The 451,839-nt window shown below is 40.4% G+C and overlaps 1 protein-coding gene across 1 annotated transcript; it reads left to right on the forward strand.

Moving 5' to 3' along the window:
• The first annotated feature begins 80,124 nt into the window (after positions 1 to 80,124).
• Positions 80,125 to 437,920, forward strand: pappaa (pregnancy-associated plasma protein A, pappalysin 1a). The gene is made up of 22 exons (XM_059994294.1): positions 80,125 to 80,734; positions 114,298 to 115,354; positions 136,403 to 136,548; positions 138,311 to 138,604; positions 139,898 to 140,090; positions 141,599 to 141,720; positions 152,353 to 152,845; positions 188,869 to 188,997; positions 196,627 to 196,718; positions 203,170 to 203,366; positions 234,815 to 234,928; positions 240,165 to 240,300; positions 243,388 to 243,601; positions 266,632 to 266,800; positions 311,433 to 311,616; positions 316,668 to 316,878; positions 322,653 to 322,824; positions 327,302 to 327,449; positions 333,819 to 333,928; positions 343,132 to 343,203; positions 367,899 to 367,997; positions 431,281 to 437,920. Exons 1-22 carry the CDS (start codon positions 80,326 to 80,328, stop codon positions 431,392 to 431,394), a joined length of 4,875 nt encoding a protein of 1,624 aa, XP_059850277.1. The 5' UTR covers positions 80,125 to 80,325; the 3' UTR covers positions 431,395 to 437,920.
• Positions 437,921 to 451,839: the final 13,919 nt, after the last annotated feature.

A 451,839-nucleotide genomic window follows, 5' to 3' on the forward strand; every position in this document is an offset into this window, starting at 1 on the left:
TCTCATGAATGAACAGAAATGAAACATAATCTCATTTGCAAACAATTTTACAATATTATTCTCATGATGGACGATTACTTTAATGCTCATGTTAAATATCACTCTGTTCTGTGCCTTGTCCTTTTATTATATTTTTGGGCATTGGGTCCAAAGAAGGGTAGCCTTCTCACATTTGGACAAATACTTGAATTACCAAGGTATAGTAGGTTGGTAAATAGGATAGTTATGTAGGTATTTGATGGCCAGCATGTATATGGTGGGCTGAAAGGTCTGTTTCTGTTCTGGGTGACTCTCTAGGTTTTCCATCCACTAGCTTTCCAATTATATTCATAGGTCACTCAAGCCTATGGATAAAATTACAGGCACATTTTGATCACTAGAGAAGGATGTCACAGAGTCAACTCCACAAACGATTTTGATGACTGGTTTCCAAACATCAACCAACCATATAAATTTATTTATTTACATGTCAAAAAATGAAACAAATAAAATTAGTAAAGCATTTGGCAAAGAGGGAGCTGTAATTATTCACTGAAACTCTTAAATCTCTTTTGGCAAAACAGTCAAGGCTTTATCTCTTCTTGAAACAAGTCTTTGTGACATAAAAATGCACGTGCAAGCAAATATAACAAGCAGAAAGAAGGCTTTCTATAAAATGTAATCCCTGCTTTCCAAAGCAAACCATATGTCATGTTTGTAAAAACTAGCAGCTGTTTTGAAAGAAGAAATACTTTTCCAGTTCCTGTTTTGTTGCGTAACACGTCATTATATTTTTTGCACGTCATAAAATCACCTCAGTGATGAGCCAAAGGAAGTGTTTATCAAGGCTAAGCATGCATTAGGCTTTTCCCTGGCTCAAGAGAGGTGAGTTGGGCTTGTGAACAGTGAACATTCAAAGCTACTTTGATTGGCGAAGTGCTGGCTCCACATTGTTGTCAAAGGGCAAGACAAAAGACAGGATATTGCAATCACATCTGTGGTAGAGTCATGGAGAACAAAGAGTTTACAGAGTCCTGCACAGGTAGATCCCTGCCACCGCTAGACCTCTCATTATTAAGTGTAAGGATGGCCTCAGAAGAAACATGACTGAGGTAAATAATAGATTTTCTGAAAGAGTCATGGAGTTCTGTCGAGATACAGCAAAGAAAGAGGTACCTTGGCCCATGAGTCTACACTGGCCATCAACCAGTCACTTGCATAGATCCTGTTTTAATCTTCCCATATTTTCACCAGCTTCTTCACCAATTCTACCTCTCACCTACACACAAGGAGCAGTTTACAGTGGTCAGTTAATGCACATCTTTTGGAAACAGTCAAAAGCCAGAGCGCAAGGAGGACAGCCACACAGTCTGAGGGAGAATGTTCAAACTCCATACTGTCAGAACCTGAGGTCAGGACTGACCGGCATGTCTTGCCCGGAAAGACAGCGTCTGTACTATTTATTGTTCAGAATGGATCAGGAAGCTACTGGCGTAACCGCACGAATTAGGGATAACATATAGGTCTACATTTTGTCAGCAATTTGCAGAGATATGTTGGCACTCACTCCTGTACCAGACATGCTGGTCCAATCCTGACCTCAGGTTCTAACTGTAAGGAGTTTGAACAGTCTCCCTCAGATCGTATGGCCCTCCTCTAGGTTCTCCAGTTTCCTTGAAAGATGTGCAGGTTAGTACATTAATCTCCTCAAGCAAATTTCCAGATTTATAGGTCCACTTGGAATTCACAAACTTGTAGACAGTAGCTCGTATAATTTTGCCCACTGCATTCTGATGCCAGACTCTTCATGGCTTACTTCATAATTCCCCTTAGAGTTTTAATCAGTTTTTAGTATTTTTAGTTAGTTTAATTCTGATGTGTCTTGGAATATTAAACAACACATTGACAAAAACCTATCCACAAAGTACCGACAGAATTGATGGGCAGAAGTTTTTTCAGATATATTATGGATGGGGTTTACTCTGGTCTCCTCCATGGAATGACTTTTTGGTATGTAAGTCCTTATTCATGAACCTTGCCTTTGAAATCTAGCAGAATCGGTGTCAGCAGATACCAGACATCTATTTTTGTGCAATGAGTTATGGCTGCAAAGTGAAAAAGGAAGAGGTTAATATGAAAGATGTTTATTTAAAATGAAGTAATGAATGGGAGAGAACACAATACTTGTTCCCCAGACAACTAAATACAGGATCAGTAGGAAAAAGCAACATGCACAAAATGCTGGAGGAACTCAGCAGGTCAGGCAGCATCTATCGAAGATTACAGAATAAAAAGGTGAGAAGGGGGATGAGGATAGCTAGAAACCAGGAGGGTAAGAAAGATAAAGGGCTGGAGAGGAAGGAATATGCTAACAGAGGAGAGTGGACTAAAGGAGAAAGGGAAGGAGGAGGAGACCCAGGGGAGGTGATAAACAGGTGAGAAGAGGTAAGAGGCCAAAATGGGGAATCGGAGAAGAGGAGGGGAGGGATTTTTTTTACTGTAAGGAGAAAGTGATATTCGTGCCATCAGGTTGGAGGCTACCCAGACAGAAAATAAGGTGTTGCTCCTCCACCTTGAGGGTGGCATCATCATAGCAGGTGAAGAAGCCATGGACCAACATGTCAGAACAGGAATGGGAATTAAACTGTTAGGCCATCAGGAATTTTCACTTTTGTTCGATGGAGCAGAAGTGGTCCCACAATTTCCGACTGTTTCTGTTGTAAAAAATTTAAAAAGTTGTGTCAGCAAATTTGCACACTTACACATTGGATCAATGTGAAAAAAATGGTGTTTGGGTTAATAACATCCTCAAATGGGTACATTAAGAAAATAAAGGAACTGATCTTTCATTGTGTGTACAGAAATAATCTTGTAACCATTAAGTAAAAGAGGAAGAATTGTTATTGGTTCTGATAAAAGGAAATGAAGCACAATAGATGAGATTGAAGTATTGGGGAACATGGGTGCATTAGCAATCATAACATAATGTGAAAGATAATGATTGAAAAAAGAGATTGAGACTGAAGTAATAATATGGAAAGAAAATATTTTCAGGTGGGAGGAGTGGAATGGGGAAAGATAAGCCAGAAAAATACACAGACAAGAAAAAGGTTACAAAACAAGTAAGTAAAATAAAAATTCTGTTAAATAAATCTAGAGGTATATGATTCTGGTTGAACATGAATAGTGGACAAATGCAAACCATTGCAGATGCTAAAAATCTGAAATAAGCCCAGAAAATGCTGGGACAACATATCAAATCTATGAATGGTCATCAAACCCTTATGCTAATGCTTTCACTCCCCACATACACTGTTGTTCTGTTAAGTATTTCTGTATTCTCTGTTTCCTTTATTTCATGCTTCTTGATACCAGTATCAACACCCTCCACTGCTTTGCTGATGTATGGCAGTCAGCTGATGGAATTATTTGCTTTTTCTGCTGAGGAATACTATGGGTGCAAATGCTCCATTTAGCCTGGAAAAGCTTGGGTAGACATCCTAATTCCCTGCACGGTGGGCAACATACTTTTCAATTCAAAATATTTATGATTTTACCATGAGAACAACATTTAGATTTTCTTCTGCTATTGGTGTGCATGAGGAATGCTAGTGAAAGGACCTTGGGAACAGCGGTGATGTCTGCCATAAGTGACGAAGGCGTGACTTTGATTTAATAAACTATAGTTCAGGGATCCATTAGCTGCAACACAGGAAGGTAACTGTTAATAAAGTGTTACTTTTTAAATGATTCATGAACAATTAACTTGGGAATACCGATTTAAGCAAAATACTTTTGAAGCAAATAACTGCAGCAAATGTCTTCAAAGGATTTAGGAGAGGAAACAATAGGAGGTCTTATCTGTGGTATGTTTTTTAGCTGCTGCCAAATGTCCTCTGTAAAGGAACAAAAGCAGAAAGTGAAAATTCTCAATGAACAATGGAGAGTGATCAGCTATGCTGCATGCTATTAAAATCTGCTCCCCAAACTCAAAGTGCATTGTAGTGAACCGTTGTACGATATGTAATACAGCACAGCAATGGAGATATTGCTTGACACTAACAGGGGCAAATGACCTTCAACATATCAAGGAAGGTAAGATTGATGATGGTGAGGATCACAAGGGAAGAGTATAGTTCTGAGATATCCCTAATAAATATCTACTTCCCTGTACAAAACGTCCTCTTTCCCAGTCTTATCCCCATCCCAAGATCAACATTGTTGGTTTAAAGAGCGGGAGCAATGCCACTTTCACTCTGCCTCCGCCCTGGGCCCGTAACACAATATTTCCACTGATCTACAGAAGAGACAACAAAGTGTTCTTGGTATATTTGAAGCCACTATTCACTCAACTCTCCAGCTTATTCAAGACAGAAATAATAGTGGCTAGGTAACATGCACTCAGTGGCCATTTTATTAGGTATGCATGTACACCGGTTCATTAATACAAAAATCCAATCAGCCAAACAGGGGGATAGGAAAGGAAGAAATTTATCTCTCAGAATGCAAGCAGCAGCTGATTGTGCAAGGGGCTGCAGCAGAGATTCAGAGAAAGGCCAGTTATGTTACTGGAGAGAGAGAGATTAATTAATACTGCTGGGGCTAAAGTAGTATGATACAAGTAATGATATTGGCGAAGTTAAAACTTTTTTACTTCTGGTTTGCTATCATGGGACAATGTTTCATATATTCATATGCTCTATTAACTCCTATTGCTGTTGTTTAATTTTCCCACTTGGTTAGTATTCATCACTTTGGAAAACAGTTTCCTTCCTGCTATTGATTTATCCCATCAGCTTCTTCACAGCACCAGGTGTTACAGTCACTTTCTCTGCAAACCTAAATGGCTAGAATGGGAAAAGCAAAATACTTTTAAGAAGTGCAGGCTGCCTTCATATAACAACACTGTCAGCTCCTCATCCTCCTGACAGTAAAATGTCCAGAGAGTGTGCTGACAACTTAATTGAAACATTTAAAAAATGCCCAATCATGAAAGTCATCTGGCCTCTCACAAAGACATCAGCATGTTGCTTGGGTTCTGTAACAAGTTTCTCAAATATTCAGCCACCCTTGATTTGATTTTGGGAGCTCTGTCCCAACCTACTGTAAAATCACAGTCGAAAGTCAAATCCAAATTGGACAGAACAAGGCAAAACTTTGGATCTAGTCCATGCTTTGTACACTGAAGGAACTCAGTGTGATCTGAACCTGTACACCGTTCATTCTGCTTAAAGAGATGATGCCAGACATTAAAATAATTGTTCTAACTCTGGCATAATTTGAAGAGTTACTGGAACACTGAGAGAATGTCTGCCATTAATAACTATTGTCAGTAGTTGTACCAACCAAAGTGTTTTAATACAAAGTCCTCACCATAAAAAAAACTCCAGGAAAGCAGACAATACAATTGTGCAAAAAATCAATTACATTCTGAAGCCATTAATTGGTTTTTATTTTGGGATATTTACCTTGACTTTTGGGCACAGTTTGATCTGTTTCAGCAACTGAGACAAACAGTACCATTCATTCCCCAATAAAAGGGAAGGTGAAGGTAAAATTTTGTTTAGGTGTTTCATTATTCTTAAATTATTAGTCACAATAATTCACATTCATATAATATTTTATGTCACACATCTTTAACGCATGCAGAAAGTCACACTCACACATCACATTAATAATGTACATATTGATTTGTCGAAAAAAACGATAAGCATTTGATATCAAGGACATTTTACAACCAGCCCTGTTGCCATTTAGGCTAATGATAACATAATCCTTCTAATGGAATGACAGATAATCTAATATAGATTTAGTCCCAGAACAAATAAACAGATATCAAGCTTTTAGGACCCTTGAAAATCTCTTTTGGCTCACCTGATGGCTTTAAGGCTAAAACAAAAACTTCCCCTGAGTATAGAAGATTAAGGAATGATCTAATCAAGCTATTTAAAGTTATTTAGGCATTTGACCCACGATGAGAAATCTCAGTCGTAAGGGGTACAATCATAATGTTGCAGCCAAGCCAATCAGTGATATCATAGTTGGGTGGTTGTCTCATGAGGAAAGGTTGGACAGGCCAGGTACTTATCCACCAGAGTTCAGAAAATGTGAGGAGGGTCTGACTGAAACTTACTAGATTCTGAGGGGTCTGACAGGATGGATGAGGAGTGGATATTTTCTTATTTGAAAATAAGGGGTTGTCCATTTAACATATAAATGAAGTGATTTTGTTTTTCTCTTTCTCAGAAGGTCGAGAGATTTTGGAACCCAAGAGTGGTAAAAGCAGAGTCTGTGAATAATTTTAAGGAAAATGTTTTTGTTTTGAAAATCAAATGTGTGAAAAGTCACCCTTTATAATCGGATTCACCATGATCTCTTTAAAGGTAGCGCAGGCCTCTGTATGCTGTGAAAATTGTCAGTACTCTTCCCTCTCTAGATACTTGAGGCTAGGTCACTTGAGCTTGCTAAAGTTTTGCTCCTTTAACGGCAGAAAGAGCTATACCTCCAAGGATGATCTACCCTTGATCTAACTGCATGATGGGACAGGGATTGCTGATAGGACGCAATTTACTCCTGTTCTCTATGCACGACATTACATGACGCTTAAGCATATAAATCAGTAGAATGAACTTTGATTCTTGCTCTGTGTACATTGGGTTGCAATTAACTGCAACAGTAGTGTCACTTATGTCAGTAGGTAATATAAGAGGTGAGGACAAAGTCAGTAGTGACCTACTACACACTGAAAGGTCTTAAATGTCTTTAACATCTTTAGTGAAAGAAGTCTCTGTGGATGTTTGTTTTTGAGAAATAATATACAAACAAGCCAAGAGAATACAATTCCCCAATTAACTGCTGAATAACTTACTCAGCATTTCAAAAGAAAAAGCCAGCCAAAAAAACAACGAGACGATAATAGTATTTAGATGTAGTCACATAGCAACAAGAAAGGAGACTAATCCCCCATGGCTCAGTCAGTTCAGGTAAGTGAATAACTGAATAATGTAGTCAAATCACCTCACAGATTTGATTTCCCAGTCAATGCCACGTTAGCTGATCAAAGTGTGAGAAATGGCTTCTGTACAGTGAGGTTGTCAAAGATTGGAGAGTAATAAGCAATGGCTTCAATTATTACTGGGTGAATAACCAGCTACTGAGGAACTCAATGGGCTAAACAGTATCTGTGAGGAGAAAGGACTTGTCAATGTTTTGGGCCAAGACCCTGCATTAGGATAGAGAGCGTAGAGGGAAAATAGCCTGTATAACGAGAAGGAAGGGCTGAAAGCAGGTACGTGACAGGTGGAATGAGGAGGATAGGGGTGCAGAAGGAGCTTGAAAAGGCAGGGAGGGATGGAGGTAGGTGGATGATAGGTGGAATCAGACAAGGTTAAAAAAATCAAAGAAGCTGATGGAGCCAGGTGAGGTGAGTAGCAGATGACCAACTTCATAAACCACCATACCCATCAGGAAAATCTTGAAGCCCTCTGTTTTTTTTTGAAAAATATTTACTGCTATTGATTTATACTCACATGATAAAGAGAGAATAAAGGATTGAGATTCTGCACTATAGGTGGGCATATGATGGGGGGAGGGGGGCTTGCCTTAATCTCCTCTGGAAGTGGAGGTGCTGCAGCATGCAATGTTTCATTGGGTTCTGTAGCTTTATTAACTTTATTAAATTATATTAGATTTATAATGATAAATTAGTGGATTTGTAACAATTGGATTCTAATAAAGTGTGGTGAACTACATATACCTGTCTGGACACACCCCCTCTGCTGACTGCTCCTGTGGTTCCTCCCACAGACCCCTGTATAAAGGCGATAGGAAGTACTGCTCCCCCCTCAGTCTCCAGGATGTTGTATGGTGGTCTCTTGCTGCTGACAGTGCTCTCTTCCGGCGAATAAAAGCCTATCTCTTGCCTCACGTCTCCGAGAGTTATTGATGGTGCATCATAAAGTTAGCGATTGAGCCATGAGAGGCAGTAAGATCTGTCTCCCAATGCTTCAGTGACTACAGGCCTGTCACCTAATTGAGAATCAAGCTGTGAAATTACTTCCCAGAGACAGTTAGTGATTGTGAACTCAGCCTGGCAGGCAGAATCTATGGAAAAGAGTACAGTCGACATTTTGAGCCGAAACCCTTCAGCAGAACGGTAATATTCCAAGCAAGTTGGAACAGGTCTTTATCAGTGAAAGTCCCTCCCACAATGGTAACACTGAAAAGGAAGCAACAGATCCTGGAAGGAGACTGACAATGTAACATTGGTTATCTGCTCTACTAGCTATAGCTATGGGATGCAGCAATGAAGGTTGAGTGGCATGAATAGGGTAGGGACCTTAAGAAAATATGATTAAAATTTCTCTGTGTGTGCAGGTGCATGTTTGTGTAAGTACGTGAGCTTCCTATTGGGAGAGGGCATTGGGTTATGGACTCATGTTGTGGAAGCAGAAAAGAGATGCAGACAGAGTCATGCAGTACAAAATGGGGTTGAAAAATCTGGTAAATGTTAGCTACACTTATAATGTACCTGTAATGTGAGGAAGAAAGCTGAAAACATTATGTTATTCAATATTTTACATTAAAAATAATCTAAAAATAACCATTCATGAACTTGGCCACCAGGAACTTTAAGTACATGCCACTTCATGACAGAGGCATCATTGCCAATTGTCCACAGAGGTCCCACGGTCTCTCCTCTTCTATTTCACCACCTCATTCTCTACTCCAATATGGATCCCACTGAGGTTGAAAGAAAGCCAGGAGAACTAACATGGAACCCTTCCTGTTGCCCCTTGAGCAGGAAAATAGAGCCTTTCAGTGTACAGAATCCAAGACACTGACTCTAGCAAGGCATAGCAGGAGGTTGGAACAGAGTACAACAAAAATCTACATCTACATTGCACTCTCAACAAAGTAATGGCAGAAATCAAACTGAATCCTTAAGGAAATTCAGGGCCAATATATTCCAGAAACTTAATACAGCAATAAAAAATAATAATGCTAATGGTCCAATGATGGTTTGTGAGAAGCAACCAAATCAATGTTTTAGCATATAGTATTGATTAAAGGAAACTTTTCAAATCACGCAAAGCAGAAAAATAATTTACTCATAAAATCTCACTCTGCATAATTCCTATTCATTCATCATAAACAAAAAGAAAAATCTGAAGAAGCAACACTTAAGGAAAAAATTGCCGTCCAGCATAATCATTGCCAGTAAAACTAATCATTTTCACAAGACGTGACAAAGAAGATGAACATTTGATGATCCCAGGGATAATTAATCCTTAATGTTACAAAGTGTTAGACTGTGGCAAAAAAAAATCAGTAAGAACAACCTCTCATATTAAATGTCAAGCACAAAGCCAAGAACATATATTGAAAGAACTCCATGTCCAATCTATAAGTCAGAAACATGACTAATCCAATGCAAAAGTAATCACAAAAATGTATCTTTTCATCTTCCATTTAGTAATAGCACATGGTTGGAATCAAATTCAATGGAGCTCTGATTGCAAAGACTTCAGGGGTGTCTGAACATGTCCATAGGACAGTATGTGAGGTTTTCTGGAGGATACATTTGGTTAGGTCTCCCGAATACAACAACTGCAGTTTTTTTAAGTACTGACCATTTAACCGTGTTAACCAATATCTCAGAAAAATTGATTCTGGAGATCCAATGTCTGAGGCATTGCTTAAGTACAAAACGAGTTGCAATTTAAAGAATAATGCCTTGAAGTAAACAAGCTGCTTTTGACAAACTGATAAATTCCTTCGCTGATGAAAAGGGATCTAGTACTCCAGCTGATTGTTAATATGCTGCTGATGCATACCTGGATTTTCTTCAAGACTTTAAACTTCAAATGGAATCTTAATTTGTACTGTCAAGAATGCCTCAGATTTTGTCTGTACAGGTTTACTTTTTATCCTCATTATTGGGTAATACTCTTAAATGCTGAGGTACAAAAGCCTCAGGACTTGCACCAACAGGTTCAGGAACATTTGCTACTACTCAACCATCAGGCTCTTGAACCAAAGGAGATAACTTCACTAACTTCACTTGCCATATCATTGAAATATTCCCACAACCAATGGGCTCTTCACCTCATCTTCTCAATATTTGTTGCTTGCTTGCTTGCTTATCTATCTACCTATCTATTATTTATTTATTTATTATTGTTTCTTCTTTTTGTACTTGAACAGTTTGTTGTCTTTTGCACTCCTGTTGAATGCCCTAGTTGGGTGCTCTTTCATTAATTCTGTTAAAGTTATTATTCTATAGATTTGTTGAGAATGCCCACAAGAAAATAAATCTTACAGTTGTATATGGTGGCAAATATGTACTTTGATAATAAATTTACTTTGAACTTCAAATGGTTAGTGTTTAAAAACTCATAATGTTGGCACTCAGAACTTAGGATGGAGCTATCCAAGATTCATACACTGAGATTGCTGGTCAATCTCTGGGAATGCAAGAGAATCACATTTACATTTGACACAGAAACTGGTTCTGTGAGTTTCCATCAAGGTTCATTCCTTCAAGGTTCAGCCATGCAAAACAATTTGAAGTAATGGAACCAATCTTGACTCCAGCTGGTAGTACATGATGGCCAATAGCAAATTAAATACCAATTGAAAAGAAAATTGGATACACTATGAAACTGCTGCCAAACTGTAATCTCTGACTAACACTAATTATCCAATGTCAAAATTGAAAACCATCACATTTCAAACAACTGTGAAATAATCAGGATCTTAGATCCATGGGGCTTAGTCCCAATTTCTCCATTACTTCCTTTTTAATAATATTAATAACTATTTACCTTATTTATAGTGCTCTGAAGTTGGTTGCAAATTTAATGTCCAAACCAATTTCTTACTTCCTGCTTTACTTTTCCTTGTCATTGCCTCCTTAGGATGTACATTTAGCAGCTAAGGAGACAATGGTGCCTAACAGCAACTCCTTTGCCTGCATCTTTGGAAACAGCTCTGTTTCCATCTTTGATATCTCTAATTTTCCTTTATAGTGTTCTTTTGAAGACCCTGACCTGGAGTTACATGCTGACTTCAGTATTTTGTGGGAATAGGACCCGCTCTCAGGGTCTCATACTGGCCGTTATTCGATATATACAAGTTCATGGCCTAGACAATTAGCTCACCTTCCGAGTGCTGGGATTCTGTGGCTCTGGAGGCAAGTGGACTTGTGGTCAGTGCCTCTGTGGGGAATCGGTGTGCTGTGGAAAATGAAAGATCAAAAGCAGTGAGCTGGCTGCTGGCTGTGTGCCCAGAGGCCCGAGTTCTTTGGGTACAGAGCTCGGATAAAGCCACGCAATGAACTTTTAACATCGTAAATCAGTGAGTTGTTTGTTATGTCTCCCCTCTTACTGTGAAATGGAGACACCTCTCTTTCCCTTGTTAGGGAGAGCGAGAGAGAGAGAGAGAGAGAGAGAGAGCGAGAGAGAGAGAGAGAGAGAGAGAGAGAGAGAGAGAGAGAGCCTGTGGGATGTCGATTACTGGGTGAACCAGTAGTTTTGGGGTACCGCAAGTCTGTGTCTTTATTTGTGTTTTGCTGCACCATTGAGTGCTCGGTGGGGGCACCAATGCTTTTTTTGCTGAGGGGGAGGAGGGATCGTTGCTTTGCTGCTGTTTACTTGTGGAAGAGGGGAGCTGGGGAGGTCTTTGGGGTTCCCACATTCAACTGTCATTCATTCTTTGGGGCACTCCCCTGTTTTCATGGACGTTTGCAAAGAAAAAGCATTTCAGGATGTACATTGTATACATTTCTCTGACTTTAAATGCACCTTTGAAACCTTTATTCAAGATTCAATTCTAGATTCAAAAACTTTATTGTCATTCTAATCGTACATCAGCTCTGCAGGGCAGAATGAGACAGCGTTTCCCAGGAACAGTGCAATCCTAACATAACAAATGCAACACTAAATAATAAACATAACAATAAATAGTAAAACACAACAACCATATGTCAGTTAAAAACAAGTTATAACTGTCCAAAGCAGAGTCAGGTAGAGCAGCTATTTAGCAGTCTGACTGCCTGTGAGAGGAAGCTGTTTAGTAGCCTTGTGGTTTTAGTTTTGATGCTCCTGTAATGTTTACCTGATGGCAGAAGAACAAACAGTTCATGGGGAGGGTGTGAGAGGTCTTTAATGATGTAATTATTTTTAATACTTCTTTTCTACATGTTCAAACTTCATATTCTTTCAAATCTCTTGCCAATTTACCTTCAAAATTCAAAGAAAATTTATTATTGAAGTACATATATGTTACTACAACTACCTTGAGATACATTTTCTTGCAGGCATTTACAGGAAAATAAAGAAATATAATAGAATTTATAAAAATCTGTACATAAGCAAAGATTGACCCACAAGCAGTGCGGAAAAGAAGAGCAATAGTGCAAATAAAAAATAAATAATACTAAGAAAACGAGTTGTAGAGTTGGTGAAAGTGATTCTGTGGGCTGTGGAATCAGTTCAGAGTTGTGGTATTTTGTGGTCAAAGTCTTTCCGCTCCCAATTCTTTTAGTCATTCATTGCTTCTGTCTAACCCTTACTCAAACCTTAGGCTAACTGCTCTTTCTGGGAGTGTTATAACCTTCTAAGCTGACTGTGGATAGATTATCGTTTCAGCAGAGTTTTTACTTTGCAATGTAACTCATGAAGATTTTTGAAACATATCTTTAGATGCTTGCCATTATCTTAAAACGTCCTGAAATTTCTGATTTTGCTAATTTTATTTATTAATGCCCTGTCACCATTAAAGTTGTCTTTCATCTGCCATTCTTTTTTAACCTGCTGAAATACCATGTACAAATCTCATTATGTGAGGAATGACGTACTTTTTTTTAGGGGTGTGCAACAAAGATTAACCAGATTTATTCCTACGGTAGGAAATTTGTTCCATGAAGAGAAATTACACAGACTGGGCCTATCAGAAGTTTAAAAGGTGACCTCATTGAAACATACAACATATTTTTCAGGGCTTGATAAGGGATAATGTTTCCACTTACTGGCTTGCCTAGATCAGTCTCTGAGCAAAAGTTCAGCTACTCAGGATTGAGATGATTAGAAAGTTTTTGTCCCAGATTGTAATGAATCCTAGCAATTTCTTCCCCAAAGGAGACACTGAGGCTGAGACACCAAGTATAGTTGTTTTAGAGAGTAATACTTCTTTTGCACATTACTATATTTTGGAGTTATTGCACGAAAGAGACTATATTTTCAAAAAAAGATCACAGCATATGAAGGGGTGATATGGTCCACTTCTGTTTCTATTTCTGATACCCATGATGCCTTGAATTTTGCTAAAATCACCTGAATCCTGCCTCCACGTCTACTTAAATCCTGTCTGCATATGTGAATACTAATTCACCATCACGAGTCCCAGTCCAGTTTAAGTAAATCTTGCCCTATTAGAACAGTTCAGAGGCCATGGTAAGGTAGATTTTTCAATGGGTGAACTTATCCATACAATTTTGATCTACAATTATGAGAGTTTAATGACTTGTTATTTCCTTTAGTTTGCTCCTAAGGCCTACCTAAAATATCACAACAGATTACCCAAGCACAAGTGTAGCCAATGTTCAAAGCATAATTTCAAAAATTAAAATTCACGTTACATTTTTGACATATTTAAGAAAGGTGATAGGTGATGGTATGAGTATTGATTTTTCCTTCTGATAAACAAAATTTCCCTCCCCCCTTCACCTATTCCCCACTCTGACCTTTTCCTTCTTGTTACCTGCCTATTACCGCCCCCTGGGTTCCCTCTTCTTCCCTTTCTCCTATTGTCCACACTCTTCTTCTATCAGATTCCTTATTCTCACCCACCTAACTTCACCCATCATCTTCCAGTGAGCCTCTTTCCCCTCTCCCCACCTTTTAATTCAGGCATGTCCTCTCATCCCGCTCATTCCTGAAGAAGGGTCTCGGCCCAAAATGTCAACTGATGCTGCATAACCTGCTGAGTTCCTCCAGCATTTTGTGTGTGTTGCTTTGAATTTTCCAGTATCTACAAAATTTCTCATGTTCTAAGAAAGGTCACAGTTTGTTTTGGTTGCTGCAACTGGAAGCAATCATTTTTGATCAGTGCCAATACACCACCTAGGTGAAATCCAATTGTACGTTGCAAAAAATGACATTTGGAAAACACATTGTAGTACTTGGTACTTACACGGGGGTATGGTGATTGTTTGGAACCTACTGAAAGGCTTGGAAAGAACAATTGTTGGAAATTTCAAAACATGTATAATTTACTGGTCACATGGCAAATTTAGTAAGTAATGGGCAACTTTCCAAATGATTATTTATTTATTTTATTTATTTAGAGGGGCCGTGCTGAACAAGTCCTACTGCGCCACCAAGCCGTGCCACGCAGCAACCTATCAACTTAACCCTCGCCTACTCACAGGACAATTTACAATAATCTATTAATCTACTAACCGGTACATCGTTGAACTATGGGAAGAAACTCGAGCACCTAGGGGTAACCCACGCACTCACAAGAAAGAACATAAAACTTCCTTACAGAGTTGACTCTGACACCCTGAGCTGTAATAATTTTGCACTAACCGTGGTGCTCATGATTATCAATGTTCAGAACGACTACGGAGCCTCATCTGACACAAAGTTTTGTGACCTTCTGTGAATCGAGTTCGATCTGGGGCAAATTGCAGAGAGTGAAAATGACATAACCAATTAGAAACTCCACTTCTTCATGGGTGTCTATGTGTGACCCAACTTTCCAAAAATGTTGATCAAAAATGCCTAAAGGCAATTAAAATACTTTGAAGACAAAACCTCATATGGGCTATTCTGTGACAGCAAGGTATTGCTCTGGCTGGAACAAACTGCAAATAGATTTTAACGCCCTACCCCTATTCCTAAATCAATCCCAGTATCCCATGTTTTTATACATGATTTGTCCGACATAATACATTTTCACCTTCACACTAGTCCATCATTTCTTACAGCCCTAACTACAGGCAGCTTTTTAAAACAAATAGTTTAAAAATTTTCCTTCAACTCAAATGCATTGTTACATTTTTTAAGTCTTTCTTTTGCAGATAACCACTTATTCTAGAAGTCTGAAATCTTAGAAGGGATTTTCCACAGATATATAAAAAATTCTTTTAATTAGATTTCTCTGCCACACCATGCCGGAGAAAAGACACTAACTTTACAGGGAATAGTTAAAAAAGAGAATAAAACATATCCTTTCATAACCAATTTTGTGTTCTACAGAGTGTGATAGAGCCCCAAATGCTCCATAACTTACGCTAAAGGGATTGATTCAATATTCATCTCAATATATTGCCATTCAAGTGTTTTTCTTGGAACTGGTACATGGAATCTATCTAATCTAATCTTTTATATCATCTGTGTATTTAGTATAGCCATTTTATAGTTGTTGGCGTTACACCTGATTGAATCAAAGCATTGATCCCACTCTGTGAGACTCCTTTTGAAAATACTAAGAAAAGCCATTGCGCAATCCAATAAAAACATTCTCATTTTGACCACTTTCTTCAAATGGATAAGCTCAGAGTTTAGAACCAGTTTGACATTTTACATTTATATGAGTACATCCTACTGTTCTTTCTGTACAGTGGCTGAGCCGATTCCGACTTGTTTTAACAGCATTACGTTCAGATCTAGTCTCATTATTTTTGGCTGCTCTCCACCCTGCTTCATTATAAATTTCTTTCAAATGAAGCCGCACAAAGAAATAGAGAAGGCACATCATTTAAAAAATCTGCTTTCTCAAATAACGATAATAAGATATTTGTTGACTTGATTAACTTTGAGGCTAAGGCATGTGTGAAACTCGGCACATGAATTCCTAATGTTCACCTTTTCTGCACATGTTAAGGTGCATTTTATATATTTGAGTAAAATCTGCTCTGATGTGTACATGCATGAGATACAAGAAAAAAATAACTTGTAACAGCTGCATTTTGACCTATGATTCATTTCTGAACTATTCATATGGCCCTCTCCCCAGTATCTATCTTTATAATATATTACACTAAAATCGAACCTATACTCTGATGCCTATCTACAAAGCATCAGGAAAATACAAATCCCAGTTAGTCTTCCAATAGCTCTCCGGAAAGGTGATGGCTTCCTTGCTGTATCAGTTCAGCAAAATGATTGTTTAGAGGCATTGGAAGCCCTCAATCAATTCCAGATGACCTTGCATCTCTCAACTGCAAGTTCTGTGGACAGCTCTGTCAACATCAGTCATCTGACACCTTCCTCTCTGGGGTGACATTGGAATTATCTAGACATGGTAGAAAAAAATAGGACCAGATCTGCAGAATGCTGTGTTGACGCAGCATGCAATGTTAACTCATTCAGTGCTTGACTGATTACCCCAAGATAGCTACTTCAAGCTACATGACTATATTAAAAAGGTTTGTTTTTCAGGAGGTATAAAGGGAAATAAGATAATTTCAGAAAGCACTCAGCTTAACAATTCATTCATAAATAATTTCTTTTTAGCTCAAGTTCCAATTCAAATTCAAATTCAAGTTTATTGTCATTCAACCGTAGACAGGTATACTTTCAAATGGCAAAACATTCCTCTGGACCAAGGTACACAACACTGAACATATAACTTAGACATAACACAGAAAGTAATATTACCACAAAGGTAAGTTAACTAGTAATAAAAGATATTCCAGAAGACTGACATTTAACATAAGGTGCATTTATAACTTAAGAAGAAGAATAGCCCTTAACTCGGCAGTGGAGTTATCGGGGCACCGTCACGACGGTGTTTCCGTGGCAAGCTATTCTTGTTTTTACGAGGCTGTGTTGCAAGCTCGACGCTCAACCCGACTTGGATTCGAACTCGGGAACCTTCGCTCTGAAGTCCAGCGCTGATATTATTGCGCCACCAAGCAGGACTTCTATAGCATAAGTCAAACAGTAAGCTGTACAGTGCTATGGATATCGTAAGTGCTATCGTAAGTGATGCGACCTGGGTAGTGGCTGGGAGTTCAGTCGTCTCATGACCTGGGGAAAAAAGCTGCTTCCCATCCTAACAGTTTTTGTCCTAATGTTATGGTACCTCCTTCCTTGTGGTAAGATGTCAAAGAGATTATTGGATGAATGGGAGGAATCCTTGACAATGCTAAGAGCCCTGCATATGCAGCACTCCTGATAAATATCTTGGATTGTCTGGAGAGAGACCCCAATGATACTCTCAGCAGTGCTTGTAATCCTTTGCACAGTCTTGGGTGGTCAGATGCCTTGCAAATCCCATACCAGATGGTGATGCAGTAAGTAGAAGACAGTAGAAACCTATATTAGGAGCAGAAGCCAAAACATTTACCACCACATTACCCCTAACTTCTTACACTTAAAATGGCATTATGTAAAAGGTTATGTTTGAAATTTTCTGCCTAATAAGTTGAACAATAATAAAAAGAAAACCTGTTGGAAAAAGTGAATATGGAAATAAATAAACGGAACAAACATTTCCAGTTGCTTGAATTAAACTTCATATCTATCATGAAGCTAATCTAAAGTTCCCTGACATTCAAGAACATCAATATGTAAAAAATAAGCAAGAGAGGAAGCTGGATTAAGTGTTTGGAATATTTGTCTGGCAGAAATATGGACAATCTAACTAAGGGAAGAGAAAGGAAAAAGTGAAAACGATTGAATGTGTAGGATTAACAAGCTTTCCATTGTTGGAGAAGGAGTATATTACTATTTTTATCTGCTTAAAGAATTTTCCAGAAAAATTACAACCAAATTGAATTTGAAGATATAACTATCGTATTGAAGAACACCTCAATGAGGACACTGGAATATATCTCAAAGGCTCAGCCATGCCCAGCTATGAAGAGATCTTCAGAAGAAGACCATGCCAGATACAGTCAGATTGCCGGCAGGTGGTAAGGATGGGCACCCTCACCTCTGACCTCAACACTGGAGGCCCCTAGAGATGTGTCCTGAGCCTCTCCTCTACCCCCTATACAAACACGACTGTATTGCCACGCACAGTTCCAATCTGCTGATCAAATTTGCAGATGACATGACATTGATCGGCCTTTTTTCCAACAATGATGAGACAGCCTATGGAAGAGAAGTCAATGCCCTGACACACTGGTGCCAAGAAAACAACCTCTCCTTCAACGTCAAAAAAACAAAGGAGTTGATCGTGGATTACAGGAGAAATGGAGACCAAAGAGTCCCTATTAGGAATGTAGTTGAGAGGGTAAGCAGTTTCAAGTTCCTCGGTGTACACATCACCGAGAATCTCACCTGGACTGTTCATACTGGCTGTGTGATTAAAAAAAAGCACAACAGCACCTCTTTCACCTCAGACAGCCGAAGTAGTTTGGCATGAGTCCCCCTATCCCAAGGACTTTCTACAGGGGGACTATTGAGAGCATCCTGACTGGCTGTGTCACTGCCTGGTATGGGAACTGTGCTACTCTCAATTGCAGGGCACTGCAGAGAGGAGTGCAGACAGCAGAGCAAGTCTTTGGATGTGAACTTTCCTGTATTCAGAATACTTACAGCAGCAGGTGTGTAAAATAGGCCTGGAGGATCATCAGAGTCTCTTACCAACCCAGCCACAAACTGTTTCAGCTGCTTCTGTCTGGTAAACGGTACCACAGCATTAAACCAGGACCAACAGGTTATGGGACAGCTTTGTTCACCAGGCCATCAGATTTATCAATACACATTGATCTGATTGCATATCTGACTGTACATAGATGTATATGAAATAATTATGTAATCAATCTTAGTGTTTGGGCAATATCCTCCCACATATCCCCTCTTTATTGCTTGTACATTGCAACGGAGATGCAACATAAAGATTTTTACTCCCTCATATTGTGAGATGGATGTAAGAAATATAATAAATTCTAATTCTAATGAAAATAATTTGACATTTATCTAAAATGCTGAAAAAGGTAAACCATATGAGAATTTTTGGTTGATATCAGAGAAAGCATCAAAACAAAATTAACCCAATATCTTTATGAGAAACAGGCTCCAAATTGATAAACTTCAGTTGTAGTGTGATCTGAGGATCAGAATTGATCAGATTTCTTATCACAGACATTTGGCGTAAAATTGCTTGCTTTGTGGCAGCAGTGCAAAGACATAAAAGTCAATAAATTACAAAAGTAAATAAAAAATGTAAAAAAAGAATAACAAGGCAATGTTTATGGGGTCATGGACTGTTCAGAAATCTAATAGCGTATGGTAAAAAGCCATTCTTAAATCATTGAGTGTACAGTAATGCAGTAGGTCTTGAGGTTCTTGAACCACCTTCCTGAAGGTGATAATGAGATGAGGGTACTTCATGAGGAAGATGTCCTTGATGATGGGGAGGGTTCTGCCCATGAGCCTCCTAGCTTCCTGCAGTCCTGTGCATTGGAAACTCCATCATAAGCTGTGGTACAACCAGTCAGAATGCTCTCCTAGGCACATCTATAGAAATTTGTAAGTGTTTGGTGACCAAATCTCGAAGTTAAAGTCCAAGTAAAATTGTTATCAATGTATGTATGGTGGTTGTCAGTTGTATCCAATGATGACAGGAAACATATGGAGTCCAGATCCAGTGGTACGAGCAGTCGACACATCTGGGGTCTTCCTTGGCTGCAGTGGATGACTATGAGTTTTCCTGTGCATCGTCATGCCTTTCACTGTCCACGTAGCATTGCAGAACCATTTGCTGGCTGTCGGATCTCACCCTTGATCTTGTTTGCCCAGTCCACCAGAGCTGACTTTACATTCTAAGACAGGCATGTCCCCATCTCACCAAAGTGTGTGGCCCTCATCTTAACTTAAGATCAATTTTCTTGCAGGCATTTACAAGAAAATAGATCCAATAAGGTTTACGAAAACTGTGCATAAATGAAGAACGACAAACAACTAGTGCGTAAAAGAAGTCAAACTGTATAAAGGTGAATAAATAAATAAACAAATCAATCAATCAATCTCTTTATACCCTGACGAAGTATTGATACTGCCATGGCTTGTTCATGCTTGCATTAATGTGTTGGACACAAGATTGATACTCTGAAATGTTGACGCTGCTCACCATTTCCACCACTGATATCTCAAACAGGACTGGTGTGTCTTCTTCCCTTCATCTTCCTGAACTACACAGTCAGTCCCTTCATCTTGGTGACATTGAGTACAAGCCCCTTACTGGTTTTTCACCTGGCACCTACCAGCCTTCTCCTGCCCACTTTCTTTATAGGGCCCCTGTCCCCTACCTCTTCAGTCCTGATGAAGGGTCTCAGCCTGAAACGTTGACTGTTCGTTTCCACAGATGCTGCCCGACCTGCTGAGTTCCTCCAGCGTGCTGTGCATGTTGCTATGACACCAGTATCTACAGAGTATTTTGTGTTTGAGTACAAAATCGTAAGCCAATCCATTTTGCTCTTGCAATCCTCCTCATCGCCACTTGAGATTCTACCAAAAACGGTCGTGCAATCAGCAAATTTATGATGGCATTTGAGCTGTGCTTAACCAGACAGTCATGAGTGTAGAGAGAGAAAAATGGCGTGGGGTAATCATTCATCTGTGAGATGTTCCTTCGTTGATAGCCAACAAGGAGGAGGTGTTAATACTTATTAACATTGATATTTTTCAATGATCGCTCAACCAGATGCTCAAAACAACAGTACAAAGTTGAGTATATAATGTAGCCTCTCGCTGCTCTTCACCCCTTATCAAGATTACTTCCCCACACCCCCCTCCACCCCAACCACCTTTTTAAACAGGATGGCGCCCTCTAGGCTGAGAGAAATGTAATGAATTAATAATGGGAGTCTGACATTACCTGCAGGAAATGAAAGTAAATTGAATCCTCCAATGGCATCAACTGGGCTAAAATAAGAAGTATTCACCAGTGCTTACCTAGCTGGTAATTTGTCTGATGATGTCCCAGCATATAACCCAGGCTAAAGCCAGCCAAAGCATTTCCAACCCTTCTTCTCGCTGCCCCTGCACTGCATTGAGAGAGAGCAGGCTAACAGCGAAATAAGTGGAGATTTAATTTAATCGTTAGGTTGAAACATTTTTCATCATTTTAAGTCTGTGTGTGTTTGTTGATCTGAATGTCGGTGTGAATGTTACAGCATTTAGTCACTTAACTAATTTTTGAAATAGCTTGAATTATTTTTAATTAATTTTTAGTTTAATTTATTACAAGGTATATTGAATCTCTGGGAACCAGAGGTATTTGATAACTTACAGCATAACATCAAGATAGTCTGTGGGCTGCCAAAGCTGTTCTGTGAGGGAAGCTGACTAAGCTCTCTGAAAAGTCCCCCAATATCATGTTGGTGTGTTGGGAACTGAACTCTCAGTTGAGGACTGAAGCTGAGAACCATTCTGGAAGAAGTAGCAAAGCCCAGCTGGCACCACCTCTGGGCAGAGGATAACCTTTCCCCTTAAGGCATACCTTTGAAAATGGGAGTGAAAAGAAATGTCAGGACAGAACATTTAGAAAACTGTTGGATAGGCTGAATGATGTTTGATCGCACAATCATTTATATATCCTTGTGAAAAAAAAGGGAAAATTTTATGGGTCAACAGAATGAAATTGGGCCCAGAAAGGAATTTCACCTGTGCTGGATCTGAGAAATTTGGTTCAGTTCCATATCAGTCCAAACAACTGTAAAGGTTCCAAGTGAATTGACTTTGGGCCGATGCAAACCCAGCTGCTTATGGACCTGAGCTACTTCATAAAATTGCCCCAATTTAAACTCAAGTTTCTAATCACACTCAAAAGCCACTGCAGGATATAAAGCTGATCATTTCAGATGGTGGGAGTAGTAAGTTGTTTTTTTGGGAGATGAAGGCGGAGGAGAATCTGCAAAGGGTTGAACTGCTGGGGGGGGGGGGCACAGTGGTAGAACTGATGTCTCACAGCTTCAGGGTGAATCCTCTCCTCAAGTGTAGTCTGTGTGGAGTTTGCACATTCTCCCTGCGCTGTGTGGATTTCTCCCTTAGGTGCTTCAGTTTTCTCCCACATCCACAGGCATGCAGGTTGGCAGGTGATTTGTCCACTACAAATGGTGTCAGTGCAGGATTAGTATGGGTGTTTGATAGTTTGATGGACTCAGTGGGTCAAAGGATCTGTTCATCTGCTCTTTTGATCTAAGATACTGTAGCTGCATGCTTGTGCTCACCCAGTCTGGATATGTAGATAGCTTTTGCTGGCCTAAAGTAAACCATGGGCCAGCAGATTGATCAGAGCAGGATACAGCAGGCAGGTGGAAGAAACCTACTAATAGTGCTCTCTGATATTTGACAGCTGGCAAGAAAACTTACAAGTTAATTTAAAAATATTTTAAAAAGTTAAAGATTTGTTCCAAATTCCAAAATGTTAAATTAGCCAAAAAGGGCTAAATGCACTTAGAGATAATTAAAAAAAAAATGTTGAACTAAACAAAAATAATTAAAGTAAAGCAACTTATCTTTGCTTCATTGCTGCAGTTCTGCAATTCCCCTTAGAATCATTAGGGTCTTAGATCTAATGCCAGATTTAAACCAATGCAGGATCCAAGAGTTTCCCCGTTAAATTCTTCAGCCAGAGAGTGGTAAATCTGTGGAATTCATTGCCACAGTTGGCAGTGGAGGCCAAGTCACTGGATATATTTAAGGCAGAAGTTTATAGATTCTTGATTAGTTAGGGTATGAAGGGATATGGGGAGAAGGCAGGAGATTGGGACTGAGGAAAAATGGATGAACCATGATGGAATGGTAGAGCAGATTGATGGGCATATGATTTAATGCTACCTACCCTAGTATCTTCTGGTCTGAATACTACAGATTCCTTACAAGACTAAATTTCATCCCCATGGTACAGCAAATGGACAACTGATATTCCTAATCCGTAAATTTCAGAATAGAAAAGTGTATGACATTCTCAGATTTCCCTCCATTTGTACAAGTAAATGACAAGAGTTTTGTTTGGCAAGTCTGGCTTTGACCAGTGAGATCCTGATCAATACATTTGAACAAGCTGGTCAAGAAAACAAGTTGATCAAGAAAATAGTGATTCTACTAATGCACAGTATCCTCTGCTAACTTCCCTCGTTTTAATAAGCTCAAAACAAAAATATCTGACACTATGAAACACACAGACAAAAGAGAACTCAGGTATCTTTATCTTAAGGGTAAATTTTAATTATGCTGAAGGAACATATTCAGCATTTTTTTTGTCTGAATCTATGACCATCAGTAATTTCCTCTTCAAAAAAAAAAATCTGCATTGGATGTGGTGTCTCTCAAATTATCTTTAGCTAACACAAACATAATTGCAAGGAGATTCAGGGATCAAGGTACACAAATCATTTAAATTCCCATGGAAAATCCCAAGGCCAAAAGAATGCTAACCTGCATAGCTGGAATGTGAAGGATCAGAAATTATGCAGAGGCTGTCTTTGGAGATCTGGTACTTTGTGTCCATTCTTTCCACCCCAGTTTGAAGATGTATATGTTTGGGGGAAAACGTATTGTGATATTACCAGTATAATCCCTTGACTTAATGCGTTAACTGCTGATAAAGAATATATAAATTAGGGTCATTTGGAAAATATGGAGGTGATCTAAATCAGAGTTCACAAGATCATAAGGGGGAACTGAAGGGATGGATGGTGCTAAATGGTTTCTGTTGGTATGTATTCAGGGATTCCTCGTTGAATCTAGATGAGTATGCTGCAGATGTTACCAACTTCATTAAAACCTGTGTGGATGACCATCTGCCTACGAGAAACCTGCTGTACATTCCCAAATGCAAAAGCCATGGATGAACCAGGAGGTACATTGTCTGCTGAGGGCTACATCTGTGCCATTTAAGTCTGGCAACCCAGGACCATGCAAGAAGACCAGGTATGACTTGTAGAGGGCTATTTCAAGCTTGAAGAGACAATTGAAAGTGAGGTGGAGGTGATGTTGGGTGCATGTCAACTTTGGCAGGGTTTGCAAGATGTTATTTCCTACAAATTGAAACCTAATAGTATGAATGGCAGTGATGTTTCACTACCAGATGAGCTCAACACCTTCTCTGCCCACTTTGAAAGGGAGAATATAACTACAGCTGTGAACATCCCTGCTGCACCTGGTGACCCTGTGACCTCTGTCTTGGAGGCTGATGTTAGACTCTCTTTAGAGAGGGTGAACCCTCACAACATGACAGGTCTCAATGGAGTACCTGGTAAGGCTCTGAAAACTTGTGCCAACCAACTGGTGGGAGTATTTAAGGACATTTTCAACCTCTCACTGTCAAGGTCAGAGAGTTCTTACCCGCTTCAAAGAAGCAACAATTATTCCAGTGTCGATGAAAAGTAGTGTAAGCTGCCTTAATGACAATCACCAAGTAGCACTCACATCTACGGTGATTAAAATGCTTTGAGATGTCGGTCATGGCCAGAATCAACTCTTGCCTCAGCAAGGACCTGGATCCACTGCAATTTACCTATTGTCACAATAGGTCTACCGTAGACATAATCTGAATTGCTCTTCGTATACCCATAGATCAACTGGACCATACAAAACCTATGACAAGATACTGTTCATTCATTATAGCACAGTTTTTAACACAATATTCTCATGGTCCTGATTGAAAAGCTACGGAACCTGCGCCTCTATACCTCTTTCTGCAGTTAGATCCTCGACTTCCTAACCAGAAGACCACAGGTGCAGATTGATATTAGCAACTCCTCCTTTCTGACAATTAACACTGGTGCAGCTCAGGGGTGTGTGTTTAGCCCACTGCTCTATTCCCTCCATATCCATGACTGTGTGGCTAGGTACAGCTCAAATGCCCATCTATAAATTTGCTGATGATACAACCATTGTTGATAGAAACTCAGATGGAGATAAGACTGAGTACAGGAGTGAAATTTACCAGCTAGTTGAGTGATGTCGCAGCAACAACCTTGCACTCCATGGCAGTAAGACGAAAGAGCTGATTGTGGACTTCACAAAGGGTAAGACAAGAGAATATGAACCAATCCTCATAGAGGGATCAGAAGTGGAGAGAGTGAGCAATTTCAAGTTCATGGATGTCGAGATCTCTGAGGACCTAACCTGGTCCCAACATATTGATGCAGCTATAGAGAAGGCAAGACAGCGACTATACTTTATTAGGGGTTTGAAGAGATTTGGTATGTCAATAAAGACACTCAAAAACTTCTATAGATATACTTTGGAGAGCATTCTGACAGGCTGTATCACTGTCTGGTATGAGGTTTGGGGGTGTTACTGTGCAGGACTGAAAGAAGCTACAGCAAGTTTTATAATGAGTCAGCTCCATCTTCGGTATCCAGGACATCTTCAAGGAGTGGTGCCTCAGAAAGGCGACATCCACTATTAAGGATCCTCTATCACACATGACATGCCCTCTTCTCATTGTTATTGTTACCATCAGGAAAGAGGTACCAAGGCTGAAGGTACACACTCAGCAATTCAGGAAGAGCCTTTCTGTCATCTGATTTCTAAATGGACATTGAACCAATGAACACTACCTCATTTTTTTTACTATATATTATTTCTGACCAAGTGTACAAGTACAATACAACTCTGATATTGTCTTCTCCAGATAGCCTTGGAATATAGAAAAACCACGGGAGTCATTGGAAGTGAAAATAATATTCTCAAACTTGGAGCCAGGATTGGAAATCGTCCTACAGGCAACGTTCCACCACTTTCTTTTACAGCCGTGTGCACCAACCATTGCACTGAGCAGGAAATTTTTACATGACCTGAAAGCTGCGCAATAGTTTAAACGTTTAAATATAAGAAAGTTCCAGCTGGGTGGCAACAAAGGCTATATGTGCGGGGGTATTTCAGTTACCGTGCAGTTCGAGGTAACAGTGCTTACAGGCACACGCTGCTAGAAGGTTAGATGTTAGCTGAACTGCTGACTTTACATCTGAGGTTGACAGATTTTTTGGTCATTGAAAGCAAAGGGCCTAGCCGTGTTGAGTGTGGCCTTGCCCCTTGCCTGGGATGTTGTCCCCCACAGGCCCTCTGTATCCTGCAGCTTGGTCTGGTCAGTGACTCAGGCAGTGTCACATGAAAGCCCCACCCTCCTCCCCACAAAATGCCCTTCCAACCTTGGACTGCTGCCATTGGTTGAGGCAGAACTTCACCAATTGTGAAGGCTGTACATGACTACTACAGTTTTTAAATGTCTCTGGCTACCATCTCTACTTGTGCTTCAGTGCCCAAGAGAGTCAGCTTATGTGTATATTTATTTATTTTACTCATTAAACAGAGGTGAGAGCAAAAAAGACACAAGACTAATGTGTTTATATGTGGCAAAGAATTAGGTTGTATTAATATCTGTGTTTTCTGATTCTACACTACCGTGAAAAGTCTTAGGCACAGATACAGTATGTATCGCTAATGTGCCTAAGAATTTGCACAGTACTGTGGTAATTTTATGTATTGCACTGTACTGCTGCCACACAAAGAAACAAATTTCATGACATATGTGACTGTAGATAAACTGATTCTGCTATGGGCCTCTATTGTGGACTGAGAGTGGGAAGGGAGCAAGAAGAAGGGAACCAAGTTTGGGAAACAGGGAAGGGAGAGGGGAAGGGGTGGAGAGCACCAGAGAGACACTCTGCAATGATCAATAAACCAATTGTTTGGAATCAAACGACCTTGCCTGGTGTCACAAGGGCTGGGTGAGTCTGCAACCACACTACCCTCACCCCCCTCATCCCTGGCACTCCTTCTCTGCCACCTGTCCCATGCCCCTCCTATGGCACCTCACCCGCACTATCCCCAACATGCTTTGCTCCCTACAGATTTACAAACTTGCTTTCTGATCTACATTAATAAATATAGTACTGTGCAAAAGTCTTAGGCACCCCAGCTAAGACTTCTGCACAGATCTATAATGTAATTAGCTTGAAATCACGCACTGATCACTGGTCACTGCCTGCCACCTGGGAAAAAAGATCCATTTAGTTGCCCTAAATTTAGATCCTATCAGTTTAACCATTTCCTTTGCCTCCTTCTACTTACCTAGCTTGCATTAAAGCTCCTGCTATTCAAAACAATAATTAACTGTAGCAGGAAATGATGGGCAGACAAGCTTGAAAATAAGGATAAGCACAAGATAGTAAACATCTTGCATGATTATTCCAGCCGAGCAAGCACAATTCAAGGAATAAGCCACCTGCCAATCCCAGAAAGTCAAGGCAAAGTTAATGACTTTGATATTAAAGAGAGGAGTTTATCCAGGCAAGTTAACAGGTAGATTGTATTTTCCCTAGTGCACAAATGCTGCCTGGAGAAATAATTTGTGAAGCCCTGAAATCATGAGGAGGGGCCACTGAACAGTACAGACATGTAAATAGAACAAAATACACTAGAGTGGAACTAAAAGCAGAAGGGTCCCACCAAAGGATTTCAGCCCGGAATGTCGACTGTACTTCTTTCCATAGATGCTGCCTGGTCTGCTGAGTTCCTCCAGCACTTTGTGTGTGTTAACCATGAAGCTTTTGGCATTGTAGCGGTGTGCTACATGCAACGCTAAAATTACGACACGGAGTCGGTAACTGCAGTCGAAGGAAAAAAACTTTATTCGAAATCCTCAGCCTCACTTTTAAGCCTCCCTCAACCTGCCCCCTGTGGCGCAGAGGCTCCAAAGCTCTGTGCTCGCAAACCCCCGTAGGCTATCTAATTGTGAGCCGGTTCGGATGTGCCAGGAAATGGGTCGCCACAGTATTACTTTTATCACATGTGAAATAATGGACTAAACTGAATGGGATTTGACCTGCCTTCCTGGTTTCCAGCCTGGGTTTTCCACCTGTTGACAGTGATCTGATCCAAATGTCATCCAACACCATCTTGTGATAATGTGACAAAGACAAGTGTCAAGCATTTCCAAGCTATTAGCAGCTATTACCCTACTATCATCAGGCTCCTAAACCTGTATGGACAACTTCACTCACCTCATCACTGATTCCACAACCTACAGATTCACTTTCAAGGACTCTACAACTCATGCTCTCAGTATTATTTATTTTCTTTTTCATTTACTATTTGCACAATTTCTCCTTTGCACATCGGATGTTAAAGTATAATCAATTAACGTTTCATATGTTTAATATGATCTGAGAAAATGGCGGCACGACTGCAGCATGCACAGCCACTCCAGGAATCTGTTATCTGTACAATGCCATGCACAATCCTGATTTGATGGGGACGGACGTGAGGAGCACGGAGGAACATCTGGTGAAACTTCTGACATGCCTGTTTCGCTGCCGCTGCTACTGTGCAATCAAAAAATCTCCAGAGAGGAGGGCCCCGAATCCTCGGCTTTGCCTGTTGCCGGGGCCGGGGTCGAAGCGCTCGGCAGAGATGGTGCTCGGTGTCGGAGGGCTGGTCGGAGGCTCAAAGTTTTTAGGACGGACTCAGAGTTGGCTGTGGTCGGATGCTTCCAGAGGCTGCATCGGGAAGCTTTGCGGCGCTGGATGTTCATGGCAGGAAAAGTTTTTCTTCCTTCTACCGTCTATGTGAGATGATGGGGTATCTAGGACTTTGTGAATTTTTTTTAGGTGTCTATGGTCTGCCCTTATCAAATTATGGCATTGCTTTGCACTGTTGTAACTATATGTTATAATTACGTGCTTTTGTCAGTTAGTCTTGGTCTGTCTTGTGTTTCTGTGATATCATACTGGAGGAACATTGTATCATTTCTTAATGCATGCATTACTAAATGACAATAAACGAGGACTGAGTGTCCTCACAATCTAATATCTGCAACTATTCAACAGAATTAGGAATCAGAAAGAGTTTATCTTTCTTTTCCAGTTCTGAAGAAGAGTTTCAGACCTGAAAGATTAACTAGTCGTCTTTCCACAGACACCGACTGACTTGAGTGTTTCCAACACTTTCCGCATTTGTATCAGATTTCCAGCACCTGTACTGTTTTTTTCATGGGACATGATGTGAAACTGCTCTGAGCATGTTCTTGCAGAAACGTGACTCCAGGACAAGATCCCATGCACCATGAATCTTCAGGTCATGCCTCTCAGGGATTTGGGCAAATATTATATGTTTGTGACTGTATGTGCTATCAAAATGAGATGTGCTGTGAGTGCTGAGTTGTGTGTGTGTGTGATGGAATAGACTGTGTTTTGCACTTTGGCCCCGGCAGAACACTGTTTCATTTAGCTGGCTATGTGTGTGGTTGAATGACAATTCAACTTGAACTTGTTCTGAATTATAATCAAAGTGCAAAGATTAAATTACATTTATTATCGAATTATGTATGTAACCCTGAAATTCATCTTCTCCACAGTCATGAAAGTAAGGAGAACTATGGAACCACCCCGTTCAAAGAAAAACATCAAATATAAAACCTCACTTCCCCCAATGGAAGTGCAAAAAAAAAGCAAAGATTGAAAAGATCTCTGTGGAATGCATCAACAAGGAACTGTGACAAACATTGTAGCATGGTATACTTAAGATTTCAAAGGAGAATTAATAATGCTCCACATTCAACTCTGTTATGTGAATGTAAAGCTGTGGGAGTTCAGGGAAAGTCTTGCATGTGGAATATATTGACTGAAGGATGAAAAAATAGTGACACTTTTTAACAGAGCTAACTATGGAAGATACAGTAGGGTGCACAATAGCGTAGCAGTTAGTGCAACACTTTACAATGCCAGTGATCACCGACCAGGGTTCAATTCCAAGGAGTATGTAAGTTCTCCCCGTGACCACGTGGTTCTCCTCCAGGAGCTCTGGTTTGGTCGAGCATTTCTCTGTTAAGTCTCACAAGCACAATACAAACACTGAGTGGATCATTATCAAGCGCCTTAATTAAGCAAGGGGGAAGTTCATCTCCACTCTCTCCAGGGATAGTAGGAGGCTTCCAACATACCATTCACAAAGTGTTCTTTTTATACTTAAGAACACGGCAAGGTTACTCTTTCCAGCGAGCTCAGTCCTTCTGACACATTCCTTGTAGTCTGCCATATGTGGTTGACACTTCTCTGGAAGTATCCTTTTCTTTTTGCACGATGTTCAGTACATTGCGTGCTCGTAGTCACATATTCCTCTAGTAAGCACATTTCTTGTAGTTTCCTCTTGTTACTTTAACCAAGTACATATATTCCAACATATTAGCTTAGCACTCCGGAATTGTCTATTCCATTTTGTCACATCAAATGATTACAAAAAGTACAAAGTTCAATACATATTTCCAGTTTCCTCCCATGCTCCAAAAGGGTACGGGTTAGGGTTAGGGTTAGTAAATTGTTGGCATGCTGCTTTGGCATTGGAAGCATGCTGACACCTGTGGACTACTACCAGCACATTGTCAGACTGTGTTGGCCATTGACACAAACAACAGATTTTACTCTTATGTTTCACTGTTTCAATATACATTAGACAAAGAAAGCTAAGCTTTAATCTTTAATAAGTCTTTTCATTAAAGATGTTAAAGATATAATGGTTCTTCAGCAACATTCTATAAGTAACTCCATATTTCCAATTTATATAAATGATCTAGACTTATCACGGGTCTAGTGTGATCGGAACAGACATGCTCATAATTGCAAATTGGGTTGGACAATACCTACAAGAAAGGAGAATGATGAGAGGGTCATGTTTACTCTAAGTATGTCATTATTGACCTATATACTCAATCTTGGTTGCTAACTTGGCTAAGAAAGAAATAAAGATTTTTTGATCTTTGAGTTTCAACATATCTAATGAATATAAAGCAGCAACCATTAATATGAAAAAATATATCCAAAATACAAGAAAACATCACAATATTTCCTACTTGAACAGAATAGAGTTGTGGTCAGACCACACAATGAGCACATTTTCCCATTTTGGTTACCATAGAACATGGGAGATATTCAATTACATTGCAGAGAAACACCACAAGCTTATCCCTAGTTTTAAGGATTTGAGCAATGAAGTTACCTAGCTTTTATAGACATCACAGGGGTCATCTCAGAAGGGAATTAATCATGCTTTTAAAGAAGGATCTGGAAAACTGAATGAAACTGAATTGCCAGGAGACATAGGTTCAAACTAATAAAATGCAAACTTAGAACAAAGAGTAGGAGCTTCAGATCAATCATATAGGAAAGGATAATCTAGAAACAGTTAAATTCTAACATATTTCAAGAGCAGCTGAATACTCCTGATGGCTGATCTTGGACAAGGTAAAGAAAAATACATTAGGTCTAAAACTTATTTCTTATCCATTAATTTTCTGTCATCTTCTGGAATTTGTAATTTTATATGTTTTGTTTCTTTTTCTTCTTTTACTGGATGTGTGTATTTACAACATTCATTAAATTGGATCCTGAAATATAAGACCACTTAACAAACTTTTCTTAACTTGTTCTCTCCTCTCTCTCTCACTTTCATAGACAAGGAGTCAGTTAATCCCATTGCTCTGAGTAAATTCTTAGATGTCCCAGTTCCCTGAAAGAAGTGAGATCACATAATCATGATGAAAGCCAACATAAAATTGACTTTTATGGAGTAATTGGAGTATTTCAGGATTGTGTCTCCTACCACATTCTTCAGAACCATCAGTAATGGGCAATAAATACCCACAACCCACAGAATAAATCGAAGAAAAATGTCTGCATTCCCATCTTCTGCCTTAAAAACGGTGAAAAGAATTTCTCGAGTGTGGTTCCTCTTGATTATACTTGCAAATTACATGTCCCCTGACAATTTTGGACGTGTAACTACTGAACTGGTTACTGAAAACTTAGCATACTATATCATAATATTCAAGAAGTGGAAAAATTCTTTTTGCATAAATATTCCTAGGAGGTGCAGTGTGCATAGAATTGAACATGTCAACCACAAGTATTTTATTATATTTTCTGAAAAATAACAACACATTTAATTTTAATTTAATGTTTAATTTAATATTTAATTAATTTGATTTAATTTTACATTTTTGCTGTGGAATTATCAGAAAATGTACAATATCAATTTGTTCATTCAGTGAAACAAGTCAGTAGTTAGTCAGGGATGTTTGCTCTGTACTTGTTTAGTCTACTCTTCCTGACAGCAGTGGGCATCACCTCTCCATTGTGTCTCCATTTGGGGCTAAAGTGAATCAGAAAGATAACATAATGTAGACACTGACATATAGATATATTGTTGGATGATTCCCAGGGCTGGTGGTAGAGGCAGATATTTTAGGGACATATAAGAGAATCTTGAATAGAATAAGAATCAGGTTTAAAATCACTAGCATATGTTGTGAAATGTTTTGTCTTGTGTTAGCGGTACATTCCAATACAAAATAATTTAAAAAACTATAAGTTTCAATAAGAAGTATACATTATAAAAAAGAAAATTAAATAATTAGTGTAAAAAGCGAGGAAAAAATACTGATGTTGTGCTCATGGGTTCATTGTCCATTTGGAAATCTGATGGCAGAAGGAAGAACCTGTTCCTGAAATGATGGGTGCCTATTTTCAGACTCCTGTACTTCCTCCTTGATTGTAACAACGAGAAGAGGGCATGCCCTGTGTGATGGAGGCTCTTAGTGACAGATGCCGCCTTTTCAAGATGTCCTGGATTCCAATCCTGTACAGTGGCCCCTCCATACTAGACAGTGTTGCAACCAGTTAAAATACTCTCCACGGTACATCTATGGAAACTTTGCAAGTGTCCTTGGTGACATACCAATTCTCCCCAAACTCCTAATGAAATATAGCTGCCACTGTACCTTCTTTGTAATTGCATCAATATGTTGGGCCCAGGACAGACCTCCAGAGATGTTTAAGGGCAAACTTGAAACTGCTCACCCTTTCCACTACAGGTCCCTCAATGAAGAAGGGTGCGTGTTCCATTGAACTCCCCTTCCTGAACTCCACAATCAATCCCTTGGTCTTACTAATGATGAGTGCAAGGTTTTTGTTGCAACACCACTTCACCAGTTGCTCTACCTCACTCCTGTATGCCCCCTTGTCAGCAACTGATGCACAACTTCATGGGCTGAAAGTCATGTGCAGTACTTTGCTTGACGTTCGTTAGTGCCAGCATTGCCCAACCTGAGCTGGCGTTTCCCCAGGCGATACCTATATCCTCAGGTTATCATCTGTGCCAATTATGAAATAAGCCATTCATTAAGCCATAGTATCCAGAAATGGGCCTGTATTGAGAAAAGGCTTGAGTCAGAAATGACACACCCACACACATTAACTAAAACCTTGAAACCAGTTTTCTCAGTTATTTAGATTTGAGCTGTTTTACAATAGGAATTTAAATTATGTTTAATACCTGCACTATATTTGTAGGATAGAAAAATTCATCAACTTGCTTCTTCTATTTATGCAAGAAATACTGGCAAACTTCATATTCAGTAAACTCAAAAGAACAGGATACAATTGCCACAAGCATGTATCAGATTGATTCACCAAAACTATCAGCATTCTTTAAGTTACTTTGCAGAAGTGTAACAAGGTGGAGTAACAAAGGGCTGGCTGAGCAATAACACTAACTCTGCCATTAGTCTTGCTGTATAATGGATATTCTCCAGGTTTGTTTGATATAAATGCAGGTCCTTGATTTCATTCCAACTTAGTGAACTAACTTAAAACAAAAGACTGATGTTTTCATTGTCAGACTGAATCAGAATTAAAAGAGAAGCTCTTGAGTTGGACAGAAATTGTCTGTGTGATTGTGCATCTCCGCAACGCTTTTAAATGAAGATAAAAGGCATTTTCAAAAATATAGGCAATTTAAAGTGAACACTAAACAGATTTCATGAGACAAAAGAGAACTGTTTTAGGGCGGAAATGCTCTTAAAATGAGTTAGTATATTATTACTCAGAAGGAAATGCAGAAAGCTTTCCCAATGTCTGAATGATGCCCCATATTATAATCGGAATCAGAACCAGAATCACAATCAGAATCAGGTTTAATATCATTGGCATATGCTGTGAAATTTGTTGCTATGGAGCAGCAGTACAATGTAATACATAATAATAAAAGCTGTGAATTACAGTAAGTAATTGAACAAACTGGCTGGCAAATTTTAATGTAGTGATTCTTGCTTGAATAACAAACTCATGTTAGTTCTGTAGGATTTGCATTTCAACTTGAATAATTACCTCTTTGTCCACAGATATTGTTTTTCCTGTCGAGTATATCTGGTATTTTCTATTTTTATTTCAGGTTCTAGATCGGCAGGTTTTGTTTAATTTTCATAGTGTTTATATTTCACCTGCTAAGAAGCCAAAATATCCTTAAACAAAGAACATAGCCTTGTCCGGCTCCCTACTTATTTCGAATTGTTTGCATGTGCCCATACACTTACAAAGATACGCCATCAAATCATTCAGAATGCTTGCAGAGTAGCAGGTGTTGTCAATAAAAAGGGCACCCACATAAGGCATTGATTAACTTGTAATGATACTGTCTTTGCCCATGTCAGGATGCTTTCAGTCCCTCCAAAGCAAGGTAAGTGAATGGGCACAGTTTGTTCCAGGACGGTGTTTTAGGCACAGGTTACTTCCTACTTTGCATAAGTTTTTGAACAAACTTTCAGTGTAGACATCTGACTGAAAAGTAATTATTTCACCTGGTTTTACAAGTAGAATAAATATACCCTTGTAGCATTCAGTTAAAATAAAACAATATTACACACACATCCAATGTTACCACTAAATGTACAGGAATCATGTTGACTTTAGGAAGGAAAAGTCGAGCAGTGGAAAGGGTGAGTAGCTTTAAGTTCCTAGGTGTCAACATCTTGGAGGAACTATGCCTTGCCCAACATATTGAAGCGATCACAAAGAAGGCACACCAGCGGCTACACTTCATTAAGAGTTTCAGAAGATTTGGAATGTCACCAAAGCACTCTAGCAAATTTCTGCAGATGTACTGTAGAGAACATTCTGACTGGCCGAATCACCACTCGGTGTGGGGGTCCCAAAGCACAGGATTGAGAAAAGCTGCAGCGGGCTGTGCGCTCAGAAAGCTCCATCATGAACATAAGCCTCCCCACTATCAAGGACATCTTCAAAAGATGGTGCCTCAAGAAGGCAGCTCTCATTAGTAAAGACCCTCACCATCCTGGACTTGCCCTCTTCTCATTACTACCATCATGGAGGAGGGACAGGAGCCTGAAGACACACGCTCAGCATTTTGGGAACAGCTTCTTTCCCTCCACCATTGTATTTCTGAACTGTTCATGAAAACTACTTCATTATTTCACTCTCTTTTTGCACTATTTATTTATTTGTTGTATTTTATTGTAACTAAACATAATATTTTATGGACTGCACTGGAGTGCTGCCAGAAAGCAACTAACTTCACAACATTTGTCAGTGATAATAAACCTGATTCTGATCTCTACACATTACTACCATGTGTATCTCATGACAGCTGCCATATTTAACATCTTGAACTGCCTCCCTGTTCTGCTCAGTCAACAGGTGGGAACCAGACATCATCTAACACAGAGATCCGAACAGAAAATCTGCCACTGAAAGCATTCTCTTTGTCCTGCACCTCTGTTGTCCTGTTGTTCACCCTTGGTTTGTGTATTTGCTTTAATATTATCAACCTCAGATGTTGACAGAAGAACACTTGAGTTACTATTGGTTATCCAGATGTGTTGAAGACAAAAACCCTTGAAGAAATATAATGGAAGGAGGGGTAGATGTAAAGAAGGTGAAATGTTTGGTGGAGGAGAGAATTATAAATAATAGTTAGCACAGTCTTAAAGACTCAAGATGAAACTTTTCTGTACTGTTATAAAACTGCTGAGATCAAACTAAATGGATTTTATAAAGATGTATTAATCTAACATTCATTTTGAGGTAACTTGCAGCATTCTGAATACAATATGCACAGATTCTTCAAAGATAAATATCTGACATATTACAGCAAAAATATACAAGGTCCCACTATTTTAACAAGTGAGTTTGTTTGGCCTGAGCTACTTAAAATGTTGGAAAGGATAATATTGACCAAATTGTGGTGTGCTCCCAATGAAGAGATCCTGATTCAAAAGCCATTTGCAACAGACACTGATAATTAGGCTTCTCCAGATGGTGAATATACAGTCTGAGCCAAGGATATCTGTTTGTAGACAGAAGGAGTGCAATGAAATAAATACCCTGCTGCATTATTTAAGAACGTCTCTTGGTCAGTCGTGACTCTGAAGGATATTTAGGGTGTGATTTTTTTTCAGGTTGAATCAAGGACAGTGTAAATGTTTAAAGAGAAGGCAAAGTGAATAGCAAATAAAAATGGGATGGTCTTCTGCGTTCATCTAAAAATGGTTAGTATTCTGAAGCAGTTTTACTTTAAATCAAATTGCATGTGATGATTACCCGACATAGGCATGGTGGGTGGGGGTGGGGATTACTGTACAGGATTGACATAAGCTGCAGAGCTGTAAACTAGTCAGCTCCATCTTGGGCACTTGCCTCCATAGTATCCAGGACATCTTCAAGGGGAGGTGCCTCAAAAAGGTGGAATCCATCATTTAGGACCCCCAGGACCCAGAACATGCAGTGTTCTCACTGCTACCATCAGGGAGAAGGCACAGAAGCCTGAAGTCACACACTCAAAAGAATCAGGAACTGCTTCTTTCCCTTCTGCATATATATATATTCACACACACTTACTGGTAATTCATTTTTTTTCTGTTATTATATATTGCACAGTACTGCTGCCATGAAGACAACAAATTTCACGACATATGCCGGTGATATTAAAACCGATTCTGATTAATTCCTGCATAACTTTTTTTCTATTTTTTCCAAAGCATTTTTAAACATAGATGTTGCTGGTAATTATTAAATATGGTTCAGATCCGGGCTTTCCAACCTGTGATTCCAAGAACCCTGGGTTAATGGTAGGGGTCTGTGCATAAAGAGATTGGGAACCCCTGGTTTAAATGGAAACGAAATATGGAAATGCAATGAGTGCCAGAAGATCAGAAGATTGCCCAGATAACATCCTTGCCCAAGACTAAACAGATGAATAATAGACAAATAGGCCAAAGTTGAAAAGAAAACTCGAGCGGGTGGATGCATTGGGGTGGATCCTTCAATGTGCATGGAGTTCAAAATTCAAATTGAAATCTTTCTTAAAAAAATATTGAAGAATATAAACTTTGAAAAAATGAATGCCTACCTGTGAATTATCCAAGACTGATCAGACGTCATTCGGAAATTTGTTAATTAAGTAATGGCAAATTGGTGGCTAAGAGGTTGGTTAGAGAACAGATACTAATTGATGGTCTAGACTTTACAGATTTAACCAACTATCATGTTCGCTGTCATTACAGTAAAATTGACAGCAATTGCAAGATTTCTAAGCTGATGTAATTTACGACTGGAATCCCAATGATGCTGTCAGAAAATGAATGCTCCTCATATACACCTTTTGCTTCTGCAATCAAGAAGAACCAGATATTTACAAAATAGTCCTTTCTGTAAAATATCTCAAGAACGTACTTCATTACACAAGATTTTACTAAGTTTTCAAATTGCCCACCCAATTTAGCAAACAGTTTGATTCCAAATAAATAACTTTGTGCATGTAGATTATAATTCCCTTGGATGAATTTTTAAGAAAATTGAATATCCCGAAATTAACAACAGAAGACAGTGTATTTCGAGACACACCTATTACGGAAACCGAAATAAAAGAGGCTATTTTTTCAATGAATTCAGGTAAAGCCCCTGGTCCGGATGGTTATACTGCGGAATTTTTAAATCCTTTTCTTCTATACTCTCTCCTTGGCTTTGTAAAACTTTTAAAGATGTGTTAACTGCAGGTAAATTACCACAATCTTTTTAAGATACCTCCATTTCTCTAATTCTTAAAAAAGATAAAGACCCCACTGAATGTGCATCCTATTGGCCTATATCCTTGCTGAATACGGATTCTAAGATTTTTACCAAAATTTTGGCCACTAGATTAGAAAATATATTACCTAAAATTATTTCTGAAGATCAGATCGGATTTATTAAAAACCATTATTCATCTTTTAACATCAGAAAAATAATTAATATAATTTATACTCCTTCATCTAAAATACCAGAATGTGTTATTTCCATAGATGCTGAAAAAGCATTCGATAGAGTTGAATGGCCATATTTATTTAATACATTGCAGAATTTTAATTTTAGTTTAAAATTTATATCATGGATTAAATTAATATATTATAAACCTTTGGCTTCGGTTCTTACCAATAATCAGAGATCTCCTTTTTTTCAGTTATCCCATGGTACGAGGCAAGGCTGCCCTTTAAGTCCTTTATTATTTGACATTGTTTTGGAACCTTTAGGCATTGCCATTCGTGAATCACCTGATATTTTTGGTATTACTCATGGGGAAGGGACTTATAAGTTATCATTATATGCTGATGATTTGTTACTATACATATCTGACCCTGAGAGATCTATTCCTGCTATTTTGTCCTTGCTTACTCAATTTAGTAGCTTTTCTGGTTACAAACTGAATTTTAATAAGAGTGAATTATTTCCATTAAATATGCAAGTTCTAATTTATAAACACTTACCATTTAAACTTGTTACAGGTCCTTTTATTTATTTGGGTATTAAAATTACCAAGAAACATAAGAATTTATTTAAAGTTAATTTTTTACCTTTAATTGACCAAATCAAGCAACTTGTTACCAGGTGGTCCCCATTATCTTTGTCATTGGTTGGTCAAATTAATGCTATTAAGATGATAGTATTATCCAAATTTTTATATTTATTCCAAGCATTACCAATTTTTATTCCTAAATCTTTTTTTGATATTATTGACTCCAAAATATCCTCATATGAGTGGCAGAATAAAAATCCTAGATTAAGTAAAAAATATTTACAGAAGCCTAAGAAGGAGGGTGGTTTGGCTTTGCCAAACTTGAAATTTTACTATTGGGCAGTTAATAGTCGATATTTAGTATTTTGGACTCAAGAGTCGATTATAGTATCTTGCCCACAATGGGTATATTTGGAATATAAATCTGTACAAGACTTCTCATTGTTTTCTATTTTAGGATCTTCACTTCCTTTTGCTTTATCTAAATTGAATAAACAAATAACCAATCCTATAGTTAAACATACATTACGAATATGGTTTCAATTTCATAAATTCTTTGCCTTGAATAAGTTTATCTTATCAAGCCCTATTATATCTAACCTTTTTTTTCAGCCCTCTTTTATGGACCATGCCTTTGTATTATGAAAAACAAAAGGTATAACATGTTTTCGCGATTTTTTTTAGACAATAGTTTTACGTCCTTTGAACAGCTATCTAATAAATATAGTTTGCCAAAAACTCATTTTTTTAGATACTTGCAAGTTAGAAATTTCCTCAATAACATGTTACAGTTTTTTCCAAAATTATGTCCAATGGACATTATGGAAATCTTTTTAGCTCTGAATCCTTGCCAGAAGGGTTTAGTAGCCATCATTTATAATATGATCATGAAAATACAGCCAGAAGTATCAGGAAAAATTAAGAAGGAATGGGAAAAAGAACTTCATTGTCTTATACCCACTGAGCAGTGGGAGAAAATTTTACAATTAGTCAATTCTTCTTCTATTTGAGCTAAACATGCCTTAATACAATTTAAGGTTGTACATAGGGCTCATATGTCTAAGGATAAACTTGCTCGATTTTATTCTTATGTTAATCCAACCTGTGACAGATGTCATTCTGAAGCTGCTTCATTGACCCACATGTTTTGGTCTTGCCCCTGCTTGCAAAATTATTGGAAAGATATGTTCGGTATTATTTCAAAAGTTCTGAATATTAAATTGCAAGCGCATCCTATTACTGCAATTTTTGGTTTACCAATGTTGGATAACAGTTGTTCCCCCTCAGCTCAGCGGATGATTGCATTTGTTATGTTAATGGCTAGAAGATCTATCCTATTGAATTGGAAAGAAATTAATCCTCCAACTATATTTCAGTGGTTTTCTCAAACTATTTCTTATTTGAGTTTAGAAAAAATTAGAAGTGTTGTTTTTGACCCTTCAATTAAATTTGAAGAAACTTGGAGACCATTTGTTCAACATTTTCATATGAGCTAAACTGACTTTTCCTAAACCTTACTTTTATTATCCTTAATTATTTGGATGGAGGTACGGAGTTATTGACGCTGCTGTGTATATTTGACATAATGCAATGGCCCATCTTGGTTAGGTTTTTTTTGGAGGTTTTGTTTTCTTATTTACTCCTTTTTTCGTAATCACTGTGAGTTTGGGAGGTTATCATATATGGATTATCATCTATTTGTATTTATACTTTAACCTATTAATTATGTATTCTCAAACTCTCTGTATCTATGTTTCTCTTACGTTTGTTTAAAATTAATAAAAATATATAAAAAGAAAAGAAAGATTATAATTCCCTCATACATACCACATTTATGTATTTATATTCATATTTTCCTTTGATCTTTCAAATACGGGCAGCCCAGCACATCTGTGGATGGGAACATCTCCCCATTGAGGACAGCTATAGCAGCAGGTGCAAAAAGAAGGCGCAGAAGATCATCGGGGACACCAGTCACCCCGACCATAAACTGTATCAGCTGCTTCTGTCTGGCAAATGCTACCACAGCATTAATGTCAGAATCAACAGGCCATGGGATAGGTTCTTTCTACAAGCCATTAGACTTCTAAATTCACATGTCTATACATTGCAAAGGAATCATAACACAAAGATTGTTACTCCTTCTCATTGTGGGACGGACGTTAGATCTAAATAAATTCTAAATCCTACATTGATATTTCTGCTTCTACCTTCATTTTCTGGGCATGTACCTAGTATTACAAAGTGCACAATAAGTTGTTTAAATACAAGATAAAAACTGTCCTTTTTCGTTTCCTGTTTGATGTCTGTGAAAATTCTTCAATATGAGTTACTGTTCTGCAAGAATAATGATATCGCAACTGCTGCATATCAGAGATCCCTTTTGAACCTTCATATGTTGGCACCAGAATGTGTGGCAACACTTACGGGCAGCACCCAGCATACCTTTGGGTGTGCTGGTTTGTTAACACAAATAACGGATTTCACTGTATGTTTCAATGTACACATGATAGATAAGCTTCAGACCTGAATTTTGAAAAGAACCGCTGTTGATTGAAGTCACCTGTACCCTAAAGAGAACTGAGTCTTCAAGGTCAGTGGCAAGTGCATTTAGATTGCAGCAAAGCTGAAAAAAGGATGTTGAATATTTTTTGGGCTAAAGGTTTAAAGAAAAAGTCTACCCTAGAGGGTATCTGTAAGTTCTATCACTTACCACAATATTAGTAGGTAAGTCAAGTCCGTGTTAGGCTACAGAAAATCACATCAAACAGTTAGCAGGTTTGGCTCCGCAAAATGGACTAAGGCAGTTGATCATTACAGGTTTACATTAAAAGAAACCAAGGGTATAGGGTCCATGTAGAAAGGTGCGCATTTAGCCAGGCATAAAGGTTGAATGGGTCAATTGTTTCTTTTTTTGTCCTTATGCTCTTTCCATCCAAGGTTTATTTTTGGAGACTTTTAATTTGTTATGGTGCTCTTGGGTGCAGAATCAGTTAGACATTGAGCGCAAGAGCTTTTCAGATTCAGATTTAGATTGAATTTCAAATTCTGATTCATTGTATTTATTATACGTATGCCAAAACATACAGTGAGAAGTGTCGTTAGTGTTAACAAGCAACACATCCAAAGGATGTTGGCACCACATTCTGGTGCCAACATGCTCGGCGGGACAACACAGAACACAACAAGCAACAAAATAACAATAGCAAAAGAAGCCCTGTTCCTCCCTCCCACCAACCCATGCATATGCACTGTCTTCCAACCCTAGGACAGGTCATCTCCAGGACCAGTGGACTTGCAGATTGACAGACATTGGGCTCTGACTTCCCCAGAGGACAAGCAGACTCCGACTCCAGCCTTCAGGTCTCAACTTCTGGGCAACAGGCTTCAATCTTCGTTATTGTCCTCAGGCCTCGCCAATGATGACAAATGAGGACCAGAAACTCTATGCCTCAACTTTTTACCCCTAAACCTGTGTCCTGCAGCTTTAGATAACTCTGCTATCTAAAGTTCCTGCTATTTTGGTTCTACCTATTCACACCTTGAATTTCTACTGAAATCACAGCAAAAAGGCTCGGTCATGAAAGGGAAGGAAGTGAACAAGACTGAAGATCTAAGTATGGCCCTAACAATTCTTTCAGTGAGAAGGTCAGTTTTATCCAAGGGAAATGTAATGTCCAGTCTAACTGAGTCACCTTCCAACCAAATTATGTATAGATTACATTACCATTTTGCAGTTTGAATAGCTAGAAAGCAGCCATTGGATTAGTAAATGCTTAAGAGTTGTGCATAAATTTGACATGTTGGCGAAAAAATGTAGGCATAAGGAAGAAATATTACTGAGTGAAGTTATTATCAAACCAGAATAAATACAGTACATGAAAACTAGTGCAGCACCAAATAGGGCACTAGGGGTTGGTGGGGGGGGGGGGGAGGGAAGGATCTAGGTTTTGGGATTCATGGCAGTTACTTTCATTTATATTCTTATTTTTATCCCTGAGGAACCACATATTTCACCATTTAATTTCAAATGCTTCAACAGCATTCATTGCTAACTCTGTATAAAATATGGCCCTCTGTACAGCTGCTCAAATTATCTTTCTCTTCTCTGGCTTTATGATCGGGTCAATTTCTTTTTATTTCCTGATTTAGCGCAGGCAGACAACAACTCCACATCCAGCTCGCCAATTCTCTTCGTGTTTGGGGAGAAGGAATCTTGGAATGTTTACAATTGGCCCCAGTATCTCTGGGCAATGGGATGGAAAAGTCAGCCAGGGCTCCCCCTCCGCTGTATTCCAGTGCTAGAAAATGTACTTTTGTGGATGTTGGATATGGATACCACTGAGCTCTGCCATGGCATTCCCCTCACCGTATCTCGACTCACACTTTGAAGAACATTCACTTGGATGAGACACTAGAAAATGGCTGGAAGCCGTTGGACCGCTCCCCCACCATGTATTGACTCATTCACGAATGGAGCGCAGAATATTATTGGGAACAGTGAAACTGCAGAGGGGAGGTATCTAATTCCCCAGTGTCCTCCAAGACAGTAAATTCCCTTCCAAAGAAATCATATTTCAATTCTTTCCTTCTCTAAACATAATAGCCTTGAAAGTACAATAGAAAAATAAACATTTGCACCTTTTTAACATGTAAACTGTATATAATGAGGGTTTTGTGCATGTTTTGCAGTGTTTGTGTTCTTTCCCTGGTGAAGTCCTGTTGATTGGAGTGGGACTTGGATCAGCTACTTCGTGTCAATGCTCTTCCCAGTATATTTCATTTCTCTGTTATATATTGTATACATGATGAAACCATCAACATAGCCCACGTGTCTTTCTGAATTCCTGGCAAAAAACAGGTCAAATAGGGTCAAAACCTTTGTTGCTTACTCAAAGATAAACATAAGAAAACAGCACATGTGAGGCAGGAACTCATGAATTAAAGGGCGTCTGCTGGGACATCAATTTTAGTTTTTGATAAGACTGTACTAGATCTTGCAATCTGTGGTCCAAATGATGGCAGCAATCCATTTGTGTACAGACACTATACATCCTTATGGTGCTCATTTAACTGACCATTTAATCATTTCTTACTACCACTCCCCTCCCTCTCCATTTCCCCTAAACCTCCCTGTTTCTTAACTCCTTCACTCCCAAGTCACTATAATCTGATTCATCTCTCTTTTCAGCCCTGTGAATTTGTCATAGAGAGTGTTCTGTTGACAGCACTAATCTGCTTGTAGCATGCAATATGTAAATAAGATGGCAGCTGGGAGCACTCCAATCATCTTCCCTCTGTAAGCACAAGAGTTGGCTTCAACTGCTTTCAGGTGAGGGAATACCCACAATAGTGCTTAATCAAAGTAAGAGTATATTACTTTAGCAATACTTTTAGTGACACCTGATTTACTAACCAAGAACTGGTGAACCCAATTGACATTTTCCGTAATTTTTTTTTTGAGAAGTTTTCCAGTATCCCTATATTTATATTGCACTTAATCCAACAAAGAACTGGCTACAGTAATTCCATAGGAGTAAATTTAAAAAACCACAGTCTTGCTGGCAGTCTACATAGGATGGATCCTCGTTCTTCTGGTTGTGACTTGGTAAATTGGTATATTGGTTTATTATTGTCACATGTACTGAGGTACAGCGAAAAACCTGTCTTGTGTACCATTCATACAGATCACTTCATTACAACGGTACACTGAGGTAGTACAAGTTCAAAGAATAAGAGAGTGCAGAATAAAATGTTACAGTTACAGAGAAAGTGCAGGTAGACAGTGAGTGCAATGTTATAATGAGGTAGATTGTAAGGCCAAGAGTGCATCTTTTTGTACTAGGGAAACATTAAATAGTCTTATAATAGTGGAATATAAGTTGTCATTAAGCCTGGTGGTATGTGCTTTCAGTCTTTTGTGACTTCATCCCAATGGAAAAGGGGAGAAGATTCCAGGATGAAGGCAGTCTTCTTAAAGCAGGTTGGAAAATCAGATTGAAACGGGGGAAGTTAAAATATCTGCAAATACCAATGCCAGTTGATCTGCACAGGATCTAAGGACGTGGTCAGGGACACCAATCAGGCCAGATGCTTTCCATGGATTCACTCTCTGGAAGACTGATCTTATGTCTGCAACTGTGGGTTTCGATTCATGTGCAAAAGAGCCTGTTGAGGTGGGTGGTACCATTCCAGTCTCCTTCAGTTTGAAACATGCATTGAATACATTGAGCTTGGCAGGGAGGTATGTGCTGTTCAATGTAACTTGTGGAACAAATATGTCAAGTTCATCATCCAAAGTCCTGTGTTCAATGGATAACTCAAGAACTGTCTATAGAATTTAGGAACTGCCTTCTGAATATATAATTCTATGATAAGACCAAGTGACAAGCTTAATAAATCTAACATCCACAAAGACAAATGGGAGAACGTTGCCCATCCTATTTTAGACTGAATGAGCAAGGCTAAGTGTGGCATATCCATAATGGAGTGCCACTAACAAGTCCTGGCTGAGGCCAGCAGATGAGGCAAGAGAGGCAACTTCATCTGTCAAGTGGACTTGGAACTTAAGCTAGAAAACTTACAGCTTCCTCATCAGGCACTTGTCACTACACAATTGCCAATCATTAATGACTGAGTGACTTTGATATTTCTCCTTCCAACTGTTGTGAAAACAGAGAGCCTTCTTCAGCTAATGAAGGAATGGCTACTCCTATGTCTTTTCAGTAAATGGTGTACAATTAGTTTGCATTGATATTGAATGCAATAACATTTCATGTTTCTGTGGTTTAAAATTCTTGTACCATCAGAATGTTTATTCCGAGTAGTAATCAATAGCAGGCTGCACTCCAGAATTACAAAGAGAAGTACCTCATATTCAGCAAGATGGTCAAACGTAAAGCAAATGAACTCTATAGTGGAAAACAAAATAAAAACAGATAATGCTGGAGATGCTCAGCAGGTAAGGCAGTAGCTGTGGAGAGAAAATCAAAGTTAATATTTCAAAAGATGGTGAACTACCCTTGAATGTTCAAAGGTCAAAGTTCAAAGTAATTTTTTATTATGAAAGTACATATCTGACACCATAACCACCAGATACAACCCTGAGATTCGTTTTTTTATGGGCACACTCATCAAATTTATAGAATAGCAACTACAACAGGATCAATGAAAGATCAAGTGGCATGCCGAAGACAACAAACAGTGCAAATGTCAAAATAAATAAATAACAAGAACATGAGATAAAGAGTCCTTGAATGTGAGAACATTGGCTATGGGACCATTTCAATGATGGGGCAAATAAAAGTATAGTTATCCCTTTTTGTTCAAGAGCCTGATGATTGAGGGGTAGTAACTGTTCTTGGACTTGGTTGTGAGTCCTGATTATTTTGTAGCTTCTACTTGATGGCAGCAACGAGAAAGGAGTGATGACCTGGGGGGGGGGGTTGGGAAATCCCTGAAGAAAGATGCTGCTTTCCTCCGACAGTGTTTCATGTCAATGAGACGGTTCAAGAAAGGATATAAGCAGTACTCCACAGTAGCAGGGCAAGATGCTTCTGTAATGTTTGTGTCCATGAATCAGTGACAAGTAATGACTGTTTCAGGCCAAGAGTAAGTTAAAGGTTTAAGGTTTAATCATCTCAGAATAAGAGTGGAACACATCCTTCTTAGATTCTGCACTATCATGCAATAATATTTTGGCTATCTGATACTGGATTCAAGATCACTTTCTTGCCTATTCCTCACAACCCTCAACTCCCCATGGGATTAAAAGGTCCAACGTTAGTTTTAGTGGTATTCAGAGATTCAGCCTCCAAGAAATCTCTGCATCTGAGAATACCAAAGACCAAGCCTGTGCTGCTCCCTGTTACTATTGATGGTGAGAACGTGGATGTGGTGAGGAACTACCAGTACCTGGGGTTGCATCCAGATGACAGACTTGAAGCACCAACACATAGACTGTGTACAAAGGATAGAATGGCCTCTACCTCCTGAGGAGACTGAGATTCTTTGAAGTATACAGGCCTCTCCTTCACATGTTCTACCAGTCTGTTGTCACCAGCACAATCTTTTATGTGGTGATGTGCTGGGCAATGGCATCAACAGGAGTGATGCCAACAGGCTCAATAAACTGATCAGAAAGTCTGGCTCTGTTATAGGAGTCAAAATGACCATACTGGAGGCTGTAGTAGAACAAAGGACCCTCTGGAAAACCCTGGCAATTCTGGACAATGTTCCTCACCCCCTGTGTGTCACCTTGGTTGAACAGAGGAACACTTTTAATAATAGACTAAGACATCTGTTCTGCTCCAAAGAGCACTATATGAGGTCATTCTTACCTTCAGCCATTAAGCTCAAAAATGAGATAACCTATAGCCAGAGAAGTGATGACCCCCACTTGTTAGACTGTTATTTACCTCTGTTTAGCTCTGCTTATGACACCCTGCTATTGAGAACTCCTTGTACAATACTACCATCACTTCTTATCTGTATGGTGTGAATATGCATCCATTACTGTATAATACGATGGTAATTCTTGCACTACCCTCTTATCAGTGTGAACTTGTAAATCTTGCAATCTTGTAATCTTTGACTTGTAAATCTTGTACATCTTATTTTTAAGGTAACTTATTTTTTATTCTTTCCTATGTCCACATGTTTGTATATCTGTGCACTTGTAACAGATCCCTGTAATCCCTTTGGAATTAGATTAATAAGGTATCTATCTATTTATCTTCTGAAAGAAGAAATTACTCTTCTTCTTCATCCTAAATGTGTGACTCTTCATTCTGAAGCAATGTACTTTCAGGCTACTCAGTTCACAAGCAGAAGCATGTTTTCAGTAGGTACTCTGTTAAAAATCCCTCAGAATCATATATACTGTTGTGCATTTGATATCTGAGTAATCTTGTAAATGTGTTCTTGATTAATCTTTCTTTGTTTAAATAATTCATTACAAGTTATAGTAAAAATAAGTGAATTTCATACTTCATGATGCTACCAAGTGATATGTGCACGCCTCGCTTAAAGTAAACACAACTAAGCCTCACATCTCTAGCTCTCTTGGTTTCCTTTGAATTAGTTTAATGTTTTTGATTTACAAACCATTACATCTATTTGGAGAATTTAATCTCTCATTCTTCTAAAAGACCACTTTGTATAGACCTAACCTGCTCAACCGCCCTTCATCTCAGCAAACTTCCTCTGAAATGCCACCAAAACAAGTATAGTCCTCCTTATTATTTAGAGATACACCGTGGTAACAGGCCCTTCCAGCCCAATTACATCCAATGACCAATTAACCTACTAACCCGTACATCTTTGAAATGGAGGAGGAGAGCTGAGACCCATGCGGCTATGAGGAGAATCTACAAGCTCCTGCCAGCAGCACTGGGAATTTAACCCGGATTTCTGACTCTGTAATAGCATTAGGCCAACTGCTACGCTACCATGCCGGCCGAGTCAGAACCAAAGTCTTTACACAGTGCTCCAAACACTAGAGGTAAAAGAGACAGAAAATAATGAAACTTAGAGTAACATACAAACCATTGGAGAAAATCAGCAGATTCAGCAGCATCTGGGAGAGGGGGGATCGATGTTATGGATCAAAACCCTGCATCAGTACACCAAGTGCTGTTATACAAATATCATGTTCCATTGTAGCTTGCATCATTCCCTTTGCTGTTACACAAACATTATCATTTCTGTTCAATGACCTTTACTGTGAAGGAAGATCATCTACATGAGACATTAACTATGTCTATCTCTCCGTGGCTTCTGTTTGATTCAATGAGTATTTTTACATTTCATGCTTTATTTTAAGATCTTCAACATAAGATCGGGGCAAAATTGTGCAAGTGTGTGGACGTCAGCCAGTGAGAACAGTGAGAGGAGTTTAAAAGCGAGAAGTTTAAAGGGAGACGGTTATTTCTTCAGCGATTTGATCGGGGAACGACTGTGCAAGTGCGTGGATGGCAGCCAGTGAGAACAGTGAGAGGAGTTTAAAAGCGAGACAAGTTTAAAGGGAGACGGTTATTTCTTCAGCGATTTGATCGGGGAACGACTGTGCAAGTGCGTGGATGGCAGCCAGTGAGAACAGCGAGAAGAGTTTAAAAGGAGACTCCTTATAGAGCGGGTGTCGGAGGAGAGAGTGACGGAGTACAGGTAGACAGAGTAGAAAGGCTTTGCTCAACGGAGCTTCGGTGATAACGGGTCGAGGTGAGGTAGGTTGCCTGTGTAAAATACCGACGGGAAAAATGTGTGTGAGGTTGGTATTCTGTGCTTGGTGTCAGATGTGGGAGGTCCGGAAGACTCCGTTGAGCAAAGCCTTTCTACTCTGTCTATCTCTACTCCGTCTACTCCAAGGTGGCCACATCTGCACCAGGTGCATTGAGCTGCTCCTTAGGGACTGTGTTAGGGAACTGGAGATGCAGCTTGATGACCTTCATCTGATCAGGGAAAGTGAGGAGGTGACAGAGAGGGGCTATAGGTAGGTAGTCACACCGGGACCTGGGGAGACAGATAAGTGGATAACAGGAGAGGAAAGGGCAGGAGTCAGATGCTAGAGAGTACCCCTGTGGCTGTACCCCTTGACAATAAGTACTCCTGCTTGAATACTATTGGGAGGGGGGGAAATAGCCTACCTGGGGGAAGCAACAGTGGCTGCACCTGTGGCAGGAAAGAAGCACGGATGGTAGTTTGCCTCACAATCTCCTGGAAGTGGGAAGGAGAACAGCCAGAGGTTGTGGTACATATTGGTACCAATGACATAGGCAGGAAAAGGGAGGAGGAGGTCCTGAAAATAGACTACAGGGAGTTAGGAAGGAAGCTAAGAAGCAGGACCACAAAAATAGTCATCTCGGGATTACTGCCTGTGCCAAGGACAGTGAGTATAGGAACAGAGTGAGGTGGAAGATAAATGTGTGGCTGAGGGATTGGAACGGGGGCAAGGGTTCAGATTTCTGATCATTAGGACCTCTTTTGGGGCAGGAATGACCCGTACAAAAAGGACAGGTTGCCCTTGAATCCCAGGGGGACCAATATCCTGGCGGGGAGGTTTGCTAAGGCTATTGGGTAGAGTTTAAACTAGGATTTCTGGGGCGTGGGAACCAAACTGAAGAGATGGAGGAAGTCATGGTTGGCTCACAAATAGAGAAAGCTTGGAGACAGTACGAGAGGGAGAGTAGGCAGGGGATAGAGAAGGGACGCACTCAGACTGATGGTTTGAGATGTGTCTATTTTAATGCAAGGAGTCTTATGAACAAAGCGGGTGAGCTTAAAGCGTGGATCAGTACTTGGATGTTGTGGCCATTACAGTGACATGCATGGCTCAGGGGCAGGAATGGTTACTTTGAGTGCAGATTTTAGATGTTTCAGCAAGGACAGGAGGGAGGCAAAACAGGTGGGGGTGTGGTACTGCTGATCAGAGATAGTGTCACGGCTGCAGAAAAGGAGGAAGTCATGGAGGGATTGTCTACGGAGTCTCTGTGGGTGGAGGTTAGGAAGAGAACGGGGTCAATAAATCTACTGGGAGTTTTTTATAGACCACCCAATAAACAGGGACGTCAAGGAGCAGATAGGGAGACAAATTCAGGAAAGGTGTAATAATAACAGGGTTGTTGTGGTGGGAGATATTAATTTCCCAATTATCGATTGGGATGTCCCTAGAACAAGGGGTTTAGATGGAGTAGAGTTTGTTAGGTGTGTTCAAGAAGGTTTCTTGACACAATATGTAGACAAGCTTACAAGAGGAGAGGCCGTACTTGATCTGGTATTGGGAAATGAACCTGGTCAGGTGTCAGATCTCTCAGTGGGAGAGCATTTTAGAGATCGTGATCATAATTCTATCTCCTTTACCATAGCATTGGAGAGGGATAGGAATAGAAAAGTTAGGAAAGCATATAATTGGAGTAAGGGGAAATATGAGGCTATCAGGTAAGAACTTGAAGGCATAAATTAGGAACAGATGTTATCAGGGAAATGTATGGAAGAAATGTGGCAAATGCTCAGGGGATATTTGCGTGGAGTTCTGCATAGGTACATTCCGATGAGACAGGGAAAGGATGGTAGGGCACAGGAACCATGGTGTACAAACGCTGTTTTAAATCTAGTCAAGAAGAAGAGCTTACAAAAGGTTCAAAAAACTAGGTAATGATAGAGATCTAGAAGATTATAAGGCTAGCAGGAAGGAGCTTAAGAAAGAAATTAGGAGAGCCAGAAGAGGCCATGAGAAGGCCCTGGCGGACAGGATTAAGAAAACCCCCAAGGCATTCTACAAGTATGTGAAGATCAAGAGGATAAGGCATGAGAGAATAAGACCAATCAAGCGTGACAGTGGAAAAGTGTGTATGGAACCAGAGGAGAGAGTAGAGGTACTTAATGAGTACGTTGCTTCAGTATTCACAATGGAAAAGGATCTTGGCGAGTGTAGGGATGACTTACAGCAGACTGAAAAGCTTGAGCATGTGGATATTAAGAAAGAGGATGTGCTGGAGCTTTTGGAAAGCATCAAGTTGGATAAGTTACCGGGACCGGACGAGATGTACCCCAGGCTATTATGGGAGGCAAGGGAGGAGATTGCTGAGCCTCTGGCGATGATCTTTGTATCATCAATGGGGACGGGAGAAGTTCCGGAGGATTGGAGGGTTGCGGATGTTGTTCCATTATTCAAGAAAGGGAGTAGAGATAGTCCAGGAAATTATAGACCAGTGAGTCGTACTTCAGTGGTTGGTAAGTTGATGGAGAAGATCCTGACAGGCAGGATTTATGAACATTTGGAGAGGCATTATATGATTAAGAATAGTCAGCATGGCTTTGTCAAGGGCAGATTGTGCCTTACGAGCCTGATTGAATTTTTTGAAGATGTGACTAAACACACTGATAAAGGTAGAGCAGTAGATGTAGTGTATATGGATTTCAGCAAGACATTTTACAAGGTACCCCATGCAAGGCTTATTGTAAAAGTAAGGAGACAGGGGATGCAAGGGGACATTGCTTTGTAGATCCAGAACTGCCTTGCCCACAGAAGGCAAAGAGTGGTTTAGACGAGTCATGTTCTGCATGGAGGTTGGCCACCAGTGGAGTGCCTCAGGGATCTGTTCTGGGACCCCTACTCTTTGTGATTTTCATAAATGACCTGGATAAAGAAGTGGATGGATGGGTTAGTAAATTTGTTGATGACACAAAGGTTGGAAATCTTGTGGATAGTGTGGAGGCCTGTCAGAGGTTACAGTGGGACATTGATAGGATGCAAAACTGGGCTGAGAAGTGGCAGATGGAGTTCAACCCAGATAAGTGTGAAGTGGTTCATTTTGGTAGGTCAAATATGATGACAGAATATAGTATTAATGGTAAGACTCTTGGCAGTGTGGAGGATCAGAGGGACCTTGGGGACCGAATCCATAGGACACTCAAAGCTGCTGCGCAGGTTGACTCTGTGGTTAAGAAATTATATGGTGCATTGGCCTTCATCAATTGCAGGACTGAGTTTAAGAGTCGAGAGGTAATGTTGCAGCTATATAGGACCCTGGTCAGACCCCACTTGGAGTACTGTGCTCAGTTCTGATCGCCTCACTACAGGAAGGATGTGGAAACCATAGGAAGGGTGCAGAGGAGATTTACAAGGATGTTGCCTGGATTGGGGAGCATGCCTTATGAGAATAGGTTGAGTGAACTTGGCCTTTTCTCCTTGGAGCGACGGAGGATGAGAGGTGACCTGATCGAGGTGTATATGGTGATGAGATGCATTGATCGTGTGGATAGCCAGAGGCTTTTTCCAAGGGCTGAAATGGCTAGCATGAGAGGACACAGTTTTAAGGTGCTTAGAAGTAGGTACAGAGGGGACATCGGGGTAAGTTTTTTATAACAAGGATGGAGAGTGTGTGGAATGGGCTGCTGGCAGTGATGGTGGAGGCGGATGCGATGGGGTCTTACAAGAGACTCCTGGACAGGTACATGGAGCTCAGAAAAATAGAGGGCTATGGATAACCCTAGGTAATTTCTAAGGTAAGGACATGTTCAGCACAGCTTTGGGAGCTGAAGGACCTGTATTGTGCTGTAGGTTTTCTATGTTTCTGTACGCAGGATTTTGACTTGCGTTGTTAATCACCACATTGTATTGGGACAATGTCAGAATGATCAGAATGGCATCATTGGTCGAGTTGCTCTGTATGTCACCAACAATTCAGAGGCATATGTAAAGGGGTTTCTTCTTTTTCTTTGTTACTGCGTATGTTGATCAAAATGGCTTCTTTGTTTGTTAAAAGTAGGAATGCTTCTTTGTTGCCAGAGAGTGCTGGAAGCTTGTTTGGGTTGAAATTTACTGATAACCAGAATTGTATTCCTTTGTAAACCAATTGGAATTAATGTTGTTCTTTCTTCTGAGTCTGTAAGCTATTGTTGGCGGGGTTTTGGGGAGATCGGCTCGAGGGGGTGAGAGAGAGAGAGGACGCGATGCTGTAAACGGGGCGAGGAACGGACCCCGGGGGGGGGTTCCGAGGCCAGGAGGTACCCCGAGGAGAGGAGACAAAGATAGATGTGCTTGGTTGACCACTTTGGGTGGTCCTGAGCTGCAAGTCGAGGAGTTCGGAGGGGATTTAATGGTGGCCAGAAGACTTCAGTAATTGAGCTCCAACGGTTGTGCAAGAAGTGGTTTGGACTTTGATAAGTTTGGTGCCTTTTCTTTATTTTTTTCCTTCATATATACTGTATCGTTATTAATCACTTAGTTATAGTAACCTTTATAAATTGTACTCATTTAATCGCATATGGTGTACTGTCTGTTTTTGGGCGAGGTGGGGACATCACACAGCATCCACACCAGCTGATTACCCAGCTTGGCGGGGCCGAAGGCTGCTCCCCCTAGACGAGATTGAGCTGAGCGAGCCTGAGGTGACCCAGGGGGTTACACATAATTCCAGAAATGTCACTCACTTGATCGCATTTCTTCCATTGGCCTAGGCGATGGCAGATATAAGTACTTTGTCACAAGATAAGCAAATCCAGTTCTTCTCTTGCTAATTAACCACACCTTTGTGCCAACATTTTTAAAGGATACCATTGAATGAATGAACAAGGTTCCATGCAAAAAAATACAAATTACTTAACCTCCTCTTATTTTTGATTGGTCTTGCTGCAAATTAATTGATTTAATGAATTTGTCCGAGAGGGGTGCCCCAAGATATTGTATTATCAAGCAGAGAAACTACTTCAGAGAAGTTACAATCTTCAACCAAATAATCTGTTTTTGGGTTGTGTGGATAAATGTTGAACTGAACACTGACCGTAATAAATATCATCAAAGTTAATATAGTAAGGCCTTTTGCTTCCACATGTGAGATGAGGCACAGGCTTAATTGATTCTTCCCTTTGAAAGACTACCTAATGTATTTCATCATCATGTTTATACTAATAGATGCAATATACTGTATATGAAGCCATCCCACACCCCCATCTTGGCCACTCTGACTACTTCTCCATAATGTTAATCCCAGCATACCAAGTGCTGCTGAAAGTGGAGAAACCAGTTAAGAGATTACCACTGTATAGCCAACTGAGACAAGGTCAATGTTTTGAATGGACTCATTTGCGGATGTTTAAGAAGACCATCTCAAATGGAGAAGACACAGATCTTGTGGAATATGCCTTATCTGTCACCGGCTGCATCATTAAGTGTGTATACAACATGGCTACCTCAAGAACACTCATCTCACAGACCAACCAGAAGCCCTGGCTGAATACAAACCTCTCAGAGCAGACAGGGAAAACCTCATCCTGGGCATCAAGAGGGCAAAGACTACCTATGCACAAAAAAAATTCAGGAGTACTTGTATGGAAATGATCTTCAGCATATGTGACAATTCATGAAGGGCATTACTGACAATGCAAGGAAATATAGCGTTAACTGCACCAGTGTTGTCTCCCTTCCTGATGCTCTACACAAATTTTATGGACGCTTTGAGGCATGTAAAACAAAGCTGGACTCCTTCCCTATCCCACTGTCAGGTGAGCAGCCATTGTTTAATAGCAGCAGATGCGAGAAGGGCTCTGTAGTGAGTTAACAGGGTGGTCCGGCCAGACAACATCCCAGGCTGAGTACTCAGAGAGTGTGCAAACCATCGTCCCTGTACCAAAGCAATTCACACCTTCAGAACTAAACCACTGCCGCATAACGGCACTCCAATCCTCATGAAAGGTGCCTTGAAAGGCTGTTGATGGCACATATCGAAAACTCCAATCTTGCCACACTGGACACTCAACAATATGCTTACTGGCAGAACCACATTACAACAGATGCCATAGCACTGACCATCTGTCATGCACCTGGCCCTCACACACCTAGAAAACAGTGGCACTTATGTCAGAATGCTGTTTCTGGATCTTAATTCGGCATTCAACCTATTGTCCCACAGACCTTGGTGAACAAACTCCTGCTCCTCAATCTAAACACACCACAGTGCAACTAAGCGCTGGACTTCCTAACCATTTTGTCAGCATGCACAACTGCTCCTCCCTCCCCATTGTCTTCAGCATGGGTGCCCCACAGGGCTGTGTACTAAGTTTGCTCACACAGCTCCTGAATAATGACATTGTCATGTTTGACAGCTCATTGCCAACAACGATGAGATGGACTACAGGGTGGGGTGGAAGAGCTCAAAGCCTTGTGCCTGGCAAATTACCTCTTCTTCAGTGTCAACAAGACAAAGGAGTGGTTATTGACTTCAGGAGAACTCATACCACTCGCATCCATCTTGTTACATTGGCAGCAGAGCAGTTTCAAACTCCTGGTAGTGCAAGAACACATTCTACACAATCAGAAAAGTTCACCAACACCTCAGATTTCTGAGGAGGCTGAAGAGAGCTGGACTATGGAGATCTATACTCACAGTCTACAGATTTGCAGTGGAGAGCATCCTAACAAGCTGCATCAGAGCATGGCACAGAAACTCCACTGTGTCAGACAGGAAAGCTCCACAACAGGTAGTCAAAACTGCCCAATGCATCACTGGCACCAGCCTATTCACCATCAAGGACATATATACAGAAAGGTGCTGGAAAAGGATCAGTAACATCATGAAGGACCCCACACATCGGGGAGAAGGCTACGTAGCATCCACACCAGGACCACCAGACTCAAAAACAGTTATGTTCCCCAAGCAGAAAGGCTGATCAATACTTCCACCCACTAGCCCACCCCTCCACAACTCCCAGCACCACTACTTTATCATTTCCTGGGCCTTGGCTCACTTCATGGGCATGCAATCAATCTATCTATATAAGCTATCTTATGTATTTATATTTATTGTTTTTTACTGTTGTGTTCTTTATCTTATCGTGTTTTTCTTTGAGCTGCATCAGATCTGGAGTAACAATCATTTCATTCTCCTTTACACTTGTGTACTGGAAATTACATTAAACAATCTTCAATATGAAGAAGAATCTAATGAATCTAAAACATCCCTGAATGCTTTCTTGCTGATGTAGCTGTAGGTGCATTTTAAATTCCTTTCAAAAACGCCAACAGATTTAACTTCTGTATACAAGACTGCGAAGAAAAGGTGCCAGGTTTTACTGAGACATCAAGAGGAAGTGTTAAGGTCCACCATCTGAAAGAAACACAATGCAAATACTGCATGTCAAGCAATCGTCCTTCAACACTTGTGTCCTGAAAGTCCTGCAAATGATAGTGAATGCAATTAAGACCATGACAGAACCTGGCAAATATTCAATGGTCTGGATCCAGACAGAGTGCTGTGGTAGCAGCACTTCTTTACATCCACCTGCATTGTGTTCTTACATTTTCAAAATGAACTTAATTTACCCAGTGATTGTAATCTTCAGAATGCTAAAACTCAACTTCATCCAACAATTAATTCTCAACAAATTTTTAATATATGAGGGTTGATTGATAAGTTCATGGCCTAGGGTAGAAGGAGATGAGTTATTAACATCAATCCCTCAAAGAGTTGAACTGCATGTGCATGTAACGAGAGCTGTATAACTCATCTCAATACCTTAAGCCACAAACTTATCAATCACCCTTCTCTGGACACTTTCTGGAGGTCCAAGATCCGTATGCTCCACGACTGCTGGACTAAGTGTGTAAATGTAGGAGGGGACTATGTTCAAAAATAAATGTGCTAGGTTTTCTAAAATTGACTCCTTCTACCTTAGGCCACAAACTTATCAATTACCCGTCGTATTTAGCCCAAGAATGTGTGTGGTAAATGAATTAACAGCACATGCAGTTAGACTTGACAATGCCTTTCTAATATCAATAATATCAGAAGGTTGCCAAACGAGTTCAATGGAAACAGTGAAACATCTCTTTATGAGGTCCAGGACCAAAAAGAATGGGGCAAGATTCTTCCTCAACTACTCTGATACAGGGTGTCCAAAGGTTGAGAAGACCGACAGCTTGATTTCAAATTGGAAATGGAAAGGAAAAGAAATGTATGTGATCTCCAAAAACAATTGAAATCTGCAGGAATGAGAATTCACACTTGAAATAGTTAAAAAATGTTTTATCAGACAAAATAACTGGTGCTTTTTGCACTTTTAGTAATTAACAAAAAGCCTTGACTCAACTTTCTGTGACTAAATTAATTTGTACCTATATTTGAATGGGAACACAGACAGGGAGAGCAGGCCAACGACTCATTTGAAATCAGAGCAGATTCCTACATTTCACAAAAGAATATATCTAATTTAATAACACAGTCATAGAATAACTACTCAAGGGAAAAGCTTCCTGAGACAGCTGAAAAGAAATATTAGTTAATTTGTTTGACTGCTCATCGCTTTTAAAAAAGTCAGTGTTCTATTTTGATACCTATTTTCATAGACAAAATCCATGTCTCCATTCTTTCTTCATACATGAAACCATAAGTAAAAGCTTTATGGGTTTACTCACGGTCATCTTCTTGGCTTGAATATTTTCCATGTGTCTCTGAACAAAATTGGACAAGGGACAAATATGCAAATATCCCTGATTACATATAGTTTGACTGTGACACATTCCAGTACGGTTATAGCTTCTCTGACAATATAGTTAATCATTCTATTCATCTTTCTCAATTATTCTCAAATATTGATTGGTATGTAAAGTGTTAAAAATGCCATCCTATTCTATCTCCACCTCTTTACAGTTTAGTTACTTTTTATCAATTTTAATAATAATATTTATAAATATAATTGCTATAAGTGCAAAGAAAGCACAACCGCACCTCTACTTCCTCAGGAATCTGCGGAGATTTGACATGTCATCAAAGACCTTGGCAAATTTCTACAGATGTGTGGTGGAAAGTGTGCTGACTGGCTGCATTACAGCCTCGAATAAGAACACCAATGTCTTTGAGTCGAATATTTTACAAAAGGTAGTGGGTTCGGCCCAGTACATCATGGGTAAAACCCTCCCAACCATTGAGCACATCTACATAAAACGTTGCCGTAGGAAAGCAGCATCCATCATCAAAGATCCTCACCACCTAGGCCATGATCCTTTTCGCTGCTGCCATCGCGCAGAAGGTATAGGAGCCTCAGGACTCGCACCACTGGGTTCAAGAATAGTTACTACCCCTCAACCATCAGGCTCTTGCAAACAGCAATAACTGCACTCATTTAAGGACTCTTTTATCTTGTTATTTCATGTTCGTTATTTATCACTATCTATTTATACCTGCATTTGCACAGCATGTTGTTCTTTGTTTACAGTTACTGTTCTATAGACTTGTGAAGTATGCCCGCAGAAAAAGAAGCTCGGGGTTCTATGTGGTGACATGTACATTCTCTGATAATAAATTTTACTTTGAAATTTGTACTAGTGGATTCATGACATCCATTTAATCATCAAAATGTTTTTGTTTTAATCAAGCTTTACCATATTTATACCATCTACCACTAAATTCCTTGAGCAGATTATATCTATTTACTTTAGCTATCCCTGTCTGCTTTGCTCCATGATATTGTCTTTGAAGTTGACCAGTTTGCACCCAGAGCATCTAAGTGATAAGGTGGTACACACAAAATGATGTTAGAGAAAATGAGAGCATAGGATTGGAAAGCGACACATTAGTATGGATATATAATTAGGTAAGGGTCAGAAAGCAGTTAAGGGGAATAAGCCGCTTGCTTACAGGTTTATAAATTCCACTGGTAGAATTCAAAAAGATCATTGCTGGACTCTCATATATTCAATAATTGATATTCATATTTAGTTGAAAAGACAGTGTGCAAAATATCCAAGTTTTCTAGTGATTGAAAACTGGGATTGAGAAAGTGTAATGAACAGGGCATAAGGACCCTATAGAAGAGTGTAAATGGATTTAGTGAGTGGACAAGATATGGCAGATGGAATATAGAATGGAAAGTGTAAGGTTATGTACTTTATAATAAAAATCAAATAGAAAATTTTGTTTAGAATAGAAAAATAGAATACATCTTAAAGAGTGAGTAATGGGCAAATGTTAGTCCCCATTAAATGTAGGGACAAAGTAAAGCCATTCTTTTCAATCAAAACAAACTGAAATTCCTGGACAATAACTCCATCCTTCTTCTTTGTCCACTGTCTCTGAACCAAGCCACTTAAATCACATTTGATTCCAAGTTAAACTTGAAAGCACTTATCAGCATTACATCAAAGGATGCTCATTCTGTCTATTGTGCCACTAAATCATATGCCAAACTCATCTTCTACCAGAATCTGAATCAGGTTTATTATCAGTGGCATATGTCATGAATTTTATTATTATGAGGCACAGTACATTGCAATACATAATAATAAAGTCTCCTAAACTCCTCATTTTAAATATTTAAGTCTGATTACTACTAGCCTGTCTCTCTGATATTGAGCTTCTAAAACTGAGATTATCCAAAACTCTGCCTAAGTAATTTACAGCAAGTCATACTTGTTGACTTCATGTTAAGCAACTCTATGAGTTTAAAATTCTGTTTTTGGTTTCCAAATCTGCCAGTGCCTTGCCCTTCCTTCTCTCTGCAATCTCTTTCAAACTTAAAAGGTTCTGAGCTTGATGCACATGTAAACACCTATTGTTCTGATCAACCTGAATAAAACCACCACATTGTAGATGAATCTGAATTGTAAACTTTCCTCCTCAAATAATTCATCTCTATAACTCTCTTCCCTTCTTTAGTTAAACTTCTGGTTGTCCGTGTTGAAATCTTTTCATGAAGTTCAGATCTGAATTTTGTCTGACTATATCCCTGTGAATTTGCTAATGCTTTGTTAAGAGTGTAATTTCACAAGTCTTTATTGTTGATCAGCTCACTGCTAACAAAAATCTTGCTAACCCTGCAGAGATGATGCTTTTCTGATTGTATTCAGCATTTGTATTGATATTTACTTTAAGTTTCCCCCTTTAACTACTTATACCTGCTTAAATGCTAACTAAGGAAGTGATTGCTCCATTTCCTTATACATTCAGAAGCCACCAGAAATGTTGAATATTTTCCAGCATTTTCAATACTTTATTTTAAGTTTTCATTTTATAGCTGTGAATATTCCAGTATGTTGATACTAGTTCAATCTAAAGTTGGGTAGCCTTGATTTAATAAATAAAAATATTCCTTCCAATGCATTAATAAATGCTGTGGCACTGCTGATTCATTCAATGACTCAGTTTGGAATTTATTATTTGCTGTATTTTCCACTCTGGATCATAAAGTAATACCTGTAATGCCAATGATATATTGAGAATCTTTTCTACATTGCACCATTCTGTTTTTCACAGTTTTGAATAGTTTATAGCTGAAATGTCCTCTGCTATCATACCCTAATATTTTGCACGCTACATTCCTTTTTTTTCTACAGGGATCACATTTTCCATTCTGCTTGTAAAGTTACCACATCAAAGCAAACAAAGCCTTGGAAATATTCTTTTATAAAGACACCAGCTACCTCAGCGTATCTTCATGTCACTTGTTCCAATATATATCATACTTGTAAAACGTGGTGTTTGTTTCAACCTGCCAAGAAACCAGATGTCAGCTTGTGAACTAAAGAAAGAACTATCTTCTTCAGCAAATGCCACCAAGCTTTACAATTAGCTTCATTAATAATACAAATGAACTGGTGAAGGCAACAATTTAAATTCAGAATCCAAATGTCAACTGCAATGTTTGACAATTTGTAGCCCGTAGGTAGATCAAGTAATTGTGATCACTCACCCTTTCAGATGCCTCCGGGGAGTTCCATGAAGTAAATGAGATGCCCAGCCATCAAACTACATTGTAGGTTTAAGCATTCACAGGAGCTGTCATGAGACTTCATCAAATCTTCCTCTCAATGATATGGTCTGTCCCGTTGGAACTGCTAATAGCCAGAAGGTGCCAGCCACACAAGAAATCAACTTGTGTAATCCACACAAGAAACGGGAGGGGGACCAGCAGCCTCAGCACCATAACAGAGCATTCAAATACCAATTTCACACCCCAATCCTCGATTTTTAGAACAAAGGATCTCTTTGCCTAAAAACTCATCCTTAAGTCAATAGAGCTAAGTGCACTCTCATGCAGTGTGTGTGCTGTGCTTTGCTTCTTAAATTCATTCCATTGGCATCCTATCATATAATGTGTTCAATAGTACAAATCAAGGCAAAGAGCTTTCACAGTTTGATCAGATGTGTACAGAATTGGCATCTTGGTCTTGCATGTACTTTAGTTTGTCCCATTTTGTTTACATTGCTCTTTCCTATGTTCCCAACTGAGTTGAATCATTTCACATTTCCCTGTGTTAAATCTCATCTACCATGATCTACCAATGTTACAAATTTGCATTTCTAAAATCTGAAACTACCCTTTTGTTTAATACATTCCAAAGCCTTACCCCAGTTGCACTGGAATTATAACACAAGCACAATGTGGTCCTGGTAATGAATATGAATCAAGGGTGGAGGCAGAGAGGCAGTCCCAACAGTTGCCACTGGATATTTCTCTCCAGTGTGGTGAAGTGTCTGGAAAACACCACCCTATCTATACTTGGTCTTCTGTTTCTCAGAATACTGCTCCTCTAATTCTAAAAGTTTGCAAATTTCCCAAAATGCCTACTAGATAATAATTTATCAAGAATACAGGGAAATCCACTTACACAATATGATCCAAGCACGAGCCTTCATCCAACCACTTTTTCTGTTATATCCTCAAAACAAGTCAATCATATTTATCAAGTATGATAAAATCTGTGCTGGTTTTCAGATATTCTCCAAATGCTAATTAATATTATCTAAGAATAGCATCACTAAAATTTCCCCTATCTGGCTGGACTGTATTTAATCCAGGTGCTTTGATCAAGGATGTAATATGTGCCAACTCCGGAAGGCTGAGTGCAGGGACTTTACTTTCCCCTTTACTTCCCTTAGTATCAAAAAAGTATTTGAACTAGACTATTGGTGTCACCACATTGAGCAGTAGCAGCCCTGAGTACATCAGTTTATCTATTTGTACCAACATGTCCCTCTTTACTAATAATTTGGTATCTTCCTTCTTTTTATTTAAGAACAATCCAAAATACTGATTCAGCACTATGGTTATCCTTTTGCCCCATCAATTATATTTCTGATTCGGTCACTGTTTCTCATCACCCTTCCTTTGATAACCTTACATGTCTGGTCGAGGCTTGCTTCTTCTTTGTGATATTAACTTACATTCAGTGTAGGTACTTCCTGTACATAATCAAGCGGTCATGAGAGTATATGTATGGTATGCTACCGCTGTAGTCCGTCCACTTTCATATTCAAAATCTTGTGCATTCAGTAATGCTCTTATGCTCACCACTGTTGTAACATGTGGTTATCTGGGTTACTGTCACCATCCTGTCAGCTTGAACTAGTCTGAACATTCTCCTCTGACCCCTCATTAATAAGGCATTTTTGGTCACAGAAGTGCCACTCATTTTTTTTTTGTTTTTCACACTATTCTCTATAAACTCTAGAAACTGTTGTGTGTGAAAATCCCAGGAGGTCATAAGTTTCTGAGATACTCAAACCACCCCATCTGACACCAACAATCATTCCATGGTCAAATTATTTAGATCAAATTTCCTCCCAGTTCTGTTTGGTCTGAACAAGAACTGAACCATTTGACAAAGTCTGCATGATTTTATGCATTGAGTTGCTGGCACATGAGTGGTTAACTAGATATTTGCATTAATGAGCTAGTGTATAGATGTACCTAATGAAGTGGACGGAGAGTTTATAATCTGTTTCTATTTCTTGTTTATCATTTCCCTCTTGTACCTTTTGTATATAGTTTAACTGTTGAATTCTAAATCTAACATCTTAACATATGTTCCTTTACTTGTGTAATTTTAAGTTGTTATTTCTATCCCCTGCCTTAGATAACTTTTCATTTTTCATTGTGGAATTTTGAAGCCAGGCTATTTCCACTTAGGCGGCCTGACATTGCTCAGTTATTTTACCTGCCAATCATTGATTCCGGGTCTTCTTTCAATTCTCTGAAACTTGCTTAGCCCCATTAGGATGTTCTTGCAATTGATTTTCCTTTGTCCTTTTCTACAACGACTTCAGAACTAATGATATTGAATTTCCCAAATAGTTTTGCACTCAGACACACTTTCTTTGTCACATCACTTTTTCTGAAACTGTAGTTTTGATTGCAGTGGAAACAGAGATAAATTGAAATCCTTATCACACTGACTCAGAAATCCTTCAGTACACCACACCAACATTTGCTCTGCATTTTTCTTTTCCCTCTCAATAATAGAAGTATTCAATTATCAAAAATATAAAGATCTTGCATAATTCTGCAGTACTTGCATAATTGTTTCTTCCTACTTTCTCTAATTTGCCCATTACCATAACTACTCTCTTTTTCTTTGTTCAAAACAAATGTATTCCGCTACTCCTTAAAATACATCATTCCTTCCCAATATTTCTTGAATAATTCATTGCCTGGACTATTAATTGGCCACTTGACCTTTGTTTCAACCAGGTCTTAATTCCTTGCACCCGCAGATCAGCGTATTTTTAGAACACCCTGGACATTGACTCACTTACAAACTGAACCCATCCACATCCACCATCCATTTCCCTTTGTCTCAGAGTCTTCGGTAATGAATTAGTTTTGTTTTAACTCTAATGCCTTTTTGTCCCTTGAATCCCATGTCCCTTCTTCTCTTGAAAACTTCATACTAATTCTCTTCCCTGACAGATCAGTTTAATACCTTGGTTGAATTCCAACTCTGAAAATGAAATTGATCCCTGACTCGTTGAGGTACAACCTGTCCATTCTGTATATCATTTCTGATACAGATACGCTCTTAAAAACTCATCTCTCCCTCCTCCAGCAGTACGCAGCCATCTGTGAACCTGATTTATCCTATTTTTCCTACATTCAATGCTAAGAACTTTACTGTCTGTTAAATAGTGTACATCAATCATTTTGACACAACTATAGGAGTTATGGTTGGTCTGATTTGCAGATGACACAAAAATTGGAGTTATTATTTAGTGAAAAGGATAGGCATATGATATAGGATATTAAACACTTGGTAAAATGTGCAGAGCAATGGCAGATGGAATTTAATTTATTCTATTAAGTGTGAGATAATACACTTTGGGAGACTAACAAGAGTAAAATATATACAATGCATTCTTGGGCCCTTGAAAGTGACCTTGGTGTACAATCCAAGGATCTCTGAAGGTGGCAGCACAGCTTGTTCAATTGGTAAAGAAATCATGTGGGATATCTGCCTCCATTCACTGGGACACTGAATGTAAGTGCAGGGAGATTATGATACAAGATGATAAAACATGGATTTGGCCACAGCTGGACTACTGTGTACAGTTCTGGTCACTAAACTATACTGTAGGAAGTAGGTGATTCCTCTGGAGAAGGTGCACATGATGTTGCCGAGGATGGAACAGTTATGAAGCTGGGCTTTTCCTTGAAGTGAACAAGACTGGTGGTGGGGGGGGGGGGGGTGCGTATGAAGGGCATAGATACGGTAGGGAATAGGAATTTTTCCCCCTAACCAAGGTGCCTAAAATTGGAACCCATAGGTTAGAGCAAGTGGAAGAGACTTGGAGGGGCTCAGACCAAAGACTTTTTAACCAGGATGATAGTTTGCACATGGAATGCTTTGCCTGCTGGGATAGCACAGGTTGATACACTCACAATATTTAATAACTATCTAGATGGGCACTTGAATTGACAAGACATAGAAAGCCATGGATCAAGTGCTGTTAAATGAGATTGGAATATATTGTATAGGTACTTGATGATTGGGCTGGATGCCTCTGTGAATCTCTGAGTAAGTGGGACAGTGAGTGGCTGATGGAATTTAACCCAAACAAATGCAAAGTCGTGCATCTTGGAAAATTAAACCAGGTCAGGTTAAACCAGAAAGTCTGGGCAATGGGGGGTATTATTGATCAAAGTCACCTTGGAATACAAGTACACAGTTCTCTGAATGGGAACAGAAGAAGAATTCTGTCAATTTCAAGTCAAGTTAAGTCACTTTATTGTCATTTCGACCATAACTGCAGGTACAGTACATAGTAAAAATGAGACAACGTTTTTCAGGACCATTGTGTTACATGACACAGTACAAAAACTAGACTGAACTACGTAAAAAAAAACACGGAGGAAGCTACACTAGACTACAGACCTACCCAGGACTGCGCAAAAAGCACAAAAACAGTGCAGGCATTACAATAAATAATAAACAGGACAATAGGGCAAGGTGTCAGTCCAGGCTTTGGGTATTGAGGAGTCTGATAGCTTGGGGGAAGAAACTGTTACATAGTCTGGTTGTGAGAGCCCGAATGCTTCAGAGCCTTTTCCCAGATGGCAGGAGGGAGAAGAGATTGTATGAGGGGTGCATGGGGTCCTTCATAATGCTGTTTCCTTTGTGGATGCAGAATGTAGTGTAAATGTCCGTGATGGCGGGAAGAGAGACCCCGATGATCTTCTTAGCTGACCTCACTATCCGCTGCTGGGTCTTGCAATCCGAGATAGTGCAATTTCCGAACCAGGCAGTGATGCAGCTGCTCAGGATGCTCTCAATACAACCCCTATAGAATGTGATGAGGATAGGGGGTGGGAGATGGACTTTCCACAGCCTTCGCAAAAAGTAGAGATGCTGCTGGGCTTTCTTTGCTATGGGGCTGGTGTTGAGGGACCAGGTGAGATTCTCCGTCAGGTGAACACCAAGAAATCTGGTGCTCTTAACGATCTCTACCGAGGAGCCGTCGATGTTCAGCGGGGAGTGTTCGCTCTGTGCCCTCCTGAAGTCAACAACCATCTCTTTTGTTTTGTTCATGTTGGCTCTGCACCAGTACGTTAGCCGCAGCACCTCCTCTCTGTAAGCTAACTCGTCATTCTTGCTGAGGAGATCCACCACGGTTGTGTCATCAGCGAACTTGATGATGTGGTTCGAGCTGTGTGTTGCAGCACAGTTGTGCAGCAGAGTGAACAGCAGTGGACTGAGCACGCAATCTTGGGAAGCCCCCATGCTCACTGTGATGGTGTTGGAGATGCTGCTCCCAATCCAGACTGACTGAGGTTTCCCAGTCAGGAAGTCTAGGATCCAGTTGCAGAGGGAGGTGTTCAGGCCCAGTAGGTTCAGGTTTCCAATCAGTTTCTGAGGGATGATTGTGTTGAATGCTGAACTGAAGTTTATGAACAGCATCCAAACATGTGTCTTTTTTAATCAGGTGGGTTGGGGCCAGGTGGAGGGTGGTGGCAATGGCATCATCTGTTGAGCAGTTGGGACGGTACGCGAACTGCAGGGGTTCCAGTGAAGGGGGCAGCAGGTTCTTGATATGCCTCATGACGAGCCTCTCGAAACACTTCATGATAATGGATGTCAGTGCAATGAGACGGTAGTCATTTAGGCAGGACACTGAAGACTTCTCCGGCATGGGGGCAATGGTGGCGGTCCTGAAGCACGTTGGAATGGTGGCGCTGCTCAGGGAGATGTTGAAGATGTCAGTGAGAACATCTGCTAGCTGGTCTGCACATCCTCTGAGCACTCTACCAGGGATATTGTCACAATTGTACAAATTATTAGGACTGCACTTAGAATACCATGTGCAGTTCTGGTTGCTTCAATCTTGGAAGGAACAAAGGAGAATGCAGAAGAGATTCATAGACGTGTTACCTGGACTGAAGGGCTTGAGTTATAGGGAGGGTTTGGATAGGCTACTACTGTTTTCCCTGGAACAAAGGAAGCTGGATTTTGAAGCCGGAGGTTTATAAAATTATGAGGACATTGATGAAGTAGGCATGTCATTATTTTCCTAGGGTATAGAGCCCAGAACTATAAAGTCTAATAGGTGAGAGAGAAATTCCTAAAAGGAACCTGAGGAGCAAATATTACACACAAAATGTAATGGATAAATGGAATGAACCATCAGAGGAAGAGGACAGGTACATGGACAGGAAAGGTGGATGAACTGAACTCAGGAAATTGGGAATTATATAGATAGGCACCTAGGTCGGTATGGAAAGTTTGGACCAAGGGGCTGTTTCTGTGCAGTATAACTCAATGACTCTAGGACATAGTGAATATTAATTTCATTGGACAACATTTTCTTTTCAAAACTGTTGCTTTCTCAGTAATTTTCTCTGTTTATGATAGGCTGCTTGAAGCTGAACATAAATATAATTTCAAACTATTTTAAACATGTAGAAATGTGGAGAAACAAGAAAATAATTTCTATTAAATATAATGCAATTATATAGCTGCATAACAGTGCTCCAGTTTTGCAATAGTTCAACTAAGCTAAAAATGTTTTGTTGATGATTTTCAATTGCACTCAGTGTCCAGGGCTTCTCATTTATGTGTCCACAATAATCAGACAGCATTGGTGTATTCCAGTTGCCCAGATACCATTTCTCCAGGATTACAATGTCCTGGTGAAGCCTTTCACCACGCTTGTCACTGACAGTGCCAAAACTTGCAGGGAGGAAGTCTAAATGAGAATGCAGAAAATGAATCTGTAGTGACATGTTGCACTTCATGGTTTTGTATGCTTGAAGCATGTTGTCAACCAGCTGCACGTAGCTTGGTGCTTTGTAGTTGCCGAGAGAATTTTCAAGCTTATCCTTGAATGCCTTCCATGTGATTTTCTCCAGTACCACTCTAAGTTCTTTGAATTGCCTGCTATTGATAACCTGTTCAATTTGTGGGCCAACACAAATGCCTTCCTTAATCTTGGCAATAGTCATATCTGTCTCAACTATCGAAGTTCTTCACAGAAATTTATTGCCTTTCTAAAACCTTTCCTACCATGCAGCATCTACCCTGCCGAAGCATGTCCACGCATGCTTGGACAAGATGGAAACTATTTCATCTTACTTTGTCACAACATTTTAATTGACTTGAACTATGAATTGAAATAACAAATATAGGTGATTTTTTTTTAAAAAAAGGTGTGTGGTAGGGAAATTTCATGGTGATTTTTATGATCAGCAGCCCAAAATCCATCAGATACACCCAAAAAGTATTCAGGAAACAAAGTCTTTGTTGTTGAGTGTTTTCCTAGCAACTGCTGAAACTTCTATATGTGGGACCTTTAATATTACATCAACTATAGCATAGATTGCAACAACAATCACAACATCATCCCCTGCCCTTACAAAATATTGTTTGAATATTTTGTAATGTCTCTCATCTGATTATTTGCATCATGTTAGCCAGAAACAGAAAATGTAGAAATTCACTACAGATCATCTGTGGAAAGAAAAAGTTAGTTTTACTGCCATGACAGGTCAACAGCAGATGCAATTACTCTGGCTCATCACTTTGCTCTGGACCATCTGAAACTTGTACATCAAGCTGCTTTTCATCCACTTCATCCCATCTAAACTCAATATCAAGCTTCAAGATCTGGGCCTCTCCATTTCCAACTGCAACTGGAGACTCAACTTCCTCATTGGTTGAGCTCAACCTCGGTGGATTGTAATAACATATCTTCCTCTCTGATCATCAACACAGATGCACCTCAAAGCTGTGTGCTTAGCCCCCTGCTCTATTCACCATACACAGCTCCAGTGCTGTTTTCATATCTGCTGATGACACTGCTGATGTCGGACGAATCACAGGTGAGATAAGGCAGCTGACTGGTGTGAGATAGGTCACCTGGCTGAGTGCTGCGGCAAGAACAACCTCTCTTCAAGATCAGCAAACCTAAAGAGATGATTATTGGCCTCAGGGTGAAAAAGGAGGGCAAACATGTAAAAGTCTACTTTGGGGGATCAATGATGGAGAGATTCAGCAACGTTAAACTTTTGGGCCTTAACGTATTAGATGACTCATCTTGGATGCAGTGTTTACTGTATGTAACGCGCTGTAAGGTTTTACTTCTAATGTAATGGCTTCTCTGTAATGTTCCACTGCTGAAGTAATGGTTTCTCTGCAGCAGCAATGTTTGGGTTATGGCTGGAGATAACAGGGCATGCTAGCCAATGAGCAGGATGTTATTCTTTCTTTTGTGTCTGGGAGCCGGGAATTTGTGGTCTTTTGCTGGGGAGAGATGAGGAGAGAAGATGCGAATGAAGAGAGTTGGTAGACCTCGTCCAAAGTGGACTTGGAGCGAGGGTCAGAAGGTCAGTGACAATAGGAGGTCGATGGTGGACAAACAGCCTTATCAGTGAGCTTCAACATTGCGCATTAGACTGTTTCATGAGAAGGGCCCTTTTTCTTATTTTTGTTTTCCTTTTTAACCATATAGTCAAATTAAGAATTACAAAGCTCAATCATTTAATCACTTATTATGTACTTTTGTTGTTTCATGGTGTTGAATTGTTACGGGGGCACATGGCACAGTATCCACCCAAACAAGATTTCTTAAGTTTGGCCAGACTGGGGGCTATCGTCCCCTATATTAAGCCGCTAGCCGAAGCGAGAGTTACATGTAGATGCAATCATAAGGAAAGCACACTATCAACTTTCTCAGAAGATTAAGGAGAGCTAGATTTTCACTAAACATTCTAACAAACTTCTAAAGATGTACTGTTGAAAGTAGCCTGACTGTTGCATCATGGTCTGATACAACAATTTGAATGCACAGGAACACAAGGAGCTGCAAGGAATAATGGACTCTGCCCAATACATCATGGGCACTTCCTTCCCAAACATTGGTAGCACATAAGGGAGGGTCTGCCTTAAGAAGCAACATCCATCATCAAAGATCCCCACTGTCCAGTCTGTGCCGCCATTTCCCAGCTACCATTGGGAAGAAAGGTCATTCATTTAGCAGATGTTCTTCTTTGCATGATGATTATTTTTTTCCAAGAATGTTCACACACAAGCACCATCTGCACACTTATGGTTAACTGATGAATCTGGAGATGAAGTGACATGGTTGAAAGCTTTCCCACCAATTGCATTTTATTTCTTTACAATACTGGCATTTAGGGCAGCAATTAAGGTCCTCCATCTCAGTCAGTTTTCAGGGTTTCCTTCATCATGTCAGTAGCTTCCTCTCATTTCTCACTATTGTCTGTCATGCAAGTCCCAGGTAGAGACTCAGGAATACCTTCACACTCAGATGTGGAAGGATTCTTCACTGCTGTTTCTGTAACAATATTGTTTTACCAGTCAGAGTGTTAGCCCTGAGCTGAACCATAGAATCAGGTGGACCACTCTTAGTCTGGCCTTTACCCTTTTGACCTGTTTGGCAATGGTGACCCTAGTAAGAGTCAAAGCATAAAGCCCTGACTCCATCCAATGTAGCTCCCTGGGTCATTAAGGCACATAAACCTCCTAACACAACGACAAGGTTGTGGTCCTGGAGGTTCTATGATCAGGTCCATCCTGTGAGAAGCTGATTAGAGGTGAGGTACAGCAATGCTACCAAATTTAGCACTTACTGAGGAACCTGGCTGACAGAGTATTCAATATCACTGTTCTACAGCTTTAAAATAGAACAATGGGATTAAATGTTGTTTTGATTACATGCTCTCTGCACCACTCAACACCATCAAAAATATTCGGGTATTTTTTTGAGTACAAATTAAACTTTTTTTAAGTACAAATTAAGTACACAAAATTTGTACTTAAACTGGGGGGAAAGGATAATTTTATTACCAGTACTAACTGGTCACTTGAACACATTGCCATCCTTACAAAGCTGCATAATTCTTTACATGGTATTTTGCTCACTTTTAAAATTATATTTCAGAAACTATATTTATAAAAATAATTGCAAGAAATATTTTAAAACAGTGTTGTTTAGTCAATACATTCATACTGTTATTGGGTCCATACATTTATAATGTTAGTATGTTCTATGTGTAAGCAGTTAACATACTGTTATTTCTAACTTACGGACAATACTAATCCAATGCTCACACTCAGTTTTCAGATTAGGATTTCACCACCTATTGTTTAGATGATAACCAAAGTTAATATTAAATTTTGCTTTATTTAAGCCCATTTCATTTACCAATAGACTCAATTATATATTCAACTGACTTACTTACTTTGATTCTAAGAGAACTGAGAGCAACATTATAAGTCAAAGCAGTATTGTGTGTTCATTATAGAAGAGAAAGTGATCCTACTTAAATTTAGCTAAATGGTTACAGTCTGAAAAAATTATTGGTTAATTACTTTGTTGACATCCATCCATTCATGATTGTGCAGGCGCTGTTTTCAAGAAAGCAAGGAATAAAAAATCTCTAAAATGGAATGCAGATTTTGTTATTCTCTTTTATTTAATAGAAGCCTGCTTTACTTTCCATGTTTGTATTGATTAGATTTCAGGTTTCCAATTAACTTTCACCTTAGCAAAATTAAGACCAAATCTCAGACCACAACTCTACTCATTTGACGATGCAGCAAAATATTTTCTCATGCGCTGATTTCATCCTGAACTATCAATAGGTTTCTTTTTTATTTTCAATGACTTAAGCTTTTTCTAATGAAGAATGAAGTTTATCTATTCCCTTCAAAAATGTTGACTGGTGCATTGAGTGTTACCATCATTTTTTCAACAGTTAAAACTTTAGGTGTATGAGTTAGTTTATTGTGTAAGAAAATCCTTCAAAGGATTCCCTGTGATTTATCTGCTACAAGCTCCTTTGCACCATTCTCTAGAAATACAAATTTGCTTGTTTCCCTAACAAAAACAAGTTGTTGAACAGAATGCTTTGGTCACAAAGATGTTTCTATTGATACTTCTGGGTTAGAAACATAGAAAACCTACAGCACAATACAGGCCCTTCGGCCCACAATGCTGTGTCGAAAATGTACTTACTTTAGAAATTACCTAGGGTTACCCATAGCCCTCTATTTTTCTAAGCTCTAGGTATCTATCCAGGAGTCTCTTAAAAGCCCCTATCATATCTGTCTCCACCACCATCATTGGCAGCCCATTCCACGCACTCACCACTCTCTGTGCAAAAGAATTACCCCTGCTATCTCCTCTATACCTGCTTCCAAGCACCTAAAACTGTGCCTTCTCATGTTAGCCGTTTTTGCCCTTGGAAAAATCCTCTGACTATCCACATGATCAATGTCTCTCATTGAAAAGAATAAGGTGCAAAATCTGTAAAAGATGCTGAGTCCCATGGTCAGATTGATTGCACAGTGAATGGATGGAGCATAGACATCATTCAAAATCAGTGGGTGGAATTTTCCTTTCCATTCATAATAAATAGATAGCATTTCCACTATTCATATTCAATGGTGGAATCTACATTTTTATTCAGAGTCAAAGGTAGAATATTCATTAAAGTAACTATCAGAAGTTTGTGATCCCTGAATCCCAAACTAAACCTCTTATTGTATTTATTTCCTATCATCAGTGCACCTTCTCCATATCCACTATTGATCCTTTACCAGGGTTGTGTTATCAGGTGCATAACAACTCTGGACTGCCAGAAACATTAGTTCTTAATAATGACTAGCTGACAATGCTAAATGGAGGGAGCCTTGCAGAGCAATATTCATAAATTCTCTCTCATAAAGCACTTCCAAATTGTGATTTTGTCAAATATTATCTAAAGAGATCTACTAAAGAAAATCTGATCTCAAGGAGAGTTAAGACAAATTTGAACACAAGAATGCATTTCCAGCAAGCCAATTAGCATACAAGGTTTGATCAAAAGTCACCATTAAATAAGTATGACTAATATTGCTGAGATGATACATCACATTGTGAACACAAATGTAGCATTTTCCTACGTTCAACAGAAATGATCTGAAAGGGGAAAGAAAACATGAGAAAAATCAAAGCATTGATTGAGCTCTCTTATCAGAATAAACATATATATTTGTCATAAATGCATCACTTCCAAATAAACCAAATATCCAGCCCATCAAGCACCTTCTCCCCCAGTGGTACCAAGGTCTGGTCCAGCACTGGCCTTATCTGTCCACTCAGGCCCTACAGACCTGCAGTAGAAATAAGTCATTCTCAAATCTGAGTACAGCCTATAAAGAAGAGGACAGGTATGTATTTGTCATTTTACTTGGGAATTGTAATTGGCAGAAATTAGAGCAGTCTGTATTTCAAACTTCTGTTATTGTACTAAAAATGTAGATAAGAAACATGTAACACTATAGCTTCCCTTTTGGATTAGGATTGAGATGAAATATCAGCCCATCCCAATGAGCCATTTATCCTGTTGGATATTTCAGATACTTATGCAGATATTTTGTGCTCAATACCAAGCCCTGGTTTGCAGGATACTTTAGCCAAACATCTGTGTTATTGCTTCCACACCTGCAATGCATGACTACAGCATCTAGAAATTACCAGAATCACATTATTTGTGCTTTGGAATCTATGATTCTCACAAGGTTTTCTGTCTAAATAACTATCACCAAATGCATACTGAGATATTATAGGCTAAAGATGCACATTACAATTAGTTAAATCCTTGTAAAATTTAAAAGATTTTTAAGTGAAGGAGGGCTTTGAGAGGGGAGAGCAATGAGAGAATTTTGTAAAGCATAACGCAATGGAGCTCTGAATGGACAGGTGGAATTTTCCAGACCAGCATGTTGTGAAGAGGCAAAGTGAAGATGACATGAGATATGAGCTTTAGCAGCATTTGGCAATAGGAGATGGTGATTTTCATTGTAAAAATAGGCATGTTTGATGAGGGACTGAATGTCAGACATGCACAGATTCAAAGTAAAGGACACCAAGGTTGCACGGTATTGAACTGAGCTTGAGCAGGCATCCACAATGAGGGATGGGAATAAGTCCAAACAGATGGTTTTGATTTTACCAATGTTGAATTACGCAAAGGTCTGCCTCGAGCATGACTTGAAATCGCATGAGAAATACAATAAATTAGGCAAATATTTGAGTACAAGACAACTAAATTTTAAAACAAGCAGTGCATTCAAGGTCTTATCAACTCTTCTGAAACTTGTTTCAGTGACACAACAATAAAAGTCCAATGAACTAGAATGTCCAATCTTTCAATATTCTTTGGGATGTTCTGTGTTCACAAAGGAAGCTACCTTAAGGAAGTCTTTTCCTTTCCATCTCTTACTTTGAATATCATTTATCAGCTATAGACTTTTCAATTTGGCTATATACAGAATAGTTTGGAGTTCTTCACCATTGATGTCATTTCAGAAGAAGCAGGAAACTCTTTGAAGGATAAAAGTTGCCTTCCAAAAGAAGATACTCCCTGATAACATTTTAATAACTTTTAAAAAAATTACGTTGATGCATTATTTTTAAGAAGGTAACGAATAAAAAAAATCTGATTCAGATCTGAATGCAGACAAGTGAAATTAATATGCACAATTGTTGGGTGTGAAATAAATGAACAATATCAATTTAGAGACTTGGTGCTTGGTCGTTGATTATTTCAATTCACAGGACCAAAGGTATTATTACTCCTTTAGAGATTATCAACATTTTTAAATCACTTCAGGGGCAAGCTTCTATATAAAAATATGACATTACTTTTACATTTGTGAACAGTAAAAATGTCTTCTTGATTGTTAACCACAGAAATAAACCCATTCTCGATCAACATTAACTTGGCACTGAAAAAGCTGAAAATCGGGAGAAGAGGGATAGTTCTTCAAAGTAGGCTGAATATGCCTAGGAAAAGGAAAAGGTGAAATATGCCACTTTTTGTGTACATTCAATGCTTATATTTGCAACAATCTTACTCTATGTGGCTCAGTCACTTTCAGATGCCTAATATTTTGCATGTGCATGTACCCTTGGAAATTGTGCAGACTTGATGTTTCCCAATACTAAAAAAGCTGCTTAAGTTTAATTTATTTTTCACCTTGGCTTGGTGTTACTATTGACTGCCTCATGCTTGTGTGTTATTCCTATACTTGACAAATTGCTCTAGTAAATCTTTTATAGATCAAATATTTTAGGCTTATTCTGAAGGATGATTTTGCTTAGTTAATTAAATTATACCAACCTCAAATTGTTATTTCTCATTCAGCCTGATTTCAACACACAATCATCCTAGCTATTGTTGAACAAGCATATTATGCCTAAATTTTCAACTCAAAAGTTGAACTTTAGATGATTCAATCATAGCAAAAAAGATGAAAATGGTATTTTTAAGAGTCATTTGATTGGTAATTCAATTAAAGTAAATCATTACCATTATAATGAATTAAAAATCTTGCAAAACCATAACAATCTGGAACTGGATTTCTCAACATGAATTCAATGCAATCGCCACACTCTTTCAATAGAACTGCAGTGCAGATACATTTTATGCAAACAGTTTAATAAATATATATTCACAATTCCCCAGAACGACAACTTCCAGATTAGGACCATTCCGAAAGTTTCAGTAAAATCAACCCTTTATTTGGTTTTGGCCCACTTACAAGTGTGCTACCTCATATCATACACCTGAAGATAGAATGGGGGTACAAAAAGTTGTAACTGCAAAGGTAAAATTCTTAGGACACAGCGGGGCTACATAATCCCGAGAGTAAAAAGAATTCTATGACTGCTTTGCTGGAGGCTCTGTTAAAGGATGAAAGAAAATATCCCAGTCTCTCTGCTTTTATTTTAATTGATTTGACAACAAACTTCAAAATGGAAACTTTATAAACTAATCTATTGGTTTACAAAACTGGATTAATAATCTTACTTGTCCGTTGCAGAGCCCCGTAATGCCGTTGAGAAGGGGATAACGGGACCTCTTTATTTATAGACGCTCGATCGACAACCAGGCAGCATTCAGGAGCGCGCAAGACAATTTCCCGGCGCGGAATTCAACGTCCGCCAGTGCGCGAGCCTTCCGACATCTTTAAAGCAAGTCATCCTGCATTTGGCCTGCATGTGAAGATTTTTAAACAGATGTTAAAATTATTAATATAGTTTGGAATTTGGGGTGATTTGCAAGTTTTACTCTAAGACCAATTCTCCAAGGAGGTCTGTCAAAGAGCAGGCATTGTAAAACTACTATTAGTATTCCTTTATTATTAGGGGGTTCCATGTAACCTTTCCTCTCGCACTTTTGAACCATTATACAACTGATTTTTAAGAGTTGTCAAGTTCATTACTTCCGGAATACGAAAATAGTATTTTGCTCGTCAACTAATGATTCGGAGTTCATTCAAATGAGTCTAAATCAATAGATCAATCGAGTTCATTTTCACTGAAAAATCAATGCAGACTTCACCGCTACCGAACATAGCGTGCTAATAGTTCAGTGATTAGGTCGTTTCGGTTGACATATATTAGACTAATCCATTTTGTTTTGCGACGATAACGCATTAAAGACCAATTTGTCCATTGGTCTGCTTAGCTCGTAAATCTTTCAACTCTTTTCCAAGTAACATTCAAGCCAGTATATTTTGGGGGTGAATATTGTATGGGCTAATCTTTCGGGAAAAAAAGCTATACCAATATTTAGAATGTATGTGAAAATTATGGGAAATTATTTGAACTTACAAGTAACAAGGAGTATTTATTCCAGAGCGTTGGACAGGACATTGAACATCCTAAGGAGGGAGAAAATGAACCTGCTTTTATAAGCTATCTTTTGGAACTCTAGTAATGAACCATTGGCCAAGTTTTAATTCAAACAAAATATATGAAGGGCACGCTTCTCTTCGCGCATACAGAATCGCTGTGATATACTCCAAAATCTGTTCACATTTTTGCACATATTCTTAGTTTCCCAACGTATTTCTTAATGTTATTGCGTTAAGATCATTTTTTGTGCCCAGTGCAAATTAATGGCAAAAACTGTGTCAATCGTCATTTGTAGAGACGGGATACTAAATGGAGGAATGGTTATTCCCCTCTTGCCCAGACTTCCCGCGTGAAAAGTGAATTGGTTAAACCATTTACATGGTGAGTCCAGACCATCCTCCAACAGGGTTTAAGAGATCTGTTTTGCCCACTGTTTCAGTGTGGTAAACATCTCATTGGCTTGGAGTTCTGCAATGAGATGCAAGCTTAAATAGCACTGAGTAAAAACTGACTCACTGCAACAGTGGGACACGAAAACTAAAACAGAAGAAAAATAACGGGGGGGGGGGGGAGGGATAGGGATTGGGGGTGGAGAAAACCATTGACAGAAGCGCAGGAGAGCTCAGAATCCAGCCAGTTTCAGATCAACTGTCTGAGCAGTTAGGCCATTCACCGCCGAAAACTCAATGAACTCCGTATACAATCCGGAATAAAGTCGTCATCCCTCTGCGCGGCTGTGTCCAGCAGCAGCAGCAAACGCCCAGGTATTGCAGCAAAGGAATTCACGAGGAAAAGTGAAGCATATCATTCAGTTATTTCGTTAGGTGATTAATTAGGTGGGATCTCGGGATCCAGACTTCCCTCACTGACAGCAGTATGGATGAAAAGTTCTCAAAGTTGTCCCGATGTTTCAGAAAACATGAACCAAGCACTGGATAATTCATTCTGCAGTTTCCAGTTTAGTCCAGATGTGTTGGACAATTTTACGAATGAAACACTACGCGATAACGATGTAACAAATCTGAAAGTATTATGGAAATTGCTCAGTTGTAGGGCTTGTCCGTTATCAAATATGCTTGTTTAATCGGGCTCTGGCATAGTAACTAGCACCAGTTGATTTTTCATGATATTTTGATAATACGTATTTGTACAAACTCCCAATGTAATTACCCAACTGTGCAACGAAGTGAGTGAGAGTCGGTGCCGTGGGGCCCGTGGTGAGAAAGTGCGCGGTTGACACTATTGCTGATGTGATGAGGTTCAACAACTGCAATCAACTCTTCTCCGTTACACTGAAGAGACACGCGTCCAAGCGTGCGTGACCCGCTGAGTTACAAATTCATTCATTAAAATGGGTTACAAAGTGAAAGTAAATAGAAAGTTTTTGTTTTCGCAATTACACCGCAAAAGAAATGGAACGCACGGGATTCGATCCTTTTTTGTTCTAACCTATCGCGAACACTTCTCACGTTAGAATAAAAAATCCGTATTATTATAAAGTACCACCATGAAGAACGCAAAGCGTGAAACAAGCAAGTCGAAAAGTTCTACTAAACTAAATGCCCGTTGAACATCTGCAGTAATCCAGCATTCAGACCCGCAGTCTGAATGACCTGCTGGTGGGAAATATGGGAAGAGAAAGGTCAAAGAGCGGGAACTGAAACAGATTCTCCTGGTTTACGTCAGTAGATAGAAATGATTGAAATCAGTGTCACTTGGAAATCGACAAAAAGTTACGCAAATTTTGATTAAAACCTGTCCTACGGTTATGCCACCGTGTTAAAATGCGCTGAGCGTTTAAAGGATTTAGTTCTCTCTGAGAATAAGTGTTGAATTATCTCGGGTTAGCAAATCACTATTTCGAAAATGGTTCCAGAGTGCGTATTGGCGCAAGTTTTTACCGCAACAACATTGAATAGAAATGACGGTATCATTAATGAGGAAGCACCTTGCTTGCTTGGCGAGTGCGCTAAAATCTATTAGCAACGAAATTAATTCCATGCAACGTTTTACATTAGCCATTATTCTCTTGCAGGGATATCAGAGCAGGAGGGGTGGGCGAGTTTCTGAATCATCCCTCAAACTGTCCGTTTATTAAATGTCCCCACAATTTCTTCCCCCTCTATCCACTACAAAAAAAAACACAGTACTTTTTGCTCCCTCAGCGTGTTCGCGGTAGTAGGAGGAATAGTAGGAGGAGGAGGAACCCTCATTGGCTATCTTTAATTTTCGTTTCATTCCTCTATGTACATTGGAAGCTGGCGGTGTGGGAGGAACTCGGGTCCGACCAATACAGTGCGGGAGGACCCGGAGAAGGTTCCAACATCACAGGGCCTCCAGTCCTTAATTCACAACCTAGTGGCGGGTCTCTTCCAAGCTCTGGAAGTCGTTACTAAGTCCCGCTTTTCGGGACGTTTCGGGAGAAATTCAGCGCTCCTGGACAATATATCCCTCAGTGCTACATTTCTAATCGATCTTTTTTGGGAAGGTGGGGTGTGCAGTTGACCCGAGGAAGAAACCGGTCTGAGAGGGGGTGACAATCCAGAGTCCTGCTTTTGTTATTTGGGTTTTAGATAAACTAACATTATTTATTCTTTATACACTGCCTCTCATCTCACCTTCACTCGCTCACTAGTAACCGGACACCTCCAGCTAAATCTCGCAGTCTTTCGATCGAAAAAGAAACTGCATCCTTTACCTTTTTTCTAATCCAGTTATACTAGTTTATGGGGAAAAATAACACTGATAGAAATTCTATTAATAATGCAACATGTTTCAGGTGGGAAACTACTGACAAGATCCCACTAGACTACGGCATTCGCTTTCAGTATTAAGGTCAAATCAAGCGAAGCATGCTTTCAGTGAAAAGCGTCTTTCACCTAAGCAACCCAAACATTTCCGATCAAGGTCTCCCTTTCCTTTCAGTCCCAAGACTTGCCCCCGATCGGATGAAAGCTCTCTCAGACGGAGCTCCGATCGGCGCGTTTGAAGTGAAATTTCAAGGGAATAACATCTGGAGGAGCTAGCGTGCACGAAAAGCGCTGAACACCGTCCCCAATCACACATTCAATTACACACACGACACACACTCACACACACGGAAGGCGGCTGCTTCCCCGGTCACCTGTGGCTAAAATTCGGCCAAAAAAACCCCCATACAAACATTATCCTGGGCTCCGAAGTGCTTCAGGGCACGGGACTAATAATAATAACAATAAATAATAGTAATGATAATCATGGAACAAAGCAGCAAACACCAGACGAGCGGAAAACGTCACCCGGGTTTTACTTGTTTCACTTGTCGCTGACTGCTCCGTCGTGTGAAATTCTATTCATTTTAATAAATACAATAATGTAACTTTAAATGAAAGATATGCTTCCCGCCTCCCTTTTCTAGAATGGGACTAAATCTTGCGAAAGGAACCAGTCACAGGTCGGAAATTAACCCAAAACTCGCCTCTGTGTCTCAGTCGGGGTACCCCAGGCACTCAGAGGTGGGGTAAAAGTAAGAAACTGATTGATTGCATTCTGTTACTAGAATCCTCTCAATGGGAACACGGGGAAGGTGGTGCTTTCACTGGTGCAGGCTGATAAATTAGCATATTCTTGTTTACCCATCTCTGTTCCGTGCGTATTTGAGAGGGGGGAGGCAAGAAAGGGGGTCGTGTCTTATTAAGAAAAAAGGTTCTGTGTAGCGGATCATTGTGGTTGAGGCGGCAGAAGAGGAAACTCGTAAGCGAGAGAGTCAGAGAGAGAGAGAGCGAGTGTGAGAGAGAGAGAGAGAGAGAGAGCGAGAGCGAGGGAGTGAGTGAGTGAGAGGGACAGACAGACGAGAGATTGTAATGAAGATGCAAGTTTGGAGTTTGTTGACCACTCTGTGTGTTTTAGCCCTGGGCATGGGGTCGGAGTGTGACGGGCAGAAGACAGGTGAACTCCATCGCACTAAACGTGCCCTCCTACTGGCTCTGGATCACCAAGCTGGCGCCGGGACGGACTCAGCGGGATCGTGTGGCACCAGGCTGCCCCGTGGCAAGCGGGCAGTGTCCCGGCCGCACTCGGACCATCCCCTTCGGCAGCTGCCGCCCTCGCATCCGCCGCCGCACGATCACAGCCCGGGCAGATTGCTCTATTTCGCGGGCACGGGAAACCAGCTGCGCCTCCGAACGACCACCGAGCTCCCTCGACAGCGGTTCACTTTGGAACTGAGAGTGAAAGCTGAAGGAGGACAGCGTTCTCCAGCTGTCATTGTAGGTAGGTGTCCGCGACCTATCTAGGGAATCCCTAAAGCACAATCTCAAAGTAACTTTCTACATGTAAATAGTTATAATAGATTTATCCTCTACAAAAGTTTTGTTTGGTCTATGTATAATCCTTTTATTTGTCTTACGTACGTACTGAGGATTTTCATTCAGCAAACAAGAAAAATACATCTTTCAATTTTAAAATACTAGCCAACTTAAATTGTACCGGCGCGCAATTATTAACCCTGAATGTGCCCATCACCTCGTCAAAAGCACTTAGAAATTGCTCTCTTAACCACAATATCGTGTCACTACAATAAACGTGAAAGGCACACCAACACACACGTATACAAGCCACACATTTCTTGCTCGCTGTGGCTATTTCTCCCATCCACCCCCTCCCACTGCCATCCTACCCTTCTTCACAGATGCACAACTCTATGCTACGGTGCCCCTTTAAGCTCTGGATTCTATGAATGATATAAAATTTTGAGTGAGGCGTGTCGTTGAGCCCGCGGTAACAGTGAAAGTATTCGGCTCTTTTGATCCCGATCTCAGCCAACAGAGAGCGTAATCCCCCGACTGAAAGAATCCCACAGGCGCATACACCGGGGAAAGTGATTTGCCTTGAATTAGTCGAAGGAAAACAAACCTTTCTACTCCAGTCACGGCAGCGGCTTGCTTTCGCTTCGATGTATACGGATTACTGTTTCTTCTTCAAAACTTGATACGGTTATTTAAGGACAATTTAGTGAAATGTGGGCACTGTTGTCTAACGCTGTTTTACAATTCACTGTCTTTGGCTCTTGGTTACGAAGGATTTGTAGTGTATAACTGACAGTCCATATTCCCATCAAAACTCCAATGTATATGATGCGAATAGAACGCGAATGAAGTTTGATATGTGATGTGCGGATGCTTTGTTTTGAGTTCAAAGAATAAAAGTATTTGCGGCATGTTTATGTCAACCTTTGGACTAACTTGCTAATCAGATGTATTGACGGAATCATTTGGGAGGTGGGTGATCTTGGCAATGTTATCTCATCGCTTGTGAATGCCTGCTTCCAATGTGACATTATTGTTTACGTCTGCGCGCGTTCGATACAATCTATGAAAATGACTAGTGCGGCTCTTTCTCCTTCCCTTCTTCCTTCACTCACGCTCTCTCTCTCTCTCTCACACACACATACACATAGACACACACACGCGCGCGCCCGCATTCCCGCGCATCCTCTCTCTCTTTCGTTTGCCCCTGTGGCGTGGCAGCGATCTGCTAAGACTACAAACAGCGGCGTTCCGCGGGTCAGACCCTTCTTTCACACGCAGAGCTTTGGCCCTCTCTCTCTCTCTCTCTCGCTCTCTCTCTCTCTCTCTCGCTCTCTCTCTCTCATTCCAAAGTGTGTGTTGTAGCAGTTGGCGCGAATAGGGTTCATGCCCCTGTAGAGTTAACAGTCAACCTTAAAGTCGGTCGTTTCATTTTTTTAAAAGGAGTGTGGTGATTTAGAAAAAAAATAAAAGGCATTATATTAATGATATTAATAATGTCATGCTCCAATTAATAGTCGTACCTTCTACGAAAGGAAGATTAACATGTTCTCTGTTCAGAGATCACGTTAGATTTATTCAGATTAGCATTGTGTGGCGAGATAGTGTAATACATGCGCTGTTAGAACCAAGGATCATTTTTCGCTGTACAGCTGAAAATACCTACTTGCAATTTGAAGTAACGGTTGCATTTTCAATCCCCCCCACCCCCCCAAACCGCGCCTTTTAGAATAAAATTAACAGTGGTAACATTTTGTTTACAGCGGGGATCCGGAACGATTGTCAAAAACAATCGAGACGCATGGTTATTTAGGATCTTGTATGTTTGGGAGAAAATTGTTAGCGTGTTCAGTTTTCGCGCTTGGCTTGTTTCCGAACGGGTTGTTCGAAAGCCTTTATACCCGTCCGCTGGAAAGCCCAGACTGATTGTATACGCCGAGCAGGATTTGTTGACAAACACAGACCCAGTCACGGGGAGGAGATTTGCTGCCGCGCCGAGGGGAAGCTTTTAATGCGAAACAGCACCGGTATCGCGTGCAGCTCCGTTCTGTTAGGTCTAATGGGGTCGCAGAACAATATTATGCAACGCTTTCTCAGAGCAGCGTCGGGAGGTGTTTAGTCTAATTTGATGGCCTCAGAGTTCAACATTTCAGTTGCGTCTAGGGAATTTTGACACCTCGGCTGTGAGGAAATGTTAGATTGAACGGCCGGGGACTGTTCTAGTCAGCAAACTGGGACTTTTCAGTGGGATTTCTGGAAGCCAATGTAATGTAACCGAACCGTCACCACTGCGAAAGCCGAATCGCGTTCATTAGCCCCCAGGAGACCGGGCAAGGGTCGAGTGTGTCCACTCTCGCTGTTACCGAACCTAATAGACGTTGCAGGCTCAGTCATGTGAATAGGGTGCGGGAGAAAGGTTGATAATAAATTCTGCACGGCGAAAAAGTAGCCTCTCTAACGCTTAAGCAAACCAAGGCTTTGATCTCCCCCGTCACCACCATAATCGGTTACTCTGTTAACCTCCGGGAGTGAACCCGCATTCCCCCAACCCTCCCGTACACACACACACACACGCACAGGAAAATCGGGCCACTGGACAAAGCAACTGTCTGTGAACCCGGGGATCATAAACAATAGCAAATACAAAAATCGTTGCAAGTTAGCGGGGTGCATGTAAGGCTACTCAGTCAAGATTTGAATGTAACCAGTGACCGAATTTCCCCTCCCCGTTCCTTCCACCTCCTGCGCACTGCTGACAGCTCAGCGCACCAACAGCGCAAACCGAATTCGTCCTTCAGAGCCCCCCCAGAGGGAGGAGCCGACTCCTCTCGCCAACACACACACACAGCTCCAGCAACACACTGACACGGTTTTTCCCTGAGAAGGAGCGAAGTCGGGTGGGAGCTCCGGCCGGCCCGGCATCTCGGAAAGGGAGGCAGTCACCCTGTCAATGCTCGGCACCCACAGTGACACACGGTCCACCCCTCCAAACAGTAAATTTTCCTCATCCTGCCAATTTGTCTGAACGAGACAGTGGTGAATGATGTTTGGAAGACGGCCGGTTTGTTTCATCTGTTTCGAAGCGGGAAGTTCAAATGCCTAGCCGGGAAACCGAAATATAAACACAAGATGCTGGAAATGGTTCCGGAGCTTGAAACGGAGTGAGCTTCTCCGCTCGAGGTGTTTTCTCTCTCTGCGCCTGCTGAATGATCTGCTGAGCAATTCCAGAATTTTCTGTTAACCATTTCAGGGAAGGTCAACCCGGTTCAACGCTGCCTAAATTTTGCACAGTAAAAAAAACCGCCTATCAGAATTAAACAATACATTAGCCGATCACTCGTCCACCCAACACACTGACTGACTAGTGAAACGTCCTTACACGGAGTCAGATGGAAGCATCAGATCGGATGGTTTATGGTTACCAGGAACCTTCTCAATGGGGAAATGCAGACGAGAAACCGATTCTAGTTTTAAAGGAGACACAAGTGATTGCAGGTGTTGGAATCTGGGGCGAAAACAAAAACTGCTGGAGTAACTCTGCAGGTCAGGCAGCATCTGTGGGGGCGAAGGGAAAGTCAACGTTTCGAGTCATGACCGTGACCGGAGATCTCTTGGACCGGTCCCCTGCCGCACTGACGCTGCCTGGCCCGCCGAGTTCCCCAAGAAGTTTCTGTTTCGCTTCAGTTTTCAAGGATTATATGGAGCAGATAACCTGAAACAGAACTATAGAGTCATAGAAAAATACAGCATAAAACAGGCGATTCGGCCCATCTAATCCGTATCGAAACCATTTCAACAGTTTGTGACGACAGCAGTGGTGCCAAGGAGCATTGATGCTTTCTGAAGTGATGTTTCACAGTCAATGAGTGTATGCTGATTTTCAGCTTTAAAACATCTGTTAATTTTTTTTTAAAAAACACATGCGCAACACAGATATGGGCAGACCCGTTCTGTTTGGGGCGGGGCGCCCCATTATTTTAAACGGATAATCCAGTTTGCTTATTTCATAAGAACATGTAAAGGAGTGGAGTAGACCACTCGGCCCTTCAAGTATGCTCCAGCAAACACTATTATCATGGTTGATCTGCCCCTGGATTCTTTTGTGCCAGTTTGCTATAGTCCCCAATCTTACAAAAATATCTGTTTCTTCTTTAAATATCCTAATTACCCAACCTCCACAAGCCTCCAGAATGGAGAATTCCATCTTTACCACGAAAAACTCAGTTTTAATGACTGTTTCCAAATCTCGTAACCATCTCCCCTTGTTCAAGATCCTCTCATGGGAACGTTTCAATATCTACCTATGTCTCCTAAACATTTTTTTCCTTTCAGTAAGATCACTGTTCCTTCTTCTAAACTGCAAACAATATGGATATAATTTATTTAGCCACGTGATAAGACATACCTCTCATCTCAGGAATCAATTAAGTCAATTTCTTTTAGACAGTGTCCAATGCTATTGTATCCTTTCCTAAATAAAGGCACTGAAACCATGCACAGTCCTTCAGGCAAGGCCTCACTTGTAAACTATACAATTATAATAATACTTCCTTATTTCTAAATGCCAACTGTCTTGCAATAGAGGCCAATGTGCCATTTGTCTCCCTAAACAATTGATGCCCCTCTTCTTTATCCATAAGACACAGGAGCAGAATTAAGCCATTTGGCCATTGAGTCTGCTCTGTCATTTGACCATGGCTGATTTATTAACCTTCTCAACCCTGTTCTCCTTTTTATTAAACCCGTCACCCCTACTGGGGCATAGGGCACTGACAGCAAATCACCAGTTCTCTGATGTGGGCCAGTCTTTCTGCCTTTCAAAGTGTAGCCCATTAAAGATTTTTCCTCCCCCAGTGATGAGGTCTTTAGAGCTTCTGTGGCATCCCTGTAGCTCTAGGTTTTTACAGGATGGGTTTGCTCGCTCCATGCCCAATCCTCCACCTTTGTCCATGGTGGAGGTGCCTATTCTCCTGCCTTCTTCCCATAACCTTTGACACCTTTACTAATCACGGCAATGAATTTCACAAATTCATCACCTCCTCATCTCTGTTCTGAAAGGACTTCCTTCTATTCTGAGGCTGCACCCTCTGGTTCTGGACTCTCCCACTACAGGAAACATGCTCTCAATGCCCATTCTATCTAGGCCTTTCAATATTCGATAGGTTTCAATGAGATCCTCCCTCATTCTTCTAAACTCCAGTGAGTACAGGCTCAAAGCCATCTAAAGTACCTCAAAAGTTAACCCTTTTCCTTCCTGGGTTTTCTATTTATTTATTTATTTAGTTAGTTAGTTAGTTAGTTAGATAAAACACAGAAGAGGCCCTTCAAACTGCAGTCCCCTGATTTAATCCCATCTTAATCATGGGACAATTTACAACGACCAGTTATAAACCCATGCAGCCACGGAAAGAACGTACAACCTCCTTACAGCCAGCAGTGGAAATTGAACCCACATCACTAGTACTGTAAAGCACTGTGCTAACCACTATGTTACTGTGTTCACTGTCTGCATTCAGCTTCCTCCTACTGAAGTGCATGGCCACACACAATCCCACATGAAACAGTATTTGCTAAATTTTCACCCAATCACTCAAACTTTCTATATCTTATTAACAGTGTTATTACCCTCAGTCTCTTTACCCAGTTTTGTTTCATCTGTAAACCTGGATAGCTCACACTTGCCCCCTCCCCCGGTCAACAATACAAACTATAAATAATTGAGAACCAAAAACTGATCCGTGGGGTACATCCTTCCAACCTGAAAAAAATCTATTTGTTCTCAGTCTCTATGTGATGTTTAGTTTACATAATCATACAACAATTTTAATAGAGCTGACATCACATCCTATCTTTATTTGCTGCATATATGGAAGTCAGGTGAGGCTTTCATAGTCTCACTGATCAACTGGAGTACTGGCATACTAGTTAAGATAATTGATTAGTCCCTAGGGAGGACTGGGCTAATGATCCAGAGATGTGCCTTTCAAGCCCTGTGTGACAGCTGGGAATTCAAATTCAATAAATCACTCCGTAAGGGAAGAAAAGTTGCTGGCCATCTCCTGTGTGGCCTGTGTGTGGCTTCAGACCCTGAGCACTTTGGCTAGCGATTAATGTCCTCTTAAATGGTCCAGCAAATTCAGCACTGATTGTCCTTGCCATATAATGCTGTGAAACAATATAAATGGAGACCAGCTAGGCTAGAAGGGCGGAAACATACAGGCATTCAAATGTTTTATTTTAACTGACATCAAGGAACTGTCCAAGTCAGCCTACTATTTGAAAACTGATCCTTCAGCCTCACCACTGTAAATTCTATCAGTGTTACATACAATTGTGCTGGAGAGACCCATGAATCTAATTCCATATGTCATAGGACTGAGCTATGAAATAAAGCTTTGTAAAACATCTTTATCATTCTTGAAGAAATAGAGGACCAAAAACAAACTGAAAAATAGAAGAAAAAAGAAAAAAAAACACACTAGTAGCTTGCATAAGGCTTGAGATACATTTGCAAGAATGGGAATACTGATTAAGTCAGTGCTAAAAGGGGTCCTTACTGCATTTTATATATGTTTTTATGCATACGTCTACACCTTGTTGATGCAGATGTGCTGGGAACCTGGCACAAACCCCTGCCCCTTTCTGTTGCTGTTCCATCAACTTGCTGTGAGTTCTTGCCTTCTGCTGGTGCTCCTCATTGCTACACAGTTTGGGATGTCAGAGAAGCTGCCACGCAGTGTCAATAGAGGATCCATGACCAATTTGTTTCTCAGTGAAATTAATTAGAAAATTACATCGAAAGTGGACAAAATATCAGAAAACAGCTATTAATAGCAGAATTGAGAATTGTGCCTGGGCTATTTAAAGGGGTTGTCAAGTACTTGGAGGCTTTTTGAGGATTATTAAACTGAATATTGCAGTTGCAAGTCTGAAACAAAGTTAGGTGAGAAGTGGGCTCTCTATTGCTGGGCATATTAGCAAGGGGTTGACTAGAAGAAGGAGATGTCAGTGGTCAAATTGACTTTCTGAGGAGGCTTTGCTATAAGTTCAGTGGAGATCAATGTGAGATTCCTCACAATTACATTCCTGGACATTAAATGGATTGGCACATAGGTAGGAAAGATTTTGAGGGATACGGACCAAATACAATCAAATAGAATTAGCATATATAGGAACCTTGGTTGACGTGGAGCAGCTGGGTCGAACGACCTGTTTCCAAGTTCTATGACTCTGTAATTCTACTTTCAATGAGAGCGCCACTCGAAATGCAGTCTGCAATGTTTTCCACTTCATCCACATCATCACTTGCAGCAAGCTAAGTAATGTGGCCATCATGAGGCTTATTGTACATCAGGAGGAGGGGGAGGAGGGAAAAAAATCAGCATGAAGTGGTGAAGAGCAGCTCTCTATAGGTGTCACACCGTTATTTGTTATGCTCTGTGGTAACCTCACTCCAGTAGCTCAGGCCGTAAACAGAGAATCAACAGTATGGCACTGAAACCATTTGGAAATGCAATGATCGACATGTTATATGACACGTTATACTGGTGTCTGGCTCTGTCCAGGGGAAGGAAAGCCTTACCATTGCCTCTGTGACACGAGCATCAGTTTCACTGTGCATTCAAAAATGATGGTGCCAGACATTTAACTCTGTGATAGCAAGTTGGAGGCTGTCTACATTGCTTTACGGAGTTGACGTATGAACCTCACAAATATACTAAGAAACCTGCTCCATTCAAGTGGGGATTACCAGAGGAGATCTCTGCAGCTCTGTAGACAACTAAGGTATCTCTGTCTCATCCGACCTGGAAGTCTGCTGCACTACAAACCCATAAAACACCCTGAGTCTGCATCATAGTCCAGCATATGGGCAACAGCTGCAATGTGCAAATCAAAGCAGAAGCTCATTGAAGCTTCTTGCCTATCATAGGCAAAGTCACTAACTGGAATAAATGTAAAGGCAAGAGCAACTGCTTTTTGGATACTTTAGGACTCCAAGCCACATTACATTATACTTGTTTTCAACATGCCATTATGCTGGACATGATAACATAATAACAACTTTAAGGTTACCTCCTTAAGGTTACCCAGAGGCCACACATTTTAATTCCACATCCCATTCCTACTCTGATATGTCTATCCATGGCCTCCTCTACTGTCAAAATGAATCCAAGCTCAGGTTGGAGGAACAACACCTTATATACCGGCTGGGTAGCCTCCAACCTGATAGTATGAACATTGACTTCTTTAACTTCCGTTAATGCCCCTCCTCCCCTTCTTACCCATCCCTGACATATTTAGTTGTTTGCCTGTTCTCCATCTCCCTCTGGTGTTCCCTCTCCCCCCTTCTTTCTCCTGAGGCCTCCTGTCCCATGATCCTTTCCCTTCTCCAGCTCTGTATCTCTTTCACCAATCACCTTTCCAGCTCTTGGCTTCATCCCACCCCCTTCGGTCTTCTCCTATCATTGTGCATTTCCCCCTCCCCCCACTACTTTTAAATCTCTTACTATCTCTCCTTTCAGTTAGTCCTGATGAAGGGTCTCGGCCCGAAATGTCGACTGTGCTTCTCCTTATAGATGCTGCCTGGCCTGCTGTGTTCCACCAGCATTTTGTGGGTATTGTTTGAATTTCCAGCATCTGCAGATTTCCTCGTGTTTGTTCCCTACAAACACTTCAGCTGGTCTGGTAAGAAGCATCTTACCAGCCTTAATGGTCATGAGGTTGAAGGCCAAATGATTTCCTTGCAATGCTTCAGAATAGTAATAGTAGTAGTAGTGTGATCACTCGAGTCGAATATGATGTCCTCCTAAGGGGTTGTCTATTAGTGTGTCTTCAAGTGGTATTATATGACAATCCAGGCACCACGGGACTGAACCTGAGATGTCAGCGTGGGACTCCCTTTATGGAGAAAGCCTGTGCGTGACTGTATTTAACCTGGGGAAGTGGACACACAGGCAGCCACCACATTTTACTTGACTGATCGGGGTCAGGATTCAGTGGCATGGAATGCAAGACAACTGGAAATCCTCTGCTGCAGCCTTCCTCCGTATTCACTACTGTTGTGATGTGTCATCCTCTTCCACCAGCTCCACCATAGAGGTCCTGTTTGGAGCGCTCTTTGTTTGGAACCTTCCCCTTGACCTTACAGCTATGGGCAACGCCACCAGGAGCTAAGAGCCAGATGGAAGAACTCCTTACGGCATCGCTCTTTGCATCTTAGCAACTCACAAGCCGCTCCATCAAGACAAGGTGACGATCCTCGGAGAGGACTGCAGAATACCAAAAGGAAATGTTAGAGTATAAACCAGAAACTTTTGTTTCCTTGATATTTTCCATGCTGCCATCTATTTGTTATTGATCTCCTTCTTGAATCAAGCAGTCTTCAACTTCTCAAAAGTTTTTAAACATTTAGTTAAAAACTTTGATTGTTTCATCTTCTTATTCATTCACTTTGCAGCTATCTTTTAAGTTCTTTGCCTACCCTGCTCATTCTGCTCCTGCATGTCACAGCAACAGAGTTGCTCAATGGTTGCTTCCCTAGACTGGAGGAGATTGCAGATGGCTGGCTTTCCTGGGCTTCAGTTGTCACTGGTTCTCGGAAGGGTGTCTGCTCATGGCCTATGCAGGCCAGCTGTGGATTGGGCTAACTGTCCATTGAGTCTTTGTGAGGGGACAAGTGGAGTGGATAGTGGGATTACCAGAGCTGTTATCCTGAGAGAGGTTACCTACAGCTGGAACAATGAAGGACCTACCATATTGAGCTTTATGATTGTGGGTTTAACCTATCAAGAATGGAGAAGTAGAATGCAGCTGTGGAAAGAACACTTCAAAAATCTCAACTATGATTCCATCCTTGACTTGAATGCTGCAATTCCTTTCTCCAAATGTAGTCTAGTTTTGCAATCTTTCCTGACTGACAAGCCATTAATATTTAACAACTAAAAATGAAGCCTCAGAAACAGACGATATCCCTGCAGAAGTTCTATAATGTCTCAATCACACATTTACAATCACATTATCTATGTCTGGGGAATGTGACCACCTTCAAGAAAAGAGATAATTCCAACCCAGTGTGAACATAGGGGTCCCCCTACTGTCTGCTGGAGGGAGAGTCATCAACATGGTTGTCCTCACTTATGTCCTCCGAGGCATAAAAGTTCCCCAAATTTCAGATTGAACCCTGTCCGCCTTGAGATAAAACTAGCATAATCTTTGCCACACATCAGCCTTAAGAATAATATAGAGAAAGAGGTTTAACCATGGTAGATACTTTTCTTTTACTTCCCCCAAACTCTATAAATCAGAAGGACCATCCATTGTGAATTCAGTTGCCTGTGGAATTTTTTCTCCAACTTACATCTGCTTCACAATGACACACTTGCCAGCATCTAACCAACACATGTGCAAGAGATTCAAGTCTTAGAGTGGAGTGGTAACAAGCAAGAATACATTAATGCTGCCACAAATTTACCAGTCCGTCTTTCCACAATGCTGTACTTCACCTCCAACAAGACATCACAGAAGGGGAACGAGTCTACAGGACTAACAGGAAATTGTTTGACTTATGCAGCTTCCAGTCCAGAACCAAGCTGACCCAAATTCCAGTTACAGAGCTACATTACGTAGAAGATGCTTAAATATATACTTATCTGGAGGCTGTGCTCTGAATCATTGATGAATAATTTCTGTCACCTGTACAGGAACAAACCTTATACTAAAAACCTGCAATACAAGGTTTTGTACCAACCTGCCCCACCACTAAACATCATCAGCTAACAATAAAGGATCATGACAAGACTTGGAAAAGCAATCTGTTTTCCTGATTTTGGAAAAAATTATATTAAAAAACAGCAGACATTAGTAACGATGTTCACCTTCAACTTCAGTCTTTAGATGTTTGAAGCAAGTTTCAAGATTAAGACCTCACGTGGCACACATATCAACACAATGGTGGTAGAGAAGGTCCATGGTGTGAATGGGCAACAGACACACCTTTGCTTTGAATGGTATTAAGCTTAAGTGTTGTTGAGCTGTGGTCATTTAGACATTGTGTTCTCAGGCCTTCTGGCTCGTGCCTTGAAAATAGTGAAAAGCCTTTGTGGAATGAAAGTTACAACAGGAGACAAAGCCCTCCAAACTTGTGTAGTAGGCATATATACTATGTGCTTTGACTTCAAGCATTTTTGTTTTGAATGTGTTTAAAACATTTCCTTCATCTCATATATTTCCAAAATCTTGCACTCCAACATAAGTCACATTATCAAATGCCATAGTTTGCTACTTGAGTATAGCATCTGAACTCAAGTTTGAAATAGAGCTAAATGAATTTTATCTTGAGAAAGACAGCACAGTTAGCAACTCCAAAAGCAAACGAAGTCCTCTTACAGTCTACTTATATTTCATTTATATAGGTCAAGAAAAGATAATGCTTAAGACATATCGCAAGCTAAAGTTCTCAGGAAACATTTTTATCATAGGGAAAAAAATCTTAATATACCATCCAGAAGTGTGTGCTTATTGTTGGAAAAACACTCACTGATGAATGTTAAGGTATTTTTAACTTCCATATTGTCAATCTGTTTGGATTCCTTGTCCAGTTTAATGTTTCTATAAAGATAAGGATTTTATATTTTAGTGTGTCACTGTTGCCATGGGAGCATTTATTACAAATATACTTTAATCATGCACCCACATGGTGGTTGAGTCATTTAGCGCAGATGTACTTAAGGGGGAGCTGGATAAGTTTATGAGGGAGGCAGGAAGAGTAGATTATGTAGAATAGGTGGCATGAATAAGCATGGGAGGAGGCTCATGTGGAGCTTGCAAACCAGGACAAGGCAGCTGGTTGAGTGACCTGTTTCCATGTTTTGAAATTTCAATGCAGAGGAATACATATTTTGCAAATGCAATCAATCATTTCCAATGCCACAAATTAGTTTTTATCTCTTACAAAAATTGAAGATAAAACTGAAGTCCACATTGCAAAATTCTGATTACAAGCAACTGATGATTATAACATTGTCCAGAGTGCAAGAAGAACAATGATACAGAAGCAGATCAATTATCACAGCTGTAGGAAGTGATAAAAATATTTTCCACCATTGTGGCACATGGATAGCTCCAAAGGTTTGCCTTCAATAGTTTGCACTGCTGTTTAACAGAAACTTGATTTAAAGATACAATATTGCAGTTCCTTTTAGTATTTTGTTCATAGAGTTTGAAATAGAAAATGAGTATGGTGGCTCAAAGAGTTCAAAGCAATATTTTTCCAAATTGAACTCAGATGGACAAGATGTAATTGCCTTTCAAGACTTTAGAAATTGTTATTGAAATAAAGTTGGAACATTTCACATTCATTATTGATTAATTTGTCAAAGGCAGAAAATATGTGATCATTCCATAAATGATAGAACCAAATTCTTAGATAGAATGGTGCATTGAATAAACATTGCTTTGTGATGTTAAAAGGAACATCTCATGGATTTGGCTTGTCACTGAAACACTATGAAGTAACTTTCCACTAATGCATATTGGACTTGAGAAACTGAAGTATTAAAAATAAACTTAAATATGGTCCTGTTCCGTCTTGAGGAATGTCTTGATCAGGTTGATATCCCAATAGATAATACTAAACAACAATGAGCTAACAAAAGTTGTAATGCTGTCCTTCTCTTGAAGCTAATATTAATAAAAACAATAAAGATACATCAACTTTCCATTCAACTATATTTTGATATCAACAAAATTATAGTTTCCAATTAATTTTTGATAAACGTGTGGTCAGTTAAAAATAAAATTCAAAATCATAGCTGGATTGACAAATCTTCATATTAATATAAAGAGGTGTGACATTGTAGGGGAGCTTAGCTCAAGTTGCCTGGAATCCCGCATTGTTGGTACTCCTAGGACAACAATGCTTTAGGAGAGTACTGCTGGATTGAATTTCAGCAATGTATGTCAACTATATTTCATTCTTCTCCTTCAGCCAGCCTTCTTCCTCAATTGTACCATCAACAGGCACAGACCATGATGTACTAGAATTCCACCCAAAGGTCAGGTTTCATTCCTCACCCACAACAAAACCCCAATGATTCAGCCTCAACCTTCTACAATCTACTGATCCCTTCCAGCAGCCCAAAGCCCCTAATGCTCCCAGAATCCTAATCCCACAGCCCTGTGCAATCCACCTGATCTTCCCTAATTTCAGATGATCTAAAACTCTTATCCTCCTGCCAAATACAAGATCCCTCCATCCTGACACTCACTGGCCTCGAAACATTCCCAAGCCCTTGCATCCTCTGTGGACATTAGTCTGCATTTGGGTTGGGAATCTGCTCAAACACCTGGAGCGTCAATCCCTCAACCATTCATTTCCACATTCTGATCCCCTAATGCCTCAATATACTAATGCTTCTCATCCTTATATAGCTTGATCCTCCCAACACACTATTAATACCCTATCCAGTCTTCATAATCTCCCTTTGAGACATCTGCAGGATTCCTGATACCATTATCAATTGGCCCTCCATTCTCCTGAACAGACTCCTTCCCCTGAGGTCCATCCATCCCATTCTCCTAACTCCTGCACCCTCTGAGGATGCCAACAGATCTCTCTACTCCTCTTCTGACTACATTTCTGTTTTCTCACGTTTTTATGATATTAAATCATGCACTAAAATGCACACAAAGCATACAGAATCATTCAATGAGCAGCAGTGTGCAAGGTTTTATGTAGATCACATGCATCTGGTAAACTGATTGCTTTACAAAACTGAATCTCAGTCCATAATAAAAGCAGAAAAAGCTGGAAAAATTCAGCAGGTCAGGCAGCATTCAAGGAGTCTATCATGATTGTGGTTCAGATTTAGTTTTGTTTAGGTTCATAGGGATGGTTTTTGGGGACTAGGAGCCAGGTTAGGGGTAGGGATATGGATAAGGGAAATGAGAGGCCAAGGGTATAAATGAAGAGTTAGGGGAAGGAGCTGGGTTTGGAGTTTTGGTTGGAATGTTCCGAGGTAAGAGGCCAGCGATCCCCAAGGATGGAATTCCGGAGTCTAAGATCTGTGTGCCCTGACAACCAGGGCCGATGATCACTGGGGTTGGTGATTCCTGGAGTCGGAAGTTTTAGGTCGGCAAGTCCTGAGGTTGGAGGCCTAAGGTCAGTCAGTAGATCCTGAGGTCAGAAGCTCAAGTTCGATGAGTCCTGGGGTCAAAGCTTAGAGGTCAGTGAGTCCAAAGGTTGAAGTCTGGGGTTGGCAAGTCAGGAGATTGAAGCCCGCAGGCCAAAGCACCTAGGCTGATAAGTTAAAATGTCAGAGGCCTGATGTCACAAGCCCAGGGGCCATGGTATGGAAGTTTGAGGCCTAGAGGAAGCCTGTCCTGGGATGAAGGCCTGAGGAGCTGGTGGGAGTGTGTGTGTGTGTGTGTGAGAGAGAGAGAGAGAGAAGGAGTCTGTTTTGTTGCAGTTGCTTATTGTATGTTGTTCTGCTGAGCATTGTCACTTGCAGGCAGCTCCCAGTTTGAGTTGGCTGATGCATTCACTGTATCTTTCAATGTATATGTGATTAATATATAAATCTATTCTAAACTAAGCTAACATTTCAATTTCAAGGCTCTTCCTCAGAATTTTTGACCATATCTCTTTCCACAGAAGAAAGGTTGAGTATTCTAGGGCTTTTCTCTTTGGAATGATGGAAACAAGATTGACTTGATAGAGGTGATTAAAGTTTAAAAAGGCATAGATGGAATGCCTTTTTCTCAGTTTGGCAGTGGGTAAAACCAGAGGACCTATGTCTAAGGTGAGTGGAGGAAATTTTAGGGGAGATGTCAGAGGTAAGTTTCTTACCCAGGAAGTGGTGGGTGTCTAGAAAGTCAGATACATCATTTAAAAGACTCTTAGATAGGCAGTTGAATGTAAGCAAAATGGAGGGTCATCGGCTATATAGGAGGGGAGGTTAGATTGATTGTGGAGTGTGTAAAAGTTCAGCACTAATTGTGGACCAAAGGGCACATACTGTGCTATACGTTGAGTACATTTACGTAGTGTACTGTTACAAGAAAGCTAAATCCATAATCAAAGATCCCCCACCATCCAAGCCATGCCCTCTTCTCTCTACTACCATCGTTAGGAGGTACAGAAGCATTAGGTCCCTCACCACCTGGTTCATGAACAGATTTTGACATTCAACCATCGGGCACCTGAACTGGCATTCACCATTCATAACTTCATTCACCAGCACTCTGAGCAGATCCTATGATCTACACATCCACTTTCAAGGTTTCTTTACAACTCACATTCTCAATCACAGAAGAGAGAAAGCCTGCACATACTGGAAATCCAAGCAACACACACAAATTGCTGGAGGAACTCAGCCAGCCAGGCAGCGTCTATGGAAAAGAGTAAACAGTGTTTTGTATGTTGTCATGTTCTCAATATTATTTATTATTTGCACAGATTGTCTTCTTTTGTACATTGCTGTGTGTCAATCTTCCTTTTGGTATAGGTTTTGTAAAATTCTGTAGAATTTTTTTTCCTGTAAATACGTGCAAGAAAATAAATCTCAAATTAGTACTTGGTAACATTTTTGACTTTGATGATAGATCTACTTTGAAACTTTCTTCTATATTCTAGATGCTGCGTCACCTGCTGAGTGCTTTCAGCACTTCCTGTTTTAATTTCCAATGTCCAGCATCTGCAGTGCTGCATCTTCCGTCTGCAACTTGAGTCCTTGCTTTCCTGTTTGGTGATTTGAGTCAGAATCCGGAGATTATACTTTACAACATCATTTATAGCACAGTCTAGCCCCTGCTTATGACATCTACCTACCTTTGGAGGTGTAACTTGGACTGTGCCCTTGTATATGTGGTGGGAAATGTGAAGATTGTCAGAGAATTTTTAGCAGGTTTTCTCCTCTGTCTGCTTGGAGCAAGATCTCTTGTTTCTCATAGAAACACTGAAACATAGAAGATAGGTGCAGGAGTAGGCCACTCGGCCCTTCAAGCCTGTACCGCCATTTGGTATGATCGTGACTGATCATCCAACTCAGAACCCTGTACCTGCTTTCTCTCCATAACCCCGATCCCTTTAGCCACAAGGGCCATATCTAACTCCCTCTTAAATATAGCCAATGAACTGGCCTCAACTGTTTCCTGTGGCAGAGAATTTCACAGATTCACCACTCTCTGTGTGAAGAAGTTTTTCCTCATCTCAGTCCTAAAAGGCTTCCTCTTTATCCTTAAACTGTGACCCCTCGTTCTGGACTTCCCCAACATCGGAAACAATCTTCTTGCATTTAGCCTGTCCAATCCCTTTAGAATTTTATACGTTTCAATAAGATACCCCCCTCAATCTTCTAAATTCCAGTGAGTATAAGCCTAGTCGATCCAGTCTTTCTTCATATGAAAGTCCTACCATCCCAGGAATCAATCTGGTGAACCTTCTCTGTACTCCCTCTATGGCAAGAATGTCTTTCCTCAGATTAGGGGACCAAAACTGCACACAATATTCTAGGTGCGGTCTCACCAAGGCCTTGTACAATTGCAGTAGAACCTCCCTGCTCCTGTACTCAAATCCTTTTGCTATGAATGCCAACATACCATTTGCCTTTTTCACTGCCTGCTGTACCTGCATGCCCACCTTCAATGATTGGTGTACAATGACACCCAGGTCTCGTTGCACCTCCCCTTTTCCTAATCGGCCACCATTCAGATAATAATCTGTTATCTGTTCTTGTAACCAAAGTGGATAACCTCACATTTATCCACATTAAATTGCATCTGCCATGAATTTGCCCACTCACCTAACCTATCCAAGTCACCCTCACCCTGCATCCTCTTAGCATCCTCCTCACAGCTAACACCACCGCCCAGCTTCGTGTCATCCGCAAACTTGGAGATCCTGCATTTAATTCCCTCGTCTAAATCATTAATATATATTGTAAACAACTGGGGTCCCAGCACTGAGCCTTGCGGTACCCCACTAGTCACTGCCTGCCATTCTGAAAAGGTCCCATTTACTCCCACTCTTTGCTTCCTGTCTGCCAACCAATTCTCTATCCACATTAATACCATACCTCCAATACCATGTGCCTTAAGTTTGCAATACTAATCTCCTGTGTGTGACCTTGTCAAAAGCCTTTTGAAAATCTAAATATACCACATCCACTGGCTCTCCCCTATCCACTCTACTAGTCACATCTTCAGAAAATTCTATAAGATTCGTCAGACGTGATTTTTCTTTCACAAATACATGCTGACTTTGTCCGATGATTTCAACTCCTTCCAAATGTGCTGTTATCACATCTTTGACAACCGACTCTAGCATTCTCCCCACCACCGATGTCAGACCAACCAGTCTATAATTCCCCGGTTTCTCTCTCCCTCCTTTCTTAAAAAGTGGGGTTACATTAGCCACCCTCTACTCCTCAGGAACTAATCCAGAATCTAAGGAGTTTTGAAAAATTATCATTAATGCATCCACTATTTCTTGGCCTACTTCCTTAAGCACTCTGGGATGCAGACCATCTGGCCCTGGGGATTTATCTGCCCTTAATCCCTTCAATTTACCTAACACCACTTCCCTACTAACATGTATTTCCCTCAGTTCCTCCATCTCACTAGACCTTCGGTCCCTTACTATTTTCGGAAGATTATTTATGTCCTCCTTAGTGAAGACAGAACCAAAGTAGTTATTCAATTGGTCTGCTATGTCTTTGTTCCCTACGATCAAATCACCTGTTTCTGACTGTAAAGGACCTACATTTGTCTAGACCAATCTTTTTCTTTTCATGTATCTATAAAAGCTTTAACAGTCAGTTTTTATGTTCCCTGCCAGCTTTCTCTCATAATCTTTTTTCCCTTTCCTAATTAAGCCCTTTGTCCTCCTCTGCTGGTCTCTGAATTTCTCCCAGTCCTCAGGTGTGCCGCTTTTTTTTGCTAATTTATATGTTTCTTCTTTGAACTTGATACTATCCCTAATTTCCCTTGTCAGCCACGGGTGCATTACCTTCCCTGGTTTATTCTTTTGCCAAACTGGGATGAACAATTGTTGTAGTTCATCCATGCAATCTTTAAATGCTTGCCTTTGCATATCCACCGTCAACCCTTTAAGTATCATTTGCCAGTCTATCTCAACGAATTCACGTCTCATACCTTCAAAGTTACCCTTCTTTAAGTTCAGAACCTTTGTTTCTGAATTAACTATGTCACTCTCCATCTTAATGAAGAATTCCACCATATTATGGTCACTCTTACCCAAGGGGCCTTGCATGACAAGTTTGCTAACTAACCCTTCTTCATTGCTCAATACCCAATCTAGAATGGCCAGCTCTCTAGTTGGTTCCTCGACATGTTGGTTCAGAAAACCATCCCGCATACATTCCAAGAAATCCTCTTCCTCAGCACCCTTACCAATTTGGTTCACCCAATCTATATGTAGATTGAAGTCACCCATTATAACTACTGTTCCTTTATTGCACGCATTTCAAATTTCCTTTTTAATGCCTCATTACTACTGTTAGGTGGCCAGTACACAACTCCCACCAGCGTTTTCTGCCCCTTAGTGTTATGCAGCTCTACCCATATCGATTCCACATCCTCCAGGCTAATGTCCTTCCTTTCTATTGCATTAATCTCCTCTCTAACCAGCAATGCTACCCCACCTCCCTTTCTTTCCTGTCTATCCCTCCTGAATATTGAATATCCCTGGATGTTGAGCTTCCATCCTTGGTCACCCTGGAGCCATGTCTCTGTGATCCCAACTATATCATATTCATTAATAACTATCTGCACATTCAATTCATCCACCTTGTTATGAATACTCCTCGCATTGACACACAAAGCATTCAGGCTTGTTCTTACAACACTCTTAGCCCTTATACAATTATGTTGAAAAGTGGCCCTTTTTGCTTTTTGCCCTGGATTTGCCTGCCTGCCTGCCACTTTTACTTTTCACCTTACTACTTTTTGCTTCTATCCTCATTTTACACCCCTCTGTCTCTCTGCACTTGTTCCCATCCCCCTGCCACATCAGTTTAAAGCCTCCTGAACAGCAGTAGTAAATGCTCCCCCTAGGACATTGGTTCTAGTCCAGCCCAGGTGAAGACTGTCCTGTTTATACCGGTCCCACCTCCCCCAGAACTGGTTCCAATGCCCCAGAAATTTGAATCCCTCCCCCTTGCACCATTTTTCAAGCCACGTATTCTTCTGAAATATCCTCCTATTTCTACTCTGACTAGCATGTGGCACTGGTAGTAATCCAGAGATTATTACCTTTGTGGTCCTACTTTGTAGTTTATCTCCTAACTCCCTAAATTCACCTTGTAGGACCTCATCCTGCTTTTTACCTTATATCGTTGGTACCTATGTGCACCACGACCACTGGCTGTTCACCCTCCCATTCCAGAATGTCCAGCAGCCGCTCAGAGACATCCTTGACCCTTGCACCAGGGAGGCAACATACCATCCTGGAGTCTCATTTGTGGCTGCAGAAACACCTATCTATTCCCCTTACAATTGAATCCCCTATTGCTATAGCTCTCCCACTCCTTTTCCTTCCCTCCTGTGCCGCAGAGCCACCCATGGTGCAATGAACTCGGCTGCTGCTGCCTTCCCCTGATGAGACATCTCCCCCAACAGTATCCAAAACAGTATATCTGTTTAGGAGGGAGATGACCTCAGGGGACTCCTGCACTACCTGCCTACTGCTACACTGTCTAGTGGCCACCCCTTCCCTTTCTGCCTGTGTAGCCTTTACCTGCGGTGCGGCCAACTTACTGAACGTGCTATTCACGACTTTCTCAGCATCGCGGATGCTCCAGTATGAATCCAATCGCAGCTCCAGACGCTCAATGCGGTCTGCCAGAAGCTGCAGTTGGACACACTTCCTGCACACATAGTCGTCAGGGACACTGGAAGTATCCCTGATTTCCCACATGCTGCAGGATGAACAAACCACGGGGCCGATCTCAGCTGCCATGACCTACCTAATACTTGACTCAACTTTTGAAACTTTCTCCTTTGAAAGGAACTTACCCGGCCTTACCTCACTTGGAGTGAAGCTCGTCCTCAGCCTCTTCTCGTCGAAGCCTCTTGAGTCAAAACCTCTGCTGAGCTATTCAAATCTTGATTGACTTGATTGCACAGTCCAACTGCCAAAACTGCCAGAGCCTCTTGAGTCAAAGCCTCAAATCTCCACTCACTCACTGGCCGCTTTCCACGCTTTCTCAGGTGCGGTGTTTCCCTTGGGTGCTCTCTTCATCCTTATAAAAACATTGTGACAGTGCACTGGCATGCACATACACTCTTCTTTTCCCCTCAGGCAATTTTCCCTCTATGTCAGCAAAACAAAAGAGCTGGTCATTGGCTTCAGGAAAAAGTGAGGGGGTGTTGACGCACTTGCTCCTGTTTGCATCAGCAGGGCTGAAGTCGAGAGGGTTTAGGGCTGCAAGTTTGTCGGAGTGAACATCACCAATGGGCTGAGCTAGTCCAACCACATTTGGACTTTCACGTGAGACTGATGAAATTCGGCATGTCTGCTTTGATGCTCATTGATTTTTATCACTGCCATAGCCAGTAGCCTATCTGGATGCCTCTCAGCTTAGAGTGGAAGCTGCTCTGCCCGTGACTGCAAGAAACTGCAGAGAATGGTGGAAACAGCCCAGTACATCACCGAAAGCTGTCTCCCCTCCATCAATTCTGTGTACACTTCTCACAGCCAGCATAATCAAGTCGCCCACCCACCCTAGACATTTTCTCTTGTTTCCCATCTTATCAGGCAGATGATATAAAACCCTGAAAGCATATACCACTCAAGAACAGTTAATAAACTATTGAATGGTTTGCGAGAATGATTAGATGGACTCTTGACCTCACAATGTATTTTGTGCCTTGTTGTTACCAGTGTTGTACTTTCTCTATAACTGTAACACTTTATTTTTTATTTATTTAGAGGTACAGCACGGAATAGGCCCTTCCAACCCTTCGAACCACGCTGCTCAGCAACCTCCCGACTTAACCATAGCCTAATTACAGGACAATTTACAACGACCAGTTAAACTCCCAACCAGAAGGTCTTCAGACTGTGGGAGGAAAACAGAGCAGGTGGAGGAAACCCTTGCGGTCAGGGGGACAATGTATAAAAGTCCTTACAGGCAGCGGCAGGAATTGAACCAGTACTGTAAAGTGTTGTGCTAACTACTACACTATTGTACCTACCTACTCTGCTTTCTGTCTTTCTGCTTTGTACTACCTCAAGGCACTGCAGTAATTAATTGATTTGTATGAATGGTTTATCACTGTACCTCAGTACACATGACAATAATAAACCACTTTACCAATTCCTACACTCCTGCCCCTTGAATGGGCACCAGGCTGATTGCAGAACCACACTTGTGGACAACCAAATAACAAAAAAGTTCTGTGCACTGCTGATGGTAAAAAAAAATCAGTGGGAGTTCTGTACCTTTAAAAATTGAATGGTATGACAGCATCTTTCATGCATATCAGTGAGTATGACCACAATGTTTAGTGTTGGCACTAAAACGTAAGTGAAAATTAGTACACTCATTTGTAAGCTTTTAAAGTAATTTGTTTGAGAGTTTGCCACTATGTCTGTTATGAATTCAACTATTTATACCATCCAGGTCAAGCAAACTACAATGATATCACAACTGAGAAAACATGTTATTTATAGCAATGACATATTAGGCACAGGAGGTGCCACCTATGTGTGTGTTACTATGTGCTTTTTTTGGACATGTTATATCAGACTGAGAGGCTTCATTGCACATTTGTGATTTGTTATTTACTATTGGCTACCAGCAGACTATATTTCCAGACTCTGCTATCAATGACCATTCTTTTTCTTGCATGGAAATGAGTGTAACATTCTTCTGGTGGGTTGCAAGGGTGGGGATTACGAGCCACTGTTCATGGTCCTGATTGCAGACTGATATTTGCGCACCAGATGAGGAGAGCTTTACAACCAGTCTCTGCTGCTTTCCCTCTGTCCCCAAACCTGCAAAGAGGCACCTATCTCACCTCAACCTCCTCCCCTATCCCCACCGCAACTGAACAGCCTACCATGAAGCCCAAGATGTAAGGTGAATTGGCACACGGCCCCTATCTTTCATACTTTAACCCAGATGCAACCACTCCCTTAGAGAGGACAAGAAAATTGGAACAGAGAGGAAGTAATCACATTAAGTGCCATACAATTCTTAAAAGCTGTCCTTAGAAGTTCTGCAAATCATCAAATACACAAAGAGGAATGTTGACTTTTTATTTTATTGGCTCTTGATGAACATACTTAAACAAGTTTTGGTGCTATATTCCCTCACTCAACCCTCTGTACTCCCACCAGTGTTTATCTCTTGGGAGGCTGGAAAGCTAGAGTATTTTACTTGCAAACAACTATAACTGATTCCACAAACTACAGCAACACGCACAAAATGCTGGTGGAAGACAGCAGGCCAGGCAGCATCGATAGGGAGAAGCGCTGTCGACGTTTCGGCCGAGACCCTGTCCTGATGAAGGGTCTCAGCCCGAAACGTCGACAGCGCTTCTCCCTATAGATGCTGCCTGACCTGCTGTGTTCTACCAGCATTGTGTGTGTGTTGCTGTTTGAATTTCCAGCATCTGCAGATTTCCTCATGTTTGCTCCACAAACTACAGACTCACTTTCAAGGACTCTACAGCTCATGTTGGCCCATAAGATATAGGAGCAGAATTAGGTCATTTGGCCCATCAAGTCTGTTCTTCCGTTTTCTCATGGCTGATTCATCTCCTTCTCAGCTCCAATCTCCTACTTTTTTCCTGTATCCCTTCATGCCCTGACTAATCAAGAGTCTATCAACCTCTGCTTTAAATATCCCACTGACTTGACTTCCACAGCCACCTGTGGCAACAAATTCCACAGAGTGACCACTACCTGGCTGAAGGAATTCCTTCTCATCTCCATTCTAAATGGGCGTCCCTCTACTCTGAGGATGTGATCCTCTGATCTTAGACTCTGCACCATAGGAGACATCCTCTCCACATTCACTCTATCGAGGACTTTCAACATACAATAGGTTTCGATGAGTTTTCAGTATTCAGTTCTGAATATTATTTATATATATATATAAATGTGGAATGGCAACGGCACTGTCTGAATCTGCAAGAACCTGCAGAGAGTGGTGGACACAGCTCAGTACATTAGAGAATCTGTCTCCCCCCCCCATAGACTCTATGTACACTTCTTGGTCCTTTGGCAAAGCAGGCAACATAATCAAATAGCCCACATACCCTGGACATTTTCTCTTCCTCCCTCTCCTATTGGGTAAAATATACAAAATTAAGAAAGCATATACTGCTCTAGGATAGCTACTATTTGTTATAAAACTATCGAACGGTTCCATAGTGTGATAGGATGGACTCTTGGCATCACATCTACCTCGTTATGACCTTTCGTCTCATTGTCTACCTGCGCTGCACCTCCTCTGTAACAGTAACACTTTATTCTGCCACTCTGCTATTGTTCTATTTTGAAGAACCTCAATGTACTGCACAATTTAACATATGATTGCAGATAAATGTTAATGTCAACCAAAAATTCTTCTGTCTGGAGTGAGAAGAATGAGAGTCACGATGAGTTGCGGTGTTCTGAATACTTTGCCATTATGAGGAGATGGCTTTTGTCAGCAGCGCGAAGCAAGACCAGGAAGATAAGAGTTACGGGAAGGGAATGTGCAAAAAATATACGCAGCATTCAAAATTAGTGAGGTTGCCCTGGCAGGGATTTTAGACCCAGTGGACCAAACCGGTCTCCTTCCACTTCAGAAGGAAATATGGAAATGGTGAAAAGATTAAAAGAGTAGAGGGCATCCTTGATAGTCCTTTTGTTCTCAGGCTATCAGGAAAGAACTCAGTTAAGAGTAAAATGAGCAATTGAAATTCCCCATCACCATGAATCCCAAAATTTGCCCTCCCTCTATTGGGCTTAGTGCAAAAGTAACCAAAAAATAAAAAGCTTGAACCAAATTTGTACATGAAGTTAATCTGTATTGCACATTCCATGTGTATCTGTTGCAATGGAGCGTAGGGAGTGGACACAAGTGCAGGACACAGGCACAGAGATGGACTTGGAGTTGACTTGGACTTGACCTGGACACGGACTTGACTTGGACTTGGAGCCTGGACTCGGAGTTGACTGGGACACGGAGCTGGACTTGGACACCAAGCGCCAAAACCAAACAACGACAGACAATTCATATCGCAGCCTGGAGCAGCAGGAAACGGCCTGCAATACACAGCCGGACACAAGACGACAAAAACAAACGACGACAGTCCAGTCGTATCTCGTCTCCGGTAACACATGAAGCGGCAAACGGCCGGCAAAACTCAGCTGGACTGCAGGCTCTCAACTCGACCCAGGAATTGTGAATGGCAGGCTCTCGACTCGACCCAGGAGTTGTGAATGGCAGGCTCACGACTTGACCCAGGAACTGCAGACGGCAGGCTCTCGACTTGACCCAGGAACTGCAGACGGCAGGCTCTTGACTCGACCCAGGAGTTGTGAATGGCAGGCTCTCGACTCAACCCAGGAGTTGTGAATGGCAGGCTCACGACTTGACCCAGGAGTTGTGAATGGTAGGCTCACGACTTGACCCAGGAGTTGTGAATGGCAGGCTCTCGACTCGACCCAGGAGTTGTGAATGGCAGGCTCTTGACTCGACCCAGGAGTTGTGAATGGCAGGCTCACGACTTGTGAATGGCAGGCTCTTGACTCGACCCAAGAGTTGTGAATGGCAGGCTCATGACTTGACCCAGGAGTTGTGAATGGCAGGCTCTCGACTCGACCCAGGAGTTGTGAATGGTAGGCTCACGACTTGACCCAGGAACTGCGGACGGCAGGCTCTCGACTCAACCCAGGAGTTGTGAATGGCAGGCTCATGACTGGACCCAGGAGTTGTGAATGGTAGGCTCACGACTTGACCCAGGAGTTGTGAATGGCAGGCTCACGACTTGACCCAGGAACTGCAGACGGCAGGCTCTTGACTCGACCCAGGAGTTGTGAATGGCAGGCTCTCGACTTGACCCAGGAACTGCGAACGGCAGGCTCTCGACTTGACCCAGGAGTTGTGAATGGCAGGCTCTCGACTCAACCCAGGAGTTGTGAATGGCAGGCTCATGATTTGACCCAGGAGTTGTGAATGGTAGGCTCACGACTTGACCCAGGAGTTGTGAATGGCAGGCTCTCGACTTGACCCAGGAACTGCGGACGGCGGACTCTTGACTCGATTCATTTTCGGCGGCTCAGAACGAGCATAACTGCACTGCTGAGGTGATGAACCAGCAGCAAGTAGATGTAAGCCAGAGTTTTTATGCTGCCGGTTCGAATGAGGATCAGATGTCCTAATCAAGGAGCCCGGTGGAACACGGGGAAAAGTAAATGAACTGAAATGAGTAGCTAACGGACCAGACCGTGACAGTATCTGTAATGCATGTCTTCCATACACCATTGAAACTGATCAAATATTGAAAGACCACAATAGAGTGGACATGGTAAAGATTCTGAGGCTATGTACTCTAGTCCTAGACTCTCCTGTTAGTGGAAGAGTTGAAGACCAAAGGGCACAGCCTCAGAAAAGAACAGAGGTAAGGAGGAATTTCTTTTTCTAGAGGGTGTAGAACCTGTGGAATTCATTGCCACAAATGGCTGTGGAGGCCAAGTCATTTAGTATATTTAAAGCAGAGGCACATGGCCTCTTGATTTGTAAGGACATTAAAGGTTACAGGGAGAAGGTATGACAGTGAGTTGAGAGGGAAAATAAATCAACCATGATTGAATGGCAGAGCAGACTCGATGACCCAAAGGGCCCAATTCTGTCTTTCCACATCATATGGGTTTCAAGTTGGTCTCACCCCGCCGCTGTGCAGCTCTGCCCAAATACCTCAACGTAGCTGGCTGCTGACTGTCAGCACAGCAGACTACAAAATGATCTTGAAGGATGAACTCAAGTAGCTCCCGACATAAAGCCTGCTCTGAGGAGTGCAGTAAATGCTGTCCAGCAAAGAGGAAGCATCAAGTGGTAGATACAAGATGATGAATAGTCTCTCCTAAGACAGACGTTCTGATAGCCAAGCCCCATTTAAACACAGTAACCTTAGGTGTGATAGAAGAAATGTGAGCTTCTAAGACAGAAACACTGGATACTCCCTGCTTGCTAGTACCATGGACCATCAGCTGAGGACTCCAACCATAGTTTCATGTACCAACATGGTCCTTTGGTATTTAGAGCTGAAGCACTTAGGGAGCTTGTGCAATGAGAGTTATATAGTCCAAGAAAATCTTTTAAGTATCCACTTGGATACTGGAGTTAGGCCCTGCTTTGTAGTTCAAATTCTCTATTCAAAGGGCTGTGGCAGTTCACTTGTTCAAGGTTGAGATGAATATTTGTGTGAATATCAGTAGAATCCAATGTATGAGGATTAGGAACAAAAAGATGAGATTCTGGATTTGACAGGGTTTTGTTGATTCACCAAAAAGTACCTCAACATGCCTCCTCATGTTCCAATATTGCACGTTCTTACATTCATATGTGTCACCAGTCATAGTGAGAGTTAGGTTGCTATTGTGAAAATGGGAAAGGATTTGTTATATTTAATAATACATAATCCCTGAATACCAATCCGGTCAGTCTGGATTTATTGTCTCTAACTGAATCGGGACTGCCAAAATTAGAACAAGGGATACTTGAAATGTTTTGGCCATAACTTCGATTTCGACTCCCATCCTTACTTCCCTTACAGTGACTGGGTGACTTTTTCACTTTGAGTATTGTTGAATTTTAAAGATGTCATTAAGTTGGAAAAAGTACAATTTATGAAAATGTTGCCAGAACCTGAGGGCCTGAGTTATGGGGACATGTTGGTAAGTTCTTCCTTGGTAGAGACTGATTTAGCAATATATAAAATTGTGAGGGGCATAGAAAGGGTGGAGGCACATAGTTTTTTGCATAGGGAAAGGGGAAAAAAAACTTGGTTTAGTTTAAGGTACGAGGGGAAAGTTTTAAGAGACCTGTGTGGCAATAGGTTTATGAAAAGGGTAGTCATACATGGTACAGGATGCCAAAAAAAGTAGTTAAGACAGGTACAATGATGTCATTTAAAAGGTATTTAAATAAGTAGATGGATAGGAAAGGCTTGGAGGGATATAGGCTAAATGGAGACAAAAGGAGCTAATTTAAGTGGGCAGCACAGTCTGTTTTCATTCTGTATTGCTCTGACTTCTTTAGATCCTCTCCAAAATTACTACTGATATCAACCTTTCTTTGTTATTGCCAGCCACTTTCCTTCAATTGAAACGAATGGAAATTATTCCCTCATTTGCTCACCTACTCAGACCTGTATAAGAAGATTTGATTTCTGTCCTGCCTTTGACTGTTATCTTTATATGCACAGAATCATAGAGTCATGCAGTACAGCCCTTTGCCCAACCCCACCATACCCACCAATATTCTCATCTATGGTTCAGCCTTTTTCCCATTTTTGGTCAATATCCTTCCATCTAAACCCTTCCTATTCATGTACAGTACCTATTAAAGTATCTTTTAAGTGTTGTTAAGGTACCTACCTGCTTCAAACATTTTTTTCTGGGAGTTCACTCCATGTACAGACCACTCAAAAGGTGAAAATTATGTCCCTCGGGTTCTTATTAAACGTTTCCCCTCTCATCTTAAAGCAATGACCTCTCGTTCTTGACTCCCCAACCCTGGGACAGAGTCTCTGTGAATTCACCATTTTACCATCAGGATTATCTCATACTATAATGAGAACGTAGCTCCAATTAAAAAAAGATCCAACCTGCTCAACCCCTCTCCCAACACCTGCCAATATCCTCGTAAACTTCTGCATCTTTTCAAGTTAATAGCATCTTTCCTGTAAGCAGGATGGCCAAAACTGAACACAATATTCCAAATCCAGTTTCATCAGCATCTTTTACAACTGCAACATAAGAATGCAGCTTCTATACTCAGTGGCCTGACTGATGAAGTGTGCCAAACACGTTCTTCACCAACATTGTTTTCAGGAAACTATTTACATACTTATACTTTCTTTACTATATATTCAGTATTCAGTTTAGTTTCCCACACTATACTCTAGAGTGCTTGAGTACTGAATGGCCAACCTTACATCCTTGTGGGAATGTTTCTTAACCATGCCGGCCTTATATCCTCAATTATCATTCTACCATTATTAACATTTTTTGATTTTAACCCATTTGATAATGGAGTCTCTTCAGCTCCAAAAAATGCTCTTCTTAAGTTAAACATTTCCTTCACCTTTCTCATAACCCAGCCTAATGCTATATGACGGGGTGGAGATATTGTGCGTCTCTACCACAGGAGGCTTAAGGCTCTCCTACCTTCTGCTAGCCTGCAGGTCACCCTTGGGCAAGGTCTAACATCTACTTAGCCTCCACCGATCAGGGTGACACAAAGCTTTGGGAGCAGGTGGTGGATGGTCATATGAGCAGCTGGTGCATATTACAAGTCCTGATTATGCGACCACTGACACCAGATGGACAATCTTTGAAGTGTATTGATAACAGCTCGGGTCATCCATCTTGAAAAGCCACTGCCCAGAAGAAGGCAATGGCAAACCACTTCTGTTGAAAAATTTGTTAAAAACAATCATGGTCATGAAAAGACCATGATCGCCCATATCATAAGAAATGGCACATAATGAACTAATGAACATTATGATTGTTTTTCTCTAAGTGCTCTCGAATTGCAATATACTGCATTTGCTTGCTGTCATTCTGTAAAATCAGGTATAATACTACAACCTGCTTCATGAGCCTTTTGAATACATTGCATGTCATGTAAGCTCTATATGATGATACCGAGAGCCTGGTGCACTTTCAAGAATTTCCCTACACTTATCTTTGTCCCAGTTAATTGTTTGTGTGCAAGAACATCAAGATTTCCCCCAAAACTATCATTCTTTGTGGGAGACATTGAAATATAAAATCAGCTTAGGAAATATGGGAGCTAGGCACAAGTCATAAAAGGGTGCCACAGTAGTGTAATGGTTAGCGCAACACTGTTACAGCTTGGGTGTCAGAGTTCTGAGTTCAATCCCAGCATCCTCTGTAAGAAGTCTCTGTACGTCCTTCCCATGGAATGCATTGGGTTTCTCTGGGTCCTCTGGTTTCTTCTCACAATTCAAAGACCTACCGGGCAGGTCTACTGGCAATTGTAAATTGTCCCGTGATCATGTTAGTGTTAAATTGAAGCTGTTGGCTGTTGCTGGGTGGTGCAGCTTGAAGGGGGTCTATTCCACATTGTATCTATAAATAAAAAAATAAATAAACCAAATAAAAACAGCTCCCACAAGATCCTGACCAAGATTTGGGTCATACCTTCCAAATATCTGGACCTGTCTCTCGGTTTTTTTTTGCACTACCTTACTTTCCCTTTTCTATTTTTTATTTATGATTTATAATTTAAATTTTTATTATATTTACTATCGATTTGTACTCCAGGGAGCGCGAAGCACAGAATCAAATATCGCTGTGATGATTGTACACTCTGGTATCAATTGTTTGGTGGCAAAAAAGTAATAAACTAAATAAACGTCAGATACTGCTGATCTCTTGGGATTTTCAAGCACAACAGTCTCTAGAGTTTACGAAGAATGGTGGGAAAAACAAAAAAATATGCAGTGAGCAGCATTTAATGTGAGAGCAACACGTATAAACAGCTGGAGGAACTCAGCAGGTCAGGCAGCATCCGTGGAAACGAGCAGTCAATGTTTCGGGCCGACCTGCTGATATCCTCCAGCTTTTTCTACGTGTTGCTTTGACCCCAGCGTCTGCAGTGTACTTTGTATTTAATGAGGAAAACGGCCAAACTGGCTCAAGCCCAGAAGACGGACACTGTAACTGAAGTAAGCACGTGTTAAAACAGTGGTGTGCAGAAGAGCATTTCTGAATGCACAACACATCGAACCTTGAGGTGGATGGGCTACAGCAACAGAAGACCACAGACATGCACTCAGTAGTAACTTTAACAGGTACAGAAGGTACTAAAGTGGCCACAAGTGTACATTTAGCAGCAGGGAAAATCTCACTTCTAGTACAAGGTCAGCATTCCCTTGATTCTGATGTCAGCAGCTGCCCTCCTTAGACAAGTTGATCTTCTTTTTGCATGAATTGTACTCACTCAGTTGTGATATTTCTCAACTGTGTCAATATAATTCATGAGGAAATTTACTTCATGAGATCATGTCACCTTTCTGAATGTGCAACCTTCAGCTAACATTACACTGGCAGCAATTTTTTTCAAAAGCGTTGCTTCCTCAAAAATTGCTTGTGGTTCTGAAAGACAGTGTGAAGCTGAACACACGCATAATTTCAGACTACTTATATCAACCTGGAATCTGTAGAAGCAAGAAATTATCTCATAATGAACATAATGCATTTAATTGCATAATGGTGCTGATGCTTTGCAATAGTTCAACCAAGCGAACAATGCTTTGTTGATGAATTTCATTTGTACTCAATATCTGAGGCTTCTTGCTTAAGCGTCCAACAATAATCGGCAAACATTGATAAATTCCAGATGCCGTGAAACTGCTTCTCCATGTCTGCAACGTCCTGGTGAAACTTTTCACCATGCTCATCACTGACAGGGCCAAGATTTGCAGAGAAGTCCAAACGGCAATGCAGAAAAGAATCTTTAGTGACATGCTGCACTTCTTGGTTCTGTATGCTTGAAGCATGTTGTCAACCAGTTGCATGTAGCTTGGTGCTCTATAGTTGCCAAGAAAATTTTCAACAACATCCTTGAACCCCTTCCATGCAATTTTCTCTGGTCCCACTAGAAGTTCTTTGAATTGCTCATCATTGATGACCTGTTTGATTTGTTGTCCAACAATAATCTCTTCCTTAATCTTAGCTTCAGTTATTCTGGGAAACATCTGTCTCAAATATTGAACTCAATCATGGAAATTTTTGTGCCTGGTGACATGAGATTCCATCCTTGCAGTCTTGTACCCAGTTATTCTGCTTTTGCCTTTAACAAACCCAAGTGTCTGACCAGGTCAGTTAACTCAGATTGAGTTATCAGATGAGGCTCACTCGATATAAAGGGTTCAAAATCTGTATCAATGTCAGTGTTCTTTTCCATTCCTGGCTTGTGCTGTCACATAATCGTTCTGCTCTCACCATTTCATCGGCACAACGAATGTCATTGATTTCCGAGTACCTCTGAGCCAAGCCCTATGATCAACAGCGCATATTGTGTAATAAATGTGATAAGCCTAGGATTTGTCTTGGTCGCCAATTTTACACCCGAAGTAGAGTATATAGATTTTCTAAATAAGGGTAGTCATGCTCTGCCTTTGAGATCTAAGCATATACTTGCCACAAATATAACTGAAAGTTTTGCGACTGTTGCAACATTGGTGAGACACTTTGCTATCACAAATACTTCTGAAAATACAATTGCATTTTTATAATGAGTATACCCAATATGCTATGCGTGTAAAGCATGTGCATCAATGTGATTGTAAACCGATATACGGGTAAACGTAATGCATAGAACTGCATGTGCACGATGCTTTTACAGCCTTCCTAAATCATCCGTTCTGTCATGCAATATCTACCCTGCCTCAGCATACCCAGGCACGCCTGGACAAGATGGAAAACTTTTCAGCTTACATTGTGGGCAACACTTTAATTGACCTAAATAATGAATTGAACTTACAATTTAGGTGATTTCAAAAAAAAATTGTGTTTGATGGAAATTTCACGGTGATTTTCATGATCAGTAGCCCAATATCCATAAGATATACACAACAGTATTCAGGAAAAAAACCATTGTTGTCCAGTGTTATTAAAGTTTGGGAACATTTGTAAAGAGCCATCCAATAGGTGTTAAGTATGAAATACTTATGGTAGTCTATGAGCAAAAAAGAACAATTTCTTTTTTTAGATTTTTCCTCAAATTCCACCCCAATTTTTCACATTTCTCATACATATCCGGATAATTTTATTAACAATATTGAGTGCGTCTGCCTCCACCACATATTGAGAGAGTGAATTTCAGATCCCTTTTTCTCTTTGGATTAAAACAGTTCCTCAACTTCCCAGTAATCCTTTGATCAATTAATTTAAAACCAAGTTGCCTAGCTGTTGACCCCTCTGCTAAGGGAAATGGGTCTCTCCAGTTCACTGTGCCTGGGCCTCTCATAATATCATAAACCTCAAGTACATTATTTGGGCTAAAAATAATAACGACAAACACCAGAGTCATTACAGAAAAACATCACAGCAGAAAATCTTTTTGTGTCATGTTGAATTTCACAGACCTATGAATAAGGAGCGGCAAATGCTTATGAGCTACATTGATAAGGAAGCAAAACAAGTCAGGAGTAAGAGACACCAAAGCCAATTACGTGTGTGGAGAATTTAAAACAATTCTCTTTTGTTGACTTTCTTCTAAAAAATTACCTCAGAAAAATTTGTTAATGAAGCAAATGAGTTGATAGAAGCTTGCGTTCTTTCACTCTGGTTTTATGCATGCATTTTATACACAGTATACAGTTTTGTCTTTACATGGATATTTATAAGTTGCCATTTATTTGGTCAAATTTTCTCAGTAAAGAAAATTAACAGCACAGTATGAAGTGTTATTTTTTAATCTGCACCGTATGAAATTTTGCTTCGCGGGGCATTTTAACACAATTATGCATAAATGGATCAAAGGCTTTAATAAGAGTGTGCGAGGACTATATTTGAAATGACCCAGACAAACATTACTGCATTTGCAGTCAATGTTCTGTGTTTTCTCTTCAACCAGTGTACTTGAGTTTTTTTGATTGTATGAAAAGTTTCCTTCAAATGTACAAACATATTACCTTCCTGAACTTGACATTTGCTTTCCAAAGGAAACAGGAAAAAGGGATTTTAGAGCCCCTAGGTAAATAACATTTTGCAAAATGTACCATTTTGATTTTCTCTTTCCCATCAGTAAGGTAAATTTTGAGAAAATATGGCAAAATGTTCATGTAACCTTTAGTATATTGACATTAGACCATGCTACTAATGACTGATTGTTAGCAGATGGCCTTGTGGATATTTAACAAAATGTGACTTCTTTTTAATTTTAAAAATATTTTTAAAATTAATTTTAATTTACAAAGCCCCTACTGAAATTCCCTCCTTTCTTAAAACTGCCCAAACACTCTGCATAGCAGTGACTCAAATATTGTCAACGTCTGTCACCTTAAAGACCAACAATGCATAACAGATTTGTTTACAATTGGATCCATTTCTGAAGACAAATTCACAAAAATCATTGAATGTCTCTCTTGCATGCTATGCCATAAAAGCCTGGAGCAACAGTTTGTATAAATGCTGAATTTCAGGTTCATTAAATAGTTGTGCACCACAATATTACGATTATAATTGTTTTATAATAAAATGTATTGAAAACCTTTCCTTCAAAACATCTCACAGACATTTATGTTTCTTGAATGTAGGGCTTTACGACAAATGTTCTGCGATATCCCGGGACAGAGGGTGGATTCTCGGCATCCAGTCCATGAGTGATTTGGGTAACAGAGACCCACGATTCTTCTTCACTCTAAAAACAGACAGAGCTCGCAAAACAACCACCATTGTAGCCCAGCAGAAATACCCCGCCAATCAATGGGTACACTTGGCAGTAAGCTACGATGGACGTAAAATGAAGATCTTCGTTAATGGAGCGCAGGTGGCTGTAAGCAACGGACAAGTTGGTGACATCTTCAGTCCCCTCAGCAGAAAGTGCAAAGCTCTTACACTCGGTGGAAATTTTCAAAATCAGAATTATCGTGGCTACATAGCTGATTTTACTTTGTGGAGTGAAGGCAGAACTCAGCGGAAAATAATCCAAGATATGAAGCACCACACTCAAATTAATAACGAGCTTGTCCTTCATGACAACTTTGAGGATGTGGAGAGGCATTGGCTACCTGTGAAGGACAGCAAATACCCAGAGACAGAACCACAGCGACACATTGACTGGATATCGAGTACTAATCTGGAGCCTCCACCCTGTGGCCAAACTGTCTGTGACAACATTGAAGTCATAACAAACTACAACAACCTCTTCACTTTACGCAAGCTAAAGGCAGTCCGCTACAGGGTCATCAATATATACGATGACAGTCATCAAAAACCTACTGTTACCAAAGAGCAAATAGAACTTCAGCATCAACACTTAAACGATGCCTTTGAACGGTACAACATCACCTGGGATCTTACAGTTTTGGATGTCAAGAATTCCTCTCTGAGGAACCGTCTCATTCTGGCCAACTGCGACACAAGTAAAATAGGGAATGGGGATTGCGACTTGGAATGCAATCACACAATGACAGGCAGTGATGGGGGAGACTGCAGATCAATGAAGCGCACACCTTTGCTAAAGATGAAAGGAGATGGAGTGTGTGATATGGACTGTAATGATGAAACGTTCAACTTTGATGATGGCGATTGCTGCAATCCAGAGACGACTGATGTAACAAAGACATGTTTTGACCCCAAATCACCCTACAGGTAGTATTAACAATCGTATTAAATCATTATTGAATCATTAGCATGAAATATTTATAACAGGTTTCAGTTCAAATAAAGACCCCTGGAAGTAAACATTTAAACATAATATAATTCAGAGGTTGGAGTGGTACAGCACTCAGTGCTGTCCTTCTGCTTTCCAAGTTCTGCCCATGATGACGTGGGTTTTCTTCACAGTGCACTAGCTACCTCCCATGTCCCAGAGATATGCTAGTAGGTAAGTGGCCAACAATGAAAAGGGTGAGTCAAATGTCAAATGAGAGGGAATAAGTTGAAGCAATTTCCAGCATCTGCAGATTATTTCTTGTTTGTGATGGGAATAAGTTGAACATTTTCAGGGAGCTAAAACCTGAATTGGGACTGGGATAGTTCTGCTCAGAACCAACACTAGCTTGATGGACCGAATGGTCTTTTACTTTTTATAAGTAAGGAACACTTCAATTCAAGCACCATCTACTTGTTTGGTAATTTTCTTTTGTCAAGTTACAGGTGGCTAATCACATGAATTCTTTGGTGGGAGTGAGACCAGTTCAATTAATATAGTGTATAATAAGGCTAATTAATCGACCAATCAGCAGGTCATTGAGGGGTGGGAGGAAAGCCATATGATCACAGGAAGAACGTGCAAACCCTATGTCAACAGCACCGGAGGTCAGAATTGTAACGGATCACTGTACTTGTAAAGAAGCAGCTCCTTACCAGTTAATGGTCTCTATCACCTTTAAACTCAACTTGTACAAAATTAAATTCCATAAATTCCAACACCAATCTGGCATCCTCTTGTTTGCCCCTTTCCTTTCCCAATTCCTAAAGCACGGATTCTTTCATCCAATTTTGACACTTAAATTACGATTCTAAAATATGAGGATCCAGTTCCATTTTCATTTTAGTTTCTTTCACGTATCTACTGATCCATGATGGGGTTAAAATTTGTGTTATAAACTTGGATGCCTCTGGAAGTCTAATGAAAGTCTGTCAATTTGGTTACCAATATAAGTTATCACCAAAGGTTTTTAATTTTTCAGAGTTAAGCATCTGAGTTTATTTAGATCTATGAAAGCATGCAGCAATATTCAATCCCACTGAATCAGAAAGCTTAATGTTCAATGGGAAACAAATTCATGTTGTTATAGACTTTGTATGGCAATCTTCTTGTGATACACAAGACTGAATGCATTTCAATGAATAATACCCCTATCTTTGTGCAAATCTACATGCTCTAGAGGTTTATAGTGGTAATTTTATTTGATTTTTTCCCAGCTATGTTTTCATAGAATTGTTATCAGTTTTCCTCAGTGATAGTAAGTGGTATCAAAAATCTATACAAGATTTGTGGCATTCACTGGAGCCCACTTAAAATAATTAGTGATAACATCACTACAGCAAAAAGCTAACTGATGACAAAATGGCATAGACTGGGAATTGTGCAGTCTGAACCTCCAGCTCCTGCAGATACTACTTTTGTAAAAGGGCAAAGATTTCAGCCATCTTCACTTTTGTTTGACATATTACTGGTTACATCAGCTATTTCAGTAACAATTAATTGGGGGGTTTTTTTGCAATTGATTTATTGTAGAGAATGAACAAGTTAGAAGAGGGAAAGAGAAAAAAATGTTTTTTCCCAAATCCTGCATATTAGAATAGTTGCACTAAATGAGACGGCTTCAATGAACTTCTAAGTTTCTCTCTCTTTCCCTTTGAGCTATCTTAGGGTGCTAGTAAAGAAAGAGCGCTGGTTTTATACTTAGCCATTGAGTCAAGATACCTGTGAGAGTCAGATAGTATCAGTGGAGAGGAAAGAGAATTAATAATTGAGGTTGATGGCCTTTCTTTGGAATTGGGAATTAGGAAGTGAACCTCTTTCCAGCTGTAGTGAAGGGAAGGTGAGAGGTGGAGAGGAAACGGATATCCGTGATACGGTGGAGACTAGGAGAGATTATACTGGTGCTGTTGAGAGGATTGTGGTGACATTTTAATTACAAATGATCAATCTGGAGAAGGAATGACCAGAAAGAGATGAGTGAGGAGGAGGAAAGAACAATTGTGAGATACAGATCATCATAGTTATTGGAAACCTAAAATAGAAGAACATGCTACGAATACAGCCAGCATGAGGTAAGGGAAGAAATGAGTTAATGATGGGTTGATGACTTTCCTGGGAACCGCTAGTTTAGATAACGAGAATGCTGGTAAATGGCAAATTTGACCACTACCAGTTAAAATTGCCTAGACGGACAAATTTTGTTGATTACAATTTTAAATCCTCCAGCCTCTACAGAAAGATTTGTCATTGCATTTCTGGATCAGATGTCCAGGAATACTCATCCATTAACATAACCTTTACAACATAACATGCTCTAACTTCTGTCTTGGTTGTTGCTAATTACCCTTTGTCTTTATTTTGCCGACTACATTCTTTAGTTGATCCTTGAAGCTACAGTCGAGGTGCAGTTCATCATCTTGAAAACCGGTCAGGGTAAAGGTTTTGCTGACTCAATGCACAACAGTCAATCACCAGCTCCATGATTAACATAATCTGTGTGCACTTCATCTAAATTAGTGGCACATAACTTTCCAATGTTGTAACAGATTGACAATCTAAATCAATTTTAAGGACCAGTTTTTCAAAAGTTCTACTCTGGAACATCTGAACAAAGCCTTGCTCCATTCATTTGAACTGCTCTCTGCAATCAATCTCGTGAAGTCCCATGTTGGAGTGTCAATCATCCTCCATTTCCCAGCAGTTACTTTGGAAAATGTGGGAACAAAATGTGCTTAACAAGGATGTTAAAGCCATTTTACATTTTGAATTAATTACGTTAGTTTGAATATGATTAATTGATAACTTAAAAATATTGTGGTTATCTTGTCCAAACCACATCTCCATGTTGCATTTCCTCAAGGAGGCTTTGAGTATGTCTTTGAAATTTTTACTATGTCCAGATGGTAATCTCTTTCTACACTGGACCACAGCCTGCTCTAGGACACTGGCATCAAGCACATGAATGATGTATCCTGCCTAACAGACATTAGTGCTTGGGTCATGGTCTTGGTCTAAGGAAGGATATGACATCTTCCTCGTACATTCAGAGGGTTTTTCCAAACAAGCAGAAAGCCTCTAGCATAATCCTATACTTTGTTCAATCTGTCTATCTGCAAGTGAGTTTTGCCATGACGGATCTAGAGTACTGGAAGATTCTGATCTCCTATCTTTAAGTTCTTTGCTTTATTTTTAACCATTTATTTTTATTTACATTGATGATTGCACACACTCCAAGCCCCTCTCAGCAGCTGAAGTTGCACAGCCCACCAGTTGTGAATCCATTGCCATAGGATCTCAATGCACAAAATTTGGTCACATTTTTGTTTGAGTGGTGACATTAAAGTTAATGAACACATTTCTCTCATTTCAATGAGCTCTTACTTTGCTGAACAATGATTTATCCAAAAATGTTTTATGCAATGTGACTCTCAGTTTTATTGTTTTGTAATGGAGATTATGGGGACCAAGTTCTTCCAGCCGTTTGTGTATTGGTTATTGTTTAACAAGCTTTCCTTCTATTTCTCCAGTCTCCTACCAAAGATTCTCTACCAGAGATATTTGCTACCAAAGGGATGATGCTTAAAGGGACTGTAAGGGAAATTTTTTTTAATCAAGGATAGATAGAATTAGAATTTACTGCCTGAAAGAGTGGTGGAGGCAGAGACTCTTACAAGACTAAGAACCATGATGAATTTTTGTACCACTAGGGCATAGATGACAGTGGGCCAAGTGCCGAGAAACAAATTACTATTAAAGAGTACCTAATGGTTGAGATGGAAAGGTGGGATGAATGGCCTGTTCCTGTGCTGTAAGACCCAATAATTCTAATTTCTACACCACCCAACCATTTTTGGTAGAAATTAACTGGCTTGAGAAGACTGCAGATGACATTAAAATACTCCACTGTCAAGAATTAATATAATGGTTGGAGAATTTGTACCAATATGATCATAGAGCTCAATTTCCCTAAACCTGGGCCGATAAATTGAAAGTGTGGGACAAGTGTTAACTGAGCTTTGTATTATTGATGAAGGGTTCTGTATTCCTGTTATTTATAAGCATGATCCCTAATCTCCTTCATGTAAAAGAAAATACTTACAGCTCCTCTCGCCTTGTAAAGAAAACCCCATCAGGAAGACAGTACCATTAAAAGGGCTTACATCCATTTTACATTGCTAATTACATTCAATCACCTCTACAAATCCAAAAATAGCAAAGAACTGAAGGTACTGGAAATCAGAGATAAAAGCAGATAATGCTCTTGAAAATCAGAAGATCAGAAAGCATCTGTGGAAGAGAAATTGTCAATATTTCAGGTCCTGGACCTTTCATCTAAACTACACCTAGACTTGAAATATTAATTGTTTCCTCTTTCGCAGCTTTTATCTGACCTGCTAAATATTTCCAGCCAACGAATCTGACATCAAGTTACCCCTGGTATCTTGCTGCTACTTCCTTTTCCGGGCCTTCTTCTTCCCCATATCACACCATCTGATCTCCTTCTCTTGGAAAGTACCTCAGGAGTAAAAACTGTGCCTTGCTAATTGTTACAACCACCATGAGGAGACGAGAAATTTCCTGAGTAGTAACAGCAGCTACTCTGAAATTGGATTATTGTGACAAGATATTCGTGCGACTTCTCAGAAATTAATCCACTCCTGACCTCAGAATTTATCAGGGGTTAGGTTTGGGGTCAAATAAGGTAGCAAACACATCACTTAGTTCTGATTACACCCATGGTGTGGGATCAAAATAATGAATTTGGCATAAATACCTTTTGAAATTAATTTCATTTAATCTTTTGTGTAGCAATCATGATAGAATTAGACTTGCTTCATTGGCTTTTTCCATTGCTAACATGAAGTAATCCTTTAATACTGGTTTTAAGGATTAGATATTTCATGTTGCTCAGTTCAGTGTGATTGTTTAATAACAGTGCACTTATCACAGCATTTTCATTGCAACCTTTGCTCTATTGTTGTAAGTCCCTGTGTTAGCTTTGATGTGTGCCCAAATTTTGTCCAACAAAATCTTCATTAGCCATTCTAATGCATTTAGTGAGTTGCAAGACCAACATATTACATTAAGATGCTGAGCTCATAATCATCACTATCTTCATGATTTTTTAAAACAAACATTGAAACGTTTTTGTGATTTGTAATAGATTTTACCCAGGACATTGAGTTTTTAAGCGCACATTGGTTTGATCTTGTTGCCCCTGACTCCTTTCCCTTTTCACTTCTGAATCTGGGGCCCCCCTTGTTTCACAAAGTTCTACTGGCTGCCAATTCATGAGGATATTTTCTTCTCACGGTAAGTGTTGAACAAGCACAAAGCAACTGACACCAACAGAAAATGAATGCCACAGTCTTAGGAAAGAATGGCAGAAAATAATCCTGGTGTTAAATGTTGGCATTATAGATGGGGAGTTCAACAATGACAAGGCTACATATTAACCATTAAGTCAGAGTTCATAACTGGATGGTCAGCTGCACTTATCCGTGCAAGTATTACTAAGCATACTACTTTGCCATAATAATAACTTTGAAAATGAAGTCCTGTTTGCTTTCCAAACTACAAAACAATGGTTATACAAGAGATGTCTTTTTCCTTCTGTTTGCTTTGTTTGGCCACTTTAGGCATCAAATTCCACTTCAGTATGAACTGCAATGGATTCCAGCAGAAGTAAACACAAACAGACACTTTAATGCATACCAAGGGCTCTGCTTGTCTTCAACAGGAAGGTGTGTGACATACTTTAATATTGAAAAAATCTCCACAGCTGCAGCAATACCCATTCAGAATTATCATCGCAAGATCATCATTTGCAGACTAGTTTAATATCTACCTATGAGTGATCTAGCACATCACACACTAAACCATTTTCTCCAACAGCAATTACACTTGTGTGCATAAACTAGAACATTTAGAATATCTGTAAGGGTTATTGAATAATTGTTAGAATGCAGCTACATGCACAGCGATTTTTACTAAGAAGATTGAAATTTCCCACAACTACAGTCAAATCTCAGGATTATATCATAATTAGGTGATCAGGATTTCAACTAAACAATTTAGCTAAGAAGATTTGTATCCAGACCTTGGAATTAATTGTTGGCAGTGCCAGATTAATGAATGTGTTAAGACTATGAAAACTGCTTGGGAATACTGTAGATGGATTTGATGAGAAGGTTTCCCTGTACGATGGGAAATAGAAAATGTGAAAGAATAGCTTCCATAAGCTTTAAAGAAAATTGTAGTTTCTTGCATACAGTACTGTACTGGATTTTTATATGGCTTCAGATGGTACGGCCTCCACAGAGCCCTGATCTCAACATTATCAACGCTGTCTGAGATTACCTGGAGAGACAGAAAAGTATTTCTCTCATAATTGTGTATACCTCCATCAAATCTACCAATTGTTTTCATTCCAAGGAATAAAGTCCCAACCTATTCAATCTTTCCTTGTAACTCAGGTCCTCCAAACCTCGCAACATCTTTATAAGTTTTCTCTGTACTCTTTCATCATTATTTACATCTTTCCTGTAGGTAAGGTGACCAAAACTGCACACAGTATTCCAAATTACCTCACCAATATTTTACACAACTTCAACATAATATCCCATCTCCTGTACTCAATGCATTAACTTATGAAGGTCAACATGCCAAAAGCTTTCTTTATGACCCTATCTACGTATGAAGCCACGTTCAACGAATTATGGACCAGCTTTCCCAGATCCCTTTGATCTACCGCACTCCTCAGTACCCTACTGTTCATTGTGTAAAACCTACCCTGGTTGGTCTGACCAAAGTGCAACACCTCACACTTGTCTGCATTAGATTCCATCTGCCATTTTTTAGCCCATTTTCCCAGCTGGTCCAGAACCTGCCGCAATCCATGATAGCCTTCCTCACCATTCAATGCACCCCCAATCTTGGTGTCATCCGATAACTTGCCGATCGAGATAACCACATTATCATCCAGATCATTGACATAGATGACAGCGGACCTAGCACCGAGCCCTCCAGTAGTCACAGGCCTTCAGTCAGAGAGACAACATCTACTACCACTCCTTCGCTTCAAACATATAAGAGCTTCAAAGTTTCAAATGTGAAAAGTATAAAAATAGTCTCACATATACCAGTTCTGCTAACTACATAAGACTAGGGTAGGAACTGTCTTAATGTCTATGCCTTAATTTGGGATTTGCATTAACTGACAGAATTTATAATCGAGAATATTTTAGGTAAATGGTGAAATAAGGATGGTTTTAAGCATAGGTAATACTATGTTAGCTCAAATGGAAATACATTTGGACAAAATATTTAGAAATTACAACATATAAACAAGCCATCTATCCTTCCATGGTAATTATTGTCCAGAAAAATAAAACAATATTCAGTGGATTCCAGTTAATTGGAACAGATTGGAATCAAGCAGCTGCCTAATCAGTTTTATGGAAATAGTTAAAAAGGTATAAAAAATCCAAACTACCATTTAACTGAGTAACAAATTATGTATTTAAGTGAAATACAGTACAAATTAAACCTTTATCAATACTGCTAATGTACTTTAAAATATGTATTAGTTCCAAATTGTTATCCACAGAGGAATTTATCCAGTGAACGCAATGAACGAAATCAGCACAGACAGTCTACTTTCATACAATGTTTACAATGATCCTCCATTTTCATTGTAACATGCAAGACGATTGTTGATACCTTCAAATTCTTCATAGTTTCTGCTGAAGTCAAAGTCCTTTTCCAAGCCTTTGTGGTTCATCAGGTTCATTGAGAGTACGAGAGTCACTTCAGAGTCCCGGATAGGACACCCAGTCTGTACCCAGATACGAAGCATTTTTTGCTGGTACCCATTTGTCAGCTGGGTAGACTGAAACATTGTGTGATTAAGTGCCTTGCTCAAGGATGCACACTGCCTTGGCTGGGCTCGAACTCATGACCTTCAGGTCGCTAGTCGAACACCCTAACCATTTGGTCACGTGCCATACAACTTGCTGAAGTAGTGAAATCATTTTATTTTCACACTGTTTCTGGCATCTCCAAGCCTGAATGCTTGAAAATGCTGTGAGCAAAGCAATTCGGAATTGCCTTACTGCTTATTTTTCAGCAACTATTAGTGAGAGAAATCACTGCTTTTTGAACACAAACACACACAACTGATGCTGTTCAAAACCTGTTTGGTCTAAGCATGGTGTAGTATCTAGCGGCCAAACAAGTGCATGTGACTGACACAAGTTAGAAACAGTTCAGCAACAGTCCCCTGTCCCAATTAAGTGGCATAGTATCCCAAATACACAAAGGGAACCCTGTTTACCTTCTCAATTAGTTTTTGTTCTTTAAGAAAGTTCCCAAATATGCAGTTACCACGATTAACCAATGACTCAGTTAACCAGAATCCATTGTAGTTACATTTGGTCCGTCAGTTTCTATGCTTATTCACCAACTCTGAGTGTGAATTGCTCTAATACAACTCTTCCTGTGAATAAATTTCCCATGCCCTCTTCTGGAGCTCATTTAAGACACGTGGCTCATCATTCTCTAGCCCCATTGGAAAAAGCTTTTTTATCAACCTGTTTCCATTCTTTCCTAGGCCCAGACACTCCAATTATATCATCTCATTATCTGACCTGTTGCCTCTTCTGGTCTTTCCTCATGTTTGTAATTATTTAACCTATACGCCATGAATTAGTGAATTTAGGGAGATCTGTGTTGTTTCAACGTCCATCTAAAGTACATGCTCTAGAGACTTACCATTAGACTTTCTTCTATATTTTTCACCATAAATAGAATGAGAAAACCAATAGTGTTTTAACAGATTTGTCAACCCAAGTTGCTTTTAGAATCAGTACTCCCATTTCGTCCTGCTCTTCAAAAACATTGAGTACACTGTATACTTCCCTTAGGGATATTGACACTGCTGCTTTCTTTTTATCCAAACCAAAATGCCCCGAAGCTACAGACATCAAATTCTCTCTGTCACATGCTAACTCATTCCCTTCAATCTTTGGAAGAATCATGTACTAATTTAATATATTCTGAAGATTTCACAACACTGCTATGCACTTGGAACAGAAATAACTGAATCCTGAAAGACATCATTAACCAGTTTCAGTTACCCTCAGAAAAGTTTCTCTCACCCTTAATTTCCATACTCACTTAGTCACTCTAATCTTCCTAAACAATCATCCATTTGACACTTCAAAAAGTGTTTTCTGAGTGCTCATGTATTCTACATCCACTGCATTGCCCTCTCCGCTCTGTTCTCAGATATTCCCTTAGAATTAAGAATGACCCTTCCATTTGAATGCGTGACACCAGAATCTGAAGCAACACAGTAGTTCAGCACACGGACCCATTGCTTCACAGTTTTGTCAACCTGGACTCAATTCTGCTGTGTCCCGATGCAAGTCCCAACTTGAATGGTTGATAATTCCTTTACCCCTACAGATTGCTGCTCAGCTTGCTGAGTACTACTGCATATTGATTGTTGTTCCACATCAGGACATAGAGCCCCAGGTGAGTAATACTTTAATCACGCAGGTTGGTTTCAGGGAGTGCCTTACAAATAAAACAGATGCATGCCTGAGGCTGTCAAAGGCTATAGGCAAATCATAGTATTTCACAATTACAACACAATGAAATACATCCACAAAGATTATGGAAAATACTATTGCCAAAAAAACTGGCTAAAAAGAACCATGCAAAGAAAACTGCTTCATCAAAGGCAATCTTTGACAATCAGCCCACAGCCTTTGGAATCAAGAATGTATCATATATCTTGGCATACAACTAATTTTCAGATTTGTGGCTTTTGGTATTTTTATAATAAAATTATAACCCACTCTACTTAATGATGAAAGGTTAGGAATATTTTATACATATAAAATTTTATGATGACTTGCCTGGCCGACATTGCCAGAAGCTAAATGATAAGTGATATTTTACACATTTATAAATTGCAGATCCCTGTGCAAGTATTGTAATATGCAGCTGTTCCTTACAGAGGATGATGATGAACATGTTGACATTCTCCACAATAGACTTGTTTAATTCTTGAAAGCTGGTCAGTTTTCTGTCACACCTATGACACTTGGCAGGCCAACTGTAATAACTTCCATAGTCAAAAGCTTTCCCATCCAGTGTCAAAATGTCTAGTCTTCCTGTCAGCGTCAGTTGATATAATTCACTCCCTTGGATCAATTATGAATTATTTGTGACAGCTGTATAAAAAATATCCTACCGTTTAATGACAACTGACTACATAGGCAGAAAAAAATTAAAAATTCCTCTCGAACTTGCTAGTTGATAAGGGACACCTTGGAAATTTGTGCAAAACTTATTTAGTCATTGGATAATAGAAATCTTCATCTTATTGAAAGCAGCAGACCTTTGTTAATTTGGTTTCCTAGCAAAATGACAGACTATATTGAGAGATAATTTTATTATTCATAATCAGCATACAGAAAACTTTTTGAAGAGTAGTAACCAATTAGGTACCAAATAAAAATATTAAATGCTTCAAAACCTCATGTGAATTCTTGAAGTCCAGGTTTATCATTAAACCAAGTACATTTTTAATGTATGATTTGCATTCATGTGCTATTAAGCAAACAGCATCCTAGTTCTGAACTTAATGAGCTGCATCCTGAAAAATGGCAGCTTAATTCTTTGTCTGTTATGGGATTGGTGACTGGTAGGCTTTGACCCCAAAGGATTTTTAACTTGATCAAATTATTGCTCAGCTTTTCTAAGAGTAGTGGTTGGTTGCATCTTTGAGACATTTTTACTTCACAATTGTCCAATCAGTTTGACTGGTATTTTGAGGCTGATAGTAATGGACAAGTGCACTGTGCTCCAAAGTATTTAATTTGTACAGCATTCCCAAAACTGATAATAGTACACCATGCAAAACATATTTTTATTTCATAGAACTTATTTTGATTGAGGTTATTCACATAAGGAATTTGATCTGTGTGGCGCCAGGGATCACCACTATGTGAAGGTTAAGAGAGATTTTGTAAATGTGTTTGGATTTGATAGATGCCTCCAAGACAGAAACTAGGTAACTAAGGAGTAAAAGAAAAGGATCTAGTGCTCTCCCGGCATACATGACGAATAAACTCTTAAGATTAAAACCAATGTTTGGATAACAAACTCAGGATCATCCCTGAAGAAGATGACAGAGTTTGTCATCGAAACATTGGTTATAATTGATACCTGTACCTGACTGCAAGCCAGAGAAGAGTTTAACTGTGGTTCAAGGTAATTTTCAAATGGGCAACAGCTGAGATGAGAAGGAGTGAGTTATGCAGTGAGTTCAAAGTTTAAAGTACATTTATTATTACATTATTTATACAGAATATAACCTTGAGATTCACCTTCTTGCAGGCAGCCACAAAAAGAAAGATACACAGTAGAACCCATGGAAAGAAGAACTCCACAGCGAGGTGTTGTAATTTATAATGTGTTTTCCGAACAAGTAGTGGTAGCAGATTCAGTAATAACTTTTGAAAGGAAATTGGATGGACACTTGAAAATAATCTACTGAAAGAGAAGAGCAGTTTCCTTTTCAAAGATTTTCTTGCATAAATCTTTCAACAGACATTACGCACTGAATGGTCTCCTTTATCCATCTTTAATTGACCCCGGAACTTAGCAAACGATTCATCCTCAAAAGGAGGAATTTAGCTGACCTGGCAGCTTCAGTGGAGTAATATGGACAGTCAATATTTTGGGTCAAAATCTTTCACCACTACTGAATTGTCAGGCCACTTCAGTGAGGGGCTATTAATAGTCAACGATGTTTATGAGTTGCCTTGACTCTAGACAACATACTTCCTTCCTTGAATGACAAAAGTCAACCAGGCTGGTTTTTAACGGAAAGCTGGTAGTTTCAGAATGTGATATTAAAATATTTTTTCAAGAATAAATTTAAATAAAAATTCCTCCAGCTGCTATGATAGAATTCAGAATCACAATTTAATATTGATCATCCAGACTTTGGAAAAATTGTCAAGGTATTCTAATCACAGTGCAAATGAATTTCACAATTAATCCAGAGTTCAGTTAAAAAAGAAAATTAATTGTAATGTTCCTAAAGGCAAACTTAGTACTCGGGAAAGTTACAGGATATCTCACTCAAAGACCCTTTTCTTATATATATCGTCCAAGATGTTGTGAACGGCAGTGGGCTGAATGTGTTTAATACAATATCAAAGTCAGAGTCAAATTCAAAATTGAGTTTATTGTCATATTCCTCTCTCAATGTATGCAGTCCATTCAGAAGTCTGCTCTTCCTCTCAAATTTTCTCAAACTTACTCCTTACGAACTAATTGGTCCAGTCATTATGGGAGCGAGACTCTAGTCATCTCAGGAAGCAGATTTGGCCTCTAATGACAAAGCAGATCGGGAGGCTTTGACATCCACTGGCTCAGAGTACTTACTGATCCTTATTGCTGTAAAAGGACCTTGTACACTTTTGAAAATGTCTTTGATAAATAAACACATTTTAAAAATGTTCAAATAGATTTAAATAACTGAAACAAATGATACCTTAACTTGAAAGTATATTTAGCTGTCAGAGAGTAATTAAAACATTAAGGTTAAGTATAAAAAAACACTGCACTTAATTTTTGAATCTGAGCAAACACATTCAAATGAAATATGTTGTGATACATGCTCTTTGTCTACGGTGTACAGCTGTGAAGCCGGATGTGAAGTGTATCCAGCCACTAGGCTCACTAAGTTCATGCTTTGCCCTGAACTCAATGCTGAGTCCAACTGTGGAATGGGAGATGAGATACCAATGCCCGATCACCAAAACCCTTGTAACTTCTTCATTGCAATGCTGGAATAGAGGTTGTAAACTAAACAAACCACATCATGCTATTGGTCAGCAGTCTCTGTTGAATCAGCACCACCTGACCCATTATTTTAATGCTGGTTTAAGCTGGGCTTAACATACCTGAAGTTAATGATAACCAGATAAAATGGGTTGTACTGCCCGCAGATGTTCATGACCAGTGCATGAACCGAAGATCACATTCCAGGAGCAGTTATGGCTGTGTAATCAGAAGCAGTAAATTGTACCGAGTTATGGTCCAGAACAGTAACCGTGATCTTCGAGATTAGTTACAGAGAATGCCAGAGAACCCATTAACAGAGCTGTCAAAAGATTGAGAATAAGGAAGATACTATTTTAATCTAAAGCCCACAGGGATAAGGAAAATATGCTTGCGGAAGTTATAGATGGGCTCTGGAAAAATGTGCCTGATGGGCCAAATGGCCTTTATTTTCAACCCATATTTTCTTACGTTTCTAGCATTGGATAAACTGAAAAAAAAATATTCATGGTGCTTTCCTAACTTTGTGAACAGAGACTGGAGCAAAACGAATTTCTGAAATGACCTTGCAGTCACTGATTACAAGGAAATCCTGATCCAAAAAATGCAAAAAACACGTGTACATTCTGCAGTAATTGTCCCATGACTTGCCTGTTTTATGCACCAATGTCCCAAGAAAGTAAACTGCTTTTCCTAGTGAGATTATCCAATCCAAATAATTAAAAATATATTCAATTTAAAAAAAAAATCAACGAATATCGTACTGTTCAGAGGAAAATAGAATAGTTCTGTGCATACCTTTTCATTTGACATTTTATTCTTCTGTTAGGGTATAAGTGACCCATATTTTAAACTTGTAATCCCTCGAATGCACTGCTGTATTGATCTACAGTATATTTCATGGGAAACTAGCTGACAGAAATATGTTGTCAGGTCTGAAACATCCAGAAAATTTTCCATTACTGTAGTCCAATTTTGTCTGGTAAAGGATAATTCTCATCCAGTTAAGAATTGTATATTTCAGTGATTTCTCATCAAAATGGTCCTTGGAGCTTCATACACAACATGCTGAGAAATCATTTTGGAAAAACTCAGTCTTTTATGTTGAATTGCAACAACACAGGACCAATAATTTCCTTTTCCCTTTGACGCCTGCTGATTCAATAGCAGAGTGTCTTCTTAGTGGAATATCTCAGTAGCACTGCATTATCTGGAGCTCCGGTCTGTTAACCGACCCTGACCCCCCAACCCCATGGCAGCTTGCAACTTTATTTTCTAACCCAGCTACAGCAGTGAAGAAGGAACAGGAGTAACACCATAAAGCTCTTCAACTTCACTTAGTTACAGGGGAAATATAATATAATGGTTAATATATTGGATTAGTATCTAGAGGCTTGCACTATTGATCATGCCATGAGTTCAAATCCTACCATGGCAGCTGGAGAATTTACATTCAAATAATTAGTCCTTGCCTACCACCCTACGAGCTCCCTAACCAGCACCTCATTCTCCATAGCTTCTGCCACCTCCAAAAGGGTCCCTACCACTAAGCACATCTTTCTTTCCCCACCCCTCCCCCAGCTTTCCATAGGGATCACTCTCCAGGTGATTCCTTTGTCTACTTGTCCTTCCTCACAGATGTCCTCTTGGCACTTATTCTGGCTAGTGCTACACCTCCTCCATCATCAACACTCATGGCACCAAAAAGTCCTTCCAGGTGAGGCAACACTTCACCTGTGAGTTTGTCAGGATCATCTGTTGTATCCGGCACTCCTGGCTCAGCCTCCTCTGCATCGGTGAATCCCAGTTTGAACTGGGGGTATTGGTTTGTTGATCACCTTTGCCCTGGTTGCCACAAAAGACAAGATCTCTTGGTGACTACCTATTTCAATTCAACTTCCCATTCCCATTCTGACATGTCTGTCCATAGCCTCCCCTACTGCTACGATGAGGGCAAACTCAGGTTGGTGGAGCAACACCCAATATATTTTGCCTGCATAAACTCCAACCTGATGATATTAACATCAATATCTCTAATTTTCTAATTTCTCCACCCTTCCTCCTTCTCTCTTTTCCCATTCACACTCCTTTCTCTTCTCCTCACCTGTCCATTACCTCCCTCTGGTTTCCCTCCTCCTTCCCATTGTTCCATGGTCCACTCTTCTTTCCTATTAGATTCCTTCTATTTCATCCCTTACCTCTTCCACCTATCATCTCACAGCATCTTACTTCATCTGCTCTCTCGCACCCATACACCTTTCCCTCATCTAATTTTACCTATTATCTGCCAGCTTGTACTCCTTCACCTCCCCAGCCTTGCTATTCTCACTTCAGCTCCTTTCCTTTCCAGTCCTGATTAAGAGTCCTGTCCCGAATTGTTTATTCTCCACTACAAATACTGACTGACCTGGAGTTCTTCCACCATTTTGTGTGTGTTGCTCTGGATTTCCAAAAATCTACAGAATCTCTTGTGTTTCTGCAATAAAATGTTTACTCTTAGTAAAACAAACAAGTGTGTTGTTGTAAAAATAGTATCAGATTCTATCTTGCCTACTAGGAAGGGAAATTGCCTGCTAGGAAGGGAAATCAATCACCCCTATATAGAATTTGCATGAATCTTACTCTTACGATCTCCCTTATTGGGTCTCATGCGTAATCAGGGATGGTAATTAATATTGATTTTGCCAGTTAACATCCAGATCCTATTAACATACTAAAAGAATACTTGCCTTCTGATCTGCATCCTGAGAACAGAAAATGCCAAGAACGTTCAGCAGATCAGACAGCAACTGTGCAGAAGGAAATGATAAGTTGTTGTTTCAGGTCAGTAGTAATAAAATATTTGGACAGGTACATGGATGAGAAAGCTTTTATAGGGATACAGGCCAAACATTGACAAATGGAATTAGCTTAGGTGGGCATCTTGGTCAACATAGACCAAGGGTTCCCAACCCGGGGTCCATGGACTCCTTGGTTAATGCTAAGGGTCTATAGCATAAAAGAAGTTGGGAACCCCTGGTTCATAGACCAATAGACCAATCTCTATGCTTAATGTTTTTGTGACCACTCATTAGAACACATGAAAGGACTCTGACCTGTAATGTTGAATCTTCTTGTCACGAAGGAAATTCTAGATGCTATGACCTGAATATTTCTTTCTGTACAGTATTTCTGGCATCTTCAGTTTCTATTTCAGGTTTGCAGCATTCGAAAATTTTTGCTTCAATTCTTTACACAGTAGCATTAAACTGGCTGTCTGCTGTGTTTACAAAGTTCTTAATGTCCTCACCTATCAAAGGTATGTCATTGTTGGTACAATAAACATTGTTCATATAATCTCAACAATTTTTCAGAAGGTTCTGAGATTATATGTGCAACCATTATTATACTAACAATAAAAGTTTCCAACTTTCAAACTTCCAAATCTGTAATTTTAAGGTTACATCCTCTTGTACAATGCTTGCTTACATATGAATCTCACTGTGGTTAAAAAATAGAAGGAACAATCTGAACTTGGCACATGTCACATCAATAATGGTGAATGGGTTGAGATTAATGGGTCATGTTATCCCTTTACAAAGCAGTTAATTCGTTCAACTGCACATGATTTAAAAAAAATGTACACTTGAATTCCTAATGACTTAATGGGCGAATTGACTGATATACTGGCTTCAAGTGCAGTTCTTGTTTATTTGGGCAGTATCTTCAGTTACAAAAGCACACTATTTATCTGACAGATTTGCTGGTCTTTATTGCAAGAGGATCCGAGTACAGAAGTAAGGACCCAATATTATAACATAGTACCCTGGTGGGACTGCATCTGGACTGTTGTGTACAGTCTGGTTCCCCCATCTAAGAAAGGTTATCCCTGTGATAGAAGGAGTGCAATAAAAGCTGAATATTTAAGGAGAGCTTCAGGTAGATGGAGCTCGTCAGCCTGGGAAGGCAGTCCATCTAAGAGAGAGAAAACTCTGATTTCAAACCTCTGCTACCTTGTGGCCATACCCACTCATGGGAAAGGCTTCAGGAGTAAACCCTGAGGACAAATCCAGAGCTGGGGTCCCCAAGGCAGTCCGACGTAGCCTTCAACCTCGTTCTGGCAACTCCTGCGACAACAGTGGTGCCAAGCTGTATTGGCCTTTGCCCTTCCCTTGGACAGCATCGGTGGTGTGGAGAAGGAGACTTGCTGCATGGGCAACAGCCGGTCTTCCATACAACCTTGCCCAGGCCTGCGCCCTGGAGATCCATGGTCTCGCGAGACTAATGGATGCCATATGTATAAGGAGGGTACAAAAATAAATCATCCTCAGTCCTGAAGCACTGGGAATTTCTCCAAGTTTCTCTACATCGTTACAATTCAGTCCTCCTTTTGGAAGTCCCATAAAGCTTAAGCCTCTGCAGAGGTTTCACCTTTGTACCCCTGCACCTGCACCTTCATGAACTGGTACCAGGACAATTAACAATCTGCCCCACCATGCTTGATAGTGCACCTGAGGAAGACATTGTATCACAGTCGAGGTGCTGGATAAATGGACACTGATTATTTGCTGTTTCTGCCTTGTGACATGTTTGAGGTTTGAGTTTATGATATCCCTTCTGATTCTCAGTCCTGGGCCTGGACAAGAGAAAGAAAGATTGGCATGTTCAGGTTCATGGTAGTAAGCAGTATCTACTGCTTTAAAGTAAGCCTCAATAGGCAATAGACTGGGTTTGTGATGCACTTCTGCTGACAGTCAAAAGTAGTTATGTGAATGAAATACAAAAAGATGTTCAGACTACAAGAAATAGGGCAGGGGTAGGCAACTCAGTCCCTTGAGCTTGTTCTGTTATTCAGTAGGATCATGACTGATCAAATGTTCCTTGGGTCCACTTTCCCGCCCTGTCCTCAGTACTGTTCATTTCCTTACAGATTAGAAATTTATGTATTTAACTCAGCCTTAAATATACTGTTACTCTGCCCTCAAACTTCTCTGGGACATGGAGTCCCAAACAGCCAAAACATTCTAGGAAAGGGCAGCACGTCAGCATAACAGTTGGCAGAACACTTTACAGTGCCAACTTAAAGACAGGGCCCGATTCCTGCCACTGCCTGACAGTAGTTTGTATGTTCATCCCGTGACCACATGGGTTTCCTCTAAGGGCTCCAGTCTCCTTCCACATTCCACAGACGTACGGTTTGGATTAGTGAGCTGTGACCTCGCTACATTGGCGCCAGGAGCATGGCAACGTTTGCGCGTTACCCAGCACAATCCTCACCGATTTGATTTGGCACAAATGCCTCATTTCACAGTATGTTTGGATACATGTATGACAAATTAAGCTAACCTTTAAAAACAAATCATTCTTCCTACTTTCAGTGCTAAATGAGCACTTAGTTATTTGAGATCATCCTTTCAGATTCCCCTTCTAACCCCATAAGAATTTAATGCTTCAGTGAGATCACCTCAGTTTTTTCTAAATCTCAATGAAAAGACCCAAACTGTTAAAGCTTTCTTTGTAGGACAACATTCAATGAACTATTATCTTTCCTTAAATAGGAGGAACAAACTTGTTCCAAATGCTCTAGATGCACCTTGTCCAGCTGTAGTAAAACTTCCATACCTTTATTCTCCAATTCCCTTGAAATAAGGGCCAATATTTTCCTTATTTTAAAGTCTTACTTTCCAAAACTTCCTTCTTAGCTGCTACATTTTAATACACAAGGACCACAATCAACCTCTTCTGTTTAGTAGCTTTCTACAGTTTTTCAATGTTTGTATAATACTGTTCTGTCGTCTAAAATGAATATCTTCACATTTTCCCAATGGGATCCCAGAACTCTGAACTCCACCTCAAGGCATGCAATATAAGCAATCGGCCATGAAGTCTAACTTCTTATACACTATAAGCTCCATCGAGAAACTGAGAAACTGAGTGTTTGAAAGAGTAAAGTTTCACAGAGACACAAATCCACACATATACATCTGCTGTAATGAAATCGAAACATTGCAGATCTTAGAAATCTGAAATAAAAAGAGGTGCTGGAAACATTTAGCAGGACAAGGAGCATGTTTAGAAGGAGAAACAGACATCCTGTTTCAAGCTGAAGAGCTTTTATCAAAATGTATTGTCTTTAACCTGAACAGCCTCATTTCTCCTTCCACAAATGCTTCCTGGCTAGACTGCAGAGTGATTCCAGTGCTTTCTGATGCAGAGTCCTGTTGAAGGGTCTCAGCCCGAAACTTCTGCTGTTCACTCTTTTCCATTGACGCTGCCCGGCCTGCAAGTTCCTCCAGCTTTTGTGTATGTTACTGATTTTCTGTAGGTGGAATGGTCATTCTCTCTTCCAATTTTGGCAGCCTTCTCTTCACAGCACATTGGTAGCCACATCAGGAAGAGCTTGCCAGTAATTATCCCCCAATTAGAGTGAAACTTCAACAAAGATTTAGGGCATAAGTTTAAGGTTCTGAAGGGATCTAAAGAAGAATCTTCCTTCCCCAGATAGTTACAATCTAGATGCACTTCCTGAAAAAGAGGTGAATATTTAAGAAGTATCTGTACTAACACTCAAATCACCAAGGTATTGTAGATTATGGACTGAGTGCTGGTACATAGGAATAATACTTAACTACTAGAATACCCATGATGGGCTTGTGTCTGATTGAATGGCCCTATAATGGCAGATCAAGGAGTTAGATTTTCAACTGGGATTAAGAGACCAAAGTGCTTCTGTGCCCAAGTGACAAAAGTTTCAAGTGTGCTTCCCTCAAGCTCTCTTTTTTTCCCCCTCCATTCGCAAGGATAGACTTGTCAAAGCACAGGGGTAATGTTCTCGGCTCACTGTTGACACCTGCAGTGCACAAGCGGTCTGGTAGTAATCACTGCAGTACATGTGTTATTCTTCAAGGGTGTCATTGACAGGTTTTTGGAAGGAGTAAATTTAAGTGGAACAAGAACAGAAAAATCACAATAAATTATCATCTGAATCCAATTTACCAAATGCAAGAAGCACCTGAAGATCTGGACTCCAGTCAACCTTTGGAGGTGTCAGGTGCAGCTCTGTTCAGCATAATAGATACTCATACAATAAAGCTCAGAGCACCAGCCAGTGATCTGAGTTACTTCCTATCATGGCCAGGGCTCCACTTACTGGTTTCTCCTAGGATCAATGAATGAATGGACTTGCCACGTGTACACAGTATAATTACAATAGAGTTTATAATCAGTGTATTTAACTCCATAATGTAAGTCTGAAGTGTACTATTTGGTATTTACAACAATTTTTGAGCAATCAATCCCTTCAGTTTCCTTTGTAAAAAGAAGCATTTGGCAATTGATTTTCCTCTGGCAACATTCTTGATAATTGATAAAAACTTCTTTCACAGTCTCAGGCCACAGCAAAGCAACTTTTTATAACCAATAGAATGGAATTTTTCAAAATGTTGTTACTTTGTAATATAATCGGTAATGTCAAATTTGTGCACAAAAAGCTTGTATGCACAGCTAATGGCTGGGAAGCTGCATGTGAGGCCAGACAAAGCTTTAATTTAATCCTATGAGATGGCATCTCTTACAACACAGCACTGAAACAAAAACGCAGGACCCTTAACTACTAAGAGAGCTAAGGTCAATAACATTTTATTTAAGATAGGTGCATATGGTTTGGTGTCTTGGAGGAAATGGTCTAATTGCTACCCTATCAAGCATTCATGTGTTTCAGCTTTGTGGAGGTACTGGGTAATAATATTCACATCATTTAAAGAGTGCTTAGACCAAAATGAACAGGACTAATCCCCCTTTGGCAGTTTGATTCACAGTAACCTTATATTAATATCAAAGTTGGGCTCTTTGCTGCACAAGAGGAAGTGGGATTCAAGATCCACTAAGAGACAGGCATGTGGTGCTGGGTACAGGGAGCAACATGAGGGTGTCGTAGTATTTGTACATAAATAACTCTGATTGCCACCAGACCCATGGGAACCTCAATTCCCATGTTGAACTGTTGAACATGATTTTCAATTCTGTGACACCAATGATCGTTCTTGAACTAATTTATTTGAAATAGATCTGGCATTATTTTTCAGATGGGTGAGCAGTATGGTGAGTTGTGAAACATTTTCATAGGACTTGTGCTTCAATTGCAGAGCATACTTAGATGTGAAAGATTTGAAGAACATTCTGAAACTGGACGGTACAACGCATCTCAACATTTTCTTTGCCAATTCATCTGATGAAGAGCTGGCTGGAGTCGCCACATGGCCATGGGATAAAGAAGCCCTTACTCATCTAGGTAGTTCATACATAATTTTTAAGTTCGATTTATAAAACTATGTATTCATCTTGATGTCTTATTTTGCTGATAATCAATTCATCCGTTTACAGGCAATACCTCTCTGCCTCCACAATATTTTTTTGGCTCTCTCTCCCTTCCCTCCTATCTCTTCTTTCCTCCCTCCTCTCTCTCCCTCCCCTTCTCTCTTTATCTCTCTCCCTCTCTGTTGTTCACTTCTTTGTTGGCCACTATCCTTTCTTTCACACTCAGAACATTTTCTATCTTACTGCTTCCTTGGAAAATATAGCAATGGAATTTTAATACACCATATATATGTGGAAGATTCATATTTCTAATGTGAAGAAGGCACCTTTCAAGGGAAATTTAAATGGGTAAACATAATCCAATGACTGTTTTTATTTCCAGGACATCATATTTTCCGATCCATCAGTTATCAGAGGAGTAGGTATTGGTTAATGTAAATATTGTTGCCAATTTCCACTGCAAACCACCAGATTTCAATCTGACGTTATTGCTTTAACATGACAGTACAGTATATTCACCGGTATGGTACGTGACAGTGCACTGGATTGCTGGGTAGGCTCTTGGAAAGGGTTTGCTACAACTTTAAATAGCTTGACTGTTTCATGAAAGCATTGGCAATGACCTAATGGAAAGCTGAGAGAAAGCTGAATGCTTCCGGTATGTACAAAGTTAGCAATACGGGCAGCAATTTGCAAAGAATTGTATAATGCCTTGTGGTAAAGCAATAGATATTCCATCCAAAGTCTCTAAGTATAGACAGTGTAGGGGAATAAATGGGAACCTAACCACTTTTCATCAGCTGATATCCTCCCAACTGCTCTGCCCAGTTATGCAGAACTTCCTTGCATTTCTTCACATGCTGAGATTAAATGCAGAGACCTCAAATGACCATTAGAAGGAATGGGAAAATCTGGAGGGAAGGGGTGGGAATACATACCAATCAAAAGGTGTAAACAGTTCAATGAAATGGATCCTAATGAATGAAATAATTTATCAGCTGCCCTGCAGTAAAAAAAAACCTACAATTAAATAAGGTGAAAGGAAACTGTAGATGACAAAGAAATTGGGGCCAGGTTTGTGTGAATGTTTCTTTTTGAGGCAAGTGCCTGCTCCCTATTCACAGGTACAGGTCTCACCATCCAGGCCACCCTCTCTTCTCACTGCTGCCATTGGGCAGGAGGTACAGAAGCCTTTGATCCCACCCCATCAGGTTAGGAACTCTATCACCATCAGGCACCTGAAACAGCGTGGATTACTTCACTTGCCTCAACACTGACTGATTCTATAACTTACTGACTCACTTTTAGGGACATGTTCTCAGTTTCTTTTTTTTTAAAATTACTCAATTTGTTGTCTTTGCAAATTGGCTGTTTGTTAGTCTTTGTTTATGTGTAGTTTTCATAAAATCCATCATATTTCTCTTTTTCCTTGTAAATGCCTGCAAGAAAATATATTGTATGTATGTACTTTGATAATAAATTTTACTTACTTACCTACATTTAGCGATGTGAGTTTGAGGTACAGGATCAATAATGGACTTGTTGTGTCAAAAAGATGATTTATTCAGATGAGTTTATTGCACTGAGTGGTAGTTGCTGCAGATCAGAAAGGGTACAACTTAATCCTGAGATGTTTATCCATATACTTGCCCCCAGCACAACTGGTACTTTACCAGTTAACCCTGACCCCCACATGAAAATTTCCAAGTATAAATTACTTCTGTTTGCACACCTAGGTGGCATAGTCCTGAATCCATCATTCTATGGAATCCCCGGTCATACCCACACCATGATCCACGAGATAGGCCATAGTCTTGGGCTCTACCATGTGTTCAAGGGAATATCTGAAATCGAATCCTGTACAGACCCATGCATGGAGACAGAACCTTCCATGGAAACTGGCGACTTGTGTGCTGACACTAAGCCGACACCGAAAAGTAAACAATGCAAAGACCCTGACCCGGGAAATGAAACATGTGGTTTTGGCCACTTCATTAATACTCCTTTCTTTAATTACATGAGTTACGCAGGTAAGAATGCATTTACGTTGACTGTCTGTATTCATGGTAGTATGAATTCCCATTTCTGTGGAACAGCTTCTTTGCGCTCTGCTTGCTGCATTTAGAGATACTGCTTGAAACTGGCGTAAAGGAGGAAATTTGTAATAAGACCAAAAATCACAGCAAGTATCAAAAAGTGGTGATGTAATGACAATGTAGTCGCTGTGTGGTCTCTCAAGCAGTTTTCTGAGAAACATACATACTATCTAATTTGTGCTTTGTTCATTTTTGTATCAGGGACCGCAGTTAAACTTTACATAAGTTCCTTATTTGTGTTGGCTAGAACTTAACTGATGGCAAACGCTGCACTCAACAAATACATAAATATTGTTAGAAGGACAATTACATTTTTAGCAATTTTGCACAGACCCGTGTTCGCCTGGGGTAAAACCCTGCAGGAAATTATTGTTTTTAAGAAAGAAAGAACTAAAGGTCAAAGCACAAGATTTTCCCTTTGCTCAATGGAACAATCCCTTTTAGATATCTAACTTACTTTTTGATGTCCTTGTATTATTTTAAGCAGTAGCCAAAAGTGCTTTAATCGGTCAGCCAATAAATAAGGCTTTAACCTTTAAGGAGGTCAGATCCCGCTTATTGCCAGTCAAAATTCTGAGGACACTGTTCACTATTTGATATTCCAACCACTTGACCATCCAGTGCACCACCATGCGGTAGAAGTACAACAATTTTAGAAAGAAAGAGTTCAAAGGAACTTTGCATCTGCCTCCTCAAATAAATGCTGGGCTACAAAACAGCATGCCTAATTAGAATTTTACATTTTTTAAAGTATTTTTTAAAAATTATTTTATCCTTATTAGGCATTTAACTCTATTTGCATGGCTTCCTGAGAATAGTAAGTTTAAAAACTGTTGAAAATTCTTTAACAGCTCTCACAGGCCTTTTGGCAATGGGGCCCGTGTGATCACTTGAAGCCCAATCACCGAGGATCCTAGCTACTCCACATCACTCAACCTCTGGATGGGAAGCTCAAGATAATTGAAGCTAAACATCTGTATTAAATTGGTCTTGTTGTGTTAGGGTGGGATGGGTGATCAGTGTGTTGAATCAAGTAGGGTTCAATCCATTTCTAATTGGATATTAATTACAATTGGTATGCAATCTGATTAGTTTTAAGTCAGTCCTTTTGTTTTAAAAAACTGACATTATTTGTTTGATGTGGGTAGGTGAGAGTAAGGGAAAAATGTTGGTATCCACATTGAATTTGATATGACTGTCACAGATACTCTTATTTCTCTCTTAAAGACGACGACTGCACCAATTCCTTCAGTCCCAATCAAGTTGCTAGGATGCACTGTTACTTGGATCTAGTATACCAGGGCTGGCAGCCATCTACAAAGCCTCCACCTGTTCCTGTTGCCCCAGAGATAATACATCAGACGGCAGAATCAGTGACAATCCACTGGCTTCATCCAATCAATGGGCAGTTCTATGACAGGTAACAATAACCACGTGCTTATCACAAGCATTTTTTTTTATTGCTTGCAGCTTTGCCAGCGGTTTAGTGCCATGTGAAAGCTCATCTGAAATAACCTAGAGTAAAGGAGTTGAAAATAACAAAATCACAGAAAGAGGGGCATAAATACTGTCCCAGAATTTTCTGCAGACAGAGTTTGAACACCAGAGAGTTACTAGTATGCAAATTTGGAAAATATCTGGGGTGAGGAAGAGATGGTCAATGATTCAATGATTGGGAACCAAAGGAAAATGCTCAAAAATATTACCAAAGTTGCATTCCACCCTTACCTGTTCTCTCATTTTAACTATGTTTCTGTACTTTCATTATAATTGCCCATAATTATCTCTTAAATTGTGCAATTATAATTGCAATTGAAATTGGTTTATTATTGTTTCATGTACTAAGGTACAGTGAAAAGTTTGTCTTGCATACTGTTTCTACATACCAAATCATTACACAGTATATTGTGGTAGTACAAGGTAAAACAAAAACACAATGCAGAAAGAAGTCCAACAGCTGTAGAGAATGTGTGCCATGCAGAGAGACAATAAAATGCAAGATCATAATGGTTTTGAGGTAGATGGTGAAGAGTAGCTTATTGTACTCGGGAACTACTCAATAGTCTTAAAACAGTGAGACTGATGAGATGTGCATTCAGGCTTTTCTATGTCCTGGTGATGATAGCAATTATTAAATCAGTGATTGGTACTGGTGTCCGATCTAACCTTGGTCCAGAAGGTGAACAATTGGAAATGTGATCTTCTCTCAGGTTGTAATTGTTGATGGGGATTTAAAAATTCAAGTATTTTCCAGTTTTCTTTTTGTTGCTTATTAATAGAAATTTCCTTTCTTCATGGTGTTTCTCTTTCTGCATCTGATTTGTCACTGAATTAATCCCTCTCCTTTGTTTACGTCTCACACTCTCACTGTCATCTAGGTCCCACCTAGCTGTCATTTCCAGTGGTTTTATGTAAAAAAAACCATGTTCAAATCAAATTAACCACAAGTCATTAATGAGGTATTTTACAAATTGTTCTACGTGGCTAATTCTGGACCAATTAGATCAACAGAGGGATATGTGCTAATGTACATCCCCGGCTCAACTACGTTTCGCCTAAAAATGCAAAAGTTTAACAACAAATTGATGTATTTGTTCTGCACTAAAAACCCAGATGGCATAGTACACTAACTTTCCCAAGGGTTGCATGTGCTCCGTTGATGGAAAATAGTAAATCTTCCAACATACAACTGACAATGACCTTCTACAAGGACAACATAAAACACTTACAGTCTGGGAATAGTTAGACATACAGAAGGCGTTGAAAATATTAATATGAAACACATTGGAAGGTTTTCAGTGTTCAAGGAAGGATAGAGGTACATTCTTTAGTGCAATTAAGATTTGAATCTGAAGAGGTCATGCCTAATGTTTGCGGAAGTACTGACATAGATTCTTTTGTATTTGACTTTGTGTTTTGAAACTTCAGCGAGCTGGGATCAGTCTGCGACGCTTGCACTGAACATGGAGAACTTGTCCAGTATGCCTTCAATGCTTCTTCCCCAAGACCATGTGACCCTTCTGGACACTGGAGCCCCAGAGAAGCAGAAGGTTAGTAACAACTACCGGTAAAAACATGAGAAAAATAAGGGTGTCCTCTGGCACATGGAAGATTTTTAAAAAAATTGTACTCTTGTCATAATTTGATTTAGGTGATTCCCTCCTGTCCTGTAAAAGCCTCATTCATCAACACCACCCATTCCTGACCTGACCTGTTATTCCTTCCTCCCCATTGCACAACAATATATTTTGCCATTGACTAACGATGGCAGCAGGCATACTTAGAGGCATGCAAGTCACCAAAGCTGAACTTCGCTCCCGCTGTTTGTTCTTTCATAGCATTTAGAGGGCTGTGCGGTTGGGAAATTCTAGGTAGTTTCTACATGGTCGGCACAACATTGTGGGCAGAAGGGCCTGTAATGTGCCTGTAATGTTCTATTTCACTTCTTGTTAAATTCAAACTGAAGGAAGCTTACTAACAGTGTCACAGAAAGCTTGATTTTGAATCAGGGTACTTCCAGTTGGTTCTGCTGCATGATATTAGAAATATTCATGGTTGTATGATGCTCAAAAGACCAAACAGCTTCTGCTCATGATCCACCCCCCCCCCCCCTTTCTGCAATATGGTTTATGGTTACTATTACATTCCTGCCACTGTCTGTAAGGAGTTTGAACTTGCTCCCCGTGACTGCATGGGTTTCCTCCCACAGTCCAAAGACTTACCGGTGAAAGGTTAATTGGTCATTGTAAAATGTCCCATAATTAGGCTAGGATTAATTCGGGGGTTACGTGGTGGCACAGCTCAAAGAGACAGAAGGGCCTATTCTGTGCTGTATCTCTATAAATTAATTTTTTAAATTGTGAGATATTTGACCCATTCTTTGAGAATGTACATTTAAGTTAATATTTAGCATAGTGCAGCTTTACTCACATCCAAGTTATGAGCCCTAATTCTCTTATTCTCCTCTTTAATCACAAATCTCTCCAAATGTTTGAAGTATTTGATTTATTGCCGAGAAATTTTCATTCCCGGTTGGAAGTTAATGGGTTAACCCTGTTAAGTGTTAGGTTGCATCGGTGCATTGTTCCCTGACTCTGAAATTTACTGCAGCAGAGAAGTCCATTTTAGCTGCAGAGAACAATGGATCATCTAGGGCTGTTGACTGGGGATGAAAGACATTTCTTGGGTTCAAATTGACTGACCGCACTCTTGCCCCTATTTAAGATGATATTTATCACGCATAATTAATCCGTGTTCCTTCACAACTTCTTGCTAACTTTTATTTATATCTCTTGGCACCATCAGCAAATTTAGATATTTAGTGCTTATCGCTCCTTCTAGTCATTAATAAACATGGTGAAAAGTTTTGGCTTCAGAACAGATCCATGGGGAAAAACACTGCTCAGATCCCAGCACATATTCACTTGACTACCACAAACAAACATAAATAAAAAAAAGAATAAATATTTCCAAATTAATTTTGAAAGCGGTATTACACATTTTAACTGACTGTTACTGCTCCCTCAAGTTTATCACACCAAGTTCAAGTTTATCGTCATCTGATTGTACACATATACAAATAAACGAAACAATGTTCCTCTAGACCATGGTACACTCACAAAGCATATATCACACACATGCACATAAAACAAAATATTACCACAATTACAAGTTAATAAAATATAATGCAAAGTACATGTAATGTGCAGCACAAGAAAATAGTAACCGGTTTACTGTCCTAGAGACAAGACCTCTGTGGTGGCAGGGTATCATTAGTCTCACAGCCTGAGGGAAGAAGCTGTTACCCAGCCTGCCAGTCCTTTCCCCAATTCTTCTGAACCGACTTCCAGAGGGCAACAACAACCTGGCATATGAGGCATTGTTTTCTCGATGGGATAGGACAGAGCAGAGGACAGAGGCTATGGCATCATCAGTGCACATGCTTGAGTGGTAGGAGAACTGGAAAGGGTCCAATGTAGCTGAAAAATAGAATCTTATACAATCCATTACCTCCCACTCACGATTGTTGAGATCAGTGCCACTAATTGTTTAGGCTAGTTATCACCATTCTCTTGGACACTGGAATGATGGTGGCTCCTTGAAGCCTGCAGGAAGTGGACTGTTGCAAAGTTATATTGGAGAAGTCCATTAAGATCTCTGTTGGCCGGGCCACATAATCCCCCAACTTCTGACCAGGTGTGTTGTTCAGTTTTGCATGGGTTTACCCTGGCTAGGATCCTCTTGACCTCAGCTGCATCCATCAGGGTGCCTATCCCTCAGTGGGAGAAAGAACTGACCATGATGTCATATTGCTCACTGCGTCAAATCATGCATAGAAGACATTCAGCCTATCAGGAAGTGAGGCTTCGTTGTCATTGATATGCAGGGTGGACGTGTAATCTGTTATGGTTTGTGTACTTTGCCACATGCGCAGAGTATCCCTGGTGTCACAAAGGGGTCTGTGAATTTTCTGTGAGTACTATTGTTTTGCCTTCCTGACAGCACATGAGATTGCAGCTCTTGTTGATCTCAGAGTCATCCTATCCCCTGATCTGTAAAGGTAGTCCAATTGTGTTCCTGCTTCAGGCTTGCATGATTTATTAAAACAAAATGAGCTTTCTGTAAGGAAAACGAAACATAACAGTGCTTCAGGTTGTGAGGAAAATCAGTCACTGCACAGGTGGTCTCAACAAAGTACTTTGCATCTGGGCAAGCTGTTTACTGTGTGTGACATTTTAGATGCAATGGATTAAACTGCAGTTCCAGAGATGTGCTGTCACTGATTAGATCAGCAAATTTACATACATGGGTTTCAGTTTTGTGAGAATCAAAGCTCCTCAGTTGCCAAATATAAGAACTTTTTGTTTACTTCAGAGAGATTCTTTTGTTCAGAATATAGTATTCCACAGGTAGCGGATGCCCGATACATAAATAATAATGCAAAAAGAGAAAATTACTGAGGTAGTGTACATGGGTTCATTGTCCATTCAGAAATCTGATGGTGGAAGGAAAGAAGATGTTCTTGAAAAGTTGAGTGTAGGTCCTCAGGCTCCTGGAACTTCTTGATGGTATCAATGAGAAGATGGCAGGTCCTGGGTGAAAAGGGCACTTAATGATGGATGCTGACTTTTTGAGGCATCGACCTTGATCCTGGGGAGGCTAGTACCCAAGATGGAGTTGACTGAGTTTATAACGTTCTGCAGCTCTTTCTGATCCTATCCAGTGACCCCACTATACCAGATGGTGATGCAATCAATTACAGTGCTCTACAAGGTACATCTGCAGAAAGTTGCAAGTCTTTAGTGACATACCAAGTCTCCTCAAATTACTAATGAAATATAGCCACTGTCATAGCTTCTTTATAATTGTATCAATATGTTGCATCTAGAATAGATATTCAGAGATATGACACTTAGCAACTTTAAATTTCGCACCCTTTCCATTGCTCATCTCTCAATAAAGACTGGTGTGTGTTCCTCAAATTCTCCTTCCTGAAGACCACAATCAATTCCTAGGTCTTAATGACATTGATTGTAAGATCGCTCAATAAGGACTGAAATTCCCCTTCCTGAATCCACAATTAATTCCTTGGTCTTATTGATACTGAGTATAAGGGTTATTGTTGCGACACCACTCAATCAGCAGATCCTCCTCGACACTGTCTGAAATTTGCCAACAATAGTTGTGTATCATTGACAAATTTATAGATGGTGCTTAAGCTAGGCCTAGCCCAGGGGTCAGCAACCTTTACCACTGAAAGAGCCACTTGGACCCGTTTCCCACAGAAAAGAAAACACTGGGAGCCGCAAAACCCGTTTGACATTTAAAATGAAATAACACTGCATACAACGTTTTTTTTGCCTTTATGCTATGTATAAACAAACTATAATGTGTTGCATTTATGAAATTGATGAACTCCTGCAGAGAAAACGAAATTACATTTCTGCATGCAACAAAAACATTTTGAACTCCGAAAAAAAGATGTTGGGTTGAAAGTTACTTTAAAGTAAAATACTCAATGTCTATTTGAGTCCTTCTTGTATTTATGAAAAACGCCGAACTTAAATTTTCCGCCAGCAGCAAACCAAAAATAACATCAGCCAGCTGTCAGCCTGAAAAATAAAAGGACTATTTCACTGAACAATGAAAAAATATGAATACACATAAAATAATAGGCAATTAAAATATTTATCATACTTGGTTAATGGGATTTCTGCTCCTGGACCTCAGCGCACAGCGTCTGCACATCAGGGCTGTATGACGTCACCTTCATCTTTACACAGGATCGCAAGCTGTCATCTGTGAGGCATGCGCGATGTTTGTTTTTAATAAAGTTCATGTTGGAGAACACCTGCTCACTTACATATGTGGATCCAAAGATCGACAGGACTCAAAGCGCATACTTTTTAATGTTTACATAAATGTTTCGAACACAAGTTTGTCCGGTTTTGGAAGGTTTTCAATATCACTCCATTTGTGTTTCTGAGCAAGAACGGGCAACATCTTCAAGGTCTGCTGTCAAGCGTCTAAACTTGGACACCCATATGTCTTTGTCGGCTATGTCGGCCAGTTCCATCTCAAGATCAGGTTGACTCACACCTGCCAATGCAGTCGTATTCAGTAGGGAAGGATCGATGCTTAAGGGAGTGACCGGGAAGGATAATGTGTTTTTTTCCTCTCTGAACTCACAGAAGCGTTTCCCAAACGATGTTTGCATTGCGATGATTGCAGAATGTAAATACTCCGAAATTATCATGTCGTGACCTTGTTTGAACTCTCTCAAATTGGGGAAGTGAGACAAAGTGCCTTTCTGTAAATCTCTGGCAAGCAACGTCAACTTGCGCTCGAATGCCAAAACATCCTCCAACATGTGCAGGGCTGTACGTCCTTACCCCTGAAGAGCTGTGTTCAGCGTGTTCAGGTGCGCTGTCATGTCTACCATGAAGTGTAGCTTTTCCAGCCACTCTGGCTGTTCCAGCTCAGGAAAGGTGAGCCCTTTGCTGCCCAGGAAAGTTTTCACTTCTTCCAGACACGCGACAAAGCGTTTCAGCACCTTCCGTCTGGACAGCCAGCGATAAAAACACGTTGTAGCGGTGTCAGTAAACTGCAGTCAAAGATAGCTTTATTCGAACTAAACAGCCTTGCTTTTAAGCCTCTCTCAACCCAGCCCCCATGGACGCAGATGCTGCAAAAGACGCGTACTCACAAACCCCCGTAGGCTATCTCCCTTAGCCGGAATGCTGGCTAATTGTGAGCCGTTTCGGATGTCGCCACACTTAGATTGTACAAGATCACCATAATCTTCAAATTTAGAATTACATTTCAAAAGCTAACAAACTAACATAAAATACATTTTAATTAAATACTGACCAATTATTTCCCAAAGCCACAGGGAGCCGCAGCACAGAGGTGAAAGAGCCACAAATGGCTCGGGAGCTGCAGGTTGCCGACCCCCGGCCTAGCCACACAGTCTTGGGTGCGAACAGAGTAGAGCAGTGGGCTAAGCATGCATCATTGAGGTGCACCACTGTTGATTGCCAGCGAGGGGGAGATGTTATTTACAATCCGCATTGACTCGACTCTCCCAGTGAGGAAGTCAGAGATCCAGTTGCAGAGGGAGACTGGTGGGGTGAATATGCTAGCTGCTGTGAGGCTGGAGGCATTACCATCCGGGAACTTGGTTTACAACAATATCATTGCATTTTGCAGAGAAATTTGAATGGTTGAGTTAAATACCCCGGACTAATGACACATTGCCCGTGGTTGGCATATGTTTTTATTTAAGTATACTGTCAGGAAGCTGCATTTCCAATATGTGAGATTTGGGTTACAAACAGTTCTCCAGAACAGCAGCCTGTTATATTCTGGAGAGGACCTATTTATATTTTAAATTTAATTGGCAAACTAAGGAATAGGAGAAGAATAAGGACATTTGGCTCATTTATTACACTATCAAGTCAATGCATTTTCTAGCAACGCATCTACACTACTCATGGCTTCTCTTTAAACAAAGCAACTATGAAGCGTTTGAGAGGCTGTTACACTGGGTGCAGCTCCTCAGTGTCCAGTGAGGGTAGGACCTTGGACCAGGAGCCTTCTCTATAGAGATTTATTGGTAGCTGCAATGAGCTTCTGCACATCCCTCCATCATAACCAACAGATTCGGCAGCACAGCAGATTTGGCAATTGCACTCATGAATATGTACATGTCAGCTAATTATTGTTTCATTGTGATAGTATATAACTCCATTCATTCTGTAGTAGTGTTTGTCGAGACTTGGACACAGCAATGCTTCACTGCCTGCTTGCATTCCACCTTGCCTGAGAAATTGGACTGTCGAGTCAACTGACTCTGAAGACTAGTAGTGTTTGTTTTATTTTCAGTAGTTCTTTTCAGCCGCAGTGTAGGCTTCATTTTCTATTTGAGAGTTTTAGTTAACGGCCCTGTTTGGGCTAGCGTTTATTGTTTTCTTTTCCCTTTAACACTGTTCGTGTTAAAGTCTGTGAACTATGACCTGCTTCAGTGTCTCTCACTCAGCACTTGGGTCCTATCCACATAGGTTGACAGCAAGTCTTGACCACACAAAGATGGACCCAGCAGAGAAAGGGCAGCTGAGCTTGGCCATGAGATTTATTGGTCAGAGTGATTCGTCAAGGCAACAATGTTCCATTGGAAATCCTGTGTATAAACTGTTGTCACTGTCTCCACTGTGACAGAAGGATCTTGCCAAGTAATGGACCCAATGAAGTTTGAACAGTGACATTTTGACAGTGGAGAGGGTGCCTTTATTCTCAGTGCATGTCCTGACTCTACACTCAGAGAGTCCTGACTTTACATACTGAACTTCTCTAGTTTACATTGAGTTTCTCCGATATCCATTCCAAGGTTTTCAAGTCACAAATACCCAGGTTCTCAATTCTGTATAACAAATGAGCACTTCAAGCAAACTCTATCAATTGATTCAAAATCGTCATTCAGGTCAATAGTATAAATGCTGGAAGAGCCCTACTCCAAAAGCTGATCCCTGACTGGAGTGTGCAAATACACCAGTAACCCTATCAAGAGTAGTTTTAACCTCTTGATGAAAGTCATGGTACAGACTGGGAAAATTGAACTTTCACGTAGCAAATTAAACAGATTTACAGAGAACCAGCTAGCTTAGCGGTGAAAGAAACCTGTTTATGCTGTCTTGATCTATAAAACTGAGTATATCCTAATTGCCTCTGGAAAAATTGTGAAAGATAAAACACTGTGAGCAAGATTTGAAAAGGTTCCTTCTCTAGGTTTCAAGTTTTCAAGTTTCCTGTTTTCAAGGTTTCCCAAGTTTTCTCTGTTCCCAAGGTTTTTCAATGTCCCCCCTCCCATCTCAAGGACTCCCAAGCCTCCTTCTCTGCCCTACCCAAGGTTTCTTGATCTGAGTCTGTTGGCGTTTCCAGGTTTCTCAGTCTCTCTGGATCCCCGAGTCTTCCTGCCTCTCAAGTTCCTTGGGTCTCTGGAATCATCCCTGGATCTCACGTTTTTAGGTCTCTCTGGGGAATCAGCTGCCAGCTATAGGGAGTAGGGTCCTGTAGTGACTCCTTCAGGCCTGTGCAGGGCATCAGAGATCATTGGACTCTGAAATTTTTAAAGCACCTGATTATTGCTTAACAGCAGTTATTGATGTATTAAGAGTTCCTTGCATCTTTCTCAAGCGACTTGCTCTTTGTTATGCGGTTTCCTAGTGCTTTCTGTTCAAGCTTGTAAAGTTTATTTTAATAGGCTCAGGGATTCTGTGTTAGTTTTATTGTTGAAGTACATGCCTGATTAGCTCCAATCAGAGGGTCCTCATTTTGAAAATGATCTGTTTCACTGTGTCACTTGATCAAGCTACCTCTGTAAAAGCTCTCGTTTATGTCTCTACATGGATGTCTTTGGCTCCGGTATTGGCAGTGCACACCATGGCACTTGCCTACCAGCATCACTGAAGGACAACTTGGACAAGTCCCTCACACAAGACTTCCAGCTGACACAAGTCGGTGGCACCTCAGGGGCAACGTTTAGAGAGGGGGGCCCTGTCACAACCACGGATTCGGGAACCGCAGTAGATACGGCAACTGCGCTTGTGAATATGCATGTACCAGCTAATTATTATTTAATTATGATAGGATTTAATTCCATTCATTCCGTTGTAGTGTTTGTTGAGACTTGGACACAGCAATGCTTTGCTGCCTGCTTGCATTCTGCCTTGCCTGAGAAACTGGACTGTCAAGTCAACTGACTCTGAAGACTAGCAGTTTTCGTTTTATTTTCAGTTGCTCTTTTCAGCTGCAGTGTAGGCTTCATTTTCCATCTGAGAGTCTTAGTTAACAGTCCTGTTTGGCCTAGCACTTATAAACACATTTTAGCATTAACAATTAACACTGTTTGCATAAAGTCTGTGAACTTCAGTGTCTCTCATTCCGCACTTGGGCCCTATCCACATTGGGTGTCATCCTCAGCACATTGCCCTGCATTTTGCAATGTACCAATGAACAGCATTCACTTCTGGGCATCTCCTTGCACTGGAAGAAACCTGGACAGATTAAATTCTATGATTTCCCTGGTCTTCAAGTTGCATAAATCATTCTGTGATTTGAACTGAGGTGGCTACAATTTGTTCTTTCACTTCAAAGTAAGAGAACGCAGGGATGGAAAAGACAAACAAGGTTATTATTCCAGATAGAATCATAGAGAAATACAGCATAGAAACAAGCCTTTTGCCCCATCTAGTCTGTGCTTGCACTACAGCCTTCCATATACCTCTCATTCAAATACTTGTCCATGCCTCTCTCAAACGTTGCAATCAAATTTGCATCTGCCACTTCTACTGGCTTCTCCTTTCACACTCACACCATCCTTTAAGTGAGGAAGCTCCCCCTCAGATTCCACTTAAATATTTCACCTTGTCAATGACCTCTAGCCTCACCCATCCTTTTTAGAACAAGCCTGCTTACATTTATCCGGTCTATACCCCACATAATTCTGTATACCCCTATCAAATCTCCCCTCTTCTCCTGCACACCAGGGAGAAAATGTCCGAGCCTATTCACCCTTTCCCCGCAACTCAAGTCCCGGCAATGTCTTTGTAGAACTTTTCTGATCAACATTGTCTGAACCTCAGTACACATGACAAATGATAACCCAATTCACCTTCCTTATAGAAGCCTGCATTGAGAAAAGAGAGTAACATTCAGAAAATGTAACGAAGCAGACAAGCTACCTAAAAAACCATCCTGCTCCCCTTGACACGGATATTCATGCAAGTAATTCCTTGATCACGTAAAAGAGGGGAAAAAAAACTCATGAAGAAACTATTTTACTTTGGACAGACTGCCAGCTGAGAAAACTGGAATTGAAAAGTAAAAGCATCACGTGGTAACCCTACTCCAGAATGTCGAGAGGTGAATTTATTACCACAACTAGCAATCCGAATGGAAGTGACTGCTCAATTGTGAACCAGTATCATACCTCTCATTTTGACAGTTTGGTGAGACTGTTGAGAGCTCTGGAGCTCACTCTGTTGCTCAGCCACGTATTTAAACACAATCTAAATTCTTCTCTAGCACTTTGATAATGTTCCTTATGTAACAGCATACATTGGAAACCAAAGAGAAAAATAAAGTGTGCTATTTGTGCGAAACTGGTCTAGCATTTATTCATCTTTAAATGAGAAATTGGCAGCAATTAAGACAACAATTTCTCTCTGGCATCTGTTTTATTTGGAATGAAATATGTTCTTTTCAGCTGGGGTGATCTCTTTGCATATTCTTCATACTTACCCCTTTACATGGCCCCGCATTACTCTTCAGTTACAATGTATTATAAGTCAACATATTAAAGAAGGGATAAATAAATCAAAGAGAAAGGCAATAATTGGGAAAATAACAGAAAAAAATCAGCATTTCCTAAAATGAATAGCTGATGCAGCAACCATAAGGTTCGTAACCATAATTTCTATAAAATACAGACAGCAAACATCAAAGTAACACAGAAAATGCTGGAGGGATTCAGCAGGGTCAGGCAGCATCTATGGACTTGAATAAACAGTTTATGTTCTGGGCTGAGACCTATCTTCAAGACCAGAAAGGAAGACAAAGAATAAAATGTGGGGGAAGGGGAGAAGGGTAGCTAGAAGATGATAGGTGAAGCCAAGTAGGAAGGGAATGATAGAGGGCTGGAGAGGAAGGAATTTGATAGAAGAAGACAATGGACCATAAGCCCATATCAAATATCAAACATTAATCTTTCTGATGATGCTGTGCATCAATACACTGACTAAAATAGAAGGGAATTTTGAATTTTACTGTGAACTTCAATAAATGTTTTGTAGCTGAAGCATTGCTAAAATTTCTCTCCAAGAACCTCTCACCAACATCCGAGACGACTTTGCCGCAGTCCATTGATGTGGCCACAAGCTGGGGGGGGGGGGGGGGCGACAAAAACAAAGAAGTGGGAAGAGAAAAATACCTGCCATATGAACCAACAAACTAAAATTTCTTGTTGAATAGAAAGTGAAAGCCATGCATTATGTTGTACAGTAAATTTTAACTCTGAATTGATAAGCCTTCAACCATTCTCTGTTCAAATAATGACTGCTTGAATTACATTTATTTCAATTTATCATTCAGATGATCCAATGTTTTTAAAATGTTTCCCTATCCAGGACCCCCCGACGTAGAGCAACCTTGCGAGAACAGTGTTAGAACATGGAGCCCCGATGCCGGTGTTGACGAGAAGACTGTTCCGCCGGTATGTCCAGAGCCTCAGGGCTGCTACTTGGAACTGGAATTTCGCTACGCATTGATTCCCGATTCCCTGACTGTCTGGGTTACCTTCACTGAAGGGGAGGTTCAAGGCGCCGTTCACAATATCATGTTACTGACAGTAAGCGGAAATGAAATCTCACTTGGGCCGCAGAACGTCTTCTGCGATGTCCCCATTACAGTCAGACTCACAGTAATGGAGGAAGTTTATGCCGTTCGAATCTTCACTCTCGATGAGCATCTGGAAATTGATGCTGCTATGCTGACCTCATCACCACAAAACACTTTATGCAAAGAATGTCGACCTATTCAATATAAAATCATACGGGATCCCCCTTTTCAAGAGGGACTAAGTTCCACAGTGAATGACTTGAGCAGAAAATTTGAAGATGTGTAAGTACACAAGTCAACTTCTTCCCAGATTGTCCAAACTGTTGATTGACTCATTTTCATTCTTCCATAGGCCCGTCTTCTCCTATTAGATTCCTTGTTCTTCAGCCCTTTACTTCTTCCACCTATCCCCTCCCACCATTTTACTTCATCCCTTCCCCCACCCACCCACCTTCCTCCTCACCTGACCTCACCAATCTCCTGCCAGTTTGTACTCCTTCTCCTTCCCCACCTTATCCTGGCTTCTGCCCCCTTCCCTTCCAGTGCTAATGAAGGGGCTCGGCCCAAAATGCCAACTGTTCACTCCCTTCTGTAAATACTCCCTGACTTGCTCAGTTCCTCCAGCATTTTGTGTGTGTGTTAATTGATTCCTTCGTTCATTTTCTCCTGGTATTGTTAGACTCAGAGTTCAGAGCCAGATTGACCCAAGCAATGTCTTTAAAATGAAAGAGGGCAGAGAAAATGATGCAGTAAAATGTTATTGGAAGGTAGAGTGTTTCCTACCTTCCTGAAAAGATAATTAACACAGTATTACATTCTATTATTTCCCAATTACAATCACTTTCACTCTTGTACTACAAGAAGTCAGCACCAGTAACAGATATTTTTTATATCACATGAATTGACAGAAGATAGGGTTGTAGATCATTCCAAAATTAATTCAAAGGTTTCAAAGGTACATTCAATGTCAGAGAAATGTATACAATATACATCCTGAAATGCTTTTTCTTCACAACCATCCACAAAAACAGAGGAGTGCCCCAAAGAATGAACGACAGTTAAATGTTAGAACCCCGAAGTCCTCCACAGCTCCCCTCCCTCCCACGTGTAAGCGGCAGCAAGCACACTATCCGCTCCACCCACCAGCAAAAAAAAAGCATCGGCGCCCGTCACCAAGCACTCAAGCGTGCAGCAAAAGCAACCATAAAGACACAGTCTTGCAATACTGCGAAGACATTGTTCACCCGGCATTCCAACTTATTTTAAACATAAATGCAATTAATCCATCAAAAAAAAATCTAAGAAATCTGAGTGGCCAACATCATCAAACTCAGAATCAGGTTTAATATCACTGGCATATGTCGTGACAATTGTTGAATGTGACAGCAGTACAATGCAATATAGAATAATAGAGAAATACGGCACTAAGTAGCATGTGTATGTATATATACATAAATATATGTGTGTATTTCTATATGTATGTATATATACATACATATATGTATTTCTCTCTCTCTCTATATATATATATATGTATATGTGTGTATATATAGTGAAATTAAATTAGTGCAAAAATAAAAATTTAAAAATAGTGAGGTAGGGTTCATGGATTCAATGTCCATTCAGAAATTGATGGCAGAGGGGAAGAAGCTGTTCCTAAATCACAGAGTTTGTGCTTTCTGGCTCCTTCACCTCTTCCTGATGGCAGCAATGAAAACTGTTAAGATTCCAAAGGGTCCTTTGGATAAATGATCTCCAAATAACTCAGAATTTTTTCAATAAATTGTCCACATCTCCTGATGCCAAATGAATACTTATTTAATGCACTGTGTCATTAAGGCAAGTATGGTGCAAAAGGTTTTGTGAGAGGAATGTATGAAGGTAGGATCAGATCAGAGACATCTTTGCTGAACTGTTAATGTATTCTTTTTATCCCAAAGTTAAAAGAAATAATCATGATTTTTTTTTTGGATGGATTTCTTCAAAACTGAAACCAGAGTCATAAACAACAGTAATACACCATGAATAGAAGCTTCATTCATCATGGGAAAACATCTTTTCTCTCTGTGGAGGAGAAATACAATGAGAAAATGTTGTTGGCTGCATGTGACAAATGTTTGTTTGATGGTTCCTCATGTTTGGCTGATGAATAGTTCAAAGTAAATTTATTATCGAAGTACATTTTCTTGTAGGCATTCACATGGTAGTATATGGTATTCGGAGGTAAATGATGCTGGGTTTGATCTTGTGCCTGAGTTGCACCAGCTAAAGTCAATGCTTGTAAAGGAAAAGAAATATTTTTGGTTATGACCATGAATTAACTTCTGCTAGACTTGCATGGCAGTGGGCATTATATGTAAGAGAGAAAGATGGATTGTGAAAATTGATGTCCACTCTGACTCCCTGGTCAAATCCAGACAAATAACCTTTGTGCTTGTTAGCAGCAGATGTAACAGCTTCACAAAACCATCAAAGGGACAAAGGAAAAATTTGTCAAAATTCACAAGCAACAAAGTCACTTTTTAATTGCTAAATGAACTCTTCTTGCTCTCAAGCTTCCCTTACATATATTAACCAGCATTAATAACAGAGAAGTTGAATTATTGCCACAATTAGCCAACTAAAATGAGTGTTCACCTATTTATCATTCAACAATATCGATGAAACAGATTAACAGCCTCCTCTTATGTCTGTTGTACTGTGTTCCTTCATGATCTATTGCCAGTGCTGAAACATACAAAGACGGTCAAATTTACTTCTCGTACTTCATCCCTTCTGTTGGATAAAAAGGTGAAAGGAAAGGAATTAAATGAACCCCACTAAAAATATAGCATAGTGGTTAGCCCAACACTTTGCAGTACCAGAGAACTGGGTCCAATTCCTGCGGCTGTTTGTAAGGAGTTAGTACGTTCTCCTCATGACTGTGTGGGTCACCTCTGGGTGCTCCTGCTTCCACCTACGGTTCAAAGACGTACTGGTTGGTAGGTTAATTTATCATTGTAAATTGCCCCGTGATTAGGCTAGGGTTAACTTGGGGGTTGCTGGGTAGCATGGCTCAAAGGGTCTATTCCACTGTATCTTAATATATAAAGAAATGAAACCTGTTGGACAGCTTCTAGGTTGTAATCCATGATAATACCCTGGTAGATTGCAAATACAAAACGAAACAAAGCTCAAAAAGAAAAAAAACCATATAGGATCAACAAAATATATTGCCAAGAATTTTGGAGCAATTCAACCAATGACAATAGCCAAGACGAAATATCACTACCATTTGGGCAGTACACCAGGGTTTGACTCTTAGCATTTACAATTTATGTTAGGTTAATGACAGCTATTGGGCTACATAGAGGCACCTTGTCCAACCTTCACAGAATGGTTCAGAACTCAGTGTTATCCTCCATTTTTGCAGTTTAAGTACATCCCAGAGACAATATTAGAGTTGACATTTTGGGTCAATCATCTTTCATCACTTGGGCCACTCTTTCTCTACTCCACAGATGATGACTGACTAGCTGAGTAGTTCTATTTTCTGGTGTAATTTTTGACTTTCAGTGTCTGCAGAATTTTGCTTTTGTAGGCTTGTATTATTTTGCCTCGCAAGATCTCAATTGTAAGATGCATTCAGTACTAGGTCATGAGTGTGCTTTGAGATTCAAGAGGCTGCAAATGAAGGATAAGGGGGTGGTTAGCAGCCAAACAAAGGGTCACTGAAAAAATTTAAATGGATCAGTGTGAATATACAGCTGAACAGCCCACAAGCAGAGCTTTCGGTAGAAAGTGAGAGGAGGAAAAGAGCAGAGGATACCAATGTCACAGAAACAATTTAGCAGCAAGTTTAGTTTCCTTTTCTCATTAGCTTACCTCTTGACAGAGTAAAATAGTGAACAGAACTGCCACCTTCATCGCTGCTCCGTTCATTTTATCCTTCATCAGTTTTGTTTTGTGCATGTTTCATGGAGAACACAAACAGACCTCCGAAGCTGTTGAGTGATCCTGTACTTGGCAGGATGGCAGTGACTAGTGCCGATGAATTGGATGATATTTCCCATTTATAAGAACACTATAAAGCGCCCGAGACATGTTAAACATGTAGACGAGTCCCCGAGGGCTGGATCTAGAACACACAGGATCAAATGCTGACAGGCAGGAAAAAGAAAAATCCAGTAAATTCTTTTCAATTTATTTTTGTAACTGGGAATCTTGCTTATTTAGCCAAGATTGTGATATACATGGTACTCTGCAGAACAGTGATAGTACTAATGAGGGGTACAGTCAGAATAAGGTAACTTCCACACTGATGCATTACACCAAAAAATGTTAGCAACTATTTGTGCAGACTCTGCTTGGCCCACGGCAATGAGAAGATATTTTCTTTCAAAATTGTTTCGAAAGGAGGAATTGTTTTGACTTGAGTTGTTACCGATCTTCATATGTATTGAAAAAAAAAACTCTGCTGAACCACCAGAGGAGTACTGACGCTTTTATTTTTAATCTGAGAGTAAAAATGCATCTGCTGCTGTTTGCAGCTCATCCCAGTGGAAATTATTGTGGATGACATCTATATCATGGTTGCTCTGTTTGGCAGATGGATGTTGGTGCTGAGTTGCTCAGCAAAGATGCACTCTGTGACAAAGTCACGGAAGTATTCCTTGGATTTAGCCTTAAACTGATCTCTAAGAGGTAACAACAAATTTGCATGGTGGAGTTGGTCTGAGGGAATACCGATTGGTGATTTGAGATTTCTTGGCTTTTTGAGCATGATCACTTTACCAAGAAAGATAATAATCAAGGAGTTTATTTCCCTCTTTTAAAAGGTATATGACAGCGATTTATGTAAGACACTATCTTGCAACATAAGTTACAGTAGAATAGGAAATCATGTTTGGTCCAATGCCTGTTTAGGTCAGTCTGTTGGCATTCTCCCAAGAAATTAATTTTGTGTGTAACTAACAGCAGTTTTCAGAACTAAAATACCTTTAATTATTTCAAGCCAAAGATACTAATTGCTTAATTTCTTGGCAATGGAATGATTAAAGAAAAAAAAGATAACTTTAACCCTAACTGTCTGGAAGAAATTGGGCAGGAGAGCAGTTTCCACTCCTTCAGCTGGCTTATACTTCGAAAAACTGCGGCAACTCAAGTTTTCCAAATCATATTCAGGCAGGCAAAGAGGATGTCCACTCAGGGCCAACAGGACCTTCCTTTAACAATGTCAGGCCCTAATGATTGTTGGAGTCTTTGATTAAATGAAGAGTGCTCTGATCACCTGAAAAAGATCAAAAGGAATCTTTGTCTTTACTTGTGGAGTCAGAAGAAAAAGTTCTCCACCTGGACCCAGCAGGAGAAATTAAGACTTCTCCTTCTATGGCACACTTGTTTCATTTGTTCAAGTAAGCTTTGGCCAGTGGCTTTATTATACTTCTTATGCTGTGGCATCTCTGATTTTATGAAGTATTAGCAGCTCAAAGATATGAAGCTTTTCCTGTGGCTCATTTGGTGGTATTCCATCTTCTTAGGCAAATGGTCCTGTATTGAAATCTCATGACTTAGTCCAGCAGAGAAATACAAAATGACACTGCAATGTGTTATTGAGAAGGTGCTGCACTGTTGGAGGTGATCTTTCAGATGAGATCTTAAACGGAGATACACTATGCTCTTTCAAGGGGTTAAAAAGATTTAATGGCAGTTGCTCAAAGGAGAGCAGTTGAGTTATCTCTGGAGTCCTGGCCAACATTTATATCTTATTCAACATTATTAAAAATGATCTCATTATCCTGTTGATGTTTGTAGGAACTTGTCGCTGCAATTCAAAAGTACTTCATTGACTGTAAAGCATTCTGTGATATCCTGCTGTGGATATGAGAGGTACTATGTCAATACAAGTCCCATAGGAGATAATATATTTATAACAAGAGAGCACTAAAACGAAAACAATAGTGAGTCTACTTCAAGGCTCTGACCAAGTCCATTTTCAGAGTCAGAACCAGAATCAGTCACTTTATTGCCAGCATGTGAAATATACCAGAACTGATTGTGGTTCAGTGCCAAGTGTAAAACACAGGACAATACTTGAAGAGACAACACAATAGCCATCAGCAACTTACAAGGCAATAGTGCAAACAGCCATGAACAGTCAAAAATTAGGGGAACACTCACATCCACACATGTCAATAATCAAATATAAATAAATGTAAATATATGAACAGACTAAATAATTATCAACAGAGCAAGGAGAGCAGGAAAACCCATTTAACGGATATTGTGCAGAGCTGGTTAGAGTGTTACACCTGAGTGAGTTTTTCTGAGAAGCTAGATAGCTACAGGAAAGAAGCTTCAGAGATGACGTGTAGTTCTGTTGGTGATGGACACTTAGCATCCCCCAACATACTACCACTTTCTGGATGATAGCCTGAAGGGTAAACCCATAAATTAACCTGTTAAACAACAGAACTTACAGAGGTAAACAGGGAATCTTTACGTGCCTACTCCTGGACAGGCCATATGTTCTAGTCACTTCAATACAATGCAATGACATATACATGGTTACAACGTCTCATTCTTAAAGAGGCACACAGTTAAAATAACAAAGTTGTTGAAACTTTGCAGGTGTTTTGACCTTAAACTCTCTGAAGACTTGAATTAGTGGACTACCCTTGCAATTCCAGACATGGGATGTTCCTCTGAAACAGGATACCCTCGATCAATATGGTCTTGTATAATCCAAAGTGTGATGAGTGTTACAGTACCACCGCCTACCACCACATCCAGTGTGGGCTTCAGCTTCATCTTGTCTCCAACTCGTTGTGGTGGTTGGTCTTCGCCACCTCTACAGGAGCAGAGTGCTTTTCTTTTTAATTGCTCCAGATCTTGTTGTGATTTATGTTCATCAATTCCATCTGCTAGACTACATTATATCCAAATTTGGGCCCGATATTTTCTTGTCATCACAATGAAGTCAGCTCATTGTTTGAGTTCACCGCCATCTGAGAACATCTTACAGGGGGCTTCAGTGTGGCCTTGTTGGCACAACTCAAATTTTAATTTCACTACATTGAGATTGATGCTTTGCTTCAGTAAGTCTTGAGATGTTGTTTGTGAGTGAAGTTAGACATCATCATGCCAACATCTTGGTGCGGACATATCTGGCAGATTTGCTTCCACAGAATTGAATTTGTTTGACCTAAGCACCTTGTGTTCAGCCTGTTCTCAGCCTCTGACCCTGTCTCTGTCCCTACACATTTATCTCATTCTCTCCATTGATTTTCAAGGTCCTCTTCATTATGAACTACTTGTAGAAAAGATTTTCCAATCCATATCATCCATACTTTCCCCTCTATCTAGGGGAGCTTTATTCAGCCTTTTAAATTCACATCCCCAATACTTGCAACATCTCAGCCAACATGGTAACTGTCTATGATCTCCCTCTTGTCTTGTGTTTCACTACACATACTTCCTTCTATTAGCTATCCAACGTTTTGGGCCAGGCTTACAATTTCTCTGCAGCGGTCCATAATTGTTTGCACGTTCTGGAGTTAGCTTTGTCCTGTGTAGTCACCTGAGCACACTCATGTTCTTGAGAAAATATGACAACCGATGAATGAGACCTTCAAATCTGCAAAACTGCAGTCATGGCAAACAGTTTTAAATAAGTATCAACGAATGTCTCCAACTTGGTTATGAGCAAACAGTTTGGTCTCTTCACACTATTTCATATATAGGCAGACTGCAACATGCTTGCAACATACCTGATGCATTATACTGTGTCTCATTTTACTGGCATGGTTATAATACAAATTTCTCCCCTTGTGAACAGTGAAGTCAGACACAGTATAATAGATCAGGTATGCTGCAAGCATGCATACCCACCCCAGTTTATCTGGCATTCCCAGCTTGATCAATTTTGTCAATTCTTCTCTGCATTGTTTCCATTCTTTAAACAGAATTCTTGTCTGGAAATCTGGCAACTCGAGCATCACTGTTATTCAGTGTGCATCCACGTGCTGTCTTCATTTTCAGACACAGTCCCGACTTCTTGCTTTCCTTAACCAACACTCCAGAGGTGGTGGAGGACAGCTGCTATGTTAAACTAACAAAGAGCCTTATGAAAAAAAATAACCTTTTGGGGAGAAGAGCGCATTTTATTTGATTGTATGCTTTCTCCTAAACAGCTAATAGGTTCCAGCCAGTTCAATGCAATGCATCTGTAGCTGGTAGAGAGAGTAGCCTAATGATTCTCTTCTTAAAGAGGTACATTCTCAATATTACAAGAGTCACATATATTATACCTTTCCCAGTTCGTTCAGTTATGGGCATTGTCCTACCCTATATACTTGTGAAGGAAAGATTCTTGGTAAACGTAGTTTCAATGAGAACATCTAAAACTATGAAGATCAACTCTTTGGGATGGGGGAAGAAAAATGATCCAACCAGTAATAATGGCATCTGAGAAAAATTGGCATTGTGTTTTAATGTGTTTGCCTTTTCCGATGATATTGACACCCAGAAGATGGGAGGTGTAATAAGCCAAGACTCTTCCTTCAAACTATATATCCAAAATTGCCACTATGACTTATTGTGTGCACCTGCAAGGGTACTATGATCGACAGAAGTTCAAATCCCTGACAGTTACAGGACAGGTTGCATACTTGGTCTCAGAAGTTACTGAAATATGACTACATTGAAAAACATAAATCTCAGATCACAGAGGGCTTTGACAGATTATGTCAAAATTCACTACAGTGATAAAATCCTTGCTGGGGAGAGGATTTTAAAGTTTCTTTCCTCCACCAACATTTGCATTTCTATTTATGTCTCCATGGCACAAGGAGAAACAATTCCCTGTCTTTTGAGTTTCCCTTTAACCAGTTTTTGTCAATTTTATCTTATTTATCTATAAACTGTAGTCTGAAATGTTTTGGTTTGCTAAATTAAAATTAAGTTTCTCACTGCAGGGAATCTTCCTTTCTAAGCAATTTTGTTTAATGAAGCAAATCTAATTTGCAGATCTTTTCGTGGACATGCCTCTGTGTATTTTCTATGGCACGTATGAGTATATGAAGTTATGCTGCTGTTCAAGTTAGAATGCCTTCCTCAACATCACAGTGAGGGCCTTTTATGGAGAATATTCAACTCAGATAAAACAGGCTGATGGATGCAAAAGATGCAAAGGGTCAGTTGATGGGAAGGCCCTGGAAAAAAAAAATAAGCAAAAGGAATTGTATTTAAACATGCATGAGTTCTTTCCTTGGCACTCTAACTTCATAGAGTTATTGAGTCACACAGAGGTACTGAACAGAAATAAACCCTTCAGCCTGCCAAATCTGGGCTGACAATTCCGCATCCAGTTTTTACATAAAACCACACTAACTTATGTTATTCTTCCCACAAATATTTATCTATTTATTTTATTTATATACAGCATGGAATAGGTCCTCTGGCCCTTCGAACTGCGTTGCTCAGCAAGCCGTGATTTAATCCTAGCCTAAGCACGGGACAATTTACAATTGACAATTTAATATTTGCAACCTACCAACCGGAATGTCTTTGGACCGTGGGAGGAAACCGAAGCACCTTGAGGAGACCCACTCAGTCATGGGGAGAATGCAGTGGTGGTGGTGGAGGGGGTGGGAATTGAACCCAGGTTGCTGGCATTGTAAAGCATTGTGCTAACCACAATGCTAAAACGCTGCCCCTGCAGCAACCCCCTCAGATTCTACCACTTACCTTCACATTAGAGGTAATTTGCAATGGCAAATTAACCTTCTCACCCGCAGATTTCTGGGATTTAAAAGAGAACCAGGTCACCAGGAGGAAACACGCGTGGTCACTGGGGGAAAGTGCAAAGTTCACAAACACAGCACTGAAAGTCAAGATTGAATGTGAGTCACTGGAGTTATGAAACAGCAGCTCTACTAACCACTGTGCTGTCTGTAATTTTCCTTCATTCTTCACCTTAACCAAAAATCACTTCATATTTATTGAAGCTTGATAACTCTTGTCTGGAGCAAATTTGCTTTGTGAAGATCAGTTTCAGAAAAAAAGAACAGCATGAAAGAATAGACTTTAGAATTCAACAAAAAACAGCATTTTATATAGATAGAATGTAAGATAATATTTAAGAAGGGTGACTTACACTCATAAAGTAGAAACAGTATTATATAATTGGGGAGATATGTAACTGTAGATTTTGCTCAATAAAATCAAAATACTAGCAGTAATATAATCAACATTATAGGGTTGCAGAAGGTCACATGCAAATCTGTGCTGTCCAGACTGAGGTAAAGATTTAAGTAATAGGAGGTTTCCACTGCTTTACAAAAGAAGAGCATCTAATAAAAGGGAAATATGAAGCAGAATTTCTGGAAGACTGGTTTCCACGAGCAGCTGGAGAGGAAGAGAATAGGAGAATGTACTCTCAAAACTAAAACAGATTTGAATTTTTTATAAATAATGTTTTTCAAACAGACATAAAGCCAATTAAATGGAACAAATAACTTCTCCAGTGGAAAATCCTATCATAAGATTCACAAAGGAAAGGTTCAGGACTCCGAACATCACTGTAAAAAATACAGAGGAAGCAAAGATGGATCGTCAAAGCCATTTCTGCCAAAATGGGTGGTTGCGTTCATTGATACTCATTCTGATTTTTACCATCCCTGAGGACTGCAACATTCTTTTAGCTTTTGCCTCTCTTTGGCTGGTCAATTATTCATACCATTTACAAGTGACTGTGGCAGGATTACCAAATATTCTTCTTACAAATTAACTGTGGAAATACTTAAATTTGACCCTTCACCAGTATGGCAACTCACACTTGGTAAAGTACTTATTATCAACAATGTGTCAACCAATGAGGTGGGCTTGGTATAATAATTTATAGCAAAGTGTCTATTGTATGAAGACCTACAGTAAATAATCATTGTCAGTCAGTAACATTGGAAATAAATGATGTTAACTACGACATTTTCAAGACAGCGCCGATAAGTGGCAACCCCTTGCATACAGCTCTGATGGGAATCATCAAATACTCCCATTTAGGATGACTGAAATCCAGTCACAGTCGTGGGTACTGCAGCAAACACCATCATTCTAATATGTATTAAAAAATCTATCAATCCTCAAGATCAGCGGACTCCAGATGGCAGACTCCGGTCACAAGTGTATTCCCTTTTCAGAAAACAAAAACGTGAAAGACAAACAACACACACAAAATGCTGGTGGAACACAGCAGGCCAGGCAGCATCTATAAGGAGAAGCACTGTCGATGTTTCGGGCCGAGACCCTTCGTCAGGACGTGAAAGACAAACTGGGCTGCATATGAGATTGAAACGCAGAGCCCTTGGACCCCCATTCCTGACTACCCTGCTGGTGAATGCACCGTCTCTGAAAAACTATCACCCAGTTGCACTCATTCAAGCGCTTTGAGAGGTTTGTCATGGACAGAATCAACTACTGCCAAAGTAAGGATCTGGATCCACTGCAGTTTGCCTTTTGCCACAGTAGTCTACATCATCATCATATGCCATGTCATATAATGTTGGCCATCATGATGACCATGATTGTTCTTGGCAAATTTTTCTACATAAGTAGGTTGCCGTTGAAATCTTCTGGGCAGTGTCTTTACAAGACAGGTGACCCCAGCCATTATCAATGCTCTTCAGAGATTGTCTGCCTGGCTTCAATGGTCACAAAACCAGAAACTGTGATATGTACCTGCTGCTCATACAACCATCCATCACCTACTCCCATGGCTTCACATGATCCTGATCAGGGTGCTAAGCAGGTGCTGCACCTTGCCCAAGGGTGACACAGGCTAGTGGAGGGAAGGAGCACCTGACACAACCTTGGTAGAGACATATCTCCACCCCACCACCCCAGAGAGATCTACAGCAGATGTAATCTAACTGGCTCTTTACTTGGCCTTGGATCACCTGGACAATAGCAATATCTACAGTATGTCGGGCTGCTATTTGTTGATTACTGCTCAGTGTTCAACACAATCAGTCTAACCTCAGTACTGATCAACAAGCTCCAAAACCTGGGTCTCTGTACCTTCTCTACAAATGGATCTTGACTTACTCATCAAAAGACCACAGTCAGTGGAAATAACATCTTCTCCTAGCTGACAATCAACACTGATGCACCTCAAGGACGTGTGCTTGGCCCACTGCTCTACTCTCCCTATACCCACAACTGTGTGGACAGGCACAGCTCAAGTTTGCTCATCTAAAAATTTGCCAGTGCCACAACTATTGTTGGTAGACTTTCAGATGCTGATGAGAAGGCATACAGGAGTGAGACAGACCAGCTGGTTGAGTGGTGTTATGAGAACAACCCTGCACCCATCATTAGTAAGACCAAGGAAATGATTATGTAATCAGGAAGGGGGACTTGATAATGGACATCAAGAAAGACTCTAGCAAATTTCTACAGATGTACCACGGAGAGCATTCTAACTGGTATGAAGTGGCCACTGCACAGGAATTGGAAAAAGCTGCAGAAAGTTTCAAACTCAGCCATCTTCATCATGGACACTAGCCTCCCCAGTACGAAGTCATCTTCAAAAGCTGGTGCCTCAAAACTGTGGCAGCCACCATTAAAGACTTTTGTTTCCCAGGGCATGCCTCCTTCTCCTCGCTACCATCAATGGGATGGGTATAGGAGCCTGAAGACCCACACTCAACATTTTAGGAACAGCTTCCTTCCCTCCACTATCAGATTTCTGAATGGACATTGAATCCATGAACACTATCTCATTTTTTGTCCTCCAGTTGCACAACTTATTTATTTATTTTAATTTTCAGTCATTCTTATTGTAATTTATAGCTATTATTATTTATTGCAATGTACTTCTACCGCAAAACAACAATTCTCATGACATATGCACGTGTTATTAAGCTTGGTTCTGATTCTCTAGAATTATGCATTAATAAGGATAGCTAGTTATGAACAATGTACATATTACCATTCTCAGAAACTCACACCCAGTGTCACCAAGTGTGACTGATAGAGGAATTTTCTATTCAGTTGCACTTCCGCTGACTTCAGCATTCTTACAAAATACATACTCTCTGATGTTCCTTCTGCAGCTCCGAGGATGCTTTTAATTAAGTCAAAGGCTATAAAAACATCAACCAATTACAGTCTAAACCCTCCCTCTGATAATGAATCATTTGGAAGGAACATTTTCACTGGCAAGGATACTGAATGGAGTCTAGAATGACCATCACTTTCCATTATAAAGTGTGTCTCAGCAACACATGCCAAAAAAAATTGCTTAAGTCCTGAAAGACACAAATGGCAAACTACACAAATGGTAGATGACGATAAGCTGACACCATGGGTAAACCTCACTAAACTTAAGGTGTTTAGCATACTTCCATGATACTTCAGATTCAAATTGAGAGCTCCTGATGCTACTTCCTTCTGACAGCATCCCAACATGTCACCAGATTTGGAAGTCCCTCCGGGTACTGAAAAGGACTATCCACAGGAATGGAGGTGGAGGTCTCTTGGATATTGGCTAAAGGGCATGACTCCTTGAGTAATATAGCAATACAGTAAAATTTTAGGTTTGCTTTCTCAATTATAGCACAAGAGCCAGAGATATTAGTTTGGAAATCCTTACAGAGCCTATTGGATTGTCCTTTTGACCAGCCTGAATATGATACACAAGTAAATAATGGATAGATCATACATTTTGTATCATACATCATACATACAATGGAGGAATTTAAGGTGGGGGGGTTATATGGGAGGCAGGGTTTGAGGGTTGGCACAATATTGTAGGCCGAAGGGCCTGTAATGTGCTGTACATTGTTCTATATTCTATGTTCTGTTTTCTTATTATTCTACTTTGGTCATTTGACCCAAAGTAATAATTTTCAAGATAAGTTCAGATGGTGGTTAAGGATATATCATACCAATGAGCATGGTCTCAAATACAGACCAGACAGTACAAGGGCAGAAGAGTTCCTTCCCACAGTGGTATTGTCGTGCATGCCAAGATTACACCACAATTTGTTCATTTTGTGGATTCTCATTATGAGAGTTTTTTTAATCTGACTGTACTTAATCAAACTTAAATTTCCCTACTGCCACGATGGGTGTCTTGTTAATCCAAGTCTTCTGATCAGTTATCCAGTTCAACAATGTTCATGGCCAGTAATACTCCCCACAAGCTGGATAATGTAGTTAGAAGCATAAGTGAGAGAATAAAAACGTTCATAAAATGACTGAATATTTTTCTCCTAAACCAATCAGGGAAAGTATTTTCAGATTTGATAGCCACCTGTGCCCATCTGTGACAGAATCAGAATATCATGCTTAGTATCACCAGCTTGTACGACATGAAATTTATTTTGTTTGTGGCAACAGTAGAGTAGAAAAACATACAATTACCATAAATACAGAATAAATAAATAGCATAAAAGAAACGAATAATGAGGGAGCATTGATAAACCACTTGGAAAGCTGGTGGTGGAGAAAAAGCTGTTCTTGAACACAACAGACATTCTCATCACCAATTTGGGCTGTGGATTAACTTGACTAGCCCAGATTTTCTACAACTGCATTGGTAAACTGTCAGACTTTTACTGACCCATTAGCCTGCTGTGTCCCTTTGTAAATTTCACCCATATAAACTGAAAGGTGAAGCAAAGGTCAGAGCTAATAAAAACCACATTCTTTGCTGTGCTACCTCATTGCAAAGTAAAAGCACTGTGCATTACAAAATCCTTATGACGTCTATCCTGAAAGAAGTTTTGATCTTTTCCCCTCTTCATAACTGATATCAAATTTCCTGTAAAACTTCCAAAACCTTGTTTTAGTTACCAGATAAACAAAAATGCAGGAATTTTAATGTTAGAGATCGATCTCAATTATTTTTTACCTCATGGGTTAATTTCAGAAACTTCCTAGTCTCCTCCAAATTTGCTTTTGTGTTTGATCTGAGAGGCCATTTGAGATTTTCAACCAATCTTTTGGTGCATTCTGAGTTACTTACTTGTTTGACTGAAAGCTAACAGACGCAGAGTGTAGTAGGGGATGAGATGCGTGTATAGAAAACTATCAAGAATTAATGCAGTTTCACAAATTCAAACAATGCACCAATGCAAGGAACTATAAATGCAAGTGGATTTGCAGAAGTTTCCTGGAAGCTTAGAGGTGAGCTGTTGGATGTTGTTGAGGCTACAAAAGTCTGATATATATTTTCTGAGCCCTGATGGTACTGTTGAGCCTTTGCCTCAAGAAGCATCGCCAATAATGACCCCGCATTAGTGTGATTGTAGAGTCAGAGGTATGGTGAAAAGTTGAGGTTTAGTAATACACATCCATATTGGATTGTGGAGAAAATGAGAAACTTTGAGATGATTGTGCTCCAATAATTTTGCTTTCCCAGTCAAAAGTTCAAAGTTTGAAATACAGTTATTATTAAAGTATGTATGCTATGTACATCTTTGATTCTCCATAAGACCAAAAGATATAGGAGCAGAATTTGACCATTTGGCCCATTAAGTCTGCTCTGCCATTTCATCATGGCTGATCCATTTTTCCACTCTGCCCCAATCTCCTGCTTTACTCCCATATCTCTTCATGCCCTCACCAATCACAAATCTATCAACCTCTGCTTTAAATGTTCATAAAGACTTGACCTCCACACCTGTCTGTGGCAATGAATTCCACAGATTCACTACTCTCTGGCTAAAGAAATTCCTCCTCATTTCCATTCTAATGATACTCCTCTATTCTGAGGCTGAATCCTCTGGACCCTCCCATCATAGGAAACATCTTCTCACATCCACTCTTTCAAGGCCTATCACCATTTGATATGTTTCAATTAGCACATGCCTTATTCTTCTGATCTCCAATGATTACAGGCTCAGGGCCATCAAATGCTCTTCATATGAAAAGCTCTTTAATCCTGAATCATTTTTGTGAACCTCCCTTGAACCCTCTCCAGTTTCAGCACATCCTTCCCAAGATAAGGGGTCCACAAGTGTTCACAATACTCCAAGTGAAGTCTCACCAGTGCTTTATAAAATGCCCCATTAATACCTCTTCAGCATCATTTTCCAGTGGTCTGATATCCATTCTTGCCTCTTTTTTACACTTTATGTATCCAAAGAAACTTTGGTATTTTTAATATTATTGGCTAGCTTACTTTCATATTCCATCTTTACCTTCTTAATGACTTTCTTTGTTGTCTTCTGTTGGTATTTAAAAACTTCCCAATCCTCAAAGTTTTGCTCTAATATATGCCCTCCTTTTGGCTTTTATGTTGGCTTTGACTTCCCTTGTTAGCCATGATTGTGCCATCTCGCCTTTAGAATATTTCTTCCTCTTTGCGATGCCTGTGCCTTCCGATTTGCTTCCAGAAATTCCAGCCATTACTGTTCTACTTCATGCCTGCCAGTGTTCTTTTCCAATCAACACTGGCCAACTCCTCTCTCATGTCTCTGTAATTTCCTTTACTCCACTGTAATACTAATACATCTAACTTTAGCTTCTCTTTCTCTGATTTCAGAGTGAAGTTGATCATATCTTGATCACTTACCCCTAAAGGTTCTTTTACCTTAAGCTCTCTAATCAATCTGGCTCATTTCACAACACCCTATCCAGTATACCTGATCCTTGAGTGGGCTAAACCTTCTCATAGGCATTCTAGCAATTCCAACTCTTGGAATCTCACACCAACCTGATTTTCCCAATCTATCTGCATATTGAAATTCCCATGACTATTGTAATATTTCCCTTTTGGCATGCATTTTCTATCTCCACATCTTTGCCACTGTTTGAGGGTCTGTATATAACTCCCATCAGGGTCTTTTTACCCTTGCAGTTTTTTAGCCCTACCACTCTGGTTCCCATCCCCCTGCCCAAACAACTCGAGCCAACCTGCCCACAAGGATATTGGACCACTTCTTCCCCTTCCTTCCGGTTCAAGTGTAACCTGACCCTTTTGTATAGGTCATACCTTCCCTAGAATCGATCCCAATGATCCATAAATCTAAACCCCTGCCCCATGAACCAGTTCCTCAGCCATACATTCAGCTGCTAAATCATTTTATTCTTATCCTCACTGGCACATGGCACAGGCAGGAAACCAGCGATTACTACCCTGGAGGTCCTGCAGTTTTCTACCTAGGTCTCTAAAATCTCTCTTCAGGACCTCCTCACCTTGTCCACCTATATCATTGGTGCCAATATGCACCTAGACTTCTGGCTGCTCACTCTCACCCTTGAGAGTGCCATGCATCCGATCCTGGCACCAGGGAGGCAACATACCATTTTGATGACTCTATTGTGCCCACAGAACCTCATCCCTGTTCCTCTAGCTAAGGAATCTCCTATCAGCTCTGCATTCCTCTTCATCTCTCTGCTCTTCTGAGCCATAGCAGCAGACTCAGTGTCAGAGACCCTGCCAATCCATGAGGCAGCAACTCAATGCATAAAAGTACAAAGACATGGTCAAGAAGTTCATTGTTGTTCAGACCAAACAGGAATATGGGGAAGAAATGTGACTTAAGTGATTTTGACTGTGGAATGATTGTTGGTGCTAGATGGGGTGGTTTGAGTATTTTAGAAATTGCTGATCTCCTTGGATTCTGACACACAACAGTCTCCAGAGTTTACAGAGAAAGTAGTGAAAAAAAACAAAAAAAATCTAGTGAGCAGCAGTTCTGTGGAAGAGAACACCTTGTTAATGAGAGAGGTCAGACAAGAATGATCAAGTTGGTCCAAGCTGATAGGAAGATGACAGTAACCCAAATAACCACACAATACAACAGTGGTGTGCAGAAAAGCATCTCTGAATGCACAGTACATAGAACCTTGAAGTGAATAGGTTACAGGAGCAGAAGACCACGAACATATGTTCAGTAGTCACTTTATTAGATACACAAAGTCACTGAGTGTATGATACTAAGTCTTAAAGTTGGATTAACAGTTAAATAATTTCCTCTGTCCATTATGTCAAGTCTCTGTCTTTCTAAATCAGAACCATTATGACTCAAGTAACTGAAATAGTGTGTAGCTGAGCTGAGCAGAACTGACACAGCTTTGGCTTTAACAAATTCAACACTGACAATAGAAATTCTGCAACGTTGCAGGATTGACTATTGTACAGCATTGCTGAACTGTACAGCCAATGTTAAAGCACAAAATGATGTTCCGTCATGAACTCTCTTGCATAGCTTGGGCATATCATGTTCTGATTAAGCAGAAGAAATATTAAACCTAGTTTTAGGTACTTCTCAACTGGCAGAAGAGAGAAAGGAAGAATAGATGGCATCAATAATGACTCATATTTTGCAAAAACTTTCTTAAAGAGGTTCTGTTAAGCTGGTGTATGGAGATATAATCAATATACAGTGCTTATAAAAAGTATTCACCCTTCTTGGAAGTTTTCATGTTTTACTGTTTTACAACATTGAATCACAGTGAATTTAATTTGGCTTTTTTGACACTGATCAACAGAAAAGACTCTTTCGTGACAAAAAGAAAACAAATTTCTGCAAATTGGTCTTAATTTATTACAATTATTAAAAACATAATCAATTGCATAATTACTCACCTCCTTGAAGTCAGTATTTAGTAGATGTACCTTTGGCAGCAATTACAGCCTTGAGTCTGTGTGGATAGGTCTCTACCAGCTTTGCACATCTGGACACTGCAATTTTTCCCCATTCTTCTTTACAAAGCTGCTCAAGTTCTGTCTGGGGATCGTGTGTGAACAGCCCTTTTGAAGTCTAGCCACAAATTCTCAATTGGGTTGAGGTCTGGACTCTGATTTGGCCATTCCAGGGCATGTTTTTAAGGCATGCCTGTGCAGTTTTGGATTTATGTTTGTGATCATTGACTTGCTGGAAGACAAATCTTCTCCTAAGTCGCAGTTCTCTTGTAGACTACATCAGGTTTTCCTCCAGGACTTCCCTGTATTTTGCTGCACTCATTTTACCCTCTGCATTCACAAGCCTTCCAGGGCCTGCTGCAGTGAAGTATGCCCAAGCATGATGCAGCCACCTCCATGCTTCACTGTAGGGATGGTGCGTTTTTGATAATGTGTGGTGTTTGGTTTACGCCAAACATAGTGTTTAGTCTGATGGCCAGAAAGCTCAATTTTCATTTCATCAGACCGTAGAACCTTTTTTCAGCTGACTTCAGAGTCTTCTATATGCCTTCTGACACACCCTAGCTGAGATTTCATGAAGATTTTTTCAACAGTTGCTTTCCCTTTGCCACTCTCCCATAAAGCTGCGACTGGTGAAGCACCCAGGAAACAGTTGTTGTCTGTGCAGACTCTCCCATCTCAGCCACTGAAGCTTGTAACTCCTCCAGAATTGTCATAGGTCTCTTGATGGCCTCCCACAAAAGCCCCTTCTTGCATGGTCATTCAGTTTTTGAGGACGGCCTGCTCTGTGCAGATTTACAGCTGTGCCATAACCTTTCCATTTCTTGATAACTGACTTAACTGTACTCCAAGGGATTGGAATTGTATCAGTGGATTGGAAATTTTCTTGTATCCATCTTCTGTTTTGTGCTTTTCAATAACCCTTCCGCAGAGTTGCTTGAGTGTTCTTTTTTCTTCATGGTGTAAGTTTTGCCATGATACTGACTAACCAGCGGTTGGATCTTCCTGATACAGGTGCATTTTTACTACAATCAATTGACCTACCTTGACTGCACACTGATCTTCATTCAACTAATTATGTGACTTTGAAAACCAATTGATTGCACCAGTGATGATTTGGTGTGTCATATTAAAGGGGGGGGGTGAATACTTATGCAATCAATTATTTTGTTTTATATTTGTAATTAATTTAGATCACTTTGTACAGATCTGTTTTCACTTTGACACAAACAAATCTTTTTCTGCTGATCAGTGTTAAAAAAGCCAAATTAAAACCACTCTGACTCAATGTTGTAAAACAATGAAACAGGAAAACTTCCAAAGGGAGGGGGGTGAATACTTTTTATATGCATGGTAATGCAGAGGAGACTAAACTACACAGGCAGTCTTGTAAGGTTATCTTGAGAGAGCAGAGTTGCAGAAAGAAAAAGAGAGGCAGAGAGCCAGGAGATGATGAGAGAGGGTGTTTTGAATCTGGACCAAGATGAGGCCACTGCTGTTGAACTTGTTGGAGGGATTCCACAGGAGGCCAGAATCAGAGGAATGGTGTGTTGGGGAAGGAATAAAAGACTTAGAGCAGGAGATATTGAGACAGTGGGAAACATTGTTGATCCTTTACCAGGGGGTTTGAGAACAAGGGGAACACACAGCTTCCAGTCCTTGGTTACATTCAATTCTTCTCAGACCAGGCAATTGTATACAGCATGGAGTAAAACAAAATCAGGTGGAAATTCTTTTCAATGCCTATTGTCATCAAGGCAAGAATATCTGTTGGTGGAAAACAGAATTCGTGGGTATGCAGTTTCATGTGTCATGGAGCAATCCCTCAAGGCAAATAACATCTTACTCTTCCCTACGATAACTGAGGTGAAGGAACACCCCAGTGTACCAATATAAAGTCGGGATTTATGTAACACGGTGTAGGGCATTTGTCCAATCGTGGCCCAAATTCTTCTGAATGGACTGTGATACATTCATTCAGCATTTAAACAATTTCTTCAGCCCACCATGTGCATGTCCATGCACCTGTTGTACCCTGCAACCCTAGACCACTAGACTATAAGACACAGGAGCGGAATGAGGACATTTGACACATCGAGTCTGCTCCACCATTTCATCATGGCCGATCCATTTTCCTTCTCAGCCCCAATCTCCTGCCTTCTCCCTGTATCCTTTCATGCCCTGACTACTCCCCGTATCCTTTCATGCCCTGACTAATCAAGAATCTAATCCCATTTATTCAAATTACCATCTGTGCTTTGGAGCTTCAAGTAAGTGTCTACTCCAGATGCTTCTTCAATGTCATGAGGGATCCTCCTACCACTCACCTTAAACTTATTCCCTTTATCCTTGAAACTTCCAGCATAGGAAAAAGATTTTTACTATCCAACCCTATCTAATCCCTTCATCGTTTTGTGCATCTCTACCTTATCAAGGACAGCTTCTACCCTGCTTTAATAAAATTATTGAATAATCATATTCATCGTCCTAACATATCTTGGTACAATAAGATAGACTCTTGATCTCACACTTTACTTCATTATGACCATGCACTTTATTGCCTACCTGCACTGCACCCTCTCTATAGCTGTCTGCGCTGTTATTGTTTTACCTTGTACCATCTCAATGCACAGTGTAATGATTTGAACTGTAGAAACAGTGTGAATGACAAACTTTTCTCCAATCAGATTTCCCCCTTCTCCAGCCTTTATCTCTTTAACCAATGAACTTCCCAACTCTTTACTTCACCCCCTCCCCTTCTCACTGTTTCACCTATCACCTGCCTCTTTGTAGTTCTTCCTCCTCTCCCCCCCCCCCCACTTACTCCTTTCTTACTCTAACAACTCTCCTTCCTTTCCAATGCGGATGAAGGGTCTCGGCCTGAACCATCGACCGTACTCTTTTCCATAGATGCTGCCTGACCAGCTGAGTTCCTCCAGCATTTTGTGTGTGAAGCTTTTCACTGTACCTCAACACATATGACAATAATAAACCAATTCCAATTTCCAGCATGTTCCACTCAAGAACTAAAAAACAAGCCTGCCTACGGAATCTGTCTTTGTAATTGTAATGTTCCAATAAAGTTACCATCCTGGTGAATCTCCTCTGCACCTTCACCAGTGTCATCTCATCCTTCCTATTGGTGCCACAACCAGAACTGCATGCAATACCTTAGTACCGAAGGGAGTTTTCATCTGGAATCTTGCACCTGGAGGAAAGAAAAGGCAAACATGTCCTAACATACTCCACTACCATAAGCTAAGCAGTATTTATTTTTTCTCTAGTAAACTCCTTGAGTCCTCACTATCTAATTTTTATCTGTTTTTTGCTCAGCACATTCTTTAATCTGTCTTATGGGAAATTTTCACAATGAAGGCGAAGGGAATTGAAAAGAGCCTGCTGCCAAGATAAACTGGTTGAGGAATACTCAGCACTGAATATCCATACAGAATGAATGGCAATGCAATATAGTGAGCAGCCAATTGCCGAAGGATGGCGCAGAACGAGAATGGAAAATTGCCCACTTCGCAATTCTAAATGCATAGTTGCATTTGCCAGTTTTTTTAATATTTCCGTTAAAATGCTTGACAAACATGTAAAATTTTTACATGCACTGAAGAAATCAACCCACTGGGCTGCCTGTTCTCGATGTTAAGGTCAGGTACTCCTGAAGCTCTCAGTGGTCTGAACAGTTCCAAAAAGTTCCAGCTGCAGTTTTGTAGAAACAGCTCAAGACATTCCAGTAAATGATCAGTAACTGTTTCCATTGCTATCCCTGGGCAATAGACACGGGAAGACTGTGTGTGTACATGCTGGGATTAAGGTCAAAGGGGGCCCTCCATAAAATTAATGTACTTCAATTCTTATAGGCTGACAGTATTAAACTCTCAATTATTTATAGCCAGTATAGACGGTGATATAGAGTGATGATGCAAATGTCAGTCTGGGATTAAACAGATGTTGACTCATTCTGAGTTGAAAACAGAGACACAACCAGCATCGCAAACACAAGAAAGTCTGCAGATGCTGGAAATCCAAGGCAAAACACACAAAATGCAGGAGGTACTCAGCGGGTCAGTTGGCAACCCTGGAGAAGAGTGAACCGACGATATTTCAGCCCGAGACCATTCATCAGGACTAGAAAAAAGGTTGAAAAGTCAGAGCAAGAAGGTGGGGGGGGGCAGGAAGGAAGAAGTACAAGGTGCCAGGTGATAAGTGAAACTGGGGGGGGTGAAGTAAAGAGCTGCGAAGTTGATTGATAAAAGGGATAAAGGGCTGGAGGATGGGGAATCTGATAGAAGGTTGAAGGTCATGACATAAAGGGAACGAAAAGGAGCACCAGAGGGAGGTGCTTGGCAGTTAAATTGACAGGAGAGAAAGGGAAACAGGAATGGGGAATGGCGAAGGTGGTAATTACCGGAAGTTCAAGAAATTGATGTTCATGACATCAGGTTGGAGGCTACCCAGATGGAATATAAGGTGTTGCTCCTCCAACCTGACTGTGGCCTCATCACGGTAGTAGAGGCCATGGATTGACATGTTGGAATGAGAATGGAAAGTAGAATTGAAATGGGTGACTGCCGGGAGATCCCACTTTTCCTGGCCGATGGATGCATAGGTGCTCGGTGAAGTAGTCTTCCAAATTACATACGGTCTCACTGATATATGGGAGGCCGCACCAGGAGCACCAGAACTAGCATCTTCCTTTCATCTTTGTTAGGCACCACATAACATTTATAACAGTTCTAAGCTAAGGCCTAGTTTAAGTGTATATCAGACTAATAATTGGATTTCAGGCATTAAAGTTAGTTTGCACTGCACATGTATTAGATATGGAGAAAGGATGTTGCTGGGTCTTTATATGGAAAGATTGAACAGGTCAGGTGTTTATTCCTTGGAATGTAAAAGCTTGAGAGGGGATTTGACAAAGGTATACAAAACTATAAGAGGAACAAGTAGGATAAACGTAAGCAGGCTTTTTCCACTGAGATTAGGTGGGACTACCAACCAGAGGTCACATGTTAAGGGTGAAAGGTGAAAAGTTTAAGGAGAATATGAAGGGAAACGCCTTCGCCCAGAGGGTCATGAGAGTGTGGAACGAGCTGTCAGCGCAGGTGGTGCATGCAAGCTCGATTTCAACATTTAAGAGAAGTTTTTATAGGTACATGGGTAGTAGAGGTATGGAGGGCTATATGGTCCTGGTGTAGGTCAAGTGAGAGTAGGTAGCTTAAATGGCTCAGGATGAACTAGAAGGGCTGAAGGGCCTGTTTCTGTTCTCTACTTTTTTTTTTGTCTCTAAAGGGCTTAAATGCCCAGTAAGGCAGGTTCGAGGAGTGCACTTGCTGAGCTTTGATAAGTGCATTACAATATTGGCAAAAGCAATTGAAAAGGTAAGAAGACCTGTGTCTGAAACAGACAATAAATATGTACTGTACATAGACACTCAAGGCCTAATGCCTATTTAAAGCTCATTTATAGAATTGTTGTCTATGTAAAGGCAAGGCTAAGGAGTATGCCAGATCTAGTACTGGCACTCACCACTGAATAGAATCATGGCTAGAATATCATTGATGGAATCAGAGGCAGCAAGAATGCTTCACTGTTGCCAATACTTTCTTGGTCCTATCACAATAATTTCTGTTAGTTCACTCCCCAACCACTGATCACCACCTCTACCCCATTTCTATCCCTCCACTACCTTGATCCTCTTTCCCAATTATGTCCTCTCTTATCATTACCCAAGCAGTCCACCCATCCCAATCCCCCTTTCACCCAACCATCACCTCTCTTTCTGATATTTCTCACACCCAACTTCTACCCCAGGCCTTATCCCCCATTCACCACCCCTCTTCTCATCAATCCCCTCCATCCTATTTCTATCAATGTTCCCCCCGTCACATCACCATGTCCCTCGTCAGTGCCTCCCACCATCTCACTTCCACCAACACCCCTCTCTCCTCCAAACTTACCACCTTTCTTCCATTGCCTACTACTACCTCTTTTCAATACCTCTCCTCCTTTCTTCCAACCCTCACGCCACTTCCCATCGTTTCTGATCACTTCATACCCACAGCCAATGCTGATCTGAAGGATGTCACTGGCAGCCAAGAATCCAGTGAGATGTCAAAACTCATGAGGGTCACAGTCCCAATTCTGTCCATGTGTCAAGTCAAATTTAACCCATCTGGAGCCTGCTGGAGCTGCTTTTCCAGACGTGTCCAAAATACTCTTACCTTATGCCTGCATGGGTATGTGTAGAAAACTAACTGAATTGTGAAATGCAATCTGAGCAAGATTATTACTGGCAGTGGATATTGCTTCCCTGGCTTCTGGCAACATAATATACCACAGCCTTCCACTCAGCTACTGCACCTTAATCCAAGTAGATTTACTAGTGAAGCATTGGTTTTACTGGTTGGAGTTTTGCCCCATTCTACCAGGCACGAGAGTCAGATTAAGGAGATTTATCCCTGCTTTTACGTCAATCCCAACTGCAAACTAATTTCTAATGATACACAAAGCAGCGTTAGTCTTTCATCTCCAACTCAGTATCTCCACTCCTGGCTCTCGTTCTATCTATCTAAAAATAGTAAACTTAAATAAACTAGACACAGTATATATTATAAAGAATAACAAGTGTCTGGCAGGGAGCTTAGGAGTCTAATTCAATCTTGGGGCTCTACTGATGTTTACAAAATGTCCAAACCTCACTCTCACATCACTTTTGACATGTTCTGCTTTATTGACTTAACACAATACAACTCACTGCCAGCCATTTATTGCACGTAAACCCATTAAAAAAAGACTTAAATCTTTTACCGTGTTTTCGAATCCATCTCCACATTGAAAGTTCAAAGTAAATTTATTATCAAAGTACATATATGTCACCATATATTACCCTGAGATTCGTTTTCTTGTGAATATTCATGGTAAATTAATACAAAGAAACACAGCAGTATCAATGAAAAACTGCACACAGCAAAGACGGACTAACAATGTGCAAAGAGAACAAATACAAAATAATAATAATAATAATAATAATAATAATAATAATAAATAAATAAATAGTAAAAACTGAGAACATGAGTTGCAGAGTCTTTGAAAGTGAGCACCTAAGTGTGAAATCAGTTCAGTGCTGGGGTGAGTGAAGTAATCCCTTCTGGATCAAGAGCCTGATGGTTGAGGGGTAATACCTAATCCTGAACTTGGTGGTATGGAACCTGAGGCTCCTGGTTCCTCCCTCTTGAAGACAGCATGACCTGGATGGTGAGGGTCCTTCCAATGCTTTCTTGTGACAGTGCTCCTGGTAGATGTGCTGAGTAGTGGTGAAGATTTTACCTGTGGTGGACCAGGCTGTATCCATTACTTTTTGTAAGTTTTTCTGTTCAAGGGCATTGGTGTATCCATACCAGATCATGATGTAGCCAGTCAGTATACTCTCCTCAGTGCATCTATAGGAGCTTGGCAGTTTTAGATGACATGGCAAATCTTTGCAAACTTCCGAGATAGTAGAGGTACTGCCCTGTCTTCTTTATAATGGCACTTACATGTTAGACCCAGGACAGTTCCTCTGAAATAATAATGCCAAGGAATTTAAATTTGCTGACTCTCTCCATCTCTGATCCCCTGATGAGGACTGGCTTTTGGAGTTCTGGTTTCCTCCTCTTGTTGTCAATAACTAACTCCTTGGTTTTTGCTGATATTGAGTGAGAAGTTGTTGTTGTGGCACCATTCAGTCAGATTTTTAATCACCCTTCTATATGCTGATTCGTCACCACCTTTGATTCGGCCAATAGAAGAGGTGAAAACAGCCTTGAGTATGGTATTGGAGATGTACTTAAGTATAAAGCAAGTCCAGCAGGGGGCTAAGCAATAGAAAGAGTACTTTCAATGGTACACACTTTCCATTGCCCTACCAAATCAAACTGTACATTCTGCAGCAAGTTTACAAGGGACTTTCAAAATACTGTTGGATTGTTTATTGCTGGAGTCCGATATATGCTTTCTGACACAGGTGCAGGGCACAGAATAAAAAGCCAAATGCTGAAATACATGGCATTTGTGTTAATGCTCCATTCAGACTGATGTGTTTCAATAAAAGAATTGGTTTTAGTCTTCAGTCAAAGGCAGATTAAGATGAGCAGCCCTAAAGACACAAGGAGATGAGCTAAGCAGCATCAAATCTCCCTGCTCCTCAAAATATTATTGATATGAGGACGCAAAATGATCACATCAAAACTGCGATTATAGATATTAGTAGATGCTAAATAGTGGTGCAAAAATAAGAGCAGAATTACAAAATGGCTAAAGGACTAAAGGAGCTATTTGACCATTGAGTCCGTATAACACCAATATGAGAAGGATTTAATAAATCTCATCACCAATATGAGAAGGATTTAATAAATCCCACCTATCTATCTCTCCACATACCCAACACATTCTTTCAGAAATTATGTTACAATTCAATCTGTTTCCACTTTTACCCCTGGCAGTGCGCACTGGGGCCCAAACACTTGTCGAAAAACAGTCCTCATACTACTTTTGGTTCATTGCTGAGTACCTTTTTTTTTTCGATGGGTGATAGTTCTTGACCCTCTGCCAACATGAACATTTGTTTTCTATCCTATCTTTATAGACTTTATTGTAAATATCTCTACCACATCCCATCCCAACCTTGACTGTTCCAAGTTGGAAAAAATACAGCATCTCCAGTCTATCCACCTAATCAAAGTCCCTCATTCTTGGGACTGTCCAATCAATATCTACTACATCCTCTGTAGGACTTCCCTATCATTCCAAAAGTGCAGAGCACAGAACTGGACACATTATCCATCTGTGGATAATGTTGCATTTTGTAAAGGTTTATCATAACCTCCGTAAAAATGGTCTGCAGAGGTCTGGAAATCCAAAACAACACATACAGAATGCTGGAGGAACTCAGCAGGTCAGGCAACATCTGTGGAAAAGAATAAACAGTCGATGTTTTGGGTCGAGACCCTTCTTCAGGACTTATGTCCAGGAAAATGTGTCCATATTTAGTTCAGGATCGCATGTGCTTTTAGAAATCAATTTTCTTGCACCGTACCTTATACTTGCAACAAATGATGCACAGATACCCCATATCTCCCTGTCTGCTACCTATTAAAATTGTTATCCCCAACTCCCATTGTCTCTTCTCTTTCTTCCAACCAAAGTATAATGCTTAGCATTTCTCAGCATGAAACTTCATCGGTCATTGATCTACCCACTCCATTAGTCTATCTACATCTCCCGTAAGTCCACTACCATTCCCCTCAAGCTTCTGAGAAATTCTGTATTTCTGCAGATTTGGAAAGTGCCTTCTCTGCACTGAATCATTAAAATATAGAGTAAAAGAAAACAGAGGGTCTAGTAATAATGACAGGGAAAATGCTGGAATGCATAACAAAAAATGGACTGCTGGAAGAATTTGGCGAGTCTATGCAGCCAAAAAGTGTCAGCTGATATGTAGGGTCAAGACCATTCATGAGGATGTTATGCAGGATCTTGATCAAAACCAGCAATTACACCTTTTGCCTCCACGGATGCTGAATGACCTGCTGAGTTCGTCCAGTATTCATGTTCTTTTTCTTTGTAATAATACTTGGAAATTTCTGTTTACAACTCCCTCCAGTCTCAAAAGGGATTCCCACCACACTTGTTTCCTGTTACTTGGCTAGTTGTCGATGTAAGCAATATTGTCTTTTTTTTAATCCCACCAACTTCAACTTGCTAACAAACCTATAATGTGGCAATTTTTAATTTCATTTTGCTCAACATCTCCACCTCTTCCAGCATCAAAAATACTATTAAGTTACACACACAAAATGCTGGAGGAACACAGCAGCTCAGGCAGCATCGATGGAAAGGAATATAGAATAAATATTTCAGGCTGAGATGCTTCATCAAGATTGGAAAGGAAGGGGAAGAAGCCAGTATAAGATGGAGAGGGGAGGGGAAGGAGCACAAGCTGAAAGGTGAAAGGTGGTCTAGTGAGGTCGAAGGTTGGTGGGTGGGGCAGGATGAAGTGAGAATCTGGGAGCTGATAGATATAAAAGGTAAAGGGCTGAAGAAGAAGGAATCCGATAGGAGAGGAGAGTGAACCATGGCAAAAGGAAGGAGGAGAGCCACCAGAGGGAGGTGTTAGGCAGGTAAGGAGAAGAGAAGGGGCAAGTGGGGAGACAGAATTGGGAATGGATAAAGAGAGACGGGGTGGGGGGATGAACTTACAGGAATTTAGAGAAATTAATGTTCAGGCCATCAAGTTGGAGGCTATCCAGACAGAATATGAGGTACCGCTCCTCCGACCTCAACATGGCAGTAGTGGAAGCCATGGGCTATTAGTCGGAATGGGAATGGGGAATGGAATTAAAATGACTGACTATCCAGAAATCTTACTGTTTGCAGTTGGAGTGAAGGTGCTCAGTCAACATCGGTCTCACCCATGTAGGGGAGGTGGCACTGGGAGCATCTGATGCAATAACTGACCCCCAAAGGCTCGCAAGTGAAGTGTCGCATGTTCTGCCTTCAACAAAGTGACATTGGCTTTCCTTAATCAATCCAGCCTTGTCAAAAAGCCTGCTAATTAGATCCTTGATTATTGTTACTGGAACTTGCTTCATCACTTAAGTTAAACTGACTGATTTGTTATGACTAGGTTTATTCTTGCACTTTTTTTTTGGAACAAAAGCACAAAATCTGCATTGCTGGAAATACTCAACAGGATTGATGGCAAGACCCTTCCTTGAGGGTTACAGAACTGAGATAGGGTAGCTGGAATACCAATATGGTTTTAAATGAATGTTAGAACCATCTTTCAGGGTTGAATCCTGTAAGTGCAAACAGATTCTCAGAGTTTACTCGAAGCGATATTAGGAATGACTGGTTATACTTTAAAAGAAAATAAGTAACTAGCCAGCATATACATGATAAGATATTAGAACATTCCTGCGACCTGGATCTGATATAAGTTGAATTGCCCGTAATTAAGTGAAAAGTGCCGTATGATCTCAGGCTGAACCCCTGGGCTCCACAAGTTTATGTTATTTCTCAGCATTTTCCTAATTCTTCTAGCTGCAAGTTTCCCCTTCAAGCTTCCAAAAGGAATGTAGTGAATCTATAGGACAAATGGAAGCTACAGTTTATCCCCTTCACTTCAGAAACAAAGTCACCCCAAATGTTTTACAGTATGCAAATAACACATGTACACATACATTCAGAGGGCAAGTTCTGAGTCATTGTCAGCTCCTTCACTAGAGTTTGTTCCAGAGGTCTATGAAACAAGTATCATCTGCCAATCTGCGGCACTATACAACACTGTTCTCCAACTACAAAGGTCCACAAGCAGCCCCTACAAAGTGTGAACTGCTTCCCATATACCAGCAGGCACTTCTCTGCTGCAGCAGATTCTGATGATGAAATTCACCACTGCCTTGACTGCCAGTACAACCTCTGGTTGTTTAAGGAATGATGTGCAGTGTCCAAAACATCAAACCTAACACTAAGTTTGTGGTTTACAGGCCAACAGTGATCTATGCCCTTGTGTACTTCTAGGAAATGGGCTACCTGCAACTGGAACCTCAATACATTCGAGGTGTAACACCATCTATGCAATGTCCTCCAAGTCCACAGCAGAATAAATAAATGAATGTCAGTGTGTTCCTCCAGTCCAATGGCTCCCGTAGTGAAGCCCTAATTGTACTCAGCCCAGTCCACCAGATAAGGCATATTGTCTGTTTGGACATGTCCTGTACAGTGGACTAGGCTGAGTACAATTATAGTGCCTGTCACTGCAGGAGATTACCAATGGACAGAGAAAAAGAATTCAAGAATGTTCTTAAAGAGTCCTCGCAAAAGCGCAACACACCCACTGACTCATAGGAGATCAAAACGGAGCATTCATTGAGAACCTCAGGCCAACTCAATGTGAACACACAAAATCCCAATGTAAATGGAGGAAGAAATGGGCCACCCCTCAATTACCCATTCACCTGCCCCATCTGGTTGTGAACCACTCATCAGCCACTTCCAGAGCCGCAGAACTGAAGCGGGAGAAAGACATCCTTGGACCTTGTGCGTGAGAAATTGAGGGAGAAGGAGTAGGTCTTGAATTCTGTGTGTTTGGAGCCCCTGTGTCTGAACAAATCGGTATCATCTAGAGCCCAGCATCTTGGACTGTGATTGAACTACTCTATGATTTGCAGTCAGTGATTGAGTGGAGAATACCATATTATACAGGACACAGAACTGTACCTCACTGTAGGTGTTCATGATGTTGTGCCACCCTACACAAACCTACTCCACGATCAAGTCTTGATGAAGTGCCTTTGCCCAAAACATTGGCTGTTTATTCCCCTCCACAGATGTTGCTTGACTTGTTTGAATTTTATGTGTGTTGCTCAAGGTTACCAGCATCTGTAGAATCTCTTGTGACCATGATCATTCTAACCCCTCCCTCCTACACAGCCCATAGCCAATGAGAGTCATCACTTTCTGGAGAAGGGAAAAGGGAATCAGGCAAGTGTACAGCATAGAAGACGGGAGGAGCTTTCTTGTGCGACATCAGGAGGAAATTTCTTCATACTGAGCTTTTGCCATGCAAACCAAGTCCACTTTGAATATTTGATGGAAAGCACACCCATTCCTCCACACTATAAAAATCCTCTAACATCTACAAAACAATTTGCTGCTTGCTTCTTGTGCCTTTCGATCAGACAGAGCTGTTTATTGTTCCGCACACAGCCAGCCACTCAGTGAAAAGGGCAGGTGAACAGGTCACCGGCTTGTCTGCAGTTCTTGGCATCAGCTCGGCATTGTCACTTAGCTCAGTGGAAGCATCTTTCAGTAGCTGATAGGGTGGATGAATGATCCGTAGAACTACATTTGACCATAGCTAGTAGAGGGGCCCTAAATGGGGGAATTGCATTGTCGGGAATATCTGGCTGGCAAGCAAGTAATTTGTTTATTCAGAAACTCCTATGATGAATCATTCTTTTTACTCATGGGCTGGTTTAGCCATTTCAAAAATTGCAGTAGACATTTCCACAATACATACAAAGGTTTTATGCATCTGAGCAAGTTTAACTACAACTCCCAATGTATGTAGGTACAAACAATACAATCCCCTGGTAGTTTAAGTATTGTGAGTTTTTGGAACACTTCTGTCAAAGAAATCAATTCATGGACAATAATTGTTCCTTAAATATTGTTATCTCTGTAAAAAAGGGCAGGGGGTCAGTGTGATATGACTAGCAATGTTGCTCAGAGTAAAAATGTCAGAGGGGTTGGAATTTTGAAGAAAGCCACTATAAGGATGATGAATGTTTACTAAAGGGACTTTCATTAACAAAGAATCTTGGGTGATGGTTTAAATTATTGACTATTTCCTGTATTTTTGAGCGTCAGTGAGGGAGGTATTGAGACCTGTGCCTCAGGTGCTGGTGATGTCAGTTGTGCCTGAAAATGGAATCTTGCACTGAGGATTTCACGCTGTGTGAATACACTGTGGAACAAATAAAGATGTACAAGGTTGTACTACAAACACAATGGACCAGTGGAGTATAACCAATTCCTTACCAATACCCAATATCAGGGAGAATCATTTGGTAGCATCTTAAGTGATCTCTAATTCTAAGAAGGTCAAGGGCTGCAAGCGCATGGAAATTGATCACTTTCAAAATCCTGATCTGCATATTGCCTGACCCTCATCATTTAGACGCTTTGATTAATTCCCAGCACATCCCACCCATCTAGTAATTAACATCATCATTATGTGCTGTGTCATATGATGTAGGCGATCATTGTCAATCCAAGACCATGATTATTCTTGGCAAATTTTTCTGCAGGAAGTGGTTTGCCATTGTCTTCTTCTGGGCAGTGTCTTTACATGACAGATGACCCCAGCCATTATCAATACTTTTCAGAGATTGTCCGTCTGGCCTCAGCGTTCATGGAACCGGGACTTGTGATATGTATCAGCTGCTCATACAACCATCCACCACCAGCTCCCATGGCTTCATGTGACCCTGATCAGTGGAATGGGGGAGGGGGGGGTGCCTTAGCAGGTGCTACACCTTGCCCAAGGGCAACCTGCAGGCTAGCGGATGGAATGTGTGTCTTACACCCTCTTTGGCGGAGATGTATCTCCACTTCACCACCCATGTCTGGTAATACTCTCACCCAAAAGATGGCAGAAAGCTGAACTGTTTGAGGGGGAACGTCTTCACTCAGAGGGTGTTGAGAGGGTGGAATGAGCTGCCAGCATAGATGGTGGATGTGGGTTCAGTTTCAACATTTAAGAGAAATTTTGATAGGTACGTGGATGGGAAGAGTATCGGGAGCTATGACCAAGGTGCTGGTTGATGGGACTAGGCAGATTAATAATTCTGCATGGATTAGATAGGCCAAAAGGCTAGTTTCAGATGTGTAGTATCCTATGTCTCTATGACTATACATAACTCATAGATTAAAAAAGGGATTATTTTGCTTTTACACTACCTAATTTCTATACCTAACTGTGGATGAGAGATGATTTCAACTCACACCGGCTCTTGTGAGCAATTGCAGAGTTAAAGTATGGGGAAGAATAGAGTGTTTTTGCCTGATTCTGCACTCATGACAACCACAATAGTTTATTTCCATATTTCAGCATGACCCAATTTTAAAATGGTACTGTATAAAATTTGATGTTTTTTCATCTTACTAAGTTTCCTAAAGAAGGCCAAAGTACTGATGTTGCACTGTTTGGAGAGTGGAACTCATCAAGCTGTCACCCAAATATATTCTTCATTCTTTGAGCACTGAGTCTGCCCAGAATACAGAAGGAGATGATTCAGTCCATCCTACTGTGCTGGCACTGAAAAGGTTAACTCAGACACAGGTTAAACATACTAGCATATATTGTGAAATATGTTGTACAATGCAATACATAATAATAGAAAAACAACATGAATTACAGTAAATATATATGTATATTAAATAGTTATATTAAGCAAGTAGTGCAAAAATAGAAATACAACAGTAGTGAGATAGTGTTCATTGGTTCAATGTCCATTCAGAAATCGGATGGCAGAAAGGAAGAATTTGTTCATGAATCTTTGAGTGTGTGCCTTCAGGCTTCTGTACCTCCTTCCTGATGGTAGCAATGAGAACAAAGGATGACCTGGCCGATGGGGGGGGGGGGGGAGAGGAGGGGCGGGCCTTAATGATGGATGCTGCCTTTTTGAAGCATCACTCCTTGAAGATGTCCTAGATACTATGGGAGCTAGTGCCCTTGATGGAGCTGACTATGTGTACAATTCTCTGCAGCTTCTTTCAATCCTGTACAGTAGCCCCCACCCTTTACCAGACGATGATGCATCTAGTTAGAATGCTCTCCATAGTACATCTGTAGAAATTTGTGAGAATTTGTGACATAGCAGATCTCCATTAACTCCAGATGAAATGTAGTTGCGTCTTTATAGCTGCATTGATATGTTGGGTCCAGGATAGATCCTCAGAGATATTGATATCCAGGAACTTGACATTGCACACTCTTTCCATGTCTATGGCGATTGGTGTGTGTTCCCTCATCTTACCCCTTCTGAAGTCCACTACCAATTCTTTATTCTTCCTGACGTTGAGTACAAGGTTGTTGCTGCGACGCCACTCAATTAGCTGATATATCTCGCTCCTGTCGGCACTATCATCGCAATCTGAAATTCTGCCAACAATAGGTGCATGTGTGGGTGGTATTTAAGTGCCTAGTCACACAGTCATGGGTGTAGAGAGAGCAGTACAGTGGGCGAAGCTCACATCCCCGACGTGCGCCAGCGTTGATTGTCAGCAAGGTGGAGATATTATTTCCAGTCCGCATAGATCGTGGTCTTCCAGTTAGGAAGTCTAGGATCCAGTTGCAGAGGGAGCTATGGAGGCCCCGGTTCTTGAGCTTTTCAATTAGAACTGAGGGTATGATTGTGTTAAATGCTGAGCTGTAGTCAATAAAGAGCATCCTGACATAGGTGTTTGTATTGTCTAGGAGATCAAAGGCCAAACAAATAGCCAGTGAAATCACATCTGCTCTAAATCTATTGTGGCAATAGGCAAATTGAAGTGGGTACAGCACCGTGCTGAGACAAGAGTTAATTCTAGCCATAACCAACTTCTCAAAGCGCTTCATCACTGTAGATGTGAGTGCTGCTGGACAATAGTCGTGAAGGCAGCTCACCCTGCTCCTCTCGGGCACTCTTATAATTGTTGCCCTTTTTGAATCTGATTGAACCAATTCCTACAACCACCTCCCACATACTCACTGCCCTGTGCTTTGATTTTGAAATAAGAACAGAAAGTTCAGGAGATACTCAACAAGTCAGGTAGCTTCCATGGAGAGAGGAAAACCGAGCTAACATTCCACTCACATTTTGCTGATATATGCTCATCCTATTGAGTTTACAAAATACATTGTATTGTTCTGGCATAAATCACCAAAATCACAGTGGAATGAACTGGAGCTTCAGGTCAGACCAAATCCCAAGAACCATCCAACTTGGGAAACATCAATACAACGTGACCTCACTTAGTTGCTCAGGCAAGTCTGCAATGCAGCAAGTATTGCCAAAATTCCATTTCTGCCAAGGGGTGCATTGCTGCAACTAAGTCACCACTTTTCAAACTGTACTGTCGATCTGGTTCTCCTCACCGTCTCCAAACTTAACTGGAAAGTGTGTGACAAAAAAAAACCACAACTGGAGAAACAGCATCTGCAAATGATGTTGAAGGATTACAGCTGTTTTGAAAATAAGGCCATCAACCCCAGACAAGTTTCAATTCAAAATCCATGATGTAAAGTTGGACTTCGAACAATCTTGTATTTGTAAGAATGGGTTACAAATACAAATGTCAAGATTTGTACGTCCATTCTCGCCTGCTCTGAATATCAATTGTAGGCAGAACGCCCTGAATGTCGGGGTAAATGAGGCAATTTGCTGACCACTGCTCTCTAATAACAAATCTATCAAAACAAAGGGCAGCAAATAAATATTAGGTTTAACTCACAGCTCTGCCCAGTTTTGAGAGGCCCATCGCTGTCTGAAGTTGTACTTTCGGAAAACTGCTTTCAGTTTTTTGCGTAATTTTTGAACTCAACAAATGGATTCACTTTCCAAAGACTTAAGGTGTCACTAGTTTTCTTTGCAATTACAAGAAGAGACAACTAATGGTACAAAACAATGCTTCAAGCATCTGGAGATAGATTCCAAATTTTGTTTCTATAAACATTCTGTTTTCAGGTCCTAAACCAAAATGCCTCAACATTTATTTGCCTTCTACATGCTTAGCACTTCCTCCTCTCCCCTTCCAACTCTCCACACTTCTCTGGAATGTAATAATGCAGATGTTGATTCCTTCAAGACTAAACAGTGCAGAAATCAAAAGATAAAAAAGTATACAAGTAAAAGAGCTCTTCTGTTTGCAATTTTGGAATTTGCGATGCCAGTTTGAAACATGACATTCTTTTGAACAGTTCCCCATGTATGCACTGTTCTGAGTATCAGTACAGAATGCAACGTGAATGTGTATATATAAAAATGTGGCCTTTATCCAGAAGATGAGAAAATAAGAAGTGTTTAAATAAATAAGGCGAAGTACACTTAACTTGCTTTTCTTTTATGTTCCTCAGGGATGTAAAGCCCAACACTTTGTACACTTATCAAGTTGTGGTTTCCAAGGGCTTGGAAGACAGTGAACCTTCCCCACAATTGAAACACGTACATGGAGCTGCTTACTGTGGAGATGGATTGATCCAAAGGTACATTGACTTAGGTGATCTCATTTTCAGGCTGTTAAGCAATTAGCCCTTTATCTCTTCCACCTATCCCCTCCCAGCTTCTTAAATTAGTCCCACTCCTCCACGCACCCACCTTCCCCTTCAATTGGCCTCATCTATCCACCTGCTTCCTTGTACTCCTCCACTTACCCCACCTTATTCAAGCTTCTTCCCCTGTCTTTCCCAGTTCTGCTGAAGGGTCTCATCCCAAAACGCTGTTTATTCCTGTCCTGAGTTCCTTCAGCATTTTGTGTGTGTGTGTATCTTAACTTGTTTTGCGAACATTAAACATTCACACAGGCAGTGCGCCAAACAATTCCATGATCTGTGCAGAATGATCATGGACACGTCAGTAATGGACACAACACATGTACATTACAAGCATTGACTCTGCCTCTGGAGTTTAGATACCCAAACAACAATTATATAGGAATCCATGGAAATTGCTCAAAAGAGTGATTCTAGTACATAATCAGACTTCTCCTGGAGTCAGGAGAAATGGGGATGACTCTTCGAGCTCCTCAGAAAAATATTGGCTGCCTGCCTATCCTCACTTGTATTCCCAACCAGATCTGCCTTTGGGTTTATCCATAAGTTGGTGGACTTTGACTGGTGCATCCCACCAGCAGGTCACCTGATATTTTGTAACAATAATAGCAAGGCAGAAGGATGAGTTTAGTTGGATGCTTGGGATTTTCTGCTCTGCTGTATCTTGCTGCCCATCTCTGAAGCCATGTTCAGCCAAGGATAAGAACCCAATTCATTCACAGGGTTTCTCCTTCTCTGGTGGTTGGTCTCAATATTTTCTTGTTGCACGTAATGCTTAAGCAATTTGATTGATTCCTCTGATGCAATGCAGAATTACACTGGCCTGCTGAAGGGTCTCAGCCCAAAACGTCGACTGTTTTCCATAGACGCTGCCTGGCCTACTGAATTCCTCCAGCATTTTGTGTGTGTTGCTTGGCCAATTCTAATGCCGTGGACAAGTTATTAAGTCTTGCCAATGCAATTTACATCAAATGTCACCCCCCCCCCCCACCACAACATTTTATTTAAATTAAAAAGGTGAGACAAAATGCAGCAGGCAATAGCACTGCAGCACACAATGAAGAGCAAAACCAATGAGGCACCGTGCGCCAGAGGAAAAAAATCCAAGCAATCAAGTCAATTACAAATCAAGCCCACCATATCTTAGGTTGCCTGTCAAGGTTCATCAAATATTTGCAGCTGCCAATCTTATAGTTACAGGTGGGGAAAGTGAGCCATGTGCAAGTGAGGGCAGATTGGCTATGCCTATGGCTCTGCCGTAATGGAGTAGAGATCAAAACATTTTCCTAACATTAACTCTGGACTGGCAGTAGACAAGCTGACACTATCATGGCCAATGTATAAATTCACTCTGGCAAAGTGGAGTCTCCACAGGAATATTAATTGCATTACTGTTCATTAAGTTGGAACAAAACCTTCAATATATTCATTTTGTGAGTCAAACGATCCCCTTTGCTTCCAACATTCAGAGGCAGAAATGGTTTACTAATCCTATCCTGAAAAAAGTTTAGCTTAAAATAGTGTCAAACTGATGTAAAACAGAATATCTGGGAAATGAAGGAACTGCTGGATTTGAACTCAGACAGTGATAAACAGTGTGCCAGGTTATGAATACTCAGTAATTATCTCATTTCAGTTTAATTTCCATATCTCCTCCTCCATCTAAAATAAGAAAGCCTGGGGTCGACACATCCAGCACACTTTAAACCATTTGCAAAGCATCGCTCAATTTAACATTCCCAAGGATTTAGCAGGTTACTTGATCTTTAAGGTTAGAATATCAATTTTCTCAACTTTGACACAAAGCTTCTGAGTACGTGTTCTAGGTTTTTTTGGCACAGTTTCCCCAATAATAACAGAACTGGTGTGAAAGACTGCAGAACGATAAACAGGATTCCCTGAAGTACGAATCGAGATTTAGTGACCTTTAGAGCTCATCTTAACACAGAGTGTACTCAAAATAGGCCTTACTATTACACTGAATTAATCATCCCTGGAGTTTCTGAAAACTGTACTTCTTTCCATACTTTGTGGAATATTCAAAAAAAACCAAGTGACGTCTTTTGGATGCAAGAAAATAGCTTTGATTAGATCTTTTTCCATATTTATTCAAATCTTCTCCTGGTAAACCAAACAAGAAAAGTCATTTTCAAGTATTTAAGATCCAGTGATTTATTCATGATGCCATGACATTGGCATTGGAAACATTTACTTGTAATTATAAACCTACTTTCTGATGCATTAACGAAACTTTGTCATGGTAGCACAAAGTATATAAAGGAAAGACTTTGAATCAAGTTGCAAAAAAACACTGTTCCATTTATAATGAAATTTGCATTCAGTGAAAAGCAAGGGGGCAAAGCAAGAGAATATAATTAGTTTTAAACATGGCTGCAATTCTGGGCACTCTTTGCACTGGAGTCATTGCCTGCACCGAGGAAAGAAGATTGACCAAGTCTTCTACATTAGAAACAGTCCTTCTGTCCCTTACTTTGTTTTACTTACATTTACCATTTGGATTACATTCTTGATTTATAAGCATGCAGAGAATAGCTGATATATTTTAATAATTTCATAGCAAAAACTGTGTTTTCAGGATGTTTAACTTCTACAAAACAAAGACTAGTTCTTGAAAACTTAAATACCTTCCAGATAGTACACCTTCAAGTTGTATAAAAGTGTACTGAGTTAACCTTCCACTTGAATCTAAGAAGATTCACTTCAGTCTTTTCAATATTTAACTCAGATATTGCAATTGAGATGGTACACCTCATAAATATAAGCTCAACAAACTCCTTGAGATCACGATGAGTGATTCAGATGGAAACAAATAATAAATGCACAAATTTGGGAGAACAAAAATAGTGATCTATGTTCTATATTCTAAACTGTTGTGCTTAGACAATTTCAGTGAGGTCCAATGGGAAGCTGTTCCCTTGGTACCTGATAACCATGGACTTGAATAATGCTGATTATGTTTGAAATTAATTTAAAAGCAGATTGGAACTTTCAGAGAGCAACCCATTTCAGAGCACAACATGGTAGCTGAATTGACAGTTGCTCGTTGTAACATGTTCATAGAGGCCAAAACAAGATTGTCACTAAAGAATCTAATTTGATTAATTATTTATAATGGTGATGATAGATACTTTATTGATCCCAAAGAAATTATAGTGTCATTACAAGTACACAGATATACAAGTACTAGGAGAAGTAAGAAAGAATAAAAAATTTACCTTAAAAATAAGATTTACAAATCAAAGATTACTAGATTTACAAGATTTCCCAGTTCACACTAATAAGATGTAGTGCAAGAAGTAGTGTAATATTATACAGTAATGGGTGCACATTCACACCAGCCAGTTTATCATTAGTTATTTATTACCAGTTTGCTAAAGCAGAACAGTAGAACATTCACAACTGATCCTGTTGGAAGATTAACGTGCATTGCACCAGATGTTTCTTGCCAGGCCCCGATGTCCTGAATTGCCACTCACAGTCTCCAACTGACTGAGTTTACCAGTTCCAGATGCGGTGCACCCACCTCACTGGCTCGAAACAACAGTTTCCAGCGGTGTGATCTGAGTGGTAACAGGGCATCAAGTGACACTTTGAGACAGCCCTGCCTTGAAATGCTCCTGAAAGGGCTCGCAACCTCCAGCTTGCTCAGCTGTGCAAGCTGTCAGGGACACTTCATCATTTTTAAAAGTCTCTAACTTCAGAAATATTTGAGAACTGTCAATAACTTGTACAAATAATTTCAACAAAAATAAATAAGAATGATCAAATGAGGCGACTCAAAGAGGAATTCTAAAAAGACTGGTTAGAATGCATTGAAGGGCTCCAAATATCCCCTTGAACTGTTTAACCATGGTTTTCATGGTAGTCATAAGTTTTTTTCAGGTTTTAGGTAGGTTATATTTACCTCCACTAAACAAATGTAATGCATTATCTGAACAGACATGTAGAAAAATATCAATATATTCCATGGATTTTGATTTTGATGATCAGTAATGTGGTATTCATTTGCACAGCTAGTCTTGACTATGATGTCTACCCAGACAGGTTCACAGTTATCAGCAGCTAATCAGAATCAGTTTTAATATCGCTGGTATATCTTGCTAATTTTTTTGTCTTTGTGGCAGCAGTACAATGTAATACATAATGATAGAGAAAAAATGAATAAACTCTTCTTGGGCTTCATACCAGGTACAGGTATCGACTATAACTGATGTTTCGATGACAAACTCAGCCATCTTTATCAGGGATGATGCCTGGGCATGTCTAGTCCAGTGATATTTGTAACCCAGCATCCATCCCTCCTGATTAGTTAGCTCTCATTCAATTAGGTTTCCGCTCTCCTACCTTGTTTACAATTGAACTCCAGTTCTTACTTGGAGCAAGACCTTCATCTTTGTTAACTCTTTTCCTCTAGTTTTATTTCAATGGCTTCCTTCACCAGGCAGTCTCAAAAGCCATTGGCGCATCACAGTAGCTTTGTGCCTTCAAAGTCAATCCAATGGCCATTGCGATAGCAGTGTTCTGCTGCTCCCAATTTCTCCAGGTAACCCAAACCAATACACTTCCTGTGCTTCCTCATGTGGGTTTCCACCCTACCTGTACCCGGCTGGAAGCCCAATAACAGTTTACTCATCATAAACACCAGGAAAGCACTAGATCCTTTTCTAGAGAAAAAAAACTGTGAATTACAGTAAGTATAAATAAATAAATATAATAGTTAAATTAAGTATATAGTGCAAGAAAAGGAACAATAAAGTAGTGAGGAGGTATTCACAGGTTCAATGTCCATTCAGAAATTGGATGGCAGAGGGGAAGAAGCCTTTTCTGAATCATTGAGTGTGTGTCCTTAAGCTTCTGTACCTCCCTCCTGATGGTAGCAATGAGAACAAGGCATGACATGGGTGATGGGGGTCCTAAATGATGGATGCTACCTTTTTGAGGCATTGCTTCTTGATGATGTCCTGGATACAATGAAGGCTACTGCTCATGATGGAGCTAACTAAACTTCCATTATCTGCAGCTTATTTTGATCCTGTGCAGTAAAACCTAGGTTCATGAGCCAATTCTCATTGGGAAATCAGAAGTGACAAGGGTCAGCAATTTTAAATTCCTCGGTGTTATCAATTCAGAGGATCTGTCAGGTAAGCACCATTAAAAAGAAAGCATGGTAGCACCTCTACTTTCTTAGAAGTTTGTGAAGATTCAGCATGTCACCTAAAACTTTGAAACTTGATGTGTGGTAAGAGTATATTGACTGCATCATGGCGTGGTATGGAAACACCAATGCCCTTGAACGGAAAATTCTACAAGAAGTAGTGGATACGGTATGGACCATTATGAGTAAAGCCCTCCCTACCAATAAGCGCATCTACACGGAGCACTGTGGCAGGAAAGCAGCATCCATTATCAAAGACCTCCACCACCTGGGTCTTGCTCTCTTCTTGCTGCTTGCACACCTTGAAACCACACCACCAGGTTTAGGGATAGTTATTACCCTCAACCATCAAGCTCTTGAACCAGAGGGTATAACGTTACTCAACTTAACTCACTTTTGAGGACTTCTCATCTCATATTCTCGATATATTTTGCTTATTTATTATTTTTCTTCCTTTTTGTATTTGCATAGTTTGTTGACTTTTGCACATTGATTGACCAACCAATCGGGTGTGGCCTTTCGTTGATTCTATTCTGCTTCTTGTATTTACTGTTACTGCCACAAATTTGCTTTGAACTTTCAGCTTCCAATGGTGAAAGTACTCACTATTTGCCTCCAGTCAACATTGAAGGTTTGACCTATGGTGGCAAGGCATTCTTTGTGTTGTGAGGGCAATGATATCATGACAGCAATGAAGACAATGGAAAATTTGCCCTTTATACAATTGATTAATAGGGGAGGCAGTAGGAGACACAATTGTCTGCTGATTCAAAAACATGAGGTATTTTTCTGATGCAGAATAATAACAAACAGTGAAATCTGGGTAATTATTGCCAAAAACACACTACACTCGCTGGGCTTCTTAGCCCTACTAGAGTCAAGTAGGAGCCTTCATCCACGGAGCCAGCTTTTCACCAATTAAAATCTCTGTGGCTGCAGGAGCCAAACAGAATGTTGCTAAACTGGCAACAAGTCAATAAAACCTGACTGCGTTCAGAACCAAACTCTTACTTATTTCTGCATCTAAGCAACTCAAAACCATCACGCTAATTTCCCCAAACAACTTGCCAGGAAAACAAACGATGACAGGAGTGCTTTGGCTGACAGTTTAAATATTCATTCGTATGTCGGGCTGCAACGTCAAATACATTTTAAATTTGAGACACTTGCTGTGAAATGCAAGATAATCCAAGGCAAATACTCTGGCAACAAAGAACGAATGGATTTGCTCTGCAGTCGCGGGGTATGTTAGCAAGGGGCCAAGACTGGCAACCCAGTTAGCCTCGGCCACGGTTCACTTTACCACAGTGCTCAAGGTCATTGGCAGTCATTATGTGCAACAGAAACCTTGTAGGAATTGCTCAGAGAGTTGACTCGAAGAAAATAGCTCAAAAGAATGGCAAGCAATGAGAACGTAAGAAAAAGATATAGACCTTATTGCCCTTTAATGAGCTCATGACTAACCTAATTTTGGCCTTATAAGCATTTTCCTTCCTAAGGATCATACTACTGTTTACCACATTCTACTATTCTATATACAGTATACTATACCATGGAGAATGTTCTAACTGGCTGTATCACCTTCTTGTATGGGGGAGGAAGGGAACCTACTGCACATGATCGATATAATCCGCAGAAAGCTGTGAGCTCAGTCGGCTCTATCAAGGGCACCAGCCTCCCCGGCATCCAGGACATCATCAAGGTGTGAAATGCCTCAAAAAGGAGGCACCCATCGTTAAGGACCCCATCACCCAGGACATGCCCTCTTCTCATTGTTACCATCAGGGAGGAGGTACAGGAGTCTGGGGACATATTCTCAGCAACTCAGTAACAGCTTCTGCTCAGTCATCCATTTTCTGAATGGACTTTGAACCCATGAACACTACCTCACTAATTTTTTGCACCACTTATTTAATTTAACTTTTTAAATAAATATATATATTTAAAAAGTTTTAAGTACTGTCATAAATTAAATATATACTGTCATTCACAGTTTTTATTATTTGGTATTGTAACATACGGCTGCCAGATAACAACAAATTTCACAATATATGCAGGTGATATTAAACCTGATTCTGATTTACTGTGAGCTGACTTATTGACAATAAACTAATCTGAATCTAAATTGTCAGCTCCCTCTAATCCAGAAATTTGCCTTACCTCTGCACTGAATGCATCCAACACCCCCATCTCCACAGCTCTCTGGAGCAGGGCATTCCAAAGAGTCACAACCCTTTGACAGAGAAATAAAAATGCCATGTCTTACCTTTAACGGGGGAATTTCTAATTCCTGTTGAGAATGTCAGAGCAACTGTATGGACCAGCAACTTTTGTTATTGTTTCAAATTCAATAATTTGTTCATGAACGTTCTGTGTTATGATTCCAGACATCTGGGAGAGGAATGTGACGACAAGAACAAACTGAATGGAGATGGCTGTTCTAACTTATGTCACCAGGAGCCATTTTTCAACTGTGTGGGTAAGTGTCCTGTCAGACATATAATGCGGTTGGGCTAATGAGAACACACGCAATTGATAAACCTGGAACTGTCTGAAAGTACAACATGGTGTGTAGTCCAAAATCTGCTGATAATTACTGGCAATTGTTTAAGATGCAAAGTCAGCTGAGAAACAAATCATGATCATAAAAATATTTTAACTCAGCAGTGACTGAAAACAGTACCGTTCCATCAGTCCCAAAGAACAGTCTGCAGAGAATCAAAAGGGGAAATGGCATTCATGAGGTTGCTCTAATGACTAGCATGGCCTCAATGGGCCAAATGACCATCCTGTATACCATGAGAAGATAGGGGAATTCAATTTACCAGAATACATTTTTGTTCCATCTGAGTAAAATATCTATGTGAACTTCGACATATCCTAAAGCACAGACAGTGTGAAAAGCCACAAGGCTTGTGTTGTAGCAAAATGAAGCTGCATTCAAGATTCAAGAGTATTTCTTGTCATTTCCAGTATACAAGTGGAAAGGAGAATGAAATTATTGTTGCTCCAGATCTGATACAGCACAAAAAACACAATAATAAACAATAAATATAAATACACAGATTGACTGTCCATAAAGAGGTGTTGGGCACATAAGTTAGCTAACAGTAAATGATAAAGTAGTAGTGGTGGGAGGTGTGGAGGTATGGATGGGTAGGTTAGTCAGTGGAGGTATGATCCTTTATTGCTTAGGGAAAGTAACTGTTTTTCAGTCTGGTGGTCTTGGTATGGATGCTACGAAGCCTCCTCCCTGTTGGCAGTGGGGCAAACAGTCCTTGATTAGGTTAGGTGGAATCTTTCATGATATTATTAGCCCTCTTCTGACATCTTTCTGTATATAAGTCCCTGATGTAGGCTAGGCATTTTTGACCACCAGTTGTAGAGCTTTGATGTTCGCTGCAGTGCAGTTTTCATCAGCGGCCAAGAAAAGATTATTACAGAAGGAAACTTCTGTGTAAGAAAAACAAACAAGCTAATTAAAAGTTTAACAATTCAGTTGGTATTGGAATATTTCTATACGCCTGATATTTCACTATCACTAAAATGGAATGTATACATGAACTGAGTTTAAGCTTGCTTAGGGTGTAATTTGCCTCTAATTACAAAGAAGGAGAATGGAAAAATTATTGCTTTGAAATTGAATGTCACTTGTTTCTCGTACACTAATTTGGCATTACACTGAATTCAAATGCCAAAGCGGCACCCCTCAAGAAGTCATGAAAGGTTGTTTGACATAATATTGGGATGATTTACATCTGGAAACATCCACCAAAGGAAGTCCTGCACTTTGTCTGATGGGGGCTACTCTATACAACTGCTGTACTGATCATAGAGAGGCCCCTAAGATCTCACTGTACTTTACCCATCGCAGACACAGTGCATTAGGCACAGCCAGGGAGATGAAAGAAAATGCTGTAGAGGGTGCATTCTGTGAGTGTGGCCACCACACTCCATATTGACACAGTCCTTTGGCATTAGTGGCTCCACATCACAGGAATGACCAATAAGGCAGATACTGCAAGCTTTGTAAAATAAGAACAAAAAGTTTCAAACATTTCTGGACTGTTTACACCATGAACATTGCAAAATAATGCTTGTAAGTGTGGCATACAATATACTGTGCATCAATGTTAGAATGGAAACCATTAATTCATGATTAATCGCCAATCTCCGGTGGGATTTGTTCCCTTTTATTTTTGACAGTCATTTTCTTGTCAGAGGAGCTCCAATTTCATTGCTAAAGAGGGAAGGACACTATGATGTCTTTGCAACACTGTGTAGAAGTCAAATGAGTTAGTGTGGAAAACAGCCAGAGGTGCCCAGGCAGAGTTATGATTGGTTTGCAGTTGTGTCCAGAAATGATGGCAAGCATGATCTACTTTTGATAAGGTTGATCTGTGCATGGTTGGCACTTGCATTTAGGCATATTATACGATCACATTGTTGACAGGGTAGCTTTCATTTCCATCCATTATATTCTGCTCCCTTTATCTTTCCTAATGGATTCCTAAGAATCAACAGCATAGCACTGAAAGGCATAAATTGCTCTAATCTAATTACCTTCTGTTTCTCATCTCCTCCTAACCAAATCATGCCTAATTAATGTATTTCAGCAAGGTTTACATTGTAAACATTATCTTAGTTGGGAAGCTTGGACTGACATTCCCATGATGTGGCCCTTTTAAAAAGTTCTCTTTTAGAGATTTTCTTTTTAACCAAACATCATTAAAGAACAGATTCCATTCATTTCCATGCCATGCAATCTCAAATGCGTGTGAATTATAATCCATTCCTAGACAAAACATTTCTCAAATTTCTCCAAAATATACTGCCAAAATCCAAAAAGAATCATTTCAAGACTGCTTTGCATCAATACAATAATATGTTACTTAATCACTAGCAACTTTGTCGACCATTGTGACCTAGATAAATAAATTACCTTCTAGTGTTATTAATGCTTTGTCCTTTATCAGCTAACTTTTGGTTTTGTTAACCAACAAAAGTATAAAAGTGAAGGTTAATATTTCATTTTTCATTTTTCCATTAGTCTTCCCTTATTTTACAAGACTTAAATACTTAACAAATGAACTCGATGAATATGAATGCCATTGGCTATCTATCGGTCCAATTAGTTTTCTAACCTTACACAAGGTATTGTGTTGCTTGTCAATCTGGGGAAGACCTGCACTATGATCACTGTCTTACGGTCATTCCTCTACTCAGGTTGGGAGATTCTTCTATCTGAAAGAACTCTGGTCAATTCAGCCAGTTAAGTGATGCCCCTATTCTAGAAGTCTTTTATTTGATTAAAACAGGGGTTCCCAACCATTTTTTATGCCATTGATCCCTACCATTAACTGAGGGGTCCACTGATTCCAGGTTGGGAACCCCTGGATTGGAACTATGTGCCAAGGTTATACAACTCAATGGCTTAAAATTAAAGCTCTGATTCTTGTTTTGCTTCCACCACTCTTTCTCCCTTTGTTGCTGAGAGCTTAAAAAGGCTACAGTTGTCTTTTGAAGCCTAATGCATTATTTTTCACCAAATGAAAATCTTTAAAGGAAACTGCAGATGCTGGAAAACTGAAACATATACAAAATGCTGGAATCACTCAGTAGGTCAGTCAGCATCTGTGGGAAGAGAAAGAGTTAATTTTTTCAGGTCAAAGACCTTTCATCAGAGCTGACTAAGTTTTTAGAAAGCAGCAGTCGGCAATTTTAGTCCCGAGCAGAATCTTTGGCAGTTACTGCCCTTTCAATCTAACACCAATTCTGGTTATCTTAGTACTCCCCAAATGAGGTTACCTGCCTCATAGGATTCAGTAGCCTAATGATTAAATTACTGGCTTAATTTCCACAAAACCTGGCATGTTGTTCTAGAAGTATGTATTCCGATCCTACTATGGCCAACAGGGCATTCAATTTCATATCATTAAATCAATCTGGAATATTAAAGGAAGTACAATGGCAAGAGTGAATTGCTGGAAAAGCAAATTTGGCTTGGTGCTATTGTCAAGGAAGGAAATATATCATCCTTGCTTGCTTCAGTACATTATGACCACAAACCCACTGCAGTGGGATTGGCTGAGAGTGACTGAACAAGCAACCCAGTGCAGATTAACTAAGGGCAATAAAGGTTGGCTCAGTCAGCAATGTCCACTTGTCGTGAGAGAAATAAAAGCAAGATTGGGAATCAAAACCGAGTTTTATCCGCAACGCACTGGATAGAAAATTGCACCTGTTAAGTTATCAGGGGAACTTAGATCTTAGTGCAATATAAAATATATACTTGAGTTGATGATGAAAATATTTGAAATATTGTGAACAACAAAACATCTACGATATCAGGATTCCATTTACACCGGTTAAATTATATTATTTGCCAGTTGTACAACTGTAAGACTGCAGAGCTCCCGATTTAACTTTTTAAACTTTAACTATAGGATGATGGAAGTTTCTCTTGGTGTCCACTTGCTTGATGGCAAAAGTGAAACCAGAGAAAGAAGCTATTAGGCAGAAACATATGTAAGGAAATAATTCTGCACCAGGAACAAAAGGGAACACCCATTGTAAGACTGAAAAAAATGTTTTGGACTTTTCACTGACCTCTTCAGACCAGCAATAGAGCTACCATAAGCACAAGAAAGTCTGGAGATGCTGGAAATTCAAAGTAACACACACAAAATGTCAGAGGAACTCAGCAGGCCAGGCAGCATCTATTGAAATGAATAAGCAGTCTATGTTTCAGACCATGACTATTCTTCAGGACTGAGAAAGAAGGGTGAAAGAGACCAGAATAAAAAAAATGTGGGGAGGGGAAAAAGGCAGGCTGGGAAGTGATAGGTGAGGTCGGGTAGATGTGAAAGGTCAAGGGCCGGAGAAGAAGGAATCTGATGGGAGCGGAGAGTGGACCATAGGAAGAAGTGAAGGAGGAGGTAACCCAGGAGGAAGTGATAGGCAGGTGAGAAAAGGTAAAAGGTCAGGGAGCTAAATAAAGGAAGGTGGAGGGGAGTTACCATTATGTTGTTGAGAAAAGGCTCCTGTGTTTACAAATAAACAACTCCTTTAGCATTTACTGCTGTGCATTCTCATGTAATACTGCCACTGAGAGCAATAATATAAGAAAGTTGTGATAAATTGCAATTCTTCTCTAACGATAAGCTACTTAAACACATACTCAAACATTATTTTCGAGCAGTGTTGGCAACAAACCTAAACTCACAGAAGCCGAAAAATGGTTTATATGTGAGGTATTCATGACATTCACATGAAAATTGACTTCTAGATGGGTTTGAAAACAGGAAGAGAGGATGAGTGACTTTCATCTGCAGTGCAGACTTTGTGAACTCTGTCATGCCCCTTAGAGTTAAAACCAATTGTGTAAATGGGAGTTATTACTGATACAAGTAGGTAAGTGAGAGTTTTTAACACAAGGATGACTGGTTATACAGATAAGTTTGCATCCTGCAAATCTGTTTCCTGTCATGCAGTGGACTTTAATGGTTTAACTTTAGCACTTAGGTGCCTTTATTGCAGGTGACCAAATTGCAGACCGGTTAGTGAGGGAAATTCTCTTGGTACCATCCAACACTGCACGAAACAGGTCAGTGAGGGATACACTTTCTTCCAGGAAAATGTGTGATCACAAAGCAGGTGGAGTTGCAGCAGAATTAACATGAAGAAAATATTTCATTATGGGTTTGGTGTTTTTACACAATATCGCGAGCTAGAGGCCAAGCTTATGGGCTCTGCTGCTGAATTGGGGCAGAGTTGAACAATAATTTAAAGTCCTTTCATTCTGTTCATAACTCAAGTAGATTTCATTAATTTTGTAACATTGTGTAATTTTAAATACCTTGGTCTAATATTTCTTATGTGGGTCAAGGGGGTGGATTTAAAGTTTTTTAAGAGAGAAGGGCAAAATTATGAATACAATCCCCCAAATACCACTAAAAATCCTGTAATCCTTTGTAATAAAAACAGAATTTGTCTTATTCTTTCACCGTGCTAAAAGAACCCCTGGGGATCAAGCATCTGAAGTGCTTAATTTGATTTCTCACACCTTTCAATCAGTGGGATTAACATGACATTGTATTATGATGGTTCACAGTTTAAAGCTTAAATTATTTCATTGAATATTGGACTTACAATTCCTTTGATTAAAAAGTCCAGAGGAAAGCATGGAAAGATACTTTAAATTTATATATGGATTTTCAACAGCAGAGATGTGCAACTAATTTAATAAATGCCTATAAATAAACCTACTCTTCTATTCATGCAGAAAACACACAATGTACTAACATGCCTCTTATTTTAGCCACTGTTTTTTGGGCCTGTGACCTTGTTCTCCCCAATTTGTTGATTTGAGATGAATGGCCAAAAATGAGGATTAAGAACTATTGGGCAACCAATTTGTTTTTGGTCATGTTTCCTGCAGTTGATTTAATTTTGGCAGATTGTTAGCATTACAAAAAGAGTTTTTTTATTTTAATTGTGATCTTTAACTTTCCAATAATGCTTTCAAAACTTTCCTTCCCATTTTTTTTTGGAAAGGCAATTTTATAGATTCTTGCAAATGGAGAACAAGTCCTTTGTGGTTTGGCACAACTTTAACTGAAAAAGAGAGAGAGAGAGTGTGTGTATGAGAGAGAGAGTGTGTGTGTGTGTGTGTGTGTGTGTGTGAGAGAGAGAGACAGAGCGAGAGTGTGTGTGAGAGTGTGTGTGTGTGAGAGAGAGAGAGAGAGCAAGAGTGTGTGTGTGTGAGAGAGAGAGAGAGTGAGAGTGTGTGTGTGTGTGTGTGTGTGTGTGTGTGTGTGTGTGTGTGTGTGTGATTGAGAGAGAGAGAGAGAAATGGTGGGGCCTGAAATACCGAAATTCATTAGGATCTCTCTTTCGCTGAACAACTTTTTCATGTTTTCTTGCTACAGATGAACCTAGCAGGTGCTATTTCCATGATGGCGACGGCGTGTGTGAAGACTTTGAGAAAGAGACCAGTGTCCAGGACTGTGGTCTGTACACACCCAATGGGTTCATGGATCTGTGGGCCAGTAATGTCACTGTCTCACACCATGATGATCAATACTGCCCTGGGTGGGTGATAATTGGTCACCCAGATGCAACAAAGGTAAGGGACATTTTAAGTTTCCATGTTATATTTAGCAAATGATATAAGTGATAGCAACAGGCCAGCTTGTTAACTCATTAGCTGGGATCTTCTTTTGCTGTTCTGACACAGGACTAACCTGATTTATCGAAAATGTCTTCATGCTTCTGCTTATGTTCCAAGTGAAGAAATTGTTATTTAAAGACACTAAATGCACATGAATCCATCTGAAAGAACGGAATAGCTTGTAGGGCAAATAACTACTAAATACTAATGCAGTGACTAGGAGTTTACTATTCCGAATTCCCATTTTGAAGCCTTTTTTTCAGCTTGCTTCAGTTGTTTCTGATGATAAGTAATCAATGAAATGAAATGATATTGCAGCAAAAATATGACTGCATTATCTGCAATCCTTTTGATGACATTAATATTTCAGGTGCAATTAGTAACACTGCGTGATGTAACTGTATAGTGATGTGTCAATTCCTCCACACTCCAGATGATGAAGATACTGGTTAAGTACGAGGGGTGATTGATAAGTTTGAGGCCTAAGGTAGAAGGAGTCAATTTTAGAAAACCTGGCAATTTATTTTTCAACGTAGTCCCCTCCTACATTTACGCGCTTGGTCTAGCAGTCGTGGAGCATACGGATCTTGGACCTCCAGAAAGTGTCCACAGATGGGTGATTGATAAGTTTCTGGCCTAAAGTAGAAGGAGATGAGTTATACAGCTCTCCTTACATGCACATGCAGTTCAACTCTTTGAGTGATTATGCAGAAAGTTTGAAGTTAATAACTCATCAGAGGTGATTGATATGTCCGTGGCCTAAGGTAGAAGGAGCTGAGTTATTAACTTCAAACTTTCTACATAATCAAACAGTTGACCTGCATGTGCATGTAACGACAGATGTATAATGCATCTCCTTCTACCTTGGGCCACAATCTTATCAATCACCCATCTGTGGACACTTTCTGGAGGTCCAAGATCTGGATGCTCCACGATTGCTGGACTACGTGTGTTAATGTATGAGGGGGCTATGTTGAAAAATGAATATGCTAGGTTTTCTAAATTTGACTCCTTCTACCCTAGACCATGAACTTATCAATCACCCCTCGTATTTTTGGGGGGGAAATTGAGAGATTCAGTTTTGAAGTTGTATGAATCATGAATCAGTGGAGAATGAAAAGAAATTGCATTTTAAATCTCTTGCAAAAGTTATCTTCATGTTTAAGAAAAGGAGAGAGGATCTAACTAGATGAGGCCTGACATGGTCATTCAGTCAGAAACTTCAAAGCAGATGGTCATGGTAGAACTGACAGGTCCTTGGGAAGACTAGATTGAGGAGGCATTTGAGCATAAGAAAGCCAAATACCAGGAGATGGTAGAGCAGTTCCTGAGATAGGTGTGGAGAGCACAATGTGAGCCTGTAGAGGTGGGGTGTAGAGGTTTTATTGGCTTCTCACTCTACAGAACCTACTCTCTCCTTAGAATTATGGGAGATGCAAAGAAAAGAACCATTAGGACCATCACAGAGGTTGTTGAGAAAGCCTCCAGGTGGCTATGGATTAACAGATATTACCTGTGGACTAATGCTGCTGGGACACAAGCCGGGGCCTGATCATCCCTGCTTTGGTCGCCTGGACAAGAGTGCCTGATGTTGAAAGGCCTGAAACACCTGATGACCCCAGGTTACATCACTGATGATCGGTCCCAGCACGTCCTAGGATGCATCTCAGCATCATGATAGTTCTACTCATTCTACAGCTTGTGTATTTTCTGTGTTTTCTCCACAAAATGAGGGCATAACCCCCTCTCACAGCCTTTGAGAAGGTGATGTTAAGTTTATTTGGAGTCACTCAGCACAGAAACAGGTCCTTCAACTCACCATGTCTACACTGCCATCAAGCACCCTCCTACACTCATCCACTTTTTTCTGATATTCCCCCCATGCTTGGCTCATCAGCTACCCACCAACACCAGAGGCAATTTGCAGTACTCCATTAATATACCAGCTGGCACTTCTTTAGCAATGTAAGAAGAAATTGGAACACTTGATGGGGAATATACAAACTCCATGGCGACAGCAGGCAGGGTCAGAAAATGGAACTGGGAGAGGGCAATATGAACTGCTGGGTCACTAAGCCACCTTTCAGCAGCTATATCCTCAAGGTGAAGAAACACTCACAGAACTGTAGCTGTAACAACTGAGCCGAAATAAAAGTCAGGGATTTGACTTGTTAGATTGGCTTCAAGCTGAAAAAGCCAGAAATCACCCCAAAGTGTGCTTTGAGCAGCAGAATATTATCTGATTCCAATTAAAAAATGATAAGCCTTGTTTCAGAAACTTGGTGAGATACTGAGCCAGCTTTAATAATGCTGATAGATGGAGCTTGACTCAAAAAAAAATCATCATTTGGTGAGAAGATGAAAGAAAATTCTGAGAATTTGGTACTTTCTTGCCAAATAATTTCTGCAGTGTTCTGGGTCAATGATGGAGACAAGAAACAAGATTCATTCTTTGTCTACCAGTGATTCTGCCCAAGTTCCCTTCCTTTGTAAATTAACTGTTTCCCTATTGGGTTATTCAGATTACCCCTGCCACTGTCCTTCTGTTGACTGTCAAAAGGTGGTGGTCACTTTTAATGTGAAACAGGCACTATTCTCTACAGTTTGGGGATGATCACCAGATGAGCTTTTAAACCAAGGATTGCACTGAGTATAAAGACCAGGATTATGACTGCAGATAGACGCAACAATTCTCTGGCATTATTGCAAAGTACAAAACCCTTGGTCAATGAGAGTAAGCTACATTGTTGGCTGCTTTCCCAAGGCAGCAGGAAGTGTAGACAGAGTCAACGGAGAGGAGGCTGGTTTATATGATAGACTAGGTTACATTCACAACTCTCTGTGGCTTCTCACAGTCTTGAGCCGAGCAGTTGACATACAAAGCTGCGATGCATCTGGATAGGACGCTTTCTATACATAAGGTCGTGAGATTTTAAAGGAACTTTTGTCACAGCAGCCTGCAGAAGGATGTTTGGAAGCTTGGCACAAAATCACAAGTGCGCTGCTTCAGTGTGTGTGATCACTCCTCCAAGTGGTCATCTGCCCTGATGGAGCATCGTGCCAGGGGTGGTCCAATACTACTGCTAGATATAGAAGTAATCAGGGAGGCAAAATTCAAAGCACAGGGCTCTGGAACACAAGGCATAGAGTAAAATGGCTACAAATAATGATACTGCGACAGTTAAGTCCAGCAAACGGTTGCAAACAAAATTTTTTTTTAAATAGTACACTGGAAGAACTCAGCAAAGGCAGGACGTATAGGTCAAAATTGGGTGTTGTACAAGATAGACAGCAAGTGCACAGCAATATGAGGATGGGGTTGTGTAGGGCAGAGGCTGATAGGTGATAGGTGGAGCCCGATGAGGAGGGGTGATTGACAGGTAAAAGCAGGCAGGGAGGGAGTGAACAAGGACAAAGGGAGAAGAAAACCAAGTGAGCAAGAGAGTGTGGGTATAGGAAGAGAACGCTTGGGGCTGGAGGAGGGCGGGCATAGTTACCTGAGGTGCTGCAATTAAAACATCAAAGTCAGAATTCACGTCTCAGTGGGGATTTCGGCTCTTCGTTTAGAGATGTGCATACAGAGCACATCTGAGCTCCAATTTACATCAGTAAGGGAGAAAATCCAACACTCGGTGCTTCCCCGATGCAGGCAAATGTTCAAGTGTACTGACGTGGATATTGCATGTTCATTCCTGGCCCAGTTTCAGTCAGAAATAATCAGTGGTGCAACTTACTTTCTGCTCACAATTTTCTATGATTTGCACATAAGGGACAGTTACTGATCGATCCAATTTCTTCGCTAAAATGTTTAACACTTCTGATATGAGTACTGAATTTTTTTACACTCTGAATCTCACCTGTCTGGCAGTTCATTTTATTTTCCTTTTGCCTGAGTGAAATATGACAAGCAAATGACAGGTTTCCACAGATGGACAACATCAGAATCAGAATCAGGTTTAATATCACTGGCATATGTCATAAAAATTTGTTGCCTTGTGGCAGCAGTACATTGTAATACATAATAATAAAAACTAATTATTACAATAATAAGCATATATAAAAATTAAATTCAATAACTAGTGCAAAAAGAATGGGGAAAAATACTGAGGTAGTGTTAGTGAGTTCAAAAATACAATGGCAGAGGGGAAGAAGCTGTTCCTAAAACATTGAGTGTGTGCCTTCAGGCTCCTGTACCTGCTCTTTGATGGCACTAATGAGAAGAAGGAATGCCCTGGGTGATGCCACCCTTTTGAGGTATCAGCATTAGAGGGTGATCTGGATGCTAGGGAGGCCCATGTCCAAGTGCTGGAGGTTGAGTTTACAACTTCCCGCAGTTTTTTTCTGATCCTGTGCAATGTACCCTCCATACAAGACAGGTATGTAACCAGTTAGAATGCTCTCCAAGTCAAGTCAAGTCAAGTCACTTTTTATTGTCATTTCGACCATAACTTCTGGTACAGTACACAGTAAAAATGAGACAACGTTTTTCAGGACCATGGTGCTACATGAACCAGTCCAAAAACTACACTGAGCTACGTAAAAAAAACACAGAAAAAAAAACACTACACTAGACTACAGACCTACCCAGGACTGCATAAAGAGCACAAAACAGTGCAAGCATTACAATAAATAATAAACAAGACAGTAGGCACAGTAGAGGGCAGTAAGTTGGTGTCAGTCCAGGCTCTGGGTATTGAGGAGTCTGATGGCTTGGGGGAAGAAACTGTTACATAATCTGGTTGTAAGAGCCCGAATGCTTCGGTGCCTTTTCCCAGATGGCAGGAGGGAGAAGAATTAGTATGAGGGGTGCATGGGGCCTTTTATATTGCTGTTTGCTTTGCAGATGCAGCGTGTAGTGTAAATGTCTGCAATAGTGGGAAGAGAGACCCTGATGATCTTCTCAGCTGACCTCACTATCCACTGCAGGGTCTTGCAATCCAAAATGGTGCAATTTCCAAACCAGGCAGTGATGCAGATGGGGGGGGGGGGGGGGTGGAGATGGACTTTCCTCAGCCTTCGCAGAAAGTAGAGACGCTGCAGGGCTTTCTTTGCTATGGAGCTGGTGTTAAGAGACCAGGTGAGATTCTCTGCCAGGTGAACACCAAGAAATTTGTGCTCTTAATGATCTCTACCGAGGGGCCATCAATGTTCAGTGGAGAGTGGTTACCCCATGCCCTCCTGAAGTCAATAACCATCTCTTTTGTTTTGTTCACATTCAGAGACAGGTTGTCGTCTCTGCACCAGTCCGTTAGCCACTGCACCTCCTCTCTGTAAGCTGACTCGTCGTTCTTGCTGATGAGACCCACCACGGTTGTGTCATCGGCGAACTTGATGATGTGGTTTGAGCTGTGTGTTGCAGCACAGTTGTGGGTCAGCAGAGTGAACAGCAGTGGACTGAGCACACAGCCCTGGGGGGACCCGTGCTCAGCGTGATGGTGTTGGAGATGCTGCCTCCGATCCGGACTGACTGAGGTCTCCCAGTCAGGACGTCTAGGATCCAGTTGCAGAGGGAGGTGTTCAGGCCCAGTAGGCTCAGCTTTCCAATCAGTTTCTGAGGGATGACTGTGCTGAATGCTGAACTGAAGTCTATGAACAGCATTCCAAAGTACATCTGTAGAAATCTGTGAGTGGCTTTCGTGACATACCAATTCTCCTCTTCACCATCTGAAATTCTGCAACAATAGTTGTATCATCAACAAATTTATAGATGCCGTTTGAACTGTGCTTAGCCACATAATCACGAATGTAGAGAGAGTGCTAAGCATGCATCCTTGAGATGTGCAAGTATTGATTATTACCAATAAGGAGATGTTATTTCTGACCCACACAGACTGTGGACTTCCAGTGAGGAAGTCAAGGACCCAGCTGGAGAGAGAGGTAGAGAGGTCTAGGCTTTGGAGTTTGTTGATTAGAACTGAAGTGTTAATGCTAAGCTGTAGTCAATAAACAACAGCCTGATGTACGTAGGTATTACTATCGTCCAGATGATCTGAGGTCAAGTGGTGAGCCAGTGAGATTACATAGAACTTACTTACAATTTGGAATGAAAAAGCATATTAACAGATGATGCAGGTTATGTGGACAAAGAAAAGGCAGCTGAACACTTCAAATATTATTTTAAGTAGTTATATAATTTATTATATATAATCTATTATACATGGTAGTAGAAGTGCGATCACTTGAGTCAAGTATGATGTTTTCCTAAAGGAGTTGTCTATTTGTGGGTCCTCAGTTGGCTGTAGAGTCCAATCCAAGATCCACATATTCTGGTGGTGTGGGCAAGATTAACCTGGTGGCTGTGGTTAGTGGTAACTTGGTCAGTCTCTCCTTTTGCAGCTGCGCTTGTTCTCTGTGGCACAGCGGAGGTCGTTCTTGCGTAGCCAGCTCCCTCTTGAACAGATTTCCTCCAGAGGAATCTATTGACTGAAGTGGCTTCCCAGTTTTTAGATACAATGATGATTCTCTTCAGGCTGATTTTCATGTTATCTTTGAAGCAATTCCATTGCCCTATGCATGACCCTTACACAACTTTCCTATGTAAAAAGAACAAGAGGTAAAGAAGGAAAGGTCTAAACCAGTGAAAAGCAAATTGAAACAATTCATTTTCACATAAAGAAATGAGAAAAGTAAGTTTAAATTGGGACGGTTGTTAGAGAGACCACCTGAGACATCCAGAGTTGGACAAATTTAAGATGTAAAATGCTGTGAGAGAGAACACCTTTTTTTCCTGAATGGACTTACACTTACGTTTAACTTGCAATCGGGTGAGAAGTAATGTTAGACGCTGGTGGCAATAAGTAAAACATTTACCTCTGGTGGCATATCTTCCAAATTAAAAATGTTATTCAGATTCAGGGCATCATAATAGCATAGCAGTTAGCAGGAAGCTATTACACCTTGGGCCATCAAAGATCACAGTTCATTTCCAATGCCACCTGTAAGAAGCTTGTACGTCCTTCTTGTGAGAGCATGTGTTTCTTCTGGGTATTCCGGTTTCCTCACACATTCTAAAGATGTACTAGTTGGTAGGTTAATAGGTCATTGTAAATTGTCCTTTGATTAGGCTGGCATTAAGTATGCGGGTTGCTAGGCAGTGCGGCTCATTGGGCCAGTAGGGTTTGTATCGCTTAAATAAAACAAAAGCCTCAGAATATGATCTTGGTGTTACATGTTCAAGTCAGTGCACTAGTGTGCCACAGGAGTATTACATCTGCGAATTCCTTACTAAACCTCCCCATTCTTGCTGGCCTCGATGATGAGAGCAGTCGTAAAAGTACTAAAATGAGGTGTTGTATAATGCAAATTCCATTATTAATGTTGAAAGCAGTTGAGTTCTTGTTGACTGAATGTTTTCCAGAAACTTGTGTTATTGCAATGTTGAAGTGACACTTCAGAATTATCTGGTTCTTTGAGCATACTCCCCCCGTGCCCAGCTTTGTTACAATCTCCAGGGCCAATGCCTTGTAAACCATATAATACTTGATCTTCACTTCAGAAATTTGTGCATGGACTTAGGAGAGGAAGATAAAAAATTTAGAAAGAACAGAGCTCACAGTATGCATAACAAAACACTGGAACAGTTCAGGGAGGTAGGTGCTACAGTACCTTCATGCCTAGTGTACCTTAACAATCATATATATCTTGCAGAAACGTCAAAGAAGAATTGTTTATAAAGATATTATTAGATATGGTTAGCTTTGTATCAAACTTTAATTAATTTAAGAATGGAGATCACACTGTCCTCTGTTCATACAATATTCTCTCAGTAACTTTCACCAAACCTAAGAAATTGCTGTCTCTATGTTTTGTTAAAAAATTCCCTGAAATGAGCCTATGAAACTGAGTAAAATTATAGTCACCAGATTAAAATCTTTACACTAGTTCTCATATTTACAGAAAGTCATATATAAACACTGTTATTTAAAATGTTAATGGGTACACTCCCATAGTGAGCATAATGTTCCCTGTATCCAGTTGTTCCCATTAAACAAACATGGTAAACTCTCAGGAAATTAATTGTACTTGAGCAAGTTCCTTTTGAAGTGAATGTTCCCATTAAAAAGGTGCCTTTTCATCTGCTATGTACAGTATATGCCACTGCTTGCCCACAGAGAGCATTTTTGATGGTACAAGTGAACATGGATTATTTTGATCTCAGTCATATTTTGGCAATTAGTTGCAACACTGAACCAGAAATTAATGATTACATGTCTCCACAAGTGAAATCGGTATTTGACATACTGCAGTCACATGCCTGTTTGGAATAGTCATGGTTGGACATCCTGCAACACAGTAGACAAACATGGTGTTTCGAAGTCTATGAATGATAAACCATTTAAAATATCACTATTGGGGCTGGAGTTCTTCCACTGTTTTTCCACCTTCCAATCCTTAGTTTTGCACCCAATAGCTATTGACTGATTCTGGAGGACTGGAAAATTGCAATTGACACTCCACTCCTTAAGGAGGGAGGGAGGCAGAAGGAAGAAAATTATAGGCCAAGTAGCTTGACTTTAGTGGTTGGGAAGATGTAGGAGTCTATTATTAAGGACGAGGTTTCAAAGTACTTGGAGGCACATGATAAAATACTCAAAATCAGCATGCTTTCCTAAAGAGGAAATCTTGCCTGATAAATCTGTTGGAATTCTTTGACAAAATAATAGGCAGGATAGGCAGAGTAGGGTCAGAGGATGTTGTTCACTTTGATTTTCAGAAGGCCTTTGACAAGGTGCTTAACAAGATAAGTGTCCAGGGTATTACAGGAAAGATACTAGCATGGATAGAAGATCGGCTAACTGGCAGAAGGCAAAGAATAGGGATAAAGGGGAGCTATTCTGGTTGGTTGGCTGCCAGTAACCAGTAGAGCTCCGCAAGGGTCAGTATTGGGACCTCTTCTTGTCACGTTATATGTCAATGATTTGAACATAGAATAGTACAGCACAGTACAGGCCCTTCATCCCACAATGTTGTGCCGACCCTTAAACCCTGCCTCCCATATAACCCCCCCACTTTAAATTCCTCCATATACCTGTCTAGTAGTCTCTTAAATTCACTAATGTATCTGCCTCCACCACTGACTCAGGCAGTGCATTCCACGCACCAACCACTCTCTGAGTAAAAAACCCTCCTCTAATATCCCCCTTGAATTTCCCATTCCTTAACTTAAAGCCATGTCCTCTCGTATTCAGCAGTGGTGCCCTGGGGAAGAGGTGCTGGCTGTCCTCTCTATCTATTCCTCTTAATATCTTGTACACCTCTATCATGTCTCCTCTCATCCTCCTTCTCTCCAAAGAGTAAAGCCCTAGCTCCCTTAATCTCTGATCATAATGCAAACTCTCTAAACCAGGCAGCATCCTGGTAAATCTCCTCTGTACCCCTTCCAATGCTTCCACATCCTTCCTATAGCGAGGCAACCAGAACTGGACACAGTACTCCAAGTGTGGCCTAACTAGAGTTTTATAGGATGATGGAATTGATGGCTTTGTGGCCATGTTTGCAGATGATACAATGATAGGAGAGGGACAATTATGTTAAGGAAGCAGGGAGTTTGCAAAAGGACTTGGACAGATTGGGAGAATGGGCAAAGAATTGGCAGATGGAATACAGTGTAGGGAATGATATAGAAGGAATAAAAGTGAAGACTATTTTTTTAATGGAAAGAAAGTTCAAAAATCAGAGGTGCAAAGGGACTTGGGAATCCTTGTGCAGAAGTCCCTAAAGGTTAACTTGCAGGTTGAGTCAGTGGTAAGGAGGGCAAATGCAATGTTAGCATTCATTTCAAGAGGACTAGAATAGGAGAGCAAAAATGTAATGCTGACGCTTTATAAGGCATTGGTCAGACCACACTTGGAGTATTGTGGGCAGTTTTGAACCTCTTATATATGGAAAAAATGAACTGATATTGGAAAGAGTCCTTGAGGAGATTAACAAGAATCATTCTGGGAATGAAAGGGTTAACACGTGAAGAACATTTGATGGCTCTGGGCCTGTACATGCTGGAATTTATAATAACCGGAGAAGATCTAATTGAAATGTATCGAACATTGAAAGGCCTAGATAAAATGGATGTGGAGAGGATGTTTTGTATAGTGGGTGAATATGGGATCAAAGGTTACAGGGAGAAGGCAGGGGAATAGGTTTAGGAAGGATAATAGATCAGCCATAATGGAATGGGGAAGCAGACTCAATGGGCTGAACGGTCTAATTTTGCTGTTATGTCTAATGATCTTACGGACTTAAGTTGCAATTACTATCCCATCTGCCTTGATTTTAAGGTTTTTGAGAGAAGTAAGTTTGATTATAGCAAGAAAGTTTATTCTTTTTGAAATGCACTGGAATACCATAAGACATGGAAGGATATATCACAATTGGAGGGTGACATTTTGTTAATACCTGCTTAAAATGGTTGCTCATAATGTTCAACCATTCAATACATGTATACTGTAAATTGATTTACTTATTTATTATTATTATTTTAATTTTTCTTCTTCTTCTATATTATATATTGCATTGAACTGCTGCTGCTAAGTTAACAAATTTCACGACATTTTAAGTGATAACAAATTTTAAGTGATAACAAACCTGATTCTGATTCTACTTCTGACAGTAATCTACGTTTGAATGTCAAACCCAATAAGAACCTGAATTTATGATCTTTGGTATTCTGAACTCCAATCCTTTTTCAAACAACAGAACCATACAGGTTATGTTTTGTAACTCCAAAATGCTAACCTCTTTGAAAAGAAGACACAGGAGTCCGAAAATGCTGATCAAAATTTCAGGTTTACTTTAAAGCAAGGTGACTATGTGTCACGTGGTAGCATCATGACATATGCAATTCACTTATTTTTACATATAACTTGTAGTGAATTATTTAAACAAGCAAAGAATGCTTAACAACATATTTATAAAATTACTCAAATATTAATTAAATATTAAATATACAATACAGTTAATGCAACCTTTGGTACTGTAACAATCAACATTACAAGTCAATTGCCATTCATTTCAAAGCCATTAATTAGATTTTACTATATGCCTCTGTTAAATAACTAACAAAATCCTGCACACTCTTACATCATAAGTGTTTTGCCTTCTTTAAAAATCAGAGGAAGTGTTATGTGGGTGTTGATTTTTCCTTTTTATCTAGTTAGGTCCTTTTTCAACATATTTTCTCTACCAAATAGATCTTGAATGAAAGATTCTGTGTAAATAGATAAATTTAACAATTGCCTCATATCCCTGGAGGTCTTCACAATTAAAGCAAAGGATTGACATGAAAATATTTGAAACACTTGCAGTTCTATAATGATATTCCACAAAAATATCAGTGTTCCAAAAATTACTGAGCGTAATACCACTGAAACAGTCACTGTTTTAGTTGAAAGGACTGTCAAGAGAGGAACAGGAATGCAATCCACCTTCACAGCATCTGATGAAATATTCCCTGTTGGAAACAGCAACAAAGATATTGTCTTGCTTGTCAGAACTGATTAGTTAGAATATCCCACATGATGCAATGGGGTTTGATGTTCAAAACCACTGGAGGCTTTGGAAACTGAGGCAGATAATACAAATGTGTGGCATTTGTCTCTTGACCTTGATGGGATATTTCTTCATGTTGCAAGGAGAAGCATTACATTAATTTCAGTTGCCGCGATAAAGAGCACATGCAGGTGCATGTCATGTGTTGGTGACACTGTGGAAGACAAAGGCACTATCGATCCCTACCTGTTTGGTATTATTATTATGTATAATAATAATAATAATAATAAAAATCTACACAACAGTCAGGTAAAACTTCTAAGGATAGACATTCATCAATGAAAACAGAATACAGTATTCTGCGTGAGCATATTCAATTCCAATAAGAAGTACACACAACTAAACTTAAATGAGAACACAATCCAGAAAAAAGAAGAAATTTCACTATTGAAGAAAAAGTTAACCAATGGAAGAGCATTACCCTCCATGGAAGACATCTCCATGATCTGAGCTGACTAGATGTTGACATGGAAGCATAGAATGCCTGGTTCAGAGATGGAGAGCTCTTCCCAGAAACAGAAGGGTCCCTTATGGCAATACCGGACCACGTGGTTAACACAAGAAAGTATCCAAAATACATAATAAAAGACCAACAAATTCAAGACGATAGATGTAGAAAATGCTGAGAAAAACCAGAAACAATCCAACACATTACAGGATCCTGCAGCAGCTTAACTCAATCAAGTGATAAATATCATTCACTAAAATATTGCTTTAAAATACAAACTCATTAAAAAAAATCATACTTTATTATAAATACAAGCCTGATCTAGTTTAAGAGTAAGAATCCCACAAATTATATTACGACCAATCCATTACTATGGATAGGACAATCCAAAATAACAGTCTGGATATAATAATACAGGATAAACAAACAAGAACAACTAATTTAATAGATACAGCCATTCCAAACACACATAACATACAGAAATTAATCAGTGAAAAACACCAGAAATATGCTGAATTAAAAGAGGAAATTGAAAGACTATGGAACATGAACAGGGCATATACATTGTCCCAAAAGTAATATCTGCAACTAATATCATTCTAAAGTCACTGCATAATAGCATTAAACAATTAGAACTACACAGTAATATCTATGTAAATCTTCAGAAAACCACCATACTAAACACCACTACACTAGTCCAGAAGCTTCTAGCAATTGATAAATGAGTGTTTTTAGCTATACCCGTACCTCAGGTTTTACCAGCTTGAGTTGAGGAAAAATAAATTTCTGCAATAATAACAATGTTAATGCCTCAGCCATGGATTGTGAATGAAAAGGAATGCATTGGGCAGTTTCTGGAAATGCCTCCAATCTTCGAATTAAAGAGCAGTTATTTCAAATTGGAATCCATTATTAAGTTTCACCAGTACGGGCTCTCCTACTTCCAATGCGTACACTGCAATGCTCAAGGCAACTGGTGATGAAGGTCCTTTCCAACAGGTATACAAAGAAAACCATGATACAGATTAATAAAGCTTTTGATTTCATGAAATCAAGACACCTACATTAAATAATTAAAATCCAATTTTGTGCAAATCAAACCTATTTCAAAGTACTGCACCGATCAGCATCCTTCGGTCAAAAACAATCAATCTGTTGGAAGGGCCTTTTAAAGGTTTCACTGAGAGGAACAAGAAAATATAAACTCATGCTGATATTTTTAACTGATCTGTTGTGCAAGTATTAAATTCTGGAAGATGGGGAAAAGAAAAAGAATATTCATAATTTGATTTGTTACCTTTCTGTACAGCCCCAACCACCAACCCTCACCACATATTCTTCTGTTTACCAAAATCCAATTGACGAGACTTTTAATGACAGTTCAGGGCTAGAATGAGTCCCAAATACGTTTCAGGAAATGAAAGAATGACACTTCGGTGTAAGAATCACTGCTCTTCTTTTAATATACTGTGCTGGCCACGTCAAATGTTCTTACGTGTTCATCACACAAGGGGCATTTTTGTCATAGCAAGACAAAGGAAATCATGCTTTTGTTTGGTTTTCTTCTTTTTCACAGGAAATGCAGATCTTCCAACAATTACCCCTGCCGATCGCTAAACCTGACATCAATCTTATTATAATAAACTTTGAAACCAGAAGCAGAATCAGGTTTAATATCACCGGCATATGTTGTGAAATCTGTTACTTTGTGGAAGCAGTACATACAAATAGAGAGAAAAAAAACATGAATTACAGTAAATATTAATTAAGAAAGTAATGCAAAAATAAAAATTTTTTTAAATAGTGAGGTAGTGTTCATAGGTTCAATGTTCATTCAAAATCTGATGGCAGAGGGGAAGAAGCTGTTCCTGAATCTTTGAACGTGTGCCTTCAAGCTCCTGTACCTCCTCCCTGATGGTAGCAATGAGAACAGGGCATGCCCTGGGTGATGGGGGTCCTTAATAATGGATGCCGCCTTTTTGAGGCATCATTCCTAAAGGTGTCCTAGATACCACAGAGGCAATGCCCATGATGGAGCTGACTGTGTTTACAAGCCTCTGCAGCTTATTTTGATCCTGTGCGGTATCACCCCATAACAAGGTGCATACCAAATCTCTTCAAACTCCTAATGAAGTATAGCCATTGTCATGACTTCTTTGTAGCTGCATCGATATGTTGGTACCAGGATAGATATTGACAGCATGAGCATGAAATCAATCAGACTTTCTAATTCTGATCCCTCTATGAGGACTGGAGTGTGTTCACACACACCAGCAGGGAGCCACAACAACCTATAAACACCATTGATCCTGCACATGGATTCTATGTAAGACTTAGCAATTGTATGATAATAACTTTGATACAATTATAACTCATAAACTATTAGTTTACCATCAGCCTGTCATACTATTGCACAAAATTAACATCTGTTTACGCATCTTTACTAAGTTGAACTATTTATACCTTCTTATTGTCTCTTTTTGTTTACAACATCCCCACCCACAGACCACATTTAATTCCCTTATAAGCAAACTGAGAGACCAGGTTGCTTATAGTCTGGCCAGAGCTGTAAATGGTTTGTCCTGGAAGATGACACAATTTAATATAATACTTATGATACATTTCCTCCCATAGTCCCTATACCTGTAACCAACCATTGCCTCTGACTGGATTGCAGGTTGAGAGTTCATGGGACTTGCCAAATGTAGATTAACTCAATGTCACAAACTTCAGTCTCTACCAAAGCATGAGTGGAGTCGTCAGGAATATATCAGTTGTTGCATACATTGTCCAAAGTTCTTATGTACCCTGCTATCCTAGAATGCAAATTTATTCATTCATTCCAATGTAAAATACAGCAAATAGATAGGTGTAGATCTTCCACTAACCCAAGATCAACACTTGCACAATGCTTCTTCTTCTAACATGTTGGATGTGGTCTTCCATTTGAGAGGCTAGCTCCTGGCTGTATGGACTGTCTCACTTGGTGAAACTGTGCCCTAGAACACCTTTGACAGCCACAAAGGCCTCAGTTCCATGTTCAGCAGAAATATTAAAACATATGAAACCGTAAAGATAAACACACGAAAGTCTGCAGATGCTGGACATCCAAAGCTATACACAGAAAATACTGGAGGAACTCAGCAAGACAGGCAGTATCTATGGAAATTAATAAACAGTCGACGTTTTGGGCTGAGACCCTTCTTCAAGACTGGAAAGGAAGGAGGAAGATGCCGGAATAAAAAGGTGGGGGGGGGGTGGGAAAGAGGTGTATTAAAAATAAAACACTTTCAAAAGATAACTATAACACTGAAAGGCACAGACTTATAAACAATTCCATTAACTTAAACTAACTGTACTGCCCTTTAGACCCAATAGGCTGTCCAATCCAAAAGTGCTGATGACACAATTAAAGATACTGTTTAATTGTTTAATTAAACAATTTAAGCCAGTTTAAGGTGAGCTTTTGTAATGAAAGGCAATTATGTCCATTTTCAGCACTAATTCCCCCAGATTAAATATTTCTCTCAATATATGTTGACATCTCAATGACTTACCTTAACTTTTCATGCCCTTGATTAAGTAAAAATGACCAGAAAACAGCTGTTCCAACACACCTTCATTCAAATACAGATCGACCTCAGCTTCAATTTTGTTTAATCCAACAGCTTTCATAGCACTTAATTTATATAAAGATAAGTGTACATTCCTTTTGAAACAGTTTTCACAATGTGGTTATAACGCACATAGATGAAACAAGTAAAGTACCTTGTGTTGTTTAGTCAGGCTGAAGATACCTTGTTCAGTTTGAAGAAAGGATGTCTCCTTGTCCTGAAACAAAGCAAATTGAATCAAAAATATATTTTTAATACTTCTAAAATGCTGCGAGAGAGAGAAAGAGGAAACAAAAAGAGTTCTGAAGAAGGGTCTCAGCCCAAAATGTTGAATATCTATTCATTTCCACAGACACTGCCTGACCTGCTGAGTTCCTCCAGCATTTTTGAGTGTGTTGTTGCAGAGAGAAAGAGAAACAGATGAGCAGACAGACAGGGAGAAAGACAAAGAGAAAATCACACCAAGAGGAAAAGATAGAGGGAGGAAGGGAGCTGAGATAACAAGAGGAGAGAGAGAAGGAGAGAGAGAGAGAGAGAGAGAGAGAGAGAGAGAGAGAGAGAGAGAGAGAGAGAGAGAGAGAGAGAGAGAGAAGAGAGAGAAGAGAGAGAGAGAGAGAGGGGGAGATGGCAATTACCTTCGTATTTGGAGTAAACAGCTTGGATATTATTACCCCCCCCCCCTGTTTTTTATTCAGGAAGTTGTTTTCAAAAGCTGTGTGTACTGTTATGACAGCAGTATGGCATTAGTTTGTCTGCAGCAAATAAATACAGTATATAGCACAATAAATGGCTGGCAGCAGGTTACAGGGCAGTAATTCAATTGAGCAGCACTGATGATGCAATAAAGCTCAAGAGTGAAGCTTGAGCATTTACAAATGTCACCAAGAACCGCAAGATTGAATTACAGCCTCAAGTCTGATGCCAGCTCTTTTGTTGTTCCATATAACATACAATTTATGGCGTATTTAAAAGAAAGGAAATAAACCCTCTTTTTTATAGATCAGAAAACATTTCTTATTTAACTGGTCTACAGGGGTCTTTGTATTTAGAAAACTGACAATGATCATTTAGAATATAAGGCTATAAATTGGAAATATAGGAGAAAGTCTACATTCACACCATCCCCTATTTGCACGCCACTCAGCAACACAATTTCTAAAACTTGCCTGAAGGCACCAGCTGATGTATGGGACGCAGCAGGTCCAAATTGCTATTCTATAATGTGTAAGTCTTGGTAGTGGAAAGCACAGTAGGACATTGGGGACGTATTATGCAGGACCCAGTGGAGAGTGAGTCCTTGTTGACTGCTCCTAACACTGCCAACAGTTAGTCAACTAAAAGCTATGGTACATCTCGCCTTCATCAACTAGCTCAATGCAAATCAGTCACAACTTGGGACATAATGACATGTCCAGCTTAGATGATTATCAGTAGAGAGAAACATGTAATTTGGTCACCTCAGAGTATTATCCTTTAATTCCAAAATGATTTGGAATTCATTTGTGGTTACCAACATGTTACCCATTAACACATCTGGCTAGTCTTTAAAAGAAATAGAACACAGGAAAAAAAATATGCAATACACTTTGTATTATAAATGAGTCCAAGATGAGTGTTCTTCATCAGTTAATAAAGAGTGAATCACATAGTATTGAGCAGATTTTTGATAACAATCCAAACAAAGCAAATCCAATTTGCACAGAACTACAGATTATTATATGCAAAAGGGGGAACAAAATTTCTCTGCATCCAGTTATAAATTTATGTTTTACATTCATTTGGAAAGAGAGGGCAAAATTTTAAACCGTACATCATTAGAATTGGGCAGCATTTTCCACTCCATTTATTACACTCATTGGGCATTGATGCAGCTATGGAACTCCCAACTAAACTAATGGTGTTCCAAAGGACATGTTTACCTCCCAGAGTTGCTTACTCTCAGTATGTTAAGGAAACTGCTACTCTAACTTTGCCCCATTGACTTTCTGCTGGATATCCGAGGGAACCATTAACTATGTTAAGTCTGGCATGTGGTGTTGAATTTATGAAATGGAATGTGGGAGTGTCTAATGTTGATAAATTTGAGAGGAAACTCAATGGATATTAGCCAGCAGAAGTGAATAGGGGTCTGAGAGGCAGAAGAATGTAAGGTTTTAAGTCTGGGACCCAAAGGTTTCTTCCCTTTCTGCACTTTCTCATGTTTCTAGTTAAAGCCAGATGCTTGGTTTTGATAATCATGATACTGACTTTAAGGCAACTGTGCAGTGAGACTTTTCAACCATATCACTTACGTTTAAGCTTCCAGCTACTACCCTCCCCATGATGATACTTCCTGAGTAAGAGCTCAGGCTGCCTGCAGTCAGTGTGAATTGGATGTCAACGGCATTTGGCTCCATTTTCTGGTTGCCATTTACATTTGCCACCCATGGAATAGATGTGGCTGGTGATACCCTGTTTATCCCAGATCCTTCAACAATTGTATGTCTGTAATACTTGTAGAACTGTATGCATTTCTCCTAAGCCTTCCACTGAATTGCTATCTTCATAAAACAAAGTTATACAGATAGTAGTACAGAAACAAGCCCTTCAGCCCACTAAGCCTTCACCGACCATTAGCTACAAATTTACACTAATCCTGCATTCATTTCATATTTTATACTCTCTTTATATTCTCAATTCTCTCCAGATTCCATCACTCACCTACATACATAGAAACATAGAAAACCTACAGCACAATACAGGCCCTTCAGCCCACAAAGTTGTGCCGAACATGTCCCTACCTTAGAAATTACTAGGCTTACCTATAGCCCTCTATTTTACTAAGCTCCATGTACCTATCCGAAAGTCTCTTAAAAGACCCCAACATATCCGCCTTCACCAACGTTGCCGGCAGCCCATTCCACACACTCACTACTCTCTGAGTAAAAAACTCACCCCTGACATCGCCTCTGTACATGCTCCTCAGCACCTGTGCCCTGTGTGGCAACCATTTCAGCCCTGGGAAAAAGCCTCCGACTATCCACACAATCAGTGCCTCTCATCATCTTATACACCTCTATCAGGTCACCTCTCATCCTCCGTTGCTCCAAAGAGAAAAGGCCAAGTTCACTCCACCTATTCTCATAAGGCATGCTACCCAATCCAGGCAACATCCTTGTAATTCTCCTCTGCACCGTTTCTATGGCTTCCACATCCTTCCTGTAGTGAGGCGACCAGAACTGAGCACAGTACTCCAAGTGTGCTCTGACCAGGGTCCTATATAGCTGTAACATTATCTTTAGGCTCCTAAATTCAATTCCACGATTGATAAAGGCCAATACACGGTACATCTTCTTAACCACAGAGTCAACCTGCGCAGCGTCCTATGGACTCGGACCCCAAGATTCCTCTGATCCTCTATGCTGCCAGGAGTCTTACCATTAAGACTATATTCTGCCATCATATTTGATCTACCAAAATGAACCACTGCACACTCATCTGGGTTGAACTCCATCTGCCACTTCTCAGCCCAGTTTTGCATCCTATCAATGTCCCGCTGTAACCTCTGACAGCCCTCCACACTATCCACAACACCTCCAACCTTTGTGTCATCAGCAAACTTACTAACCCATCCCTCCACTTCCTCATCCAGATCAATTATAAAAACCACGAAGAGTAAGGTTCCGAGAACAGATCCCTGAGGCCCTCCACTGGTGACCGACTTCCATGTAGAATATGACCCGTCCCGTCTACAACCACTCTTTGCCTTCTGTGAGCAAGCCAGTTCTGGATCCACAAAGCAATGTCCCAATGGATCCCATGCCTCCTTACTTTCTCAATAAGCCTTGCATGGGTTACCTTATCAAATGCCCTGCTGAAATCCATATATACTACATCTACTGCTCTTCCTTCATCAATGTGTTTGGTCGTATCCTCAAAAAATTCAATCAGGCTCGTAAGGCACAATCTGCCCTTGACAAAGCCATGCTGACTACTCCTAATCATATTATACCTCTCCAAATGTTTATAAATCCTGCCTCTCAGGATCTTCTGCATCAACTTACCAACCATTGAGGTAAGACTCACTAGTCTATAATTTACCGGACTATCTCTACTCCCTTTCTTGAATAAAGGAACAACATCCACAACCCTCCAAACCTCTGGAACCTCCGGAACCTCTCCTGTCCCCATTGATGAAGCAAAGATTATTGCCAGAGGCTCAGCAATCTATTCCCTCGCCTCCCACAGTAGCCTGGGGTACATCTCATCTGGTCCCGGCGACTCATCCAACTTGATTGTTTCCAAAAGCTCCAGCACATCCTCTTTCTTAATATCTACATGTTCAAGCCTTTCAGTCTGCTGCAAGTCATCACTACAATCACCAAGATCCTTTTCCACTGTGAATACTGAAGTAAAGTATTTGTTAAGTACCTCTGCTATTTTTTCCGGTTCCACACAAACTTTCCCACTGTCACATTTGATAGGTCCTATTCTTTCACATCTTATCCTTGTGCTCTTCACATACTTGTAGAATGCCTTGGGGTTTTCCTTAATCCTGCTCGCCAAGGCCTTCTCATGGCCCCTTCTGGGTCTCCTAATTTCCTTCTTAAGCTCCTTCTTATTAGCCTTATAATCTCCCAGATCTCTAACATCACCTAGCTCTCTGAACCTTTTGTAAGTTTTTCTTTTCTTCTTGACTAGATTTATTACAGTCTTTGTACACCACAGTTCCTGTACCTTACCATAACTTCCCTGTCTCATTGGAACGTACCTGTACAGAACTCCATACAAATTTCCCCTGAATATTTGCCACATTTCTTCTGTACTTTTCCCTGAGAACATCTGTTTCCAATTTAAGCCTCCAATTTCCTACCTGATAGCCTCATAATTCCCCTTGCTCCAATTAAACACTTTTCTAACTTGTCTATTCCCATCTCTCTCCAATGTTACTGTAAAGGAGACAGAATTATGATCACTATCTCCAAAATGCTCCCCCACTGAGAGATCTGACACCTGACCAGGTTCATTTCCCAATACCAAATCAAGTACAGCCTCTCCTCTTGTAGGCCTATCTACATATTGTGTCAAGAAACCTTGCTGAACACACCTAACAAACTCCATCCCATCTAAACCCCTTGCTCTAGGGAGATGCCAATCGAAATTTGGGAAATCAAAATCTCCCATCACAACAACTCTATTATTATTACACCTTTCCAGGATCTGTTTCCCTATCTGCTCCTCGATATCCCTGTTTCTATTGGACAGCCTATAAAAAACACCCAGTAAAGTTATTGACCCCTTCCTGTTTCTAACCTCTACCCACAGAAACTCCGTAGACAATCCCTCCATGGCGTCCATAAGACATAGGAGCAGAATTAGGCCATTCAGCCCATTGAGTCTGCTCCACCATTTCATCATGGCTGATCCCAGATCTTACTCAACCCCACGCACCTGCATTCTTGCCATATCCTTTGATGCCCTGACTGATCAGGAAATGATCAACTTCTCCTTAAATATACCCATGGATTTGGCCTCCACCACAGTATGTAGCAGAGCATTCCACAGATTTACTACCATCAGGCTAAAAAAAATCCTCTTTAGCTCTGTTTTAAAGGGTCGTCCCTCAATTTTGAAGCTATGCCCTCTAGTTATGGATATTCCGATAACAGGATATATTATTGAACAGCAAGGCCTTGGAGTACAAGTCCATGGCTCCATGAAAGTGCCAACACAGGTAAACAGGATGGTTCATAAAGAAGACACTTTTATCTTCATTGGTTGAGTCATTGAGTTGGGATGCCATGTTACAGCTGAAAAAGACATTGATGAGACTACATTTGGAGCATTTTGTATACTTCTGTCTGACATTCATAATCATGATGGCGCCCTGACGACTCCACCAGGAATTAAGAGCGCGTGCGCCCACACAGACACAGACACACACATACACACAAACATACATACACACACAGACACACACACACACACACACACACACACACACACACACACACAGACACACACACACACACACACACATACACACAGACATACATACACACACACACACACACACATACACACAGACATACATACACACACACACACACACACACACATACACAGACATACACACACACACATACACACACACACACATACACACACACACATACACACACACACATACACACACACACACACATACACACACACACATACACACATACACACACACACACAGACATACACACACACATACACACACACACACACATACACACACACACACACATACACACACACACATACACACACACATACACAGACATACACACACACACACACATACACACACACACACACACACACAGACATACACACACACACATACACACACACACATACACACACACACATACACACACACACATACACACACACACATATACACACAGACACACACACACACACAGACATACACACACATACACACAGACACACACACACACACACACACACAGACATACACACACACACACATACACACACACACACACATACATACACACACACACACATCTTGCATTTGCAGTAATTAATTTACATTCAGTGTTGGTTAATGCTCCTGTCATGAGCACAGAGACCTCTGAAACACCTAACTGGTGCCTTGCTGAATGCACCAATGGGTTTCTTTTGTTTATATTGCAAACTGTCAAGTTGATAATACCCTGGGAGAATAAATCCAGGAGATGTGTTCACTGATGACAGCTGCTGCATGCTGATTGTGATGCACTTATGACAAAACACACTGGTGTGGATGGGAGGAGCTGAGAAGAGCATGTAAACAAATAATATGAGTTGGGAAGTGGGTGGTGATGGGGAAGGTGGGGGGGGGGGAGGAAGAGACCACATTTATTTGCCTCTCACGGTGCTCTGCAAACAGCAAAGCTACAACTGCTTGTCAATACCCTTTAGTTTTAATAATCCCCTGCGGATAAGTGCAATCACAAAGGTTGAAAGCAGCCCCGCGACACATTCGAAGCTGGAACCCTGCCTACCGAGGTGTTTGAGACAGAGAATAGCAATATCAGCATCGGCAATTATCAGTTGCTGCAAGTGGCCTCTGTACAAAATTACCACTGGGCAGAAAAATGTGGGTTTACAGCTTTAGCAAGTGAATGCATTTATCTCAAAAATGACTTAGAAGTCATCTGTGGTTTCCAAGGCATTAACAACAAACAAACCTGATTTCCCAATTTTTGTGCCTCTTGTGATTTGAATTTTCATCAATTGTCAGCCACAGACAAAAATAAATCTTTAAAGATGTCCCAGCAGCACAACAGCAGCAGTTAGCGAGATATTTGTGTATTTTTAGAGCTTGCTTTCCCATGCTACTCAGCTGTCATTAACCAGTGCATAACAAAGTCGTCTGCCATCAGGAGTGAAGACTGCCCGATCTGAGCTGTTTTAATCAAATAATTTTTCACATGAAAGAGTTAGGACCTGAATAGTGTCTAATTGTAATCAGTTTACTTTGGTCTCTGACAACCCTGGGTGGCCATTAATGGAGCACACTAGCAAATTTACATTAGAATATAGGGTTTTAAGATTGAGACACATTGCTCCGTTTCGCACCCTGAATGGGCTGTCCCAACAGTGTGACAACAGTCCCTTAGCATAAAGTTTCACCAGGGAGAATGTGGCCTCCAGAAATAAAAAAAAACCCAGATTGCTGACTTCAGAGAAAAATTAAACATAGGGCTCATTCATTTGTGTTTGAAGAATGAGTGGAAATTACAATATAAAGAAAACAAACATTTTCCTTCAAAATATTGAGAGATTGCAAAATGGCTTTGTAGAAATTTTTGCTGTCTGGTGTGATGTATGAAAAAGCTTCATTTTATTTTGGATCTGGAAAAGTTATTTTATGTGTAAGAAGGTAATTACAGAGGGACATTATAGATTCGATGCACTTGCATGAATGCAGTACCTTTCATGACATAAAATCTGCCTGCATGCTTCAGAGCCTTAAGTGTTGTCACAGTGGTGCAGCTCATTGGGTTGCAGCCTCACCGTCCACTAGCCTGGGTTCAGTCCTAACCTCTGGTGCTGTCTCTGAGGAGCTGGCATGATCCCTCTCTGAAGACTTGGGGTTTCCTGGCTGCTCGAGGCTCCTGCCACATCCCAACAACATGCAGGTTGATAGGTTATCCCAACCTCCACATCTGTGGGACATCAGAACTTGCCCCTAACGTGTGGATTAACAGTAGAACCTGGGAGGAGTTGGTGTGAATGTGATGAGAATTGAATGGAATTAGAGCACAGACAGGGGTGGGCAGAGGGCCTGGTTTCATGCTGTTTTGCTTCATTACTGTATGACTCCATGTCTGTTCAGAGGAAAGTCAGTAGTCCATCGTCACACATCTAGTTCCCAAAAGAATGAGGCAGCTCACAAACAGATAACTTGCTTGATTCATATGTGTTAACCAAAAGATATTGACCAAGAGTACAGTTGGAGAGCTCTCCCCCTCATGGTGCTTCAGAAAGGAAGAAAAATAGCTTCACATTGATATGGCACCGCCCATTTAGGATACCGCAAGGCAATGTCCACCTAATGAAGTACTTTTGATGTAGAACTGTGACAGACGTATTACATACAGCAAACTTGAAAAAAATTGATATTGACCATTTATTGTGGTGACTATCTTCAGAAGCAATATCCCAATTAATCAATAGTTTAGAGTTTTGTTAGTAAATGGAGTTTTGACCAAATCCAAACCACTGTATTTATTCTGACACTGCAGAGTTCTGAATCCCAGTTCATTAACCTTCAAATAAAAATAATCTCTAGAAGCACTGAAACACCTTAAAAATGAAGGTATCAAAGGACAGTACTTTCACTCAATTATTTCCTGTGTAAATTAATCTTCCAAGTTGGGCGTTTTGCTCTGATTTATTTTTTTAAGAGCCTAAAGAATAATCCTACTCCAAAACTGTCAAGAATCAACAAAAGAACATGAGAAAATAGAAGCTGCTGTAAGGCACTTGCCCTGTCAAGCCTTCCCCATCAGTCACAGAGTGACTGTGGACTGCCCCACACATCACCTATGAGTGTTTTCTTCAGTATTCTCAGTTTCTACTAAAGTAAACTTATTCTTCTGGATAAAATAGAGTCAAAAGACACTTCTATAAAGTTTTTCAAAGCATTTTGATAAATTTACCAAGAAATTAACCACTATCAACTTGAAAATAGTTCAGAACATCTCTGATAAGTTATTGTTAATGGTTTAAAATCTATCCATTCACAAATAGTGAACTGAATATAGCTTAAAAAATACAAGAGATTTTGCAGATACTGGAAATCCAGAGCAACACAATAAACATTTGAGGAACTTAGCAGTTCAGGCAGCATCTACGAAGAGGAACAGCTGATGTTTCATGCTGAGGCTCTTCATCAGAACTGGGAAGAAGCCTGAATAAGAAGATTGGGGGAGGGAGGAGAATATAATTAAAGATGTATTTTGGGGGGCAAGTATCTTTTCGGCTGTATTAACCAAGCTGCATGCAGTATCTTTTAAATCCATTTTGATTTTCACGCTGTCACAATCACAATGTGTATCTACGACTGTTATCGGCAGGTTTTAGTTCAGTGTTCTGCACAGGAATCTGAAGAGAAAGTTGAGGCATGGGAGTCCATATTGGACTAAAATAGCTGTTGATCATGTAAGAGAAGAAGATAGCTATGTTGCCCACTCTCTAGTGCTTCCCCTCAGCTTCACAGTAAGCTTTCATGCAGTGGGTAGGCCTGCAAATAGGGTCAAATGAGCCTTTGAAACAACGGTGTCACATATTGGTTGTCAAGCTCCCAAAAGGAAGAATGTTGGAAATATGCCACACATTTCCAATGAAATTTTTATTCACTTTTGTCATTCTTTTTTGAGGTGGGTATCATGGTATGTAGATAGAACAGTTAGTAGGAAAAATTCCTCATGAAAAGGTGCCTAAAATAGACAGCATAGATTTTGAAAAAGGTCTTGAGATATTTAGAGGAGAACTGTCACCCAGAGTCTGGCTAGAACTTGAAATGTCTAAGTGGATGTGGCAGACAGACTCTTTCACAATACTTGATATCTCTTGGTAAGCAAGTGCATTGCCAGGCAGAGTGGATGCTGGACAAAATGCCAGTAAATGTGATTAATATAGATGCATAACATTGGATAGCATGGACAGAATAGACCAATGGGCCTATGATGTTTGATTCAATGACACAAGGACTGATGCTAGCGTTAGATAACCTGAAACTTTACTGGTTAAACAGATCCAATACGAAATGAAAACAATTAAAGTTTTTTTCTTCCGCAGATTTAAATAACCAAATTTGGCCTTTAAAACGATCTTTTAGGTCCACAATAGAAATCAGGATAACTGTGAAAATGCCTGTTCTTCTGTATAATTAACAAACAGTCAGCTAAATCATGGGAACCTGTAAATTCTAAGTTACGACTGTTTTCTGGGGAGGTAGTACAATTTTATTAATGGGTCATTAATCCAAAAGAAATAAAGGCATTCTCCTATTTTGCATCCAAAGAAGAAAAGAAACCCCCATGAGTTAAAATCCAATTATTAACCCCATTCTCCCCCATCTTCAATACAAGGCAATGATTATGTTTTGCTGCAGACTGCCTTGTGTTGTGTTTGACACCAGCTTATGCAACTCTCATTAACACACACACCTTGTTATAGGATACAAATCATGTAACTCCCAGGGACCATATTCTAAGTGCTGGCGAAGAGTCTATAATGTAATTTAAAACCCAAAATCCGGAATAAAATACTTTGCAGCAATAAAAGGCACAGGAATGAACAAAAGGTTTGCATTTGACAGCCCTCTTTAAAAGGAATTTATTGGCTCCCACTGGATCTCCACATACCCACAAAGTGTGCAAGTTTGGTAATAAAAAGAAAGAACTACTTCTGGGTGGCTGAACACCAATGGGGAAATATAAAAGCAACCCAAATAAATAATAAATCACAAGGATTATTAATGGCTCTTTGGGGTGTTGGTCAAACCCCAAACATCTTGCTTAAAACAAAATGGTATTTTTTATAGTTTGCTAATTAAAACCTCACACACAAACTATTCACTCAGAGTAACACAGGACTGAACTATCAACCATCGAGTTAGACGGTCTGATTTACTATGTGTACATTCTCACCCACCCCTCCTCTTTGTTACTGCCGCTAGCAGAGGTGAAGGTTAACGCTTGCAACTGGGATGTCTGGATACCATTGCGCTCAGACTCGCCTGACCTTTTGCACTCATCATTCTTATTTTATGATCAGTTTTTAGAAAAAAAAATCTGTTTTATTAGTAGTCCAACTTGGCAGAATGAATTTTTACTTGCTTTTCTGACACGTTCAGCCCACGCTCTCTCTTGTTTTCAAAATATGGCAAAACTATATTAGACAAACAGTGCTACAATGCGGGGAAACATATCTTAATTTAGTCATGTCTCTGGCTAGGCCCATGTATGTTTGGGGACAATTCACTTAGGGTCTGCTGTGGTAGCAAGGAGCAAAAATGCAGGAACCAAAAGAATAAAATCACCTCCTAATTCTTTCTCCCTGGGTGGTACTTGCTTTAATCATTGTCTGGAAATGAACAGGAAAGGACTGGTCATTCCCTAGGTTTGAAATGCATTGCATTATAGCATTATGTGATCTGTCAACGTGAGTTGTTTTCTTAAAACTAAGCAGTTTGAGGCATCTGAAAGGTACAAAGAATCCCATTTTTTTAATTTAAAAGCTAAACTAAGTTGCAATTTGCATGACAAACCTCAGCAAAATCCCACTGGTGTACTTCCTCACCACACCATTCCATACTCACCACATGGGTCAACTTTCTCTATGGTGAAGGCCCAGGGGTAAGCTTCACATAAATAGAATGTTCGTTCTAGGACCACAGATCTCCTTGGCTTGACAGGGAAGCCAACTGCATGCAGAAAACTGGTGCTTTGCCTGCAGGTCCAAATCAGTAATTTTACTTTCTGTTTTGTTCTGAAACTGAACCCTCATTACATTCTGAGAACAGCGACGTCTGATTTCTATAGGTCGTACTTGACTGAATTCTTTCCCAACACAGTAAGCTCTGCTTTCATATATCACCGAGGACAGACAGATTAATGGATCTTAGACTGCTAAACACTGAATTCAAATCAGACTCTTTCTCGTTGTAGTTCTGCTTATAGATTTTTTTTGTTTTAATTCATCTAACAGGCATCGCTGGCAATGCCAGCATTTATTGCCCTTGAAAAGATGGTGTAAACTGCCTTCTAAATCACTGCAGTCCTTCAGTTGAAGGTATTCCCGTTGTCCTTCAGGGCAGGCGGTTCCAGGATTTGGACCAGGTAATATTGAAGTTTCCACTGCCAGCACTGCCAGCATATAAAGCATCTAGTTATCACTTCCCCAGTAATTCAGGACCAAGTCATATAACTAGTTAATGCACTGGATGTTCCAGTTGAAAAACACCGCAATTATATTCATATCACTCCTGTACTCCAACAAAATAAGATAGCAGTACGAGTTAAGGTGTATCACTGTTAGCGTAAAAAAATTGAAAAGGTTGCTATTTGTGTACATTTAAGCCAGAGATATTTTTAACTAAATATATATTTATAAGTTGGGCTGAATGACCTTTTCTCACCCTGCATTTTCTTATGTTAAGTCAAGGGCAGTCCTGAGATGAGTCTGAAGAGTGGAAAAACAAATAGAATTGTTTTGGCATTCCGCAGAATGGACGTTAGTTCAGTGTCAATAACAGTTCCACTACTCCACCTTTCAGAGCTTCCCCACAGTTTCTGTGCAAGTGGCCAGTCTCTGAGTGAGATACTTAGTTGCAGCAGGATCATCAGTCGCACAGCACGACAAGGAAGCCCCATCTAATGCTTGGTTTACCTGCATCTCGTCCTTACCACCATCACAAACAAGTAACGCAAATTAGGCTCTGCTTAATTTGTGATCTCCAATTCAGTCAAAATGCCCTGAATCAGTTTAACTAAATCACTCCCGGCTGATGATGGAATTAATAGCAGCAGCCTATTCGTCTGAAGCTGAGGTACAGATTTAGTTAAACTGATTCATCCCCAGCTGATATTTGGGTCCATCATTAAGAGGCACTGACTGTATTACAAAACAGCCTTGTTGATAGCTGCCTGAAACTCTGCAGCAAATTGGGATCCTTCAGATGCAGGCAAGCTCAGGACACTGCCACTAAACACAAAATACCCTCAACTTGCTTAGATACCAATTGACTCAGCAGGTCATTCGGTTGGTGACCACTAATCTGCCAAGGTTTCCACAGTACGCACATAGGGAAATACGTACATGGATCATGTACCAGATAAATCATCTTTTTAAACAATTTGTGTCTGTCGTAAACTGATTCATTCTTTGAAAGTGCTTTCAGTATTCTTTGATATTGTCTTTTCTTATAAAGGTGGGTGATGGTGGAGTTACGTCTTTACCAAAGGCACTCCTTCCCTCCACTAGCCTGCAGGTCAACTCTGGGCAAGGTGTAGCATCTGCTTAGCTTCACCACCCCCCCCACCCCACCCCTGATCAAGGTCACGGAAACCCAGGGAAGCAGGTGGTGGTTTGTCATACCAGCAGTGGTGCACATCACAAGTCCTGGTTATGCGACCAGTGAACCAGGCAGACAATCTTTGAGGACAACTGATAATGATTGGGGTCACCTGTATAGTAAAGGCACTGCCCAGAAGAAGGCAATGGCAAACCACTTTCTGTAGAAAAATTTGCCAAGAACAATCCTGGTCAAAGACCATGATTGCCTAGTTACACGACATGGCACATAATGATGATGATCACTTACAAAGATAAATTAATATGGTTCCAATAATTGTATTTTAGTTGGAGTCATTCAGCAGTGAAACAGGCAATTGATCTCACCAATCCTCATTTATGCTAATTCTAGCTTATTCTCTCCACATTTCTGTCAATTCCTCTCAGTTTTGGCCACTCACTTACATAACATGGGAAACTTATGATGGCTCATTAAACTACCACATCCATGAGTTTGGGAGAAAATCAGAGGTTCTAGAGGAAATGCATGCACACATGGCTAAAATGTGGAAACTCCACATAAACAACATCAGATGTCAGGGTCAGGAAAACCTGCAGGCAACAGCTCTTCTTGCTGCACCACAGTTGAGGACAGAGACATTCACAAGTATTCCAAAAGCTTAGAAGAGTTGGTTTACTTAGTGTTTCCTCAAAGATCAGATCTTCAGAAGTTTTGAAGTTCAAAGTAAATTTATTTTCTAAGTACATATCTGCCTCCATATACTACCTGGAGATTTTCACAGTAGAACAAAGGAATACTATAGAATCAATGCAAAGCTATACTTAAACAAAGACGGCTAATAAAAGAAGAAAAACTGAAAATTGAAAAAATAAATAAGTAAACAGATAATATTGAGAACATGCATTGCATAGATTATGGCAACATGCCATTTTCTCGTGTTTGTCATAGATTATGAAATCAGTTCAAATTTGAGGTGAATTAAGTCATCCATGCTGGTCCAGGAGCCTCATGGTTGAAGGTAATAATTGTTCCTGAATCTGACAGTGGACCTAAGGCTCCTGCACCTCCTTTTTGATGGCAGCAGTGAAAAGAGAGCGTAGTCCAGATGGTGGTTTGAGAAAGTAACACACTACAAGTGAAAGGTTCTTTATTTTTGCGAGTCCTCTATTGGCACTGCAGCAAAATTTCAGACAAAACCTGGATTCACTGTCAGGCTGCACAGGATGAAAGGAATCCTGCCCTACTGATGACTTTCAGGTGTCTTTAAACTATCCAGTCAAGTCAGTGGAGTTATGCCTTGCAGCCTGGCAAATGTTTAACGTTGCTAGAATGTCCAGTTCCTGTTGATGGGAACTTGTACATGAATTGGCCGCTGTGCTTCACAGCCAGTAAAACACTTCAGATCATTCTGAGGGCAAGAAGACTACAATCTAAATGCCTGGTTGTTGTAAATATTTAAAAAAATTGTTTATTGTAACCAGAAAACAGGTTTGCAATTATTTTACAAATGGATTAAGCAAGCTGGCACTTGTGTTCTTTTATCTGTTCGACTACAAATATTTCGAGATAGCCAGTTACTAAGTAACACTAGTTCTGTTCGACCATTGACCCAAGCCTAAAAGGGAGCTGATGTTTGGTTAATTATGCATCCAGCGAGACCTACTGATTGTTCTTTCGAGTTTTGGAAAGTACACCACCAACCTATTAGTAGTGGAATTAATCTTATCACAGCTGATCATGCAGTCAAGGGGAAAATTTCCAGGTGCTTTGTACAACCTTTAGCTAGTGGCAGTGTTAGACCTCAGAAATATTAAGATGTGCAGTTTATAGTATAATTTCCAAGGAATTTTAAGGAAATAATTCAAAATTGGTACAATCATTCATATTCCAGAAATGCTGCAGGAGATTCCAAGATGATGTCAGAGCAGGATTGCCAGATAACTTGAAATCGTTGCACCATTTGCTTCTGCTTTGACTATTGAGACTGGTACTTCCATCATTGTGTTGGCAAGTGGTTTGGCTCATTGAAAGGAAACTACAGCCAGTAGAATTTGGCATTGCACAGGTAGTTTCCATAATCTGTACTCAGCCTAGTTAAATACACTTAGGATCTTTGGCAAGATTTGCGAAGTAGATATCTAGCCACTTGGCTGTCAACTGCTTTCCCGGTCGTATTCCTGAATATAAATGAGCTCATGCGTTCTGTCCACAGGTGTGCAAGACCAGGGTTATCGATTTGACTGATGGAGTGACTCAGTATGCATGGTTCCCTTGCCTGGAAGCATTTCGCAGTACTCTATACTATCCTCCAAAATACTGGATAAAGGTAAGAGGATTTTACACAGAATAGCTTTGAATGAATAGGGAAACAGATTGAACAAAAGGCATTGTGTATGGTATTAAACGATTTGCAAAAATTATGCCTTTGCATCCACCAACACACAACCAATTTCTCTTCATTCTATCCCCTCAAGGATGGCACAGTAGAACAGCTTGTAGACCACTGTATCACAGAGCCAGAGATGTGGGTTCAAACTGACTCTGAATCCACAGGGGCACACCACAAAATTAATTCATTTGTTAGAGATGCATTATAGAGAAATCACAATCACAGAGATCCATCATAAATATTGAAACACTCACAGGAATGTTCTCCAAGTATTAACACACTCACAGGAATAATTTACAGGTATTGGCACACTCACGAGCATGTTCTACAATTACTGACACACTCCCAGGAATGTTCTAGAAATACTGATGCATAGGAATGTTTTACAGGTAGTGACACACTCACGGGAATGTTCTACAAATACTGACACACGAGAATATTCTACAGGTAGTGACACGCTCACGGGAACGTTCTAGAAGTACTGACACAAACACGGGAACGTTCTAGAAATACTGACACAAACACGGGAACGTTCTACAAATACTGGCCCACTCACAATGAGATTTTATAAATATTGACACACAAGGAGACAAGCAATGATACAAATCAAATATTCCCACATGAACACAATAAAACTGACACATGGTCTAATTGACACAGTCCTGCGGGTGTCCTTTAACTACTGACACACTCCTGGCAAAGCTGAACAAATATTGACACACGGACAAGAGTGTATGAAACCAACTTTATTCCTGATGATAATGTGTAAATACTGACACCCTGGGTAACAATGAATGTTTACAGTTCTATTGACATGCCACAAACATTGGCAGAACACTAGTGACATTCTTGGTGGGGCTCTGCAAACAGTTAGAATCTTATTAATATATTACAAGTAGTGACACACTCCCATTGTGATTACTGACTATTGTCACATGCTTTGAACACCACCAAACATGGGGGAACAGACATCTTAAAGCAAGGGTTCCAAGGGGTCCACGGACCCTTCAGTTAATGGTAGGGGTGCATGGCATAACGAAATGTCAGAACTCCTGCCTTTAAACACCATTTTCCCCAAGAGTAAAACAAACCACAGCTGCATATGCTTTTTAAAGACATACACTCACAAGGATATCAAAATATGAAGACATTCATGACTTTGTAAGCACATTGGAATACTCTCAAAGACTTGACACAGTCTAGAAATCTCATTGTTAAAAACCTATGATTGACTGTAGTAATATCAGTGCAATGATTGATAGCATGTCAGAAAGCCTGTAGGCTGTGGCCAAGATTTCAATCATTCCTTCTTTTACAAGATAGGTCACAATGATCTGTCCTACTGTGGCATCAAATCCTGCTTGTGTCAAGAAGGCGCAAACACATTGAGTAAGTTCAGGTACACTCCAAAAGAAAAACAGAAAGCTGAATTTATTCACCACATTATGATATCCTTTGTAGACCCTAGAGGTTGCCACAACCAATACATTAATTTCATTCTAATGAATTCCAGTTCTATTGAGATGAATGCAGGCAATATCAGCCATCTTATTTGTAGAGCCAAGTCCTACAAACAGTATCAAACACTTTAGTTACCTGAACATATATGACTGGGAACAATCCATGCTATATTTTTTGATATATGTTAGCCAGGTTTTCATGCCCGTGAGACAGAATTGTGGACTACAGCAAAATTCCAATATCCCCATTTGACAGTTCCTCAAAGTGTTTTGGAATCTGGCTCAGCAGATGATTTTCAAAATGCTCCCTTTAACCCACAGGCACCCAAGTTCCCAGGCTCCTTTTAAACTTATTGGGGCCCTAGTTACAGTGCTCTCTCTAAAAACTGAAGTACCTTGTTTCCCACAGTCCTTTAAACTTACCAGAGTCAGTGGAAAATTTATTACATTACTTCGTAACTTCTAAAAAGAATGAACTAAAAGTATGTTGGGGTATTACAAATACAGGCATAGAGCCAAAATAGCATTTCAGACACACACTATTCTACGATTAATATCCAATAGACTGTAAATATCTGCCAGTCCAGCACCAAAGTCCTGATTGTACTAGATTTTCAGAGTTTTACTGTAATATCTTGTCACTTTCAATGCAGCAATCTGTTTGCAGCGTACTAAGGTTTTAGAGCAGATTATCTACCCAGATACTACAACGCTTTGATTTGCGTAAACTTATAAACAGGAAACAATGTCGATTAGAAGGTCGCAAATTAATTGGTCAATGCTGAGAATTAGTTAGTCTAAGACCCCAATCCTATCCCATGTAAGGACAAAGTTGGCAAGGGATTTACCTCATGACCATTAACCTTGGCTCTTCAGTCACTATCTAATGTATCTGTGACCAGATATCACCGTCCTTTGCCCATGAACAGTGTTATTTATCACCAGGGGCTGGCAGTTGAGGACAGTTTGATCCACTCAGGTGAGCTGGAGAAAGAGGAAGTTTAGGAAAAGAAGATCATCCAAATATAATTAGTAAAGTCCTCAAAAGGTGAATGAAGAAATAGTTTCTCCCCTGGAGATATCCAAAGTAGTGATCCAAAGTAAATATCCAAAGTAAAATCAGCTATGTGGATCATGGACCGTTGGAAAAGATTGTTTAATTTGGCACCTTTTCAGCACAGACATTGTGGAATGAAGCGTTTGTTTCTGTACTGTACTGCTCTATGTACACACACACACAAACACACACACACTTACTTATTAACTAATTGATTGATTGATATACAGCATGGAGTAGGCCTTTTCAGCCCTTCAGACCACCTTGCACAGCAACCTACCAGTTTAATGATAGCCTATCACAGGACAATTTTCAATGACCAATTAACCAACCAACTGGTATGTCTTTGGACTGTGAGAAATTGAAGCACCCAGGGGGAAATCCATACAGTCATGGGGGAGGACGCACAAACTCCTTACAGGGAGCGTCGGGAATTGAACCCAGGTACTGTAAAGCATTATGGTAACCTCTATGCTACCATGCCAATCCATATGTAATGCTGAGATACATCCCAAGATGCACTGGAACACACCATCGGTGATGTAACCTGAGGTCATCAGGAGTTTCAGGTCTTTCAATATCAGACACTCTCGCCCAGGCGACCCAGCCAGTGTTGATCAGGCCCCGGCTTATGACCCAGCAGCACTGTTTCACAGATCACACCTCCTGATCCACAGCCGTCTGGAGGCTCACTCAGCAAACTCTGTGATGGACCTGATGGTGATAATACAGAGGCATGCAAAAGTTAGGGCACCCCTGGTCAAAATTTCTGTTACTGTTACTGTCAGGTAAGTGAGTAGAAGATGAACTAATCTCCAAAAGTCATAAAGTTAAAGATGAAACATTCTTTTCAACATTTTAAGCAAGATTAGTGTATTATTTTTTGTTTTGGACAATTTTAGAGTGAAAAAAGGAAAGGAGCACCTTGCAAAAGTTTGGGCACCCCATGAGATTTGAGCTCTCAGATAACTTTTACCAAGGTCTCAGACCTTAATTAGCTTGTTTGGGCTATGGCTTCTTCACAGTCATCATTGGGAAGGGCCAGGTGATGCAAATTTCAAAGCTTTATAAATACCCTGACTCCGCAAACCTTGTCCCAACAATCAGCAGTGATGGGCTCCTCTAAGCAGCTGCCTACCACTCTGAAAATTAAAATAAATGATGCCCACTAAGCAGGAGAAGGTTATAAGAAGATAGCAAAGCGTTTTCGGGTAGCCATTTCCTTAGTTCATAATGTAATTAAGAAATGGCAGTTAACAGGAACGGTGGAGGTCAAGTTGAGGTCTGGAAGACCAAGAAAACTTTCCCAGAGAACTGTTCATAGGATTGCTAGAAAGGCAAATCAAAACCCCTGTTTGACTGCAAAAGACCTTCAGGAAGATTCAGCAGACTCTGGAGTGGTGGTGCACTGTTCTACTGTGCAGTGACACCTGCACAAATATGATCTTCATGGAAGAGTCATCAGAAGAAAACCTTACCTGTGTCCTCACCACAAAATTCAGCGTCAGAAGTTTGCAAAGGGACACTTAAACAAGCCTGATGCATTTTGGAAACAAGTCCTGTGGACTGATGAAGTTAAAATAGAATTTTTTGGCCGCAATGAGCAAAGGTGTGTTTGGAGAAAAAAATGTGCAGTATTTCACAAAAAGTATACCTCTCCAACTGTTAAGCACGAGGGTGGATCAATCATGCTTTGGGCTTGTGTTGCAGCCAGCGGCACAAGGAACATTTCACTAGTAGAGGGAAGAATGAATTCAATTAAATACCAGCAAATTCTGGAAGCAAACATCACGCCGTCTGTAAAAAAAAAGCTGAGGATGAAAAGAGGATGGCTTCTACAACAGGATAATGATCCTAAACACATTTCAAAATTCACAATGGTCTACCTCAAGAGGCGCAAGCTGAAGGTTTTGCCACGGCCCTCACAGTCCCCCAAACTAAACATCATCGAAAATCTGTGGATAGACCTCAAAAGAGCAGTGAATGCAAGACGACCCAAGAATCTCACAGAACTAGTAGCCTTTTGCAAGGATGAATGGGTGAAAATCCCCCAAACAAGAATTGAAAAACTCTTAGATGGCTACAGAAAGCGTTTACAAGCGGTAATGCTTGCCAAAGGGGGTGTTACTAAGTACTGACCATGCAGGGTGCCCAAACTTTTGCTTCAGGCCCTTTTCCTTTTTTGTTATTTTGAAACTGTAAAAGATGGAAATAAAAAAGTAATCTTGCTTAAAATATTAAAGTAATGTGTCATCTTTAATTTTATGCCTTTTGGAAATCAAGTCATCTTTTACTTGCTTAGCTATTCGTAGTAACAGAAATTTTGGTCAGTGATGCCCAAACGTTTGCATGCCTCTGTAGATGAGAACCATAAGGTCTGCTGTTGTTCAGTCAATGGGGATATGGGGATTTGAAGGTGATCACTTGCAGGATCATGGAACAAGAGGAAAGCAATTGTAACTATCAGTCCAGCTCAGGTGTAGTGAGCCTCTGTCTGTACCTTTCATTTCAATGATTCATAAAATGAAGACAAAATGAGTGCATCATGTTATGTCACAAGAACAGGGAAGAGTGACTGAGAGAAATAAGCAGCTTCTTTTTCCCGCCTTTCCCTCACCAAATGCTAATCCTTGTCAACTTTGCTCTCTCTCATAAGGCCTACTTCGCTCAGCCCATGGTTGCCGCTGCAGTCATAGTTCACCTGGCCTCTGACGGAATTAGCCTCATCGGACAAAAGCAGGAATTAATCTCAGTTCACTTGGTTGACACAAAGAATCAGAATCATGACCTGGGTAAGCCTTTACTTCACAAAGCACAAATGGATCATATGTAGAAAGGATGTCATTACCACCAAGTCTGAAGAAAGCATAAATGAGTAGAGTGGCCCAAGTGCAGAGGAGCACAAAGAAATACTCTGGGAACACAATGAAGAGACAAAGACCAGCAGATGAACGGGGTGAAAGGAAAATTAAGTGATGCAATCTCTCTTTCGCACTCAGACACACACACATCTACATATGCACACATACAAATACTCAGGCATACACCCCATGCATATATACATACAGATACACACACACATACACACACACACACACACACACACACACACACACACACACACACACACACACACACACACACACTTGCACCATGCACACAAACACCATAAACACACACGCACCATGTGTGCACAGACACCCATTCACACACAGGTTACTTCCTTCACAAGATACTGAAATGCCTGAGCTCTTTCTCAGAAGCACACATCCTCAATCCGTTCCTGTCCCTGAAGGCTTTTAACTTTGCTCCTTCCTTTCCGCTAAGGATTCATCTCATTTGTGAATTTGTATATTATTGCATCTTCTCTTGAAGATCACTATTCATTACATGGCTCCATTCACCAAAGACCCACTGAACTCTGCTGCTCTGAGAACTTGAGAACACCGGCCTAATTATAATTTCCTGTATAGCCAAAAGTATAAAATCAGCCTATTTAAATGTACATTTTGTGCATAAACACATATTTTCAACATCCCAGTTACCCTGCAGCTTTTGCATCTGCACACAATTTTTTATGTTAAGTTGAGGCAAATCCTTCATTATTACTGGTGATACTGGTGTAGAGTAAGATAATTTCCTGAATTCCACAGCTAGTAACACCTGTGAGCTTGCTGACTGAATTTGACTATATGAACATGGGATTCAGGCTCTTGAATCTTGCCAGCATTTTCTCACCTTCCAGAGATTTAAGAAGTGTCACTACTCCGCTTATGTGCTAAAATTGGTGTGCGGATTAAGACTTTTTCCATAAGACTTAAGTGCCTGGCAGCCTTAAACAACACTATGAAGAATTTCAAAACCCGATTATTTTGCAGCTTTGCCTTAAAACTGCAGAGACGGGATTGGGCCTGCTCACTAAAGTAGTGGTTACACACAACATTTTACAACACAATACAATTCCCAATACTGCCTGTAAGGAGTTCGGACACTCTCCCTACGTCCATGCGGGTTTCCTCCCGCGGTCCAATAATGTACCAGTACAGTCGGCCCTCCTTATCCACGAATTCCGCATGCGCGAATTCAACCAACCGCGAATCGTGAAAACCCGGAAGTGCTCTTCCAGCACTTGTTGTTCGAGCATGTACAGACTTTTTTTTTCTTGTCATTATTCCCTAAACAATGCAGTATAACAACCATTTTAAATAGCATTTACATTGTATTAGGTATTATAAGTAATCTAGAGATGATTTAAAGTATGCAGGAGGATGTGTGTTGGTTATCGTGGATTGGGATTGAAAAAGATTAGAAGTTCTCTTACTAAGTAACTCAGAACAGGTACACCCGGTATTATTTAGCGTTAGTTAGTCAAACGTTTGTCGTAGTATATATTTTACCTTTCTATGTATATAAAACGTATGTTTCAAGAACGTATATTTCAGCACCGGGTTTGGGAATAGAAGTTCTTGGGACTCGGGACAGACCGATGGCGATTCACCTCTTTCCGATCGCTTTATTATTTCCACTTTATTTTCAATCGTGTTCGTGATTATTTTTGCAAACAGGAACACTGCGGACTCAGATCTCTACCGCTGGGTCCTAATGTCCACCGCACAGAGACAGGTTAAATAAGGTCTGGATTTCCGCTGGGTCCTAAGATCCACCACATTGAAACAGGTTGAATAAGGGACTTGAGCATCCGCAAGGGGTCCCGGAACCAATCCCTCGCGAATAAGGAGGGCCGACTGTAGTAGGTTAATTGGTCTTTGTAAATTGTCCCGAGATTAGGCTGGGATTAAATTGGGTGATTGCTATTTGGCATGGTTCAAAGGGCTGGAAGGGCCTATTCTGCACTGTATCTCAATAAATAAATAAATCCCCAAAATCAGGAAGTTATATCTGGAACTCAGCACTGCTCAGACTAGGGCACATAAGGAAACTAATGTTTTTTTAGGATGTGAGAATGTTGAGGATTAAATATGCAGAGTAAACTGATCGATTTCAGATGCATATGAATTAGAATAAACAATTCATAGCATATTTCACAATTCATTAAGATCGCGGCTAGTCTAACTAAATGGCAAAAAAATCTTGGCTATACGTCCACTGTGTTTGTTCCTTTCTTGATGGATATCAGTGTGTGTTAAACCTCAACAATCACAAACAATTCCCTTACGTTTTTCTATAAAAACAAATGTTCACTTAAACAACTGCTGTTATAAACTGCAGTCAAATATTTAAATTCCAAGCTCGTTTTTCTGTACAAGGTACAGTTAGTTCTGTGTTGGACTAAGAGCAGAAAGCTAGAAAGCTAGAAAGGGAAATAAACCATTCATAATTAGTAGGTCACAGATGTGAATGGGGGAGGTGACACTTGTGTTTGGAAAGGATAGTTTTAATGGAATATATGTCTGTTGTAAAACAAACTGTAAAACCACCCTACTTTTGTCATTGCTTCCCATGCAGTAATTTGTGGTTTTGAAGCTTTATTCTGTGTGGGGGACCTCTCACAAACCCTGCCAATTGCAGGGACAGCTGTTCCAGCTTCTCAAAGCTACCCGAAGGATAGGAAAGCTATCCCCGCAGAAAAGGTTTTGTTTAATTAGTATACACCAAAAATAGCACACCAGTATGATGTACAATTCAGCATTGCAATAGCAGATAGATAGGTCTGCTATGTTATATATATTTTTGATGATGAGAAAGGCTGTTTTGGTAAATAAGCACTTAAGGACTGTGTTAGCAATATTCTACGTTTTAAAACACTTTCTTCATTTCATTATTATTGGTTAATTGCATTTCCTTCTCTGTGAAAAGTTATAGTTTCAAAGACTGATCTTTAATGATTGGTGTTTGCTTCCCACTTTTGTTTCCTGCAGGAAAGCACCTTTTAAACTGTCGGAACAACCCCCTCGTTATCCCCGTCATTCATGACCTCAGCAAGCCATTCTACAGGACCTCAGCCATCCTAATTATCTTCCATTCAATGTACGTTGCCTTCTCTGGGGTGGCCCTTCGCTCCTTCCACAACTTTGACCCCATTACAATTAGTAGCTGCCAAAGCAGTGAGATGTACAATCCCACGGAGCAGAGGTGAGCCTTGATACCACCTTTTAACTTCTTTTAATCAGTGGTTTCCCAGATAATGATGTTGACAGAATCTATCGCTTGCAATCAATCCTTCCTGCTCTTCTTCCTAGCTAACAGAACTGGGGGGAAAAAAAACTTTATCTCTTTCAAGAAGACAACAAGAAGAATGTCCATCAGGAATAGATTGGGAAAGATGCAAAAGGCCCCAGGTTCGATGTGGCTGTATGTGCTGAGCCCACTGGCCTCGGGTATGAATCTCCTTCTGACCTCAGAACCCGAAAGCTGGGCGTTAGATGGAGTAAAATAAAGAGGCAGCCTTTCTGTTGCCTTGACATTGTTGGAATCCTGCCCCTTGACCATACTGTTTCTCCCAGTCTAGGCAGCCTTCCAATGAGAGTCTGGTTCCCACTACATCCACAAGGTCCAGCTTATAAGGCAGAGTAAGACCTGTCCACGTGCAATTGGCTGGATGTTCAGACAGACCAGCTTTGACAGCCTATGTCAGCTTCACTGACTGTCAAGGCTGTCACCATTATCAAACATATTTGGCACAGATGTTAAGAGGGAAAAAAAGAAACAATAAGCAGCCTCCGCTGCACCTCCATCCCCAAACACATACATCACGCATACACACACAATTGAATCAAATAATGCTTTCTTTTCTCATAGGAGCCCATCTTTCCTCACTCACATAAAGGGCTGGGTGTAGTTGTCCCAGAGCCAGGATTCACAAACAGATCTCACAGACTAGGAACTGGTAAATTTATGAAACTTGGCACTACCTTGGTGGTTCCACTGGCAGGCATCCTGTGATTGGGCATCTGCCTAGTTTTGAACTTACCTGCTGACAGATCCATGTCTGAGATGTGACCCAGTGTTAAGTTCAACTACAATCTTTCTCTCCAGTGCCCCTTCTTCAAAGTAATGCTTAAACTGGTAAGGGCAGGGCGAAGCAGTCTCCTGTGAAACAGACCTCCATTATTCATCTGATGAAAATTAACCATTGGACCTCCACTATTCCCCTGTAGACAACCAAAAAACAATGGACCTCCACTGTTCCCCTTGTGGGCAACTAGCCAATGGACATCAAGTGTTCACTCAGTCTCTGACATGACGAATAGGTGTTAGCTAGTAACCATGGTACCCACTAGCCCACAAATGATTGGGAGGAGGAGGGAGAGAGCAAATTAAGAACAAAAAAAGTAAACACAAGCTCTGTGTACACTGACTTCTCCAAGGGAATGTGTAATGTCCATTTTGAATTGCGAAAACATTTGATACAGTGATTTAGATGTCAGCTGATAAGAAAAAATGTATTATGTAACTGGAAGAAATGTGTACCACAGCGGAATTCCTGTTTAGTTAAAATAATCATTGAGAGTTGCAGAAAGGCAGGCAGATCTATTGATAATACAGATGGGTGACCTGAAGGTATGAAATGTGAAAAGGTAGAGTGCTGCGATCTCTTTCTATTTCCATCTCATCAGAGCAGTGTTACCTACTAAGCCTGTAGTAATTATATGTTGAAAGAAACTGCATAATCTTTTAATTCACGTGTAAGTGAACTCCTGAGTTAAATATATTTCTAATTATTTGTGCCATTCAAGATTTGAAACAAGCATCTGTTGTGTAAGCAATGACAACAATAAGTTCTTTCATTCATGTGATGCCTTTGACATAGCGAAACAATGCAAAATGCTTGAAGGTAGAATTTTTGGATATGAATCGATGGTGAATAACCTCTGGAGTTATTTGACTAAATGACCAAAAGTTAAGCCAGAGTTTGGCTTTGAAGAAAAGAGAGTTACTGCCTCAAAGCACCAGCAACAAGGGTTCAGTCCTGACAGTGGGGGCTGTCTGCACACACATTCATCCAATTAAAAACAGAGATTTCTTTTGAGTGCTCCTGTTGTTTCCCACATCTCAAAGATATGCAAGTTGGTAGATTAATTGTTTTCTAAATTTTCCCTCATCTGTACATGAGTGGTGGAATCTAGGGGATGTGAAGAGAAATAATGTAGGATGAATGTAAATGGGTGATTGGTTTTGGTGAGCTAAAGGACCTGTTTCTGTGCTATATCTCTCTTGACTCTGCATTTAGGGGAGATTTGTGGAGCCGGATTAACGGCAGAGATGCCTAGAAGATGAGAATTGGAGGAGACAAATTTTGGCGTGTCACAGGGTAGAAGCATAAAGCAAGTGAAAGACATAACACTGGAAGGCTTTGAAACAAAACTGAGAATTTTAAAGCTAAAACTATTAATTGGAAAAAGAAGGACGACCCAGGAAAGCACTACCAAATGAATCCACAATGCCATTTAATTAATGAGGAATACTTTCTTTTCGACATAGGTTTGAAAATATATGATTTTCTATTGTGCTATGGAAACAAATATGTACTCAGCATTTGAGAACTCATTCTGAGGGAAACGTTCATTAATTAAATGCACTTGCAATGAGGATAGAGAGAACAAAAATTTGCTGGGCTTCTATTCCATGCCATCAGCAGTAGAACGAATACAAAGAATCTAGCTCAGGGATATTCCCAATAAGTGGTTAGACACTGCACTCAGTCCGTGGTCATGGATGGAGCTCACCAATAGGAGAGCAAGATAGGTGGGAAGTTGCTAGCATTGTATTCTTCAATTGGGGTCTACTCTGGCAATACTTAGAAGGCCTCCTTCTGAAAAACTGAGCATTCATCAAAAGGATAATGTTCCCCGCCCCCCTCCCCCCACATAAGCACACTCATAAAATACTCTGTAATATAATTTTCACGTGTCATTACCTTCTCTCACTGGTCCAAGCAATTCAATACACTTGGCTGCAGCATGTCAGCATCATCAATGATTCCAACTCAAACACTGCATATGTAAAATATTTGAGAGACTGTTAACACAAGGCCCAGCCCCTTTCAAGGGGGAGTACATCTTGCATGCTCTGACAGGCATGCTGACTAGACCAGCAAAGCCAAAGAGGACAATGGTCATGCCCCTGCCTGGTGACTGTACTTACAAGAGACTGTGCATAGACACAGATAGCACCATTGTATACATTGCACACGTCCAAGCTACGCTATGCCTTATTTATAAAGGACATTGAAAGAAAATTATGTACTTCATCTCACTGGACCCAAGCCCTTGATTTTCACTTGATTGTATATTGGAACTGAATTGGCCAGCACATGGGAGTGTGGCACAATGTGATTGAACTGATCCTTTGAATGCAGCTGTGCATTTGGTTGCCAAGACTTGGGAATTACCACACTAATATTGTCTGCAGTGCTGTAAATGGTAACAGAGCAGGATGAGGAACACATTTTTAACTGGAACTCAATACCCATAAAGGAGTTGGAAACAAAATCAATTGGGACTCTCAGGAGAAAATCTGACAGACCACTGTTGGAAAATAATTTTCAGGACCTCGTGGAATGTGTGGCACAAAGGGACTGACCAATTGCTCAACTTGGGAGCTGGAGAGTTTTATCAGTTCTATAAGTTACTGTAAGCACTGGGAGAATCAAAGAGAAATAATACCACAGTAATATCCATAGTGAGTCTGGCAGCCTCTGTGGAGAGAGAAATAAATTAACTATTCAAGTTAAATAGTGCTGATATTTCCTCAGAACCCAAAATACTATCGGTTTTTGCTCCACAGCTTCTGCCTGACCTGCTGAATATCTCAAGCATTCTCTGTTTTCCATTAAGAATTCAAGCATCTGCAGTACTTTTTTTTGCTAACTGAATCAGAAACCAATGTTAGTCGGTTATGAGAGGAAAGATCAGTGCAAGATATAAACTAGCTGGATCTGTGTCACTATGACATGACAGGATGTCTTCTCAAAAGTTAAGTAGCTTCCAGCATAGATAAAATGTAAAAGTTATTATGGATAATGATATAAGTCAATGTTCAAGACAGAAATTTTGCTCACAAACTAGTATCAGAATCAGGTTTAATATCACCGGCATATCTCACATAAAATTTGTTAACTTTATGTCAGTAGTAAAATGAAGTACATGATAAGTAAATATAGAGAAAAAACTGAGTTACAGGATGTATATATATGTCTATTGAAGAGTTAATTTAAAATAAGTAGTGCAAAACAACAAAAATAAAGAAGTAGTGAGGTAGTGTTCATGGGATCAATGTCCATTCAGGAATCGGATGGCAGAGGGGAAGAAGCTCTTCCTCAGTTGCTGACTGTGTGCCTTCAGGCTTTTGTACCTCCTTCCCAACAGTAACATCGAGAAGCGGGCATATCCTGGGTGGTGGGGATCCTCAGCAATTGTCACTGCCTTCTCAAGGGATCACTCCTTGAAGATGTCTTAGATACTATGGAGGATACTCATGAAGGAGCTGACTAACTTTGCAGGTTTTTGCAGCTTACTTCAATCTTGTGCAGTAGCACCCCCACCGCACCCCCCTTACCTAATGGTGATGCAGCCAGTCAGAATGCTCTCCACTACATTTGTAGGAGTTTTTGAGTATTTTAGTTGACAAACCAAATCTCCTCAAAGTCCTAATGAAATATAGCCTTGTCATGCCTTCTTTATACCTGAATCAATATATTGTATGCAGGTTAGGTCCTCAGTGATACTGACATCCTGGAACTTGAAACTGCTCACTCTCTGCACTTCTGATCTCTCTACGAGGAACAGATTGTGTTCCCTTGTCTTAGCCTTTCTGAAGTCCACAATCAGCTCTTTCATCTTGCTCATATATAGTATTCGTAACTTTAAGTAATTCAGCTAAATCAAACTTGGACCTAAAGAGAGATTATGAGTTTTACTCATTTTATAGATGTGGACAAGGCTAACATTCACTGGCCAGCCTTAGTTGCCCCTGGTCGTGGTACACCACACTCTTGAATTGCTACAATCATTCTGATTAAGGTGCACCTCTGTAGATTCAGTTCCTGTTTTTAGATTTTGTTTAGCTGAAACTATTTCCAGGTTAGCGCAGTGAATGAATTGAAAGGAAAACTGCAAGATCCGGTGTTCCCATGCACTTAATGACTTAGTACTTCCTGAATGACAGAGATTCCAGGTTTGTGAGGTGCCACGGGAGTGGCTGAGGCAAGTAAATTTTGCAGATGGCACAGACTTTGGAACTGTGCTGTTGGTGAAGGGTGTGAATGTTTAGGGTGATTGAATGAATACCAAACAAGTGAATTACTTTGCCACAGATGAGTTACCAATGTGATAAAGCTGGCAATTCTTGATCCTTAGAACAATTGATGCTGGTCATGTGATTGTCCCCCCCCCCCCATCTCAAAACTGAGTCTTATTGAAAAGCTTTCCATTCTGTTCATTTTTGTGGTAATGTCATTAGTAAGCATTGAAGGAAATGCAGATCATTTGATGTGCTTTTGTTTCTGAAGGGAATTTAATGTGACACCATCTGATTATTTTTCCCTTGCTTAAAAGCAGCAAATTAAATTGCACCATTTAAGCACAGACCACTGAGAGAGATTGGAAGCTTTACTTAAACTCCCGGTTTTTAAATTCCGTGATTGCTAATTGCAGCAGCATAGATGATTCACTGAATCAGGCCCATTTACACGACCACAACTGTGTTAGGGTTGACTGAAGACTCGGTCTTTACCATTTTGTATTGCACTGCAGGAGAGCCAAAAGCTTCAGTCAAGGTGGTGTGACTGGGTTTCCCCAAGGTCCTAGTGTCTGCGGCACTGAACCACATTGGGGATAGCGCAGTTATGAGTGCAACCAATTTCTTCAAAAGTAAGACTGCTGATCTTCAAATACACATCATACACATTAATTAATATGCTCACAGGCATAATATTTTTCACAGAAGTTTCTAAAAAAAAATCTGGAATCCATTTACTTGACCTGCATTTACCTGATCCACATGATCTGCCTACCACACCCCTGTAGTTCTCAACCTCCTTCCCTTCATTCCATGGTCTACTGTCCGGTCCTATGAGATTCATTGTTCTTCAGCCCTTTTCCTCATCCATTTATCACCTCCCAGTTTCTCAGATCATTCCCTTCCACCACTCACTGACGTTCTCGCTCACCTAGACTCACCTACACCACCACCCCCAACCCACCTTTTTATTCTGGTTTCTGTCCACTTTCTTTACAATCTGGATTAAAGGTCTCTGCCCGAAATGTGGACTCTTTGCTTTCCTCCATAGATACTGCCCGGCCTGCTGAGTTCTTCCAGCATTTTGTGCATGTATTGCCCAACATCATTAACTCTAGTTACTCAATTAAATTGCCAAGCAGATTATCTACTGGTTCAAGAAAGCAGCCAATCATCACCAAACAACTGGGGATCAAAACTATATGTCAATCTTGTAGATACTGGGAATAATTTTTCCTTTGGCCATATGAATCACATACCATTTGGTGAAAACAATTGAAAATTCCAGTAATACACACAAACGTATACATACTTACACATTCTTGCATGCACACATGAAAAATGAATTAACAAGAGAAAATCTGCAGATGCTGGAAATCCAAGCAACACACACAAGATGCTGGAGGAACTTAGCAGGCCTGGCAGGTTCTATGGAAAAGCGTATAGTTGACGTTTTGGGCCAAGACCCTTCATCAGGACATCACCCTCCTGATGAAGGGTCAGGGTTCGATACATAAGACTGTTTGCTCTTTTCCATAGATGCTGCCTGGCCCACTGAGTTCCTCTTGCATTTTGTGTGTTGGTCAAGTGAATTAATATGCTGTCTAAGGTGAGCAGTCTTAATCACCTCCCATGGAATCATAGAGCTATACAGTTCAGAAATAGGCCTTTGGTCTAAACAGTCCTGCGATGCCTTCCAGAGCTCGTCCCATTTGCTTATGTTTGGCCATATCCCTCTGAGGTTTCTATATTCATGTACCTGCTTAATTCCTTTTATAATTGTACTCACCTTGAAGCTCTGCCTCTATTTTTAGACTCCCTACACTGGGAAAAAGACCATGCTAATCCATCTTACCTGTGCCCCTCGCAGTGTTCTTCTGGGGCCAAGGTGCAAAACATTCAAAATAGCAAGTAACATAATTCAAAATTCCTAAACTAGTTTCCTATCCATGCTTTTATTTTGTCTTTTAGGGTTCCCAATAGCAACCATTGTATTCTCAGCAGTACACTGTTATTTTATCTAAGTTAACCGAACACACTGAGTTTTTTTGTTGCAAGGTCACTACTCAGCCTCGTTCATGACAGGGACAACAGTTCAAGCAATTCAGTTTCTCCTTATAACTCCAACCCTCTACACCTTACAACATCCTTGTGCATCTTTTCTGCACCCTCTCAATTTTAAACACAATCTCCCCATAGTATAAAAACAGGTGCTGCATGCAATACTCTATGTGCCTCTCTCTCGTGGCATTTGGTCCATCTGGCTCCCAGAGACTTCCCACATTTTCTGTAAGTTTTGTTGAAACTGATAAAAACAACCGCTCTTGCATCATAAAAACTCACTATGTTCTATTAAAATAACAGAATACTGATGAGGATAATATGGTTGCTACTGTCCACAAAGATTTGATGAGCCGAAACAAACTTGTTGGCAAAACTAGGACCCTTAAAAGGCAAAATAGCAGTTTGGATAGGAAATTAGATTAGGAATTTTGAATTATGTTATTCGCTATTTTTAAATGTTTGCTTACCACTTTGAACGTTTTGCACCTTGGCCCCAGAGGAACACTATCTCATTCAGCTGTATCCATGTATGGTTTGAATGATAATTAAACATGATTTGATTTGACTTGATTAGCTTAGGGACAGAACATACTCTGAACAGAGGAGAGTATCTGTGTCACTCTATAAGGATCAGTACTAGGACCACTGCTTTTCTTGACATGTATTAGTACCTTTCAGGTGCAAACCTGGCACATTTACTAATTTGTGGATGATAATAAACATGGAGGTGAATAAGCAGTTGATGCACCATCAATAACTCTCGGAGACAGCAGGCGAACGATAGGCTTTTATTAGCAGCAAAAGTGACCACAACATCTTGGAAACTGAGGGAGGAGCAGTGCCTCCAATCGCCTTTAAACGGGGGTCTGTGGGAGGAGCCAAAGGAGCAGTCAGCAGGGGGGCACGTCCAGACAGGCATACACATAGTTTACCACAGCAGTTAAAGAGACAGCACTAGACTTCAAGAGAACAAAGGATCACATTGTTTCCACAGAGTAGTGCAAAGTGATACATTTTGAAAATCAACATAAATAAGAGGATACAATTCTAAAGAGCTAACAAGAACAGCTATTGAAGGTGAGGTTACAAAGGCATACTGGGCTTTAAACAGGCAAACAGGTGATTTTAGTCAAAAGAAACTAAAGGAGTCAAAAGCAAAAACGTATTTAAGTGCAGCGAACAGTTACAATCTCAAACGAGTAACTTCAAAGCATTGACTTCAAAGAAGATCTAGATAGGAAATTAGGAATAAGAAAGTGTGTGCAAGACTACATGGAAAGGATGGGAGAATGGAAACATCCAGGCTGCTTTCTCAATGTGATAGCAAGGTTCCAAAGGGTCAAATGTTCCCTTTCAGTGCCGCCATCATCATTCAAGGATTACAAATGCAAATCACAGCTGATCTTTCTTCCTTCCACAGTCAGTTGAGCCAAATGTAACATGCAAAAATTTAGTATATGCTACCTCAGGGCAGACATGAATTGTTGTCAATATGTCTCAGTGTATCACTGGAGAGTACTTAACCAGCAAGCCAACAATACTTTACCACTTTACAAGCAAAGAAGTGATGTTTACTTTTTAAATTTTCACTTTAAGATTTAATCAGCTCCTTCTTTTGATTGAAGCAGTTATTTCTTGCGCTGAAAGTTACAAAAATACTTTAATATTTAAGAAAAATAAGTTAGTTCTTCCAAGAGTTGCCAGATTACGTAGCCAAGTAGCTTCCTGTTTGGCAATGCTTATATAATTGCAGTCGAGAATGACTGGGTAAATTACCTCAAATGCATTGACGTATGCTTGTGTTTTGTTGTGCACGGTGAAAAAGACAAGTAGCATGAGTCTGAAATGCCCCAAACTATACAATTGTATAAAGTCTACAATATTGAACTTCCAATTTGTTTTTCTCAAATAAATCACTGTTTTAATAACTGTGCAATCAAAACAGGCAATAAGACTACATTTTACTGAAGGTACAATCATGAAGTTTAGATTTAAACCATGCACTTCAGTAATAATTCCAACTTTATCTTGAAGTTGAACCTCAATTTGATGCAAATTGTTGCTTAAACTATTCGCTCCACCAGTCAGTCTGGAGTTCTAATTGGTGCCTGGTATTCAGCAGCACTTATTGACATAGTCCATGCATAGTGGTGACACCATCTCAGTGAATGGGTTTCCAGAATTTGTCATGGATCACAGTCACTTCGAAGCATCGAAATTCTGTGTGGCCTCAAACCTTGTGTGCAGCAAGACAGAGGATATTTGGAATTACACAGAAACAGCCCATTTGATCCAATTGCTCTATGCTCCATTTGAATCTCCGCCATTCACTTTTAATCTAACTCCATCAGAATACACTTCTATTGATCCCTCCATTATGTACTTATCTAACTTTCCGCTGAATACATCTATGCCGTTAGCCTCAATTACTGTTGCGTGAGTGAGATCTACATTCTACCCACTCTCAGTAAAAGGACTTCCTCCTCAATTCCCTCTTGGTTTTGTTGATGATTAACTTATATTCACTGGCTGTCTTAATTTGCTCCCCATCAGAGTGGAAACATTTCTGTCAATGCTTGCTCTATCATATCCTTTCATAAATCTCAGATCTCCCTAGGCTTATCCATCAGCCTCCTCTAGATTAAAGATACTAGTCTTTTCTGTTTTAACGAGCCTTTCTCTGTTCAGTGTGTAAATTCTTAGCTTTGCACCACCTGCTGGTTAAGAGAGTGGCTGAGAGGAATTGGTCAATACTAAGTTGGGGGTGGTGATGCAGTAGGGAAAGCAGTTTATATTTGATTATATTAGCGTTATCAATCATCTAGTTTACACTGGTTGCTAAAATATTATAAGCAAGATATTATTAAGTCACTGTTTCCAGAGAAATCAAAAGTGGGTTTTGAATTCAGCAAGGATATGACAAAAACAAGGATGTTCTCAAAATCCACAACACATTGTCACAAATTTCCTCACTGCCACCAGCCAGTGAGCAGAAAATACTGTTTTTATCTCCTCCACATGGTGAAACCTTCTGGCAAAACTATCTGGCAAAGTGTGACCGAGAGGTTTTCACTTTCTCTCTCTGCTGTCATGTTGGTGCTATGTTGGAACTTGTTTGGAATTGCCTGACCTTGGCTGAACTAATACCACCAATAAAACTTTATTTTTACTGCAAAGCTCAAGTGTGGTCTTACGCAAAGCCCGGAGATTAAAAGGGAGAAAACTTGCCTTTAAAGGCTCACTGGTAATACTATCATCCTAAGAAAACAATCCAAATAGCGAATACCATGAAGGTGTTAGGAGATGAGAGCGATGGAACAAGTGGTATTATTTTTCATCTTATTCCAATGAACTAAGTGTCTGCCAAGAGGGACATAATTGTATTAGGGCTCCATTCAACAGAAAATTTTAAAGTCTGTATTTTGTGATTTGTAACTCCTATCAAGAGTAATTCTATTTAAACATAATTCCAATTAGATATATTAAAACTGAGATGGATATTGCAGAAGTCTTTGGGCAAATAACCTGGAGCATTATGTATTTCTAGCATTGGAGATGGCATACTGTATGTTCACTTTGCAGTTATAATCATTTTTCAGTGGATGTCAGACATATGGTGCAGTTGAGTACAAGAATAACAAGCAGTGCTAATGTCAAGAAAGCACACTCAGTGCCCTCTCTATTAGGTACACATGTACACCTCCTCCTAAACGCAAATATCTAATCATCAGACCATCATATGATATTATATAGGAATAGAATTAGGCCACTCAGCCTATCAAGTATGCTCTACCATTCCATCATGGCTGATTTTATTATCCCTCTCAACCCTATTCTGCTGCCTTCTCCCCATAACCTTTGATGCACTGATTAACCAAGAGCCTGTCAACCTCTGCTTTAAATATACTCAATGATGTTGCCTCCACAGCCATCTATAGCAACAAATACCACAGATTCATCACCTTCTGGCTAAATAAATTCCTGTTCCTGTTCTAAATGAAAGACTCTGTATTCTGAGGCTGTGCCCCTCTGGTACCAGACTCACCCACTATCAATAACATCCACTCTGTCTAGGCCTTTCAATGGTCAAGAGGTTTCAGTGAGATCCCCCATCATTCTTCTAAACTCCAGCAAGTACAGGCCCAGAGCCATTGAATGACCCTCATCTGTTAACATTTTTATTCCCATAATCATTCTCGTGAACCTCCTCAGGGCCCTTTCCAATGCCAGCACATCTTTTTAGATAAGGAAGCCAAAACTGCTCACAATACTCCATGCGTGGTGTTACCAATGCAACAAAAGCCTCAGCATCATACTTTTTTTCTTATAATCTAGTCCTCTCGAAGTCAATGCTAACATTGCACTGCACTGTCCCAACCTACAAGTTAACCTTTAGGGAATCCTGCAAAAGAACTGCAAGTCCCTTTGCACCTCAGCTATTTGAATTTTCTACCTGCTTACAAAAAGTCTACGCCACCTTTCCTTCTCACAAAGTGCAAACACTCCCCTACACTATATTCCATTTGCCACTTCTTTGCCCATTCCCCCAATCTGTCCAAGTCCTTCTGCAGACTCCCTGCTTCCTCAATACTACCTGCCCCTCCATTTATCTTTGTGTCATCTGTAAACATGGCCACAAAGTCATCAATTCTGTCATCCAAATCATTAACAAATAATTTGAAAAGTAATAGTTCCAATACCAACTACTGCACAACACCATTAGTCACTGGCAGTCAACCAGAATAGGCCCCCTTTATTCTGACTCTTTGCCTCCTGCCAGTGAGCCAATCATCCATGCATGTTAGTAACTTTCCTGTAATATCATGGGCTCTTAACTTGTTAAATAGCATCATGTGTGGCACCCATCAAAGGCCTTCTGAAAATCCAAGTAAATATCATTCATTGACTCTCCTTTGTCTAATCCGCCTGTTACTTCTTCAAAAAATTTCAGCAGACTTGTCAGGCAAGATTTTCCCAAAAGGAAACCATGCTGACTCTGGCCCACTTTATCATATGCCTACAAGTACCTCAAAACCTCATTCTTAATAATAGACTCCCAATATCTTCCCAATCACTGAAGTCAAACTAATTGGCCTATAATTTCCTTTCTGCTGTCTCCCTTCCTTTTTAAAAAGTGGAGTGACATTTGTCATTTTCCAGCCCTCTGGAACCATTCCAGAATTGAGTGGTTCTTGAAAGATCATTACTAATACCTCCAAAATCCTTTCAGATACGTCTTTCAGAACTCTGGGATATACACCTTCTGGTCCAGGTAACTTGTCTACCTTTAGACTTTTTAGTTCCCCAAGAACCTTCTCCCTAGTAATGGGAATTTCACACATTTCTGACCTTAACACACTCAGCACATTGCTTGTGTCTTCCACAGTGAAGACTGATGCAAAATACATATTAAGTTCATCTGCAAAACTTCTGGCCCCCATTACCTCTCCAGCATCATTTTCCAGTGGTCCAATATCCACTCTCACCTCTCTATTACAATTTATATATGTGAAAAACCTTTTGGTATCCTTTTTGATATTATTGGCTAGCTTATCTTCATAGTTCATCTTTCCCCTGCTTATGGCTTTTTTTTTGGATGCCATCTATGGTTTTTAGAAGCTTCCCAGTCATCTAACTTCCCACTAATATTTGCTATATGATAGCCCCTCTCTTTTGCTTTTATGCTGTCTTTAACTTCCCTTCACAGCCACGTCATCCTCCCTTTAGAATATCTCTTCTGCTTTGGAATGTATCTAACCTGGCTTTCTGAATTGTTCTCAGAAACTTCAGCCATTGCTGTTCTGTCATTATCCCTGCTAGTGTCCCCTTGCAATCAAATTTGGCTAGATCCTCACTCATACCCTCCGTAATTCCCTTTATTCCACTGTAATGGGCTTTATTTTCTTCTTCTTAAACTGCAGGCCGAATTCTATCATATTATGATCAATGCCTCCTAAGGGTTCCTCTACCTTAAGTTCCTTAATGAATTCTGGTTCATTACATAGCGCCCAATCCAAAATTGCTTTTCCCCTAGTGGGCTCAACCACAAGCTACTTTAAAATGCCATCTCATAGCACTCAACAAATTCCTTCTCTTGTAATTCAGCATCATCCAGATTTTCTCACTCTACTTGTATAATGAAATCTTACATGACCTTCGCAACATTGCCCTTATTACATGCTTTCTCTATTTTCTGTTGAAATCTATATCTCATATCCTGCCTACTGTTCGGGTGCTGGTATATAACTCCCATCAGGGTCTTTTTCTCAGAAACCGCCGATCTCCTGGATTTTCACACACAACAGTCTCTAGAGTTCACAGAGAATGGTGTGTGAAATAAGAAAAACATCCAAAGAGCAACAGTTCTGGCATGAAAATGTTTCATTAATGAAATAGGTCAGAGAAGAATGGCCAGACTAGTTCCACTTGACAGGAAGTTGACAGTAACTCAGATAACCATGTGTTGCAACAGTCGTGTGCAGAAGAGCACCTCTGCATGCGCAACACATTGAACCTTGAAGTAATGGACGACAGCAACAGAAGACCATGAATATGCACTCAGTAGCCAGTTAATTAAGTACAAGAGGTACCCAATTAAGTGGCTAATGAGTATATAAGCAACAAGCTAGAGAACACTTCCTATCAATGTTTGGTTACCCTGGTATGTTTAGTCATATCCAGATTTGTACATTGATTCTCAGTTGCCCATTCATTTCACCTAGTAACAGAAATACTATCTAGTTTGTGATTAACCTGTGCAAATCTAAAGGCACCAAGCTAGTTAACCTCAGGAGCCATATACATCATTATCCAGGGACCCTTGGAGCAAACTACATCCACAAGAGTTAAACTTATTTGTGAGGTCTTGCAAATCATGTGCTAATTCTCATCGGCTTTGTTTATAGATAAGAATGATGCAGGTGCACCATTTTAAGATTCAGTCTGGATAACCTTTGAATGGAATGATGAGGAAATATTTTAATAAAAAGCTGTTATTTGTAAATGGCATTCAATAATTCTTGGTCTTTTATTATCCCAAATAAAAGATAGAATAAAAGAATCAATCCGATCAAAAAACTTCTTAGTCAAAAAAACAGGAATATTCTGAAATAAATATAAAAATTTTGGTAAAATCGTCATTTTAACTACATGAATACAACCAACAAGTGAAAAGATAAGTGGGCTCCATCTACTAAATGAGTACTTCATAGTCCACTAAAGGAGAAAAGTTGAAAAAGGATGGAGGTCTCGCTTTGCCCAATCTAAGAATGTATTATTGGGCTGTTAATTTGCGATATATGTCCTTTTGGTTATATTGGAGTGATAGAAACAATCGGCCAATTTGGGTAGACCTGGAACTGAGAGCTGTGAGACAGTTTTACTTAACTTCATTATTAAGAGTTGCTCTACCTGTACAATTAGCTAAAGTTGCTAACTTAAACCTATATCCTGTGGTTAAGCACTCTTTACAAATTTGGCTCCAGTTCCGCAATTTTTTTAATCTTAAAAAATTTAAACCCTGTAGTATAATTTATTGTAATTACTTTTTTAAACCTTTCTGGACCGATCCAGTTTTTTTTACTTTGGAAAAAGCTGTTATTTTCAACAATGCTGCGCTAAAACAAATGGAATAGAAACACTCAGCATGTATCTGGGGAAAGAGAACCAGTAAATGTTTTAGATCTTGGAATCATCATCAGAACAGCGCAAGAAAGAACATAATTTAACAGTTTCTTTTCCCACAGATGCTGCCTGACCAGCTGAGTGTTTCCACGATCTTCTGTTTTTATTTCAGATATTCAACATCAGCAGTTTTTTAAAAGATTTTTCTAAACAAGTGGAAATTTGGTTTCTTAAGCATTATACCAGAACAAAAACAGTAGATCGAGAAGTTTGCTTTCTTTGCATTTTATAGCTTTTAATGTTAGTGGTACAGTAACATAGTTAGTAGAACTGTTGCATCACATGTCCAATGACCTGGTCCAATTCTGATCTCTGGTGCAGTCGGCATGGAGTTTTACATATTCTCCCTGTGACTGCATGGGTTTACTCTGAGTGCTGGCAATTCCTCCCACATCCCAAAGGCGTCTAGATTCACAGGTTAACTGGCCACTTGAAATTGTCCCTGGTGTGTTGATGAGTGGTAAAATCTCTAGGCATCTGATAGAAATGTGGAGAAAACTAAAAGCAATTCAAGTAAAATTATCATAAGTAGGTATTTGATGCTAGAGAAGACTTGGTGGGCTGAAGGTGCTCGTTTCTGTTGTATGACTCTCTGTTGTGCCCTGTAACGTATGTATTGCAAGCAGAATTTGAATACTTTCATTCTATTGTATATTTTTGCATCATTCCTAACCTTTCATATGTGCTCCATTGACGCATTGGAATTGCTCCTTAGCTAACGCTATCGAGTGAATTTAGGGCCTTCTGGGCTGCTTGACTTGACGTCCACCAGCAGTGTTCTTAGCTCAGTAAATCTGAAAGAAATTCAGTAGCTTTTGGTTCTTGTGTAAAGATTCCAGACATACCCCTGCTGGACCAGTGTAGTGGTTTGACGTCTATTAAATCACCACAGATTTTGTTTGGTTTGTGGTTCGTTCTTGTTATTTATAAGCCTCATCTATTTTCTGCAGTATTGTATTCTATTCTGGAAATCTGCTTGGCTGCAAGCCTATTTTATGTTGTTCTGTGCACTGCTGAATGACAGTGCCTCGTCCTCTGATTGTATTGTGTGACGTTGACTATTTGGAGGATTTTGCTGACCAATATAACACAAGTTTTATTCTATCATTTGCTTTTTGCATATCTCCCTCGTGTTTGGAAGATGTGACAAATTAAGTGTGTTTGTGGATTTTCTTATAAGCTATATTTCATGATTAATTGTTGAATTGTTTTAAAAGATCTTGGTATTGTGTTTGGGTATAAATGTTACTGATAATGTTGTGCTCAGTACTTTTCCTAATTTTCTACTCTATATCCTCTTAAATTCGCTATAACCCAAAATTCCTGTGGCCTTTGTGTTCTTCATCTATCACTGAATTACAGTTTCATAGAATCCTCTCCCAAACTAATTTATTCCCTTCTGCAGCCTCAGAGTACAGTATTTTAATTTCCCCCAGACTTCCCTTTTCCTTACAGCTTTTTCACTTTTGGAAAGGCAATACAGCTCTGCTTAATAAACATTTCCTGATTATTCCATCTATTTCTTTCCATTGTAGCATTACCCCAAAAGATGAACCATTTCCCCCACCTGCTCAGTAATGCAAATATCTAATCAGCCAACGTCATGCATAAAAGCATGCAGACTTGGTCAAGAGGTTCAGTTGTTGTTCAGACCAAACCTCAGAATGGGGAGGAAATTGAGCGGAGAATGAATGTTGGTGCCAGACAGAGTGGTTGAGTATCTCAGAAACCACTGATCAGCTGCAATCTTCACACACAATAATCTCAGGAGTTTATAGAGAATGGTGTAAAAAAAAGTAGTTCTGTGGGCAAAAATACCTTCTAATGCGAAAGGCAGAGGAAAGTGATCAGACTGGTTCAAGCTGACAGGAAGACGACATACCGTGGTATATACAAGTCCTGGTACTCTCACGGCGGTGGGGCGGCGGGGGGTAGTGTGTAGTAGAGATTATACTTCTAAGGGACAGCAGGTGAGACCTAAATAATCCAAACGGAAAATAGGATAAAATAATTTTGCTTAGTAAGCTCTGCCAATTGTTAAGCCTTATGTTAGGTTAAGCCTGATGTGCTGCAGAGGGATTAGTGCCGGTGTGTATGACTTATGATTTGCTGCTGCACTGCGAAGTTGCTTTGAAGTTTGCCCACACTGCAGAGGCTAGACCTGACGTAGATTTGAGGACCATTTTGTCAAGCACCTTCGGTCCATCTGCAAGATATTCCGATGGCCAACCATTTCAATTCATATCCCCATTCCCATTCCAACATGTTGGACAATGGCCTCCTTCGATGAGGCCACTTTCAGGTTGGAGAAGCAAGACATTATATTCCATGTAGGTAGCCTCCAACGCAATGGCATGAACATCAATTTCTCCAAAGTACTGTAATTTTACCCCTCGCTCTTTACTCTTCTTCAATTCCTCTCTCTGGCCCTTCCCCTTACTTCTTCTCCTCACCTCCACTTGATGCCTCTCCTCCTTCTCCTCCTCCCATGGTACACTCTCCTTTCCTAACAGATCCCTACTTCTCCATCCCCTTACCTTTTCCACCTATCACCTCCTGGCTTCTTACTTCATCACCCCTCCCCCATCAGCATGGCTCCACCTATCACAAATTAGCTTGCACTTCTTTCCCCCACCCACCCTCTTATTCTCGCATCCTCCCCCTTCCTTTCCCGTTCTGATGAACTGCTCTGCTTATTCATTTCCATAGATGCGACCTGATCTGCGGAATTCCTCCAGCATTTTGTTTGCGTTTTCTGGATTGGTGCTGGGTCCTTTATTATTTTTCATTTATATTAGTGATTTGGGAGAGAATATTGGTGGCCTGATTAGTAAGTTTGCTTATGCCTCCAAAGTAGATGGCATCATGGATGGTAAAGAACAGTGGTCCCCAATCATCGGGCCGCGGACCGGTACCTGGCCGCGAAGCATGTGCTACCAGGCTGCGAGGAAATAATATGATCTGTCGATATGAAACGATTTGAGTCAGCTGCACCTTTCCTCATTCCCTGTCACGCCCACTGTTGAACTTGAACGCTCGTGAGGTCTTTACGCACACGGAGTCATTACCCACGCGTGGTCATCAGTCGCTTCAAAGCAGTGATACCCTCGCGCCAGGGCTCACAGGTTGGCCTCGGGTAACCGGCAACCTGTTTCCTGGAGCGCAGACAGATGGGTGCCGCCTCTAAACCTGTTCAGCACACCAAATGTTCATGGGGAACCAGGTACTAAGATATTCGCAGACGACCTAATTCAGGCTCAGGGCTTTGTAAGTAGCAGAGCAGCTACCGCGCTGCGATCTACTGAAAGTCATCCCTCAAGCCGAACTTTTGTCAGCCGATAGATCCTACCTTCCTACAAGGGGGGGTGGGTGCATGCCCTGTCAAACTCCTCACTCGGTCGGTCGCTCTCTCCGGACTGCGACAGCCACAGCACCGGGATGGGGACCTCGGGCCCTTACCTTGTGCTCTCACTGGTGTGTTGCAATGATTTTATATGTTCATACAAGGAAAATATGCACTGTGTGTTTAATATCCAAATGTTACTTAAAATGTTACTGTGCTATTGACTTATAAGTGAGTTATAATTGACTTATCACTATGTTCATGTGAGGAAAATATGCACTGTGTTTAATATTAAAGTCGTTAGATAAACTCTTTTAGAAACAAAATTGAGTGCATTAACCACTAATAAGTGACTTATAGTTGATTTATCACCTATATTACGGTCATGATTAACACCCCCATCTCCTGCCCCCACCACCATCGGCCGGTCCGCAAGAATATTATCAATATTAAACCTGTCCGTGGTGCAAAAAAGGTTGGTGACCCCTAATCTATTCCATAATTATCAGAGGTTATGGGCTCCGTATCTAAGAAAGGGTGTGCTGGCAGAGGAGAAGGTTCTCAGAGTTGTATACTGTATACATACTTAGATAATAAAATGAACTTTTGAAGCTTTAAACACTTGAAAGGAGGTTTACATGAATGATCCCAGGAACTTAAGGGTTAATGTAGCAGAACTGTTTATGGCTCTGGGCCTGTACCCACTGGAGTTTAATGGAATGGAAGGGGACTCAATCTCTTTGCACCCTACCATATATTGAAAGACCTTGACATAGTAGACATGGAGAGGCTGTTTCCATTCATCGGATACTCTAGGACAAGAGAGCACAGCCTCAGACTAGAAGGATGTCCCTTTAGGACGCAGATGAGGAGGAATTTCTTTAGCCAGACTGTGGTGAATCCATGGAATTCATTGCCACAGGTGGCTCTGGAGGTTAAGTCATTAGGTGTACTTAACACAGAGATTGATAGGCTCTTGAATTGTAAAAGCGTCAAAGACTACAGGAGAAGGCATTAGAAATAGCATTAAGGGGAATAATAAATCAGCCATGATCGAATGTCACAGAAGACTCGATGGGCTGAATGGCCTAATTCTGCTCCTATGTCTTATGTTCTCCCTAAATATGGAATACAGAATATACAACAATCTCAGAAAACATTGCACCCTTTCCTTCCAATAACTTGGCACATGGATCATGTGAGCACGTTTCAGTGAATCTTTTACTCCAGGCTTCTGTTAGACCAGGGGTGGGCAAACTTTTTGACTTGAGGGCCACAAAGGGTTCTAAAATTTGACAGGGGGGCCGGACCAGGAGCAGATGGACGGAGTGTTTTGGTAATACACCTCATAAGAGAAAATAAAATATCATGGGATATGTAGAAAACATATGCTTTAATTTCAATTGAAAATGAACAAATGCATTACAACAAAATATCTGTTTTTGAAGTCCCATGGTATTTAGCTATTTATTGAAATGTCTTTTAAAACACTGAAAATTAAATGAATAAAATACAGCTTTTTTTAATAGTAAGTTATTATTTTAAAGCACTGAAAATTCTGTTATCCTTCAAGATATTATCATCATCATCACTCTCCTCCTGACTGTCTTTATTTCAAAAATGGTAGGAGATGCAGGTCTACTTGTCCTGCTCCTTCTTATTCAATTGTCCCCCGTGCCAAAACTCAACAACGACCCGCACAATGACAGAACAGTGAGAGCGCGCCAATATGCGGAGCTCTGTGCTCGCAAATCCCCGCAGGCTATCTCCCTTAGCCGGAACGCTGGCTAATTGTGAGCCGGTTCGGATGTGCCAGGAAATGGGTCGCCACAAGGTCACAAAGTAAAGCGCAAATGTGGAGTAATACGCTGCACCTCAACAAAGGTCAATGTATATAGAGTGCGTCATCTATTGGGAAAATGCCAGAATTGCGGGGGGAAAACGTTAACAAGGTTTATTAATATAATTTCATCAAGTTCTGCGGGCCGGATTAAAAAGCTTAACGGGCCGCATATGGCCCGCGGGCCGAAGTTTGCCCATGCCTGTGTTAGACAAAGTTGATACTTTGATAATTCAGCAAGATGAAGAAAGCATTTCTCTCAAAGCACTAAACTGGTGTGGCAAATATATAAAACTTCCACTTTTTCAGAAAGCAGTTGCACAGCGAGAGCTATGCTAGAAAGAAGATGAAATGACCAGGTGATATCCAAGGACTTGTAAGCCAAGATAAGATGTATTGAGAAGGTCAGCTGTTGTGGTAATTTTCTGCAGTTGTTCTGTGCATTTTAATCAAAGTCAATAGTGACATGTTCTAATGCAATATACACAATTGACCAAAATTCTGAAGTCTCAACACATTAACTCACAGCGCAATATTTATATTGACAGTCAGTAAGAGTGAAATATCAGAGGAACCTTTCTTGTCCACTCAGTTTTCTTCAAGCCTCCAGATTTCTAGGAGACAATGTGGTAACATGGTGAATATCCCCTTGAATCAGAAATTTGGAACGGAATAAACACCTAGGCATCTGGGATATGCGGAGTACAATAGAACTGTGTAGGATTGGAAAGTAGGTCAAATATTTTTTAAAAAACACTGTCTAGATGACTAATAATTAAGCAGTGTGAAATGCTAAACTGAAAATCATGAAAAAAAAACAGTAGACTGTGAAAGAAAAAGGCAAATGATTGAACGATCCCCGGGATATGTTAGGATTACTTTCAGAGATCTTGCAAGAATACAAACCTGTTGGAATATTTGATAAGTTTTATAGACTCCAGAAGTAATTTAGGTTGAAAACTGGGAAAATTCCTTTGGGATTTTTCATCAGAAATAGTTATTTGCAGCTTTCTATATTAAAATGCACAATATCCAAAGCTGTTCTGTTTGTGCACTTGAGTTATCTAGATTTTTAAAATGAAAATGAAAATGTAAAGCTCACATTCTTATAATAGCCATAGAATCTAACAGGGATCCTTACTGAACTATTTAAAGGAAAGCTGCCTTTATATCGAAGTTTGCTCTGGATTGGTCTGGCTGTGTAGGTACCCAGAAATTGCACTAAGTGGCCCCATGTTAGGGTGGAAATTGTAACCCTGCTTATGTCCTAATACGCATCTATTTAATGGAATGTGGTATCTGCAAATTCCAAATTCCAAATAATGACATCAACATCAGATGCTCCCACTGAGCAATAAATGAATCAATGCAAAGATATATTCATTATTTCCCATCTTATACACTCACTAAAAATCTTATGACTTTAAGTCTGTATCAAGTATCATTTGAGTGAGTAATTTGGACACCTCATATACACCAAGGTGAAGCTGTACTAGAGCTGTGTTCTCTCCACACTCTTGTACAGGTCAGAATGCTGGTAACATGGCAGAGAACAACCTTGCCAAGCTGTTGTCATTCTACACCATGAGCCTCCAGAAGAACCTCCTTATTTTCTAGCCAAGAAAGATCTCCAACCTGGCCTTACTCCTACAGTGTCACCAAGACACTGGCTACAATCATCATGAGGAAATGTTGGAGATGGATTGGGCACGTGATGAGAAAAGAGGCCAACTCCATCATCAAGACAGGACATCAGTGGACCCTTGAGGGTTGGAGGAAACGCAGGGGACCAAAATCTTGTAATGATGAACACCGCATTAATGCTTGGCATGGTTCCATCCAGTCAGAAATGAGAACCCTGAACCACACCTGGAGCACCATAGAGAAGATGGGCAAGGAGAAACAGAGATAGTGGACTTTCATTGGTGCTTTATATGCCAGTGACGTAGCAGGGAGTAACTAGCTATAGAATTCTGAAAGAGGATAATAATACATACACCAAACCCTCACATCAGTGGGGATCTAATGCTTAATTAGAACAAGATGAACAATTGTAGGCAATATTGTAAAACCTTATTAAAGCCCACCCTACTCCCAAGCTGGACTTCCTTTGAAGGAGATTCCTCCTCAGAAAACTAGATAGGGAAGTTTATCTTCTGTTTTTCCCCATGTGATAAATTACCTCGATGTTGATGCTTGTGGACCTTCAGTTGAGGTGCCAGTCAGCTTCACAAACACCAAAGCAACAAATTCACTAGCTAACCTCGGCCAGAGATTTCGTTGTTGAATACCCAACAGGTTCTAATAGTTAGCTTGCTAAGATTCCTCAGGATTTGCACTGGACTTTGAAATGGCATAACATGTCACTCAGTTCCAGAGTAATAAAGGATGGGCAATAAATGTCAGTGGGTGTTGTGTGGAAAGAAAATGATTGAGCTCACTTCACATTTATTAATGATGCAGGTGTTGATCTATATCTTCTGATGTATAAATTTACTGCCCATATTTTCTGCTGAAAATGCAAAAAAAAAGGAACAAATGGACTCTGTGACCTTTACTTTTCAACAATCAATTTTCATGTTCTGCATTACAAGATTTTGTGCACATTCTAAGCAGCTGGGAAATAAATAATAGAACTGTTAAAACCCAAAATGGCATTCTCAGTAAGTTGAATCCTTGACGCACAAACTGCTGCACAATTTATGGCAAATTCTGTATCTTGTTTCATCCTAATTTAACTATAATAGTATGTTTAGTTCAAATTATTTGGAAGCTTTTATCATCTAAAAGGTTCACCTACAGCTTTGATCTATTTGCATACCTGTTTGGATGCAGGCAATCTGGTGTTAACAGGGAAACAAAGTCATATGGTTCAGACAATGCCATTGTCAATGTGAACCATCACTAACCATCTACTATAGGTTCATTAAAGCATATGGAGGATATAGGAAGAGGAAAAGCAAGTCCAATCCATCTCTTCTTTCTCTCTTTCAGCTGTGTCCACTATTCGTGTGAAGCCACTGACTGTCAAGAGCTCAGACTTCAAAATGCAATACTGAACTGCACAGGTGCTGGGCACTACAATGGGGACCAATGCACTGTGTCCTGCAAAGACGGCTACGTGCTTCACCAGCGAAGAGACGAAGAGACCTCTAAACGCCAGGTTAGTTGATAATCTTTATATTTTCGGGATGGTCAACAACAAGAAATTCTAATACTGCACTTGGCTATTTCTCTAACGTCTTGATTCTGTAAGGATTGTTTATCTCATCTCAATTTAGACTACATTTAATATTTCAAAGGAAAAGCTTTGGAAATTACAGTACTGGGTGTAGGAAGCTAAAGCTGGCATTGCAGACATCATTTATTGTGAATGCCAGATGTTAAGAAGAAACTGCAGCCCCCGGGTAGAAGGCGTAACTTATTTGTTGTTTCTTAACATTGCTGCTCGATGACAAACAGAACGCTTCAAGATAGTACCTGGTTCTACGAGGCAATTAAGAAGCTGGAATCAGTTCCAACATTCCCATAAGGATTGAATGTTCTCACCTTACTGTAGCTTCTCCAGAGATACCATTCTGATCTATTTACCAGTTTCACAGTCTGTTATCCACTTAGTATTGATTATAATCCTCATTATTTGTTTCAAAGATGTATCATGTGAAAATGCCCTCTGATCTGACCTGAAACACAGGATTTAATTAGGACACTGCATGATGAAACTCAGTTCTATTGGGTTGAAGTTTGTAAGCAGTGTTCATTGGCCAGACAGGAGGATTCTTGAACTGCAAATTTCTTAGCAAAGTATTTAGATATTACTATTTATACAGCAATTAATCTATAAACCATTCATAAAGTGTAAAATTGAGTACAATAATACATTAAGATTTGTAGGTTTTCTATGTTTCTCAGTGGAAACCAGGGAAAAATTAACAGGAAGGATTGGTTTATTATCGGATCGAGTCCTGTTTTAAATTTTTCCTTGCACATGCAAACATCAGAAACAATGACGTAAAATTGATTATACATACCAAACTAAGTAGCGCTTAAATTCATAAAATCTTTGGGTTACAGAATTCTTATTGGGTGGACTTTCAAATTTCCCAGTTAGATGCAGATTCAGATTCAAACACTGTATTGTCATTCTAACCGTACATCAGCTCTGCAGGTCAGAATGAGACAGCTTTTTCCAGGAGCAGTACAATTGTAACTTAACAAACGCGACACTAAATAATGAACACAACAATAAATAATAAAACGCAACAGCCACATGTCAGTTAAAATCAAGTTATAAGTGTCCTGTGCAAGTTAAAAGTGTCCAAAACAGAGTCAGGTAGAGCAGCTATTTAGCAGTTTGACTGCCTGTGGGAGGGTTTTTTGATGACCATTTTTCAAGTACCACCTTGCACAGGAAAACAATAAACAAACTGCTGGAGGAAATCAGCGTGTCTGGCAACATCTGGAGAGGAAAATGGACAGTTGATTTTCCAGGTTGAAACCGTTCATGTAGAGTGATTCAGGGACCCAGTCCAGATAACATGTCCCAACCCAAACCTTGACAGTCCACTCCCTTCTACTGAATCCACTGATCCACTGAATTACTTCAGCAGTTTGTTTTCCTTCAGATTACAGCATCAGCTCTCGTGTTGCCATGGCAAAGCAGTAAGTTGCTCATGGGAAGATTAAAAAAAACCACTCCAGAGCGTCTAGGAGAAAGTTGATCTTTTAAAGCCTGGGGAATTCATGTATTAGGTTCGAAATCCTGGAAGTAGTGGCAGAACTTGGTGTTCACCTGGCGGAGAATCTCACCTGGTCCCTCAACACCAGCTCCATAGCAAAGAAAGCCCAGCAGCATCTCTGCTTTCTGCGAAGGCTGAGGAAAGTCCATCTCCCCCCCCCCCCCCATCCTCATCACATTCTACAGAGGCTGTATTGAGAGCATCCTGAGCAGCTGCAGCACTGCCTAGTTCAGAAATTGTACCATCTCAGATCGCAAGATAGTGAGGTCAGCTGAGAAGATCATCGGGGTCTCTCTTCCCGCCATTATGGGCATTTACACTACACACTGCATCCACAAAGCAAACAGCATTATGAAGGACCCCACGCACCCCTCATACAAACTCTTCTCCCCCCTGCCATCTGGGAAAAGGCACCGAAGCATTCAGGCTCTCATGACCAGACTATGTAACAGTTTCTTCCCCCAAGCTATCAGACTCCTCAATACCCAGGGCCTGGACTGACACCATACTGCCCTATGGTCTTGTTTATTATTTATTGTAATGCCTGTTTTGTGCACTTTATGCAGTCCTAGGTAGGTCTGTAGTCTAGCGTAGTTTTTTTTCTGTGTTGTTTTTTATATAGCTCAGTCTAGTTTTTGTACTGTGTCATGTAACACCATGGTCCTGAAAAACGTTGTCTTGTTTTTACTGTGTACTGTACCAGCAGTTATGGTCGAAATGACAATAAAAAGTGACTTGACTTGACTTGAGAAACAGGGCAGTGAGGCAACTTAATTGAAAGTCATTGAGAAATGCAGTTCTGAAACAGGCCATTTCACCCATCAAGGCTGTACTGAATATCAACCAGCCAGCTGCCCTAATCTTACTTTGATCCAATATTTTTATCCTCCGTATATTAAATCAATCACTGACACACTAGGGACAATTTATATTGGTCAATTAACCTAGCATGTTTTAGTGATGTAAAAGGAAACTGAAGCATCTGGAACAATCACACAGAGTCACAGAGAGAATGCGTGGGCTCTGCACAGTCTGCACCCAAGGTCACGACTGAACTTGGATCTCCAGTGCTGTCAGGCAACAGTTCCATTCGCTACTCCACTTCCTCGTCTGCCCAAGATTTTTTTTTACCCTTTTTGGTTAGCTCGGGCAAGAGATGACATGGCTGTAGAAACGGGTGAGGAAGGAGGACAGAGGATGGAACTATTTTGTTATTATCTGGATTATGTCATTTACGGTTTTCCTGCCTTTCAGTTTTGTATGTTCACATCCAAGAACTTGTTACATGATACCACTTGTTTCTAAAACATAACTTACATGCACCCTGAACGAAAATATTAACTTCTCATATTTTACTCCTGGGTCCCAGAACAAGTCAGCTCACAGCTGTTGTAAGTTGGCATATTTCTTAAAACAGTGTCGAAACTGCCAACTGAAGGCAGCTGTGAGCATACTAAACAAATCAGGTTCTTGTTTTCAGTTGCTCTGACTTGCACTTTGGATCTTTGTGGTGAAATGCAACCTAATCATTTTTCTGTCCTGATAAGGGGCAGCAAATTGTTCCAAAATTCACCAACGTACTCTTGCAGAGAAGAGTGCATTGATGCTAAAATATCACAAAACCCAAAGGCGTTGGATTAAACAGTTGCAAGGTGTTAGGTTCAAAAGAAACATATGATAGCACTCGGGTAACTTCCTTCCTCAAGTCTGATGCTATCGTGTAACATAAGAGATATGTAACATACCTTGTAATGGCAGATGCAATCTCAATGGCTCTTCACACAGCTTTAGACCACCTGGACAACACAAACACCTACGTCAGGATGCTGTTCATCGACTATAGCTCAGCATTTAATACCATCATTCCCACAATCCTGATTGAGAAGTTACAGAACCTGGGCCTCTGTACCTCCCTCTGTAATTGGATCCTCGACTTCCTAACCGGAAGACCTCAATCTGTGTGGATTGGTGACAATATCTCCTCCTCACTGATGATCAACATTGGTGCACCTCAGTGTCCTTACACTACTACTCTACACTCTTTATACCTATGAATGTGTGGCTAGGCATAGCTCAAATACCATCTATAAATGTGCTGATGATACAGCCATTGTTGGTAGGATCTCAGGTGGTGATACAGGACATACAGGAGCAACTAGTGGAATAGTGTCACAGCAACAACCTGGCACACAATGTCAGTAAGATTGTGGACTTCAGGAAGGGTAAGATGAAGGAACACATACTAATCCTCATAAAGGGATCAGAAGTGGAGAGAGTGAGCAGCTTCACGTTCCTGGGTGTCAAGTTCTCTGAGGATCTAACCTGGTTCCAATATATCGATGTAGTTATAAAGAAGGCATGGCAGTGACTATAGTTCATCAGGAGTTTAAAGTGATTTGTTATGTCAAGAAATACACTCAAAAACTTCTAAAGTTGTACCGTGGAGAGCATTCTGATAGGCTGCATCACTGTCTGGTATGAGGTTTGAGGGTCTGGTATGGGAGTGGGGGAGGAGTGCTACTTCACAGTACCGAAAGAAGCTGCAGAGGGTCGTACAGTATGTGTACAGTACCATCTTGGGTACTAGCGTACAAACTGCCCAGGACATCTTCAGGGAGTGGTATCTCAGAAAGGCAGTATTCATTATTAAGGACCTCCAGCACCCAGGGCATGCCCTTTTCTCACTGTTACCATCAGGTAGGAGATACAGAAGCCTGAAAGCACACACTCAGCAATTCAGGAACAGCTTCTTCCCCTCTGCCATCTGATTCCTAAATGGACATTGAATCCCTGAACACTACCTCACTTTCTATTCTTACTGTTTTTTGCACAATTTTTAATCTATTCAATATAGGTTGATGTAATTGATAGATTACATTGATGTAATTGATAGATATAGGTTCAATGTAATTGATAGATTTATTTATTTATCTATATTATGTATTGCATTGAACTGCTGCTGCTAAGTTAATAAGTTTCATGACACATGCTGGTGATAACAAACCTGATTTTCATTCTGATTCCACTTGAGTCCACAGATTTGTACAGTATAGAGCACAAGGTGCTTTAGCCCTTTGATCCGGCATCAGTTGACAGAAATGAAACAAAGGGTATTTTTTTTCACATTAAGTGAAATACAGTGGGTCTAATATTCCCGTGAGGTTCATTCATCTGCCAGGTTGCATTCACTGAGAAAATTAAGTCTGCTTTTTTGACATTTGTTACCCAAATACAGCAATCAATAATTTTATACTGAGTTCTGGAGAAGTGCTTCCTCCCCCATCTGATTCTATAAAGAGAAATACACAGTACTTGGTTGGAAGCTGTGTGCAGATGGCTGCTGCTCTTTAGCCTTTCTCAGATTTCTGTGCCTGCTTGCTCATGGGCAGAGGTGAGGGAAAAGCTGGAGGTCAAACTGTGTCCATCCTCCTGCTTTGCCTCTGGGTTCCTTGCTTGAGTTCATTAGTAGAGTACTAGTGTCCTGCACAGATTCTATGGCTTCACTTCAGGTCAGCACGAGGAGGTCATTGAAAAGGTAAAATGGTCACCAATTTTATTTTACCTTATCTTGTGCAAACATCTCAATTAAGAGCAAAGGAAAACTCCATCCCATCAATCTCCCCTGCAATCCAATTTAATGAAGTCTACTCTCATCCTAACCTCCACTCTTACTGTTTTAATGCTTTCATGATTAACACTTTAGGATGCTTTCATTTTTCATGTAGGTTTAAAATAATTAAATAAACACACTTGACTGTTTTTGAATGACTTTGATTGTCAAGGATATTTAAAAATAATTTCAAGACCTCTGACCGCGTTGGGCTGCCAATAACTCATCATTATATTCTGAAGGGTAGGCCTTAGGTTATGTAACTTGAGGCCAAGCCAGTGCATCACTTGAGACACTGCTTGGGTACAAGGGTCATCCAGTCTTCTCAATCTGTAATAAATTAGTGCAAGTAAGCATGGTGGGCAGTAAGTCTAGGAGTAGGCTGTATACAAGACCATTAAGTAAAAGAACAGAAATCTGTCTCATTCACAAGCTTCCAAAATCCTCCAGTCTCTATTGTACTATGGTCATTATATTTCTAATCATCACAAGCACACATATAGAATTTGATAGCCTGTGAATTAAATATTAATTTCTTAAAGGTAGGAAGTAATTGAATGAGCTGTATTTAGTGGATTAATAGTTGCCATGATATATTTTTCCTCAGAAAACTCTGAGTTTAACGTCAAAAGCTGTGATGCGGATGGTTAAATGCCACGTGCATCTTTGACAGGTGTTAGTCAAAGATGTCCACCATATTAAATATTCACTCTTCAAGCTCACACATGAATAACAGATATCAGGTGAGGCACATAGATTTAACAGTGTAATATTGAACAGGCCTTGTTAATTTTGCATGGAAAATTTGACTGCCCATTCATAGACATTGAGATAGACATTTTATAATCCATTTATAATTTCCCTAATCTGGCAGTGACTGACAAGGGTCAAATCGTGGATAGATTCCTCTTAAATAATCTAAGGACCCAATATGTTGTATGAAATTGTAGGGCCCAGGATTTTGTTGTCTTCATGAACTGCTTAATTAATCAAAACTTATCTGAGAATGACACTCCCAGTAGGTCCTCCTCGAACAGGGGTTCCCAACCTGGTGTCCATGGACCCCTTCCTTAATGGTCCAAGACATGAAAAAAGGTTGGGAATCTCTGCTCTGGAACACCCTCATGAGGTAGAAGAAGCCCCACCCATAATTCCATGCTACACCGACAATGATAACCTCACTCGTGACTTGAGTCACTAGAATTTTTGGGAATTCTAGTGAGGCGGACTGTTGTCGACATTTGTGGAATACAACATGGGTTACGAAAGCAGAGCCCAAAATTAAAGCTGACTGGTGAGGATTCTCCATTGTGTCACTATTTCAGAAACAATAACTGTCCATGAGTAACTATAACTGTGAGATGTTCTCTCCGCAGGATTACAAAGAAAACAGATTTTGTTACTATCTATTAAAATTAATGTATTCAAAGGCTATAAAACACGGAGGAAAGGGAAATATGAATTAGTGCTTTCCAAAAGACATTAACACTCAGGGTCACCAGTCATTTCAAACCCGACTGTAGCTAATTAAGATAAATGTTTTGGTGTAGGCCTCAATTTCTCCACAGGGAATTTTCTGGGGTTGAACTGAGCATGTGCAAGCTATGCTTGTGTGAATCCTGCCTTTGCAATCCACTGGGCTTCTTTATTACAAAAACAGATTGAGCAAAGCAAAGCATTTAAAGGAATAGTTTGCTGACTGATAACAGATCTAGTACACAACAACTTTCATGATGTGGCTCTTGTATTTCACAACGTTCATTATTTCTGAAGAAAATAATAATAATAATAATAATAATAAATTATAGAGCCAGACATAAACTGAACCAGGGCATTCTTACATGTGGTAAGACTATTGATGTAGAGGATATTTTAGATTCAGTACAGATAGATTTCCATTTTAAACTAAAAGAATCCATTCAAGTTGAATGCCTCAACTACAGCATGAAGTTCTGTTTATAAGAGGAAATGAGTACAAAGTCACTTATGGTGCCAAGATGATGGTCATCAGGGAATGGGGCCACAAGGCTTGATTTTCAAACCTACTGTCAGTGGCAATGCTAAAACATTAGGCTTTGAGTACAGTAACATGCAGGTCTCTATATTTAGCTGAGAGACACCATCAAGGGAAGGTTGTCCCCTCCTGGTTACACGTCCACACTCAAAAGTTAACATGTACAACGGTGCCTTAGGTGAGATAGTTATGACATTTGCTTGTCTGCATGTCAAAGTGACAGGTTACTATTCCTCAAATTTAACTGTCTCAAAGCAGAGGGACTTCGATTTGTAAAATATGAGCATATTTCATTTTTATTACTGCCCTGACACGCTCACAAAAACTGTTAGAGAGGAACAGCACATCTTTAAATCATTAAGTGCAGGGTTTCTTTTATTGGCTGTGTACAAACAATGTTTCTTTTAACTGTATATTTTTCTCACAATCTAAACTATTTTACAAACCAAAACAAAGTTTTAATTTAGTCAGAATAGTTCAGTTTCCAGGTCGCTTTCTACATACTTTGGAGCTCTTGAGTAAGTTATTAGTTCTTAAAGGGGTACTGAATTTATAAAAGGTCTTATATATAGAATTATTTGCAATAACATAATAGTACAAATCACATCACTTGCACATAATACAAGAAAATGTCTCAGTAAAATTATAAAGTTATGTGCCTTCTCAAAGAAATGTCAGTGTAAAAATTATCCATGCATTCAATCTTCACTTCAAATTCCTTCATAGAATAACCCTTTTTGGCCACACCTCAGTCCAATAATAAGTCTACATTTATTCAAGTTTGGCTTCTAGGGCATCACATGAATTCTATTTTCTCACCATCAGTAGTCTTCAATCAGCCGCACCTTTATGCTCTGAAATTTCACATCCATTCTCATAGCATCATCATCCCCTCCCACCCCAAGTATCTTTTTTCACACTGGTTGTACATCCACGTTGGTGCAGCTGTCATTGATCCTATTATGGTTATTATTCCATGGATTTACTGAGCATGTCCACAGGAACTAAATCTCAGGATTGTACATGGAGACATATATGTACTCTAATGATAAATTAACTTCGAACTTTGACATTTTCTCTTCCATTCTAACCCTGTTGCTTAAAAGCAGCTAATGAATTTTTGGAGCATCTATCCTTATAATGCATTGGACGAAGAGCTGTCAAGTTTTGTTTGATTAATGCTTCTTTGAACATTTTAACTTTTTTAATGCAGATCATTTTTGGTGAATTGTTGTAATTGTGACTCATAAGATTATAAATAATGCAGTCACTGATATCCACTACTCAGACAGTTCTTCACAAAAAAAAACCCTGATAAAATTTATAGTTGTATACACTGTTAAGTAAGAGTTATATTTGTGGCTTTAATTTTCAGGTCTGGCTGGCATTATGTATTCATTCTCCCTTGAGAGTTAATTTGTGGGAAAGATATCATCACTGCTATCAAATTTCTTCTGTCATTAAGAAAACCACAGTCTGCCATAGTGGCAAATCTGTTTCCAGAATAAATAACCAAAAGCTAGGTAAATATCAGCAACTGAGAACGAAACACTTTTATGTGACCTCCATAATATCCAAGTAATTGCTAAGGTCTGGCAGTTTCAAGGAATGTTGTCCACAACAATAAACCAAGCTTTGGAGAAGTGAACATGAGCAGGCATCGAAAAAGGCAACTCATTATCAAACAACATAATTATATTAGGAAGAAAAAAAAAGGAAATATTTAAGCCTTGTTCAAAAATTAAAAGAATCTTGATAAAGAAGGCAAACAATTTAGCTACTTGAAGTGCATTTCCAGAAAAAAACGTCAGCAGAGTCATTGCACCTCCAGCCTTCTACAAATTGTACAGTGCTTGGTACTTTTAGAGTTCACAATTTTTGTCCGATGGGTTAACCTGAGAGAGATATCTTATGTATATGACTCAACAGATGTATTCATGTACAAGATCCTGAACCAATCAATAATTTCTCCATTTTATGCAAATGAAAGCACTAAAAAGATCTTCCCTCTTCAGAGCTTTAAATCCTCCCCCTTACTTTAATCTACAGATCTGTACTATGCAGAACAGAGGTTTCTTGCATGCCATTAAAAGTAATGTGGGTGCTGAGCAGCTCACAGCCTATTTCATATCCCTTAGAATTTTAATATAAGGGAGGTGTAACATAGGCTGCCAGTTCACTATTACCTATGTTACATAAAGTCAACATTAATCCTTTCTAGTTTGAGGGAAGGAAAGAGGATGCATTACAAAGAAGGTTGTCCATGTACCAATGGACAACAGCAGTGCAGCATTCTCTATTTGCTGAACATAGGAGACTCAAGATACATATATAGCCAAGAACATATCATTCTTGGGAAGTGTTAAATGACAATCAGAATTGGGCTCAGATGAGAAAAATAAAATTTGAAGTTTAAGAAGTTTCCAACATTTGCCTGGGGATTTTTTTTTAAACTTCACTTTGCTTACATTCATAAAGTTGCAGCCAGCCTAAAGAAAATGATCTGATATTACTTGCTATGCTTACAAAAACATGAAATATCTTCCGTTCTGTGACCGCCATATTCAAGATGTAACACAGAATTTGAGTCAACCTGGAGGTGTAGCTGTTTTACAATACTGCAAATGCATAGTACGACTAGCCACAGCACCAAGCCATGAAGTGATTTATAAATCGGTGCCAAACCATTTCATGTCAGTAGCCCCCATTTCAGAACATCCTGATTTCATGCTAATGACCTTTAATGGTGTCAGATTCTGGAAATTTAAAATTAATTGTGCTTTTTAAATATTTTCACTGTCCTCTTTCTAATTCTGACCTTGGAAAGTAACCATCTCAGAGGTTGGGTGGAGGATTGTGTTATATAGTGTCCTTTCACCCAAAGTACTCTGATTCAAATCCAGTCCAGAGTAAGGCAATGAAAGTCTTTTCTATCTGCTGGTCTTATGTGAAATTTGTACAGTCTTAATCCACTTTCTAGTGGGGTTTGTGTTTACAGTACAAAAATCTATCACTGCCAGTTGGCAGTTCTGCTCTGAGGGGCCACAGTAAACTTACACTGCTGAATTGAGGGTGCTTTTCTATAGTTGGAACTGAGGCACATTATTGGTACAGAGTGGAGAACTTTACACTGCATCTGCACAGGAAAGAAACAACCATTTCATTCTGCACATTGGATTGCCAGGAGGTAACACTCTCGATCCTCTGCTAATATGAACCTGTGGGCACACTTGGTACTTGCCTGCAATAAGAGAAGGTAATTCAATCCATTAAGCGCATTGATTTGAGAGCTTACCCTTTCATTCTCCTGAATTGCATCAATCCAGGCATTTCAGTTCCTCAAAGTGTATCTTTATTCACTTTACAAGGGAAATGAGGGGCATCAAAGAGAAATGCAATTTTCGTGTGCATGAAGTAAGGTGGGACTTGCAATCACAGACTTCAATATGCTTGATGCATTGACATGCAAAGCACTTTAAGGAAGCAGAGGTGATTTCAGGAAGTACTAGACCAGTGGTTCCCAACCTTTTCTATGCCCCACACCCCTAGGAAATGTTTGATTAACGTTTGCACCCCCTACAAAAGTAATATCACACTTGAAGATGAAGGTCTAATGTCTAATATTTGAACCACAAATTGAACTACATACAGTACTGCAGGCAAACAAATTGAACATAAAAAAATAAGCTTTTAACTCAATACATAAATTGAAAATATAAATTGAGCAATTAGATTCTAATTTATGCAGAGATAATTGTAAACAGTAAAATCAATCCCAATTGTGAACATAAAATTCAATGACTTCTTTGCTCCTGCTTCTCATTCATGATTCTGTCAAAACGTGGAACTTACATGCTGACTGCGATCTGCAGGTCTGCCTATGGATTCAGGCGATTCCTAGATTTTGGCCTGATTGACGAAAGAGAACTGAATCCAGATTCACACAAGTATGTTGTTGCAAATGGAATGAGGACACAAGAGTGCTTTTCCACCAAGTCTTGGGAACATATCCAGAGCAGCACACCAAAACTCCTCCAAAGTCTTGCTTTTAAATTGAATTTCAAGAGCTCAATTTGTCTGCAAATCAATAAGATCTTCCTTCAGCTCTTCATCATCTGACAATTTCTCCAAATTGTAGGAATATGGATTCATGATCCATTCTTCTGTAATCTTCAGGTCTCCAGCAGCAAAATATCCATCAAACAATTCTGAGAGCATTTCCAAATGAGCCACAATTTCTTCACGCACAGTAGGAGTTATGGATCCAGCATTATCAACCATCTCTTCTAGTGAAGGAAAATTTGAGAGACTGCCTCTTTCCATCATTCAACACCAAAGATGTAACTTTCCTTTGTAGGCATTCAACTTTTCACAAGCCTTCAATATGTTTATCCATCTTCCTTGAAGAGAACCACTCAGGTCATTCATACGAGTGAAAATGTCAGCTGAGTAAGCCAGCATTTGGGCGATTTCCTGTGATTCCATTGCCTCAAACAGATCACATTCACGCTCCTCCAGAAAAACTTTGATTTCTTCCTACAGTTCAAAGGAGTGGGTTAAATCTTGTCCTTGTGACAACCAATGGACTTCTGTGTGGAAAAGCAAAACTCAATGCTCATTTCCCAGATCCTCACAAAATGATTTGAAGATGCGATGGTTCAAAGCACATTCCCTTATCCAGTTGATGATCTTCACACAAGTATCAAGGATTTTCTTCAAATTTGGAGGCAATGTTTTTTATGTCAAAGCATGCCAATGAAGAAAACAATGGGTAAATTGTGAGTCTGGAATCTCCTTTTTCATCAATGCAAAAAGGCCAGATTTATTTCCAAGCATTGCAGGTGCCCCATCAGTGCACATAGAACCAATGACTTTGATATCTAAATCATGTTTGGCAAAGAAGTCTTTCACCAGCTGCATCACATCATTTGCAGTTGTGTTTGTTTTCAGATCTTTACAAAACAGGAAATCTTCCTTCACAGCACCATCATTGACATACCTCACTAATATGATGAGTTAACTACAACTGGAGACATCAGTTGACTCATCCAACTGAATTGAGATTTTAAGAGGACTCGCTCTGACATCTGGAATGACTTGGTCCAAAATATCTTCAGTCAAATCACTGATTCGGTTGTGAATAACATTATTTGATAGGGGCACCTGTTCAAATTTTTTTCGCGATTCTTTGCCCAGGATAATTTTTGCCATTTCCAAAGCACATGGCTTGATGAGCTCTTCCGCAATTGTATAGGGCTTCTTGGATTTGGCCACTTGGTATGCAGCAAGAAGTAGTGGTTCTTCAACTGAAACGAAACCTAATTTTGGAAGAGTACCTTGTGAATCAAAACAAGCTCTTTCGATTTTCAATGACCCAACATCATGTCCTTCAACATCAGCTCCGTCATGCTTGTTCTTGAAGTGCTCCTGAAGTTTGGATGGCTTCAGATTTGAGTTGGAAAACACAATGCTACAAAGAATGCACTGTGGTTTTTGCAAGCCATCATTTCCTGTTGTGCAAGTGAAACCAAAGCACACAAAGTCATCATTCCATTTCCTTCTTTTTGACATGATGAAGGGTTAAAGGTAAAGAGAAAAATATAAACTAATATGAGAAAAACTACCTGACTAAGTCAGGGACGACCACTTTACTCAACCAGACACACCTATAGCAAAGTATCATGAGAGATACGCTTTCGAATATTAAATTACAATATTATCTGCGATTACGCCAAGATAAATCGTCAGGTGGAAATGCTACGGGGACACGACACAACTTATTAGGCTACTCTCTACTGAATTTACACACCTATTTCTGATGATTACCGGAGATATGAACTCCCATCACACGATTCAAAGTCCTCGGTGCTAACCATGATACCTCCTCAGCTAACACAATTCAAAATTATCAATGACTCAAGAAAAAAACCTTTGAAATTCAAAAACTTCTTTAATACATTGAGACAAATATGAATGAATGACTTCAGCTGCTTTTTTTCAAAAAGCGGCTTTTTAAAATTTTATAATTGAATAATTTATCTACTGTCTGCGGGTTTGGTTTTAACGCCAAGTTGTTACTCGATGGTTGATTAGGGATGTATAAAGATTTTGGCATTATGAGATGATTTTTAACTCTGAGATGTAACCTTCTAGCTAACATTGATGAGACTCCTCAACTCTGCGGTGTAATTTCCCAGGTAACACTGATGAGACTCCTCAACACTGACTCAGGCAGCAGAAGACTGGAGTGAGTTTATGTCTCTCTCGACTCGGGCAGGGGGAGACTGGAGTGTGCTTGGGAGAAACATTACTACCACTTCTCAAGGCACACTGGCAACTGGCTGAGTGATGACTCATCACTCAAGGACACAAGCCACTTTTTGTCGCACCCCCTGAAATTCCATCTCACACCCCAGGTTGGGAACCCCTGTACTAGACAAACTCAGCAAGTCAGTGTGTGTCGAAGGAAAGAGAACTGTCATTGTGCTGAGTCTCAACATTTCATCGGAACAAAACAATGTGCAAAACCTAATTGGGAGGTCCCCTGTGAAGATGACTCATTGAAGTGCGAGGAATAAACTGTGCAAACTTTTTATGAAGAAAAAAGGTCTTATCAGTATAGCTGAACCCAGCACCAGCAGCTTTTAGAGGAACCAATTGCTCATGCATTTGGTGTGAACCAACTTGGAGGAACAATTGTTGTACTCAGTGGATTGCGGTGCTATAGTTTGAAACCTTGGTGTCAATTGGTACAACAAAGAAACTTAATTACAGGTTAATCAATGACAACATGGCAATGGTGCATTTGCCACTGTCCCAGAGTGTCTAGCATTAGCAGAAGCAGTGGGAGTGGGATCTGAAGGATGCCTGGAGATTGCGAGACAAAAGCTGCCCACCTCTCTCTCAGCTCCTCTCTACAATGACAACTTTTGGGTGTGTCACCCAATTATAATGCCTGTTGGGGACTATAATCTCATTAGAGTCCTTGGCAGTGTTTCGGAAGTGAGGAGCCTTGCAATGCTCTTCAGAAGTGAGTGTCATATTAACCATTAACTGTCGTTTTCTGCATCATCTGGCAACCATAAAGCCAGCCCTTGCAACAGAACAGTTGGATGTCGTTAATGAGAAAGGTGGAAAACAGAAATGAAGAAACCAGTCTCAGTCTTCAGTCCATTAACATGGGCCATGTTGTGCAGCAGCTTATGCCATAAAGCAGTAGGACCTCCGTCATTGAACTTTGGACTGGGAATTAAGAATTTAGCATGACTTCCTCATTACCCAGTTGTATCAAATGGAAGTCTCAGCATTTTATCTTGACCTACAACACTGACCATTTTCTAATGGCAACATCCTATGGGTTGCCAATGAATTTTCAGAATTGGCCATTTAGGGTCGAAAATGGTATTAGATGATTCATTAGAGAGGTTTTCCATCATTTGCTCAGCTGAAGTTCTCTGCAACTCCCAAGTCCATTGAACAATACTTTCAACTTGCCTCAGTGAACTCGATTGACCCTTTCACTTTGGTTGATCTGTCATCCAGTTTTGCTTAACAACTCACCCAAATACAGAGACTGAACAACCGACTACCATCCCACACATTGTCCAAGCCTGAGCCGGTGGTATGCAAGTGCAAATAATGTTGCAACTCCTTCTTTGCTCTTTGATGGTTGCAACTCATCCACCTGGCATGTCCAGGTAGTCCATCTTGAAGTGAGAAAGCAACAAGTCTCCCCAGCATCAAGGACCTCTTCAAGAGATAGTGCATCCATAATACAGGACATTTACCACCTGGGATATGTGCTCTTCTGTTTAGGGGGGAGGTACAGGAGCCTGATTCAACTTTTTTAGAAACAGCTTCTTCCTTTCTGCCATCAAGTTTCTGAACAGAACAAGAACATTACCTCACTAATCCTCTTTTGCACTATTTATTTATTATTGTAACTTGTAGCAATTGTTTTCCACTGTCCTGCTGCCACTAAACTAGAAATTTCATGACATATGTCAGATAACAAACCAGATTCTGATTGTAAATTTGAGCAATTCTCAGCAGGGGCAGATAAAAGGTGGGTGTTTAAACCACCTCTTTCCACTGCTGGCATCCGGAAGCCTCAGGTTCTATACCACCAGGTTCAGCAACAATTATTTTCCCTTATCATCAGGCCCCTGAACCAGAAGGGATTTCTTCACTCAATCCAACACTGAACCAGTTCCAGTCCCTGATGCATTTTCAAGGACTCTACTGCTCATGTTCTCAATAATTATTGCTCATTCATTTAATATTATCACTATTTTTTTCTTTCTCTTTTTGTATTTGCATAGTTTGTTGTGTTTTGCGCATCAGTTGATTGTCTTTGTTGTGTGTGCTTTTTCATTAATTCTACTGTGTTTCGTTGTACTTTCTGTGAATGCCCGCATGAAAATGAATTCCGAGATAGTACGCAGTGACATATATGTACTTTGATAACAAATTTACTATGAACTTTGAACCTAGATGGCAGAAGGGACCCTGGGCTAAGGAGAAAGTGGAATGTAGGAAGGTTAGCTTCATAATCAATGACCAACATTGGCCAGAGGCTCTCTGGCAGCCAGCTTGTTTGTGATCTTCATCCCATACAACTGAAAAGTGTGGTCGTGGGCATACTACGGCTCTCCTCTGGACTACTTCTGCATTTGACCTTTTTAATGCAGCACTCAACACTTGGAGCCACTCCATGGGTGTAAACGTCTTTTGCAGGGAAATCCAGACCTTGATGCTGCTCTGATTGGAGGTATTCCTCAAGGTGCCTTCCAGCACTGATTAAGTAATTCATTGGCATCTCCTGTTTAAGAGGTGCAGCGTGTCATCAATTAGTGCAGGCTAATTTTAGCATGTGTACGAGATTCCTCAAATTACCTGTGCATATCGTGTGCTGAAGGGAACATCACCCCGAATGGCGCCAGCTTATCGTTCAAGCCTTCGTGGCTGATAAATAAATTACACACTTAAGACAGCAGAATGTGCCTTTGCAACACCACTTTAGCACAGCTACTTATTGGCTCCTAGGTTTCTAGCCTGTAAGGCTACTGGTTCCATCATACGGATGCCAGGCTTTGAAAGCGCTTTCCAAATTAGTCTCACTTCTCTTATGCCCTGTAGTCTTGATTTTTTAACGTTTAAATTGCAAACATAATTGCTTTTAAAATGTTACCTTTGATTATACTTCCACCGTCCTTTCAGGCCATGGATTCCACCATAACAAATCACTGCATTAAAAAAAGATCCCCTCTTTGCCCCTCTGCCACATGCTGGGCTGATTTTCCCTAATCCGTAGAAAACAGCTGGAGGGAAAAAGTTATGGTATTTTACAGCGGAAACTCCCATCCAGAGTTTTTCACTCCCTTTTCAGACAGCGAGTTCATTGGAAACAAAAGCCGAGACAGAGGGAAGTTCCTGACAGCTCACTTGGTATAAGCATTGCTTAACGTGGATCTCAGCCACAGACAGGCTTGACTGCTGCTTGGTGACCGCTTTACTGCTTTCAGCCGGGATAGAAATTGGGCTTAGACCTCAATACCACGAGACAAAAGAGACAGTAAAATATTCAGGGAATGTGATGACATTGGCAGGGCTCACACTTATTGGCTATCCTTTACTCCTTAAACTGTACGGCTGGTCAGCGCATTTCGGGCCAGTGATGTCAGTTTTCAGTCTGGGTAAGAATAAGGCTTTCCCAGAAAGATTTGTTTTTTTTGAAATGTGAGTTTTATGATCATAGAGATTTTAATTCCAAATTTATTTAATTATTTGAATTTAAATTTGACAGTAGCTGTGGTTGGATTTTAACTCAGATCTATAGATCGGCCCAAAACGTTGACAGTGCTTCTCCCTATAGATGCTGCCTGGCCTGCTGTGTTCCACCAGCATTTTATGTGTGTTGCTTGATTTTCCAGCACCTGCAGATTTCCTCCTGTTTGCTCTATAGACCAGTAGCTGAGATCACAAGGCCCAAGTTCACAATGCTAAGTATAACCAGAAAGGAGTTTAGGATGATGTGCTGAGGCAAAGTTGTTTCTGTTGATCATAATACTTTGATTTCTGTTCAATTATTTGCATTGACATAGATAATTTGTGCTCAATATATTACGAGCAAGTTTGTTTGTACTTAACTGCCAGGCTCAAACAGGAAGACATGTCCTATTTGAGTCTGGCGCCAAAGACTTGCTTTCTGTGACATTATATCTCAGCGGCAGTCAGCAGAGAGGAAAAGAAGACAAAGCAGAAATGAAAAAGGGATACGTTTTTAAGCACAGTTTAATGGCAACTCAGTGTTTATCACACATAAAATGCTAGAAGGAATCTGCTGGATTACATACAATACAAAAAAGGACATAATAGGAGAACTAACACAGTCACCTATAGTTTGGGTGGGTCATGACGATCACTGACTATTTTACAATGGTTCATTTAAAGTCCAGGGGTGCCCAGCCTTTCTTATGCCATGGAGCCCCCTACCATTAACCAAGGGGTCCATACACTCCTAGGTTGGGAACCCCAGATTTAAACTATCCATTTTCTTGCTCCTCTAACTTATTAGTAGTAACTACAGAAAAATTTTCCTCAAAATTAAATAGGTCTCAACTTACCAAAATCTCTTTGCTCACATCGAACATTCAGGAAATATCCTTGGAAGTGTTACTAATGTAGCATGCATGGAAGTTATGGAATGAATTAGAAAGGCAAGTAATGTAATTTTGTCTGCATTTGGGTATTTAGTTAAAACAATTTATCATGGTCTACATTATGCAGAAGGATAACAATAGTTTTAGAATGAAAACATGGTTGTTTTAAACACAGAGTAATGTCTCACAGTTAAGTTATTTATTTATTTCATTGAGATACAGTGCAGAATAGGTCCCTCTCGTCCTTCGAGCCATGCCGCACAGCAATCCTCATTTTTAACCCTAGCCTAGTCATGGGATAATTTACAATGCTAATTAACCTACCATCTGGTACATCTTTGGACTGTGGCAGGAAACCAGAGCACTGGGAGGAAATCGACGCAGTCTTGGGGAGAATAAAGGCTCCTTACAGGCGGCAGCAAGAATTGAATTCAGATCATTGGCACTGCAGAGCTTGTGCTAACCACTATGCTGCTGTGTGTTTCAGGACTGCAACTTGAAGGGCTTCAGCTCAATCCCAATTTTGTAGTTCTACTGTGAATCCTCTCAAGAGTTCTATTGCATACTGTGTATGTAATTTTTGAGTGTTTGCAAACAGGAGAGTTCCATGAGTCTGAAAATGTAACTTATAAGCTTTGTATTGTTTAGTGGAAAATCAGACAGAAAACAAAATTTACGTAGGAATCATCGAAAAGCACTTATTGTGGAGGAAAAGCAACTCATTGGCACTAACTTCCCACTCTTGACAGCTTCATCTTATATTGTCATCAAATATTGCCATTATGAAAGGTGACTAAATGTGTCATTATGACGACTATTTGCCAGATTTGACAAGGGCATGAACAATAGCAGCTATGACCACAGACACTGAGCCTGCTATATCAAGTGACAGGAAATGGCATTTTAATTTGTGACTGTGACATTGAGAAAAAGAAACAACTTCTATACGCAATTCAAACGGTTACCGCAACTTGAACCATTCCACGTTAATGTGGCAGAATATCCCAATATTTCCTGTACCAGAAAAGTGGGAATGTGGACTGTTCACAAAAAAAAAGGCTATGTTTATTTATATAGCATATTTAGCATGAGAAAATATTCTGTGGCACTTTGCAGACAAAATTTGATATCTGAAATAAAAACAGGGAACGTTGGAAACACCCAGCAGGTCATGCTGGGTCTTTGAAAGGGAAACAGGGTGAACATTTCAGGTCAAAGGCCCTTTGTCAGGTGCTGACAGAGATGCTGCCTGACCTACAGAGAGTTTCCAGCAGTTTCTGTTTATTATGCGAGGTTTCCAGCAATTGCAGTTTTTCCTTTATTCTCAACATGTAAAGTATATAAGTTTCAGTCAGTTAAAGAGATAAACGTTAATGACGACTCAAAAGTGGAAGGAAAGATGGGGAAGCTTGGAGAGGACATTTCTGAATAAGTGTTCCAGAATGTATTAATAATCCATGCTCAGCTTTCAGTCTGGTATGCCTGTCCATCTCATGGTGTTAAGCCTACCCCTTAAGAGTACTTCTTAGAGTGTCTGGTTTGAAACACTACATCTGGAGCACTCATCTCCATTGCTATGGATCAAAGATCACACAGCTTCTGCTTAACCATCTGTTTATGTTTTCAATGGGTGGGGGTCCATAATTCTTATGGTCATTTCAAAAATCACATTCAGTGATGCTGTCTATTTACAGCTAGGTCCAGAAGCATTTAGTTTGCCACTCAACATTTTCAATAAGGATTCAAGATTGAAGGGTCTCAGCCTGAAATGTCGACTGTTTATTCATTTCCATAGATGCTGCCTGACCTGCTGAGTGTCTCTAGCATTTTAGGTGTGTAGCTCAAGATTTACAGAAGTGCTTTGGTACACTGAGAACTTCTGTCCACCTTCCTGTGGCAATCTGTGAGCATGATACTCCTGCATCTTCCTGAATAATTCCCAAAGCTCACCATACGTAAATTTCAATCAATGAAGTTACAGGGGAAAGCATTGGGAAGAACTGGGTTTAACCATGGGCAGCTTCTCTTCTATAAACATTTTGAAAAATATGCACTATTGATGAATAAAAGGAATGAGGAATATTATTAATTCATTGTTTTATTGTTGTTGTGTGAACGGAGACAGAGTGGAGAGTTTTAATTTTGTGTGGCATTCAGACAGATCACACTAGAAATAATTACATTGACATAGTAAGAAGAAAACCAGATGCAGAATGCACTGAAACTCAGTGCAGGTAGAAAAATAAGGTGCAAACCACAATTATTCTGTAGCCTCTTAGTTGGAGGGTAACCAGATGTGACTCCTTCTAGGCTGCAGTCAAAATGTATTCATTTCACCTGTTTAATAGCTGTGACGCCTTTGTAAGTCAACTATTTTGCCCTAAATGGAAGTCTATTTCATCTTGGGAGAGTGGATGGCAATGGGGCTGATGGGCTTCCTTCCCTGAACAACTTAAGATCAGTTAGTTCTAGACACTTGTACATTCTGGTAAGATTGTGAATCTGGTGGGTTCGTAGTGGATTTTGTTAAATTGGATTTGAGCTCATCGTTAGTAGGTTGCTAGTAGAGCAACAAAACTACCATGCAATCTGACTTATGTTGCACAGCCTTGCTGCTGCTATGTCTGTTTGAGTAGCCAGGGAAGTTTCTAACCAGTCAGGGGTATTACTTACACTCTTTTTTTGCTAACTATAGGAATGTTCTGATTTGAAACAAAAAGACAATGTGCATTTTGGAGAACATTGGATTGTTGAGTTGGAATTTGAAGTGCGACTGGCATTGGCATTGTTTTGATATATACAAATAAAAGAAAGTTAATTTTAAGACAGAGGACTAATGATAGGAATTTATTTCACACAAAACTGAAAAATGGAAGTTTCACGATTGTGTCCAGCAGTACGTTTTCATTGGATGCTGTGAATGCTGAGTTGGTGCCATTATGGCAGGCCAATGCATACGTGCAAATTTATCGAATGAAATACCATACCAGTGAGGATACTGAAATACATCCAGCCGGTGTTTGCTGTGAGCACACGTATGATAATCTCAATCAGAATGTAGCCCTGATTTGACAGATGACGTGGACCTGAAAGGTTCAGTTAATGTTCTCACTTACACAGAGGAACACGTTCAGCAGGAGGAAGAATTTCCCCTGTTGCTTCTAAAGCAGCGAATCATAACTGGTAGGTTGGCATTTTTATTTACTGGTAGCCTCTAAGATTCTCCCAATGTGGGATGACTCCCGAAGCTTCTTAAAGCTGCCAAGGTCTGCAGCAAGTAATAAGCCAGAGACAGGAGTATGAGTTGACATCAAGATTCTTGCTCACACACTCTGGTACATTGGCACCATTCCTCGTGGAGAGGAGCATTCTTTGGTACTGTTTGTAAATATCAGTGATCACAAAAAGGGTATTTTCCATCATCTGAGGCCAGGTCGCACAGCTCCAGCTTGCTGAACTGACAGGACAATGAAGCCACCAGAACAATTAGATCTATGTGTCATACAAAATGTAAGCACAGCCATTATCGAAGGATCCAGCCCAAGTTAAATGAATTTAATTGTTTCCATGTTGATAGTTTTTTGGAATTCTAAATTTTCTACTGATTTAAAATTTTACAACTGCGTGATTCATTTTGTGTATTTTTGAACACCAGAGGCTTTAACAAGCCTTCATATTTTGAGAGCTTTGCCAGCCAGCAGCTCACGGGGCTGAGGTTGGGCTGGCAGTCTGAGCATTTCTGTCGCCCAGGAATACCAGTTAGACGATAAAGGGCACTATGCCTCACCAATGACACTGGAGCTGACTTCAGGGAACAAATTTCTCTGGTAGGTCAGCTTCAACTAAGCATGCACCTTGCTGTAGAGGGTCGTGTTGCAAGACATTCCTGGGCAACTTGACAATGGCCAGCTTGCTGGTTACTTAGGAGTTAAATATTGGCAAGCACACAAAGTGAACTATTTGAGATAATAGCACAGGGTACTTTACATTCACCTGTGAAGAGAGAGGGGCAAATGCCACATGCCAAACCAGCCTGAAAAATAACAGCTACTTCACTTCAACATGCTCAGCATTTGATCCAAATAGGTCCATAAAACAATTCATTGTTGGACTTGAGTTGTGAAAAGATTTGTTTTGAATGAAAGTTCCAAGTTAATTTATTAACAAAGCACATATATGTCACCATATATGATTCATTTTATTTTTATGATTCACCCTAAGATTCATTTTATTGTGGACATAATAAATCTAAAGAATTTTCACTGTAACAGAATCAATGGAAGACCACACAATTACTGTGTTCAACTAGAGTGCAGAAGACTGTGCAAACAGAAAAGAATAAATAATAATAATAAATAAACATCGAGAACATGAGATGAAGAATCCTTGAAAGTGAGTCTTTTTACACCAGAGCGGTGTAAAATGAGGGTAGAAGCAAAAAGTAGTAAGGTGAAAAGTAAAAGTGGCAGGCAGGCAAATCCAAGGCAAAAAGCAAAAAGAGACACTTTTCAACATAATTGTATAAGGGCTAAGAATGTTGTAAAAACAAGCCTGAAGGCTTTGTGTGTCAATGCGAGAAGCATTCGTAACAAGGTGGATGAATTGACTGTGCAGATAGTTATTAATGAATATGATATAGTTGCGATTACAGAGACATGGCTCCAGGGTGACCAAGGATGGAAGCTCAACATCCAGGGATATTCAATATTCAGGAGGGATAGACAGGAAAGAAAAGGAGGTGGGGTAGCATTGCTGTTTAGAGAGGAGATTAACACAATAGAAAGGAAGGACATTAGCCTGGAGGATGTGGAATCGATATGGGTAGAGCTGCATAACACTAAGGGGCAGAAAACGCTGGTAGGAGTTGTGTACAGGCCACCTAACAGTAGTAGTGAGGTTGGGGATGGCATTAAACAGGAAATTAGAAATGCGCTCAATAAAGGAACAGTAGTTATAATGGGTGACTTCAATCTACATATAGATTGGGTGAACCAAATTGGTAAGGGTGCTGAGGAAGAGGATTTCTTGGGATGTATGTGGGATGGTTTTCTGAACCAACATGTCGAGGAACCAGCTAGAGAGCAGGCCATTTTTAGATTGGGTATTGAGCAATGAGGAAGGGTTAGTTAGCAATCTTGTTATGCGAGGCCGCTTGGGTAAGAGTGACCATAATATGGTGGAATTCTTCATTAAGACGGAGAGTGACATAGTTAATTCAGAAACAAAGGTTCTGAACTTAAAGAAGGGTAACTTTGAAGGTATGAGACATGAATTAGCTAAGATAGACTGGCAAATGATACTTAAAGGGTTGACGGTGGATATAAAATTGGCAAGCATTTAAAGATCGCATGGATGAACTACAACAATTGTTCATCCCAGTTTGGCAAAAGAATGAACCAGGGAAGGTAGTGCACCCGTGGCTGACAAGGGAAATTAGGGATAGTATCAAGTCCAAAGAAGAAACATATAAATTAGCAAAAGAAAGCGGCACACCTGAGGACTGGGAGAAATTCAGAGACCAGCAGAGGAGGACAAATGGGCTTAATTAGGAAAGGGAAAAAAGATTATGAGAGAAAGCTGGCAGGGAACATAAAAACTGACTGTAGAAGCTTTTATAGGTACGTGAAGAGAAAAAGATTGGTCAAGACAAATGTAGGTCCTTTACAGTCAGAAACAGGTGAATTGATCATAGGGAACAAAGACATGGCAGACCAATTGAATAACTACTTTGGTTCTGTCTTCACCAAGGAGGACATAAATAATCTTCCGGAAATAGTAAGGGACCGAGGGTCTAGTGAGATGGAGGAACTGAGGGAAATACATGTTAGTAGGGAAGTGAGGTAGTAAATTGAAGGGATTAAAGGCAGATAAATCCCCAGGGCCAGATGGTCTGCATCCCAGAGTGCTTAAGGAAGTAGTCCAAGAAATAGTGGATGCATTAATGATAATTTTTCAAAACTCCTTAGATTCTGGATTAGTTCCTGAAGAGTAGAGGGTGGCTAATGTAACCCCACTTTTTAAAAAAGGAGGGAGAGAGAAACCAGGGAATTAAAGAACGGTTAGTCTGACATCGGTGGTGGGGAAAATGCTAGAGTCGGTTATCAAAGATGTGATAACAGCACATTTGGAAAGAGGTGAAATCATCGGACAAAGTCAGCATGGATTTGTGAAAGGAAAATCATGTCTGACGAATCTTATAGAATTTTTTGAAGATGTAACTAGTAGAGTGGATAGGGGAGAGCCAGTAGATGTGGTATATTTAGATTTTCAAAAGGCTTTTGACAAGATCCCACACAGGAGATTAGTGTGCAAACTTAAAGCACACAGTATTGGGGGTATGGTATTGATGTGGACAGAGAATTGATTGGCAGACAGGAAGCAAAGAGTGGGAGTAAACGGGACCTTTTCAGAATGGCAGGCAGTGACTAGTGGGGTACCACAAGGCTCATTGCTGGGACCCCAGTTGTTTACAATATATATTAATGATTTAGACCAGGGAATTAAATGCAGCATCTCCAAGTTTGTGGATGACACGAAGCTGAGCGGCGGTGTTAGCTGTGAGGAGGATGCTAAGAGGATGCAGGGTGACTTGGATAGGTTAGGTGAGTGGGCAAATTCATGGCAGATGCAATTTAATGTGGATAAATGTGAGGTTATCCACTTTGTTTGCAAGAACAGGAAAACAGATTATTATCTGAATGGTGGCCAATTAGGAAAAGGGGAGGTGCAACGAGAACTGGGTGTCATTGTACACCAGTCATTGAAGGTGGGCATGCAGGTACAGCAGGCGGTGAAAAAGGCAAATGGTATGTTGGCATTCACAGCAAAAGGATTTGAGTACAGGAGCAGGGAGGTTCTACTGCAGTTGTACAAGGCCTTGGTGAGACCGCACCAATAATATTGTGTGCAGTTTTGGTCCCCTAATCTGAGGAAAGACATTCGTGCCATAGAGGGAGTACAGAGAAGGTTCACCAGGTTGATTCCTGGGATGGCAGGACCTTCATATGAAGAAAGACTGGATCAACTAGGCTTTTACTCACTGGAATTTAGAAGATTGAGGGGGGATCTTATTGAAACGTATAAAATTCTAAAGGGTTGGGACAGGCTAGATGCAGGAAGATTGTTTCCAATGTTGGGGAAGTCCAGAACGAGGGGTCACAGTTTAAGGATAAAGGAGAAGCCTTTTAGGACTGAGATGAGGAAAAACTTCTTCACACAGAGAGTGGTGAATCTGTGGAATTCTCTGACACAGGAACAGTTGAGGCCAGTTCATTGGCTATATTTAAGAGGAAGTTAGATATGGTCCTTGTGGCTGAAGGGATCAGGGGGTATGGAGAGAAAACAGGTACAGGGTTCTGAGTTGGATGATCAGCCATGGTCATACTGAATGGCGGTGCAGGCTCGAAGGGCTGAACGGCCTACTCCTGCACCTATTTTCTATGTTTTCTATGAGTCCATTGTGAAAACATTTCACTGATGGTGCAAGTGAAAGTGAGTGAAATGATCCCCTTTGGTTTAAGAGGTTGATGGTTGAGGGTCAGTAACTATTCCTGAACCTAGGGGAATGAGTCTTGAGGCTCTTATGCCTTCTTCCTGATGGCAGCTGTGAGTAGAGAGTATGTTCTTGGTACTGGGGGTTCCTGATGATGGATGTGTCTTTCCTGTGACAGTGTTTCATGCAGATGTTCTCAGTGGTTGGGAGGACGTTACCTGTGATGGTCTAAAGAACAAAGACAGGAGAAAAGGACATGCAAAGAGAGAGATTCCAGGTTAATATCTGAGGTGAGGCCTCAACTCACCAGTTGGAATAATAGAAGTTTAAATTGTGCACATGCACAAGTAAAATTGATCCTATTTTTGAATGGTACAATAATACACATCGGGTTAATAGCCATTAGTTGAGCTAATTAATATCTTCCATGCTGAACTTTTCACCTCTCTGACCCCAGCAATCTTACACAATTCTAACCATGTGGCTCACACCACAAAGCTTAAGTCAGTCAGTGTTAAGTCAGTTAAGTGTTAGTTCAGAGCATTAGTTCCAACAGAGCTCATAGTTGGTGATTTTGGAATGAGTCACTGGTAGTTCCTATGTTTCTTTTTCAGTCCCATGGAAACAGTCTGTTGAGTGTGGTTTGTAAATTGACAGTAAAAATTACAAAGAAATAGATCTGTATAATATACATCAATACAAGGGAGGAATTTACAGGCAGGCATCAGACAGATGTGTCACAATGATGTCAGTTAATATCACACATTTTTATATTAGATTACAGCTTTGATAATTGGCCCTGGTGAATTTTCTGTGACATATTCTGTTTCATCGGTGGTAGGAGAGTGCAGAAGGTAGACAGAATAGTTACTTGGCTTCACTACAATCAATGTCAGTGTCACCTTCACCTTTCAAACGATTGTGCTGCTCCAGTAGCTCTTGGAAGAATAAAATTTTAAGTTGTATTGCTGCCTTTCTGAAATAAAGTATGGATCAAATTATCAAAGAATATTTTTCATTTTGTCACTTTCATGGTTCTGGCTTTATAAGAGTGAGCACAGTTTCAAAGTACCTTAGCTGCAGTAATAACTCTCTGGAATATACTAAGTCTGTGAAAGATGTTTTTACAGATTTTTTTTCATCAGGGCATGACTTTCCTCATTGGACATCAGATAAATTGGACACAGAGAAGTGTGAAGGCTGCTCAGCTCTGCAACCTTTCAATCACTTTGGAAAGCTGGTCCAACTTCCCACATCCAGGTAGCAAGGGAGCGGATGGGAAGATAGTCCAAAGCAATATTGGGAAGGATGTCTAAAAACAATTCCAGAACACTTTCTGATTTTAGTATCAAACAAAATCAGGAGAAATATATATAGGCCCAAAATGAAACGTTCAGTATTGTCTTGTATTCTAAGACTACACAGAAATACTATCAAGACCAGAGATTTTACTATTGTACTTCCCTACACCTTTCATCTGAAACAGGCTCCAAAGGAATTCTAGTGTCAAGAAAAAGGTCATGCCAATCTGTTTCTTTTCCATTCACATACATACATCTAACAGAGACTGCGTACACACACCACACCTCATAGGAGTTGAAGTCCTCAAAGACATCCATTTTAACAAATGTATTTATGACTGCACTAAGCTCACTAAGCTCTAACTCACATTGAGTCTTCCTGAGACAGAATGCCCTGCAACCAGAAAAACCCCTTGCTGCACACTCTGAAAGCTCTGCATGTGGCTCCCTTCAGTCTATCTTTCTGCTGTCTTCACACCTCAAAGCAGTTTAAGCACAGGCTGCATGGAGATGACGGATACACTGAATTGAGTGGCTGGAGACTTCTTATGAATAACCCACTGGCCATACAACCAAAGCTACCTGTCAACAGGACATCCATTTAGGCAAGTCATAAGCATCATGGGGATTTGTTTCAGATAACTTGATTGGTAGATCACAAATGGTTGCACTTTTCTTAACATTATACTTCAGTAAGACTTGGGTATGATCTCGATGGCCAATAAAGGATGGAAACAGGAAGAGAGGAAAAATACTGGTAACGTAAATGGAACCATGGGCCACGTTACTCAGTATGTGGTCTTCATTGTAATGCTTAGTCAACAATCCATCCACTTGGCACATGAAAGCTAAACCTTTTCCCCAGCACAATTCCAACAATTTAAACCAATCCTGCAAATGGGTATAGGAACAAGTTCTGTGAATGATAACAGAATGAATTTTAACAAGTAAGGTAAAAAGATTAGATAGTGTATGGTAACTTTTCATTTGCAGCTAACCTATAGTCCACTCATGGGAGTGTTGTGTAAAGTTGATTGAGATGGAACTCTACTGCTGGGTAAGTAAGATACTCTCAAGTCACCATCTTCCAAGGCCATGCATTGCATCATGCCAGTTTCCTCCAAGGTAATCTTCTCAGTAGAAACGAGCTATACATAAAATGGAGGGCTTTAGCAGCTCCTTTGTATTCTGTGCTCCTTTTTCCTGCAAGGAGATAAAGTGACTCACACTCTTTCTTAGGCTAAAGGGCTAATTCCTGTGAATGAGAGGGTTGTCCCATATAAAAAAAATCACCACCATCTAGCCCATGCCCTCTTCTCACTGAAATCAGGAAGGAGGTACAGGCACCTTGTATCCCACACCACCAGGTTCAGGAACAGTTATTATCCTTCAGCTCACTTTCAAGAACTCAACAATTCACATTCTCAGTATTTTATATTTGCACAGGTCATCTTCTTTTGTGCTTTGGTTGTTTGTTAGTCTTTGTTTTTGTGTAGTTTTTCATGGATTCTATTGTATTTCTTTGTTCTACTGTGAATGCCTGCAAGAAATAAATCTCAAGTTTATCTATTAGCTATATGTACTTTGGTAATAAACTTCCTTTGAAATTAGAAGAGGCTAAAGAAAAGGATCTATATAGTATAGAGTTTGAATGAAATGAGTGATCTTACTGAATCATATAACATAATAAAGTGGCAAAAAGAGTAGATGTTGAGATGTTTTCCAAGTGGAGCAATCTCAAATGAGGGTTCATAGCTACAAGATAACGCACAGTTGTTTAAAACTGAACTATATAAAAACCTATCTTTATGAAGAGTGGTGACTCTATGGATCTTCTACCCCAGTGGATTATGGGGGCTGGATAATTGGGGAACTTAAGGATGAGATTGATACACATTTGAAAGGTCAGGAAATTGAGGGCCATGTGAAACAAGAGGAGGAGCCCAGGCCTGGGGCAGATCAACCATAATCATATAATGGTTATTAATCAAGAGCAGGGCAGGCTTGAAGAGGCAGGCAGGCCACTGTTGTTCCTATTTTCGTCTATTAATACTGAGGGTGAGACAAGATGTTGGGAAAAGACTGTTGAGTATCATTTGTAACTGGACTGAAGTCAATGTGAGGGAATATATAGTCAAGAAATGAGAGTAATTTGGTTATTAAAAATCAAAATACTGCAAATGCTAGAATTCCCATATAAAAACCAAGTCCAATAAATGCTCAACTAGTTAAGCGGCATCTCTGAGAAGAGAAATGTCATTAACATTTCAAGACAATGATCCCGCACCAGAAGAAGAGAAAATGGATAAACACACAACCATGTTTTCAGTCTCTGAGAGGGAAAGGAGTGGAAAGAAAAAGAATGACTATGATAGGTGGAGTCCAAGATTGTCCAGGAAACTGCAATACATTTGGAGGTTCAGTAATAAATGAATGAGACTATTCTGGAACTGTGAAAGGCAAATCACTTCGGCTGCTGGAAATCTGAAACCAGAAAAACAACATTCTGGAAATATCCATCAGATCAGGTAGCATCTGTGAAGAGAGAAAACACTGAGTTCACATTGAGACTGGATGAACATCCGTCAGAACTGGTCAATTCTGACAACAGAAAGGACTGGTTATCTGAAATTGATAAATTTAATGCTGAGTGTCAAAGCTGCAAGGTGTTTTAATGGAAAATGTGCTGCTATGGCTCAAACTTACAGAAGTATGTGGAGTGCAGTGGGTAGGTTGGATGGCTTTGTATTTAATGACTAAGCACATCAGGATGGAAGGATACCAAATGGCCTGGATGGCAAATTGGCTTAATAGAGCCACTGTCTTACAGTGCTAGGGGACCAGGGTTCAATCCTCACATCAGGTGCTGTTTTTCTGGAGTTTACACCATCACCTTATGACTGTGTGGATTTCCTCCAGATACTTCTGTTTCTTCCCACATCCTGAAGACGTGCCACTTGGTAGGTTAATTGGCCATTATAAATGTTCCTATCGAGTGGTGGAATCGGTGGGGAATTGAGGAGGATGGGGGAGAATAAAATAATGGGATTAATGCAGTTTTAGTGTCATCGGGTAGCTGGTGGTTGATGTTGACTGGGTAGAATGAAGAGACTGTTTCCACGCTCTCTGTCCGATTTAAGCTTGGCTGGGAAGTTATCTTCCTGCTGGTCAGATACGTGGCATGCTATTTCTGTTCCCAGCAAGTTTTATTTTCCCATCAATATGGAATATGAAACCCTTGCAATACTTTACAGACCGTCTATGGTTTCCAGTTTGCAGCCACTGAATCTAAGGGAAACCGTTTTCTGCTGCCATTATATTTGATAGCCAAATCCAGAATCTATCAAGTGTCAAACGCTTGCAAACATTACTCAGCAGATATCAGCCAAGTGTATTGTCACCACATATGCTCAGACCCATAAAGACTCATACTATTGTACATTAAAGCAGCTCTACCAAACACACAAGGGCCAAATTATATCACTCCCAAAAATCCATCATATTCCATCCATCTGCACCTCACCTAAAATATCCACCCACCCCTAACACTACCACACACCAACCAGCAGATTAAGAAGTTAAATTCTGCCCATTGTTTTCACAGTTATCTAAAAAACACAATTTAGTGTTAATATTCTAGTTTCTATTTCTGTTTCCCAAGTGTCGCTGGACGTGAGTTTTATCCTTAGTCTTGAATTTGATTCAAAATTTGGTCACAGTGCAAAACAAAAGCAAATACGCGGAATCCCACTGTCCTGAGTTGACTTGATCTGGAATGCAGAAACACAGTAACTAGACTTGGGTATTGGGTGGGGTGGGGGGGCGTCTGCTTATTCATGGGGAGAGGAGGGGTGTTAACAGAGGTGAAAGCAGGACAACTGGGTTGCCTGCCCAGTTCTTGTCACTGATGATGTATTCCCAACACCAGCAGTTCCTAAGCCATAGTACCAGCATATTAATAGTGTGCGTCTTTCTAAATGATCCCCCTATGTAAAACATGCATTATGCTCATGTTTTGCTGCCCTATCCTTGCATTCAGAGTTAAGTAAGCTTAATCTAATTCTGTACCCAATCACTACTGCAGCAATCTAAAATTAAACTGTTTTTGCTTAAATAATTTGAATGAATTCCAAGAAAGTACATCTTTGTTAACTGTGTTCTGTAATTGTGTTTGGCTTCGCTTGAGGCACAACTTGCCCATGTAAACACAGCTACTAAGCTACTGTGCCATCCTCTGCACTCCCTTGAACAGCGAGGCTGTCTCTTGGCTGCTCCTTGTACAGCTGCCAAACCGCAAGTCAACACTCTGAGCCCCTGGAAAACAGCCTTTGGAACACTTGCATATTATCGAGTACCTACAAAGGAAAATTACTCAGTTCCTCCAACAACTAAAAGAGAGACCTCATGTTCCTAATGGCCGAGATTCTGAGGTCAGCAGCAAAGGGATGGCGGACCCCAATGACATTGCAGCAAGCAACCCACAAGGATCCAGCAAGCAGATCAGCGTCAATGTCCCTTGCTCCAAAGTGGCTCTCAGACTGGCAACATCAACATAGGGGGCCCATGGCGTCCAGGAACAGGAAAGCCATTAAGCAGGTTGAATAGCCGGTCAGATTGAAGAAGTGTCATTGTCAGCAAACCAGGAAGCACAAATCACAGTTTAAAATGACTTTTTATTTCAGGAAAGGGAAGTAAGAAAGCCTACTCACAGGAATGAGTGAAATATTACAAACAAAATCAATGAAAAATAACGTAATGCACACAAGATCCTGGAGGGAATCAGCATCTATGGAAAGGAATAAAGAGTCGATGTTTCAGGACAATACTCTTCATCAGGTCTGGAGAGGAAAGGGAAGAAGCCAGAAATGAGAAGGCGGGGTTGGGAAAAGAGTACAAGCTGGAAGAGACATAATGTGCCTCATTTGTTTTTTTTTCAGAATTAGATACTTGTTCAGCAAGAATCACACTACATTGTGCAGTAAAAAGATAACAGTAACTAACATTATTCAACACAGATACAACTTTGAATGGTTATTACAAGGAGATAGTCAGAGGCTTTTTCCCAGGGCTGAAATGGCTAGCATGAGAGGGCACAGTTTTAAGGCACTTGGAAGTAGGTACGGAGGAGATGTCAGGGCTAATTTTTTTTTTTTACGCAGAGTGGTGTGTGTTTGGAATGGGCTGCCAGTGACAGTGGTGGAGGCGGATATGATAGGGTCTTTTAAGAGACTCCTGGTTAGGTACATGAAAGACAAAGGGCTATAGGTAACCCTAGGTAATTTCTAAAATAAGTACATGCCTGGCACAGCATTGTGGGCCGAAGGGCCTGTATTGTGCTGTAGGTTTTCTATGTTTCTATGAAAATACTCTGTAAAAATCTGAACTTCACACCACATCAGAGATTTTGTATTGATGGCCCCTGCGAACACTACAACTGAGCAGTTAGCAGAGAGAGAGCAAATGCACCTAATTCTGTCTGTCCATATACCAGAAATCACTTAGGTGAATAAAAGCAGGAAGTGCTGGTAACACTCACCAGGTCATCCTGTAAAGACAGAGAAATAGATAGAACGTTTTGGATTTGTTTACATCTGTTTCTGTCTCCACAGATGCTGCCTGGACACCAGAGTGTTCCAAGCATTTTCTATTTAATTTCAGATTTCCAGCAGCCACTGGTGTCTGATTTTCCATCAAGTCAGTTCAGCTTTACTCAGACACACCGACACTTTTGCTGCCATTAGAACTGCATGTTCTGTATCACAGTACAGCAGACATGGCAGTATTGCTGTATATCTTCTCTTTGTCCCTGTTAATGTAAATGCCATGGTATGAGAAAGAATACCTTGGAAAAGGCAAGCATGAGTGTGGGGAGTAGAATGCTAGAATCGCAAGACAAGTGAAACACAGCAAATGGATCTGAACTTGTTTTGAAGTTAGCAGCAATCCATGAGCAACCTCACATCTTCTCTTGTAAGGATGCACCATGATAGGGCATTAAACTGAAACTGAGCTTTTGCCCCTCCTATACAAACTTCCCATGATGGATTTCTACCCACGAGTTCCTCGCTACGTTCTCAATTTCATCCATGTGGCTGTAGGCAGCAGACAGAAATAGTTTTGGATGAGGAGAGTGTTGTTAAGGACTCCCCAAAGGCACCATCTTGAAGGAAACTCTCAGATTCTGGATAGTTTCCTTCAGAAAGGTGCATAAGGGGAGCCCTTCCCAACATTCCAGCGTTTCTGGCAAATCAAAGGGGGGGATGGGGTATGCACGATGAGAATTTAGTGAGGGGGAGCAGTGAGAGACAGTAGCAGAGATCGGAGGGGGGAAGCAGTGACAGAGGGTCTGTCAGAGTTGTGCGTCCACGGAGGGTGTAATGGTAACTGAAAACAAACCTGGTTTGAATAAAAAAAAGTGGGGGTTCATAACCTTATATTAAAATAAGACTTGCATCTGTGATTAATTAGAGGCACAGTAGCCAGTGGTAGTTAAAAAGTACTTGAAGTGGAACACAGCTGTAAATTTTTTAAGGAAGGAAACTCCTTGCACGCAGTGTCTCTGATTTAACCATAGAGTAGCTCAGTTGTGGATAGTTTGATAAGTCCTGCTGGTACAAATTGACACAGCACAATGCAGTGATTAGCGGGTAGAAAATACACTGCCTAGCAGGCAATATTTGAATTTATATTATTAATATAATTGGAGTTGCAGTTAATGTGATCGCAAAGAGTAATCACATATAACAGAAAGGAAAATAATAAATGCAGTTCAGAGGTGAAACCTTTAAGAGGAGGAATCTCTTTTTCTGAAGAGTGGAGTGCGTCTCACTATACAGAGAAACTAATACTTTTACTCTTTGTTCATTCTTGTCTGGTACCATTTTTTTTCCATCTATAAACTGCAAGAGATGATGGCTATGACAGGGGATTTGGCTGGGAAGAGCCTGATATTAAGAAAGAGCTGAACTAACAGCAGCAACAGTTTTCCTACTGGCTCTCCGAGGAGATCAGTCAATAAGTGAACACACCGCTGTACAGAACAGAAAACTTCATCTTCTCAGCTGAGGTTTGTGTTGCGTTAGTAAATGTTAGTCAGGTCAGTGGAAGCAGCTCTAGCATTGACCTCATTGCCAGGGTAAGGACCAAGATGGGTGACAGATCAGGAATGCTGTTCCTGATTGCCATTGATCAAAGTGGTGATGCCAGGAAGAATAATGGGGCCGATCGTATTGGAGCACCTCATCAGTGACATTCCACCCTCACCTTGATAGCTGACAGGAGATCACAAATCCTTGCAAGCACTGCCACACACACACACACACACACACACACACACACACACACACACACACATATACATACACACACATACACATTATACTGTATGATACAGCTACAATATACAAACACCATTTCCAGAAAAGTTGGGATATTTTCCAAAATGCAATAAAAACAAAAATCTGTGATATGTTAATTCACGTGAACCCTTATTTAACTGACAAAAGTACAAAGAAAAGATTTTCAATAGTTTTACTGACCAACTTAATTGTATTTTGTAAATATACACAAATTTAGAATTTGATGGCTGCAACACAATCAACAAAAGTTGGGACAGAGTTAAAATAAGATTGAAAAGTGCACAGAATATTCAAGTAACACCAATTTGGAAGACTCCACATTAAGCAGGCTAATTGGTAGCAGGTGAGGTATCATGACTGGGTATAAAAGTAGCGTCCATCAAAGGCTCAGTCTTTGTAAGCAAGGATGGGTCGTGGCTCACCCCTTTGTGCCAAGATTCGTGAGAGAATTGTTAGTCAGTTCAAAAGGAACATTTGCCAATGCAAGATTGCAGAGAATTTAGGTCTTTCAACATCTACAATACATAATATTGTGTAAAGTTTCAGAGAATTCAGAGACATCTCAGTGCGTAAAGGGCAAGGTCGAAAACCACTGTTGAATGCGCGTGATCTTCAATCTGGTAGTTGTGTCCTTCAAGAAACAGAGCACAACTCTGCATTTGTGTTGCTGCTATCAGTGGAACACCCTACTGTGGATTGAAGATGGACACTAGTGTTTGAGGATCAGTAATGAGGGTAAATGCTCTTCCATACAAGTTCTGGTTGAAACATTTTACACCACCAACCAGGCTCAAGGTCTCTCTATTAATCTGTGTGTAATTTCTCTCTGCAGTGGTAAGGGAACATGATGCAAAGACCATGGGGCATTCACTTCCATCACTCATAACGTTACATTACTGCACCTGTATCATAAGCCGAGGCCTCACAGGCAAGCTCCTCTGGACAACATGGATCATTGCGCATGAGCACAGTGTATAATGTCACCACTTCCTTTGACTTTTGGAAAGCCACCTCACAATTCGTTGCAACACTCACAAAATGCTAGAGGAACACAGCAGGCTAGGGAGCATCTATGGAAAAAAGTAGAGTTGACGTTTTGGATCGAGACCCTTCAGCAGGACTCACACTTCTTTGTCCATCACCATTTCTGTCTGATATATAGTAAAGAGATCAAGGGGTGGAACACTGTTGTTAGGTTTGGCAGGAACCTGTTAAAGTAACTGACGAATTCCAAAAGGACCACAACTGTGACATGTCCTTTGGCCTTGGGGCATTCATCGCTGCTTGAACTTTTTCAGCACACTTGTTTAATCCTTGTGCATCAAAGGTGTGAACAAAGTAAGTGATGCTTGGTTTAAAGAATTCACACTTGCACCCATTATCTTCTAATCTTTTTATTGCTGTCTTGAGATGTTCCTTGTCATCCTTACTGGTAACAATGATGTCATCCGGGTAACACCGAGTGCCTGGGCAGCCTTGCAGCATCTGGTCCATCGTTATTGGCTAGTTCGCAGGTGCAGATGCTGCTCCAAAAATAAGCTTATTATAAAGCCCTTTGTGAGAATTTATGGTGAGAAACACTTTAGACCCTTCTTATATCTCCATCTGTAGGTAGGCCTCAGCTAAGTCCACAAGTTTCCCTCCAGAGAGGTTTGCAGAGATATCCTTTATCCTATGTAGAGGGTACTAATCTACTTTCAGTACTGAGTTGATGGTGACTTTAAAATTGCCACAGATCCAGACAGATCCATTCTTCTTAGCTACTGGGACTACAGGCATGGGCTCCATCAGCCTTGGAAAGAGTTCCTTCAGCCTATATGCAACCTAGCTCACTGGCTACTTTATCATGGATGGTATCAGGAACTAGATGGACTTAGTAAAACTTAGGTGTAGCATTGTCATTTAATACTATTTTACCCATTGAATTTGAGTATTCCAATGTTTCAGTAATCCTTGAACTCTGCTGTGGCAGCATCAAGTATCTTTCTTAATTTGCTTTCAGTTGAATCTATTGCAGGGGATATGGCATGCAAATGGTAGATGGATCTCCAATAATCTTGAAGTTGTCTCAGTTAATCATGGCCTTACAATGCTGGTCCTCCTATTCTTAGCACTCACAAGGCAATGTGGCTTCTTGGTTGTTGCATTTCACTGTTACAAATGTCATTCCTGCAGGAGTTATCTTTTCTCCAGTGTAAGTTCTTTGTTGGACATCTGCAGGCTTCAGTCCCATATCTATCAAATGCTATTCAAACTCTTTTTCTGGAATGACTGAAACAGCTGAGCCAGCATCCAATACAATTAGTTTGCCACGTAATTCTGGTATAAACCATATAGCTTGTCTGTTATTAGTTTCACAATTGTAAATCTCAAGGCTACCCAGTTCGATGTCACTGTTATTATAATCAGATTTTTCATCAACAGCATGTAGATTAGTGCTGTTTTTGAAACTGCAACTTGATTTTTTTATCTTTTTCTCTTCTCTGTGTGATCCAATTATTTTTGTCTGCCAGACATACTCATTGTCTGTCTCCTACTTTGCTGCATTTTCTACAAGCTTCACCTCTGAACCTGCATTGGACTGGTATATATGAGCCCTGCCACAACAATAACACAATTTGTTTGGCCAGGTCGGTTTGTGTTCAGATGCTGCAATTTTTTTCACACTCACTTTCATTCTTGACTGCAAACCAATTGTGTTTCCATTGATACAGTGATTTCAACTGCTCTTTTAAATGTGATTTGTACTTCAGTTAGGAGCTGCTTTTGAATGTTTTCTTGTAAGACTCAACAAACTAAGCAATCTCTCAGTGCATCATTAAGCCCACAGAACTGACAATGCTCAGATAATCATTTGAATCCAGCTACGTATACTGAAATGGACTTCCATTCCTTTTGATTTACTTATGAAGCCTAAAAGTATTCTATAATCAACAATGGTTTTGGTTCTAAATATCCCCATTTTACTTTCACATTTCAGCACAGCTCACTTTGGCTGGTTTGGTGGGAGCAGCTACACTTCAAAGCAAACTATATGTTCTTCCACCTATTGTACTCAGCAAAACTGGCACTTGCTTTTCACTGGCTACTTCATTTGCTTTAAAATACTGCTCAATCCATTCAGTATACATCCCTCAGTTATCTTTTGTGCAATCAAGCACATCTATCTTTCCAATGTAGACAGCCATTTCTGCTTTCTATTTATTATTATCACCCATTTTCTGCCTCTTTCAAATTAACCATCTCGCTCCCTCTTACAAAGAAAGCGTGCTGCATTTTTTAAAAACACAAACATCTTGATGCACTTCAACAGGTAGGTAGGTGTCTCGAGTTAGTGTAAAAACTTACTCAATACCACTGTTATGCTTTGTTAACTCCAAAATATAAAACCATTTGGAAGAAAAACATGGTGCTTGGGATAACTTGTCTATTTTTAACTCTTTTCCTTTAGTCTGGCATATATCCACATATGACGTGGTGATGTAATAATGTATGCCTTTTACATATTTTGCACATAATCCATGATGAATTAGTCAATCAAAGAATGCTTAACCAAACAATATATTTACAAAATTACACAAATATGAAAATATTACATATCGGACACTTGCAACTTCCGTCATCCACTGGCTATTGTGTTAATGCTAAAAGGGATGCGGGGACTATAAACATAGCAGGTCTTAGCTTTCTGGGCCTATCTACAATGCTTGAAAGTTAAAATTCAACTGTGGTAGCCAGCTTCACCAAGCTTACCATGGGTCAATGGGCAAGAACATGATGTGGAATGGGACTATTCCTCAGGGTAAACACACACACATCAAGGGGACAATAGAATGAATGACTTAAACCAAGATTCTTCACCACTTTGATGAAGTAGTTACTCTGTGCTGTCCCAATTCCATCTATCATCGTTTTCACATGATATTCACACTGTATTCTGTACAGAAAATGCTCAGATTACATTAACAAAAGCGAACAAGAATTTGCCTACAGCACAAAGTTAAAGAACAGTAAGACTTTAATTCTAAATTGATTTTTTTTACACAAGTTACTAACTGAAATGAGACTTTAAAATAAAAGAATGCATATATAAGAGGGAATGAGCTTCCAAGTAATGGTGGCTTGACAATGCTAGTAACAATGTCCCACATTTGTGGGACAATATGCCAAGAAAACCCTTTTTCAGCTTAGCACACCAAACTTAATTTCTCTGCTAAAAGCATTTTAGATTCTATGATAGAACTCAGAATGAGAGACTACACCAATGGAATGGAAGGCATTTCATTGAAGCATGAAACCATGGTCCTGTTCGCCTTTTCAAAAGGACCACAGAAGACATCATGAAATCTGATTCCCAGTTTGGTGTTGATTCTCACTAAAACCATCACTGATTAATAACTAAAACTAAAAAAAAACAATTATCTTGTTGATACTATACTGCAATTTGCAACGGCCTGCTAAACATCCATTGAACGCTAGACTGTCTTAAACAGTAAAGTACTTCATTTTGACTGCAAGATTCTCAGATGACATGGAAGGTGCAATACGAGTATCATTTTCTCTCTAATCTGACAATCAATTTTGTTAGTCATTTCAAAACTAATTACTAAAACTTCTATATAACTTCTGTTTTCAGTTTACAATGTAGCAAAATAGCTTGCTGGTAACATTTGCTGGAAAATGCAATTCTAACAAATAGGTATTTTGCAGTCAGGAATGCTGACGGACCATTTCCAAAACTTCTGGACTGCAAAGGACAACAAGCACTACACTATGGGAATACTCGGATAAATCCATGTTAACAATTAGCAAACCAACGGGAGAACAAGAGGCCAATGTTGTGACAATTCAGATGCATTTGTATTTGTTATCTTTGTTGCTTCACTCACAAATCATGTGATGGTGCTGCTGTGTTATCTATACAATAGGGAACGATTAGAATTTACATAAAATTGAAAGTTTGCAGGTTACAGCCTTTTTGGATGGAATAACAAGATCTGACACAACCCAACTGCTAGACCGCTGCTGCAGTAGTAGCTTTGTTGCTGAATTTGCATTTGTCTGTTGGGAAGGCTCACGGGGAAGGGGTTTATGGTAGACACAGCAGCAGGTAGGGAAGGGTAGAGGCAAGTAAAACTGGGCATACTAAGGGACGTTAAAAACACCACAATGTGGTCTGATTCAGATCAATTATTCCACCAGGTTTGCACCTTTGTCAGTGTTCAAAAAAACTGGGTAACTCTAGAGGGGGGCTGCAAACTGAATTCAATAAAAACATGCTTGGGTCAGAAAGGAAATCAAGAAAATCAATCAGCATTGGTCAACTCAACAATGATTTTGCAGAGCATTGCTTAAATTCATTTCAACTAAGACCCTTAAGTGACATCAGGAAAGAAATGGAATTGCACATCTTATAATAAATGGGATTTTAACCAAGATCAGAAATGAATGAATTGCCTTTGATATCAAAAGGAAGTATGTGTCATTAAATAATTGATGCAATTTTTGAGAAAGGATACCATACATGATTATGTTAACTGAATTATGGTATTATGGTTTTTCTTATCATCATTATGTGCCGTGTTGTATGACATGGGTGATCGTAGTCTTTGACCAGGATTGCTCTTGGCAAATTTTTCTACAAAAGTGCTTTGTCATTCCCTTCTTCTGGGCAGTGTCTTTACAAGACAGGTGAACCCAGCCATTATCAATGCTGTTCAGAGATTGTCTGCCTGGTGTCAGTGGTCACATAACCAGGACTTGTGATACGCACTGACTGCTCGTACGACCATCCACCGCCTGCTCCTGTAGCTTCACGTGATCCTGATCAAGAGGCTAAGCAGGTGCTACACTTTGCCCTAGGGTGACCTGCACAGGCTAGTGGCAGGAAGGAGCCCTTACGCCTCCTTTGGTAGAGATTTATCTCCATCTCAACACCTTGGTCAGTGATACACCTTTTAAAATGGAGTAAGGCAAAGAACACCCTCACATGTCAAGTTAGTAGTTGCATTTAAGGGCTGGGAAGAGAAAGCTTGAAGAGTGAAGGACAGCAGAACCTAACAGACTTCCACCATCCAAGAAATGACTTTACCCTAAACCAATGGCTTTTGCTTACTTCGTCATTTCCAGCAAGAAAACATACTCTTTTGAATACTCACAAAGAGTACTTTTTAAATTATCAGAATTTTGCAAACAGATCGTGAAGATTTTATACTTATGCTGTCATTATCCAAAACAGGGAGTTCTACCACTTTGAGGTGTTGGGAGTATTTTCATGATATTTAAGAAGCATCGAGACAAGCACTTCAATCACTGAGACACAGAAAACTACAGATGATAAATGGGATTAATATAGATCAGTATCATGGGCAATATGAGTATAGTGGACCAAGGATCGGCTTCTGAAAGAACCTCTTCTGAGTCCTCATGATGGGTCTCAGCCCAAAACATTGATTGTTTATTCCTCTCCACAGATGCTACATGACCTGTTGAGTTCCTCCAGCGTTTTGTATTTGCTGCTCTGGATTTATTACCTGTTGTTGTGCTGTACAACTCTGAGATTCCTTATCCAACCAGTAGGTTTCAAGGCAGTACTAGTAGTATCAGTCCAGTGCTTTGAAGTACCTGCTATAGGTACTCCAAATTTCAGAAGCATACAGGAAGGCAGTGATTCTGATAGACCGTGAATATCTTACTATACTTGAGACTGTGATCTTTAAACAAGTATCATTTAGATAGAGACTCCTCCATTCCACTTCATAACCCTTCTTTTCTCTCACTCTCTCACTTCAGACGGCTATTGTTACTATGATCACAGAGACTCTTCTGACAGACATATACCTCTTCAAGGCAGATTGTAGCAATTACAGCCTCAGCCAAACCTTAGTTCACCAACTAAATTAAAATAAACGATACAGGTAGGTGCAAAGTACCACATTCAATATAATGTGGTTTTAATATTTTGAAATGAACTGATACAAACAGAATATACTGTGCTTTGATAATAAATAGGGCAAGTTGATGGCTTTGTTAGTTTAATCATATTATCAGATTATTAAGAGATTTCCATAAACTATCCACAAATAAACTAATTTCAAAGTAAAAGTACTCTATAGTAAATTAACTTAGAATATATAATAAATGCTGCTTTTTAATGCTAAACTTAACTAACAGACTCCAATCATCACGCAACATATGGAAAAGCCATTACTAAACTTGAGCCTAACAGGAACATTGCTTATTTGAAGTTCTGAAAGAAAAACACTTGGTTTTGAAGTCCTAGAGAACAGATTGGCATGGAAATTCTCAAGTGGCCTAGCCACTGCAGCATCTAGTTGTATCTGATGGTTAAACATTTTTTAAAGCTCTTGACATCTGAGCACAGGGTCTTCTGTAGCTCATCTTACTCCTGAGAATTGTTTTCTTTAACTTTACTTTGTAAATCAAATGCCCTCTTTAAGCTGTGACTGGCCTAATTGTTGTGTTGAGTGTTTCTCTGTAATTATGACAAAGGTGTTATGTACCTAATTCTGATGCTGGGGAAAATGATATTGGTAGAACATTTTTATGCTCTTGACATTTAATTTGTATCTCTCTAAACAGCTCCTTTGATCTAATATTATTTGAGTGAGGCATCCATTTTATCTTTCCGCATGAAATGAAAGTGCCCCCTTGTGATTGTTTGTGATCAGTAGGGCTCTCACTGGAGTGCACAGCTTACACACTCATGTCTAAGCTGTCTTTCATAGTTTGTTTAAACCAGCTCTTTCTCTGTAGTGATGTGAAGAATCATGACTGCAGTTGTTTCTAAAGAGATGCTAGGGCATGGTGACTTGGAAGGAAAAACTAAATTATGACATATTAAACAGGATATACTATATTTTGTATCACTCACATCAGCGTGTCTTGATATTCCTGCACACTTGTTCTTGTAAGTTCATCCAATTAACAGCAGCATTAGGAAAACTAACTCTGACAATGTTGCCTCATAGATTCCCCTTCCTGTAAATAATAACGTCCTTTTTCCTCAAAGACATGGCACTTGGTGCTGACAACATGGCCTGTGGTGACAAATCCCCCAGAACAGGGGTGCCAACAATGGTGATTGTGCTTGATTAGTGAGAATTCTCTTCAACCCCATCGGCTCGAGAAGGCAGGTGTAAGGGGTTGAACGGGATCCGGGATCAGACATGGTGGAATGGCAGAACAGAGTTGTTAGTCTGAATGGCCAAATTCTGCTGGTACGTCTTATGGTCTTATGATTACAAGGACCTCCTAAATCAGTTGCAATCTTGCTTTCTTACCTTCCTCCACCACACTCTGAGTTACTTCCTCCCCCGCACTGCCCCTACCTTGTTCTCCTACCCTGATCCTCACGTTACACCCTTGGCTTCCACTACCCCATCTCCATGGTGTTTAAGCCTCTAACCTGGAAGCACAAGGGAAGGATTCACACCTGAGTGCTAATGAAATGCAAAAGCAAAGCCTAGGTCAAAATGTTGTCAGTACATCATCACTGTGATCATCTACTATGTTTGGGTGTACTTGAACTTCAAGGTGATTGTATTGTGAATCACAAAAACAGCACAGATCAAGTATTTTGTATCTCTTGGTCCAGGCGATGAAGAATCATTCTCTATTCAATTAGGTTTAAGGATAAGTATAAGTGCAAGGGTAGCTCAATAAATAAAAGCAGGCAGGTGCTCCACTTATCGGCTTAACCAATTTCTGCCACCCTTGTTGAGTTTCATGAATTAGCACAGCATGTCAAGAGTTGGTACTGGGTTGGTAACTTTTAGATCATGCTTCACAGCAGAAAAACAATCGTGGGAGTTAAGTTCTAACAACCGGACATACTGATAGGCTTATAACCTTAAGATCTGCATCTCCATTTACATTTCTTTAGGATATAACATTGTTGCATGATAGATTAAACCAGGGAGATGGTTCAACTTTTCAGAAATCATGAGCATAGCAACACTGATGATGCATCTAGTCCATACATATGGTCTGCAACAGGACCACATTGGTCTTCTCTGCTAATCTCAAATGTATTAAGAGACAGCAATTGATTGCCGGTCTTACCAGTGCCAACTACGGACGCCAAAACTCAATGTATCAAAAATAGCTTCCTGTCCTCTATCGTCAGAGTTTATAATGGTCCATGAATTCATGAAAAACCATCTCGTTGCTTGTCTTTTGTACTTATTTATTTTGTAACTTAAAGTACTTTTTATGTCTTGCGCTGTACTAATGCTGCAAAACAACAAATACAATGTTGGTAAATGCGAGATCATCCACTTTGAAGAAAGAAGAGCAAATTATTATTTAAATGGTGAAAGATTGCAGTATTCTGTTGTGCAGAGAGACTTGGTAGTGCTTGTGCATGAATCGCAAAAAGTTGGCTTGCAACATCTTGGACCTCCAGGTGGTCCTCAGCAGGGGTGATTGATAAGTTTGTGGCCCAAGGTAAACGGAGATGAGTTATACAGCTCTCGTAACATGCACGTGCAGTTCAACTCTTTGAGTGAAAATGCAGAAAGTTTGAAGTTAAGAACTCATCTCCTTCTACCTTAGACCATGAACATCAATCACCCCATGCTGTGGACCACTTTTGGAGGTCCAAGATGCCGATTTTTATAAAGAAGGGATCCATATGCTCCACCACTGCTGGACTAAGTGTGTAAATGTAGGAAAAATAAGTGTGCTAGGTTTTCTAAAATTGACCCCTTCTACCTTAGGCCACAAACTTACCAATTACCCCTCGTATTTCTTATGTTCTTATTTCACAACACATATCAGTGATTATAAACTAATTCTGGTTCTGAAATAAGAAGGGTATGTGTGTGCAGGAGTGTATCTAAGATCGATGCTAATCGATGTCAGTGTTATTGCAAACTTTATGATACTTCTTCCTCTTTCTTCAAGCCCCATTGCCTGTTTGTTGGCTTGGAAAACACAATCAGATCTTCCCAGAGCAACTTGCAACATCTTACTTCAAAAGGAATTCTATTACGACATGTTCCTGTTCTTTTCCTCTGAGATTCATTTGTGCAGTTACTTTGGTTGGAGTTAATGTAATCAGTGAGAAGGAGCAAGTTAACCAGCAACCAAAGAGTGGCCCAAATGTGGTTCAAAATGTTTCTTTAACCAACAAACTGCAAAGTAATGCATTTACTGCGGTATGAAAATCATCCACATCTGTCCTCCCAGTCACCCAGAGCTAAATACGCCATTTGGAGTGTGGCAAACTAATAGACCAGGAAAGGTTGTAACAGTGTCAATCTCAGTCAAGTCAACAACTTGTGGTGTTGCAATAATCTGTAGCTTGATGGCACTCCGTACAGATTCAGGAAATACTGATTGGGAACTAAATAGCATCGTGAGGCAGGTCATCCAAGCCTTCTCTAAACTGGACCCACTCCAGTTCTCCAGACTAATAACGGGGAATTGCTTTGAGATTGTGCTTTGAAAAATGATACTCAAGAAAGCGAGAGTCTTTTGGCTAAATTTCATCTAACAAAGGTTGGAAGTTCTAATCTGATCACGATTGTTTATATTTTGGTTCAACGCTGGATATTTCTAGATCCTAAATGAAAAGCTTGTGAATTGTCTTTCCAGTCTAAATTGGAGATGACAGTCATCTGCACAGATGGGAAATGGAGCGAACAACTCGCGTGTGAGCCAGTGGACTGCGGGATCCCCGACCAGTATCATATCTACCCTGCCACCTTTTCCTGCCCTGAAGGAACTACTTTTGGGAAGCAGTGTACCTTTCAGTGTCGCCCCCCTGCCCACCTCCGAGGTAAGAAAACATTGCTGTACAAAAATCTGCTAGCTACCCCATTTCTCCTGCCCTCATCAAACAAAAAACTCTTCATTGCTCCCATGCTCCTACTTCCTCCATAAACCATCGGCTGAAGAGCCAGAATCTCGAGAGAAAACCTTGCAGTTAGAAAATCTAATTTGGAGATTTGAAGCAATGACCCAACTTATAGGGTCTGTCACGTCACTTTCCTGGATAAAAGTGTTAGAGCAACCCATGAGCCTGGAAGTACTAGGCCAACCCTGATGGGCATGCTACTCAGAATGTGCCTAGATTTATGCAGGTGAGTGACAAGGTCTCACCTCCCCATAAAATAAAAAAAAATCTACCATCTGCAAACTCCACAGAGTCTTTAAAACTGAATAGTAAATGTACAAATGTGATTCCAGACAACTGCATCCTTTTGAGTGTCATGTTCCAGAGATAGGGAGGGAGGAGAGCAGTTGGAAAAATAATTCTTTTGGCAACAGCAGGCCATTAGTCATCAGCATATTGTGAGTATTATAGCCCATTAGGCTCTCTGCTCGCACCTTCACCACCCAGTACTCAAGGACAGGGATATCTCACTGTCGTTTGAAGGTTTTATACACATAGTTAAACTTTATTATTTTTAATCTTGTCACTCCTATGAGGATTGAACCAGGAGGAGAAGGTGAAAAGATGCCATTTGCCAGATTTTGAACTGAGCAAAGACTATTTTGTTTTGTGAGGCACTGACAGGACTACACATCTGTCATTGTCACAAACAGATGTGGAAACAGTAAAATCAACAGATGAGGGACACACACACACACTGTCATATTATCTTTCCTTCTTCCTTACCCTCTGCAGACAGACAGAGGGGAGACATGAGAGAATAATGTTAGGCTATTCGCATTTATATTCCTAAAATATTAATTAAGCATTATGGCACTCTAAAATTCAACTAAAACTAAAAGATTTGAAAATAAACTTTAAAACATGAGGACTATAAATAAGGTGCCACAATAGAGCATAAATTCAAGACACAACTTTTCCTTAAGGACAATGAAAACAGAAAGTGCTGGAAATATTCAACAAGTCAGGCTGCATCTATGGGAAGAGAAATAAAGTTACCATTTCAGGTTAAAAACTCTTCATCGGAACAAAGCAGACAACAACTCAGTTCTGATGAAGAGTCTTGGACCTGAAGCATAAACAGTTACTCTTCCCTCTGATGTGTCCTGACCTGCTGAGCACTTCTAGTATTTTCCAGTATTTTTTGTTTTAGATTTCTGTTGTTTTTAACAGTTTTCTTCAAAAAGTTGTTTACTTGTATGTGTATGAAGCTAGAGGATACATTAAATAGTCCAAGAAGTCTTTCTTCAGTACTACACTATACTGAAGAAATGGCCAAAGTACAAAAAAGGTTAAAACACAGGCTGACCAACATCAGACAGTTAGTGAAACAACAAGACAATACAATATCAGATGATCTGAACATCCTTCTGTTGGAAGTCATGTTTTATGTTGGGTTTTATTCATAACTAGGACAACATATACTTCAAACAGGTTTAAAAATAATTATTATAAACTGTATGTTCTATCATTCGGTCAATCAAATGACAGGAAATAGTTAATTTTTTTGCAAATTTGGGAACTGGCTGATCAGTGATTAGATACAAAGGGCAGGATAATTTTGTTCAACAAGTATCCGTGCCAGTCATATTGAACACAGACTAGACCAGTATCTGCCTGGGCTTCATAACCCTTAAAATTTCAACCCACCAAAACCCATCAACGTCAACTTTCAAATTTCCAATTGTCAGAGCAATCATAACTTCTTCGTGAAAACACAAGATGATGATGATGCCTAACAACAAATGGAGCTGAAAACAGAAAATGCTGGTAATATCAGGTACCATCTGTGGACAGGCAAACAGGTTTAACATTTCAGGTCAATAATTCTGAATCAAAACCTGGAACAACTGGGAAGCAGCAATCAGCAGATCATATTGTTTAGATTAATAATTGGGATGGACAGGGAGATATCCAAAGAACTCCCAATCTAGAGGAGGGCTAACTTTAATAGAATGAGAACAGACCTTAGTACGTCAACTTTGAGCCAAATATTAAGGAGAGGGAATGAAGAAGAAATATAGCCCTTAACTCGACAGTGGAGTTATCGGGGCACCGTCATGACAGTGTTTCCGTAGCAAGCTATTCTTGTTTTCATGAGGCCGAGTTGCTAGCTCGATGCTCAACCCAACCTGGATTTGAACTCAGGAACCTTTACTCTGGAGTCCGGCGCCAATATTATTGTGCCACCAAGCAGGAAGGTAAGGTAATGGTCAGTGACTTTTTAAGAGTAGGCGGGCTAGAAGAGCAGGCTAGGGAAATTTGGCAAAAAGAAGGAATGGAAAGGAACCCAAGTTCACATGGCAGAGAATGTAGAGAAGATGAGGGAGGAGTACATGACACATTTCGTGTGAACGGTGAGAATCAGAGTGAAGATCCTAAGCTGAGGAGGAGGTGACAAGACAAAATGAGAGAAACAAATGAAGTGAGGGTGGAAAATAAAAGATAACACAAAAGAGAATCCCAAGATCTTCAATGGGGAAAAGCAGGGAACCTATGTAGAAACTGCGTAAAATAATAACTGAAATTCTAAGCTCAGTTTTTTTTTACACGCTTTAGGTGTTTACATCTCCTATGCAGTGTGCAGGAAAGATCTATCAGAATGATTCCAGAGTCAATGCATTTCAGGTTAATGGCTTGACTGGAGGAGATGAGGGATGTTCCTGAAGCAACAAAACATAGAATATAGAACAGTATAGCACCAGTCTGGACATTTGGCCCAAGATACTGTGGTAACGTTGTTGCCTGTTTATACCAAATGTCCTCTGTTATGACTGTGAACAAAGTCACTGGAGAGAGACTGATCTGGAAAATATAGAAGTCTTTATTTAGCAAAACAAGCAGGCATCATACTGGAGACACTCTTGGAAGAAGAGGCCTCCTGACCCAATATTAAGTTGCATTTTATATGTTAAAGAACAAAGCTAAGAGCAGGACAATTTCTTTAGTTACAATGCATTCATAATGCTTCCTTTGAGTTGCACATAATTTCCAATGCCTAGATCTTCACACCAACACACCCAAATTAAGTGCTCATCACCGCTGTCTCTGAGATGCATCCATGCTTATGCAGACATCTCAGGTGAATGGGTGTTTCCTGGTTTGCAATCAACCCCAGTCTGCAGCTCCAGTTAGATCATTGTTCTGGGCTGCATTGCAAATTCAATCTACAGTCCACATTCAGATCTGAAAACTAGCTGCTGTCGAAATTAACAGTTGCTATATTGCATAACTCCAGAATGCCCTAACACCCTCCTTTGTGTATCATCCATATCCCAGCATTCTCCTCATGCTGATCTGTCTACCTGAAACCTTCTCAACCTCCACCAAAGTGCCTGCTTCCACTATCATCCCTGATTACCCATTCCAAACATCTCGTACATGGCAGAAAAAAACTTGCCCTTCATGTCACCTTCAACCTGCCCTTAAACTTCAACCTTAAAAGCATGTCCTTTGGTGACTGGCATTTCTACCCTTGAGAAAAGATAATGACACTGGTCATTACTGGTGATTTGATACAGGTGTGCCAGATCATGACTGATTTACGGGGAGTAAATCGAATAAAGATATTCCTGATTAGAATTTGCACAAAAGGCACAAGGGTGATGTCATGTAAATCAAAACTACTTTAAGTAGTTTACAGTAGTCAAGATCTGGAATTTGCCACCTCTGAGGATAGTGGAATGACAACCTGCTTTCCAAAGGGAATTGTAAAGTCACTTGAGTGGGAATAATCTGTAAAGCTATGAGAAAAGACTGGGCCTTCAGGTTTTTTGACTTGGAACTCAATTGGTCAAATGCCTTCTTCTGTGTTTAAGATTTCTTTGAAGTTATTATTAAGGTCACATTTAACCACAGGAGACCTAGAGCAGGAAAGTGATCATATCTTGTTCTAGCGCCAGCTCAACAGCTCACAAAATACGAACAACTGGTCACCCAAAGTTTAAAACGAAACAAAAATTCTAGAAATATTCAGAGACTTAGGCAACATTTGTGGAAAGAGAAAAAGTGTTATCGTTTCAAATAAGTGACCATTCATCAAAACTGGCATAGTGAGGGTAGAATTGTCCTTGAAGCTTAAGAGGGAGGAGCAGTGGAGAGAACAGAGCAAATGTCTGTGGAAGAGTGGAGATCAAGGTTATTCAGTGATGTGGTTCCCTTTCGTGTAACTTAAGAGTGTGGTAGGAGAGCAAACAGTCACATTGAGGATGTGGATTGAAGAATGATACACTGATTGTCAGTGAGATTTTCTCACAGTAGTGATGTGATAAACTCTCACCCTGTGAGCAGTTGTTCTTCAAGATTGCACAATCCCATTCAGACTGATTAAATCCCTCTAATAAAAGTGTGTTAAATAAAAGCTTCCCCTCCTGACAGCTTCCAACCCCACATTCACCCAATTCTTTCTGTGAACAGCCAATTGCATCGGGCTGACAAGTTACTTTTTGGAACCTGACTAAAGCAGTAATAATTTTTATTAATCATGATCAACTTTAAGCTGTGGGAAGACTCTGCCAACAAAAACAAACAGACCGAGGTTCAAAGGTAGAAAATGGGACAGAGTTTGTGTAAGTGAATATCCTTAGATATATTTCAAGATTCAAAAATCATTTATTAAAGAATGTATAAATTATACAACTTTGAGATTTGCTTGCCCACAGCTACAAAGCAAGAAACTCAAAAGAACACAAGGAAAGAAAAAAAAGATTGAAAATAAAAATAAAATCGATAAGCAAGAGAAAGAGAAAAGTGTTTAGTTGTGGTTTGTAAGAGCGTGTAGAGGGTACTCAATTTTAGGAGCTGTGAACAATTTGCTTTCCAAATGGATGTACCAACAATTGCAAGAAAGGTGGTTTTGTTTTTTGTCAATGAGGTTTTGAAGAGTACCAAAAATGAGCCTTCCATTTGGACTAATACAACATACTGTTCTGCAGGGACCAATAACTCTCTGACTTGCCTGAATGATGGACTATGGTCTTTCCCCCAATCGCTCTGTGAATTGATGTGCCTGGCACCTCCTCCCGTGCCCAACGCTGTGCTTCAGAGTTTGCACTGTCAACAAGATGGCCACAAGGTTGGGTCGTCATGTAAATACAAGTGCAAGCCAGGACACCACGTCCCCAGTATTTCAAGAAAGATAAGAAAGTAAGTGAAACCATTGTGTCACGTACTGACAGATATGTGTGCATGCAGGAGCATTTATATGTGTTTGGGTATTGCTTACAAATACACTCACTGGCCACTTCATTAGGTACACCTGCACCTTAATGCAAATATCTAATCAGCCAATCATTTAGTAACAACTCAATGCAGAAAAGCACATAGACATAGTCAAGAGTCCAATTATTGTTATAATTATAAAACCAAATATCAGAATGGGAAGAAATGGGATCTTACTGATTTTGACCATGGAATGATTGCTGTTGCCAGACAGTGTGGTTTGAGTAGCTTAGAAACTGCTGATCTCCTGCAGTTTCATGCACAACAGTTTTTAGAGTTTACAGGGATAGGTGCAAAAAACTAAAAAACACATCCAGTGAGCAGCAGTTCTGTGGGCAAAAATGTCGTGTTAGTGAGAGAGATGAGAAGAGAGTGGCCAGACTGGTTCAAGCTGAGAGGAAGGGGAGAGTTACAACAATGATGAGCAGAAGGGCATCTCTGATTGCACAGCACATCAAACCTTGAAGTCAATGAGCTACAACAGCACAAGAGCACACTGGGTTTCACTTCTGTACCGAATAAAGTTGCCACTGAGTGTAGGTGTTTGCATACAAATGACATGTGGGCGCAGATGCATTGCATGTGCCTGTGTGAATGTACCCATATGCAGTGCTCTTCATGTGCAATATGAGCAAGTTTTCACTGAGATGAGTAGACACAAACTCACAAAGCTGTCATAAGATTTATTACATGTGCGCACAGAAATCATGCACAATGGCTGACGGTTAACCTGCATTTTGGCACTCAAGATGGTTTTTTTTTGCCTTCAATTTCAATGTGGGAAAGAAGTCTGAAGCGGCTGAAAGAGAGGCTGGCGATTCCCTGGTACGCATTCGGCGTGACAACCTAAGATGAATTTTATACCCCCTGTGGGATTGACTCCTGTTGCATGATTACATCAGTTTCTTTAGACCTACAAAGTGAATTCCTGTGTTAGTGCTTACATCTGAAAGTGAACTCCGAAACTGGTCAAAGGTGTTGGAGTTATGAACTAACCAATAATTAAGGCTTTCCTTTCAAGCTGCACCACAAGAATGCAGCAGCACATTTCCTTGCATGCCAATGCAGAGTTTAGCGCCGTAATGTTAGAACTATTATAGGGAAATCACATTGTTTTTGGGAGCAAGATGCCAGACTCAAATGATATTACCTTATTTGGCTTGTGCAATCACTAAGTACTTCTTTGATGCTAAGTTCTGTTTTAATTAATATCAGTCACTAGGCTGAGAAACACTGTTAGATTGTTCCATATGTCTAGCTACAAACAGTGAACATGTTTCCCAACTAGTAACTAAACACAGATTCTCCAAATGTTGAAGAAAATGTGTATTTCTTATTTTTAAATATTAAAATTAATTCAACATACTAATAGCTTAGCTGCACAATTGAGAGGAATGAATCCTCGGGGAGCTGGCTGACTAATGGCAGCTGTTTCGAACCAACTGACTTTCAGTCAGGGTGAGCCCTTAAGAAACCTCATGCATATTTAATTAAATGCATGTAAGTAATGAAACTGATAGATTACCTTAAATCAGAACCAAATTATTATTCCCCCCCCCCATTCATCCGCTCCCTTCACCACCACCTGCACTGACTTGAAATTTTATTTTTCACCTCTTTAACAGTAGCTTCAGTATTTTGAAAGCAATGAATGAATACTACTGCCTTTAGGGCACAAATATTTCTCCCAATACCCGATTCAGAATGGACAATAAGAAAGCGACAGGAATGTCACAAAGCTCTTACAGATGTCTTCTTGGAAAGAATTTCAAGGGCTAAGGTCCTACCTGCCTATCCCACAATCAACAGATGTTATCACATGGAAGATGGCATGATTTCACAATCTCACACTGTCTAAACCTGTGACCTTTATTTCTAGCATCTGAAATCTCAGGATTATGGAATTACCCCCTCACCATCTGAAGAGAGAGTTAACTTTGCTGTTTGACCAACTTTCCCTATTCAGATCAGAAAAACTCAACACTGAATGAAAATGAGACTTTGTAGTATTAAGATGGATGGTCAGCATAGATGAGATGGACCAAAGGGCCTTTCTTTGTCCTGTATGAGTGACTTAGTATAACTGTTTGTACAAAAATTATTCCTTTTTCATTTCCACAAAATGTTTATTTTCAAAGCAAGAGGCAGTAAAACTACTAGGTGGAATAGAAATTCACACAAATTACTCATAGAAATTCTTGAATGCATCACATATACATTTTTAAAGTGATTACTTTATGTATTCCCTCAGTCTTAATTCTTACCTACAAACTGCAGATTGCATTCATAGTTAAGCTGAAAAGTTGAAAATAAAGTAGGGAAGAGCGTGAGAAGCTATTTTTTTCTTCTAGAGTTTTGAATAAAGAAACCTAATCTTTGGAAAGGGGGATTTGATCAAGATCTCCTCTCTCTTGAGTTCAGATTTCCAGAAAGTAAATCTTAGAATAATCAAGCATATTTATTTGGACATTCCAATGAAGATTGAAATTAAAATTGGTTTTAGGTATGGGGCATTTGCTATCATCTCACATGCACTCTATAGTGTTGTACATTTCTGTGTCAAAGAGTCTGTAACGAAAATAGAAGAGCTGAAATCTCCTTAAAGACCACTCCTGCTGAGATATTATGTAAGATTACAATGGTGTCGAGTAGGCTGAAACACTAGATTTTATATAGTCCAAGCTCTACTGTTCTAACATTTCATTTGTGTTTCTTGAATAGTATAGTTGATCTGGCTGTGGATTCCACTGTCAGAATAGAAAAATGTAGCAAAGTCACTGTCAGGAATCAGTGGGTATGAACTATTGTTCCCATGAGCAAAAATGCAGAAAGTACAAATGTGAAAGCTTCAGCAAGTGACGGAGTAGCTCACAGTATTTGAATTCTAATGTTCTTTTTGCTGGATGAGAACTTTCCTTACAATCATCTGTAGCAGGAGCCTTCAGGCTCAGTGGGTCTATGGCAAAAGCTGATGAAGTATTGCATTTGGAGAAGTACTTTTCTTTTAGAACTCATGGACAAAATTCGTCCACGCATCTCCTTGTAGCCAACCGTTAGTAGCAGGACTAGTGATGTAGTTCTAGTTATTTTCATACCTACAACTAGGGTAACCGAAGGAAAACAAGATAAAAGCATCAGGCAGTGAGTTTCACCCGACTTTAAACAATAATGATGAGCTGAATGCACTTCTAACAACCTTTGGTCCATAGCAACACACCCTGCTAAACAAAAATCGATTCCATTCATTACCCCACAGCTGTCCTTTGGAAGCACACAAACTGGGATGACCAATCAAGCAATTGTCAGCCAGGACCACTTAGCATCAGGATAGATATCCATTAGATTTAACAAAAAAAATCAACAATCCTTTTTGCCAGTTGTTAGAAGGGGAGCAAGAATTAAGGAAGAAATACCATTTTAAAACAGAAAGTCATAGCAAGTTTGACCGTAACACTGAAAACAAATGGAATGTTAGAACAGTAGAACTCAGACTACGTGGAAGTATGGCGATGCATACTAATAGACTACAATGTAACCTTTGCATAATACTCTCATAATATCTACTGACCTCTTAATTTACTATGGATTCCACTTCAGGTCTGTAATTTGATTCAGTATTTACACCCTGCCATAGAATGCAACTATGCTTTTGCTGAAATATTCCATCAACAGAAAGCATAAATGTCAATTCAAATCGCTCAGTTTTAAAACTTATAATTACTGGGTTCTTTCCCTTTCAATGCTATAAAACACTAGTTAAATAAATTGCAATGATCCAGATTGCATGTTACTCAAAAATGTAACTGCAGTTTGCAAGAAGAGGTTATAATTTATTTCTGGCAAGCTCATCATCACTTTGACAGGCTAGCTGTTGTCTCCCAGTTGAGGAAATTCTCCCGAAACCTCAAACCCAGAACATCTTAATGCTTCCCTACATTCCACACTTCTCAGCTATTTGAGGTTAGAAATTCACACTCTGCTGCATTTGCTGTGCCACGTCATAGATTACAGAGCATGGAAACAGGCCTTTTACCCCAATGAGTCCATATCAAACACCCAGTCTATCCCATTTAATTCTCCACACATTCCCTTCAATTTCACCCAGATTCTATCATTCATCTGCACACAGGACAAATTTGCATGTCTCCAATTAACCCTACAAACCTGCATTTGAGAGGAAACAGGAGCACCCAGAGGACTCCTGTGCTGTCACAGGGAGAGTGTGCAAACTCCACACAAATAGCAATGAATGTCAGGATTGAATTCGGTTGCTGGAGATGTGAAGCAGTGGCTCTACTAGCTGTAACATTGTACTGCTTCCTTCTGAAATTCAGTTGTACTGATTTCATCAGATTTAGGCCATGAAACCATGAACAAACTTCTAATCTTGAACTTGCATTGAACAGTTCCCAACAGCCCTTTCAGATGCACCTCTTTCAGCTGTGTTTGGTATTACTGCATATCTCCTTACTTTTTAAACTGTCCTCAAAACAATAGTAATATTTTCCAAAATTCATCATAAATGTAGCTGGATCCTGGATTCCTATCAGATCACCAGCGGGTGGTAAGACTGGGTCCCTCACCTCTGCCCTTCTGACCCTCAATACAGGTGCCCCTCAGGGCTGTGTACTATGCCCCCTCCTTTACTCCCTGTATACTCATGACTGTGTCACCACCCACAGCTCCAATCTAATTAAATTTGCTGACGACACCATACTGATCAGCCAAATCTCAAATAATAATGAGGTAGCGTACAGAAAAGTCATCACCCTGACACAGCGGTGTCAAGAAAAAAACCTCTCCCTCAATGCCAAAGGAACTGGTTGTGGATTACAGGAGGAATGGAGACAGGCTAACCCCTATAGACATCATTGGATCTGAGGCTGAGAGAATGAACAGCTTTAAGTTCTTCAGCATACACATCACCGAGGATCTCACGTGGTCTGAACATACCAGCTGTGTGGTGGAAAAAGGCACAACAGCGCCTCTTTCACTTCAGACAGTTAAAGTTGCTTGGTATGGGCCCCCAAATTCTAAGAACTTTCTATAGGGGCACAATTGAGAGTATTCCGACTGGCTACATCACTGCCTGGTATGGGATCTGTACTTCCCTCAACTGCAGGACTCTACAGAGAGTACTGTGGACAGCCTAGCGCATCTGTAGATATGAACTTCCCATTATTCAGGACATTTGCAAAGACAGGTGTGTAAAAAGGGCCTAAAGGATCACTGGAGACCAGAGTTACCCCAACCACAAACTCTTCCAGCTGCTACCATCCAAGAAACAGTACCGCAGCATAAAAGCCAGGAATAACAGGCTCCAGGACAGCTTCTTCCACCAGGCCATCAGGCTGGTTAATTCATGTTGATGCAATTGTATTTCCATGTTATATTGACTATCCTCTTGTACATAATATTTATTATAAATCACTACAATTGCACATTGCACATTTAGACGGAGACGTTACATAAAGATTTTTACTTCTCATGTATATGAAGGATGTAAGTAATAAAGCTAATTCAATTCAAATCTGTCAGTACAAACTTGTACAAGCAGTATACACAGTATGCTATTCTATGAGAAAATATGATAAAAAATGAGCGACTTTGAAATATCCTTGGTGATATTTATTCAGATTTTGGCATGGCTAACTCTTCACTGTGACCAGTTCCCTGATTTCAATTCTCTAATTTTAAAGGCGAACCTTCAAGATAAAATGCACAGAGGACGGGAGTTGGCAGCCAGGAGTATGTGTTCCTGTTATGTGTGAAGCGGTCCCAGCAAAATTCCATGGGTTTTACCATTGTACAAATGGCTTCCAGTTCAACAGTGTCTGCCGGGTAAACTGCAGTGATGCCAACAATCAGACTGTAAGTAATGAGAATTGCAACCACTTTACATGTGGAAAGTTAGAAAATTAGCTTTTAAGTAGGTAGACTCTAAAGGGGAAACATTACAGCCTGTTGGAGAAAAGAACACTTCCTTGCTAATTTTACCTCACAAAATTTTAACAAGGCTTTTTTCCCCTGTTTTATGAGGGTTTCTCTCAGCAGACTGACTCACATCACTGTCTGAGACTTTCTAATGTGCGGTGCAAATGATTTTTAGTGCAGATGGATGCGAGTTAATGGAGGAGTGGTTAATGGGAGGGGGTAGTTTGCTCTTTTGGAAAGCCCCTCAGGAGCTTTTTTTATCAATGGGAATGAGGATGACCGGGTCAGTGGCGGGAAATGGCAACTCAAAAAGGACTTTCAGAATCAGGTTTAAGATCAATGACACATGTTGTGAAATTTGTTAACTTTGCAGCAGCAGTACATTGCAAAGCATAATATATAAAAACTGTAAATAACATTTAGTGTACACACACACACACACCCACACACATTAAATAGTTAAATTAAATTAGTAAGCTAAAACAGAAATAAAAAGTAGTGAGGTATTGTTCATCAGTTCAATGTCCATTTAGGAATCGGATGGCAGAGGGGAAGAAGCTGTTCCTGAATCGCTGAGTGTGTGCCTTCAGGCTCTTATACTGACTTCCTGATAGTAACAATGAGAAGAGGGCATGTCCTGGGGGGTGGAGGTCTTTAATGTTGGACACCCCTTTCTGAGGCACTGTTCCTTGAATATGCCTTGGATACTGCGGAGGCTAGTACTGATACATTGAGAACACAGGGAGCCCATTCCTCCAGTCCTTCAGCAGAGCCCTGCACTGAAAACCATGCACCCTACAGATTTAAAAACAGGCAAGTTCTACAACATGTTTAAATATTGCATCTGTGCGCTGGAATGTCACACTTAGTTATAAATGCAGAACACAGTTTTAATATACAAATCCAGCCACTTAACACTCCAGGTTTTTGTTCTGGATTCTTAAATTCTTCAGCATTTTTTCATTTTACAGACATACCCTTTACAAACAGCAAGTACTTTTTGGGTTTTAAAGGAGCATAGAGAAAAAAAAACACATGGTGTATTTCATGATACAGAATTGATGTGATGTAACTATGCATCTAAGTTAATTGTCAACTGAACGGATCCATAGAAATTAAGTAATGTTTTGCCATACTCTCTGGCAAAGCAAACTTAGAGGTCCTGGCCTTATTTAACTCTAGCAGGTGAAAATTTCACTTAAGAGCATAAGGAATAGCATCAGTAGTCGGCCAGCTGGCCAATCAAGCCTGCTCCACAAGTCATAGCTGGTCTCAAACCCACCTATCTGTCTTTGCCCATAACCCTTAATTCCTCTGCTATGAAAAACAGATATCTGTGTTTTAAATACATTTAATGGAATAGCCCTTACAGCTTCTCTAATCAGAAAATTCTGCAGATTCATTACACTCTGGGGAAAGAAGTTCCTCCTCAACATCATTCTAAATCTATTCCCCTGAACCTTGTGTCTCTGACCCCTCATTCTAGTCTCACCTACCAGTGGAAACAACTTTCCTACCTCTATCTTATCTATCCCTTTCATAATAGTATATATTTTCATAAGATGCCTTCTCATTCTTCTAATTCCAGCGAGTATAATCCAAGGCGAATCAATCTCCTCTCATAAGTTAACTCCCTCATTGCCAGAATCACCCTGGTGAACCATCTCTACACCACCTCCAAAGCCAGTATATCTTTCCTCAAGTAAGGAGTCGAGAACTGCATGTAGTACTCCTGGTGTCGCCTAACCAGTACCTTGTACAGTTGCAGCAAACCTTCCCTGCTCTTAAATTCAATCCTTCTAACAATGAAGATAACATTCCATTTACCTTCTTGATAATTTGTTGCACCCGCAAATCGACAATTTGCAACCTTTCATGCACAAGGTTCAAGCACATGCTCCCAAGTCCCTCTCCAAAATAGCATGCTGAAATCTTACACCATTTAAATAATAACCTGATTTTCTATTTGTCCCAGGTCCCTCTCCTAAACAGCCTGCTATAATCTTACAGCATTCAAATAATAATTTGATCTTCTATTTGTCCTTCTGAGGTGGATGACCTCACCTTTACCAACATTGTCCTCCATCTGCCAGACCGTTGTCCATTCATTTAATCTATCTGTATCTCACCTCAGACTCTCCACATCCTTTGCACAATTTGCTTTTCTACTCAATGAATTTACATAGAAACATAGAAAACCTTCAGCACACTACAGGCTGTGTTAGGGTACACTATGGTCCACAATGCTGTGCCAAACACGTGCTTACTTCAGAATTTACCTAGGGTTACCCATAGCCCTCTATTTTTCTAAGCTCCATGTACCTATCCAGGTGACTCTTAAAAGACCCTATCGTATCTGCCACCACCACTGTCACCTACAGCCCATTCCACACACTCACCCCTCTCTGCAAAAAAACAGACCCCTGATATCTCCTCTATACCTATTTCCAAGTACCTTAAAACTGTGCCCTCTTGCATAAGTCATTTTAGCCCTGGGAAAAAGCCTCTGGCTATCCACACAATAAATGCCTCTCATTATCTTATACACGTCTATCAGGTCATTTCTCATCCTTCACCGCTCCAAGGAGAAAAGACAGCGTTCACTCAACCTATTCTTATAAGGCATGCCTCCCAATCCAGGCAACATCCTTGTAAATCTCCTCTGCACCCTTTTTATGGTTTTAACATCCTTCCTGTAGTGAGGTGACTAGAACTGAGCACAGTACTCCAAGCGGGGTGGGTCTGACTAGGGTCCTATATAGCTGTAACATTACCTCTCGGCTCTTAAACTCAAACCCACGATTGATGAAGGCTAATGCACTGTATGCCTTAACCACAGAGTCAACCTGCGCAGCAGTTTTGTATGTCCTATGGACTCGGACCCCAAGATCCTTCTGATCCTCCACACTGCCAAGAGTCTTACCATTAATACTATATTCTGCCATTATATTTCACCTACCAAAATGAACCACCACACTTATCTGGGTTGAACTCCATCTGCCACTTCTCAGCCCAGTTTTGTTTCCTATTGATGTCCCACTGTAACTTCTGACAGCCCTCTACACTATCCAGAACACCTCCAACCTTTGTGCCATCAGCAAATTTACTAACCCATCCTCCACTTCCTCATCCAGGTCATTTATAAAAATCATGAAGAGAAGGGGTCCCAGAACAGATCCCTGAGGCACACCACTAGTCACCGACCTCCATGCGGAATATGACCCATCTATAACCACCCCTTGCCTTCTGTGGACAAGGCAATTCATAATCCACAAAGCAAGGTCCCCTTGGATCCCGTGCCTCCTTACTTTCTCAATAAGCCTTGTATGGGGTACCTTATCAAATGCCTTGCTGAAATCCATATACACTACATCTACTGCTCTACCTTCATCAACGTGTTTAGTCACATCCTCAAAAAATTCAATCAGGTTCATAACGCACAACCTGCCTTTGCAAAGGCCGTGCTGACTATTCCTAATCTTATTATGCCTCTCCAAATGTTCATAAATGCTGCTTCACAGGATCTTTTCCATCTACTTAGCAACAACTGAAGTAAGCCTCACTGGTCTATAATTTCCGGGTCTATCTCTACTCCCTTTCTTGAATAACGGAAGATCTGCAACCCTCCAATCCACTGGAACCCCTTCCATCCCTACTGATGATGCAAAGATCATTGCCAGAGTGTCAGCAATCTCCTTCCTCACCTCCCAACTTGATGTCCATTCTGTTTGTTTTGGGTGGTAGATGGCAGATCAGCCAAGAGAAGGCTAAAGTAGTGTTAGTAACATATATGAAGGATTTGGTTGCCTGAAGCAGAGGCAGAGATGAGCAGTTAAGAATGTGAAAGTAGGCTGTTTTAGGTGATTGAGTGAATATGGGGACACAAATGGGACTGCAGAGGCAATGGAATCAAAGGTGAGGGAATGGAACTCGTGGCGGAGGCCCAAGACAAAGGCTCTGGTTTTGACTCTCTGCCATTACAGCCCCAGAGCCAAGATCACATAACCCTGTTAGCTCAGCACATTTCAGCTTTATTTTTTCTGCATTTATCTTCCTAATGTGCTGACTCCATCCGAAGTTCATGCAAACAGAAATTTGGATAGTTTTGGAAGCACAATTGCTTTTTAGTGGATCAATGAATCAGAACACAGCAATCTCTTTGTAGGAACAATGAAAAATATAGGCAAAAAATTAGAATTTGATATGCAAGTTATCTGTACTCTCCAGCCTGCTCTCATTCTTGACTTGCAGACCACAGCTCTGAGACCGGAGATATCCAAACACTTATCATAGTGAGACTGATAACTGTATCAAAGTGAAAGCAGATTGAAGCACTTGATACCACTTGAATGCAGCATATTCAACACAGGATCAATATCATGGATTAAGGACATCCCTATTTTATCTATTCTAGGAACCAATCAACAATGTGATTCGTTGCCGTAAGGATGGAACTTGGAATGGCTCACTACAGATCTGCAGCTCAATGAAGGGAAACTGTCCGCAGCCTCATGAACTGAGCTCACGCATCAGACTGTCCTGCAAGCAAGGTTACGGCATAGGTAATGCACTGAAGCAATAATGTTAAGGAAGTTTTCACACTCAGGGGTTGTACTGTCTCATTGGGTCATTGGGACATGCGACATCAAAACAGTGCCTTCAGCCCACTGAGTCTGTGCTGACCATCAACCATCCATTTACAATTTAACTTATTCTCCGTATGCTCCCATCTGCTACCATTGCAGAACACACATCCTCACAATGAGGGCATCTTACTGAGCCAATTAATCTACCAGTCTCTGGGATCTAGGAGGAAACCGAAGCATCCGGAGGAAATCCACGCAGCCACAGAGGGAACCTGAGGGTAGAATTAAACTCTCTACTATCTGTGCTGCTGTGATCAGCATACTTCCATTGACAAACTTACAGCACAGAGATTAGTCACTCAGCTGAACGTCACTGTTTATGGTAGTAACACTGAATCAGGTTCATGGGTCTGGCAATTGAGACAAAAAACACTGACTGCGACTAAGCATCTTAATCAGTTACTCACTAACAGTAAAGCATGCGACCAAACATTCTTGTTCCCCGTGTCCCAGAAACTTCAAAGCTGAATATACAAGAGACATATAGACATTCAACAAACACACTTAGCTAGAAGAGCATGCAGAGTGCACCTTCTCAATGGCCTTAAACCAGGGGTCGGCAACCCTTACCACTGAAAGAGCCATATGGACCCGCTTCCTACAGAAAACACTGGGAGCCACAAAACCCGTTTGACATTTAAAATGAAATAACACTGCATACAACGGTTTTTTTTTTGCCTTTATGCTATGTATAAACAAACTATAATGTGTTGCATTTATGAAATCGATGAACTCCTGCAGAGCAAACGAAATTACATTTCTGCATGCAACAAAAACATTTTGAACTCCGAAAAAAAGACGTTGGGTTGAAGGTTACTACATCGTTAGCCTATCTTGGATTGAAAAATTAAAAGAAATCGCGCACTGGCGGGTGTCAGGCATTGGCAGTGGTGACGTATATTAATAGCGATAAAAACACGTTGTAGCGGTGTGCTACACGCAGCGCTAAAATAACGACACGGAGTGGTTAAACTGCAGTCAAAGATAACTTTATTCGAACTACACAGCCTTGCTTTTAAGCCTCTCTCAACCTGCCCCCCGTGGGCGCGGATGCTCCAAAAGACACGTACTCACAAACCCCCGTAGGCTATCACCCTTAGCCGGAACGCTGGCAAATTGTGAGCCGGTTCAGATGTGCCAGGAAATGGGTCACCACAACATTTTATTTAGATTGTACAAGATCACCATAATCTTCAAATTTAGAATTACATTTCAAAAACTAACAAACTAACATAAAATACATTTTAATTAAATACTCATTTATTTTCCAAAGCCACAGGGAGCCGCAGCACAGAGTTGAAAGACCTGCATGCGGCTCCGGAGCCGCGGGTTGCCGACCCCTGCCTTAAACAAAGGAAGAGAAAGCAAGCCCCTTCCACATGCTATTTTACACCTGGGATATTTGAAATTGCAGATCAGGCGGTTAACAGCAGTCTCTAAACTAACCAGTCACAATAAAGCAATCTTCAACAGGCAAAATAAGCCACCACCCCCCCACCCCCCACCACCACAGGACAATGGTCCACAAAAAGCCTCTCTTCTGCCTCTCTTAATTTAACCCAGTCGAGAGGATCTAGTATCAATTGTCTCTTCATTTATCAGACCTTCTATTAAGTGGATGGCATTTCCTTCAAGATATAATAATAGTCATATTTCCTGATACAGCACTGATTTCTTCAGAATGATCCACAAGTTGGCCAGCTGAAAACTAGTTTGGGCCCCACCAGCTGGCCTGCAGACTGCCTCTGCTCCCAGAAATACCACATCTTCAGGTAAACTGGGTTTGTACTCATCTTGAAAATTTGCAGCCTTACTAAAGTTGGAGCTTAGGGTAAGCTTTTAGAGTTTGATTCCTGAACAGTGGGAGGGAACAGTCAGGATGTGGCAGGCATTCATAGTTCTGTGGTGGACCTGGGGAGTCACCAGAAAGATGGATGTGGGTAGGGTATGGACGAAGCTGTTTGAGGAACACCACAGCACTCCTCTCATGTACCCTGAAAGTCTTGACCTTGGGGGCTATCTCTCAATGTCAGCCAATGCTATCAGCCAGTTTCTCTGTCCAATTTACCCAGTTCTACCTTCCTAACTCCCAACCCATTTTCCTGGTGATCAGAACAGATCCAGCTGCTCCCAAAGTGCAGCATTACACTGGGCCGTGACTGTCCTGAGCTCATAATTGTGGTGAATGGTAATGGAAGAAGTTTATCTTTGTAAATTCCTCATTTAGCAGGCTAACAGACTTGTCGGGGCACTGGACAGAGACCTGCTGATGTGCAAAAGTACTTTCCACTGGGAATGGAGGGGAAACATAAAAAAACACAATGCAAGTCATTTGTCACTTTGGGCTGATTTTCATTGGTGGTATCAGCAGAGTAAGGGTCATCTAAAGAATGATTGCCTAACAGAAAGAAAGGTTTAACGCTTGACAATGAATTTAATTGTACCTTGATTCTGAAGAGCATTTTTCCAACTATTATCACAGATAATACAAAATATATGTCATAACACCTTGCTTTTCCAGAGTTTTGGAGAATAACTCCTAACTACTGTTGAATTCCTACTCCTGGTTATGTTATTATTTATTTCATTGTTTTATTTCAAAAATAGTCTCCAGACAGAAGGCTTGGAAAATTACAAAATGCAGTAAGTACAACTTGGGTGTACAAAAAATATTCTGAGACTGACCCTTGGCTGTTCCAAATGAAAATTCTCTCCCCAGGTTTCCTGTTTTGCACCACGTGTTAAAGTAGCAGGAATCCTTTTTCACATAAACCTTTGACCCAGAACTGAAAAAAAAATGGAAATCTGTCAACCAGTAATTTTCTAATGAAATCCTGTTTTTACCCAAAAATATGTGTCCAGGTCAGGCTGAGCTGAAAGATTTTATGTGCACGGGAATATTCAGAATCACCATGAGGTTTAATGCCAAGTCCCACAAAACTTATTATTAAAAAAATTCAACTGACACAGGCTTCAGGAATTCTCATCATCCTAGGCGTTGTTCAAGGTTGATAGGGTAAGGGGAGATATAACAGTGGCTTCCTGATAAACTGCTTCCATACCACAAGATCTCAAGTATAAAGCCACCATACCATATTTTGGTACTTTTATAACATGACCATCAATAGTCAGGCCTATAAATCTGTTTTACACTTGCCATGCCTTTGTCTATCTGGCCCTTTATTGCCTCCTCTTTACCCTTGTTTGGGCTGCGAGTACAATGTAATGAAGGCTTATTTTAAGTAAAAACGTACTTTGTAACTTGTAAACGCTAAAATAAATAGCCCTGACCAGGACTGCGTCTTGATGAGCTGGCCTTAATCATCAAAATCTCAAGTCCAAAAATGTAAAATTAATTAGTATAAAATATGATGGTGAGTTCATGTCTTGGCTGCTTATTCTGGCGTGACTAATGCCTGATTATTTAAGGAGAGAGCGGACTAAAAAGCAGACGGATTAGTGCAAGTGTTTGGGATAGTGGAGCTATCCATAGTGCTTAAATATCTTGGCCCATCAGTTGTAGAACTGCTGGACTCCATGGAATGTGTTGTCAGAACGTGGAGGAATTCCACTGCCAGAGACTCTATTACAAATAAATTAGTTTGGATATTGCCAAAAGCAGAAAAATTAATCCAAAATGTATGCATTTTAAAGGAACTTTAATGCATTTAATTTGCATTAAACACTAAAATTTGTGTTTATAACATTGAATAAGGGAGCATTATTTTAGGTACTTCACAGTACCAGTTAAAGCATTAAGATTGCTTTTTCTATTTTCTTTCATTTGCTCTTTATCATTATTCCGTTGCTGATATTAAAAGGATGAAGGCATTGCTGAGTAGGATCACCTAGGATGACTGAGCGCAGCAGATCTGAACAGCGAAGTTAAACAGGCAAAAGCTGAGTTTAAAGACAAACTTTCTACTTGTGTTAGCACAGTTGGTGAGGACATCTATAGCAAGCACAAACTGACTTGCAAACCCATCAAGATTGAACTCTGAACACGAAATATCATCTAAATTGATCAGCGAATCTGCCAGAAGCTCTTAACTGTTTTCTTTCAATTCAAGAAAATACAACTAAAGACTATAACAACATAAGACCATGAGAGAAAGGAGCAGAATTAGGCTATTTGGCTCATCAACTCTGTCCTGCTATTTCATCATGGCTAATCTATTATCTTACTCAACCCTATTCTCCTGCCTTCTGCCCGAAACCCTTCACATCCTGACTAATCAAGAACCTATCAACCTCTGCCTTTAATACACCCAATGACCCAATGACCTCCACAGCAACTAATTCCATAGATTCAACTCCCTTTGGCTAAAGAAGTTCCTTCTCATCTCCATTCTAAATGGATGCCCCTCTGTGCTAAAGTTGTGCTCTCTGGTCCTAAACTTCCCCTACTTCAGGAAACTTCCACTTTATCTAGGCCTTTCAACATTTATTTATTTATTTATTCAGACATACCATGGAATAGGCCACTCCAGCCCTTTAATCGAAGCCTAGTCACAGGACAATGTGTAATGACCAATTAACTTGCCAACCAGTACATCTTTGGACTATGGGAGGAAACACGATCATGGGGAGAAAGTACAAACTCCTTACAGACTGTGCCAGAATTGAACTTGGGTCACCTGTACTATAAAGCGTTATGTAAACCACTAGACTACTGTGCCAACCCATTGATAGATTTCAGTGACATCCCTCCACCCCCACATTCTTCTAAATTTCAAAAAGTTCAGGCACAGAGCCATCAAATACTCCTCATACAATAACCCTTCCAGTCCTGGAATCATTCTTGTGACTCTCCGCTGAAACTTCTCCAAAGTCAGCATATCCCTTCTGAGACAAGGAACCCAAAACTGCTCACTATACTCTAAGTGAGACCTCACCAATGCCTTACAAAGATGCAGCACTTCATGCTTGCTTTTATATTCTAGTCCTTTGCCTTCCTTACCACTGACTCAAGCTGCAACTTAACCTTCAGGGAATCCTGCATGAGGATTCCCAAGTCCCTTTGCACCTTGGATTTTTGAAATCTCTGCCCATTTCGAAAACAGTCTATGCTTTTGTTCCTTCTATCAAAGTGCATGATCATATACTTCCTGACGCTGTATTGCATCTACAACTTCTTTGCCCAATCTCCTGATCTGCCTGAGCCCTTCTGCAGCCTCCCTACTTCCTCACACTACCTGCCCCTCCACCTATATTTGTATCATCCACAAATCCAGCCACAAAGCCATCGATTCTATCATCAAATCATTGACATATAACATAAAAAGAAGCTTTACTAGCACCAACCCCTGCTGATTACCACTAGTCACTAGTAACCAACCAGAACAGGCTCCCTTTATCCCACACTTTGCCTCCTGCTAATCACACAATCCTCTGTCCATACTAGTTTCTTTCCTGTAATACCATGGGATCTTATCTTGTTAGGCAGCCTCATGTATGGCACCTTATCAAAGGCAAAGGCCTTCTGAAAATCCAAGTACATAATGTCCACTGATTCTCCTCTGTCTATACTGCTTGTTATTTCCTCAAACAAATAGACCTAGAATGAATATTTTCTGCGCACTTATGCAGAATGCTTGTGTTTCCTGAATGTTACATCTGTATTCAGTGCCAAAGAGTTGAGTGGGTTACTGAACTGGACAGTTTTAAAGGTGCTGAACTAACAGGCAAAATTGAAAACAGGATGTTGCCAAGGTTGATAGCTGTTCCTCTGAACGTTGCATGTAGTGAAATGTTTACCTTCAGTAAATACAAAATTCAGGTTTGTAGCAAAATGCTCAAGTAATGAGTAAGGTTTTAAACAGGGATCAGATTTAATAGGAACATTATTAAAGTGAACCATGTTCTGATTGAGCTGCTGATAGCCTCATCGCTAAGCTATTGCCTAAGTCAATCATTATTATTCATTTCATACAAAGAAATAAACATAGCTTTTCCATACAGTGCACTTTGAAAAACAAATGCAATCAATGCCTTCTGTATACTTCCTGCTCAGAATCTTTCCAGCATGTACCTGGAAAGATTTTTATTTATCACTAGTGTGATACTTCTGCACTTGAATACTTTTTTCATGCTAAATCGTGTAACGGAATTGGAGTGCCATACATTCACACTTATTCTGGCAGACAGTGAGATTTTAAACTATTTATATGCGAATATAACAAAACAATGTCCAATATTTTGACCTCATCCACCTCCAACATTCTTGAAAGGCTTCTTCTGAGTATAAAGATAACAGAGATATGTGGAATTTCCTTTTCTTTTTAGGTGCGGAATGTACCACTTCATGCTTGTCACACCAAACCGATCCTGTGATTTTACCAATTAACATGACTTCAGATGATGTGACGTACTGGATGAATCCTCCAAAGGCAAAGGTTGGTTTAAAATAGTACTACAGAACTTTTTCTTTTAATTTTGGACAGCACTCTTCCAAATTAGCAAACTCAGTAGTTGTCTTATGCTCACACTGGATTGATTATGACTTTATCTGCAGCATATACCATTTTAGGTTTGATTATTATTTACCTATCATAAGAGGAAAACATTCAAAACAATTTGGTGTAGATTGCCGCTTGTAACAATGCTGACATCCCTAAGTGCAGTAAGCAATTAAAAGTTATTCTGAGGAACTCTCAGTAGGAAAATTATATATTTTAAAGTTTTAGAACATTGGTAAACAGTATGATAATATCATAAATCAGAAGGTAATTTGTTCCCAAGAGGCTAATTACAAGGATGCATTCAAGTGGACTCAAGTCGTTGTATGAGAAATATCATGCCGTGTTTTACTTCCAAGACAAAAGGAAATATACAAGCAAATGCAGTTCATCCTGGAGCCAAAAGATATTAGATGTATTTTAGCTGATGAGGTATCAGTATCACTGATTCTATGTAGCATCAAGCTCCTGAAGATAATGGACCCTGCAAGCAGTCTGAACTCACAAACAGGAGAAAATCTGCAGATGCTGGAAGGTTTCAGCCCGAAACGTTGACTGTATTTTTTTCCATAGATGCTCCCTGGCCTGCTCTCCAACATCTTGTGTGTATTAGTCTGAACTCACTGTTCAGAATGCCAGCCTCCCAATCATTATTTTTCCTAGGTGTCGAACGTCAGGCAAGCTTACCCACCATAGCCAAGAGATGTTTTAAAAGGTGGAGCCAGGTCTGAGAGTTTTTGATGATCAGAATTTTTTAAGGAGCTTTTAAACATCTGTTAAATGAAAAAATATATATTTTCTTAAATGAAAACTAAAATATATATTAATAAATAATTATAATTTTAAGTCAGAGCAAAATTAAGTGAATCAACACAAGCACAAAGCTGGCACAGAAATTCTTTCAAATAAGCAGGGCTGCCTTACATCCAACTTGATATAAATCTGTGTTCCTCTCTTCCAAAGTCAGTGCTGTAATACTGGACTCAAGGACAAGACACCAAGCAAGCACAGAAGTCTAAAATGAGCTCAGCCACAAAAAACTGAGCTGACAGTCCACTATAGAATTGTCATTTATCAGTCAGTTCAAAATGTTCCATACATATTTTGAATGAGAAATAAAACAGCATTACAGAAACATGAAGACCTATGTATTAATTCTTAGTTCACAAGTTTAGAACAGAAATACAGCTATTCATAGAAACATTGAGCACATAGCAAAGAAGTCACCAATGAACTAATGCCAGTGGATTGTGAGGACTCCAGTCTATGCAAGATCATAACACTTACACAAACACTCATATGTGTACTACAAGTTTCATCAAGTTGCCTCAGTCACTGCTTTACAGGCTGGAACAATGAACAGCAAGGAATTGTTTTGCAGAGATGTCCATTAGCTTGACGAACCTGGTATTTTTGGAAGAAAATCAAATTCATAAATGCAACCTCTATTATTGAAAAACCTCCATGACCTTACCAGAAGCCCATTTGAATCGAGAGCAGAAGCTACTGTTAGGTTGGGCACAGAGATTTATAAAGGAGCATTTGCGGGCTTTTGGCTTTTTCTGGTGGTCCAATTGAATTGCGATTCATTAGCAAGGGAAAATACAAATAATGTAGGGACAAACGGAGTGGCCACTGTGAGAGTGGATCAGTGTTAGAGCAGGGAGGCTTTGGCTCAGCAGGTTTGGGTGAAGTAAGTTTCTTCTTTGTTCATCTTTTTGTGCATAGTGAGCACAGTGAGAATGGCTACAAAGGCTCTTTGTGTGAGATATGGAAATTCTGTGAGATCTTGAGCCTGGATAACCACATCTTCACAAAGTATACTGAGATGCAGCTCAATGATGTTCAGCTCAAATGGGAGACTAAGGAAGTGATAGAAAGGAGCTAAAAGGAGGTAGATACCTCTATGTTGCAGGAGAGAGGTATGGGTGACTGTCAGGTGAGGGACAGGAAATAGATAGCCAATGCAGCGTACTCTTCAATTATAAGTCTTGCACTTTGGATACTGTTTGGGGGGGGGGGGGGGGAACAACCTACCAGGGGAAGCTACAGCAACTAGGTCTCTGGCTCTCTGGTTCACTAAGGAAAGGTGCAGAAGAGAACTGGAGTAGTGATCTTGGATTCCATATTTAGAGGAGTAGACACAAAATTCTATGGGTGTGAAAGAAACACCCAGATGGTATGTTGCCCTCCCCCCCCCCCCCAGATGCCAGGGTCAGGGATATATCGGATTGGGTCCATTGCATTCTAAAGGGGGAGGATAGGCAGCCTGAAGGCTAGGTGCATATTGGTACCAATGAAATAGGCAGGAAAAAGGAAGAGGTCCTGAAGAGAGAATTTTGGGAGTTGGGCAGAAAGCTGAAAAACAGGACCTCTAAGGTGGTCATCTGTGGATTTCTGCCTGCACTATATGCCAGTGAGAGTAAGTAAAGGATGATCTGACAGATGAATGCATGGCTGAGGAACTGGTGCAGGGTTTTAGATTCCTGATCATTGGGATCTCTTCTGGGGAAGGACCCGAAACTGAGGGGGAACCAATATCCACACGGACAGGTTTGCTAGAACTGTTAAGGCGGGTTCAAACTAATTTGGCTGGGAGTGGGAACCAGAGTGGAAGTCTGGGGAAAGGGCAGTTGGTATAGAATGTGATTCCGTGTGGTGTGTAGTGAGACTATCAGGAAGGACAGGCAGACGACAGGGCAAAATTGCAGTCATTTGGATGAGTGGCAGTGTAACAGTGGAACAAAACAAAAAGGGTGATGAACAGAGGACTGAAGGTGTTATATTTGAATGCATGCAGTACACAGAGTAAATTATCTTGTAGCGCAGTTAGAGATTGGTAGCTCTCATGCTGTGAGCATCACTGAGTCGTGGCTAAAAAAAGATCATAGTTGGAAGCTTAACATCCAAGGATACATATTGTATCAAAAGTACAGGCAATTAAGGAGGGGGTAGGGTAGCTCTGTTGGTAAAAGTTAAATCAATCTTAGAAAAGAGGTGACATACGATTGGAAAGATGTAGAATCCTTGTAGGGAGAGTTTAGAATCTGTAAGGATAAAAAAGCATCTGATAAAGAGTTATATACAGGCTTCCGAACACTACCAAGATATGGGCTTCAAATTACAACAGGAGATAGAAAAGGAATGTCAAAAGGGCAATGTTACAATAGTCATGGGGTATTTCAATACAAGACCATAAGACAGAAGAGAAGAATACTGCCATTTGGCCCATCAAGTCTGCTCTGCCATTTCATCATATTTGATTCATTTTACCTCTCAGGCCCAACCTCCCATCTTCTCCCCGTATCCCATCTTGCCCTGACCAATCAAGAATCTATCAACTTCTGCCTTAAATATACATAAAGGCTTTGCCTCCACAGCTGCCTACGACAAAGAATTCCACAGATTCGCCACCCTCTGGCTAAAGAAATTCCTCCTCAAATCCTTTTTAAAAGGACACTCCTCCATTCTGAGGCTGTGTCCTCTGGTCTTAGACACACCCACCACAGGAAACATCCACTCTATCAAGGCCTTTCACCATTTGATAGGTGTCAATGAGGTCACTGAACAAAGAATGAGAAAGGATTTTACTAAAACCTATCAAAAGTTGAAAGGCTTAGATACTGAGTGGATATGGAGAGGATGTTTCCTATAGCGGGGCAGTCTAGGACCTGAGGGCACAGCCTCAGTGTAGAGCGGGAGTTCCCAATCTTTTTTGCGCCATGGTTCCCTACCATTAAACGAGGGACATCCATTTAGAACAGAGTTGAGGCAGAATTTCTTTAGCCACTGGGAGGTGAATCTGTGCCATAGGTGGCTGTGGAGGCCAGGTCATTGGGTGTATATATTCTTGATTTGTCAGGACATGAGAGAGAAGACAGGAAAATAGGGTTGAGAGGGAAAATGGATCTTTTATTGAAGTTTGGTGGGTCACTTGAAGTCTACAAGTCAATGCTGGAGAATGATTCATTCATTAATGGGAAAGCTATAAAAATATCAAATGTACATTTGATAAACTAGTTACTTGCTGAAACTGAAACCTACTTTTTATTCCCCACATGGTGTCAAAACACATGTATATTCTAGTATCAACCCTTACGCTTTTCACTTTGTTTGCTTGTGGAATTGTTTTCTTGCTATCATCTACCCGGATTCTTTTCGAAAGCAAAGTTTTCATTCCTTGGTACTTTTTTGTAGGATTTAGTGGCCAGGCAGCACACTACATCCAACCACTGCAAGATCTTAATTTATGAGTTGATGCACTGCATTAAATCAGTTGTTCAGAAATTAGGTGTCACAAGGGATTCCAGAAATGCTCCTTCATTAGATATTTGCCAATAAATATTACCAAAGTATCAACTCCTATGTAATTGTGCTGGAGTACCAATTCCTTTTTCTTCCCTCCTTTTCCTCATTTTGCTGATTTGATTGAGCAAATCATCAAAAGTCCAAAACTGAACAGATTCTGTGTAAGCAGGTTCACAAACTCAGTAACGTCACTTAATGTTCACAGTTATCCATCAAGGAGCAAGAAAGTAATTGTGCATTGTTGCAGTCTTTTCGGCTACCTGATTTGCAACTCTTGTGCAAACATGGAACAAAGTGCACTTTTTATACTCAAAAATATGTTTACAAGATTTCACAGTTTGTATGTGTCACAACCATAGGTTTAATACTGAGCAGGTGCAATGTGAGTAAAGCTTGAAACAACTCAAGTAGAAAGGAGCTAAACATGTAAACAATGAGAAGCACATTGGTCTGAGCAAAGACTACTTGCATGTGTCATCGAATATTGAACAGTTTCTGTTTTTCTACATTCTCCTGCTGCTTATGTTGTAGTTAAGGTTATTTGAAGTGTGCACTAGTGGGTTTATAGAACATAAACAATTTTGTGTTTGTTTCACTGGCCTGAAATGTAATTCTACAATACTGAAAATCCTCTTTCCACCATTCAATACTCTGGAAGGAAGCATGTACTGTCAGATGAAGGATTATAAACTTGATTGACAGAGAACCCTCTTTCTGGTCCAGGGCTCCCCCTAAGGACTGTTTTGGCTCCTGTATCTATATTGACCTTAAGAGCTTCAGCTATTTACATGGTAGAAAAATATGCATTTTCTCTGAGTTTTTTTTTAAATTACACTACATCTGTTTGATAAAAAAAATAATGAATGATTGAAACAAGCTGCAGTTTAGTCCACTAAAACATCTCACACGCTATGTTTTTGGAGTAGCTTCTTACCCTCTGCCAACAGATTTCTGAATAATTCTTTGACTCCTAAGCACTACCTCAATATTCTGCTTTTGTGTGATTTAATATTGTAACTTATTGTTTTTTTTATGTTTTGTACCGAACAAAACAACACAATTCATGACAGATGTCAGTGATAATAAACCTGATTCTGATCTCAGTGATCATTGATAATTGCTATGTTGGGCAATTTCATTTTTGATGCTGAAAGCTTTTTAAAAAATTTAGTCAGGTAGGAATGAAGGTCGAGTTTAAATGCTAACATGAATTAATGTAGCAGTGAAGTCATTCAATCAGTTAAGGACATATCAAAAGAAAGATTTCTGTACCAAAGTTTCCAGTTAATGAAACAAACCATATAGTGAGCTAAATCTTTTTGAAGTCATTTTCTGCTCCTCAAATTGGAGGTTAAAGGGAACTAAATTTCAAAGTACACATTCTCAAATGAGTGTGTATTCAAGGGTCCTATGTGCATAATAATAATGCATGTGTATAGTATATTGACATACACACTCAATGGGCACTTTATTAGGTACAGGAGTGGAACCCAGTGTGGTCTTCTGCTGCTATAACACATCCACTTCAAGATTCAGCACATGTACTGGCAATGTTACAATTTGACTACACATATCTTGTGGACATTAGGTGCTCTATCCTGTTGCAATTCTAGGCAATTACATGATTCTCAACAACTACCAATCGAATATCTATACAAACATTCAAAGAAGAACATCTTTCAGGGAAAGATATTGCGAAACAACTCATTTCTGCAACGGAAATAGAATTAAAACCCAAGTTTTACTCTGATGATTAATATCAAACACCAGTAAGCCACTATGTTTGTACCCAGCAACGAAAGAGTGATGTTAAAAACATGGTTTAAGAACAAGTCTCTGAACTCAAAATTCCTGATAGGCCTCAGCAGTTCCAGGGAAGTTTGTCAAGAGGAAAAGATTAACATTTACAGGTGATGATCTTTCACAAGTCTACAAGGGGTGATTGATAAGTTTGTGGCCTACAGTAGAAGGAGATGAGTTAATGTATACAGCTCTCATTACATGCATATGCAGTTCAACTCTTTGAGTGATTATGCAGAAAGTTTGAAGTTAATAGCTCATCAGTTAATAACTCATCAGGGCTGATTGGTAAGCTTGTGGCCTAAGGTAGGAGTATAACTCATCTCCTTTTACCTTAGGCCACAAACTTATCAATCACTCTTGCTGTGGACACTTTCTGGAGGTCCAAGATCCATATGCTCCACGACCGCTGGACTAAGTGTGTAAATGTAGGAGGGGACTTTGTTGAAAAATAAATGTGCTAGGTTTTCTAAAATGGACTCCTTCTTCCGTAGGCCGCAGACTTATCAATCACCCCTTGTAGTTCAAGTCTTGTGTCTCACATTCCCAGCACCCAATTTTTTTCCTTTCTTCTTTTCTGACATTTTAGATCCCATTTGCCTTGCCCTACTTATAGCTCTTTTAGTCCTGGCTTTCACTACCTACCTTTAGCTAGCAGCATGTGTCACTCTGTCCTCTGTGTTGTATCCAAGGACTCACCTCCTCCTCTTATTCTGTCATCAAAGAAGTATTTCATTTGTTAGAGTCCCAGTTTTTGTGAAAGATCAGTGTCTTATTTACTAAGAGTAGGAGTTCCCAACCTCTTTTATGCCATGGAGCCTTACCATTAACCGAGGGGGTCCATGAGCCCCGGGTTGGGAACCCCTGATGTAGAGATACAGCACGGCAACAGGCCTTCCTGGCCCAATGAGACTGTGCTGCTTAATTACACTCATGTAATTAATCTAATAATCCGTATGTCTTTGGAATGTGGGAGGAAACCCGAGCAACTGGAGGAAACCCAGGTGATCTTGGGAGAAACATACAAACTTAATACAGGCAGCAGCAGGAATTGAACCCAGGTCACTGACACTGTAGTACTGTGCACCCCACCTCCCCCCAACGTAACATGTTAATTCTGTCTTTCTCTACATATGATACTTTACCTTCTGAGTACATTAAGTATTTATTTCATTTACTATATCATCTGGCCTGAGGATAGAGGTAAAAACCACTACTTGATTGTGAAACTTTTGAAACTACTTTGCAAAAGCAAATTTAAAATTCAATCCATTAAGACTATTACACAAAGGGAATACGAAGGTGGCTCCAGTCTACAATTCAATATGATGTCAGGTATTAATCACACTCTTGTTCCACAATCATAGCAATCAAAATGAAAGTCACAGCATATTATCTGTTACAAAGCAGGAATTAATAGATCTCAGCAACACACACAAAATGCTGGAGGAACTCAGTAGGCCTGGCAGCACCTTTGGAAAAGAGTAAACAGGCGACGTTTTGGGCCGAGACCCTTCATCAGGACAGCTCAGCCCGAAATGTTGACTGTTTACTCTTTTCCGTTAATGCTAACTGGCCTGCTGAGTTCCTCAAGAATTTTGTGTGTGTTGCTTGGATTTCTAGCAGGTGCAGATTTTCTCTAGTTTGTGATTAATAAATCTCAAGTTTGGAGCTCAAGAAGTGAGTAAAAACTTGCTTCTGGACCCAATATTGATTTACTTTCATTCCACTTGGCTATCCAACATTGTCGACATAAGATCAGCGGCAAGCTTTGGTTAGATTGTCGCCTTATACTCATTTTGAAATAAACAATGTTTTTCATTTAAAGTTCAAAGGAAATGTTATTATCAAAGTTCATATAATGTCACTATATACAACTTTCAGATTCATTTTATTATGGGCATACTTAATAAATCTATAGAATAATAATAACAGAATCAATGAAAGACCACCCAACTAGGATGTTCAGCCAGAGTGCAGAAGACAGCGAATTGTGTAAATACAAAAAGAAATAATAATAAACAATAAATACTGAAAACAAGAGATGAAGAGTCTTTTAAAGATGTGGGTACATTTCAATGATGGGGCAAGTGAAATTGAGTGAAGTTTGTTCAAGATCTGATGGTTGAGGGGTTGTAACTGTTCCTGAAGTTGGTGATGTGAGTCCTGAGGCTCTCAAACCTTCTTCCTGATGGCAGCAGTGAGAAGAGAGCACGTCCTGGATAGTGGTTGAGGGCGGGGGGGGGGGGGGGGGAGGGTTCAATGATGAAGGATGCCGCTTTTTTGCGACAGTGTTTCATGTAGATGTGCTCAATGGTTGGGAGAGCTTTACCCATATGGACTGGGCCGTATCCACTACTTTTTGTAGGATTTTCCATTCAAGGGCATTTCCATACCAGGTTGTGATGCAGCCAGTCAATATACTCTCCACTACACACCTACAGATGTTGGTCAAAGTTTTAGATTCCATGCTGTAACTCCACAAACTCTGAAGGAAGCAGAAGCAATGCTGTGGTTTCTTCATAATTGCACTTATGTGCTGGGCCAAGTTCCCCCAAAATAATAGTACCTAGGATTTAAAGTTGTTAACCTTCTCCACCTCTGATGAGGCCTGGCTCATGGACCTCTCGTTTCCTTCTTCTAAAGTCTATAATCAGCTCCTTTGATCTTGCTGATGTTGTGTAAGAAGTTGTTGTTATTTTCTCATATTCAATATCATATTCAACTCTTTGCCTTTTCGTGATTAAAAAAAGGCAAATGTTCTCTCAGCTATGATTGACTGATGGCCAACACAAAATAGTATTAGGCAGAAAGTTACAAACCTACTCAACATCACTTAAATCTTGTTTGGTTGATTAGTCTATGGAAACAAGGAGAAATTTGTATGATTTATTTTACCTTTGCATACTGGTACAGTAAATTAGTACTGTCAAACATCCAGATATTCCCATAACAAAAACTGATTTCATACTGATAGCAGAGCTTAGTTTGAATGCAATGTTGATAATGGCCATTTCCTTTTCTCTTTCCAGATTATAGTTTGCACAGCAGGACTTAAGTGGTACCCACACCCTGAAATAATCCACTGCATTAAATCATGTGAGGTAAGATTCTTTACATAATTGTTGGCTTTCACTGCAGACTTCAAAAATGCTCTGTGTCGCCATATTATAGTTATTACAATGGTAAAAGAAAATTTGCTTTGAATATTTAAATGTACACATATGGACATATGTCAAGGTATTGGAACATTATTGTTACCTTCATATGAACAGTACAGCATTCTCCATCCACAGAAGCTGGAGACCTTTTGGCAAAGGGTTTGACCATGGAAGTACATCTGAGGTGCCTAGCTGACCAAACTGTTGACAAACATGATAATTGTAAAACTGAGCCTGTCTCAATGGGTTAGTAAAGAACCAATTGCCTGTTTGAAACATTTATTAAGGTTCAGCTGCTTCTGCATGTCTTAATAATAAGATATCATGACTAATGTGACCCAACAATTTGGATCTGAGATAACAAAAAGTTGTGATGTATCAGAACTGGAATGCTGTGAAATACTTTTAAGTTGTATGCCACAGAATATTAATTTTGGTATGGTTGGGCAAATGCATAATGGAATCCTTTAAAAAAATATATCCAGCTCCTACAGAACATAATAATCATGTAAGAGCACATAGTTAGCAGGGAGTTTAATGTACAAGATCACTCTCTATCAACTATGGTATGAATTCAGCTTTTCTATCTCTTTGTCACCAGATACACTTCACATGCTGCCATGCAGGTCTGTGTTTTGTTATAAGGCTGTTTTACCTTTCTTAAACTTGGAACACCTGTTTCGAAGATAAGTTTGTCAGCTAATAAGATTTCCAGACTACCTAATGTTATATTATAATTGCTCTTCTGAATGTGTCTGCTTGAAGAAAAGTGTCATGCTACATACAGCAGCATGTTTGACTGCCACTCCATAAAGCAGCTCAAACATCCGCTCTTTCCACTACTGTTGCTCTTATGGCTCCACTGTCTTCTATCTACTGACATAGGACAGCAGATTCTGAACACTTTCAGTGGACTCTACCACTAACTAAGGTGAGGTGCAGCAAGTGCAAGGTAACGCATTATCATCAATCCCCTCTAACTCACGCACTAAACCTGGGCTGATAGTGAAAGCCACAGAGATTCTGCAGATGCTGGAAATCCAGAGCAATGCATACAAAATATTGGAGGAACTCAACAGGTCAGGCAGCATCTGTGGAAATGAATAAACAGTCGATTTTTCAGGCTGGGAAAGGATTTGGTCCAAAACATCAACTCTTTATTCTTTTCCATAGAGGCTGCTTGACATACAGTGAACTCATAGTTCCATGATATTAAAATGCACCAGATTTCCTCTTTTCGTCCTACAAACTGAAAGCAGAAAGATCATTGGCCTACCTGCTTGATATTCCCAGTATTTTCTGTTTTTTCTCCATATCTCAAACATCGGCTATTCTGTTTTTGCTTTTAAAATCTCAGGTAATGTCATGAGAAGAACAGTGAACACAACCAGAAGGATCGTAGATGTGGAGAACGTAGGCAGCAATATAGAAAGTCTAGAAAGCACTGAAGCCAGGAACTACATATTTTAAAGAAAACTTTGGAAATTCAAGGCTAAATGTTCCTTTACTTTTTGTAAATTTTGGTTTTTTTTAAATCATTCCCAGCCTGACCTTTGACATTAATGACACCATCCTGGTCTCCAGTAGGGTGGGATTAAGCTCAACTTTTATTCAGAAGGAAAGCATGGAATAACTTGCAATGGCCTCTCTTCCTACATCTGCACCACATCTCCCCAAAGAGTAATCCATATCCGCACCTCCCCCATCTCTTCCCTACTCAAATGGTACCCGGACATCAGTATTCAAAAGAATCACGCAAGTCTCCACATGCTCATGGACAACATCTGACTCACTTCACCATTATTCGAGACGTGTAGAAATTCTCCATCAAATCATGATAAGCAAGACTGAAGGCATTTATCTTTGACCACAACCACAAATTCATGTATTGAGCATTGCATCCACCTGCAAACCTGAAGTAGCATTTGACTTGAAATTCATTTATTTATATCTCCGGATTAGCCAACTCATGGTTTCCACAGGTGAGATTCTGGTGTCTTGAATAAACATCAAAATATTTCTAGCATCAGAGTATTTAATGTTCCACATTCCTCAGAGTTCTCAATCGTTATTGACTAACTCCTTTCCACGATCTCAAATGTCAATTCTGACTAGCATTTGTGAACTTTCTTTTGCGTTAACCATGAAAATCAAATTCTGTTGCAGATTTAAATGCTTGATCTACTTATTCACTACATAAACTGATTGAAATATATATTTTATGCAGCCTGTTTAAAATTTCTTAATTTTAGAATGGTTTTACAACCATAGTCAAAGTTTAATGGCCCCTTTAAACTTAATGTACAGACCAGGTTTTCCTCAACAGTGAAAAGAAGTTCAACCGCAAGTTCCTCCTCATAAATTAGAGCACCAGTAAGCATAACCATCTATTTTGTCCTTCAGGGAATCCTCTGCAATGTATAAGAATTCCTTTGAAGTTGCAGATCTTTAATTTCCTCTACTTCCTTCTGCATAAGTGTTGCCTTTTCTTTGCACGAGTCCAGGTCTCCATCGTTGCAGATAATATAAATAGCCACATGAATGGGCTGGGGTGGTCATTGTTCAACTTGACAGCCCCACTCACTTCCCATTCCTCACACTGTAACATCTCTGAGGTGTATGTATCTCAGTATTCATAGCTCTGCCAGGTGCCAACCCATCATTTACGAGGCACAGAAAAAAAAACCTTGCCATTCCAAGTATGTGCCCAGATTCCTTTGCAACATTTCCATTCAGACACTATTAATCTCACAAACTCAATGTGGGATAAAATGAAGATTGGAACTCCTGCTCACAACTGCAGCAGTTTCCTGGGGGGATAGGTGCAGGTATGACATGTCCAGTTTGGGGAACTCTGGGATGGAGAACAGAGCATAGAGAAATGATGCAGCAGAACACTTTAATCATAGCTGATATGCTTTAACTGTAGCTGTGAAGGCATTTAGAGAGCGGATTTCCAAGGTAGACCAGTGAATAATTTGGTGGTTGGCAGCTGTGACTGGTATGATGTGAAAAAAAAATGCAAGAAATGAGTTGATAAAAATGATAATAGAAAATCCAGTGATTGAAATATTTTAAAATGCTGACAGAACACTTTTAGCACTTTAAACATCAAGGGGTATGCCATAAAAGAATAGAAACTCTTGCTCTGATGTTGAAAGTACTCCAATGCAATGTGTATGCAGAAGTTGTAGATGATTGCTGTTCTTCATAAACATACTGGACTATGCTTTCTTTTGACTAAGAGGTTTTCTTTCTTATTATATTCAGTATATTTTCAATGAAAGGGGTATTCACTGACTGTATACCATTGTGGTATTAGGAACTGGCACTCAATTTATATATATCCAAATAATATCACTCATTGCAAGATTTACTGAAACAAAATACAAACTAGAAATTTACTCTAATGTCTCTCTGGGTTATTGAAGACCTGACTTACGGAAGTCCAGTTGACATAAATTCTCCCATAATTGTTAACCATTTTCAAGACAGTAAAGTCAGTTGCAGAAATGCAGTGGGTTTATTATTGAAACATGTACTGAGCTATAATGTAAAGTTTGTCTTGCATACTATACATACATATCAATTCATTACACAATGCAAAGAGGTAGAACAAGGTAAACCAACAACAAAATGCGGAATGAAGTGTAACAGTTGCAGAAAAAGTGCAGTGCAAGTAGACAATAAGATACAAGACCTTAATGAGATGGGTTGTATGGTCCAGAGTCCATCTTATTGCACAAGGCAAACATTCAGTAGTCATATAATGGCATGGTAGGAGCTGTCCTAGAACCTGGTTGCATATGGTTTCAGGTTTTTGCATCATCTGCCTGATCGGAGAGGAGAAAAATGGAGTGTGGGTGGGACTTTTGATTATGTTGGCTGCCTCACTGAGGCAGCAGGAAGCACAGAATGAGTCCATGGAGAGTAGACTGGTTTCTGTGATGTGGTGAGCTGTGCCTATAATTCTCTGCAGTTTCCAGGGGTCAAGGGCAAAGCAGTTGCTATGGCGAGCAAATGCAAACATCTTCAGAAGTTATGGAATAGGGCTAGCAGGTAGTTCAATCAAAAGACAATCAGTCTTCAAAAAAAGGTTTACAAGGAACCTTCCCACAGTAATCAACAGATGCATTATCTTTAAGAATGCTGTAGCCAGTTCACAGCGGGAGACCACTTAAGAGATTTGCTTCGGAAACTGGCAAGGCCAGCCTCTGCTATTTATCCTTGTTCTATCAGACAACATATCGATTAAAATGCTAAGACCTCAAAACAAGCCAAAGCACATTGGACATTCTGATTCTGTTCCATTGTAACAATACAAGGAAGATATCAAACACATGTTCATGTTAATCTACTCCCTTTGAAATTGTTCTTACTTACAGAAAGAAATCAGTTTACAGACAGTTCTCATGGAAAGAACCCTTAAGCTGCCTGTATTGTCCAATTTGGACCATCCCACTGTCAAAGTCTGTCTTAGGATTTCTAAAACAGGTTCTTATAGCTTTCAAATATTGTATGTTTACTTAATGTGGCTAAATTAAACCTTCCTATCAAATACTCCAACGATGATGCAAACTTCAAGGACCAACAAATTTTGAACAAATATATTTAGTACTGTTCTATCAGTGGAAAATTATATTCCTTAATATTTTGGTGGCTCCTTCATACCAAAAGGAGAATGTAAATTAGTGTAAATCAAATACATTTCATTAGGTAAAAGAAATGCAGTTTGGTTCTGGGAGGGTTAATATCATAATTTCAGAAGTGAATTCTTGTTACCTGCATGGTAAAAGCAATATATAGTTACAATTCATAGATTTATATCTCCACTTATGGAGACCTCATATAGCTTTACATCTTTTTTTGTACAAGAGCCAAAGAAAGCCCTATGGAAGGGATTTAGGGTAATGTGATGATATACAATGCAGGGTCATAAATTAAATTCAGCTTTTCTGTCTGCAATACAGATTAGTAAATTTATTTTCTGATCTTAGTCCTACTCTGCTCTCCTTAATTGCTCTGAGACTCAATTTACCCAGTGCAGTGTGCATAAATTTAATCCAATCTCTCCAGGTCCTTTGTCATTAACGTAGCAAAGAGGCGGATTACTGATACGACATACTTTGTGGACAATGCATATGTGCATATTTCCCACTTTACCCATCCTAACATCACCCTGGTCTCCTCCCCTGTGGAAAACCTGAATGCGCTCTGGGATACAGTGTCGTTGGTCTCTGTTGTGTTCTGGGAGTAACTTGTCCATGTGGCTATTGTACACAAGTGTTAGCAGTGAATTATCCAAGTTTTGTTAAACCATCGCACCTATTGTAGTTTTGATGGAATTTGCAGTGCCTGTGCGTACATTCATTTGGATGCACTTTCAGGGATTTTTGGATATCAATCCCAATCTTGTCTGGGGGGATTGGTCAATACTTCCATACCTCCCACAGGATACAAAACCAACCACACGATGCCAGCCTCTACATCAGTGACATCTACTAACTCTGGGGTAGAAATATGGGATAGACTTGCTAGGATACCATGTGGCAATGCACGTATTCTCATCAACAGTAATTTTTATTCCTTTCCTGATGTAACAAAAGACAGAAGGTCTCGGCATCTAAAAGGTCAAAGGAGGTTTCCAGGGCCGGTAAAGGTTGGCATGCAACTGTGAAATTTGCAGGTGTACTGTGTGGGCCTGGATGTTCTGCCTAAATAGAAATCAGCAGCTATTTCCAGCTCAGAATTGAATTAGCAGACAAGCTCTCTAGAAATGCAGGACATGTATTCAACACAGGAATGATTTAACATATCCTTTGGGAGAGCTCACATAGTAATAAAATCCTTCATGAATGTAAGTAATGATTAGATATAAATAGCATGTGAGCCAAGGTTATGTATTCTCAAGGCAATAAGAGGCTAATTTTGCTTTAAATTTTAATGACAAAATAATGAAATCCATTAACTTTCAGTATTAAATGAACGCATTTACACCCAGACGGGAAACATGTCATATCATATTTGACCTTCCTGATGAGATATGCAGAGGGAAAAAATATCTCCATTGACCCTGTTAGAGTGAGGGGAAAATAAAGGAATGTTTCTCCAGGGATTCCTCAGAGAGAATATAGCTGGAAGCATTTCTCCATTCATGTTCCTGAAGGAATAAAGTGCAGAGGATGAGAAGCAGAAAAGTAATTGCACACATGGTTCTTTTTCCTCTGTAAGGGTAGTGACAGTAAATATACATTTTACAAAAATGATTGCAATAGGATGATTGACAATTGGTTCATATGACAAAATTCCATCTGTAGACTCAGACCTAACCTTTGCATCACCCACAACACCCAGGAATAAAATTAAATGCTAATTGCATACCTGGCATGTTTACATTGCTCAAAGAAGAAACAATGCCAAGTACTTAGTACAGATTTTATGATTTTCTTTTTGTCTGTTTCAGCTGCCGAGATGTATGAAAGGAAAACAAAATAATAAGCAATGAAATATCAGAAAAACACTAAAATCATTTCAAAATATTTACAATCATAGACTCACTGCTTAAAAAATACACCCAGTAGCCACTTTATGAGGTATCTCTTGTACCAATAAAGTAACCACTGTTTGCTCATGGTCCTCTGCTGCTGTAGCCCATCCACTTCGAGACTTCATGTATTGTGTGTTCAGATTGGCTTTCTGCACACCACTATTGTAACACATGATTCTTTGTTCTTTGAGTTACTGTTGTCTTCTTGTCAGCTTGAACCAGTCTGGCCGTTCTCCTCTGATCTTACTCATTAACAATTTTCTACCCACAGAATCACTGCTTACTGGATGTTTCCTTTTAGTTATCACACTTTTCTTTATAAACTTGACAGACTGGTGTGTGTGAAAATCCAGGAGATCAGCAGTTTCTGAGATGCTCAAACCACCCTGTCTGGCACCAACAATTATTCCATGGTCTAAATCACAGGTTTTCACTATTCACTATTCTGATGCTAGTTAGGTCAGAACAACAACTGAACCTTTTGGCCGTGTTTGCATGCTTTCATGCTTTTATACATTGAGTTTCTGTCACCTGATTGGCTGATTAGATATTTATATTAACAAGCAAATGTGCAGGTGTACCTAATAAAGAGGTACTGTGTGTAGTAACTGGTTATGTGCTATTGGGCATGATGGAATAAAAGAGGGAGTGCGGGGGGGGGGGGGGGGAAGAGAAACAACCTTTCAAAAAACTCACTTTCTTCTGCCACCTTCTTCTGACTCACCTGAAGGCAGTGACTCTCTTTATGAGGCAAAGATCAACAGTCATAAGCAAACTTGTAGCTAGTATCAAAATCATTTTCAGGCACAAAGCTCTGACTGTTTCATCAAAGGGAGGGTGGGAGAAGTCTTTATTTACAGTAGGAAGTTACACTCCATCTCTCATATCAACTCTAGCTTACAGCAGGTTCCTGGGAAAACAAATACAAATCCTTTGAGCCCATGGATATTGAGGACAATTGTAGTTTGGTACTGAAATTACATTTTACTGCAGCTGTGTATTGAATTAGTTCTTCAAAAATATGTCCAACAAGTATTAAGTTAGATAGAGAGAAATTCTGTCCTGCTGGGTTGAGTAGAATCTCTGTACTTTACTATTAGAGAATGTAATTTCTAAGCTTCTTCAATTGTCCTGTCAACTTTGCCAAAAACTGGTGATGTCATCACATCTTAGAAGTTCTCAAGTACATTTACAAGTACAGGTGTCCCCGCTTTAAGAATGTTCGCTTTATGCTACTTCGCTTTTACAAAGGACCTACATTAGTAACCTGTTTTCACATTACAAAGAGGGTTTTCACTTTTACAAAAATTTTCCCCATATAAATTAATGGTTCTTCACTTTATACCATTTCGGCTTAAGAAAGGTTTCATAGGAATGCTCTACCTTTGTAAAGCGGGGGGGGGGGGACACCTGTATGAGGTTGCTTTCAGTAGAACGTCATTAATACTGGCCTCAACAGTGACTCCCTTTCCTCCTCCCCTCACAAGACTGCCTCCAGCCCCTCAAGACTCATCTGCAACTTTTACCTATTCTCCCAACTACCAAAGTCTCCAAACAAACCAGAAAGGAGTGTGCGAAGCCAGGTTTTCTTTTCCAGATACACTCCTTGTGATCTCTGCTGGTAAGTGAAAGATAGCCAGCAATGTTCTCTATTAAGGTGTGTGCACACAAACATCTTTTGCTACAAGCACACAGAGGAATTTAAATTGCGCACAAAAAGTTGTCACTCCCTACCTCGATGGCATGTTAAGTATATTTCGCGATCGTACACAATCACATTTCCCTTTCCAGTTTCTGTTGCAAGCAATGCCAAGAACGTGGCGTTTGCGATGATATGTCTGGTTTATTTATATTATTTTAATTGAAGAAATTATTCAGTGTGCACACGTTGGTGTCACTGGGAAAAATTATAAGAAATTATGCTGGTCATTATAAATTAGAAGAACATTGATAGCCAGTGGTTGAATTAAAATATAATAATAAATATAATAATATAAAATATAATGCGGCTGTCACCACCGGTAAACTGGAGGCGTGCATGTGCACAGCCAGCATGCGTTTTATCTAAGTGCGGAATCCAGTTGTATTTCATTGCACACTAGGCCCAAGGAAATTTGGGAATTTAAATGAGCCCATTCCAGAATTATGTCCATCATGGCCGAATTTGCAATAAGGTTCCAGTTTGTAAATCATGGTTTGGATAGGTGCATAGGGAATATCAAAGCTTCAGTGGATTGTATGTGTGTGGGGAGGGTAGGAGAAGGGTTATAAAATGTCAGGACTTCGCTGTTTGGGTTGGGTGAGTCGGCAGTTGGCTGGAAGTTCTATATACTTGAGTAGTGAAAATAAAGGTAAGTAAATAATATTAGAAGCTTACTTCCAGAAGGATCATGTGCCATTTTTTAAACTACACACCAGGTTATGTTAGTCTATTTTAAGGAAGCCATAAGTGGGTGATTGAGGTGTAGAGAAGGGCTACTTCATTACTTCATGAAGAGAGAAAAGCGTGAATGAATTTTGTGCAAGTGACACCAAAACAACCTACACAATGAAGTTCTTGATTAGATTCCTTCATATAGACACAAAAATGTTGTGTTCAGAGTGGAATTTTCAGGTGCTTGCTCTTATATGGCACCTTTCATAAACACAGGAGATGCAAAATCACTTTACTGTCAATGATTTTCACAGAGTAAATCACAATGAACTCACAGGGAACCACAATAACAATTGATCACCAAAGTCGGATGGGCAATGGCAAAATATCAGTTTCCTTTTCAACGGTAAGGGGATCAATTTTGACCAAAGGGGCTCAGCTCAAATTGAAATTAGAATTGGTATTTGTTCATTATTATACATTTGGCCCTCCTTATCCGCAAGTTCTGCATGCGTGAATTCAACCAACCGTGAATCGAGAAAACACGAAGTACACTGCAGATGCTGTGGTCAAATCAAGACGTACAAGAAAGCTGGATGAACTCAGTAGGTCGGGCAGCATCCGTTGAAAGAAGCAGTCAACATTTTGGATCGAGACCCTTCGTCAGGACTAAAGGGGGGGGCAGGGGCCCTATAAAGAAGGTGGGGGAAGGGTGGAAAACCAATCAGGGGAAAGATCAAGGGGTGGGGAGGGGAAGCAGGGAGGGGATAGGCAGGAGAGGTGAAGAAGGAATCTAAGGGGAAAGCACTATGTCACTATATCCCTGTCAACGGCAAAATTATATGTGAAAAAGCTCTTAGTCTCTATGAGCACTACTGTGACGGGATTGATGAGCGCGAGAGAAAAGAGTTTAAGGCTAATAAGTGTTGGCTGGCTGGCTATGTAAAGAGCTACAGCCTCAAGCACGTAAAGGTCTTGGGAGATTCGGCATTGGCTAATGCCAAAGCCGCAGCAGCGCTCCCAGAGGAGCTCAAGAAACTTATAGAAGAGAAAGGCTACCTTCCAGAGCAAGTCTTCAATTAGACAATAGACAATAGTCAATAGGTACAGAAGTAGACCATTCGGCCCCTCGAGTCTGCACCACCATTCTGAGATCATGGCTGATCATTCACTATCAATACCCAGCCCCTGCCTTGTCCCCATATCCCTTGATCCCCCTATCCATCAGATATCTATCTAGCTCCTTCTTGAAAGCATCCAGAGAATTGGCCTCCACCGTCTTCCGAGGCAGTGCATTCCACACCTCCACAACTCTCTGGGAGAAGAAGTTTTTCCTCAACTCTGTTTTAAGTAACTGACCTCTTATTCTCAATCCATGCCCTCTGGTACTGGACTCTCCCAACATCTGGAACATATTTCCTGCCTCAATCCTATCAAATCCTTTAATTATCTTAAACGTTTCAATCAGATCCCCTCTCAATCTCCTCAATTCCAGTGTGTACAAGCCCAATCTCTCCAATCTCTCTGCGTAAGACAGCCCTGCCATCCCAGGAATCAACCTAGTGAATCTACGCTGCACTTACTCAATTGCCAGAATGTCCTTCCTTAAACCTGGAGACCAAAACTGTACACAATATTCCAGGTGTGGTCTCACCAGGGCCCTGTACAAATGCAAAAGGACATCCTTGCTCTTGTACTCAATTCCCCTTGTAACAAAGGCCAACATTCCATTTGCCCTCTTCACTGTCTGTTGCACTTGCTCATTCACCTTCATTGACTGATGAACTATGACTCCTAAGTCTCTTTGCATTTCTCCCTTACCTAACTCTACACTGTTCAGACAATACTCTGCCCTCTTGTTCCTGCTTCCAAAGTGGATAACTTCACATCTATTCACATTGAATGACATCTGCCAAGTATCTGCCCACTCACCCAGCCTATCCAAGTCTCCCTGTATTCTCCTAACGTCCTCTTCACATGTCACACTGCCACCCAGTTTAGTGTCGTCAGCAAACTTGCTGATATAGTTTTCAATGCCCTCATCTAAATCGTTGACATAAATCGTAAAGAGCTGTGGTCCCAATACAGAGCCCTGTGGTACCCCACTAGTCAACTCCAGCCAGTCCGAGAAACACCCATTCACTGCTACCCTTTGCCTTCTATCTGCCAACCAGTTTTCTATCCATGTTGAAACCCTGCCCCCAATGCCATGAGCTCTGATTTTACTCACCAATCTCCTATGTGGCACCTTATTGAATGCCTTCTGAAAATCTAGGTACACTACATCCACTGGCTTACCCTCGTCTAACATCCTTGTTACACCCTCAAAAAACTCCAATAGATTAGTCAAGCATGATTTGCCCTTGGTAAATCCATGCTGGCTCGGCCTAATCCTATTACTGCCATCAAGATATGCCACTATTTCGTCCTTAATAATGGACTCAAGCATCTTCCCCACGACTGACGTTAGGCTAACAGGGCGATAGTTCTCCGTTTTCTCCTTCCCTCCCTTCTTGAAAAGTGAGATAACATTAGCCACTCTCCAATCTTCAGGAACTGATCCTGAATCTAAAGAACATTGGAAAATAATTACCAATGTATCCGCAATTTCCTGAGCCACCTCTTTTAGAACCCTCGGATGCAGACCATCTGGACCCGGGGATTTATTAGCCTTCAGTCCTATCAGTCTACTCATCACAGTTTCTTTCCTAATGTCAATCTGTTTCAATTCCTCTGATATCTTATGACCCTGGCCCATCCATACATCTGGGAGATTGTTTGTGTCTTCCCTGGTGAAGACAGATCTAAAGTACGCATTAAATTCTGTTGCCATTTCCCTGTTTCCCATAACAATTTCTCAATTCCACAATAACAATTGTGATGAAACCTTCAGGATTCGTGCTGCCCTTGATGTTAACCCTGACTGCAGCATCATGCATTTATGGAAAAAAATTCATAATTGCAGATGCAATTGTGCTTATTGAAGGGCTGTAGATGCCGTAAAGCCCAAGATAGTCAATGCATGTGGAACCCACTGTGCAGTGAGACAGTCAATGATTTCAGGGGCTTCCCCACTATTGATGCAGAAGTCAGGGATATCTTGAATGTTGCAAGGGAAGGCTTCTCTGATATGATCGAAGACAACATCGAGGAACATATAGAAGAGCATAGAGAAACCCTTACCAACGAGGAACGCGAAGATCTGCTGAAATCTTCTATAGAAGATGATGACGATGATGATGAAGAAGAAGAAGATTTAAAGGAGGCAGAGCCATCAATTTGGACACTTGAAGAAATTGCAGCAGTTTTTCAACAGGCGCAAGTGTTAAAGGATATGATCCTCGACTACGATCCTTCGATTGAACAAAGCCTCGGTGTCACCCGAGGGATAACAACATGCCTACAACCACTGCAAGATTTGTTTGATGATGCAAAGCAAATGAAGAGACAACTTCCTATAACAATGTTTCTAACTAAAGCATCTGCAATTCTGAAGTCTCAATGTTCAACACTTGAAGATCCTCAGCCCTCAACCTCCACAGTCCCTGACTTTAGTATTATTGAGCCTCCTCCAACACGTCCTTATTCCCTAAACAAGACAGTGTAACAACTACTGTACAGTTAATACAAGTTTTACTTGTTGTTTGATCATTGTTTGCCTCACATCTCGTTCGTTCGTTGCTTGTGTTGTGAGCGAGAGGAACACATAGATTTTTTTCTTGTCAATATTCCCTAAACATTACAGTATATCAACTATTTACATAGCATTTACATTGTTTTAGGTATTGTAAGTAATCTAGAGATGATTTAAAGTATACGGGAGGATGCATGTAGGTTATATGCAAATACTCTGCCATTTTATATAAGGCACTTGAGCATCCGCGTTTATTGGCATCTGCAGGAGGTCCCGGAACCAATCCCTCATGGATAAGGAAGGCCGACTGTACAGTGAATAGCTTGTCTTGCATACTGTTCATACAGACTGCACAATGCATTAGGTAGAACAAGGTAAAACATTAACAGAATGCAGTATTAAGTGTAACAGCGATAGAGAAAATGCAGTGTAGCCACTCAATAAAGCACAAGATTATAACAAGGTAGACTGTGAGGTTAAGAGTCCATCTAATCGTACCAAGGAGTCATTCAATAAAAGCAGGGTAGGAACTGTCCTTGATTCTGTGGTATCCAGTAGGAGGTGACACAGTTTCTTAGGAAAGATCCTCATTTGTTCCAGGACACCAGCCGGCACACTACTTCTCCAGAATGGCCTCTGCATATTAGTTTGCAGGCAGCCTGCTTCTGAGTTCTTCATTTTGGTTAAATATTACATGTGACTATCTCATCACAAGCAGTCAACTACACTCACAGAATGGCTCTGGGAAGTGGTGGGGCCCCACCCACCTCCCTACCCTGGCCAGGTTCCGTTTCAACAGTTGTCAATGCTTTGCTCAAATTAAATGCCTGTTAATGTCTTGGCCTTCGATCTGTTCAGTCAAAATAATCCCTCACAAATAGACATGTGAAAGCACACACGTTCATACTCAATCACACATAAACACAAACACCACAAATGTACATGCACAATTAAAAAATATTTAAAAGCAGGTAAGCAATTAATTGAAATTTAAAAATAAACATTGTTTATCTTTTTTTTGGCAGTTAACATTTTTCCCATTCATTTAATTTACGTCAATGTGCTTTCATCCAGTTTAACAGAGTAGTTTTGGCAGTTCCTCTCAGGTTGGGTGAGACTAGAACTAGAGGTCATAGGTTTCGGGTGAAATGTGAGGTACTTCAGGGGAATGTCAGTGCATTGTTACCTCAAGAACAGTCATCTCACAGCGCAGCCAGAAGCCCTGACTGAATGCCGAGCTGCACTCCGTACTAAAAGCCCGGGATGCTGCCTTCAAGCCGAGAGACAGAACAGTTCTCATAATAGCCAGAAGACTCCTCATCTGAGGCATCAAGTGGGCAAAGGCCACCTGTGCACAAAAACTTCAGGAATATCCATATGATAATGATCCCCAGCAAATGTGGCTGTGGATCAAGGGCATCACTGACTACACAAGGAAAAACAACATTGACGCTACCAATGAAGCTGCTCTTTTGATGCTCTAAGTATCACTAACCATTGTGCTTACCAACAGAACTATTCTACCATAGTTGCCATAGCATCTGTCATGCACTGGCCCTGCCACACCAAGAAATCAAGCACAGGCTCCTCCCCATCACCCTCAAAACAGTTGTCCCCAGGGCTGTGTGCTGAGCCTACTGCCACACACTCTGCTCACACATGGCCAAACACCCAAGTAATCACATTGTCAAGTTCGCTGATGACACAACAGTGGTGGGGCCTATCACCAACAATGAAAAAGTAGCCTACAGAGAGGCAGTAGAAGGGCTCAATGCCTGCTGTCAGGCAAATAACCTCCTTCTCAATGTCAACAAGACAAAGGAGATGGTTATCAATTTCAGGAGAACTTGCTCCACTCACAACCCTCTTTGCATCGGAGCCACAGCAGTGAAAATCCCGAGCAGTTTCAAACTCCTGGGAGTGCACATCTTGCTCATGGTCCCAGAGCACATCCTACAGTCAGGAAAGCTCACCAACACCTCTACTTTCTGAGGAGGTTGAAGAGATCTGAACAATGCACATCAATATTCACATCTTTCTACAGATGTGCTGTAGAGAGCATCTTAATATGCTGCATCACAGCATGGTACAGAAACAACACTGTGGTGGACTGAAAGGCTCTACAACAGGTAATCAAAACTGTCTAATCCATCAGTGGCATCAACCTACTCTATCAAGAACATATATACAGAACAGTGCAGAAAAGGGCTGTTGACATCATGAAGGATCAAACCCACCCTGCTCACGGACTCTGACCATTCCCATTAGCAAGAAGGCTACATAGGATCCATGCCCAAACCAGCAGACTCAAAAACAGTTACTTTCCCCAAGCAGTAAGGCTGATCAACACCTCCATACCCCCATCACCATTTCCTGTTAACATCACCTTATGTACAGACACTCCTGTGCCTATCATCACTTTATAGACATGGAATTAATCCTTGTACAGGAGCTATCTTAAATATTTATATTTCATTTTTTTTATTATTGTGTTTTTTGTGTGCTGCATCTGATCTGGAATAACAATTACTTTGCTCTCCTTTACACTTGAGTTCTGGAAGTGACATTAAACAATCTTAAATCTTGGAACTTCATCCAGAGGGTGGCAGCCGCTTACTTGGTACAACTCTGAAAAAATTAACTGAGAAAATTGCCAGGACTCCCTTCGTTTATTTGGGATACCATGTCACTTACCTGAGGCAGGAGACCGTTGCCCAGCAGGCTCTAACCAGAGTCGGTCACGCGCACTTGTGTGGCTGTTAGACGCCACATCATGCTTAAAGTGAACCATTTTTAAATAGCACATCAGTTACGTGAATTTGTATTTGAAAATAAATGTCTTTTGTCACTCAGCATGCTGGAGGAATTCAGCAGGTCTGACAGCATCCATGGAAGTAAACAGTCAATGTTTCAGGCCAAGACTTAAAAGGAAGGGGAAGTCGCTAGAGTAACAAGGTGGGGGAGGGGAAGGCGGATAGCTAGATGATGATAGGTGGGTGTGAAAAGTAAAGGGCTGGAAAGGAAGAGATCTAGTAGGGGCAGATAGTGGACCATAAGAGAAACAAGAGGAGGAGGAGCACCAGGGGAAGGTGATAGGCAGGGGAGAAGAGGTAAGACGCCAGAGTAGAAATAGAAGAGGAGGAGCGGGAGGGAATTTTTTTTACTGAAAGGAGAAATCGATATTCATGCTATTAGGTTGGAGGATACTGACATAATATAAGGCGTTGCTCCTCCACCCTGAAGATGGTCCCATCTTCGCACAAGGGGAGGCCACAGACCGAGATATCAGAACAGGAATGGGAATTGGATTTGAAATGTTTGGCCACCTGAAGTCTCGCTTTTGGCAGATTAAGCAAAGCAGTCTTCCCAATTACGATGGGTCTTGACGGAGCGGTCCCCCGATTTCCAGCATCTGCAGAATCTCTTGTGTTTGTGACTTTTGTCTCTGATAGTTGGTGAGAAATAAGCAGTGAGACAATTCGGAACTGTTTTGCTCAATGTGGCTTCAAGCACTCAGGTTTGGAGATGCCAGAAAGAACCAGGAGTGAAAATGAAACAATTTCACTACTTCAGCAAGTTATGAACTGCGAACAATTTGAAGGTATTGACAATCATCATGTATGTTACAATGAAATGAATATTTGGAGGATGCAATCACAACAGCGTTGTATGAAGGCAGACCATTTTCTGCACAAGGTCTGTGCTGACTTTGTTCATTGTGTAAACTGGATGAATTCCTCCATCGATAACTATTTTATAGTATTGTGATACTATTGGTAGCATTCCAATTTCTTCTGTAATTCACTTAAATGCATAATTTGTTACTCAGTTTGTCTTTTTTATACCTATTTAAATATTTCTATGATGCTTTGGCTAATTGGGCAGCCACTCAATTGAGCCAAAATGTACTGGTCCCAGCTAATCAGAACAGAGTGTATTGGGTTTAGGTGCAGGTGGATGGGAACTAGGCAGATCATGGACTAGATGAGCTGAAGGCCTGTGTCTGTGCTGTAGTGTTCCGTGACTCTGGTCTCACCCAGCAGGTTGGCCAGCGTGAGGGCTGGAAGTGTGCAGAAGTCCACAATGCCGTGCAGGAGTCCATGGAGAGAGTTCACCACTGCAAAGCAAGAGCAGCCAATGATATAGACAACAGGGTGTGAGATAACAGCACCAGTTTAAACTCTGGCAATACCAGATGAAGGGACTTCCACTGAGAACCATGGTAAATTCTGACAGAAAATTATTTGAGAGGCAGTGTTACTGACAGTATTGTAATTCTACAGAAATGCAATTTGCTTAGGTTGCTTAATTAGGGATTGCATTCAGATTCAGCAGTGTTACCACTGCACAAGAACTGACAAGTCTGGCCAAAAGGTATGTTTCCAAGGTTTAAGAAGTTGTGCTTGTTCAAAATACAAAGGGTGCTAACAGCCCTACATTACTACACTCCCACTGATTCACTACCAACTATAAAGGGAGAAAAACACATGCTGGAAAGGAATATTAAAAATAAGATCCTAAAGCTATTCTAAAGAGAACTTTTGTAAATTAACAGATCAGCCAGCTTCAGTTGAGAGGTCTTGCTGAGTTGGAATTGCTAACTGGATTATTACTGTCAAATAACCAAGATACAATGAAAAGCTTATCTTACATATTGTTTATACAAATCAAATCATTACACAGTGCATTGAGGAAGAACCAGGTAAAACAATAATAAAGTTTAACAGCTACAGAGAAACTGCAGTGCAGGTAAATGATCTGGCCCCATCATACTTGTTCATTCATTTGTTCGTTACGTGCCATGTTGTATGACACAGGCAACCATGGCTTTTCCATGACCCTGATTGTTCTTGGCAAACTTTTGTTTTAACTAGTTTGCCATTGTCTTCTTCTGGGCAGTGTCTTTACAAGAAGATCAATACGTTTCAGAGAATGTCTGCCTGACATCTGTGGTTGCATAACCAGGACTTGTGATATGCACTAGCTGCTCATACAACAAACCAAACACCTGTTCCCATGGTTTCATATGCCCCGATTAGGGGGCTAAGCAGGTGCTACATCTCACCCAAGGGAGACCTGTAGGCTACTGGAGGGAAAGAGTACCTTAAACATTGGTAACGATGTATCTCCACCCCACGACACCCAATTTATCATTCTATACAGCCATTTAGTAATCCTATAACAGTTGGGTAGAAGCTGTCCTTCAGCCTGGTGGTACATGCTTTAAAGCTTTTATAGCTTAAGGGACATAAAAAGAAATAATTTTGACCAGCTAAGTCAAGAAGGAAGGAGAACTCAGTGCTTTATTTCATGCTGGAATTCATTAGATAGCTAAAAATTTAGATATGTAAACTTTGAAATTTGGAAGATTAAATGGTTATCTTTTTGAAACATACAAGATCCTTTATAGTCAAGATGCTTCCAGTATTGGGAGCGCCTTGCACGGGGGAAAAGGCTACCAAATTAAACCTGAAGAACATCTTCTCACAAGAGCGTAGAGAATCTCTACCTGGAGCACTGTTGACAGGAAGTCACTGGAATGTTTGATGAGTAAGAGAGAAAAACAAGGAACAATCATGGAATTAAGGGCTATGAAGAAATAGTGCAGAAAAAAGACATACAGTCTGCAACAGATCAGGAAGATCGTGTTGAGTGGCAGGACAGGCTTGAGGGGCTGAATAGCCCATTCCTGCTCCTATGTTGTTACGTTGTTATGCTTAGCACCCTATTTTCTACTGCTTTGGTTTGTAGAATATTGACAAAACAATGACAAGAGTGGAATGTGTTTGTGGAACAAGTCACTTTGTAATGATAGCTCTGCAAACAAACATATATTGTGAGGTCAGTAAAGATGAGAAATAATACAGAGAAAATTAGGAAATAAAGAATTTGAAGCAATACAGGAGCCAAAACAAGAATCCAACATGATATAAAGAAATTCAGAAACCTATTGCAGAAGAGACAAAGAAAGAGAAATGGAAGTTTGATCTAACTGTAAGAAAGAAGTGAAACTCATCCAACTGTGCCTGATTGATAGACAAACCAATAATGTGAGCTGCACAGATATTATTCAATCTGACTTCAAAACACTTCGCTGTCATTCGAAGAATTGCAGTTCACATTTGTCTTAACTGTATGACTTCTGGATTTCAGCTCTCAACTTACGTTCCCACACATACCCCACCAACATGCGAAGTGTCAGTCTGAAAACCTTCTGGATTCTATCTCCCAGCACATGAATAATTTTCCTTGAGAACAGTTATAAATAAGGTTAGGACCTACATTAGTGAATGTTCAGTGGCAAACCAGCAACATCAAAGTATTTGAGCGGTTTATTTTTCTTCCTTCCTCAGAAAAGCTGGAGGACTTTGTTTGCTTTACATTGAAGAAAAGGATATTTCAATCAGAAACACTAATAGCTTATTTTAATTCAGATAAACCACATCCAATACTTGCATGGAAGAATATTAATGCACAATTTTTTGGAGAAAGCAACTTATTATACAGTCTGCACTTTTTCACCTCATCTTCACCTCTTCAGGACAGTGAAACAAAATTACTAAACAAAAAACCTGGACTTTTTCACAAGTAAGGCAAAGACACCGGGGGTGGGGGGGGGGGGTGCATTAAGAGGCCCCACTTAACACTGAGAAGTCTTTACCACAGTAAGCAATGAACCTGAGATTTTAAGATCCAGAAGCAAAATTTTTGATTTAAGGTAATTCTCTGCATTCAAGTTATCAAGTTATATTCAACTCCAATAGAACGGCTTTTACGTGTTGAAACCAGTGCTGAAATGTACTTCAAAAAAAAAATTGCTGATATAAAAGCTGAAAATGTTGGAAATGTGTAGCAGGTCAGGCAGCATTGTAGAAAGGGAAACAGATCGAAGATGTTGGGTACGCAGCCTTTCGTCATAAATGTGAAAAGTTGCAAATCAAATATGTCTTAAGTTGCAGAGACTACAGAGTGCTGAAAAGAACGAGTGAAATGTCTGTGATTGAGTGCAGAGGGGAGGTTGAAAGACCTATGTGATGGCGAAGGCTCGTTACTCAAAGATGGTCCACCTGGATGACATATAAACCAAAGGAAAGGAATCAAAACCGAGGATAACAAGTGCTGGAATTGAGATCGAAACTGGACAAACAAATTATTGTGCATTGTAAAACAACTGAATTGTTATGAAGTGTGGAAGGAGTCCACTTTCATACTGGCTCCTAACAGAACCTCAGCAATTCATCCTTCACTCACCATAAGCAAATTCTTTTCTCTTACCAAATTCCCTTTTGAAGTCACTAACTGACAATGTTCACATCAACACTTAACAAGCAGTAAATTCCAGAGTCACTTGAGGCTCCCTGATGAAACAAAAGTATAAATTTTGTGTTCCCCCACCCCCCCAACACAGTTCCCTGAATTGCTTACTTACATCCTGTCCTACAGTCATAATCTTCTAAACTCAAATACTTCCTTGTTTTCACTGCTGGTGTATTCCACTGAATCAACTTGACTTCACTGAACATCAACTTTTCCAGAGTCAAATGTTTATTTTCTACCCTCAACCATGCTTTTTCTTACTTCCCTGTGCCCTCTCCTCCTTCCCTTTCTCCCATTGTCCACTCTCCTCTACAATCAGATTCTTTCTTCTCCAGCCCTTGACCTTTACCACCCATCTGGCTTCACCCATCACCTTCCAGCCAGCCTCCTTCCTCTCCCCCCAACTTTTAATTCAGGCACCTTCCCCACTCGGTCCTGAAGAAGGGTCTCAGCCTGAAATGGCAACTCTTTACTCTTTTCCATTGATGCTGCCAGACCTGCTGAGTTCCTTGCAGAGTTTTGTGTGGTCTTTTGACCACTGTTCTCATCATCATGTATTAGTTCATTTAAAATGTCTTTTAACCAATCTGCCCTCCCCCAATGATCTCCTCTGGCAGCTAGTTCTGTGTAGCTAACACCTGGCTGTTAGTCACACTTCCCCTTTTATTCTGCCTTAAAACCTTCCCTACTTAAACATACCTCTAGTTTTAGACTCCTCTGTCCTGGAGAAGACATTGTGTCCATCCATCCTGTAAGTCCATTGGTCCCCAAACACCGGGCTGCGAGGAAGCAATATGATTTGGCGATATGAAATGATATGAGTCAGCTGCACCTTTCCTCATTCCCTGTCATGCCCACTGTTGAACTTGAACGCACGCAAGGTCATCAGTTGGTCATTAACATACAACTACTCGATGAATAAAATACAAACGTTGCTTGAGAGTTTCTTTGGAAGAGGTGGTAGGGGACATAAAAGGCCTAACGATGACGATAACGCAAAGACAGCTGAGGCTGAGACTGCAAAAAAACAAGCAAGCTTCCTTCAACAGAAAATACAATGAGTCGTACATAAAATATGGCTTTAACGCGACCGGTGATTTGCACGCTCCAAGGCCCCTGTGTGTGGTATGTGGTGACAAGCTGTCTAATGAGGCAATGAAGCCCTCAAAACTACTTCGGCACCTTGAGTCTAAGCACCCTGCACTTAAAGACAAACCCGTTGAGATTTTTGAGCAGAAAAAATGTGAGCAAGCGGGACAGAAGCAAGTGCAGGGAAACCAGCCCAGGGCTCCCACTGATTCAGCAGTATTGGTGTGTTGCAATGATTTTATATGTTCATACGAGGAAAATATGCGCTGTGTGTTTAATATCCAAACATTACTTAAAATGTTCTGATGCTACTGACTTATAAGTGACTTACAACTGACTTATCACTATACTCATTCAAGGAAAATATGCACAGTGTGTTTAATATTAAATTTGTTAGATAAACCCTTTTAGAAACGAAATTGAGTTTATTAGTCACTTATAACTGACTTATAGTTGACTTACCACCTATATTCCGGTTGTGATTATCACCACCCCCTACCCTGCCGGCCAGTCCGCAAGAATATTGTCATATATACCATATATGAGATATATATAAGAATAGACCAGTCCGCCATGCAAAAAAGGTTGGTGACCCCTGCTGCAGTCCTCTGCAAAGATATCCCTTGATCTCCTTTGCACCTGGGAAAAAGTCCCAGTCTTTATTCAATATCTCCTTACAACTCAAACCTTCCAATCTAGGCAACATTCCTGTGAACCTTATCTGCACCCTCTCTTGCTTAACCACATCCTTCTAATAGCATGGTGACTAGAACCGCATACAATACCCCAGGCTGGACTAAATAATGATTTGTAAAACTGCCACCCAACATATTTACTTTTCGTAATATCCACCCCACTCCTCATCAAGTCTTTGCCAGCAACTCACATCAAAATCAACTTCATCTCCAATCTCCAAACAACACACACAAAATGCTGGTGGAACACAGCAAGCCAGGCAGCATCTATAAGGAGAAGCACTGTCGATGTTTCGGACCAAGACCCTTCGTCAAGACTAACTAAAAGGAAAGATAGTAAGAGATTTGAAAGTAGTGGGGGGAGGGGGAAATGCGAAATGCATGTTTGCTCTTCATCTCCAATCTCCTAGAATTTCCCATTTATGATTCATTGCTACCAACCACATGTCCTTCCACTTTCCTGGCTCTGACATTCACCCCATTCCCTCATAATAACCAGTTTCCTCCTGGTTAGTGATGTGCCCATTCCTCACATACATAGCCTTGGAGCATCAGTTGTAGTTTCCTAAGGCCAGCCATCCTCATTCCCAGAGTCAGTAATGAACTGGATTGGAAAGAGGCTCATTCTTATGAAACACTAAATTGCACCAAGCTGCCACGACCCCACCACAGTATCAGGGCCACAGTACAGTGGTGCTGAGGCTGGATCCACTTTTTGAAACAAATCATTGGAATGTAAACCATGCTGGTTGAACTATCTAATAAATAAAATGGATGCCAATCAGAATTTCAAAGCGGCAGGTTCATAGTAAAGAAACAGAACTTGGTGTCATGTTTATTTGCTCCACTTGCTACTGGAAGCAACCTTTGAGATGATCAAAATGCAAGGTTGCTGTTTAAGGCCTCTGGGCTAATGCATGGTTTAGCTCTAGGTTTGTCCTGTCAAGAGAGACTAAACAGTTTGGGCCTATATTCTCCGGAGTTAAGGAGAATGAGGGGTGACCTTTCTCAGACAAACAAGATCATAAGAGGCCTTGACAGGGCAGATGGTGAGATGTTTTCATTGGTGGAGAGTCTTGAAAAGGGAGCATAACTACAAGAAAAGGGGGGGGGGGCAAGTAGAAATTTCTTCACTGAGTCTCTGGAATTCTCTACTTCAACAGGTGGTGGAAGCTGGATCATTAGAAGTATTTAAATTAGAAGTGGATAAACATTTGAAAAATGTATGAATAAAATATGCATTATATAGTCATTCCCTATTCATACTAAGGATGTTGTTGAGCAGACAGAGGAACTCAACAAAGAAACCAACATAAAAGCATGAAAGGACAACACTCAATCAAAGAGCAAAGAAATGCTGCACACATCATGTCGTCAAATAGGATTCATTCTTCTTTTTTGTCGGAATAGTCTCTAACTTCTAATGTTTACAGAATAAAAGATTAAAAATAGCTACACAGGAACAATACCAGAAAGATAATAATTCACACACAGCCAACTTCAGAACAGGTGACATAAAGAAAAAGAAACATTGGCCAAATAGGAGGAGATTAAAAACAGAGGTGGTGTGTTTTAGGGAAGGACATTCAAGAGTTTTTGAACTAGAGAACAAAATGAATGCTCAGTAACCCTAGCAAAAAGGTCTAAACGGTCAAATTGAAGGAATTCAGAGAACAGTTTGTAGATTTAAAATAAAACCCTAATCACAAAAGGTACGAAGTTCCCTCTAGTTTGTAATGACCAGTGTGCACAAAAATATTGTGCTGTGCAATTTTGTGCCCAGCGACAACAACATGTAATTTCTTCAACACTAATTTCTTCAATAAAAACACTATAAATAAGCCAGTTCTAAAATCTGCAGACAAATCTTTACAAACAACACATTGTCAAGACCGTCTGCATCAGACACCAGAAAAGGAAATGTGATTTTGTGTGATTGTGAAATATACTTTAACATGCCAACGAGGTAGAGTGTGATAACCTTTTGTATGCAGTTTAAATACTTCTGTGCGCTAGTGACAAAAGATGTGTGCAGGTACATATGTGTGCGCCTTAGAGGAACATTGAGAGGGTCGTGAGTGTAAATTTTATAACTGGGGTGTCGTCTAACTGGAAAGCAGTTAGTGGAAAAATAAGATATATTAACAAAAGGCACAAAGGATGAGCTTGCAAAAGAGACTTTGTGAAATGTCAAATGGGGAAGCTGCAGTTTTGATGGTGTTACGTTCATTGAGTGTGGAAGTTGTGGAGCTGGTAAGGAAAGCATTAGAACAGCCAGTCCCTTATTCAGTTTCTTTCATTCAAATATGCAGGGTGGAAGACACTGCAAAGCTTACACTTTTCGCTGAAATCATCAGTGTTGGTTATGTTCATCAGTGGCTCTGTGTAAATTTCTGCAATCTTCAACCTGATATTTAGACTCCATAGTTAAATGCGGGTAATAACTATATTTAACAAAATACTTGTTAACAATATAACATCCAACAATTAGACAGGTTACCTTGTACAGTTTTTTTGTTTTTTTAAAAATCCAGTGTCAGAAGTGTGTGAAATGCATATTCGGAGGCTTCTACAAAGGAAAAAAGATTATGCAGATTCATTTAAAACATGCATTTCTCTTAATCAAAGCAATTAAAACTTAGCTGAAGCACAGGGTTAGCTCCAAATGAGTGGCTCGAGTTTGAAACCAGACAATACTAGTGAAAGGGCAGATCTCCTGCAGTTTAAGGGAAAATGATAAAGCTGAATTGATGGAGACCCCCCCCCCCCCACCCCATTCTCCATAATGTTGCATGATTTTTTTACATTAAAGTCCATGTCTCACAGGGGAAGTCCAAATGTATATCTCACTGACGTGACCTGTGGTCAATTGCCTGCCAAGTCATCCCTCACTTTCATAGGTGCAAAATTCTGAAAGGCAGGTGCTAGTTTCTTTGCAATCTCTACCAATTTTAATTCCTATTGTTTTTATTGCCATAGCAGCCTTTCGTGGGGGACAGCTATTGCGATGGAAATAACAACAGAGCGTACTGCAGTTATGATGGCGGGGACTGCTGTGCTTCAACTGTCATAACTAAAAAGGTTAGAATCCTTCAAAATTGCTTCATAAAAGTTATTTTCGCCCCGTGTTTGAACGACAATGTTCTTGTGCATTGTGCCTTATGACATTCTCACAAGAATATAGACAAAACATATTAATGAGTCACTATTGGCTATATTTCAGAGTGGCCAAACGTCCTCATTAAATTTGGTTGATACAGGTAAGAGATTGATGGATGCTTTGAAGGGTAAATAAATCTGTGTGCTTCAAAAGAGCCTTTAGGCAACTACAAGGAGGGAAAAACAAGTCAACTCCAATAATATTTTATTTCCCTCCCAATAGATAGAGGGGTCATTAAATTTTGTATATACTGCAGATTAGAAGCACTATAAATTTTTTCTGCTCTGGATTTAGAGCTCCCTCTTCTCCCATGGACAAGTGCCTCCCCCACCCATATACCCCTCTTGAAAACTGGAAGTTTATAGTTATTTTGCAACATGCTGGTATCGATATTCCCAACCTGACAGATATTTTAGAGTTTGAATGCAGCGGAAAGAATAAAGGCCCAACATTTGCTCCATTGAGGTTCTTAGGAGGAGAAACTACTTTAGCAAAGAAAACACCTTTTTTTGTTTTACTCTTCCTGGTTATCTGACTGTGGTTGAGCTCCTGTGTAGCTAGCAGGATTACACTGAGCTTGAGAAGCGATGTTAAGTTTGGTTATGGAGAAGAAATCTGCAGGAGTACGTCTCCGCTTTCAGACCTGCTACCTAGAAGTCAAAGTGGGAGAAAGCATTATGGTCAGCGCAAGGAAATCAATTGAAATTGGAACAACGTAGGCCTCTGGTAAACAACCAGAAAATAAATTAATAAAGGAATTAAATCGTTTTGTAAAGCAAAATAAAAATTTGGTCCTAATTCGTAGTACCCCAAAAGTGGTAACACAGGTGTAAAGTGTAGCTTCAAAGTTTTTGGTATGCTTGCCTTCATAGGCTGAGACATTGGAGATAAGAGTTAGGACATACGTAATGTTACATTTGTACAAAATACCGTCATACTGTACTTCTGTGCAGCTCTGGTCACCACAGTGCAGGATGTGGTAGCAATATAAACAGTGCCAAAGGAATTCACCGTGATGTTGTCTGAAATGGAGAGTTGTGGTTATAAAGAGAGATTGGATACACAGGGTTTGTTCTCACTGGAATACAGGCAATAGAACAGATAATCGGGGGGGGGGGGGGAATTTAAAGCAGATCTGAGTGATAAGTTTTTCACACAGAGGTGGTAAATATTTGGAATAACCTGCTGGAGCAGATAGGGGGCAGACACTATTTCAATGTTTCACCAAATATTTGGACAGGTAATTGAATTGGAATTGAAGAAGGATATACATAAAGAAGCATAGATAGGCATCAAAGATGGCATGGCTGTGTTGGACTCTAAAGGCTTGTTTCTGTGCTGGATATTTCTATGACTTTCTGATTCAGCCTGGCCAGAATGGGCTCTCAGAGTGGAAAAAGTGGAGCCGAACACTGCTAATTGTAGCGGCCCAAGTCCACCGCATTCACAACAGGGAAGGTGGTTAAAAGTCAAGACTTGTGCATTACTCAGGGTCCAGTGTGTTGGCATAATACTGCAACTGCCATCAGATTTACTAACCTAAGTGCTTGTTCTTGCTCTGAGCATGTGCAGAACAGTATCTTGCCGACACCAAACAATTTCTTGCCAGTTATATCATGCTTTCATAGCACGAGGTGTCCTGGTGAGCTTCCTGCTATTTTTCATCATAGACAATGGCACTGTTATGTCTACGTGATCTGACATCAGTACTGCATCAGAAAGAGAAGATTACTTTTCATGTGATATGCAATTTTCCCACTATATTCCATTAGAATGTCAGCCTGCAACAAGGCATAGAGCAAAACTTTTTCCGTTAAAGCTGAGAATGATAACAAGTCAAACTGACACTCTGTAAGATGTGTTTGATAACAGCGATACGTAAATAAGGAAGTGAAATGCGCAGAAGGTGTATTGTTTTTAGGGTGGCATGCGAGTACAGTGGTTAGCACAATGCTTTAGGGTATGAGGGATCCAGGTTCAATTCCTGCTGCTGCCTGTAAGGAGTTTGTACATTCTCCCCGTGACCGCGTGGGTTTCCGCCAGGTGCTCCAGTTTCCTCCCACAGTCCAAAGACATACTGGTTGGTAGATGAATTGGTCATTGTAAATTGTCCTGTGATTAGGTTAGGATTAAACCAGAGGATGGCTGGGCAGTGTGGCTTGCAAGGCTGGAAGGGCCTATTCCGCGTAGTATCTCATAAATAAGTAAATAAGGTACAAAGAAGTTAATTCCTTTTTTAACATCATAATAAAAAAATAAGGAATCTGCTTTCAACAAGTTACATATTCAGCAACTTAAAAGAAACCTAATTTAACTTAGCAAGAAAGAATTCAGTAATGATTCTTCACTGTAGAATAGGAAATAGGAAAAAAGGTGGGGGATCAAGAGGAACATGATGCACGGAAATTGTTCACCTTTCTATCATTCTTGCTCTCAGTGAATACCTGATCAACTTATGCATCAAAATCTGCAACAGAATAGAACAGATACAAAAGAATGGTCTCAAGTCTTGGCATAATCGCAACTCGATGTACCCTGCAATGTGTACAGCCAGGTGTTAGCTACACAGAACTATTTAAATATCTGTACAACATCAGAATACAGATGTTAAAATCTTGAAATAAAACTTTAAAATGCAGGGAAATGTTCAGCAGCTTTGGCTTCATCTTGCAGCCTGGCCTTTTGAGTACTTGCGCCATTTTCTGTTTATCTTATATCCTTACTTACTCTGATTTGCTTTCCTTTCTATATTTTAAAAGCGGAATAATTTCAATCCTGAATTAAGTTTAGGAAAATGAAATGAGGGATACTTAAGTGAAAAACAACTGAATTTGACTTCGCACAGATACTGAATTTTGAAAATAAAAGTAGGAGCAGGCCACAGGGCTCTCATGCTCTTCTTTGCATTCAATAAGATCAGGACTGATTTCAGAGCCATGATCATCCACTAATAATATATCCCCCAGCATTGTTAACTTAACATTTTCCTTCGAGATGTCAGTCTTAAAAACACTCAACAAATGAGCTTTCACAGAGTACTTGCAAAGATTCACTCTTCCCCTGGTGAAGAGATTTTTCCTGAACTGCTAACCCCTTAGCTTGTGATGTGACCTGTGGATCTGGACACCAAACAAGGGAACTACCTTCCCCGTGTTTACCTGTCAAACGCTATAGGAATTGGAGATGGTCTAGTGAACTGAAGAGAATGTAAAACAAGTCTTCTTGATGAATTCTTATATAACAAACCCAGCATTCCAGAAATACATTCGGTGACCCTTTGCTCCACTCCCTCAATTACAAGGATGTTCTCCCTTAGCTGGACAGCCAGACTCTGCCATTATTCCAGAAGCTGTTTAAATCAAGGCAAATGGCGCATGAACAGAATCAGGACCAGGTTTATTGTCACTAGTTATGATATTTGTATCTTTGTTTTGTGGCACCAGTACAGTGCAGATAGAAGTTACAATAAAAAAGACTACCCAAATAACTACTACAAAAGAGGAATAGTGAGGTCATGCTCATGGCCCATGGACCATTCAGAAATACAATGGTAGATGGGAAGAAACTGTTCCTGAAACATTGAGTGTGGGTGTTCCGGCTCCTGCACCTTCATTCTGATGGTAGTTATGAGAAGAGGGCATGCTCCAGATGGTCAGATCCTTCATGATGGATGTCACCACCTTGAGGCACTGCCTTTTGAAGGTGTCCTCGATGGATTTTGATAGAAGTGTGCATTCTTCACTCAGATAATAGCTAACGTACGGCTGCCTTCCTAACTGTTCACCGTATCTCCATATTAACTTTCTCCATATTAAAAAAATACTTGGTGTTTCTAAATTTTTTTACTTTGTTGAAGGGGTAACTTAACTGATTGAGCAAGGACATGGTCTGACGAGCTGGACTGAGACATTCTTCTCTATAGCGTTCCATGCTTCCAAATCCAGATCTAGAACCTAGTGCATTTACACTCCTAACTGCAGCTACTCTAATAACATGAAACTGTTCTCCATAAAAGCTGTATTTACATTATTAGCAAAAGTGAACTTCGATCAAGTGGATCCAATAATGGATAAGTCTGTGATAAATGTATTAAAATGTATTAATGATTAGGTCATACTAATCAGAAAAAGGAAGTATTCCATTAAACAGTGGGAATGAGATTGAAGCAGATTAAAATATATATACATATTTGTGTATGCTTGTCAAGGGAGCTGATGTGTTATTTTAGTAGAAAGGATGACACCCTTCTTTGGACAAGTCTATCCAGCTAGCCAATGGGCTGCCTACACATTTCTCAGCTGTTAACCAAAGCTGTCTGTTCTTGAAGCAAAAGTCAGTTGGCTTGACAATTTACTCCCACCATTATAGTGGCCAAGATTTTAATCAGCAGCAAATTTCAGAACTTGTGCCTTGATCACTCCCTATTCCTCCAATCCTCCTATCACAGTTCTGGCTAATTTCACCTCTGAAAAAATAGAAAGAATCAGCAAACAAAAAAAAAATCTCACTTTCTGGGCAAATTCCAGCAAAACCGCATTTACCTCTTCTAAAGTTGGTGCTGGAACTCACACACCGCTATTTGAAGAGGAATACTGTTTCCTCTCAAAATCCACCAAAAAAATCATCTCATGTGGATTATGCTGAATTGGAGTTGCACTTATATAATTAGAGAATTCTGAAACGATTACTAGTACAGAAAACTGCTCTCGAATGTCTCTAAAATATATAAGTGCAAATTGTGCTCTGATCACCATTGTATAATCCCCACTGCTTACAGAAGGCGCGTTCATATGAACGCGATGACCAGTATAACGTGGCAGCGCTCTATAACAAGAATGTTGTCATCGCTTATCAGCATCCACAGTTCACTGAAGGAACATCCTTACTACCGGATGCCAGACCTGACCAAGGACCACAAGCTGCACAGAGCCTCCAGCGCCCTGGCCGCACTCGTCGGGACACGGAAGGAGCAGGGAGAAGGACTCGGCGTTCAAAAGTAAGCCACTACCAGCTAGAGAATCTCAATAAGTCCCAGCGTAGAGAGAGAAAAACACACACTGTAACTCTTTCACCAACCATCTAAACGATCCTAGACATTGTTAAACAATGAACTATGCACATTTTATCTTCTTCACCCATAGAATAACACAGATACCATTGTGAAAAATGGCTAATTGGACACTTGTGAGGTTCAATTTTTAAAATGCACAGCAAGTGATAAACAGGACTACATCACAGAAACAGGTCTTTCAGTCCCTCTAGTCCATTCTGACTCAATCTTCCGCCTAGTCCGATCTATTTGCTCTGGAGCATATCCCTCCAAACTGTTGCCATTCATGCACTTATCCAAACTTCTCTCAACTATTATGGTTGAATCACTTCTGCTGGCAGCTCCTTTCACACTTACAACCTAGTCTGACTTGAACCCGAGGAGAAAAACCCTATCTATATCACTCATAATTTTGAATACCTCCACTGATCTCCCCTCATTCTCCTATGCTCCAGTGAAATAAAAAGTCCTAACCTATTCAACCTATCCCGATAACACAGGTCCTCAAGTCCCAGCCACATCCCTGTAAAGTTTCTTTGCACTTTTTCCAGCTTATTGATATCTTTCCAAAAAGTAGGTGACTAGAACTGCACATATAAGTTCATAAGAAATAGCAGCAGGAGTAAGAAAGAGCCTGCTCCACCTTTCAATAAGATCATGCTGACCTGGCCATGCCTCTGCTCAACACTAACTGTTAGACCTTACTGCCCAAGTGGAGGGTACAGAGAGCAATAGTCCCTGGGTAATGGTAGAGCATGTGGATAGCATTGGTGGCAGTGACGCCAGTCAGTAAATCAAGGACAAGCTCTCTTGCTTGGAAAATCTGCTTCTTCCTCCTCAGATGCCACCTGACTTATGACTATTTCCAGCATTTTCAGTTCTGGGTTCTATGCTGTTTTAAGCAAGATTTAATATTTTGGCTCATTTGGTAGGCACCTTAACAATACAGAGTTCTGTTTTGTTTTTCCTTATCCGTTCATTTTGGCCATTAAAGAAGGTAGAATTAGCATCTATAAAGCTGACAATATAAATGGGTGATAGTTATTACCTTGCTGCTGACATAAGACTACTGTACTTGTTTTCAACAAGCAGTACTAAGTGGAGTTCTGTAATAAGATGCAATTTCGGGGTGCTATGGAAACCAGGGGATTACGCATTGTTCGTATAACTGTGCCAATTTCAATTGCTCATGGATTGCACTCAATTGCTTTGGCAGGGTGAAAAGTCAAGCATAATTTTTTTGTTTGTACTTTTCAAAATCTTGAGATTAATTGATGTGAATATTCAAAAGCAGTTGGCATTGATTGTAGATCTTAAAAAAAAAGCAACAAATATGCTTGCTTTAAACATTTTTCATGGATAAACACCGTCCTACTGACTTCCCCTGAAAGACTCCCTTAAGTCTTTCAGAGTGTTGGCTCTGACAGGCTGTTTCTGAACGCCCCTTGAATGACAGGAGTGGAGCACAGCTGCGGCCCAATGGACCAGTGTGCTCCTGAACACATGTTTACACTGCTCTCAGAGCCGAATGCACACTGCAAGCATTACGTGCACTACATTGGAGCCCAGAAGCATAAGAGTGAATAAGAGATGAATACTAAAGAAGGAGCTTTATCACAGTGGAATCATGCTGATGTTCCTACCTAGCTTATTGCTTCATTCAGCTGTACGTCATTTTGAAAGTGCTGAACCTGTACCTTTTTCTATTAGCAATTAATCTAGGATAGCTTTAAAATTTTATTTTTACTGTTCTCCAAGAACTTTTTCGTGGTTACGTCTTTCCAAACAAACAAAAATGATAGGCTTCTGTTTCCTATCATTTATCCATGCTGTAACCGAAACAGAATCAGAATCAGGTTTAAAATCACCCGCATATTTACAGAAATTTGCCGTTTCCGTGGCAGCAGTGCATTGTAGTACACAATAATAAAAACCATGAATTGCAGTAAGATATATTTTAGTTAAACTAAATTAGTAATGCAAAAAAGTAGGAAGGTAGTGTTCATGGGTTTAATGTGAACATTTAAATTCCATTGCTCTGGCCCATTAGCCAAACCGTAAAAATGGTCCTGAATTTACATTTTCTATTGCCAACTAAACCATCCACATTTTTTGAGTGGCCTCATAGATTTTGTGCAGTCTTCCTCCAATAAATTTACATCAAATCAAAACCCAATATTCCACTTGTAAGAAGAATAAGTTTACATTCAACTTCAGCTTCTTGTACTTATAGGTTGTATCCTTAATGATTTAACCTTTTATTTGTTTCCTTTTATATTTCAGAATAGTAAAATGATAGTAAACTGAGTTGAAACCAAAACATACGGATGTCCAGCCAGTGTCTCAAACTCCACACTACTGAATATATAATCTTCGACATCACTTTTCTTGAGTTCCACATCAAAGTTCAGTCATATCACTTTCCTTCCCACTGAATGGTTGAAAATTAATTACAGATTAGTATTATCAACCATTTAGAGTCAACTACAAAGTCAAAATAGATGGACAACTACTCAAATTAGGACAATGATAAACAAATGATCTAAATGACAATTCAAAGACCTTCATATTTTGTTATCTACTTTTCAGCCAAGCATCTTAACTTGGCATTTGCTCCATACCCATGCAACTGAAACAATCATGATGAATGCCCACTGATATCAGAGTTTAGAAAAATATCACTGCCTCACCCAGGTCTCAGTGTAAATTATTCCAATCAAACTCTTATCTTTCCAAGTCATCATTTACTTCATCTTCAAGGGCTCAAAAGCTCACAAATATAGAGCACAGTAATATGGCTTCATTTTTAGGTCAGCAAAACAACAATCAATCTTGAGTGAGGGCACAAGATCTGAGGGTGCAATCTCTAATTTTGCATTTATCTTTTCCTCCACTTAGAATAGTTTTCTTTAAATCATTACGACTCTCCCAAACTTTTGTCCTCTTTCTATCTGACCCTTTTTTAAGAGGGGTTTCTTTGTTCACCCCAGCCACAGAGTTACAGAATGGTATAGCACAGAACCAGGTCCTTTGACCCACCACATCCATGCCAACAAATATGTACATACCTTTAATAATTTATTTTATCTTGGTCCATAACCCTGTTTGCTGTTAATTCAAATGCTCAACCAGACACAACTTAGATATTGTTAAAGTACCTGTCTCCACTCCTCACAAAATCCTCCTCAGTTCTCCTCTGAACTTCTTATTTCTTATCCTTCTTTTAATCATTACATTATGAAAGCATGAGGTTGTTCTGGCAGGCAAGGTGAAGGAAAGTCCCAAGGGTTTCTACAGATACATTAAGAGCAAAAGAATAACAAGGGACAAAATTGGTCCACTTGAAGTTCAACGTGGTCATCTGTACATGAAGCCAAAAGAGATGGGGAAGATCTTAAGTGGATTTTTTTCTATGTGTATTTACTCAGGGGATAGACACAGAGTCTATAGAATGCAATGGCTCTAGGGTTCAACTGAATGCCAGAAAATGTATACAGGATACAACCTGAAATTCCTACTCTTCACAGTGTACGAACTGACAAGGCAAAACAGGAGTAAGGTTATGCACCATATCGGGATTACAGAAGAGAATGTGCTTGCTAGCTTGAAGCTAATTAGGGAGAATAAATCCCCAGAGTTTAGCAAGACGTCCCCTTGGACCTAGTAGGAGGCTAGTGCAGAAAACGCAGGAGTCCTGACAGAGGTATTTAAAATGTCCTTAACCATAGGTAGCTAATGGAGGATAGCTATTTTGTTCTGCTGTTTAAGAAAGGCTCTAAGAATAAGCCAGAAGATTAAAGGCCAGTGAGCCTGATGTGAGTAGCTGAGTAAATTTTTGGAAGGTATAATAACAGGATATACAAGTATTTGGATAGACAAGGCCTGATTAGGGATAGCTTACATGGCACTGTGCTTGATAGGTCGTGTCTAACCAACCTTATCTAGTTTTGTGAGAAAGTTACCAGTAAAGTTGATGAAGGAAAGACAATGGGGGTTGTCTACATGGACTTTAGCAAGACCTTTGACAAAGATCTTCATAGGAGGCTGGTCCAGAAGGTTTAGTTGCTTGGTGTTCAGGATGAAGTTGTAAATTGGATTCAATATTGGCTTGGTGGGAGAAGCCAGAGTGTGGTTGCAGATGGTTGCCTCACTGACAGTTGGCCTATGACTAGAGGTGTGCCATTGGGTCCATTGCTATTTGTCAGTTATAATAATGTTGTAAAATGGGTCAGCAAATTAGTGGATGACACCAAGACTGGGGGCATAGTTGATGAGGAAGCATATCAAAGATTGCAGTAGAATCAGAACCAGCTGGAAAAATAAGCTAAAAAATGGCAGATGTAATTCAATGCAGGTGTTGCACTTTGGGAGGACAAATAAGGTTAGGACTTACAAAGTAAACTCTAGGACACTGAGTTGGTAAAACAGAGGGATTTGGGAATACAGGTCCATAATTCCTTTTCAGTGGCAGTTCAGGTAGATAGGCCTTTATAAGTCAAAGTATTGAGTATCGGAGTTGGGATGTTATGTCGGAGTTGTGTAACACATTGGTGAGGCCAACTTTGGAGCACAGTATGCAGCTTTGATCACCTACTTAGAGGAAAGATGTCAATAAGGTGAATGTATACAAAGAAAATTTACAAGGCTATTGCCTGGACTTGAGGCCCTGAATTATAAGGAAAGGTTGAAAAGGTTAGGACCATTATTTCCTGGAGTGTAGAAGATGAGGTGACATTTGCTCAAAGTATACAAAATTATACAAGCAGGCGTTTTCCACTGAGTTTAGGTGAGACTAGAACTAGAGGTCAGAAGTTAAAGGTGAACCTGAAGCAGGAACTTTATTGTAACATTTAAGAGAGGTTTGGTTAAGTGCAGGGCTGGAATGGGTATGGGGGGCTATGGTTTAGGTGCAGGTTGATGAGACTAGGCAGAATAACAGCTTGGCATGGACTAGCTAGGTCAAAGGACCTGCTTCTGTACTGTAAAGCTGTACAACTCTATGAAACCTCGTTTACTCTCATTCAGCTCTTCAGCATGTTGCACTGCAATGATGCTAGGAAAACGCAAGTTATCTAAACTACGTGGTAGATACTGGTGCTAAAAGAGGAATTTCGGTATCCATTTGAAACTGGCAATATGGGTCCATGTTTAAAAACTCATTCAAAAGGTGAGATCTCAGAGCAAAGTATTAAATTGAACTGGCTTTTATGCTGCAGTACCGTTTCCTGGATGGTAGCAGTTGGCATAGATTGTGGTTGGGGTGACTTGGGTCCCCAATAATCCTATGGGCCCTTTTTTACACACCTGTCCTTGAAAATGTTCTGAATCATGGGAAGTTCACAACTACAGATGTGCTGGGCTGTCCACACCACTCTCCGCAGAGTCCTGCGATCGAGGGAAGTACAGTTCTCATACCACTGAGTATTTCTCCAGTGTAGAGTGGAGGACTGCACTGAAGCACAAACCAATTCCTTGTGTTAAAATTCTGGAGATATAAGCAAAGCCATTCATTAGTTATTGCAGTAATAGTTTTACCAATTGCCAAATGAAAGGCAATTACCCTGACAAAAAAAAATTAGAGGTGTGTGAATGTTTATCAAGTCCTTATTAACTTCAGTACACTAGCACACAAAAGCACAGCAAGAGATATAACACTCAACAGTCAAAATGCATTAGAGGTCACATGACTGTCAATGAATCCCCATCGCCATGTACATAGAGGTCAAAGTCTGATTAAAATTAACTTTACCTTTATTTTATTTATCAAACATTGAGCACATCCTTTTAATCTTCCATGGAAGATTTATGGTTGCAGCCACATGACTATTAATGAACTGTGTTAGAAAATATCCCAAGCACCAAAAGAAATTTATAATGCTGGGTTATAAAAATGTTTAAGTCAATTGGAGCGGAAAAGTCAAGGGTCTCCACAGAACATTTGACAATCTCAAAGGTTCAGATTTCCATCCAGGCTATGTCTCCCTTTTTCACTTCACCCATAGTCTGCTATTGGGGACAGTAAAGGGTAAAGATCGCAGCCATTCCCTTTATAATCTGCTTCAGGTTCCTTCAAAAGTTCTTTTTACATTTTAGGAATGGAGTAAATCTAGCTAAACCTATTAATTTAACAACACTCGTTTTATATTGTAATTAGCTTCCTAAAATGTAATTCAAAAATGCCCCTTTACAATTGCATCAATTAAGGCATAGTAAATTCAGCTACACATGCATTGCTGGATTTAAATCCTTCATCTCAATCTAATGTCCTTAAAATTGCACAATAAGCCTCACAGATGGTGTTTTGACACTACTACCATTAACATGACTTACCGTAAACTTGTCATTAGGTTTACCACTGGTTCTAATGACATCTAATAGGTCATAGCCTTCAGCCTTTAGCACACTGACTAATCTCACCCAATTTATTATCTAGTTCATAAAACAACTTCCGTTCTTTCCATGTAATTTTCTTTAAATATATAGCCTTGGCTTCTGTCAACCAAAAAATGCTTCTGCTTCTGACTTCTTTATGCTCATAGAATCATTTATCTTTCAGCATCAATAACATTATAATATATTTATTTATTGAGATACAACATAGAACAGGCTTTTCCGGCCCTTTGAAGTGCACTGCCCAACAACCCCAATTTAACCCTAGCCTAATCAAGGGACAAATTACAATGACCAATTAACATATTAACGGGTGCATCTTTGGACAGCGGGACAAAACCAGAGCATTCAGAGGGAACCCACGTGGTCATGGGGAGAACATACAAACTCCTTAAGGACTGCGATGGGAAATGAACCTGGATCACTAGTACTGTAAAGCATTGTGCTAATCACTATGCTGCTGTGATAGAAAAATGAAGGTGTGTTTTTCTCAGTCTTGGCCTGATAAGCATATCCTTGCACCTCAATATACATTAGAATAGAAAGTAACGCAGGGCAACAAAGTAAATGCCATCAGGAGTTATGAAGGCTTGATTAAAAATGAATAATGTCTATGAATATCCTAGTTGTTAAAGACATCCAATTTCAATGAAGTGAACATGCAAAAACACTTATTCTTCTGTGCTCCATATAAAGTTTTAGAGAAGGGTCATCTCATGCAGAGCATTCTCTGAAAGCAAGATCCCAAAATAAGCACAAATATGAGGGAAAGAATAGGTAAAAATAAGCAAGTATAAGTCTTGGTTCTGCTTGGGAGTGTAAAAGACCTCACTCTACCCAACCACACCACAGAAGTGGAATTGCATTCTAGAGGCCAAAGCATTAACACTAAAATTTTCCTAAAAACACCCAGTTGCCATTTTATTAGGTACAACTGCTCATTACTACAAATATTTAATCAACCAGTTACATGACAGCTATTCATGCATAAAAGCATGCAGACATGGTCAAGAGGTTCGATTGTTGTTCAGACCAAACTTCAGAACGGAGGTGAAATGTGACCTCTGTGATTTTGACTATGATTGTTGATGCTTTGGGTATTTTAGAAATTGTTGATCTCCTGGGATTTTGACACACAAGTCTCTAGAGGTAACAGAAAATGGTGCAAAAAACATATAAAAAAACATCCAATGAGCAGCAGTTCTGTGGGTGAAAATGCCTTGTTAATGTATAAGGTCAGAGGAGAATGGCTGGACTGGTTCAAGCTGACAGGAAGGTACAGTAACTCAAAGAACTAAGAACTATGCATTACAGTGGTGATGTGCATAAAAGCAACTCTGAAAACATAACCTTAAAATGGCTAGGCTACAGCAGCAGAAGACCACGAACATACACTCAGTAGCTACATTATTAAGTAATCCACTGACTGCATTTCCCAAAAACATAAAAGAGGCCTTTTTTTTTATTAAACAAAATATACTTTATTCAAAAATAAAATTATATACAATAACCATTCAAAGACTTTCAATTCTTTACAGTTGGTACCATTACTGTCTTTACATTTTCAAAGTTCAAAAGTTTTGCCACCCACATGGCACTTTGTTCTTTCATATTTACATGAAGGGGGTATATCCCCAACCCCCCTACCCCTCATGTCCCATGGAAGAAGAACCCTAGACTGTGGTCTTTCCCCACCGGGCCCTTGTGGTGGCTGCATCGAATTTGAGTGCGTCCCTCAGCACATACTCCTGCAGCCGAGAATGTGCCAATCAGCAGCATTCCCCCACAGACATCTCCGTGTGCTGGTAGACCATCAAGTTTCGGGCCGACCAAAGAGCGTCTTTGACTGAGTTGATGATCTGCCAGCAGCACCGGATGTTGGTCTCGGTGTGCATCCCCGGGAACAGCCCGTAGTTCAGAGAGTCCTCTGTTACGCAGCTGCTGGGGATGAACCTCGACACTCCCCCTTCCATCATCCTCCACACCTTCTCCGCGAACCCACAGCGTGCAAAGAGGTGGGTCACCGATTCCTCTTCACTGCAGTCCTCCCGTTGGCAGAGGGGTGTGGGGACAACGTTCTGGGCGTACAGGAGGGATCGGACTGGGAGGGCCCCTCTCACCGCCAGCCAGGCGAGGTCTTGGTGCCTGTTGGTGAGGTCTGGCGATGAGGCATTATGCCAGATGAACTGGACAGTCTGCTCAGGGAACCACCCCACCGTGTCCATCACGTCCTTCTCCTGCAGTGCCTGCAGGACCTTACGTGCTGACCACTGCTTGATGGCCCTGTGGTCAAAGGCGTTGACCTGAAAGAACTTCTCTACGAAGGACAGGTACGGCGGCAACAACCAGCTGACAGGGGTGTTGCGCGGGAAAGGGGCCAGACCCATCCTTCATAGCTAGGGCGACAGGTAGAACCTGGGCACGTAGTGGTACTTGGTGCCCACATAACTGGGATCCACACACAACTTGATGCAGCCACACACGAAGCTGGCCATCAGGGTGAGGGTGACATTGGGAATGTTTTTGCCCACGTTGTCCAGGGACTTGTGCATGGTGATCCATCTGACCCGCTCCATCTTGGATCTCCAGACGAATCTGAAGATGGCTCGGGTGATTTCCGAGCTGAAGGAGCGGGGGACTGGCCACGCCTGCGTGAAGTACAGCAGCCCTGAGAGCACCTAACACCTGATGACCAGGTTCCTGCCCGCTATCGATAGGGAGCGCCCTCCCCATAGCCCCAGTATCTGTTTCACCTTGGCAGTCTGCTCCAGCCAGTTCTTGTTGCATGCCTCGGCCCCTCCGAACCAGCTCCCCAACACCTTCACGTGATCGGCCCTGATGGTGAAGGGGACGCTGGATCGGTCGGGCCATGTGCCGAAGAGCATGGCTTCGCTCTTCGTGCGGTTGACCCTGGCCCCCGACGCCTGCTCGAACTGTTCGCAGATGCCGATCAGCCTGCGAACTGACCTCAGATCAGAGCAGAAGATGGTGACGTCGTCCATGTACAGGGAGGTTTTGACTTGTGTCCCTCCACTACCTGGCAGCGTCACCCCTCTTATGCCCTCATCCCTCCTCATGGCTTCAGCAAAGGGTTCTATGCAGCACACGAACAAGACAGGGGAGAGAGGGCAGCCCTGCCTGACTCCAGACCTGATGGGGAAGCTGTCTGTTTCCCACCTGTTGACCTGGACTGCGCTACAGATGTCCATGTAGAGCAGTTTGATCCAATTCCGGATTCCCTCCCCAAATCCCACTTTGGAGAGTACATCCGGCACGTATGTGTGCGATATCCTGTCGAAGGCTTTCTCCTGGTCCAAGCTGACCAGGCAGGCGTCCACCCCCCTGTCCTGCACGTAGGCGATGGTGTCCCTCAGAAGCACAAGGCTGTCTGAGATCTTCCTGCCCGGTACAGCACAGGTTTGGTCCGGATGGATCACCTGCTCCAGTGCAGACTTGACCCTGTTGGCGATAGCCTTGGACAGGATCTTGTAGTCCACATTCAGGAGTGAGATGGGCCTCCAATTTCTAATGTCTTCCCTCTCCCCCTTCTGCTTGTAGATGAGGGTGGTGATGCCCTTCCTCATGGATTCGGACATGCTGCCTGCCAGCAGCGTAGTGTTGTACACTTCCAGCAGGTCGGGGCCCACCCGGTTCCACAGAGCCGAATACAACTCGACCGGTGAGCTGTCGCTTCCGGGAGTCCTACCCGACTCAAAGGAACGGACGGAGCCAGTCAGCTCGTCCAGGGTCAGCGGCTGCTCCAGACTCTCCCGTCGCTTCCGGGAGTCCTACCCGACTCAAAGGAACGGACGGAGCCAGTCAGCTCGTCCAGGGTCAGCGGCTGCTCCAGACTCTCCCGTCGCTTCCGGGAGTCCTACCCGACTCAAAGGAACGGATGGAGCCAGTCAGCCCGTCCAGGGTCAGCGGCTGCTCCAGACTCTCCCGCTTGCCGTCGTCTAAGACCTGCGTGATAGACGACGGGAAGCTGCGAAAGGCTGTGGAGTCTGTGGCCTTTTCTCCGTACAGACTGGCATAGAAGGACCTGCAGATCCTCAATATGTCTGTCTGCGAGGACGTGACTGGGCCGTCCTCTTCCTTAAGGTCGTGGATCACAGAGCTCCCCCTGTGCACCTTTTGGAAGAAGAATCGAGAGCACGTCTCGTCCTGCTCCACGGTTTGGACCCTCGATCGGAAGATGATCTGGGAGGACTCGGCGGCAAAGTGCTGGGCCTGCCGGCCCTTCACCTCCCGCAGTTCCTCCCTGACGTCCACCCCCTCGACTGCAGAAGGAGGAGTTGCTGCAACTCTGTCTGGAGTTTACGCAGTTCCCTCTGCCCCTGCCTTGCTCTCTGGATACCCTTGCGGATGAAGAACCTCTTGATGTTCTCCTTGGTGGCTTCCCACCAGTGAACTGGGGAATCAAAGAAGGCTTTCAAGTTTCTCCAACCCGTGTACTCCTTCTCTAGTTCCTCAATGTTCTCTGGGGTAAGCAGCTTGACGTTCAGCTTCCACGTCCCCCTCCCTGCCTTCCGGTCCTCCCGCAGGTGGCAGGTGGCTCGCAGGAGGCAGTGGTCAGAGAGGAACACTGGCGTGACGTCGGTGGTTCTGACCGTGAGGGGCTCTGACAGGACGAGGAAGTCGATCCGGGAACGGGCTGAGCCGTCCCATCGTGTCCAGGTGGCTTGCGGCTGAGATCCACCTGTGGGGTCGCCAAAGGCGTCGTGCAGCTTGGCTGTCTTCACCGTATCCGTCAGGAGTCTGGAGGTACTCTCCAGCCTGCCGTCGGCACTGCCGGATCGTCCAGCCGCATCAGTGGTGCAGTTGAAGTCTCCGGCCGGGACGTCACCAGCAGTGGTGGGAGCTGCTCGAGGGCGGCCCGCCGCTCGCTCCGCACGGGGGAGGCATACACATTGATCGGCCGGAGCAGAGTGCCCCGGTATTTGATGTCTGCTACCAGAAGGTACCTGGCAACCACCTCTTTGACGTGGCTGATTGAGAAGTTGCCTCCCCGCAGCAGGGTCCCCAGGCCGGAAGCGCGACTGTCATTGCCTCACGACCACACTGAGAAACCCCGGGTCCACCAACGCGACCACCTCCGGTAGTTGCCGAGGTGTGGCAGTCCACACTCCTGGAGGAAGGTCACGTCGGCCTTTACCGTGTCCAAGTACTGTAGCGTGCTGACGCATCGCCCGGTACTCTACAGACTGCGCACATTGACAGATGCCAGTGAAATGTCCGCCATTTAAAGTTCTTTATTTCAGAAGCACACTGTCCTTACCTTCGCAGTCCTGAGCCTTCATGCCCACGGCCTCTGCGAAGTCCTTCACCTTCTGTGGGCTCAGGAACTGCAGGTTATTCTCCGCTGGGTGTGGCAGTTCCTGTTCTGTGCCTGGGGGCTTGGTGTCTCCCAGGCCTGCTGCCCCTTCAGGCTGCGAGGCGCCACACGTGGCTCCGCTCCCGGGTTCCCGGAGCTGGGGGGTCTCTGGTGGTCTCCGCCTCCTGTGCTTGTGTTTGTGGGGGGGGGGGGACTTCCCCCACTCTCTCTCCTCCTCTCCGCTGGCTTTGCCCGCCGCTTCGTCTTCTGGGGCTGCTGCTGGCCTCCCCCAACTCCTTCCTGGTCCGAAGTGGACAGGTTGCTGCAGGCTGTGTGGTCCCCTGCCTTTCCCTTCACAAGCTCCTTCCGTTCCGCCCTCTGTCGTTTGGCCGGAGCTTTTTGGGCCTTCTTTTATTTGCCCACAACGCTCCAGCCTTCCTCCCCCTCAGCTCTCCCCTCCTCCATGGACTCCTCCTCCTTTTCCTGTGGCAGGTCCTGGAGGGTCTGCAAGGGGGAGGGGGCCCTCGGGGTGGCTGCATCTTCTCCTCTGCTGGCGTCTTCCGTTGCTGCAGGCGCAGCCTCTGCAGGGGTGGCGGGTACATCCAATCCTGCCGGGGCCCTTCCAGTGCCAGCACCTCCCCTGGTCGCCTGTGCATAGGTGCCAGCACGTTTCAGGTGGTCGGTGCTTCCACAGAGATTGCAGGACTTGGCCTGCGTACAGTCCTTGGTGAGGTGGCCCTCCACCTTGCAGTTATTGCAGATTATCGCTCTGCACTGGGCTGCGACATGCCCCGTCTTGCCGCAGTTGCAGCACAGCCTGGGCTGCCCGGCGTAGACCAGGTAGCCTCGGTTCCCTCCTATGGCGAAGACTGAGGGCGGGTGGACGGCGCTGCCGTAGGAGTCGACTCTCAGCTTCACCTTCACCAACCGTTTGCTTGTCCAGCACCCCAGGCTGTCCTTCACGTCCAGACAAGCTCCTACGCTCTCCATATACCGAGCGAGGAATGCAAGGACGTCGGCCACCGGCACGTATGGGTTGAACATGTGCACGGTGGCAGTCCGTTCCTGCTGGGCGGCAGCAAAGAGGGGCTGTGCTTGCAGCAGTGACAGCGGCGCCTCTGTCCCCTTCTCCTGGAATTGCTGGAGCAACCTCTGCCACCCTGCGGGTCGTCGGAAGGTGACATCGAAGAACCCAGCAAAGTCCTGGACGCAGTAGATGTCGTCGATCGTGGCCAACTGAGGGGAACAGCATAAACCCCTCAATCCCACTACCACATTGTTCAGTGGGGAGAGTCGGTAGCATCATTACATCAAGTAGCTTGATGCAAGCTGTAATAGTGAGTCAATATTATGGTCCAAAAGAATATATAGGTAGCAAATGGTGCCATTTAGACTAAATCTATTTAAGACCAGAAAATAGTGAGACAATGCAGACAGAATTTCTATTAAAAATTGTAACATGCAAATACAGTTGCATTAAGCACTTGATTCTCCGAGTGCTACTGTATATATGAAACATATTCCTTTGGAAGATGCACATAGGATGAAGTGATAACATAAGTGTCCTTCACAATCTCATTATGTTCAAAGTATTTTGAGTGTTTAGAGGAGTGGTTACTCTCTTCATGCTGAATTATGTACAAAAAGACGCTAGATTAATGATAAGGTGATTGGGTCTTAATTAATTTGATGCTGTTCAATATTGGTTAGGCATGTGTAAGAATGCCCTTCCTTATCCTCAAACTGCGAAGTCATATGTCAAAAATGTCCAGTGGATCATCTCACCAGCCCACCTGCAAATCAAGGACATGTATATAAGGTGCCAGAGAATAAGAAGGATCCCACCCACCCTGCTCCTGGAAGCTTTGTAGCATCCATGCCAGAAGGCCAGACTCAAAAACAAAGACTTTCCCAAAACAATGAGGCTGACCAACACTTCCACTCACTCACCCACCCACACCAAATTCCACTACTTTATCATTTCCTTTCAGTCACCTTATGTACCTCCTGTGCCTGGGTCACTTTATGACATACAATCAGTATACACAAGCTATCTTTTGTATTTATATTTATTGTGGTTTCTAGTATGTTCTTTATCTTATTGTGCTTTTATTTGTGCTGCATCCGATCCAGAATAACAATTACTTCATTCAGCTTTACACTTGTGTACTGGAAATGACATTAAACAATCTCGAATCTTATGAGAGCAACTGAGGGGCAGTGGGGTAGGAGTGGTGGGTGATGGAGGGGAGTTTGTTTTTTAGGATCTCATCCCAAGGCTAGCACCTCTCAACAGTGCTGGACTCCTACAACACTGTGTCAAAGTGCAGCCCAGATTCTATGCTCAGGGACATGCTGTTGGATTTGAACCCATGACTCTTGACTGCGGGGCTTTGACATTACCACTGAATGATAGCTGACCCCAGTGGTCATGTCACTTTCATCGCTGCTTGTAAAAGTCAAAAAAAAATTAAACATCAGCAGAAATGATCACTTCAGCGCTTATTCTGAAAATCATTTAAAGAAACCTTAAGGGCAATGTGCATATTTGTAATTCCTGCAGAAATGTTACAAAAAGTCATTTTTCCAGATGTTATAAGAGAGTAAACATGTAGTTTTTGAATGTCACAAAGAGTTTTTAATGCTTGGCAGTGGCTATATGCTCCCCTAAGATCTACTAGCATTCTAAAAAGTTGCATACAAGGGATTTGATAACAAAGATTGCCAAACCACTAATGATTGGGTTAAAACAAAGCTATTAAGATACTGAGTAAATAAGTATAATTGAACTCCTACTCTCCTACATTTTTTAATTTCCTGACTGGAATTGGAAACATTTTGTGCAATGATAAAAGCAGATTGGCAGATAGTTGGCTTGGCGGTGAAAAATTATCTGATGCTTCCGATTTATCCTGGATGACTATTTTACTCTCGTTGAGGAATGTGTAAAAAGTGATGGGACTATGTGTGCTTGTGCTTAAAGATCTTTGCACCAATTTCGCCCGAGGAGCTCCCTCTGTCGACTGTATTCCACAGTAGGGGAGGCATGTTCTCCAAGCCACTGATCAGATCACCGTGAGTTATCCATTGTTTCCATGGGTGTGAGAGTCTTCAGCAAGGCATTGTGCTTAATAGATAAGGGGATAGTCAGAAGAATATTCTTCTCCTAGAGGGTAATGAGTCACTTGAATTCTCAACGCTGTGGTTAATGAAGGGTTTATAAATATTGATCATATTGAACTGCTAAAAGGTCCTGGTGATCTACTCGTGTTTTCCTATGGTCTTGTAAAAACATAATTCTGCTAATTCTGTTTCCAAGCTGTCCCAGGATTACAAACCCCAATTTAAGAGCACCCTTACATACAAATGAGTTTCCCTAATATTATGAAATTCAAACATCCAACATACACACATCCATTTGCAGCCATGAAACAGAATGAGTTTCCTCTCTTTCTTCACTTTTCATATAAGTCTTAAGTACTTTAAATTCCATTTATTACAGGGCCTCAGAGGTATGGTTATTATATGAAGTGGTTTTTATGCATTTCATGATTTATGGACAATAACAGCTTCTGGACACCTGTAAAAACAGAACTCTTTCATTACATAGCAGTGGCCTGCACAAGAAGGCATCCATACTGGACAAAGCCAAATGAAATAACTTCACTGATAGCACCAAAAATTAATCTTTATTTAAGGAAGGTCCTTACAAGTTAAATAATTTAAAGGAAATTGGTTAGAAAAACATTAAATGCAAAAATTGTTCTTTCATTGCATGGATTAAGCATGTAATATCAGAACATATTGTGTGTTAGATTTGGCTTCCAAATGTCACTTCCATTAACCTTAATGAAAACAGCCAAGGAAATATCTTAACTTCATAAATAACAACAAAAACAAAACAATGTTGAAAACATGCAGGAGGCCAGGCAGCATCTGTAGAGTGAGAAAGAACAAATGCGTCGAGGGTTGAGACTCTCTTTGGTGGTGTCCTGATAAAGGATTTTCCACCTGAAGCAATAACAGTTTCTCTCTCCACAGCTCCTGCCTGACCTGCTAACTGTTTCTAACATTTTATGTTTTCAATACAGATTCCCAACATTTGCAGTTCCTTTAGCTTTCATTTACTGGGATAATTGTTGCTTTCCATGCGAGCTGAGAACAGAATCAGAATCGGGTACATTAGCACTGACATATGTTGTGAGATTTGTTGTTTTATGGCAGCAGTACACTGAAAGACAAAAAATTATGTTAAGTTACATTAAAAATAAAATCAAGAATTAGTGCAAAAGAGGAATAGTGTAGGCTTCATTCAGAAATTTGACGGTAGAAGGGATAAAATGTTGAGTATGCAAATTCTGACTCCTGTGCCTCCACCTAATGTAGTAATGAAAAGAGGGCATATCCCAGATGGTAAGGGTCCTTAATGATGGAAGCTGCCTTTTTGAGGCGCCACCTGGTGAAGATGTCCTCGATGGCGAGAAGGCTTGTGTGTTACTGTATGCACCCGACCGCGCAACCTCCAGGGTTTATACGCTCCAATTCTCTGGTGTATGGATAGCGGGCACAGTCCCGTTTAAGCTTCTAGGCCCCTCCACTAATTGGCAGCCATGTTTTGGCGCCATGATTTGGATATTTAAAGAGCACCTGAACTCAATCGTCAGCTCAACTTGGTTCAGTCTGCGATTGCATTTAGGACTTCTGTCTTGTTTAGATTCTCATCTAGTCTCGTCAGGTCCTTGTCTAGTATCTCGTCAAGATCCTCGTTCTCACCTCAGGCTCAAAATCGTGTCTCAACTCTGGCTCAGAGACTCTAGCACTTGTACCCTTTACAATCCTGACCTCAGCCTCTTGTCACACTTGTGCCCGTGATAAAGCCAGAGATCCTAATATTAAGAGCAGTGCAGCTGGTTATATCAGAAAATACAGCTGAAAGTGTCAGAACCCCAAGCTTGCTATACATAAAATGTAACCATTTCCCAGTTAGAGTCACTGCTGGAAGTGAACACTGCAGAAATCTCCCACCACTTCAACTCAGCTCATGGTGACAGCCTCAAAATCCTGTCACAGATTCATTCCTGCAATTTCTGTTTCCACTGAGTGTATAATTTAGCCTAAATCCTTCATTACTTTTCAGGCGTCCATTTTAGAATTTAAAAATGTCAACACGTCTGTCAAAGTAATTCAGACTGATCCTTCACACTTTAAAGAAAACAGCAGCAAATAACATTTGAAAAGTATTTTTAAGAAACACCATCTGTGAAACAAAAGCCAATTGCTTCCTGTTGGTCCCTCAACTTGACATTGGAAGAGAAAAAGTAGTTGCCATTCAAATGCAAGTTCCAACAGCGGCTTATTTAGTTTTTGTTTGACCTCAAAATGAGCCGACGTTTCTTTCAAAGTACTAGTCCAGAGATCTTAACAGGCAGACCAGAAAAACAGACAGGTCTAAGATGCAGTCTTCTTGGATCAGATAAAAAATGCTCAAACAGATGTACAAATGATGCTCATTCCAGAAACATATTCTTTTTTTTATATAAATGTCATAGAAAGGGCCAAATTCATACATCTCTGTGAGGGGGCACACATTACAATATTGCAAATCCGTTTGCCGAAGTTCTTCTTTTGGCTTCAACAACATCAAGAATTCAAAGGACATCAGAAGGGTTAGAGGGGAAATGCTGATTGTGGCTACGATAGACAGCCACACATTGAAGTATACTGATTTGGGCTATCTTAATTTTTCTTTCTCAAAGCGATTTCAAGCAACCATGGTGAACAAGGGTACAAGAGAATGCACAACTTAATCCACTTTCAATTCTACCCCTCCATGTAATTTACATGCTGTGGAAAGATTAAGAGATGTTAGCTTGATATGGCTGACTCTTCTGCTAATGTGTTAATCATAAACATGCAAATGAACGATCTCTGCATCAGGCATTCAGAGGGTGCAAGCTCAAGGTCCATGGATTCCTAGAGCTATCATGCAAGTGACCTTCTGAACAGATACACGGCTACAACAAATTATGCTGCAGGAGCTATTTTCTATTTGGAACAAGCAATAAAGTATTTTAAAAATTCTTTTAAAGCCAAGTATCCTACAAGCAAAGATGGAGAATGTTGTGGGAAGGCAATTGAGACAGCAACAGCATGGGTTCAGCATCAAAAATTATAAATGCTACTCTTTTCATTGCCAATGGTGCACAGCGGTTAAATTACCAAACCACTAACTCGGATGCCTGCACTATCTCTCCGGAATCCCAAGTTCAAATCCCACCCTGGCAGCTGTGGAATTTAATTGATAATGAAGACCACAAACCACCAGATTGTTCGAAAAATCCATCTGGATCAGGAGAGGGAATCTTGCCAATGTGGTATACCAGAACCTCTGCAATGGGGTTGACCCTTTAATTATAACCACAGCTGCAGCAGTTCAAGAAGGCAGCTCATCACTATCTTCTGAAGAGCAATTAGGGAATGACAATAAATGCTGGACGTCCTGGAGAGGCCAAAATACTAAAGAAGTACCTAATTTTTAAAATGGAGACAGAAGAGAGACTATAGATTCTGGAAATCTGGATCAATGCACACAAAACGCTGGGGGAACTCAAGTTTGTCAGACAGCATCTATGGAATCCTGATGAAGAGTCTCAACCTGAAATATCGGCTGCTCATTTCCCTCCAAAGATGCTGCCTGATTCACTGATTTCTTCCAGTGTTTTTTTGTGTACTTCAAGTGTGCAATTGAAATAAGTGCAATTCACATTAAAATGGTGGAATGATTTGATAGTTACTTGTCCACAGAAAGCCAAGGGACCCAAATGCAGAAGCAATGCAAACAAATTCATCAAAACTCACTCTTGCATTAGGTTCCAATTCAATACCCACTTTGTACAAAGGCAAAAAGTAAGTATTAATGAATGCCAGCAAAACTAATATATGAATAAGCTGGGTAAGTACCTCCACACCATCCGCCATGAGCAGGACTCGCAGTGGCCAAACATTTTAATTTTGATTCCCATTTCCATTCTGATATGTTGATCCATGGCCTCCTCTTGTGCCAAGATGAGACAAGATGGAGGAGCAACAACATATTCCATTTGGGTAGACTCCAATCTGATGGCATGAATATAGATTTCTCCTTCTGGTAAACAAATTACCTCCTCCCCTACTCTGACCACTCACCTCTTCCAACCTACCTATAACTTCCCCCGGGTCCTCTCCTCCTTCCCTTTCTCTTATGGTCCACTCTTTGCTATCATATTCCTTCTTCTTCAGCCCTTGACCCTTCCCACCCACCAGGCTTCACCTATCACCTTCCAGCCAGTCACCCTTCCCTTCCCCCAAACTTTTCATTCTAGCATCTTCCCCCTTCCTTCCCAATCCGGAAGAAGGGTCTCGACCTGAAACGTCGACTATTGGTTGATTCCCACGATGCTGCTTGACCTGCTGAGTTCCTCCAGCATTTTGTGTGTGTTGCTTTGGTAAATATAAACCAGGTAAATCTTCATTGGTTATGGAAGACATACCAATACATAGCACCTCTATTTAAAGAGGGAAGGAAAATAGACCCAGAAACTGCAGGTAAACCAACCCTATCAGTAATAGCTCTGATAGATGTGACAGTGTAGGGTGACAGACAGATTTTTATTTTTTTTAATTTTATTTATTTTTTTATTAAGTGCAATTGTGAACAATAGCCAGATAAGAAATGCTGATCAAGTCAATTGGTTCCCAAAGAGAACTCTGATAGGCCAATCAGATGGTTCACTGCTGCTCAGTGATAGAACATAAAAAGATCATATGCACAATTAAGAAACATTAAAAAATAATAGAAATACTGGAGTCATGATGATTATGATGAAGTCTGCTGGAGAGAGACATTTATACACTTGCTGTCCTGCATAATTCAGAGAGATTGAAGGATAAGGTTACAGGGTGACAAAACGTGACAGGAGCACTTGGAACTAAAAACTAATCCCCACCGGGAGAAAACAACACCTGTTCTTTCCGCACTGTTCTCCAGCAGTTTAAGGACTAAGTCCAGCCGGAACATAACTCACAAGTGCTCTTGAAAGTCAGATGATACATATTGTTCATAATAGAAACTGTTCTACATAATTCACAACATCCATCAATGAGTTGATGTGGGAGACTGTCTGATGTAGTTACGTCAACAGTGAGGCGACTGCTTTTGATTTATTCATAATGGAAGTAAAAAGTTGCAGCCCTGAAGCACATAAAATGACTCTCGCAAGTTTTATTCACAAAATCCTGCATTGGTGACCCTGATGCTCTTGAACGATTCCAGAGTTATTCCATGACGTGTCAACCAATGCAATTGCTTTGAAGCTGCCGGAGTTTTGGAAGCAGCACGCTGCCACGCAGTTTGCACAGAAGGTTCTCACTGTGAGAAATCACTGCAGATAATACCACATCATAGTATCACTAAGTTGTTCCAGTGCAGCCAACGTGGTGAGCTTACTAGAAGACCCACCTGCATGTCACAGATATGTCACTCTGCAAACTCACCTATTACTGATTTTTGGGCTGAACGAGTCTGAGTGGACTAAGTTGCTCTCCTTGCCCAGCCTGGGTGATATGAGGCCTTTACAACTAACAGATTACATGCTATCTCTCCTAGGCAACCATCGTCCTTGTTTTATTATTAAAGAACTTTTTATGTGACAAATGCCTGATGAAGTTCGCACAGTCCCTGCTAATACATCTGTGAAAGACTACAAGGAGCTCGCTAGTCGGCACTCAGCCAAGCAGAGGTGCACTGTTCCTCCTCCTTACTGCCTTGATAATCCCGTCAGCAAAGCCTCCAGCAGACTCATACCCGCGGCTCCGAACCAGACGACACCGGGTCACTTTGGCACAAAGAAGTGCCGACCACCGGGCAACTTCGACGGTGACAGTGCCAGTGCCAGTGCATCAGGGCATCAAAGGTCTGTGAACACCATAGGTTCCAGCTGATATAGCTGTCTACTGTTTATTACGGACACCCCTTCAAGGCAACGCTTTCTGTGTGACATGTGAGTGTGCTGCCAGCAATGCCCATGATTATAAGGCAGAGGGCAATGGACCCTCACTGGAGGCTGCCAATTGCAGCAGGATCCAGACTGGAGGGACACTACACATGGCATTCTGCTTCGGTGGACAACACTACACATGGGACTTTGTCTTGGCTAAAGTCGCTAGACCTCTGCTCAGTGCAGATTTCCTATGTGCCAAAGGACCGTTAGTAGATCTTAAGAACTGCTGGCTTGTGGATGCAAAGGACTTTGGATTGTTACCCTGCTCCCCCAGTAAGTACTCCACGATGACTCTGTCTAGCTCGTGCACCACTACATGTGTATTCACACACATGGATTTTCCACGGATGCTGCCCCACCTGCTGAGTTCGTCCAGCGTGTCGTAGGTGTTGCTTTGACCACAGCATCTGCAGTGTACTTTGTGCTTATGTGAATTCACTCACCTGCCCGCGAGTTCATAAGCCTCACATTTTCTACCACAGTCACAAGGAATGGGACCGCGCGCCACACTTCCAACACTGGTTTGCTGGTCCAAGCCTGTGCGTGTCGACTTGGCTCAGAAAAGCTGGCAAGCCCGAAGGCTGAGTTTGCTAACACGGAAATGTTCGCCATTGTACACAAGTTGAATAGCCCTTGGGCTTCACCCTTCCACATGGTCCCTAAGCCCGATAGTGGTCCCCGTCCATGTGGTGATTACCAACACCTTATCGAGGCCACCACTCGGACCTGTTACCCGGTCCCACATATTCAAGACTTTTCAGCATGTTTAGCCGGAGAGGTCATTTTTCCTAATGTGTACTCAGTCAGGGACTATCATCAGGTCCTGGGTGCACTGCGGACATTGCCAAAAGTGCTGTTATAAAACTATTTAGAATATTTCAGTTTCTGTGGATGCCAACTGGGCTGAAAGATGGAGCACAAACATTTCTATGACAAATGGACTCTGTATTAAGACTTGGATTTTCCTTTTGTTTACCTGGACGACACTCTTGTCGTCAGCACACCCAAAACCAAACATTTACCACATCTCTGCAGACTGTTCAAATGTTTAAGCCTAAATGGGCTGATTATTAACCCTTCTAAATGCCGGATTGTGTTGTCTTCTATTGACCTTCTCAGCCACCACATCTTTGCAGAAGGAGCAACAGCCCTGACATCAAAAGACACCACTATTACGGACTCTTGCACTACCGAAGTATGGCAACGGTTTTAAGCATGGTGAATTTCATTCTGCAAGCTGCTGAACTTATGCTCCCCTTGTATAGTGTCCTTAAAGGCAATACCCCTAATCACATGCTCGAGTGGTCAGCAGACATGACCAGAGGACTTAATGATACCAAACAATCTCTTTTGAATGCGACCTTACTGGTGCACCCGCTCCCCAGTGTACCGATAGCCATCACTACTGATGCCCCAGGCTATGCTCTGGGTGCTGGGCGCGAACAGTTGGTTGGAGGTGTGTGGCAGCCATCACTGTCTTCAGCTGGCAGCTCTGTTCTCCACACCCCTGCCCCCCCCCCCACCCCAAGAGGAGGTACAGCATCTTTTACCACAAGTTTCACAGCCTCTACCTAGTCATCTGGCATTTTCGTCCTCTACTGGAGGGCCAGCATTTCACAACATTCGTTGACCACAAGCCCCTCATGTAGCTTAAAGCGTCAGATCCTTGGTCTGCACAGCAGCAGTGCCACCTACCCTACAATTCGGGAGTCACAACTGATATACAGCACACAGAAGGGAAAAATAATGCTGTGGCACACCATCTATGCCATGCACATCGGGGTGGACCATACCAGCATGGCAGCCAACCCAAAGGTCCTGGCTTACAGAATGGCAATCATGGGCCTGCGGTTGGCTGACATCAAGTTCAGGGACAGCTGGGATGTCTCAATCGATTGTCCTCACCCCGCAGTGCCTGTAAACTGCAGGAGTACTTTTTTAACTCCATTCACAGTCTCTTGCATCTGGGCAGGAATGCTTCACAGAAACTGGTTGCTTTAAAGTTTGTGTGCCATGCCCTTTGGGATTTTGCAGGGGGTAATGTCATGCATGACAGATGACACGTATTGTTCACAATAGAAACTGTTCTAGATAATTCACGAACACCTTCACTGAGTTGTTGCATTCACTTTTAAGAGACGGTGTCTGGCATAATGACATCAGTGCAAGGCGACTGCTTTTGGTTTGTTCATAATGCAAGTAAAGGGCTGCGGATTTTGTTAAGCACATAAAATGCCTCACGTGGTTTATTCACAAAATCCTCCAATAGTGAAGAACATAAATAAGATACCTCAGTCGCCAAGACAAAGATTAGATGAATAAGATGGTTATGGTACAACTTTACAGAGCATTGGTTTGACCACAGATGGAATACTATGTGTGGAGCAATGGTTAACACATGATAGGAATGTTATACAATCGCACTGCAGAGATTGGAGAGGAGGACTTCAGCGGTAAGCTGAGACAGGAAGAAGCTGAAGGGAGATCTGGCCGAAGTAAACAAATCATGAGAGGTGTTGATGGGACAAGAGAACTTTTTCCTCATGGCAGAGGAGTATAAAACTGAGGGCTTGGTTTAGGATAAAGGGGACAATGCTTAGAGGGTAACAAAGGAAGGACATTTTCTGTCTGGGAGTGGCTGGAAACTAGGACAGACTAAATGAATTTATGGTGTGCAACCTCATAGCATTTAAAAAGTCTCAAGACAAGCAGTCGAGTCACCAAGGTTTATAAGCCAATATTCAGTTGCTGAGAAATGGGATTAATATGGCTGAGTACGTAATGTTTGTGAGGACAAAGAGGGCAGCAGGGCTATTTCCGTTCAGTACAATTCTCTGATTCTGGAGTAGTAGGGGCGCGGTTGGAGAAAGGAGTGTAAAAATAAGACTTATTTGTAAGTAGGTTGGAAATTTTAGGGAGTAAGGTACATCAAGAGAGGTAAACTAGGAATATTAGTTGATTCAACACAGGTTTTTACAAGCATTGCAATATAATATTAAATCAGGCCATTCTGGCCCGACTTAAATTGAATTCAAATGCTTGAATGTATATGGTAACTGGGGCAGATTGTTAGGATTTCAGTGCATGGTTTAAGTCATTGTGATATAACATGATTGATTGGTTCCAGAAGGCACGTAGGAAAAGAGCATCTAACTTAATATGCAACATAGAAAGGGGGAAAACACAACTCAATAAGCAGCTTGGATGACAGCTCTTCACCTTCAGAAAGAAGTGGTGCTGTATAGACAAATGCTAAAGAAAGCCTGACAGTTTTGCAATGACCTAAACCATGTGCCAAACTCCTAATGAGTCATATACCTAGCAGAAGGATATGAAATTTAGGATGGAAAAGGTGTAAAAATTGAAAGTATTTGATTTATGTATAAGGTCATTAGCTGATGTTTCCAAGGAAGGTGGTTGAGATCAGAACACGACTCATTTATTAAAATAGCCAGATGGTGCCATGAGAAGATTTTTAAAAAATAGTCTGGGTATGTTAGAAGGATAACATCAAACAAACTGAAGCTTTTCATGTGATCTTATTGGGCAAAAAGACCTTCCCTTGTTCATGTGAAACAAAAATGCAATTATGATTTTTCATACATCAAATAAATGACAATCTTCTAGTACCACCAGTAACTAAGTTCTGCAGTTTGCTGAGAAATTCTGTTCTTGTTGACTAAATAGTTCATTCCATTATGTTAATTCAAAGAATTATTCAAGCAGAAAAGAAAACTAGGAACTCAGTCAGAGTGAGCAAGGAATTGGCTTCTCTTAAGTACCAAAACAGCTTGAAGCCCTTTCCTGGAGGCCCTGACAAGACCCCTCACAAATTCCTGAAATGCTATCCAAGCTTTTCAACTTAAAATCACGTTTGTGTTAAACATTCATGCAAACAGTTCGTCTGTTTAACATATCCCAAAAGAATTGAAGCTGAGCCTATATGTGTATTTAAAGGCTTGTTTTCAAGTGCATTTTTTGTTAGTTATGAACTCAAATCCTCAGAACATTTCCATTTGCAGGAAAATATTATGTATCTTCCACTCCACATATCAGTGATTGTAAACTAAATATGAAGGTCTTATTATCACTAACTTTAGCTCAATGTAATCACTGCATTCACAGGCAAATAATTGAAAACCCAAACACTTTGTCCAGTTAGATAAAATATACAAATTCATCAGAAGCAGTATTTGTATATAAGGTAAGGTTTTAGGTGCCCAGAGTACAACAATTCTGTTAATCTCTGCAGACCAGGTTTCCTTGGGTACTTAAAGCTTGTGAGTTTAGTGTTTTTCTTGGTGTTTAAGGATTCATATGAACTCTAAAATGGTTGGGATCACATTGATGCTCTTTGAGCAACAGACCAATTGAAAAGCACGGTCATGGGCCGCACAAGAGGCACAATATTTAAACCTATTTTCTGTTTAAATAGAGTCAGCAACTTAAGAAGGTCCTACCCATTAAAGTACCTGTCACTAATTTCCTTCAGTGCTGGTTTTAAGGGTGGCTGTGCAAAAGGTTACAATGAATGTGTTGAGAGGGAGGTAGAAGTCAGAGATGTTGAATGTACATACCAAAATGGGGCAGAAGAATAAGGCAAGTGTATTAAAGTAAAGCAACCCCACTATTGCCAAAATTCTCTGACACTGAGGGTAAAAATGATAAACAGTGGTGGAGTGAATGATGATTAACAGAAACTGACTGAAGATGAACTATAATTTGCTTCTGGGTTTGGCAACTCCTTAGCTTGCTGTTCACATACTTTATCCTAGCAGCAACAATTTTTTTTCTCTACTTTTTATTTTTATAACCAGTTTTGCGCAATATTATCTACTATGATCATCCCTAAATTGCATTTTGCAAACCAAGAGTGAATTGCATCCTATCGCTCGGGAGGGAAGGAGTCAGAATTTGCCATGACTCCAATTCATATTGTTCACATAATCTCCATGGAAAACAAATTTGAAGGCAATAGACAATTCTGCGGTGATAAAGATTGATAAGTCATTTATCTAGCGCAGAGTGGGTTTTTCTTAATGTTAGTGATTGTCTCAGGAATACCTTGCAAAGTTTTACACTGAAGTTAACCAAAAACCTGACTGCATTGACCATGCAGGATGCTGAATTAATCACTGTGCATTTGACCTGCTGTTGTGCAGAGGCACCAGACGTGCAGAGATATCAAATAATCTGCAATGCTTTTTACTGATATAACTTTGGCATCTGTGTGGCCAAATCACATAATTAACTCTTGACCCTAGCCACACCTCACTCACCCGCTACATCTCCACTCAGCTGTTCAAATCCCCACGCCTGATCCTGACCACGCACTGATACTCCTGCACTGATACCTTAACCTGATCTTCAAAGTCTCAATTCTGCCCCCAAATGAATAAGGGCCTTTCCTTATCTGGCCCGGCCCTTGTCACTGCGCACAATTGTGATGGTGATTAGTCTCATATCCAGCAAAGCTGGTAGAAGAATGGCCTTTGTGCATGCTTGTACAAAGTGGTCCAACGTGACAAATGAAATGGGATCGTGCTATGGGACACACAAGCATTGCCTACCTGCACAGGGCTGGTAGGATCAGTGCAGACAGGCAATGGATCAATTGAGGCATGGTTCCATTTATAGGCCTGAAGCAGGGCAGACCACTGAAGAAGCCGCCCTATTGAAATTATTCAGCGATTTTATTTGTTGCATCGAAAGGTATTCTGGCTCTTCTTACCCATCAAAACGCTTCCCAGTTATAGTCAAGGTCAGAGACCAGAGGTTATTTTTACACACTCCTCCACACCTGCCCAGATATACTTCCAAACATTGACAGCCCATCTAACTCAGCACCACACAGAAGGTTTCTACTTTGTACCCTCCAATGCCAGTCCAGTCCTTACAAAAGTCAAAGGCATGCAAGCATATCAACATCAATAATAGGTTGAACTGACTGACAATTCATTTCATTCTGAACAGAATGTCCCAGCAGCTTAACACCCTCTTTTCAATGCACACTGTGTTTACCCAGCAACCCATAATTTAAATGACTTCTCAGTACAAAATCAACTGCTATTCCAAACAAAATGCTGACTTCGGCTGAATCAAAGTCTGGCACTTGGAGAAGAGATGGGATTTCAGACTTACATATGCATGTAGTCCATACATTAACAACAGTGATACCAGTCAGTTACCCAATAACAAGCATTCAACTGAACACAAATGGATGAAAGACAAGAAAACCTGCAGATGTTGCAAACCCAAGCAACATGCACAAAGAGCTGCAGGAACTGAGTATGCGAGGCAACATCTATAGAAAAGAGTAAACAGTCAATGTTTCGGGCCAAGGCCCTTCATCAGGATAGATGGAACGTAGGTAGAGGTGGTCAGACTAGCGTTTATTCCTCATCCCTATTTACCTCTGAATTGAACTATTTCAGAGGGCAATTAAAAGACAACAACATTGCTGTGCATCTGTGGCCACCTATGGACAGACAGGTATCGATGACAGACTTTGTTTCCAGAGCAGGATTCATATTGCATGATGTCCATACCAATCAAATCATTACACAGTGCACTGGGATAGAACAAGGTAAAAAAAAAGAACAACTCAGAATAAATTGTAACAGCTGTACAGAAAGTGCAGTGCAAGTAAACAATAAAGTGGAAGATCTTATGAGGTATATTGTGAAGTCAAATATTCATAGAAGTTAAGTTAAAGTCTATCCTGAGCCTTATACGGTTTCCGTGGCGTGAAGCGACTGAGAGTACGAGACTCCCCTCCCTCCATACCCCCCCCCCCAAATAGGATGCCATTCTATCTCGAGGTTAACCCCCAGCATTTTCAGCTGGGTGGACTGGAGCAATGTGTGGTTAAGTGCCTTGCTCAAGGACACAACATGCTGCCTCGGCTGGGACTCGAGCTCACAAGTCCAACGCCTTAACCACTTGGCCACACGCCACACATTCATAGAAGAGGTTCACATAAGAATCCGATTGCAGAAGGGTAAAAGCTGTCCTTGAGCCCGGTTGTACGTCTTCCAGGCTTTTGTATGGAAAGAGGAGAAGAGAGAACATCCAACATAGGTGGGGTCAAGGTGGAGTGCTAGAGGCTACAATCTTCTAAATCTGTGGCCTGTATCTCTCATGTTTCTGTGCCCCAACTGAGTATCGTCATTGAAAGTTGCAGGATGATCAGTGAAGCAGAGAAAGCAGCATGAGGTACTGGGGAACATAATATCATCAAGGCTGAAAGCAATGATGCAACAAGAGAGTGTAGCTGTTCGAATACTTCAACCAGAGGAATACAAGTTTAACAGATATTGCCATCAAAGTCTCTTTCATTCACATCTCATGGATTTTAGGATCTTGTACTTCTTGATTGCTTGAGACTTCAATTCTTTTGGGGTAGGAAGTCCAAGGTCAGTCGGCAGTCGGGAAGGAGTGTCAAAGGTGCATTGTCAATGATGCGTATTCACTGTATTATCTGATACAGATGTTGTCTTAAGGTCATTCAGCTCATGTAAGTCACAATGGGAAGTGCCCAGTTCCATTTCATGTAAGTGTTGATTTCACTCAGAAATTGTGGCTAACTCAATTCACTCCTGACAAAGTCGATTTCAGGTTACAAACAAGCAGCCTCCAAGAGGACCACAAACTTGTCATAAGGTTTGGAGGCTTGTGTGCCTCAATGACCATGTTGGCTGGAGGTAGGGCCCTATGCTTTGGCTCTTGGTTGGGTCAACCATGCCAAACAAGTTAAAGGGTAGAGGCCAGACTAAGAGTGGTCTACTGGTCCTCCAAGTTCAGAGCTAACAACCCTGACTGGTAAAGCAGAATTTTTACAGAAACAGCAATAAAGAAGCCTTCTATATTTGTATGCAAAGCGAGCTACTGATACAATGAATAAAGCCCTGAACACCTTCAGGGAACATTCATAGCTGCTCCAAATGCCAGCAGCGTAACGGGCAGTAGAGAGAGAAAACCAAGCATGGCAGAGTCCAATTCCTAGGGACTTCCTTGTGAGTTGTTCTCCGATATGATACTAAAATAGAACAATCCAAACAATATTTGTTTGGGAACTAAATTCAATCCATAATTTGAGAAAGAGTCAGAGAGTGATTCGAGGTTTCATCAAAAGCTTTGTTCGAATCCTTTGATAATCCTTTTGGCAATTTCCTATCCCAGAAAGTTGAGCATACAAAAAAAAACACACTCTCATAGATGAACTCTGGCACTGCCTGACAGCTAAGATAAAGGGATAGATTAGACAGATGAACGATTTTGTGAGTCAATGGCCAGATAAACAATGTAGAGGTTTAACAGAAGTAGCAATAATTTATTTGGGGTCAGAGCATGAGATCTTCATCTTTTAAACTTGAGGTCCAAGGTTATCTACACAGGCATGAGGACAAGAAATACTGATGGACTAATAAACAGACAGGTCTTTGGATATCTAATAACTGAGCCAGAAAACTTTCCAATACAGAAAAGCACGATATTATTGATATTTTAATATATACATGAATATATACGCTTCCTACTACGCAGTGCAGTAACTCCAGCCAGATGAACTCCACAGTTTACATTTGTAAGCTGAGTACCATTGTTTATAAATACGATTGAGTTGAGTTTCAGTTCAGATCTGACCTGACACAGATTCACTGAATTGAACAAGATCTCTGGTGCAGACTTGGGTCCAGACAATACTTGCTGATTGCAGCCAGGAGATCAGAAAGGAAAGATGATGGGAGTCACATCCCTGGTGGCAATGGTACACACTGAGGGATAATGAATGCATTGAAACAGACCAACTTCAGGTCGAGGCAGATAAATTTGTCTTGCTTTTAGAAAGACACATGAAGGAAATGGAGAGATATCCTTGTTGAATTGGACATGTTCAGCACAGACATTGGGGACAAAGGGCTTGTTCCTCCACATTCTGCAAAGCCAGCAGCCAAATCACCTTTTAGGACTTAATGCTCAATATTTTGGGAGAAACAGACAATAGAAATGGTTATTTTTTGGGAACTCCATTAGGAATGGGGCTGAGAAAAGACAGAAGACAGGCTCACCTTTTGATTCATGATTTCTCCTTTGAAGATTTTATTACCTTTCACATTTCCTCATAGTTTCTGTTTGCATGTTGACATAACAAACAGGCCACTATGAGCTACCTGTCTTGTCTGCCAGTTAAAGTTGCAGTCAAAACCCTAATGTAATTATTAGAGCTCAATCTCTGTCTTGAAGGAGTGACCAAATTAAACAGTGAGGGGTGTCTCCTTCAATGGCTCAAAGGACAATTACAAGAATATCTGCACACAAGTAATCCAAATCAACTTAACTGCCCACCTGTAGCCTTTTGGTTGGTGGGGGGGGGGGGGGAGAAAACAGCTTTTAGGAACAGTAAAAGTAATGGGCTGAAAAATGGTAGAAGGAATTTAATGCGGATAGTATGAGGTGTTGCACTTTGGGAGGACAAACCAGGGTAGGACTTCCACGATGAGCAGTAGGGGTCAGAGGAGTACGGTGGGATAGAGAGATATGGGAATACAGATTCACAATTCCTTGAAGGTGGCATCACAGGTCGATAGGGTCATAAAGAAAGTTTCCGGCACACAGTTGCTTGCTGAAATTCTTTTCCGCGTCTCACGGTGCATTGGGCGGCAACCTTGCCGTTTCTTTGGCATTTTTGTCTGTTTTTTTTTAATGAGGCTGAGTTGGTAACTCGACAGTCAACCCAGCATGGATAGAAAGTGTGCAAGGAACCAGCCGAATTCAAACCCAGGACTACTCACTTCGAAGTCCGGTGCAGATGCCACGACCCCACCGGCCAGCTTTTTGGCATATTGTCCTTCCTACATCAAAATACTGAATACAGGAGTTGGGATGTTATGTTGAAGTTGCATAAGATGTTGGTGAAGCTGAATTTATATCATGTGCAGTTTTGGTCACCTACCAAAAGGAAAAATATCAATAATATTGAAAGTGTTCAGAGAAAATTGACAAGGATTTTTCCAGAACTTGAGGGCCTGAGTTACAGAGAAAGGCTGAAGAGGTTAGGACTTCCCCAGAATGTAGAAGATTGAGGGGAGATTTGATATTAGGGGTACAGATTGGGTTAATGCAAGTAGGCTTTTTCCACTGAGATTGGGTGAGACTGGAGCTAGAGGTCAGGAGTTAAGGGTGAAAGTTGAACATTTTAAGGGGAACAGGAAGCTTCTTCTCTCAGAGGGTGATGAGAGTGTGGAACTTGCTGCCAGAAGAATTGGTGGATACTGGTTCAATTTCAGCATTTAAGAGAAATTTGGAGAAGTACATGGATTGGAGGGTTATATAAGTGTATGGGTACAGGTTGATGGGCAGATTAGTAGTTCAGCACAGACTAGATGGGCCAAAGGGCTTGTTTCCTTGCTATAGTGACTATGAACCCATTGGTATTGAATCTCCTTCCATACCTCCACCCCACCCCCCACCACCCCTTTTGGCAAGGAATTAAGGAATATGGATACGTGCAAACAGAAGGGATTTAGTTTAATTTCGTAACGTGTTCAGCACAGACATTATGGGGCAAAGAGCCTGTTCCTGTGATGTTCTATTCTCAGAAACCAGTTGCATTGGTTAATTGTGGTTTTTAAAAACAAGGACTTAAACCATTCAGCACTTAACACCTGAACATCCAGGTCACTGTGAAGGCCAATCATTTGAAGTTGCTTATTCCTCTTGAATAAGTGGCCGTCATTCAAGAACTCAATAACAACAAGACCAGATTTTGCTGTGAGCTCTGCCAACACTATGTGTTACCCTGCTTCAGTAAATTTGATAGGCAGCAAGGGCATTAAAATTCATCAGCAAAGCTGTTACTGCCACAATATTCTCCAGAACCCAAAGTATAAACTTGGAAAAAAAAGGACATTACATGGGTGCCTGTAGTGCAAAGCCTCCCAATTTTTTTTCTCTCCCTGAGAGTGAGGAATGTAATTTTTGTAGTCTGGACTATTTTACTGCATTTAAAGTTGTCAGAAAGTACAGGCCTCATGTAAATCATGAGCACATCTATACGTACAATAGCTCACTGAATGTTTGACAATAAACAAGATTGACAATTTGCCACATACCTGAATCCATCTTTCATTTGACTTCCACTCAGATGCTTCTGCCACACTTCCTTCAGACTGAATCAATCAATGTCTGGCACTAACATACACATCCTTCAGACTGAAACAATCGATCTAAGTCCCACTGCTAGAATCAACTGATGGCCGGCGTGATAATGTTGTTACTGATGGATTTCATCCTACTGATTATTAAACAGACTTCTATGAATGCAACAGTTGGTACTTTATTGATGTTTGCAAACATTTTAATCTCAAATACCTTACTCATTTTATTCATCAGTGACAATGATTACAATAACCCCACCCCCACCAAATCTTCCAGAAGTATATGCCAATTGCAAATCAGGGACACACATTTTGAACAGTTTGGTGTCAGCTGGACAAAGCTATAGGAAAACGGTTCAGTCTGTCTATTAATATTTCTCTGCATTCTCTCTTTTCTGCCTCCCTCCTAAATTTCCAGCTCCTGTTCCTTTCAGAGAAGGTCCATGATATATTTGGTCTTTAAAGTAGAACAAAAAGCATTTGCTGCCAAAAATTAGACCAAGGAAGAAAAAAAATAAAATGCTCTCAAAACAATTTGTCAGTCAACCTGCATCTATGCAAAACATAAACAGGATTATGTTTTAGTTGTTAACTAAAAATGTGAAGTTATCCTTCCCCAGATATGCCTGAATAATAGGTCTTTCTAGCACAGTGTTTCTTCAAACAATAGCTATAAAAATCTTTATTTTCTATTTGATTTGGAGATTGGATTTCTTCAACAGCATGCTCACTGATCAGCCTGATGAAGACCAGCAATCTGTAGAACAAACCACTAAATGATTTAAAGTGTCAAAGAGATGACAAACTCCTTGGGTAATGCTACACCAGAATGGTAGTGCTAGCTAATTGATAGCGGTATTGTCTTTGAATAAGGCTTTGTGTTCAGTTCGTCCACCAAATACTTAAGGACAGAAATCATGTTTGACACTCGTCGGAGGGGATGAAAATTTATAAACTGCAGGTGCTGGAAATGTAAAATAAAACTGAAAATGCAGTTAATAGTCTGCAAATCAGACTGCATCAGTTGAAGAGAAACATAATTAACCTTTCAGCCCTACCCTCCTGAATTTTTCCAGCATTTTCTGATTTTTAAAAATTTTATACTGAAGCAATGTTTCGCTTAAAGAGGTGTTAGGTTTCTGAAGAGGCATGCTCGACCAATTTTTTTTCTGCTATTATGAGTCACCTTTAGCACTGTTTCTGAAAGTTGCATGTCTGTTATCTCAAAATCCTGCAGAAGGTTCTCAAAGATCAGGGAGTTATCCTAACATATATGCCAGAGCTCCAAAGCACACATTCTACCGAGCTCTGTGGTGGTTTGAGAGAACCTCATGGACAAAGAAAAAGATTTAGGGACATGTTCAAAGCTTCAAAGTGTGGTATCCCTACAAACTCCTGGAAACCCTGGTCCATAACTATTCAAAGTAGAAGAGCATTTAGGATGATATAAGTCACTTCAAGTCTATTTTGCCAGCCAGTGGTGTACTGGCATCAGCACCGGACATTGAGGCAAATGGTGCTGGGTTCAAATCCGGCCAGCCCCTTCACGCTTTCCAAACATGGTAGGTTGAACATCAAGCTAGCAACTCAGCCTTGAAAAAACAAACAAGTGCTAAGCAACTGGCAAAGAAAATTCTGCCCATCATGCCACAAGGTGCAAAAAGCAACAACAACAAGAACCTTGGGGCTACACATCTGAAACACACAAGAGCCCTGCATAAGCAACAGGTAGAAGGTGCCACTTCACAAGTCACTGACCCACCCACCCCACCTCACACCCTGCCCAATCTGTGGAAAAGTTAGTGGCTCCCACATCGACCTCATTAAACAAAGAAGATCTTCATATGTATGGCTATAACAATAGACATACATTTAAAAAGGGAAATAGATCATGATCAATAATAGCAGCAGAAAATATAGTAGAATGTCTCCTAGAAGTATAAAACCATAAAGTAAGCAAAAAATGTAATCACAAATATCCTGATATCTGGCATATATTTAACTCTCATTCAACATTTCTAAAACACAAATCATTTGGCCTTTATCGCCATTGTTTGCGTGTACTTGCAAGATGAAAAAATTGTTTACTGCATTTCCTATATTACAACAGTCAAACATGGTTGAAAAATGTTTCACTAATTGTAAAGTGCCTTAAGATGATGTGAAGTGCAAATCTTTTTTTTCATTAAAAGCATAAGCGTTGCAGAAGGAAACAAAGCAGGAATCTCCAAAGTTTTGGATTCCTGGGATAAACTGAATTAAGTTTGAGACATGCAATCAATCTTCATGTCAACGTTGTGAAGATGGAGAAGGGAACAGACTTGTGTGAAACAATGCATTTGATGCATGGGATGTCCGAGCTAGGAATGTTCCAGGGATCATTGATTAATCATTTAAACAGTTAACCTTTGCTATCTTAGCTGAGGTAGAAAACATCCTCGTTGGGTATGACTGGCTCAGACTAAGAAGTATTTTTTATTAGGCTGAATTGCTTGTAAAAGATTTGTTACATTGGTGGGTATTACAAAATAATTTACTGTCTTCAGAGGAAGAGCAAAGACTTGCTTTATTTTAAATCTGATAGTAGACCTCCATCTTGGAATAAACATTTATACTTTAGTGCTGTGGAAGGTTCAGAGTGCATAATCCTCTGACAGGCTTCCTGATCCCTGTTATGGACTATCTGTTCCTCACAGGCCAGATTCCCTCCCTTTTTCCCAGCAGAGAGGGCTGACTGCAGCAAGCTGGTCAAGGATAATTCCCATGACCATATCCATCATTCAATGAGAGATTTTTAACATGATGAGTAATATTGAAAGACTTGCCTTTACTGCTGCACGTATAGCTCTTCACTTGGCAATTATAAACAATGTGCAAATGCAAAAATGCCATTACTACACATAGGACAAAAAATATTAATATCATTGGAGCTTTCCAGAATATTAGTGAAATCATATGAATTTATACCCCTTTTTTACAAATAGAAGGCACCTTTTTGGGAATAAGCCCTAATTCAAATGTTTGAAGATTTTGATCTAGTAGTTTTCACTTGCAAATTATCTTTATTTAATCACTTCCTATTATGATCTCCAGACTGCTCTTATAATAACACTTATGAATGTGCTTGGATTTTATTTGCAAGTAATTTACAAGTATTTACAGGAAATAACATAATGAACTTCTTAATATATCACTCTTGTAACTCCCCATTGTTCCTAAGCCATTAGAAAGTGACTTGCTGCTGAATTTTGTTTACAAAACATAAAAGCTGAGTTTAATAAATTTAATACAGCTGTGCTTAAAAGACCACAAAGAGATGCAGCAACTTCATTCTTTTGACTTAATATGGAAGACATACCCGGCATACACTCAAAGGACTCTGAAGGTTTGTGGTGGAATGTATGCAGAGATGAGCTTAAGAAAGAAACGGGAAGATTTTTTGTTTTTCATAATAACTGCATTTAGTTTCCCAATAAACAGAGCTGCATAGAAAACTTGAGTAATTGTGTTAATGGACCCAAGGCAGCTGAGATGTTTGATATAGATCATTATTTCGGAAGTCAGGAATATAGGTCTATAAGCAAACAAGCCATGCGCAATCAACAAATGAGGTCAGAAAAAAGATTTACCACCTCCTTCCACAAGTATCAATCATTTTGCTTATAGATTTATTTGGGCCCTCTACTGTCTAAATTCTCCACTACTATTTTCCCTTAAATTTGTTTTTAACTTTTTGTTGATATTTAGGAGTTTTCCAGTGCAGTTTTTGCAAGTAATCAGGCTTTGAACAATTCCTTTTGAAATGTCTCTAATATTTATATAAGAGCTGCAACCTGCCTTAAGCAGTTAATGAATTAGCTTCATATTGTCTAAGGACAAATGTTGTTGTAGGTATGAAATAATGTGACCATACCACAACAATTTCAATATGTATACCACCTTTAGTTTAGTAACAGATGCGAAGGAAACTCATACCCAAAGCCTGAATCACAGTAAGAAGTATAATAAAAATCCACATCTGTTTTTCCAAAGTCTTTTTTAATTTCATTTTATTTACTGCTAAATTTTACTCCCTCCCTTCTTTCAACAGTTGAGAGGCTGGACAGGGTGTCTGTCAAAGTTCTACAAATGATTACTGGGAGTGATGTGAGAAATCTCCACATTGACTTCCATACCTTTCCCTTCCCCTGGCAAAACACTTATCTCACCTGCTGACCCTTACAAAGATTTGGATTCAAAGATTGGAGCATCATGCCTCCAAGGTATTCTCAAAATGTACGAGTATAGTTGGTACCGTTGTTGAATGTTGTAACATGTGATTTAGGCACCTTGATGCTGGGGCTTGAAAGCAAAATGGTTGATTCTAATGATTAGATTGCCACGCTTTGAAATAATTATTAATGCAATTAATAATATCATTACAATATGGTCTGTACGAGGGGTGATTGATCAGTTCATGGCCCAAGGTAGAAGGAGTCAATTTTAGAAAACCTCGCACATTTACTTTTCAACATAGTCCCCTCCTACATTTACACACTTAGTCCAGCAGTTATGGAGCATACAGATCTTGGACCCCCGGAAAGTATCCACAGCAGGGTTGATTGATAAGTTTGTGGCCTGAAGTAGAAGGAGGTGAGATATACAGCTCTCTTTATATGCACATGCAGTCCAACTCTTTGAGTGATTATGGAGAAAGTTTGAAGTTAATAACTCATCAGGGGTGATTGATAAGTTCATGGCCTAAGGTAGAAGGAGATGAGTTATTAACTTCAAACTTTCTGTATAATCACTCAAAGAGTTGAACTGCACGTGCATGTAACGAGAGCTGTATAACTCATCTCCTTCTACCTTAGACCACGAACTTATTAATCACCCATCTATGGCCACTTTCTGGAGGTCCAGGATCCGTATGCTCCACGACCGCTGGACTAAGTGTGTAAATGTAGGAGGGGACTATGTTGAAAAATAAATGGGCTAGGTCTTCTAAAATTGACTCCTAACTTAGGTCACGAACATATCAATCACCCCTCGTATTTGGTAATATTACATCTATGACTTAACAAAATCATTCTTGAACTTTTCAGCTCATGGCAATTGTTCAGTGGCTATTTGAACTTCCATCATGGAGCTAGTGAAAAACTTACTTTAGGTTAATTGCTGCAGCCTCCTCTACAAGAAATAGTAATGGAACAATCAAACTAATTACAGGGATAGCAAAACAATTGACCAGGCACACTAAAAATGTGATAATCAGGAAAAAGGAACGAGGCTGGTAGACTTCTGACATATGTTTTGAGGTGGTAATGCACAGACGTCTAAGACATCTGGAATAAATTCTTCTCTCCACCACATCAGTAGGGATATTTATTAATTTATTTTCAACATGTCAGTACCTCAGCTAAGTGGTGATGAGATGGATTTCAGGTAAAAGCATTGTGTTTACGTTCCATTGTGCAGTTTCATGGCATATTCACACTACAAATAACATGAAGAGCTTGTTTAATCCCCCTCTAGAACATAACCTTTTATGATACAGAAGCACAGCATGAAAAAGGAACTACAGAATGAAAACAGGATGGGTGTGCGAAGCCACGGATTTGTTTTGATAGGTCAACTGAAGCCGTGATGTAATCTGCTGGGTTTTGTCTCTTTGATTTTGTTTCAATGTCTTGCGTCTTAACTTGGTGTCAGGAGAGGAGAGTGAACATTTGCATCACTTGCTAAAGAATTGATTTCCATCGTCTTAATTGCTCATTTGCTCTATGCAAAGTCTACCCACATTTTACTTTACAAATTCCTGTAACTTATTGCTCTATCTGTAAATGAAGCAGTTATTTTTCTGTCACTGTGACTTTAATCCCTACACAGACTATATTTCAACTTGGTCTCCCTCCTCTCTGGCCTACTCGAGAATTTCTAAAACTTAGAAAGATGAACAAGACTGCAGGTGCTGGTATTTGGAGCAGCATAAAAAGAGTTGGAAGAACTCTGTGGTTAAGAAGGCATATGGTGCATTGGCCTTAATCAATCATGGGATTGAGTTTAGGAGCTTAGAGGTAATACTGCAGCTATATTGGACCCTGGTCAGTCCCCTCTTGGAGTATTGTGCTCAGTTCTGGTCGCCTCCCTATAGGAAGGATGTGGAAACTATAGAAAGGGTGCAGAGAAGATTTAAGAGGATGTTGCCTGGATTGGGGAGCATGCCATACGAGAATAGGTTGAGTGAACTCGGCCTTTTCTTTGTGGAACGACAGAGGATAAGAGGTGACCTGATAGAGGTGTATAAGATGATGAGAGGCATTGATCGTGTGGATAGTCAGAGACTTTTTCCCGGGAGTAAAGTTGCTAGCAAAAGAGGGCATAGCTTTAAGGTGCTTGGAAGCAGATACAAAGGAGATGTCAGGGGTAAGTTTTTTATGCAGAGAGTAGTGAGTGCGTGGAATGGGCTGCCAGTGACAGTGGTGGAGGCGGATACAATAGGGTCTTTGAGAGACTCCTGGACAGGTACATGGAACTCAGAAAGATACAGGGCTATTGGTAACCCTAGGTAATTTCTAAGGTAAGGACATGTTCAGTACAGCTTTGTGGGCTGAAGGGCCTGTATTGTGCTGCAGGTTTTCTACGTTTCTATGTTTTTTAACTCAACAGATCAGGAAGCATTATGGATGGAAGTGGACAGTCAATGTTTTTGGGCTGAGAGCCTTCATCTAGTCTCAGAAATGCAGAAGAACAAAAATATATAAACAGAAGGTGGTGAAAACACTCAGCAGTTCAGAGAGCATCTGTGGAAACTGTTTCTCTCTCCACAGATGTTGCCAGGCCCATTGAGTCGTCCAGTATTTTCTGTTTTAATTCAGATTTTCAGCAGACTGCAGCTTCTTAATTCTCTTTTGCTGAGAGTATTGTGATGCTTGATTCACCGTGAGTGACATGGGTCTGGAACATATATTGTACCTACCCGATAGTGCACCGGAAGAGGGGACTTGTTCAAGCTATTTCCTTCTGAGGGCAATGTGCAAGAAACTATGTACATAAGCAGTTCACCTCTCACTGCTTCTCCCAGTGCATTCATCTTGGGTTGTTACATTTTTTACGACATGCACTGGAAGATATAAAGTACCAGAGTGATCTGCCTCAGGAGATCTTAAAGTGGTGCATCTGAAGTGGAATTGCTGGTTCATCTGTTCTCAGCCAAAAGTCCCACATCAGAGAGGTGGGAATGAGACAAAGACAGTGACCAGCATCTCTGTCCGATGATTGCACACCATTGTAACGGAGATAACCATACAGGGAAAGCATCAGAGTGAAACGAAGTCTTACATTCACCCATGAGACATTCTGATCCATTGGTGAGGATTCCATACTGGGCTTCTATGACAAACTGCCCAGGAGAGTCTCAGTATGACTGTGTGCTTTTAAACTCAAGCAGGCCCTCATCCTCCTGAAGGTCTATTCTTCAGCGTGTGTTCATGCTCCAACACTAATGCAGCCACTGCACGTCCAACAGCCTCCATGCACAGGAACATCATGTGCACTGGAACCCGCGATTCAATCTTGCATTGCAATCGGGGCAGCCCAGTACCATCGCGGTTAGTGCAATACTTTTACAGCTCCACTAGTAATCAATCAGAGTTCAATTCCCACGGCAGTCTGTTGGGAGATGATACATTCTCTCTGTGGTTTTCCTCCAGGTGCTCCCAGATCCCAAAGACGTACAGTTAAGGTTTGAGTGAGTGATTTAGGGACACGTTATGTTGGTGCTGAAAGCATGGCGACACTTGTGGGCTGCCACCAGCATAAGTCCTGGGCTCTGTTGTTTGCTGACAGAAATGTCACATTTCACTGTATGTTTCAACGCTTCAATGTACACGTGATAAATACATCTATTTATTTATTCATTCAGATACAGCGTGGAACAGTCCCCTCCAGCCCCTTGAAGCATGCCACCCTGCAACCCCTGATTTAATCACGGGACCATTTACAATGACCAATTAACCTACCAACTGGTACGTCTTTGGATTGTGGGAGGAAGCCCCACAGTCACGGGAGAGTGGCGGGAATTGAACCTAGATCGCTGGTACTGTAAAGCATTGTGCCAACCACTGCGTTACCATTCCACCCCCCAATCTAATCTTGTTTATTTCTTAATCTCATTGTAAACAATTGCAGAAGAGCCTATGGAATTACACAATCAAATTTCTATTTCAACTCGTTCTTTTATTTCATTAAAAATCTATAGTACCATCCTCACTGATATCATGGAGTTCCGAGTTAATATTTATGTAGAAATAGCATACTTTCACTAGGATATATATATTGTTCCCTTTACATTAATCATGTATCATCAAGCATTAAGTGAGCAATTTATGACATGGTTAAAGGATTAACAAATGTGAAATGTATAGCTTTTGCCTTTAAAAATCACTGCTATCCCTTGGTATTGCTCTCAAGTTGTCTGCGACCTGAAGATGTGAGAATTAATAGGCTCACAACAGCTGGTCTTAGGGCCAACACTTCACGAAGCAAATGTTGATGACAGGAGAAGGAAAGAATATTTGCATGAAATTTAGAATACCATTGACTTTCAAAGGGACAAGATGGTCCAGTGGAGGACTTACACCTTTAGGCTTCTATCAAAAGTATCTGGCAGCATTTTGCGTGGTGAACAAAGTGCAAAGGCAATTCTGAGGACAGCAGTCTTGAGTTCCTACATACAAGCAGAGAACTGAATGGTTATTGAATGAATTCTGGTGCTGTTAGATGAAGGAGGAGTGTTATCCAAGGTGCAATCTTTTGAATAGTGCAATGGATCCTCAAACATCTGAAAACAAGATGTGTGGAGTTGTTTTACATCTAATACAGCATCCTCAAGATTGCTCTAAACTGTTGACCTAGCTCATGCACAGGTCCTCCCCAGCGGACTTAAATACAGCTTACACATGCAGTTGAGTGTTCGGGAGATCACTGGGATGGATCTGCCAGGTGCTCTGGGGGTGAGAACTACAGGCATCCCCACGTGTGTGAACGCAGTTTATTTCTGACCCTTCTCCAGTTTGGGGAGGATCTTTGCTCAGATCCTGGTGAGATTGTCAAAGCTGCATTTAAGTCAAGGAGTACAAGGATGACAAAAAATGGCCATTTAACTCAGTGGGTCCATTGCAAGCAGAAAATACCCGTTAACACCAATCTGACATTAATGCCATTTTAAAAAAAACAATTCTCCCTAAAGTCCCCTCAGCTTACCTGAGATCCTGCTGCTCACCCTCACACCAGGGGCAAGTTATACAGGGCAATTAACCAATCAACCTCCACAGTTTTGGGATATGGTACATACAGTTCTAGCGAGAACATGGAAACACCACAGAAAAAGTACAGTGGTGGGGGTTAAGATCGAACTTCATTCATTGGAGTTTTGAGTCAGCATTGTGATGTTCCATATACTCTGCTATTTAAAAATCTTTACAGTTCAGACTATTTTAATGGCTTCACATGGACTTTGCCTTCTCAATTCATTCAACAAAAGTAAGAGTTTTAGATACGGACATAAAGAATAGAAACAATTTTCAAGCAATCTTGGAATATTAGAGCAATGCACACAAATGCTGGAGGGACTCAGAATGTCAGGTAGCATCTATGGAGGGACCAAGCAGGCAACAGGCTTCTCATTGGCCTGAGAACCTTCATCTTTAGGACTCAGCCTAAAACGATGACTATTTATTCTCCTCCTGAGTTGTTGTGCTGACCTCCTGAGTTCCCCTATCATTCTGTGTGAGTTGCTCAATGTTTCCAGCATCTGCAGAATCTCTTGCGTTTGAAATTCTTGAGTGCCGCAGCTTTATAGAGCTATAGTCAATGTTAGAGCCAACCATAACCACTCACCTGAGGAGATGCAAAGGGAAGTGCTACTAAGCTTCTGTTAAGCTGCTGCCCAATAGAGCACCAATGTCCACACCCCTCTCTGGACCATGACGAGCAGAGAGAGGCTAATGCAGAAGCAACTGCAGTTTCTCGATTCAGAAGAAAATTGGGAGAAATTTTTCTCTGCACTTCTGCGAGTACTCATGTTGCTGGCAGGGAGCATTGAGCCAGAAGCCAGATAGGCAAGGAGGGATAGTAACAGTATGCTCCCACAGCAGTAAAACAACAGATTGTTTCAGAGTGGTTGCTTTGATACAAATTCAGCTCAAAGGAGCTCCCATTTGTTGATAGAGTTGTAAAGAAAGCCTTTTCACTACCTCAACAGAACACCTATTAACTAATGCAGTATTTTTGAAGGGTTGTAAAGTTAGAAACATAGACAATCTATGCAAGATCCCATAAACAATGACAAAACTGAATTTTTTATATACTAAAAACACAAGATGCTGGAAACATTCTGGCAGCAACTGTAGAAAGAACAAGTTTGGGACCTCCTAGAGCAGAGGTTCTAGTTGCTTAATGGGGCTAGTCCACGGCATAAGAAAATGTTGGAACCCCTGTCCTTCAGTAAGGAGTAGGAAATAAACTGCTGTTAGGTTGTAGAGAAGGTGGGGAAGGGTTGGGTAGAACACACAGAATAATTCTCAGAGGTGAGAGCAAATAGGTTCATGGGTCAGTTGGAGTCAGAATGGCATACAGGATGTGAAAATACTCTTCAGTCTGTTGAGTCCCTGCCAACTATCAACCACTAATTCCTATTTTATTTTCCCCTAATTCCTGTTAACTCTCCCCAGATTGCACCACCCACAAATGCAAGAGGCAATTTGCATTGGTCAATCAACCCTCAGGTCTTGGGATGTGGCAGGAAACCCACCCAGTCAGAGGGAGAAGGTGCAAACCCCACACAGGAGGCAGAGTTAGTTGCCCCAGATTTAACACGTGCATACTCCCCTCTTGTTTTCAGCTCACAGCTGTTGCTCTCCATTTCCAACTCTCTTCTGAATTCACAAAGCTTCTCTTCATGGCTATAGTGATGCGCAATAAAGATGAATCAGCTACTGTATCTGACACCCCCCTGCACACAGAGGTCAAGCTGAACCTTTAAACAAATGTTTTCTCCATACAATTTCAGACAATGTATGACAATGGTACCAAGTGTGTAAGGGACAAAGAAAACAAATGCCAGACTTTAACATTACTCCAGGCGTGGTACATAACCCTTATGAATGTGTTTGTTATTCACCAGTATTACATTTACAACAAGATTCAGAGAGTCTGACTGTGGCAGCCTAGCGGCATGTCCTTTCAGGCCTCACTGAAAAATATTGATTTTGTTATACTCTTGGCTGTGGCATGCAGACTACCATTTTAATTTTGTATATTCAGAAAGGAATGAGCACTTGCAACTTACGCATTACACTGTAGAACTAGAGTAAATAATTTGCTTGTGCAAGCATCCTGGATATGTTACAAAAACATAAAACTGAGGTGTGGGGGTGGGAAGAAAGAGAGAACTGGATTGACCCTGAAAACACATGGGTTTACTCGCACAAGTGCTGTAGGTAAGAAAAGGCAGACTCAGACTCCAGCCATAACTGATTAGATACCACCTTCATCTTGGTTTAATTCCCTTCCTGCCCCAGTTTTTCACTGACTGTAATCTCCCAGTCATTTTTTTAAAACGTTAATGCTAGCCAGAAGTAAAAGCAGAACAATCTGAGACAAGGTCTCCTGTGAGCTGGGGCCATGGTGAAAGGGTAGTGGGCCTAACCAACATCAGAGCCTTTTGAACTCTTTGGACTGAAGCAGAGCTTATGAGCTCAGAGTATTGGATTCCTCACAGAAGGAAAGCAGTCTTTAAGGGGCCATACTTTAAAATATGCCAGAAAAATATGGAACATACCAATTCTCAGTGGGGGTTAGACCATACAGGCTAAAGAAAGATCATGAGTACAGTAATGCAGTGAAAGCACTTGTTTATTCATTAGAAAGAAAACCTTTTAGCTACTTTAAAAATAATTTTCTATCGATAGATGTTTTCTTCACAGCACTAGGTCTTTCTGGGTTGGCAATTTTGGCAGACGTTTCACACTGGTTTGTAGTATTCATAAAATGAAAAAAAATGCAAGTTTTAACCTGCTCCCACCCCAGACAGAGGGCAAAGCTTGCCAGATATCAGAATGGAGGCCCAGTCAGATTTTAAAGGTAGAGTATACATCTTCTGAAAGCTTCAAGCAAATGTCCCGAGGGAAAAGAATTTTTTTTTAGAAGTTATACTGAAATAAATTTAGTTTAATTCGTGGTTGCCATCCACAGATATGCAGTTGCTTCTGGTGCTATTGTTATGCTTATATAAATAGTTTGTCACACATTTTATGTTCAAGTTACAAACAAATCTTCTTTTCCCTATTTACCAAAAGGCAAAGATGGCAACATTCCAATCAGTTCTAGGAATAGATACAAGCGTCAATTTAATTTGAATGCACTGGAGTTGCTTGCCCAGAGAAGGAAGATAAGTACACTAAAGATAGCTATTTATCCTTACTCTCTCGATTTCTACTAAACAGAGCAAAGTGCCAGCATTTTTTGAAGCTATTTTGGATTTCCAACAATTGGTCTTTTTAATTAACAAGGATTCCACCTCTACGAGGAAGTGTTTAAACTTGACTTTCCACTTCGTGACCACTATAGTCCTGCCGAAGGGTTTCGCCGAAACATCGACTCTACTTTTTTCCATAGTTGCTGCCTGGCCTGCTGAGTTCCTCCAACATTTTGTCTGTGACCACTGTAATAGGTACCCCCTGTACTTAATAAAGTGGCCACAGAGTGTATGTTCATGATCTTCAGCTGCTGTAACTGATCCACTTCAAGCTTCGATGTGTTACATGTTAAGGGATGCTTTTCTACACACCACTGTTGTAACATGTGGTTATTTGAGTTGCTGTCATCTTCTCGTCAGCTTGATCCAGTCTGGCCACTCTCCTCTGACCTCTCTCATTAACAAGGCATTTTCACCCACAGAACTGATGCTCACTGGATTTTTTTTTCCACAACATTCTTTGTAAACTCTAGAGACTGCTCTGCTTGGAAGATTCCAGGAGATTAGCAATTTTTGTTGTACTCAAAGCAGTCTGTCTGGCAGCAGCTATCATTCCATGCTCAAAGTCACTTAGATTATAGTTCTTCTCCATTCTGATGTTTGGTCAGAACAACAACAAAACTTCTTGAGTATATCTGCATGTTTTTATGTATTAAGTTGCTCCCACATGATTGGCTGATTAGATATTTGCATTAACAAGCAGGTGTACAGGTGTACCTAATAAAGTGGCCACTGAGTGTTACGACTATTTACAACAACATTGAAAACAACATATAGTTCACTTCTGGGTCCCAAGAACCACATGAATCAGACCTTTGAAAGAAATAATATTAGAGGCTTTTTTTTTCATTTACTAGTTCATTTAACTTGAGTTTCTTGAGCCGGGATGCTGACCAAATGGGCACTCACCATTATCAGGTCTGATATGGGTATCACTCGAGATATGCGCACATTGATAAGAATATTGACTCCAAAACTGCATGTGGCTCGTGGGACCCTAAGCTGTCAACTGACATTAAATGTGTGGAGCGTCTTGATGTCGTGGAAATAATGAGGATTCCTTTAGTGAGCCTGTGGAGATCAATAATGCAAATTAACCTTAACACCTTTTACTTCACTGGATTCCTATCTATATTTGTCCAGAGAAGTCATTTAGGCTGGTATTGTGTATGAACCAAACTAATATTGTGGAGGTTCTGCTCTACAGTCTCACTGACTTTTCACTTCAAACAAAATTTATCATCTGCTGATGAGGGTCCTAAAGAAGGGTTTTGGCCCAAAACGTTGACTGTTTATTCATTTCCATAGATGCTGTCTGACCTGCTGATTTCCGCCAGCATTTTGTGTGTTGCTCTGGATTTCCAGCATCCTTTGTGTTTATAAATTTATCACCTGTTGGGTAATTTAGCCTATGGTTCGTTAGAGACTGCTTTACTTGCGCTTTTCTCATTTATTCACCTGCATTTATTTTCTCAGCTCTCTATCCCATAAACATCAACTAAATAAAAATAAAGAGGAATTGGCACAGGAATAGCCATCTGTATTCATGCATCCAACACAAATTTCCTCCCAATGTATTTACTTCATCTCAATCATTTACTTGTCAAAATATTCTATTCGTTTCTTTATTAGATACTTACCAACATTTTTCCTTAAATATACTGCGTCTTAACCATTCCTTTTGCTGTTGTGGTCTACAATTCACAAATGTTTCAAATGGCTTGGTACCTAATGAAGGAAAAGCTGAAGTTTAATAGCAAATTTTAAATTTTAGATTTAATTTAGGCTCATGGGAATAAATTGATGCTGCCTGGACTGCCGAGCTCCTGCAGCATTTTATGTGAGTTGTTTGGATTTCCATCATCAGCAGGTTTTTTCATTTAAAATTAGGGAATTATTACTTTTTCAAAAAGCTCTCACTGCCATAGAAGATGCAAAGTGTTCCCCTACACAAACTTTTGTCACCTACCCTGCCTCATTCCCTAATAGGAGATCTAGTATTGCACTCCCCCTGACTGGGACTTCTATGTACTGGTTAAGGAAGTACTGAGTAAGAATGTGACATATTGCGGGGCGGGAGTTATTCAAAAAACTGCAAGTCTCATCAGGAGTCGGTTACTCTGAAGCAGCAAATGAGAGAGCAAGGTCCTTCAGGCCAGAGTCGTTTGAAAACGGCAAGTTTCAAGGGAGTGAGTCATTGCTTGAGCCTATAAACAAGAAAGTAGGTGTAAGCGGAGTAGGCATTGTGTGATTAGAACAATGTTAGAGTGATTCTGGCTTTGGCTCAACAGGCTTGGGCACAAACAGGCAGAGGTGTCTAAATCAGTTTCTAGTATGATTTTTTTTCTGTTAGTACATAGATAGTAGAGTGGCGGTGGAGAAAATTGTTAATTCTCCATACAATGTCAAGAATCAAAAGTTTAAGTATGGTGGGACTAATGTTCTGAGCTTTGTATATTTCAATGCAGAGAGTGTTATAGGAAAGGCAGATGAGCTTCGGGCACATGGAATTATTACATTGTAGCCATTAGTGAGACTTGGTTGTAGGAGGGGCAGGATTGGCAGTTCAGTGTTCTGGGGTTCCGTTGTTTTAGACATAATGGAGCGAGAGGGACTAAAAGTGAAAGGGTGGCATTACTAGTCAGGGAAAATATCACAGCAGTGCACAGTCAGGACAGATCGGAGAGCTCACCTAGTGAGGCTTCATAGATAGCATGGAGGAATAAGAAAGGTATGATCATATTAATGGTCAACAGTCAACAAACCACAGGATTTAGATGAACAAATTTGTAGAGATTGCAGAGTGTTGTAAGAAACATCAGATTGTGATAGGGGGTGATTTTAACTTTCCACATATTGACTGGGACTCTCATACTGTATAAAGGCTGGATGGCAAAGAGTTCGTCAACTGTGCTCAGAGAAGTTTCCATAATCGGTATATGGAGAGTGCAATACTAGATCTCCTATTCAGGAATGAGACAGGGCAGGTGACAGAATTTTGTGTAGGAAAACAGTTTGCACCTAGTGATCACATTGCTATGAGTTTCAAGGTAACTATGGAAAAGGATAGGTCTGGTCTTTGGGTTAGGATTCTAAGTTGGAGAAAGGCCAATTTTGATGGTTATCAGAAAGGATCTGGCAAGTGTGGATTGGGATAAGTTGTTTCCTGGCAAAGGTGTACTTGGTAAGTGAGAGGCCATCAAGAGTGAAATTTTGTGTGTACAGAGTCTGTACATATGTTCTTGTCAGAGTAAAAGGCAAGTATAACAGGTTCAGGGAAACTTGGATTTCAAGAGATATTGAGGCCCTGGTTAAGGGGGGGAAAAATGCATAGCTGGTAAAGGCAGGCAGAATAAAATGAGGTACTTGAGGAGTATAAAAAAGACAAGAGAACACTTTAAGAGGAAATCAAAAGGGCTCAAAGAAGACATGACATAGTTCTAGCAGACAAGTTGAAGGAGAATCCTAAGGGCTTCTACAGATATATCAAGAGTAAAAGGATCCAAAAGTCAAAATTGATCCTCTGAAAGATCAAGGTGGTAATCTATGCATGGAGCTGAAAGAGATGGAGAGATCTTAAATGGATTTTTTACATCTGTATTTACTTGGGCAACAGACATGGAGTCTATAGAAGTGAGGAAGTGCAGCGAAGCGGTAATAAATCCTATACAAGGATCAGAGGAGGAGGTGTTTGCTGTCATGAGGCAAAGTATGGCAGATAAATCTCCAGGACCCAACAGGTGTTCCCTCAGACCCCATGGGAGGCTAGTGGAGGAATTGCAGGGGCTCTAGCAGAGATATATAAAGTATCCTTAACCATGGTGAGGTACTGGAGGATTGGAGGATAGCTAATGTTGTTCCATTGTTCAAGAAAGGTGCTAAGAATAAACTGGTGAGCCTGACATTAGTAGTGAGGAAGTTATTGGAAGGTATTCTAAGGGATTAGATATATAAGTAATTGGATTGTCAACATGGCTTTCTGAGTGGCAAGTTGTGTTTATCCAATCTTATAGAGCTTTTTGAAGAAGTTAACAGGAAAGTTGATGAAGGCAAGGCAGTGGATGTTGTCAACATGGATTTAAGCAAGGCTTTTGACAAGGTCCCACATTGGAAGTTGGTCAAAATGTTTAGGCGCCAGAAATTCAAGAAGAGGTACTAAATTAGATTAGATATTGGCTTCAGAGAACAAAACAGAAAATGGTAGTAGATGGTTGCCTCGCTGTTGGAGACCAGTGACTAGTGGTGTGCCCAAGAGATTGGAGCTGGGTCTGTCGTTGTTTGTCAAACATCAATGATCTGGATGATAATGTGGTAAACTGGATCAGCAGATCTGTGGATGACATCAAGATTGGGGGTGTAGTGGAGAGTGCAGAAGTCTATCAAACCTTGAAGTGGGCTCTGACCAGCTAGAAAAATGGGCTGAAAAATGGCAGATGGAATTTAATACATACATGTATGAATTGTTGCATTTTGGGAGGACCAAACAGCGTAAATCTTACATGGTATGTGGTAGGGCACTGAGAAGTGCAGTAGAACCGAGTAATCTGGGAATACAGACCAAACTGGGAATTCCTTGTAAGCGGCATCATAGTTAGTTAGGGTTGTAAAGAAAGCTTTTGGCATGTTGTTCTTCATTAATAAATATATTAAGTGCAGAAATTGGGATGTTATGTTGGAGTTGTTTAAGACATTGGTGAGGCCAAATTTGGAGTATTGTGTGCAATTTTGGTCACCTACCTGGAGGAAAGGTGTAAATAAGATTCAAAGAGTGCAGAGAAAATATACAAGGATGTTGCCAGGACTTGAGGACCTGAGTTATAGGGAAAGGTTGAATAGGTTAGGACATTATTCCCTGCAATGCAAAAGATTGAGGGAGATCTGATGGAAGTATACAACATTGTGAATGGTATAGATAGGGTAAATGCAAGCACACTTTCCCACTGAGATTGGGTGAGACTACATGAGACTACAACAAGAGGTTATGGTTTAAGTGTGAAAGATGAAATGCGAAAGGGAATATGAGTGGGTACTTCTTCACTCGGAGGGTGATGAAAGTTTGGAATGAGCTGCTGGGGGTTCAATCTGAACATTTAAGAGAAATTTGGAAAGATACTATGGATAACTATGGGCTGGATGAAGGTCAATGGGACTAGGCAGATTAATGTTTCAGCACAAAGGCCCTGTTTCTGTGCTGTAGTCTTCTATGATTCTCTGTCAATTCTCATATGCTATGTGTCTGCCCGTCTGCCCATGGACAAGGTTGGCTGTGTCATTCCGAGGTCTGTTACTCAGCTTCCCGTTATGTATAACATGTTGAAGTTTCATTTCATTGACAGAATTTGAAATGTCTGAGTGCCAGGGCTAATGAATTAATACGTAGAAAAATGGACAGAGTTGTTTAAAGCAGTCCCCAGAGATATATTGTGATAAATAACTGTCCACTGTTATTTTGTAATTTGTCCCTTAGCTGATTGAGTATTGATGCCCAACGTCCCTTTAATCGTTGAGCTTTAATTTTACTACTGAATAGTAAATTGTTAAATATCTCTTAAAGATGATACTCACAACAAACACCACTTCTTCAACTCTTTCCAATACTTCAAAATTTATAAACTCTTCTCAGGTTTCCAGCCAGGTCCAGGTGTTGGTTTTAACCGATGTTTCGATGACAAACTCTGCTATCCTCATCAGGAATGTCTAGTCCAGTGGTACATATACTGAGCTCCCATCATCTGTCTGTCCCTCCTAATTGGTTAGTCCTCAACCAATCAGGTTTCTGCAGTCGCACCTTGTTTAAAATTGTATTCCAGTCAGTCTCGCTCTAAATAAGAACTGGAATATGATTTTAAACAGGGTGAGAGAGTGCAATCCAAAAATGACAAACAGTGAAAGTTTAAGTCGCAATTTTCTGTGATAGATTGGCAATCTGCATCAAGTAATGGTCTACATGCCAAAGGCATGCTGGGATAGTACTTGTTTTTTCCATGTTCTCTCCTCCACCCCTCAATACAAGTCAGTGGTAGGATAATTTAGGAGATGGGAACTTAATGGACATTGAGAGAGAACAGGTTCCTGTGAACAAAATGGCGCAAGGTGATTGAATGAAATACAAAGAGCTGGCAAATGAACTTTTTCCTGACATAAGAAATTATGAGAAATGGTGCATTGCATATGGGAAATAAGCCTACATATGTCGCTTTGAAACTTAACAACTCCGAAGGCAAAGTTTTCCAGCTATGGCAGGGTTCCCAGCCTTTTTAATGCCTTGGACCCTTAACATTAACCAAGTTTAAACTGAGATTCCCTGAGTTATGGTTAAAGCAGAGTCAAATCATAGGATACTTCTTCCACATTGCCAAAAAAAAAAGATGCATTAAGCCTGAAGATTGGGAAAAAAATCAGAATTCAGCAAAGAAGGAGCAACAAATCAATAACAAAGGTGAAGATCAAATATAGTTATCCATCAAGTAGCATTAAAAACAGGCTGCAAAAGTTTCTCTTTTTATAAAAAGGAAAGGGTTGGCTAAAGTTAACCAGGATTTGTAAAGGACTAAGAAAAGGGAGGCATTATGTTGGGGAATAATGAAAGGGTAGAAAAATCAAACAAATATTTTGCTTCCATCTTCGCTGGAAATAATGGACAGTAATAAGTCTAGATTGAAAGAGGACCTGGAAGAAATCAGTTAAAAGCAGATTTGCAGAAATGAATGGTACTGAATGCCAACAAAACCGCAGGACCCAATCACTTGCATCTCAAGATTTTGAAAGAAGTGTCTGTGGTGACAGTAGATGCAAAGGTTGATATCTTCCAGAATTTCATCATTCCCAGAATGATTCCCACAGACTAAAAAAATAGCAAATGCAACCATACCATTTAAGAAGGAGAGGGGAATACAACAGGAAACTACAACAAGCTAGCTTGACATCAGTGGCATGGGAAATGCGAGAAATTTTTAGTAAATTCTGACAGTTTGTAATAGGTTGGCCAGAGACGGCATCTGGAGGAAATCTGCTCAGTGTTAATCTGATTTTTAGATGCAAACTATTGTTTATTTGGAGGTTTTGTGAGCAAATTTCCAGACTCACAAGCTCTCACTAGTCAAATTTACAATATTCAAGTAAAGCCAGGCTCGGTGGAGATTTGTAAAGCAGCAACCAAAGTTGCATCCGACCAAAACAATCTTATCAAGCGAAAGGCACAAGTGCCATCATTGACAGATGACATTAATCATTGTATTGTACTGCATGAGTAAGGAACATTGATGGTAATTAGAGGCTTTTGAGTTTACCTGTTCTAAACCTTCACCAGCAGGGCCAGAATTTCAAACCAACAAATATTTCAATGACTTTACACTCTACCCTGTGAGAGCAGTATTAAATATTTTTCAATGCCTGTGATTTTCTACTGAACAAATGCAACAAAGTGATTCTGCTGTCAAAATTGAGACCATCATTAAGTTTTAGTTCTCCCAGCTCTCACAATGATGTTGCTTTTATCTTCTCATCTTTTTAGCTAGATAATAGGGTATTATTGACAATGTGGCAGTTTATGTTTATTACTAAGCTGGCGGCAGCAACTAGCTATGACACTGTGGGAACTGGATTGAATAAGGTGCCATAGACGTACTGAGAAAGAATCTCTCCATCCACAAGTTAATGGGCCGGGGATGATTGAAAGATGTCATATTGATCGGATCAAGAAGCAATTGCAGGCTTATCTAAAGAGGGTAGAGGATGTGATAAGAATACTTGGACCTATCATTAAAACAACAAAGATCATGAATCTTAGAGCCTTTTTGTTTCTCTCATACTTGTTAAAAGTGGATGAGCACCATGCACAGAGGAATATCACTGAGCAAGAAGTTACCTTACATTGGTGAATGGATTTGGCCCAGCCGTTAGATCTATCATGCAATATAAACACTATTTGTGTTGATTTTGTTTGCAGAAGACACTTGGACTGACAAACATAACAACAGAAACAAACAATTCAGCTCATTAATCTCAAAATTTGCTCGGTTCTTCTCTCTCTGCTATTGCTGCCTAGCCTGATGGGTATTTCCATTATTTTCTACTTTAATTCAGACTTACAGAATCTTCGTCATTTTACTTTGTCATTTATTGATTAGTGACCAATAATCAAACCCAATTTGTTATATTTTGAAAAGAAAAGTTAGAGATTAGAGATTAGGGGCTTGACCTTTTATGAAAACATAACACATATTTGAAGCAAGTAACACAATAGCATATTGCAGCGAAATGCGAAATTTGAGATAAACTGAGATTCACAGTTTGTGGTTTCTAATTTTATTTGTTTATTCTGGGAATGAGGAAGAGATGCATCAACTTCATCCCATTAAAGATCCTTTGTCACCCTAGGATGAAGCTCAACAACTGTGTTATAACTAAATAACTGAGCTTCCGCAATTGCCAAGGCAATAAGTGACACAGATTGTAAGTTAAAAAGCATTGTCCGCAGTTATTAGTGAATCCTTGTCCACCTTATCAATACATTGATTTACTAGATCAGACACCTAGCGGTTCAGTGGTTATTCTTATTAATTTAGTTATACCGTTGCTTTAAGTGCACACTTTGATACTTCTTAAAGGGAAGACCATGGCACAGCAAGTTTCACTTCCAATAGGTGATAAAGTGTTTCCTCAGGCAGTTATACACTTTTCCAACCTATTAATATATTTACACCTCCTTTAAAAAACAGCTTTTCCCATAAGTTGTGTACAAATTGACTGGCAAATATTACATTGCCAACTGTGTCAAGAGGAAGCATGACTCAACACTTTGTGCTTCCCAGATTGGAAGTTACCTACCTTGTTAATCTCTCAGTTCTTTTTCGTGACATCAGAATCAGAATCAGGTTTATTACCACCTGCATGTGTCACGAAGTTTGTTAACTTAGCAGCAGCAGTTCAATGCAATACGTCATATAGAAGAAAAATAAATAAATAGGTTAATCAATTACAGTATATGTGTATTGGATAGATTAAAAAAAATGCAAAAACAGAAATAATATATATTTAAAAAGTGAGGTAGTGTTCATGACTTCAATGTCTATTTAGGAATTGGATGGCAGAGGGGAAGAAGCTGTGCCTAAATCATTGAGTGTGTGTCTTCAGGCTTCTGTATCTCCTACCTGATGGTAACAGTGAGAAAAGGGCATGCCCTAGGTGCTGGAGGCCCTTCATAATGGACGCTGCCTTTCTGAGACACTGCTACTTGAAGATGTCCTGGGTACTTTGTAGGCTAGTACCCAAGGTTTAGTAGAGCTAACTAAATTTATGACCTTCTGCAGCTTCTTTCAGTCCTGTGCAATAGCCCACCCTCCAATACCAGACAGTGATGCAGTTGGTCAGAACGCTCTCCACGGTACATCTATAGAAGTTTTTGAGTATTTTTGTTTACATACTGAATCTCTTCAAACTCCTAATGAAGTGTAAACATTGTCTTGCCCTCTTTATAGCTGCATCAATGTGTTGGGACCGGGTTAGGTCCTCAGAGATCTTGATACCCTAGAAATTGAAACTGCTCACTCTCTCCACTTCTGATCCCTCTATGAGGATTGGTATGTGTTCCTTCCTCTTACCCTTCCTGAAGTCCACAATGAGCTCTTACTGTCTTACTGATGTTGAGTGCAAGGTTGTTGCTATGACACCTCTCCACTAGTTGGCATATCTCACTCCTATATCCCCTCGCATCTCCATCTGAGATTGTATCAATAATGGTTGTATCATCAGCAAATTTATAGGTGGTATCTGAGCTATGCCTAGCCACACAGTTATGGGTATAGGGAGAGTAGAGCAGTGGCTAAGCACACACTCCTGAAGTGCACCGGTGTTGATCATCAGCAAGGAGGAGATATTATCACCAATCCACACAGATTGAGGTCTTTGGATTAGGAAATTGAGGATCCAATTGCAGAGGGAGGTACAGAGGCCCAGGTTCTGCAACTTCTCAGACAGGATTGTGGAAATGATGGTGTTAAATGCTGAGCTATGTCGATGAACAGCATCCTGACATAGGTGTTTGTATTGTCCAGGTGGTTTAAGGCCATGTGAAGAGCCATTGAGATTACGTCTGCCATTGATCTATTGTGATGATAGGCAAATTTCAGTGGGTCCAGGTCCTTGCTGAGGCAGGAGTTCACTCTAGTCATGACCAACCTCTCAAAGCATTTCATCACTGTAAATGTGAGAGCTACTGGGTGATAGTCATTGAGACAGCTCACATTATTCTTCTTAGGCTCTGGTATAATTGCTGTCTTTTTGAAGCAAATGGTAACTTCTGCTGTAGCAATGAGAAGTTGAAAATGTTCTTGAATGCTCCTGCCAGTTTGTTGGCACAAGTTTTCAGAGCCTTACCAGGTGCTCTGTCAGGGCCTTCTGCCTTGAGAGGGTTCACCCTCTTTAAAGACAGTCTAACATCAGCCTCCAAGACAGAGGTTGCCAGGTGCAGCATGGATTTTCATAGCTGTAGTTATATTCTTCCTTTCAAAGTGTGCATAGAAGATGTGGAGTTCATCTGGTAGTGAAGCATCATGACATTCATGCTATTGGGTTTCGCTTTGTAGGAAGGAATGCCTTACAAACCCTGCTAGAGTTGTCATACATCTGATGTTACCTCCAACCTCATTTGACATTGTCTCTTCACCCTTGAAATAGCCCTCTGCAAGTCATACCTGGTTTTCAGGTACAGACATAGGTCGCGATTTATTCTGATAAAGACCGCTCAAATGGCACGCATGAGATTAATGAGCATCCGTTTGTTTCAGACTTGTTCACTCACATTTTATACCTTCCTTCTGACTTCTACAGATGAGACGAAAGACTAAATAAACTCCAGACAGTTGGGATTTAGTGATCTCTGGGACATTTTCATCTGTTTTAATCTAGTATTTCACTGGATTACATGTCACTGAACCTTGTAAAACCATAAGGTCGAACATGATGAAAATGAAGTTGAGTTTGTGTGGGCCAAGCTGATTAAAATTTCTGCTGTTAAACATAAATTAAAGAATATTTAATGTAAAGGGACTTATTGAATGCGAACTACTCTAAGGTCCACTTTTAATCCACTAACCTACTGATTCCACTTGTGATAACATAAATTTTGCTATTTTTGCTATTTTGCTATTCCTGACGAAGGGTCTCGGTCCGAAACGTCAACAGCGCTTCTCCCTATAGATGCTGCCTGGCCTGCTGTGTTCCACCAGCATTTTGTGTGTGTTGTTTTGCTATTCTCGTCCATCCACTGAATTGAAGTGGGGCCATGAATTGTTCATTCACAGAAGGTCTTCATGTTGGAATGGTGGAAATAGAGAGGACAAGTGATCAAGGAAACACCACACAGAGATTACTGTCCCTACTTCAGTGTAATTCCAAGACTCCCCACTCCTTAGTCAAAAAATGTCAAAAACTAAACAAACGTGTTGCAATGGTATAAAATTAGTGTACTAAAACTGAGTTTTAACATTTTCAGATTAGACAAATGTTGTTACACTGCACTCTTAAAGTTCCAGTTGAGGGGAGTGGAGAATTTTGAAAGGAGGTTTAGAATCATTACCCATTTTTTCTCTTTGGGAATAATCTCATTTATTATTTCCCCAGCTCCAGCTCAGCATTAACTATAGTTGCTACTCATCCTATCCTAAGATGGATTAACATCTATTGGTTTAAAAATATTGAATGTTAAATTGAAGTAAGAGCACATTAAGTGCTTGTTCATGAACTTAATGGGTTGAAAACTCTGCTGTCTGACGTCTTGTTTTTCCGATCCACACTGGTAAATATGAGCAGTCCTTCCAAGCTAAACAGGCAACTGCAGAAGATTTAGATGGTGTATGCAGAAAGGGTAAATTTCTGGCACTGTGTTTCAGGCAGGAAGCTAAACCCACTGGCAGGACATATCAAAATTCACACGCCAATGCCAATGGTTTTCCAAACACTAATTTTAAGTAGAAGTAGAAAATTACTCTTAGAGCTCACTGACAATTATTAAAATTGAAAATTTACACCAGAAGCTTAAAAGATCTGAAAAGACCAAGATGTATGCAAGTGAAAGGCATTTCCTGGAGTTTGTATTGCAAATAAATATTGCAACCAAAATGTTACTTTCTCCTGCTTACACTCAGTGGCCACTTTATTATGTACACCTGTACACCTGCTTGTTAACACAAATATCTAATCAGCCAATTATGTGGCTGCAACATAAAGCATAAAAGCATGTAGGCATTGTCAAGAAGTTCTGCTGTTATTCTGACCAAATATCAGAATGGGGAGGAAATGTGATCTAAGTGACTTTGACTGGAATGTTTGCTGATGCCGGACAGGTGCCTTGAGTATCTCGGATACTGCTGATCTCCTGGGATCTTCAAGCAGAGCAGTCTCTAGAATTTACATAGAAGAGAGCGATAAACAAAAATCATCTAGAGACCAGCAGTTCTGTGGGCGAAAACACCTTGTAAATGAGAGAGATTGCAGGAGAATGTCCAGACTGGTTCAAGCTGACAGGAAGACAACAGTAACTCAAATAACCACGTTTTACAACAGTGGTGTGCAGAAACATATTGAACCTTGAAGTGACTAGGCTACAGCAGTGGAAGATCATATCGGGTTTCACTTCTGTACCTAATAAAGTGGCCACCGAACGTGAATTTCAAGCCAATAGCAGCAACTCTGGGGATGCCACAGTCACCTGCTTTGAGTAGAGTCTATCCTCACTTTTACACTTTTGAGAGAGATAGTCCAGAGTTCACTTTGTCACCAATACTTTTTCTTGCTGAGTTGTTTGAATATTTTTTCCAGATCAGTACGTTCCTCTTATTTGTTATGCTGATCAATTGTATAATAAAGCAAGTGACCTTATATTCTTACAATTTTCCACTAAAGCCTTTTGATTGCTGTTTCTAACCATTTTACCAAGTCTATTGTTTAATTCTGGAGCAGCAAATAAAATGCAAGAGGGACTCAGTGGATCCAGCAGTAAACACGGAAGAAAATGCACAGCCGATGTTTTGGGCCAAGGTCATGCAAGGGGTTTGAAACATTGACTGTCCATTTCCCCCCTCTGAGTTCCTCCAGCATCTTGTTAAATATTGTAGATTCCAGCATCTGCGGCCTCTTGTGTATGTATTTTCTTTTCGTTCGATTCATTTCTGTGCATTTATTTGAAAACGTCATGAATGCTTTGAAAAAAATAGAATGGGACTAACCAACTTGCACTCAGGTGGATCTCCTTCACCAAACAAAACAATCTCTCATTCTAATTACTTTTACAACCTGATAATATCCAGAAGCACTTCCCAAGCAATGACTTCCTCTGGAAGTGCAGTCTCTATAGATAACATTACTAAGCACTGTGTGGCAGGCAAACCATCTGGAATGGGTGTAGAAAAAAATTGCATCATTGGGACCAGGGTACTACATCATCCATGAGAAATGTACTCAGTTCTCTGTTTAAATTGAATGTTGCATAGGTAGAGGGCAGCCAGGCATTACCTGATAATGGATTAAAAATGTGTTACTGAACTCAATGTGCTTTCATATTTATGATTCATAGTGAAGCTCTTCTGCAAACAAGTAAATGATTAAATAAAGTGACGTGGTGTTGGCGGGTGGATGTGCTATTTTGTCATTTTATGATCTAACCTGCGCTTCATGTGTCACACGCCTCAGTGGATAAAAGCTCTTGAGAAGCATCTAATTCACTTCCTTTTGCTTCACAGGTCATACCTTTCCCAATGTCTTGTGAACTTCATGGAGACTGCGCTTGCCGAGACCCCACAGCTAAGGAGCACCGCAAACCGAGACAGCCACGCTTCTACCATGGACACCATTAGCCGAGAGGAACCAGGAACTGCTAACAGCTGAAGGCAGACTGGAAGGGCCACACATTCCTTGCTGCTTAAAGGAGAAACCTCTCCAACCAGATGATACTCACAGAAACATATACACATACAAATACACAATTCGACTAGTCTGCCTTCTGTCTGAAGACTGGAGTGAGAGCAAAGAATAAAGACACAAACGACACATTGAATGAACAAACCCCAAAATAGCATGTTTTATGCCTGCTAGGCTGGTCTTTCCTGGCCAATCCCTTGCCCCACCCACCTTACTCCTACAATACTGTCTCCCCGATCTATATTTTCTAAGGGTTACGAATACAATTCTGTCAAATCCAAACATTAGAATGTTTTCAGTAAGATGAAAAAAAACAATCCAGATACAACACAAAGATAATTGTGCGTAGAACGATTAAAGAACAACTTACAGATGGAAAAAAAGTGAATACACATTTCTGAAAGGAAACACCTGTTAACATGGCTGCTGTTGCTGCCCAATAACCAGCTACTCACAGTGTAAGGGCAGGTTAACACCAAACCCAAACTTCATTCTATCTGCCTTAAGCAAAACTTAAGCTTTGTTTTAAAACCCTTTGATTTCATCTCTTAATCTTGTCATTGAAAACAGATCCAGCCAAAAGAATGAGCCAAATTGCAAGAAAATCAAAGCTGCTTGCACTCATTCTAATTGCCCTTCCCACGGAACACAATTTCAAACCAGAGGAGATTCAGACCAGTGAAAGGTAATTTCAGTGGATTGGTGTGAGGATGTTATTGCCATTCCAGGGGTATTGAATAATGGAATAAACATAACAAGTAGGCAAGCAAAAGCCCTTGAAACAATTTCACCTGTGTCAAAAGGGGTGATTTTTTTTTATCAGCAGCTGCTAAATCATTGGCATTGCACATCTAAGAACTAACTTGCAAAAGCAAATCTGGAAAGAATAACATCCAATGGTCAGAACTACTAAACACTCATTTTTACGATTTGGTAATTCTAGTTGTCAAGAAATGCTATTGAGTTGATTAAATTTAAGGGGAGTAACAATTCAGTTTTTCAACTATATGAATAAAACCTGAAAGAAACTGAAAAATGTGAAAGAAAATCAGCTTTTAAAAATATAACCTCAAGTAAACACTGGTAATTGTTTTAATAGTACCTGGTAGAGATATTTATGGAGGGGACAGCCTGGAGCATGGTCACACAGAATCCTTCTGCAGAATAAATGGTGGGTTATATATAAAAAGACCTAAGGAGACCTATCATCCTAAACAGAGTACATACATCAAGCAACTTTAACAAGATCTGCAGCACACACCATCTAGATTTGTACTTAGGCATAATCTGATATAAGATTACATACTCTGTCTGTGGGAGACAAAGAAACATTATAAATAATGCATGCTGTATGGCGCTCAGTGTTTAAGGTCAAATATAATTACTGCCATAAAGACACCGTATAGTTTCATAGGCAGTTACGGAATAGAATCCAAAATGAGCAGAGGAAGTTAACATTGCTACTTTAAAAAATTGCTAAATACTGTCCCACTGGCTTCTGAAAAGTAAGATCTATTCATGAGTGTCTCTGTTTCCCATGATTGCCTATAAATTAAATTTCTTTTGAAGTAAGTGGAAGAGGCAGACTCCCACACAGCTGGGCTGGAGAACCTTGTTTAAAAAAGAAACTGTACAATCCCCCTATTGAGAATGGCGGCCAAGTTTATAAGTATAGTAGAAGTCACTGCTATTAATGCTCAGTGGAAGGTGATGAATCCTCATTTCCATGCATACACTGGACAGAAATGTTCAAAGGGCAGAGGTCAGTATATCAGTGTCGCACCTTTGTAATTATATTTCCAATCTACAATTGTTTGTAGCATAACTTTCCTTGTGGCCATTAGGTTGCTGATTTTATCCAATGATTTCTGTAGTTTCATTCAGTGCAATGTTTCCAGCTGGAGCTGAACAAGAGTATGTCTCAATGTAGGAGAGATCACTATAAGCAGGTATTTCCTTGCAGTTGGGCCACTCCTTATATTAGTCTGGGATATATTTGCTTGCCTTAGTAAGGGCATTAACCCACTGGATTGAAAATAGCTGCAGTGATCTAACACACAAGTATGGCAAATGGCATACATTATCAATTTACAGCCTTTTAACAACAACTTTGTTGTAAATTCACAGGAAGAAGATAAAGTATCACACAACTGAAGTCAATAGTTCTGGGTAATACAGTTTCCAGCTTCTTCAGCTTAGTCACAGAGTATAGCCAGCAGCTAATAAGGATCAGTTTCCTAATACAAAGAGCAAAATCCCATGACTTTTATGATGACACCAATATCCATTGTAAATTTAATGGACTCAGAATTTCTGTTTTAACAACAATCAGGTGGCATATACAAATCAATATCCCTATAGTATAAATACAATCATATTTCCAATGTGATTATTAACTTACATACTCTCAACAAACTCCTGCAAAATTATTTTGCCCTCCCCATACCAAAGTAGTTAATGAGTTTAAATGGGTTAGTGCCTTGGTTAAAAGAGTGGACAGCAATCTAAGACAAACATGTTTGGACATTGACGCAGTGATATTTGTGATGTACCTCCACAACTGATGATACAGTCATAATTATATCACGTTAGACGAGGACGTACACACTAAAAGAAGAGGATAATGAGAGAAGGGTGCACATTTAGATCTTTATATCTATCTCACGTATTAATTCAGTGATAAGAAAAAGTCTTGCTTTGGTTTAATTCTTATAACATAGAGAGAAAAGTGAAAATTCAGAAATAGTATGATTCATGCTCTCATCCAGTTTTTTACATTCTATAGTTATGACTCAAAACTTTCCAATAGACAGTATTTCCTCATAAATGAGCTGGTAAGGACCTTAGTGCTCATACTTTTTGCTGGTTGAGGTGTGTCAAAAAGTGGAACATGCCAATTTCAAAGGGACTTTAAAACGAGCCAAGCTACCTCCCATCTCTCTTCCATTTTGCCTGGTTGTAACTGTCGGTTCGTATCGGTTTTACCTGTGTTGTTTAAAATAAAGATTTCATGCTGCAAACACCTGACAGACATGGTTATGCAAACTGCATGAACCGAGATTGAGAAGACAAAAAAAAATCTACCACAACATTAGGGTTTAGACAAAAAAAAACATAGTGCTCCATAGGATTTTGGTGTAGTCATGTCGTAATGTCTTGTCGATTTTTGTGCATAGATAGAAAAACAAAAGCTCCAGATAGTAAAACAAAAGGAACGACTTTTTGACATTTAGTTGCTTAAGTGTTTAAAGTGTTTATTTGTACTTCTGTTATAAACTTTTTGCTTAATTGTATTTAATCAGTATTTTTATTGTGCTCAGTAACTGCATTTGGATTTTCTGTACAGTCATTTACAAAAGTCTACATCAATATTTGTTTTTGAAAAGCTGCTAAGGTCAGACAGGTATTTTTTTGTATCTGATTCTATCTTAAATTTTAATTTTTTTGTTTTCTGATGCTTTGCATATGTAATATCTCATGCATTTAAACATTATTATTAAGGGGTGATTAGTTTAGCTATTATAGCAGCCAATTAAAAGGGACAATCAGATGTAGGAAGCACAGATGGAAGAAATTCTGTAAAAGTTGGTATTGCAAGAGTTAATCCTTAAACTTCCAATCAAGCATTTTATGTGATGGTGAGATTTATTGGGAAGACCCTTGGCTTTTGCTAATTAATCACAAATATTTTGTTTTATATAATCAACAAAATTGTATTAAGATGATAGTTAATCAATATTTGCTTTTACTTTTGTTGTTATTTAACAGCATACAGAAATATTGCTGCTTTTAACAATGAAATATTTCAGTAATGGGAGGCAGATAAATTCAGTCTAAATACCGAAAACTGGTAATTGATTTAAGTACCAAGTCACATTTGCTGGTGGGATATTTTCTCTCAAGTAAACTGGTTACTATGATATGTTTTAAAACATTCTCCAGCACAACTAATCATTCTGAACAGAAGTTAAACTTACTTTCCAGAAAAATACATGAAGTCTTGGTTTCTGATTGATCATTTACCTGTCTGCATAATATAATTCAAGCTGTGATTTCTTTGAGAGAGGAAATATTTTCATATGGTAACTGCCGTTGTGAAAAACCTGGTATTTATTAGTCATACTTATTGGGCACCTTATGGAAGTCATGAAAACAATAATCAAATGAAGTGCTGAAAAACGTGTAACAGTCTACTGTAATATCATATCTTTTGCTGTACCTCATGCCTGTAAACTAGCTGCTTTAATTTTTAGTTTAATTTAAATTTCCTAGCAATATATAAAGATGTAAATAGTAGAGTTATTTATTAAGAATGTCATCCATTTTTAATTTATATTTACACTTTATCATCTAAATTATTTTTACAACTTTACAATTCCGTTGTTACAGCCATTTTATTACCTTAATGGTATGACAGGATATGAAATCTACATGAGACGTACACTGTGCTCTTGTAGCTCCCTCATTTTGAAGTACAGAACATCTAACCACAATAAATTCAATGTAATGCATGCATCTGTGAAATGATTACCCTTGCCATTGCTGTGACTTTCATTTGGAATTAAGTCTCCATACACCTCTGGAAATAGATTTGGACCAGCCAATGACCGAGTATCAATAGAGTTCAATCAAACAAGGATAAGATAATACCATTGGAAAAATGGCCTGAATTAGAGCTATGTGGGGGGTGGGGAGGGGGGGTGAATTAGAATGCAAACTTCAAGTATTGATATTGGATTGTCAATATTGATTGGATGAAAGAGCTCTGGTGTGCAGGTTCTGCTAATAGACTCTACTACACACACTGGGCCATGTTTATCCTTGATATCATAAGCCATCCACAATTGTATTTGCCAGTTTTTAAGTCATCCATAGTTCAACAATGATCGATATGAAATCAAGGCTTTGTCACGGGATTGCGTGTGCAAATCTGCCAGTTAAAGTCTAGCAGTATAATTGCATTTGCGCACACAGTTTTGCAGCATAGTAATGGTAACGTCTGTCGCCCACAGGGTTTGCAGGACAAAGTTCCTCCTGAACTCCATCCAAAATATCCAGGACTTCATCCTGTGAGATGAAGAATGGTTCACCCCCAGTTGCTAGCTGCACATAATCGCCACAGCATGTTTTATGCTGCCTTTTAAAGTGCATTTCCGCTGGAGAGTACACTTAGCATCACCAACCAAAGGTGAGCTTGCAGGCAAATGTTGCACTTTTTTATTGGTCTTTGTTTCAACGAAACAAATGTGCTTTGAGATATTAAAGAATCTGAGATCAATTTCAAAATTGCTTCTCTTGCAAGAAGAGTGTAAGAATAATTTGAACATATGGATGTCCCTATTGTGGATAACATAATCTATAATAATTATTTGCCTGATCTCAGTTTCCTAAAGCAGGGGTGAGAGAAGATGATGTGACCCTCTAAGCTAGCTCCCTGACTCAAGTTTATCTCCTTCCTTAGCTTCAGTTTCCCACCTGATCTCCAGTTCCCTCGATTTTCTATGGATTCCTAAAAATTACATTAATCTTATCTTTAAACCTGATGAACAACAGAACATCCAATGCCTCTGGGATGGAATATTTTGATGATTCACAGCACTCTGCAGTTACAGTTTCCTCTTGATGAGTGTCTGTTATGTCCAACACTTCATCCTGAGACAATACCCCTTGTTCTGGACACTGCAGCCAATTAAAACAGCCTCCCATCATTCATTCTGTTAAGTCACTTCAGAAACTTTTTTCATGAGTTCCAGTAAAATTACCTCTCATTGTCAGAGATTAGCAATCTACTCATTGTCAGCGATCTACTCATCACTATAGAATCTCTTGAAGTTATCTGTAGGTACTTTATAATTACTTCCTCACACACTCTATATATATATATATATATATATATATATATATATATACATATGCACAGCAATGGCAAAATGAATCAGAAGAGCTTTGTAGTGAATGTTCTAAAAAAATAGTATTTCTTATCATCTGTTGCATGTAGTCACTGGTCCTGACAACCCAAAATTTAGCTGCTTTATTCCAGCATCAATCCAGATGCAAAAAAAACATTGGTCAGGTCGAGTGATCAGCAGCTGGCATTGAAGTACAAGGAGCTGTTTTAGTACAACTGGTGGTTAGAACAAGTGTCATCAGTTTGTCAGTGGATCAAAGTTGACCATTGGCACTGTACTTTAATACCATTATGGTGTTCAGAAAGCACTGGTAAATTGGTGGAATCCATTCCACTATCCCATATCCACAATGCACTGTGTTGGGCACTTACCACAAACATTTTTTTTTGTTCTTTTGTACCGCTGCATATCTTATGTTGGTGCTCTGACTTTACACAACAAACATCTGTCTGGTGTACTGTATATTTGTTTCTCTGGAAATAATTATTTCTTATGGATAAATAATGTCTCCTCCCTGTTATGTATTGGTTAGAAATAAACACTGGCTATATGAAGGAAAGTGAAGGTGTGCTATACCTCGTTTATGAACTGTTTGTTGTTTTGCACTTGGTGCCTGTTTAAGGTCACACATCTGTCATTACTGCTTTCCACTGATAGGTCCATTATTCGAAACAAGCTGTTTTCATCAAAAGTAGACATGCCAATTTAGAGGTGAACAAGTGCTACAGTCTCCACTTAGCTTGAACAAATTCTGTCACACCTATCAAAATTGGAGCCATAAGAAAAACAAAATCAAAGATGCTCTTGTACAGTACACTGAAGGAAAAACTGTATAATGTATGGTCTACTGAGCTATATAATTAGAAGTCTCCTGTCTTGTTGACTGGTCTGCTTCATGAAGAACCATGTCTCGTAATGCCACTACAAAACAATCCAGTACATTTCACCCCAGCGAAGGAATAAGCAGTGGGTAAAAATACAGTTAATTTTTTTTAATGTGCAGGTGGTGAAAGAATTGGTTGAAATAAAAATTAAAAATGTTAGAAATGTTCAGCAAATCAGGCAGCATCCAGGGAAGAGTTTCCACCTCGAAAGATTAACTGTTTTTCTTTGCATAGTTGCAGCCTGATCTGCTGAGTGTTTTCAGAACTTTCTGTTTTTAGTTAGCAAAATAGAGTGAACAAATTTGCTCCAGTTTATCCTATTTGCTAAGCTGCAAGTACCACAAAAGCAGTCAATGATTATACTAATGATTTGTATGGTATTTTCTCCCAGTCTCTTTATTTTATCCCGTTGGATGACTATATTTAAGAGCAATAATGGGACATCAAAATTAATAAAACATTACATTATACTTTCCTGTGAGAGAAAAACAATCAATAAAATGAGCCTTAAAAATGTATCTCATGAAATAACTACTAGAAAATTCCTTTGTAAGGATTTAATCTTGAGCCTGGGCCTTCATTATAGGAATTTCAATCTCTGTAAAATAGTGTATCACTGAGGCACACGCTGAGTGTTGTGGACTTTTCTGAGTTCACATAGGACTGCAAAATAAATAGTGCCTCTTATCAGCCAGGGTCACATTGCTACCCTAGCTGACAAAAATAATGTCCTGGCAAAGGTCAGGACATTCCTCTTCTTGTTCCTGTGGCTAGGTTTTTGATAGGAATTGCACTGTTCATCTTGTCCTGATAGATCTGCTAATGCCCAATCAACAATTCTTTCCTGAAACAACTATGAAGTAAAACTATTAAAGGTTCAAAAGTTCATTATATTGTCCAAGTATCTATGTATAATACAACTCTGATATTTGTCTACTCCAGATAACCATTAAATGCAGAATGACCATAGTTGTTGATGAAAGAAAAGATATTAACTACCCCCCAAAACTTGCAGACCTCCAAGTCCCCCCTCACCCACAGCAAATGACAGCTACAATAACATCAACGATCCCCTACTCTTAATAGTCCTCATCCTTTTCACTTGAAAAGAACAGCGATGGTAGCACCAAACTCCCAAGCCCCCTCTTACACACAAAAAAATTAACAGATCACCAACCCGCCAATCATCCAAAAGAAAGAGAACGCCAAAAAACTGAAAGAAACCAATATAAAGTATGGTCGAACAATCACGTGAATCTCAGAATACGGGGAATGTCTTTTCGTCTGCATATGAGGTGAGCAGCGGCATGAACCCAGGCCTAACTGCCAACCTGGGTCCGAACACCGTTGAGCTGGCTGCTGAATACTCTGTTGAGAGCCATCGCTGACTTGCTCCGCATTCACCTTAATGCTTCAGCCTTCCTCGCCGCTTCGAGATGGAGTCGTTCATGACGCCATGCTTCGTCTCTGGTCTTTTCCACAAGTCAGCTTGTGCTTTCAGACCTTTTTGGCCATCACCATCTCTGATCTCCACGAGGCAGCTCTCCATTTCAAGTGACTAATGCAACTTAATCGTTACAATTTATAATAAACAGTAATATGATTTTGCTATGACTCAGGTTGATGCAGGAGCTATATGGTTTCCTGTTTTAGATACTGAGGTCAGTAGATCTCAGTCCATGATCCCATGGCAATGTGTTTGGCAGTTACCAAGAGAAAGGGTATCCATGATCGTTGTTAACTTGTAATCTGATCCGCATCTCTCGTGGCCAGTTCCATATCAATTTAGAGATTCCTGTTCTTATCTGTAATCCTTTCAATAGTTTCGCATCTCTGAGTCTGCAACCCTACTTGAAGGGTTCACATCCCTACCATAAGTCCTTGATACCAATGCCAATCTCAGCCTGAAATGACCAATTTGTACTTTGTAAGCAGCACAATATGACTTCAGAAAGAGCACAAATGCATTTCCCTGTGGGGAAAGTCAATTACTTCCATGCAACACTGAAAAAGAAGCATGTAACAGGAGTCAATTGCCAGCCAATGCTGAGTGCATTGTGGTTGGCCATCAAAAGGCTTTTAAGACCACTTCAAGAACAAGAAGAGTCAGGGAAGAAAGACTGGCCCAGCCAGCAATGTTCATACCCAGCAGACGTGAATGCAAAGGAAAACCACTTTGGCTGAAACTGTTGAATTATTGATGGTCTCAATACAGTGGATGGCAGAGCACCGAGGTGTGAGGTACAACAGAGGGATGTGGGAATACAGATCCAGAACTTGTTGAAAGTTGCATCATAGGGTCGTAAACAGAGCCTTTGTCACATTGGCCTTCATTAGTCAGAGTACTAAGTATAGAAGTTGGGATGTTGTGTTAAAGTTGTACGAGACATTTGTGAGGGCAAATTTGGAGGATTTTGTGCCTTTCTGGTCAGCTACCTACAGGAAAGATACCCATAAACTTGAAAGAGTTTACAGAAAATTTGCATGAATGCTGTGGGGACTTGAGGACCTGAGTTATGAGGAAAGGTTGAATAGGTCAGAATTTTATTCACTGGAGCACAGAGAGGAGATCTTAAAGCGGTATTAACAATTATGAGCGTATTGATAGAGTACATGCTTGCAGGCTTTTTCCCTGAGATTAGGTGAGACTAGAAGTAAAGGTGAGAAGTTTAGGGTGAAAGATGAATACTTAAGGGGAATTCGCGAGTGTGCTTTGTTACTTAAAGGGTTGTGCGACTGTGGAATGAGCTGTAGGCAGAAGTGGTCGATCCAGGTTCAAATGTTACATTAAAGAGAAGTTTAGATAGGTACAGTGATGAGAGGGGGATGGGCCTATGAGGGTCTAGGTGCTGGTACTGTAGGTGGGACTAAGCAGAAGATCAGGCTAGCACAGACAAGATAGGCTGAAGGGCCTATTTCTATACTATAGTGTTTTATGACTGGAACGTCCCTGAAAAGTACCAATGAAGTAAAGATTTGCAAAGTATTTGCAACAAAACATTCATGTAACACCGACAAGAAAACAGATTCATATAATAACATTAATTTAGAATATGAAATGACTCCATTAGATTAAGTAGTAATGTATTTTAAGCAGATTGATGTCACCAGTTACGTGACTCAGGTTTCTACCAATTCAGGCATGAACTGAAACTAAAAGCTCCTCAACGCCACCACTGAAGAACAATCTCACTAGGCTTAGGAGAACTTATGCCCTAGTCCTTGCCAACATTATCACCTAGACCAGAAGACTTAGGAGTGCAATTAGGCCATTCAGCCCACTGAGTTATTGAGAGAGGCAAGAGGTGGGATTGCTGGGGCCTTAACCAATACCTTCTTGTCCTCTCTAGTCACAGGTGAGCTCCTGAAGAATTGGCAAGAATCTCATGTTTGTTCCATTATTCAAGAATAGTGATAATTCTTAGGAATAGGATTTATGAGCATTTGGAAAACAATGGCCTAATTAGAGAGAGCCAGCATGGATTTATATGGGTATGGCGCAAGCTATGTCTTACTAACTTGATAAAGTTTTTTGATGAGGTAACGAAGGTGACTGATGAAGGTAGAGCTGTGGATGTTGCGTACGTGGATTTTAGTAAGACGTTTGATGAGGTCCCATTGGAGGTTGATCCAGAAGATTAAGATGCATGGGACCCATGGCGATTTGGCCATTTGGATTCAGAACTGGCTTGCCCACAGACTCCCTGCATGGTGAAGAGGGGGAGGTGATACAAGAGGTTTTTGATCTCTATTTGCCGATGAAACTGTCAGGGGCCGAGGGTAGATGGTGTGGGGGGAAAAAGCAGATGAGGCAAGTCATCCAGTGAGTGATCCGTGGGGTAGCTAAGGAGGGTGGGGAGTGGAGAGAAAGGTGTGATCTGAGCAGGGATAATGCAGGCAGAAGCTGTGGAGGATGAGTTGTTGGATGCCTAGACTTGAGGGGTTAATGGTGAGAACCTAGGAAACTCTATTGTTCTTGGGTCTGTGGAAAAGAGAGGTTTGGAGCAAATATGTAGGAAATGAATATGAGGTCTTCATTAACTACAGCAGAGGGTAAGTCACAGTCCCCTAAGAAGGAGAACTTTTAGAAACTTTAGAGCAGAAGACTACATCTTGAAAACTGATGTAGCGAAGATGAAGAAGTGTAAGTAAAGAATCAGCATTCTTGCAGAAGCATGATGGGTGAGGTGCCACTAAGGGATTGGAACAAGGACTGTTTCATACAGTCAACAAAAATCCAGGCATAACTGAGGAGCATAGCTATCCTTTGATCATCAGGAAGTGGGAGGAATTGAGAAAAAAGGGAGAGTTCTGCTAAGTCAATGAGTGTTAGTGGAGGACATAGTTTAGATCTTTGTTCAAGAAAGAAATGTAAGGCTATAAAATCTTCCTTTGGGCTATGGTAAAAATAATCTGGTTGGGGCAGGGGAATTGGAAATTATTGAAATGATGGAGAGCATGAGAAATGAACGAGATACAAACAGGAAAGGACTGGAGAAAAGGAGACAGGATAGAGTCAAGGGCAGAAGGAGTTCAGTGAAGTAAGAGCAGGCAGAAACATTGGGGCTTCCAGGACAGTCCTGTTTATAGATCAAAATCAAAAGGTAGAAGCAGACTGTACAGTGTTGGGGCACAGTTAGATTGGAGGTTATGGTTGGGAGAAATCCTGACATCATGAATGTATCTGAGAGAAGGGTGTCCTGGTATTCATTACAGTTGAACGACAAACGTATTTCTACCCCCAGCATTTAGCTCCATACAACTCATTCACCGAGATCAGTAGTATATTCAATAAATAGTTTGATTAAGCATTCTTTGTTTATTTACATTTTTCATAATAGGTTATATGTAGGAACTACTTAAATGGCATACGTCATTATGCCACAACATTATAAGTGAGCATCTCACTAGAGTAAAAATAAGTAGACATGCATTTCCTGGCTCCTGTGTTTTTCTTTCAATTAGCTTCTGGATTTACAAAACAAAATAGTGGTGATGAGGAAGTTTTAAAAAGAAACCGAGTTAACGGCCTACCTGTTGAACTGCAGTATGTTTTTCATCGCAAGGGGAGAGAAGCGATTGGATCAAAAAAAATACGCAGCAAGTGTTTCCTCAGAAGGGGGAAGAGATGGTCGAGTTAAAAAGAGGCAGAAAATTAATGAAATTAGCAAGCAGCGTGCAAGGCCATGGGTTCAAAGGCAAAGAATACCAGGTGATAATAATAATAAATAAATAAATCAGGAATGGCTGGCTACATTAGAAAGATAGACATGTTCGATTGCACACCAGTTAACTGGATGATGCATACATGTATTTTAAAGTAAATGGAAACGTTAAGAAATGAGCGCCAGTGTTGTTGAGTGTAATAGGTGGAAAAGTTTGCTTAGAAGTTTGACTGCTCCAAAAAAAACAGGCAAAATATGCTTTGCTGATATCATAAAAGTAATACAGAAACATTTTGAACTCAAAACACTGTCGATTACAGGAAACTTTAGGTATCATTAGCAGTATCAAAAGGTATGGGAGTCCATTTAGACTTAAGTAGCTGAACTGAAGGAATTATCCAGGCATTGTCAGTGGGGTTAATGATGCATTGAAATATCATTTAGTGTAGTGTAAGGACTCTTACACAAAAACATTCAAAATGGATCCTAATTGAAGGACAACTCATATTAAAAAGAGCAGTTGAAATTTCTGTATCAATGGAAACAGCAGCTAGTGATGCAATTGAGTTGCAGTCAGGAATGAAAGTGAGAGTGAACAAAATTGCAATGTCTAAACAGAAATCTGTCTGACCAAACAAATTATATTACCATTGTGGGAGGGGGGCGCATACACTAGACCAGGGGTCAGCAACCTTTACCACTGAAAGAGCCACTTGGACCCGTTTCCCACAGAAAAGAAAACACTGGGAGCCGCAAAACCCGTTTGACATTTAAAATGAAATAACACTGCATACAACGTTTTGTTTTGCCTTTATGCTATGTATAAACAAACTATAATGTGTTGCATTTATGAAATTGATGAACTCCTGCAGAGAAAACGAAATTACATTTCTGCATGCAACAAAAACATTTTGAACTCCGAAAAAAAGACGTTGGGTTGAAGGTTACTTTTAAGTAAAATACTCAACGTCTATTTGAGTCCTTCTTGTATTTATGAAAAACGCCAAACTTAAATTTGCCGCCAGCAGCAAACCAAAAATAACGTCAGCCAGCTGTCAACCTGAAAAATGAAAGGACTATTTCACTGAACAATGAAAACATATGAATAAACGTAAAATAATAGGCAATTAAAATATTTATCATCCTTGTTCAGGTTGACTCACACCTGACAATGCAGTCGTATTCAGTAGGGATGGATCGATGCTTAGGGGAGTGACCGGGAAGGATAATGTGTTTTTTTCCTCTCTGAACTCACAGAAGCGTTTCCCAAACGATGTTTGCATTGCGATGATTGCAGAATGTAAATACTCCGAATTTATCATGTCGTGGCCTTGTTTGAACTCCCTCAAATTGGGGAAGTGAGACAATGTGCCTTTCTGTAAATCTCTGGCAAGCACTGTCAACTTGCGCTCGAATGCCAAAACATCCTCCAACATGTGCAGGGCTGTACGTCCTTACCCCTGAAGAGCTGTGTTCAGCGTGTTCAGGTGCGCTGTCATGTCTACCATGAAGTGTAGCTTTTTCAGCCACTCTGGCTGTTCCAGCTCAGGAAAGGTGAGCCCTTTGCTGCCCAGGAAAGTTTTCACTTCTTCCAGACACGCGACAAAGCGTTTCAGCACCTTCCCTCTGGACAGCCAGCGATAAAAACACGTTGTAGCGGTGTGCTACACGCAGTCAGTAAACTGCAGTCAAAGATAGCTTTATTCGAACGAAACAGCCTTGCTTTTAAGCCTCCCTCAACCCGCCCCCCCCCCATGGGCGCGGATGCTGCAAAAGACACGTACTCACAAACCCCCGTAGGCTATCTCCTTTAGCCTGAACGCTGGCTAATTGTGAGCCGGTTCGGATGTGTCTGGAAATTTGTCACCACAACGTCTTATTTAGATTGTACAAGATCACCATAATCTTCAAATTTAGAATTACATTTCAAAAACTAACAAACTAACATAAAATACATTTTAATTAAATACTGACCATGTAGCGGTGTGCTACACGCAGCGCTAAAATGACGACACGGAGTTGGTAACTGCAGTCGAAGGAAAAAACATTATTCGAAATCTTCAGCCTCACTTTTAAGCCTCCCTCAACCTGCCCCCCATGGCGCAGAGGCTCCAAAGCTCTGTGCTCGCAAACTCCCGTAGGCTATCTAATTGTGAGTCGGTTCGGATGTGCCAGGAAAAGGGTCGCCACAACCAATTATTTCCCAAAGCAACAGGGAGCCGTAGCACAGACGTAAAAGAGCCACATGTGGCTCCGGAGCCGCGGGTTGCCGACCCCCGCACTAGACTAATGCAGGTTTAAAGATGAAATTTGCAAAAAGCGCAAAAATGTGGGACACATACGAAGAGCATATTGGGCAGACAAAGATAAATGGACTGAAGAGGGAAGAGAAAAATATAAAATGTCAAGTTGTATTTTTGAAAAGAGCACAAATCTGCATGCTGTTGATGAATAATCTGATAATGATGAGAGTAACACAGGACTGAGCAGTTTTGATATTTACAATGCAAAAAATAAAAGGAGACAAGCAATTTGGCTTACGCCAGAAGTGAATGGCAAATTAATTAAAATGGAATTGACACTAGCTTGGCTGTTTCAGTCATTCCACAAAATGAGTTTGAAAGGGCTTCAATGCCAAATTCAAGTTTGCTGATGACAGCACTGTTGCAGGCAGAATCAAAGGTGGTGATGAATCAGCATATAGGAGGGATATTAAAAATCAGGTTGAGTGGGGCCAGAACAACAACCTCTTAATGTCAGTAAGACTAAACAGCTGAATATTGACTTCAGGAGAAGGAAACTGGAGGTCCATGAGCCAGTCTGCGTTGAAGGATCAAAGGTGGAAAGGGTCAGCAAATTTAAATTCCTCAGTTATTATTTTGTAGGACCTGTCCTGGGTCCAGCAGGTAAGTTCAATCATGAAGAAAGCAGTGCCTCTACTTACTTAGGAGATGGCAAAGGTATGGCATGGCATCTAAAGCTTTGATAAACTTCTATAGATGCATGGTGGAGAGTATACTAACTGGCTGCATCACAGCCTGGTATGGAAACACCAATGCCCTTGAATGGAAAATCCTACAAAAAGTAATGGATACAGCACAGTTCATCACAGGTAAAGCCCTCCCCACCACTGAGCATATCTACATGAAACATTGTCACAATCATTAAGGACCTCCATCACCCAAGTCATGCTCTCTTCTCGCTGCTGCCATCAGAAAGATGGTACAGGAGCCTTAGTACACACACCAGCTGGTTCAAAACCAGTTATTACCCTTCAGCTTCCAGGCTCTCAAATCAAAGGGAATAACTTCATTCAATTTCACTTCTGCCATCATTGAAATGTTCCCACAACCCCATGTATTCACTTGCAAGGATTCTCCATTTCATGTACTCAACATTTATTGCTCATTCATCCATTTATTCATCCATCCATTTATTTATCTATCCATTTATTTATTTATCTATCTATCTATTTATTTATTTATTTATTTATCTATCTATCTATCTATTTATTTATTTATTTATTTATTTATTTATTTATTTATTTATTTATTTGTCTATTTATTTATTTATGCATCTATCTATCTATCTATTTATTTATTTATTGTTGTATTTGCACAGTATGTTGTCTCTTGCACACTGGTTGAATGCCCAAGTAGGTGCGGTCTTTCATTGATTCTGTTATAGTTACTTTTCCAATATGGATTTATTGAGTATGCCCACATGAAAATTCTACAAGAAGTCATGGATACAGCCCAGTCCATCATGGGTAAAGCCCTCCCCACCATTGAGCACATTGGCATGAAAAGAAGCACCTGAAAAATTTACGAAAGAGGATACTCCCCGTGACATAACCTCTCTAATGAAAATCAAGAGTGTCCCCATTAGGCAGAGATGATCGTAAAGAAAACAAGAAAGACTCCATGCTGTCTCAAGTCCTCATTGCAACCTAAAATGGCAGGTATGTGCAGCAGAAATTGCCTCCCCCCCACCAGTTTTACCAGCACTGGGATGATCTTGCCCTTGATGGATAGTTTCTTAATTGGCGATTGAGGATTGCTATACCATCTAAGCTGAGAGCTGAAGCAGTGTAGCAGTTACATGCCAGTCATCTAGGCATGGTCAAAATGAAAGTGTTGGTTCAAATCTTTGACTGTTGGCCTGGGATAAATCAGCAGATCAACTTACTATGCACTGCTCAGTATGTCAACACATCCAGAAGAAGCGTGTTCAGCCCTAATAGAACTACTTCCTGAAGTCCCATCGTCAACTCTTACCATCACCACCATCCCAGTATCTGAGATTATATCACAACAACAAGTATCACCTGCCAATCAGAAAGACCCCTTATGTCAGGAAAGACATTTTAACACAAGAGTAAGAAAGAAATTTTCCACAGCGATTAAGTCTTTAGGCATGAATGGGACTTTAAAATTTACTGTATTGTGGATGTCTATATTGTAGTTGCATTATACATTGTACTGTGCTATACTCTATACATGTGTGTGTATGTGTGTATGTATATGTCCGTGTATAGAATGAGAGGCAGAGATGGAGTTGCAGTTTATGGCGAAGTGGGTGGAAGTGTAGTGTATTCAATATTTAAGTAATATTGTAAGAATATTACTTTGATAATGCATTTTCTGTTTGTTTACATAATTAATTATGGGTTATATGAAAGAAGTATGTGAATGACATACGTCATCATGTCACTACGTTACATATGAGCACCTCACTAAAGTAAAACTAAGTTGACCCACATCTCCCAGCTCCCCAGATTAGTTCCTAGAGTTACAAAACATAATAGGTTCCTCAGTGGTGATGGTGTTGGCAGCACTCTATCACCACAATCTCCGGACAGATCTTTTCAGGAGGGTCAGGAGAAATGGGACAGTAAGCCAGGAAGTGCCAACCTGTGAATAATCTATTTCCAGACAAGTTCAACAGATATCACATCCTACCAGAACATATCTGGTGACCAAGGAATTCACAAGATAAGGTTGTTAAACCTTTACCCATGGACTCTTCTTTCAATGAGGATTTAAGTGATGTTGACTTTCAACTTTCCAGGCTGCAACAGATCGATATTGCTCTTCTTCAGTATTCGAGGGACAGTTCATGATGCCCTATAAAGAGATGATTCATCTCTGTTGATTTTAGTGAGGAGGTAACTGCTTCCTATGTGTGTTGCAGTCATGTTCAAAGGATCATTTATTGTTATCAAAACACGTATCCATATACAACTCTGAAATTTGTCTTCTCCAGATAGCCACGAACCAAAGAAAGAACTTGAAAGTCATTCAGAGAGAAACATCAAACCCATTCTTCCTACAAAAAAGAAAATATCTCAATCATCAAACCCCCCAAAAACCCCTACCCCCACGCAAAATGGCATAGGAACATTGACCACCAAAAAGCAACCCCTTCCTCTCACAAAAAACTAACCCCATCAACCCAAAATGCCCTCCCTTCACACAACAAAACAGAAAAGGAACAGATGATAAAAAACACAGAATATAAAAATCATAAGGCTGAACAAGTCGATAGTCCATAAATGCAATAGTCCAATCCATAAACATAGAACCACAATACTATCCTGCGATATCACCGACATTCATCGAAAGAGAGGGGTACCACATGAGGCAGAGAGGCCCACCTGCCTGCCACAGTGAACCACACAGTGATAAGCCGCTCACATACTCCTTCTCCAGCAGCAATCTAAGGCAGGCACTCGGTGCTGAAAGTCTCGGTCGTCTTCTGCCTTTGCCCTGAAGTCTCAATCTTGCTCAACGCTAATTGGCGAATGATGGACGCTTTAAATAACAAAACAGTGTTGAACATCAGCTCAAAGTTTCTTTGCATTGAGGCTGTCCGAGTATGTGCTCGCTTCCCGGAATCTTCCTGGAGCCAGCAAAGCACTTGATCACTCAATCAATCTCCAAGCTCTAAATTGCAGACTCTAACAGTCCCAGAAACACACTTAAGATGAAAACACAGATATAAAAAGAGTAAAAAAGCTATATCCATGAGCTATCTGGGAGATGTCATCCGAGGGAACATAACATGTCGGCACTACCATGTCCCCACAAGTTGGAGCCTGAGGACAAGTAGGAACATGGGAGCAGAATGAAGAAAGCTACCAAGTCTCTGATATTCTCAGTTTCATCTCCCAGATGAGTAGGATACACGGATTCCTTTGCAGGGAAATACTTCTCTACTGGCCCTGGAGAATCTCAATCCCCAATACTTACTCAATTTTCCATTTTTATCATTAAGACCGCACACCAATAATTAGCTGAGAGAAATTGGATAATGCAGAGCATAGTGAGAGTTGTAAGAGTAAACTACACAGAAAAATAATCCCATTAAAGCAGTCAACACAGTGGTGCAACTAGTATAGACGCTGCCTTACACTCCCAATAACAGGGTTCAATCATTATCTCTCATGCTGTTACGCAGACTACATTTGCTAAAGTTGGAGAGTGTTTGGTCACAAGGACCATGTCTCTGCTCATGTAGGGGAGCAATCCGTTAATGGGCAGCATCACTCTGTGGTGAGCAAGTAGCCGCAACTCTTTCTCCTGGTGAATAGGAAGAAAGGTTGACCATAGATTAAGGATGCCAGTCTTGCCATGCATAGCACCTCAGCTTTCAGAGAGGACACTAGTCTGACTCCTGGTGACATGTCGCTCTTTGCAGAGACCAAACCTCTGTACGGATTGAGATAAGACTGTGCAGAATGTGTCAGGTAGTATTGGTAATTTTATAAATTGGTTTAAAATTGTCACATTTACTGAGATACAGTGAAAAGCTTTTGTTTACAACAGTGCCATCACGATGAGTTAGAACATAGAAGAATGCTGCACAAGAACAGGTCGCTCAGCCTGCAATGTTGGGCTGAACTAATTAACCTAAAGATGCTTAATTACACTAATCCATTTTACCAACACACGTCCATATCCCACCAATCTTTGCACATTCACATGTTTATCTAAAAGCCTCACATAAGTCTCCATTATATCTGCTTCCACCACCCACCTCAGGCAGTATCTTCCAGTTACCCACTACTGTGTAAAGAGTGCTCCACTCACCCCTTTGAATTTGCTCCCTCTCAACTTGCATGAATACCCTTTAGTATTAGATATTTTGACTTGGGAAAAAGATACCCGCAGTCTATTCCATCTTTACCTCTAATAATTTTATAAACATTAATCAGGTCTTCCCTCAGCTCTGCCACACCAGAGAAAACAAGTTTATCCAACTTCTGTTTTTGCAATGCCTTGTAATACATATTCTTATCCATATTCTTCCTGTAATGAGGTGACCAGAAATGAATACAATATTCTAGTTACAGAGTTTTATAGAGCTGCAACATAACTTCCAGATTCCTGAACTCACTGTCCAATTTATAAAGGCAAGCAAATGCGAAACAGCTTCTTTATCACTTGTGCAAATGCCTTCAATTACACTTGGTGCCGATGCCACCAGTGAGATCAATTTTGGAAAAGTAATGGTTAACGACCATTTTTACAGTTTCCACGTATCCTGAGCTTAGGAACTGGATGGTGCCCTGATGCTGCTTCTGCCCATGTTGAGCAGGATGATCCTTGACTGCCTGGCAAGGCACCAGACTCAAGAAGAGGCCCTCTTATGTGTGCAACTGACTTCCGCTCCAATTCCTTGTTGTTTCAACTGAAGTGGATAAGATGAAGGACACCTAGTGACCTTGTTGTATGACCTTTGGAGGTTTGACCTCAATGTGGAGTAGAAGGAATAGAACGGAACTGATGTTGGTATTATAATAAATATAATGAGTGGATCTGCTGAGAGCAGCTTGCAAAGAGCTGCCATGCTGGTCGGCATGAGGAAAGTTGTACGTGTGCACTGATGTGAGAGAGAAGGTCAGGGCAAGAGTGTGTATATATTGCCCTTTTTCCATATACCTTGATTCCTTCAATATCCAGAAATGCAAGACACCACTAGCCCAATTCTGTTTTAAGCTGGCCAGAATAGATCTTCTATCCTCTCAGCATAGATGCACAAAGGAGAATATCCTAACTGATTGCATCATGGCTGGGTATGGAAACACCAAAGCCCAGGAACAGAAACGGCCACAGAAAGTGATGGATACAGCCCAGTTCATCACCGGCATTCCTCACCATTGAGTATGTTTACATGAAGTGCTGCCACAAGGAAGCAGAGCTCTTCTTCAAGGACACCTCTATCCAGCCCATGCTCTCTTCTTGATACTACCATTGAACTTGAGGAACAGAAGCTTTTGGTCCCACCAGGTTGAGGAACACTTATTACCCATCAAACACCAGGCTTCTGAACTGGCGTGGATTACTTCAATCACCTTTGAACTGATTCAGCGACCTACAGACTCACTTTTAAAGACTTTTTACAACTCATGTTTGCAATAT

This window comes from Hypanus sabinus, chromosome 18 (genome assembly GCF_030144855.1).
Source record: "Hypanus sabinus isolate sHypSab1 chromosome 18, sHypSab1.hap1, whole genome shotgun sequence".
Lineage (NCBI taxonomy): Eukaryota > Metazoa > Chordata > Chondrichthyes > Myliobatiformes > Dasyatidae > Hypanus > Hypanus sabinus.

Excerpts from the sequence above, each read along its gene's own strand:
- pappaa (XM_059994294.1), top strand. The coding sequence starts at position 80,326 with ATGAAGATGCAAGTTTGGAGTTTGTTGACCACTCTGTGTGTTTTAGCC. Across the intron at positions 136,549-138,310 it reads AGAAGCCCTTACTCATCTAG|GTGGCATAGTCCTGAATCCA; the intron begins GTAGTTCATACA and ends TTGCACACCTAG. Across the intron at positions 327,450-333,818 it reads CAAGCAAGGTTACGGCATAG|GTGCGGAATGTACCACTTCA; the intron begins GTAATGCACTGA and ends TTTTCTTTTTAG.